The sequence below is a fragment of the Myotis nattereri genome, assembly GCF_964212035.1.
Source record: "Myotis nattereri genome assembly, chromosome: 9".
In the NCBI taxonomy this organism is placed as follows: Eukaryota; Metazoa; Chordata; class Mammalia; order Chiroptera; family Vespertilionidae; genus Myotis; species Myotis nattereri.
The window spans coordinates 29,992,984-30,454,746 of record NC_138084.1 but is presented as its reverse complement, the minus strand read 5'-3'; the positions used below and the strand labels follow the sequence as shown (position 1 = coordinate 30,454,746).

The 461,763-nt window shown below is 49.2% G+C and overlaps 6 protein-coding genes across 14 annotated transcripts; 3 read left to right on the top strand and 3 right to left on the bottom strand.

Moving 5' to 3' along the window:
- Positions 1–4,929: 4,929 nt before the first annotated feature.
- USH1C (USH1 protein network component harmonin) lies at positions 4,930–49,564 on the bottom strand (the record flags this gene model as incomplete). 4 transcript variants are annotated; one of them, XM_081099589.1, is made up of 26 exons in its annotated part: positions 49,487–49,564; positions 40,383–40,450; positions 38,772–38,915; positions 38,498–38,636; positions 34,428–34,536; positions 34,254–34,278; positions 34,010–34,067; positions 33,620–33,714; positions 32,243–32,327; positions 31,280–31,339; positions 31,083–31,139; positions 30,628–30,770; positions 29,535–29,600; positions 28,636–28,760; positions 25,476–25,549; positions 20,909–21,058; positions 19,493–19,609; positions 18,523–18,996; positions 15,071–15,190; positions 13,904–13,954; positions 11,258–11,299; positions 10,660–10,713; positions 10,227–10,326; positions 9,142–9,248; positions 7,718–7,773; positions 4,931–5,402 (listed from the first exon to the last, which is right to left on the bottom strand). In XM_081099589.1, the coding sequence occupies exons 1-26, from the start codon at positions 49,520–49,522 to the stop codon at positions 5,390–5,392; spliced, it is 2,568 nt and encodes an 855-aa protein (XP_080955715.1). In that variant the 5' UTR covers positions 49,523–49,564. The 4 variants fall into 4 exon arrangements, with proteins under 4 accessions (XP_080955716.1, XP_080955715.1, XP_080955714.1 ...); XM_081099588.1 differs by lacking the exon at positions 4,931–5,402 and adding an exon at positions 8,499–8,594 and having other exon boundaries at positions 7,714–7,773; XM_081099590.1 differs by lacking the exons at positions 13,904–13,954; positions 15,071–15,190; positions 18,523–18,996; positions 19,493–19,609; positions 20,909–21,058 and having other exon boundaries at positions 4,930–5,402.
- A 2,499-nt stretch (positions 49,565–52,063) lies between these two features.
- On the top strand, positions 52,064–126,675 carry OTOG (otogelin; the record flags this gene model as incomplete). Its single annotated transcript, XM_081099586.1, has 56 exons — positions 52,064–52,175; positions 52,562–52,622; positions 52,787–52,847; positions 57,020–57,095; positions 58,043–58,135; positions 58,304–58,458; positions 59,639–59,757; positions 61,276–61,481; positions 62,260–62,390; positions 62,623–62,729; positions 63,032–63,141; positions 63,495–63,623; positions 64,465–64,573; positions 64,855–64,901; positions 65,393–65,538; positions 67,265–67,397; positions 68,264–68,441; positions 70,372–70,496; positions 71,445–71,657; positions 73,007–73,187; positions 74,786–74,860; positions 75,167–75,210; positions 76,751–76,904; positions 85,325–85,432; positions 86,838–86,976; positions 88,817–88,951; positions 89,254–89,400; positions 89,701–89,820; positions 91,513–91,629; positions 92,199–92,355; positions 95,219–95,245; positions 98,099–98,266; positions 101,219–101,497; positions 103,587–103,704; positions 104,651–104,730; positions 105,154–106,940; positions 107,777–107,945; positions 108,268–108,413; positions 108,964–109,053; positions 109,793–109,976; positions 112,413–112,633; positions 112,850–112,988; positions 114,601–114,795; positions 114,995–115,207; positions 115,760–115,864; positions 116,068–116,175; positions 116,594–116,695; positions 118,173–118,271; positions 119,046–119,086; positions 120,010–120,085; positions 120,184–120,362; positions 121,146–121,250; positions 121,450–121,569; positions 122,638–122,683; positions 124,959–125,038; positions 125,152–126,675. The coding sequence occupies 56 exons, from the start codon at positions 52,064–52,066 to the stop codon at positions 125,350–125,352; spliced, it is 8,766 nt and encodes a 2,921-aa protein (XP_080955712.1). The 3' UTR covers positions 125,353–126,675.
- Positions 126,676–181,588: 54,913 nt separating this feature from the next.
- On the top strand, positions 181,589–183,274 carry MYOD1 (myogenic differentiation 1; the record flags this gene model as incomplete). Its single annotated transcript, XM_081099599.1, has 3 exons — positions 181,589–182,215; positions 182,626–182,704; positions 183,024–183,274. The coding sequence occupies 3 exons, from the start codon at positions 181,589–181,591 to the stop codon at positions 183,272–183,274; spliced, it is 957 nt and encodes a 318-aa protein (XP_080955725.1).
- A 10,840-nt stretch (positions 183,275–194,114) lies between these two features.
- Positions 194,115–235,933, top strand: KCNC1 (potassium voltage-gated channel subfamily C member 1). 2 transcript variants are annotated; one of them, XM_081099592.1, is made up of 4 exons: positions 194,115–195,849; positions 224,649–225,582; positions 232,361–232,549; positions 234,548–235,933. In XM_081099592.1, the coding sequence occupies exons 1-4, from the start codon at positions 195,280–195,282 to the stop codon at positions 234,610–234,612; spliced, it is 1,758 nt and encodes a 585-aa protein (XP_080955718.1). In that variant the 5' UTR covers positions 194,115–195,279; the 3' UTR covers positions 234,613–235,933. The 2 variants fall into 2 exon arrangements, with proteins under 2 accessions (XP_080955718.1, XP_080955719.1); XM_081099593.1 differs by lacking the exon at positions 232,361–232,549.
- Positions 235,934–240,660: 4,727 nt separating this feature from the next.
- On the bottom strand, positions 240,661–435,891 carry SERGEF (secretion regulating guanine nucleotide exchange factor). 5 transcript variants are annotated; one of them, XM_081099595.1, is made up of 11 exons: positions 435,794–435,891; positions 430,114–430,249; positions 428,589–428,744; positions 426,068–426,162; positions 423,220–423,280; positions 420,740–420,853; positions 418,256–418,318; positions 411,873–412,031; positions 386,842–387,008; positions 301,291–301,327; positions 240,662–240,980 (listed from the first exon to the last, which is right to left on the bottom strand). In XM_081099595.1, the coding sequence occupies exons 1-11, from the start codon at positions 435,851–435,853 to the stop codon at positions 240,688–240,690; spliced, it is 1,341 nt and encodes a 446-aa protein (XP_080955721.1). In that variant the 5' UTR covers positions 435,854–435,891; the 3' UTR covers positions 240,662–240,687. The 5 variants fall into 5 exon arrangements, with proteins under 5 accessions (XP_080955724.1, XP_080955721.1, XP_080955720.1 ...); XM_081099594.1 differs by lacking the exon at positions 418,256–418,318 and adding an exon at positions 418,115–418,192; XM_081099597.1 differs by lacking the exon at positions 411,873–412,031.
- A 5,717-nt stretch (positions 435,892–441,608) lies between these two features.
- Positions 441,609–455,634, bottom strand: TPH1 (tryptophan hydroxylase 1; the record flags this gene model as incomplete). The annotated part of the gene is made up of 10 exons (XM_081098388.1): positions 455,509–455,634; positions 451,652–451,835; positions 449,360–449,460; positions 447,783–447,850; positions 447,455–447,651; positions 445,826–445,961; positions 445,071–445,197; positions 444,247–444,342; positions 443,149–443,282; positions 441,609–441,783 (listed from the first exon to the last, which is right to left on the bottom strand). Exons 1-10 carry the CDS (start codon positions 455,623–455,625, stop codon positions 441,609–441,611), a joined length of 1,335 nt encoding a protein of 444 aa, XP_080954514.1. The 5' UTR covers positions 455,626–455,634.
- Between the last annotated feature and the right edge of the window lie 6,129 nt (positions 455,635–461,763).

Genomic DNA, 461,763 nt, shown 5'->3' with positions numbered 1-461,763 from the left:
GGGGAAGCAAGTGCTCCCTAGAAAGGGAAGGGGCATGGAGGACTTTCTGTATGTAACACGTGGAGGGGAAGCAGCTCCCCTAGTTGCTAGAGTTGTAAGTTTGGGGGGCACAGAGGCAGGGGAAGGAACAATTTGCCTTACACCTATCTTTGGGAAGCTCCATCCTGAGGGGTGAAATGGGCTCCAAGCTGCTCTTTCTACAGCACCTATCCCCGATTTTTTAAAAAGTTATCATTCACTTGAGGTCCAAGAACTGTTTCTAAGTTCTCTATCTATATTCCTTTAGAGTCTCATCAGTCTGTGAAGTAGGTACTATTTATGCTCCTTTTTGTACTTGGGGAAATGGAGATAGAGCTTCAGTGTGCCCCAGGTCAGATTTGAGTTCTCACTTCTCAGGGTGCTTGGGGAGCAAGTGTTGGGACTGCTGTGTCTCAGCCATGAGAGTTCTGTGGTCATAGCAGGCCCCTCACTTCCCCATTTCTTCTCCCCAAGGGGTGGCCAAGCAGCTATGAGTTGGTGAGGGTTCCACACACCAAGGGAGCTAACCCCTGGCCTCCTGAGCACCCTATTCCTCCCAGAGTAGGTCACAGGGACAGGAAAAGGGAAGAACAGAAGGAAGGGAGGGGGAGAAGGAACTTTGGGGGACTGAGGTCCTTAGCGGACCCTGCTTTGTGCCTGCCAAGATCTATTTCTCCTTCCTCTGTAACAGCACCCCAATTTTCCTTTTGGAACCCATCCTTTCCCTTCACTCAGTCCATGGGGTGCTGATGGGGCTGCATGTGTGAATGTGTAACGCAGGCTTGGCCAATTGGAGAAGGCCTTACCCCCAAGTCAAGCAAATCAGAGTAAGTCCTTGGGATTTAGCTGGAACTCTTAGGATGGAGACGTGCTTTTTCCACGGGGGTTGCACTACGCGGTAGACTACATTTTGGATGCTGGAGGGCCATCTTGGCATCACATGGGAAGAGCCTATATGAGAATGAAGCCAACCAGATGGGGGGAGAGTCCAGAGATGGTGCTTTGGGTAATTTTATGTATCAACTTGGCCAGGCCACGCTACCCAGATATTTGGTCAAACATGTTTGGGTGTTGCTGTGAAGGTATTTTTTTAGATGAAATTAACATTTAAATTAGTAGACTTTGAGTAAAAATTATCCTCTATAATGTGGGTGGGTTTCACCCAATCAGTTGAAGAGGTTAATGGAAAAAAGACTGATGCCCTTGAGGAAGAGGGAATTCTGCCCCCAAACTGCCTTCAGATTTGAGCTGCAACATTGGCTCTTCCCTGGGTCTCTAACCTGCTCGCCTGCCCTGCAGATTTTGGACTTGCCAAGCTTTGCAATCGTTTGAGCCAATTCCTTAAAATTTCTCCTCTCCCGCCCCTCTTTCTCCTTCTCTTTCACCCCCACCCCACCCTCTGACAGCTACAGATGCCCAGAACAAGTTCCCAATGTCTTGTTTTACTACTTGGATCTAGTCAGACCTGACATCAGCTACCCCTGGATTTTTTACTTCAATGGTCTTGAATTGGGTGACCTATCTCTGTCACAAAGGGTCCATCTCAGTGGGAGGTGTTGGAGAGTTTTAAGGAGAGCCAGGTATGGGCTGCTTCACTCTGCAGAGGGAAGGACACAATGAAGCAGAGAGAAGATAGATGCAGAGAGGAATTATTTTATGGCTGGAGTTTCCCCTGGTGCTTCTGAAATCATATTCCACCCATCCTTTCTTTCTCACTTCTCAAAGCAGTATAGCATGGTGGTCAATATGGACTTTTGGAGCCACCCTGCCTGGGTCTACATCTGGCTCTTCCATTTACTATTTAAGTCAGGTACGTTACTTAAGTCTTGGTGCCTCAGCTCCCTTGATGAACATAAACAGCATCATTGTCTCCTCTTAGTAATGTCTGGTAATGACTACCTGTCACTACAGGCTTAGGGCTCAGCGCAGTGCTTGACACAGAGTAAATACCTAGCAGTTAGTAGCAATCTTACTCCCACCAAGGTCAGTGCGTGGGCTGCTGGGGTGCCCCTCCCGGCCCCAGGAGGACAGCTGTGGCAGGACCTCTGCCCTCTCCCTGGGCCAGCCCCCATCTGCCTTTCCCAGGGGCTGTGCCTGCGCCCTCTGGTTCTCACAGAACATGGCCAGCCTGGGCCCAGGGACCTGGGAAGGGTCACTGCAAGGACAGGAAGAGAAAAGGGCTTTCAGCTCTGAGAACAGATTTTTATCCAAGTCTCAGGCTTGGGAATTAGGTTGGAGTCGGGTAAAAACCAACTTCCTAGCCCTGCTCAGGCCCAAAGGGGTGTCTCTAAGCACAGAGGCTGTACCCCAGCCCTTGCACTCCGACTTCCAGATGCAGAGGTGAGAGGTTCAAGGCCAGCTCAGTAAACCCGAGACTAGCTGTGGGAAGCAAGTTCAATGAGATAAATAAAATGCTAAAAGTTCACAGTCAAAGGGCACCTCGAGTTCCCAACTTTTTCCGGTTTTGTTTCCACGGTGCAACAGAAATGGTAGCTCTACCACCAAGTTAGGGGGACACTGGACAAGAAAGCCCCTCCTTGGCCTCAGTTTCCTGAATACCCAAGGATGGGAGGTCGATTCAAAGGTGGCAAGTAGGGCTCATCTTGTGGCCAGGTTTGATCAGCTGTTAGTGGCTCCCTGTTTAGCTGGTTAGAGAGAGCACTGGGATTACCGTAGTGATGTCTGCCATGTGTGCGGGAGCCGATGGGTGATGCATGGCTGTCCTTTGCCTGGATGGGTTTTTTTCCTGAATACTCAGCCTTGGCACTGAAGTGAATTCCCCTCATGGCTCCCCCGGAAAGTTAGGAACTGCTTTAGGCCCAACCTCTATACACATTCTCTGGCCTTTCCACTTCTTACCTGGTTACTGCCAATGTCTGCTGGGGAGAGCTGTGTACTTTGGGTTCAACATGGGAGAACTTTCCAATGCATGAAAATTGATTTCCTTGATGATAGTGAAGAGGAGACAGGCCTTATAAAAAAGCAAGCTGAAGCCCACACACCCTGCCAGCCCTAGGCAGCCTTGTGGCTCAGAACTTATGTCACTCATGTCCCAGCCTCCCCTATTCCCTCTTCCCACCCTGCCCAGTGGCACACCTTCCCTGCTCCTCTCCTCTAACCAGGGGCTCAGGCCCTCTTTGTTGTCCCACTCATCAAGCGCTGAAAAGCACTGATAAACTCATTTGTTCTGAGGTGCCAAGAACTAAGAATAGCTGGAGATAACTTCCAATGCTGAGATTCCAGGCATCAACAAGCAGGAGGCCTCAGCAGCAGTATTTGTGAGTCACACGAGGAGGTAACCATCGCTGAACAGCAAGCAGAATGTTAGTTGTTCTTCTTCAACTATGGGGAGAATTGTTCTGCCAAAGGTCTGGAAGCTGAGACATTCCACTAGGGCTGCCCTGCCCTGCACAGGATGTGGTGAGAGGGTATGGTCTCTGGGGTCAGAGTGCCTGGGCTTCAAGTGCCAGCTCCACTTTCTCACGTGACCTAGGGCAAGTCACGTAACCTCTTTGTAGTTCAGTCTTCTCTTAACAAAACGGGGTTGGTGATGATATTATTACCTACCTTGTAGAGTCATTGTGGGGAGCAGATGAGCTTAGTGGTTAGGATAGTCTCTGTCATGCAGTCAATGCTAAGTGTTGGCTCCTTGGGGGGCCATGCACCCACCCTAGTCATTGCAGTTTGAGGTGGCAGACACCAGGGTCCAAACCAGGCCTCACCCATAGTAGGTGGCAGCAAAGATGAGCCACCTCCTTTTACCTTCATTTTGGAATTGTCTCCAGAGTCAAGTCAGGAGCTAGATAAGAAAATACAGAGAACTCCTCAGCATGGCTGCTCTCTGGAGCTATTAGAAGGTCATTGTGGCTTTGTCTCCACTGAGATCAGAAAGTCCCACAGATTCTCTCTTTCTCTGTGCCTCCCATCGATTATGACTTGCTCCCCACAGTCTCTATTGCCTCAGCAGCTATGTTAGGTGGGACCTGATGCCACCCCTAGCCATAGCTGATTGGACCTAGGAATGATCCCTGGCCCTAGGGCTGCCCACTCAGGTGAGTTGGCCCAATCAGGTTCTGCCTTGGGAATTTGGAGTTGGGAAATGGAAACTGAGCCAGGTGATGGTGATGAAGTCACAGCTGAAAAGTCACCTAGAGCTTGGCCGTTGATCATGATGGCCATGTTCAAGCTGAGCCCTGGGGGTACAGAGGAAGCTGGTGGCAGAGACAAGAGGCCTGAACAGAGAGAGCTGCTCCTTTGAGACACTAAATCAGAACCACTTTCCACTTCCAATTCTCAGGAGGCCTGAGGACACTATGTCTCCTTGGCTCGGATTTCCGTAAGATGCCTATACTGACACGACCCCACTCTCTTCCCTGGAGCCAGCCTGAGAGCGTTCCTGGGCCCTGTGACCAGGAGGGCCTCCACTTATCCCCCGACAGCTCCTTGGCTCAAGCCCTGTCTCCTTCCATGAGGTTCTGCTGGATGTAATTTCATGGACGGGCTGGACCTCTGCACCTCCCTCACTCACACCCTGTCTTGGTGACCTCAGGGGAAGCAGCTGTGGCCATGCTGTCCCTGAGAGAAGCTGGGGAACCCCACACCTTGAGGCAACCATCTGGGGCTCCTGCTTAAAGTTATGCTTTCTGGAATTGAGTAAAGTCCCTATGACACTGGCTTCATTTCCTGCCATCTTTCTGCTGAGAAGACACTGAAGCCCAGCTCAGCCTGCCTCTGCTGCCTCAGCCTCGGCTCCAAGCCAGCCCCTGGCCTTGATTATTTCCTTCCTGTGAGACCCAAGTTCCAGCACTGGGTTCTGTTTCTCACTCTTGATTAGGAGCCAAAACGTTATATGTTGTTGTTGTTTTAATTTCACAGTCTTGAATTTGCTACCCAAATCCACACTCTCTCCTGTAAGCTGGAAAAGAAATCTGTTTATTTTATTGATGAGTTCAAAGTAAGGTTTGTGGCAGCAATCTTAGCAGCCATGACAGCAGGACCAAGGGGAGAAGGGTGTAGAGAGTGGGACCGAAGAGTCAGGTCCTATTGGATTTCAAGGGAGAAGTCTCCCAGGGCTGGGAGAGACCAAATTCACAGGGCCAGAGAGAAGACACGCGAGTCCAGTTTCCAGGGGCCCTTCCAGAACGATTGGCTGCTCTCCCTCCATACTGGCCTTCAGAGCAATGGCCGAGGTGCTCCCATGCAGCTCTTCTACAGGGCCAATGGGTGTCTGAAGCCGCTGGGTGCTGACTGTGGGTTTCCAGGGTGCCTGCAGGCTGGCGTCTCTCAAGGCTGGTTCCTGGCTTTGTGTTCAGAAGGGCGGGTCCAGAGCTCACTGGCTTCGAGGGGTGAATTTGGTTTCTCCTTCCGGACTTCAGAAGAAGGTCCTGTGGGGAAGATGAAACAGACCAGGAGGGTGCAGGCCTTGTGGGTGCACACTCAGCCCAGGGAAGGGCCTGACAACAGGCAGGACTCCCCAGGGGTGCACGGCCCTGCCAACCTCTGGCAGCCCCTCTTGGTGCAGGCCCCCAGCAGCTACACACCAGTCATAGCCACAGCACACAGGAGGCCAGGGAGGAAGCAGAAGGGACACCTGGGATGAGGTAGGAGGGGGCCGGAAGGCAGAGGGGCTGGGGTCCCTCACAAAGAGCAGAGGACACGCGACAGAAAACATAGGGCCACTGAGGCCATCCCAGAAACCACAGCAGAGCCGGCCAGTGGTCTTGGGAGCATGAGGCCCTTATGTTTTGAGGAACTTGTGACAGAAAAGACATAAGTCCAGGCTTGCGTCTGCCCTAAATGCTGCTAGCTGTGGGCTTTAGACCACACCAAACACCAGTTTCACAGCCACCTGCCAGCTCTGCCCATGGGCACAGCCCTGTCACAGGGTGGAAAACACATCCCACAGGTGGGCTCCGCAGTGTCCCTCAGAGAAGAATCCAGAGCCACAGGAGAGAGAAGGCACAGAGAACAGTTTGGTCTGAGCCGGGCTCAGGCCACTACAGTCACAACATGAACAACCCCAATAGGCCAACCCTGGTTCTTTGGACCAGCCTTCATTGCTTCTTAATCGCCCTGGCCCTGCCCAAGCATGGGGCAAAGTGGAGCAGGGCTCACAGAGGGTGGCACCCCAAGGAAGGGGAACTCCAGGCTGCACTTGCTTTGGGGTCTCCAAGCCCGTGGTGCCCGGTTTGAAGCACTGTCTGTGCCCAGCAGAGGATGGTGCTCACCGCTCCATCCTGCTCACTGGGGTGCTGTGTGGGACCTGTGGCAGGTCCCAAGGGCTGTGGTGAGTCAGGATGCCCAGGACCCAGCCTGCCACAAAGCAGGCTCTGCTCAGCTCCCCTGAATGAGAGAGCCTTTGAGTCCAACAGAAACCCAGTGTGGCCAAGAGCAGGCCTGAGTGGCACTTCAGGAATGGCGCCTCGTGTGCCCCTCCAGACACCAGTCCAAAGAACCTGCCGAATGCATGGGCAGCAGACGGCCACGACACGCAGCACGGACAGACGGGGCCCTGCAGCCCGCCTGCCTATTCACCGTGGGGGGCTGCCAGGCTCCAGCTGCAGGAAGAACCCGTGTCTAACCACGGGAGCACGGTCTTCAAGGAGCTTTCGGACCGGCTGGGGGCTTTCGGCTGCAGAGGAGGGAAGAGAAGAGCTACATACGCAGAGCAGAGCAGGAAACACAAAACAGGGCTCAGTTATTCCCAGGCAGAACTCCATCGGACCTCTCCCTTCACTTGGCTCCTGCCTAGGCCCTGGGTTCCAGAATTCCTTGCTATGAGACCTTGATTTCTCCAAGACATGCACAGGACTCAGCCTCTGCTGGGCAGGGGGAGCAGGCAGGTCCAGCCACAACAGGCAAGCAGAGGGGTAAGGAGGTGATGTGATAAGATGAGGATGGAGGTCAGACACCAGAGAGGTAGAGAGAGACAAAGAGAGAGACAGAAAAAGACAGATAAAAATGGATGCAGAGACTCAGAGATAGAGAAGCAAAGGAGAAAGTAAGAAAGAAGAGGGAAGGCGATGAAGAGAAGAGAAGGGGAAAGAGTGGGGCAGATGGGAGAGAGAGATTGACAGGGAGGATAGGGGAGAGGGAGACAGGGGAAGGAGACAGAGAGGACTGAACTAGAGATCCACACAGGTACAGAGACAGGAATGAAACAGAGAGAAACAGACATATAAGAAATCACAGAGAAAGACGGAAACTGGACCAAGGCTCTTCGCAGATCCTGCAGGTAGGGCCAAAGTCTGTGGTCCTGGCAGCTTAAAGACTCAGCAAGAAGCAAAGCAGTTACTTATCAGGGAGACCATCCAGAGAGTAAAAGACAGAAATCTGTAAACTAGCTGATGAGGGTGTGAGGGCTGAGCCTCCGAGCGGGGAAGCAGAAGTCCCGAGGCTTTGGACCAGCGTCACCGTTTACTAGTCTGAGACCGGAACCTCTCTGGGCCTTAGTCCAGACGTAAAGAAGAATTTGGACGAGATAGTCTCAGAGGCAGCTCTGAACATGCTTGAGGACCATGACTTAGTTCTAGGCTTTCTCTAGCTCAGTGTGTCCTAGGAGTGATTTCTACTAGAAGCTGTGTGCTTGGGCCATTCCTTCAGGCTGATGGAGGCCGGGAGTGGGCTGGCAGAGGGAGCCAAGATTCTGGAGGAGGAACAGACAGAGGAGGCAGTGGGCCAGGCTCCCGCACACACTTACAGCTCGTCGTCATACTCCTTCGGGGGACAGACAGCAACAACAAGGTCGATCCAGTCCTGTGGGGAGAAGGTGTGTGATGCTAGGGCATGCTCAGGGATTGATGGCATGTCTGCCCCTGACACTCCATTCCCATTCCTGGGCACCATGGCCCAGGATCAGCTGGCTCGGACCTTCTTCCCATGGGAAGGTGGGCCCAGTTGGGTCTGGAGGACCTCCTGGTGGGATGGGTCTCACTTTGTGGCCCCATGGTCTGGGGAAGCTTCCAGTCTCTGAGGCTTCAAACCACAGAGCCAGGGTTGCCAGGCCCTTGTATGACACCAAGTTCCCAAATGCTGACCTGTGGACCAGAGCCAGGCAGCAACCTTAGGGTCATGGGGGAATTTCTTAAAGCTCTAGATTCTTGGACTTGACCCCTGGAAATCTAGGGTAGGTCCTGGGAAACAGAATTTTTAACAAGGTCCCTGAGTTATTCTGAGGTACAGCCAATTAGGGAATTGTAGGCTAGATTTCTGATCCTAACGCATGCACCCCCTCAATGGATCACTGCCATCCTTGGCTTATCCATCATTGTCAACCCTTGATTTGGGCGTATTCAATAAAAGGTATGTGAACTGCCACTGGGTCCCTCTACCAAGCAATAGCTCCTGGTATGGAACTGAAATCTCTTCCCAGGACCTCCCTCCATCCAATCCAGTTCTGTTCTCAAGAACCACAGATAGCACTTCTGCTCCCTCTACCCTAAGGCAGCCCTTCAGATAATCAAAGACAGTCATCATGTTACCCGTAAGTCTTCTCTTCTCCACATCCCTTCATGTGGGTCCCAGTCCCATCTGGTCAGCTTCCTCGGCTCTGAACTTAATACCCCAGGCTCGGCTGCCTGCATACAGTTGCACAGGTTGTGCATTGCACATCATGAGCGGGCGCCATTCACACTGTAGTCGGTAGGAGGGCACCCCTCGAGTTGTGCAGTGCACAGCCTGGGAGATCTTATGTGGTGGCCCTGACCCAGGTGTCTAATGAGCACAGAGCAGGCTACCCTCAGCCCCTCCTCCATTCTGGGCCCTCTGCTTCTGTGAATACTTTCTAGTAGTCCCAGGCACTCTCTTGATTCCTGGTCAGTGCGCACTTACAGAAGACCTTAAGTTTTCTTCTTGGGTGGGTTGCCACACCTGGTCTTCCGGAGTCTGTATCTGTGCTACTTGCTTTTTGGATTTAAAATCAGGAACTGACATTTATTTTTCTGAACCCCATATTGTCAGACTGAGACTCTCGGCTGGATGGGCTATGTGGGCATCACCCAAGTGTTGCCTGGATCCTGGAGACCCCCCTGGGATGAGGAACCCCGGCTCTAAGGCCTGGTTGCAAAGGCCAGGGTTTGAGGCAAGCAGGCAAGGGAGGGAGGCAGGGAGGAGGTTTGCTCTTACCCCCTGATTCCAGGCCTTCTGCAGGGCAGCCTCAGCCTCAGCCAGGGTGTAGTCCGTCACGATTTTGCCATTGATTGCCATGACCTCGTCTCCTTTCACAAGACCACCTGCGGGAAGATGAGACTGATTGGTACTGGGCTGTATGTGACATGTGCCTGGCCCAGGGCTTGGCTAAGAGGGTCACCGTGGACCTGCAGAAGAAGCCTGACTCCTGGATTCTGAAAACTCACATGGGCTCCGGAAGCACGAGGGGAAACAATCCACCAGGTTGCTCAAAGGCACTTCCTTCCCACACCGTCCGCACTCCCTCACCCCCACTCCACTTAGTAGACAGAGACACCAGTGATAATCGTTGTCACTCAGCTTTACTACGGGCCTCTGCTATTTCAGAGGGAGGCAGGCCTGCATTCCCAGGGAGGTTACTAGAAATATGAGCTCGTTCTGCAAGCCATCCCTCTCTGTGCTCCAGCCCTGCTGGTCTGCTTCAGGGCCCTGAGCTGGCCAAGCTCTTTCCTGCCTCACCTGCTGTTCCACCTGAAATACTGTTCCCTTTCTTTTTTGTCTAGTCTACATCTAAGATGAAATGTCTTCTCCTCAAAGAGGTCTTCCCTGACCCCCACTCACTCTAAAGTAGATCGCTCTTTTTATTCTCTCACTGTATCCTGGTCCTTTCCTGCAGAGCATAGTTCACAATTTGTAATCGGTCTCTTCCCAGCAGCCCCCTTTCCCTTGGTGGCTTAGGGGCCTCTCAGAGTTCCCACAGCTTCCATCCACCCCCATAGTCCTTTGTCAGCCCTTGGCAGACTGCACTGTTATTGTCAGTACCTGGCGATTCTGAGCACGTTTTCACCACTAGATGGGGAGCCCCTGGAGGGCAGGGTATATCTGATTTGGCTGTGTACTCACAGACCCTGGCACCACTGTATGCACACAGGCAACATGTGGTACTGGGTGGACGGATGAACAGGAAGGGGCATTCTTGAGCAACTGCCAACCACTCCAAGTGGGCAGCTGTTGGCTTTCCTGCAGAGTCCTGTATAACCATCACACCATCCCCAAACCAGGACACGGCTGTCCCCACTCACCATGCCGCTCAGCAGCTCCCCCCTCGTAAACAGCCGAGACGACCACCTTGCCGATCGGGGAGTCCACACCGCCTTCCAAGGCCAGGTCTAAGGATCCTTCCTGGTTAGAGAAAAACAGGCCTTAGGGAGCCGAGCAGACAGCAGCCTGTGGGCACCTGGGCAATGAGCCTCTTGACAGGGCCACGTAGAGGACAGGAGGAGCCATGGAGCCAATGGCAGGGCCGTAGGGAGAAAATGAGGCATGGTCACCAGGCAGGGCCAGGGCGTGGGACACCACCACAGGAGGGGGCCCCCTCAAGAGAGAGAGGAGGGACAGTGGGGACCTGGGGAGTCAGCCAGGAGTCTCTTGAGAGTTGGAGAAGCAGGGGACCAAGATGGGAGGGGCAGGGGCAGAGAAGGGTGGCGGCTACCCAACCTCCATGTGCCCAGGTACCTTCTTAATGCGCAGGAGCCGGATATCCTTCCCTATGATCTGCTCTGGGGTGAACTAGAGGGAAAAGACAGTGGGGAGCTTTGAGTCTGTCTGAAGGATGAGGGTGGGGCCGGGGTGGGAAGGGACATGGCTGTCCTCAAGCACTTAAGGAGGACATGGACAAGGGGACCTTTCCCAGCCCCACCACCATTAGTCTGGAACTGGGGGTCCCAGCCCCACTGGGGAACATGTGGGCACATGCACAAATCCCAGATCCATTCTTCCTGGGAATGTTGTGAGATGGAGAGAGCATGTCTCATAAACACATAGCACAGTGCCTGGCATGTAGTTAGTGCTCAGTGAGCGTAACTTGTTATCAGACACACACACACACACACACACACACACACACACACACACACCCCATACACTTCCCACTTGAATGCCATTTGAAAGGTGCCTTCACAGGAAAGAGCAGAGCAGTTGGGGCCTTCTTGGGGCTCCTCATGTGCTCATCCCTGGCACCCCCAGGGCCCAGAATGTATCACCACCAAACACATTGTAACCCCCAGCCCTCATTCCTGGGGTTACTCGCGGGGGGAGCAGAGTTCTCTCTCACCATGGAGTAGGGGTCAAAGCCTTCTTCATATTTCCGGAAATCCTGGAAGCAAAGGACGGTGTTAGGGCAACAGATCTGAGACCCCCGAGGGTCACTGCAGGAAGCAAGCTTAGGGCAGAGGTAGGGGAGAGGGTGAGGGGGCCAGGTGTGGCCTGGATGGAGCATGCAGGAGGAGGCTGGCAGCCCCAACAGCCGGAGCACCCCTGCCCAGGAGAAGCAGAAAGCTGTGAGAAGCATCAGGAGAGTCCCAGCCCTGGACCCTGCACTGTTTCTGGGAGTGCCGGGGGAGGGGTGGGGTGGGGTGGGGTTAACATCTGTGGCTGACAGGGGCACCAAGCTGAGAGGTGTCCAGGTGGCCTAGGCAGTGCCAGCCTTATTGAAGGTCTTATCTTCCCACAGCCACAGGTCCTATGGCCCTACTTCAGTTCCTGCACCTGCCCTGCGAGGCCAGGTCCAGACTTTTGGAGAGGAGGGAGTGAAGCCCAGCTTTTCTCCACGCAGGGCTATGATCTCAAAGAAAGACCAACACTGTTCAAGAGACTGCTTGTCCTTGGGAATCAGTCACAGGATGATAGGGAGGGGGGCAGGAGCAAAGGGAGCGCAGGCACCATGAGGAAAGGCGGGAAGTCTGTGCCTGCCCATGTCCAGTGTTGAGCTTAATGTAGTGTTTATCTAGAAGGTGAGAGGCCTCCTCAGAGCCTTTGCCGGGGAAGAGGCGAGAGGACACACAGCTCAGGGGACCTGGATGGTGGGGACTCTGGGAACAATATTCCCAAGATGTAGAAACAAGGTGGTGAGAAGGGAGGAGGAGGTAGAGCCAGGAGTCACACAGAGAGCGGGAGCCCGGGGTCCACAGACTGAGGGGCCAGGCACACCAGGCCAGAGAGCAGCAAAGCCTCTGCTAGTCCCCATGGGAATATGGGAGCAAAGGAGCGGCCTTTCTGGACTGAGCGGAGCCACCCCCAGCACACAGTTCCCTAGGCCACGCCAAGTGTCCCTTGAGGCCCGTGGTCAGCATCATGGGGAGGCCACAGCCACCGCTATGCCCAGCATAAAGCATCCAAGCTCGGGGTATAAGACGAGGGCCACATATCAGCAGATGGCTCCCTGGGCATCTGCCTGTCCTCCCTCCTCTCTAATCTTCATCACCTCGGCTCAACCCCAAAAAGCCAAGGAGTCTCCAGCCTGGTCCAGCTCGAGGCCATGCTCAGGTCAGTCTATGGATGTCAGGGCAGCAAATCCATAGGCAAGAGAGATCAGGAGGCAGGATCTGAGTCAATGCTCTTTCAGAAGGGCCCTGCCTACCCCTGGCTGTCGCTTCTGCAGAGCTCGGCAGTGCTGGCTCAGGGCCCGAGAATCTTCCCCCTGAGAATCTGCTCTCAGGGATGGGCCAGATGGCAAGTGCTTGTGTCTTGTGTAAATTTAGATCAGAGACTTATAAGCCATTACAGCTGGTCAGCCCTTGAAAAAGGAGCCCAACCCTTCATCCAACAGAGGAAAAAAGGAGGCCCAGAGAGGTGACATTCATGCCCAAGGCCAGCCAGTCAGTGGGCAGTGGAGCGAGGGCTTGACTTCCATTCTGGGCCCTTGGACTTCTCACCTTCCTGCCTCTCTCTCTTTGAACCTGTGTGTGCCCTAAGCAGCACGGCCCTTACATGTCTCTTTTACAATCCTGGTGCTTGGAGAAACAGAATGGCACAGCGTCAAGGGGCCCAACCCCCCGAATTAAAACCTGGGGTCTGACACCGGCTGTGTGTGTCAGAACATCACAGGTGTGTTTCCTAATCTCTCTGCGTGAGTTTCTCATCTACAACATGGGGATGATGATAGCACGTAACTCCTAGGTTGTTGTAAAGATGGAATGAATTAACAGACACAAAGTATTGAGAGACAGTGCTTGGCGCAGCACACCTTCTGTTAGCCACAGCCTGTCATTGGGAGCAGCCTCCTTGGCAGACCCCCATGTCTCACTGTCAGCCGACACCTCCCCTCAGCTTCCTGCCTGTAGTCACATTCGCCTGTGGTTGGGTGGTAGGTTATCAGTGCGGAGTTGGGCTGCACGATCTCCCTATCAGGGGGTCTCTTTCATTGGTGAGGCAGCCAATCAGTGGTGGTTCTGTGGATGTGAGCCCCAGGAGGTGGGGAGCGTAAGTGTCTGCCTCCCGACCCCACTCATGGACCAGCTAGGACCTCTGTGGCCCTGTGCACAGGAGCACCCTGGGCAGATGGAGGATCTGGGCCATCACTTCCTCCCTGATGTGGGTTCAGTGTGGGGTGGGGGGTGGGGGTGCTGGGTTGACTCTGTGATCTGCCTTGAGGGGCCAAAATGGGGGGAGGGGCAGGTAGAAACCTCAGGCACCTAGGGCTGGAACAAGAGCCCATCTTGGCCTCTGAGGATTCCCTCTGTCCTATTCCTCTTTGAACAAACAGCAGTAAAAGAGCCGAGCCCCCAGGGATCCTGCATGGGGCCCAACAAACCTAATGTCCCCACCTGACACAAGACCGTCCCCAACCCCTGGCTGTGGCCATGGGGACAGAGCTTTGGCCTGAGGCTCCCAGCAGATGGCGCTAGGGGCCACCTTAGAGCCACCAGCACTCCCAGAGAGAGAAGTCAGAGTGGGAGACACACGACGGGTATCACTGTACTTGTCTGAACGCTGTCTGATAAACCACCATCCTCTTCAACATCTCCTGTGGCTGCCAGAAAAAAAAAAGTTGCATGCTGAATGTTACCAACAGGCCTTGTCTGCTCCCTGGTGCCCGATCACGGGTCTGCCACCCTGGGGTGGCCCTGACAAAATCCCTCCCCAAATAGACACAGCCTGATTTACATTCTGGCCCCGTACGGTGTCCCCAGACACACAGCTACCCAGTTCTAGTCAAGCAGACACCACCCCTTGTCATCAGCCAGAGCATGAGACACAGATGCACCAGCAGCTGTCATGAGAGCATGAACCTAGCTTGTCGGGAAGCTGACAGGACAGCTAGAGCTCAAAATAAGTATCTGAGCTGCCCTGCCCTGACATTTGGGTAGGGTTTTTTTTGAAAGGAGAATTAGAATTCTGGCATGACTCTTCCCACCATGGGTGGGAGGCCAGTCAGTGGCTGGTGCCCCTGGAGCAGGTACACATGAGTCCCAGCTCGCTCAGCTGTGGGTGACCAAGAGCGGGCAGACCTCCCCTCTCCCCCAGCACCACAGCTCACACTCTCAGTCCCAGAGAGGAGTGAGACGTGAACTGGAGGGCGGATCTGCTTTGGCAAGGTCCCCTCTGAGGGTGGTCCATGCCATGTGGAGCCACACCGGGTATTAGGGGCAGAGGCAGGACCACTGGAATCACCGTAAGTTTAGGCAAGTTGGCAATGTGGGTCAGAGCTTGGGCTTGGGATTCTGAATGACCCTGAAGTAAGAAGTAAGTCCTGGCTTTGCCTTGGGCACCTGACTTAACCTCTCTAAGCCTTGGGTTCCTCAAGTGTGAAACATGGATAACAGGTACCATCTACTGGGTTGGTGAGGATTAAGTGAGACCCTGCAGAGCCGACACATGGTAGGCTCACAGCAAGTCTGAGCGGTTATTTTTATTACTTCTAGATGGAGCTGCAGCCTGTTTGGTCAAGTGAGGAACAGGAATGTCACTGGCCATGTCAACAACCACTTACACCCATGTGGGTTCATCTCATGGCCAATGAGATGGTTAGGAGATGGCACCTGATGTGAGTTTGTGTCCCACCTCACTGTCCCTCCAGCAGAACCCAGAGGAGGCGGCCCTGGTCTGCTCTCTGGCGATGCGCTAGAGGGGGACCCAGGAGGCTTACCAGGACCTCAGATTTCACCGCTGGCCTGTAGATGAAGTTGGACTCCTGGTGGACCATGACAGGCTTGGAGATGGTGGACACGCCAGGGCCTCGTGGAGGCTGTGGACTTGGGCAGAATGTCTACCAAGGTTAGTTTAAGAGAGACCCGTGTGAGGTCATGGTGGGCATGGCCCAGGTCAACCGCGGCACTCTGACACACATGCAAATTCACACCATGCGCATGCTGAGCCAGCCTGGTCCGTTCGCCTGCCAGAGGTCCTGGGGTCTGATCTTCAGCAGAGAGATGAGCAATCTGCTGACCACAGTGTGCCCTGAACTCAGACACTACGTGCCTCTAGGGAATCAGGGACGTGAGCCAGAGTCTGGTTCTGGGGTCACCAGCAGCCACTGTCACTCAGAGGATAGGCTTTCAAGGCTTCCTCTCAGTGGCCTTGGATGCCGTCCAGCCTCCTCTCTCCCTAGGGCTTCTCTCTTCTGGCCACGGACCCAGTCCCCTGACTGCACAGGAAGTATCTGCTGTCCCTGATGGGTGGGCATAGAGTCTCTGGAGGCTGGGGGTGAGGAGCAGTAAGAGGGACATCCTGTCTGCTTTGCTCTAATGCACTTGATCCTCTTGGGTAACACAATTCAAATTGGGTCACAAACCCTACCCAGGGCCCTTGATGGGTCCCCACTGACTACTGAGCCCCTTGACTTGACCCCAAGATCCTTCATGAGCTTCTCTACCTCCCTTTATACTCATTGCTCACTCCTCTCCCTTCTCACACTGCCTACCTTTATCCTCCAAAATGCCAGGTTTTCTTGCCTCAAGGCTTTTGCACATGCTCTTTCCTGCTGCTTTACCTCCCAGGTGTTAGCTTGGGAAGGCATTCCTTGAGCTTTTCCTCTCCACTTCCGCTGCTCATCCCCAGTGTCCCCCCCCCCCCCATCTCCCTCTGGGAGTGTGGTGGTTTCCTGCTTACTTGTCTGTCTTCCCACAGGACTGTCTTGGGCAAGGACTGGGCTGCCTATTTTGTGGTGGTGCTCCAGTGCCCACCATAGTGTCTAGCATATAGTAGTTGCTCACTAAACATGTTTTATGACAGGATGACTTAATAGTATAGTGGGCACATGAGGCAGTGCCTGGGGGTAGATATGACCCTGAAAACCTTCCCTTGGCTGGTGCTGATGAGGCAGGTACAGAAGCCAACACAGGTGTCTTTTCCCACAACCGGAGACCTGCTGCTGGCTGGGCTGACAGTGCAGATGTGTGATCAACCACACCTCCTGCTGCTGCACTGATGACAACTCACTAGGAGCATGCAGAGAGGAGGGTGGCAGGGTTGCGGGTGCAAGGGCCAAAGTGCTAACTAATAAAACAGCAGCCCCTGGCCTTTGAGTCAGGAAAACCCTGGCTTTGATGTTGCTTAAGACACTTATGGTCCCGTTTTTCAGAGGCTCCTTGTGTTGGGGGAGTTTTTAATCCTCCCCGTGCTCTGACCGGGAAGTAGCAGTGGGAACTTCGTAATTCCTGGAGCCATCTCTGGGAAAGCTGGATCCTGTTTTGAAGCTTGACCCTGACTCAAAAGTTGGCAGAGGTTACCTCCAACCTCATGTTTGCAGCTTCACCCAAATTTTCTTGTACCTTGACTTGTCACTGGTCACAGTTAATGTCTACGGAGCACCTGCTATGTACCTGCCATACTCCTAAGCATTAACTTAGAATGAGGTCATGTGTTAACTCATTTGATCCTCATAACAGAGAGGTGCCATTACCTCACCCAGGCTCAGCTTGATGAGGTAACACATGCTCAGCCAGGATTCACACCCAGGCAGTTCCTCCTGGCAGTTCCCTGCACCTGCAGTGCCCTCCCCCGCGTCCTTCATGCATCGCCATCCCTCAAGGCTCAGCTCTGCAGAGGTGCCTGCAGCCTCCCATTAGAAGGAGTCTCTCCCACACAACACGTGACCTGTGCTGATTTGATAGCCGGTCCTGCCCTGTCAGCTGCTCATCTTTCCGATGGCAAAGTCCTGGGAGCACAGGCGGGCCCACCTCCCGGGTCCTTTGCAGCACTGCTCCCCTCCCCCTTCACACAGAGAGGCACAAGGCAGGTCCTCAATCCATGATTTTTGAATCGAATTTGTTGAGGAAAAGCTGCCCCCCATCTGGGTGGGGACCCCTCACAATAAGGATGTGGTCCTCTGTGCCAGGCTCATTCAACCGCCTGCAAACCTGGTCCTGGCTGGGCTCTGAGGGAAGACATCCCTGGAACAGTCAGGGCTCAGGACTCCACCAGAGGTTCAGAGGGAGTCTCCCCCTCCTCACCCTCCCAGAGTCCCCATGAAAGCCAGAGCCTTGTCTGCACCTGGCACTTCCTCACTCCCACCTTCCTTCCCCAGGCTCTCCTCAGTGCTCGGAGAGGCTCATTCTGCTCTGCAGGCAGGAACTCAGATCCAGGCAGGGAAGGTTAATAAAAGCCACTGATCGGTACTACTGCCTGCCCCCCCACCCCCCCCCCCTCCTGCCAGCCCTGCCACAGTCCCCCTCACCCCCACACCCCCAGCTGACATGGGCTACATGGGCTCTGACGCCAGCCTGGCCCCACAGCTACTTGAGCAGAGGAATATTTTGTTTTTTCCTTCCCAGGAATCAAAGTTCTGTGTCTTCCTTGAGGATTGCCTCTTCCAATGTAGTCTTTGCATTTTGAACAATTAATAAGAAATATGTCTTTTTGAGAAAGATCACTGTTCTGCCTCCTGAATCCAAGAAAACGATCCATAGTCTTTTAATAGTAAATTTGGAGATTTCTAGGAATTCTCCATCTTCATCTTTTCTGGAGTGGAAGATGGCCAGACATTTCTGGGGATTATACTTCAAGCCAACGGAGTTGATTGGTGCCATAGGAAATGCTGCATTGGGCAGTGTTATTGCTTCATTTACAGAGCTTACGATTGCTCCCCTGAACCCCCTTTTCCTCTGTTAAACTGTGGATTCATTTCCCACACTCAAGGCTTTCTAGGCGAATAGCAAGACATGACCAGCTGTGACATAGTGCGCTGGCTACCCAGCCCAGCCTTGCAAGTACTACATTGAATGTCACCAGCCCACACTAGCCAAGAGGAAGAGAGGGCAGCTTCACGCAAATTTCCTTGTACCTTGATTTGCCACTGATCACAGTTAGTAATGTCTACTGAGCACTTACTGTGCGCCTACTGCAAACATCGAACATCGATACACTTGCTCATCCCAAGTACCACCGGCCATTCCCCATACAATACACACTTGAAAACCAGCAGAAACCATCCACATGCAGGGTGTGCACAACATGCAGGCTGGGAGCTCATTCCTGGAAAGTGGGGTGGGGTGATGTTTCCTCCCGTCTCCGCTCCCAGTGGCAGTGGAGGACACGGAAAACAGCAGCCCCGCCCACTCCACCCGCTTCCCAGGGTAGCAGGCAGAACAGGGGCAGTACCTTTGGGGTGGGTGGGAAGCTCCGCTCAGGGATAGGGGAATTGGTGGGCTTCCCGCTGTGGTTCTTGGCCTCCCAGTCCTCTGTAGGATTGCCTGCGTCCCCAGCGCGGAACGTGTGGTTGCTCAGTGCCTCTTCCAGGGCAGAGGGCAGTGGGCGGGTAGGAGCGAGGTCTTGGGTGGGAATAGATGGTGGGGGAGGGATGGGGATCGGGGGTGGGGTGTGCTGCACCCAGGGTGAGGATGAGGCACTCACACGGCCTGATGACGGAAGGACAGGGGTTGCGGGGACCTTGGAGGGTGGGTTGGAGGGTGGAGGATGGGGCATCACAGGTAAGGCAGAGGGAATCTTGGGGGGGTAGTAGAACATGTCCAAAGAGATGTCATCCAGGTCAGTGGTGTGGAGGTGCAGCCCGCCAGCGAAGCGTCTCAGGGGTGGGGCCAGGGGAGACATGGAAGGCGGGGGCCCCGTGGTCATCTGGGGGTTGCAAGGAATTTCTGTAGTCTTGGGGCGAGTGCTTCACTTCACAGGACATTGAGTACAAGCCTCTTCTAATCGATTTCTCTTATTGCTGGAGACCCACCACCCTCACACCAGAGCCACACGGGTGCCACCTGAGCTCATGCCGGACAGCTGGTAGGGAATGCCCACATGCAAGAGGGTCCCACATTATGCCATTTGTGGGTGACAAATAAGGTGACCATATAATTCACCCTCTAAACTGGAACGCGCTTGACAGTGAACGTGGCACTCTTAGTTACACCAGGACAAGGGGCCTAGCTGGGGCCATCGCAGATAAGCTGGGACTTAGTGGTCACTCTGGAGACAAGCCCAGGAAAACAGCTATGCTCTCCCTCCTCAAGAGAGGAAGAGGGAGTGCGCTGGACAGTGGCCATCGTGCCTCCCGCTGCCCCCAGGATGGGTCGTTCGGAAGGCAGCAGGAGGAGGAGCTAGGAAAGAAGGGCTCTGTTACCTCCGAAATCTCATTATCAGCAGAGGAAATCTGCTCAAGGCGAGTCTGACAGAGCCTTTCCACCCAATACTGAATCTTCTCCGATTCCTCCAGGTCTTCCCGCTCCGTCTCGGACACCTGGGACCCAAGGCCGAGGCACAAAGGAGAGGGAGGACAAAGGGCGCACTTGAGTCACACGTGGCTGGCACACACGAAGCATTTCTTAGAAAACCCCAAAGTACTGTTGGTGTGTCAGCTGTCTAGAAAAAGACCCAAGCTTGTTTCACTGGGCCCAGAAGATGGGCGAACAGGTGGGGGGAGGGTGTCGCGGTGTTGGTTTGACTAACGCCACTTGTAGGCACAGTCAGAGAAGGGGCTCATGCATTGCCTGGGATTCGCTGGCCCCCGAACCCTGAGGTTCTTAGGATTCTCCACCAACGGTCCTATTGCAGGCTCCTCGCACATTCCAAGCGTTTAACTTTACATTTCTTTTCCCTTCCAGGCTGCCTTGTCCTCAGAAGCACAAGTTCAATTTTTTAAATTTTGTGGCTAATCTGTTCCTAGTGCCAGACCTAATGCACTTCACATTCTCCAGGACTTCCCATGTTTTGTAATGCAATCAGCTTGGCCATCTGTCACGGAAGCATGAAAGGAAGCCGAACCAATGCTATCTCAAACAGCTAGGGAGTGAAGGTCACCCAGCTCACCTAGGAAATAAGGATTACTCATGCTGGAAGACTGCTTTTGGCATGTCTGGAAGGGAACAGCCTTAGATACATCCCCAGGTTGAAGAGGTCCAGCCTCAGACACACACTCTGCTGAAGGGAGCAGCCTCAGACCCATAGCCTGATTAGTTGAGGGAGAGCCTGAGACATCCTGCCTGTGCATGGGGTTAGCCTCAGACCGATACCCTCAGAGCCCAGGCACTTTGGGAAACCCTGGTCTTGAACTTGTAACCTGGGGAGGGGGGCAAACTAATTCAGATGGAATGACAGGCAGGTGGAAGGCTAACTTCCGATCTATATCTAGGCAGAGGGGTGAGCCTCTGACTTACAGCCACACCTGGGGCAGAGAGGCCGAGTCTTGGACTCATACTCTGATACAGTGGGGGTGGAGGGCACAGACCCAACTGCTGGCCAGGTGTGGGGAGGGCTGACCTAAGTCCTACAATCTGAGCAGAGAGGTTAGCTTCAGACCCACACCCGAGCAAGGAGGCCAGTCTCACCCCCAAACTTACATCTAAGCCAGAAGCTAGTCTCAGATGACCCTGGGCAGGTGGGATGACCTCACTCTCCACACTAAGGAGGGGGGCAGGGCTCACTCCACCTTTGGACTCCATTAGGGAGAATAACTCCGGCTGGTTCCCTGGGGGCATGATGGGAAACAACCAAGCCGCCTCCCAGGGGTGCTCACCTGGCCTTTGAGCAGGTCACCTACCTCCTGGGCCAGCCGGTTGATCTTCAGTTGCTTTTCCTTTTCCAGCATTTCCTCTTTCTCTTTGTAAAGCTTTTGCTCAAACTCCAGTTCCTTCTTATTCTTTCTCAACTCCTGCAGGCTGTCATACTTGGCTTTCTTATCCTTTCCTTTCTGAGCAGATGTGGCATTTTTTACACGACAAGGGTTACAAGGTAGTGTTGACACTGGCACAGCACCACAAACAGGGCATTCAGGCCTCAGCAACATCAGGCAACCATCCCACGGTGAGCCCCTCCCCCAGCTCTGCCAATGGGCATTGGAGCTCAGGTTTATGACAAGCGGTCACTGCTACTCACTGCAGAGAAGGAGACACAATCCCTTTACCAGAAGAGTGGGTTTACTGATTCACTAACTGGCTGTGTGACCTTGGCTAGGTTTCTTAACCTCTCTGGGCCTGATTAGCTCATCTCCAAAATGGAAGAAATACCTGCCCCATAAGCTTGCCATCCAGAGCCAACGAAATAACATCTATAAATGTGCTTTATAAGCATGAAAGTACTGTATAAATAAAAGGCATTGCATTTATTTCCTAGTATCTGGGCACATGCCTTCTCCAATATCTGGAGAGAAAGGTGTCTCATATGTAGACACCACATGATATAGTCTCTTGCCCAACACCAAACATCTAATAAGTGGTGGTGCCAGGATTTGGTCCTGAGTCTTCCAGGTCCCACAAAGTTTCTACTGTGTCCAGATGAGCTGGGGGCAATGGGAGCATGGCAGGTGTCAACTCCATCACACAGGCCTGGAGGATATAGCTAGCTCTCTGGGGAGGGGACAGCAGGGAGTCAACATTCTGGGGAATGTCTGGGGAAGGAGGAAACCCACCTGTGAGCTCACCCCACCCCCAACAAACCTTCCTGGGGCCTGCTCTCAGAATTCCTGAGTCACTCCAGCATCGATGGCCAGGAATGAAGATTTGAGTTGACTAGCAACTGTAAACAGCTAGAAGGACTTGGGTGGGGAGGTGCCATTACGGACTTATGCTTGAGTCATCCTGCCCCCTAAAGACAACCCCCACCTCTGTGTGCGTGTACTGTGCTCTGGAGATGATTCCACCCGCCACCATCTGAGGGATGGGATCCACCCCAGAACAGTCTAGAAGCCACTTGAGAAAATGGTTCTCTTTGCTTCAGAGCCCTGCTTGGTTCCTTGCCTACCCTATTGACTAGACTCTTGGCTCACTTGATAGATGAATCCCTGCTATCATGTTATAGATTCAGACAGCAAATCCCCAGGAGGCGCCAGAAACATTGTGCCTGGAGGCAGCTTGCTAGAGGAAGGGCATGGCCTCCCACAGGCACCACTATGATAGGAATGGCCATTCTGTTGGTTAAAAGACCCCACTAGTGCTAAGGTTTTGGAGCCAGGGCACCTGGCTGGGGCAGGCACATGTGATCATTTCTGTCCCATCTCTAAGAAAGCAGCGCCTGCTTACGGAGGCAGAAGGGCAAGGTGCCCCATAGCATTGTCTACGGCTCTCAGAACAGTCTGCTCCAGGTGGGTACTCAGTTGCATGTGAGTCTGCCTCCCTGCCAGACGGTGGGCTCCGGAAAATAGGGCTGGTCTTCACGATTCACTCATGCAGTCCTGGTGAGAGGGCTAGTCAGAACCACACACCTCAGGCCCTGGCATAGACTCTGTGGGGCCACTGACTGGGGGCTTTGAACCCCAGAGGGATTACTTCCAGGTTAGGAATCAAAACATGGAGCCTTTAGCTTTTCAAATAAGGGAGATGTTGTGCATCAATGGTCATGGCCATAGACAGCCACGTGTACTACCTGGGCACTGGGTGTTCCAGCTCCCGGGAAACACGGCATGTGGCCCTGGAGAAAGTGGCTGTGGATTTTCAGAGCCAGCAGAAGGAACACGATTCTGGTGTCCTTTTAGCTGTCGGTTAAATTCATGGCAAATATTCCTTTCAGTCGGGACTAAGGAGAGGCAGATGGGGTGGATGTGTTCTTGCTGCTACCTAGAAGCAATTTCCCTCTCTTTTGGAAATGAAATGGAAATCGAAATACCAGCTATTTCTGGAATGACTGAACTAAGGAGTAGGGGGAAGCAGGTCCACTTCTTTACCAACAGCACTTCTCAAGGGACATGATCTCTGCGGGGAAGTGTGTGTGTGTGTGGAGGAGACTCACACACACTTCTCTTACATTCGCCGAGTTATCAATGCCTGGGAAGGATTTAACCTACCCATCTCCTGTCATTCGTTTTTCAAGTAGAATCCTGTGTGTGTGTGTGTGTGTGTGTGAGTGTGTGTGTGTCTAGTTATAATCTAGTAGAGACCGTATATAGGAAAGAATTCGACACGTAATGCAATGAGGCATCCTAAGCCAGGGTCAGCCTGTAAACGGAAAGGACAGTTTGATGAGACCAAGTCCTTTCTGAGGCCACCACAGTGTGGAGAGGAGTCCCCTAAGGGGCTCTGTCCTGACTTATTCAGTGTCAGACAAAGCATGATCTGTGCTCCTAGGGGAAGACGCTCTCGATCAGGAATAATAGTGCTGTCTTCGTATCTGAACGGTACTGTGTTGGAGGAAGGGGTAGATGTTTCTAGCACATTAGATATTCCCATGTACAGGCAGGGAGAAGCTACATATGATCAAGGTCACACCGCGGCCAGGGCTTTGGTTTCTGGAAGTCAGACATCCCGCCAGAAAGAGCCGGTCGAGTGATGACACCGACATTGCTTCACCCAGGTTTATGCTGATGCCTGGATCCCAAATGCCAAGTCATCCTGAATGTCCAATCTATAGATGTTAACAGCGGCATTTTCATAATGAAATGCCAAAGTGATTTAGAAAGAAAAGGGATGAGAAAGGTTTATGGGGCCTGGAGATACATAGTAATAAGGTTTAGAGAGAAAATCTAAGGCCTCAGAGACCAGAAAACTGCATTATCTGGGGCACGTGCAGAGATATTTCTAGGGAGAGTTATGATTGGTGTGGCTCTTTGTCTCAACCCGAGGCAGCAAACTCCCGCCTCGGCAGCTGGTCTGTGTCTGGCTCAGTCGGCCTCATAATCTGCATTGTGACATTTCCCTCTGCCTGTCCTCAGCTTCCGGTCTTGGCCGCTGGGTCTGCTTAACAGAGCGACAAAGCAGCAGCTTCCTGCCATGCCCTTGCCCTGGATGCCCTGTGCCCACCGGGGCTGACCCAGGTGGTGCCTGATGGTGCCTGGGCAGGTTTCACCCGAGAACCCCCCCACCCCCCACCCCATGATGCCTCTGTGACAGGGCCCTGCCCTCTGATGACAGCCTGACAGAGAAGCACAGCCCTCGAGCGAGCAGTCTGGGTCACACTGTTGAGCATTGACAGGAAAAAACAATGTTCGGAAAAGGCCAAAACCCACAGCAAACTCAATGGCAAACGGCACAGCACCCAGCCCTGTCCTACCTTCCGGATGGATGGGAACTTGCCATCGTAACGATAAAACCACCCAAAGGCTGTAACAACACAGAGAACGGAGCCGTGAGACAGTTCCGCGCAGCCAGCACCCAGCGAGGGCAGAGGCCGGGAGCGGGGGTTCCCATGAGACGAAGAGCAGCACAGCTGGTCCAGCAGCAGAACGGCGCCCTCTGCCTGGCTCTCCACTTCCCTGCCTCGCCTGGGCTGTAAACAGGCCCAGGACCACCTGAGAAAGGCCCCGATTGCCAGGCCCCGGGCCCCTGCCGCTGCCTCTGGCTTTAGAAATCAGTGCCAGACAAACCAAAGAGAAAGCCCCTGGTGGGAGGATGAGCTTTTCCAACTCAGAGCCACCGCCTGCAAGACACAAAGCCCCGCTGAAAGGGAACGACGCTTTTCCTGACCGACGTCTGGTCCCTCCATCCAAGAAATAGCTCGAGACAAAAGGGAGCCTGGGTCTCTGCCTAGAGCTGCTGTCAGCCAGAACAAAGCAGTCTTGTCCCACAGTCCAGGCCATATCTTCCACTTTCAGTGTTGGAAGAGAAAGCGATGATTGGGGGCAGCTCTGGGAAGGATGGCTCAGGCAGCCAGCAGGCAGATCGGCCTCCAAAAAAGCATATCCCCGTCCAGGCCAGACAACCCGGGCACCAGCCCCTTGCCTTCCTCAGGCAGCAGCATGGCTGGGCAATACCGCAGACCTGAAGCTCCCCGGCCAGTGGTGAAGGCTTAAATAATTACTCACTCTGGACCAGTCTGGACTCTAGAAGAGAATCTTGAAAGCCCCTTACTGGACCAAGCACTACCCTCTAGTTGCCGGATCTTGGGGAGATCTGGGTGTCCTGGGGAGAGGCCCGAGGAAGAACTTGGCCTTGGCCATACTTAAAATATTTGAACCAGCAGTTCAGTTGTACTGTGTGCACCAGCCGACATGTCAGCCTGGCTTTGTTCTCAAGGTTTTGTGTGCAGTGCTTGGACCAAGCCAGGGCTGGGAGGAGCGCCACAGACTCCAGTGGTCTCCACCATATGCTGGTCCCCCAAAGCCGGACGCAGGGATGGCAGGGCAGGTGGGCAGAGCAAGCAGAGCAGCAAGGCCAGGGAGCGAAGCGGGGGCTGCAAACCTGCTCTCCCTGCTCCTCCGTGCCTCTGTCCCGGTCGTTGGCAGGCTCAAGCTTGGGCTCCACTCTCTGAGCATCTACCCGGGAAAACAGGGGGAAGCTGGTGAATCAAGAGGGATTCAGGAGACCCAGAGGCCAGAGGCCCTTCCCAGGAGCCTGGGGGGCTGGGACCAGCTTCCTCTAGGGGAGTTGTGAGGTCAGGGGCAGGAACAGGGCTCAGGAGCCCAGTGCAAAGCTTTCTCGCTCTGCGATGGCATGTGTCAAGCTTTCAACCTTGGTAGCTTTAGTTTCTCTGTCTGTAAAATGGGCTCACAACACGGGCCTGTGATCTGACAGCAGAGTGAGAAGCATTTTGTGGGGCGTTCAACTGACACTGGGAGGTGTGGCACAGAGGATGGGAATACCTGAGTATTATACATGTTTGGTGCCAGAGCATACAATGGGAGGACAGATTCTCTTGGCTTCTTACCACCTTCAGACCTCTGGGTCCCCCAGGGACTGTTGGAGCTGTGTGGGTGGACTGGGGACCCTGAGGAGGTGGGAAGAGAGGGGCACATGTGGTCAGGAAGACACGAATTTTGACATAATGTGGAGAATAGCAAACCACCCATTCCAGTGGTTTCCAACCTGGACTCCAGCTGCCCTGGGATGGTAGAAGGTAGTGTATAAATTTGCTGTGAGTTTTTTTTATTAATATTTCAAATATTAATTAGAAGAACTTGCCCAATAACCTATGAAAGGGTAAAGGTTAAGAGCCATTGCTTTGGGCTTGATTTCTGGTTACTCGACAGTGGAACACTGTTTGTTTCTTGCTAACAAGAATGACACCTAATCCAACAATGGGGACACACGTGATTACTTAATAGTTTGGTAGGAAAACAACTCAATGTCCAAACCATGGGGCCTGTTGGATGTGGGGACTAATTGATTGATGGGGTCCGTAATGGCAAGAGAAGGGTGGAAATCCCTTGTTTAAACCTCTTCACCTCGCCAGGCTTTTTCTAGCTCTGGGATTCTTGATTAAAATCCCTCCTCCTTGTTGGTTTAGCTAAGGAAGTTTTTCTGGGGGGTTCTATGACAGTGTGTCATGGACTTGAGGGCCTGGCAGGATGTTGGGGTTCTGCCAGGTTGGCCATGGGTAGGCAGGGTGAGCCCCTGGGACAGGGGGCGGTGAGGGGATCAGTCAGTCCGACCCACATCAGTAGGATGAGTGGCCTCATTTTCTGGGCAAGAGATGCTCTCCACTTTTTATGGTTCAAAAATGCAGGGTCCACCCCTCATCAGGCACAGACACCTGAGTCAGGTGTAACCTGTGGGCTGACTGGGCCCCAGTTGAAGAGGGTCAGGGAGGACCTGAACGCAGCTTGGTCCTGCTGGCCCAAAACGGCTGAGACCATTCCAGCCTCGCAGGAATGCGGAGAAAGGCAGGCACTGGGCCGGCTCCCAGGCCTTCCTGCATCTCCTGACTTATCTCCAAATGAGAATTAATTGCCGGTGCATATGGAGATGGATGGAGGCGGCAGCGGCAGCAGCCCCAGCTCAGGCTGGCGGACTCCGGTCATCAATCTCATGCTTCGCGATGTTGCTTTAGAAAACATTTACATCTCGGACAAAGTTCTCCTTTTCTTCAAGAAGCTTGGTTTTGTTTGAAATCATGAAATAAATAGCTAGCTGCAGAAAGGGTTTTCATTTTCTGTAGTTCCTGAGAGAGTGTGTTTGTTCTGAAGCCAAGACCCAATTTCAAGGCAGGTACTAAATTGACTAGGGTTACTCTCAGGAGAAGCAATTAAAATCGATTTCTCTTCTCCTGAAGCTCCTGTTTCACGCATTAAGAGCAAATTAACTCCCTGTCTAGAGCACAGATTATTCACCAGGAATTTAGCTCTGGCCTCATCCTCAACTAATACCGAATGTCACAGGGAAGGCTGATGAGAGCGTGCTTTGTCCTTCTGAGAGGACCCTGAGATGACACAGTGCCCCCTGCCAGGAAGGAGTGGCTGGGTGGGAGCTGCTTGCCCTGCACCAAGGAGGGTGAGGTGGAACCATCCAGACGGCTCTGAACCTCTTCATCAACCCCAGTTCATGTCCCTCTAGGGCTTGGGCAAAATTCAAAGTTGGAGCCAGAGATATCTGCACACTATCACAGATCCCAAATGGCTGCCACACAGCAGAAATAGGGAACCTTGGTCCTTGATACAGATTCACCCCACATCTGGAGGTTCCCAGGTCGGCTGAGCGCAGTCAGCTAGAGTGGAACCTGCCCCATGTCAATGATGAAAACAGCTATAAAGAGTAAAGGCCCGACCAGGCATCCTGGACTTGTGGCTACTACGGCCCCCACGCTGCCTTGCTCCTGGCTCCCCACCACAAGCCCACTTAAGAAGCACTGAGAGTGAGCCCCCACTTTGCCCTGGTGCTGTGAGCTGCCCCTTGAAGAGGCTTCCTGGGAGTTGGGGTTGAGAGCTAGTGGAAAGGAGAGCAGTTGGTTGAGGCCTGGACCAAAACTGGGGATCATAACATAGGACAGATGAAGAAAGGAGATAAAGGCAGAGGGACCTGAGGCCCAGGATGGCCGCAGTTTGGTGCCTGGGCGTCCTGATTCCATCCTTGGAATGCAGGGACCTCGCAGGGTCCAATGCACAAGGATGCAGGTGGCAGGGTCACTTCAGGGAAGCTCCTCCCACAGTTGCCCATCAAGCTTGGACCACCAGAGTCTTCTCTCATGCGAGACCCTTGCCCCCTTTCCTGCTGCTCTTTCATCCCAGCACCAATTCAGACCCAAGCAGGAAGAAGATACAACACCCAGCAAACTAAGATAATCCCATAAGCAGTTCACTTTCCCTATAGCTCTCCAATCCCTCTTCAGCCGCCCACGGGCATGGGGAGGGTCCAGCTGCCTGTGTCTGTGTTGTGGGGGAGAGCCTGGCAGCAGGCCTCGAGGACAAGGTGGGCAGACAGATCCCTCCCACCCCAATGCCCTGGCAGATAGGCCCTGGCACATGGCTGCCCCTCTGTGAAGCACATGCAGCCCAGACAGCCAGGGTGATTCACCTGGGGAGGTGGTGGTGAGTGAAGAGGGACCAGCATCTCAGCCTGGACCATCCCCCAGCCTCCTGGCCCCGGAAGGAAGCTCTCTCCCCACCCACCAGCACATGATACGTACACTTTGGCTTGCGAAGGGGCACGGGGTGCATCTCGGCGCTGATGGTCTTAGACGAGAGCAGCTGTTCCCTGGAGCCCCAGTCTTCTTCCCACTGCTTCTGGAACTTCTCTTCCTCCTCCACGATCCTGAAATAAGACCCCATGCCTGTGATTAGAGTCAGAACCTTCACGGGCCCAGCTTCTGCCTATAGGTCAGGGGCGGGGAAATCGTTTGGTCTGGCCCTGCCAAGGCATTAGGGGTGAGTTAATTAAATGTTTGACCAAATAGGGAAGGCTAATTTTTAAGTTGATAATTCTGTATGTCCCTTGAATGATGTTATAAATATCCAAATGGCCCTTGGCAGAAAAAAGGTTCCCCACCCTAATTTGGCTCAGTGGATAGAGCATCAGCCCGCGGACTGAGGGGTCCTGGGCTTGATTCCAGTCAAGGGCACTCGCCGGGTTGTGGGCTCGATCCCCAGTAGGGGGTGTGCAGGAGGCAGCCGACCAATGATTCTCATCATTGATGTTTCTATCTCTCTCTCCCTTCCTCTCTGAAATCAATAAAAAGATATTAAATAAAAAAAGGTTCCCCACCCCTGCTGTAGGGAAACCTCAACCAGCCTGGGGAGAGGCCATGGATTCTAGCTGTGGTGAAGACTACAGAGTCCTTGGCTCCTGCATTCTAAATCGAGTGTGAATGCTACCCTGGCAATTACATAAGATCATGTTCTAGTTACTGGAATGGGATGGCTTCACGGTACTAGGATTATGGAATGGCTAAAAATAAAGGAGGATCCACCAGGGACAAGAGGGACAAGTAAACTGGTCCTGGAGGTGGCCTCTGGCTGGCTACCCTCCGAGAGCACACTCACATCCACACACAGACACGGTGCGGACGCATGGGGCGGAGGCACTCACTGTTCCATCTCCTTCCGGTATCTCTCGTTTTCCTCTGCTGCCTTCTGGGCAATTTCCTTTTTCCTTCTGAAACACGAATGCAGATTGGCATGCTGAAGTCTGTGCAAGGGGAGTTCACTCTTCTTTGTAGCTAACTCCTGATTTGGAAAAAGTTCTATTTCTTTCAGGTTCCCCTCCAAGGGTGCCTGGGCCAGCTTTGGATGCTGGTCGTGTACTCTGTGGGGTTTTGTTTGGCACCACTAAGCAGAGATTCTGTGCTGCCAGAGCCGGAGTGAAGGTCAGAGTGGGCCACACTATGCACCCACCTCCAAACTCTTAGATACAGTGACGGATGACAGGCAGGGCCTGGCCTGAGGGAGGTTCTCCTGGAAGAGGCCCCAGACCCCAGGGGCAAAGCTGGGTGACTACCCAAGACCAGGGCTGTGGGCAGAGGTACCAGCAGGGTTAGTTTTTCAGGCTAAATCTGTGATGGGAGAGATGGGAAAATCCCTTTCCAAATTCTTATAAAGCTCCTAGAATGTACTGGATTTAGATTTTGACATTGTTTTTGATGTATGAATTGCTTGCCCCGTTTATTCTCTCAACCCATCATCTCAACCATCCCATGTGGGGGCGGGACTTATCACCGCAGACAGGGCAGCTAGGCTGCCTGTTGTGAACCCCCGCTTGGCCACATGTGACTTTGTACACAAGTGGCTTACCCTCTCTGGGTCTCAGTCTCCTCACCTGTAAAATGGGTTAATACCACCCATCTCACAGGGCTATTGTGAAAATGACATTCAGTAACATACATGAGGCTATAATACAGCACCAGCTGTATTATATATAACACATGGATGGTATTCGACAGACGTTAGCTACTGCATCCCCATATTCCTGGGTCGTGGAAATCAGGGGCTCTCTTTGGCAAGCAGGGAGGAGCCTGGTGGCCTGGCGGCAGGGGATGCTTATGCTGACCACCACTAGACACATCTGGTCTGAGGACAGGCCTTCAGAGGAGAGGATGAGGTTGGCTCAGGACACAGTGGGCAGGAAGCAAGGTGGATGTGGTCTGAGAGGATAGGGAAGGGGCGTCCTAACTGGCCACACTCACTGCTGCTCCATCTCCCGCTGCTCTTGCAGGATCTTGTTGGACTCCATCGCCAGCCGCTTCTGCATGAGAAGCTCCTGCCGCTGCAGCTCACGCTGCCTCACCTCTTCCAGCCGCTCCCGATCCGTCATGAACAGCTCCCGGCCCTCATGGGGAGAAAAGAGGCCCCATGCTCAGTCCCCTGGGAAACCTGGGCTCCCACTGCCACAGCCTTGGGGGCCCAGATGAAGGCTGTCTTCTCAGCACCGTGACCCCAGTGTCAGGCACTGTGGTTCCTGCTGTCTCTGACCCACATGTGCCCTGGCTGGGCAGAGACCCTCTCCCTCTGCTCTGTCAGAGCTTCAGGGACGGAGACACCTTTGGCCCTTCTCGGGAGCGTGTGGCAGACCTCAGGGCTCTGAGTGGCTGAGCCTGGAGGTCAGGGGTCATGGAGGCCCAGCAGCTCACTCTGGACTTACAGCTCCAGCTACGATGGAGATGGTCAGGCTGCGGCTACTCTTCAGCACGTTCACGGCCTGTGGGGACAGGTGGGCAGTCAGCTGAGGCCTGACAGACCAGAGCAGCCCAGGCCTCTAGAGAGCACAGGTTTCAGACACCATGGCGGGGGGAGGGGTGAGACGTGGAGGGCAGAGGTGTAACAGCCAGTAGGTCTCACCTCCTTGTGGTCCAGGTTGGAGAAGTCGATGCCGTTGACTTCGACAATCTGGTCCCCTGCCTGGTGGAGAAATGGAGAGGCATCAGCGCGTCTGCACTATCTGTAAACTCACTTATCTGAAGGAAAGGTTCATCCTGGGGCTCAAGGGCAGATGCTGGGTTTTCAAGTGACTGCACCTCAGCTCTCCTTCATGAGCAGAGCGTTGGAAAGCTCTGATGGAGGCCTCTCAGGGTCCCTCTGCCTCATGTCTTTCAGCAGCTGCCAAGTATTATCTTGTTAGAGGGTCATTCCTTTGGCTGAATGTACGACATTTACTTTAAACACTCAGAATATAGACCTAGGGGCCCGTGGACTTCTCATATAGCAGAGGCTGTGCTGAGTCATAACTGGTAGCTAGCATTCAACGGTCCCTTACTACATGCCAGTTCTCAGCATGTGTATTGATTCATTTAACTCACACAATGACTCTAGAAGGAAGGCCATCACCCCATTTTATAGGAGAGAATTCTGATGCACAAAAAGAGGAAGGAATATGCCAAAGTAGAGGTGACAAGTTCTGGCTCTGTAATCAGACCACCTCGGGTTGAATCACAGCTCTACCATCCTAGGTAGCTGATCTTGGAAAAGTCACATACTTTCTCTGGGTCTCAGTTTCCCCATTTGTAAAATGGGGATAATGACAGTACCCAATTCTCAGAGTTCTCATGAATTTTAAAGGGCTTAGAACGCTGTCTGATCCAGCAAACACTCAATGATCATTGTTACTGCAGTCCCAAGCTCAGGAATAAAGGCGCTCAGAGCTGGAGAAGACTGTAGAAAGGGTCAAATGCCACCCCCTCTGTGACGCTTCCCTTAGGGGGTGGGAAGGAATCATCAGCCAGTGACTGCCGAGAGGGCTGTGTGGGAAGACATGTGCCTCCATCACTGTGTGGTCACAGTCTGACCCTGGCCGGGCTCACTCACCTCCAACCCCACCTCGGCAGACAGGGAGCCAGGCTTCACGTTACTGATGAAGATGCCTGGTTTCTGGGTGGGGCCGCTGGAAATGCTGTGGAAGGGATGGGAAATGCAGGTGAGCCTCTGCCTCCAGCGCTCGCTCATTCTCAAGGCCTTGCTCCCTCTGCCTGTGTCTCCAGGCTCTGGTACCTCAGGAAACAGGTCACCCATGAGCTCAGTACCCAAGGCTCTTCACTGTCTCCCTGTGGCAAGAGCCACAGACAACTACTTGTAACCCCTGCCGCCCACCCAACCCCTCACCCATATTTCTTCTTCTAGCACTTTCCTATTCATTCCTTAAGGCTCAAATGCTATCTTCTCTACAAGGTTTTAACGAAACCCCTCTTCTATCCTAAGATTAAGATAGTTGCTCTCTTCTCAGTGCTCCTAAAACAGCTACAGCAAGGGAAGCATTTGCACTACTGTTCTCCCCATCCAGACAGATCACTAATGAATCACAGCACTCTTTCCCGCCAAGCCTGGATGCAACCTTAGAGTTCTTTTCAAAACAGTACACCATGCAGCCACTACTAATTGATTAGAGATAGCACAGGATTGGAAACCTGTTTGCCATCCATGATGCAGAATGCAGCTCCATTAGCAACCTTTTCGTTCATTACTGTAACTGTTTATGTGGCTGGATTCGATATTAGGCTGCAATCTCTGAGAAAGGAGGGGCTTTTTATTACTTAAACCTGGCAGAAAAGTATTGAATAAGTGTGAATGAATGGAAACAATAAGAATGACTTAAATAATAATAGCTAATGTTTACCAACTGCTTATTACTTGCCAGGCACTAAGCTTGATACTTCTGTCATCTCATTCCTCCTCACAATGTGGATATTATTATCCCCAACTTATAGAGGGGAAAGCTGAGCTTCAGAGTGGTTAAGTAACTAGTCCAGGTTCTTGAGCTCATAGGTGGCAGAGAAGGGGCTGACCCCTAGCCCTGTGTGCTTATCAAGAGTATGTGGTGTGATCTAATTCCTACTTGCAATCCCCTGGCTGCCCCTTAAGGAAACCCACAAGTCAACAGGTAACAAGGGAACAGTGACAGAGATGATCAGCAGGACAGAGGCCTTTACAGTGGCTTGAGGTCCCACCAGAGGAACATGGTTCCTCTTTGGGCCTCAGTTTCCTCATCTGTAAAATGGGCCTGTTAAGAGCTGTCCCCTGACCTTAGAGGCCTGTTGTGAAACTCAGAGGGGAAACCAGACACCAAGAAGTATCATCAACAGTGGGTAAAAGTTTCCTCAGAAGCAGCAGTGAGAAAAGGGAGAGGCATTAGGATCCTCCTGGGGTCTGCTGGTCATGAGTGAGCCCCAGGGCATGCCTGCTACCCACCTGCAGCCAAGGCCCCGGGAGCCCACCAGGCTGATGAAGACCTTCTTCTCCCTGTTTTCTCGATTCCCTAGGGAGCCCAGAATGTTCCGCCCGCCCTGGAGGAAAGAGAATAAGGGTTACTAGGTGTCAGATGTGTGAAAATGGCCATTTGAGCTCATAAGCACTACCATTCGCATGTGAGTCTGATGGCCATTCTGTCCCTGGGGGGAGAGGTCTATACCTGCTGGGCTTGGCTGAGGGCCCACCACCCACACGGGCTTTCTGGATGCACAGGGGCATGTGTGAAGCCCCTGAGGGCACATCCCTAGAGCAAGGCCCCTTTCAGGACCAGCTGCCCCTCCTTGAAGACCATTCCATCCAGACCCCATCACTGGTGGTCCTGGCCCTTACCTCAGATCCTGACACAAACTGATCCACATACTGCCATTTGAGGGGCTCGTCAGGAGAGCTGATGGGAAATGAAATGAGAAGGGGGGTAATTAGAGATGTTGGAGAGACCAGGCCCCAAGTCCAGATCTGCCCCATCTGGAGCCCCCTCCAGATGGCCCAGGGGCAGTGCTGGCCTGTGGGAAGCCAAACCCCAGGACCCTGAGCCCACAGGGAAGAGTCTGCCTCAGAGGAGGGTCCTGCTCACCTCTTCACGGGGATCAGGCCGATGTCTGTGGGAGAAAGGCACTGGGGTTAGGGCAGCTCCTCTGCCCTCCCCTCCTGCCCCAGGAGCTGATTCCCTGCTGCCTACCAACCTACTCCACGATTAGCACCTCCCCACCCTCCTATCCCCCCTCCCCTGCCCTCTGGCCTCACTCACGTCTCACTTTGATGGACACAGTCTTCTTGGTGCGGATGAGGTTGATGACCTCCTCATGGGTGCACGAGGAGATGGAGTACCCATTGATCCGGACGATCTCGTCCCCTACCTTGACCACACACAGAGGGAAGGGGCACAGGTTGAGGGAGCATCGGGTGGCCGGGCAGGTTCACTACCAGATGCCCCGGACCTGCTCTCCAGGAAAGGGGACGATGACCTAACTATGTGCCCTAGTGCCTTGTCACAACCAACCCATCCTCCAACAGCCTGATGGACCCCAGGACAGTGGCACTTCCCAGGAGTCTTTCTGCTGCCCTGTTTCACAGATGGAGAGCCTAAAATGGTGGGGGAAGGGCACAGAGAATGGGTAGTGGTGCTGGGAATAGAATACAAGGCTTTGTAACCTAACTCTGGCATCCCTTTCACCCCACTGGGGTACCAACAGGTTCCAGAATCCATGCAGAGGGTGACCCTTCACACAGATTCAAGCAGCTCTTCCCACCCCACCCCAAGGAGCAGGCTTCCCTGCAACACCATAACGGAGTTGGGGTGGGGAACTTACAGGACTCCTGGCCCAAGCGCACATCTCTCTCTCTCTCTCTCTCTCTCTCTCTCTCTCTCTCTCACACACACACACACACACACACACACACACACACACACTCCCTTTTTTTCCACACTATGGAAATTCAATGGACATTTAATCTGACTCTGAATTCCCATTCTGGGTGTGAGCAAAGAACAGCAAATGAACAAAAGGCTTTGGCATCGGATGGCCTGGGTTCAAACCCCTGCTCTTACTCTTACTAGCTGTGTGACCTTGGGCATGTCTATTGAACTTCCTGAACCTGTTTCCCTCATCTGTAAAATGGGGAAATGTGGTTGCTATGAAAATTAAGTGAGTGTGTACATATAAAGTCAGCCAGTGTCTGACCTCAAATAATAAATACATGGTTGTTATTGCTATTTTTCATTGAACCTGAGCTCTAAATATTCTGATCAGATCCCTCTTCTCAGGACTTAGCCCTCCTTATACAGGGACAGATAGGGGGCACTTGGGCCTGGCGGGCCAGCCTGGATACAGATCGGTGGTGAGACTGCCCCCTAGTGGACACTGCCTTGGGCTCCTCCAAGTACCTTGGCCTGGGGATTGGGCTTGAAATTCCTCATTTAATAATTGCAGGGCTGGAAGGAACCTCAGACATCAGTAGAAACTGAAGTCCAGGGAGATGATGTTTTGTCAAAGGTCACACAGCCGTCTATACTAATAAAAGGGTAATATGCTAATTAGACCAGACGTCTTCCAGCATCCTTCCAGACAAAGCCATGGTGGCAGGGGCCGAGGCAGAGGTGGTTAGGGCAGATCAGGCTGGCAGGGGAGGGAAGTTAGGGGCGATCAGGTAGGCAGGCAGGCAGGTGAGCAGTTAGGAGCCAGCAGTCCCAGATTGTGAGAGGGATGTCTGAGGGGGTCCCAGATTGGAGAGGGTGCAGGCTGGGCTGAGGGACACCCCCTTCTCCATGCATGAATTTCACGCACTGGGCCTCTAGTTAGCTATAAAACAGGGATGGATCCTGGATGCCCCTCTCCAGCCTGAGGCCAGCGTAGGTCAGCAGGGGCTTAGCTCATACCACATGTGCCGACCCTTTGGAGACTAGTGGGTACATGTTGACTCTGAGTGGGGCCTAGGGGCTGGGCGGGCAGACAGTCCAGGAGGGAGTGTCAACTCCTACCTTCTACAGCACGGTGACAGAATCACCTTCTCATTGTTGCCACCTGAACACTTCCTTTCCACATCTGGACACACACCCTAATCTCAGGGGACTGACAGGAGTGGCACAGGGTTCAAAGGTGCCACGGGGAGGGACTCACTGCAGAACTATCTAGGTTTCTGGGGCCATCTCCTGTAAGGAGAACCGTTACTAGCCCCTGCACCGACTTTTTACAACTCTGCATCTCTGTTAACCGGATGAGGAAACAGGCGCAGAGAGGTGAAGCTGCTTGCTTAATGTCACCCAGCCAGCAGACAGCGTTGCTGGGATTTGAAGTCAGGTTTCCCCGACAGACCACAAGCGTTGGCTTGTGGGCATTTGGAAACGGAAAAGCAGGGCCCCTGGCCAAGCCTGGCTGCAGTTCCCTGTGTCTTGCCCTCTTTGGATCCTTGCCACCTGTCAGAGCCCTCAAGTCCCACAGGAAAGGCAGGGATTGCTCTGTCCACTTTATGGCTGGGCCCTCCATGGATGCAGAATCATTCTCCAGCCCTGGACCATACAGCAGGTTGGGCAGCACAGACCTCCCTGTGCAGGGCAAAGGATGTAGGTTCAGACAGCATACACTTTAAAAAACACACACTAAAACATCTCCAGTAGGGGGAGAAGAGCAGAGAGATGAGGTTCCAGGGCTAGGTCCTGTGGGTGGGTCCAAGCCCCCCAACCCGGGGGCCCAGCCTCACAGGTCAGATCAACAGGACCTTCAGTCCAGCCAGGCTGTGCCTGAACATGCCCCTCCCCTGCCTTCCAGAATCTTCCTCCAGCCATATCCAGGCAGGAGATCTCCCCAGAAACATGAGCCCAGACAGGTGAATGGATGCTCCCCTGAGTGAAGTTCCCTGTCTTGTTCCTAAAGGGAACCTGCCCAGGACCCCAAGCAGAACGATTCCCACGCAGCCCCCGGCTCAGGTTGCTGGATCAGCTTTCCTCCCCCTCTCGCTCCGAGCGTAGCCCTGCAAAAGGCCCTTTGTGCCAGGGCCACAGCGAAATGACGATCTGAGGGGCAGCGGCACAAAGGAGAGATGAGCCCGCCAGCCCGAGAAAGGGTCGATAATGCATAAGCCTGAGAAACAGGCGGGAAGATAAAACTGTTTCATTAAAATGGCCCAAAGCCCCCAGGCATGGAGGCATCGCTGAGAAGTGCTTGTCCTAGAAGGAGAGCTCGCCCTGGAAAAAAGGGGGCCTCCGCTGACGCCTGGAGAGGAGCTCATTGTGCCTTCTCTCTGGCCGCATTTCTGGGCTGGAAAATGTGCGCACGGGAGAGGAATAATGAAGCGGCTGAAATTTCAGACGCCACCGGCGAGCCGTGAGACAGGGATTTAGAACAAAGCGGTGTCTGTCAGCTCCCAGTTTCCACCTCCCACTCCACGGTGTCTGGTACCCTTCCCCTCAGGCCCCTAAAGCCCCTGGCTTGGCAGCCCGGATTGGGGTGTTGATAACAAACATGCTGGAAGCTCTGGGCGGGAGTGGGAGGGCCTCTTTTATCTGGACATACAAAAACACAGCTCTGGGCTCCGGCAGGAGCGAGACCTGGAGGTCTGCCCATCTCTGCTCAGACACTGAGGTGCGGGGACCCCGGGGGAGGGGCACCTGGGGTGCTGAAGAGAGATCCCTGGGCTTGGCAGTCAGGAGACCTGGGTTCAAATCCTGGCTCTGCCACTTGCTGGCTGTGACACTAGTCAAGACTGAGTCGCTATCAGCTCTGGAAATGGGATGATACAGCCAAGGCATACAACGAGAGCTGGTTGTGAGCGTGTTACCTGGCACATCCTTGGTGTTTATTCAATCTCCCTCTCTGCTTGCCTAACAAGCACAGGAGCACTTGTGCCAGGCACTGTTATAAGTACTTCATAATATGAATTCTCCTCTTAACAACCTGATGAGGTGGATAGTATCATCTCATCATCATCATTCCCATTTTACAGATGAGGAAACTGAGGCATGGGGTTAAGTGTTTTCAGCAGTCACACGGCTACAAAGCCAGGACAGTTAGGCTAGTACATCGGATTTCCTTTTACCTTCCAGTAAAAGGCTACATGCCCAAAGCTTCAGGTGTCAGGACATAACCAGGAAGTAGGGGAGGTGGGGGGAAGAGCAGCAGCAGCTGCAGCAGCATTAGGGGGAGCCATGTTCCCAATGGGACTCAATAAAACAGGTGATTGCCTGCAGCCTGAGGGAAATCTATCAGGATGGGGCAGTGTCTTCCTCTCCCAAAGTCTCAGAGAGGTGAGTGACCATGTTATGCCACGCAGCCCAGCAAGTGAGTGGGGGAGGCAGGAAGCCTGAGGACTCTGCCCGCTCACCTGCAGCCCGACGCTGTCTGCCTGGCCGCCTTTGATGAGGTGGGAGATGAAGAGCCCACAGCCGAACTCGAGGCCGCCACGCACGCTGAGGCCCAGGCCTTCGGGGTGCAGACGGTCCAGTCGCACCTCTTTCAGCTTCCTGCCGTCGGAGAGGTGGGTGATGGCCCCGCTCTGGCCTGACCACCAGTGCTGCCCCATCCACTAGTGAGGGACCCTGTCCATCCCAGGGTGACCTCGCCCAGCCGTGCCTCTAGTCAGGGGGCTCCCTCCGCACCTGGAGCGCCGGGGGGTCAGCTGGTCGTACTCCACCTGGTGCTTCAGCGGGATCAGGGGTCTGATGGCGTCAAACAGCGGCAGGCGGCTGGGCTCATTGATGACCAGCTTCAGGTCTCCCACAAGCACAGCCACGTCCATGGTCCTGCAGAGACAAGGGGGACCTAGAGTCTCACCCAGGACCATGACCTCTGAGAACCACGGATTCCCAGAGAAAGCAGTCCTGGACTGGGTCCCCACCCACTGGGCCCAGGCCTTGGAATGGAGAATCCAGAAAAGCCAGAGCCCTACCTCTGGGCAAGCTGTCTCAGAAGAACTTTGTTCTCTCATATCAGCATCGCCAGGAAACCCGGGAGGTAGGGGTTAGGAACCCATTTTGCAAATGAAATCAAGTCAGGATTCAAACTCCACTCTGCCCAGTTCCGAAGCCCAGGATCTCTCCAGACAGGAAACCTCCTGTGAGATGGCGCTGACCCCTCCTGCCCCTCCCCTCCCCAAGTCTCCCACTTCTAACCTGTAGCGAAACTCTGTAAATCCTGCCTCCACAATACCTCTCACTCGCCTCCTCTTCACACTGTTCAGGCCTCAGTGTCTCTGGCCTGCCTCTCTCCAGCTGCCTGCCAACTTGCTCACTCTCATCTAGTCTTTTCTAAATGTAAGTCACTCCTCAAAACCCTTCGATGGCTCCCCCCTGCCCAGAGGACACACGCCATTCTCCCCGGCAGCCTCAGGGCCTCCCTGGCCTTCTCCAGGGACTTGCTCCAGGTTTGGCTGTCTAAGGTCTCCACGAACCCTGGGCTCTATTCCCCCAGATTACTTGTCACTTCCCAGCCACACCTGTGCTTTCACATCTTCATCTCGGTCTGCTAACGCTGTTCCTTCACCCTGGAATGTCGTTCCCTGGTATTCCCACCTACCAAAATCCTTCTTACCCTTCAAACCCACGCTAAAGCCTTTTCGGTCCTTTCCCCGTGGTTAGAAAGGAAAACTCCCTTTCTTCACATCCTGCTTTTAATTTTTTTCTACTGCTTTTAATTATATTCAGAATTTCTTTTACTATAACCTATATTAAAGGGGTTTTTTTGCATTTGTAGTGTGTGTCCACCTCCCCTCTCCAGGCCATGAGCTAGCTGAGGAAAGAAAGTAGATCTTATTCATTACCGGATTCTGCATGGTGCCCAGCAAGTGGCAGGAGCTTATGAATGTATGCTGAGTGAGTCAAAAAGCAGGTGGGTCATAAGAGACATCTGACGCAGGTGCTGGGGCCAGCTGGCATGTCCTGTCCTATTCCAGCAGGCACACTCTATGGAGCCTATCCGGCTACTTGATGCCCCCTCCCCATCACATTGTGAGCAAGCTGAGGGCAGCGACCCGTCGGGCATGCTCACACCTATGCCCCAGCCCCTAGTACAGAGCCGTGCACAGAGTGTTTGTGCAAATATTTGCTGAGACACCTGAATGATGTGTCCATTTCGTTCCCAGCATCTGCTCCACCCCCGAGCTCCCCAGCATCGGAGGGGGTGGTCCTCCTGTCATAAAAGGACCCATCCCAGGGCTCCCTGCAGACAGAGGTCCCCAGGTGGCCCACAGGAGCTAGACTCAGCACACTTACTGGTGATACATCCGCAGCACGTCATAGAGATAGTCCTTCTCGGCGTCATTTTCAATCAGAAAATCCACCTGGAAAACCCAAGAGCAGAATTACAGCTGCAGGCCCAGCACCCCCAGTGCAGATCCCAGGGGGAGACCACCACTAGGGACCTCTCAGCATCAGCTCAGGTCTGGGGCTGTGAGGAAAGGAGGAAAGGCACAGGCCAGGCTGGCCCTCTAACCCCAACATCTCACACCTGTGCAGACCCCCCAGGCGTGGCCACAGGAGTACTCTGCACATCCAGATGTGCAGGCCAAGCCTCACCCCAGGTGGGTGCACACCCATCTGCACATATATGACAGCGATACGCCCCGTGACAGCGGGGCTGCAGCTCAGTGTCCAGGGTGACCACGGCAGTGTCGGCTCCTGGTCTTACCTGATAGTGGCTATAGTGCCGGATAACTGCTTTCAGAAAGGATTTGGGCCACTCGCTCAGATAGCACATCCCACCGGCTGGAAGCACCCCACCACCGGGTTCTCCTGTGTCACCGATGCCAGGGGCCACTCCACCATCTCTCCCTGGCCTAAGCTTGGTTGGCCCTGACTTCTGGCCACTCCTTCCCCTCCCCATGTCCCTGACTATCCCCCCTGCTCCCCACACACACACTAGGGGGAGAGTCAGGTTACTTATTTCATCTTTGCTGACGTCAATGGCTGGGACTCCAAGGTCAGGGTCAGGAGCTGTTTCATTAGCACCTCAGTCCCAGGGGAGCTGGGGGCCCAGGAGCCTCAAGCTCCACTCCCTGGGACAGCTCGGTGCGAATCTCTACACACTGTATCCTTGGCTCCTCTTCAGCCCAAGGCTGAGTGAGAGGGCAAAGTTAGCGACTGGAGGGATCACTGGGTCCCTCCCTCCTGCAGCCTCCAGGCCCATCAACATGGTCTAGGGCCTCAGCTGCAAGCTCCCCGCTGATTGGTCCTCAGAGGAGGGTCAGCACAGCTTTGCCTCTTTCTATGAGTATCTCAGGGGTTCTGGGGTAAGTCTGTCCCAGCACCCTGGGCCCAACCCTTTTGGCTTGATTCATCATGAGTGAGAAGACACTCTCTTGAATGACTGAACCACAGATGTTCTGCTCTCCAAGGGGAGCATAAAAATCCCATCTGCTCTGGTTGGAGTGAGAACCTTCTGACCAAATGGCTCCTAGCCCCACTCCAGCTGTGGGGGCGCATGAGATGAAGGTGAGGAGAGAGAATCTCTTGTTGACTGAGGCCTTAAGGCTGCCGCTCTCTCCCACCCCTCCTTGCAAAAATGCCTCCCGCTGTCCTCAGCAGGCAGGCAGCGTTGATGCACTGGGTGGAAAGTGGGAGTAGAAGACAAGCAATTTCCAATGTTACAGTCTAGGATGCTGTTTTTCTCCTTCCCAGCCAACCACAGATCACTTGGAGATGGTCTTTGTGGAAAAAAGCCTGTTCCTGGGGGTCCCAGGGTCCCCGTCCTTGTCGGCAACCCTCCAATGCTGACCACAGCATCCAGAAGTCACATCCTACCAGTCCTTGGAGGCAGCTGCCAAGTTCAGCTCTTTAGCCTGATGTCACCAGTTCGTTCAGTCACTCAAATCCTGGTCTTGGGTTCTGCCCGGCCCTCCTTCTCCAGGGTCATCTCCACCATTTCCGACGTGGGACTTGGACTCACTCAGAATGACCCATCTCCCTCTATCATTTCAATGTGTCCATTCAAAAAATTATCTATATACCACAATAGCTGGGAAAACACATCTGGTTTATATGGGATGCTCTTTAAATACAAATCTAAGTGGTCAAGTCACATGGAGGTCCTGTGGCAAACCATCTGCTTCATCGTCAGACCGCACCCCCGTGAAAACACACACTCACACCTCACTCTCTGGGCTTTCAGAGGCACCGAGACAGACAACGGAGAAAGATGGAACTTGCTCTAGAAGCCTCACACGCGGTAACATCACCAGCATAATTCAACTTTCACTTCCTAAATAATTTTTAAAAACTTATGTGGTCTCTCCCCTCCTGCTGGAGTCTGGGTCCCAACAAACTCGCCAGGAGGACAGCCCAGCCGCAGTCTGAAGATCGGCTGGGTGGGCTTCTCCCGATACCTCGCACTCAGGTACCAGTGAAGCGCCTGCGCTCAGTGGCATGCACACAGGCATGCAGTGCTCAGTGGTGTCTGCTGAATGACAAGTGAGCTCCAGTTGCTCTAATCTGGAACCTTCCTTCCAACCTCTTGGCCCAATCCTGGGTGACCACCTCCCCATGTCCTCAGCACACACACATGCCACGGCCTCCTGGATCTTTCTCCTGTTCGCTCAGTTTCAGCTTGTCACCAAAGAGTCAGTCCCAGGCCCACACAAGATGGACTGTCCTCTCTCCTCCCCTCGAACCCTGCCTTTGCTTAAGGGGAGTGCAAGCCCCTCCTTCCAGAGTCTTTCCTGACCACGCGCAGCCTGGAGCTTCCTCACCAGCCTCCCAGCTGAGACCCTTCTTGCCTGGCTCCCTCATTCAGGACAGACTCTATTTACCGACTGCTCACCGCGTCTGAGGAAGTTTACTCGTAATGCCTTTAACCTCCCAACAATGCTCTGAGGTGGATGGACAATACTATCCCCATTTCACAGATGAGTAAACAGAGGCTCAGAGAAGTGGCAGAGCTGAGCCTTCACCCTATATCTGCTGGCTCCAAAACCTCTGCTTTCTCTAGACCACCATATGGTATCCACTTCCCAGATACAACTTTTTTTTTGTATGCATTTGTCTAATACACATTTATTGAGCACCTGTTGTATATGAGACACCATGTCTTCTTTCTCCAACTATATCTAGAAAGCCTTCCCTTTTCTTAGAGCCCTTCTCAATGATGGACACAGAAATCCTAAGGAGCCACCGTCTACAAATAACTATTGGGAGGTTTATTTATCATATCAGTTCCCCCACCTCCGCTGACTTTGTGTCTGACCTTGTGTCTGGTCTCCTTCATTCTCTAGCTGGTCACCTATTTCTGTGCTACAGGCCTATATGGCAGGGATATGTAGGGGGGTCAGACCCCTTGTCTGGGGCACAAGAGGCAAATTCTAGGTGTGACGTTGGACCCACTGCAGCCTCAGCTCCCGGCATTCCTCTGTGTGGTCTGGCCATTCAGGAGAGAGGAAGCATATACCTTCAGCTCATGCAAATTCAACTCCATGTGTGCACCCAGCCAAAGAGGGAAAAAGAGAGCAAGAGCAAATTAAATAATGCATATTGTTCCACTCGACCTTGGGCCACGGTGGGGATTAAATGAGTGAATGCATGCAAAGTACTTAGGAGAGTGCCCAGGCCCCAAAACATGTGCTGAATCTCTTCCTTTGCACCTCCAGACCCACTCGCCAGCCTTCACCACACGCCTTGTGTCCCAGGAAGCTTTGCCTGAGCTCCTGCCCTCAGCTTCCGGCTGTGTTCAGCAGTGGATGGGGAGGGGTGGGGAGAAGGGAAATGGGTTCTGATTCCGGCTCCCACCACGCTGAATCACCTTAAGGCGGGCTCCCCGACCTGAGGCTGAAGATGCTGTCTGGGCCATGGCTGCCCCTGTTTGGGGGAACCCTCCCTCCCCTCGCCTTCAGGAGCCCTGGCTTCTGGCTGCTGCTCCTCTCAGGCTGTGTTAACAAGCCTTGTTGGTCCATGTGCTCCTGCCCTTCCCTCTATGTGGCCCCTTCATAAGACTCTCCAGTTTTCCAGTTGAATGAGCCAGCTGCTCCCACCTGACTGGCTGGCCTGAAACATTAGCTATTATTGATGGCGGTGCCAGCATCATTTCCTCTGTGACCTCTTCTTCCACCGCTAAGACTCCTTGGCTCATATGTCAGCTCGCCTTGGTCCAGCCTTTCTCCGGGCTCCGCCACAAAGCCCGTCCTGTCGTTCTCCGCACGCTCTGTTCCCACCCGCCCTGGGACCCACTGAGCTGTGCTGTACTTTCTCTCTTACCCGCCTGTGTCCCCACTAATGTGTGTGTGGCCCAGGCACAGGCCTGGGGGGAGTGTGGAGAGTGAGACCAACAAGCTCCTCCCCCATCTAGGTCTGCATCTCTCTGCTTCACCTGAAAAATGGGGGTTCAAGTATCTGTTTCATAGGATTTCATCCTTCTTTGAGGGATTCATTATTTTAAAGTGATTCATGAGTGATTAGTTGTCAAATGCTCAGAACAGTGCCGGGCAAATAGTAAGTACTCAGCATTTGTTAAATAAAACTAGGTAAGAATAGATAGTACAGCCGTAACCCGTTTGGCTCAGTGGATAGAGCATCGGCCTGCGGACTGAAAGGTCCCAGGTTCGATTTCCAGGTTTGATTCCGGTCAAGGGCATGTACCTTGGTTGCGAGCACATCCCCAGTGTGTGTGTGTGTGTGTGTGTGTGTGTGGGGGGGGGTGCAGCAGCTGATCTATGTTTCTTGCTCATCGATGTTTCTAACTCTCTATCTCTCTCCCTTCCTCTCTGTAAAAAATCAATAAAATATATTTTTTAAAAAAGAATAGATGGTACACAGTCTATAGTCTCAGCAGCGGGCAGAGAGTGGGCCCTTCGTAAATGCTGGCGGGACGAATGGGCCCAGGCACATTCTTCCCTGGCCCTCACGGCTTGCATCCCAGACAGTGCTGGGGCTGCTTGTCTCTTGTTTTATTATCCTTCATCTTTTCAAATCTTTTCAAAAGACTCATATCTTGCCATCTAGTTGGGAGCATTTAACCCAGCGCTTGGCACAGCTGACCATGCTGCCTTCTCCTGGTTCTTCTGCCTTATTTGCTGTTCCTTCTCCTCTAAAGGTTGGGGTGTCCCGAGCCTTTTCTCCCTAAATGACCTCGTCAGTCTCAGAGCTTGAACTACCATTCACACCCCAAGGCCTCACTGAGACTTGTGTCCAGCACAGACCTCTCCCCAGTCTTCACACTCCCACCGCTACTGGCCTTCTCACTCACCTCTCCATTGGAAGGTCACAGGTGTCTCACACTTAAAACATCCAAAATGGAACTCTTCGTTTCCACCCTCTCCCACTCTGTCTCCACCAACCTGCTCCTTTTCCCAAAATGTAGGTCACCCTTGGTGTCTCTCTCTCCACACCCACAGCCAACCCATCAACAAAGCCCACAGGAAGGGCTGCAACATGTATCCTGGGTCTGACCTCTCCTCACCCTAGTCCCAGCCCCCGCCTCCGGCCTGGGCTACTGTAGGAGCCTCCTAACTGGATTCCCCTCTTGGCCCTCTTAGGCTGCTCTCTACCAGCAGTCAGAGCAGTTTCTTTTTTTAAAAAATATTTATTTTAAATATTCGTTTTGATGAGTTTCAACAAATTTCTACACTGGTGTGACCAACATCCAAATCAGCTCATCATCTCAGAGTTTCCTTGTCTGTCAGCCCCGCTCCCATCCCCTTCACATATATGTAGTCATACAGATCATACTTTTGTGTTCTCTGTGTTTCACTCAGCAGAATGTTTCTGAGATTCATCTGTGTCATTGCGTGCCTTCCTATGACTGGGTGATAGTCCACGGTGTAGGTATATTGCAGTTTGTTCATCCATTTCTCATTAGGTATGAGTCTTGTGGACATGTATTTTCACTTCCTTGAGTAAATATCTAGGAGTGGAATTGGTGGCTCATATGGTAAATGTATGTTTAACTTTTACAAGAAACTGCCAAGCTACCTATTTTACAACATGGTTGTATCATTTCGTATTCACTGCAGCAGCAACATGTGAGAGGTCTAGCTGTTCCCATCCTCACCAATACTTGTTATTGTCAGTCTTTTCCAGTTTAGCCATTCGGGAGGGTGTGAAATGTTATCTCATTGTCTAATGTGCATTTCCTTAGTGACTAATGATGTAGAGCATTTACTTACATGCCTATAGGCCTTTCATGTACCTTCTTTTGTGAAGTTTATGTTCAGATCTTAGAGCAATTCCTTTTAAATGTAAATCAGTCATGTCACTCCCCTGCTGGCTTCTCATTACAGAACAAATCCCAAAGTCTTGACCATGGCCTACCAACCCACCCCCACCCGCCTCCCACCACCTCTGATCCTTCTCCCACCACTCTCTGAATTACTCTCAGAAACACCATCATACTTGCCCTTCTGAAAGAAGGCAAGCCTCTCCTTGCCCTGGGACCTTTGCACTTGCTGTTCCCACTCCTGGAATGCTCTTTCGTATATATCCCAAGACTCCTTGCCTTACTTCTTCCAGGTCTCTGCTCAAATATCACCTCTTCAGAGAGGCCTTCCTGACCACCCTATATAGAGAGTACCCCTACATTACTCTCTATCCCCTCACCCCGGTTTAGTTTTCATAGCATTTATTATTACTTGGTATTACATGATACGTTTATTGGTTTACTTGTTAACTGTCTGTCTTCCCTACTAGAATGTGCTATCTAAGAGGGCAGGGACTTTGTTTTATTATTCAATGGTTAAAATATTATCTGGCATATATTATGAGCTTAGTTGATATTTACTGCATGCATCAATGAATGAATGAGGAGGAGATCCCTAGAAGGCAGGGACTCTTTCTGACTTTTTTATGTATTTCCACCTCACCTCCAGGTGCTTGGCCTGGGGCAGGGTACACTACAGATACCCACAGGTAATAAATACTTTTTGAGCAAATGAGTAACCAAGCTCCTGCACCGTGCAGGTGAGCGAGCAGAGGGGCAGCCTTCTTTGCTGCCATCCTTCCCTCCCCTTGGTATCCGTGTGACCAGGAAGGCCATGCACGTGCTCCCGTTGGCCTTGGCAACCTGCACAAGCCCAGAGGGACAGACTCCTGTGGCTCCGAAGGCATCGGTGGGAAAAGGATGTCCATGTATCCAACAGTTACTATGTGCCCCGAGTAGCCAGCACTGGAGTTCCTATTTCATATCTCCCGTCCTTAAAGGGAAGCACGACAAACCTCGCCTCATAACTGAGAACACGAACACTTGGAGGATGACGTGGCTCATGAGTTGACAGGGTTGCAATTTGAACCTAATTCTGCGCAGCCCCAGGTAATGGACAACAGCGGTGAACGGCGGTTGAGGCCTCTGGGTCGAGTTAAGCCCCTTCCGCATGTGTAGATCGCCTCCAGCACTCACAGTAACCTCACTAGTTACACATGATTGCTATCCTCATTTAATTAGAGAACGGAGGCACAGAGAGGTTAATAGCTGGTTCAAGGTCACATAGCACTGTCCAGGACAACACACTACCTCTAGGCCTTAGAGTCTAAGGCACTATGGATTTAGAATACATACCAGTGAGTCAATTAGCTGTGAAACACTAAGGAGGGAACACCCAGAGAGCAGTCGACAGCAAGCAGTTGATTTCACCCTCTATACCCGTGAGCCCCTCTCTCCGTCCTCAGCTGCTTCTTCCTTTCCCCCTATTCCTTCCTGAGTGATCTCCAGCCTGGGAGGGGAGGGCCGCTGCTGCCTCCCAAGCTGCAGGGCACAAAGTCCAGCCCAGGCCTTGCCCAGCATGGCGCCTGCCCCGCCTTCACTCACGGGGCATTAATAGGTAATGACTTGTGATGAGGAAGAGCCCGGCGGGGTAAACACAGAGGCTTGAGGCCCTTTGGAGCCCGTGGGGCCTGGTGAGGAGGATCAGGGGCTGACCCAGGGGCTGACGCAGACATTGGGGCCCCAGAGGTAATTCTCTGAAAAGAGGCGAAGACTAGTACCTCCTCCTCCCCCGGGGAGAAGGCAAAAGAGGGCCCGGCCTTAGCCCAGGGGCAGGAAAGTGAAACTCAAGCCTGAGCCTTGGGGTGGGGGACGTGAGGTTGTGATCCTTTAAAGTGGGTTGTCTGAAATCTACACTCACCAGACGCCCTTGCTGCCGAAATGTCTCCCCCCCCCACCCCCCGCACCGTCCCTTTGTAAGAGGGTACACCAGTGAACACTGCCGCACACTCCCCCCAGCTATCGCTCACCCCAGGATGCCCAAGGCCTCGTTGTTAGGAAACTTCTGCCAGTATGAGTTGCCCGCTTTGTGCCCCAGCAAACCTTGATCCCCCCCCCCCCCCCCCCCCCCCCCCCCGCTCAGCAGCCCAGCTGCAGGTAATTACTCGTGTAGGGTCTGCCTCCCACTCACACAGCCAACAATTTGAGGGCAGAGATTGGGTCTGGCACAGAATGGGTGCTCAAAACATGTTTATGAAGTGAATGACTGACCCCTGGCTCCTGGCGCTCAGCCCCTGTGGCCCTGCACTGGCTGGCTCCTTGGCTCCCCTGGGCCTCTCTGTGGGGAGAGAGGGGTTAAGTACCCTCATCTTGTCTACCTGAGCTCTACCCTCAGGCCTGAGAAGAGGGTAGGCCTGGTGTGAAGACAGGACCCCTCTGGGCCCTGGGAGGGAGAAAGGGCACACAGTTGTGAGTCTCTCAGGCGGGGCCTGTGGGTAGCTACAGGAACCCTTGGCTTCACTCTAGGCCTGGTGGGGAGGTCCCCTGGCTCTGCCGGATGGTCCTCTCTGGTCTCAGGGCTCGGGCACAGCTCTGGAAACTGTTCTGGAAATTCCCTGGGTGAAATCCAGCATCTTTCAGTGATGGTCTGGACTCCCCACCGCAAATGAGGCCCCAGTGGGACCCGCAGGGGGAGATGTGGCTTTGGGGACGGTTCAGGCTGACTCCCTGGACCACCTCCCTTCTCCCCACTGCCCCCGGGGCAGCACCAGTTCCTCAACCGCTTCTCTTCTTGGGGACCTAAGAAATGCCCTTAAGCAGAAAAGGGGGGCTCCCTGAAGGGTTTTGAGGTAGAGAGAGAGAGAGAGAGAGAGAGAGAGAGAGATGCAGTTCCCTAACTCTCAGACACTGCCCCCACCCTCTCCACATGCCCCCACTGAGCTGGGGCACTAGGAGCTGGGGGATTTGCCCACTTTGTCCTGTCTCAGGCCAGGGCTGCAAGGAATTCCAACTCTAAAGACGTCCCAGCCCCTGGAGGGCAGAAGGAGAAGGGACAAAGATCAGATTTGCAGTTCCTACAGGGGAGCCCCAGTGCTGCTCCCTCATTTTACTGGCTTCATCAGGGATCCCAGGGTCCACTGGGTCCCACTGGGAAAGGGAGGGGCCCCGGGGCGCTTGGGGCGCCCCTAGCAGCTCTGACCTTGTGCCGGAATTCTCGGGCCACCTTCCGGTCCATGGCTGGGGCAGATCGCGCCTTGTCTCTGCACAATTCGCTCCTCCGGGTGCCAGGCTGCCGCAGACAGTGACCGGCAGGGCCTGGGAGCGGTGGGGCGGGGCCTGGCCGGTGGAGGCGGGGGCGGGGCCGGGCGGCCGGGGGAGGGAGACACCTGTCCGCACCTCGTCGCCGCTCTCTGACGCGCCCCGGGAGCAAGTGGCTGCAGTGTGTGTATGTGGCGGTGGGTGGGTGGGTGGCTGACGCTATCCCAGTCCCCTTGGAACGACCCCCCAGACGCTCACGCTTGAAGGAGAGGATCTCTGGAGACGGAGGAGGAGGTTTGGGTCATTTTTTTTCTTTTTTTTTGCGGGGGCAGTCATGCAGTGGTCCTGAGACTCAAACATAGGTGGGTAGGGAGTGGGGTAATCCAGTCAGAGTTCTCTGGGTACACAAACAGAGGCCCATGTGCCCTCATGAGCCTGTCTGCCACCCCTTGCCCCAGGTCTCTCCTTCAGCGTGCATTCCATAATGACCTCCTTCCTGGGCTTTTCCCACTAGGAAGAAGTCTTTGATCTGAATTCCTTGGGCCTGGGTCTTAGTGTGGCCCACAGAGACCAGAAACAGTGGATGGAAGTGCCCCTCCTCAACCAATTCCCTTCCCACCTCCCCTAGCCCACTCCCTCCAAACAGCGCCCCCGCCCCCCCCCCCCCCCACACACACATATTCACTGAAGCATGGAAGGGCCTAGCAATGACAGTCGGATTTACAGCTGACCTTAACCCATGTCTGAGACCCCACCTGGTTCATGTGATTCAATTCAAGCAAGGTTTGCTCAACTCCAGTTCTGGTGCTGGGTACCAAGACGGATGAACCCAGCCTGGGGCAGACTGAGAGGAAAGAGGGGCCAGGAAAGGGGCAATAATACAGGTGTGAGTGGGGAGAGTGGGGACTTTCCATTATGGAGCTTCTTGTGCCTGGGTGGGGGCCTGCGCTGTAGGCACCACACTGGGGGAAGGGAACAGGAGGTGGACAGCAGCCCAAATCAGGGAACCACTTATCATTGTAACTTCAGGAGCACCTAAAGACCACCTCCTTTGCAATAGCTGAAGTTTTGCCAGCAGACTATTTTTATTTGCCTAGTTTAAGATGTAAATCCCTCCCGGAGAAGAACCTTAAAATGTTATCCACGATCTTGCCTTAGTAGTAACTAGTTACGTCAGAGATAAAAGGGAAAAACTTGTGGGATTTCCAAAGGTCCAGGAAAGACACACGAAATACATTCCTCTCCAATTTTCTTTGTTGATTCTCTACATTTCATTACTGTATCATAGAGCCATATTTAGAATCCAGGCAAGGTGGCAAATGCCCTTATAAGAGGGAATGCGGTCCACTGGCACCCCAATCCTTTTACATGACTGCCTCCCCCACAAACTCCTTCTTATAATACTTCCCTCTTGGTTTGAGGATATCGCCCAGTCCTGGTTCTCCTCACCCATGCATGTTTCCTTTTAAGCTTTCTCTGAGACAACCCTTCCTTCGCCCATGCCCTAACGGGGCTCCATCCTTGGCTCTCTCCTGTTCCCCTTCCATCTACGCCCATGGCTGAAACCCCCTGTGCTCTACTTACCGCCCTCATCCCAGAACAATGTGTGATGAGGGATGGACACTCACCAACTTAGTTGAATGGCTGAATGAATGAATGAATGAATGAATAGATCCCAAATCTATAGCCCCGTTCAGAGGTCTCCTCGGACCAAAATCATCATCTCCAAGGCCTGGCATCTAGTTGGTGTTCCAACACACTTAGTTGGACACGTGACTGATGCCCAGGTTCCCAAGGTTCTCAGGTCCAAATTTCCATTTTCAATTCCCTCCTGGACGGGAAGTGTCCCTTGTTCACAAAATTTGGTCAAAGTCTGGCCTTGATGGGAGCGACAGGATGGGAGTGTGAGGCACTTCTGTTATTAAGTTAACATTTCCTGGGCGGCTCAGACTGGAGTGTATGTGTGTGCGGGTGGGGGGAGGCGGACTCAGGAGGCTGTAGTGGAGAGCGGTGGGAACACAGGCTAGGACTCTGCCGACCTGAGCCCGGAACACCGACCGCTGAGGGGCATGTCGCAGGACCTCTCCTCTGTGAAAGGAGTGGGAGGAGACACACTAGCATCTTGGGTCTCTGGCATAAGGGGCTTGTGGGACTTGGATCCTGAGCCAGGGATCTCTGAGGAATAAGGGATGTGGGAGGCTGCACAGGCTGCCTCCTCGTTTGAGGGAAAGACTTAGGGCTGAGACATCTGACTCCAACCTCCCCTGGGAGGGGCAGCCAGTACAAGAAGGGCGAAGGCTGGATCTTCCTCAGGCGCCTACATTATGGTAATGACCTGGGCAGTCCTGTCACTGTAGCTTGGGGAGGAGCCAAGCGCCTGGGAGGAGGGGCCAAGGGAACCCGAGCAAGACTGAAGACAGACCTCGGGAGGCAGAGTGGAGGTGTGACCGAGCCTTGGCCGGGAGAGGTGCTCAGACTCCGGGCCTGTGTTCAGGCTTCCGCGTCCCCGCGCGCTCCTATGGGGGCCCCGGCCCCGCGCGTCCCCGCGCCCGCGCTCTGCCTGCTTCTCGCTTGCGCCCGGCTGTCCTGGGGTGAGCCGGCGAGGGAGTCCCTGGAGGTGCCTGCTTTAGGTAAGAGGGGTGTGGACCAGGGGAGGCCGGGGCTGGGGAACGTTTAGGAGAATGGACTGGGGCAGGATGGAGAGAGGGAAGAAAAAGAGAAGGTTTAAGGGAGGCCAGCCAGGGAGAGGGTCTGAAGAGAGGGGCCCAGAAGGAAAGAGAGGCCTGCGAGAGCCGAGGGATCGGGTCCCCAGCTGGGCAGAGTGGAAGAGACCCAAGGTGGGAAACTACAGAGAACTGGGCGCAGAGAGTGCGATGAAAGAGAGGGACCCTTATTTAAGAGTGCCGGGGAGCGGGGAAGGATTTGAGGGGGCAGGGGAGATGTGGTGGGGGACAGGTGGTGGGAGGCCCAACAAAGAGAGGCCTAATTTGAGCGGAGAGGAATTCCCTGTCCCCAGCCAAAGCACCTGCACCCCCCAGCAATGCAGAGCTGCAGCCTGCTCTAGCCCAGGATCCCAGGTGAGTAGGTGTGAGCTTGTGGCTGCCCCACCCACTGTTCCCATCTGTATTCCTGGTGTGAGTGACCCCAGGAGTTAGCACGGAGGGTGGGATGGCCTGGGAGTGGTGGGGAGGCCTGGCCCATTCTTATCCCCTTGCCCATGTCGGGCTTGTTTCTCTCCTAGCCACAGCCCCCAGGAGAGGACCCTTGCCATAGGGGACGCGACAACATTGATGGGAGGCCAGGTAAGGGGAGGCCTGGAGAAGGGGGCCTTCAATGGGCAGGGGCTCATTTCTGTTGGGATCTGAGACTGGTAGGGAGTTCCTAGGTTTCAGGAAGGCTGTCTCTGCAATTATTCAGAAGAGAGCAAACATGGTTTCTGGTATGAAGTATGCAAATTCATCAGTCACTTCTATCCCCACTCTCCTAATCTCTTAGGGCCCTGCAGCCCACTCATTAATCTATCTATCCATCCATCTATCCATCCATCCATCCATCCATCCATCCATCCATCCACCTACTTTTTAATGGGAGGAGGGCACCAAGGTGCTATCAGGAGACAATTGAGCTCTCCCTCCCTGAGTGAAAAGTGGGAAGGTGAGGGGTTAGGCGTGTTCTCTTTTCCCTGCCTGGCCTGGGAAGGCCTTAAACCCTTTCAGAGGCCCCTCTCCATACCCTGAGCAGTGTCCCAGCAAAGCTGCCCCGAGAGGGGAGAAAAACTGGGCCACCTGGTGGGGTTTGCAAGGAGGGGTCGGTTGAAAAACAGAGGCCTCTGAGCTATTGTCCTCTGAATCTTGACCACTCCCTGTCGCCCACCCTCCTGGGTTCCTCATGCTTTCAGGAGAGGTGCTGGTTCGTTTTCTTCCTTTGCCAAACTTCTTTGGGCTCTGGACCAGGTGACTCAGGTTCTCTTTCTAATCCTGGCCTGCACTTGTCTCCTTCCTACAACCACAGACATGTTACAAATGCAGCCCATCCGGCCGCCAGATCCCCCAGGCATCTTGAGCCTCATCTCATGCACCTTAGGGATCAAGTCTGGGTGGCTCCTTGTGCCAGCAGGTGGGGAGCATCATTTATAGTGGGAAACAATGTGTCTCACATTCCTGCCCTTTAGAAACAGATATGAAGACCCCAAGGTAGGAGGGGTCATGCTTCTCTGGGTAGTTGTTTGTTTTTTATTTCTTGTTTGCCTACTTTTCTAGCTCCCAACTTATAGAATTATGGTGAGATATAGTTTGAGTTGAAAGATAGTATCTTTATTTATTTATAACTGGGGAAATCAAGGTAGGTGGGTGACTTGCCAGGCCCCCAGAGAGCAGGTGGAGCTGGTCTCCTGGTGTACTGGCCTGTCCCTGGCACCATGGATGCCCCACAGGACTCCAGGGAAATGTGTCTCAGCGAGGGAAATGATCCTTACCCAAGTACCCCCTGGTGGGCTCCATTCCTTGCTGGATTCCAAGATAGGCCTCCCCTTTTTCCTTGTGAAGCATCTGGACCAGGCAACCCCAGCAGGATTCTCACATTACTCATAGAGCAAATAAGGGTGACGAGAATGAGGCCATCAGCTAGAAAGTGAACTGGGGGGACGCTTCAGGGCCTTCTGCCTAGAATGCCCTCATTCGTAACAGAGGGGGAGTCCCTGACCAGCACCTGACCACCCTTCATTTCAGTGCTGCCTCGCTCCTACAAGAGCTCAGCCATTCTCGAAGAATTGATGGCGTAGACCAGGGGTCCATGAACATAGGTGGGGAAAATATATTATTATTTACAGGAACTTCAATTAACTGAAATTTCACATTCCTTTCAATTATTGCCATAGACTACACACGACAAGAGTATTAGTAGTGTCTGTGACTGTCACCAAAGAAATCGCAGATGTGTCCTGTCACCTTACAGTTGTTGACACCTCCCGATCTCACTTATGTTCACTGCTTCGAAATTTTGGCATTGACAACATGTGCCGCTAGGTCTGATTATTTAATATGTTAATAAAAAGTGCAAATATTACTAAGTCACACATTATAAAATACTTTTATAACTATATTTCAATATATTTGATTTCCTTTGTAATCTTATGTTTTATTTTTTAGAAACATTATTCTGAGAAGGGGCCACTAGTCTTCATTAGATTGTCAAAGGAGTTCATAAAAATGGCATGACAATAATTAAGAAACCATCTACACTGACGATGAATCATTTGGACAGGGTTTAAATTTTTTCTCCAGAAAACAGCCTCAACTCTGTAGCACAGGCTGTTTTATCCTCATAACACCAATCTCAGAGGCCATATCCTAGGTGGAGGAGAGGAGTAGAGAGACATCCAGGCCAATTTTAATTCAGCTCTTTGGGGCCCTGGAGGACCCTGGTGTTGATTGCTTTCCCTGGCTGCTCTCTCCTATTCCTGTGGTCTCTGAGGCCCCAGGAGATAGATTACATCCAGGGTGGGCAGCCTGACCCCTCGGGCTCAGCCTGGGTCTGCAGGGTCGGGAGAACTGGGGAGGACCCAGAACCAACCTGGTCACGGAGGGGCCAGGGACTTCCCAGGGGTCAGCAGGATAGTGAAGAGGGAGGAGGTGAGTGTCTGGAGATGAGGCAGAGAGACTCAGCCCAAGGAGGGGCAAGGAGCTGGGGTTGGTCTCAGGGCCCAAGAGTTCTGGATACTTTCTGTGTTCCAAGTCCTTTGCTGGAGGCTGGGGATTCATCCTGGGGATGCTGACAGTGAGAGAGGAAGCCATGTTTGACAAATCCCCACACTGTGTTTGTGTCTTGTTGGCCCTGTGAAAAAGAGCATGGGCTCCCTGAGGGCAGGATTTTGTTTTGTTTACTCCACCTGGCCAGAGGCTGGGCATATAGTTCTGGAAAATTGTACAAATGAGAAGGCCGAGGCTCTGAGAGGAAAGGAGCCTGCTGTGCATAGAATCCCAGTTCCAGGTGACTTTAGCCATTTTGGACCGGAGTTCTGCAAGGTCAGATGTCCAAGTCAGCTAGCCATGTGGTGACTGAACACATGGTGTTCGGAACAGCCCTAATTTCAGAGGGTTTGTATCTCGAGAGACCAAGTGTTTGGATTTGGGGTCTGGAAAATAGGATTTCTTAGTGTTATTGATGGGGAGAGGTCCATGTCCCCACCTGTTGCTTGTGGGAGCGGGCTTCTTGCAATATCCCAAGAAAAGGAATTTCCTGAGACTCACACAGGAGGATGAGGCAGAAAGCTTTATTTCTGAGGAATTAAACCTCTGAGTTTCCAAGGTCTCATTTCCCTTTGCCCCACCTTAGAAGAAGTGTAGCTGTGGCTTTAACAGGACTAGAATTAGAGCCAGTGTCCAGAAGTTTTGCCCCATATTGGAGCAGTGTCCAGTCCAGCATCAAGCTAGCTTAGTTTGTGTTCTCCCTTGCAGTCCATCAGTCCATTGCCTATGGGGTCCACATGGCCACATGGCTATGCAGCTATGGAGGGAACATAGGCAGGAGCAAAGCCAAAGGAACCAGAGAGTTGAGAGAGCCGTGCGCCAAGAGCCAAGAGAGAGCAAACTCTTTTGTTTGGGGTGTTATGTAACCCCCAAATTTTTGTGGGCTTGCATTGGCTCCACCTCTTCTACTCCATGATTTCTGTACCCAGGTTTGATTGATAAGTACCTTCCCTAGGTCATCCCAACTTCACTGTGCATGCGTCCATCCTCTCCTTTGTACCCCCCCCCCCGCCCCCCCCCCCCCCCCCGTAATCTGCAGGGGATGGGCCGGTGGTTCCCTGGGGAGTGCAGAGTTGCAGCCTCCTGGTAAAGCTGCCCAAATGACTTGCCTATAATGTCTGGCCTTCCCTTTTGCTCTTTTCCTATTATGAATGACTAGTTAATTACAATGGTATCAGTAGCTCCACTTTGCCTGTGTCCTCCTCAGATTTGTGGTATCAGGGAGAGTCCTGACTTGGAGTTGAGTTCCAAGGACTGTGGGTGGTGATGAGTGAGGCACTGTTTTTGCTGTTGGAAGATCCCAGAAGGAGGGTTGGGGTGAGGGATGGGGTGAGATGTCCTCCCATCCTGCAGTGAGGAGCTTTGCTCTGCCTCATGTGGTTTCTGTGGAGGAACATGTTTGTTCTTAAGACAAGGGGGTTTTGTGTTGAGCTGTGGAGACACAAAGGTTTACTAGAGGGGAGGAGTGGGGAGAGGCAGGGAACATTAGAGCATGGAGGGAAGGGGTGTGGGATGCCACTTTGGAGAGTAAAAAAAAGCCTTTACTTCTCTGGGCCTACGGCAGGCCTGAAAATTCTCCTTTCCCTGCCTTCCAGAGGTGGGCCTGGGCAGGTGCAGGGCTGGGGCATGGAAGCGTCGGGGGCCTCCCTTCCTCCAGGTGATGGACAGAAAGGGCTGTGACCTCCAGGGAGGCTGGCGGTGATCGCATTCTCTTCCATTTTTAAAAGGAGACTGAAGCCGTGGACTCCTTGGCCATGTCTTTCTGGGAAAGGCGGCTCCATCGGGCCAAATGTGCACCATCTTGTAAGTGGTCCCCTCCCTGTGGTCCGTGGGTGTGTGTGGGAGTGCCCAGCTGGCAGAGAGGCCAGTGAGGGCAGGACAGGCTTCCCTCGGGGCCTCCTGTGACCTCCTTTCCCTGCATGGGCTTCCTTTTCACCCTCTCCAGCCCCATCCTCCAACTTCATTCTGTGTTCTCCCCCCTGGCGGAGGAGCGCCTCGCCAGCATTCTGTTCTTAGGGCCATGGCCTTGTGGCTTTCCATTCTCACACTATCTGACTCTAATGAGTTTATGCTTCCCCCTTCCTCTGTTTCTGTGGCCTCTCTCTGTGTTCTGTGGCATTGCTCTTCATCCTGTCCTGTGTCCCTGGCCTCTCCCCTCACTGTCCATGGCCTCACCTGTCCTGTATCCATGCCCCTCCTCTTGCATCATGGCTCCTTTCCTCACCACACCTTGCTCTGCTTTATCTTCTTGTCCTCTGTGGCCTTTCTCTCTACTGCATTCCAGATGTGAGGCCTCGTCCCCTCCCCTGGTTTGTGCCATGGCCTCTGTGCTCATGGAGCAGTGAGGAAGAGCAGAACTTGAAGATTTCGGGGTACTGTCCCTGCTCATCCCACATGCTCCATAGCTCAGCTCTGCCTGCCTTGCCTGGAGGCCAGGCAGGAACTTTTAGCTGTGGGAGCTGATGACCAGGTGGGGCTGGTCTGGGGGCCATGTGGTGCATACTCAAGGCAGGTACCCCACCCTACCTGCCTGCCAGGGAAGGGGCTGGGCAGCAGTCTGAGGCACCCTACTTGTGCCCCCATTAAGGTTAGCTACTGAGGAATGTTGGAACTCCCTGGGATGGGCATCTGAGTTCCATGTAGCTCTGGGAGGGCTGGGGCTGGGTGCCCTGGCCTGAGGGAGGTGTTTCATCCCTGAGTTCTGCCAGTCTCAGCTCGATGGGGAGGTCCCTTCTGTGTCTCCCTTGCAGACTTGTTCTCCTGCTTCAACGGGGGCGAGTGCGTGCACCCAGCCTTCTGTGACTGCAGACGCTTCAATGCCACTGGACCGCGCTGCCAGATGGGTGGGTCTGGGCTCCGTCCCACCCTGGGAGGGGCCATGGGTACAGGGACATTCTGGGGGGCCGGGACTATGGGGTGAGTGGGGGTGACCCTAGCAGGGCTGGAGCCCAGCAGCCTTTGGCTTGGTGCCCACTGCAGCTACACAGAGAGGTTCTCTCTTCCTGGCGCAGTGTACAACGCTGGCCCTGAGCGGGACAGCATCTGCCGGGCGTGGGGACAGCACCACGTGGAGACATTTGATGGCCTCTACTACTACCTCTCCGGGAAGGGCAGCTACACACTGGTGGGGCGCCATGAACCTGAGGGACAGACCTTCTCCGTCCAGGTGAGGCCTCCCTTGACCTGCCTGTCTAGGAAGACTCCACTAGGTCCTGGAGGCTGGTGCCCCTTGTCGCAGGCAGGCACCTGCCGAGAGGCTGCCCAGGGGGCCATGCCCTGCAGGGCCATGACCTTGACCAATCCTGCCCTCTCTGCCTTGCGGGGTCCAACATCAGAGTTTTCTGTGGCTGTCATTTCATGATGGATATGTTACAAGTACGTAGAGTGATGAGGTACCACTCATTCATGGATTATAAAATCAACGGAATGAGTCACAAACAGCATAAAAATCCCCAAAGAGAATAGAAAATATAAGAATACATTACACTTGAATGGGGTAAATACTATTTTGTAAAGCTTTTGTTTTATTTATATATGTATACATTTTTATTTCTTACTGTGGGTCACGGTCAAAATATTGGAAAAAATTTTAGTAATTAGACTACGGGGTGGCTTTCACGGGTCCTACGTTTGGTTGAAGCAGTCCATCTGCTTATCCACATTTAACGTAGCAGTGGAAGGTTCAGGAAGAGAAACATTTTCAGGTTTTTTTCTAAGCTCTGGGAGATTTGGTGCCCCCTCACCCGCCACCCCCTGGTTCCTATGGCCTTGGAGGTGTGGGTTCTCTCGGAGCAGGGGGCAGAGGAGATGTGTATGTGACAGGCAGCACAGGAGTGACCTGGCTGCAGGGGAGGGCCAGGGTTGTGGTAGAAGTGTGTTTACAGTGTGTGGGTTGAGAGTGCCCTGTGAGTATACACATGAGGTGAATAGGTGTGTGTGTTCATTCTGTGTGCATGTGACACGGTGGGAGTATACAACCCTGCCTTTCAATCTGATGGGATAACCTGGGATGGAGAAACAAAGAGTCCAGAAATGGGGAGGGAGCACAGTATAGTGAGAGAGCGCTGGAGTTTGAACCAGCAGACCCGGGTTAGCATCCTGGCTGTGCGTGTGACCTTCGTCACTTCACCTTCTGAGCACCAGTTGCCTCCTCTCTGGAAGTCAGATAATCGCAGCTCTGACCTCCCTGTGGTGTTGGGGAACCGGGAGAGGTTGCAGATGAAAGGTGCCTGGCATGCAGTGGGCAGGCGATCAGCATTTAGCAGAAGTTCAACAGGGGGCCACTGGGTCCAGAACAGAAGTTCCCAGCAGGAACCCTGCGCTCTGGCCTTTGAACCCCCAATCAGGTGCACAACGACCCGCAGTGCGGCTCCTCCCCCTACACCTGCTCCAGGTCTGTCAGCCTCTTCTTGGCGGGTGAGCAGGAGCTCCGTCTGGCCAAGGAGGTCACCCATGGAGGAGTGAGGTAAGGACACCTTCTGCCCTGACCTCTCCTACTCCCGGGCAGTGCTGGGTGTGGGTGAGCACCTGCCATTCTCAGGCCTAAAGAACATTGTTCTCTGGGGCAGGAGCAGATTTTCCACTATTAGGGCAGGAGCACACTGGCAGGCCAGCTGGGTGTCCAGTCAGCGGGGTTTGCTGAAAGACGAGGCCCTCGTGGTTTCCTGTGACTCTCAGCCCTGTGGGTTTTCAGGCAAATAGCAATTTCCTGGAGAGATGCGGGTGTGCTACTAAAGCATGCTTAACCCCCCTCCACCCCCACGATTTGAAGAAAATCTGCCCGAATGGATAACACACAGTTCAAGTCTCCTCAGAACAGGAACGGCACGTGTTCGCCCTTTTCTGGTGACATGGGGTCGTTTTCTGGGACATCAGGGACCACACAAGGAAGGGGGACTCTGTTCCCACGCTAACTGGACTGTGGTTCTTCCTGAGCCTTCGTCGCTGTCCTTCCCTTCCCTGGCAGCTGTCAGTCACTTTGTGGCCGAAGGAGAGGTGGGGTTTTCCTGCAATGACCCTTTCCCCCTTTCTCACGTCTGGCTTCAGACCTGGAAATGGGAAACCAAGCTGCTGGTACCATTTTGGTTGGTTGGGCACTTCTTTTGTCTTCCTTTCCTGATTTTCCAGGTGGATGGCCAGTCCCAGGTTGGCTGGGAGGCCCTATACCAGTGAAACCAGGGAAAGTGGTCCCTGCGTCTTTTCCTCTGTCCACTTACCTTCACCCTCACTGTTTGCTTTTCGTACTCCTTTCTCGTCCCCCACCAAAAACTGAAACAATGTCACTGTCTGCTTATACCACCTCTCCTGTCCAGGAGAGCGGAGCTAGCAAATTCAGTCACTCTAAGATTTGTCTCTGCCAAGGGAATTGTGATTTTAAAAAGCAATTTTAAAACTCTGTAGACAAAAGAATCTCTCTCTATGGTGGTCTTCTTGGCACCGAGGAGTTGGAACGGGGAAGGGGGGCCTTGGATTTCCTGGTCCCAGTGGCCGTGTGGCTGAGGCAGGTGCCGTGTACCTGGTCCCAGTGGCCGTGTGGCTGAGGCAGGTGCTGTGTACCTGGTCCCAGTGGCCATGTGGCTGAGGCAGGTGCCGTGTACCTGGTCCCAGTGGCCGTGTGGCTGAGGCAGGTGCCGTGTACCTGGTCCCAGTGGCCATGTGGCTGAGGCAGGTGCCGTGTACCTGGTCCCAGTGGCCGTGTGGCTGAGGCAGGTGCCGTGTACCTGGTCCCAGTGGCCATGTGGCTGAGGCAGGTGCCGTGTACCTGGTCCCAGTGGCCATGTGGCTGAGGCAGGTGCCGTGTACCTGGTCCCAGTGTCCATGTGGCTGAGGCAGGTGCCATGTACCTGGTCCCAGTGGCCGTGTGGATGAGGCAGGTGCCGTGTACATGATGGTCCTGCAGGTAGGGATGGTGGGTCCTTTGGTGAGGGGACTGGGCTGGTGGAGGTGCTGTGAGTGCTCTGGAGCTCTGGGCTGTGCGTTGCAGGGTCCAGCTGCCGCATGTGATGGGGAGCGTGCACCTGCAGAGGCTCGCTGGCTACATCCTCGTGCGGTATCAGTCCGCCTTCACGCTGGCCTGGGACGGTGCCTCCGCTGTCTATATCAAGATGAGCCCCGAGTTCCTGGGCTGGACCCACGGGCTGTGTGGGAACAACAATGCCGATCCCCAGGACGACCTGGTGACCAGCTATGGTAAGGTGCAGGGTGGTGGCCTCCAGTGGGTTTTGGTGGAGGGATAGGTCTGGGAGGGGTGGGAGGGCCTGGGTCATGTTACTAAAGATCAGTGGGAGACCACTTCCTACCATGTGTGTGACCTCAGTTCTTAAACACTCGACCTCAGCTTCCTCATCTGTAAAACAGTCATAATGAGAATTCCTACTAGGGCTGTGTAAGCATCTACTGGGCACTTTGCTGGGTGGGGTTGACCTCGTAAGGCCTGGCGGCGGGGGTGGGGGGCGGGGGAGGATAGAGGGCCAGAGAGCCAGGAAGAGAGGGCCCAGCCAGAGCTGAAGATCCCTGCGGAGGAGAGGGAAGAGTAAAAGTGAAGGTCCAGGGCCCAAGCTTGGCGACTCAGGCCCGAACAAGGGCAGTGACTGCCTTGAGCACCCGCAGCATATTGAACACTTTATGTGCATCACCCCATATAGTCCGTGAGATGGTCTCATGGGCGATTATGGGCCCTATTTCACATATGGGGCAACTGAGGCTCCTTGTCCAGGCTTACACACTGTTCTCTCTCCACTGCATGCTGCTGCCTCCCCTGAGTGTGGAGCAGGAGGGACCCACTGCAGGTGTTGAGCGTTATCCCAGGAGAGAAGCTCTATTGGGCATGCAGATTGGGATGGGAGCTCAGGAGGCTGGATTCCTCAACTCCTTGCCCACCTCTGGGCATCTCCTCGGCTCCACCTGCCTTCCCCCAGATCCCTCTGTGCACCTGCCCCCACCTGTGGTCATGCTGGTTCTCCCACAGGGAAGCTGACGGACGATGTGGCTGAGTTTGTGCACAGCTGGCAGGAGCAGGCCCCTAACCAGCCTCCAGGGCCCACAACCTCCTCCCTGCCTCGCCCACCGTGCCTGCAGCAGAGCCTGGGAGCCATGCAGGTCGGGACCCCGGCTCCTTATCTCCCACCCTAGTGCCTGGCTTAAGTTGGTTCCCCATCTACCTCTTGAAAAGTCATTGGCTGCAGGTGCCCAGGTTGTTGGTGCCCAAGGACCCTGTCCTCTCCTCCCTGTCCCCTGGGCCTAAGCTGGGGTTCCACGTGGGGCTGGTGGAGTCAGAGGGCTGTGCGTGGCCCTGCTGGTCCCCGGCTCCAGCTCCCTGCCCTTGTCCCAGAGTGTGTATGACCGGTGTGAGGCGCTGCTGAGGCCCCCCTTTGATGCCTGCCACGCCTACGTCAGCCCTCTGCCCTTCGCAGCCAGCTGTACCAGCGATCTCTGCCAGTGAGTAGGAAGCCAGGACAGGGGAGTGGTGGGGAAAACCTCTGAGTATTGGGGTGGGGCTCAGCCCGTGGGCCACTGAGCCTGACAATCCCAGGCACTGACAGATATGCTTCCCAAAGCTCTGAAATTATCTGCAGAGCTTTTCCATTCACTGAGGCTCAGAAATGGGGCCTGACACCCCCTGTTCCTTTCCCAACTGTGTGGAGAGCAGGGGTTCTCTGAGCCCTGCAGTCTCTACAGAATGTGGAGGGCTGGTGGCAATTGGGCCTTGCTCCAGTATTACCCTCGGTTTTCCTGCACAGGTCAGCGGGTGATGAAGCCGCCTGGTGCCGGGCACTGGCTGAGTATGCCCGGGCGTGTGCCCAGGCGGGGCGGCCCCTGCAGGGCTGGAGGACCCAGCTCCGGCAATGCAGTAGGTGCAGCCTGGTGGTGGGCAGGGCGGGCCCAGACAAGCTCTGTCCTAGGCTTGTGCATGGCATTCTGAGGCCTCAGCTCAATGTCCTGTCCTGTTCAGAACCACAGTGAGAGCTTTAAGCCCTGAGGTCTCATCCCCATGTGACCGATGGGAAACTGAAGCTCAGAGCGGGATGGACTGGCCCAGGGCCATAGATGAGAGGAGGGTCCTTCTTGCTATTAGGGCAAAGGGATCAGGAAAACCAAAGCCCTTCCATTGCTGCCCCAGGGCCTAGGACAGGGACTGGGTGGGTCTTGGCAGAGCTGGGCCCATCAAGAGCTGACAGGCCATACTGCTCCCTTCCTCCCAAGCCGTGCACTGTAAGGAGAAGGCCTTTACCTACAACGAGTGCATCACCTGCTGCCCCACCTCCTGCCAGCCCCGGGCAGCCTGCGTGGACAGCGAGATTGCCTGTGTGGACGGCTGCTACTGCCCCGATGGTATGCTGGGGATGGAGGGGTGCCTGACCTGGCCGGGCACGGATTGAGCATGAAGCAGGAACTAGGAGGATGCCTGTGCGTGGAATGAGTGAAGGAAGGAGCAAACAACTAATAAGTGAATAAACGAATGAATGGGTTAAGGGGGGTGAGGATGGGGGTGGGACTGTGGCTCTTGAGAGGTTCGGCAGGGTATTTCATTTCTTTGGGTCTGAGCTTTTTAAGGTTTGTAGATGAGGACAAGTCATCCATCATTCATCTATTCATTTATCACACACACATTTGTTTCAACACTTATCCACGTACTGTTGTCACAGTGCATAACTTTGCAGCACATCTATAGTGTGCATGCAGGCCACTCGGCTAGGCAGGGGTGGGTTAAAAAATATAAAGATTGGCTATAGGGATCAGACTCTGGTGGCAGTGAGAAGACACTGACATATGACTCCACTCTAAGGCACATCAACTCAGGGGTTCACACAGAAAGGATATGGGAATTCACTAGTGGGAGAGATGGTCAGGGAAGGCTTCCCGGAGGAGGTGGTACTATGCTGGTTCTAGGATTTACAGTAACAGGCTTTTGAGAGGTGGAGAGGAGAAGCTAGACCATATGCAGGTTGTTTGGAATGGGTGTCTCTGAGCAGAGTTCTGGAGGTGAGATTATTTGCTCAGAGGAGGTTTCAGATCTGGCCTGAGCTGAGGATTTATACAGGAGGAAGTTTGAAGGTGGGCTCCGTGGTGCAAGAGCTTGGGTGTGGGAATCTTTATCACAGGATCTGGGGAGCCATGAAAGGTTTGTGAACAGGAACGGAGGTGAGTTAAGCGGGCCTTTCTGTCACCTTAGGGTTGATCTTCGAGGATGGGAGCTGTGTGGCACCAGCTGATTGTCCCTGTGAGTTCCACGGGACCCTGTACCCGATCGGCTCTGTGGTGAAAGAAGACTGCAATGCCTGGTCTGTGTCCGCTGCTGGGGGTGGGAGGAGGTGGTAAATCCCAGGGCTTTCCATCAGGTTGCCCATCTGGGGTCTGGGAGCCCTGATGACATGAGGGCACTCACTCAGCATCTCTGAGTCACAGATGTCATTAGATTTAATCTGTGGGTGGAATCTCCACCGCCCATTTCAGAGATGGGAGAACTGAGGGCTGCGGGCAGGAGCTCTGCGGACCCCGCCCCCCTCCAGCATCTCTCCCAGGCCTGGAAGGGTGAGCCCCTGCTTTTTGGTCTCTGTTTCAGCACATGCACTGCGGGCAAGTGGGTGTGCAGCACATCTGTCTGCCCAGGTACACCTGACCCCCACCTTGGGCTCTACCCCCTTCCTCTAGTCTCACAGTTTTGAGGGCAGGGAAACTGGGAGTCAGGCCTGCTGTTGGGTCTAGAGTGGAAGATTGGGGGGTCACTCAGTTTTGTTGTTGTTTTTGGCGTAACCACCCTCCCTCTGTTTCTCGGAGCTGCTTTGCCTGATTAGGAGATCGCTCCATCCCACGAGGGCCCATTTTTCATGGGGTTCTATGTATCTAAGGGCCTTCCTGACTTCAGGGGCTTGGAACAGAATTGGTCTTCAAGCCCAAAGCCTGGTCTCCTGTCAGAGGGAGTTCAGGGCAGGGCTGCGTCTGCCCAGAGACCAGGGCTCCCAAAGAGCAGGCCAGGGCTCCAGACGCTGCCCTGAGTCCCGAGGACAGGGTGCTGACTCCTCCTCCCGCCCAGAGCCTGCAGGCCCAGGCCGTCCCCATGCGGCAGCTCCCATGGGTCAGCCACCTTTCTCTGTCCTCAGCCGAGTGTTCGGTGACTGGCGACATCCACTTCACCACCTTTGACGGCCGCCGGTACACGTTCCCTGCCACGTGTCAGTACATCCTGGCCAAGAGCCGTTCCTCGGGCACCTTCACAGTGACATTGCAGAATGCTCCGTGTGGCCTGGTAAGGGCTGGGGACCCCAGGCACGATCCCGCCAGCCACCCCGCCCTCTGCCGCTAGAAAGGCTGAGGGATTTAGGGCAGGGCCCCAGGTCTTCCCACAGCCCACTTAGCCTTCTGTCTATTGTTCTTGGGCAGAGCCTGAGGCAGGAGGCTGGGTTCTGGCTCTAGAATGGCTGAGAGTCATTTCCCTTTCTTGGGCCTCAGTGTTTTTTAAAAAAATCTGTAAAATGGCTCCAATTCAACTTAATCTTCTCTGCTTCCTTGGATTGTATCTTCAACATCTCTGTATTCATTCATGCATGCATTCAAATACTTGTGCCCAAAGCTATGTTAGGTCTTGAAGACTGGGATGAATTGAGTCTGGCTCTGGCCTTTTGGGCCTCACACTGTGTTGGGTAAGGCAGACAAGTGACCCCATAACTCACTCTGTTATAGGAGCGGTGACAGTGTGGGGCGTACAGGGTAGCCCTCCATGGAGGAACTTTTCCTTGTTGCTATTTTACCTGGGCATCAGGGGTGGATCAAGAAAGGCTTCCTAGAGGAGGTGACCCCCGAGCTGTGTCAGCTCTGCCTAAGCTGGCCCCTGCCTACCTCTTGAACCTTATCTTAAAACACTTTGCCCAGTGGGTTCCGCCCCTCTGGTCTTCTTTTATGTCCTTGAATGCATTATATGCCATCCTGTGTCAGGGGACATTATTCAGCTGTTCTCTCTTCCTGGATGTCTCCCTTCTCCCCTTCTTCCTTTGCATCGTTCAGACCTCAGCTCCAATGTCACTTTCCCCCATGACTCAGTGTTCTGATCTGCAAAATGGGGTTGTTTATACTTACTGAATAGAATTGCTATGAGGGTTAAGTGAATAATGTATATAAAAAGACTAGAACAGTGCCTGAACACTGAAACCCTACCTTAAAGTTAGCTGTTACAATTATTATTATACATGGTAGCATTAAGAGTTTTAGCATTGCTATGATTACTTTTACCTTATTATGATTATCATTTCCTAGGATGGCCTTTCCTACCTCTACAGATTAAGTCTGGTTCTTTTGCTATATGTTTTCTTAGCAGCTACATGTGTTTGCAGCACTGGTCACAATGATAAATAACCAGCTTTGTATCCTTCATTTATTTAATGTCTGTGTCCCCCACGAATATGTACTCTCTGCGAGGGCAGGGGCTGTATCTGTCAAGTTCATCACTGTATGATTGTGTTGATCTCTTCCGGTGCAAAGAGGTACAAATGGGCTTGTGCATACCACCCATTTTAGAGATAAGAATTCCAGGCCCAGAGAATATTAGCTCATTTCCCGCCCCCCTGTGAGAGGAGCCTGGTACTTTGCAGGATGTGCACACGGAAAGAGCTAAACAACCATACAAGGATGAGATCGAAGACCCAGATGGCAGTCGAGCGGGGAGTGTTTCTGAGGCTAGACTTTGGGCCATCCAGGTCCCGTCTCTGCTCTGCATCCTAGACAGCATGAGGGTTGACCATCACACGTATTCGCATTATCCTAGCTCTGCCACCGACCTCCAGCCTGAGCCTCTGCCCTCCCATGCCCCAGATGAAGGCATTTAGTCAGAGGACCCTTAATGTCCTCTCGGGCTCTGTCACCATGAGGAGCCTGTCCCTGGCCGCAAACTGCACTCAGTTCTCTGCTTCTGGAGGGCTCTGTTGGGACCAGCAGGACGGACAGGCTAACTCTGACCATGGGCCTTCCTGTCTCCCCAGAACCAGGATGGAGTCTGTGTCCAGTCGGTGTCAGTGATTCTGCACCAGGACCCTCGGAGACAGGTGACCCTGACCCAAGCGGGGGATGTCCTTCTGTTTGACCAGTACAAGGTCACCCCACCCTACACGGACGGTACGGCTTTGGTGGACGAGAGCGGGCTGGGAGCGGTGCCCAGGCTTCTCCCAGGCTCCTCTGGCCAAAGGCACTGCCACCTGGGCAAGAGCTCCAATTCTAATACGGGGTGGGTCAGGCCAGGGCACCTTGGTCCCAGAAACATGGATTCTGGACTCTAAAATGATCTTTGTCCTCACCCCACGTGACAGGCTTCATAGCAGTATGGCCTCTTCTAAATTAGGGTATGAATGGAGCTGTTTTCCACCCCTCCTCTCACATTTGTTCATTGGTTACTGTTATCCTGTCTGATGCAAGGGATTTGTGGTAGCTCCTAGGAAGCACAACTAATAAACATGGCAAAACTACTAAGAAATGAAATAGCACCAGAGAAAATGCAAAAGGAAAGAAGAAAGAATAGGGACTCAGATGGAGAGGAGGGGGGTAAAGAGGCCACAGAAGTACAAACCACCAGGGGCATAAAATGCACCACAGTTGCATCTAAACTTTGAAATTGCTGCGATTGAATCGAGAGTCATGTGGCGAGCTTCCTAGTGGCCACTGTGCGAAGGATGGGCAGTTACGGAATTTCCTTTGCTAGAGAAGGAAGCGTACCGGTGACGCAGGGAGGCAAGGCTTTCATAGGCATTTAGAGCTGAAAGGCCTTTCTCGGGCGGTGCTGCCGCAGCAGGCAATCCCTGGTCCCGGTGTCATCGTGGAGCAGGACTTCCTCGGGGCTCCCCACTCACGCCCTCGGCAGGCCTTCACAGCGTGTGGGGGCCGGGCCGGGCATGGGGCTCGGGGGCACCACGCAGCACGCAGGCGGTGGCGGAGGGTGGGGTGCCCAGTGGCCCAGCCCCCGCACCCCCCTCCGGTTCTGTGCCCAGACGCCTTTGAGATCCGGAGGCTGTCCTCCATGTTCCTGCGGGTGAGGACCAACGTGGGCGTGCGGCTGCTCTACGATCGAGACGGCCTGCGGCTCTACCTGCGGGTGGACCAGCGATGGGTGGAGGACACAGTGGGCCTCTGCGGCACCTTCAACGGCAACACGCAGGACGACTTTTTGTACGTGCCCCTGCCCTGGAACAGGAAGGGGGGGGCGGTGCCTGTAGGGCCAAGTATCCTAATCTCCCGAACTCCCATGGGCTCTCACGTGCCTGGTATTCACCATTGACCATTTATTTCTCTGCATGCAAATTTAAGTATGTTTCTTTCTTTTTTTAAAATATATTTCTTTATTGATTTCAGAGAGGAAGGGAGAAGGAGAGAGAGAGCGAAACATCAATGATGAGAGAGAATCATTGATTGGCTGCCTCCTGCACACCCCCTACTGGGGAATGAGCCCGCAACCCAGGCATGTGCCCTTGGCCAGAATCGAACCTGGGACCCTTCAGTCCGCAGGCTGATGCTCTATCCACTGAGCCAAGCCGGCTAGGGCTAAGTATATTTCTTTAAGGCAATGTCTTAGTCTTCTCTGTGCAGAAGATGCAGAGGTTGTTAAGATGCTGATTTCTGGGTCCTACCCTTTAAGAATCTGCTATAGGTTGAGGCTCAAGAATCTTATTTCTAACTAGAGACCTGGTGCATGTAATTTGTGCAAGGGGCTCAGCCCTCGCAGCCCTGGCTTCATCCGGAGGGACATCCGGAAGCTCGTTCGGCTGTCTGGTCTAATTAGCATATTACGCTTTTATTATTATAGATAAGCACCACTGCAATTCTAGTCTATGAGGTCTATGGAGCATACCTTGAGAAATACAGCTTTATGGCAAACATCTTAAAATTAGTAAGGGTTTGAGTTGGCGCATGGTTGTTTGCTTTAATTGACTGTGAACACCTTTAGATGAGTGCAGACCCCAGTGAGCCAGTGATGCCAGAATCCCTGCTTTCTGTCTCACCAACCCTTCAACTTTCCTGCCTGGTGCTGCTTCCTGTGGACTGACGGGGAGTTGAGAAAGGACTCCCTGGGCTTGGACCCAGTTTAGGGACGTGGGAGGGGTCAGGAATCAGGCCTTCCAGAAATAAGGACGAAGGGTTGATCTTGAAGGAGGGGCGTTCCGGCCAGTCCTTCGAGTTACAATCATTGGGCGAGGCAGAAAGAAACACGAGAGGCTTTCTGCAGCCGGAAACAAGAATTCAGATTTGCTCGGAAAACCAGTACAAGGAAAAGCTGAGCGGTTTTCAGTGCACACACTTACAATGCAGCGTTCTGCTCTGTCTTGCCTGGTGGGGCTGAGGGTAGGGCAGCTGGCCAGATGGTGGGGGCAGAGCTTGGTTTGCTGTGTGGGCTGCTTGCCACCCTCCTACTTGTGGACTCTGCGGAAATATGCTCTGTGTCACCTGAGGACTCTGACTGCCCTGGAGCAGTAATGTGGGCAGAGCCTGCCCCCTGTGGACGCCGAGGGCTCTCTTCCTGGGCTTGCTGACTCTTGGAGATGGCGATGTTTAGAAAACATCATGCTTCTCCCCCTCGCTCTCCTTCTTGCTCCTCATGTGACTGTCTCCTACCCAGAGAGAAAGGGAGGGCGGGGGAGTTTTCAGGAACCCCGTGGGGCGGGGAGGAAGAAGTCTGGTTCATAGCGCTCCTGTTTCTCTCTCTCTGACACGAAGAGCTGGGGGTGGGTGCAGGAGGCAGGGCAGTGTGGGGCCCAAGCCCATTGTGAGTCCCTTTGGAACCTGTTAGATGTGATGTGTGTGTGTGTGCGCACAGCCATAATTGTGTTTGAATGTGGTTGTGGAGGCCCTGTTGGCTGCTGGCATGTCTGGCACATATCTGCGCTGTGTGTGTTTGTGTGGGAGGTGTGTGCAGGTGGTGTTCAGATGGGTACATTTGTGCCTCTTACCGTGTGTGCTTATGCTTGGTGTGTGTGTGTGTGTGTGTGTGTGTGCGTGTGTGTGTGTGTGTACGTGGTCAGGGGGTGCTTACTTGGGTGTACACTGGATGCTCACCTGGGTCCACATGGGCAAGTGTGTGAGTGTGGCTCTGTCTTGGCTGCAGGTCCCCGGTGGGGGTGCCCGAGAGCACCCCACAACTCTTTGGCAATTCTTGGAAAACACTGTCTGCCTGCTCCCCGCTGGCCTCTGGCTCCCCCCTGGACCCCTGTGACATGCACCTGCAAGCCGGTGAGGTGGGGGCAGGGGGGCTGGGTGCAGTGGGGCTGGTTCGAGAGAGAGGAGATGGGAACCTGGGCATGAGGGTGCTGGTCCGACTGGGCAGGGGTGCTAAGAAACTGGGGTTCCCTTCTGGTGAGGGCTTGGCAGGCAGGAAGCTTCACGTTCTACCCTGTTAGGTGCACACCCATTTGTACTGGCTCCCTTATCTCAGGGCAAAAGCCCAAGTCCTCACCGTGGCCCCATCAGGCCCTACACCCTCTGCCCACCCCCTCATCTCACCGCCTCCTCCCTGCCCTCCACTATGCTCTGGCCCCCCGACCCCCTTGCTGCTCTCCCCACACAGCCAGGCCTCCTCTCCTCTCCAGGCCTTTGCACTTGCTGTTCCCTCCACCTGGAATGCCCTTCCTTCAGAAAACATACTTCTCACCTTTTTCAAGTTTTTGCTCAAACATCGTCTTCCCACGGAGGCCTTTCCTGACTACCCGCCATTTAAAACCGTAATTTCTCCTCCCACCTCACTTTCGATCCCTGACCTCTTTCCCGGCCTCTCTCCTTAGAGATTTCTCTATGTAAATTGTTCAGTGATGGTCTCCACCGACCAGAATGTATGCTCCATGAGGGCAGAGATTTCGTCTGTTTGTTCACTCCTGTTTCTCCTTCCAGCACGTGGGTTCATGCCTGGTGGAATGCAATGTATGAGTGCATGTAACATGTGTAACACATAAACACATACTCCTTTACAGTTATTTATACTCATGCATATGGCCTGCCACATATTCACATCCAAACTCACTAAACCATACCCACACATTCCCAACCAGACATGCACAGAGGCGTGCACACACACACACACACACACACACACACACACTCCCTGAGCTGTGGGGAGGGCAGGGGCTGGGCCTGGGCCCAGCAAGCCTGACCCCCGGCCCCCGGCCCTGTGCCTCCTGTCCGCAGTCTCCTACGCGGTGCAGGCCTGCAGCGTGCTCATGGAGGAGCTGTTTGCGCCCTGCTCCCTGTACCTGAGCCCCGTGCCCTACTTTGAGCAGTGCCGCCGGGACGCCTGCCGCTGCGGGCAGCCCTGCCTGTGTGCCACGCTGGCCCACTATGCCCACCTGTGCCAGCGCCACGGGCTCCCCGTCGACTTCCGCACCCACCTGCCAGCCTGTGGTGAGTGCCCCACACTTGTGCGCCCGTGCGAGGGGGGCTGGAGGAACGGGAGCTCCAGACCTGAGTGTCCACCTGAACTCTCCCCTCGCATGTCCCCAGTCTTCTCCAGCCTCACATCCCGCCTCGCAAACAGCTTCTCCTGCTCTCCACCTCTGCCTAGGGCCCTTGGTCACCCAGGCCTGACGCCTGGGACATGTGACACCTAACTCCTGTCTTACCCTCACCTCCAGCCCATCTCCAGGTCCTGTCACCCCCCCCCCCCCCACCCACCACCACCTCTCAGCACTTGCATTGCCACCGCTCTGGTCAGAGCTGGAACAAACTTTCTAAAGACCACCAGCTCCATGGCCCTCGGGTGCACGTGTGGCTCCATGGGCATGAGCTGGCCCATACCCACCGCACCCCACCCCAGCCACACACTTCCCATCTCTTAGTTGTCTCTGTGCCCCTAGCCCCAGCGCCGGGCCCCACTCTCTGTAAGCCGTAGGGAAATGTCTGTTGAATAAATGTAAAAGTAACAGTACTGGGAGGCAGGAGGCCTGAGTTCTAAGCCAGCCCAGCAGGTCATTGCTGTGTGTCCCTGGCAAGGCCATGCCCTCTCTGAGCCAAAGTTTCTCTAGAGGTGACGGGATAGGACGAGTGGTTCTCAGCGTGAGAACATTAGACTCACCCTGGGAACTTTTTCCAATGCACTTCCTGGGCCACATGCAGTTCAATGAAAACAACGTACCTGCAGAGGCGCTGGCATCAGCACCTTTAAAAACTCCCAGGTGGTTTGGTGTGCAGCCCCAGCGAGAGCAACTGAGCAGGACGGTCTCAGGGGACCTACTTCCCCCGACGGGGGGTGGGGGACCGGAGGGGTGGGACAGTGGCCAGATTAACTAAAGAGAAGACCGTCTGGATGAGAGGCTGCCGAGGGGGCATAATTGATCTTAAAAGCGTGGAAATGAGAGGGGCAGGAATGCGCGCGCGCGCGCGCGTGTGTGTGTGTGTGTGTGTGTGTGTGTGTGTGTGTGTGATGGGGTGGGTATGTGGCTGTCAGGGGCCAGTGATTTCCACTCCTCCCCCAGTATCATTCCCTACGAGGAATGCCCTGCAAAGAACAAGAAACACCAATGGCAGGGCCCAGGCTGAAGTCGGGGGCTGGGGCCCAGCTTGCCGCCCTGCCACGCTGGTGTAGTGGGAGGCAGTGGGACGCTGCAGTCAGACTGGGTTTAAATCCCAACTCTGACCTAACCTGCTGTGTGACTTTGGGTGAGTGTCTTAACTTCTCTGGTTCTCAGTTCTCCTCATCAGGATAACGACCCCACCCTGCACAGTTGTAGGGACAGTTCCATTTTCTACTACAGCACTGTCCTGTGAGGCCACCAAGGAGTACAGCCCCTGCGTGGCCCTGTGTGGACAAACCTGCCAGGACCTGGCTGGCCCTGAGGCTTGTGGCGGTGACCTCAGCGAGGACGAGTGTGTGGAGGGCTGTGCCTGCCCACCGGACACCTATCTGGACACCCAGGCTGAGCTCTGTGTCCCCAGGTGAGCAGGTCAGCTTGACCTCTGCCAGTCGGGGAGGAGGCTGGGGTCTCCAGGACACCAGAGACTAGGGAGCCTGCCTGGGCCTCTGATGTCCCTCCTTCATCTCAGAGTCACAAGGCAGATCTGGGTGGGCAAGGTGGGTGAATGGGTGGGCTCCCTCCTCAGCTCTGGCTCTTCAGGCCACTCCACAGAGACAGAGCTACCCCACAGGCAGTGGGACCCTGGAGTCACACTGGGTTTAGATCCCAACTCGGACCTTGACCTGCTGTGTGACCTTGGGTGAGTGTCTTAACATCTCTGGTTCTCAGTTCTCCTCATTAAGAGGGCCACAAGACAGAACCACTCCACAGAGCCAAGAGGGTCTCTCTGTCCACAAATATTTATTGACCCCCCTAGTGTGGTCCTGGCATTTCTAGGTCCAGGGAATTCAGCAGTGAACAAACAGAATGCTGTCCTCATGGAGCTCCCATTCTAGGTGGTGGGGTGCATAACAGACAGACAGGCACTTATGGGTCTGGTGGTGATCAGAGCTACAGAGTAGAGTGAGAATAGGAGTGCTTGGGGTAGGGAGGGTCACCGTTATGTCACCCGAGAGGAGCATGGAAGGAAGGCCTTTCTGATGAGGCAACTTTGGAAGTAAGGGAAGAGCGCTCCAAGCAGAGGGGATGGGACAGCCCTGGGGCCGCTGTAGGCCTGGTCTCAGTGTGGCTGGAAGGCATGATGGGAAGTGGAACCTTCCCAGGATCCCGGGGTTGACAGGCAAGGCCCTTGATCGCCAGCCATTTCTCCATCTATAAAATGGTTTTGTATTCGACTGTGTGGTGGGGGCTGGAGAGAGGCCTCTTTTGGGGGTAATATCAGAATCACTCAGGCCTTTTTAAACTCCAGAACCCTCCCGGGAGATCCAGCCCCTCCACCCCCGATGTTGAGCATTGCCAAGAGGGGAACCTCTGTAGGGTATATGGGGGTGGGGGTCGGGGGCGACTGGAGAAGGAGAAAGTGACTGAGAAACCTGGGGGTGGGAGGAGTTCAGACTTCCCTTCCAGCCCCCAATGGCTCTGCTGCAAGGCCTGCCCTTGGCTATAGCCCACAGGTGCTGTAGGAGGCATATGAGGAGGAAACAGTCTTTGCCCTCAGAGGACCTACAGTGAGGAACTGGAAGACAGCGCAAGGATCCTTGCCTGACAGGGTCCATTGTGAGGGGCTGATGACATGAGGGCCTTGCCTGGTGCTCAAAATATGTGACAACCTATGTGGCACTCCACAGCAATTAGAACAGATGCTGGGTGTGAATGACCCGTACCAGACTATGGCCCTGTCCCTGACACGGCATGGGCTCAGGCAGCGTGGCCTTGATTTTTCATCCAAAAGAGATTGGCGTTGGGAGAGCATGGAGACCTTGAGTCTGGGGCCTATCACTGACCTCCATCCCTGGTGCCAGGCTGGCTTCCTCACTCCTGGGAAATGGGTCATAGCCACAGTAGATGCCATTAGATGTCCCGATGCCCCTGGCTGGCAGAGGAGTGAGTCCCTGTCCTTGGCAGTCCCTGCCTTGGCCCCTGAGTCCGCTCACTGTTCTCTGTTCCTGGGTTTTATAGGAACCAGTGCTCCTGCCACTTCCAAGGAGTGGACTATCCCCCAGGAGACAGCGACATCCCGTCTCTGGGCCACTGGTGAGCTCCCTGTGCGGCAGTGCTGCTGTCTTCCCTGTAAGTGGAAGCTGCTAACTGAAGAGAGCGCATCTGAGCAGGACGTCCCATGGATGGCACCCACCTCTGCACAGGAGCCAGGGACAGGCAGCGGGGATATCTGTCTGAGCCCAGAGATTGGGTGCCGTGACTCAGGGTCTCCGGGTCCTGCAGTGACGGGGCTTTGGTGTCTGGGCTGTGCAGTGACTGGGTCAGCTGACCAGCATTTCTCTCTCTCTCTCTCTCTCTCTCTCTCTCTCTCTCTCTCTCTCTCTCTCTCCCTCTCTGCAGCCACTGCAAAGATGGGGTCATGAGCTGTGACAGCAGAGCCCCAGGTACGGGGACTGGAAGGGAGGGGGCTCCTCCATGTAGTGGGGTTATAGAGAGGAGAGTGGGGAGCTCAAAAAACAGATCGGGACGGGGAGCGGCCACCTCCAATCTTGCCCTACACCGAGCCTTCTGTGTTCCCTGCCCTCTCGGGAAAGACTCCAGCTTAGAGGGTGATGTCCAGAAGTCCTGTCCCAGCCTCAGCCCCACTCTGCGCCCGTCCTTCCTGCTTCTCTAAGAGAGCCTGAGACCGTCTCTCTCAGGGGGGCCAGCTGGGGTCTGGATGGTCCCTGGACTTCCCCTGGGTCCTGGATTTCCTGGGCCTGAGCCATCACGTGTCTACTGAGGCAGACTCTCTGCCCAGTCAGGTGCTGGACGTGGGGGTCACAGAGATGGGGAGGACAGCCTGGGCCTTTGAGACATTCCCAGGCCATAGAGATGGGGGTGAGGTGGCCCAGCGGTGGGTCAGCCTGTGAGGGGCTTGGAGGTGGTAGAGCGGCGACTGGGGTCTTCAGGGCGGTCTCTTGGGGCAGAGGGGGCCACTGAGGGTGGAGATCAGCCCAGAGGGGACCAGAGACTAATCGTATGGCGGGTGGCCAAGAGCAGGGCCTCCAGAGTCAGGCAGCCTCGGTTCAGATCCTGCCCAGCGCTCACTAGCTGTGCAGTCCCGGGCAACTCACTTCACCTCTCTGGGCCTTTGTTAACTTTTGTAAGTAACCTAGACTTCTGCGTTCTCCCCATGTCCCATGTGTATTCCTGAAAGTGTTCTCCTTTGATCACTTCTGGCTTTGGGTTTCTGCCTCTTTGGGACTTTCATTTCATCTCCTGTGGCTATTCCTTTCTCTGCTCCATCCCAGGCTGGGCATGAAACTCAGCTCCCTTTTGCTGATTTTCCTGAAGATCATGCACACAAGTGTGAGTGTGCACAGCCAATGTGACTGAAAACCTGGCGAGAGAGAGAGAGAGAGAGAGAGGAGAGAGAGAGAGAGAGAGAGAGAGATTATGTCACAGAAATACGGGTAATGGGAACTGACTTCCTGTTTTTAAAAGCCCTCTGGACACCCCGCCTCACTGCACGGCTACCCTATTTTTGGCTCCTCTCCTCGTCCCTCTGGGCACTTCCTCTCTATCCTGCCTTTTGCAAGCAGAAGTGGTTTCTCTACATTATATGGGGACATGAAGGAAAGAATACCTCACAGAGCTGTTACAGGAGTAAATAAGAAAACGCATGTGAAGTCGGGGAGCAGTGCCTGGTGGGAGGACATGGTCGGTAGCTGGGGCTGGTAGCTGAGGAGGCTGTCCTGCTCTGGGACACCACACATCCCTCCGCTCCACGTGGATGTGCACATGGGAACCCAAGGAACGTCCAGAGCAACCAGGGCACCACAAAGCATCAGGGCCCCATCTCCCCCTGCATCTCCCAGATGCTGGGTCCCCTCATCTCCCTCGCCAACCCTGCCGCCCAGGAGCCCACCCCCAGGCCCGGGTGTTCCGAGCATCTTGCTGAGTGCCCGTGCTCCTCCCAGCACCCACCCTCTCCTCTTTCAGCCGCTGCCTGCCCAGCCGGCCAGGTCTTTGTGAACTGCAGCGACCTGCACACCGACCCCGAGCTGAGCAGAGAGAGGACGTGTGAGCAGCAGCTGCTGAACCTGAGCGTGCCAGCCCGGGGCCCCTGCCTCTCAGGCTGTGCCTGTCCCCAAGGGTAGGTACCTACGTTGCCATGGCCTCCCACTCTGCGACCCTGAGGTGGAATGAGGGTCCGGGAAAACGTCACACAGCCTTGCAGGCCGACACTAGCCCGGGGCTGGCCTGTGACAACATAATGGCCAGTGAGGAGCCTGAGAGAGAGCAGGAGCATGCGGGGTGGAGTGTACCTGTCCCTGCTTGTTACCAACAGGCAACCTTGGGTAAGGAGGGGGCCTGGCCTCTCTGAGGCTCAGTTTTTACATCTGTGAAATGGGAATAATAGTAATACCTAGCACCGCAGCAGGTTGTTGTGAGGATGAAACAAGGTACTGAAGTTGAAGCGCTGAGTGGGGTGTGAGAGTGTAAACCCTTGTTTCAGCTCCCAACCTCTTTCCCTGAACAGAGGTCTGAACAGAGCCCTCTGGTGACAGTCTGGTGCCCCTATAATCCTTGCAAAAGCAAGGCCCACCCAGTGTCCCTCAGGTGGCATGAAAGCTGTGAGATCCATAGGAGGTGGGTTTTGTGGGCTGCCTCGTGGGTGCTCTGTACACAGGTGGCTGCAGGGGCCCTGTACCCAGCTCTGCCAGTTCTCATTCCTGATGCTGGTCTTGCTTCAGGTCTGGGTTGAGAAGACAGATGGTGCCATGACTTGGCATTGCAGGGCTGTGTCCTTCAGCCTGTGCAGTGGTCAGTGGTCAGCTGGGAGTCGTGGGCCAGGCCTGGCAGCCAAGGGAAGTGAGGGGGTGGGGGGATCAGGACTTCTAGGGTGGGAAAGGAAAGAGGTAGTCATTTGGAGCTTTACTGGTTATGAAACACTTCGATATTACCATCCCATTCAATCTCAGAGCATCCCTCAAAGAAAGGAGGGAAGGATCATTATTCCTATTTTGCAGATGAAGAAACTGAGGCCGGGGCAGGATGGAGGGAAATGGTCTGCCCTGGCAGCCATGACTCAAAGCCCGCAGTGCTCACTCTAAAGCCTGCCCACTGGTTAGAGTGTGCTGGCTCCACGAGGCCCAAGGCCTGGTCCCCTACACAGAGGTCACAATGTGGGTGATGAGCCTGCCCCTTCCTAGGCAAGGGCATCCACAAGAAGCCCCGTGAGGTCTCAAGAACCCGCACAGGATCCTAGGCCAACTGCCACCTGCTGCCAGGCCCCAGAGGAGCGTGCGAAGGGTGTCTGTCACTGAAGGCCTCTGTGGCACTGTCCTGTGTGCACCGGACAGGGCGAGCCAGGGCCTCTGGGGTCAGGAGCGGAGGGCCAGTCACTGCCCAGCACGGTGGGAAGGCCGCAGAGGGAAGGTGGAACTGGGGGGCGGGAGGCGGGGCATGGACTGGAATGGGAGACTTGGCTCGGTTCTGCCAGTGACTCATCACGTGACCTCTCTCAACAGATCCTCGTCTGTAAATTGAGGGTTAAGGGCTCCCTCCTGAAGGGGACTGGGGAATGGAGGATTCAGCGAGACCCCTCTTGTGAAGGAGCTTTAGGGTTCTCTAGGGATGTATGAGCTCCTCAAATATTAATGTGCTCACAAATCTCCACCAGAGACTCTGCATTTCCAACCAGCTCCCCGGAGACCCTGTGCTGGTCTGGGGACCTCACTTTGAGCATCAAGGGTCTAACGCCCTGTCCAACACTCGGACTCATTTAACCCGGGAGAGCTCAGAAGCCAGAGTGGGGTTCCCTTTTCATCCCAGGCTCTGAAGGGGAGGAGAGGATGGGAAGGTTTCCAATGGGCTGGGTGACCTTGGACAGGTTACCCGGCCACTCGGGCATCCGTTTTCTTGTCTGTAAGGCCCGGCTGGCTGCTGGCAGGACCCGTCTGAGCGGGCAGGACCCAAATCCTCCTCCCCTGCCCCAGGCCTCTCACAGGTCAATCTAGGTCCCGGTGCTGTGCCAAGAACACCACAGTCTGAGGGGTTCATGTTTGTCATTCATTATGTGACATCACTTGGTTTTTCTGAGCCTGGGTTTGCTCCTCTGGGAATTGAGGGCAGTAGCACCCACCCTGCAGGGTTCTCGTGAGATTTAAATGAGACAGAGGCTGCAAGGAGCTGGCACTGCTCAGCGGTGCTCCATGAAGACTCGTTCTCTTCCCCTTTTCAGCGTTCAACCCCATCACCTCTGGGGTATTTGCCCTCTTGGCTCATGTACTGTATCAGATGCCCCATGAGGAGCTCCCACACCTCCCACGGGGGCTTCTCCAAGGGAAATTATTACAATCTCAACTTGTAAGGAAAGGGCAGGCATCTCCTAGCCTCGTGGAGCATCCTCCTGGGATTTGGGATAAGGTTCCCAATGATGTCCAAGCACCGTCCTAGCAACCCCTGTTGGGGACCCTCTGGGCCCCTTGGCCCCCATGCCTCTCCCTATAGTGTTTCTAAGAACCTCAGGATGCCATGAATTGCTGCACAGGACCCGGCCGCTGCAGGGGCCACGGAGGCTGGCGGTGTCACTGCAAGGGACCTGGGCCGCTAGGCAGTCCAGCACAGCGGTGATGTACTATCTCACCACCTCCTGGTGGTTAGCCCCTGAACCTCAGGTTCCTCATCTTACAGAGGCGGAGAGTAGGCACTCATGTGAGCAGACAGCGTGGTCTCCTATCATTTGGATCCCATGCATTTGCGATTGTCGCCCGAGGGGGCCTTGGAACTAGAAGGTCCTTAAACAGTTGAGGAAAGGGCGCCTCACAGATTGAGGGCAGCTGGAGGCCAGAGGCCAGAGTTCCAAGTCCGTTCTCACTCCTCTCTGTGGTGGGCGCGAAGCAGGTGCTCGGGGACGCAGTCAGCCTGCAGAGGGCCGGAGGGAGCACCGGATGGTGGGTGGAGGGAAGACCTCTGAGGAAGCGTCTAGAGCCGGGGCCTGGGGCTGGAGGTGGAAGGCAATGAGCCAGCCCACTGCTGGTGTCTGATGCAATTATAGGGAGAAGAGGGGCAGGAAAACAGTGTTGTGTCCATTCCCGGGGCTAGGCAGCGTGCCCAGCTCTGTAATTAGATTCTCATAATGACCTTGAGAGGAAGGTGTCATTATTTTCCTTTTACACATAAAAAGTAGAGGCTTAGAAAGGTGGCTTCAAGGAAAGCAAAATGGATGAAGCGCAAGCCTTTCCCCCTGCTTCCTCCCACAATCGCAGTGACGTGCTGGTGATGGAGTAAATAAGGTATACATCCCCAGCGACAAGGAGAACAGCAGTGGGGTGACAGTGGACAAGATGGGTCCATCGTTTCTGAAGGAGGAATGAGCTGGGTGTGTGGAAACTGACCTTGTGAGCAGAGGTTGGCAGCTGATGCCTGGGCAGCCAGGAGAGCAAGGTACTTCCTGCCGACAGCTCTAGGACAGGAGGCTCTGGGAATCCCAGAAGGTGGGTGGGGGCAGGGAGACAGGCAGACAAGTCGCAAGTCAAGTCGTGTAGGAGCAGTTAGACCACTGGCCCCCTTCCCCACCCCCGGGGTCCTGAGACTGCCCTAGTGCCACCCAGCAGGAGGGAGGTGGTAAGAGTTTCTAGAGAAACCAAATCCGAGGCTTTGATCTTAGGGGGCAAGGAGGGATGAGAGATGGAGTGAAAACTGGGAGATGGAAGGAAAACCTACTGGGTCCCCTGCCTCTTCCCCAGCCTGGTTCCCAGGTCGGTGGCATCAAAGCTTTAGCCTCCCAGGCCACAGATGAAAGAGAATTCTTCTCTATATAATTGGCTGGGGCTAAAGAAAACAAACAATAGAAGCTGGCGTTTGGGGGATTTCCAAGAAAATGCTGGGTCCCCCTTAAATATGGAGGTTCCAGTCAGCCTTTGGTGCCTCACTGTTTGTTTTTTTTCCTTTTAATTTTTAAAGACTTCGGCATAATTTATATGTAATAAAATGTACAGATTCTGAGTATACAGCTGTGCTAAGCTTTGACAAATCTATATCCTCTTGTAACACACACCCCTCTCAAAATATAGAAACTTCTGTCACTTTAAAATATCCCAAGAAACCAGAAATGCCAATTAGATATATGCACCCCTATGTTCATAGCAGCACAATTCACCATGGCTAAGATTTGGAAACAGCCTAAGTGCCCATCAGCAGATGAATGGATTAGAAAACTGTGGTACATATACACAATGGAATACTATGCTGCGGTAAAAAAAAAAGGAACTCTTGCCTTTTGCAACAGCATGGATGGAACTGGAGAGCATTATGCTAAGTGAAATAAGCCAGTCAGAGAAAGATAAATACCACATGATCTCACTCATTTGTGGATTATAGAGAACAACATAGACTGATGAAAAAGGACAGACCCAAAGACTGAGAAACAGCGATCAGGCTATCAATCCCCAGAAGGAAAGTAGGGGAGGGCGGGGGTAAGGGGAAGAGATCAACAGAAGGACTTGTATACATGTATATAAGCCAAACCAATGGACATGGACAATGGGGGGATGGGAGCATGAGTTTGTGTGTGGGGGGGAGGTTGGGGGTTAAAGGGGGGGATGAGGACACATTTGTAATACCTTAACTAATAATAAAAAAAAAAATGTAAAAAAAAAAAATTCCCTCCTGCCCTATGCCTTTCCCCAGGTGGTTCCTCCCCCGCCCCCCCCAGCCTTCACCAGGGCCTTCCTTTCAGCATAGGCGGCCTCTGGATGTTCTGGATGTTCACGGCCATGGACTCAGACAGTAAGACATCGATCGGTCTTCCTTTCCTTAGCATATGTTTTCGAGGTTGATCCACATGGTGACACTTTCCAGTTGTTCATTTCTGTTTACTGCTCAGCAGTATTCCGTTGTGTGAATAGACAGTAATTCACTTACTCAGACGCTGATGGCTGTTCGGGTTGCTTCCAGTTTGGGGTTACTTTGAATAAGGCTGCTCTGTCTTTCTCTTGGGTGAGCAGGTTGGCGTGGAATTGGGCCCCAGGGTGGATTTCTGTGTAACCAGATGAGAAACTTCCAAATAATTTTCCAAGGCGCTGGTGCAATCGTACACTCTCACCGCGGGAGGGGGCTGGCCGCAGCACCTTCACACTATCGCTTGGTGTTTTCTGACTTTTTTTGTCGTTTCAGTGAGAACATAGTCCTAGCTCACTACAGTTTTAATTTGTATTTCCCTAATGACTAACGGTGAGTCCTTTTTCACATGCTTTTTGTACAGCTTCCTTTGCAAAGTGTCCATTCAAGTCTTTTGCCTATTTTTCATTGGGTCGATATTTAAAATTGAGTTTTACAAGCTCTTCATATATCCCGGATGGAAGCCCTTTGTCCGACATATGAATTGCAAATGTTTTCTTCCAGTCTGTGGTTTGCCTGTTCATTTACATAATGTGTTTCATATGTCTAAAGACTTCTGATGAGCAGAAGTTTTAAATTGTGGTGATGTCTAGTAATTGGCCATTTCTTTCTTTAGGATTAGTGCTGTCTGTGTCCTAAGAAATCTCTGCCAACTCCACGGTTGCAAAGATATTCTCCTATGTTTCCTTCTAGGGGCTTTACAATTTTAGCTTTTACATTTGGGTCTGCAAGCTATCTAAAATTATCATATTTTGTATATGTTGCAAAATGAAGTCAAGTTTTTAATTTTTTCTCTGATGGCTATCTACTGGTTCTAGCCTCATTTAAAAAAAAAATAAGACTTTCCTCTCCTTATTGAATTGTTTTGGCACTTTTGTAAAAAAAAAAATCAATTGACTTTAGAAATGTGGGTCTATTTCAGGACTCTCTGTTTGGTTTCATTGATCTATTTTTCTATCTTTCGGCCTATATCACACTGTCTTGATTTCTAAAGCTTTATAGGAAGTCTTAAAATCAGAAAGTGATAGTGCTCCAACTTCGTTGCTTTTCAGTCTTTTTGGCCCTTCTAGGTCTTTGCATTTCCATGTAAATTTGGGATCAGCTTGTTAATTTCTTCCAGAGTCTCTGGGATTTTGTTCAATCGGTAGATCACTTTGGGGAGAACGGGCGCCGGCACACCCGTGAGTCTTCCGGTGCACAAACATGGTGTTATCAGTCCATCTATGGAGTCTTCTTTCATCTCTCTCAGCCATGCTTCCGTTTTCACATAAAGGTTTTTGCACATTTGTTATTGAATTTATTCATAAGCATTTGATGTTTTTATTGGGCATTGCATCTAAGTTGTCAACTTTATTGACTTGATACTGTATAAATATTGCTTTGTTTTCCTTTTAATATCTGTAGGGTATGCAGTGCTGTCTCCTCTTTGTTCCTGATATTGAAGATTTTATTTATTTACTAGAGGCCCGGTGAACGGATTCGTGCACCAATGGAGTCCCTCAGCCTGGCCTATGAGGATCAGGCTGACACTGGCTCTTTGACATCCCCCGAAGGGTCCCAGATTGAGAGAGGGCAGTTCCCGGGTGACACATCCTGGAATCTGGCTCCCTCCTCTCTGGTTCTGGGTGTGTCACCCAAGAACCACAGCTGCCAAGTCACAGCAGCTCAGCAGCTCCTGTGTTGAGCATCTGCCCCCTGATGGTCAGTGCACGTCATAGCTACCAGTCAGAGTGTCTGCCCCCTGGTGGTCATTGTGCATGATAGCTACCAGCTGGCCAGTTGAACTAGGCTTTTATATATATAGATTTGTTTTTTACTATCCAGTCTAACCAAAGCGTTGCCAATTTTATTGATCTTGTCCAAGAACCAACTTCTGGTTTTATTGATTTTATGTTTTCTATTTTAATTCTGCTCTTATCTCTATTATTCCCTTCTTATTACTTACTTTGAATTTAATTTGGGTTGATTTTCTAATTTAGACATTTTATTGCAATTCCTTCTTATTTTCTAATATAAGTATTTAAAGCTAAAAATTTCCCTGTAAGCACTGCTTTAGCTGCACTCTACTAATAGTGATACAATGTGTTTTTATTTTTTTGGTAATATTTTCTAATTTCCTCTTTGATTCATGGCTTATTTAGAAATGCTACTAAATTTTGGAATATTTGGAGGTTTCCTTATATCTATTCATTCCTGGTTTCTAATTTAATTTCATGGTGGTTAGAAAATATTCTTTGTATGATTTCAAGTCTTTGAAATTTTTTTATGGTATAGAATATAGTTATCTTGGTGAGCTTTCCATGTGTGCTTGAAAGCAATGTGCATTCTGCTATTATTGGATAGAGAGTTCTTTAATTGTCAATTAGGTAGAGAGCATTGTTAGACCTGTTCAAATCTTTTACATCTCTGATGATTCTTTTTGCCTATTTGTTCTATCATCAATGGAGTGGAGTGTTGGAATCACCAACTATAATTATAGATTTGTCTCTTTCACCTGTTAGTTCTGTGAGTTTTTTCTTCTGTTTTGTTTGTTTTTTAGGCTTTGTTACTAAGTGCATGCCATTGAGGATTGTTATGGTCTCTTGATAAATTGACTCTTTTATTGTCATGAAATAGCCCTCTTTATTACTGTTAATGCCACTTGTCTTGAAGTCTACTTTGTCTGATGTTAATATAGCCATTCCGTCTTTCTTATGACTGGTATTTCCCCCACCATTTACTTTTACCTTATCTGTGCTTTTATATTTTAATTGTGTCTTTTGTAAACAGAATATAATTGGATGTTGCTTTTTTAGCTGATGTTACAGTTTCTCCCTTTTTATTGGAGGATTTATGCATTTGCATTTAATGTAATTTGACTAGACACAATACTACCATCTAGTTATTATCTGTTTGTTCTATTCTTTTTTTTTATTCTTCTGCCTTCTTTTAGGTTAAGTATTTTCCAGTATTCTATTTTATCTCCTTTATTAATTTTAAACTATATATCTTGGCAATTTTTGCAGTGTTTCTAGAGATTATATGTATCTTTCATTTATCAGTTTACCACAAATTAATATTTTCCACTCTATGTAGAATATTTACAACAATGCACTTTCATTTATTTCCTTCTCATTCTTATTATTGTCATACATTTTACTTTTATATGTTATAAACCCCACAATTCATTGACATGAATCTTGCTCTCAATGCTGTTATCTCTTACAGAAATTAAGAAATAATTTTTTATGTTTACCAACAGATTTTCCATTTTTTTCAAGCTTTTCATTCCTTCACTTGGAGCTGCGTTTCCATCTTCCTGAAAAACTCCATTTAACATTTCTTTTACTGCAGGTCTACTGGGTGTTCCATGGGGAACGTGGTCTGTTTATTAGTCTACAGCTGGTGCTGAGGGGCAAATGGCATCTAGCCTGGTTGGGGGATGTGGCTGGTAGGGCGTAGCCTTGTGTCCTGATGAATGGCAGAGCTGGGCCAACTCTGTGTCTCGTTTTTCCAGTTCCCAAGGTACCTCTGAATCCCACTGGGCAGGATGGTAGTGGGTACATGGCCAGTCTCTTCTAGGGTAAATGCCGAGAGCCACCCTGGATGTCCATGTGGTTACGGGGTCCTCCCCAGATGGCAGAAGTGAGAAGGGCGCTCTCCTGACCACCTGCTTACTGTGTCCCGCAGCCTCCTCAGACACGGGGATGCATGTTTCCTGCCGGAGGAGTGCCCATGCACCTGGAAGGGGAAGGAGTATTTCCCTGGGGACCAGGTCATGTCTCCCTGCCATACCTGGTAAGTGAAGGCCCCACCCAGACTCTAGCTTTATCTGGGGGTGGGGTGGGGATAGATATGGGATGCAGGATCATGAACACAATCAAGCATGCCCCTTCCATATTCATGTTGTAGGGGTTTTGCCTCCATATACCAGTATATGCATAGAAAGAATTTTAGGGGTGTTTTTGTGAGTATTTGTGTGAATGTGATTTGATTAGACATGTATATAAATGTATACACGCGTATTTGTAAACTTGATGGTGTGTTTGCATATTTATATAAATGCATAAGGTGGGCAGAAATCCAAAACCCATAGAGTGTATACATGAATGTATATGCAAGTGCATATACTAGTATATGAACAGATGGGCATTCATAAACTTGAATATGTTAGTGAATATATACAATTATGGATTTGTGTATGTATACAGGTATGTTTATATATATGTGAGCATATACATTTTCACAATCAATGAGGCCTCTCAACAGGCTGGGCAGCTTCTACTGCGGCCACCTCTGCCAGGTGCCTCAGAGGTTCCAGCCGGGGCTTTCCAGGGCTCTGAGAGTCCTGATGCTCCTCCAGCCTTCGTGTATCTGTAGGATGGAGGCAGCCCTGCCACGCCCAGGGGCCAGGGGCCAGCTCAGGGGCCCCGAAGCCCTGGCTCCTGCCACTCTCTGGCCAATGACCAAAGCATATCAGCTAGAGCAGTGGGGCTAAGATGGGGAGGGGAAGGAGACAGGACCAGGATGCCTCAGCTCAGTCCAATGGGGCCTCCCACCCAGTGGAACCCATGTCCTGTCCTAGTCCCACATCATATTCCAGTGACTGTCCAAAGGGGTCAGGCTGGGTACAAGACCCTGGGTATAGTGGCTTTGGGTCAGGCTGGGTGCAAGACCCTGGGTACAGTGGCTTTAGGTCAGGCTGGGTACAAGACCTGAGTACAGTGGCTTTGAGTCAGGCTGGGTGCAAGACCTTGGGTACAGTGGCTTTGGGTCAGGCTGGGTGCAAGACCTGGGTACAGTGGCTTTGGGTCAGGCTGGGTAAAGTGGCTTTAGGTCAGGGGGCACTGACCCATGGTCTTGTGTTTCAGGGATGAGTGTGTTCTGTACGAGCCCTTCCCAGCCCCTCAGCTCTCCTGAACTGTCTCTTGTAGGCTGAGGAATGTCTCCTAGACTCAGGGTTTCCTCTCACCCTAATGAGTGTGTGCACATGGAGTGTGCAGAGGCTGTGTGCTCCAAGGGTGGTGTCTCCTACATAAAGGGACCCACAATCCCACCCTCCAGGCTTCTGTGGGAGGCTGATGATGTTTGTTGGTCCCCGGCCCAGGGGCACACAGTGAGAGCTCAGTAGGCAATGTCTCTGTCAAGGATATTCAGGGGGGTGAGGGTACCCTGCCAGCTGGTCCGGGTGCATGTGTTTCAGCGTGTGCCAGCAAGGCTCCTTCCAGTGTGCCCTCCATCCCTGTGCCGCCACCTGCACGGCCTATGGCGACCGGCATTACCGCACGTTTGACGGGCTCCCGTTTGACTTCGTGGGCGCATGCAAGGTGCACCTGGTCAAGGTGAGCCCCTGGATGCGTCTTCCCGGCTGGCTCCATGAGGGCCCAGGGTAGCTGAGGCTGCAGATCTGTCAGAGCCTGGTGATGCTCTGGACTCCAGTGTGACGCTAATTGGGTGGTTGGGGGATCTAAGCCCTGGAGTGCGGCTATCCAGAGGCGGAAGGAAGTGTCAAGGAGCAAGCCAGAGGCTGGACAGAGCTCACCAGTCCTAAAGTGCTCCACTGCCTGTTCACTCACCATTATAACCTTGGGTCCCTATGTTCTTCTGTCTATAGTAACAGCTAATGCCTTTTGAGCTTTTGTTATGTGCATGGTGGTCGACTGAGCACTGTTTGTGGATTATTTTACTTCATTCTGACAGCAGCCCTATGAGGTAGTTATTGACCCCATGTTATACTAGTAGATGTAGCAACTGGGGCTTTGAAAGGGTAGGTATGTTGCCCAAGGTCACACTGCCAGGCAGTGGCAGAGCTGGGTCAGGTTTGAACTAAGAAGTCTGACTGGAGAGTTGGTGCTTAAGGAGTCACGTGGAGGAAGAGGCATGGCGATGGGGCGGGGCACAGTAGAAGCAGGATCCCCTCCAACAGGAGGAAAGGGTACCAGCAGGGTAGGTGGGAGGGTGCCAGAGACACACCAGGGGACCTTGGTTTTGCTAAGGGGCCAGTCTATTTCATTATCTATATATATATGTAAAAGAGTAACATGCAAATTGACCAAACGGCGGAACAACCAGAACAACCGCTCAACCAGTCGCTATGAGGCGCACTGACCACCTCTTGGTCTCTCCCCCTGGCTGGCAGGCTCTGATCCCCCAATGGCAAACAGGGAACCGGGGGATGGGAGGCGGTGGGGGCTGGGCCAGCTGCTGGGCAGCCGGGGAAGATGGCCCTGATCACAGGCCAGGCCAAGGGACCGTACCCGCACACGAGTTTCGTGCCCCGGGCCTCTAGTGTAATAATAATAAACCTTTTATGGAATGAGTCCTATCTATGGGGCACATAATTTCAAAGCTCCACAGACCCCATTTTATTTTTTAAATTTCGAAGCTAATGTATGTCCTTCACTAAGATTTAAAATAGTAGAATAGCACATATTAAAAACAAATATTCCTCCTCATATATTTTTTGTTCTCATTCCCTGTTCCTAACAGGTGTGAATCCTGAAAGATCATTTTTCATCACACACACGCACCTATACACTCTTTGTTTCATTTATATGAATAAGTTTCTACAATTTGCTTTTTTCCCCACTTAACAGTATACCTTGAACATTATCTCATATAGTCAGTGCACACCCTTTTTCTTTCTTCTTCCTGTTCAATTCTGCAGAGAGGACATGCTCTCGTCTGTTTTATTATTCCCTCATTGATGGATTTTTAGGCTGTTGCCAATATTTAAATGCACAATGAGTACTTTTGTGAAAGTATCTCTAGACTTTTAGAAGTGAAATTGCTATAAAAAGTATGTACATGTAAAATATTGCTTAATGCCTGCAAATTGCCCTCCAGAAAGGCTTACACTGCCACCTACCATTATCACTGTATGTGAGACAGTGTCCCTTCCCCCACATGCCTGTCCTCCTATTATTCATTCATTCATCCATTCACTCATCAGATACTTTTTGGAGAGCCACTACATGCTAAACACTGCACTAGGTGCCTCCCCCCACCCCCCAAAGGACACTGAGCTTCAGAAAACTGAAGTAGGTTGCCCAAAGTCACACAGCTAATAAGAGGTAGAAGTGAGTTGAAAGCCACTTCAGAGTTCGTGTCCCTCTACCCCTGTGCCTCTCAGCAGACCTCTTCTCTCGCTGGTTTCACTAAAGGAATTTGTTTTCTCCTCAGAGCACATCAAATTTCAGCTTCTCTGTGATTGTAGAAAATGTAAACTGCTACAGCTCTGGCATCATCTGCAGGAAGTTTATTTCCATCAACGTTGGGAACTCACTCATCATCTTTGATGACGACTCGGGAAATCCCGTAAGGCCCGGTGCAGGTGAAGGTTGTAGGGTCACTTGGCAGGTTAACAGGGGCTGAGGGCGGAAGAGGGCTAAGGACTAGTTTCTTTCCCACAGCAATTTCTCTGGGAGCCCTGGAATCAGCAGCTCAGATGGTTCCTGACCTTGGCCAGGGTCAGGAACCCAGAGGTCAATGTCAAGGTGTGAGGGAGGCGTAGGAGTTGGTGAGGTCCCGGGGCTGGGCAGTGACCTGTAGCCAGGCCCAGCTGCCCCAGGTGTTGGGGGACGCTTTGGCCTCAGGAATGACCATCTCTGTCGCCTCAGAGTCCTGAGAGCTTCCTGGACGAGAAGCAAGAGGTCCACACGTGGCAAGCAGGGTTTTTCACGCTGGTGCATTTCCCGCGGGAGCACATCACCCTCCTATGGGACCAGAGGACCACAGTGCACATCCAGGCTGGGCCACAGTGGCAGGTAGTCACATGACGAGTGACCCTCCAGGAGCCATCTGCTCCTGCCTGGGGCTGAGCCGAGCCCCTGGGTGTCTGTGGGTAAGCTGTACCCTCCTGGGGGAGCCAGCAGCAGCATGCCTTCTGTCCTGTCCTCCCACCCCTTCTTATCTGACCCTTCACCTACTCCTCTTCATCCTCTTCATCCTGGGACCTCAGTAGTTGCTTCTGGGTTCATGACTGATTCCTGGGCTCACGGCAACCCCCTGCCCATGGTTCACCCCTGGCAAGCCTGCAACTGACATGGTGTCCTCTCTTCTTCCAGGGCCAGCTGGCGGGGCTCTGTGGGAACTTTGACTTAAAAACCATCAATGAGATGAGGACCCCGGAGAACTTGGAGTTAACTAACCCCCAGGAATTTGGCAGCAGCTGGGCTGCAGTTGAGGTAAAGCCCCCATGAGCTGGGCCCTGGCCAACGCGAGAGGACCTGGCCCAGGTCAAGCAAAAGGGACACTGGTGTGAGGCTGCTCCTTCTTCTCTCGGCCTCTGAGCTGCATCCCCAGCCCAGACTATCCTGTGGCCCAAGGACACCTACCATCCCATCTCACAAATCAGTGCACACCTGCCCTGGGCCAGGCTCCGGGGGTGTGGGGGCGGGGGAGGACTGGGAAGGAGACAGTCTCTTTCTAGGAGAGATGACCACCTAGCAGGAGGGCGAGGCTTGATTAAGCATCACCATCTTACCCACGTCTGTGCCCCCAGTGCCTGGCACTAGGTCTGGCACAGAGGAGAAGCCAAGAGAGACCCGTGTGTGTTGAGGCAATTTGAGAAGGCTTCATGAAGGTGGTGGAGCTAGTGTTGTACTTAAAGAATAGGACAAACTTGGAAGGACGAATATATCAGAGAGAAGACCTCTGAAAAGGGAGAACAATATTACAGAGGCAGAAATGAGGGGGATGTCTGACTGAGGCTGCCAAGCTATGAGCACTGACCCTGGGTTCTTGTCTTGGGTCATCAGGGACTTGGGTAACCTTAAGTCCCATCCTCTCTGGTCCTCTGTGAAGGGGTTGTGCCAGGAGAGGTATGGTGAATAGATTTCGCCTCATCTGACAACTCTGATCTGCGAGAAGAGGCTGCCAGGGGTGCTACGTTGAAAGATATCTAAGACTTGTGTCAGGCTCAGTTGGAAGGAAAACTGATTAGTTATGTCTGCCATGGGGCAGCAGTGGAGGGGAGGATGGGTGTTACATAGTCGCCTTTCCTGGATTGAGTAGTTTTAGGTCCTTAATTTTCTGTTGGGGAGCAGACAGAGATGCGCCCATGTGGACTGGGGTCAGGAGAGCTGTCAGTCATGGCCTGGAGCTCAATGCCATCCTAAGGCGGGACAAGGCTGTTCTCACAGCCTCAGAAAGGTGCGCTCTGCCCCATTCTCGTTCTGGAGAAGCTGAGTGGTTGACTAACCTTTACTGCTCCCCTCCTTCCACCAGCTATTTCTCTCTTGCTACTCGCCTTGGGCATTTCCCCGGGAGGCTGTAGTGAAAATGTAGGCCTGAGGGAGGAGGGGGGTCAGCTGACATCAGGAAATCGTGTTATCTATAGCTGTGCAGCAACAGTCCCTCGGGCTAAACAGCAGTCAGCCATCCACACGTATGATCAGTTTCCGTGGGTCAGGAGTCAGGGCACGGCTTGCCCGGTCCTCTGCCTCAGGTACCACAGGCTGCAGTCAAGCTGTCCACTTCGGCTGGGCTTTCCTTCGCTTCGGAGGGTGGGGTGGGTGGATCTGCTTCCTCGCCCACTCATGTGGCAGTCAATAGCATTCAGTTCTTTGCAACCGGGTAACTGAGAGCTTCAGTTTTTTGCTGTCTGTTGTCTGGAGAGACTCCAGCAAGATGGACTCTACAAATAATGCAACAGAATCATGCAATCACTGACATAGCCATGTCCATCCATCACCTTTGCTGTCTTCTGTTGGTTTAAAGCGCGTTCTAGGCCCCTCCCACTCTCACGGGGAGGGAGTTATACAAGGACACGAACCCCAGGAGGTGAGGTCAGGGGGTCACTCTAAGAGTCTGTCTGACCACATCTGGCAACAGGCGTTTGGGGGTAGGGAGGTCCACAGCCCTGCCTTTGCCCTCAGTGCCCAGACACCCTCGATGCCCGGGACACGTGTGTCCTGAATCCTCTCCGAGAACCGTTCGCCAAGAAGGAGTGCAGCATCCTGCTCAGCGAGGTGTTTGAGACCTGCCACCCTGTGGTGAGTGGGCCCCAGCCAAGGCCACTCCTGACCCCACCTTTCTCCTCGGGTCCCTCCTGCTCTCAGACCCCAACCCCCGTCATGCCTCGGGAGAGACACCTCAGGCCTAGAGGGGAGACCCATCGCTGCCGTTCCCCTGCCTCCAGCTAGGATGAAATAGTCTGTCCTGTTTCTCCAGACAACCCAGGACAGACAGCAGGACAAACAGAGCTGTGCCCTTTCGAGCCTATATCCACCTGGCTCTTCCCCAGGCAGGAAGTTATTCTGAACAGTGAAGAAGTGGAGACAGAGGAGAGCTGGGGCTCAGCTCTGCTCCGCAGCCTGCAGGCCCCCAAGGCAGCTGTCTCTGGCCCAGGCTGGCAGTTCATGCCCATGTCTGCTCCTCAGCCCCACCTCCGTCCCCGGGATCCAATGGCTTAGGCCCTGATCCTGCCTGCATGGCAGCTCACACCATCCTGTGGTCCCTTCGTGTTTCTGCTGCTCCCTGAGTCTGATTGGCATCAGCTGAGAAGCTTCCGGGCAAACATTCAGGGTCGGTCCTCTGACCTCTGACTTCTGACCTCCTCTAGGTTGATGTCACTTGGTTTTACTCAAACTGCCTGACGGACACATGTGGGTGTAGCCGGGGCGGTGACTGTGAGTGCTTCTGTGCCAGTGTGTCCGCCTATGCCCACCAGTGCTGCCAGCACGGGGTCGCCATTGACTGGCGGACCCCACGTCTCTGCCGTGAGTGTCCAATCACCTGAGGGGGAGAGTGGGGCCCTCTGTGGGCAGGCCTGAGGGGGACCATCACTCTGTCTAGCATTTGTTGAGTACTTATTCTGTGCCAGGCACCAACTGCTCTGTGTGTATCGTTCATTATCTAGAGGCCTGATGCACAAAAATCGTGCAAGGGGCTCGGCCCTCGCAGCCCTGGCTTCTTCCGGAAGGTCATCCAGAAGGTCGTTTGGCTGTTTGGTCCAATTCACATGTTATGCTTTTATTAGTACAGATTCTTTACCAACTCCCCTATGAAGAGGACTGTTTATTCCTGTTTTAGAGTTGAAGAAACAGGCTAGAGAGAGAGATTAAATAAGATGCTCAAGTTCACCCAGTGCAGCCTGGCTGTAACCTGTGCTCTTAACCACTGTGCTAGAGGAGTCAGGAGTCCTGGATTCCAGACTCAGAGCTGCCATTTGTGAGCTGTGTGACCTCAAACAAGCCCCAACCTCCCTGGGGCCCAGTGTTCTCATCTGAAAAAGAATGGACTTGTCCCACCAGGTTTATTGTGAGGGTCAAATGGGATCGTGAATGTAAAAGCCCTTTGTCAGCTGAGACCTGCTGTCAGAGGCAGCCCAAGACATCAGTATACCTAGGGCCTTGTGGTTTGCAAGCACTTTTGGTTGCACACTCTTATCAAGTAAAAATATTTTGAACACACACACATATGCATACACAGGTACACATACATGTGTATATTATCAGCATAAATGTATATCACGAAATAGATAAAAAAGTAAATATTTTTAAAATGAAAAAGTATATAGAAATTTAAATGATTGATTATTGATTATTTCTTTCTGAATAACAGTGATCTTCCTGGTGCAAGCACGCCTCACTTTGCAGTGCTATGGTTATTACACAGGCCTGGGGCTGAACCCTCTGGGACTCAAGCTCCATCAAGCAGGGTGACCAGGGCACATTGCTTGCACTGAGCTGTAATCGAGGGTTCGGAGAACTGTACCTACCTTGCCGGGTGCTGCGAGGTTTAAATGTGGTAGCACATGTAAAGCACTCAGCACAATGCTCTAGCTATTGCTGTCATATGTCATGACAACGTGGGTGCTGGCATGTCCTGAGCCCTGGGACTCCAGGCAGGATGACCTCAGGAAGACGGGGGAGCAGAAGCGGCCCTTGGCTTCCCCTTTCTCTGCCTGTTTTCCCCTGAGACCCTTCCACCACCAGTGCCCTGGGTCCTCCTGCCGTCTGCTGCTCCCTCTCCTCTGATACAAATCCTCCAGGAAGGAGAAGGGGACCCACATTGACCAGGATCTGCTGTGCGCCAGGCCCTGTGCCTTCTGTGCGTTAACTCGCTCATCCGCAGGTGCAGGGCTGGGGCGAGGCGAGCGAGGCACTCAGTGGGGCACAACATAGGTCATATGTTGACAGTATATTTTAAAAATCAAAACGAATGTAAAAATAACTTTGATGAACAAAATATCAACATTTTAAGGAATGACAGGATTAGTATTATTGATTTTTTCCTTTTGCCTAGGCCTCCAGTATCACTCAGCAAGGTGCTGTCACTCATCCTAACTTTATTTTTAAAAATTTTGATATTTTATTCATTCTAGGGATTTTGCATTAATTTTGAAATTTAAAAAATGTTGATGAACATCAATAGAAATTGGTTACTGAGATTTTTGATGCCTCCTTAAATTTTGCACCGAGGTGAGCCCTTGCCTTACCCGAGACCAGGCATCACAAGTCTATGGGCAGATTCTAGCTGTGGTCCCACCTCAGAGAGGAGGGCACCAAGTGACTGGAGGTTGCGTGACTTGTGCCAGTGTGCACAGCTGACCAGTGAGAGAGATGGGGTTAACCCAGGCCTGACTTTAGGGGCCCGGCTCTTGACAATCCTGGGTGACTTGCCATGAACCTAGTGCACACCTGAAACCAGAGGCTCAGAGATCTTCTAATTTTCTAGTTCAGTTTTCTGATCCACAGGTGAGGAGAGGCAGGTACTTGCCCAGAGCAGTACAGCAGATCAATCTTCTGACCCCTGCAAAGCAGTAGTGTTGATTAGGGGGTTTGGGCTGTGGGGTGGAGTTGGTGGCTCTCTTCAGATCACACCTATGAATGGAGAAGCCCCTCCTCACTTATCCCAGGTCTACCCAACTGGTTCCTCATAGCCTTGCTCCTGGATTTAGGCCCTTTTCAAGGTCCCCAGCTTACCCCAACCCTCTGAGGACTGTGGCTGAGGAGCCAGGGGAAAAGGCTGTGTTACAAGACTGGGCCACTAGAGGGCGCGCTGAGCACACGCTTAGAGGAGCTTGTGACAGCCTGGTGGAAACTGCACCCGGGGAACTTGGATCTTGGACTCACCTGGTCCCTTTCCATCCAAGGTTCTTGACAGACTGACTTCTATCTGTGCTTGCTTTCCTATGGGACCTTCCGCGACATTTCCGATTGGAACTCCCACCCCTTGATTCTAATCTTGCCCTTTGGGGACACACAAAGCAGACCCTTCTTCCCAACATCCGCCCTTCCTTCCTTCCTTCCTTCCTTCCTTCCTTCCTTCCTTCCTTCCTTTCTTTCTTTCTTTCTTTCTTTCTTTCTTTCTTTCTTTCTTTCTTTCTCTCTCTCTTTCTTTCGATAAATGCTCAGTGCCTCCTCTGGGCCGGCTTTGAGCGTTGTGCGGGGGGCACAGACAGGAGCCATTGTATTTCCTACAGCTCAAGGTATCTGAACATAATGCCATGCCTGAATCTTGGAGTTTGGGAGGCAGGCCAGGTCCGCCCCTTGGGGAAGGAGGAAGAGCTGGGATGCTGGGGCCGTGGCTCTGCCCATCTGTTCCAGCTTCCTAAGAAGGCTGATCTCTCTCTTTCAGCATACGACTGTGACTTCTTCAACAAAGGTAAGCCCGTCCTCCCCAAGTGGAACCTGGGGGCCGGGGCACTGCCAGCCCTGACCTGATGCCACAGCAGCGGCAGGGCCCTGCTGGCCCTGGAAGAGCTGTGACATGGAGCAGGGAGGGACCCTGTCATGCAGAGAGAACCCGGACAGTGCAGGGCCCAGGGATGCCCCAGAACTCTGTATCCAGAAGCTTATATGGAGCCCAGGCCAGGTCAGCTTCCTGGGGATTGTGCTCATTAGGGCAGCTCCACCAGGAAGTAAAAACCAGTGGGCCACCCCACGACCCTCCTAATCTAGCTCATCAGGCCCATGGGACACTCTCTGGGGTTTACCGAAGTTTTAAGTTGGCAACGGCAAATGCGAACTGCTCTTCCCAAGGATGGCCTGGCTCAGCCCCTCAGATTCGTCATCAAATTTAGCCAGGGTCGTAGGGTCCCAGAACACGCTCCCTCCCCTGCATTAATCAGAGTGAAAACACAGGTCATAACTAGAGTGCAGACTCCAGGGAGGCTAATGTCCAGCGTTAGAGCCAATTAGTCAATTTAGTCGCTGGGGCCAGTGGGCAGTGGGAGGAGGGCTGCCCAGGAGTAGTTTCTGGCACGGATCTCTGTCCAGCTGGGCCAAGGACAGACCTTGGCAGAGCTAGATGCTCAGCAGGTCCTTGGTGTCATTCACCTTTGACCTCCAATGCACCCCCACACCCCACCCGTCCTTCCAGGCTCTGTCCTCTTGTCCAGTTCCCTGCATTCTCAGATTTTGGGTTGAAAAACATCTCCCTGGAAAGAGTACAGCAAGGAGAAATGATAGGGGACCAATTAGAGACAAAGATACCAGTTAGGGGGTCTGAATGGTGAGGGCTGGGCCAGGGTACAGCGTCATTCACAGGGACTGCAGTCCCACTTATGCGTTAGCGCCTCGGGGCTCCTGATGGACAATTACCTTTAAGCCCTAAAGGGATAAATCTGTGATGGGAGAACTGTGGTCCCTGGGACAGGCGGTGTCTGCCTGACATCAGGCAAGACATTTCAGCAAGACGGCTCTGAGCAGAGTCTCTGCCTTCTGTGGCATTTTGGGTAGCAGTGACTGGCAAAGGACAGGCTGTTTCTAGCATCCTCCACCTCCCCACCCACCCACCCGTCCATTCCTCGCTCTGCTTTTCTCCCACACTTTCTCTGGCCCAGGTCCTTGCCGGGTGCTGGGGAGTTGATGGTCGATGAGAGCTGTCACGGGGGGCGGGGGGCGGGGGGGGCACTGGCTGAGCTGGCCCACACCGGCTCTCTAGAGCCAACTGTGTGTCCCCAACTCCGCATTCAGTTGGTAGTTTGAAACTGACCACCGGTGGGAGTGTTCACAGCGTGGACACTGCACTTTGGGGTTTTGTGTTTGAGGGCTGATTATGAACTGTGGGCAGGCACAGCGCTGCCTGACTCCCGTCTAGGAGAGGAGACGCACAGGGACCCCCTACTGAGATCCCTCATAGGATCTGTGATAGCTGTGGCCTGTGGAGCCCAGCGGGAGGGCTGATGCTGGTGTGTGGCAGGAGGGGTGCAGGGAGAGCTTCACCGCGGAGGTGACATTTGAGCTGGGCCCCAGAGATGAGGAGGTGTTTGCCAGGCACAGGATGGGAGGACTACGCTGAGGGGCGGGGAGGGGGCAGCATGAGTGGAGACACGAGGCGGGGCACAGCAGGCTCTTTCAAGGAACAACAAGGGAAGCTTAGTGTGGCAGGGGCATAGGTGTGGGGAGGGGAGGGGAGGCAGGGGCTGGGCATGAAAGGCCCCCGAATTCAAGCTGGGCTCTTGGACTCTCTCCTGAGGGCAATGGGAGCTCCTGATGAGTCCCAGCATGGAGTGTTAGGAAGGTGACTCGGGCACTTGGGGAGGAGGCCCTGGAGGTGGGGAGCACACCAGAGGCAGGGAGGTCACTTACAAAGCTGTTATAATTGTCTAGGACAGTGGTCGGCAAACCACGGCTCGGGAGCCACAGGCGGCTCTTTGGCCCCTTGAGTGTGGCTCTTCCACAAAATACCACGTGTGGGCGCACACGTACAGTGCGATTGAAACTTCGTGGCCCATGCGCAGAAGTCGGTTTTCAGAAAAGAGATAGATGAAACAAGTATACAAGACGAGTGTGGATGGGAGAATTGGAAGGGGTCGACCTCAGCGAGCGTACCTCAATCAGATTGAGGACGTTTTTAGCAAAGGCCAGCTTAGGAGTACCCTAATAAAGGTAATAACAATGTACCTACCTATATAGTTTAAGTTTAAAAAATTTGGCTCTCAAAAGAAATTTCAATCGTTGTACTGTTGATATTTGGCTCTGTTGACTAATGAGTTTGCCGACCACTGGTCTAGGAAACCAGCCTATACTGACAGTGCAGGACCCCATGAGACACAAAAGTGGCACATGCTGGGAATAAGGAAACACTAGTGTGAGCCCAAGCCCCTGGCCTTCATCCCTCAGGCCGGGCTGGGCAGAGACCAGGTCTGCTGTCTCCTCCCAATGGGGACTCTGAATAGAGCAGTGGCTGGAGGTGTAGAGTCTCAGGCAGGAGGACAGGCCCACGGAGAGACTTTTGGGGGTTCCTTATGACCCTTGGGGGTGACCTTGTTCCCAGGCTTCCTGTGAAATTACTCAGGCGCTATGCCGGTCCCATCAAGGGTGACAGCCTCAAGTTCCTGTCCTTCCTTCTCATGGAAATCGAGGTCCCTAGAGCTTGGGGTGAGGGAAGGGACCAACAGCACCTCCTTGGCACCCTCCCTCAGCCCCACCTCTGGCAGGGGTGGGCAGGTAGGGACGAGAGGTGGGCACAGGCCCCAGGAGGCAGGCCTCCTGACTGGCCCTTTCTCTCCAGCACTAGGTAAGGGCCCCTACCAGCTGGCCAGCCAGGGGGCTGGTGGTGCCCGTGTGGCCATGAAGGCGGCAGGCGGTGCCATAGTCCTGGTGAGCGCAGAGGATGTGGCCCCGGGGGACTTCGTGAACTTCCTGCTGACGGCTGCACTGGACAAGGCCAAGGCCCACGGTAAGGCCGCCTCTGGGGAGGCATTGCCAGAGGAGGGAAGGTGCTGAGGCTCTGACCCAAGCAAGTCAAACTCAAAGGCTAACATGGGCCAAATACACAAGGTTTACGTTTATGTGGGTCGCAAAAAACAAAAGCTTCAATTTCATAGACACGTAGGTTTATTTCTATAGAGACATGCTGAATACAAAGGGCTGAAATAAATGAGTCATCGTTAACATAATAGACCATTTTAATAAAAATTAATATTTTTTCTTGAACATTAACTTACCAGACACTGAATAACTGCACAAATTAATAGGCGTAATGCAAATAAACCTATTTTTCTTGTTCTCCAAAAGCGAAATATTTCCTGTTACACACACCAAGCAAGTCAGTACATGACTAATGATGTGGCAGTCGGCTGCTAAAATATTCGCTGCTAGTATTAGTGGAGAGAAATGGTGCGCCTGCGCGTAAGGTGCGTCAGGGAAATGAATGCAACACGATTATAGTAATCAGTCATTAGTGAATGTTGTAGTTCATTATTAATAACTATGTATAACAGGATATTGTAAAGATTAAGTTATGAAATATTTATTAAAACATTTCTTACACACCGTTATATTGGCTGGGCCGCAAAAATATTCACTGTGGGCCGCATGCAGGAGGTTGACATGCTTGCTCTAAACTATCGCGAGTAGCTGAAGACATGTGGGGCTCCAGCAGGTGCCCCTTTCCCAACTGAGACAGGGTTCGACCTCAATCTCTTAGCTTCTTTGAAGAGACACCTCCCATCTTCTTCCTGAAAAATAAAACAAAACAACCAAAAACAGAGGCTAAAGTCCAGGGACACCTTTGTATCTAGCCTTACACAATGGCTGTGTTCCAGCAAAGCAGGTGGCAACACCGCTACTTCTCTCCTCCCCACTTCCTCCTTGCTCTCCCTTCCCCTCCCCTTCCTTCTCCTCCCCTTCCTTCTCCTCCTCCTCCCCTTCCTTCTCCTCCTCCTCCTTCTGCTCCTCCTCCTCCTCCCCCTCCTCCTCCGCTCCCTTCTCCTCCTCCTTTTTACCCTTCTCTCCTCCTTCTCCTCTTCTTCCTTCCCTGCCCCTCTGCTCCTTCCTAGTCCCACTTTTGAGCTGGGATAGACTTTAAATGCCAAGGGGAACTGGCTGGAACCTTGACCCCAGCAGGGCCTCCTCCTGTGAATGGAGTGGCCAGCTCTTGACTTGCTCAGGTTATGCTCCTGAGTTCCAGGCGGGTGGGACACGCACTGGAGCACACCTGGGACCCGCCTCCTGGGTCTCAGACCACCAGCAACCCCGAGGGCTTAGCGTTACAGGCATCGACCTCTCTCCAGAGTTCAGTGGTGCTTGAGCAGCCGCAGACCCTGCCCAGAGGGGAGGGACACCCCGGCTCCAGCCCTGCTCCACGCACAGCCAGAGTTCCCAGCAATGGGTGATGTTCACGGTGGTGTGAGCTGGAGGTACAGGAGGAGGTGCCAGAGGAACCATGTCACTGCACGAGCAGGGCCTGGGAGTGAGGAGCCAGCACTGGGCCCCAGGAGGGCCAGAAGTACCACCCCAAGAAGGATACTTCCTCCCCAGACATTGCTGACCCCCAGGTCTGTGTGAAGAAGGGTGTCTCACAACCTTCCAGATGTGATAGGCCACCTGTTAGTGGGGGTTTTCTGTTCCCACTCAATAGTTTAGTCTAGTAAGGTCTGCACTCGAGGAAGTGTTGATTTTCCAGTGGTTTTACGGGCATATTAAGAGCTCCAGCCGAACCGGTTTGGCTCAGTGGATAGAGCGTCGGCCTGCGGACTCAAGGGTCCCAGGTTCGATTCCGGTCAAGGGCATGTACCTTGGTTGCGGGCACATCCTCACTGGGGGGCGTGCAGGAGGCAGCTGATCGATGTTTCTCTCTCTCATCGATGTTTCTAGCTCTCTATCCCTCTCCCTTCTTCTCTGTAAAAAATCAATAAAATATATTTAAAAAAAAAAAAAAAAAAAGAGCTCCAGAGCAGCCTGGCCTCGAGAGCATCACTGTGGGAGGAAGAAGTTGGGCCCAGAGTCCAGCCTCCCTCTCAGTCAGGCCTGGGTTTCATGGGCAGCTGGGGGCGGGGGGCAGACCCAGTGAGGACCCAGGCTCCCACCCCGATTCCATCCTGTGCTCCTCCCTCCCCACCCCCCATACTATATACAAGGTACTGGACAGCAAAAGAGAAAGTGCCTTCCAGGTGAGGTCTTGGGTGGCTGCGTGGAGGAGGTGCATCCTTAGGGGTGGGAAAGATTGTGATGAGGACAAATGGAGAGTAGAGACTGTCTTGGGTAGGGAGGGGGATATCCAGCCAGCAGTGAGCCCCACTCTAGAAATGGGTCCTTGTGGATGTTGGAGAAAGGGTAAGGAAACAGTCTCTGGGCAAGTGCCTTCCCTCGGGGACACTGTGTTCCCACCTGGGGTTGGACTCAGAGTCCCCTAGTTCCACCAGCTTTGACCCCCTGGGATTCTGAGAGGAGCAGGACCAAGCTGGGGTCACTGAAATTTGGCAAATCACCAAGCCCAGCTTGTCTGGTGTGACCAATAAAACGTAACTCCACCAGGGCGGCCACATCCGTCTGTTCTGGTCACTGTTGTGTCCTGGCATCTAGAATTGCACCTGGCACAGGGGGGCGTCCTCAAAGTGTTTGCGGAAGGAAGGAGGGAAGGGAGGGAGGTCGCTCACCTCCCGAGGTTTGGCAGTCGGTGGCTTCTCCAACCCTCCACCTGCCCTGGGGAAGAGGAGGTGCGCAGAGGGGCAGCCGGCAGGCAGACGAGGTGGGCCGAGGGGAGGCGGGCGGGCCTGGAGGAGCAGGGCCTGCTGCTCTCCACAGAGTGCGAGCCGTCCTGTGCCACTGAGAGTGCAGACGGGTGCCGGGTGTGTGCCCCCCATCAGGGCCTCTCTCTGCATTGACCTTACCATGTGGCTCTCTGCAGATCCGGATGTGGTATCCCTGGAGGCAGCAGACAGACCCAACTTCTTCCTCCACGTCACAGCCAACGGGTCTCTGGAACTGGCCAAGTGGCAGGGCAGCGACGCCTTCCACCACCACGCCTCCTTCTCACTGCACCAGGGGACCTGGCGGGCAGGCCTGGTGGCCCTGGAGTCCCTGGCAGAGCCTGGCTCTTTCCTTCACGTGTCAGGCCCCACGCTGGCCCTGCGACCATATGAACACTCCGAGGTCTTCCGCCGGGGCACACTCTTCCGCCTTCTGGGTAAGTGTCCGTCCTGCCATCACCCTCAATTCCTCAGCCCCTCTCCTTATTCCCCTTCCAATTGCCCCCAAGAGACGGAATCCTCACTCTCCTGGCACCAGGAGACCACGTGGGTGCCACCCTGAGGCGGGAAGTGTCCTGGCCTCCATGTTGGTGGCCTGAGGAGTGTGGGCAGCGTGGCTCGGGGCCCAGCCAGCTTCCCGGGTCCTGCCTACGCCCACAGGCCAGTCACACGTCTAAAAATAGGGCGGCCTTTGTGGAAACACAGGGAGAGTGATCGTGGTGCTGCTTGCGCAGCTCTCTGGCTCAGGTTTCGTGCTGATGGGGGCACATGCCTGCCCTGCGAACCGCAGCCTCTCCCTTCCCCCCACCCCCCGCCCTTTGAGGCCCGGGCCCCTGTGATGGGGCAGCACCATGTCCTTTCCAGCCAGTACTGGAAAGGGTCCCAGGGCTTTGCCATCCCCCTGCCGGTGTGCCTGCCCCTAATGACTTAGTCTCTGCTTGGACCCGGGAGGGAGTGATCACAATTTCTTTACCGCTCCAGCCTGGCCTCTCTGACCCGTATGAGCACATGTGTGTTCATGCCTATGAGGGCACCTCCCACTATATGGATGAACCCACACATGTGTAAATGTGTCTCCAGCCAGGCTGTACACTGATCACCCCCACCCATACTACACACACACACACACACACACACACACGCCAGGCTGGGCCAGCTCACGCTTACATTCAGCGGTCCTCCAGCCAGTCCACCAAGAACCGCACCCAGGACAGAGTCATCGCTGGCTGTGATGGCAGGGCTGTGTCCCTTTCTGGAGGACCCCGAGGCAGAGCGGGTGAGCCCACGCTCTGAAGCCAGACTGCCTTGGGTTCGAATGCTGACCGGGGTCCTTGGTGCTCGAGGAGAACCCCCTCCCTGACTGTTTCTTCACCCGAACAACGGCGATGTTTGCCTCAGGGTTACTGTGGGCGATCGAATGTATCTCGTGCGCTTTGCTCTGGGCCTGGCTCATAGTGAAGTTCTCGGTTCTGGTCCCAAGGATCTTGGAAAGCAGGTTTCTCCACAGGCAGCAGCAGCGCAGGGGTTAGGAAGTCAGGAAGGGGCTGCAGGGCGGGGCCAGGAGCAGAGACCCCCAGGTGTGCCAGGGAGGTCTGGGGTCCTGTCTGCCTTGAAGCCCCGCAGAGGCTACACACGCTTCCCCTGAGGGACCCTTCATTTGCCAAGGCCCTGGCCACGGGGCCTTTTAGGAGGAACTCTGCCCCGGGAGAGTTTAATTTCCCCAGCAGCTTGTGTGCCTCAGTTTCTTCATCTATAAAATGGGAATAATAATAATGCTACTTCGTAAGGTTATTGTGAGGATGAATGAGTGCATACTTGTGTGAAATGTTGAGTATCCTACTTGGTGCTATTTGAGTCAGCTGTTGTTATTATTAGTAGCCCAAGTTACTAGGGGCAACAAAGACAGTGCTCAAACTCCACGCACCGGGTCGGAGACTGGCTACTTCACGGAGGCCCTCTGGGAACGGGGGTGGGTAGGACTTGTAAAGAACAGCTGTCCTTGTCTGGGGCCAGATGCCCCACAGGGCCTTGGCTGACAGGGGAGGGGATTCCCCAACCCCTCCCTCACCCTCAGGGGAAAGCCTCCTGGCTCCCTGGAGGTCTGCAGTGGCCTGGCCAGAGGCAGAGCAGGAAGGATGGGGTTGTGTCCTTGGGTGCAAGGCAAGCCTGACCATCAGGGTCTCAGAGGGGTAGGGTGACAGGCAGCCTTATGGAGAGATCAGGGATCACAGCCTTCTCTTCAGTCACCCCTCAAAGCCCAACGCCAATGACTACTCCATAGCACCCCCTTCCTCAGCCCTTCCACCGAGTTCCCTGACCCCATTCCATGGATCCTCCAGGCCCTGACCCCAACTCTCAGCGACAGTGTCCCCTGAGGTTGGCTTTTATTTATTTGTCCCCACTTTTGCCCCATGAGTCCATTTGTCTCTTCCAAGGGTGGGCGGGTGGGCATGGGCTGAGCTGGATTGCTTCTGTGCTCTGGCACTGACGCCCCGTCCTCAGACTCTGGGGCGGGTGACTTTCCAGATGCCAAGCCAGGGGGGGCTGCCTACCCCATCTGCGAGTGGCGCTATGATGCCTGTGCTAGCCCCTGCTTCCAAACCTGCCGGGACCCCAGGGCAGCCAGCTGCCAGGACGTGCCCAGGTGAGATGGCATGGCATCAAGGTATGCGCATTAGCCTGTAGAGCAGCGGTTCTCAACCTGTGAGTCGTGACCCCTTTGGCGGTCGAACGACCCTTTCACAGGGGTCACCTAAGACCATCCTGCATATCAGATATTTACATGACGATTCATAACAGTAGCAACATTACAGTTATGAAGTAGCAACGAAAATAATTTTATGGTTGAGGTCACAACATGAGGAACTGTATTTAAAGGGCCAGAAGGTTGAGAACAACTGCTGTAGAGCATACATAAGTGGAAATGGGTTTGTACGTCATCTGTGGGCAGAGGCATAAGTATATATTGAGGTGTGTGTGTACTCACATATACTTATATACACATGTGTGCTGTGTGTATGAGGGGTGTGTACCAGATGAATGTGCCTCATCTGAGCATATGTGAATATCTGTGCACAATGTGCATATAGCTGAGCCCTGTGTGTGTTTGTGTGTACAAGGTGTGCCTGGGCTTGTACAGCTGTGTGCACGCATGTGTCTGAGCTGCGTGTGTTTGGGTGTTGGTGCAGCTGTGTGCATGAGCGTGTGTGCACTGATGTTTGTAGTGGTCTGTGTGGACGTGTATGTATATCTGTGTGAACATTTTTGAGTCCTGCAGGCATGGGGTGGGGGGTGTGAGAATGTGCCTGGATAGAGGCACAGGTGAGCACATGCAAGTGAGTGCACAGTGTGTGCTTAGCTGGACCTTGTTTGTGTGTTTCCCTCTCGGTCTGAGGGCAGGATGTGCAGCATGCATGTTGGGGTATGTGTGCTTCTGTGTGATATGTGACAGGATATGGAGGTTCATGGGAGTGTGTACATGATAAGAGCACACACACATCATAAGAAAGGACGAGGCCCGTGCTCAATGCAGGTGAAAAGAGCTGACCCGCTCACATTCCCGAGCACTAACCCTCCTGCTCTGCCCCCAGGGTGGAGGGCTGTGTGCCGGCGTGCCCCGCCCCCAAGGTCCTGGATGAGGTCACACAGAGATGCGTCTACGTGGAGGACTGTGAGTGGCCTGCACTTCTCATCCCTCCCTCGGATTCGCTGTAAACCCCAGGGTCTCACGGACCCATCATACCCAGACCTCCCAGGTTCCTGGACAGCCCGGGTCAGCAGAGGGGCCTCCGGAAGAACACTCACTGTGGAGCAGGCTGAGACCTCATCCAGCCCATCCTCCGATTTCACAGAGGGAAAATGAGGCCCAGAGTCAGGGAGGGACTGGCTTGAAGTCACGCGGCAGAGCCCAGATCCGCTGGCTCCTCTGAGTCACCCACGTGGCAGAGGCCGGGGTTGGTCAGGCAGCCTAACCAGCCGTGGGAAGCTGTCTTCCCCGCTCACCTCGGGTGCCCATCTGACCCCAGCCCTGCACAGTGTGACCCCTGGGCAGCAGTCACCCCACCCTCTGAGCCTCTTCTTTCATCTGCCCCAGGTGTGGAGCCTGCAGTTCTGGCTCCCACAGAGGCCCGTGGCAACGAGACCCTGCCTCCGAGTCAAGAGCTGCCCACCCCCAGGGACCAGGAGCTCCAGTTCCCACAGGACACTCCCGGGGCCCCCCAACACAGGCCTGCATTCACCCCAGCTGCCCCGCCCACCACGGCCCTGAACCCATCCCTGGCAGCCACTGAGGGGCCACCGCTGCCTCCAGCCCCCACCCAGGAACCCCTGGGGGTCACGGCATCGAACCTCCCTGCCCATGCCACAGGGGCCCCGGCCAGCAAGGGAGTGACCGCCAGCCCCCCCAGCACCCCGCACGCCCCAAGGTCCTCATCCCTCCCCCATTTGCGGCAGATGTCCACACCTGGCATGGGGTTGGGTGCCATGGAGACGACCAGGGTAACCATGACCTTTGCAGGGAGCCCCAACATTACAGTCTCCTCCCAGTCACCCCCTGCACCTCGCTTCCCACTCATGACCAAAGCGGTGACGGTCCCAGGCCCTGGCTCCTTGCCTGTTAGGACGACACCCCTACAGGCCTTGCCCAGCCTGGGCTTGCCTGCAGGTCCCTCCTCCAGGCCTGTGGCTTCCCCTGCAGTGACCTCCAGGCCTCCCACTTCCTCACAGTCCCACGAGACTTGGCTGACACCTGCAGTAACAAAGGTCACAAACAGGACAGGGATCCCCCAGTCCATACAGACCCAACCCATTCCCAGTCCCAGCAGCCCCCCAGCCAAGCCTGGGGCAGCAGCAGAACAGGCTCTTGTCAGCCCTGTGGCGACCCAGGGAGTGGAGATGATGCCACCCACAGAGAAGGTCCACCTGGGGCCAGGCCAACCCACGGGCCTGCTGCCATCCCCACTTCCCAGTCCACTCCCCACTGCCCCGCCCCACCCCTCCGGGCACACCACCACAGCCACCAGGCCTCCAGCGCCACCCCCAGGGACTCTGGCTGCCACTGGCCTGTCCACAGTTGCCCATGGGCTGGGGGCCACACCCTTCGTATCTCCAGAGTCAACTCGACCCCCCCAGCTCCTCTCTGGCCTACCTCCCGACACCAGCCTACCCCTGGCCAAGGTGGGCACATCTGCCCCAGTGGCCACTCCTGGCCCCGAGGGCCCTGTCGTCACCCCTCCACTCCAGCAGCAGGCCACATCTCCCGCCATGGCCACGACTCCATCTGCTCAGCCCCTCAGCCCTGCACGGCCTCTCACCCCAGCTATGGTGGCCCAGGTGCACCCACCCAGTCACACAACCCCTCCGGCAGCAGGCACAGTTCCAGGCCCGCTTCTGGGAGCCACATTGCCAGCCTCTGGAGTGGTGACTGTGGCCTACGGGGTGGCCTCCACAGTATCTGTTGCCCCACGAAAGAGCACCACGGAGAAGACGGCCATCCTGTCCAAGCAGGTGTCTCTGCCCACCTGGGTGCACGGCTCTGCCCAGGAGGGGCCCACAGCGCTCACGCCTGCTGTGGCCCACACTCTTGCTACCTTGGTGACCGAGGCCAAGGATCCCTGGGCCAGCACAGGGCCACTGGTGCCCACATCCCATCCCCTGAGCCATGTCTCGGCCAGGACCGCCTCCCGAGAGAGCTCACTGGTTCTGCTCCCTCAACTCCCTGAGGCCCATGGAACCTCGGCAGGACCTCAGCCCCCCGCAGGGCCAGTGGGAGAGGCCACCACGGAGCAGTCCGGGCGCTCGGCCCCAGTCCAGAGCATCTCCGAGGGCTCAGCCGTGGCCTTGGCCACCACCACTGAGGCCAACGCATCTGCCATGTGTGTCGTGAGTGTTTTGTCAGGTTTCTGGCCTCCTGTATATGGACCCTCCATGCCTTCCCTCCTCCCATGCCACTGGGCTTGAGCACCACCACACTCACGTACCTGGGCTAGGGGCACGTCCTATGGAAGCTTCTTAACCAGCGGCCAGGCTACAAGATGAGGTTTAGTCACTGCCTTCACCCCTTCCCCATGCTCCTGGAGCCTGAAAAGTTCTCCAGGCTCCTCTGGGCCCCTGATACCATATCAGGGTCACACTGTGCCCCAAAGGGGCCCCAGGGGCTAATTGGACGGCTTGGTGTGATGTCCAGGTATAACCACATGGGTATGTCAGTGTGCATGTTTGTGTCTGGGTGCCTGCATGGGACTGTGTACGCACACTTGTGTTCATGTATGTGAGACTCTGAACACTCAGAGATCTGTATGTGTGATACATGATGCTGAGAGACTGTCTCTGTGCATTTGTGAGATAGATAGATAGATAGATAGAGTGTGGGAGGGGTGCTTGTGGGAGGGGTGCTTAGACTTCTATGAGCCTGAGCTAGTGTGTCTGCACACTGTGTACCTGGGGATCTCAGCAGAGACCAGGCAGATATGCAAAGACTCAGGGAGTCAGTCCTCTGACCCTCAGTCTCATGCGCAGCCCAGCCCCAGGCCCCGATGGGTTGGGTAGATGGAGAATGAGGGCTCCATTCCCTGGTAGGCTTACCTCAGGGTCTCCTCCTGCTAGAACCTGCATCTGAAAGGATTCCGGGCCCTCATGGCTTCAGGCTGGGTGGGCTGGGGGTGAGTGGCTGTGGCTTCTAGCCTGGGCCCTCACACGTCCCTTCACCTTGTGCCCAGCCAATCGCGGAGGAGGACTGCATCCGCCACATCTGCGTGGAGGACCAGCTGATCCGGGTGAACCTGACTCAGCACTGTCCCCAGGGTGCTGCACCCCTTCACTGTGGGGTCCTGGGCCTCTCAGTGAGAGTGGGCGGGGACCGCTGCTGCCCCTTCTGGGAATGTGCCTGTGAGTCTGGGGTCCTCTGGAGCCTCCCCTGTCCTCGTACTGTGTCCTCCTGTACCTCTGCTCCAGCCTGATTTCTACCTCTGACCTGGTGCTTCCCAGCCTTAGAGTAACCCTGACCTGAAAATGACCTCCCGTGGGACCTCTTGTCTCAGTGCAACCCTTGACCTGGCAGATTTCCTACCCTTGCAACCTCTGTGTGACCCTCTAGCCCCCAGGGCCTCTGCATCGCCCAGGAAAAGACCCAGGCACCGGCTCCGTGTTCCTACACAGCCTTGGCCTTGAAGGCACCTGTTTATTCTTTTTGTCCCCTGCCCTCCCGCAGGCCGATGCTCCATCTTCCCTGATCTGAGCTTTGTGACCTTTGATGGGAGCCATGCAGCCCTGTTCAAGGAGGCCATCTACACCCTCAGCCAGAGCTCAGACGAAATGGTCACCGTCCATGTCCTCGACTGCAAAAGCGCCAACCTGGTGACTGCCTGCTTCTTTCTGCCCGCACTTGGGGCTATGACTAGGCCTGGAGGGGGATTAGCAATGAGTTGGGTTTTGAGGCGGTGAGGACAGATGTGGAAGCTCTGTCTCCCGGGGGTCTCCTGAAATGGGTGCGTGGGGAAAGAGTCAGTGGTGTCTGCCACCTGCTGGCCTTTCCTGGGGCCTGTGCCATCCCCAGCTTGTCCCAGCTTCCTAGGCATGTGCATAGGATCTGGGATGCCATTCCAGGGATGTGGCCTGGTCAAGGGTGCCAGCTGCAGGGAATCCCCACTAGGATGCCCCATGAGCCAGGTGGAGGAGGCCGGGTTCTTTGTTTGTTCGTTGTGGCTGAGCTTGCATGGAGGTCAGGTAGAGCCAAAAATGTTCTATGGGATTCTGCACCGTTGCACAGCCCCAGTGGTGCCGCTGGCATGTTGTTGGCAGAGGAGTCAGGGACGGGGGCGGAGGGTGCTCACACTTGTTCACCAGAATAGGAGGCAGGACGGGGCTCCAAGCTGATGGGTTGATGGGGGCTGGGATGTCTCTGCAGGGGCACCTGAACTGGCCCCCGTTTTGTCTGGTGATGCTGAATGTGACTCACCTGGCCCATCAGGTCACCATTGATCGCTTCAACCGGAAGGTGAGTCCGTCAAAGAGCCGGTCTCTGGGGCCAGGCAGCAGTCAGTGGAGGGCCAGGGTGTCCAGGGGTGGAGGGGCCTGAGGCTTATTCATGGTTGGGAACTGGGTGGGGAAGGACAATTTTAAGAAAAACAATGCAAAATTAAGTATATTTGGAAGGGGTTTTAATTAGAATACTTTGGCCACCGTACTGTCAAGCAAGGAGGAGTACCGGGAGGAATACTGTGACAGAAGACGTTAGAGGGGCAAGAAACAGTGACCTTCATGATTGTGGTTAAATATCTGACTTCCGCACTTTTGCTCTGAGGGATTCTGTCTTAGTGGTCAGCGCAGAGATGGGGAGACCCCAGAGAGGAGTGCCCGGCCCAGAGGCTGGGGGTTTGGGGAAGACCTCCCAGAAGAAATTATCTGAGCAGAAGCAGGAAAGAAGAGAGTGATTAGAGGGACCCAGAATTTGCTAATTTGCCCATAGAGATGTGGCCTGCTTCTAGATGTTGCACTTCTGGCTTCATTGTCGTGTGCTCATAAAACCTCCACGGAACTCTTTTGTGCACCTCGGGTTGTGTCTTGGCTGCCGGTGCCTGAAACAGAGCCTGTCACAGAGAGGGCACTTAATAACCTGTTGTTGGATAATTGGAGGGACGAATGGATGGATGGAGGGACGAATGGATGGATGGATGGATGGATGGATGGATGACCAAGCTGTGCTCACATTCAGCACAACCCCTCCCCCCTTTAAGGTGACAGTGGACTCACAGCCTGTACAGCCCCCCGTGAGCAGGTATGGGTTCAGAATTGAGGACACAGGCCACATGTACGTAATCCGGACACCGTCACACATCCTGATCCAGTGGCTCCACAGCTCGGGACTCATGATCCTGGAGGCCAGCAAAGCCAGCGAGGCCCAGGGCCGTGGCCTGTGCGGTGAGGTGGGACCCAGCTGGGGGCAGGGGGCTGCTTCCTGGGTCCACCTCTGCCCCCCAGACACAGATTCCCCTGTACCAGGGAAGGCTGGGACAGAGTGTCAGGCGAGAGTGGGGATCAGGAGAGCTGCCAGGCAGAGACCCAATGTCCCTAATGTCTTCTATTCTGGAACTGAAGCTGCCAGCAGGGAGATGGCTCGGGGCTCTGGCCTCGGCCAGTTGTCGCTTCAGGCAGGATTGTCTGTCAGCTTCGCTGGTGGCTCCCTAATACCAGATAATCCTTCCAGCCCGTGTATGCCTGAGCACTTCACAAAGCACTTCCACGCTCCGATCGCACTTACTCCAGGTCATCCACACAATAGCCTTGAGAGGTGGTCATTGAACTAGAGAAGAAAGGGGGCTCAGAGAGGTTAAGTGGCTTGCTTAAGATCACACAGCAGAGCTGCCACACACATAGAGCTAGTGTTCTTAGACCACAGCATGATTGCCCTTGGCCCGTGCCCTCAGGGACCAGTGTATTTTGATAAGCAAACTTGGATTCAGGAGGAATCCGAGTATGGACTGCTACTCCTTGAAGGGGCAGGGGACTCCATGACAGACTGCCCTGATTATGGTGATGGACGACATAGGGAATACTTACACACACACACACTTATGACCTCCATCCGTAAGTCTGCTCCCGTTTTGTTCATTCACACTCATGCTCCTGTAGTCAAAATGCCCTCTACACTTAGACTAACACATCTAAGTCTGCTTCCTGATTATTCTTTCATTTGTGCAACATATAGTTACCAGGTACCAGTCACTGGGGGCAGAACAGGAGGCAAAAAAGACAAACCTCCTGTTTGATGAAACTTCTGTTTTTACTGATACAAGCATCTCTCCTTGCACACATCAGTACCACCAGCACCAGCACCACCAGCACCCTTTTCTCACCTGTTCTACTGCTCACACCTGGCAGAGTGCTGTGGTCAGCGGTAACTGGGCGGGCCAACTCCTCCGTAGGGTCGCTTTGTGACACCCTTCAGTGACTCAATGCCAAGACCAAAAATGTGACCTTTGGGACCATCGATAAAATTTTATTAAATGAGGCTTTATATTCACAAAGCTGGTGGCTCGAAGTGTCAGGGCAGAAGACAGCTAAGTTATCCAAACCAACACTTGGTACCATGGCCACTCTGCTAGGCATGGGGGAATACCGAGTGAGAATCTAAAGGAAAATGAGTCTTTTGGGGAAGGTGACACAGAATTGGGAAGGTCATGGACGGTGCATTAAAGGGGTCCTTGGAGAGAGTATTTCAGGCAGAGGGAGCCGCCTGAGCAAAGTCAAGGGCAGGGAAGTGTGTGTCTGACGCCCAGAGTATGAGAGAGAAGCTGGAAGTTAAGGCCATACTAGAGGTTATGACAGGTAAACCTCAGCCCCCTCCCTCACTCAGTGCCTTCACACACAGTTTATTTCCTGCACACATAAATTCCCCAACAGAGGATCCGCCCATCTTGTGGCGCTACCATTTCAACGCGAGCTTCCAACTCCACAGAAGGAAAGCGTTGGGAAATGTTTATGGGCCAGGTCTGGACGTGGTGTCCATCACCTTCACTCGGGTTTCATCGCCTCAGTCAATGACTCAGTCACATGGTCTCAACAACTGCAAGGGAGCCTGGGAAAAATAAGCTAGCAGATTGCCCAGGCAGAAGAAACAGGTGTGACAACTAGCTAGCCATCTCTGTTAAAGCAGACATTTTTAAAAAATATTTTTATTGATTTTTTACAGAGAGGAAGGGAGAAGGATAGAGAGTTAAAAACATCGATCAGCTGCTTCCTGCATACCCCCTACTGGGGATGTGCCTGCAACCACGGTACATGCCCCTGACCAGAATCGAACCTGGGACCCTTCAGTCCGCAGGCCGACGCTTTATCCACTGAGCCAAATCGGTCAGGTCAAGCAGACATTTTTGAAGTAACTTTTAACTTCCATATAATGTCAAACTTCAAGGTTACAAAAATAGTATAAGGAACTCCCATGTACTATTTACTCAAATTTACCAAGTATTCACATTTTGCTGCATTTGCTTCTCTCTCTGTATACTAAGATATAGATATAGAGATAGCGATAGAGATAGAGGCATACTGTGTGTGTGTGTGTGTATTTGTATCAATGCACTTTTCTGTGCATATGCAATTTATATATATGCATTTTTTCCTGCACCATTTGAAAATACTTTTGTATCCCTAAATACTTGGGCATGTATTTAGAACAAAGACATTTTCTTACATAGCAGGTTTGTTAGCTTCTCTGGGCTTCATTTTCCTCACCTATAAAATGGGATAATACTAATACCAGCCTCAAGACTTGTTCTGAGGAATATGCAAAGTGACAGCTGAGGACCTGGGAGTGTGGTGACTCTTGTGGCTGTTGGCTAATTCTGCCCCCTTCAGGTATCTGTGATGGGGACGCAACCAATGACCTCACCCTGGAGGATGGTTCTGTGGTGGGCGAGGACGAGGACCCTGCTCCCTTTCTGGACAGCTGGCAGGTGCCCAGTTCCCTGACCTCCGTGGGCCAGACCCGCTTCCGCCCAGACAGCTGTGCCACGGCTGACTGCTCTCCCTGCATTCGCATGGTGTCCAACCGCACCTTCAGCGCCTGCCACAGCTTTGTATGTGCCAACTGGGTTCAGAATGGGGGGACCCCCTTGGCTGGGAATGGCCAGGAAGGGAGGGGCAGATCTGGGTGAGCTCCCCAGAGGTCTTATTTGGAACCAGATTGGGTGTCTGTTAGAGGCTCATTGTCACCTCCGGGCAGCGCTAGGGAGAGCTGGGCCCCGGGATGTGGGGAATCCAGGGAGGCAGCACTGCCTGATACGTGTGCCCAGGTCTCTCCAGAGTCGTTCTGTGAGCTGTGGATCCGGGACACCAAGTACGTGCAGCAGCCCTGCGTGGCACTGACGGTGTACGTGGCTATGTGCCACAAGTTCCACGTGTGCATCGAGTGGCGGCGCTCTGACTACTGCCGTGAGTTGGTGGCCGGGCGAGGGCAGGCGTCTCCTCCATGGCTCCTTTGCTCCCACAGTTAGAGCCGGAAATACTTTTACGGACCTGAGTCCAAGTCGAGGCTTTCCAGACTTAATTATTCATTCATTCAATTGCATTAATTAATAAATGTCTATATACTTCATAAATAAATCTATGCATATTTTAACAAATTAACAAATTTATTTTTGTTCTAATTTATATTACCAAGTCAAGTAAATCTTATTTATTTATTATTTTATTTCTCTGAGTCTCCTTGCCCCATCTGTAAAATGGGGACAGGAATGATAGCTCCCTCTAGGGTTGGCTTGAAGATGGCATAAGAGACTGTGTTCAGAGTGCTTCACACTAGCCCGTCACATGGTTATGTCCAGCACATATTCGTTCCTTTCTCTTCACTGTTGGTCATCGTCCTCTTCTTTCAGTCTCTCCCCTCCTTCCTTAAAGAGAATTGAGATCCACACTGTCCCACCCCCATTAGCTTTGCCCGGGGGCAGGGGGATAAGCAGGGGTGGACTGGCCTCAAGTAGTTTGAACACACCCAGACAGGCAGGAGATGGCTCACAGGAAGCCACACCTTTAATGTGACAGATAAATGAAAAGACAATGCCACCCAGAATATGGTTTTCAAACTGTGGATTTCAACTCAGTGGGTATGAAATCAACGTTTGGGGTCAGCGCCAGCATTTGAAAAATACAATAAAATAGAATATACTAGAAAAATTAAATATTATCTCATGAACAAGTTTTTGTTGTTGTTGTTGTTGTTGTTGCAATATATCAGTGATTCTCCGTTCCAGCTACCCTTTGAAATTGCCCAGCGAACTTCAAAAAGCAGTGATGCTTGGGCCCCACAATCAGAGATTCCGATTCCATTGGTCTGGGCTGGGGTCCCCATGATAGCAGTTCAAAAACTCCTGGTAATTCTTTGGCTATTTGGTTTGAGGACCACTGTTCTTTCATATATATGTGTGTGTGTATGTGTGTGTGTGTGTATATATATATATATATATATATATATATATATATACACATATATGTACATATATGTATATATATATTTCAGAGAGGAAGTGAGAGGGAGAGAGAGAGATAGAAACATCAATGATGAGAGACAATCATTGATCGGCTGCCTCCTGCACACCCCCTACTGGGGATCGAGGCCACAACCCAGGCATGCGCCCTGACTAGGAATTAAACCTGGGACTCTCCAGTCCGTAGGCCGATGCTCTATCCACTAGGCCAAACCAGATAGGGCAGACCACTGTTCTATTGGACCACAATGTCAAATCTAATTTTTACAGTCAAGAGAGTTTGAAAACACTGACTTAGAAGAGGGGGTTGGAATGTTGTCTGTGAAGGGCCAGATGAATCTTCGAGGCTTTGGGGTGGTACGGCCTCTGCACAACCACTCTGCTCTGCCCTGTAGGACACAGGCAGCCACATTCAGGAGTAAATGAACGACGTGGCTGTGAAACATTCAGTCAAACTTGGTTTGCTGGCTCCTGATCTAGAGGAAAGAGGTCGTGAAACCCCTTCGCACTGTCTGCTGAGTCGCAGATGGTGCTCACTGACGCCCTCTGTGTCCCTGCAGCCTTCCTGTGCTCCAGCGACTCCACATACCAGGCCTGTGTGGCGGCCTGTGAGCCTCCCGAGTCCTGCCAGGATGGGATGCTGGGCCCGCTGGACCCGGAGCAGTGCCAGGTGCTGGGCGAGGGCTGCGTCTGCTCTGAGGGCACCCTCTTGCACCGCCGCCACTCGGCGCTCTGCATCCCTGAGGAGAAGTGCGGTAGGTTCCTGCCCTCCCGGGGTGGGACCCTCCAAGCTGGCTTCGCCCTAGGCCCTCCTTCACCCTCCTGCACCCATGGCCTGTATCCTTCCAGGTCTGCTTTGGGCTGGTCATTGTCCCAGGGAAGGTCTGACCTGGGACAGTCTGGGTCTCCCCACCCTCCTGAGGCCCCTGTGCCTACCCCACACCCCCTCTGCAGCCTGCACGGACAGCACGGGGGTGCCGCGGGCCCTGGGGGAGACCTGGAACAGCTCCCTCAGCGGATGCTGCCAACACCAGTGCCAAGCTCAGGACACCATCGTCCCAGTGGACCTGGACTGCCCGGGCCCCCGCCCTGAAACCTGTCCCCGCTTTGGGGAGGTGGCCCTGCTCCGGCCCACGGAGGATCCGTGCTGCCTGGGGGCTGTTTGTGGTGAGTCCCACTGTTCACTTCCCTGGGCCTGGACTCCAAGACAGTTAAAAGGCTCCAGCTCTGACCCTGATGGATAGCACAAGGCTGGGAAAGTGAACGTGTCTGGTGTTTGGTGGGGGAACTGGGGGGGAGGGAGAGAAGCCCACCTGGGGGACAGGAGCCACACCTTAGGGTGGGCAGGGCTTAAAGGCACAGGCTCTGGAGTGGACTCCACCACCTGGCAGCCTGGGGACATTGGCAGATCATTTAACATCCTCTGTGCTTCAGTCGATCCTCCTGTAACAGGGGGCTGATAGTACCCACCTTCCGGGCTGTTGTGAGAATTACAGAAGTGAATACTGATCCAGAACAGCCGCTGGCACGCGGTCCATTGGGTTGGATGTTAACTATTATTGCTCTTTTGTCCCAGTCACCATCTGAGGCTCCTTCTAGGAACGAGGGACCTGGGGGCTGGGAGGTGTCATGGGGACCAGGTGTCCAGGGTCTGGGCACCGCTGGAGGCTGGGAGAAGTCCTGGCCTCCAGGTGACAGGCCCTGTGGCCCCCGGGCCAGTGTGTAACCAGACCCTATGTGAGGGCCTTGCCCCTACCTGCCAGCCAGGCCACCGACTCATCACCCACTTCCAGGAGGAATCCTGCTGCCCCAGCTACAGCTGTGGTGAGAGGTCGGGGGCTGGGAGAATGGGATGCCGACCACCTGGGGGAGGTGGGAGCCTGCCCCTGGGGTGAGGGAGCAAGGACAGCTTTGGGGATTGGGTTCTGGCTGGAGATTAGGACAGAATCAGGGCGGGTGGCCCGGTGTGGCCAGGCAGGGTCTGCTCCCAGCGCCTCGATTCTGTTTTGTTTTTGTTTTTTCCCCAGAGTGTGACCCAGATCAGTGTGAGGCCGAGGTGATCCCCAGCTGCCGCCAGGACCAGATCCTGATCGCCGGCCGCCTGGGGGATTCGTGCTGCACCTACTACTTCTGCAGTGAGTGGGCAAGCCATCAGATGTCAGCGTGCTCCCCTGGGCCGCAGCCACCCCTTCCCCACCCCGGTTTCGTTGGGTGGCGGGGAGGAAAGGATGGGGGTCACAGGGGGGAGGGGGCACAGGAGAAGGTGAGGTCCCTGTCCAGAGAGACGTAGGAGAAAGAGGAAACCGATCCTCTGTGGACGACTGAGCGCCAGGAAGCCGGTGCTCGCTCGGCGCACGACTTAGGTGGACACAGGGAGAACGTGCGCGTTCTGACTCCAGGACAGGCCACGGGGGACCATGAACCACTGCCTTAGTCTAGCCCCGTCCCACCTGGATTTTCAAGGTGTCCCCACCTCGCCACCTGTCCTCTCCCAAGCCCCGCCCCCACCGACGAGGGGGGCTGCCTGTGACCGCAGGGCCCCTCTCCCCTCAGCCTGTGGCGACTGCCCAGATCCGATCCCCGAGTGTCAGGAGGGGGAGGCGCTCACTGTGGACAGCAACACCACGGAGCTCTGCTGCCCTCTGTACCAGTGCGGTGAGTCCCGGCGGACGTGGGCCACGGCCGGAAGGGGCTCCTGGGTCCTGTATGTGCCACCGGGCCCTTCACAGAGCCCCCTGCCCCCTCCCCAGGACACTCATGTTATTACCCCGCCCCAGTCTTCATTATGCTTTCGTTACCAAAGCCCTATATCTGCCTGTAGAAAGTACAACATCCAAGTGAAAACACTGTCTTCCTGCCTCCCAGGTAGCCGCCTGTCAGCATTTCCATCCGTGTCCTCGGGATGCCTTTATGTGTGTGTGCTTTACCCAAAGGACATCACCTGGACATACTCTTCTTTAACCAGCTGTGAACACGTGACTTTCACCTTTCCACATTAAAAACATTTTTAGGTTATCTCGTACCCAGTCCACAATTCTCCTGGCTTGTCCAACCCAAGATCCAGTCCAGGACCACACATTAATCTTACGTCTCTTAAACATCTTTTAATCTAGCACGGGTCCCTTTTTCTGTGTGACACTAAATTGTAGGGCCTGGCTGTGGTCCTGCGGAAAGTCCCACCGTCTGGATTGTTCATCTTGCTTCTCTAGCCTGTGCACTTCCTGTTAACCGGAAGTTAAGACCTGAGACTTGGTGGATTCAACTAAAACGTTTTCTAACTGGAGAGTGCATGAGCTTCGTAGTACATCCCACCAGGAGACACATACCGTGTGGCTGAGCCACTGTAACTGATGTGAACCTCGGCCCTGGATTGGGGTGGGGACGGCCACAGTCCTCCATCTGACACTTACATGCTTCCTCTTACAACCAGAAAGTAGCCCATTACTTGGACGCTGTACGATGTCCTTCTTCCTCTCTGCTTCATACTTTTGGAAAACACCAGTTGACAATGCTGACCTGTGCCAGCAATTTTTTTAGTAAATCAAACAAGTCTTCTTTCCCCTTCAGCGTTAACCTTTGTACCTCTCCTCCCCACCAAAGAAGTTGAGCCGAGAGATTTCCTCACTCCTGGTCTTGCTCTCTCGATACATGAGCGTGGCCGAGGAACCCTCTGCAAAGAGGGACCTGCCTGAATAACAGGAGGAAGGGAGTGTGAGCCTGGAGTGTGGCCACGCCGAGCAGCTCGGGCGGCTGCATGTGGTGATGTCCACCGGTGGGAAGGGTGTGCTCTCCCCCAGAGGGAACCGCTCTGGTCAGTGGAACTTATCCTGGTCACTGGCTCCCCTCTGATCGCTACTCTCGGGGTAACACAGAGCCCGGAGGGGGAGGCCCAGTTGAGTGACCTTAAGGTTCTGCCATTGCCACATCGTAATGTCTCCCGGAGCAGAAGTAGGGCCTCCCAAGGTAGTTCTACAGGGACATTCCAGGAGCCCAGACTTCTCTCCTGGACTTCAGCCCAGGAGGGTGTCTGAGGAAATTGGGGGGACTCCCTCCTTAGCCGATGTTGCATTTCTGAGGATTCACGCTCCAAGTTGTCTGCGGCTAATGCGCCCCCTGCCTCCCCTCTGTGCAGTGTGTGAGAACTTCCGCTGCCCCCAAGTGCAGTGTGGCATGGGCACTGCCCTGGTGGAGGTGTGGAGCCCAGACCGCTGCTGCCCCTACAAGTCCTGTGGTAAGTCCCGGACAGGGTGGCCCCTCCCAAAGATGGAGATCCAGGGCCCCTTTCCATCAACAGTCTTTATTGCAACTAGTAATAAAATTTTGTTAAATCCACCTCAAATCCTTTGGGGAAGTAGGTGGGAGTGATCAATCATGAACACCAGTGAGCTTAATATAAAAATGTAATTTTAAAAAGAGTTGAGCCTGGCCTGTGTTGCTCAGTGGTCTAGTTGACCCATGAACCAAGAGGTCACGGTTCTATTCCCAGTCATGGCACATGCCTGGGCTGTGGGCTCGATTTCCAGTAGGGAGCGTGCAGGAGGCAGCCTATCCATGATTCTCTCTCATCATTGATGCTTCTATCTCTCTCTCCCTCTTCCCTTCCTCTCTTTGAAATCAATAAAAACCTGTTTTAAAAAGAGTCAGGAAACTCTAGTTTGCACCTGGATATTTTGCTTGTCTTTTTCTGCCCCTGGATGTGAACCTCGTGAAGGCAGGGGTTTTAGTCTGTCTCAGTCATTGCTCTGGCCCCAGAGGAAAGCTCCCGGCACGTAAAGCCATCTGCCGAGGAGTTCCCCAGAGGAGTGTTTCACAGCCACTCTGCCCTGGAGCGCCTCCCCCTGAAGCTGGAGCTGCTGCCTCCCTTCAGTTGGCCAGTGGTGCCTCCGCGAGGGGGAGGGAGGCAGGCTGGAGGAGGGCTGCGCCTGCAGTGAGGCGTCCGGAGGCCCGAAGGTCCTCCACCTGGACATCGCTGGTGAGGTGGGTCCTGGCCCCTCCTGTTTTTCAGAGTGTGACTGCGACACAATCCCAGTGCCCCGGTGCCATCTGGTACGTAGAGCCTGCCCTCCCCTGGCCTGCCCCGCTTCCTTTCCTCCCTTCCCGCCCCTTCCCCTGGAGACCCTGTGCCTTCCATCTAGGACACAGAGCCTCGGGTTGCAGGTCAGTGTTGGAGTCCTAAGCCCTGCTCCCTGGGCACAGTGCCCTTAGTTGTAAAGTGGGCGTGGTCATGCTTCAGAGTTGTGAGGAATAAGTACAATGATGATGAAGATGGGGATGATGAGGATGCTGGTGATGATGGTGGGAATGGGAGGATGGTGAAGATGGTGATGGTGATGGTGATACTTACGACGGTAGCTAATATTAGTTGAGAGTTAACTATATGCCAGGAACTCTCCTAGGGCCTTTATGTATATTATCACATTAATTCTCACGACAACCCAGTGATTCTGTGATTAACTCAGTTTTACATACAAGGACATTAAGGTTAAGGTCATATAGCTAGTAATCACAGTGCCAGGATCAGGAGCCAGGAAACCTGCAAAGTTATGTTTAAAGTTATGTTTTTCACATAATTTTATGAATTACATGTATTCCCTCCAAACCTCAACATGCATCTCCTCTCACTTTGCCTCCTGCCCCGTCCTCTCTCTCTCCCTTTAACTGGGGAAGGAGGAAGGGAAGTAGCATGAGCCCAGCGAGATGCTGTGCTGCAGCCACGCATCGGTCCCCTATGATGGGGCCAGTGGGTGCTCAGAGTGACAGGAGAGGCCTGAGGCCCAGAGAAGACCCTGGGGTGCTTCTCAGCGGGGAACCTCAGCGGGAGGGTGACTGGGCTCACAGGGTGCCAAGGGTCCCCAGGCCCCAGGCCCTTCTCCACCGGTGCAAGGAGAGAGGGGCTGAGGTGGCAGACTGCTCCCGAGGGCGGGGCTGGGCCTTCCCACCCCGGTGCTGACCGCCTCTGCCCCACCCAGTGGGAGAAGTCCCAGCTGGATGAGGAGTTCATGCACAGCGAGGAGAACGTGTGTGGCTGCGCCAAATACGAGTGCGGTGAGCGGGGAGGTATAGCCAGGGTGAGTGAGCCATGGGTGGCGAGGGGGTGGGTGCTGGGCTCTGGGTGACTGTGACTGCCCTGCACACCCATGCAGTGAAGGCTGCCGTATGTCTGAGCCGAGAGCTGGGGGTGATGCAGCCGGGCCAGACGGTGGTGGAGCTCTCGGCCGATGGCGTGTGCCACACCTCCCGCTGCACTGACCTGCTGGACCCTCTCACCGGCTTCTACCAGATCAACACCACCTCTGTGCTGTGTGACGTCCACTGCGAGGCGGTAGGGGGCAGCATGGGACGGGGTGGGGGAGGGGTGGTCAGAAGGGCTGGCCTGGCAGAGCCTAGATGCTCCAAGACCAGAGGGGCCCTCCAGCTCTCCCCAAGCTCTGTAGACAAGTCTAGAGCATGGGCATCAGGGGCTCCGGAGACCTCTGTGGAAAGTGCTGGAAACAGGGCTGGGTTGGGCGAGGCCAGGAGGGGAACAGTGGGAGTGAAGGCCTGGCAAGGGTGGGGATTTGACAGAGAACATGTATGAAGCACCTTCTGTGGCTGGCATATCCCCTAGTTTGTTTATATCTGTGTTTGCGTTGCTGCTGTCATTTGTTGAACACGTCTACATGCCCGATGCTTAGGATAGTTACTGGCTTCTAGTGAGGGCTAAAGAACTATTGATTGAATAAACAGGCTTAGAATTGTTCCTGTTTTTCAGATGAAAAAACTGAGGTTTAGGGAAGTCCAATCCTTTGTCAAAAGCCCCACAGGAACTGGGACTCAGCTTAAGGTCTATCTGGAACCGAAACTGGTAGCTGTAATTACCAGCGATGCCGTCTTCGAAAGGGGTGGGGGAGCTCTTTATCACTGGGGCTGAGCCCAGGACCTGCAGCAAAGGAATCACAGAGTAGCCATGGGATGACCTTCCTGCCGAGATAGAAGGAGCCTGGGAGTCCCCTTCCTGAGCGTCTTCAGAGGGCCCTGCTCTGGGCTCAGAAACAAAGACAGTGGGAGAGGCAGGAGGGCGGAGGTGGGCATGTGCCGAGCCCATCCGTCTCTCCCTGTCCTGCAGAACCAGGAGTATGAGCACCCGCGGGACCTGGCGGCCTGCTGCGGCTCCTGCAGGAACGTGTCCTGCCTCTTCACTTTCCCCAACGGCACCACCTCCCTGTTCTTGGTATGCAGCCCCCTAACTGCCCACCTAGGAAGGGGTTCCGGCAGGAGACACCGAGGACCAGGACCCAGGGCTGGGTACAGATAGGGTCCTGGGCAGTGCTAGGCTTGGGGCTGCACCTGTCTTCGGAGCTATACCCGATTGGTTCACCCGGGCCATCCATCTGGCCACGGTCCCCATCACCCACCTCTGTGCCCTCCAGCCCGGGGCGTCCTGGATTGCAGAGTGCGCCCGCCACCACTGCAGCAGCACCCCCCTGGGCGCCGTGCTTGTCCGCTCGCCCATCAGCTGCCCACCGCTCAATGAGACTGAGTGTGCCAAGGTCAGTGCCAGTCCCCCCGCCCCGCAGCGTGGCCTGAGGACAGGGGCGTCGGCGCTCTTACTAGTGGGGTGGGGAGAGGTCCTTTGTGCAGGGGTGTGGGAGGAGGGGTTCCCGGAGCCTGTGCCTGCCCCGCCGCCCCAAGTCCACATCTCTCCATGCCTGCCCACCTCGCACATCACAGGGCCACACGCAGACACACACAAATATACACTGTTACAGACACACTGCCACAGACAGTCGACTGCACACACACACCACACACTCCGCGGGGACATTAACACCTCAATATGCCAGCGCACACATGCTCACTGTCACACACCACAGCACTTTTGCACTAGTGTGGACAGCTGTCACTATGGGTACACCCCAAGGACAAGGATTTCCTGGAGGGTTAGGGGTTATTGTTAAATGATAAAAGCTCCTGAGATGGATATGGGCATTTAAAGATTTCTGACCTTACCTAGAAGATAAATACACACACACAGTCATACTCTCATACACACAATCACACCTGTACACACACATATATGCTCACAAAATCACGCGCATATAGAAACGCACACTCACACTTATTCACAAAGAACTGCCATGTCCATTGTCTCATCCATTTCACAGTAGAGGAGGAGGGCTCTAAGGGAGAATTGCTCCCGTTTTAGAAATGGGGAAATTAAGCCCAGAAGAAAGGGACAACTTATCCAGGGCTGAGACGGAGCCCAGGCCGCTCACCCAAGGGGGTCAGCTACTGCCCCCTCCCTCCCTGGCCCTCCATGCGGGGAGCTGCCCCTGGAAAGCATCACCTTAACCCGGGCTCCAGCCTCAGTGGGAGCCGCAGACAATCTCAGTGCCAGTGTCCCAACCAGTCAGCTCACACCTGTGGCTCTCCCATGGCCAGCCCAGGGCCCCCTTCTTCCTCTGGCCGAGGCCTGATGGCCAGCAGGGCCTGGAGGTCCTGCCTGGGGCATCATGGGAGGAAAGGAGTCAAGTCCCTGGGACTCCCTGCCTCTTGCTGGGATCGTGGCTCCTGGTCTGGACAGGATCTCCCACCCACCTGCCCTCTTCTCCCTCCAGGTCGGGGGCTCGGTGGTCCCTTCCCTGGAAGGATGCTGCAGGGCATGTGAGTGCTTATGGTGGCGACCCAGGGGTGAGGGGCTCTGGTGGGGGGACAGCATGTCATGATGGGGCTAGAAGGCCAGGCCCTGGCCTGGCACCTCCGGTGGTGTCTCTTCGGGAGTGAGTAGATGACGGGATAATCCCCGACCACGAGGTCCAGGCACTGGCACAGACAGGCAGCTGGGCAGAGGCCATGCTCACCTTCCTGTCCCAACACAAGGCCTCTGCTTCTTGTTGGAGACGGGGACATTGGGATATTGAGTCCAGGAGGTCAGTAGCTCACTGGCCTGCCCCTGCCAAGGCCCCCAGCCCAGATGCCCACCCCCCACTACATGAATTCTCCCTGTGGCCTGGAGCCGTATCTTGGAGGGTCCTCATGGGTGGGATTCAGGCCCACGGACTCCCTGCAGAGTCTGAGTGAGAGGCCTGCACAACGGTCCTCACACCTGGCCCTGGGACCTGCAGCCCCAACCACGTAGGCATGCCTGGCCAGTCAGCCTTAGCGCCTTTGCCCACATGCCTCCCCTCCCCCTCGGGTCCCAGGCGCTTCCTGGGAGAGCTATAGAATGTAAGACTTTTTATGCTCAACGCACATACCCCAAGGAAGTTGGGCTCAGTGCCTCATTGGCTGATCTCTGACCCACAGCTCATGTTCCCTGAATGTCCCGTGTGCTCGCATGTGACCTGCAACCCGTGTCCCTCTCCCCAGGTTCCCCGGGGACCCTGTTTCCCGTGGTCCCCGTTAGCCCCGCCTCTCCTCCACGGGTTAGTGTCCACTGCCGCCCAGGTACTCCTCTCGGGAGCCCACGGAACTGGAGGCGGGCAGCCGCGTTGCTATTTCCAACAATGTCCCTTCTGCTAGGTGGCCCCAGCTCTGGGGGTGGGGGTGGGGAGGGTGGCGCCCCTGCTCCCTGCCTCTGGCAGAGGCCTTTCGGCCAACAGTGCATGCTGGGTAGCAAGCTGTGCCCCCTGGGCTTGCATGGGAATGCTTCAGCGGTGCCCGCTCACCTGGCGCCCACCAATGCCCAATGCTGCCACCGCTTTGCTCCCACTGGTCACTCAGCCAGTCTCAGTCCGGACCCAGGGGCCATGGCCAGGACAGCACTCCGCTCTCCTGCCTCGTGGGAGCACAGACAGTGGACAAAGTCAGCTTAGCTCTGACTGGGAGTCCTCCTGCCGCTGTGGTGGGAAACCTGTGGTGAGGCCCCGAGGCCAGAAGAAAGGATCCCCCCCATTTCCAGAAGGCACCTGGGGTCACAGAGCAAGCCCGTGCTCCTGGCAAATATTTACTGAGCACCAATGTGCCAGGCCCTGTGCTAGGCACTGTAGACACAGCATACACCAGGCCTCATGGAGCTGCCATTTTAGCCGGGGGAGACAGAATAACTAGTAAAATACAGTGTATAATAGAGGGGATGCCTCTGGTTTTATGGGGACTGAAGCTTATGCAATGTGGAGGCCCTCATTCAGAAAAAGAACACAAACTTACAAAGCCAGATTGAGGTGTGAAAGGAAATATTTATTTAGAATGAGGACAGAACTCACAACAAACTGTGGATGAGGCCATGCAGAAGGCTCTGCAGCTTACACCTCAGCAGCATAACCAGCAGGGCGTCTCTGACTGGGTGGTGACACTGTCCTGGGCAGAAACCGGCTGGGGAGGGGTCAGCAGAGAGGACTGGTGCAGGGAGAGGTGCCATTCCAAGAAGGGATTCAGGGTAGGCCAGTGGTGAGGAGATGCTTGAGCAGTCGGGGGCATGAATGAGCCACGTGACTACTGTCTATGGGAGGCATGGTCCAGGCAGAGGAAACGGCACTCCGATCGGTCTCCATATGGATGAGCCTGCTGTGTGCACACATGATACTCAGGACTGGGGTTGCCTTCATCCAAGAAATTGCAGAATCTTAACGCTAGGAGCCCTCTTGAATAGAAAAGCTGAAAATCACACAGGGATGAGGTCACCGATAGAGGTTAGAGACAGATGTTGGGACTGGGGTGGGGAGGCACCCTGCCTGTCCCCAAATCCTCTTCCCTAGCCCAGAGCCCCCTGGGCCATCCCAGGCACCTTCCTCTGTCTCCCCTGCCTTCCGTGCCACTGTCTCCCTCCAGGGCTCTGAGTGAAAAGCTTGCCCTCTGACGGGGAGGGGCTCTAATGCATGGGCACTAACGCTGGCAGACGGACCCTCCAGCATGACACTAACTGCCCCAGTCCGGCCCATCCTGCTGCCACCGGAAGCACCTTTCAGCCACGGCCACCTCACCCACCCTGTCCCCCTAGGTAAAGAGGATGGGCGCTCCTGCAAGAAAGTGACCATCCGCATGACCATCCGCAAGAATGAATGCAGGAGCAACACCCCTGTGCGTGGCATCCACCAGGCGGTGGAGGAGGGGCAGCCAACGATGGGGAAGGGGGGCGGGGTTTGGGCAGGTGGGAACTACACAGGCCGCCTCACGGGCTTGCCCATCCCCAGGTGAACCTAGTGTCCTGTGATGGGAGGTGCCCATCCGCCAGCATCTACAACTACAACATCAACACCTACGCCCGTTTCTGCAAGTGCTGCCGAGAGGTGGGCCTGCAGCGGCGCTCCGTGCAGCTCTTCTGTGCCACCAACGCCACCTGGGTGCCCTACACAGTGCAGGAGCCCACCGACTGTGCCTGCCAGTGGTCCTGAGGCCTGCGGGAGGCCTGGGGCCGGGCCTTGGGCTGGTCGGGCCACCTCCATCACCCCTGCTTTCAGTTTCCAGCTGGCCTGTGTCGGGGGGAGGGGACGCTTCAGGTGTGGAGAGCTGGTTCATGCCGAGCCTGGAATGAGCAGAGGCACAGAGAGTGACCAGAACAGGCCACACCTGCCCATCCTGGCTCCCTCTCTAGGCTGCCCCTCCTCCACACTTGGGAAAGTGCCACAGCAGAGGGCTTGGGGACCTCTGTCTCTGGCTTGAGGCTGGAATGGGCCCTGGGTCAGGGCGGCAGCCCCTGCACACCCGTGACTCTGGCCACAGTGCTTTTGGTGGAGGGCGTGAGAGCTTTCCTAGGAACGCTGGGATCAGAGCTGGACCCAAAACCAAGTGCAGGGTCAGGATGTGGGAGCCCATTCTCTTTCTTGGCCACGAGAACCACAGACACCGTAAAAGGAAAGACGGCTTTAATTGCAACACATGGCCTGCACAGAGCTGCCCAGAAGGAATTCCCAAAAGCAAAAAGGGCGGGTTCCTGGGTCTAGTCTCACCAATATCTGTGCGCTCAGACCCAGAGACTGAGGAGCGGCTCAGTGACATTCAAGTCCCCTGAGCGCCCTGGTATCCTGTTATTGACATTGTGATTTGGGAAAGGTTTAGGAGAGCAGGCCCATGCCTACTCCATACCACCCCCCCCACCCCCATCCACCACAGCTGGCCTTCCTGGCAGGTGGGCTGGCTCTTGTGGGTGGTGATGGGAGGGAATGGCTTCCTCAGCCAGGGCCCAGCACAGCCCACCCTCCAAGGGCCATAGTGTTCAATGGGTACCTTCAGCCTGAAAGCAAGAGCAGCTTGGCTTTGCAGTGGCCATTTCTCTAAGGACACAGCGGCGTTGGTGTCTGGAGGGACTTCAGGTGGGTTTTGTGGTTCAGCTGGTTCTCAGCTCACTGCTTCCTGGGCCTGTTTAGCAGGAGAGCACCTGTCAGTGGGAAATGCAAGCCCTGTGTGTGCCGCCCGATTATCTGAGCATCTTCAGACCCTTGTCTCTGAACCAGAGTGTCTCCCCAAAACCAGGGCCAGGGCCCCTTCCACACACACACACACATCCACCACCAGGTCACTTGTGCTCCTGGATCCAAACAGCATGAACATGAGGCGGTTCTGGCCAGCACCGGCCTGTATATCTGGATGGGTGTGGTTGTCCTGTGCCCCCAGGGTTAGGTTAGGGTTCTGTGCCAGGATGGTCCCCAGCTGTTCCTGCAGACTCTCTGCTCCTGCACCTGAATTCTGTTTATATATCCAATAAACCATGGGAAGACATCGAGCCTCTGAGCATCTCTGAGGGTGTCAGGTGTGCTTTGACTCTGAAGGGCTTTCAGCTGTGAAGATAAGACCCTATTTTATGGCCCCGGAGGTCACCCTGACTTCTGCCCCGCCTATGCCCAGCACCGTGCTCCACTCAAGACAGGTCCTCAGTTGGTATCTGTTGGCTGGAATTGGACCGATTCCTAGGAGGAGGGGTGGGTAGAAAAAAGAGGACATTGGGAGCTGGGAAGCTGGCACCCAGGTGAGGGGCCTGGGGAATGCTCCCAGCTCTGAGGGGCCAGGGCACATGCTTCTCACATAGGATGTGAATGGCAGGTCCTGAGGGTAAGTTTCATGTCTCAATGTTTCTGTATCTATTTTCCCATTGTCTCATAAAACTCAGTAAGTTTTTGCAAGCACTGTTGACTGTGCTGGGGTTAGGGAGAATCCAGAGAATAATCTCAAGGCTCAAGGGGTATCTATAGCATCTCCCCAACCCTTGTGTCCTCTCCACTCTGTGTGTGACTTAAAGCTTAAGAAAACCCCAGAGGCCACACAGACTGGTAAGAAATAGAAGCCCATGGTGGGAGGGTAGAGGGTAAAGGGGTCAAATATACAGTGACAGGAGGCTAGACTTTGGGTGGTGGGCACACGGTGGCATACACAAATGATGTGTTATAGGGTTGTACACTTGAAACTTAGATAATGTTATTAACCAATGTCACCCAAATAAATTTATTTAAAAAAAGAAGGAAGAAACAGAAGCCAAGGTCCCAGCCACTCGGAGAGCTGGTATTGAGCTGGGCGCACTGGGCGGCTGCCTAGCCTGCAGCCCCCTGTGACGTATTTGCAAACACGAGGGGTTTTGAGCCCCAGAACCATCCCATTTTCCTTGCTTGGGGCTCAAGTTCCAGCCCCGATTTTCTGGGCTTAATCCTCTTCCTGTGGAAATCAATAAGGACATTGTGATGGAATGATTCACGTTCAAGGTCAGGCCGGAGCAAATTGGAGGCGACATGCTGATTTTACTGCCCTCACTGAGCAGAGAGCCAGTCCTGCTCACAGACCCCTTAACCCTTTCCTCGCCACTCCCATCAACCGCATCAGCACCTGCCCGGCTTTAGCCTCCTCCCAAGGGCTAGGTCCCCAAGGCCTGGTCACCCATGTGTGGCCCTGCCTTTCACATTTCCCCAAGGACACTCACACACTTGTCATAGTGGTTCGGGGAAGGCAGATGGCAGTCACAGATGGAATCAAACAGGAACAACTTCAAGTTAAGATCAAACTTGTACAAGTTCATTGGCCATATCTTGCCCCAGAAGCAGGAAGTTTTCCATTTCCAACCCTCTTTTCAAGGTTCTAGGCCCCCTCTTCCCTGCTTTCCTGGGTTGTCCCATTTGGGGAGATGGAGGAGAAGGGAAACCAAATTCCTCTTTTTTTTTTTTTTTTTTAATGGATAGCAAGTCAGATCTTTTCTGTGGTTCAAATATGATAGTTTATTTTTCCTTTCTAATGAGAGAGAGGGAGAGAGAGAGAGAGAGAGAGAGAGAGAGAGAAATGTTCATGAGTAGCTGGAACCTTGCATCCAAAACGATTCAGAGGACCTGGCTCCTCTGTCTTGGGAGTCTAGCATCACCAGCAAGAGCCTTCCAAAGCCGCCATGCTCATCTGCATCAGGCAGCCCTGGGAGGAGTGCGGGGAACGTGCTCTGGAGGTTTGGGGGTGCCTGACTGAAAGTGGCTTGCTTTTATTACACTGGCCAGAACTCATGTGCGAGGCCACACCTAACTGCAAGGGAGGCTGGGAAATGTAGTCCAGCTCTGTGCCCAGGAAGAAGAGGAGATGCGTCTGGGAGACAGTGTCTTCAGTGAGGAAGTGGAGAGAGTGCAGACAACTCCACGGAGTTTAGGTGAGAGGGCAGAAGAGGGATAAGGCATGAGGTCCAGCAAAGGTTTGCTTGCTGGTTTGAAGAAGGCAGTGACTTGACCATATGTCCTGGAAGGAGCCAGTGGAAAGAGAAGAAAGGTTTTGCTGGGAGAGAGATCAAGGGTCTCAGAGGGCCTGGGGCTGGGACAGTGATGGATAAAGGCACCTCTAGCTGGGCAGTCCCCAGTGTCCATGTCCCCGGTGTCTAACACAGAGCACTGAAAAATGAGTAGGAACATGCCTTTAAACATGAAAGTGAGGAGTCCGGGCAGCAAGAAGTTAAAGGGTATATAGGAGTGGACAGCGCCAGGGAGCCAGGTTCCTCCCCCTAACTCCCCCCCTTCCACCCCATACTGTGGTGGTGCCAACTAATCCCCTGCAGCAGGCAGGAGGCCTGCACAGCTGTCTCTCCCACCCGGCCCTTTGCCCAGAGGTCCTGGCAGCCCAGGGAATTGGAGGAGGGGGATAAGGAGGGTACAGGATGGGTTCAACCGCTGCGACCTTGGAGAGAGCTGAGCCGTTCTCTAGGCTTGCCACTCAGCCCCCACTTGCCATGAAGTCCCACCTCCCTGTGGGCCAGTGCCCCCCAGCCATCTGGACCCAAACCCCATCCCTGCTCCTCCCACACAGTCCATTCCTGCCTCTGCACCTTTACCTGGGGCCTTTGCCTCATCTGGAATGCCCTTCTCCTCCATATTCCTAGATAGTTCTTGCCTAACCTCACACCAGCCTTAAAACCCCATCCCACAGGATTCTGCTCTTCGGCCCCGAGCCCCACCACACCCCTAGGTTCTGCTCGTCTGGGGCCTCACTTGCTGGCCTGTGCCTGTGCTCTGCTCAGAGCAGGGGGACGTAGGTTCACTCATTCATTCATTCTTCACCTACATTTCCTTCACAACAGATGAGGAAGCTGGGGCCCAGAGAGGTTAGGCAGCTGGCAGCTGGAGAGTGGAGGAGTCAGGATTTGAGCCCGTGCTTGTGTAGCGCCACAGCCCACACTCAGACTTCCCTTTCCAAGCAGGAGGGAGCATGGAGGGGCTTGGGGGGACCCCATAGCTCATTCTCTAGGACCCTTCCTCCAGGAAGCCAGAGCGGGCAGTGAAAAGGGGTTTCTAGTCTCTCTTCAGCCAATTACCAGTTAGAGGATGTTCAAGCGTCAGTCCTCTGTTGTGAGAAGGAGTGACAGGTTCTACATCCCAGGGTTGGCATGAGGGTCAAGTGAGATCATGGATGGCAACGGGCTGGACAACTGCAGAGGCTGTGGCCATGTGTGAGGCTGCCCGGCTGAGCCAGGAGATCCCAGGCCAGTTGTGCCAGGGCAGGAGAAGAGCAGGAACAGAGCGCCCTACCCAGCCCTCGCCCGCCCTTCACCCAAGAGCTCTGGGGCTCACCGCTGAGCCTTTGCCTCTGCGCCACCCCAGCCAACTGTGTTTCCTGCCTCGTTCTACCTGAACTAAATCATCATCTTTAGGTTGTCAGAGCTGAGGGAGGAGCAGGGTGCAGGGAAGGGGCCTGGGTTACGGGGACAGGCTCTGTCTCTGAACAGCTGTGCGATTTCTTCTCCCCAAACCTCAGCTTCCTCATCATTAAAATGGGAATGAGAATCTGGCCAAGTGATGGTGAGAATGTTTATAGATAAAGCTCCTGGCCTATACTAGGCATTTAATGAATGGAGCTATTGTGGCCACTATGGACAGAACCTTGGACATCATCTTCGTGGAACTCCACGTTTTCAGGAGCAAGACACTGATTCTAGAAAGAGGGTGACTCACCCAAGGTCTTACTGCAAAATGAGCAATGGTGGAGGCAGCACCAGACTCCAAACCCAGTGTTCCTTTCCTTGCCTCCTCCAGGGAGTCTTCCCTGAGCTCCAGCTCAGCCTGGGCCTTCCCCCTCTGACCTCACAGCCTCCACTATCTGAATCACCCACCGGGCCTTTGGAGACCTCTGTCTCCTTCTAAGACAGGAAACTCGCCGAGAGAACCCATGCCTTTTGCTGCTGCCCTTGCTTCCCCAACAGTAACAATCTCCAGGCCAGGTCCTCTCCAAGGTGTTCGGACCCCTCTAGGGTCATTCCTGGGGCTTGGCTGAGCTGGGTGACATTACCTCCCAGGATGGAGGGGAGAGAGAAGCAAGAGAGGGAAGGGTTAAAGGCTCGGCAGCTGGGGAGGGCAGCCTGCAGACGGCCCAGCCCAGCACTGGGAGGCCTGGGCCATTCCATTCCTTTGCAGATCAGTTACACCCAGCTGTCTCCCTCCCCACCTCAGTGCCCCTCGGATTAGGCGGGAAAGGATCCCCGGCCTGCAGCCTGCACACGGCCCGTGGGGAACAACGCCTGCAGCCCACGCCTCCACGACAGCTGCTGAGTCTCAGGCAAGAACATAGATCAGCAGGATCCTGGCAGAGGTGCCCCAGCCCAGGCCCTGCCCCCACCATATGCAGGAGGGGCCCCCTGAGGGGAAAGGGGGTCTGTAAGGGATTTGGGAGGTACAGGGAAGGGACTGCTCCCAAAAATATCTCTTCTGCCCATATGTCACTATGCCTCCAATTCCACCATTAGACATCTCAGAAGCTTCAGGTCTTCCAAAGACACCAGTTAAAAACAACACTCCATGATGTAGCTGGCGACCTTATGCACTGCTTGCTGGGAATGGCTTGGTAAAATGTATGAACATTTTATTTTACAAAGAATACATGAAGTCCCTCAAAAATGTCCATTCCTTTGTCCCATTAGTTTCACTGAGGACTTTAACTCAAAGAAGTACTTAAGTTGCATAGTTTATAATGTGGGGGAAAAATGTTATGGAATATAGTTTCATGATTAAAAAAAAACACTATTGCCACGAAAATTCTTAAAATACTCACATGAAAAGCTACATGAAATATACAGGACAATTTTAAACTAGAAAATATCAGTACCTGTAATGAAAAGCATGGTATAGTTGCATCAATAGGCCAAATAGATGGAGTTTCTGGAAGCTATACAGCAAAAAATATATATATAGGTTGGACAGGCTGCCTGAGGTCTAATCCTGGCTGCTTCCCTCACTAGTTCTGTGGCCTTGGCAAGTTACTGAACATCTCTGAGCTTCAGTTTCCTCCGCTGTAAACTAGAATAATAGTTACAATAGTTGTGAGAATTATGTGGGAAATTTCCTTGTGATCCCACCAGCAAAGGAACCAGCATCCACCTAGTGAGTGAATGGTTATGGTCTGTCTCCCACTCCCCCAGCCAACCACTAACACATCTGATGAACCCCACACAGGACCAATTCTGATTAACCTAGACTTTTGTTATAAACTAGAAGCCCAGTGCACAAAATTCGTGCACGGGTGCAGTCCCTAGGCCTAGCTGGTGATCGAAGCATGAGTGTCTGGTGTGGAAGCGCAGGTCCCAGCTGACCCCTGGGCCCTGGGCAGCACCTGGTTCCCCAGGCCTCCACACACCCCCCTCCACCTGAGTCATCAACCTCCGTCTGGCTCCCTCAGCACCTGGGAGCTGGGTGGCAGCCCTGCCCCCCCAACCGCTGCCACTGGTCACCATCTGTGGAGTGATCCGCTGGGCGATTGGGCCCCGCTCACACCTGCCTTGGCCTGGCACCACCTACTCACCTACTCCACCATCCCACCACGATCCTGCTCTCATCAGGGCCCATTGGGGCCAGCAGTGCCTCCACTGCCACCCCCTGCCAGCGCTGCATTGCCAATGCCCGTCATGTTCCGTGCCGCCCCTGGTGGTCAGCGCATATCATAGTGAGCAGTCAAACTCCTGGTCGAGGAGACAATTTGCATATTAGGCTTTTATTATATAGGATAGTATCAGCCAATTAAAACTCACTAGCTATTTGAAAATAATAGACAAACCCAAAATGGTGTGTAAGTTGAGATAACAGTGGAAATTTTGCTCAGTGAAATACCATCAAATTTAAGAAACAGGAAGGACATGAACAGTATTCTAATCGGCATTCCCAGGATGATTCATGAAGATAATTCAGTGTCCATAAAACAGGAGAATTATATGTAAAAGCACAATCAGAAACCAAAAAAAAAAAAAAGAGTTTTTAGAAATTGAAAATGCACATGACCTCACAGCAGAGTAACCTGCGATTACAGACCTACTTACAACTATAAACAACTAGAAAGTTGAACAAAATACATGCAATATGTGTTTTTAGACATTGGACAACAGACAATGCAGGGCTGGGACCCCCAAGAGAAGGGAAACAAATGATATGCGTCTGACTAGAAAACCGCCGCTTTCTATCTGGAAGCATTTGCTGGAACAAGGCACAGAGAGGAAGTAGCCCAGCAGTGCATGGTGGTCTCACTGAGCTGAAACGACAGAGATCAAATTCAGGAAGTCTGACAGACTGGAATTTGTGTGGCGGAGACCAGAGTAGAGGGAGCTGTGTAGAGAAAGGGCTCCAGAAATCTGCGTAGATTAAGTCTGTTGCTGAATACTAAAGAGCACAGTGTAGGGTAGAAATCCATAAGGCTGAGCAAAGAACGACTGGGTCATTGGTAAGCCGAGCAAGACTTAGAGCTGCACAGGGCTGAGGGGCATTCAAGTTCTTACCAGCTAGAGTGGAGAGATCTCACTGAACATCCGGCGCACTTCGTTGATCCTCTAGAAAGGATCACACCTTAGAAAGAGGATTAAATTAGACCTAGAGTAAATCTTACCCTTAACTGACCCTAATTAAGTTTTGAAACAAACCTCAAATTGACCATGCTGATATGTAAGTAACTTACCTATAAGGTATAACAAAGTCTAAATATTCTTTAGGAGAAAAAGTCCACTCAACAACATAATAATAATGTACAAAGGTCAATAAAAAATTACTAGATATGCAAAGAAGCTGGAAAATGTGACTCACAGCAAGGAGGAAACTCAGTCAATAGAAAAAGACATGGAAATTACAAAGGTGATATTAGCAGATAAGAACTCTTATACATAACTATTACAAATATGCTCAAGAATGTAGAGAAAAAATACAATCATGAGGAAAGAAATGGAAGGTGTAAAAAACAGAAAATGGAACTTCTAGAGATGAAAACCACAAACTTTAAATGAAAATGGGTTTAACAACAGATTAGAGACTTCAGAAGAAAAGATCAGTGAATTTGAAGACATAATAGAAATGATCCAAAATGAATTACAGACTGAAAGAAAGGCTGAAAAAAATAAACAAAACCTCAATGGCCTGTAAAATAATATAAAGAGATCTCAAATCCATATAACGTAAGAACCAGAAGGAGAGAAGAAGGGAAAGAAAAATTATCTTAAGAAATAATGGCTGAATGTAGAATATATAGAGAACTCCTACAATTCAGTAACAAAGGAACAAACTACACAAATTTTGAAAGGGCAAAGGGCTTGAACAGACATTTCTCCAAAGAAGATAAACAAATAGCAATAAGCACAAGAAAAGCTGCTCACACTGACCTAATTGACACTTAAAGAATCATCGTGAGATTCTGGGTCAGGGCACATGCTGGGGTTGCCGGCTGGATTCCCAGTAGGGGGCATGAAGAAGATAGCCAATCAATGTTTCTCTCTCATCGATATTTCTATCTTTCTATCCTTCTCCCTTCCTCTCTCTCTAAAATCAATAAAAACATATTTAATAAAAGACAGAATGCCAATAAATTTAATAACACAAAAGAAATGGAAAAATTTCTTAAACACACAAACTATTAACTGTCACTCAAGAAGAAATAGATAATCTGAACAGCAATGTATCTGTTAAAGAAATTTAATTAGTAAATTAAGACTTTCCAACAAAGAAAACCCCAGGACCAGATAGTTTCACTGGCAAATTCTGTTAAATATGAAGGAAGAAATAATACCAATTATATGCAAACTCTTTTAGGAAATTAAGGAGGAGGGACTAGTTCCCAACTCATTTTATGTGGCCAGCATTATGTGGCCTGATAGTGAAACCAGAAAAGAATCATAAAAATAACAAATGACAGACACAATATCCCTCATGAATATAGATACAAATATCCTCAAGAGAATATTAGAATATAAAAACCCAGCAATATAGAAAAAGACCAGTATATCATGACCAAGTGGAGCTTATCCCAAGCATGCAATTTTAGTTCAACATTTGAAAATAAGTGGAACAGAGAAAATCACTGTCAACAGAAGACAAAACAAACAAACAAACATAATATCTCAACAAATGCAGAAAAATCATCAGACAAAATTCAACATTTATTCATGATAAAAACTGTCAGCAAACTGCGAATAGAAGGAAATTTCCTTAATCTTGGAATGAATAAAGGGTAAAACATGCTACAAGTGTTACTATACACTTTCAGAATGAAATGACGAAAGACTAAATGCTTGCCCCTTAAATCTGAGAACAAAGGTAAGATATCTATCTGTTCTCACGACTTCTATCGACATTATACTGGAAGGTCTCCCCAGTGAAGTAAGGCAAGAAAAGGAAGAAAAGGAATACAGATTGGAGAGGAGAAAATAAAACTGCCCTATTTGCAGATGACATGGTTGTCTCTGTAGAAAATAACAAAGAATCAACAAAGAAACGATAGAACTAATAAGTGAGTTTAGCCAGGTTGCAGGATACAAGGGCAACATATCACCAATAAAGGATTTGAAATTACAATTTAAAATAAGTTATAGTGTCAGCTAAGGCTATCGCAACAAAAATACAATAGACTGGGTGGTTTAAATAATAGAAATTTATTTTCTCATGGTTCTAGAGGTCAGGGAGTCCAAGATCAAGGTGCAGGGTGATGTGATTCTTAATTCTCCTGTGTTGTCACTAATATTTTGTCATGAGCAACCAGTGAAGGCTGATGGAGAAGACCCTGCAAGAAGAGCCCTTATTTTTGCAGCAATTTGTTTTAAAAACTTGCTTCATTAAGTAAGTCAGACAGAGAAGGACAAATACATATATAATCACAAGCTCATACACACAGAAAACGGATTGGTGGTTGGCAGGGGTGTGGGGTGGGAGAAATGGGTAAAGGGGGTCAAAAGGTACAAACTTTCAGTTTATAAGATAAATAAGGTCTACAGATTGGAGAGTAAAAAAACAAAACTGGCTCTACTTGCAGATGACATAGTTATCTCTGTGGAACATCCCAAAGAATCAACAAAGAAGCGATAATATTTCGCAGTTAGTTTGGGACCATGTAAGTAGGTTCCTGTCACTGGGGATGTAATGTGCAACATGGTAACTAGAGTTAATAATACTGGACTGCATATTTGAAAGTGGTTAAGAGCGTAGATCTTAAATCTTCTCACCACAAGAAAAAAAATTGTAACTACATGTGGTGAAGGATGTTAACTAGAATTATTATGGTGATTATTTTGCAATATGTAAAAATATTGAGTCATGTGTTGTACACCTGAAGCTAATATAATGTTATGTGTCAATTATACCTCAATCCTATATAATAAAAGCCTAATATGCTAAGTGTCCAGTCGTCCATTCAACCAAACAAAGCATAATATGCTAATGATATGCTAAGGCTGCTCAACCACTCACTATGACGTGCACTGACCAGCAGGGGGCAGATGCTCCAACTGGTAGGTTAGCTTGCTGCTGGGATCGGGCTGATTGGGACTGAGTGAGATGGTCCAGACATGCCCTGGAGCCTTCCTGCATCCCTCCCTGGCCCGATCGTGCACTGGTGGGGTCCCTGGGACTGGCCTGCACCCTCTCACAATCCGGGACCCCTCGGGGGATGTCAGAGGGCCGGTTTTGGCTCAATCCCACTTAATGCAGGAGCTGCCCCTTGGTGGTCAGTGTGTTCCCACAGGGGAAGCGACAGTAAGCCAGAAGCCGGGCTCATAGCAGGCCTAAGCCATCAGTCAGACATCCCTTGAGGGCTCCCAGACTGCGAGAGGGCACAGGCTGGAAGAGGGACCACCCCTCCCTCCCTCCGCAGTGCACTGGTAATGGGGCTTCCTTGCAATGAGCTCAAAGATTTCCTCAATCACAGAAGATCATGATAGATCTTAGATAGTGACTTTGATATTGATTTTGTTTTTTCTTAAAGAAACTTCAGCTCAGTCCTCTAGCTCAGTGGTCATAAAATACAAACTAGAAAGTGTGAACAATAAAGCTTTATCAGGATGTTCACAGAGCTTAGTTTGAGCCTGGTATTCAGATAAGATCTTCTCTGTTTATCTTGGTATAGAGAGGGAGCCAGGGCCAAGATTGGGACCAGGAAAGGCCTAACTAGAGATCTTTGCCTAGTAAAGACTTGTTTAACCAAACTAATCAAGGTTTCTCTCTTAGATACCTTGAATATAAAATAGAGAAGACTGTTCATTTGGTGGTAGGAGCAGAAAGTGGAAGGAAAAAAAGTCTGGTATGCAGTAGAGGCCATAGTCAACAGTGCCATGAGTCCGCAGGCCATGAGTAAGTACACCCATGAGTCAGCAGAAGCTAAGAGTCACCAAGCATGCTCATAAACAGAAGGTATGAATAATTGAGACATGATAAAGACATACAGAAAAGAGATTTCTGTATGTGGTAGTGGCTGGCATGGAAAAAGCAACAAATTTGTGGTGCTGTAAAGAGGTTACTAGATAGTGAATATTTTAGGCTTTGCGGGCTAAGAGGCAATATGAAAGCTATTTTACATGGGTGCTTATATAACCACTAAAATATAACCATTTAATAATATGTTTGGCCCATGAGCTATGGTTTGGTAACTACCATTGTTGGTCCAGGGATGGGTCTGTGACCCAAAATTGCCCAATTAGACTCAAGAGAAAGACTTAATTCCATGGTTGGGAAGAGATTGTTTTTCTCTTTCCCATTAAGCTGAATAAAGAGGGGAAAAATCCCCCTTTCTTGTGGCAGCTATCGTATAACTAGGAAGTACCCATCGTACGGCATGGAGCAAAGCAAGCTGAGAAACAGAAAGAACCTGAATCCTCCATGGTGTGGCTGAGCTGCTGAGTCAACCTGTCCTGAGGCCCACTTCACCTCTGAACGTCTCATTAGTCTCATTATGTGAGTTCATAAATGCTCTCATTGTTTGATTCAGTTTGAGCTGGGTTTTCTGGTACACGTAGCCAAACGCATCCTGCACCCATATCATCAGTCTCCATTAGTGAATGAATCTCTACTTCATGAAAACAGAAACAAGCAGCCTCACATAGGCAAGAACCTAATAAGAATGGGCGCCCATTAACCTTGACTTTTAGACTTAGCCACATAGCCTCTCCTCACCCTCCAATGACCTTACACACTGGTCCTTGACTTTGGCTCAAATGCAGAGGGAGGAAGATAGAAGACCAAGTTCCTCAAGTTCCTGGCTCATGACCCTGGGAGCTCCTGTTTTCAGGGACTTACGTCATCTCTAGAAGTAGAAGTGCCAGGAAATGGTTTCCATGGATGTGGGACAAGGAGAGGAAGGACTCGGGTGGTGGATGGACACTTGGTATGCGATGGGAAGGAAAGACTGTAGATTCTGAGGGGCCAGAACTGGTCACCGGAGAGATTTCTGTTGTCTCGCCCTTCCTTGGAAACTCTGTTGGCCATTTCCTCCTTCAGCCCCTCCCCACAGCTACATCAACTCCCCCCACATCCGTCATCCTGAGCCTTGCTCCAATTACCACTCTTTCTCCAGTCCCAGTTGGGCTGGAAATCAAGGAAGGGAGAAGGCATAATTTTAGGCCTGTTTTGGGAAAGGGTGTAAAGAAAGGGTTGGTGGAAGAGAGAAAGGAAGTGGAGGCTTTTGAAATGAAAGCCGGGCCAAGCTCATCAGAGATTAATGTAGGAGAAGCCCAGCTTGTCTGATAGGGCCCAGATGGTGGGCAGACTTGCAGAGGCTGCTGACGGATCCTGATGGTCCCCAGCCTGCCTCCCACTTCTCATCCTCATCTTGGAGAAAACGATGCAGGCCTGCACTTCCTGGGGAAGCTTGGGGCTGCCCCAGGGCTGTCACCAGACCAGGTGGGGCTCTCTTTACTCTTGTTGCCTGTATACATGCGTGTGCACATGCCCACAGACACACTCACACACAGAAAAGAGAAGAGAACAGACATTTGACCCGGCCCTTTCTTCCATGGGAAGCCTGGCCCAGAGGAGAGAGGCCCCAAAGCACATTCTGATCTTGTTCACTAGCTGGAAGCTGGTAGGAAGCGTGCTGTGACCACCATCACAGCTTCAGACCCTCCCTCAGCCTCTCCGCATACTCAGTCACAGCCCCATCTTTTTCCTTCTCTTTCTAGCCAAGCTCCTCAAAAAGGTGGTCTCCATTTGCTATCCTCTACTTCGTCACGCTTCATCTCCTTGCCGTGGAAACCATCCTGTTCTGATCACTTTGTTGCTAAATTTAATGGACACGTCTTGGCCCTTAACTGCCTGGACCTCCCAGCATTATAAGACATACTGGTAGCTCCCTCCTTCTCAAGCCTCTCTCTCCTTCCTCGAACACCTCACCCTCCTTGTTTCCTCGGACTGCTCCTCCTCTGTCCCCGTCATTGGCTTTCCTTCCTTCGTCTTTACATTGCCTTTCCTTCCTTAAAGGTAGGGCTCCTCTACACACTCTCCCTGACATGCCTTCTATTCTGAAGTCTTTACATACCAACCCTAGGCTGATGAGGCCCAAAGCAGTATCACCAGCCTCAGTCTCTCGCTGAGCCGCTGATTTATCCACCCATCTACCTCCTAACAGCCCCTTCCAGACACCTAAACTCAACACCATCCAGACATTGTCTTCTCCCAACTGCTCTGGGGTTGCCCAATTCAGAACAGGATGCCATCATCCATGCAGTTGCCAGAATGAGAAACCTGAGACTCATCACATCCCATATCCTCTCAGCACACAGGACCTGCTGATTCTACCTCCTAAATAGCACCTGGACTCTGCCTCTCTCCCTCTTCAGGGACCTCAGGCCTCCATGCCTCCTTCTCTCTCTCTCCTGATCATCCCACCTCCATTTTCTTCTCCAACCCATCTTTCAAATATACCACCTAACGGTCATTCCATTGTTATTCTATTCTCCACCTACCTTGCCCCCACTCATGGGATGCAGCCAACACTGCTTACCTGGCATTCAAGGCCCTTCATAATTGACCCATACAGGCCTTCTGTTTTGATTGATACCCTACCTCTCCTGCATATTATGCCACTCCCATGCACCCTACAATCTAGCTACAGAGATGTACTGTCCCCTCTACTCCTTTGCTTACACTGCCTGAAATTACTTCCCTGCTTCTCATCTGGAAAACCCAGATGCCACCTCCTCCAGGAAGTCTTCCCTTATCCCATTTTCTTTCTTCTCTGGGCTTTCATGGCACCTTTCAAATGCCCCTAATGCAGCATTTGCATTGGTGTTTACTTCGCCCCTTAGATTTCTGCTTCTTTGGCTCAACTGTGGGCTCCTTGAGGGCACAAATAGTGTCTGAGTCATCTTTCATACAGGCATTCCTTAGCCCAGGGCATAATGAGTGATTGAAATATTTGATGTTTGACTAAATGATTCTATATCAAGTGCTGTGGCTGCCTTCATGAAACCAAATCAATATTACATTTCTCTGTGCTGAATCTAGGATCCTGAGGACCAGTCTGGAGCATAAAGCAGAGCAATTATTTCCAAACTGGGTATTTCCACTGGTATAACCAATGTTGTGGTGAACATCTTTGTGCATTAAGCTATTTCCTTATTCTGGATTCTTTCCTTGGAGCAGATAAGAAAGCGGAGCAACCAGACTACCTGGCTTTTATCTGAGGAAGGATAGGCTCCCAGATTGGGGCAAGCCTCCTCTCAGCTCCTCTGGAAACCTACCCTTGAATTCACCATAAACCTGAGCTTATTGGTGTCACCTCTCATTAAGAAGTTATGGAATATGAGTGCCAAGGAGACTTGGGGACATGATGGGATAATTCCACCCCACCATGGGTGAGAATCTAAGGCTCAGGGAAGGGGGGCGGCTTGTCTGAGATTGTCAAAGTATAGGAACTACACTGCCAAGCCTAAGAACCAAGGTTTCCTGACTGCCACACTTTGCTCTTCCTTCTGCATCCTAAGCCTGCTTTATACTTAATAAATTCCCCAGGGAAGGGGGGCTAGAGATGGTCTCAGGAAAGAACAGAGCTCTGGGTAAAGCAGAACCTTGAGACAGGAAGCAATGGGCTCCTACCCAGAGGCAGACATTAGTTTAGGGGCTTCCCCAGGGAGATGGGAATAGCGGGGACTGGGGGTAAGAGGAGTTAGGGTCTGGATGGAAAATTAAGGCACTTAAAGCAGCGGTTCTCAACCTGTGGGTCGTGACTCCTTTGGAGGTTGAACGACCCTTTCACAGGGGTCGCCTAAGACCATCCTGCATATCAGATATTTACATTACAATTCATAACAGTAGCAACATTACAGTTATAAAGTAGCAACGAAAATAATTTTATGGTTGGGTCACAACATGAGGAACTCTATTTAAAGGGCCGGAAGGTTGAGAACCACTGACTTAAAGGATGTAGTAGAATCACCCTGTTCTCCTCACCATCATTCTTAAGATAATAGATAGTAAAAACAGCCACCATAATAACGTACATTTAATTGTCTTAGCCTCTCAAGGACTCTTTTACAATGGTATTCTTAGCTTCATTTTATACATATGGAAACAGGCTACCCCAACTTGTTCAAAGTCATACAACAAAGACTAAAATGCAGATCTGCTGCACTACACAGCCTACAGAATTCACTCCAAAGACAGAAATTTCCCAACTTCCAGCCAGTCTCAAGCCAGGTCTCTGCTGAGCAGCTCTAGAAGGCAGGAGTCCTGAGTGCAGACTCTTGGAGAGTTGCAAGAGTTCAACTCTTACAAAGAGTTGTGGTAAAGAATAAGATAGATATACATGAACACACACACACACACACACACACACACACACACACACACACGGACACCTTATTTATGACAAACATGCCCCTGCAGTGCAATGGGGAAATGATTATATTTTCAATAAATGGTGCTAGGCCAATAGGACATCTGTACAGAAAAAAAGAAATAATGTTGACCCCCCACCCCATCTCACACCATACACAGAAATAAAGTCCGTGTGGATTACAATCTAAATGTGAAAGGTAAAACACAAAGGCTTTTAGAGTAAAATGTAAAACATTTTTGTGACTTTGGAATAGGCAAACATTTCTTAAGTAGAGCATAAAAAGCACTAACCAAAAAGGGAATTTTAAAAATAAATTAGACCATATTAAGATTAAGAATGTCTGTTCATGAAAAGATGCTGTTGAGAACGTGAAAAAAGCAACACATCAAGAGAATGAGACGACAAGTCCCAGACTGGGAGAAAATACTCACATAAAACATATTTAGTGGAAAAAATATTCCCAAATTATACAAAGAACTCTTAAAACTCAGCAATAAGAAAATGAGCAATTCAACTTAAAAATAGGCAAAGGATCTGAATAGACACCTCACCAAAGAAGATATACAGATGGCAAATAAGCATATGAAGAGATGCTTAACATCATATGCCATAAGAGAATTGCAAATTAGAACAATAAGATACCACTACACACCCATGAGAATGCCCAGATACAACACCAAATGCTGGCAAGGATGTGGAGCAACCGGAATTCTCATTCATTGCTGGTAAGAGTGGAAAATGGTACAGCCACTTGGTAGTTTGGCAGTTTCTTACAAAACTAAACATATTTTTAGCATACAACCCAGCAATTGCACTTCTTGTATGTAGCCAAAGGAATTGGAAATGTATGTCCACACCAAAAAAACAACAAAAAACTGTACATGAATGTTTTACCAGCTTTATTCATTTGCCAAAACTTGGAAGCAACCAAGAAGTCCATCAGTAGATGAATAGATAAATAATTGTGGTACATATAGACAATGGGATATTATTTAGTGCTAAAAAGAAATGAGCTAATAAGCCATGAAAAGACGTGGAAGAAAATTAAATGCATATTACTAAGTGAAAGAAGCCAATCTGAAAAGGCCACATACTGTATGATATCTGGAAAAAGAGCAATTATGGAGACATACAAATATTAGTGGTGGCCCTAGCCAGTGTGGCTCAGTGGATAGAGTGTCGGTGGACTGAAGGGTCCTGGGTTTGATTCTGGTCAAGGGCACATGCCCAGGTTGCAGGCTTGATCTCCAATAGGGGACATGCAGGAGGCAGCCTAGCAATGATTCTCTCTCATCATTGATGTTTCTATCTCTTTGTCCCTCTCCCTTCCTTTCTGAAATATATATATATATATATATATATATATATATATATATATATATATATTTAAATATACATATATTTAAATATACTTATATATTTAAAAAGATATATTAGTGGTGGCCAGGGTTATGGGGAAGGGAAGAATGAGTAGGTAGAGCACAGAGGAATTTTATGACAATGAAACTATACTGTATGAAACTACAATGATGGATACATGTCATTATACATTTTTCCAACCCATAGAATGTATAACACCAAGAGTGACCATAATATAAACTATGGGCTTTGCCTATCCCTTTTTCAATGTAGGTTCATCAATTGTGAAAATGTATCATTTTGGTTCAGGCTGTTGACAGTGGAGAGGCTGTGAATGTGTAGGGTACGGGAATATAGGAACACTCTGTACTTTCTATTCAATTTAAAAAATATGTTTTTATTGATTTTTAGAGAGAGAGGAAGGGAGGGGGGAAGAGAGAGAAATATCAATATGAGAGCAAAATATCAATCGGCTGCCTTCTGCATGTCCCCTAGAGGGTTCGAGCCCTCAACCCAGGTATGTGCCCTGACTGGAAATTGAACCAGCAACCTTTCAGTGCATAGCATGACACTCAACCAACTGAGACATATTGGACAGGGCTCCACTCAATTTTGCTATGATAAAACCTCATAAAAATGCATGTGAAAACTAGTGAAAGTTGCATAAGATCTGTAGCTAAGTTACTACTATTGTACTGACATCAATTTCCTGGTTCTGATAATGCACTACAGTAATATATCGCTGGGGGAAGCTGGGTAAAGGGTATGCAGAAACTCTCTGCATATTATGAGTCTAAAATTATTTAAAAATAAATTTAAAAAAACAACAAAATTAATCTATGGTGCTAGAAGTCAGGGCAGTAATTAGCCCTAGGAGAGTCAGGTGTGACTGGGAGGAGACACTAGGAGCCTTGGGGCGGGGGAGGGGGGGGGCCTCGTGGTCTGTTTCTCAATTTAGGGGCTATCTACGCAGATGTGTTCATTTTACGAAAATTCATCTAGCTGTAAACTTCTGTGCATCTTTTTCTATGTATATTATACTTCAATAGAAAGTTGTGTGTGCTTTCTGAAAAAGCAATGACATGCTCATAGAACTTGGCCCAGTGCCCCCACACACTGTACGGGCCCAGGAGGAGCATGTCTCTATGTCTGTGGCCGTCTCCTACCTTACTCTCCTGGCAGGTTCTCTCTTGTATTGTCCCCATCCCCCGTCACCCAGGTGAGCACATTTCATAAGGCGATGCCTTGGCCCACAGGACTAAGGGTGGGCATTCCCGGCAGATATTTGGGAATGAAAAAGACCACCTGGCAGAAAAAATAAACCTCAGTGTGAAGCTTAACATGCCTCCTGCTGGCACTGAACACAATAAGAAAGGCTTATTATAATTACTGGCACATAACTTTACTAAAAGCCAATAATTTATTGGTTTATTGGTTAAGACAAAAATACTCTTCATTGAAAAAAATACCCTGAACTTATTAATAATCCTTGACAATATAATCATTAAACAATATCCTGTTGCTATGAAGAACTTCATACAAATGACAAAGGGTATGTTCTGATTTTGCAAAACCTGAGCTATTTGAGCCTTTTTGATAAAGCCAAGCTACCCTCACAAATGGTGCTGTCTGTCTCCCACAGTTCCTTAAAGGGGCTCGAATTATTTTTATTTTGGAGAAAGAATATTCTGTCCACGTCAAAAGTGATAGGGCTATTCAAACTGCAGCATACACTGCAGAAAAGCAGGCAGTTGAGTTGTAATATTTCATAGTAACCATTCCAACAAGTTCAGTCTTAAATTTTTGCCAGTTTGGCATTTTATGATTTTACATAAAGCAGCGTCGATAATGTTTCTAAAGGGTCACTTGAGAACTGCTTTGCACCTTTGGTGTCTCTGTCACAGTGAAGTTTTGACCTATTTTTAACTTTGGGGTGTAAGCCATGCAAACAGAGCCAGTAGCTGTTTTTCAACTCTGAAATCTTGAGTCTCTATAGGCAGTTAGTGTATCAATTACAGGATGAAAAATGGTGAATTATAATCCTTTCTCCTAAACAATCTGCAGATCAGAGAACCGTCATGTGCTCTGAAGCAGATGACATAAAAATGTTTTAAGTGTTATCCTTTCAACCAAGAAAGGTTTACAATATGGGAACTGTGATTTAAAACAGTTGGTTTAGCATAGCCTTTAGCACAATGCCACCGGCCACTGTACACTTTAGTAACTGGATTACAATTTACGCATTTCAATTCAAACATGCAAGAAAATATACTTTTTTGTTCTCTAGACATTTTTTTAAATCTTGTTTTAAAATCTAAAACAATGAGGGTGGGGGGAAAATTATACTCTAGCTCTTCTAGTTAAAATAGCCTCTGAGTAAAGCCAGTCTATGGTAGTTACTCAGTCCTTCAAGGAGATCTCTACTCACCCCTTCCTCTCTGTCCCCTGCGTGGGCAGGAGCACCAGGAGGTAGGGGACCTCTGGGCTGAGCCATAGCTTCTGCTTATCTAGGGGAAGGGGGAGCTCAACCCACCTGATCTCTGGACATGAGCCCCGGTCCTCCCTCCTGCGTGGTTGGGGAACCTGTGGCTGAGTACCTTGAGGCCTGTGTTGGCAGCACAATCACTTGGTTGCTTTCTGGGAGAGGCCCCTCCCCCTGCTATTGGGCTCCTGCTCCAGCTGCTGATGCTCTGAGACTCAGCTACAACACTCACCTGAACCCCCAGCTTTGGGCTACCTACCTGCAGCCCCTTGTAATGGAAGTCCCTGTACCTCCATGTGATTGGGGGTCCCTGTACCTCCATGCAATGGCAACCTTTGGGCAGGCCTATTGATTCTCAATTCTCAGCCACCTTGTCTGTTTGCTGTAGTCGTGTAAATGCTTCTGGATGTCTTCTAAACACACAAAGACTATATCCGGGTACCAGTCTAGACACATCTGGAAGCACAGGGGAAGGGCTGGGAGAAATTGTAACCTGGCATACATGCTTACAGAATTTCCCTGAACCTGCTGAGGGGCTGTGTTCCTACCGGGGCATCTGTTGTCTTCCCTCTGCCCTGTATCCCTGAGCTAAGGCAGCAGCAGCACCCTGACCTTATTTCATCTTTTCCCTGCAACTGAAGAGCTCTCTGTCTCCCTTCCTGTCTGTCAAGGCTTCTCTCCCACCATCACCTTCTCCTTTCCCACTCCACCCCAGTCTGAAGGTTGATGGCAGAGATGCTAGAGGACACAAACCCAAACCACTTAGAATAGCAAAAAACATCAGGAGGTATTAAAATATATATATTGCCCCTGACATATGATTCTGACCAAGATTTCTATACACTTTCAGCTAACAAGCAGCCAAGTCTCAGAGGGCCAGCAACTACTCACTGGGCATTTATTCACACAATGCTCACGCAAACACCCAGGTTCTTCTGGCGAAGGGCAGGCAGTAGCCAGTTTACCTGGGGCCTCCCAATATACTGACCAGACGTATGGATATTATTTTTGCATGTGAAAGTTATCCAGGCACTGCACAGCCTAATCCTAAAAATTTAGGATAATAAGTGCAAGTGAAACATCCATTGGCAAAATAAAGTCTAAGTTTCAAAGCTGAATTTGAATAATACAGCAACTCCCTGTGTCTTTTAAAAAACCCACTGATGCTTTTATTTTTACCAGCACAATGTGTTTTGCTCTTGTAACTGCTTAACCAATTAAAGATTAAGAGGATGGCTATTAAGTGTTATTGGGCAAATGGCAGGAAATTGTATTAATGGAGGATTTTAATATGCTTCAGCTCTTACCTCCTCTGTTGTCTTAAGTGTACATTGTGATACTGTAATTGAGTGTTTGAATCCAGATCCTTTATCATATACCTGAATCCTATGAAGGATGCTTTCTATTTCATTGCTAGGGTGTTTATGCTCATTTTAAAATGCTGTAGCATATTTAATAGCCACAACCAATACGCTTACCACCTCTGACTCGCACGGTCTCTCAGAGCCGCTGATCTAAAAGGAGCATTCTTCTAGATCAGTGGTTCTCAACCTTCTGGCCCTTTAAATACAGTTCCTCATGTTGTGACCCAACCACAAAATTATGTTCATTGCTACTTCATAACTGTAATGTTGCTACTGTTATGAATCGTCATGTAAATATCTGATATGCAGGATGGTCTTAGGTGACCCCTGTGAAAGGGTCATTTGACCGCCAAAGGGGTCGCGACCCACAGGTTGAGAACCGCTGTTCTAGATCATCCTGGACCTCTGGCTCACACATAAGCCTCTGCCTGCACCTCACAAGGGACAGGCCCAGGCAGAACCAGGCACTGAGGTTGTCCTCACCCAGGAAGTTAAACTGCATCCCTAAGATCACTGAGCATCACCCAGGTCTGCACACGGGCTGATCTTGGACTGAATCCTTAGCCACTCGAACACAAGGCTGGGGCTTTCTCATTCTGCAAGTTCCCTTCCCTCTGAACACATAATAGCAATAGCTAACATGTATTGAGAACGTATTGTGTACCAAATACTTTACATTTATTATCTCATTTAATTCTCATAATGTCCTTGAGGTATGTGCTGCTAATATCCCTTATAGCTGAGGAAAGTAGGGCTCAGAGAAGTTAAGTACCCATTGGAAATCACACAGCCAGCAAACAATGAAGCTGTAATTTGTACCTATCTAACTCTAGGGCTCTAAGCCATTAACACTGGGGCCTATAAAAGTTAAATAGCTGATCTTCAGTTTTATAAAGCAAATAAGTGGCTCGGGTGGGATTCAAATCTAGTTCTCATTCAACTCCAAACCTTTGTTCTTCACCCTATGGACAGAGAAGAGGCCTATGAGAGCAGCATGCATTCACATGGGCCATTGCAGCAATTCGCCTTTAAGTAGAAATTGCATGGATGTGTGTGAGAGCCAAATAAACAGAAATTCATTTCAGCTGACTGGGAATCGTGACCTCTTGGTTCATGGGTCAGCGCTCAACCACTGAGCCACACCAGCCGGGCAGAGAACAAAATCTTTGAAGAACATAGGGTGGACTTGACCAAGGAGAGCTACATATTGTGAGGGGCAACTGGCCAATCAGAAACTTCAAAAGGGGGATTAGTTAGTGAAACCGACCAATCAAGGCATCACAGTGAGGCCCCGGCTCTGAGTTGGGAACTTGCTCCTCGGAGCGGTAATCTGACTTCCTAATGGCGAAAGGCCACTCTGGGCTCTGACTGGCGCCAAGGTTCCAGGAAACAGGTCTGAGGCGGTTCCCGCGCCCGCAGTCACTGCCAGCGCGCCTTTGCTCATAGATTAGCCATGAGGTCAACCGTTTTGGTGACTCACTTCGTGAAAATGAGACGGCAGTGTTCAGGCCTTGCTGTTTCTCTGTAAGCATTTAAATTGATTTTTCCAGCTGGATAAATTCCCCTTTGTTTTTCTACAGAGGCTTAGGACGTGGCTGGATATCAGGTCCAAAGCTATTACCAGGTAAAAGAGCTCCACACCCCACGCATGCAAGATTCAGACTCTGTGACCGATGAAACTGGCATTGAAACTGCCCAGAATCACAGCCTGGGGAAGCCAGCACCAAGGACTAGGGGACATCCCTCCCTAGAGACAGAGGCAGCCCCCTCCTGAAACACCCCCGCTGAGTGGTGACCCATTGCCACACACGTCAAGGGATCACACTTCTCTGTTGGCTCCCATAAACCACGTGACATCTTCTATTTGGTCAGAAACTTCCGGAACTCCAGGAATTTTACATGTGGAGAATCTCTAGGGAAGGGAAGGCTGTTCTGGCTACTGAATCCCTGGAAAGTTCACTTTCTATGCTACCCTGTCACCCAGGGTCCCCGCCCACATACCCATCATGCTGCTCCCAGGTCACACAGCCCTGCAGGCACAACCACACCATCGAGGTTCATGGTTCGGGTCACTCTGAAAGTAGAGCCCGAGGCAAGGATTTGATGGAGTTGGTCTACTCAGAAAGTGACCCTGAGAAGCAGAGTGTGGAGGTGGAAGAGTGAGTCAGGGAAATAGAAAAAGCCAAGATGAGGGCGTGTGTCCTTGAGGCCGAGTCTGCAGACACAGGGGTGGATTCTGCTGGAACCTCTGAGGAGTGTATAGGAGGCCTCCAGAGTATCCAGATGTCGGATGATAGCTGGAGTCTTTCTCCTCTGTCTCCCTTCCTCACCGATTGAAAGTTGTTCCCGGGGCCATCCCGGTGCTTCCAGGGGGCATGTGCTGGCTGTGAGCAAGCTCCTGTGGTGCGGGAGAAACCCCAAATTGAACTTGGAAAGACTCTGGTTCCAGCTTAAAGCGGGGCATTGCGAAGGCGCCTGAGCCCGTGTAGAGCTGTCCTCCACAGCTGTGGCTGAAATTAGAGGTGGGCTAGGGGCTTACGGTGCAGACACCACGGGCTACACACACTGACTGGAAGCTTCCTGAACAATGTTATAAAGTCTGATAGAGAGCAACAGGGAAATGAACGCAAAAGGAGCAAGACATGTGAATGGGCTTACCTCACCCAGACTGAAGTATGTAGCCTTTCACACTTCTACCCGGAAGGCATTGGAGAAAATGTACTGACTTCTGAATCCTGCAAATTGGGGTTCAAATCCTGGCTGTGCCACACTGAGAGTTTATAACCTTAGGCATGCCACCTGCCGGCTCTAGGTCTCATTGTCCTCAAGTGTATAATAGGGATAAAATACTTACCTTACAAAAACGTTGTACAAAGCCCTTGGGACATGGTAAGCCCTTTGTCAACATATGGCAGCTCTCAACAAAGGCACATTTTATTTTATTTTTAATGTTTTACATTTTCTCTTCTTTTTTATCTTTATTGTTGAAAGTATTACATATGCCCCTCTTCTCACCCCCCCCCCCCCGCCCATCGACCCCTTCTAGCCCACCCCACCCCACCCCCTGTCCTTCACCACACTATTGCCTGTATCCATGGGTTATGCATATATGCATTCAAGTTCTTTGGGGTTTCTCTTCCCACCCATCCCTGCCTTCCCTCTGAGATTTAACAGTCTGTTCCACGCTTCTATGTCTCTGGATCCATTTTGTTCATCAGTTTATTTTGTTCACTAGATTTTCCATACCCTCAGTCACCTCTGAGCTCCAGGCTGTCTCTGAGGGAAAGTGGCTATTGCACCTTCTCTAGACTAGAGCTGCCTGGCAATCTGGCACTTCAGAGGCCAGTCCAGATAACCATGTGGCCTCTGCTGTCCTCATCCTCAGAACCTTAAAAGAGCCACTTCTTTCCTAGAGATTTGGTTCGCACCATTCAGGAGGTAGGTGGGAAGTAGATTTGAGTGTGATATGTAAAATTCAGGCATTAAAAGAAAATGGAAGGATGTGGGGATGATCAGTCTTTGGAGAACTATCCTGACCTTTCCCTCAACTACTGAAGACAAAGATGCAAGCTTCCCCCTGTGCATTTTACTGTTTTACAGTCTGTGCTCCCATTCCTTTGGGTGAACATTGAAATAAGCAAACTCAGATTCTAGCGGCGAGTGGCCCTATGTGTCAAACCCAATCATCTGTGTTCCTCAATTGGGCTAAAAATGGTGCTATGTCTGTAAAACACATTTTTAAAACTTATTTATCGTTCTTATTTCAATTATTCCCATAGTTACATCCCTGCTACTCCTCAACTTTTCAACTTTAAATGACCTAAATGTTGACTTTTAAAATCTGGACTAAAAGGATCATGTGCTCTCATTTAAAAACTTCCTTCTCCTGATCTGCTTTGTCCTGGGGGACTGGGGTTGGACATGAACCCCCATTTCAGCCCTAGTACCCAGACAATAGGTCTGCAGAAGAACTTCCCTGGGAAGAGCCAAGGAAAGAGTCTGGGCTGGGAGTGGAGAGATCAGAGTTCTAGTGCAGCTCTGCTGTGAACAGGCTGTGTGACCTTGGGCAGGTGCCTCGCCTCTCTGGGCACCAACTTCCTGTTCTTTAAGGTGAGGTTCTCTGAGAATCAGTGGATGTGATCCTTGGGGGCTTAGGCAGAAGTCCCTGGATAGCTGGGATTTTCTGAGCCCCGCCATGGCGTCCCTGGCCTGGCGAGGGGCTCCCGCAGGGCAGGATCACATTGCCCCAGATTCCAGGACTCGCTGCGGCACAGACCCAGGATCGGGTGACAGATCCATCCAGCCTGGACTGGCTCAACCTCTCAGCTACAGCCGCAACCATGGGGGCTGGAAAACCAGAGCTAATGCAAGCCAGCTGGAGGCTAGGACAAGATTGATGAAGGACAGGGAGAGGATTTGGCCAGGGGGTTGGTGTGGCTAGAGCATAATTAGTCCTGCCTGCTTCCCAGAGGCCCCCAAGCTGGGTAAACCTCATTAATTGGGAAACCCCAGTGGGGAATTCCTGTTCATGACCCAGAAAAGGAAGGGCTCCTTAGGAGTTAATTAGTAGTGAAAGTGTTTAAACTATTAAATCGCTGAGCACCTGTTTACCTACAAACAACTGATATGTCAATTATCTGATCATCGAAGCAGGCCCCCTAAGATAGTGATTACCAACCTGGTGATCCTAAAGGTCACTAGGAACCTTGTTAAGCATCAATCTCCAAAGCAGTGATCCTGATTGGTCAGCCAGGGGTGAGAACCATTGCCTTAAGCCATCCACTAGCCCAGGGTCTTTTGGTCCAATCTCAGTGGCTATGCATATCAGCAAGCAAAAAGTAATACTACTGCTATTGCTTTTTCTATAATTTATTTAGCATTTACTATATACCAAGAATAATGCTTGGCTTTTAGAATGCATTGTCTCTTTTAATCCACATAATAGCCATTTGCATTAAGGTAACTCAAAGGATTTAAAGGGGGGAGAGGGAGTAATTAGAAATAATAGTAAGTGACAAAGATTATATTTGGTTCCAGATTTTTTGATTCCTGAGCTCCAATCTTGACTTTTTCAATGATCCCAAAAGCCTTTCCTGCCTTTTGGCCGGATAAGGCAATACTCTGTTAGGCTTTTAAGGATAGACATAGTGCTATTAAAGATATCACCCATTACACAGACAGTAAAACCAAGTCCCACAAAGGAGACATTAATTGATTCAAAGAGTCCAGGTTTATGGCTTCCACACCTGGGCCATTTTCCTTTGACAAGGCTAACACCTGGAATCGTGACCTAGAAGGAAGGAGAGAGGCCTGTCTCCAGTGCTAAATGTCAACATGTGTACCCTGATATTTAAGATGCAGACTGATTCAGTTAGGAGCACTGGGCTGTAACCACAGCCACACCACTGACCCCAGTGTGACCTGGGACAAAGCACTAAACTTTTGCAGGTCTCAGTTTCCCCATCTGTCAAATGGAAATGCTGCTATCTGGTTTGCCTTCAGCCTTGTGAGGGACAAATGAATGATGATGAGTGAGGAAAAAAAAGGAAGTGTTGTAATGATGTAAGGACCGCTCCAAGTGACGTGGGGCAACCTTGACTTAGGGAGACTCTTGCATAATTATATGGAAACTTAGGGCTTCACAAGATAGCCTTTTAGGCCTTTGTTCCCAGAGCCAGTCTTCCCCTCACTGAGTTGTAGGAAGCTAAAGAAAACACTTCCTCATTTTCTCTAGGCAAGATGGTTGACCAGACGGCTCCCATGGATTACATGTATGGCTCCTGGATTTAACCTTATTGGCCAGGTAAACTTTGCAGTCCTACTGCTCAGACTGAGGGCAGATTCTTTCAAAGCCAACCTCACCTAGGAGCCCCATCCGGATGCCCGCCTAGTTCCCTTCCGGGCTTGGTGAAGGCATGAGCCTCCCCCGCCTCCTGCTCACTCCTCGGCCGCCAGCCCAGCAGCTGTTGCCTCAGATCATTGTGGACCATCTAATCCCCTCTCCCGAGCCCTGGCCCCCTCCTCAGGCAGTAAATTAAGGAGGATGTAAGAACAGAGGGCACCAGCGTCAGCAGAGCGGCATCCAAAACATCCTCCCCCACCCTGTGCCTGAGTCACAGGGCCCTGAATTGGCCCCCTCTCTGCCTCGGTTGAGGGAGGAGGAGGCAGGGAGAACCAGGCCTAAGGAAAGAGGGAAGTGAGAACCCAGAGGAGGGAAGGGGTTTATAGAGAGGAACCAGGCTTGGCTCCTAGGGGTGTTCTAACTCAATCACCTTCCCTGTCACTCTATGTGAGATCCCAAATTCATACACCAGAGTGATGAGGACATGGAACCCAGACATCAGCTTCTAATCTCATCCCTTTCACATATTACATCCACCCTGGCTATTGTATCTCCATCCCTGAAATGAACAGAGAATAGTCAACTGACAAGACTAGGGAACACCTCTCACTCCAGGACCCACCCCAAGTCCTTGTTGAGGAGCTGTGGTGGAGATGGCACCTCTGCCAGCTGTCTTCACCTCCTGTCTGATAGCATAATTGACAGGACTGATCTTAAAATTCTATTACTCTATAACTTAAAAACACTATTTAAGATTCCCTATGCACATAAGATATTGAAGGTCATGCCAAGAGCTTTCTGATCTGACACCAATCTCCCAGCAAACTAAAGATGGAGGAAGAGAGAAAGATGGCAGATAAAACTGCTAAGGCATCTACTGATATGATCCAGAAAGAAGAGCAATGTAGGGATGCTACCCAGCTTTTTGGAGATACCACCTGGGAGCAGTGGCTTCCAATGCAGAGATCAGAGTAGGGTGATAAACCCATGAACTTGCAATTTTAAGTTAGCAAAGTCAGAGACTTACTAAGATGCAACTCATCCTTCAGAAATAGTGTGGAAATGTTTCATGTGCACAAAGAAAATGGGTCTGTTCAGAGGGAAGGACAAGCAATCCTATATAAAAAAAATATCCATGTTGTGTTTCAGTCTTGCTGAAAATACCATTTTTATACCGATAACTATCAAATTTCTATCCTCAACCCAGATCTCTCAAATGAACTCCAGACCCTTATAAGTATCAGTTTGTGCGATGTCCAATAGACCTCTCAAACTAACCTATCCAAAAGTGAGCTCCTGATCTCCTCTCTCAAATTTCCTTTACATACAACCTTTCCCATCTCAGCTTATGGCAGTTCCATCATTCACGTAGCTCAGGCAAAAACCTTGATGCTACCTTTGAGTCTTCTCTTTGTCTCTCCTCTCCACTCCCACATCCAATCTATCATAAGATCCTATTGGCTCTACTTTCAAATACTATAGCACAAAGCTAACTACCTCTTACTTCCTCCACTGTTACCATTGTGAACCAAGCTACAACTGCTTCTAACCTGGATGATTGCAAAAGCTTTCATACAGTCCTCCTGCTTTTACCCTTGCCCTTGCCCCCCCCCTCCCCGCCCTTACCCTCCAATCCTTTTAAAATGCAAGTTGGGTCTCATACCCTTCTGCTCAAAACCCTTCAAGGCTCTCCATCTCCTCAAACTAAAAGCCAAAGGCCTGGCAATGCCTACAAGGCTCAACATGAAGTCGTTCCATTAATATTTGGCTCTCATCTCCTGCTACTCTTCCTCCTCCTCTGCTCCAGGTACACTGACCTTCTTGCTGTTTCTGAAATCTGATAGACATGCTCCAGCCTTAGAACTTTTGTTGTCATCTTTCCCTCTGCTTAGAATATTCTGCAAGATGTCTACCTACCCTCCTCATTCCTCACCACCTTCAAGTCTTTGCTGAAATATGTTTTTTTGTCTCTCCAGCATCCTGATCGCCCTTACCCAATCAACTGTTTCTTTTTGTTTATATAACACTTTTACCCTTAGAGTATATAACTCACCTGTTCAATAGCATTATGCTTGTTGATCATCTCTCCCACTAAAAGGAAAGCCCCACGAGATCTGCATTTTGTTCATTGTTGTATCCCCAAGTGCCTAGAACTGAACTTGGCTCATTGATGAATGAATGGATGAATCAAGGTGGTAAAGGGGAGAGGAGTGTCCCCTGAAGCTTTCTGGTTAGATTACAAAAAATGAGGGCTGGCCTATTGAAATATGTTCCAGGGCTGCTTTAGAGATCTATTTAAGCAATGATGGGGTCTCCATCCATTTAGATGTCCTTCTACAAGAGACTTGTGGCTAAAAGTCAAAAATGTTGCAGACTTTGAGGTATCTTTAAGACAGCCCTACTTATAGCTGACTCAATAGAAATGGGCAAAAACTAGAAGCAACTTCCTCCTGATATTCTTTGAGTTCACCCCATGCCTGCTGCCCTATTCATGCCTTCATAACTGGGTTACTGTCCTGGTTCTCAATTTAGTCCAGCCCTTTAATTTTAGATGTCTATTCTCCCACCCAGAACAGTCCAGACCCACCTTATGAGAGTACCATCTGTTTACTTCTTTGGCCTTTCAACTCAAATGGCTTATTTTGTTACCAACTTTTGCCCCATTCCCATTTTTGCCACTTGTGTGTGAGAAAACACCTGTATTCATTTTCTGTAGCTGTGTAACAAACTTAGTGTCTTAAAACAATACCTACTCTAAATCAATTGTCATTAGAGAAATGCAGATTAAAGCCACAATAAGATATCACTTTGTAACCCCTAGGATGGTTTAATCATAATAAAAAAGACAGATATAACAATTGGTGGCATGGATGTGGAGAAATTGGAACCCTCATATATTGCTGGTGGAATGCAAATTGGTACAATCACTTTGAGTCAGAGTCATCATCTGACCCAGCAATTCTGCTGCTAGATATATATCTAAGAGAACTGAAAATATAAGTCCACACAAAAACCTGTTCACATATTATCATAGCAGTTTTATTCACAATAGCCAAAAAGTAGAAACAACTCAAATGTCTATCAATTGATGAATGGATAAATATAATGTGATATAGCCATATAATGGAGTATTACTTAACCATAAAAAAGAAATGAAGTACTGTAAATGCTACAACCTGGATGAACCTTGAAAATATTATGCTAAGCAAAAGAAGCCCAGACACAAAAGGCCATATATTGTATGATCCCATTTATATGAAATGTCCAGAGTAGACAAATTCACACATAAAAAAAGTAGGCTCGTGATTGCCATAGACTGGAGAAGTGGGCAATAGGGAATAACTACTTAATGAATATAGGCGTTGCTGGGAGTAGAGGGGGAGAGGAAAATGTTCTGGAATTAGATAGTGTTGATGGCTGCACAACTTCGTAAATATACTTAAAAAATGCATTGTACACCTTAAAAATACCCATTAATTAGTTCACAATTCTGTAAATCAGAAGTCTGGGTGGGCTTGGCTGGGTTCTAATTTTAAGGTCTCAAAAAGCTAAAATCAAGGTGTCAGTAGGAGGGTGACATGAGACATATTCCAAGGATCTGCATTCAAACTCATTCTACTTGTTGGCAGAATATAGTCACTGTGATCATAGTGATGAGGTCCCGGTTCCTAGCTGGCTGTCTCTCAGCACCCTAAGGCCACCTGCATTCTGTCTTGTATGACCCCCTCAATCTTCAAACTAGCAAATCAAATAAATGCATTGAGTCCTTCTTAAACTTCATATCTCTCTACCTGAGAGAATTCTTTGCTGTTAATAACTCATGGGATTAGATTAGGACTCCCCTCCACCGCCCCCTCAGATAATCGCCCCGTTTCAAGATCAACTGTACCATATAACATACATAATACAATGAGGTATCTCATCACTTTCACAGGTTCCAGGGATTAAAGCATGGAATCTTAGGAGTCATTCTTAGAAATTTTGCCACTACAACACTTGATAACGACTTCAAGTGGACTTACTGACAATTTTATCTCCCAGAATGAGCAAGCATTCCTGAGTGCCTGTTGCATTCAGATGCTGGGAGTTCCACCAGTTGCCCGCCCCATCTCTCTGGTCCTTAGTCCAGTCCTAGCACACGATATGTGTTTAATGAATATCCATCATGTGTTTGCTGAACTATCCCTACCCTATGGTAGGTCCCTGATCATTTGAGAAGACAGAATCATCCACATACTGGAGAGGTTCAGAAGCCAATAGCTGTGAGAGGTAAGTACAAATGGAGGTCTTGATGTAAAGAATGGTCTCTCTGAAACTGGTCCTGGCCTGTTACATAAAGAGAAGTGACAGGAACCCTGAAAAAAATTAACAAGTCACTTTAGAGCTTATGGTAACCATAGAGGTTATCTACATGAGATAAATGCCAAGCATGTCCCCATTTTTTGAAGGCAGATTTCAAAAAGCAGGAGAGAAGAGAGCCAGGCACCCATGAGCAGATGTGCTAGTCAAAGGTAACCATTTTTAAAAATATATAATTGCAAATGATTCCCATGAGGAAGAAAATTTGGGGGAGAGGAGGGAAGAGCAGAGCAATAGAGAATAATAGGGGATCTGCAGGATGTCTTCTGGTGATTGCTTTCCTTCTTTCAACAAGTATCTACTGAGGGCACTGTGCCAGGTGGGACAACACAGAGAGAAACCCAATGGCAAATGCAGTATGCAGCCTCCAAGATGCTTCCCAATGACCACTGCCTCCTGGTATAATGTAATCTCTTTCCTCTGTGTGTGAATATCAGCAGAAGTAATGGGTTGTCACTTCCAAGATTAGGTTATAAAAAGATGCAGCTTTATTTTGGGTACATTCTCTCTCTCTCTCTCTCTCTCTCTCTCTCTCTCTCTCTCTCTCTCTCTCTTCACTTGCTTTGAGAGAAGCCAGCTGCCATGTTGTTGGCTGCCTCATGGGGGGACCCACATGGCAAGGAACTGATGTCTCCAGCCAAGAGCCACTGAGGACCTGAGGCTGCCAACAGCCACCTGAGTGAGCTGGACATGGATCCTCCCCTAGTCACACTTCGAGATCAATGCAGCCCCAGCCAACACCTTGATTCCAGCCTATGAGAGACCCTGAGCTAGAGCCCCAGCCAGGCTGCTCCTGGATTCCTGACCCACAGAAACAGTGGGATGATAAAAGTTGGTTGTTTTAAGCTGCTAAATTTGGGGGAGATTTGTTATGCAGCAATGGATAACTAATGCAGGAAGGCTTATAATAGAGGTGATAATACTTCATAATAGTTATAATAAGGAATATAAATGAAGAATATACCCCCAAATCAGAGGCAGGATATACACCTAGCAAAGGCTTGAGAGAAGGGACTCAGGAAGGAGAAGACATACATGGGATGAGACTTGGGGAAATGCTAAAGGCAGAAAACAAGGTTTCTTCAGTTTTGTCTGGGGCAAGAAGCAGAACAAAGGAGGCTTTCTATTGGGGCAGAAGGTGGCAGAGAAGCAGGGAACTCCCCAATTTCATCCCATATCTACTGTCTCCATAGGTAGGCAGTGTGCCTCCGGCTACTTCATGCATTTCTCAGAAATGGCCAAGGGTGGAACGAGGTCTGAGTGGACCTGAAGAAGGAGATGCTGAAGATTGTCCTAGAGCTCAGAGCTCCGCTAAGTGCACTCTCCTTAGGCCCCAAGAAACCCCACTCGCGGGCCCAGGAGCATGTGAAGTAAGATTGTTGAAGTGCTATTGGTGGCCCTTGGGAGGCCTGGGAGATGGGAGGAGTCATACTGTTACAGGAGACAGACACTGACTGTCTTTCCAGAACGAAGGAGGTGAATCCTGAGACACACAGACTAGTGATCCTGATCTGGGAGAGGGTCCAGAACAGATTCTGAAGAGATGATGTGTGAGCTCCAGGCCCAGCCTCGAGTTCACTAAACAACACAGGTCCAGGCTTGTGAACCTTCTGGAATATTAAACAGCAAAGAACGAGCAATAAAAGCCAGGATCCAGGTAAGGCTGTGGAAATGGCATATCCTGATTTCATCTGCCAATTGACAGCCTCTTATGGAAAAGTGGAATAAAAATACTTCTAGGGTGACTTATAACCATTTCAACAGTGATGGCCAGAAATGACTGATTAAAGGAATATTATCGACTAGGGTGTTCCCAGGAGCCTCTCGGCCCCTACTGGATAATAACGTTAACAGTTAACATGTATTGTGGGCTTACATTGTACTAGGAACTATTCTAAGCACTTTCTGTGGATTGTTTCATTTGATTCTCGAAACAATGAGATAGACACTTACTACAATCAGTTCTGCTGAACAGGTGAGGAGCCTGTGGTACAAGGAAGTTGACAAGATCACACAGTTAGGATATCACAGAGCCAGGACTGGTGTCTGGTGGCCCAGGCAATGCCTTTGCCTTTACTCCATGGCCCTACTGCCCACATTCTCCCACCTGGGAAGAAGCAACTTGGCTGTTTGCACGAGTATGAAGCAGGCTTTGATGTGCAGCATGCATGCATGCGGCCCTGTATTAGTGCCTGTGTCTGTGTGTGCCTTGTGAAACTGCACATGTGTGGTATTTGGGTGCCTGTGTGCTCTGGGCCAGCAAGTTGTTGGGAAAAGCTGAAGGAAAGGGGGCAGGGCACTGCAGCCCTGATCACGCTGTGCCCAGGGTGCTGGGAAGCAGCAGGAAGTTGGTCAGTGGGTCAGGCAGCTGGTCACTCGAGCAGAAGGGTGACAGGTGGGCAGGGGTGACCAGCCGGCTCCCACCTGCCGGGGCTGTCCATCAGCACCAACCCTGGCAGTGCCTGAGGCCAGGACCCCCAGCAGGCCAGTCCCAGAGGCACACCCTTCCAGGGGACATCCCAAGGTGGCAGAAACCCACATACACACACAGCCAGCTCCAAGCCCTGGTCCAAGACCTAAGCACCCAGATTTTTCCCTGTCCTCTCTTACCCAGCCCGCACACCAGAGGCTAAAGGCTGCCGTGGCTGCCTCAGACCCTGAAAGCTAGGTGAAGGGATGAGATGGGCTGGGGACACACCGTCAGTGGGAGCCCTCCCACTCTTATCTGTCTTCAACATTCAGATGATCCCAAGTACCCATGACCTTGCTAATGTTGTGGGATAAGAAAAGGCGAAAGCGTCCTCAGAAGTCATCTATATCACACCTCTATTTCTCCAGACAAGTAAAATTGAGGTTCAAAGAGGCCCTGGGATCCCCCAAAGATTCTGGAATCCATCTGGGGTCTAGTAAGATTCAGGGGATTAAAACCGGAAGTTTGACTGCCCTGGGGGAAGGTGAGTTCTGCTCAAAATAACATGAGCACGTGGAGGCTGTAAATATGTGTGGCAGGGGAAGAAGGAACCCCCCTCCAACCTTTACAAATCCAGGTAGGGGTAGGGGTAAGTGAGGTCTGGCCAGCTGAGAAGGGCGGAGCAGGTAAGAAAGAAGGGTGGAGAGCGAGAGTGAGCAGGGGGAAGCCCAAGTCAGGATCTGGTAGAGGGGGTGGGCTTGGAGCAGGCAGGTGGGAGGCTCTGGGGCAGGGCTGGGCACTGCAGGGCTGTGGTGGGGAGGCTGGCATGGGGGTGCAGCCCCAGCCTGCCTGGAGACCCCAGGGAGGCTGATGGGCAAATAGGGGGCGGATCTGGGGGCGGGGCGGTCGGGTGCTAAGGGATATGGAGCGGGGAGCACAGGGTCAGTGGGTGGAGGGCAGACTGCGCAAGGCAGGGGGAGGTGAGAATGGGTGGAGCGTGGGGAGGGGCCCCGCGGTGGGCGCGTGGCGGGGGAGGGCGGTGGGCCGGGGCTGCGGTGATGGGCGGCGCGTGGCCCGCCGACCCCAGCTGTGGCTTCGCTCAGGCCCGGCTTAGCGGGCCAGGGCCAGGGATTAGGGGCAGTGGCCGCACCTGGTGGGACGGCCGCAGGGCTAATGCTGTGTGACCGCGAGGCCCCGCCTGACAACTGGCTCCCTCCCGCCGCGGAGGAGGGCTGTGAGCTCGTTAGCCCTCGCTGGCGTGTGCGCGGGGGCGTGCGGCCTCAGGCGGCAGGCGCACGTGTGCCACCGGCTCTGCGGCTGTCGCTGATCGCTGATCTCGCTGATGGCAGGCCTGAGGATTCCTGGAGCAAGACGGCGGAGGGCTGCGGAGGGCAGCGGCCTGAAGGTGTCTCCCCCTGTGTCAGGCTTTGAGGGTCAAGTGCAGGCCGCTTGATTGTGTGCTACCGTGAGCAGTGGCCACCTGTGATGGGATCGCTCTGGGTCTGTCTGGAGGTCTGACTGGGGGTGCTTCTCTGGAATGACAGGCCCTGTTATGACTCTGTGTGGACTGTGTCCCCACCCAGGACCTTAACCCGTGTCTGAGACCATGTGTCCCTGGACCAGACTATATGGGACACCTCCATTCTTTAGCGGTATCAGGAAGAGCTCTCAGGAAGAACCTTCTTTGGGGACCGCTGCCCAGGTCCCTTCTGCAGTTGTAGCCTTTGGGGCACAACCCCTCCCCCAACAAGCTATCTACTTCCCCAGCAACAGTATCTCAGCCATGTACCCCGCAGGACCCCAACTCTCTGGTGCTGAGTGGAGACCACAAAAGGGGAGTCCTGATCCCTGCATTTCACCTGCTCTGAACTCAAGCCTATCCCCTCAAGCCCGTCCCCAACCTTGACCTAACTCAGGGCCTCAGACTTGCTATAACAGCCCATTTTCTACCTAAAATAATCAGATCCGGACAGAGTTTGTGTTGGAATTGGGAGGTCTTATCCCATGCCATAGATAAAGCTCTGGGCCTTTGCACCTGCTCTTCCCGCTGCCTGGAGGGAGGCCTCTCCTTTTCCTAGAGCTCAGGAGCCACCTCCACCAGGAAGCCCTCCTGTAGTACCTCCACCCCACCCGGCTCTCCCCTCTCCTTACAGAATCTTGGCTCACACCAGGCATGGGCTACTCCAATGTCATCTGCAGCTCCTGAAGATAGGAGCTCGCTGGGAACGGAGGCAGGTCTGGACACATGATAATGGCAGGGGCTGCTCACTGAGCTGAGGCACTGGGCAGGCGGCGCTATGCACCCTGCTCCTGCCCACCAACAACTAGGAGAGTCTCCCAGGGGCTTCGTTCCTGAGAGGCAGGAGGGTCAGGCAAGCCCTGTGTTCACTCACTCCTCCATGTGCACACATGTCCTCTCTCCTCCCTCAGAGGCACCAAGCTGCCAGGAGCAGCCCTGCCCCCTCACCACGCTCCCCAGCAGCGAGGAACTGGGCTGAGCTGTCCTCACCCGCCCTCCTGGCCTCACCCTGGCCCTGCCCTGGCCCTGCCTGGGGATGCCAGGACCCACAGCAGGTGCCTGGACAGACTTGGGGCTGGAGAGAAGGGCTGGGTGCAGCAGGCCAGCCTCTGGCCAAGAACAGAACTCAGAGAGAGAGAAGTCCAAAATCTTCCTCTTCCTCATTCTCTCCGTCCCCTCCTTAGTCCTGTTACTAACAACAGCTACCGTTCACTGCTCATTGTCTGCCTGACACAGTGAGGATGTCTGTGCATTATCTGCTTAATCCTGAATCAATCCTGAGCAATGGGTACTGTTATCCCCATCTTCTGATGAGGCAGTAGAGATTCAGAGAGGTTATATGCCTTGTCCATGGTCACTTCACTGGTCAGAGCCAGGGTTCACACACAGACCTTTCCTTGCCCGTGTCCCCCTGTGCCGACCCAGGTGCTGCTCTGCTCACCCTGGGCGGTGGTGACCTGTTACACATGTGCCTCCCATGTTAGGGTGGGACTGTGGGGTAGCAAGGACTGTCCTGTTCTCCTGCTTGCCCCAGTGACAGTACCAAGGCATGCTAGCAGAATGTGTTAATTTGGCTGTTAGCACAGCAAATGTGGTTCAAACCCAAGATGCATCTTACTTGCCTTATGACCTTGGATGCTAATCTTTCTGCCTCAGTTTCCTCATCTATAAAATGAGAAGGAAATCATATGGTGGTGTTAGGAGTTTGAGGTAACCTAGGAGAAGTCCCTGGATGTGGTAGGTCGTATATAAGGGTTAGCTGTTACTTTCATTATCTTGCTCTGGACTAGGATGGTCCCTGACCGACTCTCTGCTATGTTCCCAGCACTGTGCACAGGCCCAGCCTGGCGGGCTCCTTCCATTTCCTCATCCGTGAAATGTGGCTGAAAATACCCAGTTTCCAGGGTTAAGGAGCTGTTTATAAAATACCTGGCACAGGGCAGGGGCTGGCATTGGCAGTGGCACCGGTGGGGCTGTGTGGATAGGTTGATGGGGGCTAGGGCCAGCATGGGCTCCCCTGGACACCCCATCTTTGAATCCAGGACAGAAGCTGTGGCCAGCACCATCCTCCCGCCATCATCCCCTTCAGGCCCCAGTAGAGAGGGGGCACAGAGCTCCCTCAGACTGTGCCCTCCAACATGTGGAGAAACCCCCTCGTCAGGGCCAGCCTGGGCACAAGATGCCTCCTCTTCACCCCTTACTGGGTCTTCCTTGAGGAACGGGGCTCTGGGAATTAAGTCAGGTAAACAGAAGGCACCCAGTAGATCACCCCAAGCCACACCTCTTTAGGAGAGGAATCCTATCTCCAGTTAAGTTCTGACATGAGACACTGCACATAAAGTACATCGAGGTAACGTTTTGTTGTTGTAAATTAGTTTTGTTAGTGCAAATGTATCACATGTATTTCTTATAAAGAGCACCACTGCTCTCCACCAGGCACAGCAGGGCCTGCCACATAGCAGGCTCTCAATAAATCACTTCTGGCTGATGGATAGTTCATCGGTGGGGAAAGGAGGTTGTTCTGGTGAATACAAATATGTGAAATGGGAGGAAGGGTTCTGGACGATAGTTGTAGAAACCTACCAGCCTGAAATTCTAATCCAGCCCTTGTGGAACCCCTGTAGCACTTCTGAATCGCCCAGGACTCCACAGGGTACCGTCTGAAAACAACTGGTCTAAGAAAGTCCTCTTTTTTGTGAGTGAGGACACTATAAGGCCAGAGGGTCACTGGTAGAGTCAACTAGAACCCAAGCCTCCCAACTCCCCATTCCAGGGCTCTCTTTCAGCCCCACAATGCATTCTGGAGCCCTAGGGTGGGTCTTTCCTGTCCATTTCACCCCGCCTGGGACAGCCTTTGTGTCATTGGCCCACCATCCTGATCTGGGTATTTCCCACCAGCCTCTGCCCCAGGCCTGAGTCAAGCAGGAGTCAGGTCCTCTCCACTGACTCCGGCCTGCGTTCTGTTCCTAATGTGTATCATCCGGATGGGAAGGCCCATTGCCCGCCACCCCTCTTGGAACCACTGGGCATTCTCAATAGGTGCCAGATCAGCAGAACCTGCTGGGTAGGTGAGAAGTGGGGGGATAAGTACAGCCACTGAGGGTCTGGGCTGGGGGAGCACCTCGAGCACCCCAGATCATGGGCCCCACAGCCGTTGGGGGCATTTATGGGCCTTCCTATAAACTTCTGAGAGGGTAACTTTATCCTGCTTCTTTCGGCCAAGTATCCTCCTCCAGCAGCTGGTCACAAAGCTGGTTAATCTCCCAGAGTGCTCAGCTTAAAACCCGTGACTCACAGCACAGCCAGTGTGGGGGGAGGGGGCAGCCGCCTCCCAAACGTGGCGCCCACAGTCAGCTGTTCCGGGGGCCTTCTCAGGTTTCTCCAACTCAGGCCTGAGGTTTGGGGCCTTGTCTTCCCTCCTGTAGTCCTGCTTCTCACTGACCCCTAGATACAAGCTATGCGAGGTCAGGGCCCTGGGAGGAAAGCCAGTTTCAGAGCCTTGGTTTTGGCCAAGACCTCAGGCTATCCCCAGGAATGACCAGCAGGCATTGGCCTTCAAGGGAAGGGTGCAATTTCAAGTGTAACTCTGGGAGAGAGGACAGCCCTACCGATTGGGGGTCTCTCTCCTGTACAGACCTGGAGAAATTCCCTTTCAATCACGACCCCTCTCTACGGATCTGCCACTCCTTGTCGGAGTGTGGTGTGAGGGCATGGAGAGTGGCTAAGGCAGGCTTCCAGAAGGGAGCGCAAATGTCCAGTGGCCTCTGACTTGAAATGAGCCAAGTAAACACAGACCTTTAAGGGAAAAAGGTGAAGTAGTTAAGAGTACGGGCCTTGGAGTTGGAGAAACTTGGGTTCAAGGCCCAGATCCACCACTTGCTGGCTGAATGGCTTTTCTGAGCCTCAGTGCCCTCGTCTGCAACATGGGGATCATAACAGTACTGACCTTGGTGAGTTAGTGTGAGAATCAGATGAGGTTGTTTTGCCTACTTAGTAGGAGGGAGTTATTAATATTGTTATCATCATCACTGCCCAAAAGGCAGGAGAATCCATGTTTATTTATCAGGTACTGACTGTGTAGTAGGAGGGAAATCATGGTCTGGAAGGCTTTTGATGACTCCTTTCATTGGGTAGGGATCTATTCAGATGAACATAACTCTGTGAATGATGAGCGAATGTGTGCCAGCCAGTGGCATTGTGCTCGTTAAGGCTGAAAACCAAACCTGAGAAACAGCTAAAGCAGGTACATGGCAGAGGATCCCAGTGTAGCGCCTCTAAGCTTTGGTAACCTTTGCTGCTGTGGCTCCACAAAATAACGGAATCTTCTATTCTATCCAAAAAGTCCCAGGAGAAGCCTAAGATTTCTGTGGTGGCGAGGAACTAACTACTTTATACGTTTCTATTATGGGCCAGGTCTATATTAAATACATATATCTGACCCCATCTAATCTTTGCAGCAGTCCTGTGGGGTAAACATACTGTTATCCCCATGTGGTAGAGTAATTATATGAATGAGCCCTATTCTTCACTCCTCCTGGTACCCATTCCCTTTGCCACATGACTTTGTAGCTCTTCACAGAAAGAGGCACATTTCTCCCTCAATTCTGAGTTCAATCATGTAACTTGGTGTGGCCCACTTTTGCACCATTGCCACTCCAGTGAAAACATGTACAGACTAGCCTTCTTGACGATGAGACAGAAAAGAGCTGAGCTGCCCCCGTCACCCCAGTCAAGGCCAGCCTGGAACAGCCAACAGCCAGTTGGCCACCACATGTGAGCCCAGCTGTGCCCAGAACAGCTTCCTAGGTGAGTCCAGGAGAGCAGCCCCATCCAAATGGCCCACTTACAGACTCGTAACCTAAATAATGCTCATTGTTTGAAGACACTGTGTTTGGGGGTGGATCATTACATAGCATTGTCATGGTGATAGATAACAGACACACACCTTTGTAAAAATCAAATAGACTCTCTTTTCTAGGTCAGTTTTAGGTTCATAACAAAATTGAGCAGAATATACAGAGAGTTCCCATATACCCTCTGTCCCCATACACACAAAATCTCCCCACCCCCCACTATCAACACCCTGCACCAGAGTGGTACATTCGTCACAACCGATGGACCTACATTGAATCATAATCATCCAAAGCCTATAGTTTACCTTAGGTATCACTCTTAGTGTTGTACATTCCATCTGTTTGGACAAATGTATAATGACATGTATCCACCAATATAGCATCCTATAGAATAGTTTCACGGCCCTAGAAATCTTGTGCTCTGCCTATTCATCTCTCCCTACCTCATAACCCCTAGCTAACTCTGATCTTCTTACTGTCTCCAGAAGTTCATATAGTTGCAATCATACAGTATGCAGCTTTTTTTTTTTTTCAGATTGGCTTCTTTCACGTAGTAATAAGCATTTAAGATCCCTCCATGTCTTTTCATGGCCTGATAGCTCATTTCTTTTTAGCACTAAATGATAGTCCATTGTCTTGATGTACCACAGTTTGTCCTCTCACAGACTGAAGAACACCTTGATTGCTCTCAAGTTTTGGTACACCATTGTTTAGATGAGGAAACTGAAGCACAACGTGATTAAATAGTCTGTCTAAAAACACACGACCCAAAGTGGCAAGTCTGGCATTCAAACTTAGGTCTTATTTCAGAAGTCATGAACTTTATATTCTTTTGTTGGACTGTCCCTATAAAACTATGCCCTTTTATTTTTTTAACTTTTTTTTATTTTAGAGAGAGAGGAAGACAGGGGAGAGAGAGAGAGAGAGAGAGAGAGAGGGAGAGAGAGAGAGAGAGAGAGAGAGAGAGAGAAATAAGAATAAGAATAAGAATAAGAATAAGAATAAGAAGAAGGAGAAGGAGAAGGAGAAGGAGAAGAAGAAAACATCCATCAGTTGTCTCCTATACATACACCAACAGGGGATCAAACCCAAAACCTGGGTATGTGCCTGACCTGGAATTGAATGACACTCCAACCAACCAAGCCACACTGGCCAAAGCTAAAACTATGCCCTTTTAGAATATCCTGCTTTGCCTATTCTGGTTCCTCTAGTTAGCACTAATTAGCAAATATTTCCTCAATAATCCTCCTCCCTTGAACATTAGAGACTTAGAGGAAAAGATCAAAACATATTCAATTTTACACCTTTCAGAGCTGGGCACCAAGTGAAAACACGTGGTTTGTTGAAAGAATAGTCAAGTGAGCTAAGCCAATGGGAGCCATTTGCAACAAGTGATAAAATTGCCAGTTCTGCTCTGGTCCCTCCTCCTGAGAGCTATGAGAGGTGAGAGTTGCCAGAGAGCCGCCCTTGGAAACATTTTTAATACAGTTATACCTCCATTCTACACATTTACTGATAGTTGCTCCCATTAGGCCAAGCGCGGTCTCCATCCTCCGGTAGGATAAAAGAGAGGCTGATGGAAGGAGGGGCCAGGCAGGACAAACCCTTTCACTTCTTCCTCCCTTCTGTGGTCAGGAGCTCTTAAACATCAACTATTCTAGAAGTCTGTGTATGTAAATTAATATCTCCACTTTTTAGATGTGGAAACTGAGGCTCAGATATTTAAGGGACTTGCCAAAATCACAGTTAATGGCAGAGTTAAGAGTACAACCTACACAGTGTGACTCCCAGAGCCCGCAGGCTTAACCGCATGACTTACACTGCTTCCTTTTATGTGGCTCTTCCTTCTCAGAAGTGACTTCAGAATCTCTACTTCCATCTCAGAAACACACCATCTGTTGGCCTGGGGGAGATTCACCAACCTCTTAGCCCTATCTGCAAAATGAAGAGAACAATCTTTACTTACCTAGCTGTGATCAACTTAGTCCAACATCTATTTCTTGCCTCCTTTGTTTATGTTTACTTAATGTCCTGGGCTTATCTCAGCCATCCACATGCATTACACATTTTATTTCTCAGGGCCCAGTTGCGTGGTAGGTATTCATTAGGAGACAAGTTAGGCCGCTATAACAACAAAAACACCTAAAATTTTTGTTTACTCCTTTCTTACATAAAATTTCAGGGCTGTGGACAAAGACTTGTATAGCAGCCCAACAAAACCAGGAACCCAGGTTCTTTCAATCTTGTTGCTCTGCAATCTTCAATAAGCAACTTCCATCACAGAATCTAAGATGGTATACTAATTTCCTATTGCTGCTGAAACATTGCCACAACTTGGTGGTTTAAGACAACACAAACTTATTATCTTACAATTATAGTGGTCAGAAGTCTGAAATGGTTCTTACAAGGGTAAGATCAAGGTGTTGGCAGAGCAGTTTTCCTTCTGAAGGCTTTAGAGGAGAATTCTTCTCTTGCCTTTTTCAGCTCTATAAACTACCTGCATTCCTTGGCTCATGGATACATCACTTCAACCTCTGCTTCTGTAGTCACATTTTCTTCTCTGACTCTGACTTGCCTGCCTACCTCTTTTCTTATAAAGACACAGGAGATGACATTGGGCTCACCTAGATAACCCAGGATAATCTCCCCTCAAGGTGCTTAACTTAATCACATTTCCAAAGTCCTTTATGCCATGTAAGATAACATACCCAAAGGTTCTGGGGATTAGGATGTAGGCATCTTTGGTGGCTCATTATTCTGTCTACCATAGATGGATTCCCCAGCTCCTGCCATTCACCCATATTCCAGCCAATGGAGGGAAGAAAGAAAGGAGACAAAAAGTCATAACCAAGAAGTTGCATGCAAATCACTTTCACTCAGACCTAATTGGACAGAACTTACTGACATCGCCACAGATCACTGCAAGGGAATCTGGAAAATGTAATCTTCTGCTAGGTGGCCATGTTTCAGGCTAAAAATTATATCAGTATATAAAAATATTTAAAAAACACACACACAACAAAACACCATCAGTATGCAATCAGAAAATAGATCATATGAAACTCCACAGGACAAACATACCTTTTTTTCCCCCCAATAAATATATTGCAAAGGAAACAAAAAGTTGCGGAGGAGGAACTTTTAGGTTTGAAGAGACTTAAAAGACAGGTCAACCAATCGCAATGTATAGGCCCTATTTGGATCCTGATTCAAAGAAACAAAAACATTTATGAGATCATTGGAAATTTGATTATTAATTGGATATTTGACGGTTTAAGGAATTACTATTGATTTTTTAACACTTCCAGCCACTAATGGTATTGTGCTAATGTAAAAATTGGTTCTTATCTTTTATGAATATATATATATATATATATATATATATGAAATGATATGACATCTGAAATTTGTTTCAAAATAATACAGGAGGGGAGGAAGTGGGCAGGATGTTAACAGGTCAGGTTTGGACATGGGTTAATGGTTGTGGGAGCTGATAATGGGGCTAATTGAGCTATTGTGTCTATTTAAATGTTTGAAAATCTTCATAATGAAGAGTGAAATAGGAGGTTAGGCTGGAGAGGGAAGAAGAGGCAGGGGAAGGACTGAATGGAATGGGAGCAAATTTGATGGACCCAGCAAGTCCCAAAGACCAGATATCTTTTTCTCCCCATCTCCCTGCCTCTCCCTAGACCCGGGGACAAGCACACTCTGAGCCCTCATCCGAAAATCGCTACGGAGGGGCAATGAGACGCAAAACCCCAGAGCCAGATGGTCAGCGGCCAAATGTCAGGGCAGAGAGTGACCCTCTTGACCATAGAGAAATCAAATCAGTGCCAGTCCTGGTGACCCTGTGTTTGCCTTTGAGTAACACAGGTGAAAGTGTCCCTGCCTCAAGGGCATGAAGTGGAACAAGTTCATTTTTATTCATTTGGAGAATGCTGGCCATTAAGGGGCCTCAAGAAGCCATTGACTCCATTCCCCTGTCCCCAAGGTCTGAGATTTGTAGAGTTGGCTGGGTATGGAGAGCCAAGAAACCCATGTTCCTGTCCCAGAGCTGCCATATCTACACTTATCTGAGCCCTGGGCAAGTTGCTCAGAGACCCTGTACAACAGGAATGTACAATGGGAATAAATGCTGTCATTGGTGTTGGGGCAGGGCAGGGCCACTGGCCACTGAGATGTGGACTCTGCTGGGCCCAGCTTTCTCTGGGGATGCTTTGCACAGAGCTGCCTCCTTGGGCCTCTCCCAGCCCCCGCCTCCTGGCCCTGCCTGCACCAGCCTCTCTGCATCTGTCATCAGTCCGCTCTGCTCCCCCAGGACCAGGCTTTGTTTGGGGGCGACTGGCAGGCTGCCCGTGCGCACAGTGGAGGCAGTGACGCCCGCTGCTGCAGACAATACTTCACAGGCTGCATGGTTACCTACACTTCCAGCCGCCCCACACCCCACCATGGCCCCCAGTTCCAAGAAGTCCATAGCCCAGAATAGCCAGGCCACCCAGTGCCCCATCCCCACCCCACCCACTGCTTGCTCATAGCTTCCATCCAAAGGGAAAGCACGCAGGGCAATAATAATCCCCAAGCTCCTGCTGTGCGCCACATGAGGCACATGCCTTGGCGAATTGCACTCTTACAGTCCTAGGAGGTGGGTGCTAGGACTAGTCACATTTACAGCTTCAGAAAGTGAGACTCAGAAAGGAGAAGTGACTTACCCAAGGTAAGTAAGGGGCAGAGCCAGCATTGGCGTCTGGGTTGATCTGCCCTCTAAGTCCAGAGGAGACCCCTGAGCACACAGCTCCAGGCACTGGTATCTGTGTCAGGCAAGATCAGCACCATATTCTCTCTCTCTCTCTCTCTCTCTCTCTCTCTCTCTCTATATATATATATATATATATATATATATATATATATATATATTTCAGAGAGGAAGGGAGAGGAGAGAGAGAGAAAAAAAAAAAACATCAATGATGAGAGAGAATCATTATTCAACTGCCTCCTGCAGGTCCCCTACTGGGGATGGAGCCCGCAACCCAGGCATGTGCTCTGACCGGGAATTGAACCATGACCTCCTGGTTCATAGGTTGACACTCAATTGCTGAGCTACACCGGCTGAGCCAGTTCCATATTTTTGAAAGCCAAGTTCAGACAGGGCCTGAGAGGTTGTGCTATCTCTTCAGAAGAAGCCAAAGACTATGACTTTCATGGCCCCCGGTGTCCACTGGGGTGGGGACCTCAAAGTCAAGTGCCTTTCAGTCTGAGGGACAGGTTTCTGCATCTCATGCTGAGCCCCAGCCTCACTCAGGCTTCTGCTTCCCCCACCCCCAGCTCTGTGCTGGGCCAGGGGGACAGTCAAAGAACAGGCCTCTGCCCTCCATACAGGGAGGCTGGGAGGCCAGGCAGAAACAGGGACCATGGCAAGACCTCTTCCTGAGTGTGAGTGGAGCCAGGAGTCCAATAGCTCATTCTAGATGGAGAAAGTGAGACCGGGGAAGGGGCATGGGAGGGTTCAGAGAGTACCACACGCAGCACACAGCCAGCGCAGTGAAAACCCTGGTCTCTGGGCTCTAGTCCAGGCTCCCACCACTGCACGATTACTGTCCTCCCCTGCAATCCCTCCTCACTCCGCCATCTACCCTTGATTTAACCTGTTGTCTTGCTTGTCCTTAACTGGTGGGCTTTACCTCAGACTCCCATTTATCCCTCTGGGGAGTCTGAAGGATCACAAATTACCAAAGGTCCCAAATGACCAAAGGAACCCAGATGCAACGTCAGCCACAGGGGGAACATTGTATGTGGCATGTTGTCATGCCTTCTGGCCTTTGCTCCTGCGATTCTCTAAGCCTGGAAAGCCTTTTCCTTCTGTTCTCCCATTGGCCACTCCTTCTCATCCTTCAATACCCAAGAAGAGTCCCAATATGTCCCCCTTGGGGAAGTCTTCTTGGAGATTCACAGGAGAGTTCGTCACCCACTCCAGGTGCTCCCATAGGGTGTTTTAATGACTCACTTGTGGGTCTCCCGCTCCCCACTAGATGGAGCTCCCAGAGGCCAGAGACCCTGTCTGAAACACCTTAGATCCTGCCACAGTGCCTAGCTTGGAGCCTGGGAACAGAGTAGGTGCTTACAGAATGCTTGAGGAATGGAGGGACAGTAGGCCTGTTGGGGCACATAGACTGTAGATCACTTTTCAAAACCAGGGGGGGAAGCAGCAATCCAGGAGAGCTTCATGGAGGTGGCAAGACAAGATATGGAGTAGAGGCGGATGACAGGTGTCCTGGGCAGCCTGGATACCACTCATGAGGCCCTTTCCCTCTGTCTCTCTCTGCCAGGAAACCTGCCCTGGTGCCACTGGCCAGGGGTGGGCAGATTTAGAGGAAAGAATCAGGCCCCAAGGCATGCGATCTCCCCTTGGAAGCGTATGGCTGGGGCAGCTGCTGGGGGCAACAGCTGGTGTCTGTCCCTAGAGCCCAGCGGCTGTGTGTGCCTTAATCCCGGCTCCTTGGAGCCCCCCAGGCTGGCAGGTGGGCCGATTGGGCAGAATGGAGGCAATGGTAGAGGGGTAGGGAGCCAAGGCCCCTCCCCAGGCCCCCACAGCTGCCCACTGGAACTTGCCACATGTGCTGCCCCCATCACCAGGCCTCCCATCACCAGTCCTCTCCTCTGCCCAGAGCTGCTCCTCCCTCAGCCCTTACATTAAGGCCTGGTCCTCTCTAGGCAGGAAGACTCAAAGTAAGAAGTTTAAAATAGAGCCCTGGCCGGTGGCTCAGTTGGTTGAAGCATCGTCCCCTACACCTAAAGGTAACAGGTTTGATCCCCGGTTGGGCATATACTGGAGGCAACCAATTAATATGTCTCTCTCTCTCTCTCTCTCAATCAATAAAAACACATCCTCCGGTGAGGGTGTTTTTTAAGTTATATTAGAAACTGCAAAGAAGAGATGGATGCCCCAGCCCCTTAGCCTTCCTTCTGGGTGGAGCAGGGACAACAGGCACTGAGGTGGAGGCAAGTGTTCACACTGGGACCAAGGTGTGGGCGTACCTGATGCAGAATATGAGCAGTGAGTGTGAGACATGGGTGTGGTGTGGACATGGGCATGAGGTGTGTTCTGTAGGTGAGGGGTACACAGCATGTAAGGTATATACACGTGTGAGGAATACAAGGAATATGAGGCATACAGAGTATATGATATGGAACGTGTGTGAAGCAGAGATGGTGTGAGAGGCGTACACAGTATGGAAGATATGTCCTTTATGTGAGATATACGCATGAGTGAGGTGCACACGGTGTGGAAGGTGTAAACAGAATGCAAGGTGTGCATGGAGTGTGAAGTTCACATGGAGTGTGAGGTCCACTGGAGTGTGAGATCCACATGGAGTGTGAGGTGTACATGGAATGTGAGGTCCACGTGGAGTGTGAGGGTCACATGGAGTGTGAGATCCACATGGAGTGTGAGGGTCACATGGAGTGTGAGATTCACATGGAGTGAGATGTGTGTATGGAGTGTGAGGTCCACTGGAGTGTGAGGTCCACATGGAGTGTGAGGTCCATGTGGAGTGTGAGATCCACATGGAGTGTGAGGTACACATGGAGTGAGATGTGTGCATGGAGTGTGAGGTCCATGTGAAGTGTGAGGTCCACGTGGAGTGTGAGGTCCACTGGAGTGTGAGGTCCACATGGAGTGTGAGGTCCACTGGAGTGTGAGGTCCACATGGAGTGTGAGGTGTACATGGAGTGTGAGGTCCACTGGAGTGTGAGGTCCACGTGGAGTGTGAGGTGTACATGGAATGTGAGGTCCACATGGAGTGTGAGTTGTGCATGGAGTGTGAGGTCCACATGGAGTGTGAGGTGTGCATGGAGTGTGAGGTCCACTGGAGTGTGAGGTCCACGTGGAGTGTGAGGTGTACATGGAATGTGAGGTCCACGTGGAGTGTGAGGTATACATGGAATGTGAGGTCCACGTGGAGTGTGAGGTGTGCATGGAGTGTGAGGTGTGCATGGAGTGTGAGGTCCACGTGGAGTGTGAGGTGTACATGGAGTGTGAGGTGTGCATGTAGTGTGAGGTCCACTGGAGTGTGAGGTGTGCATGGAGTGTGAGGTGTGCATGGAGTGTGAGGTCCACTGGAGTGTGAGGTCCACTGGAGTGTGAGGTCCACGTGGAGTGTGAGGTGTACATGGAATGTGAGGTCCACGTGGAGTGTGAGGTGTGCATGGAGTGTGAGGTATGCATGGAGTGTGAGGTCCACGTGGAGTGTGAGGTGTGCATGGAGTGTGAGGTGTGCATGGAGTGTGAGGTCCACATGGAGTGTGAGGTGTGCATGGAGTGTGAGGTGTGCATGGAGTGTGAGGTCCACTGGAGTGTGAGGTCCACGTGGAGTGTGAGGTATACATGGAATGTGAGGTCCACGCGGAGTGTGAGGTGTGCATGGAGTGTGAGGTGTGCATGGAGTGTGAGGTCCACGTGGAGTGTGAGGTGTGCATGGAGTGTGAGGTGTGCATGGAGTGTGAGGTCCACTGGAGTGTGAGGTCCACGTGGAGTGTGAGGTTCACATGGAGTGAGATGTGTGCATGGAGTGTGAGGTCCACGTGGAGTGTGAGGTCCGCGTGGAGTGTGAGGTTCCCTTGGAGTGTGAAGTGCACACGATGTGAAAGAGGTGTTCGGTTTGGGAGGTGTAGACGGAGTGTGAGGTGTCCACAGTTTATGAGGAGCTCATAACTATGACACAGCACAAAGCGGGAGGGAGGTATGTGGGTGAGGACAAATGGTGCATCCAGGGAAATGTGCCTGTCACTCTGTCCTGGACCCAGATGCTGGACCCTTGGCATCATCGGCAGGAGAGACAGAGGGACATCCTCTGGCCATTCACAAATTCTTACATGTGTCCATTAAAAAGCTACTCAGAGAGGCCTTCTCGTGAGCTTTCTGTCTTAACAGAACCCTTAACATGCCCGCCTTCACACAAGTAGTCACCTTATTTGTGCTGTTTTAGCAAACCACAGTGAGTTTGTATTTCAGACCCCGGGAATCTGGGTCCACGAAGACCCCTGTGCTCACCTCAGAGGCAGAAAAAGGCTTTAATTACATGAAGAATAAGCTTGAAGGAGAGAGACCGAATGAATGAATGAACCCTGGTCTTTCCAGGAGGCAGATATTGGGTGGATCTTAAATTGAGCCTCAGCTGTCCCTGCCTCTGTCAGTCATCTGAGCTCCTACTAACTTCCTTCACTGGCTTCCCAGTCCTGGGGGAGAACCTGTGTGTAAGAGGGGAGTGAGGGATGCATGAGTGAGGTGCACATGGCATGTGGGGCTGTTGGGGTGAAAAGCAGTGCAGGCTACCAGGGTTTCTCCTCCAACAATGCCAAGCTGGCACCAGGCACCCTTCCCCATGTACACAATGTACTGTACACACGCTTTTGCCTGCAAGAACCTCCCATCCTCACCTCACCTCACCCTGTCAGCCATCCATCCTCAACCCCATCTTATGTCGGCCCCACACCCCTCACCCAGCCCAGGCAGCAACAGACATTCGGGCAACACGTTCCTGGAAGAGCAGGAGCCATGCCTTTGTTGTTCCCCATAGAATTCCCGCTCCTGGATGGCGACTGTCCCATAGAAGGTGCTCAGCATGTTCTGTCTGCCTGGAAAGGGGTTCCCCAGATGGGCACATGGCTCACCCCCAAATCCCTTTGACCTCTTTGCTCAAATGTCACTTTGTCAACCTGACCACTCTAATTCTGCAGCCAGTCCCTCCCTGACACCCCAATCCCGCTCACCCTGCTCTGCTTTTAATATTGTTCCCGCAGCATATCTCACCTGCTAGCATACCCGTCATTTCCTTATTAGTGTGCTCACTGCTTCCTGTTGTTCTTTCTGCTAGAATGTCAGCTCCACAAGGGCAGGGAACGTTGTTTTGCTTTATTCCCAGCACCTGGCACAGAACACGAGCTGCATAAGTATTTGCTGAGTGAGTGAGTGAATTAGAGTGGATGACTGACAGTGGGCGTGGGCCCCACAGCGCCCACAGTGCCCATACCACCCACACAGCCACCCCTGCTCACCAAGGCAGGAAGGAAGTTTGCCTGCCATTTGTGGTCTCCCTGTGCCCTTCCCCCTCCCTGTGGATTCCTTTTTTTCAACTCCCAGTTCATCTGCTAAACTCCCAAGCCCTGCTGATATGTGAGAGGCTGGAAAGTACCCCCAAGTGGGAAGTGTGGCCATCTGTGGAGAATCTCTGGGACCCTGGCCCTGAATCTAGGACCATGACTATACCCTCTGACCACCCAGATGGGCCCAGGGCGGGAGCCATGCCCATGTGGCAGGCAGTTTCAGACTTTCCCAGTGAGTAAGGTTGGCAGGGGACAGAGGAGTGTGCTCAGGGTGCATCCAGGAACAAGAAAGGAAAGCCTGGGGGCAGAGAGGGGACCTGCAGCTGGCCCTGCCCCACCTGGCCCACTCATATTTTCACCGTCTGGCCCTGTGGCACCCCCATCCAGGGCCAGGCATGTGCCAGGCCATAGGGAGAGGCCGCACGTCCAGTCTGGGCAGGGGCAGGGTGCTTGAGGACCGGGACAGGTGCAGGCTGGCTTGGGTTTCCAGAGGCTATATATATATATAAAAAGGCTGCCGGGAGCCCAGGGGCCGGCCGCTCCCTGAGGGCGCAACACTTCGGGGCCCAGCCAGGAACGCTCAGCATTCCTGTCCAGAGGCTGGCTCTCCATTTATAGCCTGAGGCAGGCAGGCCAGGGAGCTGAGGAGGGGGGACTAGAGAGGGTGGAGGAAGAAGAGGCAGGGAGCCCTCCCCACCCCCCACCTGCTACCAAAAGAGCTCTTCCGTGTGAAGAACGGAAAACCAACGCCCGGGGTGAGGTGTGCACTTGCCCCAAATCAGATAGCCCACCAGTCTGCTCAGCCTTGAATTGGAGGAAGAGGTACTGGGGGGTGGCCCTCCATAGGACCCTCAGCACATTGTCATTGAGCTCACCCAGGACAAATCCCCGAGGGACACCCTTGACTAGACTCTGCAATATTAGGATTTGGGCTCTTTCAGCTTCCAAACTTGATGTCCTTTTCCTCCCTGCCCCCACCCCAGCACCAGGGCTCAGGATATCCTTCTCTAGCAACAGGGATGAGATGGTGGTGCTGGCAAGCCTCCCCCAAAAGATGCAGTGGCACAACCAGGAGAGCGACCTTGGGCCGGCATGGGTCCCAGTCCTGGAGAGATCTGCGATGCTCACCGAGCCCAGGGATTCCCAAACTCATCAAGCAGCGGAAGCCTCGCAGCAAACAAAATTCCATGCGGAAGTCTAATATGAAAGTGGCGTGCACCTCTAGGGTGTGTGAGCATTTTTTAAAAAGTGCTCCCTAGCCGAGGCCGGTTTGGCTCAGTGGATGGGGCGTCGGCCTGTGGTTTGAGGGGTCCCGGGTTCGATTCCGGTCGAGGGCATGTGCCTGGGTTGCGGGTGCATCCCCGGTGGGGGATGTGCAGGGGGCGGCTGGTCGATGTTTCTCTCTCGTCGATGTTTCTGACTCTCTGTCTCTCTCCCTTCCTCTCTGTGAAAAGTCAATGAAATATATCTAAAAAAAAATTAAAATAAAATAAAATAAATAAAAAAAATAAAAAGTGCTCCCTAATTACTGAAGAAGAAGATAAAGCTCCAAATCAAGTTGAAAGCTACCAAAGCAGTTTAGATTCCTAAGCCACAAGGGATAAAATATTAAACGTGTTTGGTAAGTTTAAACATAACATGTATTTATTGTCACCTTGATGGCAGCCCTGAGGTTGTTTTTCTGAATGCAAAACACACAAAAAAGCCAAGTTGTAATCATTTAAGTCTCAGCATGCGATTTATTTCTGTGTTTTCTTTGCTTGCTCAGGTTTGAGAAAGGTCTAGATTTGTATGGATACGTGGTTGGAAGAGCTCACCTGGAAATCTCAAAGTACTCTTCAATGAAATGGTTTGACTCACTCATTCATTCACCCAACAAATGTTTACTGAGTGCCTACTGTGTGCCGGGCATTCTGCTGAGGCCTGAGCCAGTGGGAAGAATGTTTGTTTCAATCTAAATCACTAATGTCACAATTATTCACATTCTTCACTGTGAGTGGTAGTCAAATGAAAAGACTCAGGCTTACAATAAGCACCAAATCTCTCTCTGGTAAACTATTACAATTTTATAGCAAGCCATGTGTAATTGCTCAACTTAAAGTAACATGCCCCAGGTCAACGGGCCTTAGTCTTGCCTGGGAAGAGCAAGTGTGACTGAGCACGTATCTCTAATCATCTATGCAACTGTCCAGTTTAAAAGAAATATAACCATCTTCATTAATGACACATTTCAAGAAGTTCAAATATAGAGATTCTAAGGGCCACCCATTCATTCATTCGACATTTATCAAGTTTGTACTATGTGACAGCCACTGTGTTGGGTTCTGGAAATGCCATGATCAACAAAACGTCCCTGCCTTTATGGAGCTACATCAATCAATGAACAAAACTAATAAAGAAGATAATTAAGGAGTAGCTGTGCTAAGAAGGAAATGAGCAGGTTGATATGACCCAGTTACCTTAGGGTGGTGAGAGACATGTGAGCTAAGACCTGATGTATGAAAAGCAACCAATCTTGAAGAGCCCGGGAGAGGGTGCTGTAATCAGCAAGAACAAGGCCCTGAGGCAGGACCATGCTCAGAGGGTTGGAAACCAAGAAAGGTGGTCAGGCTAGAATGGATTTCAAAGGAGACAGTGATTCAGGTGAAATTCCAGAGCTGGGCTGAGGCAGCTCATGCAGGGTCTTCTAGGCCAGGGTGAGGAGATGAGACTTTATTCTAAATGCAATGAGAAGCTGTTAGGGAGTTTGAAGCAGAAGAGGATTATAATCCCATTTATGTCTTTAAGGGATTACTCAGGCTGACGTGTAGTGAATGAATACACTGGAACAAGAGTGGAAGTAAGAAGAGTAGCCAGGAGGCGGTTGGGGTTGTCCATGCCAGCAGTGTGGCAGCTCAGTCCAGGATGGTGACACTGGAGATGGAGAGACTTGAGAGATGTCTTAGAGGTTAAGTGGAGAGGTCCTCCACATGCACAGATCTCTCCTCTGGAACTCCGGCCTCGTAAATCCTCTTGCCTACTTGACATCACCTGGATATTGAATATGCATTTCAAATTTTGCCCAAACTCAGGCTCTTGATCTGTCACCCACAAACCTGCTCTTCCCCCACTTCACTCTTCCAGGAGTCATGCTTAAGTCCTCTCATCTCAGTGCCCACGTCCAATTATGAATAAGCCTTGCTAACTCCATCTTCAAAATATATCTAGAATTCAACCACTTTCACCATCTCTACAGCTGCCACCCACATCTAAGCCACCATTACTACTCACTTGGAATATTGCAATAGCCTCCATTTGCTCTCCCTGCTTCTGCCCTTGCTCTCTATAACCAATATGCTCCTGTTAAAATGTAAGTCAGATTATGACATTCTTCTCTTCTGCTAAAGCCCTCCAATGACTTTCCAGAATACAATTTCTTTGCTCCCCCTCTGACCCTATCTCCCACCACCCTCCCACTGGCTCACCCTTCTCCGGACATACCGGCCTCCTTGCTGTACTTTACATCTACCAAATACAATCCTGCCCCAGGACTTTTGCACATGCTTTTCCTTCTGTCTGGCTCCAGATGTCTACTTCTGCTCCACCCCCTTCATTCAGAACTCTGCTCAAACGTAATCAGCCTAAAGAGGTCTTCCCGGACCACTCCATATAATGAAATAATCTTCTTTACTTTGTTCCCTTGCCTTGTTTTATTTTTTTTATAGAACGTATAACCTCCTGACATCATACAGTATATTCCTTTGTTTATTCATTTATTGTCTAGCACCCTACCCTAAAATGTAAGCACCATGAAAGCACCTTAATTTTGTTCATTACTTTATCCTCAACACCTGGACCAGTACCGGGCACACCAAATTGATGCTCCATAATATGTGTTCAATAAATAAATGAAAGTGGTGGTATGGAGCCAAGGGAGGCAAACATTTCATGAAAGGGGTTTTCAACACTACTACAAGTGAAGAAGGCAGGGCTCCAAAAGAGCCCTCTCTAGGTTTGGTGGGAAAAGGGGGCTTCCCAGCATCCAGGGAACCAGTTAGGAAGGCTTCCAGAAGTTAGTGGGAAAGGCACAAAAATCATTCTTGCTTCTATCTCTGTGCTCCCGAAGAAGAGACCCAAGGGAGTGTCTAGTCCAAGTGAGACCTCTAGCCAGAGTGCTGAGAGGAATGTGTGGACTGCAGATTCAGGAAGAGGCTGACAAGCCCTATGGGGGTAGGTACACCCCAAGGCTTGTGAGGGAGCCAGAGATCCCATGGGGTGGCCGCCTCCTCCTATTCTGTCTCTGCAGCGGGCCTCTGGGAAGAAATGCAGCTGCAGCCTCAGTGGGAGCTGAGCCCTGAGACTACAGGGCCCCTGTCAGGGCTCTCAATGCCCCAGCCAACAGCGGGGGAGCCTACAGGGAGGGCACAGTCCACCGTTGCCAGTGACAGGAGCAAGCCCCTCTTTTTAATATAGCCTTGCACCTCAGACTGTGGGCTACCACATCATTTGTCTCCAGATTCTCACCACAATCACTCCTAGAGATCACTATTATTATCCCCAAATTTGCAAAGTGGGGAAATAGGCTCGGAAGGCCAGTGACTTCCACAAAATCAGACAGGAAACTGGGGTCTGTACTGAACTTAGGTCATTGTTCTGCAAACCCCACACTGAAGTGGTGTTCTCAGGATGGGTGTGGGCATTCGAGGCTTTTGGGCAATGAGCTTTTCTGGTGCAGCACTGCGGGCCAGACAGGAGGCAAGACCTGAGCAGATGGAGTTTTCTTTCCAGATGAAGAGATAGTGCCTCCTAGAGCAGCACTGGATACCCCAGGTTGAGATGGTCAAGGAGTCCATTTTCCTCCCTCAAAGCAGGGACCGGAGCTGAATTTGGAGAGCTTAGTGCAAAGCTTTCGCAGCAATCCTAGACTCCAGTATAGATGCAGCTGGACTTCCAAACGTCCAGAGAAGACAGCAGGAGCTGGCCTAATGAGCAGGCTGTCACGTCCAGTTTGACTCAGGTTTACCCACTTAGACTCTCGGAGTCCATCTCTGGAGTCTCTCTCTCTCTCTCTCTCTCTCTCTCTCTCTCTCTCTCTCTCGTTTGCGCGTTTCTCTGCCTCTGACTCTAGCCTTCTGCTTTCTGACTGTCTCTCAGCCTCTTGGGTATATCTCTCACGGACTCACTATCTCAGCTCTGAGTATGTCTCTCTCCAAATCTCTTCCCATCTGACTTCTACGCCTACCCTGCTTCTGGGTCCTCCTACCCCAAATCAGAGGACAGAGGAACCCAAAGTCAGTTGGGAGGTGAGCGCCCTCAGCCAGCGTTTCCTGTGGACACAGGGAGAGTCTTGTGCTGGAGAGGTTTGGAAAGAGTGTGCCCGGGAGCCAAGTGCAGCCGTGCCGCGTCGCGCTGCCAGCTTCTGCCTCCCTTGCTGCCTGGGGAGGAGTCAGAGCGCGCGCGCTCCGGGTGTGGAGAGGTAGGGGGATGGCCTCCGCGGCCACCCAGGGGATCCCAAGCTCCTCCCTTCCTTGCTCCTATTGGCCTCGGGCGCCCCCGCCCCCAGCAGCCGGCTCCAGCTCGGGGGACCCGTAGGCTACTACTGGATAAATAGCCCCCGGCGCCCGGCTCGAAGTTAGGGGTGGAGAAGCCCCAGGGCACTGCCGCCACTTTCCCGGGTGCCCGTCAGGCCGGACCGGACAGGGCAGGGTCGGGGGGTGAGCGGGTATACATCCAGACCCCCAGCACTTTGCTATCACACGGCGCCCGGCCGGGGCTCCAGGGTGGCAGAAAGTTTAGGGCAACCCTTGCCGCTGGGGTTGGGCAAAGCCTGGACTGAGCCGCCCCGGACCGAGATATGGAGCTGCTGTCGCCACCGCTACGCGACGTAGACTTGACGGGTCCCGACGGCTCTCTCTGCAACTTTGCTACAGCGGACGACTTCTACGATGACCCGTGTTTCGACTCCCCGGACCTGCGCTTCTTTGAGGACCTGGACCCGCGCCTCGTGCACGTGGGCGCATTTCTGAAACCTGAGGACTCCCACTTCCCTGCGGCTGTGCACCCGGCTCCCGGCGCCCGCGAGGACGAGCATGTGCGCGCGCCTAGTGGGCACCACCAGGCGGGCCGCTGTCTACTCTGGGCTTGCAAGGCGTGCAAGCGCAAGACCACCAACGCCGACCGCCGCAAGGCTGCCACCATGCGCGAGCGGCGCCGCCTGAGCAAAGTCAACGAGGCCTTCGAGACGCTCAAGCGCTGCACGTCTAGCAATCCTAACCAGCGGCTGCCCAAGGTGGAGATCCTGCGCAACGCCATCCGCTACATCGAGGGACTGCAGGCGCTGCTACGCGACCAGGACGCCGCGCCCCCTGGCACCGCGGCTGCCTTCTACGCGCCCGGCCCGCTGCCTTCTGGCCGCGGTGGCGAGCACTACAGCGGCGACTCCGACGCATCCAGCCCGCGCTCCAACTGCTCCGACGGCATGGTGAGGCTGGAACCCCGGGATAGAGGAGGAGTGGGGCAGCTCTCGGGGTACATCTATGAAGCATTTCCTCTGTGGGGAGGGTTGGACAGGTAACCTTCCGGGGAGTGGATCCCGTGTCCTGGGTAGTGTTTGGGGGACGCACGGCAAACATGCGAGCCACCTGATTGGGAGTGCTATTAGAACACTGCTGCGCCGTGGTCTGTTCCCCACCCCCGGCTGTATTCCTATTTCCAAAGTTAAGATATGTGCTCCTAGGTGACTGTCCACCTTCTACTTGGCCTGACAGCTCCTGTCCACCCTCAAGTAGGACAGGAAACTCGTGGCTGAGGCTTGGGGAGCTGGGGTGGGGACACAGAGAGTGATGTTCCAGTGGTCCCGCGGCCTGAGTCGATCGCCCTTGCCCTTTGCAGACGGATTACAGCGGCCCCACCAGCGGCGCCCGGCGACGGAACTGCTACGATGGCTCCTACTTCAGCCAGGCGCCCAGCGGTGCGTATTCGCGCCTCGTTCCCACGTTCCCCTTTGAACAATCCTGGCTTCCCTCTCCCTAGGACCGTCCCCCCGACACACACACCCACCTCCCCCACCTCCCCACCCACCCCCGCTCCACACACACAAATCCTGGAAGAAGGTGCAAGGAACGAAATACCAAGCGCTTAGCCCCCTCTCTTTTTGCCCGCACTCTCCGGGGATCGCGCCGGACAGTGGCAGGCCATCCGTTTCCGGTCGGTCCCAAAGCACCGGGACCCGCGTGGGAGCGTTGTCGGAGACTCACCCCCTGCATACTAACCTCTCCCTCCCCGCGCAGAACCGAGGCCCGGGAAGAGCGCTGCGGTGTCGAGCCTCGACTGCCTGTCCAGCATCGTGGAGCGCATCTCCACCGAGAGCCCCGCCGCGCCCGCGCTTCTGCTGGCCGACCCGCCGCCCGAGTCGTCCCCGGGCGCGCACGAGGCGGCCGCCCCGGACGAGGACGATCGCGGCGCCCCAACCCCTACCCCCGATATTGCGCCGCAGTGCCCCGGGGGCGCGAACCCCAACCCGATCTACCAGGTGCTCTGAGGGTGTCGACGGCCCGTGTGGAAGGACGACGCTATCCACCGCCCGAGGGATGGTGCCCCTAGGGTTCCCTCGCGCCCAAAAGATTGAACCACTGCCCCCAACCGCGCTTTAAAAGCGACCCCTCGCGAGGGAGGAGAGGCGGGAGAACTGATGTGTTTCCGCCTTCGAACCCCAGAGCAAGGACACAGTCTTTTTCCCCCCACCCTTCCCTGAGACCCACTGCGATGACCGGTCTGTGTTCCTCCGTGGGCCAGAGCTGATCCTAGAGGGGCCAGGCCCCTCCTCTTCCTCACCCCTTTGCCGCGTGGGTGGGACTCGCGCAGACCTAGGCCCCAACCCAGACCCCCAATCCCTTATGCGGTCCGTCATCGGTCGTGGCCTCTCCTTTCGTGAGCCCTGGAGACATCAGCTCTTTCCCACCCCCTGCGCGCCGAGCTCCGGTCCCAAGTGTAACAAGTGTAACGGTAACCTCTCCCACTCCCTATTCAGGACCACTTTTTGTAATACTTTTGTAATCTATTCCTGTAAATAAGAGTTGCTTTGCCCGAGCAGGAGCCCCTAGGGCTGTATTTATCTCTGAGGCATGGTGTGCAGTGGGAAAGGAACTTTGTATGTTTATACCAAAGGGGGGCGAGCCGCTGGCCTCGCTCAGGTGTTGGAAATAAAATTGCTAATTTATACCAAGGCGGTCCTGGCTTTCCCTAGGGGTCGGGGCAGACTACTGACCCAATACAGCAGCTAGCCCTGCAGGTGGCAGGCGGATTGCAAGGAGGAGCCCGGAGAAGGAAAGGAGGGGTACCTGTGTCTCCAACATGTGGGGATGTTCTTATGACCATGACCAACATGATCACACGTCAGTCAGCGGTTCTCATGTCAGATGCATATTGGAATGATCTGACTAGTTTATAAAGTGATCCATGCCTGCCCCCACCTCACCCCCGGGAATCTGTTTTATCTATCTGCCCCAGACACCTGGGGCCAGATACTGGTATTTCCTTTTTTAAAAATATATTTTTTATTGATTTCAGATAGGAAGGAAGTGGGAAAGAGAGATAGAAACAATGATGAGAGAGAATCGTTGATCAGCTACCTCCTGCACACCCCACACTGGGAATCAAGCCTGCAACCTGGGCATGTGCCCTGATTGAGAATTGAGCTATGACCCCCTGGTTTATAGGTTGATGCTCAACCACTGAGCCACACTGGCTGGGGTGGATATTGGTATTTCCAAAAGCTTCCCAGGTGATTCTGACAAGCATAGGAGATTGAGAATCACACTTCTCCATGCACAGAGGGGAGCCAGGAGGATCACTGAGAAGTCATGGCCCAGGTGCCACTCAGAATCCTCACGGGTACAGAGGGTGTGCTATGGTGCTCACCGCATGACAAGGAAACACTAAACGGGTGTAAAGGGGCATGGCAAGCTGCCTGGCACTCACAGGCTCTTAGCGATAGGTGTAAACACAAGGGGACGTCGTTGAAGATGAGGCAGGTCCAGACGGCTCAGCTCAGCCAGTAACCAGGCACCTCAGGTAGAGCATCTCAGCCAGCACTCTGATCCCCTAAGACCCAGACCCTGCAAGGAGAGGGGCACGTGCAAACCTGCATCCCTGCAGGTGGCACAGATGCTCTCATCAAGATATGGACACTCTGGGAGCAGAGATGGGGCCACTGATTTAGCCAAGGTGCTGGGGAAGAGGTGCCACTTGAGCTGTATCTTGAGAAACAAGAAAAACAACCCACACACAACCACAGGGGAGAGTTCATACACACACATACACACACAAATACACACAGAGGCACTTCTGCCCTCCCACCCTCCCGTTGAAGGATAGCCTGGCAAAAATTCTTCCGCATTCACATGCCACCCCAGCCCCACCCCCTAACACTCAAGACATCAGTGCTTCCTATTCCCACCCTTACAGACCCTTTTCCCCTCGAAAACCTTATAAGCCCACTTTCAAGGGCTCTTCTCACCAAGTGGAGGCCCTGGGGGAAGCAGGCACGATGTGATGCCAGCAGGAAGGGCCTCATTTCCTATCTGAGCATCTGCTCTCTGCTCCCAGGAGAGCCTTTGCTCTCCCCAACGCAGGGTCCCTGAGGAGCCAGCAGGGTTGCTCTGTTACTAATGATCCTCAGCTTGTCTCCTGGCTGCTTCCCCAGATGTGCCTCTGGGTGTCTTACACTCGTTGAGACCCCTTGGGGCTCATTCATGAATTCATTCATTTAACAGATGCCAAGCCCCATGCTGGGTGAATGCAGAGACCAGTGGACACAGTTCCTGCCCTCGGGAAGCACCCAGACATTTGGGAAAATCGTATCTGTCAGCAGCTGGTTACATGACAATGAATTAAGTGCTATAATGGGGGTATATGCAGCAGAGGGAACACAGTAGGGACAGAAGGGACAGACAAGCAGGTCGCCCCTAATAAGAATCTTGAAGGAGTTGGTCAGGAAAGAGGAGCCAATGGGGTTGCTCCAAGCTGAGGAGACAGTCAGTACAAAGACCCGGAGATGACAGAAAGCAAACTGTGCCTTCATGAAACCAAAGCTGCTCACGGCGAGGGGCCAGAGGTGAGATGGAGAAAAAGCAGAGGCAGGGCCACGGTGATCTCATTTGGGCTTTATCCTGAAGGCAATGGGGAGCCATAGAAAGTCTAAACAGGGGAAGGATTCAAATAAGTCTGTATTTCAGAAAGGCCAGTCTGGGCTGGCAGAAAAGGTAGGATGGGAGACATGTCAGAAGTGCCACCGGAGGACACACAGCGTGGCCTGAACTGGGACAGTGACTGGCGATGGGAGAGAAAGCATAAGAGTGGAAAGAGTTGTGCCAGACAAAGCTTCGGTATTGAGGGTGCCGTGGAGAACCTGGAAGGCACAGTCCTTAGCCTCGTACAGCTGAAAATCCACTGGGGAAATAGCCATTAGACAAAGAGCCAAATGGACAGATGCAATGTTATAAATGCTGAGAGGTGCTATAAGAAAAAGTAACAAGGGGGCATCTGTAATACTTTCAACAATAAAGATCAATTTTTAAAAAGCATAGAGTGTAATGACAGATGATCATGGGGTATGAGTAGTTAACCAGGTGTGGAGAGGAGGAGGCTGAGTTTCTACACGGAGGGAATTACAAAAATGAAGAGGGCTCTGGTGGCCTAGAGGGAGCTAGTGTGCAATTAGGGAAAGGTGTCCCTCCTTCCCGAGGACACTGCCGTGCACAAGGCAGCTACTACTGGACTGCAGCCCCACTCACTGCTCAGCCAGGTGCACTTGTGCAGTGAGCAGCCTGCATAATCGTCACGTGGAAGAGGCAATAAAGAATATGCAGCCCACCAGATGCAGTGGAAAGGAGTGGGCAAGCCTGGCGAGAAAAATGAGCAAGAGGGGGAAGGCAGAAGAAAGAGGAGATGAGGTGGGAGATCAATACAAACATGATGATGGTGCTGCTGCTGAACAACAGTTGGTCCTAGCTCAGGTTTTTTCTCATGTATAAGATACTACTTAAATCCTCTCCACACACCTCACCACTGTTAAAGGGAAATGTTAAAATGTGAGACGGTGTAATGTTTGTGTTTACACGGCCCATAGTTATTTTTTACAGACAACATTTAACAGCAGGTTTTAATTCATACGGAACTTCCCCAGTATCAGGGGCGCGTGAGTCCCAGATGATGTCAATGGCTGCATGATTCCTGGGATCTAAGCCGGCTGTGCTACTGACCAGTTTTGAGATCCTGGGGATGTGGCTTAACCCATCTGGACTTGGGCTTTCTCTCTGTGGAAGAGATTAGTGAGCTCAAAAGGTATGTTCTGAAATTCTTTAGTAATTCACTCAAAGCATTTCAGAAAAAGATAAATGAAGCACTTTTTTTTTTTTTTTTTTTTTTTTTTTTTTTTTTTTTTTTTACAGATAAGGGAACTGGGACCATGACAAATAGATTTTTCTCAGCGTAAGCAAGTAATTTATAACCTCCTGCTTTACTGATCCTCCTTTTACTTTTCTCTATGTTTTATTGAGATATAATCCATATACCATAAAATTCACCCTTTTAGAGTGTCCAATTCAGTGGCTTCTGCTATATTCCCAATCTTGTGCAACCATCCCCACTAATCTATTTTCATTTCTATGGGTTTGCTTCTTCCGGGCAATGGAATCACACACGATGTGGTCTTTTGTGTCTGTCTTCTTTCACTTAGCACAATGTGTTCAAGGTTAATCCATGTTGTAGCATTTATCAGTACTTCATTCCTTTATTTTGCTGAATAATATTCAATTGTATAGATATGTCACACTTGGTTTATCCAGTCATCAGTTGATAGATATTTGGGTTATTTCCATTTTTTAGCTGTTATACATACTGGTGCTAGGAACATTGACCTGCAAGTTTTGGGGTAAACATATGCTTTTAATTCTTTTGTGCATATACCTAAAAGTGAAATTTCTGGGTATATCATAACCCTATGTTTAAATTTTTGAGGAACTGCCAAAGATTCCCCCAAAGCAGCTGCACCATTTTACATTCCTATCAGCAATGTATGAGGGTTCCAATTTCTCCACATCCTAACAACACTGTTATTGTCTTTACTGTAGCCATCATCCTAGTGGGTGTGAAGTGGTATCTCCTTGTGGTTTTGATTTTGCATTTCCCTAATGATTAACGATGCTGAGCACTTTTCCTGTGCTTTTTGGCCATGTGTATACAGCGGGGCCTTGACTTACGAGTGTCCCAACTAACGAGTTTTTTGAGATATGAGCCGTCTCTCGGCCGATTTTTTGCTTTGAGTTGCGAGCTAAAATTCGGGTTATGAGCCAGCTTCAGATACCCCACCGCTAGTTGGCGCAGCGAATGTCACAGTGAATGCCACAACATCCGCCCAGCATCACGTGTCTCACCCGTTCACTTTATGATTTGACATACGAGTAATCTGAGTTACGAGCTCCATCACGGAACGAATTAAACTCGTAAGTCAAGGCCCCACTGTACCTTCTTTGGAGAAATTGAGCTTTTTAATCCTTTGTTCATTTTAAAATTAGGTTCTTTGTCTTTTTATTGCTGTGATGAGTTCTTCATACATTCTAAATACTGGACTTTTACCAGATATATGATTTGCAAATATTTTCCATCATCTTCTGCATTGTCTTTTCACTTTCTTGCTTGTTTGCTTTCTTGAAGCACAAATTTGTTTTTTATATTTTGATAAAGTCTAATATGCCCATATTTTCCTTTTGTTGCCTGTGTTTCTGGGGTCTTATCTAAGAAACCATTATCTGATCCAAGTTCTTCTAAGAGTTTTATAGTTTCAGCTCTTACTTTTAGGTATTGGATCCATTTTTAGTCCATTTTTGTAAGTGGTAGGACAAAGGAATCCAACTTCATCCTTTTGTACGTGGATATCAGGTGTCCCCACACTATTTATTTGTTGAAAAAAAAACTGTATTTTCCCATTGAATTGTTGTGGCACCCTTGTAAAAAATTAATTGCCCATAAATGTATGGGTTTATTTCTGGACTCTCAATTTTATTCCACTGATCTAAATGTCCATCCTTATGCCAAACATACAGTCTTAATTGTTGTAGTTTTGTAGTACGTTTTGAAATCAGGAAGTGTAAGTCCTTCAACTTTTTTCTTTTCCAAGATGTTTCAGCTATACTGGGTCCTGTGCATTTCATGAATGTACCTTTAAGTAGCTTGTCCTGGTGAAATTTTCAAGAACCAAAAACCTTGCCGGGTACAATATGGCATGAAAATGTAAAGCAGGTTCTTTTTGGTGCCCAGAAAAAATAGTTATAGGTGGGTATGCTGATTTTTTTCATTTCCTGTCATTTCTTATGCAGCTTTTACATAATAAATGTTGTTTTGTTCACTGAACATCATTCTGTAATTGCAAAAAAAAAATGTTGCAACTATTCGGGGGAGCATTATGAATGCGTCTCTGTAACCATAACTTATGTAAAAAGCATTATGTAGGTGTGTCCGGCAGTTAATAAAAATATTAAGCTAGTTTCCCTGGATTTTTCATGTTTATAATAATTGTGAGCTTTTTAAAATTTGCATCTGGTCCTGATTTCTTTTCTAAGTCTAAATAAATATTCACTTTTATGCCCAACTTTCTAGTCTTTTTTTTTTTTAAGAGTGACTCCCAGATGTCTAAACTTCAGGCCTCACAAAACCTGGGCCCACCCCTGCACACTGCTGACCATGCTTACCTGCAGACTGACTCACACACAGGCGCCCACCAGGAACACACACAGGAGAACCCACAGGACTCCTATCAAGGGAGTCAAAGAGGGAGGAAGGCTCTTGGGATAGCCACGCATCTCCAGCAGCTTCTGGGAGAACTCTGTGGCCCCTGCCCAGTCCTTCTGGGGATGCCCTTGCAAAAATGCCCACACCCACCTGCTTTCCCTATGCACCTGCAACCCTGGCACCCTCATGCATCCTTCACCACAGCCATCATTGTTTCTCACTGCCCTCCCTCACTCCCATGGCCAGCAGCAAGAGGCACTGAGACCCTATCTTCCCCAAAACTAAGCCTAGGCAGGGCTGATGCTCTGCCCCTGGGCCATGCTGACACTTTGAGGGGTGGGCGTTGCTGAGAAATGGCAGGAACTCATGGGGGTAAGGGCTGCTCACAAAGGGTGTGGAGGGGTGGCCGTCCAAGAGAAGGGACGTAGGGGAAGGAGAGGAAGTTCAATGAGAGACACTATCTCATTTAATCCTCACAAAAGTGTTATTTCTTTTATGCAGACTAGGAAACAAAACCTAGAGGTGAAAGTGGCCAGTTTACACAGCTAGTAAGCAACAAAATGATATTTCTAACCAAAGTTGAGGACATTTTACCCCCCAGAAGACATTTGGCAGTCTGTAGCCCCTGATGGTCATGACTGGGGAAGGGATTCTACTGACATCTAGTGGGTAAGTGGTCAGGATGCTGCTAAGCTTCCGGCAATGCACAGTACAGCCCCCACCACAAAGGATTATTGGGTCCGAAAAGCCAGCGGTGCAGAGACTGAGAAACCCAGGCCTACCACTTCCCCAGAGTATTCCTCATCTTGGCTCCTTTCTCAAGTTCCCCGGTTCTAAGAGATCTGGGACCCACTTGCCCAGGGGTTTCAGGAAGGAACAGCTCAGCACCTACACATTCCCAGGTTAGGGACCAGGGTCCGTGCCCAAGCTAAGGGTCCGGCAGCCACAGTCACCAATTTCCCACTATTCCACCTGCAGATTCACTCTCCCCTGCCCATTAAAGGGAGGGTTCCTGTCTGGGGAGAAAATGCCTGTCAGTCCCATTGTTTACTATCATCCCAAAGCCTACTCTGTGTCCAGCTTAGGTTAGCTTCCGGATGTAGCCACAAGATGGCACCCCAACCCACCAGGTATGCTAAGGCTCTGGGCCTGGGAGAGCAGCATATAAGATGTGCCAACCTGGGCAAAGGCCTGGGGGCTGGCCTTGGGCCAGTTCCAGAGCCTAGCAGGGATAGATCAAAGGCCTGCAAGTGCCAGGTGAGGACATAGGCCAAATTTGGCTTCAGGACTCCCTTCACTTTTTTTTCTAGTCCAGCCCCAGTTCAAGTCCCACCACCGATCTTCCTGGAACCCAGCAACCCCTCCCCTCTAGTCTGAACAAGGGAAATTCCAGAGCTGAGGTGTTAGTATAGGGCTTATTGTTATTCAGAGCCAATGATAAAGAAACTGAGGCATAGGGAATTCGAGTAACTTGCCCAAGGTCACAGCTAGTCAGGGGTGGAGCTGGGATGTGACCCAGGCAGTCTGGTTCTATACTCGTACCCACTGAACACCAACCATTTCATCAGTGCACTGCCCCCCGCCCACCCCACGCCACTGATCCTAAGGACCCTAGCACGGGACCACAAACTTCCCTCTCCGAAAGGGAGGGGGCAAATGGCTATGAGTGTGTGTGTGTGGGGGGGGGGGGGAGCACTCCTCAAGAATGAAGAGGAGTGAGGCTCTTGGCTGGGCTGAGGGTCTGTGGTTAGTGGTTGTGGGTGAGAAGCTAAGGCTCCATCAGCAATTCCTCCTCCCACCCCCTTTTCTCTGGGGCCTTTTTCCTGCTTGTCCTGTCGTGCCCTCTTGGTTTTTCTGGGCTTTCTGCAAATGCCAGCCTTCTTACAGTGTGAAGAGGGTGTGAGAAAAAAGACTTTTATGTCCCTGCTTAGGACAGAGAAGGGGGGGGGCATTCTTTGAGGCCTGCGCTGGGGGTGTCATCAAGGACAAAGGTGAGAATCCGAAAGTGGGACAGTGTGGGGTACCTCGGGGCAGCTCCCCTCTCCCACCTGGGCGGCTCTTCTCTCTGAGCCTTCTCCGCTGGCCTCAGAGGGGCTGGGTTTTAGGATGTGATGGACACCCTTTGACACTCCCCTGCCCTCCAACCCTGGCCTGCTTCTTTTTCTAGCACATTCTGCAGGACCAGGCCCGACCAGAGCTCCTAGTCACCCAACCTTCTCACCCGACCTCCCCCCTCTTAGGAGCCCTATGCCTCTCTGTCTTTCCCCCTTCTTCTCTCCACCATCTGGGCATATTTCAGCTTCCCACTGTGACTCACCATGGGTAGTGGCCTGAGTGGGCTCCACACTGACTCCCTGAGAGGCCCTGACTAAGTCCTTCCCCCTGCCTCGGTCTCAATTAAGGACTCCAGACTCCTGTGGCCTCTGACACTGGGACTCTAGGACCCTGGCCCCTCTCCTGGCCTTTCTCAGATCATCCAAGCTCTGAATGAGGAGCTCCTGGGCCCTGGGCACTGGGGAGGGAAGCAAACAAGAAACATGCCCGGAGGAGCTGATCTCACTTTTTGGAAACAAGATGAGCTACAGTGAAGGTTGCAGAGTTAACCTGGATCCCAGGGGGTCCTGCAGGAGAAGGAAGGGATGGAACCCTGGGCCCTGTGGCTGTCAGGACCACAGAAGGTTTCCTAGGAGGTAAAGAGGGGTGATTGTCTGGCTGGAAGGAAGGTTTGGAAAGGCTCTTTCTCGCTCTCCCCATCCTGATTTCTCCCAGCCAGGTGTATGCATGTCTCCGTCCCTGTGGGTCTCTCCTTTTCTTTCCTTCTTAGGTCTCCATTTTCCTATTGTATCACCTCATTGCTTTGGGGCAGGGCTTTCTGAGAGCCTGTGTGAGGAGATCTAACTTCCGGCCAAGCTGAGCCACAGCAGGTGGTGAGGGGATGGGGCTCACTGGCTGGGCTGAGAGGGAAACTCCAAGCCCTCTCATCCCTGCGGGATTCTGAGATTGCAGGGGGAATGGCTCCCATTTAGAGGAATAACACAGACCAATCTCTGAGGGAGGACTGGCCCCTCCGTCCTGGCCCCATACTCCAGCCTTCTCTCTAACTCTGCCCATCTCCACCCGTTTCTGCCCTAACTCTGCCTGTCTCTTGTCTCTCCTCTTGTCCTTCTCTCCTATCCCTCATCTCTTGCCCCGCCCCTGGCCTCTCTCCAACCGTCTCTACTCCTCCAAACCTTTCCCCCACCACTCACAGATTTCCCTGGGGCAGGGCTGGGATTCCCCTGGCCAGGAGAGGAGAGAGATGCCAGCAGCACAGCTTTGTCCCTAGGCCCACAACAGAGTCTGCGGGTCAGTGTCAAGGGACAGCTGTCCGCACAGTTAGCAAGTGCCGACAGGTAAATACGAGTCTCGTGTCTTCTTAATTAAATCGCCCTTTGCCCAGGCAGCCTTGTGTTCGATTGAGCTGGGCTGAGATCAATAAGCCTCTTTCCCAGCACAGCCACCCCTGGAGCTGGGCCTGACCTTCCCAGCCCTGTCCAGGCCGACCTGCCCACTCCCCCCCCCCACCCCCACCCCCAGCCTGGGCGCCCCTCGAGGGCAGGCTCTCCTGTGCTCCTGTTGCCCAGGACAGAGCCTGGAACAAGCAAGGAGTAAAGGAGTGATTGCTCGATTGAGTGAACGGAGGCACTGGCAGCAAACATGGGCCAGGAAGGCTCAGAGGCCCAAACTGCTACTCCCACCCCCACCCCCAGGGTCATCTTTGAAGCTGTAGGGATCACAGCAGGCAGCTGCTCCCATCCAGCCCCAGACCCAGGGCAGCTGAAGTCCTGCCGTGAGAGGAGGGATTGTCAACCTTCAGGACCACCTTCTGACCTCTAAGGGTATACAGTGCCCCTCTCATAAGGGATCCCCATAAGGATCCAGGGCTAGTGAGGGAGAATCAGTGAGCGGGATCAATACGGTAGAATGTGTGGCACTCACAGGAGACTAGGGTCAGCCTGCAGTTATGAAAGGCCGGGGTCAGTAGGGGTCAAAAGGGGTTAATAAGCATCCTGGGTTATTGGATTCTTAGTAGAGAGCTTAGGGGACAGCATGTGTGTTATATGTATGGAGGTGGGGGAGACATTTTGGGGTCCATGCGAGAGGGTACCTTTGAAAGGATCATGTGGGCTTCAGCTCCCGTGGCCAGGGCCAGTATTAAAGGGTTGCTTGGAGCGGTGTCTCTCATAGGGATGGGGCCTCTCTGTCCACTAGGGCTTAAGACAGTCCCCAGTTTGAAAAGAGAAGGGCAGGTGCGACACTCCTCTCACCTCAGTCTGACCTGGGGAGGCTGACCTAGACGTCTCCTGGAGCCCTCGTCCATCCAGTGGCTTTCCCTCCCCGAAAAGTGAAGCGTTGGCAGGTGCCCGGGAGCCGCAGGAGCCGTGCCGGGAGGGCGCCCCCAGCGCCGGGGTTGAGGGAGGCCCAGCTCCTTGCGGGGCTGGGAGGGGGCGCGGAATCAGGGCTCTTTAGGACCCAGCGCGGCGCCTCCCTCCGGGGGCGAGTGCGGCTGCGCGCGCCGTTTGCCCGTGTCCGGAGAGCGGCGGGCTGGACGCGGACCGCGCGAGCGAGCAAGCGAGCAAGAGAGCCAGGCAGCAGCCCGGGCGGCAGCAGCGTCGCGGCGGCGGCCGCTCCGCGCCTCACCACCCCGGCCTCGCCTCGCCGCGCCCCGACCTGCCACCCCCACCTCCCCGGCGCGACCACCGCAGCCCCCTCTCTTCGGCCGGCATCGCCAAGCGCCTGCCTGGAGCAGGGCGCGGAGCGCGGAGCGCGGAGCGCAGAGGCACCGGAGCCAGTGCCCGCGGGCCCCGCAGACCGAATCCAGCCGGGAGAACCCCCGCCGGGCCCCGCAAGGCTCCACAACTGGGAGCTGTCCCTTCAGCACCGCAGCCGGAGTCCGAGCGCAGCCCAGCGGAACCCCAGCTTGAGCCGGAGCGCAGCGCTCCACGGCAGCCGCACCGAGCAGCGTTCCCGTGCCCCTGTCCAGGGGCCCCGCCATCTCCTCCAAGAGGCGGGGAGAAGGAGCGAGCAGGGCGGGCAGGCGGGCAGGCGCGCCCGCCACCGGGGGGAGCAGGCAGCCAGGCAAGGAAAGAGGGAGGGGGCCGGAGCCCGCCCTGCGCCCCTAGCTGCAGCCCAGCCACGCAGGGAGGAAGGCAGCGGGCATCCATCTCCCCCGCGCCGAGAGCGCGCTGCGGCGACCACTGCACAACGGAGCGCCAATTTCCCCTCCACCCCTCCTCCTGGGGGCTGGTCTATCTGCCTGGCTCTGGGAGCAGCTGACCTTACCCTCAAAAGCTTTGTGTCGCTTTCTACATTTTCTCGCTGAGATGGGGACGGGAGCCCGGTCCCCCCACCCTCTTTTCCCTCCTCCCGGGGCTCGCCGCTGAGCGCCCACCCCTCCCTCTCTTCCTCGTTCCCTCTCTCCCGCCCTCCTTTCCTCCTCTGCCTCCTCCGCAGCCGGACCAGCTCCCTCCTACATCTGGCGCCTAGAGACCCTTGGGATCCCGCACACACTCACTGCCCTGGACCAGCACCCGACAGAAACCTCCCTGAGGGGCTTGGGTCGCCAGAGCCGCTGATCTCTGTCCCCTCCAACCCCCCACCCCCGACGGCTGGGGGGAGAGGGGAGGAGGCCGCGCGCCCCCTCCCCGGCGCCAACTCCCCCTGGCGGCCGCTCCCATGGGTGTCGCTGGGCCGCGCCATGCCTAAGGGGGCGCCGCGATGGGCCAGGGGGACGAGAGCGAGCGCATCGTGATCAACGTGGGCGGCACGCGCCACCAGACGTACCGCTCGACACTGCGCACGCTGCCCGGCACGCGGCTCGCCTGGCTGGCGGAGCCCGACGCCCACAGCCATTTCGACTATGACCCGCGCGCCGACGAGTTCTTTTTCGACCGCCACCCAGGCGTCTTCGCGCACATTCTGAACTACTACCGCACGGGCAAGCTGCACTGCCCGGCCGACGTGTGCGGGCCGCTCTACGAAGAGGAGCTGGCCTTTTGGGGCATCGACGAGACCGACGTGGAGCCCTGCTGCTGGATGACCTACCGCCAGCACCGGGACGCGGAGGAGGCGCTGGACAGCTTTGGCGGTGCGCCCCTGGACAACAGCGCGGACGACGCGGACGCCGACGGCCCTGGAGATTCGGGCGACGGAGAGGACGAGCTGGAGATGACCAAGCGCCTGGCGCTCAGCGACTCCCCGGACGGACGGCCCGGCGGCTTCTGGCGCCGCTGGCAGCCACGTATCTGGGCGCTCTTTGAGGACCCCTACTCATCTCGCTACGCCAGGGTAAGGGACACTTACCCATCGGAAGATGGGGCGGGGTGGGGGGGTGTTCGATAACTGGTACCTAGTGAGTCAAAACTGAAAGGGGGTGCGTGTGGTGTGTGTAAGAGAGGGGGTGATTTTTTTTCGAGGGTGACTGGTTTTGTATGTAGTAAGGTCTGTGTATTTCCGGATGTAATATGTATGAGCGAGTATGAATGGGTGTGTTTGTGTGTGCATATTTATGTAAGTGTGGTGGTGTAGATTTGGGTGGGTAAAGGAAGTAGTGAGAAGGCATGAGCATGTGCGTATGTTTGAGTGTGCAGGAGTGCCTGTGCGTGCATGTGTGTGTCTGCAGATGTACATGGTGAAGGTCTGACCTCCCCTTTGGGTTTAGGTGTGGGGAGGGAAGCTGGGCACCCTTCCCTCTTCCCAGGTAAGGGCATCTGGGGCCAGCCAGGGCCCATGGACAAGGGCTGGAGGCCTGGGTCTGCTGCTTGAGATGGACCCCCTCCCTCCCCAGGGAGCAGCCTCAGGCCATTCTGAGGAGGTGGTCAGCGGGGGATCTTTATGGTTAATCACAGGCTTGGAAGTTGGTGTGGGACTCAGCTGTGGGGAGGTGGATATGACTCCTCTGAAACCTGCTCCTGGGCACAGAGGCTGTCCTTCTTCCTGGTCAAAAGGGCAGGGCATTGGAGGGGGCCGCTGGCCTTATGCCTGGACCTGTCAGGGGCAGAGAGGGGGTGTACAGGGGGAGCCTACAAGGAGGAAGTCTGTGAGGGGGTGGGTCTGTCTTCACCAGCCACTCCTCTTTCCTGACCCCAGTTTGTTCAGGGGAGAAAGGGCACCTGACCTTGGCCCGCAGGTGGCCTCTCGGGATCCGTTTCCTCATCTGTAAAATAGGAGAGGGGTGGGCTGGTGACTTCTAAGGGGTTTTGCTACTGAACTAAGCCCAAAAGGGAGACACTGGTAGCAGCCACCTCCCTTGAAAGAGATGACCCCTGCCTGCACTGGACTCTGTCCTCAAGAGGCCTGATGGAGCCTGAGGCATGAAGGAGAGGGTCAGAGGTAGTCATTTAAAGCAGAGCCCCTCCCCCATCCATAGCCACCCCCAACCCCCTACCTGGCAAATCGCTGACTTTGCCCACTCTTTCTTTACTGCTCCACAGGCCTTCCCTTCCGCCCATTAGAACTGAGGGGGTGGGGAAGATGGGGCGGGGGGAGGGGGCAGGAGTGTCTGCGGAGCTGCTGGGGATCATCAGTGTGGGAAGGGGCTTGGGGACACTGAGGCGTCCACAGCAGAAAAAAGCTGTGTTTAGGCACAGGCCTGGTAGATTTGTTACTGAGATAAACACTCAGTGTCTTAGCATCCTTTTCGGAGGGGTTAGGAGGTCAGAATGTTATACATTAAATCCTACAATAGATGTGTGTGTGGTGGGGGCGGGGGCGGATAACAGGGAGAGGGCCAAACTCCTCATGCTGCCCCGAAGGACCCTGTCCAAGGTCACCCAGGGAGCTAGAAGCTAAGCAGGACTAGAAGGAGGTCTCCTGGGACCTCATCCTCCAAAGAGGTGCCATCCTGCTGGCCACCTTGGGCTCATCTTTAGGGCTCTGACCTATGTCCCTGGGTTTCAGAATTGGCAGGGGTCATGTGGGGCAGGTTCCAGCCCCCTCCCCTGTCCATCTTCTCCCACGAAACATTCGTAGGCTGTGGGGTGGACTTCATCCAATGCAGATAAATGGGCTGGCAAGTGGTTTGGAGACTTGTTGGTGTACAAAACCTTATTTAAAAGTCCTGATTCTATCAAGTGTCCGTTGAAGAGCAGACTTGGAGGGAAAGCTGGGTAGTAAAGGGGAATAGAGATAAATTGGAAGGTGCCCTCCCACCCTGCCGATCAATGCTACTGCCTTCTCTCCCCAGTAGCCTCATAGAGTCGTTCCAACTTCCTTAGGTGACAGAGAGGACACTGGGGCCCACAGGGGGAGGGACCTGCCCAAGGGCACACAGAACCGAGGGCAGAGCCTGGATTAGAACCCAGGCCTCCTGCCGCCCTCCCTCCAGCAGGCCTCGCTGCATTGCGCTGCCTCTCTGCGGCTCATCTGCGCAGAGACCAGCGGGCTGCCCTCCCTCCCTCCCTCTCCATCTTTTCTCTGCTGCTGCTGCCGCCGCCGCTGCCGTCACCTTTGTTTACCCCTCCCCCACAGGGGCCCCAAGCCTCCTCAAAGTGGTGGGATTTCCTTTTTTTTTTTTTTTTTTTGTAGATTTTAGGCCAAAATCCTGTATGTGTGTGACATTGTATATGTGTGTAAAAGAAACGCTGCAGGTGTGAGAGGATCTGTGCAAGAGAGATTCTTTGTGGCTGTGAGAGACTCTTTATGTGTGTGAGAGACTGTATGTGAATAAAAATATGTGTGAGGCTCAGGGTGTGATGGTGGTGTGTGTGATGAGACTGACTGTGAGATCCTGTGTCTCTACCAGAGAAATTCCGTGTGAGAGTGAGAGACAGATTGTGTGTGTTTTGAGAGATGGACTTAGCGTGTGAGAATGAGACTGCGTGGGGGGGGAGTGTGTATATGAGGAAAAGAGACTATATGTGTAAGAGAGATATTGTGTGTGTGTGAGAGAGAGAGAGAGAGAAAGAGAGAGAGAGAGAGAGAGAGAGAGAGAGAGAGAGAGAGAGAGAGAGATTCTTGGGAGAGCTGTGAGACTTGAGGTGAGTGTGAATGCACTGATGTGTAAGGCTGTGTGGGGTGGGGAATCTATGTGTGATACAGACTGTGTGTGAGAAACTGTGTCCGTGTTGGTGTGTGTGCTTGTATGTGATGTGAGAGAGACCTTGTGGTGCCTGGGTGTGAGTGTTCCTGGAGGAAGATGAAAGCGCAGGCCAGCTTCCTGCCTGCTGCCTCGATCTCCTGGGACCTCTGAGCCGCCTTAGTGAGCGGTTTTGCTCCTCATTTCCCGTCAGTAGAAAGACTCTGTAGCCCTGGCCAGTTGTTGCATGGGCCAGGTGGTGAGGCAACTCACCCAGGCCTTGGCATTGTCTCTGGAAGATAGGGGCTCCTTGGCTGGGGTGGGGGGTCCCATCTCTTTAGTGGTGACAGAGCAGCTGGTTCCCTGGCCTTCTCTCCTGTGGTTTTCTGGGTACCCAGGCTGAGGGGTGAGGGGTGGGGAGGTGAGCTGGGACACAGTGAGCCCAGCTGGTATTCTGGGGCAAGGGGTGAAGGAAAGGATGACGATGCCACTGTGGGGCGAGGGCTGTGCGGGAGCTTCCTGGGACTGGGAGAGTAAGAACTGTCCCAGAGGAGGTGATGCAGGGGGAAGCTTGGAGGGACAAGTAGGAATTGGCCAGGCAGATGGCCGGGAACAGCAGTCCCAGCATGCAAAGCCGTGGGAGGTGTGGGAGCAGGCAGGATTGTGTTGGGGCCGGCCTGCCCTCCTCTCTTCCTTGGGGGCAGGTGCAGGTCTGAGGCCTTTGGCTTTAATCTATGATTTGCATGTTTCCATCAGGAACATTGTTCTGTGTCAGGTCAGGGCCAGTGGTGGGCCCTGTGCTGGAGAGTATCCCGCGTGTGTGTCTCTGTGTGTGTGTTGACATCTGTCCCCTAGAGTCACTTGACCTTCCAAAATGATGAGCAAATGCCAATGGAAACCCCTCCTCCATCCGCCCCACTGCCCACCTCTCCTCCAACTCTAGGTCTTTGTCACTCTGTCTTGTCCCCACCTCCATGGGACCTGCTGTGGTCCAATGCCTCCTCAACTCCCTGGGAAGGAGATTCACCTAGTGGCTGGGATGAAGAGCCCAGCCAGAGATTTCTGTTTCTCCCTTGGGTCCCAGCTGACACCGGACTCTTGAAGCCTTGGCTTGTCAGGCAGAGGGCCTGGGGACAGAGCTGTGATCAGGGTCTTTCCAGGTAGCTTGCCCCTCAACCCAGAGCCCATCTCCCCAGATCAGGAAACCCGTGAGCAGTGGTGAGGGAGCCACCCCAAGTGCTCCCTGCCACAGTGTATCCCCCATTAGGCGTTCTCTTTCCCAGGATGCTTTCACAGGTGTCCTCGTGTCTTTGAATGGTACCTTCAACCCCTTAACCCCAGCTCCCATCCTAGTAAAGAAAGGCACGAACCCAGCATCTCCTAGTCAGAGTCTCAGCCTCTTCACCCCTAAAATAGGCATAGCGATAGAACCCACATCCAGAGGGCTGTAGAAAGATTAACTGAGGTAATATGTGGGGAGCCCCGAGTCACAGGGCCTGGCATGCAGTAAGGGCTCAGTAAATGTTGGCTGCTGGTATTACTCCTATTAGTTGTATTATCATTTTACTTCATGATTTTCTAGACTCCATCCTTTGCCCTCTGTCTCCATGTCCACCCTCCTGCTTCAGGACACCACTGTTTCCCTCAGGCAACCTTTCCAACAGCTTCCTGACTGCTCTCCCACCTCCAGTCCCGGCACCTACAGTGCATTCTCCACTTGGCAACCACAGAGGACTCTTCAACTCACAAATCTGACAGCTCACCTCCTTGCCTGCTTAACACCCTTTATTGCTCCCCCAGCCCATAGCTGCCTGCTCTTCAGTCTCCTCTGGCCTGGCTGTCCTCACCACTCCCCAAGCTCCAGCCACCCTGGCCTCATTTCAGTTTCTTGCATGTGCCAGGTCTGCCTGCCTCGGGGCCTTTGCATATGCTGTTCCTTCCGGCCCACTCTTTCCTCCTGGTTTGCCCCTCATCATCCTTCACACCCTGCTTCCAACATCAGGTCCTTGGCGATGCCTTCCCAGACTCCACAGGCTGGGTCAGGATTCAGAACCAGAATCCTTGCCTTCAGAGAAGCTAACTGGTTTGTAGTAAAGTGTTCATTAGCAGCCTTGCTTGATTCGGGTTTGTCTCCGCCTCCAGACGCTAAGCTTCTTACATAAGCAATAGGAGCCATTATTATGACAGATGAGGAAGCTGAGGCCCAAGGTCACAGGTGAGCAGGTTATTTGGGGGGCTGGTTCAGAAACCCAGGTCTCTAAATTCCTGCTCAGTAGCCTGGGAACCCCATCCACCTTAAGACACTTCAGGGAATGTTTGGAGTCTGGTGCTCTGGGGGCAGCGGTTTGTGCTCCCTAACTCTGGGCAGGAGATCTAGCATCTGCCAGAAGCTTTGGAGGAGATTAGCTCGAGCCTCCCCCCAACCCCACCCCACCCCACGTTGTCTCAGTGGTGGGGGAGGGGGTCTGGTGGGGACTCATTGCAGGGCCCGCTGCCTGGGCCAGGGATCTCAGGGAACTTCCAAGACAGCTGAATATAGTGCTACAGCTATTCTGAGCAGTCCCATGACCAGTGTATTCGCTCTGGACCAAAAGGTCAGGGCCTCAAGCCACTGTCTCCCATCAGCCCCCAGGCCAGTCTGGCCACCACCTGGGCCTGAGCTTCCCTTCCCTGGGTGCAGGCTCAGAGGATACTGTGTGTGTGTTTGGGGGGAGTGGGGAGTTAAGAAGTTACAGGGATTGCTGGCTGCCCAGACCTTATTCAATAGGGGAACCACTTGGGTGGGAGGGACCACCCTTCACATACATGGGACAATTGGAGCAGATGGGTGCCCCCAGCCCACCTCTAGCCACTATTCTTATCTAGGGGAGAAGAAACAGGCTCAGAGAAGGAAAGACTCTTGCCCAAGACCACACAGGAATCAGTGAGATTCAAACTCACACCCAAGACTCTTGGGCCAGGGTCTGGCCGTTTGCATTTCTTTTGGCGCTCAGCTTTCGAAGAACACCAAAGCTCACCTGTGGCATTCTTTTCCTCTTCCCTTTACTTCCTCCCCTGAGGGAGGGAGAATAAGCAGTTACCTGCCCTCCTACCTCTCTTCCCCATTCCTCCCTCAGGGCCCAGCACAGCTAGGTGAGACCACCACAGGTCAGTCCACCCAGATTCGCCAACATCCTGCTCTTATCATTCCCCAAGCAGGATTTTCCAGAACCCCCTTCTTTTCCTGAGTCACAACACTACTGTTTACTAAGGCATTTATTATGTGTCAGAAGCCTTAAGAGTTTAATTTACATATTCTCATTTAATTCTCACAAAAATCCCATGGAACTGTATTATTATTATTATTATTATTAGCCTGCCAATGGCACAGATGAGGCTGCTGAGTCGCAGAGAAGTTTAGTAACTTATCCAAGGTCACTTAGCTGACGAGTGGTAGAGCCAGCATTCAGACCTGGGTCTGCCTGCCACCAGAGTTCTTCCGTAACCACTGCTCAGTACTGCCTCCTGTCCCTTCCAAGGACGGTGGGGGTCTGTGGCTTGCTGCTGTGGCCCAGGTTTGGGTGTTTATCTGGTTCCTTCCCTCCCCCACCAAATACTCTTTCCCAACAACTCCGCCAATGGGAGTCCTGCCCAGCCATTGCTGGCCCCTGAACAATGGTAAGTGAGAGTTCAGCCTGGAGGGGCTAAGAGATGCCCTGGCAGCCCCAGGAAGAGGGTTTTCAGAAGGCGCCTCAAGCGACTCCCACTGCAGGCTCCATAATGCCCGCAGGGAGATGGCAGAGAGCTTGGGGAGGATCAGAAGTTATTCTGCACGAGGCGATGGATGGTAGCAGTGCTGGCTCCTCCTCAGCTTGGCATTCCAGGCCTTCTGCTCTGGAACCTACCATGTCTCCCGCTCCCTTCCGACAGGCTCCTCCCTGGCATCCTCATCTTCAGCCCTCACTCCAACCTCTGGCTTTTGCTCATCTCTTCCCCTCCATCAGTGTCCTTTCTAGTTTTTGTTGAACACGAAAGGTCCCCAATTCCTAGCCTGGCTACTCTGGCCCTTGATGCCCTCCTTTAAGAGTGAGGGATCTGGGTTGGGCACGGAGTTACCAGGCTTGCAGGATCTGAGGTCAGCTATGGAGGCTTGTGGCTGGGGACAGGCAGGTCCGCAGGACTAGGGACCTGCCCAGGTCTGTGGAGAGATGAGGCCACAGGCAAGGCCCCGGTTGCAGGCATCATGCAACTGAGCCGGATCAAGATCTGTAGCTAGGCCATCAAACCAACCAGCTTCCCTTGGGCAAGTTCCATGGTCCCTTCAGGCTGCAGTTTCTCCACCTGTAAAATACAGAAGTCATTCTAAATGACCATCAAGTCCCTTCCCAGGCCCAGCATTCCGGGAGTAGAGGAATTCTGGGCTTCAACTTCCCAGAGGCTCTGTGGGAGCCACGCTAGTTCTTCTCCAGCTCTCCTTCCTCCTCCTCGGCCCAGCTCTTCTCTAGGGCACCTGTGAACCCTCCTGGCAAGGGTGCTGATCCCAGGTGGTAGGAGCCCATGACAGCAGGGTCTGAAGAGCTTCCTCCTACACTCATTCAGGCTCCCTCAGCCTGCTCTCACCCATTCATTCAAGGCACAGTAATCACGCTCTGCTTGGGGTCTGTTCTGGCGCTGGGCCCCTAGGGGACATCCTGGGCAGTGTTTAGAAAAGGAGAGTATAGCGCCCCTCCCCCCAAGACCTACTCATTCAGAATCTGCATTTTTAACAAGAGTCTCAGATGAATCATCCGTTAGAGTCTGAGAAGTACTGATGTGGGCAACAGTTCCCAGTCGAGGGGAAGTGTCAGGATACAGAGAGGCCTGGACGGGTGCGTTCAGGGTAGCAAAGCTTCACAGGTGATTCTGACCTTTCCTGGTGCCCAAGACGTTGGCGTCAGTTAGGGTGATGGGCCTGGGCATGAGTCCCCAGGTCAGTAAATGGCAACTGTGTCCAGTTGCTCAAACCAGAAACCTTGCCATCATCCTGGCCTCTCTTTCTCTCACACCTCAGCAAATCCTGTGGTCTTCACGTTGAAAACTTACCCCGTCTCACCACCTTCACCGCTACCTTCCTGGCTGAAGCTGCATCTTCTGTCCCCTGGATGGCTGCAAACTGCTTCTGTCCTTGCCAGCACCTTCTCCACACCCTGGTTAGGGCCGTCCCGGTAAAACGCTAGTCAGACCGAGCCACCCCGCCCTGTCCCCCTCGGGGGAGGAACCCAAGTCCTCAAGAGGGTTATAAGGAGCCCCTGACGATCTCCACCGAGTCCCTGCATCCCACCCATCCCTCTGCTCCCCTGCCTCTCTCCTCCGGCTCATCCTGGCCTCCTTGGTTTCCACCAGCAGCTGCTCTGCTTCTGCCTCAGGACCTGTGCTCCTGAGATGCCTTCCTTGCGGGAGGCAGGGCCGGGGGGGGGGGGGCGGGGGGCACTTCCCCTCAGATTCCTCCCTCACCTGCAGGTCTGCACTCAGATGTCATTGTCTAGATCGCACCCTGCCATTCCCTTCCCCCCCTCATACTTTCCTGTTTTCTCCTTGGCATTCACTGCCATCTAAGTATGGTACTTATTTACCTTGTTTCTTGTCTGCTTCCCCCCACTGGAATGTGAGTCCCACGAGGGCATGGAATGCTGTCTCTTTTCTACATTGTTCTTTGCTTAGAACCTAGAACCGGGTCTGGCACATAGTGGGTGTGAAATAAATATTGATTGAAAGAATGATAAGGAGGCCACAGTTCAAGACGTAGGTCAGACATTGGCACATCACCTTTGAGCCTGTTACTGGTTGGCCCCCTCCTTCCTTGTCGCACCTAGAAACACAGACCCTCCATCCCGCAAGCCTGCAGCCCCCGACGGAGAGGCGGAGGCTGAGGCGGTACTGGGAGTGCTGGGTGCCCTCGTCAGGGCTCCACCTGCCGCTGTCACTGCCCAGGGCCAGGTGAGGCCCTTCACCCGCTGGCCCCTCCATCTCTCCAAACTTCTCCACGCGGCATCAGCCAAGCACCTCCAGCAGCCGTGGCTCAGAGGCTAACAAGCTGTTTTCTAAAACCAGGACGCACGAGCTCTTAGGATGGTGACATTGCAGGGACACTGAGTTCACGGGTCCACTCGGTCCAGCCCAACGCCCAAGTCCAACTCCCTTAGGACTCGTTTCCCCTGATGGCCAGCTAGGTTCTTTTTCTCCTTCTCCCTTCCCGACTCCTTCCCCGTCCACTTCCCTCCCTTCCCTCCCCCCTCCCATGGGCCCCTTTCCTCTACCAGTTGTGTTGGTGGGAAGTTGTAGGCATCTGTTGCTGGCGTTCAACACAGATTCTATCCCTCGAAGGCCTAGCCTGCGTTTCCCCCCCCGAATCCCCCTGCTTTGAGCCTTCGTTATGTCTTCAGTAGAAAGTGGGTGGGCTTCCCAGCCGCCCCCTCTTCCTGGCTATATGACCTGGTGCAACGACCTGGAGCCTTGTTCGGTCCCAAGAGCACAGCCTCTTGAGCCAGGAGACCTGCGTTCGAATCCCAGCTCGACCCCTTCCCAGCTGTGTGATCGTGGACCAATTCCCTAACCTGTCTGTGCCTCACGAGAAGGATATTAATAGCACCTGGCTCATAAGGAAGTCGTTAGGATTGAACGTGTTAAGCACTTCGCCTAGAACCCCGAACATCAGGGCCTAATTACCATGGGTTCCATTATTGTCTTCTTATCAGCGCTAGGTCTAAAAGGTCCAAGCAAACCCTCACCTGTCCCGTCGGCTTCCTTCTTTCTGCACTGACTCTCCCTTCAAATACCTCTCTGGGGGGTCCCCTCACCTACCTTGGCCCTGAGGGTTCCTCCTTCCAGTGTCGGCCTCCCAGGGGCCAGATTTCAGAGTGCCTGGCTTCTGCCTTGGTTCTGCCACAAATCTGCTGTGTGTCCTGGGCAGGTCACGGTCCCCTCAGAGCCTCAGTCTCCCCATCTGTGGTAATGGACTGCTCATCTGGGCTCTACCGTCCTGCCCTGTATTGGGGAATGAGAGAGATGAACGGTGGAACTTTCACCTACAGGTGGAGAGGGAGGGAGGGCCATTGACACCAGGCTGTGGTCATGGTCAGGCGCCAAGGCTGTGGTCATGGTCAGGCGCCATACTGACAAGTACGCCAGCATGGAGAGGCTGGCAGGCGGGGGTATGCACCACACCTCTTTGTAAGGGATGCTCAGGCACAGGGAGCAGTGGCAGCAGGAGCCTGGCAGACCCCAGGAGCTGCTGCAGGACAAGCGCTAGGGCTGGGGCTCCTACTGGTGCCAGTTGGTGGTACCCACCTTGGGGCTGAGCTGCCCTGCCACACCGACGCCAGGCGGGATGGGACGAGCTAATGTTAGCTGAGGTGACCCCAGACAGCTGAGCTCAGGAGGCTGCAGGGGCCAGCCTCGCTGGGCCAGGGATCAGATGCTGCTTCAGCCTGGGCCATGGCAGCCAGAGGAAACTTTCTCAAGCCTGTGCAGGGCCTCGGATGCCCCATCCACCTGACACAACCCAGACCCTGCTGGCCTGGCAGGCCTGATCCTGCTCACCCTGGCTGCGGCTCCAGTGCACAAACCCCTGGACTACTGCCCCTAATGTCTCCCTGACTTTACCTCTTTCCTTTCCTGTCCTCAGTGCAGGAAGGGACTTCTCTCCCCACGTCCCTACTCTGCACATAAAGAGTCTGTGTAGGTCCCCGGCCAGGAGCTGCTGTTAGTACTCATTCATTCAAAAAATATTTATTGAGCACTTACTAGGTAACAGATACTGCTCTAGAAGCTGGGAATAGAGCAAAGAATAAAACAGTCAAAAATACCTGCCCTTAACAAGCATATAATCTGGTGCAAGGAGAATAAAAAGAAGCAAATGGAAACATGGAATATAACGTGTGTCAGACGGTGAGGAGTGCATGGAGATATATAATGGAGGTAAGGGCCCAGGAAATCTGGGCGGTGGCAACTTCAACTAGGAGGGCAGGCAGGTGATGTTTCAGCGAAGACTAGAAGGAGGTGAGGGAGGGAGACATGACATCTGGGGGATAAAGGGAAATGCGACATGCCCCAAGCAGATGTATGCCTGGGGTTTAAGACACAGCAAGAGGCCAGTGTCCAGGGTCAGCCTTAGAGAGCCAGGGAACAGTGGCAGGTCAGAAAGAGCAGAGCGGGCCTACCCCTCATAGGGCCTATCCTGGGGCTCCCTGGGTTGCCAGTTCTTGGCTGTGTTCATATCTGCAGTCCCCTCCCCTGGCCACAGGGGCTGCGCAGTCTGGACCTCCAGGCAGCTGGGCCTCAGAGAGGGGGCCTCTATCATCTCCCTGGAGGAGATGGTGGGGCCACTCATGGCCACCACACACGAAGGGGTGAGCTGTTGTCCCCTGAGGGGGGCGTGCAGCTGGAGAGAAGTTGGTGAGGGAGCTGGAGGTGAGGGGCCGTTCCAAGACAAAGCCTGTGAGCAATTTCCATTCTCATAGCCCTCGGTGGCCGCTCACCTGGCTCTCACTCCAGCTGTGCTGAGAAGACGGTTAGTGTAGTGGTTAGCATAGCAGACTGGAGCCACACTGGCAGGTTCCACACCCAGCGGTGTGCCCTCTGCAAGCTTCAGCCACCTCAGCCGAGGGGGTGATCATAAGAGTCCCCACGTCAAGGGGCTGCTATGAGACCAAAAGAAATAAGCCACAGAAAGCCCTCAGCACAGTGCCTGGCACAGCCCAGTGTCCCATCAGGCACTGCTGTCATTCTCACCATTTGGCACGTGAGGCCTCTTTCTAGGATGCTCTGCAGACACTGGCCTCACACCCTGGAGGCTCTGAGAATAGGAACCTAATGTCTTCAGCGGCGGGGGGAGGGGGGGTCTGTGACCAGGGAGGCTTCAATGGTTCCCAGGGAGTGTCCTACCCCTGCAGGTGGTGGAATAGGGAAGTGAGACTCCCTTGGGCCTTGTCACCAGGACTGTGAAATGCTTCAGACCCCAGCCCCCCACGAAGGCCAGCGTCTCACACTTAGAGATTGATGTTTTATGCTCAACCTCAGGGGCTCTCTGAGCAGCTGTGAGAAACACAGTCACCTGCTGAGCTACCTCGAGCCAGCCAGAGCCCTGGGCTGAGGGCCAGCGACTGGGCTCCTGGAAGCGCATGTGGCTGTCATCTGCTCAGGGTTGCCCAGGGCAGTGTGCTTCTCCCCGTGTTGCCGTGGTGCTCCTAACTTGTCCCCTGACCAGTCCACACACCAGGAGCATGGCCCTTGTCCTTCTGCGCCTTCGTGTCTTCACCTATAAAGCATGCATAATGATGTCCCCTACCTCGCAGCAATGCTGGGAAGATCCACTAAGACCAGAGGCAGAAAGATCATTTGTGAGGGAGAAATATGGCTCGCTGCAGGGCCCTGTGCAGGAGGAGACCACCATCTCAAGGGCAGGGCGAGTGTTGAGAGGGGACATGGCAGAGGTGAGCGCACAGGCCTTGGACCTGGCTGGCCTGGGTTTTGGTCTTCCCGCTACCTCAGTGTGGGCTGGGGCAAGTGTCATCTGGCTGAGCCTGTTTCCTCCTGTGTGAATGGAGGGAGTCTCAGACCAGAGCCCCAGGATGGTGCCTGGCATACAGGGTGCCCTTACCAGGGGTCAGACCTGAGGCACCGTTGTCACCCTGGCCCTGAGTCCAGATTCCCCAGGGAGCTGGTATAATGAGGCCCTGGCTGAGCCACAGAGACAGGGAGCCCGCCGTGGAAGCCTTGTCCGATGGCCCCACAGTCTCGGGCGCACGAGCCACTGTCGCCAATGATATATTTAGCGACACAAAGGTCAGAAATGCCAGGAGCTGGCTTCCTTCTAGGCGGCAGGAGTCGTCTCTCCCGAGGCCTGGCTGTCACCATGCAGATAATTTTTTCCTGTCTGGCCGTCAGGGATCTGAGTAAAAGCCTCAGAGTGAGGAATCACTGTGGTTTGCCCTGGCTCACTGCGTCTTTCCATGGCCATTGGCCCTTCTCCAACACTGCTGTGCTGCCCTTGGGAATTCCAGCAGTCCTGCCTTTCCAGGTCACCCACCCTTGGCCTCCAGGCACATCAGCCGTGCCCCCAGCATGCTCTGGCTCCCCCTGCCTCCTGCCTTTGCCTATTCTGTTCCCTCCACTAATATGCCCTTTCCTCCACCTCTACATATCTGAATGGATCCTCCTCCAAGGCCAGCTTTGATGGCCCCTTCTGTCTGGAGCCTTTCCTGATTCTCCCCCTCCCGCTCCCCGAAGAGGCTGCTCTCCCAGAGAACTCTTCCTGCCCTTGACCCAGCTGACCTGTTGAGGTTACGTCTTCTGACAGCTGCAGCCTCTTAGAGGGCAAGGACCAGCTTAAGCAATGATAGTGCCTGTTACGTAACATAGAGCCAATCAATCTTGGCTGAAGCAGCATACTTCACAGCAGCCCTGTGAGGCAGAAGGATTCGATATTATCCCCATTGTATTGCCGAAGGAAAAAAATTCCCCAAGAGATTAAATATATTTCTATAAGACCACATGGTTAGTAACTGGTGAAAGGAGATTCGACCCCGGTCTTCTTTGGGGGATTAAGAAGGTAAATGAGCAGGGCCAGTGTTCCTTCCTGCCCTACTATGCTATGGTTCTCTGGTCAAGAATGAGGTGGACAGATGGATGAGGGACAAGTGGATGAAAGAATGGATAAAAAGATGGGTTTATGGATGGGTATGGATGAATGGATGGAGGGAAGGATGTATGGATAGATACCCAGATGGGTGGGTATCTTCATGGATGGGTCAACAAATGGATGAATGTGAGGGTGGATGAATAAATTCCTAGTCTCTAGGCTTCAAGGCAAGAGAGGAAGTCCCACCTCTCATTAAATGAAAACAGCCCAGAAAATGGCACTTGGATGCTCAAGACTTTAAGGTGGAAGGCAGGGTGGAGCAGCCCAGTGCATGTGTGGAGAAGGTGGGTTTGCCAGATGCAGGAGAGGGATGGTTTGTGGAGTGAGGGAGCTGGGAACTGGAGGCAGGGACTGGCCTAGGGAACTGGTCCACTCTCAAAGGTTAGAGCAGCGGTTCTCAACCTGTGGGTCGCAACCCCTTGGGCGGTCGAATGACCCTTTCACAGGGGTCGCCTAAGACCATCCTGCATATCAGATATTTACATTACGATTCATAACAGTAGCAACATTACAGTTATGAAGTAGCAACGAAAATAATTTTATGGTTGGGTCACAACATGAGGAACTGTATTTAAAGGGCCAGAAGGTTGAGAACCACTGGGTTAGAGTCTCTGATGGAGCAGCACCAGGATAGGCTGGAAAGAAGTTGCCATGTGACAATGGAGGCGTCAGGCCCAGGGTATTTCAGGTTCCCTGAAGCCACTGGAGGGTGGACAGTGAGTTGGGGATTGGCCTCTGAACCCCAGAACATGCTGAGCATACCTGAGGAATGTGCCTTCCTGAGGTATACCAAGGAATTCCGAGATCCGCCATCTTCCCACTGCTCTTTGCTGCCAATCCCCAGGCTTTAAGATATGAGCTCCAAGCCTTTCATTCTAATTGCCTATCAAGGGCCGATAAAGGGACCATGAAATTGGTGGCCAGTAGTTGAGCTTGGCAGGGCCTGGAGGCTCAGAATCAGCCTCGAGCAGATGCTTCCAGCTGGAGCTAAGGATCTCCATTCGCACCAGGCACAGCGCTGTGAGCGTCTGTACTCACAGACACAAAGCCTTGCTCTGGTGTCCGCCGGCACCAGGCTGCACCCCCCAACACAGACACTGACCCCAGCAATCTCCCTGGGAAACCAGGTCCCAAAGAGAGTGCCTGGTGCACTGCTAACTGCTCATTACAATCACGGCTGCAGCTAAGTATAGCTCCGGCTCACACAAGACCAAGACAACAAGGGAGAGTCTTTCCGTACAAAAGCTGCACGTGCAAGCACACAAACATCTGCACACACATGCTCCCCACAGTCATGCATGCCAATGGCCTTGGACGCTCGTGGACTCCTCCTTGCACCAACACAGTTTTTCATTCATTCACTCAGGCACCCATTCTATCGATGTTTGTTGAGGGTCGAGGGGAGTGGTTACGAGCATGTCTTCTGGAGTCAGACAGAGCCTAACTCCATCACCCCCCAGGTTCATGGCCATGGACAACCTAACCTCTCCACGCCTCAGTTTCCTCCTTTGTAAAATTGTGATGGTAACCGCAGTGTGGCCTTCAGAGATGATGTATGGGCAATGAGGTGAGTCATGTATGCTAAGAGTGCTTAGGAACAGGCCCAGCTCAGTATTAGTGTCAGCACACAGTAGGTATCTTTATCCTCGTGATTGATACCTACGATGTGCCCAACTCTGTGCTGGGAGCTTTAAAGCTGTTATTTCTGGAGGTGGTTGTGAAATGTACCTGTTGTATAATAGGCACTCCGTAAATACTTGGTGATCAAATCAACGAACAGTTGTGTTAAAGCTGCATCAATGGATGGCCACATGTCCTTGGAGCTTCCTTCTTTCGGGAGGAGCCACCCGCACTTGTCTCTCATCCAGGCTGTCTCTGGTAGATCTAGGTGTTCTTGTGGGTAGCACATGAGTCCTGGAGACAGAGCTGGAGCTTGAGTGGATCCAGGCCACCCTTCGCTTTGCAGATGGGGAAATGCAGCCAGTGGGCGCAGGGAGTGCTGGACTGGCGCTAGGTAGGGCTCCGTCTGCGGGGAAAGGGCTGGAATTCTATCCAGCCTGAGTAAGAAACAAGCTTCAGGATTTGAAGGTGCTGTCACTGTTCCCAGCCTTTGACTAGGCCAGCAGCTAAACTGGCTTGGCCATCTCCTCCCATCGCACCTCCTCAAAAAGAAAGTGACATTTCCTGGTGCTTTTTAAAGCCCAGGGTGGCTGGGCCGGCCTGGGTGTGGGGTAGGGAGGGGGCAGGCGGTGCTTGGAGTCACACAGCCCAAGTCTCTCCCTCACCTTGAGTGATCTCAAGATGCTGGGAATAGACATGGTCTCATGTCACCATGTGTCCCAGATTCCAGATCTGATGCCCAGATTCTAGCTTCCACACCCCAGTGCCCGCATGTTGGTTTTGAATTTCAGGTTCCCATGCCAGGTTCTGCCCCCTGGCAGTACTCGGGGTGTTGAACTTCATAACCTGTGCCTGCAGCTGGCAGGAGCCTCTGTGCCCTGTGCTCACGCTCCTCAGTCATTCATGTCAATGCTGGTGGGGACTCGGGTCTTTGTGTATTGAGTGTGCCCATTGCCCAGAGATGAACGTGATTGTGCCTGCTGCCCATGTGTATGTGTGTCTGCTGAGTCTGCTGTCAATGAGTGTGCCCATTGCCAGTGTAGACGTGGGTCTGCTCGCAATCTCTGTGCCCGTTGCCAGCGTAACAAACAACCTCTGTGGAGACTGAGCGGATGGGAACATAGCTGAGTGATTTGTGAGTGCATCCGGGGCCAGTTTAGTCACAGACTCGTGGATAGAGATTATCCTCCATCAGCGTAGATGAAGATCTGAGGTAAGCGTGGTCAGTGCCAGTGTAAAGGCCAGTCTGACATCAGTAACCGTACACATTGCCAGTGTAGACGCAGATACAGCAGCAGTAAGTCAGTGATTGTGTGCACTGCCCGTACAGAAGAGGGAAAGGGGGCCCCAGAGGAGAGGTTCCCTTCCTAAGGAGGCTGAAGGGAGGAAACTTGTTATGCCCATTGTGTAGATAGAAGGACTGAGACCAGCGGACACAGGACATGTATCCAGGACCTTCCCACAGAGGGGAGGCTGTGCTTTTGCTTAGCTGTGCTCCTGGCTCCTGAGCACAGTGTGCTGCCTGTAGCTAGGCCTGGCGGCAGGGCCAGCCTGGTCCCCAGATCCAGCCACTTCATGGTGATAAATATGAAAACTCAGTAAATTAGATAGTGTTAAGTATCAATACTCATCCAACTGGCCGCTTAGAATGGGAGACTGTTATTGTGTGTGTACTCTACCTCAGTGAAGCTGGGGGAAAGTGTGTGTTCAAAAATGGTACGTGCAATGTGCGGGGTGTGGAATAAGGAAAACCAGATTGGTTGCGGGGTGCTGGTTGAAATTTAAAATAAAGTGGTCAGAGTAGGCTGGCACTTTCATGAGACGGTGAGGGAATGAGCCATGAGGATACCTGGGCAGAGGGAACAGCCAGTGTGAGGGCCCTGAGGCAGGCATGTGCCTGGCATATTTAAGGACTATGTTTTAGGAGGCGGGTGTGGCTGGAACAAAGATGGCCAGTAGCAGGAGAGGGGCGTGGAGGGGTAATGGCGGACCTACAGGGCATTGTGAGGACCTTGGGTTTTCCTCTGAGAGAAAGGGTGAGCAGGGTTCAGGGCAGAGAAATGACACAGTCAGATTTACATGTTAAAAGGAATGTCTGGCTGCTGTGATGAAAGTAGTCCCAGCACACCAGGAATCTTGCAAGCTGAGAGACCAGGTAAGAGGCTCTCACCATAATCTAGAGCAGTGGTTCTCAACCTTCCTAATGCCGCGACACTTTAATACAGTTCCTCATGTTGTGGTGACCCCCAACCATAAAATTATTTTCGTTGCTACGTCATAACTGTAATTTTGCTACTGTTATGAATCATAATGTATCTGATATGCAGGACGTATTTTCATTGTTACAAATTGAACATAATTACAGCAAAGTGATTAATCACAAAAACAATATGTAATTATATATGTGTTTTCCGATGGTCTTAGGCGACCCCTGTGAAAGGGTCGTTCAACCCCCAAAGGGATCACGACCCACAGGTGGAAAACCGCTGATCTAGAGGGAAATGATGGTGGCTGGGACAGTGGTTGTGGGAAGTGGTCAGATTCTGGATTTATGTCAAGCTGAGCCAACAGGATTTCCTTATAGACTAAATGGGAGGTGTGATGGAAAGAGAGGTGTCAAGGATGACTCCGGTCTTTGTTAAGGACGGCGTTGCTATCTCATGAGGTGGAGAAGGCTGCAGGCCGTGGGGGTGGTACAGCAGTTGGTTGGCTTGTTAGGTTGGTGAGAGAGCTATTAGACCTCCACATAGAGATGCGAAGGACTGGGACGCTGAAGTCCTGAGCTCCGTGGGAGAGCTTGACAGCAGGTGAACATTTAGGAGTGTGCTGTTAGTGGGACTTGAATGGGTGATGGTGTTTAAGCCTGGAAACGAGGTGAATCACTAAAGTGAATGAGTGTAGACAGAGAAGAGGACCGAGAACTGCCCGATCGTTAGAGGCTGGGACAAGAGGTTGGCAAAGGACATCAAGAAGGAGCGGTCAGTGAGGTGGGAGAAAGTCAAGAGGCAGTGGGCCCTGGGAAGTGTGACAAAAAGGAGGGAGTGACCAGCTATCTCAGATGCTGCTGGTGGTCAAAAGACATGAGGACTGGGAATTGTTCCTATCTTTCTGCCTAGAATGCTCTTCCTCGTAGCCTGTGTTTCCCTAGTTGATTCTTACCCATCCTTCCAACCTCTGCATGTGTCACCTCCTCCTGGGGGCTGCTCTAACCCCAACACTCGTTGCTAAAGACCCATCAAATGGCCCGGCCAGCATAGCTTAGTGGTTGAGATTCGACCTATGAACCAGGAGGTCAGGGTTTGATTCCTAGTCAGGGCACATGCCATGGTTTTGGACTCAATCCCTAGTGTGGGACATGCAGGAGGCAGCTGATCAGTGATTCTCTCTCATTACTGATGTTTTTTTCTCTCTCCCCATCTCCTTCCTCTCTGAAATCAGGATATATATATATATATATATATATATATATATATATATTCTCCCATCAAATGCATTGTGCATTCTTGAAGCCCTCATCACCTCATATAGGTATGTATTTGCTTGTACGGTTATTTCATAAATAGTTTCCTCTGCCAGGTGGCTGTTTGGTTCACTCTGTACTCAGTGCCCTACACAGGCCTGGGACTAGGAGTAAATATTTGTTGGTGAGAGAGCAGGTGACAGTCAACTGTGGTCCTACCTGGGCTGTGCCCACTGCCCTCCCTGAGCTGTCCCTCTTGGGTCACTTTTTTATTCCTTTCCCCCCAACACACACACACACACACACACACACACACACACACGCATACCCTATTGGGAGTCAGGACCCCTGACTTGATGCAAAACCGCAAATGGGCACAGGGGAAACTTCCCAGTGGGTTTCTAGTGGACATACCATGAAGCTTGGAGCCTCGGTTTTCTCATCTGTCAAATGGGGACAATCAAGACAGATCTGCTGATGGCCCAGGTAGTGTGTGTGTGTGTGTGTGTGTGTGTGTGTGTGTGTATCAAAGAGATTTGCAAGTGGAAGCTGTAGCGCATAGTGGTTTGGGGTCAGAACAGCCTGGTTTCAGATTCTGCCTATCACTTCCGAACTGTGTGGGTTTTTGAGGTTTTGCACTTCGTAATCACTCTGAACCTCAATTTTCTTGTCTGCAAAATGGAGGAAATGATACCTCCCTTAGAGAGGTTTTTTTAAAGATGAATGAGATCATGTTGGTAATGGCGGTCATTGTTACCTGATAGCAGAGGACAGTGAGGCTCAACAAAGCTAAACACTCCTGCCACCAAGGGGATTGTAAGGACTGAAAAGGGTAAAGCATGTGATGCGTTTAGTCATGCACAGCGAGTGCTCAAGAAAAGCAGGCTCTGAACCAGGCCGGGGAGCTGGCCCAAGACAGGGAGTGTGATGGAAGCGGAGGCCTGGTCTGCAGCAGGGATGGCTCAGGGCTGAGGTCGGAGGCCCACCTGCAGCTGTGGGCAGGGCTGTCGCGGAGAAGAAGGGAAGCGGTGTGTTTGGTGACTGCATAGAGCAGAACTGGGATCACAGGGTGGGGAGGTTGACAAACAAGGAATAAAAGCATGTCTCTAGAGCTGTCTAAAGACAGAACAAGTGGCCTCAGGAGCCCCTCTCACTGGTGGTCACCAGCAGAGACATCTGCCTCAGGGCTACCACCGCGGCCATTACTGACCTGCCCCCGGGGGAGGCCTGTGTACCCATATGGGATGCCTTCCTACTCACTTCCTGACCTGGCCATCTCCGTCACCTATTCCTTATCCCAAATAGCGGCACAAAAATGTTTGAGGCCCGTGAGACACACCTACAACAGAACCCTTAGAAATGAAGAAGAAAAGAAAAGAAAAAATAAGAATAATAGAAAAGAAATAGTGATACCCCAAACCCTGGTAAAAGATTAGTCCAGAGGTGAGCATCAAATTTAGTTGAGCTCCCTGGCAAGGAAATACATAGGGTTCCTTAACTCATCAGACAAGCCCACCCAGAGACACACACCAATCTAAGGGGTGAACCAGAAGAGCAATCTCCTGTATGGAACACTAGTATTTCTCCGGGTTTAAAATGTTAATGGGCCCTGGCCCGTGTGTACAGTGGTTAGAGCAGTCGTCCCATGCACCAAAGGGTCGTGGGCTTGGTTTCTGGTCAGGGCACATTCCCAGGTTGCAGATTCCATCCCTGGTCTGAGCATATAGAGGAGGCGACTGATCGATGTTTCTCTCTCACATCAATGTTTCTCTCCTTTTCCCCTCCTCTCTCTCTAGAATCAATGAAAACAACAACACCACCATAATTCTAGTGAGGATTTTAATAATGTTCAAAATGCTGGGAGGCAAAAATGCTGTGTTTGGATTTTTGTAGAGGAAAACTTTGGCTCCACTCCTGGAATCCCAGTGTGAATCCCAGTGTGAATCCCAGTGTGCGAGGGAACTGGCAGCCCTGGGGTTTCTCTTGCCCCAGGATTCTGCCCTGGATCTGGAAAATTTCTAGACACCCACCTGCTCCTCCAGGCCCCTCAGTAATGTCTTCCTTCCTGGAGTCTGTTATTATCATTGTCCTCATTTGAAGAATAAAGGGACTGAGTCTCCAAGATGTCATTTGCCTGCAATCATAAGCCAGTGGCAAAGCTGGGATTCGAACTCAGGCCTCTGAGGCCAAGCCCAGGACTCTTCCCTTCCACTACACTGCCGGCTCCCCAGCCCCTAATGTTGTCTCAGGACGATGAGGTTCATTGGGCATCAGAGCTGCCTGCACTGGGTCTCATCTGGTCCCGATCCCAAACGCCAGGATGGGGCTGGGCAGACTGGTCACGTGCTGCTCAGCCAGGCCCAGGCAGGAGCCCAGTGGACTCAGGCTCACTCAAGCCGCCTGGGCCGAGCCGGGCGGGCGGAGGCTCTCTGAAGGACAGTCGTGCTGTTCTGTGATGTGGGGGCACATCTGCCCCCGTCCCAGGTGCTCCCAGCTCAGCGGTTCCCATCGTGACTAAGATTCTCGGCTCTCCTGCATGTGAGGCACTGATCCCAAGCTCTCCGTTTTGTTGGGAAAGGACCAGGTGGGAGGCCCACTGGAGGTCAGAGTGGGAGGTTTGCGTGGGGACTGAAACAATGTGTTTGAATAGCTCCTTCCTATTTTCTATGTATTATTTCATTTCATTGTCACAGCTACTGGGAGGCAGGGAATCCTAACCCACCTCCTCCCTATCCCTTGATAGGGGGAATGAAGGCTCAGAAAGGGCCAGTGACTTGCCCAAGGTCACCAGCCAAGCCAGGCCCCCAAACTCAGGTTGGTCTGAACTCAGGGTCCCACCATTTCTGCTCCAGCTGCGGCCTCCTTTGACAAGAGGGACTCGAGCTGCTTCAGACCTGGGGTCTAGAAGGCAGACAGGACCTGGGGAGCGAAGAGGCCTGGGAGGGCGTTTTAAGCAAAGGCTCAGTGGCCGCAATGAAGGGAGCCCCAAGCTAGAGCCCAGCACTGATACTTCCGGAGAACCTGGCTTTCCACTCTGCTCTGCCTGAGAGCTCTGTGACCTTGTGCGGGTCCCTTCCCTCGCTGTGCCTCCATTTCTCCACGTCTGCCCAAGGGGCGGCCTTTGCACCAGAAACCTCTGAGGGCCTCCTCTCTCTCTCTCTCTCTCTCTCTCTCTCTCTCTCTCTCTCTCTCTCTCTCCTTCTCTCTCTATATATCTCTGTCTCTATCTCTCTACCTCTCTACCTCTCCATCTCTCCTCTATCTCTCTATCTCGATGTTCTGGGTTTCTAATGACCATGTGTTCACAAGTCCAAGGTGCCGCCGATTTAAGACATGCCATGAGTCAAATAACAGCATGTTGGGGAAATGGGAAGAAATACTGTTTTACGGATGTGTACATTTCATGACATATTTGCATTTCCAAAATGTGCATCTTGGAATGAAGCAACATGGGAACCTCTGCAGCCCTTTCTGGGCATGACCTGGGTCTAGGGTGGTGAGAATGAATCATGGATTCAGTGAAGTGGGTTCTTACCTCTTGGGGAGTCTGGGCTCCTTGCACATGCCTCCAGTCAGGTCACAGAGGCGGGTGACATGCCTTCACCAGGTACACACCTACTCCACGTTTACACACTGCCGCCCTTCCCGCCAGCCCTCTCCCAGCACACAGACTTTCCCAAACCGACGCCCACACAGCCATGTTCCCCACACACACTCACACCCTCCACATAGCACCACGGGAGCTCCTGTCACCCACTGTTCCCTGCGCTGGGTGCCAAGAAGGGAGGACTTGTGAGAAGGAATGGGGGCCAGGACCTGGACACCCGGATGGCATCCTCAGGACCCAGCCAGGCTGCTTGGAGTTGATGGTGGGGGCATTTACTGATGGACCCTAAAAGGGACCCGACCCCAAAGTGCCCCCTTCCCTTTTCTCCCCTCCTCCCCACCCTCAACCAGCCCCACACACTGTGGGCACGCCCAGCGCAAGGAAGGGCAGACGAGTCTAATTCGGTTTCCAAACTCAACTCAACTGACAATTTATTTAGGCCAATTGGCCATCCCGCCTGCTCTGCATCACTGACTCCACGCAGATTGACTCAAACGCCGCACACCCCCGCTGGGCAGGTTTAATTAGACGGAAAATCTGACCTGGAGCCTCTGGGGGCCGGGGCCTGGAGCCCAGCCAGGGCTCCCCGACCAGCCCCACTGCCTGAAACCTCTCAGCAGGGACCAAGTCCAGTTCTCACTTTGCCAGTGATGACACCGGGGCCCAGAGAGGGGAATGAACGTGCCAGAGTCACAGGGTGAGTGTGTGGCCAGACCAGGACGTTGTCCCGCCATTGCCTTGTTTCTGGAATAAACTGCAAGAACACAGATCCCCACAGCGAACCCGCCCTGCACAGTTCTGTAAAGCAAGTACAATTTTTTTAAAGATGACTGCGGCATAAATAATTTATAAATGAAAGTCATTGCACATATTGGTCATTTTAATAGATAGTAAATTGCCTTTCTGATTTATAGTTTCAAGGGTGGGGCTACGATAAAAATAACTTGGTGATTTATAAAACATCTTCTTAAGTCAACAGATCGTTAGTAGGTTTGTTTGACTTTACAGCCAACAGCCTCACCACCCTGGTTACTATAGAAATGGGATGCCTTGCTTCGTTGCCATGGCTACACTTTCTAGAACACAATTGGTGGGTCTCTCATGGTTTGTGATTTGGTTCTAGGGGGGAAAAAAGCCAGAAACTACTGGCTTGGCTTTATGCTGCATTATCAGGAGATCTTGCCTATTACTGTCTTGAAATTTCACAGGGTGGTCGCTGAGGTGACCGGGCTGGGTGACAGCTCCCTTTGTGCCCCCTCACCAGCTAGCAGCCCAGGAGGGACTGGCCTCACAGCTGGCCTGGATCCTGGCTGTGGGGGCACAGATGCTGCAGGGCTGGGCTGGGGAAAGGAGACAGGTCTGGTGGGTGGCGGGAAACCAGGAAGCCTGTTGATGATGGGCAGGCCCTAGGGATGGGCAATCCAGGAACTGGCACCATCAGATCAGGAGGCAGGCTGAGGGCAGAGGCGAGGCGGGCTGGAGAGACAGGCACTGAGTCAGTCATACCCTTGGGGGTGCAGTGGGCAGAGGAGGGGCCGGCTGAGTGGCAATGCCGAGGTCTCTTGTATCTGTAGTGGGTGTGCTGTGTGGTGGCCACTTCTGCATCCTCCGTATGCTCTGAGTGTACACGCGGGAGTGCTGTGTGGAGCGTGCAGGGAGTGCACCCGGCAGTGCAGCACCTGGGTGTGTGTGTTTGGTGTATGGCGATATGTTTCAGTATGCTCCATGGGCCCTGTGTTCTCTGTGTGTGTGTGGGCGGGACACTGTGCTGTAGCTTGTGTGGCCACAGGCACAGTGTATGCGCTTAGGTAATGGGTGAGGTGTGTACTCTGGGTAGTTGTGTGCCTGTGGTCTGTGAGTGACTGTTCCCTGTCCTCTGGGTGACTGGGATTGGGAGGCAGACAGCTCACATGGGGTGCAGCCCTGCCCTTGCCTGCAGCCCCTACAGGGAGCGACAGCCCAGGCTTGCTGCCCTGGGTCTGCTAGGCAGAGGTTCCCTCCCTGCTAGGGGTCCACTGATCCCAGATCCTCCCCTCCCCTTAAACTCTCCCCGCCTCCCTCTGGCTGAACTTCTTGAACAAGTTGAAGTCATCTTCCACCTGCCTTCTGAGTCTTCAAGGAAGTGGGCCAGGTGGGGATGCAGGCTAGACCATCCAAGGCTGCTGTCAGCATTGATTCCCTGAGCAAGGTGTGGCTGCACGCCAGCCCCCGGGGCTGCTCTAGCCCCAGGCACTACCAAGTCCTGGGCAAAGCGGCCCAAGAGCCATTCAGGCGTGGCTGGGCTCCAGCCTGTGGGTCCAGGCATCCCGGCTCTCTCGTCACTGGCAATGGGCATAGCCTGCCCTCAAATAGTCTGGGCTATGGGTGCCAACCTCCAAGATGAACCATTCAGACATGATCAGGGTCAGCTCCCCAGTGCACAGGACTGTGTTTTTAGCCCCAAGAGCTGTGGTCACTCTAGTGGTGGAAAGAGCTTAGGTTCTGGAGCTAGATCGATTCGGGTCCAAGCCTCTGCTTCATCCCTAGCTTTCGACATTTGGTCCTTGAACCTCTCTGCACCTGGGTTCGCTTTTTGGCACAACGTAGCACAGCCACCTGTCTGACTGGGTGTGAGGATTAAGGCGCAGAATAGGCCCTTAGCTTGGGCAGCGTCCTCCTCTCTCCTTCCTGTGCTCAGCTCAGCTTCCCGAGGCTGGACAGAAGGGAGCCGGGGACTCAGCAGGATGTGAGCTCTTGCGCTGGTTGTGCACCGTGGCTGCCCTGCTAGTCTCTAGGCTTCGGAGAATGTGGTCTGAGCAACCAAGGCACCTTCCTCCACAGCCCTCCTAAGAGCACACTTGCACCCGGGTGTTGCTGGGGCTCTGCCTGTGACAAAGGACCAGGCTGCCGGCAGCTCAGGCCAGAAGGAAGGCACCAGGGAGCCTAGGCAGGGCGGGAGGCCGGCTTCCACCTCTGCCAGCTTCCCTGGGAAGAAGGCCTTGTGTCTGGCTCGAGGCCTGGCTGCTGCTGTCCACCCCAGCCCCACTCCTTTGGCTCTGGGGCCCAGAGAGGAAGGAATCTAGACAGGATCTCCGCTGATGGCCGAGAACCAAGGATTTTTTCCTCCCCGAGTTTTTATAAGACTTGACCTCTTTCTGGGCCTCATTTTCCCCATCAAGACCTGTCCTGTGAGAGGAGCAAATGGGTTGACAGCTCTAGGCGCCTGTGGGGCACCTGGGAGTGAGACGGCTCCTGGGACATCAGTGCCCTGTCTGGGCTGTTCCCATGAGCCTCCCTGGGCACTCATGAGCGGAGTTGGAGACAGGCTGGCTGTCTCCCGGGGGTGAATGTAGAGGCTCCTTGGGGAGTCCCTTTATTTGCTGCCTCATAAGGGTCTCAGCTTCAATGAAGAGCCCCACCTGGTGAAGGCGCCCCAGGAGAAGGGCTACTTCCTGGGGTGCTGAAGGATGAAGGGTTTTTCCAGAGAAAGATGGGCAGGAACACTCTGGTGGAAGGAACAACAGGTGTGATGATGCGGAGATGGGGAGACACGGAGGTGTGGGGTCAGAAATGGCAGAGTTGCATCTGGCAAGAACATTGGGTGCATGTAAGGAAGTCGGGGAGGCCAGGGCACAGCAGCTCATGCCCGGCTGTGGAGTCAGGCTTTTCTCTGTGGGCAGCGTGGGCAGGCGGCATGCAGAGCTGGGATCCCAGCCAGTCGCTCCCTCTGGCTTGGAGGCTGGACTGGTGGCCAAGACTGACGCCTAAAACCTGTTAGCTTTGGTGGCAGTAGCCCTGTTGAGAGAGAGTCACATATAAGCAGAGGGGACAGAGGAGGATGGATGTGGGTCAGATTAGGAGGGTGATGCCATGGCTGGTGGGGCAGCAAGGAGAGGTGCCTCTTGCCTTCTGCCATCGCCCAGGATCGGGAGCCCACGGGTACAATGGGCCCTACCTCTTGGCATATCTCTCTCACAAAGGCCAGGGAAGTGGGTATGGCTGGGGCATGACCTGCCCGTGGGGAGTGTGGGCTGTGAATGCCAAGCTCCAAGACGAGGCCCTCCAGAGGGAACCTGGGACCAAATACCCAGCAGACAGGGATGTTTTAGCTCCAAGAGTGTTGGCAACTCTGGTGTGGAAAGTGCTTGGTAAACCTGGGTTGGAAGTGTACCTCTGCCAGGTGCTTCCACTTTGCTTTCCTGGTCCTCCTCTGTGGTGACCCAGGGCGGCACTGTCCGGACCCTCGCAGAGCTGTTTCTGGAGGTGGAAGACCTGGTTTAAGTCCCTACCCTGTCCTGCCTTGTCCAAGCCTCACCACTTCATAGGGCTGAGGGGCTCACCTTTCCACCGCATTGTCTCTGTGAGTGTCCTTTACTCTCCGCTGGGCAAGGAGCTCCCTGAGGCCTGGGCTGAATCCTCCCTGAGGGTTCCTCCCTGAGGATTCCCCTCTGTGCTGGGCATAACCTGGTGCTTGATGAGGAAGGGAAAGAAGAAAGAATGGATGCATGCATGTTGGATGGAAGAGAGAAATGGAGAAAATGGAGGAAGGAATGGAAGGAGGGAGAGAGAGGGAAGGAGGGAAAAGGGTGAATGATGTGTGGATGGAAGGGAGGGGAAAAGGAAGGAAGGAAAGATGGATAATGGGAGATAAAATGAAGGAAGCAGAGGTGAATGGATGAAGAGTGCATTGGGATCAGTCTCTGGTAGTCTAGATAAAGTTTTTGCAAATTGTTCAGAGCTCTAAGCCTTCAGAACTATCGGCATCCCATAATGATTGCCTGGGGCAGATCTCTTCCTGTTTCTGGGCCACAGGCTTCCCCATCTGTAGCAGGTAGTGTCTTGGGTCAGACAATCTCTGATGGCTTCTCTATGCTGACATTCTGAAATGCTGCCTTTGTCCCTTCCCCTTAGTTCTCCCCTTCCCCACCCAGAATGTGGCTTGGAAGATCCACATAGTTCTGGGCTTCTAGATCCCTTCCAGTTGGGTACCAGGTCTCAGGGCCATGGTCAAACCAGACTGGGCTGTTCTGGGACTTCCAGTGTGCCCCCTTCCCCCCCCCCCAAAAAAAAAGCCCAAAAACAACAGGTGGAGGTGGGCGTCAATGCAAACTAATCACTAGAAGCAGCATGGCTGCCTCCTGCTAAAGATACAGGGTGAGACCATGGCACTCCTTGAAGTTATCTATGAGGGTGCCTCTGTGGACCAAAAGTGTCACCTATTCCAGCCTGTAGCCCAGGCCTGCCTCCGGCCATGGTCTGTCTTGGCCAAGCGGAGAGAAGGAGGGTCCAGAGGGAAGGGGAGCAGCAGGAACATGCGGGCAAGACTGACCTGCTGGGCCCCTGGAGGAGAGCTGACTGGCCAGGGTTCCACCTGCCCAGGCAATGCCTAAGAAGGCCATGGTCTGTTAGAGTTCCGGGGGACCCACCTGGGGGCTGTAAGAAGAGACCTTGCCTGGAATTCAGTCTTGGTTTGAAGCTCAGGCAGCTACTTGATTCTCTTTCCTTGGATTCCCATGTCTGCTGTGGGCTCAAGAAGCTCAAGGGGTCATCATATGGGGCCACCAGACCAAACCAAAGGGTCTCCTGAACCTTTTTCCAGGAGCTCAGGGACAGAGCAGGTGGTTCTGGACAGACTGGGATATTCTAGCCATTTCCTTCTCACTGATGGGGTCTGAGAGAAGCAGGTACTCACATATGTTTAAAAAGCCCCAGCATCCTGACAGCTTCTTCCTCTCTCCCACCCACACCCCTACCCTGGGTCTGGCAGGCAGCAGGGAAGAAGCAGACACTATGGTTTATGTGCCTTCGAGGATACCTTGTCCAGTTCACCTCCTGATGCCAGAACTGGCACCGTATCTCTGACAATGATCATTTAGCCTCTGTTTGAATACCCCCAAGGATGGGGAACTCACTTCCAGGTTGGGTGTGTGAGTTCCTAGGAGGATAGAGGGAACAGTTAAAAAAAAGTCATCTAAGGCCCTGAGGCAGATGAACATCTTCTTTAGATCTAGATAGGATAGAACCTGAAAGAGATTCCGCGAGTGAAGTACAGACGAAAGATGGGAGATGTGGCCAGATACCACCGTAGCTGCCCCCTCTCATTTCTTTGCCAACTTTAGCCCAGCAAGTTGGTCATTTTTATTAGTCAGAGTGGCTAAATGCTTTAACCAATCTCCCCACCCCAAACCACGGTGGCTTAATAAAATAGTATATTTCCCATTCAAGTAATAGTTCAATGAGAATATTTAGTGGTGTTTCTTCTCAGGAACCCAGGCTCCTTCCTCCTGGTGGCACTGCTGGAAGGGGGGGGGGGGCGGGGAGGGAGAGGAGAAGGGGGAAGAAAGAGCATAGAAGATTGAGTAGGAAGGGTTTATGAGCCAGACCTGGCAGACCTGGCATTAATGCATACTCCTTTCATTCACTGTCCACTGGCCTGAACTCAGTCACTTGACCCCATCTAACCCAAGGGAGGCTGGGAAATGTAGGCTAGCTGCACATCCAAGAGGAAAGGAAACATGTTTGTGAAAACAAAGGAATCTCTGCCACAACCCTTTAACTCCCTGAGCGCCCTTACCCCGTGCCCGGAGGAAGGAAAAGTGGCCTGTTCGCTTGGCCCTGTGTTGGCAGGGTCACTGTGCTGGCGTCTTCCCTGACCTGGCATCTGACTGGACCCAACACAGAGGCACCCCCAGTTTCTCTGCTCTGGGTGGGAGGGCCTGCCCTCTGACACTGTGTTTCTCCCCCACAGTATGTGGCCTTGGCCTCCCTCTTCTTCATCCTGGTCTCCATCACCACCTTCTGCCTGGAGACCCACGAGCGCTTCAACCCCATCGTGAACAAGACGGAGATCGAGAACGTTCGGAATGGCACCCAAGTGCGCTACTACCGGGAAGCGGAGACGGAGGCCTTCCTCACCTACATCGAGGGCGTCTGCGTGGTCTGGTTCACCTTCGAGTTCCTCATGCGTGTCGTCTTCTGCCCCAACAAGGTAGAGTTCATCAAGAACTCGCTCAACATCATTGACTTTGTGGCCATCCTCCCCTTCTACCTGGAGGTGGGCCTCAGCGGCCTGTCCTCTAAGGCTGCCAAGGACGTCCTGGGCTTCCTGCGCGTCGTCCGCTTCGTGCGGATCCTGCGCATCTTCAAGCTGACCCGGCATTTTGTGGGCCTGCGGGTCCTGGGCCACACGCTCCGCGCCAGCACCAACGAGTTCCTACTGCTGATCATCTTCCTGGCCCTGGGCGTCCTGATCTTCGCCACCATGATCTACTACGCTGAGAGGATAGGGGCCCAGCCCAATGACCCCAGTGCCAGTGAGCACACCCACTTTAAGAACATCCCCATTGGCTTCTGGTGGGCCGTGGTCACCATGACAACACTGGGCTACGGAGACATGTACCCGCAGACATGGTCCGGGATGTTGGTGGGAGCACTGTGTGCGCTGGCGGGCGTGCTGACCATCGCCATGCCCGTGCCCGTCATCGTGAACAATTTCGGGATGTACTACTCCTTAGCCATGGCTAAGCAGAAACTACCAAAGAAAAAAAAGAAGCATATTCCACGGCCGCCGCAGCTGGGATCTCCCAATTATTGTAAATCTGTCGTAAACTCTCCACACCACAGTACTCAGAGTGACACATGCCCGCTGGCCCAGGAAGAAATTTTAGAAATTAACAGAGCAGGTAGGAAACCTCTTAGAGGCATGTCGATCTGACCTTTCACCTCTGCCCCCTGTAGCGATGATTTCAGATTCAGTCAGACTGCTTCCTTAGTTCCATGGGCAACCCCGGACCCCCACACTCAGTCTTGAGGTGTGGAGCCTGGGGGCCCAGGGAGATGCTGGGCAGCCAAGTTCACGAGGCGAGGGCCAGCTAGAGGAACCTCACTGGTGGCCCCGGGTAAGGAGGTTGACGCGCTGGTCTCATGAGGTTCTGAAGAGACGACGTGGCCCTCGAGGTTGCCGAGGACTCTCTTAGCAGGAGCCCGGGAGCTGCTGCTCGGTGGGCAGGAGTCCAGCGTGAGTCTCTGACTCAGGCCACTGACCTGGTGTCCGGGCCGGGCGGGGGTGGGCGTGATTTGGAAATGGCAGACAGCTTCTGATTGGGTCTTTACACGGCTCCCTTCAGGCTGTGCAGACGGCACAAGCGGTGCATGGGGTCTGGCAGGAGGGTACCTGCAAAAGCAGTAGCAAGGATGCTCACCCCCGACAGAGCCTGTCTCCATAGCCGAGTAGAATTCGTGCTCTGATTCGGGCTGCCTGGCTCCAGGTGTGTCCTAGGAGATGCCTCCAGCCCTCCGTAACAAGCTTACTTCCCCATAGCATGCTGAACCAACTCATCTTCTACCATCACTCTAGAGTTTAGCGTTTATCTTTAGAAACTGTTGGAGTGACTCTAGCTTTCACGTTGTCTGTTTGGGTTGATGGTTGAGTGGGAGTTTCCGAAGGTCTTCTGATGGAAGTGGCTGGTGAGCAAAGGATTAGCGGGGCCACCACCCCGGGCAGCTTAGGCGAAAGCGCTACAGACCAGCCACCACCTCCCACCGATGGTTCTCCCCACTTCCGATGGAAGGGACTGCAGCAGCAATACATGACACCCCAGCCAGTGTCCAACCACTTTCCCATGAATTCGGTGGGGGTCGGGGAGGGGGGAGGGGGAGGGGGGCATGAAACAATACTAGTCACCGTGGGATATATTCTAATATTCCATGGCTAGTGGTTCGTTATGGGACTATCTCAGTTTTATGAGAACCTGCACATAGCACATAAAGTTGATCACGGGGCTCTGGTCCGAAGATATAAAGCCCATAGTCTACCTCTACCCATGGAATACCATCGACTTATTCTGTGGACACAGGGATTTCAAGGGAATGGATGACCCAGAGAAGAATACAGCACTGAGTGAAGCTCCGTGGGGTGAGGGGGCTGAATGAGTGATAGGTAGCATTTAGTTTGTGAGGGACATCCCGGGTCCAAAGTCTGGCAGGGGCTGCAGGCTAGCTCAGCCCTAGATGAGCAAGTTTCCCCCAGGTTTGGTGGTCTCCCCCAGCGTATGATTGATTCTTTCTCCCTGCTGATGCTCTCTCTACCCAACCGCCCCATCCTGCTCACGATCCGGCTTTATTCCACAGCTATGCTGCCCAGAGCAGTACCTCCAAGGCCCACTTCTCTGCCCATTGGGGCTCTCCAGCCCCTTTTCCTGTCCCCATACCTTTCCCCTTCCTGGGATTCCCATAGGCACCTGAAAGGAACTTGGTTAGTGTCCTGGGCTGGGCCAGAGGGTGGCAGGAACTGGAATAGGAGCCAGAGGGGAGCCGGGCTTCCCTGCTAAGGCATGGCTCCTGCCCCACCTCCCTGCTCTGGGTTAACCAGCTATTTGACCTCAGGAGCCACCACCATGACAAGGAAAGTTCCTGGGGATCTAGGAGAGGGTCCAGGTTGGCCTAGCCCCCAGCTCTACTCCAGGCCCCTCAGGAAGAGCTGAGCCTGAGTGGCATCACCATGGTGCTACTTGGCCCTTCCGTCAATCTCCCCTACACTGGATCTTTCCATATCGGTGCCCCAAGCATGGGAGCCCAGGCCACCCTGTCAAGGATCCCCAGTTCACTCCAGTCAGGCACCAATTGTCCTCATCCCTGACAATGCCAGTATTGTTCGTGTGCTAAGCGCACGCACACACACACATGCATGCACACATACACACGCATGCGCACACACAGAGAGCAGACTGTGCTCTGACATGTACACCAGCCAGTCCTGGGACACAAGCCCTCTTCCCATGCTGCACCAGACCTGGGAAGCCCATGCACTCCTGTGGGATCCCCCAGGCCCACGGCCATGGCAGTCCTGCCCTGCAGCCTCTGGCCCTGGCCCTGGGCCTCAGGAACCCAGAGCTCTGGCAGGAGCCGTCTCTGTGGCTGAGAAGGTGTTCTGGGCCCTCCCAAGCCTGTCCTCTGGAGCCCAGCTGCCGGGATCCTCCTCCTGCCTTTCCCCTCCCTCCCCACATTGGATCCCTACGCCCTTCCCAAGTACTCCCCTCCCCGGCCGGTGCTGTTTTAATGTCCAGACCCACCCGCCTTGATTCTGAGACCCCCTCTGAGCTTCACCAGAACACCCCTTCCTCCAACAGCTGGCATGTGAGACCCAGATTACTGTCACTGAGAGGGGTGTGGTCCTTCGGGGTGTGTCCCCATCTCTGCCTCCCTGAGTCCCTTCCCATTCACCTCCTTTTCTGCTTTCAGCTATGCACCTGGATGGGCGTGAGCTGGGGGTGCATTCATGAGTGAGTGGGGAGGCCAGAGGAAAGGAAGGCAAATATGGGTGGAGAACCGGCCCTGCAAGGATTGAGCGGTGTGAGATGCAGCACCCCAGGCCTTTCCAGCCTCACTCCACCCCCAGGGGCAGTGGAGCGGCCTCAGGGAAACCCGGGGTTCGCCATTTCCTCTTTTAGAAGCTGGGATGGGCTGAGTTCCGAATGCTGGTCTCTGAGGGCACCTCCCCTACCAGGGCAGGATCCCTGGGACTCCAGCAAGGCCTCCCAGTCCTGCCAGCAGCCCCTTTCCCTCCCCTCTACGTCTGCTTTCTCCCCAAGCCTCAGGTCCCTTGTCTGTGAAGGATGATCTGGTGTTTTCCTCTGTACCATGGCTGGCATGGCCTCAGTGTTGGGGGCAGTTGGCCTGGGGGGCTGTTGGACCTTACAGAGGGATGCCAGGAGGTCACCCCACATCATCAGAGGCTGCCTGGGGCTCATAGCCCAGGAGAAGTTGCTTCTCTCCCAGAAAGGGCCTTCCCCGCTCCCCTCTGCAACCAGGGGGCCCAGCTCACTTGCTCACGTCCATTCACGTATGTCTTGTCCCTCTCTGCTCCTGTGGTGTGGGTCAGTCCTCTATGATGTGGTGTCCAGACTACGGGGTCACGCCGTAGGTGAGCAGGGGGTCCTGCCCGGGGGAGGGGTGGTGGCCAGACCCCTTTCCTGCCCACAGGCACACAGAGCTGCAGTGAGGCCCCAGCGGAGACCCTGCCCGGCCCCCATGGGAGCTCACTGCAGTCTCTGGGTCCCCTGTGGGGTGGCAGTGGGAGGTTGTCCCCTGAGCAGCAAGTCCACATGCCCCTCTCCCGGCCCTCCCTTCCCGTGCTTGTCTGCAGAGAGGGCTGGGAGTGGTGCTAGCCCGGGGCAGGGAGAGTGACCCCTGGGGCAGAGGTGACCAGGCAGGGTGGGCAGGGCCCCTCTGCATGAGCTGATCAAGTTTCTGCTCAGATACAGGGTCAGGGTGGGCAGCTGGGGCCCGTGTGGGGTCTGTGTGGCCCCCAAGTGGGCTAAGAGGGAAGGATCAGAAAAATGACGCAACTCTGAGGGCCAAGCCTGGTGTTCTTTCTGTGTTTTTCATATTCTCTCTTTTTCTCTCTCTTCACTAATCATGTTTCTCTCTTTTTCTCTCCTCGTTTCGTTGCATGACTTGTGCCGGTTCTCGTGACTGTACTCTGCTCCTGTCTCTCACAGACTGTCCCCCGATAGCCTGGGACTTTTTCCCTGATCCCCCTCCTGGGCAGACCCCTTGGAGCTAAACCCAAGGAAATGCCCAGCAACCCCCCACCCCGCCCCAGCCCTGTGTGCGCCCCCGGCGCCCGCTGCTGGTCTGAACAGTAAGTACGTCGGTGGTGCCTGGAGACGAGGGCGAAAAAGCCAGCCCTGCTGGTTGAGGGCCCTGACACCGGGTTCTCCTTGCTCCAAAGTTTAAAAAAAAATGACCCTCTCGCGGACGCTCATCTATCTCAGCCCATTTCAAAGCCTGGAAACCATCTCTGCGAGCCGCTGCCCATGCTGCCATTTCATCATCGCAAGCCGCGGGGCTAGTGGGGCTGAGGGGCCCTGGGCCGGGGAGGCAGGTCTCCCCACCTTCTGGGGAGCAGGTGGGAACCAAGGCTCCTGGTGGCCATCTCATGCAAGGGGGCGGGGGTGAGGGCATCAGAGGGGGAATCTTGGAAGAGCTGACCCTCTGGCCTTTGGCGTGGGTTCCCCAGGTTTGGAGAGTTGGCCCTTCCTTTGTTTCTCTTCTAGCCGCCCCTCTGGAGCTGGGGAGGGAGAATGCTCCCCGTTTCTGACAGCACCCCAAACTGCAGATAAACCAACAGCCCAGGGAGGCTGGCTCCCTTACAGAACAAGACCTAAACACTCTCACCCAATTATAGCCCCTCCTCAAAGTCATGGTTGAGAGAAGCAGACCCAGGTGTGTCCTGGGGTCCCTTCAGGGAAGGAAGGGTGCGCAGCTCACCCACCCAGGGATCCCTGCCAGTTGCCCCCGCTCCCTTCCCTGCAGGGAAAACCAGCCTGTGGGAGCTGGATGCTCCAGGGGCCTGGTGCTGGGGGGCAGAGCCGTTGGGTGGGGACGAAGCACTCAGAGCCAGAGGAGTCTCGGGCTCCACCCTCCACCTTTGACCTGCCCCTGGGCAAGAACGGTAGGCTGTGGGCACCTCCACTGACAGAGGATGGCCCAGATGGAGACGCTGCTGGGAGGACTTGCTGTTTCCCCTGGAGGAAAATGTGTGCAGGGTTCTATGGGCCCCCGACGTTCACACCCTCCTCCACATCCTCCTCCCTTATATCCCGCCCCTCCCCATCACCCTCCTCCCTCAGCCCAGAGATCCTTGGGAGGGAAGCCAGGGGCCAGCCAGGGTGGGAGGCAGGACCGGGCGTGTCTGTACGCACAGGTGTGTGCCCGCAGACACGCCCCAAGTGCTAGGCAGCCCCCCACCCCCAGAGAGGCCCAGCCCCGGTCACGTGGTGTCAGAGTTACCTTGGTAACTGGCCCTTCTGGCTCAGCGTAAAGCGGGAAGTGGAGCCCCTGGGATCTGTGGAGAAACGCACTGTACGTGAACTGCTTTCCATCTTGTATGCAGACTTTTTAAGTTCCAAAATTATGATGGGATTTTTTTTTTTGGATTTGCTTTACGAATAAACCTGATTGGTCCATTTCACTTTTGACTGACTGCCTCTTTGTAGTGACATGATGTGCACACGGCCGTGATCCCGCCCGCAGGCATACTGAGCGTGTGCCCGCGGAAGAGGATCACCTCTGCGTGTAGTTACATGATGTGAACAGGGTCACAGAAGAGGGTCAAATCGGGAGGAGACTGTCTCCAGCTTTCCCCCCTGTAGTCTTTCCAAGTGCCTCCCCTCCTGTGGTCCACTCACGGTGGGGTCTGTCTCCCCTGGAGGCTCTCACCCTAGAGGAAGTCTTTGAGAAAGCCAGGGTGCCCACTGTGGGGACTGAGTGGGCCCCACCCTGGCCAGGAAGATTCTGCTTTGAGGGCAGAGTGCGTGGGGCAGGCTCAGTCCCCAGGAGTGGTGGGCGGGGCAGAGGCCAGACAGCGCTACCTCCGCCAGGTCCAGAGGTGTCCATGGTGATGCTCCTGGACTTGGGAGAGGGTGAGCTCCCTACTCTGGCCACACTTTGCCCTCCCCACCAAAGGGTGCCCCCCAGGTTCCTTCCCAGGCTACCACAGAGGCCAAGATTTGCCTTCCCACCTGAGTCCATCCGCTGCTGTTGTCTTTACACATCCATTTGCTCTGCTTCTCGGGGGATGCTGCTGAGAGGAGACAGAGGAATGGGAGCCCCTCCTGATTCATGGCCGCTGTCACTGCCTCATGCAAACATCCCTGTCGTGCCTGTGCGAGCTGACCAGGCCTGCTTGGTGTGGAGCGCAGTGGAAGCCACTGGCTTGGTCTGTGTGGGCCTCAGGGCGGACTGAATGACCAGCCTAAGCCTTTGTGGAGGGTGGAGCGGATTGACTGGTCAGATTGGGACAGAGGAGGCTGTGTGGCCATGCCTAGTCTGCATGGGGGCAGGGCATACAGAGTGACCAGATTAATACAACGGGGGGCGGGCAGGCTATGTGGTCAGATAGGATGTGCGTGGTGGGCAGCGTGGAGTGAGTGAGCAGATGGATCCAAATGGGGCTGAGGCAGAGGTGATGGGTGGGGTCTGGATGGGGCTAGAGAAGCTTGAGCTGGACAAGGATGGGAGGCCGCTCAGCTCTGGTCAGCAGCAGAGGGTTCAGGAAAGGCTGCCTCTCTGGACTGCAGTGTTTCCGCATGTCTGTCTGTCTTCTCCCTGAGCTCTGTGTCTGGCCCTTCCTCCATGTCCGCATCCACACCATCTGTCTCATCGGCCCAGCCTTGGGCCTTGGGCCCTGGGCCCAGCCCCCAGCACCGCGCTTGCTGGGCCCGCCAACTCATCTTTTTGCAAACTTTGAGCAAACCCAGGAGCCCCTCCTTCGCAGCACTGTGGGCAGCCCGTAGGCTGCCTGAATGAGCCGGAACCCCAGCCTCGTGCCTCCCTCCGTGGCCCCTCACTTTTTGGTTCTCAGGGATGGGCTGCCCTTTGCCAATGCCCCACCTCCGGCCTGTCTCCCCCACTAAACAGTTTTCAGTGTCTCAATAGCTTCTGCTTATATGTTTGAAGATTCCAAACTGAATGGGGAGGTGGCGAAGGCCGCGCTGGCGAACGAAGACTGCCCCCACATAGACCAGGCCCTCACTCCCGATGAGGGCCTGCCCTTTACGCGCTCGGGCACCCGCGAGAGATACGGACCCTGCTTCCTCTTATCAACTGGGGAGTACACGTGCCCACCTGGTGGAGGAATGAGAAAGGGTATGTAGAGGAGGCTGGGGCACTGCATCCACCGGGCCGCCTCACCTCCCGCTCCTGCAGATGGGTGGGCGGGGTGGCGGGCGAGGGGCGCTGAGGGGCAGGCAGGCACACTGATGGGGGGCAGGGAGCAGAAGGAGCCCCCAGGGTCGGCCCCTCGGGACCTGACTTCCTCTCTCCTAAGTGGGATGTAGGCTGGCAGCGAGAACGTGAGGTCCAGGCAGCTGTGGGTTGATATTAAAGATCGGTACGTAAGGGATAGGAAGGGCTTGGGGACAGGCTGGCTGACTACGGGCCATGACCCTAAAAGCAGAGGGGTACCCAGGGGTGCTGGGAGGAGCCTCGACTGCTCCAGGCTGGTCTGGCAGGCAGGTCAGACCCAAAAGGCAGAGTGATCTTCCCATCTAGTGGTTGAGGAGGACAACGGGATGGGCCTGGCCACGACCCTGTGGGCTTAGCCACCCAAGATCCATGTTCTGGAAAAGGCATCCTTTAGAGAGAATCCACAGACCATTGGGAGGGGAACCATGAAGAAAAAGGTGGCTTCAGGCCTTGGGGTTCCTTCTCAGGCTTGAGGTTGAAGCGTGTCCTTGCAGTCAGAATATTGCTAGTGACAGAGAATTTGCCAAGAGAAGGTTGTTAACGTGGGACTCTGTGCAGCCCCTTCCATCCCCAACCCAGATTAGCCTGGCCCCGGGTGTGGTCAGCGCCCCCTTGTGGTTGGTGAAGGCTGAGCCCTGCGGAGGCTTCTGCTCAAGGACTCCTTCTACCCGATCCTTATCTTAGGCTGACACCTGGGGAAGAGCTTGATTGAGCGTGGGCTGGAGAGAGGTTGGGGCGGGAGCCCAGAGCACCCTAGCTCCAGGCTCCAGGCAGCGGCCCAGGGCCCAGAGGCGGAGAAAGCCATCCTCAGCACAGCGGACTGGCCGGGCAGCTCGTGCCTGTCTGGGAGCACCTCACGCTCACGTGGGATGCATGCTGACCAGGGCGAGAAGGCTGGGCCGCAGCAATAGTTGGCTTTTCAGAGCAACAGTTGCTGTAGCCTGTGGCCATTCACAAGTGCTCCAGTATTTGGTGGTTCCACAATACACGGGGAGAAAATGCAGAAATCAAAATGCAGGGCAACCCCGGAGGGGGGGGGGGGAGGGGGCGGGGTGGAGCTTACACTGAGGTGGGAAGGCCTCTTGGTCACTGGTGCTTAGTGTGCCCACCTAACCCAGGCTGGTCCCTGCTTCCTGGCCCTGCCTGGGGGTCCCTTGGACCCCAGCGCGGCATAGCGCTCCCCGCATGGTGCTGCATGGCGGAGGGCTGCCGGCCTGGGAGGGGGTGGGCCCATCCTTGGCACCTTCCATGGATAGGCCCAATGCAGCTGGCTTCCCCCCCCCCCCCGGGGGGGCTCTAGAAGGCAGAAACAGGGGCAGGAGGCCGGGGAGTGAGGGGGAAGCAGGTACTGTCCCAGGGGCTGTGCTCTACCTGGTAAGGTCTCGTGGGCTGCCTGCCTCCTCCACCCTGAGTGCTGGACCAATCTGTGTGGCCTAGGAGAGCAGAAAGGAGAGTCCTTTACTGTGCTTCCAGGAGCTCAGGGAGTGTGGGGCAGAGGGAGCCCTCTCTCCCTGTACCCACCCCCCAATCCCAGAGGCCTGGGTGCCAGAGTCTTTGGGAGGCGCCAAGGGGGGATGCCCCCACCCACATCCACCCAGCCCTGCTCTCGTGGAGTCAGGACAGCCGCCAAGGACTTGATTTCTCAGGATGACTCCAGGCCATAAGCCATGTGCAGAGTAGGAGAGGAGTTAGGGACTCTCCCCGGTCCCCAGGAGGGAGAGGAAGAGGCGTGCTGGGCTGGCTCACTGCATGGGAAAACCAAGCCAGCTGGAGAAGAACCTGCCTGCCTCTGCATGCGGCTGTTCTGTCTTTCCTCCTCCTCCTTAAAAACTAAGTACCAAGCGGGATGGGAGAGCCAAGAAGAGACGCTCAAGTGTTAATTGTATTCTTTACATACAGATCTTTGCAAAGAAAGCCCTGTCATTGCTAAGTATATGCCGACAGAGGCTGTGAGAGTGACTTGACCAGGCGGCTTGGCCCAGGACACTGGTGGCTATTAAGCATCTGGGTGGACCTGCAGCCCCTCCTCACCCTCGGACAGAGTAAATTCACGCCATGCAGGTTTGCCGGACGAGTCCGAGTGGCCCAGGCATTGTACTAGGACGGACGTAGCTTTTTCTACGGCCAAATGGTAACTGACCGTAGAGGATTTCTTTTCCTTCTTTTCATTTTTTGAAAATTTTATTTTACTGGGGGAGGGGGGGTGGAGGGGTTCCTTAGCATGACTTGCATGAAGTAAAATAGAAAACCCAGCAAGCCAAACCCACCCACCCCCTGCAACTGTGTGATGACCCTATACAACAACAACGAAGAAAAGAAAAACACAGAAGTCCTCTATTTTCTTTCAAAGCTCTTTACTTTTACTCTCATTGGAGCCAGACTGTAAGGGCGTTCAATAGAAACCTGTACATTTCGGGGGGGTGGGGGGGGGAGGGAGGGAAAGGGGGGACGGGAACACATTGCTTCCCTTTTTGTACTCGAGATCGAGAGAAAGGGTTCCCGAAAGGGCAGTCGGTCAGTCATCCATCGGTCATATTGACCTCACCTTCATAATCATCTCTCACGTGGAAACTGAGAACTTTGCTCCAAATAGAAGTATGGAAACTCGCACTGCCGCCTTCTTCCCTGTCTGGCATGCTTGTGACCCCGCGGACGTCGCCCGAGACCCCTGACAGCGGCTAGTCTAGGTCGATTCTCTCATCTCTTCCGGTGTGTAGATCCAGCGTGACCAACTTTCATAACAAATCATTCATAGTAAATAGCCAACATCGTACAGATTTCCCACGTGTCTCTTTAGAGCACCGGAAGATCAGGACCGCGGGAGGGGCGGCCCTCCTCTGTTACTAAGGCACAACCTGGCATTGTATGCACTTTAGTACTTCAGAGTAAAAACTGCATGCCCAATGTTATGCAAAGCAATTCTAGCATGAAATAAATTTTGTATCATGGTTCCTGTAGAGTCTAAAGCAGATTTGTTTTCCTGGAGCAATGGGAGGTTTGCAGAGACACACGTCTGCATCTCGAATAAATATAGTATTTTCCCAAAAGACACAGAGGACAGTAACTTGGCATTGGTCTGATTCTAAAAGTAGTGGCGGGGGGTGGGGGTGGGGAAGGATGATATTTTTGAAAAACACATGCTTGAGTTGAAAAAAAAAAATGCAACGTCTCGAGCTCTGGCTGCAGCTCGCAGCATTTCCTGGAAAGAGAGCAATGCTGCTTTAGCTCAACACCCTCCCTCCCTGGGCCCCGGCCCTCCCTAATAAAACGCTGACTTTCGAGATGAAGCACGGATCTGGGTTTTTATTGCCTCGGTCAGTGTTGCAATTTGGCTCTGGGCCTCTGGTCAGGCCCTAAGGAAGACGTTGCTCTCTAGACGGCGCCCTGCAGATCCTGCTGGCTGGGGAGGGAGGCTGCCCTCAGGAAGGACGGGCATGCAGGACCTGACCTGAGACAAGCGCATCCCCCAGGGGTTCACCCGCGGCAACTTCTCCGTGAGTCATGCCACATTCATGACTCCTTCAATCTGGCCATGTCACTCACTCCCACGCCCTTCCCTCCCCCCGTGCAGACCACAGTCACCTCCTCCTAGGACATTCTTGAGTCTGATGGAGCCAGAGACAGGAGTCTGACAAGTCTGGGTGCCCTACCCTGCTGGCCCAGTCTGGTGGAGCATCCTATGCATACCCCTCCCTCAGCCTGGAGGTGTCTTGGAAGAGAGTAGGGCCCTCTCCTAGGGATCTCCATTTGCTTGGGTTGTTCACTTGGTTTTGGTTGGGGATAGAGTGGGGGATAGGGTTTCAATTCTTTTCCCAGGAATTAGGGAATCCAGGAACGCTCAGGTGGAAAAGTTCCTAGCTGTCATGGTAGTCAGCCTCTGAATGGAGGCCCACAGTGGGGAGTGATCTGCCCAGGGCCACAAACAAGTGGGTGTCAGTCTCCCCTTGATTTCAGTTCCCTTGACATCTCCCAGCTTGACCCTGAGCCAATGATCACATGAGGTGGGGGGGGGGGGAGGGGGAAAGGGGGGGGCTGAAGGTGGGGCCCAGTTTTTATCTAAAAGTTTCTCATCTCCTCTCAGCATTTGCTTCAACTTCCTGGTGCCCTGTGAGGCCTGGGAACCACAAGATGGGGGTCCGTGGGGTGGTGAGTACAGTAAGGCCTCTGCCCAGGGCTCCTGCAGCCAAAGGACTGGCAGATCTACCCTGTGTATGGAACAGCCATTCATAAGCATCAGGGCAGAGAAGCCAAGCAGCCTGGGCTGCTGCAGGGCAGGTCACATGCCCTCTCCCTGGGCTCCCCCTGGAGGAAGTGCCTCTGGTGGGCTCAGGTGGGACTCAACACAAAGCCACTTGGAATGTGGGTTTTCAGGGACAAGAGCTAATGGGGAAAGGAGATCAACATACACTGAGCACCTGCTATGTGTGAGGCATCTGAGAAAAGTTGTCCAATGAGAGCCCACAATAATTCAACATGCCCATTGTGGAGGCAAGAGAATAAGGCACAGTGTAACTGGCCAGAGCCACACAGCCAATGAATGATGAAGCCACGGTTTTACACCCAGGCGGTCTGACTCCAGAGCTTGGGTTAAGCTGTCCCTTCCTGAAGCGGGAGGTAGACTTAATAGGAACACTAGAGTTGTCAGTCCCAAATCCCAGGACCCTCGGGACCTGGCCTCCTGCCCTCCTTCATGAAGTGCCATGGGTGTGACCGAGAGGCCACTTCACATGCTCCAAGCTTTCCACTCACATCTGACCACCTCACTCCCCTGCTTAGACACCCTGTGGCCCTAAGAGGGCAGTTGGCTACCTTAAATTGGCTACCAAGGCCTCCTCTCCCAGCTCCCACTTGCCTCGTGCTCCAGTCACTCGGACACTCTGAACTTGCAGCAGCTACTCATATGCACTGTAGGACCTGGTTCTCCCTCCCTCCACCCCTCACCAGCACTTCCCAATCACCGGCTAACTCCCAATTTCCACTGATCACTATGTGACCTCACTCAGAAGCAGTAGGTGTGCGGGGCCTGGGGAGGGCTTTACTCTGAGCTCCAGGCCTGGATTCACCCTTCCCAAGCACAGGCTCAAGCAGTCTTGTCCTAAAGGCCCACTGGGACCAAAGGTGGTGGGTGTGTCAAGATGGGGTACCTGCCCTCAGGAGGGGGAGTGTGTGTGGCAGGTTAGGAGGTGAACACCCCACTAACCATCATTCTCAGGCAAGACCCAAGACCTGTGAGCGCACAATAGGGTCCCGCCTCTTCATTTTCCTTTCCTCCTCTCACATGGAGGACTGTGAGGACTAATTCACTCAGTCTATCAGGAAAAAAATGTAATTTCTAACAATGAGTGGGTATTTTCTCATGTTGACTCCTGTGGCTCATTAGCTAACCAGGTGGATGATACTGACATTGCCTGTGAAATGGTTATGTCATCCACAGCACAGTCATCAAACATGTGTAAGAAATAAGAGCAGAAGATGGGTGGGGATGAGGGGGTCGTAGCTCCTACTATCTTAACCTGCCCATTCCATGGTGACCCTAAAGGCGTAGGGACAAGTTCCTCACTGACATTTGATGGGCACTTGCTCTGCAGCAGGACCCGTCCTTGGAGAAAGGGTTCCAGAATCCATCTAGCCCTGGTCCTGGCCCTTGAAGAGCTCGGGCTCTCTTAGGAAGGATGGGCTTGAACATCTACAGGTCTGAGAAGAACAACAGGATCAGAGGGCTCAGAAAATAACCTGGGAGACACTGTCAAAGCCCCTCACACCCCTCCACCCCCAGAGTGCTCAGTCACACACCAGATCCACCCCATGAACTACCGTAAAGAAAGCCTGTTGGCCACTGTTAGGAGGGGCGAGACATCGGAACTGGTGGTGATGGGACGGCCTGTGGTGCCATTCATCCTTCCATGTGGACTAACTGTGCCCTGTGCTTCCAAGAGGGTCTGACTCAGGCTCTGAGTGAGGGGCTGAGGCTCAGGCTGCTGCATCACCTGACCCTTGTTTCAGGCTGGGAAGGTGCCCCGAGACACTTTCTTGTGCCCACAGGCCTCAGAAGAGGCTTTAGGGCTCAGCCTGAGAGGACATGGGACTGGGTTTCTTCCAGCAGGTGCTGAAAGAGGTAGGGGGAACTCACACTGCCATGCTATGAGAGGGTGTGGTGGTTCCTCATGCATGGAAACCCTGTCTCGGAGGTATGGGCCTACACACCATCCCATGTGGGATGGCCCCCTGGCCTGTGTGTCAGATGCAGACCACCCAGCCTGTGGGTGTTAGCCAGTAATGGTGTGCTGGCTCCAGTATGGGCCATCAATCATGTCACCTCTGAGGACTTGGTCACCTGGGAAAGACAAGCTCAGAGTGCACAGCGATGTCCTTCCTCCCATTTCCAGAAGCGCTTGGGGCCCCACTGGCCTTACTGGTTCCAGGAGAGGGGGACAAGGACTTTGCTGGCCCGGGCAGCCTTGTTTCCAGGTACAGTACCGGGAGCAGGGCTCCGTGCATTGGTACTCAAGGCCAGCCAATGGTGTGGTAGCCTGTAGGTTCAGGCCTGGGAGGCCACAGGGTTGTCCTCATCCCCACTCTCCTGAGCTGACCCACTCTTGTCCTAGGGCTACCTCTCTCTGCCTCCCCTTGTCTAGGCCCTGAATGGGTCGCCTCCCAATCAGAACCCAGGGCCAGGAGTAAGGTCTATGGTCTTGAGACAGTAACTTCCCCTTTTTAGGCCTTTGTTTTTCCACATGAACAATAAAAATATTGGATAACATCAGTCGTTTTAAACCTTTCTCAAGGACTCCTTGTCAAGTGAAATCTTATATGAAGTCTAATTAATATATAATATAGATTAAAATAAAGCTGCTGTGAACCAGGTGGAGGGTGGGGACCCGGATCTCTGTTCACTTGGCCTTCCTTTAGCTACAGCCCACCAGGCGGCCCCTGAGTTCTCAGGAGACTCCTAGAGCTCTAATGAAGCCGTGTGAGGCCATGAGGCTAGCTAGATCATTCAGATCTTCCTGCTTTGATATCCTGGGGTGTTGTAACTTCCTAAAGCCATCGGGGCCTAGCCCTCAGGCCCAACCCTCTCCTGAGTCACGAAGGGAAGGCGGTGTGGGATGCGCACAGGCCCGGCTGGCTAGCTGGGGCCGCTGCCACAGTCCCCCAGGGAAAGCTGCTTTCTGAAACCCTCTGGCCAAAGGCTGCCAGTCACAGCAAAGAGAGGAAGTCTGTCCCCAGAGCCATCGTTGCCACCAGCACGCCCGTGGCCCAGGTCTGGCCCATCCCCATTTCACTGAGGGCCCTCTTCCTGCAGAGGTTCGGGCCTGGGGGCAGGGTCTTGATGTTGCTATCCCTGCAGACCCCCTTCCATGCTGTGGCCTGGCCCCCACCTGAAACTACACAGCTTGGCAACTGTAGCACACAGACTAGCTCCAGAGCCCCGCCTGGCTCAGATGAAGTCACCAGTCTTCTGAGAGCTTCAGAACGGTGAGTTCTAGATTCTGCCTGCCCCAGGTCTTCCCAGAAGTCTTGTCTCCCCTCCACTTACTCATCTCCACTTCCTCCCCCCACTCCAGAGCCTTCCTCCCTTGGTCCTAGTCATCAAGACAAGAACCTCTTCCTGCCCAGGTATCCAGGGTGCCTGGATATTATTGAACCAAAAGCTACACGCTCTGGGCCCTGAGGATAAATCCCAGGAGAGGCATGCGCTGCTCTAAGCATGACTAGGAATCCTCGGTCTTGCTGAAGCAAAGGCTGCTGAACCGGAACCACCATAGGGGATGGGCCTGGTTTCTGTCCCTACCAGGTAGGGAGGGCCTGGAGCTTTCCTGAGGCTTCCCATGTCCAGTGGCAAGGACCTAACCCTCATTCTCCTCTGCTGGGTGGAGAGGATGTGTGTCCCTGAGCCCAGACACCAGGCAGGCAGCCTCCCATCATTCCTCCAGTGGTCAGCCCAGCCATAGTGCCTCCTGAGCCCTCCTGGCCAAACCCACAACCCGACAGCAATTCCCCAGGAGACTCTAAGTGGGGACAGACACTTTATTAAAGGGTCACAAGCTCCCCATCTCTGCACCTGTCAGGTTGGCTTTGGGTAGATGGTCCTGGTTGTCTTTCCTTCCAGTTGCTTTGTCCGTGGCTTCCTGAGATTTGGCGTCCTCACTGGCATCTGGGGAAGGGAGGGCTGGCAGCTGGCAGAGGGCCAGGGAGTGTCCAGCCCCACAGCCCACAAGGAGTCCTGGTGACGACTGCAGAGCCTGCACAGGCTTCGGGGCTTGGACATTGGCTTCGCTGCCGTCCCCGCACATGCCGTGCTCGTTCCAGCCCCAGGAGTAGCACGCCCCGCCTGTGAGGGAGAGGAGAGGAGATGCTAGAGAAGTCGTCTGGGTTTTGAACAAGGGGCTGGAACACTCCCCTGGGCCGCAGGCTTCATCATAACCCCAGTTTACACATGAAGAAACCAACGCTCAGTGACCCCAGTGGCGTGCTCACTGTCCCTGCTCCCATCCCGCCCGTGTTTCCCACTCGCACCAACCCACACGTGATCCTGCCCCAAACCTGGCCCTGCCTCAGTGTCACTCCCCAGCAAATGACCTAAGACCTGAAAATGCTGTCTCCAAACATATCTCAAATCCTCCACGCCTCTCCATCTCCACTGCCACCCGCAAACCCAACGCCATTCTCCCTCATGGGGCTGCTCAGCATCCACTCGGATCTTCAAAGACCATCCAGGGGACCTCTGAGCCTGCAACTCAAATCCTGTGACTACTGCTCAAACCCTCCAATGACTTTCCACCTTAAAGACCTTTCCTTGGCCTTGACTATCTTGCTGGCCTCTCCTTGTACAACTCCACCCTTACCCTCTAATTACCAGAACCCTGCCTTTTTACAGTTCCTTTAATATGCCTGTGGGGCCTTCCTTTCTCTCTAAGTCCTAGCTTTACTGGGCTCCTCACCTCCTCCTCATCCTTTGGATTCCAGTTGAAGTGTTGCTCAGAGGCCAGATTCCCCAGCTGCCCAATCCGACTGCGATTCCCGTTACTGCCCTTGTACTCTGCCAGCCCAGTACGTGGAGAGATGCCATGCATAGGGACGTGTTTACTATCCCCGCCTCACTAGATTGTCTGCTCACTGCTGAATCTCTAGCACAGTGCCTGGTACACAGCTGGTACCCAATAAGGGTTTGTTGACTAGATAAGAGATTGAATGAACTAGGAGCCACACTGCAAGAAAGCATCTGAGCCGGCGCGCAAGCACAGGCCTCTCCGACAGCCCGTCAGCTCCCACCCACCGCAGCACCACCTCCTAGGGTCTGGACACATTCCTAGGCCTAAACTCACATTTTTCTGCAGTTGTTTAACATTTTTTCTTGATATAAAAGTAATACATCTTCATGGAAAAATGGAAAATATGGATGAGTGTAAAGAAAAGCAGGCTTCTAGAATTTTGCCCACTACTACAAATATTTTAGACAGCTCTTTCAAACTTTCATATATGAAATTTGTAAATATTTGTGTATATTTTGTCCTGGTTTTACCCCTTAACATTTTTCCATGGAATTCAAATTATTCAAAAAGTAAATTAAAAATAATTTGTTTGAAATTTTAAAATAGCTCAATATGCAAAAAGGTACAAAAAATAATTAACAAAAAAACACAATATCCCCATCAGATTTAGAACATTAGTAAACATTTTGCCATATTTGCTTCAACCCTTCCTTTAAAAAAGAAGTATCAATCAAGCTGGTATGCAATATTTGCATGTTTCTTTAATATTTTTCTACATATATATTCTTAAATACTATGTAATATTTTTAGTTTGTTTATAGGATAATGCAAATACATATCATTTTTATGACTCACTCTTTACACAGCATTGTTTTTAACATTTATCTGAGCTGATAGTTATGGATCTGGTTCATTTATTTTAACTTATATAGTGTCCAGTTAGGTATAAATCACATTTTGCTTATTGATTTCCCTTTCCTTATAAATTTTTAATTATTTAATGATAATCATTGTTGCTATTTTATCAGACAATATCATATACTGGAGGCCCGGTACATGGGATTCATGCACTGGTGGGGGGTGTGACCTCCAGGGATCGACCGCTGTGGGAGCACAGCTCATCCAAGTCAGCTGAGCGGCTGTGGACCCATCCTCTGAGCTGCTGCTCCCTGGTCCAGCATCTTCCGTGGAGTCAGAGCACTCGCCTCTCCAGGCGACACAGTCGGGCTGAGCCCAGAGACAATAGCATTGAGAGGCGGCAGAGTAGGCCTTAGTCCAGCCTCCCAGCCTCCGGGGTCAGCTCTGAGAGCCCAGCAGCGGTGCTGCGTGACCTGCAGGCTTCTGGAGGAAGATGTCTGCAGGGAGCAAGGAGGAGGAGCCTGGGGCGACGAGGCAAGATCGCAGTCCAGGTTCCTGCCCATCAGCCCGGGGTTCCACAGTGGGAGCAGCCACTCATCCCGGTCAGCCAAGCGGTGCTCCCACTGTGGTAGCACACTGACCACCAGGGGGCAGCTCCTGCGTTTAGCATCTGCCCCCTGGTGGTCAGTGAGTGTCATAGCGACTGGTCGACTGGTCATTCTACCATTCAGTCACTGGGCTTTTATTATATAGGATAATATTATATAGGATATTATTATAGTACAACAATAATACTAATATTGTTACTATTATAAACAGCACTGCAATGAACATCCTTGAACATGTCTCCGTGCACAAATTGGTGTTTGTGCAGAGCTGATCCCTAGAAGTGAGTGTGGTAGGATCACATCTAATTTAACTAGCTCTCCACAGAGGCTGCAGTCATGTACAGTCCCATCAGCAATGGATATGAACTTGTTTCCCTCTATCTTTGCCTTTAGACTCTTGCTATTCTGGTAAGTATATTTAATTCATGTGCATTTCCCTGACGACCAGTGAGATGCATATCACTTTATGTTCATTAGCCCTATGTTGCCTTTTCTAGGATTGCTTATATCCATTCTTTGCCTGTTTTGACCTTTGACTGTTTGCCTTTTTCTTATTGATTTGTAAGTTTTCTTTTATTTTTATAATTATTTGTTGTTAAATGTATTTCAGAAGTTGTGTGGTGTAGCTCTTTGTTTATGGTGTCTTTTTTTGCACAGATTTATTTAAAATTACTGCCTAGCCCTAGCTGGTTTGGCTCAGTGGATAGAGCATCAGCCTGCGGGCTGAAGGGCCCCAGGTTTGATTCCAGTTGAGGGCACATGCCCAGGTTGTGGGCTTGATCCCCAGTAGGGGGCATGCAAGAGGCAGCCAATCAATGATTCTCTCTCATCATTGATGTTTCTATCTCTCTCTCTCCCTCTCCTTTCCTCTCTGAATTCAATAAAAAAATATTTTAAAAAAATAAAAATAAATAAGATGACTGCCTAATTGTTCATTTTGGAGATTAAACAATTTCCTTAACCTATATTCTATTGTCAGATAAGTAGGTTGTTCCTAATTTTCCATTATTCTGTATAACATTTTTATGCATGAATCTTTGTCTATCTCTCTAATTATTTTCTCAAATTAGACTCTTACAATGGGAATTCCTGGCCAGAGGGCATGGGCATTTTCAGGATTCCTGAGTCCTGTTCTGAGAACCACTAGATGACGTTTCAGAAAGGCCACCTGCTATACTTGTAGCAAGCTGGGGGAATCTGTTTCACTCCACACTGCCAGTATTTATGAGTTATTCCAGTGTTTAAGAATCTTTCCTAATTTGAAAAGAACAATGGTATCTCATTCTTTTAACTTGTATATTTTATTACCATTGAAATTGAAAATTAATTCTTATGTTTTCTCAGGTATTTGTATTTTCTCTTTTGTGTATTGTCTGCCTGGCATCTTTTTCCTGTTTAGTATAGGAAAGTTTAAGTGCTGAGACCTCAGAGTCAGATGGCCTGGGTTCAAATCCCAACTCTTCCATTTATTAGCTGAGCATCCCTGGGCAAGTTATTTAGCTTCTCTATGCCTCAGTTCCCTAATCTGTTAAATGGGGATAATGATAGTACCTTTATCATAAAGTTGTTCACAAGGACTAAATGAGTATGTGTACAACAGAATGGTCCCTGGCACATGGTACCATATAAATATTTGCTATTGTTGCTGTCATTGATTAAGAGTCTTGTTGTTTTAAGTATTTTTTAAGAATATTAATTTATTCTCTGTCATATCTGGCATAAATATTTTTTTCTCAGTTTGACTTAAAATTTTGTTTTGGGCTTTGATATAAAACATAAGTTTTATGGTTCTAAGTATTAAAATTTATTGATCTTTTGTAATTTCTTCCATTGTTTGTAGGAATTGAAAGCCTGTCTGTATCTAGATCAGAAAAATATCCTTTTTGATGTTTCAATGATTTCAATTTTGTACTCTTTTTAAAAAACTGATTTCAGAGAGAGGAAGGGAAAGGGAGAGAGAGAAACATCAATGATAAGAGAGAACCAGAGAATCATCGATTGGCTGCCTCCTACAAGTCCCACACTGGGGATCAAGCCTGTAACCCGGGCATGTGCTCTGACCAACAATCGAACCGTGACCTCCTGGTTAATAGGTTAATGCTCAACCACTGGACAACACTGGCCAGGCTCAATTTTGTACTCTTTACATCTCACTTATTATCCACTAAAACCCTGTTTTACAGACCACTCTTTCAACAGAGGGAGGCAGACAGGCCCAGGGTTCCCCTTCCCCCTACCGTTTCCTCAATGGGAAGGCAACACTTGGCCAAAAGCTTGGGTCTGGGGAACACAGATGCCTGCCTGCTGGGCCCCCAAGTGAGAGGTGCACACAGAGAGGATGCACCCCAGGCTGCAGCTCCTGCGGTGAAGCGGGATGTCAAGCCAGGCTGAGATGAGTCGCGAGGTGCGAGTACAAGAGGCTTGGTACCTTCAGACCAAGCCCGGCACCTGGTGTGGGCCTGGTGCCCAGCCCTGGTGAGTGGCACCAGCTGACGGTCAGCGGGAATGGGGGCAGGAGGAAGGCAGAGCTGACCTACCAGCAGGACTGGGCACAATGGGCAGCTGGCAGGTCCCTTTCCTCCTGCCAAAGGAAACACGCTCTGAGGAAGCCACGCTCCGGGCCGGGGTAGCCGAGGCCTTGGGCCAGGGCTTTCATGCCCACTGGGTCTCGAGGCCTGGCAGAACCCCAGGAATATCTGCCCCTAACACTTCCGAAGAAGCTCACTTGAGGTTAGGTACTTTATAGTCTCTATCTGCTTTAATTCCAACAGCTCTATGAGGCAGCCGTGTTTTATAGGTTGTTCTCATTACAGAGACGAGGAATCGGAGGCCTAGGACCACTGAGGCAGCATGGCCACGGAATCTGTACTGAACTTTGCGTGTTCCATATCAGGGCTTCCAAAATAGCCTATAAAGCCAGACAACCGATATTTCAGGTCTGAGGGGCTCATTTTTTTCCTGCCGCATCTTCTTCTTCATTATCATAACCCTTTAAAAAGGATTCTAAGCTCACAAGGCCATATGACACAGGCCATGGGACAGATCTGGCCCAGTGGCTCCTACTCCGCTGGCCCCTGGTATATGTGTGATATATTTACCTCGGGCTGTGCTTGCCATCCTAGGTCCCACATCCACACACAACTGTGTGATACTGGTACTGAGGTCCCCACTAGCCTCAGAAGGTTGCCGGGAGGACTGCATGAGAGCTGGTTATATATATAAATAAAATGCCCCAGCACAGCGCCTGACACATAAGTGACAGCTCACGCCCACATAAGAGGCAGGCCACATGGGGAGAGAAGAAAAAGGCAGAGAGGAGAGGGAGGGGCACCGCCAGAGGGGAAGGCCTGGGGTGGAATGACAAGCGTTATGAAGGTTGTGAACACCTTAAACAAACTTTGGAAAGTGAGAGACTGGCTGCCCCTTACCAGGACTCACAGCAGGACACCTTTCAAGACTGAGCTCCTCCAGCATTTTAGCAGAGGCTCCTGCCCCCACACCTCTTAGGGCCACCTTTAGGGGCGCAGTGAAGACAGGGAGGGCCTCTGGACTCAGCATGATGCTACCATGTGGGCTGTTCTTATGTAGAAGGGGTGGAAGGAGAATGTCTCGCGGTCAACTTCCCTGAAGCTAACTGGAATGCAGAGTGCCCAGTGTTTGAAACAACTGTGGCCAAAGCTGAGGAAGCAGATTCCCGCTTTTACAGAGGGCCCTCTGCACTGTGCCCGGCATGTGCCAGGTCCTCGAGGACACTGACATCCCACCTGACTGACCCAGATCTGCGTTACCGGCCCCTGAGCCTTGGGTGGAGGAGAGCCTGTAATCACAGAGGGATTTCCTAGCCTCTCAGAGTTCAGGCCTCCTGCTCATGGGGCTCAACAGATTTGGCCTGACCAGGATGTGACAAGTGACGGAGCTCATGGCCCACCACACTTGCGTCAGCCTCAGAGCACTGCAGGCAGCGGAACCTTGGCCCTGGCAGGGTCCCTGGCACAGGATAGATACAATACCCAAATCTGTTCAGGCCTTGTGGCACCTGCCCGAGCTTCTTGGCAACCTGGGTCCTCACAGGGCCTTATGGTGCTGGGACTACAGCCCAACGACAGGGAAGGGCCTTGCCAAGGAGGGCAAACACCTGCGCATATGTGGTAGAGCTTCCTGGTGGTCTCTGAACCACAGAATGAAAACTTCCCAACTGCCCTTGTAGCTGGTTGGTTCTGTCATGGCTAGTGCAAGCTGGAAGGTTCTGCAACAGCTTATGGTAACCTGCCTGCAAAGGCAGATGGCATGTCCCCATCCCTTCTTCTCTGTCCCTTCCTTCCTCTTGTCACTGGGACTATAGATGTGATAGCTGGAGCTCTAGCTGCCAGCTCACACGATGACGAGGGCTTCAACCTAGGAAGGGTGCTTCTCAGGTTCATACAAATGTAACCTTGATTCCCACAACAACTCTATGAGGTGTTATTAACTCCACTTTACAGAGGAGGTAGCTGGGCTCAGAGAGGTGAAATAACTGTGGTCCTATGACCAGTCTAGCCAGGACTAGAATCCAGGTTTCCCAAGTTTCAGGTTCCTCCGCTAGTTCAAACCATGTGAAAGTGGTAATATAATCAACAAACACTTAGTGTGTACCAGGCCCTGTGATAAGCATTTTTAAGTATTTATTCACTGAATCCCCAACAAAAGCCTATGAGGTACAATCTAACATTACCCCCATTTTCCAGAGAGGTGGCGAGAACTGTGCAAGGTAACATGGCCAACAAGAAGCAGAGCTGGTCTCAAACCCAGGCAGCCTGCCTCCAGGACTCTTCTAGCACACGGTCCCTCTAGCAGAAACTCTGCCTCCCAGGCAATGGAGAAAAGGTACAGAGTCACGGCGCACCTGTGTGGGGACCAGCTCAGCAATGGAGGGCAGAGCCCTAGCTGGCGAGAGAAGTGCTCTGGGGAGCAGCAGAAGCCCGCCGAGGCTGTGAGCGCTGCGGCCAAGGCTGAGGAAGCTGAGGAAGCCAAAGAAGGCCTCCTGCACCTGGTGGAGTGGGACAGGAGGGGGGAGGGAGGGGGAAGATTTGGGGGTGGAAAAGTCAGGCAGCTAATGGTTCACCTTGTCTCCTGTCAAAGACCTCACAAAGACCTAGAGCTTTTCTGTGGAGAGAGAGGAGGGGTGAAGCTGGAGCACGGAGAGGAAGGCTCTGGACTCAGGAAGCTGGTATATGTCACTGTGGACACAGCTGATCTCAGAGCCTGGCCACTTTGGGAAAAACTTCTGAGTGTGCAGCCACCTACGCTCAAGGGGATGCCACCCTTTTGGCAGTAATTGGTAGGTCAGTCCCTAGGGTTCTGCTGTGAGCAAGAAGCCCAGAATCCAGGCCTCCGAGGTGCTCGGTCTGGGTGGCAGCTTCAGGAGAGAAAGAGGTCCAGGCCCTTCCTCTCTCGCCTGGACAACAGACAGCCACTCTGCGTTGTGGGTGGAGGCAGCTGGCCCGGGCGAGGGCAGTTGGGCTGACACAGCATAGTCTAGGTCCGTGGTTGGCAAACTGTGGCTCGCGAGCCACATGCGGCTCTTTGGCCCCTTGAGTGTGGCTCTTCCTAAGCCTTAGGAGAACCCTAATTAAGTTAATAACAATGTACCTACCTATATAGTTTAAGTTTAAAAAATTTGGCTCTCAAAAGAAATTTCAATCGTTGTACTATTGATATTTGGCTCTGTTGACTAATGAGTTTGCCAACCACTGGTCTAGGTCATCCCCTGGACAATTAATTCCCTGTCTCCCTACCATCGATGAGACCCAAATCACAGTGGAATGTGGCTGCTTCTCACCAGTTGAGTCACCTCCTGCAGAGGGCTTCCTAACTGGTCTCTCTCTGCTGCTGCCATTGCCTCCATGGTCTATTCTCCACACAGAGCCTGAGCGATCCTGTAAAACCCAAGTCAGACGCGGCACTGCTCTGCTCAGAATCTTCTTCCTCAGATAAACAACAGCTGGTCCGTCTCCAGCTTCCTCCCTGACCTCATGTCCTATCATGTTCCACCTTGTTGACATCACCATAGCTACACTGACTTCCTGCTCAAACAGTACTCACCTCAGGACCTTCGCACTTGCTGTTCCTGCTATCTGGAATGCTCTTGCCCTTAATAGCCACAGGTTCACTCCCTCATGTTGTTCAGCTACTTGTTCAAATGTCATGCTATCTGAGAGGTCTTTTCTGATAACATCATATAAAACAGGAATCCACACCCCTCCCCATCTCTATCTCCTCACCTGCTTTATTTCTTTATATTTTTAAAAACTATTTGTTTATTATATCTCTCTCCCGACCAGAACACAGCACTTTGAGAGCAGGGACTCTGCTTCATTTGCTGCTGTATCCCAGCACCTGAAACAGTGCTTGGCATTTATTAGTGCTTAATAAATACCTGTTGTGCAAATGAACAAACGAGTGAATGAACAAATGAATAAGTGGCTAGCAAGAGAATGAAGCTGCCTTATTCTCTCAAGAGGGCTAAACGAGTGCCCATGGGTGTAGGGTGTGGCTGCCAAGGGAAGGCTGATTTCCCCTCACCGTCAGGAAGGACCTGCCCTGCCCCTGGAGGTTCTGTGTCCCCAGTTGGCAGGGGCATTGCTGCAGTGGGCAGAGTCTGGGGTGAGAAACAAAAGTCCTTCTGATCCTGGGAATCTGTGTGGTGTGTGGGTGGGTGTGAATGTGTGAGAAGGAAGGTAGAGGCCAAGGAGCCAAGTAGGAGAGCACACACCCCGGTCCACAGGTGGCTCCCGCAGACCCACTAGAGGAGTGCCCTTGGTTCAGATGGTAAATAGGAACACCTTAATTTCTCGGTTTGCCCTCACAGTTCTCATGCTGAGGCTGTAAGGCAGGGACTGCTCTAGAACCTATGTTAGAACCCCGTAGCTCAGAAAGTTGCTCAGTCCTCTTCATCAATCTCTATCCCTTTACATAAGAGGAGACTGCGGCCCGGGTGGCAGTGTGTACGGTCCGCCTCTACACACCGTCTCACCGCTCTCCACCCCCCTCTGCATTACTGCAGGCTCTGCCGTTTTGATGGTTAGAGCAGCCCAGGGAGGAGGGTATTAGGATCAACACTGTATGGAAGAGAAAACTGAGTCTGGGAGAGGTTCAGAAACAGCCCAGCTGGGAGAGGCAGAGGCCAGGGCTCCGCACCCTCAGGCCCCCCCGCCCCCCCACTCCCCCAGGAGTAGGAGTGCTGTGGCGGCTGCGGGTACATTTCCTCAGTCACCTGCAGGGAGAGCGTGCTGTGGCACGTAGGCTCCACTGGGTGACTATTCTTAGATCGAGGGAGCTAAGGATGATGGATTTAGAACTTACGAGGTGGAAACATGTTGGCCTGTTTTATAAACAACCGAAATCCTCCCCACAGACTCCCTTTCTGAATTCTGCGTTCTCCATTAGCACTGCTGGCTTGCTGGGCTGCTGGGCTGCACTGGGAGAGGGACAGAAAGGCCACTAGCCCTTTCGAGGGCCTGCTATGACCTCCTGTGGTGCTAAGGACTTTTGCATGGCCCACCCGTTTAAGAGCAGCCCTGGGTATTGATCACACTCTAGGAGGAAGAAACCGAGGCTGGGGAGGGCCAGAAATGAGCACTTCCTGGGCAGAGGGTCCAGGGCTGGCCTGTGAGGCACAAGCCTGACGTGGAGTCTGGGGCTGCCAGCAGAGGTCTGGCCCTAGGGATGGAGCAGCAAGGGCACTGCATGGCACCTTTGGAGTTCATTCCCGTTAAGTGTTTGCAGATAGCAATCCCATCCTCTAAGATTTCCTCACTCCAGGTGACATTATCCTCCCTCTGAATGGCCCGCTGGCCTATCCCCATGACCAGTCAGGGCCCCTCCTCTCAGTAGGTAGCAGGCCGTCATCATCCCCTCTGTTAGGGTGATCCTCAGAGCTGACCGAGCCCATCCCGACACACACCTTGTCCCAAAGGCTGCCTCTGCCATTTAGCCTGAGGTCACTTAGCTGATTTGAAGTCCAAGCCCACTGACTCTCGCTGAACCCACAGCCACGGACACTCCTACACTGCTTCCGTGTGAGCCGCTGCACTATGTCTCCCATGGCCTGGCCCGTATGTGGTGTCTGGAACCCGGAAGGAATGTTCAGTGGTCTCCATTAAATGTCATCTTATTAAGTGAACACAGAAACCTCCGAGGGGCACCAGCAGAGGGGTAGGGAGAGAAGTGGCTCCAGGGCCAAGAGTGACTGGCCTGCTGCCATTGCTGGAGCCTGGTCACTGTCCTCCCCAGGCCTGTTGGGAATCACCAGTGTGGAGAGGAGGCTGGGAATGAGAGCAATAGTGCGGGTAGGAATAAGCCGGTCTGTCCTGGAACCCAGCCGGGGGGGTCCAGATGAATCCACATGCAGATGAGAAGAGTAGGGTTCGAGAGCTCACTGAGAAGCCACTGATGACACAAACCTGAGAAGGAATTCTCCCTGGGGTCTCCAGTCACTTAACCAACACCTACGGAGTGTCTACTCTGTGGTGGTGCACCCAATTCAGTTCCATCTACTCGGTATCCTCCCCTCTAGCCACACCAATCTCTTTGCTCTCCCTCCAACTGGCCAGTCATGCTTCTGGCTTCGGCCTTTGTTCTGCATGCTTCTGGCTTCGGCCTTTGTTCTGGCTGTTACTTCTGCCTGGAACCCTCCTCCCCAGGTATCCACATGGCTCCCCCTCTCTTTCCATTTGGGTCTTAGTTCAATGTCATGTTCTCAGAGAGCCTTCTCTGATCACTCAACCCCACCCTCCTCTCCCACCACACTGCTTTATTTTCCTTCCTAGCATGTTACCACCACCCCCCCCCCATCATATGCTTATTTGTCTGTCTCCCCACTAGAACAAACAGCTACGTGAGAACAATTTCATTTTGTTCAACAACTGCTGTATCCTGGCACTTAGAACAGTTGGAGGTACATAAAAGGAGCTCAATACATGTTTGTTTTAGGGATGAACCTGTGTCATTAGCCCCCAGAGGAGCTTAGTCCCCTGAGAGGAAGCCAAGTTAAGGAGCAGGGCGGGCTGTCCACAGGGTCACCGATCGAAAAGAACTGTGTGTGGAGGGGTAGTTGGGGCAGCCCGTGTTGAAGGGACTTGAAGTTCATAGACAACCTGCAGCCCCAGCTGGGGGAAGGCAGACATTCGAGCTAAAGACTGGAGAGATTCCACTCCAGCTCTGGGACCAATGCTGTCATGGTAGGCCTGGCCAGGAGGAGTGTGGGAACACTAGCTCAGCACGTGGTCTTGGGTGAGTCACCACCTCTCCCAGGGCCTTCCTTTCTGCACCTAGAAGCTGAAGGCACCAGCTTTGCTGATCTCCAAGGGCCTTTCCAGCTCTGATGGTTCATGTTTCAGGACAACGGAGAGTACTTTCCAACACACTCGGGCTGCCATTCCATAGCCCACCTGAACCTGCTGGGCTGCAGCCTTGCTGAGCTCAAGATGGCTCACAGAGACAATGCCCTGTTCCCAGACACTGGAGTTTCAGACTTTCCAAAGCCCCTCAACAAACCCGAGGTGGGAAGATCAGGGAGCAAGATGTCTAGAAGAGAGGCACTCACCTAAGACCTGTACCCTGGTAAGTGATGGGGTTGTGACCCATATCAAGGCATTGTGACTCCAAGCCCTGTGCTCCTCACCTCACTGGGATCATATCCTAGGAGGAACCACAGACCCAAAGAGCCTTCCTTCAGTGGAGAGACCATCAGAGTTGGAGTCACAGGCTGGGCCCACACCCCAACTCTCACTCTTCCTGCGAGTGCCTTCAGGCTAGACCCCTGGTGTGAGTCTCAGTGTCTTCATCCACAACGTGGGCTATTGCTCCTGAAAACCCCAGTGCTATGTGCGAGTCAATGGAAACCTTTCACATATTAGAAACTACATATTAATTAGCAGGAATCCCATACATTGTGCCCACAGGCCAGGAGGAATCTACTCCATCTGTCTTTCAAGAAACCCACACCCCTGGGAAGTACAAGTCCTGGGCCACAGGCAGCTGGTTAGGGGACCCAAACGGGCAAGTCACTTCACTGTGCAAGCTGAGCTACACACGCCAGACTGGGCCTGGCCTGGCTCCAGTGCTATGGAGACCAAATGGCACCAAAGCTTTATTCCAAATACTCATTTCGTTAACAAATATCCTTCTAATATCAATTCCAGATAAAGTACTATTTAGGTTCCTCATGTGTACAAGGAAAGAGGAGGATGGAGGAGCAAGGATGAATAAGACAGTGCCCATTTTTAAGGAATTACCAATCTCTTCATAGCTAACATTTCTTAAGCACTTACTACCCACCAGGAACTGTCCTGCATTACTTCCATATCTCATCTCACACCCATAACACCCCAATAGCATAGGAATGTTCAAGATCTCTATTGCACCCCTGAAGAACTTGAGGCACAGGCCCACTTGAAAACAAAATGGTGGCACCAGGACTCGAACCAAGGTCTGTCTGTCTCCAGATCCCAAGTTCTTAACCACTATGTTCTATGGCCTCTGTGTCGCTAGTGGCCTTAGGCAAGCATTTTCTTCTTGGGTCTCCATTCCACTATGAAATGTAGGGGTTCAATGATTCCAGTGGGTACCAGAGATGTTACAAACAACTGTGAGCCAAAACAGAAAGCAAGAAATGCCCACCTCAAGTGGGTGCCGAGTAGGAGGAGTGGTGGTTAGTTCCCACACCTCAGGAGGGGAAGGCATGGACAGCATCTGGGTGGCAGAAGGCCAAGGGCTGGTTTTAGCCACACGTGGCTCAAACATGCAAATTTCAGAGAAACATGGCTGACACCTGCCCACCTCTACCAATGTCTTTTCTCCCACCAAACGCACTGCCCCCCATCTACACACTCACCTACCTCCCCAGATGGGCCTTTCCTCATCCTGCTCCCCCTACCCTTCTTCATCTCCTCTTCCTCTTCTCCTTCAGGAAGTTATTCTGACCCTGTGGTTCTCTCCAACAGACAGGACAGCTTTAAGAGCCACTTAAACACCATTTCATCAAGAAGCCGTCATATCAATAGGAAGCATTTTCCTTTAAGATCCTGGTCCTTGGTGCATAGCTCCCTGTCTTTACAATTTGCTCTGTCTCTAATGGAGAAGGAGCAGTGGCCCTTCTCCATCTGAATTTTTCACAGCAGCAGATGCCAGTAAGGTTGCCTGGAGAGCCTGGAATTGCCATGTTGCCATGGTAACGGCAGACCAAGGTTTGGATGCTTTATCCCTGATGAGCTGCCCTGGCAGTGCCATGCCAGGCTGCTGGTGGAATCTTCCCTGGTGAACCAAAAAAAATCCATTAATGGACAAGAAACTGCTCCATGGTGCCGAGGTTTAGCTCCTGCAAACACACTTGTGGGCCACTCACTCAGCCCCTTGGCTGATAAGGAGGCCAGGCCTGGCTCTCTGCACTGTGGCTCACTCGGGGGGTAACATGGTTTTAAATGGCTTGCCAACAAAGCAGGCCCTCCCCCACTCCAGCTCCCAAATTACCACTTTTCTTGTTTGATGCCGCCAACCAGGGATCTGCCGGCGTGGACCCTGGCAATTAGCACAGCACCCGCATTTGTTGGGGAATTAAGAGCCGCTGATTAGCTTAATTCCACGCCATTTACAGGCAGTGAGTGTCAGCCTGAGACTGGCTTTTCCAAACGGTGGCCCTGAGGGTGGCACAATCATGGCCTGAGTTTGAAATGGAGGCAAGGGCCTGGTGAGGCAGAATGAGCCGAGAGAGATGGCAGGACTCACCCCTGGACCTGCCTATGTATCAGCCTTTGCCTCCCCTCATCCTGCCCACCTAAGGCAACTAAAGACCAGAAGAAGGTGTGTCCACATTGAATCATGCCTATTTCCAAGCCTATCTCCCTGATGACACCCACTGGGAATGCCCAGCCATAGGACTAGTGAGCCCTAAACTGGGACTTTGGGGGGCTGGAGTCCTGAGTCAATCTCTAAATGGCTGGGCAGGACCCTGACACTCTGCTGGGACTCTCTCGCCATCCCACCACTTACTACAAAAGGACCTGAACCTTTTATTTGTCCCCCAAGTTGCTGTCTGGCTGGAACCCCTTGGAATTTGACTGCCCCATAATAATTTCCTTAGGATTCCTGCTGTCAGACCCCGCCTCCCCCATTGGAGGGCCCCAAATGGGCCCTCCAGAATATTGACATCCAGGATTATACAGGCCCTTGTACCTTGGATGGTTGATCCCCATCTGGACACAGCAGGCGTCGACTCTGTAGCTAGTATGGTTCCCTGGGTTTCTACCCTCTCCTGCCAGTTTGCTTGTATGCAGCACACAGGACCATGTGGAGCTGGCTCACTAATATGTGCCCACAGATATGAGGGAACTTCCCAATCCTCCCGTGGAAATTCAGACACTGAGGCCTGGCTGGAAGGCCCGGATGACTGAGCTTCCCTAGTGCAAACCCTCGCTTGCTTGAAAATGGGCTGAACCTGATCTTTGAGTTTTAAAAACATTCATTGAGTTTTACTTGGTAGCTGATACCGGGTACAGAGTGAGCCATTTGTGGCATCTGACATCAAGAAATATACAAGCTAGGTGATTAGGAGAGACTTCCCAGCGGAAAAAAAGTTATGAACGGGGGGGAGGAAGGGCATTCCAAATAGGAAGAACAGTGGGAACAAAGGCCTTGCTGGGGAGGAGACGGAGCTTGCAGAACTAATGGTGGCAGTTCAGTCTGGTAGAAGCAGAGGAAGTGCAAAAAGTAATAGAAGGAAGTACGTCTGGGACGATAGGTACAGGGCATATCATTGCAGATGGCTCAGGAAATACATCCTCGAAATGCCTGACTAAAGATTTTGGACTTTACTCAGTAGCCACTAGACTTTTAGGAAAGGGAGACGCAGTCAAAGCTGTGCTTCAGAAGCAAAATCTGGGCAATAACAGTCATCATCCTTGCCGTGCTGTTGTCACCATAGATAACATCAGGGGCTCCCAGACTCTGCCAGGCACTTTTCTGAACTTGAGGCTGACTCTGAAGGAGGGGCTCTGGGAAGATCTGTTTGGAGGCAGAGGCAGAGTCCAGGAGAAAGAGAATGAGCAGAGCCTGCGCTGTCTCAGATGGGATGCAGAAGAGAGATGTTTAGAGGGAAAGCAAGGAGGCGGGAACAAGGTGAGTTGGCATCTGCGAAGCTATGGGTACAGAGGGCTGAGAGGAGTGCAATGGCCTTGGCCAGGAGGTCAGGATGGAAATCACATGCAGGTCCTGGATGGGCAAGTCTTTGATCCACAGGCTGGATACATGAATCTACAATCCAATCCCAAGGACACAGTCAAAATATTCTCTTGTTACCTTGACTTCAGGAAAACATTTGGGGAGGAACAGACAATAGAAGAAGGGCAGCAATCCCAGGAAGACTGACTCTTTCACACTCCACACTGGTCTTATGAATCAAGCACCTGCCGGCTAGAGTGAGAGGGAAAGACCTGGAGAGGAGGTAACCTCTCCTAGCTTTGACACTTGCACCTTCTTGGAGGTTTTTCTGTCGTGATATGCATCACACAGGGGCCGCCAGATAGGAAGGGAGCTCTGGTTTTAACCTGTCTCATTGCTGTTCTATCCTGCAGGTACCACCAGTACCCACTCCTGGGAACGAGGGCCTTCCTTCAGGTGGAAGGCAAAAGCTGCCTCCTCCGAGACAGATCTCATTCCCCATGAGCCACATGAACCCTCTGCTCTAGTCAGGAGGGCTTCCTGACTCCACAGTCTCCTCCTCCCCCCGGCCAGGAAGCTGCTGGTCCACTTCTCCTGGGCCAGTCCAAATCCTAGGCTAGCCTTCAAAGCTCAGCTCCAGTCCTCATTCCTCTGAAAACTCTACGACAATCACTCCTTCACTGAGCTACAGCACTTAAAGTGGAAGTTTCAGGGCAGGAAGGGAACTTCGAGATCCCTGGGCCGACCCTTAGCTCGAAACTGGGCCTGGAGAAGGGAAGAACTGGCCCACGACAGAGGAAGGGCTATGGCTGGAACCCAAGTCCACAGATTCCCTGGACAGCCTCCTGTGAACTCATAGCTCGGCTTTGTTTCGCCTCTCCATGTCACAGACTGTGAGACTGTCCGGGGGACGGTGCCTTCTGCATCTCTGTACCCTGTGCCTAGCACAGTGCCCTGGACTACAGGTAGCTCAGAGAATAAAATCCTCAGTAGCCAAAGGCTCGGTAAGACAACAGGTCCTGAGGAAAAGCAAGACACAGGTGAAGGCGCCTAAGAAAAACCACAGCTTCCAGCAATTCTGCACTGTTCTGGGGTGCAAGCCAAGCCCGGCCACTGGACTGGGGGTGGGGATAGAGATGATGCATTCAAAGGGATTTTACATCCAAAAGAGATTTGCACATCCAATGCCAATGTTCTAGCCCAGAGCTTCCTGGGAGAGCAGCTTGGAGCGGCTGGCAGAGGGGTCATGCTGAGGTCAGCCGCCAGCCAAGGAACATTGGTGATGGTGGCAGCAGCAGCTGAGGGAAGATTTTTCTTTTCAAGTTAAATCTTCAGATTTTAAGAGCAAAGAGAACTCTTCATAATCACCCAATCCAATTCCCGATTTTTTCAAGTAGGGAATTCAAGGTCTTGGGTAAGGAAAGAAACTTGATCGGGTCATATAAGATGTCAGGGTCACAGCCAGGACACAGTTCTGGGTCTCTCTGCAGGACCACCTGTCTCAGCTGGGTCGCACCTGGGTGTGGTCCCACCTTCTGGGTCATCCATTTCTACAGTTTTTAAAATGACTACTCCAATTACTGACAGGCTGGCGATTCAAGTTCAAAGGAAAGTATTGGGTTTGACTCAGGCTCCCTGTAAAGGTGCCACTTGCTGAGATCATACAGCTAGAAAAGGGGGAGCCAAAACTCAAGCCCAGGTTCATCTGGTTCCAAAGTCCTCCCTTTCTGCACTGGCTCGGGTGGCCAGGCAGGCTGCCCCTTCGCTCAGAACAGAGGAAGAAGGACAAGACAGACAGACCTCCTGAGCAGTCAGAGAAAGGATTTCATTACAGAGGAGTCCTGGGTGAGCACCCGCCTTGGCCCTAGGTCTTGTGCTGGGTGCAGGAGAGAGAGGAAGTGAGGTCCAGGTGTGTAGATTCCAAATGAGCAGCGATCAAGGTTGGAGGGGAAACAAACCCAGTCCTTTCAATTCTGAAGTGAGGGCGAGGTGGAGGAGCAGGAAAGGGATGGGTGATGGAACTCGCTGGCAGGGCCCTGCCTGAAGACGCTGTGGCCCCAGCACAGTCCTCTTTGCACTCACAGAGCACAGCAGAGTGCCCAGCACATCAAGGCACTGAGTGTAGAGTCAATGCACGGAGAAAGAAGTCTCCCATCCCCAAGGGAAGAGAGATGCAGCTCCGGTGCCTGCAGAGAGAGGACCTGCCCCCCAGTGGGCCCTGTGCCCCCTCCATCTGGAGAAGGAGCAGGAGGCAGCTGGCAGGTCCAGAAATGCTGACACAGGGGGACAGAGCTTCCAGTCTGACTTCTCCATGGCAACAAGCTGACAGAAAACTGCACAGGGGACTGAGAATCCAGTTTTTAAATAACGACACAAAACACTTTCCGTCTAAAATTACACATGCAAAGCAATAGCTCCTGCCTCTTAGCCCCTAGGAGGGGAGACACAATCACTAGAAAGGTGCCTCCTTCCCTCCCGCCATTCCCCTGCGTGCCCCTCCTGCTGTCTATTCTTCTGAGAGCTGCCAGGCAGACTTGCTGTGCAGGATGCACTTCAGGGCATTGCATCAAATCTGACAAGTGAGGACAGAGGCTCCACCAGGCTTGGGGCTGGCCAGGTCCCACAGCAAACAGGCTTTGGCAGCTGGCTTCCTGTTGCACCACAGCAGCGACGGCCAAGAAGAGCAGGGGAGAGACCCTTTTCCTCCGCTGTCTCCTAATGGTCAAATCCTGCTTCATCCTTCAGGGCTCAGCTGTATTTGCCTTCCTGTCCCTGAGATGATGACTTAATGGCACACACCTTTCACTGTAAACCCAAAGCCCTCTGTTTACAATTCAAATATAAAACTTTTCATTATACTTCTGCTTACAGAAGTAGACTGACGGTCTACTTTGCATTTTACTTTTGCTTACTTATTCTGCCCCCAGTAGAGAACCTGCTCTGTGATAAAGCCTCAATAAATGTTTTCTGAATTGAATCAACAGCATCAGAAAACATTTTAATTTGAGTAGCTAGAGACCAACCCTCCTTCAGTTGACACGAGTCCACCCAGACTATGGTTCCCTCTGAAGTCTTGGTGCTTGAGGAGCGGGAGCAGGAAAGCAGGGTCACCCCCCTCCTGTGCTGCTGTCCTCCCGCTGGACCCCCCACCAGCCATCTGCCAACTCCACCGTGTGCTCTCTCACAGTTTCACAGACTTCGCCATATTCCAAAGGGTACCCCAAACAAGCTGGACTAAGGATCCTGGGTTCAATTGTAGCTGCATCACCTCCCATCTGTGTGAACTCGGGCAAGTCACCGAATCTCTCTGAACCTTGTCTGCAAAATGGAGACACTCCCTCCCACGTCTATATCCTGCCCACTGCACAAGGCTGGTGAGGAACGGAGGTGATGAATCGTGAAGACGTTCTGAAAGCTGGAAGGTAGTCTCTGTGCAAAGGGAAGGTGAGTGCTGTTTCCGGGACCTATGAGATATAGCTGGGCCTAAACTCATGAGAGACACATGGGGAGGTAGTGGCCGAGGGTCCGGGTCTTCTAATCCCTGGTCCAGAGTGCTCCTCCCAACCTTATGTTGCTTTAGAGATCCCATCTAGGCATCCTTCAACTTTGGCAAAAGCAACCCCATGTTCCATTAAAATGAGAAGCATTTTGGATCACCTGCGGAGTATAAATCTCTAAAATGGAACGCAGTCCAGCTCTCTGCTTCCAGGCAGAGTGCCACCTGGAATACTCGAGGCAGGGAGTTAACTCTTCCTCCCCCACCAAGCCTTTCCTTCCAGCCCTGTCACTGCAAACTAACCCAGCCAGAAAGGTCATCCTGGTGGCTGAAACCTCTGGCTGTGGCAGAGCTCAGGTCTGTTCATCAAACCTCAGAAACAAAAGTAATAAGTGCAACTGCGAATATTAGAGCAGCAGATCGGGAATGACTTGGACAGGACACAGAGGAAAAGGGCATGGCCTGTGCAGACTTCAACGGAAAACCACTACGGGTCTAGGACTTGCTTTAGGAGGTGGGGACACTGATTCCTTGGGGTGTGATGTCAGCAGAACAGACCTCAGAGAGACAACAGGAACGCACAGGCCTACTGCTCAGATTCTCACGGCAGAGAGGTCACGGAGTAGAGCCTCTTCTGACCTCAGCAACAACTTGGAAAAGGAGGGAGGACAGGAGAGAGGGAAGGAAACCTCCTTGTCGGGAACCCTGACCCTTTCATGGGGTGATGGCTAATTCTGTGTCACCTTGGCTGGTCACCAGTTGTTCGGTCAAACACTCATCTAGATGTTGGCATAAAGGTTTTTTCATACAATAATTTTTGATGGGCCTCATCCCATCAGTCGAAGGCCTTAAGGGCAAAGACTGAGGTTTCCTGAAGAAGGAATTCTGCCTCAAGGCTGCTACATAGAAACCTTGTAACATCAACTCAGCTCTTGCCTGAATCTCCAGCTCTAAGGATTCTGGACCTCCCAGCCTCTATAATCATGTGAGATAATTCTTTAAGATAAATAAATAGGCAGATCCTCTATGTTGTTTCCTTGGAGAACCCTAATCTGTGGGGAGCTGGGTGCTTTCATCTGAGAGATAGGTTTGCTGTTCTGATGTTGTTTACAGATGAGGAAGCCGAGGCTTGGAGAGTCAGGTCTCACGGTAAGGGAGACCTCAGAGCCCTCGCTTTATCAGTATCCCCACTGTGGATAAGTAAGCAGAACCTCTCTGAAGAACGCTGGGACTAGAATTCCTGACTGGAGCAGAATTGCTGACCCCTCTGAGCTCTCCTTCTCATGGAGATGCGGTTAATGCCAGCAAGAAGCCGGGGTCTGCATCGGTTTGTTCATTCAAGCATCACAACCTGCATCTGTCAAACGCTCTTTAGGCTCCCTACCTTCCCGGGGATCAGGATCTGGACAGAGGATCGGGTCTGCACAAGGACCTCAGGGTCTCATCGAGTCTAAACCCACGCCTGAGTGTCAGGAGAAGAACAGGGTGTTGCTAGTCCCTGAGTGGTCTTCCTCCTGAAGGCAAATCCGGGCTGAGACCCTTTTCATTTGACTCCTGCCGGGAAGTGGGAAGCTTATGCTCTGCTCATACCATGAGCACTGGAGGGGCTGCCTTCTCTGGGGCGGTGACTGAGCAGGCTGCCTTCACTCTGCCACCTCGCCTGCCCTTTTCCAGCCCCAGAGTCTCTCACTGCCACTGTCTCCTGGGGAAGGGAGCATTCCTCCCCTGAAGAGCTTTCATCCAGGGATGGATGAAGCCTCTCTCCTCAGTCCCCATTAGTGCAGCTGAGACAGGGTGCATTTGCAGGAGAAAGTCTACTAAATGCGAGGGGGCACTGGAAAGGAAATCATCGCAGCCATCCAAATACATCCCCAGGCGCAGGGCTGCCAACACGAAGGTTCTGACTCTTTAATAACCCCCTTCTCTTGCTCCAGAGGACTGGGACATACATCTGCAGCAGCCTTTGCTCAGCTCCCTGTCATCTGAACTTGCAGCAGCTTCAGCCTCAAAGGCCTGGCTCCCAGAGCAGTGCTGCCCAACATATTCAGGCACACATGAAAAATGATAATGGTTGACACACTGGGTAAACAGAGAGTGAACAGACCATCCCTACAATGGAGCCGGCTAGCCCAAACTGGAGCTTGGAAAGATGAAGTACCTTGTCTGAGGTCCCACGGCAAAAGGCAGAGTGGGACCTGGCTCTCGATCTTTTTCTGCTCTGCCTCTGGGACAAGGACCACAAGATGTGCTCCCCAAGTGTCCAGTGCCTTACTCATGGCCGTGCTCAGGAAATGCCAGAGGAAAAAAGACAGCAACCCAGAGAGCCTTTCCTACACACTCGCAGGCCCTCCAGCTTGTATCAGCATCTTTGGCCAGAGACCTCCCAAGCTGCAGGCCAGCACAGAGCCCTCACACCAGAGAAGGTGCTGGCAAAACTCTAAGATGGCAAAATACGGCCCACTTCTCCTTTAAGTGCTATTTCTCTTACTTAGTAGGTATCCCTGCCCGACCCTGGGCTCCAAGGCCCCCTCTTCATTCCCAGCCCTCCAGCCCCTCATCTCTCCATCCCCCAAACGTCCTGTCCACCTCTCAGGCAACAGTTGTCTCAGCCTAGTTCCCACTAGATCGTAATACCTGGTAAAGCTAAGCATGGTCTTCCCATGGCCATTTATGTGTTAAACCAAAGGAGAGACACCTCAAAATTTCTAGTTGGTCAGGAGACCACAGGAAGAAAAGAGTGGGCCTCAAAGTTAGACAACTCCGGGTTCCCAGCCCTAGTTCTGTTACTTTCTGTTTGAATGACCTTGGGTAAATCCCTTAGTGCCCTTCTGCGGAAAACAACAATAAAACCCACCTCATAGGTGAATATACAAAGTCTTACAGCCTTGCACTATGCGGCGGGTTGATCCAAAAGATACGTCCAGGTCTTCACCCCTAGAACCTACAGATGTGACCTTATTTGGAAAGGGAGTCTTTACAGATGTGATGAAGTTAAAGATTTTGAAACGAGAAGACTGTCCTGGGTTACCTGTGTAGGCCCTAAGTGTCATCATAAATGTCCTCGTAAAAGAAAGGCAGAGGGGTGTCGACACACAGGAGGAAGCAATGTGACCACAGAGGCAGAGCTTGGAGTGATGTGGCCACAAGTCAAGGAGTGCCAGCAGCCACCAGCAGCTGGAGAAAGTGATGCATTCTCCCCCAGAGCTGTTATAGATGTAATTAAGTCAGGGACCAGGATGCTCATCCTGGATTATCCACGAAGGCCCAAGTCCAATCACAAGTGTCCCTGTAAGAGAAAGACAAGGAGAAACAGACACACCAAGGAGGGAGCAATGCAAAGACAGAGGCAGCCACGGAACACCTGGAGCCACCAGAAGACAGAAGAGGCCAGGAAGGGTCCTCCCCGGGCGTCCCCAGAGGGCGTGTGGCCCTGCTGACACGCGATGTCTGTCTTCTGGCCTCTACAACTGAGAGTAAATTTCTGCTAAGCCACTCGACTGTGGTCCTTCATTACTGCATCCCTGGGATACTAATATCCACTATCTCCCTAATTGATTACATGTCGTCCCTTAGCACCAGCTTTATGCTAGAGCCATACAAACTGCGTGTATAAGAATGTAAACTTTGGGGGAGTAGGACTTTGTCTGTCTGGGTCACTATTATAACCCTAAAAACTAGCATGGTGTCAGATACATGGCAGATGCTCAATGCATTTTTTTTTAAAAATAAATGAATGAACTGTAGTTCACAGAGGGCAGCAGCCGTATGTGATTTACTTCTACAACCTCAGCACCCAAAGTACAGGGCACATGACTCTCTACCCATGTGGAACCTCCTCCTCCTCCCATCTATTCCAGCACTGAAGGGGCACCTCTCTGAAAATAGAAAAAGGGCGGGGGGTAAATCTTATCATCCTGGAGCCCAGGGATAAGCTTGAGGGTCCAAAGGGTCCATAAGCCTTGTCTCCAAACTCCCTCTAAACAGGAGCCCTGGAGAGTCCCGGGGATGATATTGTTTAATTAAACAGAGACTCAAGTCACCCGCGTCTGGCTCAGGCTGGGCCTCTGGGACCTGAGCAGCAACATTTCATCATTAGGAGGAAAGGAGATGACAAACTCTTTCCTGAAAGAACCCAGCAGGCAGTCAGAACTACTGAATGTGGGTAAATAAAACCATTATTTCCAAATACATATCCCAGGCAGTGCTGCCTGCGCTCCTGGTATCACAGGCGATACTAAATTTAGAACTGGCGGTTTGAGTCATATGCTGATTCCTGAAGAGAAAAACTAAATTCAAGGGGGAAAAATGAGGTGACGTGTAAAAATAAAAATGAGACCTTGGTCCCTCGGAGCAAGCTGTCAGGAAAGGTTAGGGACACGTTTCCTGCACAGAATGTTGCCTGTGGAGGGATTCCAGCGGGGTGGGGCCTGTTTGCGCAACCCCTGGACTGCCTCCCGGTGTGGAGCTGCAGAGGCCGGAGGGGAATCTGCATGCTGAGCAAGAACGCGGGGACACTGTTTCCAAAGCACTGTCACGGTCTCAGCCCTGCCGTGCGGTCCTGTCCCCCTCACACAGCTGAGGAACAGAGCGCCCAAGTCCTACAGGCAGCAAGCAGGACAGCAGGAATTTCTTTTCAGAAACTTTAAAAATAAATTTATTGGGATGACAATGGTTAATAAGATTATAAAGGTTTCAGGTGTACGATTCTATAATACAGCAACTATATAAACTTATAATTGGGGTGGGAGTGTGTGTGTGCATGTGCGTGTGCGCGTGTGTGTTTTCCCACCAATCCACAGACTCTCACTGCATTTCCTCCACTCTCCTTGAAGAATTTCTTATTTAGCCCGGCTGGTGTGGCTCATTGTTTGAGCATTGACCCATGCACTGAGAGGACGCTGGTTCAATTCCCGGTTTGGGTACGTGCCTGTGTTGTGGTCCAATCCCCTGTGGGGGGAGTTCAGGAGGCAAATGATGGATTCATCTATGTTTCTATCTCTCTCTTCCTCTCTAACATCAATAAAAACAAAATTAAAAAATGAAAGAATTTCTCATTTAGCTGATCCCATTGTATGCACTTGTAAGTTGGGGCCCATTTGTACAAGCTGCGCGAGCTGTCCTATATTTATCGGCAGCTGGAGCCACTTCCTGAGAAGGACCCTTGGAATACTGAGCAGAGCCGGCTGACCAGCCTGCCGTGTGGATCTAGTCAGAGTCTGCTGGGCTCCACTCTACACAGCGCTCGGCTGTCGCTTGCTCACTTTGAGTGGAGGATCCGGCACTTTTTTTAGGCCCTTATAAATAATACATTTTGTCATCTTGATTCTTAGTTTAAGCAATTTTTTTCTCTTTGGGAAAACCACTTTCACTCTACGAGACAGTTGTTCATAAATCAAGAGGAGCTGCCAGTGACCGAAGCCTGAATCCCTGACTTCGGAAGGAGTGGGCAGCCACCAAACCTGATGATTCAAGGAGGAAGCTGGTCTCGTCCAGGAAGAGAATCTCACTTCAACCACGAAAAAAATGTTTATGTGTTTGATTCCTTGACCTCTGACCCAGGAAGTGCTACTATCAGAACTCAATATACCACCTTCAGCCCCTGCCTCCCTGAGTCCCACAGGCTGGCTTTGCTCAGTAACATGCTGAAGATCCCTTCTATCTGTAAAGTGAGACAAGGCTTCCCGTCATGCAGACTTGTCCAAGCACCTGGCAAAAAGTCACAGCTCAGGGATGAGCTCCCCTTGAACTCTCCTTGATACCTTGCAGCTCCCAAGAAGACACATTTGTACCTTGAAGAAGTGTCATTTTTCCCTCCTCTCTTCACTGACCAGGAACACTGAAAAAGGATGCTTTAATTAATATGGCATAAAGAAGCCCAGCTATACAGTGGAAAGCTGAACTTGGAATTGGATGAACCAGGCCTTGAATCCTGGGTCTGCTACTTGTTACAGGATCTTGATCTTTTACCTCTCTGGACTTTAGTGTCCTGATAAAAAAAAATGGGGAGAAAATTAACTTAAAGTGTCTCTCAAACTTTAATGTGCATATGAATTGCCGAATACAGATTGTGATTCGGCAGGTCTCAGGTAGGGCCTGAGGTTCTTCATTTCTAATTAGTACTGGCCAAGGTGGAGGCCACTGGTTTGTGGAGCACTTTGTGAGTAGAAAGGACATACATGGTGAAGGGCTCTGTCAGCTTAAGGTCTGACTCATTAACCATTGTTGTCCTGACTCATTAACCAACCATTGTCCTTAAACACAAAGGTCATCCTACAATTCCACTCAGACCATGTATTAATCCTTGATTCTTTACAATTAAGTAAAATAATGATTAGTTATCTAGTAAAATAACAAGGACTAGGGAAAACCACTTGTTACCAATCCTCTCGCCCCCGACAAAGCACAACAGCTCTATCAGCAGGTGATGTCAGAAGCAAACATACAAACAAATCTCCAATAGACCTTAAAACCACTTCAGATATTCCTGGCCAGTGTGGCTCAATTGGTTGAGCATCATCTCATGCACCGAAAGGTCACCAGTTAGATTCCCAATCAGGGCATATATCCAGGTTGTAGGTTCGATCCCTGGTTGGGGTGGGGAGGTGAGGGTTACTGTTTTAAACCCAGATGTTTAGGACTAAACCTAAGTACTGACTTGAGTGAAAGCCAGTTTTGGTATAGTGAGGAAGGAAGGAAAAAGCCGAGAATGCTGACTCTCTGAGACTGACTTGAAGAAGAAGGAGGGAAGGAAACTGGAGAGGATTTGATGGAATGAAAGAAAGAAGCCAGTGATAAGGACTGTGAGGGGGCTTCCTTCCTGAAATAATGATGCTCGTGTTCAAGACGCAGCACCAGTGTCACCTCCTTGACGACACCTTCCCTGACAGCTGGCTCCTACTCTTGTCGCCAAAGCATTGATACTCACCTCTCTACCCACCCGGAGCCGGAGCTCATCACAGCGGACTGAACACTCACTTCCGTATTGATCTCCAACCCCTTGGGGTCAGAGACCATATCTTATTCATCTCTATATTCTCAGCCTGGCACAGTGCCCTGGCACGTATTAGGCACTCAGTGAATGATGCTGACTGAATGCACGCATGAGGTGGAGGGTATTGAAGAGAAAGCTTTAATGGCCTTGCTTCAGGGCTTCTCTTTCCTGAAGGTATTCATTCATATATCCACGCACTTGGCGAACATGCATGCTCCAAGTGTGAGCACTCAGACCTTTTACCAGTTTTCAGTGTATTTCAATCTGAGAAATGTTCCAAATTTTCTTGACCCCAAGATTGTAAACACAGTGATCTATATACTAGTAATAATTATAGCTATATATTAGTTTTATAAATATATGTAAAACTTGTAGCATTTTTTCAAAGTGATTTCCTATTTTCACTGTAAACTATATACATCATTTTCCCATTTTTCAAACAAGGAAACAAGACCAGACAAAAAATTAAGTGATTTAAGGCAGAATCTCAATTGTAGGTGTGTGTTAATATATATACTTATATACACATACTTGATTCTTGTCCAAAATATAGATTCCTGGCCCCGTCCTCAGAGATTCTGATTCAGTAGGTGTGAGATGGAGCTGAGGAATCTGCCTGCCAGTGCCCCTAGGTTCTGAGGCCAGTGGCCTACAGGCCTGAGGCAAGGCCCCATGATTAGAGGTCAGCCCGGTGCCCCCTCAGGCCAGGCACCTGGCCTGCTATGGAGCTCGTGTCTGTTGGAGGTCGTCTCAGGCCTTTGGTTCCAAAGCTACAGTCATGGGATGGGATACAAGTCACACAGACAGCACCTTCCCAGGGCCTGGCAGGAAACCTAAAACCAGAGACACTCAGGTGATGATGGCAGTGCCAACATCCCACGCGCAAAGCCATGAGGCCAGAGTGGTGGCTGGAAAATGGATCACATTTCTGAAGACTTAAGACCTGGAAGCCCAGATTTTAGAAAAGGACCAGGCCCCCTAGACAAGAAGGATGTGTGTGTGTGTGTGTGTGTGTGTGTGAGAGAGAGAGAGAGAGAGAGAGCCTCAATTTAGTAAAGAACAGCAACTAAAGAAAGTACCAGTAGCCTTCTCCCTCTCACCTGCCTTCCACATCCAAGTCCCGCTAACTGCATCTGTCCCCTTGCCCACTGTCAAGGCCCTGATGAAAGACCTCCAGGGTTACCTTTCACCCAGTTTATATAAAAGCCCCCCAAGGCTCTGCCTGCCTCTCGCCTCTCCTTTCCTTCCCACTAAAAACTCTCTCCATCTACTTCCAGGAAAAAAGCCTCATTAATCTTCCCAGAGCACAAATCGCATCACAAAGTGTGAGAGACCACTGTATTTGAAGCCAGAAGATCTGGTTCTGGTTCTGGCCCTGGCTCCATCTCCATCATGAACTAGTTGTCTGTCCTTGGATTAGTCAATTCTCCTTTTGGGATTCATTCTTTACCTGGGAGACAGAGAGTGGGACTGGGTCACCTCTAATGTCCTTTCCAACCCTAGGATTTCATGCATATTCCTACTTAGAAAGGATCAGTGACATCTTATTCCCTACAGAATTAGATACAATTGCCTTACCCTGGAACATCTAAGGAGGCACTCTGTGAACTGGGCCTGCTATGGACTGAATGCTTGTGTCCCCCCAAATTCATGTGCTGAAACTCTACTCCCAGGGTGATGGGCTTTGGAGATAGGTCCTTTGAGAGATGATTAGGTGATGAAGGGAGCCCTCACGATAGGATCAGTGCCCTGATAAGAGACAGGAGAGAGAGCCTGCTTCCTCTCTCTCTGCCCTCCACCATGTAAGGACACAGTAAGAAAATGGCCATCTGTAAACCAGAAGGAGGGTTCTCACAAGAACCCACCATGCTGGCACCCTGACCCCAAACCTCCAGGCTCCAGAACCATGAGCAATAAAAGTTTGTTGTTTAAGCCTATGTTGTTTAAGCCTATGGTGTCTGGTTATAGCAGTTGGAAATGACTCAGACAGGCCCAAACTATTCTTAGGCATTATTCCCCTTAAGTTCCCTTTGTTAGAGTCACACTGATATATCCTCAGGACCCTAAATGTGCCAGGAGTTTTTTTGCTTCCTCAATGCTTTTGTCATTGTTTTATTTCTGAAGACCCACTACTATACCTATGTCAACCTGTTAGATTCCTACATTTGTCGAGGTCCAAATCACATGGGTCTCTTTTAGGTTTTCCCTCTATGCCCCTGGCCTAGGAGCCAACTCCTCCTCCCTGACCTCCAGTCCCTGTCTGTCCCCTCACAGCCGGCAGTGCAGTACCTCCTGGGCCTGGCTCACACACTTCTGCCAGCTCCGTGAGGGCGGGGCTTGTGAGTCTCCTTCCCATGCAGCACACGGCCCTGCACAGGGAAGGGCTGGCCAAGTGGGTGTTGGATAGATGTCAGAAAGCGGACGTTCCCATTTTAGTTAGACCCTGAGTTTCAGTGGTAGCCAAGGCAGAAAGGGTCACATGGGCAAATAGTTTCCAGTCTCACACAGCAAAGAATACAAATTCCAGTTCCAGTGAACTTTTCCTTGAAGTCAACCCCAAGGCTGTGAATCATAAAAAGGGCCACCGAGTTTGGCAGTGCAGGGAACCCACTGCTCATAAAGGCCCGTGGCCAGATGCCTGAGACGATCTTCCTGCCAACAATGGCTGGGGCTGAGGTGCTCGACTTGGTGTCTGCAGGCTGACTGGGAGCTCTCGGCACTTGTGCAGAGCACATGCTCATGGCTGAGGCAGTTCAGTGAATTCTGGTAAAAGGCAGACTGTGTGATGTACTTGATGGGGTTTCCTCCTCTGAGCCCCCTGTCCCTGGATCTGGCCCATCCCAGCTTGTTCTCTGTCCACCTGGGGTCACAGTCAAGTGTGCACATCTTATCCTCCTGACTAGGCCGTCAGTTCCTGCCTGGAAGGATCGTGTTTGTCTCGTGTCTTGCTCATCTTCCCATCTCCCGCATGCCTAGCACAACGCCCTGCTCACAGCAGATGTCAATAAACGCTCTCTAGATGGATACTTAAATTTAGATCAAATTGACTCAAATCCCAATTAAAATCCCTAGTCAAAAAGACAAGATTTAATTCATTTTCTCTCTACAAAAAGGACAATCTTGCTGTTTTAAATAACCTAATACATTTCCTTCACAACTCAGAGGCAGACGCAGTTTCTGTTTTTAGAAGGCATATATGAGATGCTGTGAAATAGAGCTTGATTTTGATATTCTATTCTGATGAAATTTGAGGCCTATCAGTGATATGAGGGATGACTTGGCTTGCTCTGAACCATCCTATTCATCACCCTAGAATCCTAGGGCAGAAGCTTGTGAGGGGCCTCAGAGGCCAAGTGGATCGTTATATAGCAAAGAGAACTGGAATCCAATAGCTTGGATTAGCATCCAGGTTGGATGACTGATGGGCTGGCTAGTTGGTTAATTTCATTTCCTTGTTCATTTACTCAACGAACAACACTGAGCACACAACGTGTACCAGGCCCTGTGCTGGGTGCTGGGGATATGGAACTGGCAGAGACAATCACATCCACCACTGAGATCTCAGACTAATGGTCACCTCCTGGGTCCTTGGTCTAGGATATTTTACTGCTTCAAAGGAGCTACATGGCCTTCAACAGATCTTTCTGGGGAAAGGACCAATGCAAAGCAGCCTTGAATTAACTGGAGCACCGCCCTTCCCTACAGGTCCGGAGCATCCATCAAGGGCTAGGGGGCCGGCATTCCTGGAAAGCCTGGTACTTTATGCCTCAGCACTGCCCCCTTGGAAGCCATACAACCATGGCTGCACTCAGAAATATGTTCCTCAGGACTAGGTGGTTATTTCTCCCTTCAGCCTAATGGCCACTCTCTCTTCAGCATCGGGAACACTGGGTTCTCGCTCACTGTCCTCCACCCTGTCTTGCACAATGTAGGCAATTTCTACTTGTGGCTGATGAGACAACTGTAGTAAAAGGTAGTGTTTGGTCCTAGAATACTTCTCTCTTTAAACTCATCCACAGACTCATCTCCTTTCGGGAACGGCAAAGAGGCCTCATCCTCTGCCAATTCTGGTTGACTGGAAGTGACTGCCTGCAGTGCTATGCTGAGAACGTTTCTGAGGCTGCATCCAGACGCAGTAGGAAACGAGGAGTTGATTGATCGGCAGTCAATGGGACAGCTATTTGCTTTCCATCAACTAGACCCTGGCTTTAAGACCTCTCTTGGTTCCTGGATGCCTGAAGGATTAAGTCCGACACTCTCAACGTGCCCTACAAGACCATTCACAGTGCAGTCAACAACCCGACACACCAGCCTGTACCTTCCACCACACACTCCATAATCCACCGACACTGAGTTGTTTTTTAATAAACCCCTCTCTTGTAGGATTCCCAGCCTTTGCAAATGCTATTCCTATTTTCAGAAATGCTCTCTTTTTACCCCCTTTTGATGTCCAGGTTTTCTGTGAAGCCCTCCCCCACTTCCCCTATGAAAAGTCCTCTCCTCTGTGCTCCCGCATCCCCTTGCTTGTCCCTTTGCCGTTACACCGACTCACTGAGATTCATCTATTTACATTTCCACCTCTCTAAGAGATGGGAGGGCCTCGAGAGCAGAGCCCTATCTTACTCACCACCAGCAGAACACCAGCCGCAGGTAAGGTACTTGCCATAGGACTACTGAGTGAATGAACTCTTTCCCGGTCCCTTCTCCCAGCTTTCTTTGAGATGCAAAACCAACCTCTGTCTAGACCAGGGGTGGGCAAACTTTTTGACTCGAGGGCCACAATGGGTTCTTAAACTGGACCGGAGGGCTGGAACAAAAGCATGGATGGAGTGTTTGTGTGAACTAATATAAATTCAAAGTAAACATCATTACATAAAAGGGTACGGTCTTTTTTTTTTTTTTTTTTAGTTTTATTCATTTCAAACGGGCCGGCCCGTGGGCCGTAGTTTGCCCATGGCTGGTCTAGACTCTAGAGTCTCTCAAACTTGCAGAGGTGGACCTGGCAGTGAGGTCTGTTGCCTCTCGAGTCTGCCCACTGCCAGATGCCTCCACTCCCTTGCCCCAAGTTTAGGAATTCAAACTAGATGTCACTGCCCTGGCCGGTGTGGCTCAGTTGGTTAGGTATCGTCCCATGGACCGAGAGGTCATGAGTTCAATTCCCAGTCTGGTCACATGCCTGGGTTGCAGGCTTGATCTCTGGTGGGGATGCATACAGTGCATGGGAAGCAACTGATCGATGTTTCTCTCTAACCTCTGCCCCCCCCCCCCCCCAAAAACCAATGAAAGCATGTTCTTGGGTGAGGATTTAAAAAACAACTCAATATCACTTTGATCTACACTAATTGGGCACTGAGTAGACTGAGCAGAATAGATGATTTCATCTAATCCTTCATTAAGACCTGTTGTCCTAACTTCAACATAATCACAAATGTATTGGCTTCTGTCTCCACTGTCATAACCAACTCCAGGCCCCTGTCAACTCTCCTGGGCTATTGTAACAACCTCGTAACTGGTACGTCTGCTTCCCTGTTCACATTTTACAATCCATTCTCCACTTAGCTGCCTCAGTGTTCTTCAAGGTCCCACCACTCCCTTGTTTAAAGTCCTTCCCACTGATTCTTGAAGAAAATCCAAACTCCTCTGTAGCTGCCAGGGCCCAACATGACCTAGCTCTTGCTTCCCTCTGGCCCTGTCACCGGACCCTCTGGCACAATGTGTCCAAGCATGCAGATCTCCTCGTCACTCCTTGCATGGCCTCGCCCACTTCACCTCTGGGTCTTCTTCTCATTGCTCCCTCTGCCAGGAATGCTCCTGCCCAGCTTTTCATCTGAGGTCTCAGCTCAAAATGTCCCCTCCTCATGTTCTGTCCTGACCATCCTTCCAAAGCACGCAAGGCATCTCCCAGTTACTCTCTATCCCAGAGCCCCTCTTCTTTCTTCCATGGCACGCAAACCTAAAATTATCTTACTGACTTACTCGTTTACGCTTCTAGTGTCTGCTTCTCTCACTAGAATGTGAGTTGCCTGAAAGACAGCCCTGTCCCCTTCGCTGCCACATCCAGTGTCTACCGCGGGTCTGGCTGAGAGTAGGTGCTAAATATTTATTCAGAGCTGGAGGAATACGTTTCTGGAGCTCTTCAAAGATGACCTACTGCACACTCCCCTTACACATTAAATAATAATGAGCTGCAGAACATGACACTGGACGTCAGGAGACCTGGGTTCCGGGTCACTTCCAAATGTGGCCCCTCGTGAAACACAAGGTAACAACATCAAAGACCCAGGCAAGATGCCACAATAAGAAAAACAGCCTGTATTTGCCTTAGAGAAAGCCAGCAGAGGGGAGAGCCCTGTGGCTGGAGAGGCTTTAGCAGTCCAGAGCACAGGCTTGGGGCAAATGTCAGGGGTGTGATGCAACACGCCAGGGGAGGATGGTGTTTCCTGAACTGGCACAAGACTAAACACACAGCGCTCAGCCTTGAAGTGGCCTCTGAGGAAGGGGAGGGAATGTGATGGAGAGGACTTCAGCACGACCTCAGCTTCCAAATGTATTAAATGGGATACAGCGGAAAGGCCGCTGGAAGAGGAGTTAGAGAGGGGACGAGAAAGAGGAGAGATGCACTGCTGGGCACCCCTCCACTGCAGAGTCTGTGCTACAGCCTCTACCCACATCACCTCATTCAGTCCTCGTAATCACCCTCCCACGGAGGAGGTAATATTCTCACTGAGAAACTGAGGCTCAGACAACCTATTTTCAGGATGCTTACCTGTAAAACGGATAAATAAATTATATAATAAAATAAAAATAAAATAAATAAAACCCACCTCACAGGTCTAGTGTGAGGATGCAATAAGATATGGTGTAGAGTACCTACACTGTGCGGGTGCTTTGTAAATGTTACTGTTATTAGTATTAAGAACCACTTATAATATTAATAACTAGCTTGTGCAAGGTCACACAGCTCATCAGGAAGATGGGTGGTATCTTCACCATGTCAGGCTGCCCCTTAGAAGACCAGGATTTGAAACATAGTTCTGCCAGTAATTAGCTGCATGACCTCAGACAAACTATTGCACCTTCCAAGAGAGCCATGCCCTTACGCTGAATAAAGGCGCCAAGAACTCTGCCCTACAGAGCCCGCAGAAATGCCAGAGGAGAAAATAACCAGTGAACTCGAATCCACAGAGTGTGTGAGGATGGGAACGATGATGACCGTGATGGGCACCCTGAACAGGGACAAGTGTCTTCAGGTTGGCGTGATCCTAATGTGGTAGACAGTGACATATGAAGCCAAAGCCATGCCTGGGGTGCCAAGGATTTTACAGGCAGCACATGGCTGTGGGTTTACAGTGACTATGCTAGCTCCACAGTGTGTATCTGGTTTATGCTTCCCTGGAAAATTAAGCAAGTGTAAATCTCCTAAGACACCATCAGAAACATGCTTCAAGATTGTATCCAACACATTTGGAAAATATCTCCTCCTAAAACCAGCTTTGGGAAAGAGCTGGCCTGGGTAAGGGACAGAGCCAGCATTCTAACGGAGTCAGATTACAAGCTACAGCCACCCTCGGCACCTGAAAGGATTTCTCTGTGGTGAGGACTGGGTTCTCTGGGGAAACTTAAGCCGGGTGGGCTAACTGCTTGCTGAGCGGCGTCTCCTGAGGCAGAATCAGGACAGCGTGTCCCAGCCCACCGCGGGCTGCCAGCGAGCTGACACATGCCAGTGAATGTTCTCCCCGAGCAGAGCATGGGGCTCGGGCCATGCGCACACGCCACCGAGCTGACAGCTGATCAGAGGCAGCTGATCGGAGGCACCACAGGCTTCTCCCCTTCTTACCTCCTGGGCTGCTGGCTGCTAGGCTTAACTTGGTTGACCCACGCACGGTATTTATGAACCTGCTTTTGCAGGCTGACAGAAGGAGGTTCGGACGGCACCTCGCCCAAGTCACACTGTCAGAAAATGTGGAGCTGGGATTTAGCTGAGGTCCTTCTGACTTCAAGGACACCTCCGTCCTTGACAGACTTGCCTAAGCAGGCTGGCTTTTCAAGATAAAAGGCAAAACCAAGAATCAGGGGGTCCTAGAGATGCAACTCTCAGTCTACCATCTCCTGGAGGGGGTCTCTCAGTCCCCCCAACTCCCAACACATGGTCACTCACATGGGCACCCCTGCAGGATGACCTGCCCTCACAGGGGTGCACCATCTGTCCCAGTTGTAAGAAGTTCTTTGTTCCACGGACACAGGGAATATCAGCTTCCCTTGAGCGCCAAAACTCACATAGCTTTCCCCCTTTCCCTCTGCACTGCATGTTAAAGATACCAGAGGACTTTTAAAAGAATACCACGTCCCCTTTCATGATGGTAACCACTGGCCTGAATTCATGTGGCTCGTGTGTTTAGATTTTCACAAGGCAAACATGTTCTTAGAGAGCCTGTATCTACCCCGCATGGGCATTCTCAGGTCCTATCACATGGTGCCAGGGCCAGATGGGTCACTCCTCTGCCCACTACCCCCTGCCCTCAAAGCAACCTCCTTGGCCACTCCACAGGAGGACACAGAGCCTGCTCTGCCACTTCTCCTACACTCACCTGAACACAAAGATGCTCTCAGACAACAAACCAGAACACTTGGCACAGGGGGGCTAGGGGGCATGAGGTGGGGGCTCAGAATGCCCATCTGAACTCCATTCAAAGTCAAGGACGAGCATTGTGACTGGTTCTTTAAAGTTACTGTCTAGGGAGACTGTACAAAAGAGGAGGCCCAGGGAGAGGCCTGGGAGTCACAGCTGCCCAGGGAGCCCCTGAAAAACCAACTCTCTGAGTTAGCATTCAGAGGAAGAGCCAAATCCTGCTTGATTTCTCCATGATCATGAGAACAGCAATGCTGGTGGGTTCTGGTGATGTCACTTCTCAAAGAACCAGGAGTCCTTTCTGACTTTGCATTGCACCTGCCACATTATACAATAGCAAATAGTTTAACTGATACATGAATAATGAAATAAAACAACACATACCAAACACAAGTATCTCACCTACAGGTTTAGAAAAAACACTCACATGACATGCATCAGTATCGGAATTACCAGTCTCTCTCCCTGGACTGGTCATACCCTTCCTAGGCTGAATTTCCCATGGCACCCTTTTCAGAATGTTCTGGTAAAAGGAAACAGAACCACGAGGGATGGAGAGCAAACCATGAGTCCTCTAACCAACTGGACTAACCGACCTGACCCCATAGAGGCTGGGGCTGGGTCAGACAGCCCAAAGGGATTCCAAGGCCTCTGTCCTGTTGGTGGCGGGGCATGGAGCATCTGCACGGGATGTCTAAAAGGCCCCTCGAGTGCAGTATGCTCAAATTCAGATCAAGATCTTTCTACCCAAACCTGGTCTTCTTTCACCTTTTTTCCTTCCTCTTCTTTTTTTGTTTTGTTTGAGTTTAGAATGGCAGGGTCACGATCCACTCGTGCATTCAGAAACCTGGAGATCATCCTTCCCACTTTCTCCTTCCTCACAGCTATATTTAACCCATCATCAAATCTTGCCAATTTTATCTCCTAGATATCTCAGAACTCCTCTTCCCTCCCATCCCTGCTGTCATTAGCCCGATCCAGCATCATTTCTAACTGGGTCTAAGGCAAAAGCTTTCTCTTCACTCGTTTCCCTATAAGCCAGTGGTTCTCAACCTTCTGGCCCTTTAAATACAGTTCCTTATGTTGTGACCCAACCATAAAATTATTTTCGTTGCTACTTCATAACTGTAATGTTGCTACTGTTATGAATTGTAATGTAAATATCTGATATGCAGGATGGTCTTAGGCGACCTCTGTGAAAGGGTCGTTCAACTGCCAAAGGGGTCGCGACCCACGAGTTGAGAACCGCTGCTATAAACACTCATATCCTCCCACCTATTCTCAAGATGGCTGTCAAAAAGGTCCCTTGTAAATATCAGACTGGTCATATCTCTCTCCACATGTAAACACACACACATAATATCAGCCTTTGCTCCAAATCCTCCAGTGGTCCCCATGCTCTTAGAATAAAGAAAAACAAAAATCCTTACAAGGCCTACAAGGTCCTGGTCTCCCTCTCCAGCCTCTTGTCCCACCTCACACTCTCCCCCACTCTCTGCACTCACGTCATACTGATCCTCTCAGTTCTCAGGAAGCACTGAGCTGCCACTCACCTTAGGGACCACATGCGTCCAAGTACCTCGAAAGCTTTCCCCAACCTCATCTACTCCGTTACCTCATAAACTGCCAATGATCCTTCAGGTCTCGGCTCAGATGTCACTTCCTCATCCGAGCTATCCCTGATCACTTGAGGTATACCAGAACCCCTATTATATGATCTCCTGGCAACCTGTCCTTGTCTTTCATAGCATTTATCCTAATTTGTAATTTTATATTTATTGCACCTGCAATAAATTGCAAAATACTTATTGCAATTATTTTAATATTTAGTCAGACTCCTCCAAAGAAACTGTAAGCTACTTGAGGGCAAGGGTTATGGGGATCATGTAGGTTTTATCATCATTGTATCTCTAGCTTTTAGCAGCAGGTCTGACACATAGTAGGTGGTCAATAAAACCCCACTAAATTAATAAATAAAATGCAGCTCTTGTCTGGATTTATTGCAACCAATCCCATCAGGTCCTTTTTCTAACACCATTCCTGGGGTGCTCCTGAATTTGTCTTAGGCTACTTGGAAGTGTCGATATTTTGTCATCTCTCCTCATCCCGCTGGTGTCCACTATAGGGGCCTACCTTCTATCAAGGAAGAGATCATGGCATCATCACTGTCACCACAGTTACATTTATGGGGGGATTTACCTACCATGTATTAGACACTGTCGAGGACCACCCATGGGGTATTGACATAGTCCTCACAGTCCTATGAGGTATATGTTATGTAATCCTATTTTGCTGATGAAAAGAAAAAAAAAAAACCTGAGACTCAGAGGGGGTTTTCTTAAACTTGGTGGGGCCAGATTTTGGACCTCAGTCTAGCTCTAAAGTCTACAGTCTTAATTACAACCTGTCGCCTTGCGAAACGAGGCTAATCATACCCACTCATAGTGATATCATGAGGATTCAAGCACAGAGGGCATTGGGTAAAGGCATTTGCTGTGGTGCTGGAGGCATTGTGGGGAGGGACAACCATTTACCATTTTACCCAAAGAGAGCTAATCTGACTGCCCTTCTGGGACCAAAACAGCTGGACTTGGTTTGAAAAGAGGCTTTTATGAAAAGCAGCATGCTGTGGCAGTTCCAACACAGAGCGTGTGGAGAGGGGAGGTGATCTACTAACAAAGCCAACCCAAGGATCTCTGGCCCAGGGAACTAACCATTCTGTGGTTAGAGAGGGAGGGAGGGGAGACTTGGGAGAGCTCCATGTTAAGGAGGCTAAATGCAGAAAGGGTTCCATGGAGAGGATCAGTGGCAGTGCTGGGTGAGGAGGCAGCTGCTGGAGGCCTGGAGGTGAGACTGGGCCTTATAGACCAGCCTCCCCATCCCGGCTCTGTTCCTGTTACAATGGGCAAGTCATGCCCTGCTTTTAGCTTCATTTTTCCCGTCTGTAAGTGAAGTTGAACTAGCTTGTGTCCACGGTTCCCATCCAGATTCTGAAATTTGAAAATTTCATTTTTGTTCTCTTTGGCATTGGGTACAAATGACTAACACTGACACTGTGATTCAACGACAAATGTTTATAATCCAGAATCACAGATTCTGAAATCTTATTGCTAGGATAGATTAATGAATCCAGTTCTCTCTGTCCTACCCATTTGATGATAAGGAAACTAAGGCCCAGAGAGGGACTCTAAGTTCTGGGAGGACAGGAACTACCTGTCTTGTTCTCTACTGCATACCTGGTACATTTTCAAAATGTTTATTTTTTTAAATATATTTTTTATTAATTTCAGAGAGGAAGGAAGAGGGAGAGAGAGACAGAAACATCAATGATGAGAGAGAATCATTGATTGGCGCCTCCTGCACGCTCCCCACTGGGGATCAAGCCCACAACATGGACATGTGCCCTTGACTGGAATCGAACCTGGGACCCTTTAGTCTGCAGGTCAACGCTCTACCCACCGAGCCAAACCGACTAGGGCTCAAAATGTTTACTGAATGAATGAATGAATGAATGAATGAATGAATGAATGAACGAACAAATAACCCCCCTCCAGCGTCATGCAGCCTGGGGGCAGGGGAAATACCCTCATTCCTTGCCTAGAAGGAGGGAGCAGATAAGGCAGAAGCCTCAGCTGCTTCTGGCCCCTGCAGGTTGGTGCTCTCCAGCTAGAGAGCCAGAACAGAGCCAGGAACAAATTCTCAAGGCTGGTGGTGCTAGCAGCCGTTGGCCACCAAGTGGGCTTCTGCCGGAGTCCTCCGTGCTGTGCATAAGGAATCACGTGATGTCAATTACTGCATTCTGTGAACAAGCTCATGTCCGCCTGCGCATCGCCAATGAGTACCCTGCAATTTGCCACAGATCCGCAGTTAGTATGTGGCACAGCAAGTGGGGCAGAGGATTTCGAGACACTCCAGGCCCAGGGAAATCAGGTGGTATGTTCTGGGCAGCTACTGGCCTCAATGATCAGGCAGCAGTATGTAGGGATGTCCTTTCCGCTCGCTGCGGAAGAGGTCTGTGTCCTCGGTACCCTTTCCTGTCCTGGAAGGAGCAGGTTGTCAGACTCAGTAAGTCCAGCTGGAGAAAGCCATCACTGTACTGTTTCCTCTGAAGTGTCAAACAACATGGGCAGGGGCAGAGTGGCAATTCAAAAATCACCACCAAAATGGCTTGACGGACTGGTCTTCCGGCCAGTGATGTCTCACACAAGATTCAAAATCTGGCTGCGCTAAACAGGAGCTATGTAATCTATTTCTGTGACTTTGTTTCCACATCTGCAAAATAGGGATAACAATCCCTACTTTGCAGAAGTATTTGCAAGGATTAAGTGAGATCATGCGGATCAAACCCAGATTAGTAGCTGCCATGTATAGCAGCTGATACTTAGTGAGTGTACCATCCATGAGCCTCTTCCATGTTCTCGATCTTTTCTGAAGGGATTCGCACCTCTTGAGGAAGATTGGGGCCAGGACCCTGGCAAACCCAGACAAGAGCCTCCGTGTCTCAGATGTGTGTTCCCTCCTGGGTGACTCCACAGTGACAATTACAACTGCAGTCGTGTGAGGATGTCAGATCTGCCTTCTTCACCTCCACCCTGGCTGCCAAGAGAAGAAGTGAGCGAGCCTCCCCGTGAGAGGGGAGGTTGCTCATTTCTCCAGCAGCACCGCTACAGCCCCTGACCTACTTTCCTACTAAAAATAGCCCCTCTTAGGTCACTGCCGCAAATTGAATTCCGCTGCTTCCCTGTACCCAGTAAGCAGGTGGGTGGGCGTCAGAATACATTTGGTGAGCAGGAGCCTCCGCTTATGTGGTGCATGGCTGCCCAATAACCACACATGCACAGAGGGCAGAGGGCTCCGGGCCCACCCACCAGGCACGTCTGCACACAGCAGAGCTGCTCCTGACCCTGCTGGGACGTCTTGGGAGTGGGGGGAAGGGGCCATGAGGGAGATTCTAGTTCCTGGGCTCCGAAGTCTGCTAGAACTGAATCCAAATATGCATTCTTGTTATTTAAACTTGGGCAAGAGCCTTAACTTTTCTTTGCCTCAGTTTCCTCATCTGTAAAATGGGGATAATAAAACTGACCTTAAGGTACTGTACAGGTAAAATATGCTGTATGTAAAGCAGTCCTTGGCACAGCATAGGTGGTCAACAGTAAAACTATTACTGTTTTCTCCATTGTTGGGGCTGTTACTCCACAATGCCCTCATGCTGAAGCCCTCACAGTGGGTGTAGCAAGGGATAGGGGCCCCTCCCAGAACTAGATAGGTTGTAAGCTGAAAGTGCCTTGGCGTTACTAAGATTAAGGGTTCCCACACATGGCTAAGCAACACAATAATCAGTATTAGCAATACTGACTCCAGGTCCTCGCCCTAGAGACTGGGGATCAGGAAGCCTTTCTCGGGATGTGGGGATCTGCATGGTAATAAGCTCTCCCCCTGACTCGGATGCACTGCCAGGTCTGAGAACCTCTGAGTTAGTCCAGTCATCTCCTAGCAGAGGGGGGAGCCTCCTCCCAGGAAGTCAGGGAAATCTGACCCTGGATGGGAAGGACAGTAGGTTCACCTGCTGGACACGGAAGGGAAGGGCGTTTCAGGACTGAATAGGGCATACAAAAGCACAGAAGGGAGAAAGCTGTTAGGAAAATGTCCTAAAGTCATCAAAGTGAGGTCACCACCATGATAAACAGTGACGACACAGATCACAAAGTGTCTTGGATGACGTCGACGATGTTGCCTACATCCAAAAGTATGATTTTTTTCCTCGATATTTTTTAATATGTGCCTTTTTGTTTTCATTTTTAAATGGCCAATGCTGTTGTCTCAGTAAATACTGCAAATTAGTCAAGCAGTTGGGCCATAATTTATCTAACCCTAATCGGACATTCAGGCATCTAATTTTACGAAATTATAAAAACACTATGATGAACATCTCTAACCATAAAGCTTTTCTAAAGATCTTTCCTCAGGAGACAATTCCAGGATGTGAATTAATAAATGAAAGTGAATGGACTTTCCTTTCACAATCCTCAAGGCTCTTGATAAATAGTTACAAAGGATTTTCCAAAAGTGACCAGATTGTTTTTATGAATGAGGAGGTAACGCCCAATGAGGCTGCAGGTCTTGTCCAAGCCACACTGTTGAATGGGGTGGAACCACGAGCAATATCGGAGTCTCCTAACTTCAGGTCCAGTGCTCATTCTTCCACATCACATCACAGACCAACGCTGGGTGCAGTAGACCTATTCGGCCAATGCCTCTGATCACTTCTAACTAAGGGTTTTAGGTTAGCAATGTACATGGGTAGGAGATGAGAATAATGTATGTATGTTCACATGTACATGTGAAGCACTATGTGTGAGTCTATTTTTTCCAACCTTTTCATGCATGCTCCCCTAACAATTAAACCAAGCATCTCTTACACTGTCTTACCTCCACTCCTTTGATCCTACATAAAACGTCCCCTGTTCTATTCAAATTCTGAGTCTATTTCAAAAAGACAGACCTACATGATTCAAAAAGCATTTCCAGACTGTGGGCATTTACTATCAATAACATCCATATATGATACTTATTTTATTGTTTTGTAGCATCCCTTGTACAAATGTAAAATTATTTAAGTTTACCTACAGAATAAAAGTTTGTTTCAAGCCTCTGTTATTAGAAAGAAACAATACAACCCTCCCCCACCCTCCTAAAGCGAATGAGAATAGTTTTACTTCTAGAGTTTGGTGGGTTCACAACCCGTCACAGCAACCCCCTGTACCTTCCATATCACAGTAGCAAACATTTGGTAGATTGGAAAGAGCGCTGGACTAGGAGACAGAATACGTTTCCATGAGCTGAGGACCTACTCTGACCAGGCACAACGCTAGTTGCTATATATATATATGTATATGTGTGTGTGTGTGTATATATATATATATATATATATATATATATATATATCCTAGAATAATCTTAAAATAATCCCAGCAAGGGAAATATAATCTCCATTTTATAGATTGAGTAACTTATTCAAAATCAACATCATTAGTAAGTATCAAATCTGGGATTTAAACCCAGGTATGTCTGACTAAAAACCAGTATTTTCTGCTTTACTACACTGTCTCAAAACTGAAGGTGCCCTACATCAGGCACATTATGAGAAGGCAGGGTTCTTTGGAAGAGATAATAATGCTGGGAAAAATAGAAGGCAGCAGGAAAAGAGGAAGACCAAGTATGAGAGGGACTGACTCCATAAAAGAAGCCAGAGGCACAAGTCCACAGGAGCTGAGCAGGCTGCTGAGGACAGGATACTGTGGGCATCACTCATTCATAGCATCGCCAGAAGTCGGACTGACTCAATGATGCATCACACACACACACACACACACACACACACACACACACACACACACACACGGCTACTGATGTGATTAAATGATACAGTGAGTGTAAGAGACCTAGACAGATAGATTGTTATTAGAATCCTGAACATCACAACTTGTCATTCTGATGATGACTAGAGACCCTGCCTAGATCCCCTGTCACTTTAGAAGGACTTAATTCCACTCACTAGATAGCCCCTTCTAGCTTCAGAAAGTGAATGGCTGCAATGCATTTCATAATAACCCTCAACGAGACCTAAAACCAAGAGGTGAATATTCTGAGAAAAATGCATTAACCACATGCTGCACTGGGGAGCACTCTGGGGACCATGGTTTCCCAGGACATGTTCCGGCTCCATCATTTATGTGTGTGCATCAGCACACAATGTACCCCAGCAGCCTGTTTCTAGAAAGCAAGATTCAGCAGGAGGGAGCTGGGCTCAGATATAGATGGGTTTGGGGCATTTATTCCAGTTTTCTGAGGCTTCTGGTTTATAGTTCAGATTCTGTGGCTTACTGGCTATACAACCTTGGGCAAGCTCCTTGACCTCTCAACCTTTCACATAAAACAGGGACCACGCCTATCTTAGACAGATGAGCTGCTCTTTGCTATAAAACTGATGCCATGGTGACTGTGTATCACGTGCTGTGTGCCTGGCCCTGTGCTGGGGCTCCCCATGCATTCTTCCACTCATCCTCACCCTGTGAGAGGGGTACTATTCTGTCCAGTTGACAATGTGGAAACTTATGCTCCGAGGAGTTCAGTCATCTGCCCTGGGTCACACAGTGTTAAGTTGCAGAGTTAGGATTCAAACCCTGGTTGCTTTGATTTGAAACCCTGTGCTCTTAACCACTAAACCATATTCCTGCCTACCAGAGAGCCATCGCAAGGAAGACACGAAATAACACTTATTGTTATGTGCCCCTTGGGTGCCCAATAGTCTGCATCCCTCCTCTACACCATGTGAGTGCCAGGAGGTGCTCCAGGCTCTGGGACTATGGGGCCCTGTGGGGTACATATGCATCTTGAGAACAGAGGGGAGAGACAGGACCAAATGCAAAATACGGACTACTATGCTCCCCTAATTTGTGAAGTCAGCCTCATTGTGAACATGAGCAGGAATGATGTAAGAAATTCCTCCAAAGTTACAAAAGTTGGAGATTTGGCCCAACCGGTGTGACTCAGTGGCTGAGTTTTGACCCATGAACCAAGAAGCCGCAGGTTCGATTCCCAGTCAGGGCACATGCCCAGGTTGTGGGCTGGATCCCCAGTAGGGGGCATGCAGGAGGCAGCCAATCGATATCTCTCTCATGGATATTTCTATTTCTCTATCCCTGTCCTTCCCTCTTAAAAATCAATAAAAACTTCTTTTTTTTTTTAAGTTGGAGATTTGAAGGCTGGTTTGGCAGTGAGAGAACTTGCTGAATTCTAGAGTAAAACACTCACGTTTACGCATTGTCATGGATTTCCTTATGCTGATGGTGCCCAAGGCCACTGTGCTGGCTAATGATGAGGAAAAAGACGTGACTGTGAAGGCAGAAGTACATGCCTGCAGAGAAGCTGGACAGTCCCTCCCCCGCCGTCACCACGACCCTCCACTGCTGACAAAGAAAGGATAAAGGGACACTTGAGGAAGACACCACATTTTTAAACCTCAGGCTGGATGGAACTAAAAATAGAACTGTGATTCAAACGCCTATTACTGCTGAGTCTTCTGCTTTTGCATTCTAAGCCAGACTGCTTCACCCCTCATCAACTCTACCTCCCTAAGGTGCTCCTTCCCACAACTTAGAGACACAGAAAAGAAATAAGTACTGAGAGTCTAATGAGCACTTGGTACCATGCTGGGCCCTTCACACCTACAATCTCATCCGCGCTGTACAAGAACCCTGTGAGGCAGGTATGAGCACTCCCGTCTTACAGATGAGGAAACTGGGGCCCAGGGAGGTGAGATGACTTGCCCACGGTCACTCAGTTGGTACGTGGCAATGCTGGGAACAGAACCCACGCTCTTTTAAATACATATGTTACTACATGTCACAGTAAGAAGCCGAGCTTCATTTTAGGCTTAGTGAGAGATGAAAGCAGCACTGCTCTCCAATCTGCCCCTTGGCTTTGGGAAGGACTCAGCAGAGCAGCCACTGGACTCATTCCAATGGCTGCTCAGCTGAGTGACTGACAGAAGACTGCTCTTGGTTATAGCCCGGCAGCTGCTAAATCTGCCACACCACCCCCTCCAGCCGGCTCCGCGGGTGGAGTTATTCATATAAGAATTTCAGTGGCCTCAAGGCATGATAATCAGAGCCTTTTAGGCGATAATAATGTCATAAATCATCATAAAGGACAAGAGGAGCCTGGGTCAGGAAGATAGCAGGAGGGAGGCTATTCTGGAAAGCAGGGCAGTGGGCACAGATGCAGCAGAATAACTCCCAAAGTTCACAACAACACTTTCCTCACAACTTCTTCATGTGGTTCTCACAACATGCCAGGAGGCAGAAGATGATGAAAGTGTGGTTCTGGAAAGTTAAGGTCTCAGGTCCTAAAGCAAATTACTGAACTGCTCTGAGCATAAGTTCCCACATTGTCAATTGGAGATAACAGTACCCATTTCACAGGCAGAGGCTGGACTAAGAACCTGTCTCCTAATCCCCACCCAGTTGCTTCTCCCAAGCCAGCTACTCCTAAAAGTTGCAGAGACAAATCTGTGTGGGCTGTAGAGAAAGAACCTGTATCTCGCTGCCCTGCGTAATGGGACCCAGGAGGGGAAGTGGTTGTGTCAGTATCAGAGTCTGAGGAGTCTGGAACTTCAGGCTTGGCTATCAGAACACTTTTCCAAATCCCACCTTACATATCTACTCATTGTGTGAACCTGGGCAAGTCACTTAATCTCTGTGCCTTGATGTTCTCATTTGTAAAATGTGGCCAATAATAGTACTTGTTTTACATAGCTGTTATGACAGTTAAATAGAAAAAAGAACCCACACATGCCCAGTGCCTGGCACTGAGGCACATACTTGGCAAGTGTGAGTTGTCACTGTTTTCATCCTCGGCATTATGCAGATAGAGACCCAGCACTCTGCTAGGCATATAGGAGGTGCTCAATGATGTCCATTCCCTCTCCTTCCTCATGTTCCCAAACCTCCCAGGGCACAAACCCCCTCCGTTATCTGCAGCCCTGTGGGGAGAAGGTCTGGGGTTGGAAATTGGGAGAGCAGAGGGTGGTCCCGCCCAGGCAGCCTGACTGAGCTGGCCTTCCTGCTACACCAACTCATTCAGCATAGCTTGTGCTGTGTGCTTCCAGGTCACTCCCCAGAAACTAGTGACTCCATCCTGGATTGTCCTCAAGGAGACAGAGCCTGCACAGGCATGGGCTCCTCCTGAGGACTTAGCCCTCACAATGACTTCTTTTTTATTCTTTTTTTTTTTAATCCTCACCCGAGGATACATTGATTTTAGAGAGAGTGGAAGACAGAGGGAAAGATAGAGAGAAACATCGGTGTGAGAGAAGCACATCGATTGATTGTCTCCTGCACGTGCCCTGACCAAGGCCTGGGTTGGGGAGGAGCCTGCAACCAAGGTACATGCCCTTGACTGGAATCAAACCCGGGACCCTTGGGTCTGCAGGCCGACGCTCTACCCACTGAGCCAAACCAGCTAGGGTGACTTCTTGACATTTAGGGACAAAGTTTTGCAGAATGGGTAGGTCCCTGCAAAATAGGGATAGGAAAGCAGTCTTTGCCCTGAGCCAAATTACAGCTGCGGCAGAAATAATCACAGACCAGTCACATTGATATCACATTATCAAAGGCATCACAACACCACACCCTACACCAAGGACATCTCACAGAAACACTATCCACATATACATGACGAAAACATTGCTTAAATTGATCTACTTCACTAACCTCTACAATACCAACTCCCTGACCTTTCTAAACAGCTAAAAAATCTTCATTCCAATCTCTTAGCTCTATTTGGATGTTCCACAGATATCTCACACTTGGTTATGCTCAATATCCAGGCTGGTGTGGTTCAGTGGTTAGAGTGTCAGCCTGCAGAAGAAGGGTCGTGGGTTTGATTCCCAGTCAAGGGCACATATCTGGGTTGCAGGTTCACTCCCCAGCCCCAGTTGGGGTGCATGCAGGAGGCCACCGATCAATGTGTCTCACAACAATGTTTCTCTCTTTCTCTTTCTCTCACTTTCTCTCGCTCTCAATCTCGCTCTCTCTCCCCCTTCTTCTTACCTTCCTTCCCTCCATTGTACTCCCTCTAACAATTAATGGAAAAAATATCCTTGGGTGAGGGTTAACAAAAAATAAATTAATCACCTTGCCTTAGGCCTACCCTTTCCTCTCTCCAAGTATTTCCCTTCTTAGTCAGTGATGACACACCTACTTAGTCTACCAAGGAGAAAACTGGGTGCCATCCTTGATCCTGCCCATTGTTCTTCCCTCCTCAACTCTGTTCACTGTTAATCCGGACTCAGTTGCCACTACTTAATTCAGGTCCTCACTACACCCTTCCCTTTAGATAATTCTCTGGTTTCTCTACTCTGGGTCTCTCTGCTTTCCAGACTTCAACTCAGCCTGTCCCCAGAATGATTTTCTTAAAATACAAGTTGGACCATGTGATGGTCAGTTTTCATGCCAATCTGTACCCAGTTAGTCAATCAAACACTATTCAAGGGGTTGCTGTGAAGGTATCTTGTAGATGTGATTGACATCTATAATCAGTTGACTTTATGTCAAGATGATTATTCTGGATAACCTGGGTGGGCCTGACCCAATCAATTGAAAGGCCTTAAGAAAAAAACTGGGGTTTCTCTGAGGAAAGTTTGCCTGTTGACTGTAGCATCACCTGTTCTTCCTGAAGATCTGCCCTAAGGATTTCAGGCTTGCCCAGCCATCTTGTATAAGCTGACTCTGCATTACATCTCTTAATATATATCTCCTACTGAGTTTGTTTCTGGGATGATACACTGCCTCTGAAACAAAATGGTTATGTTGATAGAACCTATTAGACTGGTAAAAATTGATAGCCGGATCTTTCCAAGTTGGCAAGGATGTGGAGCTACAGAAATCTTCATGTACTACTGGTGTCATGTATCAGGCATTAAGCTAGTCCTTTACATATATTATCCCCTTTGACTGCCATAATAACTCTTTGAGTATTCTCATTCTCTTTACGTTAGGAAACTGAGGCTCTGGGAGGTTGTAATTCACTCAAAATAACATAGTTAAAAAATGGCAGAGCTGAGATTTTGAAACCTAGTCAGGTTTCTTTTGCGGACTTAGTGTCCCCCTCCCCAACATTAAATCAAATTTATTTGAGAATTATAATAAAACAATATTAAACCTATGATGTTCTAACTTGCTTTTTATGCAAAATTATAACCTTTCTTTTATAAACATGCTTACACTTTTTACAACACCAGGACGTCTCTATAAAGCAAGGTCAGGAGTTGGGGGATCAGATTATCTTTTTTTTTTTTTAATATATTTTTATTAATTTTTTACAGAGAGGAAGGGAGAGAGAGAGTCAGAAACATCGATGAGAGAGAAACATCGATCAGCCGCCTCCTGCACACCCCCCACCGGGGATGTGCCCGCAACCCAGGTACATGCCCTTGACCGGAATCGAACCTGGGACCCTTCAGTCCGCAGGCGGACGCTCTATCCACTGAGCCAAACCGGTTTCGGCATGATTATCTTAATTTTTATACTTGTGCATTAGAACCCTTGGGAAACAAGCAAACTACTTAAAGTCACAAAATACAGAAGATTAACAAAAGCATCTGAACAGTCTAAAGCAGCGGTCACCCACTGGGTGTCCATGAGGTCTGAAAGGTTGGCGATGCTGGTGTAAAGGGCCAGATTAAAAAAACATCTTCCCTTGGGGCAGCCAGTCCTGGACTTGGGAAGGTGTCACAGTTTCAAATACTCCCTTCGGAAAAACAACAGATAATAAGACATTATATTTTTTAAAGGATAAAAGAATAAGAAAGAGCCCTTGGAAATTAAAAATGATAGCCAAAGATATTTCAGATAAGGGTTTAATCTCCAAAATTTACAGAGAACTCATACAACTTAACAAAAGGAAGATAAAGGATCCAATCAAAAAATGGGCAAAGGACCCAAATATACACTTTTCGAAAGAGGACGTACAGAAGGCCAAGAGATGTATGAAAACATGCTCAAAGTCACTAATCATCTGAGAGATGCAAATCAAAACAACGAGATACCATCTCACACCTGCCAGAATGGCTATCATCAACAAATCAACAAAAGACAAGTGCTGGCGAGGATGTGGAGAAAAAGGAACCCTCGTGCACTGCTGGTGGGAATGCAGACTGGTGCAGCCACTATGGAAGACAGTATGGAGCTTCCTCAAAAAGTTAAAAATGGAACTCCCATTTGACCCAGTGATCCCACTTCTAGGACTATATCCCAAGAAACCAGAAACACCAATCAGAAAGGATATATGCACCCCTATGTTCATAGAAGCACAATTTACCAAAGCTAAGATTTGGAAACAGCCTAAGTGCCCATCAGCAGATGAGTGGATTAAAAAACTGTGGTACATCTACACAATGGAATACTATGCCGCTATAAAAGAGAAGGAACTTTTACCATTTGCAACGGCATGAATGGAACTGGAGAGCATTATGCTAAGCAAAATAAGCCAGCCGGAGAAAGATAAATACCACATGATGCCACTCATATGTGGGATATAATGATCAACATAATTTGATGAACAAGAATAAATCCAGAGACAAATGGCAGGGCTGGGGGGGGGGGGCGGGCAGTTTAGAGAGCAACCAAAGGACTTGTATGCATTCATATTAGCATAACCAATGGGCACAGACACTGGGGCGGTGGGGGCTTGCCCGGGGTGGGAATGACTTGCAGGGAGGGGATCAAGCGGGGAAAAAGGAGACATATGTAAAACTTTAGACAATAAATAAATTTTAAAAATAAATAAATAAAAAACAATGGAAAAACATCCTCCAATGAGGATTAAAAACAAAAACATTAAGGGAGGAGTGGGGGGAAATGTTGAATCATTCCAGGTTCCCTATTAGTCACAGAACAAGATACAGAGATCTCTTAAGTAGGGTTGCTTTCCAGTGGGTCATTTGTTGCCCAAGTTGATGATAGCAGGAACTTTAGAACCCCACTTGTTAACAAGTCTGTATTCATTAATCACTTACATTCACACTAATAACAAAACCAACATAAGGGGGAAAAAAACTGCTCAGTACAGAGATTAAATAACCATGTACAGTCTCTTGAAATAAATTTGATTCCTTAAGAAAACAAGAAGACGATAGCCAAAATAATAATTTCATTAGAAAGGTTGGAAGATTAAGTCAAGGAAGTTTCCCAAAAAATAATAAAAAAAGTAACCACATGTCCAAGAGAAACAGAAGCTAAGGAAATTAGATGATGAGTCCAGGAGATTCGATGTACATCTAAAATTAGTCCCAGATGAAAACAATAAGAAAAAAAAATTATCAAAGAAAGACTTCTAGAATTTAAGGGCATAAGCCTCCAGCTTGAGGGGGCTCAATAAAGTACCAGAACAATGAATAAAAAAGACCTGAACCAAGGCACATCATCATAAAATTTCAAAACACTGATGATAAAGAGAAGTTCCTAAAAGTTTCAAAGAGGGAAAATAACCTGGTCATAGACAAAAGAACAGGAATTGGGGGGGGGGGGGGGAAGCAATCTTCTCTATATTTACAGAGGACAATGGAAAAATGCCTCCAACAATCAGAAGGAAAAGTATTTCCAACCTAGAATCCTACACATAGCTAAACTATCAATCAAGTTTGAAAACAGGGTAAATGTATTTTCAGAAATTCAAGAAACTAAAATATGTATCCCCAACTAATAGGTGTTCAACCAAAATGAGAGATTGACCAAAAAAAGAAGGAAGCTAGGAACAGATGCAACAGGGTAAAAAGAAATCACTGGGTGATAGCCGTGCAGCTAGAGTAAGGCTAGAGACTCTCTGTTTCCAACACACCAACCAATGAGTGAGGGGCCATTTCCCATGTCCTCTCACCCCCTGCCCAAGGCCCAGTTTCGTGCTTAGTACAAAGGAAGAATGTTTTCATTAATACATGTCTGTGGCACTGATTTAAGAACAGAGAAGTCCAGCCGACATGGTTGAGTGTCGACCCATGAACCAGGAGGTCAGGGTTCAATTCCTGGTCAGGGCACATGCCCGGGTTGCAGGCTCAATCCCCAGTCAGGGGCATGCAGGAGGCAGCCAAGCAATGATTTTGCTCTCATCATTCATGTTTCTATCTCTCCCTCTCCCTCTCCCTTTCTCTCTGAAATCAATCCTATATAATAAAGAGCTAATATGCTAATTAGACCAAACATCAGAACGAAGCCCAGAGAAACTTCCGGAAGACCGTCTGGACAACCTTCTGGATGAAGTGGGGCTGCGAGGGCTGAGCCCCTTGCACGAATTTCGTGCATTGGGCCTCTAGTATATATATAAAGAATAGAGGAGCAAGAGAGATGACAAAGAGGGGCATATGGGAAGCAAGAAGAAACACCAGAAAGAGCACTGACATGAGTCATAAACAGAGCTGCCGAGCACCTACTCTATGCCAAGAGCTTTTCTATAAACCACATAATTCATTCCAATGAGGAGCACTTACAGAAGTTATTATTATCTCAGTCCTTAGAGATGAGAGACTCACAGGCTCAGAGAGGGTAGGAGCCTTGCCCACAGTCACACAGACATTATGCAGCAGAGCTGGAATCAGAACCAATGACTTCCTAACTCTAAGGCCTCGGTCCCTTGGGGCAAACCATGCAACCTTTCTGAGATTCCATTTCCTCTTCTGTACAACAGGGACTGTACTTTCCAGCAGTGTGCACACATACGAGGCTAGGGACATATGCAACATGCCACACTAGGGCTACACTGTGGAGTTTCATGACCAACTTTAACCTCTTGACTGCCATGGGAAGAGGGAGGGACTGGCCTGGGCTGGGTTTGTAGCTGTAATTAGGTCAGGGCAGAGTCTGGGCCAAGAAGTCTGATGGGGATTCTAGAGGAACAATGCCTAGTCAGAACAAGCAGACATCCAGTGTGCTGAGGGCCAAAAAATCAGTAGCCTCTTTCTTGTCTCAAACTGAAAAGCACAAACTTACTGAATTAATATCCCTCAGCACCCTTCCTCCACTTAGGAGCCACCTCTTTCATGTGAATTTCCAAAATTAATCATTCCTCCCTCTTCACTCTTTCTCCTAATTCTTATCACTCTCTGTGTTGTATTCATTCATTCATTCATTATTTATTTATTAAGTGCATATTATGAGCCAAGCTTAACTCGTAGCTCTTTCCCATTAAATGTTAGCCCCATGAGGTAACAACGCTTACTGTATGCCTCTACAGCATCCAGAATGCTACATTATCAGCTGCTAGCAAGCTAAAGGGAAGGGATGAGGGAAAAGTGTAAGATTCATGTAGTGTTTAATAAAGCACCTACTGCCTGCAAGGCAAGTGTAGACAGCGATGGTCTATTAGGATGCACAAGAATTTGTGGATGTGAGGACAGACTCACATCCTTAAGCCAACTTTAGAAACATTTCTCAGGCGTGATCCTAAGGCCCAGAGAGAGAGAGAGAAACTGCCCAGGATCACACACTCAGCAGAATGGCCTAAATTAGTGAGATTGAAAATACCCGGCAAGTTTGTGGCATAATTGGAACGCTCATATATTTCTGGTGGTAGTACAAATTGGTTTACTACTTTTGAAAACTATTGAGCAGTACTTACTAATGCTATACTTATGACCCAGAAATCTTAATTACACACCCAAGAGGAATCAATGTATGTGTTCACCAAAAGGCACGTATAAGAATGTTCACAGCCATTTTATTCACAATCGTAAACTGGAAACAAAACAAATGTCCACCAACAGCTGAATGGATAAGTTGTGGCAAATTTATACAGTAGAATATGACGGATCAGTAAAAAAGGGCCATTTCTACACATAAAATGGATGATTCTTACAGACACACTGTGTTGAATAAAAGAGTACACACTGTATGACACCATTTATGTGAGGTTTAAGTACAGGCAGACTTCTCTCTGAAGACAGAAGTCAGGATAGTGGTCACACCTGAAATGGGTATTGATGAGAAGGGGTATGAAGTGGCCTTCTGGCTGCTGGAAACATCCTGTGTCTTGTGCTTAAGGTGGCTTCTAAGGTACATACATATGCCAAAAACTCAGCAAACTGAACCTTAAAGATTTGTACACTTTGCTTCAATTTAAAAAGTAAAACAAACAAAACCACCCTAAGTAGTTTGTCATCTACCAAACTGGCAAAAATCCCAACATTTCTTAGTGTACCCTGTTAGGGAGACATCCGAAACAGGCACTCCTATACACTGCTGGTGGGAGTAAAAGTGCTATAATTCCTATGGAGGCCAATTTTGCAGTATCCTGCAAAATAAATACACTTAGTCTTTGATATGATAACTTCACTTCTAAGAATTTATGCTACCACTACACTCTGCCATACATGAAATAAAATATATACGAGGGTATTCACTACATCATTACTTGTAATAGCAAAAGACTGAAAATGACCTAAATGTCCAATCAACAGGGCACTGGTTAAATAAATCATGGGACACAGGTACACTGGAACATTATGTAGTTATCATAATGAATTAGGAAGGCTTTTATACTGATATAGAAAGATTTCCCAAATAAACTGTCAAAGAGAAAAAATCAGACACTAAAAAATTTGTACGGTATACTACCATTTATGTAAAAGGGGGGATAAAATATATCTTAATATTCACTTATATATGCAAAAAGAATCTAGAAGGATCCACAGAAAACTAATAATAGCATTAGTGGGCACGTGATAGAAGGGTTTGGGGACACTGAACAACAAGGTATACAGAAGGAGTGAGGTTGTACATTCCAAATCTTTCTATGCTTTTTAAGTTTTGAATCATGTACATGTATTAATAATTTTTAAACTATATAAGTAAACTAGTAGCCTGGTGCATGAAATTCATGCACATTAAAAGGGATTTAGTTGCCCTAACTGGTTTGGCTCAGTGGATAGAGCATCAGCATGTGGACTCAAGGGTCCCAGGTTCGATTCCAGTCAAGGGCATATACCTTGGTTGCAGGCACATCCCCAGTGGGGAGAGTGCAGGAGGCAGCTGATCGATGTTTCTCTCTCATCAATGTTTCTAACTCTCTATCCCTCTCCCTTCCTCTCTGTAAAAAAATCAATAAAATATATTTTTTTTAAAAAGGGAATTAATTAGTGGAGATATTTTAATATTGCTATTTGCCCTTTCTCTATAATAGAAGTGTGAGAGATGAAAGGAAATTAGTAAAATGTATGTGAAAATAATATGTAAATTTATTAATAAATAAACAGTAACAAAAGGATATAACAACAACAAGGGCATGATATAAGAACGACAAAAACATGATATGAAAACAACAAAAACATGATATAAAAACAACAGTGATGCAAACAATGACTGATAAAGTGATTAAACTTATTCTAATATCTCCCTGTACACCACATTAAGAGTGAAAACACTTTCAGAGTGCTTGACTAATTTCCCTTGTGATGAAGTACTTCAAACTTTAACTGTAACATCACATGCTCTTCAAACTCGAGAGAAAGCAACATATAACTGACCATGTGCACAAACGGGTTCAGGTAGGAATATGCCTACTTTGTCTAGAGTTTGTCCTTGTGATTTATCAATAGTCATCACAAATGCTGGCATCTCGGGAAACCATTGTCGAATCAATTTAAATGGGAGGCCAGTGTCAGATGGGGACAAATTAATTCTTGGAATCAGAACAGCCTCTCCCTCTGCAGATCCTGTTAATACTTCAGCTTCGATAATGTTAGGTCGTAATCTTTTGATAATAAATCTGGTACCATTACAAAGACCGCATTTACTATTGAGATTTCTCAATAGCATGATGATTGCACCCACTTTCAATTTTAATTTATGACACGGCATTCCTGAAGGAGTAATACTATTAAGAAATTCGATGGGAAACTTTGCCTTTTCAGCATCATCTGTGGAATCAATGGAATCATCACTCAAATATGTATGAAAATCTCCATTGAGTATATCCAAATTTTCTTCATTTAATTTTTGAACATGCTCATTTTTTGGACAAAGAATTGCATGTTTAGATATATTTTTAATATTATCTATAGCAGTGGTTCTCAACCTTGGCTGCACATTAGAATCACCTGGGAATCTTTTTAAAATCTTGATTCCTGGGCCTCATCCTCTGGAAATTGTTCCTTTGTTATGGGGTGGGGCCACAACATTAGTAACAAAGAAACACAATTTCCGGAGGATGAGGCCCAGAAATTAGGATTTTAAAAAGATTCCCAGGTGATTCTAATGTGCAGCCAAGGTTTATACCCACTGATCTATAGATATAGTATTTCCAAAGTTAGCTTCAATAATAGATCCATTACAAATCATTTCATTTGCATGCTCTGCTCCGAGGGCAGGTTCCTGCCTGAAACCTTGCCCTAAGGGAAGGTTCCTGCCTGAACCTCACCCTCCAGGAAACAGCTGGGGGAGGGCACAGCCGTTACCAAGACGACCGCTGCAGGACTGACTTCCTTCCAGTTGGACGGCTTCTGGCTGTGATGTTACACCCAGGGTTTTTATATAAGTAGATTAAAACTTTATTGTGTTTAGGGGTTATTAGTATAGCCGATACAGTGTTTTGGACAGGTTCAAGCCTTGGACTGATGAGAGGGCACAGTCCTCTCATTGCCACGTGCAAGTCCCAGCTTGGAGGGCAGGGCCCTCCCAGCACAATTATAGCCAACAGCTATAGTTGTAAGCTTGAACCTATGGTCTGAACACGTGGCCCCACGTGCCTGAGTGATGTAGGCTTGATAGAGTTCAGGTGCATGTAGTTGAGTAGGATTGAAACCCAAGAGAATGTTGTAAACATCTTGGTCACGCCCTTACTTTGCCTCGTGGCATCTGCAATAAAATAAAGACACTGCTGTGGGCATGGTCGCTGTCTCTCAGAGAAGCAGCATCCCACCGAGACCCGGCTTTCATTCTCTTGTCTGTCTTTTCTAAGCCTTTTAGCCACCCCCACTCAGGTTCACCCTTGGCCGTGCTGACGGGGCACACTTTATAAAGATATACCTCCACACTCCACGGGCGGGTTCCTGCCTCAATCCCCACTCTCACCGGAAACAGCTCCAGGAAACAGCTGGGGGGAGGGTGCAGCCGTTTCCAAGACAACCCCTGCAGGACTGACTTCCTTCCACTTGGTCCCCAGACAGGTCGTGATGTTACACCACCCACGGTTTTTATATAAGTAGATTATCTTTTAAAAAGAAGTAAAGGACAATGGAGGGAGGAAGAAGAATCCTAGAGGGGGTGGTTTTCCAAAACAATGCTATAGATTTCACAACTTTATCTGGTTGTTACCCAGAGCACTGCTTACTCTGAAGCAGAGGAGATTCGGGCTGGATGTACTGATGGGATGTACAGAAGGAGAATGGAACATTGAAATGAGCGGAGGAAATCAGGTTATCTGGTGGCCTTAATAGCAGGCGAGGCTGTCACTGGTATGCAGGAAGGCAGCATCAGGTAGTAGACCTCCGGCTTCGAAGTTAGAGGCTTGGGTTAAAGACCTGACCCACAGATTCCTCCTGACCACCTGTGACCTGTGTGGGGCAAGCTGCTCAGCAGAAGCTCCAGCTGCCCTCATCTAGAAAATGGGGTGGACAGTAGTGCCAACTCACCAAGTTGCTATAATTAAATAGATAATAACACACTTTGTCCATCACACGGTGCATAGGACCACACAAGTTTGTACGTACGTCTAAGCTCTCTACAAGGCCCTGGGGTTTGCAGGTATTACCTCTCAGAGGAGCAGCCAGTGTCAAAAAGAGTTCTATTAAATTCATACATGAAACAGTGATGGGTTTCAAGCCAAGATCAGACATCTGCCACGCATATTACAAGATACAAAGGTTCAACAATTGGAACTCATCAGTGAAACGGGGAAAAAAAAAATCCTTGCATAGATTATTGCTCCAATTTGATAAAAAGAACTGGCTTTGCTTGGAGGAGGGAAAGGAGGAGGCGGCGGCAGCACCAGTTTCCTGCCAAATATCTAACCCTTTAACAATGCCTGTCTGGTGAGCCTGAGCGCTCCAGGAAAAAGCCACCAATAAAATCCTTTCCAAGGGTCTGTGTGGAGCGGGGAGAGAGGAAATGCAGTCAGCTCTTTTTTCTCTGCAGGAAGGGAAGGCTGAACAACTGCACATCAGGCGAGAAGGCAAACAAATTGCCCATTCAAGCCAAAATAAGCTGCTCCTGGGGGAAGCAGAACAGCTGGAGTCCATTCAGCCAGACACAGAGGTGAGGGCCCCAAAGACAGACCTGGGCCTGGGGAGCCGGCCTCTGGCAGGCAGGGATCTTCTGAGCAAGTGGTGGCCACTTGCCCTCATCTCACCTCTGCTGCCCTCAGTCTATGCCCACAAAGGGGAGCCAGCCAGCAGCTTTGTCAGATGTGGGGGAAATCCTGGGTGGAAAGGAAGAAGAAAGGCAGCAAACTAGTGAACCTGCCAAGCGAGCAAGCACCTATTATGTGGCAGGCGCTGAGCAGGCACGAAGCAGTCACTGGTGGGACATGCCTGTGCCCTTTGTAGAGACAACTTTTAGGGGTGGGTACTGTGATAGTGATGTTAAAGGTGAGGAATCGGGCTCAGTGAGGAAGAGTGATTTTACAAGGACATAGCTAGAGAGTGGCTGGACCAGCCATGGCAGGGGCCTCGGAGCTTTCCTTCCTGTTTGTCGCTGGAGTTTGCCCCGCTCCAGCAGTTCATCTAAAGCAAGAACTGATCATCCTTTTTAGTGGGGGTGTCTGGCAGCAAATGGAACATATCAAGAGAGGCTTCATTGGAAAACTAAGGAAAGCACCAAAGCAAATTGCAAAAGAGGGGGTGAGGGGATAAACCTGGAAGCAAATGAAGTAGCAGAGTAGAATTACTTTGATCCCTAAGAAACCTGAAATGTGGCTGCTGTGGAGCTTGCCTCCAGCTGGACAGCAGGTCGGAGTCCCTGTCTGGGACAGTGGGTAGCAGCATCCTGACGGGCTAGCAGTGGTTTCAGATCCGCGATCAAAGTCCCAGGCTCCAGTTTGAAAACCCGTTCTGCAGCCATGCTGAGCTCCTGCCCGGGCCCCTGACATCTGAGAGTGGGGGAGGAGAGACACTTCCCTCTCTAGCTCCTGGGATTCCCACCCTGAGTCTCAGACCTTCTTACAGTCATCTTACAATTACTTCCTTCCTTGAGGTCTTAATAATAATAATAATAATATCAGCTAACATTTATTGAGCCTTTACTTTTGTGCCAGGCAGGTTCAGCCACATATATAAGACGACATACTCAAGTGGAGGAGCCAGAATTTGCACCCAGTGCCCATACTCTTCCTCAGCACTACCCATAGTGCCTCAGGCCTTAGGATCTGATAGAGTTGAAAGAGCAATCCTGAAGTCAGGCAGATAGCTCTACATTTTACTACTACTGATCCCTGGGCAGCCTGGTTAACCTATCTAATCTCTAGTCTCAGTCATCTCCTCTATAGAGTAGATGCAATTAATATACTTGTGGAGTTGTGTCCCCTCTCAGACAGAGTAGGTCCTCAATTATGTCCTTCACCGTCTCTATTTCACCTCCCCTTCCAATGTCATTCATTAAACACTAGGGCTGCTTCTACCCCTGAGCAAGGTTTGGCTTCTTCATATTCTGTGCTAGTCTACTGTGTGCCTATAACGTGTGGGACCCAGCATCAGGCCCTGTGGGGCTGGGTCTTGGGAATGAGACTGGAGGAGAGGAATCCGTCAAAAGTGGGCAATGCACAGGGCTGAGGGGAGGCGCTGGCTGTGAGAATCAGGCTTTAAGCTGGTAGGAGCTCTCCTCCAGCTTGTCTCCCTTCTGCTGGCCTCCTGCCAGGACTAAAAGGCACGTCTGGTCGCCTCCTGGTGCACAGCTTGCACCCTGCAGGGCACCCACGAAGGGCCCCGTTCCTCCCATGCTGGGGTGCCTTGGCTCCCAGCTCACAGGCAGGCGTGTAGCCATGTACCGAGCCCTGTGATCTGGCCCTCCTTTCCTGATCTGGAACCATTCATTCTGCACACTGTGAGCCAGAGCCCAGGAACTGGGGACAAAATGACAGGTCTGCCCTCAGGGAGTTCCCCAGCATGCCCTGCTCTCCACTGTTCTCCTCACTCGGGTAACACAGGACACACCTTTCCAAACACTATCATTTCTCTCTTCCAAATAAGAATTACTTCACTAGAACAGTCACACTAATACATGAATCTCCCCTCTCCCCACCTGAACAAGAGAAATGAGAAACAGACACAATTTTAAATGCATATGTACATATGTGTGTTTCTTATGCACCCCCTACTTACCAGCTATTTCACATACATTATCTCACCTCATCGTCACAACAGCAATCCTGCAAGGTGGAGCCATCCCAGGACATAGAGGAGAGAAAGCTGGAGGCTCACTCAGAGTTGGAGCTGGTTTGAACCAAAGCTGTCTGCCTACAGAGTTTATGCTCCTTCTACAGCCCCAGGCTGCTTCTCAGCTCAGCTGCCGCCCTGCTAGCTCTGGCCCCCTCCTTTGCCTCGATTTGTTCTTTCACATATTTAGATTCCCTGCATTCTTCCTGTTTGTGTGGTCCCAGAGGAGGCCAACCTCTCCCAGACCAGTGACAGCAGCAGCAGCAACATCCTAGGCCAGTGGTTCTCAACCTTAGCTGCACATTAGAATCACCTGGGAATCTTTTTAAAATCCTGATTTCTGGGCCTCATCCTGTCCTAGGCACTTCCTCCGTCTGTCTCTCTGATTAGCTTGTCTTAATTACACCCAGGCTGGAGCAGTTCCGGGGCTGCTGCAAAGCAAGCAGGCTCACTGTTCTGTCTTCTCACTCCTTCTCTGACTCCAGCCCCTTTTGCTCCCCACCCCCTCTGCTGGCTGGCAGCCTACCTCTTCTGCTGTCCTTGGTTCTGCCTCCTTGCACATCACGTTCAGGCCTGCCAAGGAGTGCTTCAAACTGCTGCCACTCCAGGCAGCTGAGCCAGTCTAGCTCAATTCAGAAAAGAGAGCTCAAGTCTCTGCTGAGTGCCAGGCACCGCTCTGGGTGCCACAGGCAGGAAGCAAAAGGAAAATGCAGAGGCCTTGCCCTCAGCAGCTCAGAGTCAGAGGCTGGGAGGGAGCAGGAGCTCAGCACAGGGAGCGGTGAGAAGGTTGTAATACAGTCCTAAAATACCAGAGCTGGTCCAGCCGGCAGCATGGCTCAGTGATTTGGCGTTGACCTATGAACCAGGAAGTCACGGTTCAATTCTGGTCAGGACACATGCCGGGTGGTGGGCTTGATCCCCAGTAGGGGGCATGCAGGAGGCAGCCAATCAATGATTCTCTCTCATCATTGATGTTTCTATCTCTCTCTCCCATCCCTTCCTCTCTGAAATCAATAAAAATATATCAAAAAGAATATCAGAGCTGGAGGGAATCTTGGTTTCCTGTTTTAACCCTTCCATTTTATAGATGGGGAACAGCAGCCCACAGGAGGGCAATTATATGAATAAATGATGTTTGTAATAACAACCAGCACTTCTAAAACCCTTACTAGGAGCTAAGTACTGTTCCACGTCCTTTACATGTATTAACAACCCCCTCAACAACCCTCTGAGGTAGGCACTACTGCCCTCCCCATTTTAAAGATGAAGAAAATGAGGCACTGAACGGTTAAGTACCCACTTGTCCAGTTCACACAGCTAATAAGTGGCAACCTGTGCTGAACTTAGGCAGGCAGGCCCCACATTGCTGTCTCTCTAATGCACCATGAGAAGAAGACAGTCTACCTGTGGAAGTAACAAGGCTCCTTGAAGGAATTACATAGGCCCTGGTTATCCAGAGTCAACTAAGAGGAAGCCTTACTGAATCAGAGGCTTCAACGGAGCTCCCAAGCACCACAAAATACAAGGCACTTGGTGAACAGAGCCCCATATTTCCAACGAAAGAGCCAACCAAGAGGAACAAACTTGGTGGAAGGGATTTCCTCAAGGAAGGAGTAGCAGCTCAACCCTCTTCCCCTTTTGTGTCTTTAATATCCTTCAAGATCTTTCATATCCTCAAATGCCACTTCCTCAGGTAGGAAGACCAGCAGGCAGCTTAAAAAGATGCTCGAATATGTGGATTGAAATTTGTAGAAAAGGAGGTTCTAGAAAAGCCTTGGTCAACCAAAGACTCCCATTTCTCAGAATCTCCCCAATACACACACCACCACCACCACCACCACCACCACCACCACACCACACCATACACACACCCTGGCCCCTGGTTAACCAAGAGTCTTCTCCAATTTTGCCACATGAGTTTCAGAATAAATAGCTACCAGTATTTTAGCTACTTACCAATCACTGCCAGATTATGTTCCGAGCCACAGGAGATCTGTAAAATGAAAGGAAATAAGTTATACTAAAGAAAGAAAATGTTTCAGTATTTTAGCCTGTATATTTTATGATCAGTTTTTAATAACACTAACATCTATTTTTGGCAAATTTTAGGAAGTAGAAAGTGGCACCATATACAAAAGTTGATTATAATTATAACATACTCACAATTACATAAAAAGAAAAAGTGATAAAAAATTGAATGAAATATACAAGATGTTAATAATATATTTGTTTTTAGGCAGTGAACCATGAGTAATTTTTAAAAAAATCCTTTCTTCTTTGTATGTCTGTATTTTTTCAAACTTTCTATACTGAGCACATATTACCAGAAAAACAGAAATATAAGGCAATACAAATGACAGTTCTTGAAAACTGAACTGAAAAAGACCATCACTCTCATCTGGATGGAGAGAATGAGCAGAGAATTTGGTGGAAACTGACTTGTCTAAGGACAAATGTTTGACTTTTCCCATCTGCTCACTCTCCTGTCACCTTCCAGTCACACAAACATCTGTAGTTCTCTGGATGCGTTCATCATACTTCTGGGCCTTTGCACATGCTGTTCCTCTGCTTGGAATGACCTCTCCTCAACTGCCTACCCAGAAAACGTCCACTCATCCTTTAAAATCGCAAACCGTCCACTGAGACTCCTTCGCACTTGCAGACTCAAGCACTCCTTTCATTGAACAACTTATATGTACCCCCATTGTGGCAATCATTTTGGGGCCTTTTATTGTTTTATCTGTCTCCTCACTAGACTGTCTTTGTCTTGAGAACAGGACTAAGTCTTATTCACCTCTGTATTGCACAGCTGAATTGTACAAGGCCACAGACTCAGCTAACATCTGCTAAGTAGGAGAATGAATGAAAGAACAAAATACATAAAAGAACAAATACCTAATATACAATGGATAATCATTTGGGGTTCTGAATCCAGTGTCCACCCAGCCAGAGGCCCTTCTTGCCTTTCAGTCTCTGCACCTCCCAATTGCTACCAGGAGGAAGTGATTGAGAATACAAAAGCAGAAACAGTTCTCCGGGTACTAATTAAAAGGAACTCAACACTCTGGAGAAGCATCCTGTGACCTTTATCAGGATGTTCACTCCAACTCCTGGCAAGAGGGAGTCTCCAGGTACTCACAGAATGTCAATGAGGGGAGAACCCTGGAGATCTTCCAGTCCAATCTTTCTACATTACGAATTAAAAACTGAGGCTTGGGAAGAGGACAGAACTTGTCTAGGGTGCCAGAGCAAGTGTGTGTCAAAACTAAGGCAAGAGCCTGGCCGACGTGATTCAGTGGTTGAGCGTCAACCTATGAACCAGGAGTTCATAGTTCGAGTCCTGATTGGGCACATGCCTGGGTTGCAGGGACAATCCCCAGTGGGGGGCGTGTAGGAGGCAGCTAATCAATGATTCTTTCTCATCACTGATGTTTCTATCTCTCTCTCTCTCTCCCTTCCTCTCTGAAATCAATTTTTAAAAAACTAAGACTAGAACCATTCTGATTCTCACATCAGTTCCTTCCCTGATGCTATAGCTGCTCACTCTTTCCCAGTGAAAACCATTCAAAGTAATCAGCATAGGCCCCTAACAGTAACAGATTCAAAAGGCATTTGAGCACTGACAGCCAAATAACACGTTGGTGGGTGAGAAAGGGCAGCAAGGCATCTGAAGTTTTTTCCTTATAAAAGCTGTGCTTCCCAGGTCTCAGCTTCTACAGGGAAGAGGGGTGCCCGCACCTGGGTGGACTCCCTGACAGTATCTGGCAAAGAAGCACCTGTATATTTTATCCCAGGAAAGATTCCCAGGTTGTCTAGGCCAGAGGTCCTCAAACTTTTTAAACAGGGGGCCAGTTCACTGTCCCTCAGACCGTTGGAGGGCCGGACTATAGTTTTAAAAAATAAACTATGAACAAATTCCTATGCACACTGCACAGATCTTATTTTGAAGTAAAAAAACAAAACGGAAACAAATACAATATTTGTATTTGCATGTGGCCCGCGGGCCGTAGTTTGAGGACCCCTGGTCTAGGCTCTGAGGTCCTTTGGGACAGGCTCTGGAGATAATTTCTCTAAGAGGCTCCACCATGTGTCATACACACAGCACCAGTTCATTGTATGCTTCCTGGTTACATGGAGGCTGATTCCCTAGGTTCCATCATAGAAAGATGTTTAGATTGAAAGACTGGAAAAACCTTAGATATCTAACGTTAGGAGAATGCTTATGTAAATTATGATAGAGCCATCTGATAGACTATTGTACAGACTTGGAAAATGATGCTTACAATAAAGGAAAATAGTTATGATATCCTGTGAACTGAAAAATCACCTAAAAACTGTAATATGCAATATGATCACAACTCTATAATAGAGCATGCATAAAAGACTGGAAGGAGATACATCAAATTTTGACAGTGATTGACTCTGGACTAGGGATGAGACAGGCATTACAAGTATGGTTTTTCCTTTTGCTTTTTTAATGCTTTCTAATTTTATACACTATTTTTCTAATCAGAAAATAATCTATTAAAAACAAGTACAATGCACTACAGAGGAAAAAAACCCTGCCTGGTATAAAATCTGATATGTTTTGTTGCGGGGGTGGTGGGGTGGGGGCGAGAGGGGGAAGATTTGAAAGAAACATAACTAAATTACAAGGGCAACTTCTAGTCCCTATTTTTGAAATGTTCTTTAACGGTGGTGGTAGCAGTAATGGTGATAATGGCAGCAATAAAAGCAGGAATTAAGATCAACCGAAGGACTTGTATACATGTATATAAGCCAAACCAATGGACATGGACAACAGGGGGATGGGAGCATGAGTTTGTGTGTGGGGGGGAGGTTGGGGGTTAATGGGGGGGGATGAGGACACATTTGTAATACCTTAACTAATAAAAAAAAAAAAAAAAGCAGGAATTAAAGCCACCATATACTGAGGACTCATGTGCCAGGCATTCTGCCCAGGTACTTTATAAACATCACACATCTTAATCAGCACAATAATCCTTTTCAGGTAAGTTTGACTTTGCTCATTTTAGAGATAAGAAACTGAGCTCATACATATTAAATGATTTCACAGCCAGCTAAGTGGCAGTGGCAGAACTGAAACCCAGGTCTGCCTGATCTCCAAGCTCCTGTTCTGTGGTGCTAGATAATACTACATTTGTTTTTCAAAAATAAAGTTATTTCGCTTGAACGTCGACCTATGAACCAGGAGGTTGCGGTTTGATTCTGGCCAGGGCACATCCCCAGGTTGTGGGCTGGATCCTCAGTGTTGCACGTGCAGGGGCAACTAATCAATGGTTCTCTCTCATCGTTGATGTTTCTATCTATCTCTCTCTCTCCCTTCCTCTCTGAAATAAAAATTTAAAAAGAAAAGAATACAAAAATAAAATTATTTAATTTCACAACTTGGACAGAGAAAGGGCCTGCCTCTCTGACTGCCAGGGCTCAAGCTGGGGCTGTGGACTGCACCTTGAGGACCAGATGCTTCACCCAATGCAAGTATTGGGCAGCAGGTGCTTCTCTGAATTAATGAGCGAGACAGTGATGAGTGGATTTTGTCAAGGCCACATAGAGCTTGGAGCCCAAGGCTCCCTGCTGCTTCCTGCTGGCTAGGCATTGGCGCAGAGGTCAGGACACTGAACACCACAGGCCACAGAGCCCCAATGCCCCACTCCTTCAACAAGATTGTATCAATGACCATTTGCTTCATATTGCTCTGTGAGCATCTTCCCACTGCCCAGCTGCAGGCAGCTTTCTAGAAGATGCAGTTAACAATGGCAGTGTGCCCTGAGGAAGAGATTCAGAGACAGGAAGCCAGGTGAATCCTCGGTCCTCTACTTCCTGGACAGTTAGCCAGGTATCCTCCGGCCTCAGCGTTCTCAGGTGTAAACAATGTCCTCAGGTGTGAACAAGTACATAACAATATCTGCCCCATCTGCCTCACAGAATTGCTAGAGGACAAGTGAGACACGCCCCTCTCCTCACAGCCAGATGTCTCAACTTTCTTACACACAAATCTGACCATGTCGTGGCCCTATACAGAACCCTGCACAGGCTCCCAGCTTTGGGAGGGTAGACTAAACTACCCAGGAGGAGGCTCCAGCTTACCTCTCTGGCCTCATTTCCTGCCTCTGCTACCCATGAACCCTCAACTCCAAATAACATACTAGTATTCCTTTGGTTCTATTCACACCACATTATATTTTCTCTAAGAACACTATAGGGTTTCAGGCTTTTATGCATGCTATTCTCTTTGAATGGAATTCCCTTTCTCCCACTGTCTACCTAGCTAAATCCTTCAAGATTGCTCAAATATCACCTCCTTGCCTAGCCAGTGTGGCTCAGTGGTTGAGTGTCAACCTATGAACCAGGAGGTCAAGGATTGATTCCCAGTCATGGCACAGGCCTAGGTTGCAGGCTCGATCCCCAGGGTGGGGCGTGCAGGAGGTGGCCAATCAATGATTGTCTCTCATCATTAATGTTTCTATCTCTCTCTCCCTCTCCCTTCCTCTCTGAAATCAATTATTAAAAAAAGAATTTTAATCACCTCCTTGTAAAGCGGACCCTGACTGCCCCAGGCAGAGCCAGCTGCTCCAGCCTGGCTACTCCCACAGCATTATTTGTCACAGCCCTTATCACACATGAGGTATCTATTCATGACCCGAGCATGAGTTAGGCACCACTGTTTCTCAGAGATCCAGCAAAGTGCCTGCCTAGCAGTGTCCCTGCCACACTGCCCAAGTGCAGGGCATGAAGGGGTGGGAGGGGAGGAGGAAATAAAAGGTAAGGGGCCCAGAGAAGTTAGATGATCCCAAAACAAGTGTTAGTAGTCATGTGGCCATTCTAGCCCAAGTGAAGACAGGCACTGAGATGCACAGAGGGCAGGAAGGGAAGGGCACTACAAGAATAGTATAGAGATGACAGGAGCATCAATAGCACAGTAGATTGTTCCAGGAACGCACAGTAAACCAGCCACAGAGGTCAGTCCTGGGAGACAGAGTCTCACTATAGAGGAAGTAGGTTCCAGCTTGCTGGATGGGGCCTTTAAGAGAAGTGGACACGCCTCCCCAAGGGTGAAGAGTGGGACAAAGGTGGCTGTGGAAAGTTGTCTGACTCAGTGCTGCTCATATGCTAGAGCAGTGGTTCTCAACCTTCCTAATGCCGCGACCCTTTAATACAATTCCTCATGTTGTGGTGACCCCCAATTTCATTGTTACAAATTGAACATAATTAAAGCATAGTGATTAATCACAAAAACAATATGTAATTATATATGTGTTTCCCAATGGTCTTAGGCAACCCCTGTGAAAGGGTCGTTTGACCCCCAAAGGGGTCGCAACCCACAGGTTGAGAACCGCTGTGCTAGAGGGATCTTCTCTGTTCAGGCATCTCAGCCTCAGGAGGCAGAGCTGCAGAAAACAATTTCCAAGCCCCACCCCCTGCTACCCCCCAACTACCACAGGGATAAGATCTCCCAACAACTCTCCTGCCAGGCTAGACTCCATCAGTTCTGATGAGAGGAGCTGCTCAGGGATCTCCCATGGGCTGGACCCCACTAACTGCAGCTAGATGGGGATTAGCTGGGGCAAGAATTGACTGGTAGTAGATGCCCAATGAGTTAAATGAATGGATAACTAAATGAATAAGCAAAAATTAGATTAACATGAAAATATTTGCAGGATGTTGAATGTGAGCACTTCAGTTCTCAGCAGTACACTTGAACCATTTCTAAAAACAGCTGACTGGTCCTTTTGAGTGCTTGGTGCCAGGCACCTGGCTAACTGCTTTGCCTGTTTTATCTCATTTAAACACATACCAAACATAAGAGAGGGACTCTTTTGCTACAGCTGCTTTACAAATGAGGCGACTGGGGTGTAGGGAGATAAGGTAGCTTGCCCAGTGTCTTACAGATAATGGAGATGCAGGATTCTGTGATCATTCGGATTCAACCTTTCTGTCCTCCCAATTGTTTTAAGCTTTCTTGCTTGTACACAGGATGGAAATACACTGCTCACCCAATTTCCTACATCCTGGAATCCTGTATCAATTATCAGGGATCTAAAGGGGAAGATTCCTATATTTACAAGGCCCAAACATCATCATCCTAGGGCTAGAGGTGTCCTCCCTGGACCGATCAAGAGACTGCTCCAGGGCTCTGGGGGAGGGGCGGGGTGTGTGTAAAATGGCAACAAGGCTTTGTCCCCTGCCCTCCCTGTGGAAGCTGTCACTTCGCGGGGACCTCCACTGGATTTTTCAACTGAGCCTGAGGAAATCAAGGCGGGGAAAACAGACTGGGGTGGGTTACAAACAGGACCCAGGGGAAGAAGAAGCACTGAGATAAAAAGGAGAAGCCCGGGACCGCCCTGATCTCCTGATGAGCAGCTAGTGACAGCCCAGGGACCATCCTGGGATGCAGGCGAGGCCTGCAGGGCCTGTTGATTGGTTCCTGCAGGTGCCAATGCGCCCAGCCCACGGATACTATGGCAACGAGGCGCCAGTGCGGAGGCACGTGACACCAGGGGCGGGGCGGCCATTCCCCCCGGAATCGGAGGAGGGATTCCAAGCCTGAGCTCTCCCCTTCACCGAGAGTGCTAGCACGGCCCCCAGGAAGGAGAAGCGCGCTGGGAACAGCTCTAGAAAGGCAGCCTCCCTTGGGGTTCAGAGGCAGGGAATGGGCGCCTCTGCGCAGCCTTTGCTAGAACTCCGCCCAAACCCAGTTGCCATGAGTGGAGAGCTCTGGGGAGACAATCAGAATTTCTAAACCTGTTAGAAAAGCAGGGCTGCGAGGTTGGGCATGTTTCACAGGCAAAATGCAACCCTGCTAGCCAACGGAATTTTTGCCCCTGGCTCAAATAGTGCCAAATGGAGCCCATGGTGACAGCAGAGAGGAGGCACAGCTGCTTGCTTCTGGAAGCACCTCGCCTTAGAAAGACACCTTTAACGCCCAGTGTGAGGCTTGACTTTTTTACTGAAGCCTAGATGCCAAAAGAGATTAAAAAAAAAAATGAAATCTCCAGGCCCAGTGGCTTCCTCTGTCCTCCACCTCAAAGTCCTGGCAGAAGAACCCATTCCCTCTTGTAAAGCAAATTCCTTTTTTTCAAGGCACTTTATATACCTTAGAAAATGAGGCTTAAACTAGGTACTACCTTCTCAGATAGAGAGGTGGGGATGGGGAGGAAGAGAGCTAAAATTTGGAAAGTGCCGGGATGCCAGGCATGTGACATGATAGAATTGCACTTTACACACACAGCCTCAGCCCCTGTGAGAAGTGGCACTCCGTCTCCCTACTCCAAGGAGGTAAAGCCTAGTCCCAGGTCACACGGGCTATACACCCAGGCTGGCTTTGATCCAAAGCCTGTGAGCTCAAGCGCTACACATACTGCTTCCTCTTCTGATACTGGTACCAGAGTGCCAGGCAATAAGGCCCAAACTCACGTGACTGGCAGATCTCTGACTCTCTCTTCTTCCTATTCTGTCTCTACCCAACTAATTCATTTTCTCAAAGACTCTCCAATCTATGTCTTGATTTACAGCTGCTACCATCTTAGTTCAATCCTTTTCATTGTAGCCCAATTCTCTTAAAAGATAGCTAAATGACATCAAGCCTTCTCTTTGTCATGTCATGATCTCATTTTTCTGTGTGCGTGTGTTTTGATGATCTCATTTTTAAAACAACATTTTTAAGTTGTCATAGTCTTAAAGCCTCCTAACTTCCTACCACACTTGATCTCTTACCCCTTTTCTGCATAAAGCCACTATCTCAGCAACATTAAGTCTCTTCTCTGTCCCTGGACAATTGGTTTCCCCACTTTTGTACCTTTATTGGCACCATTCTCCCTTTTCCATACCATTCTAAACCCGACCAACCCTATAAGACCCAGTTAAAACCCACTGCCTTGAGGAAGCCTCCCAGATTACCTCGGCCCCACGGAGATCTGCCTTATCTCAAATCCTACCACTGCCTTGGCTACAGTTTGCCCTGGTCAAGTCTCCTTTGTATTGTCAATCATTTGAGTATGGATGTAGGACATGTCTTTCTAGTCAGGGTGAGAAAGTGGAAAGAGCTCTTGTTATGGAACCAGGAGACCTGGATTTGATTCTTGGCCCTGCCATTTCCTGGTCAAATAACCCTTGGACAAATCTCTGCCTCTGTGGCCTTCAGTTCCCTCACCTTTAAAATGGGGTAACAACAACCCGGCATAACTCAAACATTCTAAAACCCTTTCACAGCCTCCCCCCTCCCCCCAGAATCTATAGAATAAAATTCACTTTGAACTTAACCCTGTTCTATACATACATTTCTAGAACCTGTAAAAAGAAACTATAAAGCCCTAATTAGTTTGGCTCAGTAGATAGAGCATTGACCTGCGGAATGAAGGGTCCCAGGTTTAATTCCAGCCAAGGGTACATGCCTGGGTTGTGGGCTCGATCCCCAGTAGGGGTGTGCAGGAGGCAGCCAATCAATGATTCTCTCTCATCACTGATGTTTCTATCTCTCTCTCCCATCCCTTCCTCTCTGAAATCAATACAAATATATTTTTAAAAAATTATTTTTAAAAAAAAGAAACTATAAGCATTAGGAACTGGCATAGGTTCACTATCAACAGTTCATTTCCTTTTTCAACAGTTACTCTATTGGCAGATAAGGAAAGAGCTTCAGAAATGTCTACTGAATTAGACTATGATATACACAACAAGTAGAATATAACACACAATTAAACTAGCCAGGCACCCAGAATGCTTGATTTGCCCTTAGTGTCCTTCTAAGGGAATTTCTTTTTCCTAAGTTGCTACACTGATACTGTGAAGGAAAACCCCTATTCTGTAAAACTACTGTTTGGAATTCTCTGCTATTCTTTGGACGGCCTCTTATTCTGGAAAAAATAACTTTGCTTTCTAGCCTGCTTGAATAATGGGGGAGATAAACTTAGCTGTCTGACCTTGTAGGCCAGAGACTAAATACACTCAATGCCATGCCAGGTGCATTTTTAATTGGATAGAATTGTATAGTTTTCAAGGCCGCCACCAGCAAGCGCACAAAGGGCTGGCTCTTCTATAAAAAGGGAAGTTCTGCTTGTAGCTTTGCTTAGAATTTGGATTCATTTCCCTAAGCCTGCCGCGGTGAACAAAGTGTAACTCCAAACTCTCAGAGCGCTGTTTGGTTCTTGTCCGGTTTTTCTGTAACAATACTACATGCTCCTGCTCTCTCAGGCCACATCTAATTGGACTATGGATGGATAACTGTCCCAAAGTAGGTTAATGCATAAATTGGCCACAGTCTGTGAAGTGATTTCATGTGAAAATTCTATCTGAAAATGGTTGTCGGCAGTGAGTCCTCTAGCCTAGTTGGTAGCTAGAGCAGTAGCTGGAAGAAACAGACACAAGAAAGATTAAAATGAAGACCTACAGGCAGAAGAATCAAAAGCAGCAAGAACAGTCAAAGTAGAGATGAGTAGCTACGTCACCAGAACATGAGAGTTGCAAGGCTTAAGAAAGTCTAGATGTCTAGCTGCCTTGTGTTCTAAATGACCTTCCAATTGTTCTTTTTTTTTAAAAAAAAAGAAAAATCCTCACCTGAGGATATTTTTCCATTGATTTTTAGAGAGAAGGAAAGACAGAGAGAAATATCAATGTGAGAGAAACACATCAATAGGTTGCTTCCTGCACGAACCCTGTCCAGGGCCCACGCTGGGGAGGAGCCTACAACCAAGGTATGTGCCCTTGACCGGAATTGAACCAGGGATCCTTCGGTCCACAGGCCAAGGCTCTAGCACAGTGGTTCTCAACCCTGGCTGCACATTAGAATCACCTGGGAATCTTTTTAAAATCCTGATTTCTGGGCCTCATCCTCCAGAAATTCTGTTTCTTTGTTATGGGGTGAGGTCAGGTGATTCTAATGTGCAGCAAAGGTTGAGAACCACTGCTCTAGCCACTAAGTCAAACTGGCCAGGGCCAGCTGTCCTTTTATGAGACATTTGTTTCACCTGTTTTCCTTACTTACGCCCATCCTTACAACACTAACGTAACCTGAGAGTATCTCTGATCCTTGCAGACTAAAAGAACCTGACACACAATGCATTTACTAGTAGATTTCAGAAAAGCAAACCATTACATTACTTATACCCTTGAGAACAAGTGGAAGCTTGTGAGCTGAACAACCAAACTCAAAGACAGGCAATTAATAGATTCAGACCAGTCAAACATACTATAGCATGTTTCTCAAAAAAATGTTAACAGTTACCCTAATAGTCAAGAAAGGCTGAAATTAAAAAAGACTGCCAATACAAAGTGCTGGTAAGGATGTGGAATAAATGGGACTCTCTTACATAGCTGGCAGGAATGTACATTCAACAACTGCTTTGAAAATCTACATCTACTAAAGCGCTCGCTCTCTCTCTCTCTCTCTCTCTCTCTCTCTCTTTCTCTCCCTAAGTACCCAAAATAAATTACTTACTTCCATTAAAAGACATGTACAAGAATGTTCATAGAAGCTTTATTTATAATAAATAAAAACATAAAATTACCCAAATATTCATCCTCAGTAGAATGGATAAAGGGTAGTATATTCAGAAAACTTCATATTAATGGGGGGGGGGGGGAGACTACAGCTAGTCACAGCACAGATAAATCTTCAAGAATAATGGTAAAATAAAGAAATCATGCACAGAAGAGTAAATATTATATGCTTCTACTTATTTTAAATAAATAATATAACTGTTCTAAAGGGGCAAAAAGAACTAATCCCGGGAACTGTTTTTAAAAATACGTTTTTATTGATTTCAGAGAGAGGAAGGGAAAGGGGGAGAGGGATAGAAAGATCAATGATGAGATAGACTCATTGATCAGCTGCCTCCTGCATGCCCCCTAAAGGAGATTGAGCCTGCAATCCAGTCGTGTGCCCTGACCAGGAATTGAATTGTGACCTCCTGGTTCATGGGTTGATGCTCAACCACTTAGCCACATTGGCCAGGCAATCCTGGTAACTTTTAAACATAGTACTGTAACTAAAAACTTCTGTTTAAAAATAAAAAACTGCAAAAAAAGTATTTAACTCTACTGAGTGGATTTTTAAAAATCGTAGTAGCATGCATGTATCAGCTTTAAACGTATTTAGTATACTGTAGGAATGAGCAAATGAGGAAATATATTAATATATGATTATCCTATCTAATAAAAGAAAAACATGGTAATTAGCGTACAACTGCTACCCTTCCCATTGGCTAATCAGGGCGATATGCAAATTAACTGCCAGCCAAGATGGCGGCCGGCAGCCAGGCAGCTTGAAACTAACATGAGGCTTGCTTGCTTCAGTGACGGAAGAAACCAACGTTCCCCACCTGCCTTGCCGGCCTCTGAGCCTGCAGTTTGAAACATTGTAACAAATACTGAAGCTAAACAAAACCCCAGAAACCTGCTTTCAGCCTGCGGGATCTCAGAGCTGGAGTTATACATTGTTTCGATTATAGAACCGAAACAAACCAGATACCTGCTTTCAGCAGCGGAGGCCTAAGAGCTGGAGCCTCAGAGCTAAAGCTGGCCCAGAATAAAAAAAAGAAAAAAAGGAACGGTTGGGAGCTTCAGTCACCCGCCAGCCTGAAAACAGCCATCATCCCCTCACCCAGGCTGGCCAGGCACCCCAGTGGGGACCCCCACCCTGATCCAGGACACCCTTCAGGGCAAACCAGTCGGCCCCCACCCGTGCACCAGGTCTCTATCCTATATAGTAAAAGGGTAATGTGCCTCCCGGCACTGGGATCAGCATGACAGGGGGCAGCGCCCAAACCCCCTGATCGCCCTGCGGCTCTGTGTGTGACAGGGGGTGGGGCCACAACCTCCCTACTGGCCCTGCTCTGTTCATGACAGGGGAAGGCGCCCCAACCCCCTGATCAGCCCTGCTCTGTGTCTGATAGGGGGGAGCTCCCCAACCCCCTGATCGCCCTGCGGCTGTGTGTGTGACAGGGTGTGGTGCCCCAACCCCCTGATCGGCCCTGCTCTGTGTGTGACAGGGTGCGACGCCCCAACCCCCCCCCCCCCCGCCCCACGGGCCCTGCTCTGTGTGTGATGGGGTAGAGCCATAACCTCCCCATCAGCCCTGCCCTGAGTGTGACAGGGTACGGCACCCCAACCCCCTGATCCGCCCTCCTCTGTGTGTGACAGGGGGCAGTGCCCCAACTCCCCTATCAGCCCTACTCTGTGAGTGACAGGGGGGAGCTCCCCAAACCCCTGATCAGCCCTGCTCTGTGTGTGACAGGGGGAGCTCCCCAACTCCCTGATGGGCCCTGCTCTGTGCGTGACAGGGGGGAGCTCCCCAACCCCCTGATCGACCCTGCTCTGTGCATGACAGGGTACGGAGCCCCAACCCCTCTGATGGGCCCTGCTCTGTGAGTGACAGGGGGCAGCGCCCCAACCCCCTGATTGGCCCTGCTCTGTGTGTGACAGGGGTTGGCGCCACAACCTCCCCATCGACCCTGCCTTGAGTGTGACAGGGGGCAGTGCCCCAACCCCCCAATCAGCCCTACCCTGAGCGTGACTGAGGATGGCATCGCAATCTCCCGATCCGCCCTGCTCTGTGCATGATAGGGGGTGGCGCCCCAAATCCCCAATCGGCCCTGCTCTGAGCCCGACCAGGGGCTGCACCTAGGGATTGGGCCTGCCCTCTGCCACCTGGGAGCAGGCCTAAGCCAGCAGGGCGTTATCTCCCGAGGGGTTCCAGACTGCAAGAGGGCACAGGGCGGGCTGAAGGACACCCCCTTCCCCCCGAGTGCACAAATTTTTGCGCACCTGGCCTCTAGTATATATATAAATATATAATTATATATATATATAATATATTAATATATTAATGTTGTCGGGAGCCAGAGTTTTCAATGTAGATTGAAGGAAACACAAATATGAGGGATGGCAAAAATGAACCCTGTGGACACTGAATCAGAAATAGAGGTATCAGTATGAACTCACAGTTTTACACACACACACACACACAGACACACACACACAATGAATTAAACCAATATGAAATTCCTAGAATAAGTAACACCACAGAAGCAATGAGTTCACTTGGTGCATGATCTTAGCTTTTGAGTGCTATTCAACTAAGATAAGTCAGAGCTCCTTAGAGAAGTGGCTGGTTCTAGGGTTGGAAAGGGGAAGAACAATTTGAGCCTGAAACATCTATTTGTGCCAGGAAAAAAGGAGTTGATCAAAGAATTACAGGGGCATGTCAAAAGGATATAAGAACCGGTTTGAAGGGTCTCCCAGTGGCTAAATCAGGGAGAACTTGAGCATCAAAATGAATGATGACAGCAGATTATAACTCAATGAATAAAATAAAAATTCATGAGTACACACTGAATAATAAATAGGGGAGCAGGAAAAGCTCTTCCTTATAGTACGATGTCAAGAATAATAAATGTAAAAGAAGAAAATAATTTTGCAATAGTAATAGCTAATTCAAGGAAGAATTATTAATGGATGGTAGAACTACTGGGCAAAAATCTGAAGAGGAACAAGATATTTATATAGTCTCAAAGTATCTCTTCACAGATTACTTCTTTTTTATGTTAATTATATACTTATTCACATATTTATTAAATATGTGAATGTTATAAATAGAAATATCTATAAAGCTTAAAAATATCTATATAGTTTTTTTAATTTTCAAAAAAATCATTTTTTATTGTTTAAAGTATCCCCCTCTTTTCCCCCATTGACCCCCTCCAACCTGCCCCAACCCCAGGCCTTCAGCACCCTATTGTCTGTGTCCACGGGTTATGAATATATGCATACAAGGTCTTTGGTTGATTACCTCCCACCCACCCACCCTCCCCCACCTTTCCTCTGAGATTCTGCATTCTGTTCCATGCTTCCATGTCTCTATATCCACTCCATTCATCAGTTTGTTACTTAGATTCCACATGAGTGTGAACATGTGATACTTGTCTTTCTCAGACTGACTTATTTCACTTAGCATGATACTCTCCAGGTCCCTCCATGCTGTTTTAAAGGGTAAGAGATTACTTCTTAATAACAAAGGAGAAATAGTGACCTTAGGAGGGAGGCAACACCATCTTACCCAAGTGATCTAAATTAGCATCACTATTAATGGGATAAACTGACATGAGATGCCTCTTCATGCAATACATTAAAGACACAACCTCACTTATTTCCTATTCCTGCCAAAAGTGCCTAAGTGAAATCTAATCATGAGGAAAAATCAGATAAAACCAAATGGAGGGTCATTATATAAAACAACTATTCTGTACTCTGAAAAAAAATGTCAATGTCATAAAAGATTTTTTAAAGCTATTCCAGATGGAAGGAAGCACAGAGCAATGACAACTAAATGCAATATATGATCCTAGACTGGCATCTGGATCAACGTGAAAAAGATATTGAGATGATTGGAGAAATATGAAGATGCTCTGTAGATTAAGTAACAGCATTCTATCAATGTTAAATTTTCAGAAAAGAGAGAGAGGACACAAATGTGGCAAAATGTTAATACATGCTGTGCCTGAGTGAAGGATTTGGAGAGTTCACATTATTGCTGCACCTCTTCCATAAATTTGAAGTTATTTAAAAATAAAAATAAAATAAGCTAAAAAGTTTAAATAAGCACAACTAATCTAAGGGGAGAGTGTAGAATAATGGTTATCTTTAGGTGGATATATTGGAGAAGAAGCATGAGGGAGGCTTGCTGGGGTACCTAATTTGGGTGATTACACAGCTGTATACAAATGTAAAAGTCATTGAATCTGGTCCAAAATCTGACATTTGTTAAGTCATCTGACCTTGGGCAGGAGCCTGCACTTTCTTTTCTGAGCCTTCATTGTAAAATGGGTTTAGTAACACTAGCCTTAGAGGATTGTGAAGAGGCAGTGAGAGCCAGTATGCCAAAGAACCCAACCCAGCTCCTAGTACTTAGGAGTTCAGTGTTACTTCTATCTGCCTTGATATCCCAAATCTTTTTATATAAGGCCTCTAAAAAATATGTCTTCATATGCCATCAATATCAAGGTAATTTTCATTGCTGTGATTTTAAATACTGGGCCTCTCTTCATAAAGGCTCCCCTGCAATGCAATAAGGCTATTTCAGATTCCAGCAGGCTCCACAGCTGCCCAGCTCTGTGCAAACCACTGGTGTGCATGTGCAGTAAGTCTCGAGTATATGCTCAGCTCACATGCAATACAATGAGTGCAGTTAAGCAGGCAGGGATGTATGAGTGGCTCAGCCTTGAGGTCAGAAGGCTGAACATAATCTCAGAATATTAACATTTATGGGCTATCTGGAATAATCTATCATTCAAATCAATGTTTCTTCAGCAAGAAACCCGCAGGCTCAGAGGAAGAAAACTAAATCTCTTGCTCAGCCTCCACCACGCTGAGAGCGTCAGAGACATGGTGGGTCTTTGTTCTGCCCTTAGCTCTTGCCTAGAATCCTGCAACAGCTTCCTGGTGTCCCTCTCCTCCCCAGTCTCTCCCTGCTTAGCCAAAATACTCTCTTTTTAAAAATATTTTTTTTATTGATTTCAGAGAGGAAGGGAGAGGGAGAAAGAGATAGTAACATCAATGATGAGAGAGAATCATTGATCGCCTGCCTCCTGCATGTCCCCACTGGGGATTGAGCCGGCAACCTGGGCATGTGCCCTGACCAGGAATCGAACCGGGACCTCCTGGTTCATAACTCGGCACTCAACCACTGAGCCATGCCAGCCGGGTTCAAAATACTCTCTAAAGTATATGTGGATTATTTTGCTCCCCGTTGCTCAAGCCCAAATTCCTTTGTCTGGTATTGAAGATCCTCCATAGTCTGGACCTAGTGTAGTTCTCTAGCCTCTTTCGCCAGTAGAATTATCCACCAATACTTGCATTCCAGCCTCATGAGACCCCATACATAGCAACCCACTACCCCATTCTCATCTTGCCCAGCTCATGCTATCCCCTTAGTTCAGGTTAACCTTCACCACTCATCTTGGGAAGGAGGGAGAAAGAAAAACGAGAAGAATTGCTAACATGTATTAACTACCGAATCCCATTCTAGCACTTCACGGGAATTAACTCATTATATCTTCATTTGATAGATTAACTGAGGAACAGAGTGGTTAAATACCTTGACTGAAAGCACATAGCTAGTAAGTGGTCAGGCCACTTCAGAAGTAACTGTTCCTCCCTGTGCGCCCTGCTACAGAAATAGCACTTATTCCACTTATTGAGTGATTCACACGTCTGTCTCTTCCCAGATTATATAGATTCTAACTTTCATAAGCATGCAGACTACATCTCATTAATCTCCTTCCTCAGTGCATTGCACAGAGCCCTGCACATAGTAGGTCCTGATCAGATGTTTGTTGAATTGAAGCCACTCATCTGTGTACCTCATACAGCTCTTGGTTCAGAATCTGACACAGAGTAGGTACTCAGGAAATGCTACATGAATGACACTGGATCTATCTATAAATTTCCTCAGCTCCTTTCCAGGGTCTCGTAAATGCTTTGAGATCTATAAGCAACGGTTGAGTTCAGAGACTAGATGATCCTTCAGATGTTTGGAATTTGAGTCAGCGGATAAACAGAATGTACTCCCAAGATATGAGAGGTAGAGTCCACAAGACCTGAGAAAGAACCACTGGTGATGCCCAGGATGGAAACAATTAGAAATTGGGACCTTTAGCAGGTGGAGGGCAACAGCACAGCCCCTGCCTATCTCAGTTCTACCCCCAACAACAGTAACAGCAAAAACAAGCCAAAAGACTGACTGAGCTATGTGTGCGCAGAGCTCAAGACTCATTGTCTTTGCTGCAGCAGAGCTTGGCTGGGCCACTGAAAGGCACGGGGCAGAAGCACCTGAACGTGGCCTCCAACCAAGAGGTGCCCGGGGACCTTGGAGCCCCACACACTGAGGATCACTTCTGCTTTTTTTACTAGAACAAAACAAAACAAAATTAGGAGTGTCGATCCCAAAGCTGTATTCTTTCTGGGATGAAAAAGTCAAGAATGCAGAAAGATGTGAGAGAGATCAAAGCTTATCATAACAAGCATGTGCAGCGTGACAATGAACACAGCACTAAAAATGACTGTTTCTGCCACCACTGACTGGTGTGCCGTGTGCCCAGCCTGACTGACTTCCCAGGCACGTCCACAAGTCCACAGTCTAATGAGTGCTGCTGTCCGGTTCCCAGAGGCCGCTTGCTAGGATCCCACTGCCTTCAGTCCAGTTCCCAGCTGAGTGGCCATCAGCAGATCATCTTCTTGGACTACAGATGGGACTCTGAAATTTCGCTGGTGCAAGATAAAGGTGTGGATTATCATGTTCTGTTCTACAAATGGACTACAAATAAATTTAAAGTACAGTTAACATACTTTTTGAGATTATAAAAGTTATATGCAGTTATTGCAAAACAATATAGTAAGAAAAATAAAAAACCTATAATTCCATTGTTCACATGGTATATTTCCTTCCAATATTTTCCCTATCAATATTTGTCTGTGTGTGAATAAAATATATATAATTTCAGAAATACAGTTCATGCTATATATGCTGTTTTATATCATGACTTTCACACTGAACATAATGTTATGTTTCCCATGTCATTATTTTCATTAAAAATGTGATTTTTAGCATGTGCTTTATAGCATCATAGAGATATGCCCTACTTTCATTATTTCCTTATGGGAACCTAGATTGCTTTTACTATTTTGCCATTACAAATTGCATTGTGATGAACATTTTTGAAAAAATATTTTCCCACATCTCTGATTATATCCTTAGAATACACTTTCCAAAGTAGAATTATTGAATAAAGGACTATGCACCTCTTTAAGGCACTTGTACAATTCAGGCAGTACATTTTATTCTGATCACTGACAAAACAGATCACATCCAGAAGAAAAAGAACAAAATGGGGACAGGGTAACAATACTGAAATAATAATACTGGCTAACACATTTTGTGTGTATATAATGTGACAGGAAGGTGCTTGAGAGCTTTGCATGCACTGGTTCATTTAATCTGTCAATTAATCCCATAAGGTATACATTGACAGATAAGGAGACCAAGAAGTTAACTTGTCCAATATCACAGTTAGTAGGTGGCATAGCTGAATTTAAATCTAGTTGTGATTTCAGTAGATATACTTAATGCTGTGCTATAACATGTCATGTGAAAAAATAGAGGGGGAAATGGGTATTTTCCATCTAAAGAGAAAACCTGGATGATATAAGGGCCACAGGAAGAAGGGGGATCAAGCTGTAGAATGAAATGGCATACGGTTCAATGGACAGAAATGCTTAAAATATCAAAGTTCAGCTTAATAATACAAAGGCCTTTTTTTTTAAATCCTTACCCGAGGAATGTTTTCACTGATTTTTTTCTTTCTTTCTTTCTTTTTTTACAGAGGGAGGGAGAGAGAGAGAGAGAAATATCAACGGTTGCCCTGACTGAAGATTGAACCTGTAACCTAGGTGTGTGCCCTGACCAGGAATCAAACCTGCAACCTTTCAGTGTATGGGACGATGTTCCAACCAACTGAGCCACACCGGCCAGGGCAGAAAGACCATTCTAAAACTGAAAGTTTGGCCCTAGCCAGTTTGGCTCAGTGGATAGAGCGTTGGCCTGTGGACTGAAAGGGCCCGGGTTTGATTCCAGTCAAGGGCACATGACTGGTTGCGGCTCAATCTCCAATGGGGGGCATGCAGGAGGCAGCCAATCAATGATTATCTCTCATTACTGATGTTTCTATCTCTCTCAATTCCTCTCTGAAATCAATAAAAACATTTTAAAATAAATAAAATAAAATCCTTCATTTAAAAATAAAGGAAGGAAGGAAGGAAGGAAGGGAGGGAGGAAGAGAGGGAGGCAGGGAGGGAAAGTTTGCCCAGCCAGCATGGCTCAGTAGTTGAGCATGGACCTATGAACCAGGAGGTCATTGTTCGATTCCTGGTCAGGGCCCATGCCTGGGTTGCAGGCTGGATCACGTCAGGAGCATGCAAGAGGCAGACACTCAATTATTCTGTCTCATCATTGATGTTTCCATCTCTCTCTCCCTTCCTCTCTGAAATCAATAAAAATATATTTTAAAAATAAAAAATGAAACTTTACAAAAAATGTAAGGGCTGCCTCCAGGTGGGCCTAATAGAAGTACCCTAGGAATTCTTTAGAAGCAGAGAATTTCCTCTGGCTGCTAGCAGAGGAGAATTCAGAAAGATTTGAAGCACAAGAAGACTCTGAGGCTCCACTGCTGGCTTCGAAATTGAAGAAGCCATGTTCAAGCACTGGAGAGCATTGACTAATTTCTGAGCACAACCTTGAGTTAACTACCAGCAAGAAAATGGACGTCAGTCCTACAACCACAAGGAACTGAAATATGCCAGTAAGTTGAATGAGCCTAGAAACAGACTCTTCCCTAGAGTCTCCAGATAGGAATCCCATCCAGCTTGATTTTGGCTTTGTAACCCTAAGCAAAAACCCAGCTGAGCCCACCCAGGCTTTTGGCTATAGAACTATGAGCTAATTAAGAATAATACTTTAAGCCACTAAGTTTGTGCTAATTTGTGAAGCAAGAGAAAACTAACACCTGTTGCTTAAAGCATCTCGGGGCGTCAATTTTCTGTGAAAGAAGACTGTGGATCATATTTCTAATGAAAATGAGGTTTAAAAATTTTGAAGAACCTGTTCATCTTGGATGTGCAATAAAAGCAACTGTGACCACACACAAAAAGGAAAACTAATAAATGGATGAACAAATGGATACATGGATGAACAAACTGATATAACATATAATGAAACACTACTCATCAATAAAAAAGAAATAATACTACTGATACACAAAACATGAATGAATCTCAAAAACAGTATGCTGAATGAAAGAAGCCAGGCACAAAGTACATACTGTATGATTTTGTTAATATGAAACTCTAAAAAAAACAAACCTGATTTTTAATGACAGAAAACAGAAAGACAAATCTAATTTTATCTGATAGAAAGGCTAAGGTTGGGGTGGGTGGGTTGACTGGTCCCATCCCCTTCCTGTCTGACTTTTCTGCCTCCACCTGCACCCTCAGCCCAGCACTGGAACTGGAGAGGCCCACTCACAAAAAACACCACTGCACATTCATTTCTTTCTCTGCCACCCTAACAAGACCGTGGGCCCTAAAAGCCCCTAATGTGGGCAAACCTTCCATCAAATCACGCTCTATCAAAATCCTTAAAACACACATTCCTAAAGGGAGTAACCAAGTTTTCAAAAAGTTATGCTGCATAGATTTCTCTTTTCAAGTTTCTTTTAACATTATGTCCTATTTATAGAAGGACTTACTGGGAGGGCTAAGTATTCACAATAATTTAACACTTATTTTTAAAATTAGTATTTTAAATCAGTAGCAACCCGCAATGGTGACTGAGGAAGTCAGGATTCTGGCCCTGCCTTCAAAACAGAGGACCAATATGGTTTAATAAATTACTTGTTCTAGCAGCTCTAATGTGAAGCTGTAAACATAAGCTGCCATCTTCTGCCACATGCAGAAGGCTGCTTGGCAGGGGGCAAAGGGCACAGGTTTTGCAACCACAGACTGTCAGGAGGCTACCGCCACAGTCCAGGGTACAGTATGTTTAACTTCTGGTTCTATCACCTAATAGTAAGTTACTAAGACTTTCTAAACCTCAATTTCCTCATCTGTCCAGCTGGAATTATAGCAATGCTTTCACAGGACTATCATGAGGATTGAATTTAATTACCTACATTTAGTACCTTGGACAAAGTAGACACTTGAGTTTACCTGCCCCTTTGTCCACTGGTGCTCTGATGGCCGAGAAACAAAAGGGGAAGTGGGAAATTACTGAGAAGTGGGAAGAAACCCTTTTTTTCCCAGACCTATTTTATCTTTCATTCAAAAAGATTAGAAGAGAAAAGCACACTTCCAAAATTCATTTCTAAATTTGATTCTCTCTAAATGTGTGAGCAATGATAGTTTTATGGGCAAACAAATCATTTTTATATTCATCAACTAACAGTGATTTTAGACCTCTAAAGGGCACTTTAAAAGCACTGTATATATTTCCATATTAATAAAAATGTTGGTGCTATCCTAAAAAATGGCATTTTTCCCTTTTACAATTTCAAATTTTCCATCAGTGATAATATAATCCAAAACTCATTAAGTGCTATGTGCCAAGTACAATGCTAAGAGTCTTTATCCTGAACACACACATAACATCAATCTCAGCATTGACATCACCTGGAATATATTTTTAAATTTAATCATTCTTTCTAAGAGTCTACCTACTTATAGCAGCTAAAAATCATCCCAACTTTCCCATTTGTTATGTTCTAATGTCTTCAACTGCATTTATTATTAAACTAAAATGTACCAATTATTCCCTAATAACTTTTACAGCTTACTGAGTCAATGGTCCAGTGACCCTACCTGGAGGGACTGGCAGGGAAATGCAACAACACACTTCTGACCATTCTAGGTGCTTTGTCAACAAAAACATTCATACAAACATGAACCACTGCTGTGATTATGTCAGTTATAACCACCAGCTGTTCATCCCATGTATTCCAGGTATACTTTTTAGTACAGGGCACGTGCCGGGGAGGCTGGGCTCAGGAAACATCAAGTAGCATGGACAACACAAAGACAAATAAGGTGCACCAGAGGGCTTCATTTGGCTGGACTGCAAAAGGCAGACAAAAGTGTCAAATAATGAAGACAGACGGAGGGGATCGGGAATGGTGGTGGCAGCAGGAGTGAAGAGCATTCAGCGTAGGTGTGAAATAGGCAATTCACCAGCATCTAAAATTCCACCTGCACAAAACAGAATGAACCATCAGAAGGGGTTGCCCTCTGACCCTCCTCTTCTTTCTGCTTGCGCTGCCATCGCCATCCTTAGCCACCGTGGAATCGTCTCTCAGTCCTCCTCTTACTCCCTAAACCCAGCCAATGACCAAGGCTGTCTGCCTTGTTCTGTTCTCATGTTGTCCCTCTTCTCCTTTCCCACTGTCACTGTGCTAGTTCAGGCTCTCAGAACATCTGTACTGGACAACTGTAATAGCTTCTAATTATTCCCCCTTTTCTCCAATTCACTGGGTGCCTGAGGTAGCCTTTCTAAATCTCAGCTCTGACTAGCAATTCTCCTGCTCAAAATGTAGTAATGGCTCCCCTATGCCTATTGAACAGACCATGCATCTTTTTAAAAAATATGTTTTTATTGATTTCAGAGAGAGGAAGGTAGAGGGAGAGAGAGATAGAAACATCAATGAGAGAGAATCACTGATCAGCTGCCTCCTGCATGCCCCCTACTAGGGATCAAGCCCGCAACCCGGGCATATGCCCTGAATGGAAATCGAATCATGACCTCCTGGTTCATGGGTCGATGCTTAAACACTGAGCCACACCAGCCAGGCTAGACCATGAATCTTTTAACCAGACATTTAAGTCCATCTATGAACAGGCTACAGCACACATTGGAAGCCTACCTTTCCACTTTATCTTCCTCCACAAGAATCCTGTGTTCAAACACGGTGGACCATTCGCTGATGGTCTCTCTGCGCCTCTGTCTATGCTAGTCTCCCTTTTCCTGTCCTGGCCTCCCAGCTCTTCTGTCAAAATATTACTCATCCTTCACACTCAGTGGAAATCTACCTTCTCCATGAAGTCTTCTCTAACCCCCAGCTAGAAGAAATTCCACCTTCCTCAGAATTTCTTAGCACCATATCTGTGGTCCTCAGGACACTGGGCATTTTCTTCCACAACGGCTGTTCGTGTGCATGCCCTACCCACCTGCCAGCCTGGAGACTTTGTAGTTCCTCCCACCACTCCACCTCTGGCACCAGGCCCACAGCACAGCGGAAGAAAACTTGCTTTTTCTTCAGGGCCTCAGTTTCCACATCTCTAATATGAATATAACTCAACCTTACAGGAATATAAAAAGGGTTAAATAAGATAATATATGCAAATTAGCAGCATCCAGTGGGTAGTCGCCAAATCCCAAACCCCATTCTTCCCTTTCACATAGCAGAGTACTTATTAAACAAATAAAACCTTGCATGCTTTATAGTTTGCAAAGAAATTTTGTATTTTTTTCACTGAAGGATGGAGGGAACAAATGAGCAAAGAATCACTAGTTAAATAGACGACAGAAGTATTGCAGTCTGACTGGTATGAACAACTCATACTGGGGGTGGAGGGTTAGATTTTGAAAGAGCTGGGATGTTTCACCAGGTAGCTGCAGGGAGTTTCACGTGAGAAAGTGGGTGGTTTAGAGTCCACCAGTCTACGATGGGTGAAGGCTGGACCGGACCGCTGAGAGGCTGCTGCAGTGGTCCAGGAAACAGGGCACAGACTCCTGGAGCAGACGGAATGGTTGGATTTGCGAGGTATTGTCCAACAAAAAAGTAACAGTGGTGAGTGCTGACAGACTGAATGACCAGAGAGCTCTTATCAAGCCGAGTCACAGAGGACCCACGCCTGGGTATTAGGAGGACAGAAGGCCCCCTGGGAGAACCGAGGGACAGCAGGGAGGTGGGGAGCACACCGGGGGAGCAGCACCTGTGGGAAGAGCACAAGTTTACTCTTTTAGTTTGAGATGGACACGGGCAGAAACGAGAAAGTAGTGCTCGGTGGTCCTGGGAAACAAGTAAAACTTCCTTTTGTACCTGAGGGCCTACAAGGACTCACTGAACAAGAGTCAGGTAGGACAAAGTGTCCTCATGCTGACCCCATGAACTCTAGGGACCTAGGGAACAGGGGGTGTCTGCCTATCCATCCCACATCACCTGCCTGGGAGGAGGACACTTCAAGGCTGTCTTTTCTTCTTTACACTGACAAGGCATAACACTGCAAAACAGGACCCCAAATTGTTGTATTTGCAAAGAGAAATTCAGAGCATTGGTACCATCCTCAAACAAAGAGCTGGTTTACTAGTACACAGAGAGGATGAAGTGTAACTACAGCCTAAAATCTAGTTTGACGTTAGGGTCCAAAATTTATGAGCCGGGTGACCGTGGGTTAGTCACTAAACTCTCTGGGTCTCGGGTATTTTGTTAAGTGCAATAATGTATCTCAAGTTCCAGAAAGGACCAGATGATGTCAAGAGGTCTCCCAGTTCTAAGCTAGATGATTCATAACTTAATATCCATCCTGCAGGTCAGACTCCTCTCGCTGAACCCCTGGATTGGGTCTCACTAGAGATGTTGAGAAACCGGGCAAAGCATAGGTTCCGGGGGGGGGGGGGGGGCGGGGGGTGGGGATGGGGGCAGGGGAGACAGAAATTCCAACTACCAGGTCCCAGTCACAGAAGATACAGCTAGAATATGAAAGCTGGCCTGGGGACAGAAGATAATTAATCTTCAAGGCAATAAAAATATTTAATTCATTTATCTGAGCAAAATGACAAGTGAGAAGATAGATATTTGCTTTTCCCCTCTCTCTTCTGACAAGGTTGCTCTGGATGGATTGCAGAATGTTTAATGAACATTTAATATAATCACCTGAGATGTGAACAAGTACATGAAGGCAGCAGGCAGCGGGAGCTGACACTGCGAAGGCTGCAAGCAGGGTGGCTGCTTCCAGCACTGAGCTTTGGGAAGAGAAGCTTATTTGCAATTGTCCCGGTGACAACAAAATGAGAAGATGGAGATGGATATAGGGGAAACTACAGGGGGAAAATTGTAGGGTTTGAATGGATAGATATGAAAGGAAGGAAGAGGCACATAGAAGTTCTTTGAGCTTCCTCTCCAGCATCAGAATCTGAGAGTCACCAAAGTAGGTGAGAGGGCAGCCACGGAGAGAGAAGGAAAGGGGAGTCTCCATGCCCTATGGATGGTCTTAAGGGACAAGACAGTAGCCCTCAGCAACAAACACTACAACCCCCCTTAACCCAGCCTCACAGGTCTTGAAGGCAGGACCACAAAGCACCGGAGCAGTCGGCCACATCTGCTTTCTGCCCAGAATAGAGGGGTGTCGAGGGCCAGGGGAGTCCATTTAGGGAAGTGTTCAGGGGCTGGGAGAATAGCAAAGGAGAGGGGAAAGGAGACAATGTAAGAAGCCTGCAGTATTAGACCCTATGCTGGTTTTATGTCTCATATACTTTCTTCCTTACAGGGGGCTAATGAAGGCTCCGAGAAACAAAAACACATGTCCAGGGCTGCAAATGAAAGCATGGGCCATAGCCTGAACCCCTGAACTGGAGCAGAGTGGGGAGGCCTCACGGAGAAGAGCCTGGGCTCTCTCAGCTGCCCTTGGCAACAGCTAGCATGAGTGATTGAGGACTAAGGACCACTCTTGAGTACCCATACCCAAGAGGCTGTGGCCAGGGGTGGACAATTCAGGAAAAACTGTTCACAGGGTCGCTGCCAGGCCAGGCTGAGCCCAGCGGGGCGCTCCACTGCAGTTGCAGCCCTGCCTCTTGCCTGCCTTTATGTAACCTGCAAGGAAGACAGATGATTCTTGAGAAACTTCAAATTACAACCTCTCTTCAACTTCTCTCCGTCTATTCCAGTCACTTCTATGAACTGTTCAGATGATGTTCATTCTAGTGACAAGCCCTAGTATGACCCCAATATGAGAATATATAGAAATTTCTATGAATGTATCAGCCTCTGCATGAAGCAGCATTTCTTCTTTCCTTCCCACCTTTCCCCCTTCCCTTTCTTTCTTCCAGCAAATACCAACTTACATGCAAGGTCTACTAATTTGCAAATAAACATATCCTTCCAATAATAATTAGGGAAATTATTTAGAGGCATTTAAGACCACCTGCTCTGACCTAAGATAAAATAAAGTAAAATAAAAGAAAGGAACCTCTAATTTGAGGAGGCAGGGGTCTGGTCTGGCCACCTGACCACCAGGGCCTCAAAGCCGGACTTTCCCCACTGGCATGTCTGACAACTATTCCAATGGGCTTGTTCTTCTGGCCACTCCACTTAGCTCAGGCCAGAGACCACCTGACATCTGATTTATAAACTGCCTTCCAAAACATGTTAGCCTTAAAGCTGGCTTTGAAAGAGCCTGTGCAAATGGTTCACTTGAATAGCAAACTTTTGTACATTTATCAGAAAATGGGTATGCATTTCTGCATTTCAATGATAATATCAGTACTTGGTCCAAAGACAGGATTCCTTGAGTTGAGACCATCCAAAAGATCCAAGGAAAATTACCAGGGAGACTGTTTTATTCCCACCCTCTGATTTCTCCTCAAAAGATAAAGAGATGCTGCACAGAATTAAAATGGTCTAACGAAAACTGTCTTTAAAGCAAAATTCAGTCAATTTAAGTATTTTGTATTAAAAACAACTTTCAGTCAAAAGAAGCCCAATGTTCTCACAGAATAACAGAGAAGTACAATGGCCCAGATTCATGCCACACTCAACTTTTATGACTTTGAGAATTTAAGCTCTGGCTCTGATGCAAGACCCATTCCCACCAAGTATTCTTGGGGAGGCACCAGCCCCCTGATAAATCAGGCTTGGCCTGATCTGGCTTGGCCTGAGGAAGGAAAGGGATATAGTTGGCTAGCAGGGATCCAAGTAACCTAGGAATCCAATGCCAGCAGGATCCAGGTTCCCTCCCTCATGGGTAATTTACAGGTGGAGACCAATGGGCATCTCTGAATTCATATGGCAGGAGTCAGAAAGATGATAGATTGAGCCCTGGCTCGTGTGGCTCAGTTGGTTGAGCATTGGCCCAGGCCCCAGGAGGTCACTGGTTCCTTTAAGGCAGTGGTTCTCAACCTAATGCCACGGCCCTTTAATACAGTTCCTCATGTTGTGGTGACCCCCAATTTCATTGTACAAATTGAACATAATTAAAGCATCGTGATTAATCACAAAAACAATATGTAATTATATATGTGTTTCCCAATGGTCTTAGGGGACCCCTATGAAAGGGTCGTTCGACCCCCAAAGGGGTCGCCACCCACAGGTTGGCGACCCACAGGTTGAGAACCGCTACTTTAAGGTATATGCCCAGGTTGCAGGCTCCATCCCCAGCAGGGGGCAGCCAATCAATGTGATGTTTCTCTCTCCCTCCCTTCCATTTTCTCTCTCTCTCTCTAAAATCAATTAAAAATTTTTTTAAATAAAAAAATAATAATAATAAAGAAAGAGGATAGAGGAGTGAAACCCAGGAGGAGGAAGTAGATATCCTCAGAGCCGCATTAGAAATGAGGACAAGTACATGACTGCTTACAACAGCACTGGGCTGGCCTATGTTCCAGTCCCTTCCTCTCTGTGCCTTTGTTCGCCCATCTATAAAATAAGGAACTTGACAAACAGATCCTTAAGGTCCCAGTTAGCGCCAGCATGCTACATTCTAGCCCTAGATGGCCAGGTAGGTCTCCAGCCTCCATAAAGCAGTCCTGAGACTAGCATGGGCAGGCCACCAGTGTCTCCTCATTTCTTTCCTGTCTTCACCCAGTTTACTGCTCAAAGCCTAACTCAAATGTCACTGCCTTCAAGTAGTTTCCCTGAGCCTTCGGGCATAGTCACTCACTCCTCGCTCAAAGCCCCTCGTTTGTGTTGGTGCTCAGCACTGAGACTTTCAGAGATGGATGCTACATAACCAGGGCTGTTGGTGGGGAGACCCAGGACAGAGGCAAATGGAAACATGACAACCCTTTCATCATCACTGTGTAGAACTCTCACGCCCAGTTCCAGCTCCTGGACAAGCCCAGCTCTGGAAAGCCAGAGGACTTGCTCCACGGTTTACAATACCAGTGGCTAATGAAGATTGCACCTGAACCAATCTTCAGCTTTTTTATTGAGAAAAAGCCATCCCTGAGCTGCTAGTTATAAAAGCTTTGTGATCTGTACAGAAACAGAAGGAAAAATGGCCACAGGAACAATTACCTGCAAAGGAAAGGGTGGGTGGGGGGCTGCAGCGCAGAGCCTCGGGGGCGGGGTACTTGGGGGCGGGTGCTTGTGGCTCAGGCTCTGGGAGACAGTGCCATGCTGTGGCCACCTGCTGCCTCTGCGCCGCCTTCCGCAGAGGCTGCAGGTACAGGAGGCCTGCTTTCTGACCCAGTTTTCTTCCCAATCTCTATTTAGCTGTTAGCTAGTGATGCTCCTGGCATGCCAATCAGATACTGCAGCCTGCAGTGCAGCTCACTACAACAAATTCACAGTTCCTAGTAAATTCAGTGGAAAAGTACTGTGTCAAGCAGCCTAATTAAACTGACGTAATTTCCACAGCCATACACTTTTATCAAATAAGAAGAAAAAAAACACTCAGGGAAAAAAGAAGGAAATTGTGTCTTTGGGATCTTATGAAATCAACTGTGGCTGCAATGCACTTGAAGAATGCTTCCGTTCAGTGTCCTTGGAGCCAAGCTGTTGAGTCTTAGGTCCTGGGTAAGACCTTGGATGTTGCTGGAAAGAGCACTATATTGCAGGTCTGGAGGCTCCTCTACAGGCCCTTCCTCATTCTGTGACCTTGGACAAGCTCTTTCCAGTCTTAGGGGAAGGGGAAACTATCAAACTAGATTGTCATTAAAATAGCCTCTTATTCTCCAGACTGTGAAATTATCAAGCTTATAAGAACCACAACAGCAAAAACCCTCAAAACAAACAATAAAATCATGTACTTTCATGGGGCTAGTGAGACAAGAACTGAACTAGAAGGCCTTGATTCTGGTCCCAGTCCCGCTATTAGCTAATTGTGACATTGGGCAAACCACACCAGCCCTCGAGACATCAAAGACCTCATCTGCAAAGTAAGGATGATGAGCTAGATGAACTCTAAGGTCCCTTTCCGATGCTAACGCTCTTCTATTCCACAAAAGATTAAATCAGTCGGCACTACCCTGGAGAGGACAGTTCTGAATGTCACCAACCCAGAGCATTCCAATCTGCCCACGCTAGGTTTCTTCTCTTCCTAGGAACTAGTTACATGTTCTTTCCCACTGTGTTGAAAGATCTTCTATTCTAAAAATAAAAGAGGGATACTTGCCTCTTCTTCCTTTAGAAGTAACTTAGCAAATAAGGTCACCTTTTATCTCAGCTCCCCCCAGGTACTATCCTTGGAAGAAGATGGCACTACCCATGCAAGGCCGGGGGAGGGAGGGTGTGAGCGTCACTTAGAGGGAAAGTTGAGTGGCATCTCTTGGTTGACCTGAGGTGCCACTCAGGTTTCCAAATGCAAACTGAAAGAATGCTCTAGACATGGATCAGACTGATGATCAAGGTAGAGTGAGCCAAAAAGAGAAGGCCCTTGCAGGGAGCGGGGGTGTGGGGAGAAGGGGTAAACAGAGCCCACCAGGAATCACACATCTTCTGACAGCCAACAGGGACTGCATGTAGAAGGCAAGGCAGACAAATGTAAGGGTGAGACGAACTAGCACGCTTCCTCTTAATTGCAAGGACAGATAATCAGTGACGAGCCCTAGAAATTCCACCTCCCTTATATTCTGAACCCATTTACTTCTTTCCTCAATCACTGCCATAACCTTAGTTCAAGTTCTCCTCAACTCAGATCTCAGTCACTGCCAGTTTTTGGACTTGTCTCTTATCTGTCTCTCTCCAATCCGTCCTTCACCCTGACACCACAGTGATCCTTCTAAAATGCTATTGTACACAAGCCACTCCTCTACATAAGATCTTTCTACAATCCCTTATCAGCTTCAGAACAAAATAAGAGCCCTGCACAGTCTGGCTCCAGATTACCTCTCCTGCCTCATCCCTCATCATCCCTACAATCTTTGTTCCCATCAGGCTGAAATGTTTGCAGTTCCCTGGATGTGCAGCTTTGAGTCTTCATATAGGAGCTCTTCCTGCCTGGCATTCTGCCCTCCCCACAACTCCCCCAACCACTACCACACTCACTCACTCTAAGCCAACTTCAATTTACCCTTAGGACTCAGTTCAGACATGACACCTTCCAAAAGACTCCTCTGACCGCTCCCTCCCCCAAATCTGGATCACATGTTTCTCCTCCTATACCCCACAAGCACCTTCTGTTTTTGCCTTCACAACCATCACCACATTGAATTGTAAAGGGCTCCTGATTCTTCAGTCTCCTCAACCATGTTTGAACACCTTGGAACCCCCAGTGCCTAAGTGCAGTGCTTGACAACGGCATTCAGCAAATGGTCAATGAATGAATGAGTAAATAGATAAATAAATTCGGGAAACCAAGCCTGCCACACAGGAGGGGAAGCCTGAGTCTATCCAAGAAGCAAGAACTAGGAGAAATATGAGACAGGTTAGGAGAAAAAAAAGTTAAGAGACAAAGTAGGGTCTAAGTTCAGACCAAGGATAAACCTGACAGTGGGAAAAAGAAAGGGAGAGAGCAGTGGGCGCTTTAGCTAAGGGAGAGGGATGTAATTCCACAGTCAGCATGGGAAACTACAGAGGAATCTTAGGGTCTGCGAGAAACAAATGTCTTCCTGCTGGAATCTATGGAACTCTCCCAAGACTAAAAAGATACAGAAGCAGCAGAGAAAGTAATAAATGGTTTAGCTTGGACTCACAGAAAAAAACCTGGGGCTAAAGCCAGAACAGGCTGAGGCAAACTAAAGGGAAGATACTGGTAGGAAGAGCCAGGAGATGCAGTGCAAAGAGAACAAGGTTTGGAGCCAGGCAACTCCACCACTTACCAGCTATGTGACCTTGGGCAAACCAAGCCTTTTTCTCTAGGAATCTTAGTTCTTCGCTGATAAAATGGGAATGTAATATCCTTCTCATAGAACTGTTTAAAGGAACTTGTGAGACATACTACACTTTGTAAATAAAAGGAACAATGATTGGCACTTGTTCTTATGAATGTTGACCAGAAGCCTCTTCAGTCCCAAAGCATCTAGTGCTTATACGTTGTTCCAGATTCCTTGTGAAGCAGAGGACGCATATTGATCAATGAATGTCCTCCAAGGTCTGAGGGACCTCACATGTGACCACTTCCTGGAGGAGATGCTGCTGCAAGGAATGGCACTAATAATAATGAACTTGGAATGATCAGGGCCCAGCGGGGAGGGCACAGAACCATGTGTTGTTTTGTGTCATGTCACAGTATGGATGTCTTATTGATAATATGGCTGAGGTATCATTACACTATTAGACTCAGAGAGAGGTCAAGCCAGAACCACGTCTATAAGAAATGAAGTGAATGGTGATCATACTGGGTGTCTCCCTCAAACTGGAAAAAGAAAATGTATATCAAGAAGAACAGAAGCCAGGTTATTGGACACAAAGGATGTCCAGAAAGGATCTCCTGGGAAATAAGTTTTCAGATTGGACGCTTCAGGTAGTCAGCTAGAAAACAGAGGACCAGGTCAGAATCAGGGGAGTTGTGCCCAACCTCTGGGGCAAGAGAGTATCTTAGCCCCAGTGAGCCAGTGTACTAGTACTTCAGCTTCCCTCCCCTTTGCTCAGTTCCCTACTGCTCCCTCACTGTCACTCAGACAAGTCCTCTTAATTGTGCCAACCTGCCTCAGCTGTATCCTAGCCTATGCCAACATGCTAAAAAGGAGGCCTACAGCTCCCTCAAGACCCAAAAGGGAAGGTAAGATCAGAGGGACAGAATTGGGACCACTGTGTCACCACACACACTTTGAAATTTTCCCTCCAGGGCTAAATTTTGTAAGTTTGTTTTAATAATGAGCTAACTGATAGGAAGTTATCTTACTTCATGAGGTCTTCATAACACATTATGAATCACACCATTCATTCATTCCACTCTTACTGAACACCTACTGTAGGCCCAACATAGACAAAGGGCACATAAAAATTTTTCAGAAATAATATGTGTCCTCAGATGTCCAATGAAGATGGAAAGGAAAGATATATACACATGAAGCCACTTTTAAAAAAAGACAAAACAAAAATCTAACTGTGAATCAGTACCAAATGTGCTAATATAAAATTGAGAGGAAGAGAGGGAGAGGAGGGGAGGGGGGGAGGAGGGGAGGAGAGAGGAGGGGAAGGAAGGGGAGCAGCCAGGAGGGCCTTGTGGGCTCAGGTGGGTGAAGACTTCTCAGAGCAGGAAGAACCTAAGCTGAACCTCAAAGAAAAAATAATATTTTGGATAAAGTTGGGGAAGGAAATAGTACTTCAAAATTATGACAGTATCTATTCATTCAATAAACATTTTAGAACACCTACTCTGTACCAGACATGGTGAACCTGAGATGAATAGATACATCAACAAAACTAGGGGAGCTTAACATGAGGCAGGTACTGTTTGAAGCACTTTACCTGAATTAACTCATTTAATTCTCCCAAAAACCCTATATAGTACATTATTGTTATCATCCTCATTTCATAGATGAGGAAAATGAGACACAGAGAAGTTGAGTAACTTGACTGAGTTCTAGAGCCAGAATTCATTCAGACCTAGGTTATCTGGCTCTGAGCAGTCTGTCCTCCTCCCTCCTTTCCTTCCTTTTTTCCTTTCAGTTTTATTGAAGTATAACTGGCATGTCCCTATTTAATGTATATAATTTGATAGGTTCTGACATATGTATAAACCCAGCAAAACCCTCAGTACGATCAAGATAGTGAACATATAGATCACCCAAGTTTCCTCATTCAGCCTGGGCAGTTTCAACAATGACTCAGTGGCAGACACAGGGAAGTCAGTTGGAGAGGTAGAGGGGCACTCGTTGGGGTTTAAATAAAGACAAGTTTCATTTTAGAGATAATGAGTTAGAGTTTATATTCAGCAAATTTCCAGAAACAGGAAACTGGAGAGGGGCTTGGCCACTGGAAGTGGAAACATTGATTTCAGAATCCTCAAGTAAAGATAAAACTAAGATTCCACCTGAGGAAAACACCCTGAGGGGAAGAGGAGGAGCAAAGAACTGAATCTGGAGGGATACACATATAGAGGACAGGAAGACAGTGAAAGAGACGGAGAAAATGTGAGAAGATAGAGATGTACCTGCTATGAAAACCAACCAAGAAGACAGTTTCCAGAAAGTCCAATGCCACAGAAAAGTCAGAACACTAAAAACACTGTGTATAGCATTTCAGAGCTAAAAAAAAACAAAAAAAAAAAACACAAAAACCTCAGAAATAATCTACTCTAATTTTTATCAGAAAAGATAAAGGGAACCTGAACAAGGTTACATCTAGTGAACAAGTTATTGTACCAATGTCAATATCCTAGTTTTGATACTGCCATACAGATGCTTCTTGACTTATGATGGAGTTACAACCCAATAAACGCATCATAAATTGAAAATATCATAAGTTGGAAATGCATTTAACACCCCTAACTTACTGAACATCATAGTTTAGCCTGGCCTGCCTTAAATGTGTTTCATTTTAGAGATAAACACTTACATTAGCCTAAAGTCAGGCAAAATCATTTTGCTGCTGCTGCCCAGCATCACAAGAGGATCATACCACATGTCAGTAGCTCAGGAAAAGATCAAAATTCAAAGTACGATTTCTATTAAATGCTAATTGCTTTCACACTATCGTCAAGTCAAAAAATCAATGTTAAGCCTTTGAAAGCTGGGGACTGTCCATAGAACTACATAAGATTGTACCATCGGGGGAACTTAGGAGAAGGGCACAAAGGATTCTCTGTACTGTTTTTGCAACTTCTTGTGAATCTATCATTTCAAGAAAAAAAAGCTTTTTTTTAAAAAAAAGGAACATCTTATATGCCAGGCATTGTACTGGCCATCCTATATAATAAAAGGCTAATATGCAAATTGTCCCCACGGGCGGGAGTTCAACCGACTGGGAGTTAGACGTGTGCTGACCACCAGGGGGCGGTGCGGAACATGGCGAATGTCAGCCATGCGGCACTGGCAGCGAGCAGCAGTGGAGGCACTGTTGGCCGATGGGCCCCAACAAGAGCGGGACCGAGGTGGGATGGTGGAGCAGGTGAGCGGGCGGCACCAGGCCAAGGCAGGTGCAAAGGGAGGCCCCAGCCAGCAGTGGCGGCAGGCAGCTGGGGGAAGGGAGGCCCCAGCCGCAGCCGACAGCCACTAGGGACCCTATCCGTGCATGAATTTCATGCACTGGGCCCCTAGTTGTTTAAATAAATGAGCATTTTGACCTTCAAAAAATCCTACTAAGTAAACATTACTATTCCCATTGTAGAGCTAACAAAATTGAGATGCACAATAAAGGACTTGCCTAAAGTCATCCATCCAGTTAATGAAACAGCTAAAAAGTTAACTTCTTCAAGGGTGTACATAAATTCCTTCTCAAGCAGCCCTGACAAGTGACCTCTTGGCTTCTCCATGAACAAGTCCCAGCCTCTATGCTTTATATCTACATGACTTTAGAATAAGCTACCTAACCACATCCTAGCCCCAGTTTTCTCATCAGAAAAATGGATCAGCAACTGCTGTCCTAATTAATTCTCAGGATTGTTGTGAGGTTCCAATGAGATCAAGAGTGTGAAAGCCCCTTGCAAACTGTGAAGTCTTTGCACGCTGAGGGACTGACATTCTGAAACTGACTGCAAATAAGGTCAGCCCTGGCAAAACAGAGGGAAGGAAAAAATATCTGCACTAGCAACTCCTGCTGGCCTGTCTTTTTGGGTATGACCCTGGGGATGAACCAGCTTCTGGCAGCACCTGGCCAAGGGCAGGCACTCCTCTCTGCACAAGCCTGTATCAGCAAACTAGACCCAATCACCATCCTCCTCCAGCAACTCCACTTTCCCCCAGCCCCACACCCATATGGTGTCCTTGCCTTTGCAGATGTTCTGTGCCCCCAGAAGCTCCAGCTCTTTGTAGATGAGCATTCTGCTATCAAACTGCTGGAAGCTGCCCCTTGGCCCATGGCCTCCAGCCACTGCTCAAGCTGTATTACTGAAGGCAGGCTGTCCTCAGTACACCCAGAGCTTAGAAAATGAGCAGCTCTGGATACTGATATCCCGTGGTGTCCATGGTGCTGGAGTTAGCCAGAGGTGAAGCAAAGACAAACCCTGCTGTATTAAAGCAACAGAAACTTCTGTTACAAAGGTAGCTTGGTGTGGTACCGAGTTCCACTTGCAGACATGCTTCTCTGGATACAATGGCCGATCATCTCGGGAAGGAGACCACGCTTGCACTGTCATTTGTCAGTCATGCAGAGGACACAACTGCACCAGAGATGCCAGTGCAGCTGATGCCCTGGCTTCACCAAAAGGCACACTGATCACTCCAATGCCAGTGATTCCATCAAGAGCCCTCAAAGGAGACCCACAGCTGGAGGGTGGGCAGGCCTCACATCTGGCTCTATCTCGGCCCTTCTCTCTACCACCACTGATGCAGCCGTAAGCTAAGCTCTCATTAATTATGTGGACCACACACCACCTCCTAACTGTTCTTCCTGTTTCCAAGCCAGTCTCCAAGGGCAGTCAGAGAGAGCTCTGGTCACATCCCTTCCGTTTAAAAATCATTCACAATTCTGAATGCAAAACCGAATGAAGTCCAAATCCCATGGCCTCACATTCAAAGACCATCTCAAACTGTCCCCAGTCAACCTTTGTAATGTTGCTTCAATGATGCCCTTTCGTGTTCTTTCGGCTCCAGCCAAAATGAACTACTTTGGATCCCGGCTCAGCCTGTGATTCTTGTCTCTGGACTTCATTTATGCTGTGTACTCCATCTGGAATGCTTCCTTCTTATCCAGATCCTGATTTTCAAGCCAGCTCAAATCCCACCTCCTCCAGGAAGCTTTCCCTGGTTATTCTAGTTCACAATATTTTAAACTACCATTATCATTACCTAGGGAGCTCTTAGAAAATACTGATGTCCAAGCATCACCCAGAGATTCTGATTCAATCAATTGGTAGAATCTAGGCACAATTGCTTTTTCTTTTTAAAGTTCCTAAGGTGTTTCTAATGTGCAGCCACATTTACGTAAAAAACATTCTAGTTAGAAGTGATCTCTCCCTTCACTGAGCTCCCACAGCACTTTATCTAAATATCTTTTATGACACATAATATCTAGCTTATTTTATAGATATTTTATTTTTAAAAGATTTAATTGAGTGTTTATTTTGTGTCAGGCACTATTTTAGATACTGGAATACGGCAGTGATCAAATCAAAACCATTGCTCTCATGGAGCTTGTAGTCTTTTTCCTTTCATGCTATTAATTTTTCTATAACAGTTTACTTTCAATATCATTTCGTATTGGTTTCAGGTGTATAGCATAGTGGTCAGACAATCATATGCTCTACAAAGTGTTCCCCTGGTACTTCCAGTACCCACCTGGCACCGTACATAGTTATCGCAATATTATTAACTATGATCGCTATGTTGTATTTTACATCCCCGTGACTATTCTGTAACTACCAATTTGCACTTCTTAATGCCTTGGCCTCTTTCACCCAGTCTCCCAACCCTCCACCCCTCTGGCAACCACCAGTCCGCTCTTTGTGTCTATGAATCATTTCAATTTTGTTTGTTCGTTTATTTTGTTCTTTAGATTCCACATATAAATGCAATCATATAGCATTTATCTTTCTCTGACTGAGTGAATATAATATCCTGTAGGTCCACCCATGCTGTCGCAAATGGTTAAGATTTCATTCTTTTTTATGACTAATATTCCACTGTACATATGCACCACCGCTTCTTTATCTACTCAACTACTGATGGGCACTTAGGTTGTTTCCATATCTTGGCTATTGTAAATAACTCTACAATGAACATAGGGGTGCATATATTCTTTCAAATCAGTGCTTAGGGTTTCTTCAGATATACTCCCAGAAGTGTAATCACTAGGTCATGAAGAAATTCCATTTTTAATTTTTTGAGGAACCTCCATACTGATTTCATTATGGCTGCACCAACCTGCACTCCCACCAACAGTGCACTAGGGTTTCCTTTTCTCCACATCCTCGCCAACACTTGTCATTTGTGGATTGATTGATGATAGATGTAAGATGATATCTCATTGTGGTTTTAATTTTAATTTCTCTAATCATTACTGACATTGAGCATCTTTTCATATGTCTATTGGCCATCTGTATGTCCTCTTTGGGGAAGTATCTATTCAGGTCCTCTGCCCATTTTTTAATTGGATTGTTTGGGGGTTTTTTGGGTTGAGTAATACGAAGTCTTTATAAATTTTGGATACTAACCCCTTGTTAGATGTATCATTGGCAAATATGTTCTCCCATTCAGTAGGCTGTCTTTTCGTTTTTTGATGGTTTTCTTTGCTGTGCAAAAACTTTTTAGTTTGATGTAGTCCCATTTGTGTTTTTTGTTGTTGTTGTTGTTGTTGTTTTCATTTGTTTCCCTTGCCTGAGGAGCTATATCAGAAAAAAACATTGCTAAGAGAACTGTCAGAGATTTCATATGTTTTCTTCTGGAGTTTTAAATTTTCAAGTCTTACATTTAAGTCTCTAAGCCATTTTGAGTTTATTCTTGTATATGGTATAAGAAAGTAGTCTAGTTTCTTTTTTTCTTTTCTTTTCTTTTTGCATGTATCTGTCCAATTTCCCCAGCACCATTTATTGAATAGACTCTCTTCACCCCATTTATGTTCTTATCTCATGGGGCTTACAACACTCTGATGGCAAAAGGAAGAAAGAGATCATACTGTAGAACTGCAAGTTACCCCTTGGTTGAAGCAAAAGGTCCCCTTAACTTGGATGTGAAAGATGAAACTAGAATGAAGGTCTGTGCCAACCAGGGAAGATTCTAAATGCCAGGTTGAAGAGATCAGAACTTTACTTTGTACATATAGAGAGAGCTACTTCACATTGCTCATCATATTACATAATGAGTCATTTTAACTCCAAATCCTTTTTGAAAGAAGCTCGGATAAAAACAAACATTCTGAGTTGGTATTGTAATTATTTTCAAGCCTGCTTCCTCCATTAGACTCAATTCAACTGACTATGAGCATTAATAGATGCTCAAAAGAGGTTGAATGTATGAACAAAAGGATGATTAAATAAGTACACTAATAAGCAGCTCAGTGGGGTTATGAGCAGGAGAGAGGCGGCTCGATGTTGCCTCAAGGTGTGGAAAGGAAGGGAGAAAGGGGGGAAATGGTGATGGACAGATTGGCAGTAGGTCTAAACAGTGATGGCGAACCTATGACACACGTGTCAGAGATGACACGCGAACTCATTTTTTTGGTTGATTTTTCTTTGTTAAATGGCATTTAAGTATATAAAATAAATATCAAAAATATAAGTCTTTGTTTTACTATGGTTTCAAAGATCAAAAAATTTCTATATGTGACACGGCACCAGAGTTAAGTTAGGGTTTTTCAAAATGCTGACACGCCGAGCTCAAAAGGTTCACCACCACTGATCTAATAGTTAGGAGGCTATTGTGATTAGACAGGTGAGAGGCCACCACCTAGATTAAAGACAGTAGGAATTAAGAGAAAATGGCAGAAGAGGACCTAGCAAGTGATTGGCAATGTGGGCGAAGAGAAGGAAGATATCCAAGTGTCACTGAAGGTTGGAGCCTGGGTGGCGGGGACAGTGAGAGTGCCACTGGAAAGATAGGAAGCCAAATGGAAGAGCAAGGTGCTGTATAGATGTCATTTCACTTAATCCTCACAGCCCTGGGGCATTATCACCATTCCCTCTGACTCCATCGTCTCCGATGTTATTCCGTGCTCACTCTGCTGGAGCCACACTAGCTGCTTTGCTGTTTCTCAAATGTGCCAGGCCTTTGCCCTCACCAACCCCACCTCTCTGCTCAATGAGGCCCACACGTATCAGCTCCCCTCCAGAATTCCTAAAGTCCCTTTCGTGCTCTCTCTCTTTTCTTCTTTTTATTGTACTTACTAGAGGCCCGGTGCACAAAAATTTGTGCACTCAGGGGGAAGAGGGGGTCCCTCAGCCTGGCCTGTGCCCTCTCGCAGTCTGGGACCCCTCGGGAGATAACGCCCTGCTGGCTTAGGCCTGCTCCCGGGTGGCAGAGGGCAGGCCCAATCCCTAGGTGCAGCCCCTGGTCGGGCTCAGAGCAGAGCCGATTGGGGTGTTGGGGCGCCGCCCCCTATCATGCACAGAGCAGGGCGGATCGGGAGGTTGCGATGCCACCCCCAGTCACGCTCAGGATAGGGCCAATTGGGGGGTTGCGGCACCGCCCCGTCACACTCAAGGCAGGGTCGATGGGGAGGTTGCGGCGCCACCCCCTGTCATGCACAGAGCAGGGCCCATCAGGGGGTTGAGGAGCTCCCCCCTGTCACTCAGAGAGTAGGGCTGATAGGGGAGTTGGGGCGCTGCCCCCTGTCACACACAGAGCAGGGCGGATCAGGGGGTTGGGACACCGCCACTGTCACACTCAGGGCAGGGCCGATGGGGAGGTTATGGCTCTACCCCATCACACACAGAGCAGGGCCCGTGGTGGGGGGGGGGGGGGTTGTGGCGCCGCCCTCTTCACCCACAGAGCAGGGCCGATCAGGGGGTTGGGGTGCCGCCACTCTCACACTCAGGGCAGGGCCGATGGGGAGGTTATGGCTCTACCCTATCACACACAGAGCAGGGCCCGTGGGGGGAGGGGGGGGCTGGGTTGGGGCGCCGCACCCTGTCACACACAGAGCCGCAGGGCGATCAGAGGTTGGGGAGCTCCCCCGTATCAGGCACAGAGCAGGGCTGATCAGGAGGTTGGGGCGCCTTCCCCTGTCAAAAACAGAGCAGGGCGGATAGGGAGGTTGTGGCCCCGCCCCCTGTCACACACAGAGCTGCAGGGCGATAAGGGGGTTTGGGCGCTGCCCCCTGTCACGCTGATCCCGGTGCTGGGAGGCCTCTCAGCTCCGCTGATCCCGGTGCTGGGAGGCATATTACCCTTTTACTATATAGAATAGAGGCCTGGTGCATGGGTGGGGCTGGCTGGTTTGCCCTGAAGGGTGTCCTGGATCAGGGTGGGGGTCCCCACTGGGGTGCCTGGCCAGCCTGGGTGAGGGGATGATGGCTGTTTGCAGCTGGACACACACCATTCAGGGTGGGGGTCACCACTGGGGTGCTTGGCCAGCCTGGGTGAGGGGATGATGGCTGTTTGCAGCTGGTCACACACCCTTCAGGGTTGGGGTCCCCACTGGGGTGTCTGCCCAGCCTGGATGAGGGGCTGAGGGCTGTTTGCAGCTGGTCACACACCCTTCAGGGTGGGGGTCCCCACTGGGGTGCCTGGCCAGTCTGGGTGAGGGGCTGAGGGCTGTTTTCAGGCTGGCAGGTGATGGAAGCTCCCAACCGCTCCTTTTTTTCTTTTTTCTTTTTTTAATTCTGGGCCAGCTTTAGCTCTGAGGCTCCAGCTCTTAGGCCTCCGCTGCTGAAAGTAGGTATCTGGTTTGTTTCGGTTCGAAACAATGTATAACTCCAGCTCTGACTCCAGCTCTGAGATCCCAGCTCGCTGAAAGCTGGTTTCTGGGGTTTTTTTTAGCTTCTATATTTGTTAAAATGTTTCAAACTGCAGGCTCAGAGGCCGTCAAGGCAGGCGGGGAACATTGGTTTCCTCCGTCACTGAAGCAAGCAAGCCTCATGTTAGTTTCAAGCTGACTGGCTGCCGGCCGCCATCTTGGCTGACAGTTAATTTGCATATCGCCCTGATAACCAATGGGAAGGGTAGCGGTCGTACGCCAATTACCATGTTTCTCTTTTATTAGATAGGATTACCTTCTAACATATGACATGATTTTCTTATTTATTATGCCTACGGTTTAATGTCTGTCTTCCCTCATTAAAATGTAAATTCCATGAGGACAAGAATTTCTCTTTCTCAAATGCCTTGAACAGTGGCTGGCACTTGACAGGTACTCAATGCATAATTATTCAATGACTTACCTCCATTTTATAGAGGAGAAAACTGACACTAAGAGAAGTAATGCAACTTTCCCTAAATAACACAGCTGCCAGTCAATCTGTCCAATTCCAACTTCACTCTGCCAGGCTGTCTTGCTGTAGGCAGGCCAACTTTGAGGGGACAGTGGCCCATCTGGGAGGCAATGATGAGCAGGCAGTGAGAAATGTGAGATGAGAGCCAACAGCTCACAAACGGTGCAGTGGGCCTGGCTGGGGGTGAGTCGAGGTGTGAAGGCACTGAACAGCCTCCAGCCTCAGAAACAAGCGCTCTGACCACAGCCTCACCAAGACAACCAATGGTGCCATTTTCCAAGTGCAACTTGAAGAATCAGGCCAGCTTCTTCAGCAAAGCAGCTCCTAATTTTTCCAGCTGTCTAAATTGTCAAGTTAAAAAGTTATCTTCAAGGGAATGTATTTAACAAAGGGACGTGTTCTATTTCCCTTTTTACCACCCACCCAGTGGATCTGCAATTGGGTTGCCACCCCAATCCCTTCACATAATCCATACAGCACAGGCTCATTTTACAGCGCAGCACATTAACGCACTGGAGCTGCTCAAAATAAACAGGGCTGGCAAAGTGTAATTATTTCCAGCAAAAGAGTTGGTTCTGCATTTTGACAGTCATCTTATATATTACTGTACTCAATGCTAAACTGTGAAACTGCAGAAATAAAAGGAGTTTTTTTTAATTTCAAAAAGTCCTCATTATTAAATTATAAAGCAGGTCATTTATGATGAGTCAGTCCAACACCAGAAGAATAACAATGAAAGACTGCAGGAAGCTTGACTTCTTTGTATAACCTCTACCATCCACGATCCAAGGCCATTGTGAAAGTTAAAGGAGATAGCACACCTAGCCCAGCGCCTGGGTCATAAGAGGTCCTCGATAAATGTCCATTTTTGTCCTTAAGTATTACTGTTATTGTCCCAGCAACAAAATTTACAAACTAGCTCAATTTGTCCATTTGGTCATGATTCCATCATCCCCAAAGAGCTCTCGGTCCTCCAGGGAAAGAGAAGCAAACAGTAATTCCCACACAGGGGATGAGTGCTAGGAAAGAGGGAGACAGGAAGGGCTGCAGGGGTGAGAGAGCCCTTCTCCTTCAGCAGAGCAAGACCTGAACTGAGTTGGAAAGGGGAATAGAGGTCAATGCAGTGTGGGGGGAGGGGAGGAGGGCGGGGAGGCCTGGCAGCCAGAATGAGCACAGGATGTGGGGAAACCGCAATTAGAACCGGCCTAGAATGACCAATACAGAGTGAATAGATGTATTCAGGCCTGCAATGGTCCCTCTTTTTGTGTTAAGGTGACAAATGCACTGGCTCCTCAGCACAGTGGGAAGTGGCTGCGTGTTTCCTGTGGCCCACCCTCCGAAGTCCAAACTCCTGGAGGAAGGTGATCCCTGGCCCCAGCCACCGAGCTCCTGTGCTTGCTCTCAAAGATGATAGGAGGGATCTCTCCTGAAAAGAGGACTTGACGAAATCTAAGCTGCCCAGTGGCCACGTCTGCACATGCTGAGTCAGTGGCACTTCAGGAAACAGCGTCCTTGGGAGACAGGGCAGATCACTTAGACACCGAAAACTGCTCCCGTCCACGAAGGACAAACTGTGAAACATTTAAAGCTGGCCTTCAATTATTAAATGAGCCTAAATGAGTTCTGGCAGAAAGACAGATCACACACACTCCAGCAAGGGCTCTGGCAGGCCAGCCTGAATTGTGTTGGGGTTATTGGTCAAGGCACCGCAGGCACGGCAAGATAGAGGGCTCTCTCGGAGAGAGAGAGAAGCTCGGTTACCCAGAGCTTCTGGAGAACCCTACGAAGAGAGGGCCATGCCCAGAGCAGTATGAACGGGGTCTGAACCTGACTCTTCAGGAAACACGGGTTTTTCCCTAGGTATGACAGCCCACGCTGGCCAAGAGCTGTCACAACTTCTCACACTGGCCAGTGTTTGGCTTCCTGTGTGGTACTTAGGCAGTTACACTACCATCTCCCCTGGGGGAGTTTTCACCCTTGGAACCAACAACATGCTCGGGTGAGGCTCTGGATCAGAGCTGCTTCGAAGCCCGCTCCCCGGTTTACCAGCGACATGACTTTCAGCCTCCGTTTCCCCAACTATAACTGTAGATTCATGGGGTTGTTGTGAAAATAAAAGAACACACATTATTAAATAATAACCTGGCTCTGTATTGGTCATTCTAGGCCGGTTCTAAAAATAATCCTTATATTTTTCTCCCTGCTACCTTCTACTCCATTGGTGTCCCAGAAAAATTAGACTGTTTTCCTGTCTTGACACTGGGCTCACCTTGTTATATTTTAAATCAAAAACAGTTATCCTCTGCTTGGTTTGACATTAACTTTCCCTGCGGCTTACCCTCATAGGAAGAAATCTGGGTAATGATCTAAGGCCCAGCCCTGTCACATTCTGACCTTGACTGTCCACCTCCTCTGATCATACCTCTGCTTATGCTCCTCCCTCACTAACTTACCCATGAGGTCAACCTGTTTCCCTGCCCGTGAACCTTCTTCTCCCTCATAGCAGATTCCTGTCTGCTGGTCCAGCCCTGCCACAGACCCAGGGACCACCTCCAGGCCTTGCTCTCACCAGGCTTGGGCTACTGGATCCTGAGCTTCTGGAGCAGGGCCCATGTCTCAGTGCTCTCTGTTCCGCAAATAGTGCAGAATCCAGCACGCAGCAGAAGCTGGCCAGAGCTGGTGGGGTGAGAGGGACACCGTGCCAGAGTGCCCAATCCTGGGACATGTTCTTAGAAGTTCTGTCTTGAGGCCAAGAAAAAATTTCCTAGGATGGAAGCACTCCAGGAAGCCTAGGCAATGACAAATGAGCTGAGCACACAATCTCCAAGACTCCTGGGACTCCAAAGGCCTTCACTCTCTCTCCCGCACAGTCCTCAGGCTTGGAGCAGTTTCTGTGAATGGGCCTGGACAGGGTGCAGACAGCACAGACTCCAGCCTCAACGGGAAGATGTGCTGCGGAAGGACTGAGGAGGATACAGAGAGTGAGAGAGTGGAACAAAAGACGAGTGAGCTGTGGAGTCCTGGTTACAGGGGAAAACAACTTAATTTAGCACAGTGATGGGTGCTGGGGATGCAGAAGTGGGTGTGTGCACAGCCCCAGCCTTTCCCTACCCTGAACCCCCATCACTGGACTCCGCATCCTGACTGACACTCTTACATGTCACCCACTAGACCACAGCCCCTTGAGAGAAGAGACTATGTCATATTGAATGTTATATCTACAACACTTAGCATAGTGACCAGCATAAAACCAGGTCTGCCAATTACTAGCTCTGTGATCTTGACAAGTCACTTAAACTCTGTAAGCCTCGATTTCATCGTCTGTTGAGATAATAATAATCTCTACACCCAAGGAGGAGAATATGAGCCATTACTTAGCCCAATGCCTGATTTAGAGTCAGTAATCAACAGTGGTTAGGTAATAGTAGTATTATAAAGCAGACATCAAGCAAATGCTTGATGAACTAGGGGTAAGAGAGAGGGCTAAACATTCAAACAAATGATGACAAAATTATATAATAAAAAAATATAGCAGGAATACGTCTGAATTACCATCTATAATAATAAAAGGGTAATATGCTAATTAGATCAAACGTCATTCCAGATGTCCTTCCAGGTGAAGCCAGGGCCAGAGCAAAGCAGCCCAGGTCCCGGGCACCTGCCAGCAAGAAGCAGCCCAGGTCCCAGACGCCTGCCGGCAGTGGCCAGAGCAAAGCAGCCCGGGTCCCAGGCACCTGCCAGAGGCGAACGGAGCAAAGCCCAGGTCCCGGATGCCAGAGGGAAGCCAGTGCCAGCAGCCAGGGGAAGGAAGGCCTATTCTTGCATGAATTTTCGTACATCGGGCCTCTAGTCCTATATAATAAAAGCCTAATATGCTAAGTGTCCAGTCAACTGGTCAGCCATTCAACCAATCAATGCATAATATGCTAATGATATGCTAAGGCCTCTCAACTGCTCACTATGATGTGCACTGGCCACCAGGAGACAGATAGTCAACCGGTCGCCCAATTGCTATAATATGCACTGACCACCAGGGGGCAGATGCTCCAACTGTTGGTTAGCTTGCTGCTGGGGTCAGGCAATCAGGACTGAGTGAGATGGGCCAGACGTGCCCTGGAGCCCTTCCACAGTCCCTCCCCAGCTGGACAACCTCCCACATCCCTCTCCAGCCCCGATTGTGCACTGGTGGGGTCCCTCGGCCTGGCCTATGCCCTCTCTCAATCCAGGACCCCTCAGGGGATGTCGGAGAGCCAGTTTCGGCCCGGTCCTGTGGGCCAGGCCGAGGGACCCCACTGGTGCATGAATTCGTGCACCAGGCCTCTAGTAATAGCAGAAAGGAGAGAAAACACCTCATTTTGCCTGAGCATATAGAGAAAATTTCATAGAGGAGGTAGGAAATAGGATTAAAATCTAAAGAACTAAAATCTGGTCCAAGGAATGGCATGTGCAAAGGCCCAGAGGCAGGACAAAGAAGCTGGTGTGCCCAGGAATTGCAAGTCTGGCTACAAGCAATGGAAGAAGTATGCAAAGGAGCAGTGGTGACACACAGATTGAAGAGATCAGTAAGAGCCAACAATCCCCTGCGTGCTCTGCCAAGGAGACACTGAAGAGCCACTGCAGGGTTCTGAGCAGAAAATGAATGACACAAGCACTCTGATGGCTGTGCAGAAAGTGGATAAAGGAGGCAAGACTGGAGGTAATACATAGCAGTGATTTGGGTTGTGGGTGGGAGGACAGACGTGGAGGATAGAGAGAGGGAGAAATGAAGCCAGCTCAAGGAGCCGGGTAGAAGCTGAGTCTCAGAAAAACAGCATTGGCCCTTGGCACTCCCCAAGACGCCGTAACATAAAGCATGGCTCTATGAGTTAGATAAATCACCTTCTCTCCACATTTGCTGCCTTACACTTTGTGCAACAACAGAGCATGATATGGAAAATTCCAGCTGAAAGCTTTGACCGTAGCCAACAGGCTCAGAGGTCAGTCACCACTGACGACTGGACAAAACCACCTACAATGGGCCTGGGACCAAGGCCAGCACTTTCCACTACCATGCAAACTGGGGCCCAAGTTTTAGCAACCAAATCTTTTAGGTGTCCTTTTTTTATGTCATTTATAGGAATTCAAGGTCCTCCAAGTACTTCAGAGAAATGACTGTATCTCATCTCATTGATTCTTAAAGAAAAAACAATAGGTGGGTGTGGGTTTTTTTGCCTTAGATGCCTGGACACCAACAAAAAAAATGACGCAGTGACTCACCAAATCTCTAGGGTCCCAGAAATCAGTCAGTCTGTTTGTCACAAACACACACTCTCACTATCCCCATCCCACACACACCTCTCTCTATCTCTATCTCTATCTCTATCTCTATCTCTATCTCTATCTCTATCTTTCTCTCCCCCTCCCTCCCTCCCTCCCTCCCTCCTTCCCTCTCTCCCTCTTGCAATAAGAATATACTGCTGTCCTGTGAATGGAGCTGCATTCTAATGGCCTAGGGGGAAGGGAGCAGGGTGCACAAGAAGGGACAAAGGGAGGGCTCAAGACCATACATGACCATTCCTGCTAACCATAAATGGTTGCCTCTGCTGCTTCCTACCTTGGTTTCAAACTAATGAGACAGAGCTAATGAGCAGGCAGCACTGGTGCTTGGTTCAGCTGTTCCAGATCCAAGTGTTTTCTACTTATTAAAAATAAAGACACTCAAGGGTTCAATTTGGTAAAAATGTACACAGAGAAGCACATTTCCTTTTGAAAAATATGTTTTGTATTTTAAAAAACATTATCTGTTTAATAAGTACCAAAAATCAAAAGTACAACAGCAAGATCGTGGCAGCATCTACGTGCATCTTCAGAAGTGTCTTCAAAGAACACGAGAGAGAAACTCAGAAGACCCGTGTTCTAGTGTCAGCTGTGCCATTTACCAGCCACATGACCTTGGATAAACTATGTAACACCTTGAGCTTCGGCTTCCTCAGGATCAAATGGGCATATGCTCTGCCTATCTCAGAGTCTGGGGGAAAGAATGTCATTGGAAGTGCTGTGCAAACTATAAAGCACTTTGTCAACACCTACTCAGTCAACAAATATTTACCGAGGGCCGATTATGTGCATTGTTCCCCTTCAACTGTTAGCATCATTACCAACACTGCACCTCTTCAGCTCCACCACTGGGTATCAGTGTCAAATGCAGCTGGTCTATGGTCTCAAGCCACCCACCCGTTCACCCAGCTTTGTCCCCAATGAAGCATCAGTCACTTGCCTCCATCAGGAGACACTTAAAGACATGTTAGTACAAATGATGATGAGGACAAGAGCCTCCTGCTACCTCTGCTACCTCAAAGGGCCTGAACCTGAGAAGCTTCCAGAACCTTACTCTCCATAACCACAGAATAAGGTGATTTTTACAACCAGGGTTGAGGCAGGCAAGCAGATGGTAAGCCTGCATGGCTGTGTCCTTCTGGTATCAGAGTGTCTACCTAGCTCCTTGTCCTCACCAGGTGACCTTTACCTGCAGGTCAGTACTGTCCTCAGTTGGGAAAGGTTTAAAGCACCTGAGGTTAGCAGCTCAGAAGCAAGCTTGGTGTGCTACCATTCCTGCCCTGACCTTGTTCCTTGGTTTTCATCACTAAGCATCTACCTTATTCCAGAAGCCACACCCTGCTTTATACCAGAGGTCCAGCAAGTATAACCTGAGTTGCTTCCTTTATCTGAATCCCCTAGTGAACTGCTCCACCAAGACCAGAGTCCTTACTCCTACTCTAAGAGGTTGCCTCAACGCAGAATCTACCCAAGAGGCTCCTGAGACCTGAGCTCCTAGGAATTCATCTACACACACACACACACACACACACACACACAACCGCAGTGTATATAGCTCAGCATCTGGCATGTGGTAGGCACACAATACATATTTATAGAATGCAAGGACTGCCCACTTGCCTAAATGACTGCAGTGCCTGCTCCTATGCCACCCTCCACAACCCTCACTCCCGGGACCTCCTTGATGCCATGTTCTCTGACTGCTGTGCTGTCCCCACAACCCCAGGCCTTGGGCATGGTCTCTGGGTCAAACCTACCTACCCCATTCCCAGTATCTCCCCTTTGTCATTTAGTGCATTCTAAAAGCCAACATGCTAAGCAAGTTATGAAGTCTGGTGGCAGGCACAGCGTCCCAAACCCTTTCACTCCTAGAACCTGAGAGTCTGAAGACTCAGTTCGAACCATCTGGCTCTGTGAGTTCTGATCAACAGCATTGCTGAACATTGAGCGTGGTGAGAGAGAGGCTCTGCTAAAGATGCCGAGGCTAACACAGAAAATGTCTCTCTACAGACTGAGAAAGAAGGGCTCTGGGAGGGTCTAGACTACAACATATCAGATTTTAGCTTTATGATGTTGCTCTAAATCTCATCATAGGAAACCTTATTTCTACTGCTTTATTTCTATTTCTCTCCAAATCAGCAGATGAAAAGTACATATAACACCAAGGGAAAGTGATGACCTAAAATTTAGTCCTGGTCTCTTCCACTAATTGGCTGCATGACCTCAGGCAAGCCACTCTCCTTACCTGGGTCTCAGTCTCCTTTGCACAGGCACAGGTTTAGACTTGGTGATCCGTTTCTAAGGACCTTTCTATACCTGACACTCAGCAATCCCCTTGCTACTCAAAGTGTGTTTCTCAGACCAGAGCAGAAATGCAGAGGGAGAGAACCTACTGAGTCCAACATACAGAATCCAGATCTGCATTTGACCAAGATCTCAAAGTGATTTGCATGCACACTGACATTTGAGAAACACTGTTCTACAGCTCCTCAGAAAGACCCAGGCTGACCTGGAGCACCTCTTCAGCAAGAAGCTGGGAGAAGGGTGAGTCTGTCACAGAACTTGACTGAATGTGACTAGAAGCAGCTGGCCAGTAATAAGAGCCAGGGAGAAATGCTGTAGGATCCTTTTAAACTCAGCTGTGATCCATAAAATATCTCTCAAGTGCTTAGAATCTTCTAAATTTGAAGTCTTTAGATAAAATGACTTAAAAATACTAATTATGCACGGAAGTCTAACCATGAACCAAGCATTAGTGAAGGCCGCACTCCTGCACTGGCATGCTGCCCGCAGCCCTGAACAGTGCTCTCACATCAGCAGCGAGGTCACCTCTAAAACCACAGCACTTCTCCCAGCCCCGCCAGTCTCCTGACTGGCCCTGGCCGACCGGAACTTCAGTCTCAGTTGGCATCCCACAGACAAGACCACACTTAAAGGAATGCCACGTGGACCTACACAGCAGGGCAGAGGTGGAAGATGGCCACAACCTCTGAGGTCACCGATCCACAGAGTCAGAAATGGAGGAATAGGAGAAGCACAGACAAAACAAATTTTGTTCTTGCTTCCAGATCCAGGGAGAATACCAGCTTCTGGCATGGTGAGTACCCAGCTGAGAAAGTCTCATTCAGCCAATGAGGCTGTGAGACAAGCAGAGAGACAACCTGAGCCCTGGATACTAGTCTTGCTCTACAAGATATGTGCCCTCCTGCCTTTTTCTCTCCCCTCCAGATGAAGAGTTACCACTTGCTTCTCTGATTTGGGAGGCTCTACACACTGTAGAATTATTCGCCTTTGTTTGCAAAGTCACATCACCAACTCTGCAAGGGCTATATCTCAACTGCCTGTTTCCCTAGCAATGGCGGGGGGTAGGAGGAGGAAGGAAGGACGGGAATGGGAGCTTGGACTTGATGACTTTGCAGGGCATCAGCAAGTTGGAAAGGAAGCCCTTTCTGGAAGCACTCCCAATGTCACAGTGCCCATTTTTCATCCTGAGCACACTGTGAAAAAATAACCCTCAGAGCCCAGCTCCAAATCTCCTCAATGGGCCTGCCAAAGGCTCCTCTTCCACCCTGTGGTTTCAGGATCACACAATAACTACACACCTCGTCAGGATTTCTGACCACCAGATTTCCCCAACCAACTCTGATATAACCAGTTAACTGCCATGCGTCCAAAACGGAAACCATCCCCACACGCCATAGACGCTTATGGCATAAAAAGGGATAAATTTCAAGTGCAGATCTGACTATAAAATTCTCTGTAAACCATTAGATATAGCTATACTCAGTCTCCTAAAATCAATCTTCAAGACTTCCAAACCCTACACAGAACCTAAAGAAGCAAGGTGACAGGACTTCTGATTTCCTCCTAATTATCCTTCTTAAATAATCCTACTATTACTGTGGTGGGGAACCATAGGCAACATTCGCCTGAGTACTTACTAAATGGACTATGGCCAGCCTCAGTCCTCTCATAGGGAGGGATGAGGGCTTGCCTTTGTGAGTCCTCACTGAGAGCTGACCTCTAAGATGTGCCTTCTCCTAGGATGCCTTCTCTGATCATCAATGTTGCCCAATGTGCCCATCCCAACACTCCCTCCCTCATTTATATGGCATCTGTCTCACTGAAGCATTGTAAGCTTTGTGAGGACAGGACTGGAAAACTTGTCTCTGTATGTATGGTGGCCTATACATAGGAGTCATTCAACAGTTTTATGAGTGAATAAATGAATGAACCAACGAATGAAAAATGAGCAAACAAGAGCCAAAGATAATTTACTGTGTTACCATTGTTGGTCAAGACCGCCCTTCAAAAACTCTTTGTGTGTTAGGCCTACTCCTTAGTCCAGAAGCTAGAACAGAGAGAGAAGATCCAGGAGATTAAATGTGGAAAAAAATGGAATTCAAACTGGCTTGGAATTTTCTCTGGACGAAGGTATACTAACAAGTAGGTTATTCTCACCTATTTTAGGTTCTGCAATGTTATGCTCCTCTTACCAGAATTGTTAGGTCAGAAATTTATTCTTTAGAAGCTGAATGCTGTTTATAGTTTAGTTATTAAATGCAATGTGAAAGTACCCAGCACACGTTCATTGTTTAAATGAGCATCTGTCGAACCTCAATCTATAGAATTCTATTTCTCTATGTCTTAACTAAGAATTTGCAAATAACGGAGTTACAGAACCACTCTGGGCCACCCACTTTTGTAAATATAAAAGAACTTAAATAAGGCAAACTGACTTTGGTAGAATAGCCTCTATTTTTTCAACCACTTATATAACTCTGCATTGTCAAAGTGCACCAATAACTGGTGCTGTCATCTCTCATGCCCCCAAGAAAAACCTCCTTTGGGGCTCTTTCTACATTTATTTTCAATTGCCAGATCCCCAGAGGAAAAAATCAAATCACTGACGCTATTTCAAACTTCATGCTCAAAGCAGCCACTAAGAGGATAATAGGGCAGCTCAGCTTTTGCTCTCTTTGAGACAGGAAGACACCCCATGGCTGTAAAGGAAAGTCAGGACACGTGTGAGGACATTCAAAATATAGTGAGGAAACCCAAAACAACAAAAAGAGGAGCTGGAAAAAAGAGCTGTTTGGAATTATGAATCATTCCAAGGTAATTTATTATGTTATTCTATAAGAAACAAAGGGAGTTTTCAGAATTGCCATCCATTTATTGTTGCATCCATTCATGCGTTCATTCAGCAAACATTCACTGGGTGCCCCTTATATGCCAGGTACTATGCTAGACAGGCAGGAAGAATGGGGATCTAGTAAGTAGCAGAGCATCAGTCCCCAACTGCTCACTATGTTCCTGCCACACTAGCCTTCCTTCAGGTCTTTGTACAAGTTCCTTTCATGCTTCATCACAAGTCTCAGCTTAAATGGTTCTTCTTCCAGGAGGTCTTGCCTGATTTGTACCCTCAGCCCGTCCTGGACTAGATTACGCTTGCCTGTTACATATTCCCATCTTCTTTTTAGGGTCTCCATAATCATTATTACTTTGTTTTCCCCAATAGATGGCAAGCTCCATGTGGGCAGAGACTACCTCTCGAGTGACTGGAGTATAACAGGACTCAAATATTCACTGAACAAATGAATGAACTGGGGTTTATGGGCAAACTACAGGTCCGGAAATGTATGTGGGGAAAATATGGGATTTAGAGCTCAACAGACTCCAACTTGAACCTAGTTTCACTACTCCTTTCCTGTATCACTTTAAGCAAGTCCCATGATCTCTTTGAGCCTCAGTTTCCTCATCTGTAAAATAGAGATGATATTTAGAGATGTGAAGATTAAGTAATACAATGTGAATAAAATGGTACACAATAGATTCTCAAGAAATATGACCTCTTATTCCTCATCCTCCATATCTTCTACAGTGAAGAAATAATTGATGACAGTAAGGCACAGTCCCAACACTATAGGAACATATCAAGATGGGAATCAGGCACAGGTTAGCAAGACAGAAATGGGGGCAGGTAAGGGCAGGGCTAGCAGCCCAGATGACATCTGATTGACTCCCAGGCTCTGGACTTGAGCTTCTTCAATCTACCTGACTAAGGTGCAACACTGGGCCCAGTTGCAGATCAAATGGCTGCAGCTGTGGGAGAAGATGGCAGAGACTAAGCCTATTCCTCATGCCAGAAAATGGCCTTGAAGCCTTCAGACAAAAGTACATATCTCTTTCCCAACTATACTGTCCAAAGGTAACTAAAGGGAATCCAAAGGTCTACAAGTTGGTTACAGTCGCTAAAGAAAAGGAGAGCAGAGAGGGGAAAGGTGGGGCACTGTAGGCCTGACTCAGAGGGCAAGGCTCAAGGTCAAACCTTGTCACCTATTAGATGTGTGCTTTGGGGGCAAATCTTTCCCTTACCTACGCCTCAGTTCACCATCTGCAAATGGAAGGAATTGGACTAGGATGATGTCTAAGGGCCCGTATAACACTAAAGATGCATGTCACCTGGCTGTAATCAGTGGGCAGAGGGAGACTTCAATCACACACACCAGCTGACATTCAGCTGTACTCTCCAATTACAAAGCGATGAAATGGTCAAAAGGAAGAGCTAATATGGTATTTCCTGATCCTATTTAGTCTCCCAATTCAACACTGCACCTGTTCCTTCTGCATTTGCAATTTACTAGATAATATCATCAAAGGCACTCCCTTATACAGCTACCATTTATCACTTGCTTCGGTATTTCAGGTCTTCTTTTTTTAAGACTAATGAGAGTATCATGAAGACTAATCAATAAAATGGCCAAACAAAATTTTCCCAGAATCTGACCTTCTCCTTTCTTTGTTTCCATTAATAATAAAAATACCTTCAATGAATTGCTGGCTTACACTGATAATCAGATAACTACTAGAAGGGACATGGGGACAAATACGTAATACCTAGTTCATAAACAAGTTGAGAGAGTACTGTAACCCATTGAAAAGCCAGAGCCTTTTTCTTAAGGCAACAATACTATAAATAATACTCAATTTATTTGATTTATTGCCTTGCAACAATATCCACCTCACCCCCAAACACATACCCAACTAAGTACCTTTAATGTATCCTTGCCATTCTGCAAATGGCTGGGGGAGCAGAGTGATAAGACACAATTTCTGTCCTTAAAGTTTGAGGCCACAAGTCAAGTGGTCCCAGCTGTGGAAGAAAAAGTGGCAGACTGGAACCAGTCCATATGCCAGAAAATGGTCTCTGCAAGCTCGCAGGCCACAGAATGAATTGCAAAACACTGCCCAATATCCACACCATAAGAGCCACATAATCCTGGGGTGGCAGTTTTCACAGTGTGGTCCCACGCCATCAGCATCAACACCCCCTGGGAACTTGTTAGAAATCAAATTCTCAGGCTCTGCCCCACACCTACTGAAGCAGAAACTCCTGGAGTGGGGCCCAGCCATCTGTGTTTTAACAAGCCCTTTGGGTGATTCTGATACATCCTTAGGTTTGAGAATCACTGCCTTAGAGCATCCCAACTGCTGCATCTTTGCAGTAAAAATGGTGGAAAACTAAGTTGCCCATTAAACCTAAGGGGGTGGGGGTTGTGGGGGAGACAAAAGAAAATGGGGTAAGAAATAGGTTTAACCCTAGCTGGTCTGGGTCAGTGGATAGAGCGTTGGCCTGCGGACTGAAGGATCCCCGGTTCGATTCCGGTCAAGGGCACATGCCCAGGTTGGGGGCTTGATTCCCCAGTGGGAGGCGTGCAGGAAGCAGCCAATCAATGATTCTCTCTCATCATTGAGGTTTCTTTCTCTCCCTCTCCCTCTCCCTTCCTCTCTGAAATCAATAAAAACATATTTTTTAAAAAATAGGTTTAAATTATCTTAAATTTTGGTATTTTGGGGAAAGCAGGTTTATTAGAGGAGGAAGGAAGAGAGAGAAATCCTGGTTCTGATGCAAAAGTAAATGTCTGCATAGAGAGGAGCCTTGAAGCTTAAGGCCCCAGGCCTTTCCCTGTGTGGTACTTCATTTCCAAATATAGGCCTTTTCTGTCTCCTCAGCTAAGAGCTCATCACTTCAGAGGGTGTTCCCACACATTCAGTAGCAGGGCTCTCAGACTCAGCAACCACAATTAAGGTCATTTAAAAAATTCTTTTTTTTTACTCATAAATAGAAAGAGGATGGAAAGTTAAAAAGGAGGGAACAATAAATGTTGTGAGGTCACTACATTTAAAAATAAAGGGAGAATTAAAAGTGAGAAGGAGAAAGAAATATGTGAGTACATATGAGAATGAGATCCTCTAAAGTAGCATTTGCAAGGCTGCATAACAAAAGAAAGAAGAGGCAGGAAGGAAAACCAGTCACCGCTGACCTCAGGGCCAGCAGCACTGAATAATGACCCCCTGCCCCAAGCCCGCCAATCAATCTGCGGAGACCACAACCCTGAAAGGACATACCTAGAAAGCTGCTGAATATTCTACTGAGATCTTCCCCTGGGACCACTCCTAAAATCTCCACTCTTAAAACCCTTCGGAGGGAGGACTCAGTGCACTCTCTCCTGGAAGCATGCCCATGCCTTTCCCTCTCCCTTCCTTTCCTCGCCACAGGCACTTTACCATTAGCTTCCTCGCTCCCAAGCTCCAAGGGCCCTTCCTTTTCCTCTATAACTTTTTCCTAAGCCCATTTTTTCTAAGAATTACTTCTACCTCTATGATTTACCAAATAAATGTTCTCTTACAAAAAAAGAAGAGGAGGGTAGGATAACCCAAAAAGGAGAAAAGGAGGAGGAATATGGAGCCAGTCCTTGGCCTCTGCCACCAGGGGGCGAAATCAACCCAGCACAGCTTAGTTACTGTCCAAAAGCTTTTGTATAGATTTGTCCTTCCTTGTTTTGTTATTGTTTTGGGGTGGGGATGGAGATGCAGAGCAATTTCAAGTAGGGTGGCTGGGGCCAAGGAGAGCATGCTGAGCAATGGATTGGTTTTATGCATGTTAATTCGGTCAGCAACCTTAATTAAGGAATACCGTTATAGTTTACAATGTGGGAACAACCATGTAATAAAAAGTGCCCTTCATGATACAGGCTCTACTAAGTTATACATTAATATTTTACAGCAACTAAGTTTTTAAGATAATACATTTGATTTCAAAATACCTATTTTCCTGGGATAAAACTCAGTATCAAGTTAGGTCTCATGTTTTGGTCCAAATGCAATTTTCCTCCAGCACACCACAAAACGTTAAATACTGAGGAAGACAGTAATAACGAAAAGTCAGCTGTCCTGTAACAGTACATTTCCTGAAGAGATGATCTGGGGTTCTATAGGTCATAGGAAAAGACACACATGGTTAATCATAAATCCATCTAAAGATAGTTCATTTCTATCATTTCTCATTTTTAATGGAACCTTAAACAATTCTCTGGGCTTGAAAGGTTGTAAATTTAATAATGTTCCAACTCACTACTAGTTCCCATTGATTTTCTCTCATTTTAATCTGTATTGATTGACTAATGTCATCTTGTGACATTCAAATGGCAAATTGAAGAAGAAAATTATATGCGATGAGTTGCCCCCTATTGGGAAAGCACTAAACTGGGAATTAAGAGACCTGGGTTCCAGTCCTTGCTCAGCCACTACTAGCTGTCACCCAAGGAAAGTCATTTCATCACTCTAGGCTTCAGGTTCCTCATATATAAAATGACACAATTATCTTTACCATAACTCACCAAATTGTTACAATAAGCAGATGAGAAAATAAAAAGTTATTATGAAATAGTACTTAAGTTTCCCTAAATTCAAGTTAAACAAGTAAACAACCCCTCAACTGAAGAACTACTTTTAAAAGCTTTTAAAATTAGATAAAGAAAAATACTATGCTGCTTTAAGGATCACAAATATCAAGATGGAAAGGGAGGAAAACTAGAAAATAGTTCTGTGCTGTAGGGTCCTCAAATTTTGTTTTAATCAAAGTAAGTATCTTTGGAAAATTCAAGTCTGAATACCCCCAAATGAAATGGCCTAAGAGTATAAAAATTATCAACTTCACTAGTAATCAAACAATTACAAATAAAAAAGACACCCCAATGAAATACTATCAGTTGATAAAAATTAAAACATCTAAAAATATCACATTTTGTAAACATCTTGTAATACCTAAAGACCCAGCAATTCCGCTCCTAGACACAGACCCTGAAGAAATGCTTGTTCTTGTGCACCAAGCCTTGTATAGGTATAAGACTTTCACAGTGGCAATACATGTAGACCAGGCATAACCCATATATCTATGAATTGGAGAACTGACAAATTTCGATGAAATTATACAATGGAATACTAGAGCACAGAGATGCTATGCCCCTGTGATGGGTATGTCCATCATTACTGTATCCTTGTAATATGGGGCTGTGTCCCATGTGACCCTGTATTCCTGGGTGTGTCTTCAAACCCCAACTCCCAGCCCCTAGAGCCTATATCTGATCCCAAATTCCCTTGATCCACCATGACAGTAGCTTCCCTTTACTGGTTTGCCTATTCTTTCTTGACATGCAGACTTACTTATGATTTATCTTTTAGGTAATGATGGCAGGAATTTAACCTACTTTTGCCCACCCCTGTATTCTCCAATATTACCTTGTAAACTTATATGATTTGAACTTTCATCTTAATTTTTGTCATATTTTAGGATGAATCCAATAATATATTTTTAATGTGAAAAAAAATAACAGCCCTGACCGGTTTGGCTCAGTGGATAGAACGTCGGCCTGCAGACTCAAGGGTCCCAGGTTCGATTCTAGTCAAGGGCGTGTACCTTGGTTGCAGGCACATACCCCGTGGGGAGTGTGCAGGAGCAGCTGATCGATGTTTCTCTCTCATCGATGTTTCTGACTTTCTATCCCTCTCCCTTTCTTTCTGTGAAAAATCAATAAAATATATTAAAAATAACAGCCATGAACAAGTGACTCTGCTTTTCCTATGATTACAGTCACAAGAAAGTTTCCACGAAAGTTGTACCTATATGCTGATACATTCAAAATGCTCATGGAATTAACAAGATTCAAGTGATTTTCAGAATAAATTGAATAATGAAAAATACTAGGATTTTTTTTACAGTGTTGAGATCCTTGAGTGAAAGGTATTGTCCAGGTATATATATCACTGCAATTATCCAGGAAGAAATATCAATCAAATTAGTCTATAGACAATTTACTCTGAATGTTTCTTTAGTTGCTATATTAATAAAAGGTAACATAATACATGGGAAATATGTATTCAATAAGACAATCTCTCTATTAGTGGATACTCAAATTCAAACAAGCCAAACCATCCCTCAAACAATTCAGATCACAGAGCTAGACAAATATTAGCTTAGCTTGCCTCCCAGCTGGTAGCCCAGATAGAGTTTAATCCAGTTACTCATACAGGAGAAAAGAAACTGCCTATGTCATTTAACTTTAAATACTGTCCTATTGAACCCACATATCTAACAGCTCTCCTCCAGGTAAGACCCATGGCTGAGACATTTGTTCCACTATTAACTAACAATGGTTCACTGCACTATGATGGGACTAGTGGTAGGGCCATGACTGGGCAATCTTTTTTTTTTTTAATCCGCACTCAAGGATATTTTTTATTGATGAGAGAGAGAGAGAGAGAGAGAGAGAGAGAGAGAGAGGAAGAGAGAGAGAGAGAGAGAGAGAGGAAGAGAGAGAGAGAGGAAGAGAGAGAGAGAGAGAGAGAGAGAGAGAGAGAGAGAGAGAGAGAGAGAGAGAGAGAGAGAAACATCCGTGTGGGAAACAAATAATCGGTTGCCTCCCGTATATGCCCTGACCAGGACGCAACCTTTTGGGGTATGGAACGATGAGCTACAACCAACTGAGCCACCCCGCCAGAGATGGGGCAATCTTAATGTAAGAACTTCATAAAGATCCTTAATCCTCTGGCAATTCCAAAACAAACAGAGTATTGGGCCTCATGCTACATGTCATTTGTAGCCATGGCAGAAAAAGGACATAGAGACCAAGATCACCGAGTAACCTCAACCAAAGAGTTTCTAATAAAATCACATAACCAAATAATTTTTTCTGATTTTATTTGTGTAGAACATTCGAGATCCAATGCTTTTATTTTACAGAGGCTAACAGGAGACCCAAAGAGAAGAAAGGCCTGCCCAAATTCACACAGGCAATGACAAACTAGAATTAGATCCCAGGTCTCAATCCCCAACTCGAGGATCCTATTCCTAATTCAGGAACTATTCATTCACTATTTCAATAAATATTTATCAAGTGCTACTATGTGTTAGGCACTGTTTAACCACTGAGAAGTTAAAAGGAACAAAAAACCCCCACAGAAACCTGTCCTCTTGGCATCTACAGTTTAGTAGAGGAAGACAGATAGTAAACACAACAAATGAGTCAAGTACATAGTATATTAGGAGGTAATAAAGCAAAGAAGGGAGTGGGGGCAGCAGGGTGTGGGGGTAGAGGTGTAACTGGTGAATTTCCTCAAAGATCATCACCATTAGGTCTCTATGTACCTAATAAAAATTCGTGCATTTGCGCTGTAACTCTCATTAATTCAGGCTCACTAATCCAGAAGAGGAAATAATCTAAAGGTAAGTCTGTCTATGTTTTTTAATGGGACACAATGTAAATAAGTATAATTCAAAAAGCAAGGTTTTAGAAGCACACAGGAGCAAGATATTAATTATTGCACTTGACTTTCAAAAGAAACTAAAAATGTGGCCAAAAAAAAAAAGTGACAAGTGAGGAGATCTGGCAGCCAGGTTTATTCTGCTGTGAGACATTGGATAAGATGATTAAGCTCTCTGAGCCTCAGTTTCCTTATCTGTAAAAGAAGGGGCCAGAAAAAAAACTCTCTCAAGTTCCATGCTATCATTCAAGTATTAATGCCTTCTAATGTGCCAAAAGCATTATATAATATCTTAGTAGTCATATCAGCATTATTATTTGAATCCAAAGTAACTCTAATAACACATTACATTTCTAGACTTCTTCATAGTTTTCAATGTGTTTTCCATGCATTATTCTCATCTGATAGGTAATAAAACAGCTTTTGTTTGTTTGTTTTTTATTTTTCATTTTCTAGTAAGGATGGCTGGCCTGGCCCCTCAGTCAATCCAGGGTAACATAAAGCCCCTGCTCTCCAGGGCCTACACTCCGGTCCAGGTGTGGCTCTGGCCAAGGACACCAGCAAGCCCCTCAGAGACTCGCAGAGTTAGGGGGTGTCATTTAATAGGATTGAGGATAGGCAAGAGAATGTGAGGCACCTGTAAATTCGTGTACCATTTGAGAGTTAAGGAAATTTTCAAATGAGACACTTCAGACACTCAGGCATCTGACATTATACCAGTGATCAGTACCATTATACCAGGGGTCAAGGACCAAAATACAAACTGTAATAATTCTTGGCATATTAGATAGGTGTCAAGAGATATTTAAAAAATCTACATCCTTTGATCTAGGAATCGTACTTCTAAAAAGCCTTCCTGAGAAAATAATCATAGATTTGACCAAAGGTTTAGGTACAAAGGTGTTGATCACAATATAATTTCTTAAATTTATTTTTTATTGTTGACATTATTACACATATCCCCTATTTCCCTCCCACTTCCCCCTTCCACCCCGTCCCCACCCCACCCCACTCCAGGGGCCACAGCATAATTATTAGTAGCAAAATCTTGGAACAGCCTAAATTTCCAAAAATTATTATGTATTGTGGCATATGCAAATGATGGAATATTATTTTTAATGTTAAATACTTATTTTAAAGACTATTCAATAATATGGAGGAAATGTTCCCAAGATAATTACAGGTGGATAATCTGATATAAAGAAAACATACTATATATAGTATCTCAGGTGTTGTTGTTTTTTAAATACACATAGAAATCACCACTGGTAACATTAGAATGTTACCAGTGGTTTTCTCCAGCCCCAGCGGGTTTCGATCAGTGGATAAAGCATTGGCCTGCAGACCAAAGGGTCCTGGGTTTGATTCTGTCAAGGGCACGTACCTTGGCTGCAGGCTCCTCCCTGGTCCAGGGTAGTGCAGGAGGCAACCAATCGATATGTTTCTCTCACACTGATGTTTCTCTCTGTCTTTTCCTCTCTCTTCCAAGCTCCCTAAAATCAATAAAAAAATATCCTCAGGTGAGGATTAACAACAACAAAAAACACATAGTTTCTCCAGGTTGTGAAATTGTGGATGGTTTTGGTGTTCTATAATTCTACAATGATCATGCACTATTTTTATAACAGAAATTAAAAATTTTTTTAAAATGCCTGTCCTACCTATTTTCCAGAGTAGCGATAAAAATTAATACAAAGGATGAGCTTTCGAACAATAAGAACCATCCTAACAAGAATCCCCAGGGAGAGGGTTCAAGCAGCATTGTGTGACCACATGGCCCCTCACTAGGTCAGACCTTAAACACCTGGGATTCTATAGGCCTCTGTGAAACCCCTCCACACACAGGATGTGTCCTGCATTGTTGGCAAGGCAGAGCTGGGTACCTGGGCCCCACCCTTCCTGCCCAGCGAGTGCCCTGATCATCAGTGGTATGTATGCTCTAGGAAGGGTAGTGCAAGCAGTCCATGGTCAAGAAAGGGAGAACCTCTGGGGACCAGCCCTAGCAGACAATGCCACTGAGCCCTTACCGGCTTCCAACACCCCGAGTGGTAAAGGCCCTTCTGCCCAGCAAACATGTTGCTAGGACCTCTGCTACCAGGAGCAGAACTCACAGTGCTTCCCTGAGGACCTACCCTGGTCCGAAGGCTCCGTTTTGTTTGTCCCATCATTAGTTTGGCCCACCAAGCATTTTACTTATTTTTTTTATTTTCTAAACACATTTTTATTGATTTGAGAGAGAGGGAGAGAGAGATAGAAACATCAATGATGAGAGAGAATCATTGATCGGCTGCCTCCTGCACGCCCCACACTGGGGACCAAGCCCACAGCCCAGGCATATGCCCTGACTAGAAATTGAACCATGACCTCCCGGTTCATAGGTCGACACTCAACCACTGAGCCTCATTGGCCTGGCCCTGCCAAGCATTTTAAAAGACAATATACTTGAGTAGGGGTTTGGCTTGGTCACAACATAGTATATGCAGCTTAACTTACATCCATGCCCCTACAGCAGTGATGGCGAACCTATGACACGCGTGTCAGAGGTGACACGCGAACTCATTTTTTTGGTTGATTTTTCTTTGTTAAATGGCATTTAAATATATAAAATAAATATCAAAAATATAAGTCTTTGTTTTACTATGGTTGCAAATATCAAAAAATTTCTATATGTGACACGGCATCAGAGTTAAGTTACAGTTTTTCAAAATGTTGACACGCCGAGCTCAAAAGGTTCGCCATCACTGCTCTAGGTCCATCCATGCTGTCCCAAAAGGTGAAAGTTCCTTCTCTTTTATGGCCAAGTATTATTCCACTGTGCCACAGCTTTTTTATCCACTCATCTACTGATCGGCACTTGGGCTGTTTCCAGATCTTGGCTATTGTAAGTAACACTACTATGAACTTGGGGTGCATATATTCTTTCTTATTGGTGCTTCGGGATTCTTACGAAATATTCCCAGAAGTGGGATCACTGGATCAAAAGGCAGTTCCATTTTTAATTTTTTCAAGAAGCTCCATATAGTTTTCCACTGGGGACAGAAGGCTGCACCAAGCTGCATTCCCACAAACAGTGCATGAGGGTTCCCTTTGCTCTACACCCTGACCAGCACTTGTTAATTCATTGATGGTAGCCATTCTTGCAGGTATGAGGTGATATCTCATTGTGGTTTTAATTTTCATCTCTCTAATGATTAGTGACTTTAAGCATTTTTCCATATGTCTAATGGCCATCTATATGTCCTCTTTGGAGAAATGTCTAATTGAACCGTTTGTCTTCATGGAGTTGTATGAGTTCCTTATATGTTTTGGAAATTTAACCCCTTATCAGATGTATAATTGGGAAATATGTTCTCCCATACAGTGGGTTCCCTTTTCATTTTGTTAATGATTTCTTTTTTTCTTTTTTTGGTTAATTCTCACCCGAGGATATTTTTTCCATTGATTTTTAGAGAGAGTATAAGGAAGGGAAAAGGGAGAGAGAGAAAGAGAGAGACAGACAGACAGACACATCGATTGGTTGACTCCTGCACATGCCCCGACCCAGGCCAGGATCAAGTCTGCAACTCAGGACCGGGAATCAAACCCAGATCCTATGGTCTGAGGGCCAATGCTCTAACCACCGAGCAAAGCCAGCCAGGGCTGTTGGTGGTTTCTTTTACTGTGCAGAAACTTTTTAGTTTGATGTAATCCCATTTGTTTATTTTCCCCTTTGTTTCCCTTGCCCTAGGAGATATATACTGATGAATAAAATAGAACCAGAGGCATAGATATATTGAACATACTGACAGTTGTCAGAGGGGAAGCAGGTAGACCACTGGATGAAAGAAGGTGAAGAGAGTTGTCACAGAAAATATATACATAGTCCATGGACACAGACAACAGTCTGGTGATGGCCAGAGGGAAGGGGGGGCAGGGGCTGAGAGGAGGTGGGCAAAACAGGGGGGAAGGGGGGGGAACATCTGTAATAGTGTCAACAATAAAAATAAAGTTTAAAAAAAGATAGTGATTTTATTACCTGGGAAAGAGGCAGAAAACTGGTGATGTACTATATTTTTTCCTACCACTCCATACTTTCATATTCTCAGAAAACAAATGATAACAGAATAGAAGGTGGGGCAGGGACAGGAGGAGAGAGAGTGGCAGAACAAGGAGAAAGAGAGTGAGAGATTAGGGGAGAGGAAAGAAGTTAAGAGTGGAAAAGGCAGGCTTTCACATTAAACAAGTTAGATGACAAGTCAGGAAAGAAGTTTTTTTTTTCTTTCTAATTTAAAAAGAAAGCTGGTCTTAACTATTCTGATTTCTACCTGCTCGCCTGTCTTCACTTCCCTCCCTAGCCCATTGGCTTTCAAGGCAATGAAATATCACGGTAGATCAGGCAAGAGCACTTGAGTGTGGACATGAAACTCCACCTGTCCTCAGCCTACCTCTTGCACTGGAACACGCTGAGCTGCCCTGAGTCTTCTCAGCTGGGAGGGCTGCTAACAATGGTGAGTTAATTTGGGCATTTCACTGCAGAGAGGCTAAGGTGCCACCTCGCTGCATGAATGCAGTGTGCTGCTGGCTTCCTCTGGATCTTCGGATATGCTCAGGCATCACAGGCAGTGTGACTCCCCAGAGACAGGGCAGCCTGGGGCAGAGGTGGGAGAGTCAATGAGCCAGCAGCGAGCAAAGATACAAGGGGTATTCTCACAGAAAAGGCCAATGTGTGGGTCAAATTCAAAGCTCAGTGGAATCCTGTCCATCTGGCAGCAGATGGTGGTTCTAATCAAGACTTGGTCATTCCCTTGAGAACCCTCTTTGGTGAGGGTGTTGTCACACTACCTTTCTCAATTTGCACTTAATGTTCAGACATCACCAGGACATGAAACCAAGAAAAATGCCACAAAGATTCTCAGCAATATTTGAAAAGAAGGAATAGTTACTTGCTTGTTTTATTATTTTTTTTAATATATTTTATTGATTTTTTACAGAGAGGAAGGGAGAGAGATAGAGATTTAGAAACATCGATCAGCCGCCTCCTGCACATCTCCCACTGGGGGTGTGCCCGCAACCCAGGTACATGCCCTTGACCGGAATCGAACCTGGGACCCTTCAGTCCGCAGGCCGACGCTCTATCCACTGAGCCAAACCGGTTTTGGCTGTTTTATTATTTTTTAATATATTTTTATTTATTTCAGAGAGGAAGGGAGATGGAGAGAGATAGAAATGTCAATGAGAGAGAGAATCATTGATTGGCTGCCTCCTGCACACCCCACACTGGGGATCGAGCCCCCAACCTGGGCATGTGCCCTGACCAGGAATCGAACCATGATCTTCTGATTCTTAGGTTCATGCTCAACCACTGAGCCACACCAGCTGGTGCTTGTTTTACTTTTAATTAAAGGTGTTTTCTGCAGAAGAAAGAGCCCCCGAAAAAAACCTCTAAATTAACACAGTGTGCTCTCCAGCCTGGCTGCTCCTTCCAGTCTAGCAAAGAAGAGGAAAGCTACAGGGGCCTAGCGAACCACCAGAATCCATTCTAACAGGCTCCACATGGAAGCTGGAAGGGCACTTTCAGACCAAAAGGAATCCCAAGCCACCTGCACCTTCAGCGCTGCTCTCCTCATGGACAATGTACTAAGATCCCCAAATGCTAAAAAGGCCACCTGGGATAGTGGAAAGGACACTGCACTGCAGTCAAGACATCTGGATGGCAGGCCCAGCTCTGCCACTGACCCGCTGTGCAGTCTTAGGCCTGTTGCTTAGCCTCTTTGAGTGCCCGTGTCCCCATCTGTAAAATAGAGATGATAATGTGTATCTAATTTAATACTACTGGTTTCAGCCCAGTAGGCATGGCTCAGTGGTTGAGCATCAACCTATGAATCAGGAGGTCATGGTTCAATTCCCGGTTGGGGTGCATGCCTGGGTTGCGGGCTCGATCCCCCGTGTGGAGCATGCAGGAAGCAGCCGATCAATGATTCTCTCTCATCATTAATGTTTCTGTGTCTTTCTACCTCTCTCTTCCTTTCTGAAATGAATAAAAAATAATACTACTGGTTTCAGTTTTACCTGTTAGAATTTCATATATATGGAATCATGCAGTGTGTACTGTTGTATAAAGCATCTTTCACTCAGAATAATGATTCTGAGATTTCATCCATGTTGTTGGATATATCCCTTCACTTCTTTGGAATCCCATGAATATACCCCAGTTTTTTATTCATTCTCCACAGATGAATACTTGGGATGTCCCTGTTTGGGGCTACTATGAATAAAGATTCTATTTGCTATCTTTATGAATTTGACTACTCTAGGTACTTTGTATAAGTGGAATCATACAATATTTGTCTTTTTGTGATTGGCTTATTGCATTCCGCATAATGTCCTCAATGTTCATCCATGTTACAGAATGTCAGAATTGCCTTTATTCTTAAGGCTGAATAATATTCCATGGTTCATATATACCACATTTTGCTTATCCATTCATCTGGTGGATACTGGGCTGCTTTCACCTTTTTGGCTACTGTGAATAATGCTGCTACGAACACCCTTCAAGATCCTGCTTTCAATTCTTTGAACACATACGCAAAAGTAGAATTGGTGGATCTTATAATTCTATTTTTAATATTTTGAGGAACCATCACACTGTTTTCCATAGTGGCTGCACCACTTTAAATTTCCACCAACAGTGCACAAGGGTTCTAATTCCTCCATATCCTGGCCAACAGTTTTTTGGTTGATATGTATATATAAATGCCATCCTAATGGGTGTACAGTGTAATCTCATGTGATTTTGATTTGCATTTCCCTAATTAGTGATGTTGAGCATATTTTTATGTGCTTATTGATCATTCTCTGGAGAAATGTCTATTCAAGTCCTTTGCCCATTTTAAAAATTAAGGTATTTGTGTTTTTGTTATTGACATACTGTAGTTTTATAAAAAATCTTAAAGTGAATCCTTCAACTTTCTTCTTCTTCTTCTTCAAGATTGCTTTAAATACTCGAGGTCCTTCATGTTTCCATATAAATGTTAGATTCAGTTTGTCAGTTTCTACCCATAAGCCTCCTGGGATTTTGATTGAGATTACTTCAAATCTACAAATCAATTTAGTGAGAGCTGACAACAACATTGAGTCTCCCAATCCATGAATTTGAGATATCTCTCCATTTATTTAGGTCTTTAACCTCTCGCAGCACTATCTTGTAGTTTTTATGACAGGTCTTTCACATTTTTTGTTAAGTTTATACCTAAATAGATTTGACTTTTTGATATAACTGAAAAAGAAATTGCTTTTTAAAGATCTTCCAATTCTTTGCTACTTCTACAGAAAAATATAACCAATTTCTGAATGTTGACTTTGTACTCTGCTAAATTCACTTCTGGGTTGTAATAGTTATTTTATAGATTCTTTAAGATTTTCTTTGTTGACAATCATGCTATCTGTGAATCAAAACAGGTTTACTTATTCCTTTCTGATTTTTAAGCCATTTAGTGCTTTTTCTTACTTTATGACACTGGCTAGAATCTCCATCCAATTAATGATGAGAGGGGACTCATTTGCTTTATTCTGATCTTAGGAAGAACACAACTTTTCACCTTAATTATGACATTTGCTTTTTATAAATGCCCTCTATCAGAATGCAGAAGTTCCCTTCTATATCTAATTTGCCAAGAGGTTTTTTTTTTCACAAATGGATGTTAAATTTTTTCCAGCTTTGAGGTATAACTGACAGATAAAAATTGTATATATTTAAGATATACAATATAATTAGAGATATATATATACATTGTGAAGTGACTGCCAAAATCAATCTAATTAACACACCCATCATATCACATAGTTACTGTGTATGTGTGCGTGTGTGTGTGTGCGTGTGTGTGTGTGTGTAGTAACAACAGTTAAAATCTACTCTATTAGCAAATTTCAAGTATACAAAATTATTAGCTACATTAACCATACTGTACATTAATCTCCAGGCTTATTCATCTTCCATAACTGCACCTTTGACCAACATCTCCCATTTACTCCACACCCCAGCCACTGGCAACTGCCATTCTACTCTCTGCTTTCATGAGTCCAGTTTTTTAGACTCCACATATAAGTGAGCTCATACAGCATCTGTCTTTTTGTGTCTGGTTTATATCACTTAGCATACTGCCCTCTAGGTTATATCCATGTTACAAATGGCAAGACTTCCTTCTTTTTTAAGGCTAAATAATGTTCTTTTCTGTGTATAAGAGTGTGCAACTGTAGACTCAATAGTGACACACCTACCTTTATTCCTGATACTGGTATTGTGTGATTTCTTTTCTTCTTCTTGACCAGTCCAGCTAGGATTTATCAATTTTATTGATACTTTCAGAGAATTTCTTTTGGCTTTATTATTTTTCTCTACTTTTGTCTATTTTCTATTTCATTAATTTCTGTTCTTACTTTTATTATTTCCTTCTTTCTACTTAACTTTTCTTTCTCCAGCATCTAAAGGTGGAGCCTTAGGTCACTGAAGCTAGTCTTTCCTTCTTTTTTAATATATGTACTTAAAGATATAAATTTCCGCCGTAGCCGGTTTGGCTCAGTGGATAGAGCGTCGGCCTGCGGACTGAAAGGTCCCGGGTTTGATTCCGGTCAAGGGCATGTACCTTGGTTGCGGGCACATCCCCAGTGGGGGGTGTGCAGGAGGCAGCTGATCGATGTTTCTCTCTCATCGATGTTTCTAACTCTCTATCTCTGTCCCTTCCTCTCTGTAAAAAATCAATAAAATATATATATATATAAAAAAAAGATATAAATTTCCCTCAAAGCACTGCGTTAGCTGCATGCCCCAAATGTTGATGTGTTCTATTTTCATTATTGTTGTTCAGGATTAAGTTTTTAAAATCTTTTACTTTGAAATGAATTCAAAGTTAGAAGAAAGTTTCAAGAACTATACAAAGAGCTCCTATTCACCCTTCATTCACATTCCTCAAATATTAACATTTATCCATATTTCCCCTAAATTCCATTCCCTCTCTTTCTCCATTTTCTTCTGAACTATTTCTAAGCAAGTTGCCAAACCAATGCCACTCTAATATGTTAGTCATCAAAACCAACAACGCTCTCTACATAACAACAACTTGACCATCAAAACTAAAAAATTAACACTGTAACTACCAACAAAACTTCAGACTCCTTTAGGTTTCATCAGTTGTTCTAGTAATGTTCTTTACTACAAAGGATCTAGCTCACAACTGTACATTTCATTGAGTTGTCATGTCTCTTTGGAATCCTTCAATTTGGAATAGTTCCTCAGTCTTTCCTTGACCATCGGGATCTTGACACTTAGGAAGATACGCCTGCCTTCAATCACTCTCCAGTTCCTTCTAGTAATTGTTTTTTTTACATTTTGTCTGAGTTTACAGTCGTTTTCTGTGGGATGGTTGGTCTAAGAACTACTCCACCATTACCAGAAATCAAGATGGGATTCAATTCTCTTCTGATGACAGATCCTACCTGAAAACCCTGCCTCTCTCTGTTTGACTAGCATGACAGTGCTCAACTTACATCTCCAAATAGAAACAACTCCATTAGGCGGTCTCATAGCATTTCACACAATTTCTCCAAATACCTACATTATTATAATAATTAAGATAATGCCTATATAAAGTTTAAAAAGTCAAATAGTACAGAAAGGTATCGAGTGAAAAGAAAAAATCCCCCACCTAACATTAAAAGAATTATCTGTAATGAGCAAAGTCTCTTTATTCTATGATTGGCACACCAATGATAAGAAAACTAAAGGAAAACTGGCCAGGAATCAAAAAAAAAAACACCTAAGTTTCCAGTCCTGGTCCTCTCTAAAATATTATTTATCCAAAAGTATTTACTCAGTTCCTAGTAGTATATTTAACTCTTCTGTGCCTCAGTTTCCTTATCTGAGGAATAATGCAATAATGTATGTTTGAGTGTGTTGAAAATTGCAAGCAAAATATAAATGTAATAACATGTCAATTATTAGACCTCTGGAAAAATAAACATGGAAATCAGAAGCCTTGGTTGGGATACAGAAGACAAAGATGAGATAGGAATGAAAAAAATCCATCCTCTATTTGGTTTTATATTTTTATATCATCTATACCCTCATTGTCCAATATAGTAGCTACTAGCTACATGTGGCTATTTATATTTCAATTAATTAAAATAAAATAAAATTTAAAATTCAGTTCCTCTGTCATACTAGCCACATTTCAAGTGCTCTGTAGTCACATGTGGTTATCAGCTACTATACTGGACTGATACAGACCATTTCAATCTTTATAGAAAGTTCTATTATACACTAATGATCCATACTTTTTTACACATATAGTCTTAACTGCCTGTATTAATGTGTTGCTACGGAATTTAGACATAGCAGCTAGCCAGCCACTATAAAACAAAAACAAAACAATCTCAAAGCTAAAAAGAAATCAGCCTCCAAATAGGTAAATGGAATGGTGTTGGCGTTAGCGATTTGGAAGAACCCTCGGAACCGCTTCTCATGACATGGATTAGAAAGCTGAGGCCCCAGGAAGCACAGCCTCTGGCCCCGGGTCGCACAGAGAATTAACATTAGGGCTTGACATGGAAATCTGATATTTCATAGCACAGGCTGTGTGGCAGGCTCTGGGTTTTAATCACAACTCTGTCAATTACTAGTCATGTGACCACCCCTGAGCCTCACTCACCTCATCTGAAAATAGGAATAATAACCTGACTCTGCTGGGTTGCCATGAGAATTAAAGAAATGATGTCTAGAAAGTCCTCAGCAGAGAACCAGGTGCCAGACCAGGACAGCTACCTGCTGTCATTATTAGCTAGTACACTGCTCTTTCCATTACACAGCAAACTCTGATCAGGGAGGCTGCAGCCACCAGATGCATCATCATCACGCAGGGAAGGAAGGAGCAGGGAAATGATGCAGCTTGGCAAAGTGTGCCAGGGGAGCAGAATGATAAATGCATTGTACAGCAGTAACAACGGAAGTGCTCCCACAAGTCCCCATGCAGCAGCAGCAATTTCACCTTGAGAGGTGCAAAGGGAAAGGTACCATTTGCATGACTCTGTGCCCTTACCCTTAAGCAGGCATCTGAGGAATGGAGCACTGCAGGCTGAGAAAGATGCTTGTGTTTCCATGACCCTCATGCTGAGACACTGGAGGAGTCAGCATTCTATTTTTGTTCCTCTCCCTCCAAACTCATATGTCACAGTTCTGTCCACAGCTATCCCACCACAGACCTCTTCAAGCCTGCTCCACAGTGGGTAGAGCTCAAGCCCCTAAGGCTTCCGCAAGTGCCTGCCATGTGACCTAGCCCCTCTCCCCCAACTCAACAGAGTATGAGATTTTTACTGATTTTAGAGAGGGAAGAAGGAGGAGAGACAGAGAGAGAGACACACACACAGAGAGAAACAACGATGTGAGAGAGATACATCAATTAGTTGCCTCCCATATGTGCCCCGGCCAGGGACCAAACCCACAACCTACTTATGTGCCCTGATTGGGAATCAAATCCACGCCCTTCTGGTGCATGGGACAATGTTCCAACCAACTGAGCCACACCAACCAGAGCCGGGGTATGAAATTTTTTAAAATCCTAAAACACAGTGCCCATTCTGCAACACCATATGCTCTCTTCTGGAAGACCACCACCCATAAGATGTTCAGATGTTCAAACATTTCAGATGAGTGAAATCAAACCATAACAGGTGACTCCGACTCTCAGTGAGGAGAGGTTTCTATTCAATTCCATAAGAAATCCCAACCGCTTGCTTTCTGAAAGGCACTGTGCCAGGTATTAAAGATATTTCCACAACCAAGACATGCTACCTATCCTCAGGTAGCTCATACCTGAAATGGCAACTGGAATTGTCCAAAAAATATTTCATTCTCATCTGAGACTTGTAAAGTGATATAAGCTGGATTTGCAAGTAAGGAAGTTGGGGTTGAGACATTCAGAAACTCATCCTTGCTGCCACTATGTTAGTCTATATCCTCCAGTCTACAACATTGCCACTGTGTGTTAGCTCTGCCATTTCCTAGTTGTGTCCTTAGATCAGTTACTACCTCAAGTTTTGGTTTCCTCCTCTACAAAATGGGGATAAAATAGTACACTGTTTCATAGGAACATGGTAAGAACTGAAAGTGATGTTCATAGAGCGCTTAGCACAATATGTGGTACAGAGTCAATGTTCAACAGATAGGAGCTATCATTATTCCTTTAAAATATCCTATTGTTCCAAATCAAGTCATTCTTAACTGCCAACCTCTGTGCTCAAACCAAAGCCTGAGAACACTGTCCCCAGGTTTACTGCCTCAGAAGGAACCAGCCTCCTCCCACACAGATCCTTCAGAAGCCTAAAGAGGCTTGATCTTCGCAACCACTAAATTCAATCTCCCCAGTCTTCAAATTTCATCTCCTCTAAGACTTCCCAAAGACTCAAGAGAGTTGGCCAACAATGCTCTTCTCGACACTGCTTCTAGATCTCTCTGCTCACAGTCCTCAGCTCTTACCTGCAGGAGATTTATACTATCACTCACATCCCATTTAGAAAGCTGGAGGACTCTGTGTCCTCCCTGTTGTCACATTCCAAGTCCACAGCTTGAATGCACCCTCGGTACTTGGTAAGTACTAATGGATAAAGAGGAACACAGAAATCATAAAAATGATTCATATCAAACTCCAGCTCCATGATAACTGAGAACAATTTCCAAAGAGCTACCAGACCTAAAAACCCATAGGTTAGATATGACAAAGAAACCTACTAACATAACTTATATCTGTATATTGTTTCATAGTTTATTAAATGCTTTCACATCCATAACATCATTTTGACAAACACTTGGAGAGGAAGGCCTAATAAGTATCTACACTAATAACAGACAAACATGGTAATTGACCGTACCTTCGCTATGCCCACCATTGGCTGATCAGACCGATATGCAAATTAACCACCAACAAAGATGGCGTCTAATTTGCATACTGCAGGCAGGACAGGACAGCACAAGCCACCATCCAGGCCCCTGTGTGTGACCTGGGGGCGGGGGTCACTCCTGTGTGCGACCCAGGGGCAGGCGGGGGCTCAGGTGAAGGCAAGCGATGCCAATCGTCTCGCCTGAGCCCCCATCCACCCGCCAGAGACACGGGGCCCACTCCCATGTGTGACCGGGGGCGGGCGGGGGCTCAGGCGAAGGCAAGCGATGCCGATTGCTTCGCCTGAGCCCCCTCCCGCCCACCGGGGCCCTCTGAGAGAGAGAGAGAGAGAGGCGAAATTTGGCACCCCACATCCCTCCCTGATCGACCACTGTGATTCCAAGCCAGCAACAGCTGCGTACAGGCTGCAGCTCCAGGTCCCTCACCCCAACCCTAGGCCTGAGAGCACAGTGCTGGGCAGGGGCACCCAGGGGTTCTGGAATGATGGGCCAGCACGACGTGGGGGGAGGGGGCTGTGTTTACACCGCCAAGTTCTCCTCTTCTGCCCTGGCACGCGCATCCCTCCTCCTTCCCCTCAGAGGCCCAGCTCCTGCCTACATGGTTGCTGGGCAGGCCCAACTGCACTGGGAAGTGAGCCATGGCGATCGGGATGGCCACTTCCTGGGATGGGACGACCGGACCACGGCGATTCATGATGGCGATGAGGCCCGTGGGGCATGCACAGCCCTCGGGCGGTGGGGGTGGCCGGCCAAGCCGAGTCTGGCTTCAGTGGGGCCAGTGGGAGCCCGAGGCCACCCCAACCCCCACAGGTCCCGGGTGGACGGTGGCTCATTGGAGAGCGGTGTCTCCATGCACGGTGCCCAGGGGCAGCTGTGAGCTGCTGCAACCCCGCCCCACGCTTCAGGGAGAGGGAGAAGGCTCGCCGCCACCAGCACCCTAGGCTGCACCGCCTGGCCTGTGCCTCAGCCGGCCAGGTTGGCAGGGTCCAGAGCAGGTGAGCTGTTCCCTTCCCTCAGTGGTAGAACAGGGAGGAGAGCGCTGGGTGCAGGGAGGGGACCTCAGCTGGGATCCTCCTGGTGTGGGGAAGGGGCCCAGCCTGGGCCCGGTGGGGAGCTTAGGAAGTCTGGCTAAGCAGGCGCTGGTTCATACCAACTCTTACTCTGCCATCTTCCTCCAGCTCTTCAAGCTAGCCCCCTGCCCCACCTGTCTGGGGGAACCGGCTCTGGGTGACCTCCCCGAGCTCAGACTGTGGACCCAGGGACCTCAAAGAAGAGTGCCCGGCCGGGCCCAGGCAGGGGCCGGTGCAGAACTACCAGGGCAGAGTTGCTTCGGTGTCTCAGTGAAGTTTGCAACTGACCCAAGGAGGAAACCCGAGAGGGGAAAGGCCGGGAGGCATGAATTGCCAGCACTTTGGCCATTTGAAAACAGCTCCACTTGGAATGTGAGGTGTTTGTATGTTCAGCTGAGAAGCGAGGGGGCTGAACTCCACCGTTGCTGAGCTCCTGTCAGTCCGAGGCCCAAGTGTCCACCACAACAAGGAGAGAACAGAGCGAGGGGCCCGGAGGAAGGGAGGACGATTGAAGAAAACTGTGTCTAGACCAGGGGTGGGCAAACTTTTTGACTCGAGGGCCACAATGGGTTCTTAAACTGGACCGGAGGCCGGAACAAAAGCATGGATGGAGTGTTTGTGTGAACTAATATAAATTCAAAGTAAACATCATTACATAAAAGGGTACGGTCTTTTTTTTCAACAGTTTTATTCATTTCAAACGGGCCGGATCCGGCCCGCGGGCCGTAGTTTGCCCACGGCTGGTCTAGACTTTCCCCAGCCCTCTCCTTCCTTCTGCTGCCTACAAGAGCCCCAGGCCCGGCCACAGTTCTGTCTCCACCTTTTAGTCCCCTATTCTCCAACCACAGAGGAAAGAAATAAGGAAGGAGTCTATGCCGCCTTCAAAAAGTATCTATATACCTGATCGGCCAGTTGCCTTCCACAGAGGGAGGCCAGACTGCGGCTTAGGCCCGCTCTCCACAGGGACATCAGTAGGACATCCTGTGAGGGCTCCCAGACTGTTAGAGGGGGCAGGCTGGGCTGAGGGATGCCCCCCGAGTGCACAAATTTTTGTGCACCAGGCCTCTAGTTATTATATATGACAGACACAAAATCTGAGGCCTCGGGAAGTAAAGCAGATTGTCCAAAAATCAAGCCACAATGTAAAGTCTTTTGATTCTTCCAAGTCCTTCTCCTATTTGTTGCTCCTTCATGCAGACTCTATCCTTGAATAATGTGCATGCTCCAGGATATTAATCAATCTTACCCAAAAGGGGCCACATGGAAATGAAACCACAGAGAAGATACTCCAGAATGACTAAATTACCTTTCTGGAGTGAGGAACTGTCCTCACTCAGTCCTGGGAGTGCTGGCTACAATCACACATGCACTTCATTCAGCAGCCATAAGCAACTGCTCCCAGCCAGCTGGGTCTCCTGCAGTGGCCCATGGGAAGGTCTTCCTGGGAGCTTCAAGCAGCCTCCCGGCACCCGTGCTGGGCTCCCACCATGCCTGCTGCTTTCCTCTCTACCTACACTCTGGCTCTCAGAAAAGCCAGAAGCTTCACGACCATCATGGCAGCTGCTCTTTTTGCAAAGACATCTCTGATTCCTTCCTTTTCTGCTCCACACAGCCAGTCACCCCCGACCTTGGATGATACCAGGCATCCAGTAAAAAGTGCCCTCTTCCAAGCAGCAACCTGCAGTGCTCCCACGGAGAGAACCACTGCATCACAAGGGGGAGTTATGTAACCACACAAACACTCACTTCTTCTAGTCCTAATTCGGTGGTCCCTCTACTAACTGGACTGGGTCTTGGGATTCTGGAAGCTGCATCCCAACAAAACGGTCTGGTTTTGCTTCTTTAGAAATGACAAGAGCAGTGTTTTCTCTGTCTCTGTCTCCAGGGATGCCTGCCAGGCAAGGCCTCAGTGCTCAGGGGCTCGGTACACTGCAGGCCAAAAAGGGCTAGAACTCGATGGGAATAGCCACTGGGGAAGAGGAGTGACTACAGGGCTGGCTCCTAAGGCAGCCCTTCAGGCACAACTCACTTAGCCTTCAAAGGGCCTGGTCGAATTCAGGCCTGCACCAAGATCAAAGAGGGCCTCTGGGCAGGAAGTCTAAGCAGCAACAACACTCAGAATCAAGCAGATGTGTTCCCCTAGGGAATCAGCCATTCAGAAAAGGATCCCAAACAGTAACCGGGTCCAGGACACACAGTCCAGTCCTCAGGCAAAGGGAGTGGCAAAATCCACGCCCTGCTCAGGGTAAGGTTCTTGAGCATGTGAAACTAGCAGAGAGGTCCAGCTGTCTGGATGAGGCCAAGCAGGAGGGAGATGTTTACGAAAGGCAAAAGGAAGGCCAGGGTTCATCACAGCCAAGGAGCCAGGCCTCCAGCAGCCCAACAAAGTCCAGATCTGGACTCTCAGGAGGCTCAGGGAAAGGAGAGGAGAAGGGATGTGGAAAAGAGCTTCAGGGACAGCAGCTCAACAGAACCAAGGAAGGTGGGTAAGCGCATCAAACCAAGAAAAACTCAACAGAGAGAGAAAGAGGCAGGTTTGTCAGACTGAATGGTAGGAACACTGACATGAATATAAGACATCGTCCTTGCTATCCATTGGGTAGTAGTGTCCAAGGAGCCACGGACAAAGGAAAGCAGAAGGACCAGCACATGCAAAGACCCAGAAGTATCAACAACACTATGATTTCATTGGTTCAGTACAGATAAACCGCACAGTACAAGAGAGAGACCAGCGCAAGATGAGGCTGATATCGTGACAGGAGCAGGATCAGGAAGAGCTTCTTATGACAAGCTAGATATTTTGGACTTCATCCTGGACGGGAGGCCATTAAAAAGTAAGGGCGCCTTGGCTGGTTTGGCTCAGTGAATAGAGCGTCGGCCTGCGGACTGAAGGGTCCCGGGTTCTATTCTGGTCAAGGGCACATGCCTGGGTTGTGGGCTCGATCCCCAGTGGGGGGCGTGCAGGAGACAGCCGATCGGTGATTCTCTCTCATCATCAATGTTTTTGTCTCTCCCTCTCCTTTCTTCTCTGAAATCAATGAAAATACATTTAAAAAAAAAAAAAGTAAGGGCATACATTCAACCCTACAACAATTATTTACTGAGCACCTACTATGTGCTGGGCTAATCAAGGTGATAGGGATACAGTGGTGAACAAGACCAACAATAATCCTGGAACTTACACTAATGCCATTCTTTGCACCCTGGTTGTGGGAATTACAGGTTGTGTGTTTCACCGACCCCTTGAGGGCAGAGGCTGAGCCTTATTCTCCACTATATCCTAAAGGCTTGGTTAAGTTTCTTCCATATAGTACGTTTCCAATAGTGTTTGCTGTGGGAATGAGTGTTTTCTGTATTTTCTAAGAATCGTAAAAAAAAAAAAAAAAAAGTAGGAGCCTAGCCCAGCCGTGGGCAAACTACGGCCCGCGGGCCGGATCCGGCCCGTTTGAAATGAATAAAACTATTGAAAAAAAAGACCGTACCCTTTTATGTAATGATGTTTACTTTGAATTTATATTAGTTCACACAAACACTCCATCCATGCTTTTGTTCCAGCCCTCCGGTCCAGTTTAAGAACCCATTGTGGCCCTCGAGTCAAAAAGTTTGCCCACCCCTGGCCTAGCCCAATCAGATTTATATTTTAGTACATCATTTGGCAGCTGATTGGGGCAACTGGGAAGAGGCCAGACTAGAGAAAGGAAGTCTTCAACGAAGGGGCTGTCACTGTAATTAGGCAGCAGCTATGGAGGTCCAAGCCAGGGGAATAGAGGTAGTGATGGAGGTAGTGTCAGTTCCCCAGCCACCAACTCAGGCACAACTCACTCAGCCTTCACAGACCTGCGTTTCTCTCATCAAACCACTGCAGCCTCCTTTAACCCTCATTGACTTCTGTTCCCTCTAAACCTCTGCACGATTTACTTTCACCCTGGAACGCCCAGTTTTCAAGGTCAAATGCAACAAAAGACAGCTGGAACGCTTCCGGGCGACCCTGGGCACAGCCTGGGGCAGTCGTAATGCTGCAGAGAGTGGTGGTGACACATGAGGTCACTGAGACTTTAAATCAGAGCTGATGAATCTCCTCTGCTGCTGAGGGAGAGCAAGCCAGAGACATCCTTGCTGCCAGTGCCTGAACTGCCACGACAGGAATCCACACTGTCCAGCACCGCGTAGGGACTGGCTATGGATTGTCAAGCATCTGGGCTCCACTATTTTCACTGGCGCTGATTCTAAGAAGTGTTTGACACAAGATCCAATACGGGTCTGTATAGCTCCTAAGACGTCCAGTGACTGAGATGGAAGAGCGGCTCTGGTGCAAGAAAAGCAGGTATTATTACTCGCACTTGGGAGGTGAAAAAGGAAGGCTGGGAAGGTTTTCACTGGCCCAGGCATGTGGACTGTAGATGACAGAGCAGAAAATCCAACCCAGGTCTCACTCCACATTATAGAGTCTCTTCATCAGACCTTCAACTCCAGCAAGCTCTACAGTACAACATCGTGAATTAACCTCACATCCCAGTCCTCACTGAGGCTCTTCCTTTCCTCCTGCTTTTCTTCATAAGATACTGACCCAGACTGAGCCTAGAGAGGGCTCCAGGTCTCCGTCAGACCCAGCTACCCCTAGTGATAGCCACAGCCCAGGCCCACATTCTGATCACAACTGTCCAGAGAGGAAGCTGTTGGTGAACCGCACCAGCAATGAGGAAAGTGAGGGCTCTGAGAACAAGGTTCAAGGCCCTGCTCTGCCATGTACTATGTAGCACTGAGCTCCTGACAGCTTTCTCTTTGAGCATCAGTTTCCTCAACCCTAGAGTGATGGAGGCAACATCTGTGCTACCCACCACTCAGGGATCAGAGCCAGTAACCATGTCTTCTTCTGTTCCGGGCAGTTACCAGACTGTGCTGGGTGCACCATGACAGAGCAAACTAGTCCCTCCTTGGAGGCCTCCCCAAACTAACCTCATCACGTCAGCAAACCATTTGGCTTTCAACCTAACCAGGAAGATTTAAGCCACCTAACAGGAGCTTTCACACTTTTTCAGCATACCTCTACTGATTATTTACTTTGTACCACGCCTGGCCCTAATTATTCAAAGTTATATGAGACAGGGTCTGCTCCCAAGGAACTCAACGTTTGATTTAGAGATGCACATATTAATAATTACCATATTACTAATAATACTGGATACTGTAGTGGGCAGCAACTTGGTCTTTTCTTTGTGAATCCTTGGCACCTTGAACTGTGCATGGCCCACAGTGGGATGCATTAAACATTTATTGAATAAATAAAGCTAAGATATACCTCAATGACAAAGAATACACACACTTCAGTGAAAGCATTTCTCTCCTCCACCGCAAACTTCTAACTTCACGTGTCCTCTTTCTATTTTACTCCTGTGGAGAGGAGAGAAAAAGTGCCCTTCCTTCTTGTCAGAACTAGCCCATGCCCGGTGACTTCAGCCCCACCTCTCATCTCCGTGGGGGCCCTGCTCCAGCTGCCACCGCCCTTTTGCACCTTTACTCATGCTTTTTCTCTCTTTCTCTCTCTAATCCTTGACACATTCCAGCCCAAGCTGACAAAACCCACTCGAACCGGCTCTCCTTTCCAGTTCCTGAGTTTGTCCTCATCCTCCTTTGACCATGAATCTCCTGAAAGAGTTGTTCACACCTGCAGCCTGTCCTTCCTAGGATCCTTTCACTCCCTAAGCCCCTGACTCAGCTTCTCTCAGAGGTGACACCAACCTCCCATCACCCACCCCATGGCAGGCCTCAGTCTCCAGCCTCCCTGACCTCCCTGCTGAAATGGCCTTGGCTCTGAGACGCTGCAGTTCCTGGCTGGCTTGCTCCCTCTCTTGTCAATACTCGGTCTTTCTCTAGCTGCTCTTCCTCTGCTTTCCTCTTAGCGCAGTCCTTGCCAAGGCTCCCCTGCTACTTTACATGAGCTCCCTTGAGACCTAATTTCATGTCAATGCTTCCAATTCAAAAGCCTTTCCAGTCACCACCCGCCACCCACTCCTGCAAAATCCAACAGAACCAGAAGGACTGAAAGTGTAAGAAAGAAAAAGTCCCCAAGGGCACAGGGAAGGGATGGGATCAACATAGCCTCATTGTCAGACTCTCCTTTCAGCCTCTGTCACATTCTGCTTGCCTGCCATGAACCTGCCTGAGCCCGACTACTAGCTCACAAGCCCCTAAGCCAGGAACTATTCCACTCTCCTCTGCTTCCACCATTCTGCTCATGGAGCGTCCAGACAGACAGGCATATGTAAGCATCTGTTGAATAAAAGAAGGAAAACCAAAGATGATGTGTGAAAGCGCTTGGTAAATCATGAAATGCTGCAAGGCGGACCATAAAAGCCTCATCATTATGATACTGTAAGAAATTTCTGGGTTGTCTCAGCATATTCTGGGGTCTGCTCTCTGGCTCTGAAGGACGTCTGATGCCCAAATGCCTGAAAACCCAGAAATGCCTGCTCCTGAGCTGGCCTGGGATTGAGGACTACAGACAGCAGGGAGAGAGAGAAGAGGAGCAGAAGAGGGCCACATGGCTCCAAAACCACTTTTTTCATTCACTTCTCACTTATTGTCAGGGAACACCCACTACGCACCTCTGAGGTGCTGGGAATTATTCTAGACACTGGGAACCCAGCCTTGAACAGGACAGATAGGCCCTTGCCCTCCTGCAGCTTGTGTTTCAGTGAGAAAAGGTGATAAATATAAGTAAATGAGAAAACAGCAGGTGGTAAACACGTGCTTCTGTATCATAGCCTTTTACCCTCTCTTTCGAACAACACAGCCCTGTCTCTCCTGCGTGTTCACACAGACAAATCCAGGCCACTGCTTTGAGGTTTGTTGTGGGTTATTTCTCCTGTTAGGTCAGCAGCGACAGCACAGATGTGTTAGCTTTTCTAATCCCCAATGAAACAGGCTTTGGGTGAACATTTGGGGAGGCCCCAAAACCTGCTGCACCTGGGAGGTTTGGGCTGCCTGGGCCTGTGGCCTCAGAGACCTCCTGCTCCTCTAAGAACAGCAGATTACGTACCAGACAGCAACTTGGAAATGCTTTTCCAGGCTGCGTTCAATGCTGCAGAGCCCTCCGGACTCAGCTGATTGCTGGTGGTAGGTTTCTGTGTTATTTAGGGCACTGAAGTCCCACAGTCTTGACACAAACTTAAAATTAGAAATGCATTAAATATAGGGAAAGAGGAAGGTCATTCAGGAAAGGCAACCTCCCGAAGGAGCTGCAGGACAAAGACGCCCTGGAAACTTCCAGGTTCATTAATGGGTTTTACACAGCATTCAAGTGGTATTTCTCCTTCAGAAATAACACTGTGGAAAGCGTAGGGGACTGGCTCAAACCTCAGCTAACACAGCTGAGTGAGTGACTCTGCAAACTAAAAATAGCTCCTTTCCCACTCGCTCTGACAGATTTCACTTCGAACCTGTGCACAGGTTGATCCTCCAACAAACAGTTTTAGTCCTGCAGCAAATGAGGGCGGATGGCATCTGGGCTTGACAATTACCCAATCCCTGGCTCCACTCTTGTTTGTTTCTGCATTTCCTGCTCCGATGGCTGCGTGTGTGCACACGTGCACGTGCACTTGGTGCTCCTCACCCAAACGTGGGCAGAATTTAAACCAGCAACATGACTCAGGGCCATGGCTGCAGGCTGAGCCCAGAGCAAAGCCCAGAGCAGCCCGAGTCAGGCTGCTTGCCTTGGGTCTTCTCCTAACGCCCAGCTGGCCTCTCTGGGCCTCAGTTTCCTCAGTCATGAAAAGAGGAAAACCTGTTCTGGCCTCCTTCACAGCACTGCACTGGATCAAACGAGATCACATACGGGGAAGTTCTTTCCTTCAGACAGTAGTCCTAGCGGAAGGATGGGTGGCAGTGAAGGGGCAGGCTGGACAGGCAGCCGGGCTGCAAAACTAGGCTGGACCATGGGCAGGATCCCGACTGTGCCAGGAGGTCAAACAGATTCAGAGTCACAGTTTCAGTTCATGTTGTCCCTCTGCTGAAAGAACCCAGTTCAAGTAATACTTCCTTTTGTTAGTGTCTTCAGAATAAGTCATCCCGTCGTCACTGCTCCCCTGAACGAACACACCTCTGAGAGCACTTTCACTCTGTGCAGTAAGGAGTTATTTATGTTCCTGGAAGTTCTTGCAGGGCAGAGACGTGGACTCTTTATCCTCGTATCTGCTTCCCCACCCACCCCCGCTGTGTGGCCAGCACGGTGAGCAGGAGGTCAGCGCACACAGAGCCGGAGGGGGTGGCGGGCAGGGAGGCCAGGAAGATAGTGTCACCAAGGCCTGCCTGCCCCTGGCAATAAGGGCAGAGCCACAGAGATGAGGGTCAAAACCACACTGCTAGTCCTGGGAGGACCAGGCGGGAGCATCCTACTAAGTCCCAATGACCTAAACTGGAACAGGCGGCCCTGGGGACAAGGAACAAGGGCAGAGAACAGAATCAGGGTAAAGAGGCAGAGCAAAGCTCAAGTGGCACTGAAGCCTATAACTTCTCGACTGGTTGACATGCCCAAATGTTAACACTGGTTAACATGCCAGGTTAGCACTGGTTAACACAGTGGAGCCAGCAGCTAGGGATTAAGTGATGTTGGCTGTGACACTGAGGGACTCGAGAGGCAAGAGCATTACAAATTTAAGGAGTGATCATTTATATGAAATAAGAGTCACAGATGGAAGGGACTCTTAGATCTCTAAGAAACATGAGGAATCACATGGTCTAACATCCCCACCTACATGGGGGAGCTAGGGGTGCAGGAGGAAAGAGCCCTTGCCCAAAGTCATTAAGTCAGGACAAAAACCAGACCTAGAACTCAGGTCTTCTGACTCTGATTTAGACCTTATCCCTCAGAGGCTGGCTGTCCACCTTCAATAAAGCAGGTCTCCTGATGGGTCCACTAGCACACCAGGTGCCCAGCTCTACCTGCTTCAGAACCTAGAGCCCTGCCGTGCCCACTAAGTGAGCACAAACACTTCTGTCCAACTTAAAATGCAGGCTTCCACCTACAGACGGGACTTAGAGCCAATATTCCACAGGGAATGTGCAGGTAGCAGCCCCACGTAGGGCTTGGAAAGCAAAAGGCTGTGTGGTGCATGCTTGCTGTCAAGAAGCAAACCTGTCCACACACACTCTGCCCTAACACATGCAGGGGGGATTAACCCCAATCGCTGTGCTACCCCTGGAATTTTCCAAGCGTGGCTAGAGAGGCCCAGGACCTGAGGCAAAGCTGACAGTGCATGAAACACACAGTCGTCACCACTGGAAGAGCATTAAAGGAAGGCCCACCAGAACTAAAATCTCAAAGTCTTTCTCAGGCCAGAAATGAGACACAACCCCGAAGGGAAAAAATGAGACTCTCAGGGAATCAGAAACCCTGAAGCCCAGACTTCCAGAACTTTCACCCAGGGGAGGACACGTGTAAAAGGGAATATGCAACTTCACTTCATCTGTACAGAAATATGTGAGCTCCGAGTACTTCAAGTCTAAATCCCCGCCCCACCGTTTAGCTACAGTGTGATCCCAGGCCAGTGACTCCCCAGTCTGAGCCTTTGTCTCCTTACTCGTAAAGCGGTGATTATAAGCTGTGTCAGGTTTACTGTGATATATAAAGCATTAGCACACGGCCTGGCCCGTAACAACCACTGGCACGGATAACATTGTGTTTATTTGTTTTCTTCCGCTCACAGGAAGGGATGTTTATAGCACAGTGCAGCTCTATCTACCTGTGCTTTCCCCTCCTGCCAGCTGTCCCACTGGACCTGTCTGGACAGACATTCTGCCTGAGGCCCCAGCCCAGACAGCTTTCGCCTCCCTCAGCTTATTCTTTGGACATAAAGAAGGCAACTGGTCAGCTATGGGCCACAATCAGGTCCTTGAAGATCTGGAATCATCAACTTAGTTCAAGGCTATTCCTGTCTCCCCAGGTGTCCCTGAACCTCCCCGGCCAAGCCTCTGCCAGGGTAACCCTTTGCCTTTTCCAAGGTGAGCAGGGCTTGGAACGGCATTTGGGCTTGACATTTCCTCCTAGCAGTTTATAGCTGCCCACACTGGCTTGGCTCTGGGCCTCAGGCAAAGACGGATCTTGTAGGTCAGACCTGGACATCAACAGTGGAGATAATTCCCAGCCCCAGTTTACCAACAGAAAACAGCCTGGAGTCCAAACCTGTAGTGAAGCCAGGGAGTATACACACCAGCCACCAAAGACTGGAGCAGAGATGGAGGGGAGCACTAAACGGAGCTGCCACAGGCTCAAGCCGACTCCTCAGAGTGCCCTGTAAGAAGCTAAATAAGTCACATCAATGTCAGGCTCTCACAGTGCTGCACATTGTGGCCACCACAAGGTGTTAAAGGCTTCAAAGGAGAAGAAGAGAAAAGGCCCAACAATAACTGAGTTCCTGCTATGTGCCAAGAACTTTGCAAGTAATCCTCATTAATGACCTTCTGTGGTAGGAGTTATCATCCTCATCTTGCCAATAAAACCAGAGACTCAAAAAGCTTCATGAAGCCCTAGCTGGTTTGGCTCAGTGGATGGAGCGTCAGCCTGTGGACTGAAGGGTCCCGGCTTCAATTCTAGTCAAGGCACATGCCCAGGTCACGGGCTAGATCCCCAGTAGGGGACATGCAGGAGGCAGCTGATCAATGATTCTCTCACCATTGATGTTTCTATCTCTCCCTCTCCCTTCTTCTCTGAAATCAATAAAAATATATATTTTTTAAAAAGCTTCATGAAGCCTCCATGCCTTTGCTCTGCGACCTGACCACAAAGTCTTGGCAAAAGAGCCCAAAGCCTATATACCAAGCCTCAGGCCCTGAACAAGCTAAGCAGACAAAACCAGCTTGAATGCCGCATTCCCTCACTCACTACCAGTGGAAGCAACTTCTTCCAAACAGAAAGCAGAGAAATACAGCGGAAGTCATAAGGATACTCATGGCCTTTGCCCCTGCAATTTCATCCCCAACTTTGTATCTTCAAGAAACAATTCGAGTATTCAGTGCAGAGTCCACCACAGTGCCACCTCCCCCTCCCCCCGAAAAAAAAAACAACAAGAATATGATCTTGCACAGCCGGCCTGGCTCAGTGGTTGAGCTTCAACCCATGAACCAGGAGGTCATGGTCCCATTCCAGATCAGGGCCCATGCCCAGGTTGTGGGCTCGATCCCCAATAGGGGGCGTGCAGGAGGCAGCCGATCAATGATTCTTTCTTATCACTGATGTTTCTATCTCTATCTTCTCCCTTCCTCTCTCTGAAATTAATAAAGACATATTTAAAAAAAAAAGGATATGATCTCCATGTCCAACATTCAAAGAATGATTTGGAAAATCCAAGAATCTTCCAAACACATAAAAGCCATATAAAATTATCTTATTGACCAAGAAAAGCAAAGCATGTGATAAAATAAATAAGACAGCCCTAGCTGGTTTGGTTCAGTGGATAGAGCATTGGCCTGCGAACTGAAGGGTCCTGGGTTCGATTCTGGTCAAGGGCACATGCCCAGGTTGCTGGCTTGATTTCCAGTAGGGGGTGTGCAGGAGGCAGCCGATCGGTGCTTCTCTCTCATCACTGATGTCTCTCTCTCGCTCTCTCTCTCTCCATTCCTCTCTGAAGTCAATAAAAATATTTAAAAATAAATAAATAAATAAGACAATACAAAACATTATAAGTAATTCTGTAAAGGTGTAGATGCAAAAAGAAATGTAGTTGTGTTAAGGTGGTAAGTTATGGTTGGTTTTATTAAGTATTATTACCATGTCCAAATTATCTCTATAGTGTTGTTTAGTGCCTTTTCAATTAAAGATAAAAAGAGACAGAGAAAGACAGACAGACTCCACCACGCAGCACTAAGGAAAGGCCCGGAGGACCAGGGCTGGGATGTGAAGCAGGAATGGAGATCGTCCTACATACCCGGAAGCAGGAGGCCAGGCAGGCCCTGGGGGAAGGGAAGCCCTCTAGGTATGGAGAGGGTTGTAATTAGTCTGATGCTAATTACAGAAGTCTCACTAGCTTATTAATTTTTTGACAGACTCTGAATGAAGACTGAATTCCTTTATCAAGCCAGCTTGAGTTCAGAGGCACATTTCCTGTGTGGCCATCCTCATTCTTCTCAAAAACTAAGCCTTTTTTTTTTTTTTTTAAGGGCAGCAGTAAAGTAAAATTTAGTAACAGAAACACACACCCTGGAGAAATTAAGACTCCTGCCTCAAATGTAGAAATTCAAGACATTTAAGGGAACTACAGGGGCTTGAATGAGCAAATGAGCTGCAATGCTTTCTACACTGGGAAATACAGACAGAAGTGCAGAAATGCTTAGCTCAGAATGAAAGGCCCCCTGGTCAGGTTCCACCCCATCTTCATGATATTATCTCACATTTGGCCCATAGACACCCCATTGCTCCAGGGGTCCCTCAAACACTTTCTTCACCTTCCTACCCCGTGACTGTTCAAGCTGGTGTGCCCACTTGAAAGTCCTCCTCTCCTAGCTGCTTGCTCACATCTGACCATCCTCACGGCAGGGCTCGGAGGCACATCCTCCTCGAAGCCTGACCCAACCCCTGCACCCTGATGCCATTTCTCACTCTGGAAGTGAACCCAGAGTCCCCGGAACCTCTCCAAAGGAGTTACACACAGTCTGCCTTGCAGTGGCATTAGCTGTACAACTGCCTTTTCTACCACATTAAACCACAAGCAACCTGAGGCAAGGACCCTTCCAGATTCCTGCATGGAACCTGACATAATGTCTGGAATATGCGCACACAGTAGGCCCTCAGTAAACTCTTCACTGAAAGACAAGGAAAAGAGATGCACCGCATCTTTGCAGAGTCATTCCTACCTCAGTTGCTCCAGTTAAGCAGTGCAGAGACGAAGGCGTGCTCTCCCATGGTCTCGAGTAGGGGAGGGGTGAACCCTGCTTTTCTGGTCTCCAGCCTTCCTCAGACTCCAACTTCCTCCCTAGTTGACCATAGTCTGCTCGGCCCCAGGTAAACACCTTGCCAGTTTCTAAAAACAAACATTATTTGCGTTAAAGCTGCATTCCACAGCTCTCATGGGTAGGCATTGAATTAGAAGAGAAAGCATGAACATTTGTTTGAGTACCAACTATTATGTACCAGGAGCTTTCCTATCTACCAGTAAAGAAAGCACGGGTATTCACTTTTCTTTTTAATATTTTTAATTAGTTTTTAGAAAGAGAGTAAGGAAGAGGGAGAGAGAGAAGAAAAAAAAACATCCATCAGCAACTTCTTGCACATCCCTCACCTGACTGGGAATCACACTGGCAACCCTTTGGTGCATGGGATGATGCCCAACCTATGAACCACATCAGCCAGGGGATGGGTGTTCACATTTTACAGGTGTGGGGAAACTGAGGTTCGACGAGGTGAAATACTAGTAACTTGCTCAAGATCCAATCAGTGGTGAGCACCAGAGCTGGATTCCAACAGGCTGATTCTAAAACCCACCCTCCTGCATGTTAACAGACATGGACATGACTACAGGGGACACCCCCCCTCGCTTCATGGCCTACCTACCCTCTCCTCTCCCCACAGCCTCCCTGCACGTTGCCCAGATGTCTTGTTCTCAGGCTCTCCTCTCTCTCTCACCCAATCCAGGGTCCCATCGGCCACCCTGAATTTCCCAGGCTCCTGACTTGTCCTGTGTTACAATCTCTTAGGTCTTACTCTGAGCTCAATTAATGGCCAGTTTCATGTGGTTTCCCCTCCATGTAACAGAAGAGGGCCTTTTGGAGTTTAAGCTCTTACTCAAAGGAGCAATCCTAAGTCCCCAGGCAAGTGTCTATGTGTGCCAGGGAAGGGAGTAGAGAAGGAAAAAACACACACACACAAAATCATTTAGAGCCCGAAAAGCGTTCAGTTCCCCAGATGCACCACCTGGGAAGCCGGCCAGTGCTGAAGATGATTGAAGAAAATGAAGTTTGGAGAAAGAGAAATGGCCTCTCTTCTCCCAGATAAGAGAAAATTCACCAAATTCATTCAGTTGTACCAAGTGGCGCATTTGTTATTTCAACAGAAATGCAAAATCCGATGAGGCATAGATTATTAACAGATTCTCTGTAATAAATATGCATAGCCATGTGCGCTGTATAAATACTTTATACATGTTTATTTTAACAAAGAAAAACTTTGCTTACGAGACAAAACACCAAGTAATGCATATTAAATTCTAGACTAATCTACTACATTCTCTGTGTTTAGTATCAAAGCTTCATCCGGCCCCACACTCAACATATGGCTTATAGTGTCAGCTAAAAAACAACCAGACTCGCAGGGGAAATGTCAGAATATCGCGGGGATGCAGGGCTCTGCGGGGATACGATTCTCAGGATCCGTCTGCTCTTAGACTCCGACAGATGCCAAGAAGTGCACCGGAACTTAACTTCTGAGCTTCTTCAAAAAGGAAGCAAAGTCTGGGCAGCCCATGAAGTAGCACCTAGAGACCTCACCTGTGCTGTTCCTTTTGCCATGGATGGCCTTTCCTTACATCACTCACCTGGTAAATAATGGCTGGAACTTTACAGTCCAGTTCATGTACCACCAGTTCGGTGAAACCTTTCCTACGCCTCAGTTCTCCACAGAAAGGGTGAAACCCAGCCTCCCATGAGCCATCTTTATGATTGTACTCATCAACTACTATGCTCCCATTAAACAGCCGAGAAAATTAAGGTTCAGAGAAGTGACCAGCCCAGGGTCACACAGCTGGGCCACCTCTCCTTCTACAAGTCCATGGTACCTCTCTACATTGGTTATTCATACTGGTATGCATCATGGGTAACCACTCAACACTCTTCCTTCATTTCTGTAGGATTAGAAAAAAAAAAAAAGAGCCTATGTGCCCCACACCCAGAAAGCATCCAAAACTGGCAAACTGTCCCTCTACCTGAGCTGGCTGATATTTACAACCAAACTGCCTTAGCGGGGAGATTCCTAAGCAGCCAGAGGAGGAGACCATGATGTAAGTGACCCTAGCACCCCTCTGCTGGGAAAAACTGGCAGGTTGCTATCTGCAATTCTACAGAAGAACTGTGTTATCACACACCCCATAATGAACCCTTTCTTATCAAGTAAAACATTGTAGAACCTTCTCTGCTATTGATTACTGATGTCCAAGACAGGCAAGGCTGCCAGGAAATGGTGCCGCCATTATGACGTCTCCAATAGCAATTCAACCATTCTACTTACAGAGCACTTTTCACCTTCAGCGTACTTTACAAAGATTAACTAATTAATCCTCCTGCCCCTGGGGAGGCCATAGACATTCTATTAGAGACAAGCCCAGAAGCCAGGCCGACTCGGTGCCCAGCCTTCAGTCTCCAGCCTGTTTGCGCAGACAGGCAGGCACACTCTCTGAAGCTGTTTCCCCCAAAATACATTCTGCATCAGAAAGCTCACAGAGGACATAGGAGACACTTTTATTTTTTCTTTTAAACAGACACTTATGGACCACCTCCTAGGTGCCGGCAGATTCATAGACACTCTCTCAATTAATCTTAGTAATTCTGTGACATAGGGATCATGAAGCTTCTTTTACAGATGAGGTGAAATGACCTGAGAGAGGAAATGACTTGGTCAAGTCGAAACAACCAGCAAGTGGCAGAGATGAGATCTAAACCTGTCCCTCGGACTCCGGGACCAACAGGATCGCTAATGATCGCACCGCTGCTGCCATGACTGGACAAGCCCTGGCTGAGAAACAGCGTTCTGACAGTGTTTGAGGAGGGGAATACCAGATTAAATGGATCTGTTCTGTGTACCATCCAGCTTTCCTCACTTCCCAGGAGGACATGCAGAACTCTGGACTATGAGTACTGAAATCCAGGCGTTAAACATAAGGATTATGATTTTAGGTCACCTCGAGTCAAAGAAAAGAATAAATCCACACACAGATGATGTTCATTACTGCACTGCAGATAAATGTCTGCCTCGGGCTGAAGCACACCATCAAATCTAAGGAGACTCAGATAAAAAATGTAGCAAATGGCATCTTTTCCTTAGAGTAAAGAATTACATATTACTACCATACAATAGAGAAACATTAATGTCACTCAAAAAATGTAGGCATGTGTCCCCCCATAAATGATGAATGACAAACAGCTCAGCATAAAGTTAGCAAAACCTAATTCAAAGGTATATCCATGTGAGAATTAACAGAACCATGGAGCCAAGAAATGTACCTGGCAAAGGACCCCAACTCCAAGTGGAAAACAGCAGGGGCCAAAGGAGTAGTACTGACAGTGAATGCCCGGGGAGCTTGAAGGAAGCATTTCAAGCTACAACGATCCTGGCAGGCCTGATGGAACAAGTGGCATTTAAGGTGAACTTCTGGATAGAAATAAAAGGGAATATGAGAGAGAATCTCTAGGAAGATTAGCAATGACAGAAATTGAAAGACACAAGGCGGGGCAGGTGGAGAGTGAGAGTCGGGAAATATATTTTCCCTATCAGTGAAATATTTTTAACATATCACAATGTGTGTGTATTCATTTATTTATTAAAGTATGCACTTGGCCCTAGCCAGTTTGGTTCAGTGATAGAGCATCAGCCCTTGGACTGAAGGGTCCCGGGTTTGATTTCAGTCAAGGGAATGTACCTCGATTGTAAGCTCAGTCTCCAGCCCCAGTCAGGGGTGCATGTGGGAGGCAACCAACTGATGTGTCTTTCTCATATTGATGTTTCTCTCTCTCTGTCTCCCCTCCTCCCTTCCACTCTCTCTAAAAATTAATGGAAAAATATCCTCAGGTGAGGATTAACCAAAAAAAAGTATGCACTTGTACTGCATACATTTATCAATTATAAATGTACTCTTACTCAAAAATATACAGTGTAAAGCATAGTCAAATAAAGAAAATTTAAGAGAATTAGATTTTTTAAAAAAACATAAAAGAAGTCCATTTTCTCTTCCCACACCCTGGCAATTGCTCTTGCATGCTCAATTTAGGGACTACGGCTAGACAGACAGACCATGGGGAGACTGCAGACTTTTGAGCAGGGATGGGGCCTGATGAAAGGAATGTTTGGGGATGGTACATCTGGCCAGAGGGCTCCAGTAATAATAATATTCCTTACTAACACTCCCATAGCATCTACTAAGTGCCAGGCACTATTCTAAGCATTCTCTATATAGTATCCAGTTTATCTCTCCCAACAACCCCGTGAGACAGACACACTTACCTGCCCCATTTACTGACAGGGAACAGGGCACTTACCTTGTTCCCAGTGGTAGGAAGAGGGGAGGGGCCAGGAGGAGAGGCAGGGAGGCAGGGAGGAAAGAAGCCTATACATGCTCACAACAACACAGTCTAAGATGCATCAGGGCTGAAAGGAGGGTTGGAATCAGATGGTGGTGAAGAGTGAAAATTTGTGAGGCTTGGTACCCAGTTAGAGGAGATAAACAGCACTCTGAGACCAGGATTTCCAGCTTAGTGGGAAGGCGATGATACCATTAAAAGAAACAGACCAAGGGGCAGAGATGCTAGACCAAGGTTCCCGGCAATGAAATTCATAAAATGTTATTTCATTTCCAAATGACTGAATTCTTCTGGGACCTTTGGCAAAAATCTTATCAAACAGTCAACATAAATAAAGAAGTAAAGGAGGAGGAAGACAACTAGGTTCACAGCCCTGGGGGAGGGGAGGGGTGATGCTCTGAGGTTAGAGCAGTGGTTCTCAACCTTCCTAATGCTACGACCCTTTAATACAGTTCCTCATGTTGTGGTGACCCCCAATTTCATTGTTACAAATTGAACATAATTAAAGCATAGTGATTAATCACAAAAACAATATGTAATTATATATGTGTTTCCCGATGGTCTTAGGTAACCCCTCTGAAAGGGTCATTCGACCCCCAAAGGGGTCGTGACCCACAGGTTGAGAACCGCTGGGTTAGAGAGTACTTAGAAGGGTGGGTGGATGGTGACTATTCAAAGGGGTAGCTTCCTTTACTCTCCATCACAGGGCTGCCTGGAATGGTGGGAAAGGCAAATGAAAAGCCACAGCTACAGGCACAGTGAGAAGCTGAGCTCTTCAGTGAAGAGGAATTTCTACCCTGCTCCAGGGAAAGGGGTCCTGAAGGTGACAAGAAGGTAGAGTCAGCATAGGGCATACAGTCAATCATACTGTAATAACTATGTATGGTGCCAGGTGGGTACTTGAATTATCTGGGAATTATTTTGTAAACTATATAATTGTCAAGCCACTATGCCATACATCTGACACTAATATAAAATAATATTGAATGTCAACTGTAATAGGAAAATAAACTTTAAAAAAAAAAAAAAAGAAACAAAAATCTCAGAGAACCACGTTCCTCACCTTGGTCGTACTGGTGTAAGTTTATAAATTAGAAGGACTGTTTGATTAATGTGTGTCTCCGGCACCACAGAGCCAGCTCTTCAACAGCAGAGGCTCTGCTTTTGCTCATCCCTATACCCAAGAATAATGCCCAGCACAAAGTAGGTGCTCACTAAATACCTGTGGCCTGAATGAACAAATGACTCTACCTGCCTCTTGCTCGCCACTGTGGAACTGCATCACTCGCTGGCTCCTTCTTGAGCACACTATCCCACGTCAGCAAAATGGGATGAGTAACAGCGACACGTAGGGTTGTCGCAGGGACACTTTTGCATGAAGTGCATGACCCATAATAGTAAACGTTAGCCACTATTCTATTATTCCCCCAGACTGAACACCCCAGCCTTGTTACCAAGGATTTCTACAGTTCCACCTAGAGTTTCTACCAATTGGTCAAATCTCAGCCAACTCCCACCTAACAGTGTCTCAGGGTCAATTCAATGTCTCTACCGACGACTGAAGAACGAAGTAGCACAGAAGGCTGTGCCATGAAATTCTGGGTTTCTGTTAAGATTCAAGCACAGTCTCTGGCCCAGCAGAGGCCTCTGAAGTACTGCATGACACACATGAACTACAGCCAGGAAAAAAGCAAAGAGGAGAGCAGTGGAAAAGAGAGGTGAAGCAAAGTGAGCCGGGAAAGGGAGGATGCGTCCATCGAAGACTCAGGCCTGGGTCCTAATCCTGGCCTCTCTGCTAGGCTACATGACCTTGAACAGGTCCCTTCTCCGCCAGGGGCCTCGGCTGCCCCATCCGTAAAATAAGAAGGCTGGAATAGAAGACCCCTGAGACATCTTCCTGATCTAAACTTTAATAAATGATGTCTAAAACTCTTCAGGGTCAAAATGAGCAGTGTATAACATAATGTTATTGGCGCCTTTGGAAATTTTAGTCTGCCCATGTCCTAAAATAAAACAGCTACTGTAATATCAAAGACCACTCAGTTCACAATTTAAAGAAAAATTGGGACTGGACTGCGTATCCTATTATTTTTTAGTAAAATTTCCCTAGTCCCCAAAGTCATATCATGAACAATATCACATAATAAAAAGTTTGGAATTTTTTAAAAAAACTGAAATTCCCAATCATGGACTGCCCAATTAAAAGGGGGAGAAGAGGCAGCAGCCTGCAAAGAGAGAGTGAACAAAAAGGGGTAAGGGAGAAATTTATTGAGAGCTGACTGACTCTAACACTCTGCTTCTGGCACTGCCATTAAGTTGTATAATTTAATCAACCCTCATGATTGGTGTGAACAGGAAAAGAAACAGATCACAGAAGTCAAATGACTTGCTTAAGATCACAAAGCTAGTAAGCGGCAAGGCTGCAATAATAATGATAATACTAATAGGGCTGTTCCATTTTCACCACTGACTTCAGTAGCTGTCAAATCAGAGCATCAGTGGCAGAAGTCAAGACGGACTGCACCCTGAGGAGCTCCCAGGCGGCTGTAGGACTATCTATACCACACAGGGTTGGGGCTTCCCAGAAAAAAATGGATGCTTTCTGCTCCCAAACCAGGAAGCCCCAGTCCTAGTGTGTTTAGCAACTCCCTTGCCTTCCACACAGTGCCTCCCTCCAAATACTGTACCTATGTTCTTCAATGCCGGGGGGCTCCCCCACTTTGTCAAGGGCACATGCACTTCCTCCCTCCCGGCCTTAGAGTCATGCTGTGCCCCAGCTTGAGATGTTGGTCAGCCTGCAATGCTGCGAGGCTTGCTTGTTCCACCTACAGCACCTGACTCAGATGCCATTGCCTCCCTAATGCATCCCATCATCTCTCTGTCAGAATAAGCCAACCCTGCCAGTAGAAGCCACTGGCATGGTGCTTGTATGTCTGTTCCAACAACTATTCTATGCCACCAAATATAAGATTATTTGACATGTCTTATGTTGCCCTCTGTATTCATCAAGGTTCTCCAGAGAAAAAGAACCTCTGGGACGGAGAGAGAGAGGTTTATGAGGAACTGACTCACGTGATTATGGGGGCTGGCAAGTCAAAAACTGCAGAGCCAATGTCCCCGGCCAAAGGCTCTCCATCAGGAAGAGCTGATGTTCCACTTGGAAAGCAAGTGAATTCTCCCTTACTCAGGGAAGGGTCCGCAGTCTGCCATCTCCAGGACTTCAATTGATTGGGTCAGGCCCACCACACTAGGGAGGGCAATCTGCTTTACTCACTCCACCATGTAAATGTCAATCTCATCCAAAAACACCCTCACAGAAATACTCAGAATAATGTTTACCAAATATCTGGGCAACCTGTGGCCCAGTCAAGTTGACACATAAAACCAACCATCACATCCACTAAGGAGTGAAGAACAGTGAGCCTTTCTCTCTGTGTCCTCACAGCACCTAGTACAGGGCCTGACGCAGAGCAGGTGCTCAGTGTTTGCTGAAAGGAAAAGGAGCTATGGGCATCGCTCTTACCATGCCACCAAGGACAGCAGACACCATCCCATCCAACTCCCCAAAGAGAAAATAAAACCGAGAACAATGAATAACTTTTCCAAGTCACACAGACTACTCAGAAGCAAAGCCGGGCATTCACAATTTGCAACAAATCATTCCTGAGCACTTCCTCACTGCCAGGTGCTGTCCCAGGTGCTAGGGGCCACAGCATTGAACAAAACAGACAAAACTCCCTTCCTTCACAGAACTTATATTCTAGTACGGGGAAGACAGACAATGGACCAAAAAAAAAACCACACACACATAGAACACATCCCCTGGCATATGACTTAGGTGTTAGAGAGGAATGTAAAGTAGGGAGAGGAGACAGGTAGAGCTGGGGAGAGAGGCGGAAGCCCGGGACCTGCATGCAGCTCCCCACTCCCTGTCTGCAGCTTTTCCTCTATAGCAGCGGTTCTCAACCTGTGGGTCGCGACCCCTTTGGGGGTCGAATGACCCTTTCACAGGGGTCACCTAGGACCATCGGAAAACACATATATAATTACATATTGTTTTTGTGATTAATCACTATGCTTTAATTATGTTCAATTTGTAACAATGAAATTGGGGGTCACCACAACATGAAGAACTGTATTAAAGGGTCGCAGCATTAGGAAGGTTGAGAACCACTGCTCTATAGCATCCGCTCTTTCTGAAAGGAAGAATCTTAAATTTAAGAGACCTCAGCCAATGCTAACTACCTCAGGGCTGTGATGAAAAGGGAGACAATACACATGCATGCACTTCGTAAACTCTAAATGGAGGTGCTGGTAACATAGGATGACTATCACTCTTTCTCTAGAGTCAGTTTACAAAGAGCCATCATGTGAGGCTGGAACACGATTCCCGGTCCTGAGGGGCCTGCCCTGGCTGAGTGCAGGGCTTCCTGCGCCTCCACGGGCCCAGCAGCACATCAGCCGCCACTCACACCCAGCAGCCACTTGACACCAGAGAAAACTTCCTGATTGAGGCCAGCACCTCTGCAGATGTTTCCCAAGTCATTTCACATCCAAACGCCAAAGCTTCTTCGCATCCTTTTAAACTCTTATTAATAACACTTTAAAATGCAGATTGCTGCCTAATCTTAGCTGCGTAATTAAAAAATATATAATCTTGCTTCTCTCCCTCCCAGCAAGAATGGAAACTGTACCCCAGGGCTTCTGCAGCGAAGAATCACACCCTGCAGTAAAGCTGGTAGGAGGCGCAAGGAGGGGAGGCAGTGGGGAGAGTTGAAGCCAAGAAGTGAGGCTAATTCCTTAATTTTAGAGAAAATGAAAATGAGGCTAAAGGAGGGAAATGATTTGCCTAAGGACACACATGTATTTTGGCAAAGCCAGAACCAGAATCCCAATTTCCTGCTTCCCAGTAGACTCTGACTTCTGCCTCGTGGTGTGGAGGAAACGCTGCTCACCAGGGCGCATTCGCAGCGCAGAGCCCATCAGTCCGCTGACGTCAGGCCAGGGAAGAGGAGACGAGGAAGACAGACTGTAAGTTCCTGGAGGGTAGGAATCTTACCTATGTGACTCTCCTTATACAGTGAGCACTGTTCACCTGGAGAAACAGCCATAGGTTTCAGATGTTCAAAGGGATTATGGGAACGGGGTTCAAAGTTCTTTACGTTCAACTTAGATTCACAAACTGTCACAGAAAAAAGGGACTCCGTGGCACCCTAACCCAACCATCTGCTTCTAGAAGGGAAAAGCGAGGCCCAGTGAGGAAAGTGACTGATTTATCCAAGGTCACTGAGTGAGTTAGAGGGAAAGCAAGACCAGATCCCAGGCCACCCTGACTTCTAGTACATCCTGTCCACAGCTTCTCAGAAAAACACCCCCAACTCCACAGGTTCTCCCCTCCCTACCTGGAACTGCCGTCCCTGACCCAGACTTCAGTTACTGCCCACTGCAAAAGATCATCAGCAGTTCCCATCTCTGTGAAGTTACAAAACAAGCCAAACACTGCACCCAGCTGTTGGTGAGGCCGAGTTTTCCACTGATGACGATGACTCACAGCGCCCGAGCTGGAGGCAGGAGCTGGGAATGAGACTTAGCAAGGGAAAGCCGCAGTTCGCAGTTCGCAAGCACGCCTGGGCCTGTAGAGGAATGCTTGAGTTCCTTCAGTAAAACCCCAGGACCTGGCTGTGGGAGCACAGCGCCCCCTGCAGACCACCATGAGGCCGGGCAGCAGCAGGGCCAGAGACAAACCATAAACTGGTGCCAGCCATCCTGCCAAGCCCACCAAGATATCAAAGCTGTTATATTAACAAGCCAAGAGATCCCACCCCCCGCCCCCAGAAATATTATTTGCATCCTCAGCTTCCAAAGAGAAACTGGGTTTGGTGCATGGGAGGCCCAGATTAAGAACTTCAAGCTGGGGAGACAAAGGTTGGCCCCAACCTTTTGGGGCCAATAATTCACCCAAGGGCAGGAGCAAGGAGGGGAGGGAGCCTATCCTGGGATGTCAGTTCACGGTCAACTAGTGACATTTCTGGACAAGACTTTGGATGGCTCCTCTCAAATTTCTTCTAGCCCCACCCTTGGGAACTCTCCCAGGGTCCTCCTGAGATGTGGGTATAAGAGACCTATTGGAGACCTAAGAGAGCTGCACTCATTGAATAGGAGAGCTGTTTCCCACCCCCAAACGTCAGGACACTTCAAGGGAGAGAACTGAGCAGCAGAACAAGGTTAGAAGAGTCCATGGAAGTGACGATGTCCACTCCGCTGTCAATGGTTTGGGATTTGCCACTTGTTTCAAGCAGAACCACTAAGCAGAACCAGAGTGACCAAGCACCCACCAGGTAAAGAAAGATAATCCGGAGGCGCGAGTCCCAGTAACTTCAATCAGGGAAGGGGGACGCCTGGGATCAGAGTCCATTGTCAAAGCTGGTGGGCTGTGTGACAAGCACTGACATTATATTCAAATTGTTCATCTGAAGGAGCGGGGCCTTGAGGTTTGAAGGGCCGCCAGTCCAGATCCATGGTGGGACAGACTGTTTCCTTCCACATCTGCTAATTTCCCTCCCACTAGGCTCTCTGCTCCCATCTGCCCCGCAGACCCCAGGAGAAGCCCCTTTTATCAGCACCCACCTCCTGTAAAAACCTAACATGGTTTGAGACTCCCTCTCAGGGCCTTCCCCTTGAGTCACAGTGAGGACCAAAGCCACAGAGCCTTCCTTGGAGAGGCTGACTTCCTCCCAGGCCGAGGACTGGAAAAGGCATCTGCTACACAGGATTTTTCATTTCATAGGATCAGCTCCAACCAAATCAGCAGAGCACTGTTACTATGGACCATCTGTCAGGACCCGGAAACAGCTCTGTTACATAAAGGGGCTGGTGTAATGAAATTTGTTAAGCTGGATTCTTCCTCTAGAGCAGTGGTTCTCAACCTTCCTAATGCCGCGACCCTTTAATACAGTCCTCATGTTGTGGTGACCCCCCCAACCATAAAATTATTTTCGTTGCTACTTCATAACTGTAATTTTGCTACTGTTAGGAATCGTAATGTAAGTATCTGATATGCAGGATGTATTTTCATTGTTACAAATTGAACATAATTAAAGCATAATGATTAATCACAAAAACAATATGTAATTATATATGTGTTTTCCGATGGTCTTAGGCGACCCCTGTGAAAGGGTCGTTCGACCCCCAAAGGGGTCTCGACCCTCAGGTTGAGAACTGCTGCTCTAGAAGAAGCCCTTGAAGTCTCTCTTGGGAGGGACCATGTGGGGCAATGGAGGGGCACAGGGAAAGGGCCCCATGGGGCCCTAATCCTGGCTCTGCATCCGTTAGCTGTGGGACCATCTCCCCAAGCTTCTGTTTTCTCAAATTTCAAATAAGGATGAAATGGTCCTTCCCAGCATTATAATTCCACGACGTAGGATTTTTTTCCCCACCAAAATGGCAAAAAAGTAGGATTATGCTGATATTAGTTTTGTAATAAAAAGAGCAGTGCCTTCATATGTGTGGGCTTAAAAGGGAGAAGTGGGGAATTCAGCCATGGACGCTGGGGCTGGCTGGAGGAAGTGAACAGAGAAGAAACCGAAGGTTGAGACGTCTGCCAGCGCAGGCAGGAAAGGCCCAAGCAAATCTCCAATGATTTCACTGGGAAGCAGAGCTGTTCGTGAGCCCCGGCCTGTGCACGCGGTAATTTCCAGTTTACAGAGTGCTTTCCTAAACAGGACCTTCCTGGAGCCTCACAACACCCTCGAAGCTGACAAGGTGACGCTGCTGGCCTCCATATCCCATTGGGCAAAGTACGGCTAAGACCTGGATAAGGTGGGTCCACGGCTCTTCACCGCTCTTCAGTCTCCTCACATGTGACATGGGAGTGAGCCTTCCTCGGCAAACTATAAGGATGAAGCAGGTGATTTTTTTAAAGGCCTGGTGCAATTCCTAGCACACAGCACATCCTTGATAAATGCAAGGAACCCTTCCCCCACACCTCTGTCTCCTCAGGGTGGGCGGGGACAGCCCCACAGTGGCTCATCTTCAGGCTCCTAGGAAATACTCAAGCTGGAAGGAACATGGTGGCTCCCTGCGTGACCTTCCCTATGGCCCAAGACACCTTCCCAGGAGGCAGACCAATGCGTCAGATGACTCCAGTCCCTAGTGATCGAATGGATTCTAATAATTACCCCAGCTCAAAGGGGATAGGGCTCCCCCAAGAATCCAGAGTACCTCAAAATCAGCCAGAGATAAGAAATGAAGCAAAAAACAAGCATGAGGTCAACAGGAAAGCCTCTCCTCCCCTGCTCCTGTGTATCACCCTCCCCTCCCACACCTCAACCTCACTGCCCCTTCCATTGCTCACAGAATAAAGCCTGAATGAGGACAAGTGGCTATGATACTCGAATGTTTCCAGTCCCTTCTCCTTCTGTCTGGTCCCATGTTGAGCAAAGTGCAGCAGGAATGCCCGGTCGGCTCGGCGTGGCTCAGTGGTTGAGCACTGAACTATGAACCAAAAGGTCACAGTTCAATTCCTGGGTTGTGGGCTCGATCCCCAGTGTGGGGCGTGCATTGGGCAGCTGATCAATGATTCTCTCTCATCACTGCTGTTTCTATCTCTCTCCCCTTCTTCTCTGAAATCAATAAAAATATTTTTTTTAAAAAAAGCGTGCCAGGGTGTACTTCCCACTTCTATACCTTTGTCCTCAGTATTTCCTTCTGCCTGGGAGGTCCTCCCCTCACCTCTGCCTATGCAATAAATGTTTGTTAAATGAAGAGGTGAAGGAATGAAGGAAGGAAGGTGTGACTGAGTGAGTGCCGTAACATATCCCTGTGCGGCAGACAAATTAAGGATTATGATTCTCATTTAACAGATGAGGATATTCAGGCCCAGAGAGGCTAAATGACTTGCCCAGGATCACACAGCCCAGGATCAAGCAGCCAAATCAGAATTCAACCTGGCTCTTGAGGACTACTTTGACCACGTCAGGCTTCCTCCTGAGGTAAAAAGTCGCTCTCATATTAAGAAAAAGCTGATCCAGGATTCCTCAAAATGGGCCACTTTCACCTTGGCACACACCCAAGAGCACTCTAAGGCACTGGCTGGCACTCCGATTACTGAGCGTTCCCGTGAGACAGGCAAGGTCCCTGAGAAAGGGCAAGCACAGTGCCATCTGTCAGGAGCCTAAAATGATGGTGAAATTACAGGCTGGTCACTTTGAGCTCACTTTCAGAGGGTTCCTGGAACAAATCAACCAGCCAGGAAAGAGGAAGAGGACTCCTTGAATGGAGGTGCCAGGGACCCCGAGCCCTTCCCAGACCATCTGTTGAGTTCGCAGCATCCTGCTGCCCCCACCTACTGTGGACAGATAGGGAGGCTGAGGACCCATGGCAAGGCCTTGCAGACAGGCAGAGACAAAGGTGGCCCCAAATCCTGGGGCACCGGGCCCGCTGTCAGCCTCAGTGAACTGAGGCTCTCGGCCTGGGCTTCTCTGAGACGGTGGGAAGAGGGCAGGGCCGCAGCTGGGTCTCCTAGGCACAGTCACTGAAAATGCACAGCTTCCCCATGAAAAGTTAAAGCCATCCCATGGAACTAGCCCCCACTGAGCCTCTCCTCGGCACCAGGGGAGGGCCAGGGATGAATACAACAGACCAAGTTCCTAATCCTGAGGGGCTCGCGGTTGGTGAGGAGAGAGTGACAAGTAAGTAAACAAGAATGGCACTGTGGTTTCAGGCAGTGAGAAACTGATCTCATGAAAAATAAAGCAGGTGGGAGTAGACTGTGGCTGGGACAGACTGGTGGTGGCTATCTGCAGTAGGGTGACATTTGGGCAGAAAGCCATGGGGGTGTGGCAATGGCTGGTGGGGATCAGAGATGAGCACTTGGGCAGAGGGGACCACCAGAGGAAAGGCCTCTTCTCAGACATAAACCTGACCTTACAGGGTTGAGGAGTATGTAATTGGCAGCACCTGGCAGAGCACCTAGTCCATGGCAAGTTCTTGGCAAAGACTGGTTCCCTGCCCTCCTCTGACCCTCTTGGATATTTTTTTTTAAAAATTCGTTCAACAAATTGTGCTAACTCGTGTCTTATTGCAGCATGCCTCTGACAAGGCCCTGGGCCTGCCCATCTGTTGGGTGTAAAAGCTGTGACATGACCCTTGGCAAAGGTTCCGGCACAGCACAGCCTGATGGGAGGGCCTTAGCCTAGATGAGAACAGGGCAGACAGGAGAGCAGAAAAGGCAATGGACACTGCCCTCACTGCAGGTGGGAGGTGGACATCATTAGAACCAGACACTCGAGACACTTGGATCAAGGCAGAGCGTTAACTCCTGTCTCCTTCCCTTCTTACTTCTGGCTCACTGGCCCAGGGCCCAGGCCCTTGTCTCCTGACTCACCCATAGGGCAGCCAGCTAGAGGCCAAACCGATGGCAGTTCTGGTCACAAGCAAGGAGATAACTGGGTATTATTACCTTATGGTGAGACCTTAGGTAGCCCCCTTCCCTCCCTGGGCCTGAGTTCTCCCACCATAAAAGGAGAAAAGGGCCTGGGTGACCTCTGGGGTCCTTGCAGCTCTGACCTTGCTAATTCTGACTCTGGAAGCTGGCCCAACCCCCCTCTCACCCCCAAGGCTTTCTGCCTGCCCACTGCTGCCATCTGGTGGCCCTCCAGGGTCAACTGCACTTGGCTTTAACAGGCCCCTGACAAGCCCCCTTATTCAAATCCAACTATTTCTAAGAGTGAATCCTGCTCCTGCTTCAGCTTGACACACTGCACTTCTCCAAACCGCAGATCAATTGGTATTCACTGCCAAACTCAAAAACCAAAAATAACACCAGAACTTTATCTCTCTAGGAGAGATGACACACTGCAGCTGAGAATCTGACCTCCCTACTCAAAGGGAGGAAATGACCTGCCCAAGGTCACACAGCTGCCTGGCTCCCAGACTAGCTCACAATTCCACTTTACCACAATGCTTAGGGCTGGTGGGCACCCTGGAAACCAAAATTAAGTCAGTCCACAGCCAAGGAAACAAAGCCTTTGAAAGGTGGGAAACAAACTATCAGGATCCCTTGCAAACCTCAAGAAATGGTAAGATAGAGTATGTCAACATGTGAGCAATGCTTGCAGAAATTCACTGGAAATAACAAACTGGCAGCGCCCAGGTTATCTCCTAACCTTGGAGAGCCTCGATCACAAGGACACCTGCAGGTCTTCCATAAGTCAGCCTCCAAGCCACTACCGCAGCCTGAATCCTAGGCTAGGCTCCCCCAAGGACAAGAAAGACACACTGGGGTGGCAGCATGAGTCTGCATGTGCTTCTGCACCACATGAGCTCCTCAGGATAGAGCTATAGCTTGTCTTCTCTACCTTCAGGCCTCTCAGCACCTGGCCAGAGGAGCTCAGTAAAGGTCTACACAGGCAGATCCCTTAGATTCTTATGCAATCATGGGAACTGTCCACCCTTTGTGGACTCAACTGACCAGACTCTTGGCTCTGCCTGCAGCCTTCTCCTGAATCCCATAGTGCAGATCCTGAAAAAAACATACTGTAGGTCACTTGCCTTTTCTGGCCTCTATTATCTCACATATGCAGCATAATTGGGCTCTACTGGATGATCTTAAACGTCCTTTTAATTCTAAAATTCTAGAATTTGAAACCAAATCAGGCCAATCAAGGCTACTCTTCATCTTCACCTGCAGGGCAGATATGAGAAAGGAGAATGTAATCAAACAATACTTCCCTCTAGTGGTTTAATGCTGTCACTACACCCTCACAGCTCTGAGCCCTACCACTAAACTCTATTTAATCCCACCCTGAACTCTGAACAGAAATCGGCTTGCCCAGGTGCAAAGGAGCAGGAGAGAAAGCAAGGACACCAGGCCCCAGGAACCAATGAGGCCTCTGAGCAGGTTCCACACCAGTGGAGAAATTCTCCATCTTTATAAGCAAGTATATCTTGGAGCCCAAAGGACCTTTTGTGACCTCTATCTCCTCTCTTCAGACGAGGAAACCAAGGCTCAGGGACATTTAGAAGGGACTTGACTGAGGTCACAAAGCTGACTCAGAACTGGGCCAAAAATAGATGCCCGCTTCCCTGCCTCCTTCTACAGTCTCTTGCCTCTTTTCCATGCAACCTCCCAACTGAGGCCAGTGGAAGTGACCCGTCAAGGACTCAGACACAGGAATGGGTGGCAAAGAGGCCATCCGTGTACTAAGGGGCAATTTTATTCATTAACTTTAACATTTATGGGGGATATAATAAAACTGAAAATTATATGGTCTGCATAGAAAATATAAAAGAAAAGAAAATCCATTCATAATCCTACCAATCAGAGATAATATTCTGGCATATTTTTTCTAGTCTTTTCTATGCAAACATCCTTTTTTGAAAAATGGAAGTTATGGTGTGGTAAGTTATTATAATGTACTCTTTTCATTTACTATAGCATGAGCATACTTCTGTCACTGACTGCAACTCTAAAACATTCTAGTTAATAGCTATATGTTCCAACATGTGATTGTACCACAGTTTACTTAACTAATCCCCCTACAGTCTCATTTGTTTCCATGCATTTGTCTTTGTCATTATAAGTTAGGTTACAATGGATGGCAATATTCTTTTCTTTTTTTTTTTTTTTTTTTTTTAGGGAGGGAGAGAGGGAGAGGTAGAGGGGGAGAGGGGGGAAGAAGAAGGGAGAGGGGGCAAGGGAGAAAAAAAGATGGCAATATTCTTAATATTTTAACATCCATAATTATTTCCTTAGGCCAGTTTTATGTATACTTATATATGAATGACAAAATTTCAGAGCTGGAATGGCCCTTAGAAATTATTATGTCTACACCTCCTATTGCCCAAATGGGGAAAAGGAGGCCGGAGACTTTTATGTCTTGCCAGAGGACAAAAAGACAACAACAGAACCAAGTCCCAAACTGCCCACCCCTTCAAAGGTGACCTTCCAGAAGGATTTCACACCCTTCCTGAGCACCCTCACCCACGCTGACCTCTCCTTCCTCTGAAACCCTGGTCCTTGTAGTGTCGGGGCCACTCCTCTCACTCTTTGTCACATTCTTTTTTATTCTTCCACTAAATATTTAATTTGTTCAACCAACTATAAGCTTCCTGTAGGTAGTTCTGGATTGTGTGTTCGCTTGTGTTCTGTGGCATAGTGCTATAGACATGTAAGTGAGCATTCCACAAACACCAGCTGAAGAAGCAAGGGGAACTAAGAATCACCTTCCTTATTGCTTGGGAAAGTCACTAGCAAAAGCTGGAGAAAGACGCTTCTTGGAAGAGTAAAGGATGTTCCGTTAATGAGTTAGAATTTGCTGAGACACACACAACTTGGAGTCAGAGCAGCAGCCTTGGGGACAAAAGACCAGGGGTCTGTGCAGCAAGGATAATAAACACCCATCTTGCCAACTTCACATGAGAAAATGGATGTGAAAGCACTTGATGGTGATAAAAGTGGTCCATGAGAGCTATGACTTGCTATCCTCTATAATAAAAGGCTAATATGCAAATCGACCAAACAGTAGAACAACCAGTCGCTATGACCTGCACTGACCACCAGGGGGCAGATGCTCAACGCAGGAGCTGCCCCTGGTGGTCAGTGCACTCCCACAGGGGGAGCACTGCTCAGCCAGAAGTCGTGCTCACGGCTGGCAAGCACAGTGGTGGTGGCAGGAGTCTCTCCCACCTCTGCAACAGCACTAAGGACCCCTCGGGGGATGTCTGCCTGCCAGCTTACATCCATGCGGGGAGTGGGCCTAAGCCAGCAGGCTGCGAGAGGGCACAGGTCATGCTGAGGGACTCCCCGCAGTGCACGAATGTCATGTACCGGGCCTCTAGTGTATTATAAATGGCAATGCAGCTGCTGCTGTGGATCCTGGATTGCCTCCTGACCCTCACTCCTGGGGCACCATCTCCTGGTTTCTATTCCACGCACAAATCCATTAAGGGAATCTATGGCTATGCATTTCAGTGTTTTCTTGAATGGGAACTTCATGTACAGAAGGAACTATTATTCCTGTTCAGGCCCCTGGGTGTGACTGATTAAGTCACCCTCACTTCCTCATCATCTCTAGAGAGAAAGTGACAAGGTGGACAGGGCACTGGACTGAGAGCCACAAGACCTGTGTTCTGTCCTGGCTCCTTCCCTCACTCCCTGTGCTTCCCCCTCTTTAGTCCTCAGTTTCCCCACCTCTAAACTGAGGGGTCAGGCCAGCTGAGCTCTAAGATCCCATCCATTCCTGACATTCTAGGTATTCTAGAATAAAAACAAATGACTTCAATAATAAGTAAAAATTATCCATTTCAAAATAGTCCTTTGGGCTTGGTTTGACTTTCAACCTTTGGATTTTCAAAGTTCTAAAGCACAAACATCATGAATTCCAAACCACCTGCTTTAAATAGAGCCCATGAGGTCAGAATCTCCCTGAGCTCGGCTGAGGTTTCATGACATATGGCCCCAAAGAAGATGGAGTGATATCCACTGTCACCCTATTCTAGAAAGGATCTTGGTGGGGGAAAAAACAAAGAAAAAGAAAAATCAGCATTAGGTGTATATTTATAAACTTGGATTAGTATGAATCAATGGCTAAACTTGAATTTCACTAGTGCTTAGACATCAAATGCAATAAAATATTTCTCAGTCTGTGACACCTGAAGAAAGGAGACTGGTCCCTTCCACATATGTCATGCAATTCCCCACGTTAGAGAAAAGAATAAAAAACATCTCAACTAAAGAATATAACCAAGAACTAGGAGGACAGTGATGGGAAGGAAACGTTTTACTGAAAAGCAGAATGGGATTCTAGCTTAAATGCTGCCATAAAGTCATTTTTTCTCCTCTTGGTTTCAGTCATTTCATTTGCAAAGTTAGAAAGTTTCTTCTTCCATCTGATTCTCTAAAATGTCTAAGGTTCTAGGACTTTTTTAGGTGACACTGAAGAAACCGCAGAATGTCAAGTACTCTGTGTTTGCACTCTTTCAATCCACAGCCCTTGTGAGACCACAAGACTACCTTGGGATTCTGCGTGGCTCAGGGAAAGCTTCAGCATCCCAAAAGCCAAGGGATTCTAGACATGCCCACCAGCACTGCATTAAGGTTCCGAGCTCGTGTAAGTCATTGCTCTCAAAGTTCTAATTAATCACCAGCAACCAGCATTTAGCAGTTTTAAGCGCTCATCTTCCTGCACCCTCCAGGAGAGTTCTGAATCAACCTGCTACCTATCCAGAGACACTCATACCCTCAGAGCCCTCTGCCGGAGAGAGAAGATATGAGCATCTGACCCCCAGAGGGCTCCAGAGTTTCAAAAGACAGAGGAAGGGCATTTGTACTGAACTGGCACAGGAGCCCAGTCCTGAGCTGGATGCTGGACGCATCTCAGTTAGTGCTCAGACAAGGTCAGCAATACCTCTCCATTTTCCCAATGAAAAAATATAAATGAGCTCAGAGAAGTTAGGTTTATTCATCTGTCTGACATTTACTGAGTACCTACCTCGTATGTGCCAAATATTTTCCTACGCACTGAGAATACAATGCCGGGCAAAACAGACGTGGTCCCTGCCCTCATGGAGCTAGCAGTCTAGTGGGAGGGGGAATTAGTCATAGAATGCTACAAAACACAGCACAAAGGAGAGGTTGTAGTGCTCTGAGAACAGAGAAAAGAGAAAAGTGATTTGTCAGAGATGTCAAGGAAAGTCCCCCTGAGGAAGTGATGACTAAGCTGAAGTCTAAAAAAAAAAAGACATAACTAAGTCAACATGTCAACATGAAGGGGTGTGTGGATAAGTGTGCCAAACAGAGGGAACACCAGGTACAAAGGCACAACAGTGGGACATGCATGATGCACTCAAGATACGAAGGGAAGGCCAGAGTGGAGATCAGCCAGAGATCAAGAGCTGGCACAGTAAGAAATGGAGCTGGAAAGGGAAGCAGAGGGCAGACTACAGAAGGCCTTGTAGGGCAACTACGGACTCTGTTTTTATCATAAGAGCAATGGGAAGCCATTGGAATGTGACACAATCGGTTTGGAAGGATCTTCCAACTGAGGTACAGAGAACAGACTGGAGGGGAGAGGAAGTGGGTGTGGGAAGATGAGGACACCAGTCAGAGGCCTCTGTGGATCCAGGCCAGGGGTGACAGCGGCGCTATGGTGGCAACAGAGATGCAAGCGGTGGCACTGCCCACAGCCGCTCAGAGCTGAGATCACACCCAGGCCTGACTACAAAGTCTGTGTTTCTCTCCACCTTGCCATTTATTCACTCATTCAGCAATTAGTTACTAACCATCTACTAAGTGCCAAGCCTCTGCCAGGTGCTGAGGACACAGCCATGAATAAAACAGACACTGCTCTCCTGGAATTTACAGTCAAGACATTAAACAAATAAGAATACAGATAAATGTAAACCATTACAAACTGGGATGCAGAAGGAACAATAGTGTGATCAGATTTTAACACAGAAAATTACCTATCAGGCCACAAAGCTCTTCCAAACTTGATAATATGAAAGGGCCACTTGCCGGCTGCATGTAACGAAAGGCTTTGGGAAACTGCCTGTCAGAGCTGGGATGGAGCATCGGCAGCCCTGGCCAGCTCAGGAGCCCTCAGGAGAAGCTGGTATCTCTAGTTCTGCAGAGACCTTGTTGAAACACAGGTCTAACTGCTACCTCCTCAATATGCTCACATATCCCAACCTCAGGCACCTCTCACTTAAGTGCACACACAGTATTTTACAACTAGTGATCTTTTACACAGATTTGTTCATTTGACCCTCATGGCAGCCCACTTGTAGGATGCAGGCAGGTTTGCATATCCTGCTTGCGAGATGAGGAAACTGAAGTCTAGACAGGTGAAGTGATTTAACCAAAGTCACCAAACTAGGAAGGCACCCAGATCTGCCATCCAGCTCTCACTAGCAGCACCTCAGGCCAGGAAATCATGAATCTGGATAAGATGGCTGCAGGTCTCTGAGCCTGGGTAAAATCCCCCAGGGGTCCCATGAAGTTCCTGAGAACAATGATCAGGGACGTCACGCAGCCTGGAAAAGGTTTCTAGAATGCAGCTCCACCAGCCTGAGACACAGGTACCCTAGCCAACTTTCCCAGATTAGAACAGGTTCGCTGGGACTCTTTCCAAGTGCCTCTGACTAACAGAGAAAAGTATTTTTCCATCGCAAACACTGCAGGCAGGCACCAGACTCCTGAGGGGGGAGGGCAGAGACTGCATCCCGATTCCTGCAGAGACAAACTGTAGTCATCCTGATACCATGTGAGCCGCCTCCCTAAGCACCTACCTCTGGGGATGCCAGTCTTGGGCAGTGTTTCTTGATCTTGGCACAACCAACATTTGGGGCTGAGTATTGCTTTGTTGAGGGGGGCTGCCCTTGCATCGTAGAATGTTTAGCAGCATCCCTGACCTCCACCCACTGGATGCGCGTGGCACCTCTACTTGTGACAACCAAATGTCTTCAGACATGGAAAATGTCCCCTGGGGGACAAAATCACCCGTGGTTGAGAATCACTGGTCTAGGGCCTATGGAGAAGGGGGAAGGCAGAGTCCATTCCCTTCTTCTCATCCTAACCCATCCCATCTTACTGGACAGAGAGCGCGCAAACTCTTCTTTAATCAGCATCACACAATCAGTGCCTTCCCGAAGGAGACTGGGAGCTAATGCGGCCTGCAGGTGGGTCCTGTGAACAAGTCGCCACTGGAGCTTGTGGAAACAACTACCGTCAAATAACTCCTTGTTCCACTAATGAGCTGCTTCTGACCAAGTGAGCCAATCTTGTTCCCGTTAACATGAACGGCCGAGTCTGATGAAACTGGAAGCCCTGGGTGTTTCTTCTCAATGACAGTGGGCCCGGGCAAAGCTTCCACTGCTGCCAGATGGAGCACAGCACTGGCAAATCAGACAGCAGTAGACTCTCATTTACCCAAAACTCAGCACAACCGCCAGGACACGCACACATCCCAGCTCCTAGCCATTCTGGACTTAGGAGAAAGGGGAAAGCGACAAAGTACATAAACAAGCGATCTGAGTTAACAAGTTAATTAAACAGCTGAAACATGACCAAAAAATCACACTCTCAAGTGGAGGTGGGGACCTGAAACTGTGTGACTCAACAGTGTCACAGCGTGGGTTCCAACCTCCCACCCCGAGGGTCGGGCTGTTGGCCCAGAGGTGAAACCAGCATCAGTTACAATGTGCCACCGCTGGAATCAAAGAAGTGGCATCTTTATGTCTTTCATTAGTCAGCTACATAACTAGTTAAAGGGTTTACTGACAGACTCAACCAAACTCACTGCCATTTGGTAGTAAGAGTATTTCACTACACTGCAATTCTTTGCAGACTAACCACAAAACACCCACCTATTACTCATAGGACTGCTAGTTTCTATGCTGCTTCTGCACGCTTTACTTGGCTCCACTGTTGCACGTCTCATACTGCAATGCACTCACATTTCACAACAGGTCTGTCTCCCCCAATGGGCAGTGGGCTCCTTGAGGGCAGGGTTCATATCTAGTATAAGGCATGGTATGTAAACAGACCCTCACCATTTGTATGATGGGTTCATGGATGCATGAATGGTAAGATCTGCCATCTCTATATTCTTAGACTTAAGCCTGTCTACACATTCTAGTGGAAGGGCATGGCCCAGGTCCTCTCTCCTGTTTCTCTAAGGTTTATAAAGAACATTGCTCAATAGGTTCCGATGAAACAATGACTGACTTGCTTGGCCTCTTGAATCCAAAGAGACAAACTGAGGCCTTCTGTTCATGAGCCAGTGAGTCCAAGGAAAAAGGTCAAAAATCTTGGCTGTCCGTCCACCCTGCTGCATTCGTATTCGAATGTGTTCTGCCTCTTTTAGTGAGACACAGTTAGATGCAGAAACCGAATATATTCTTTACTAGGCAGTAGAGATACAGACATGAGCAGGACTAATAGGGCGCTTTCCCTCACAGAGCTCACTGTCTGCAGGAAAAGACAGATATTAACAATTATACAAAGAAGCAGCTATTATGCTCAGTGAGTCTTTTTAAGAAAAATGTAGATGTTGCCAATTTTTAAGTAGTCTGAACCTTTTTAAAGAGAATGATTTTTCCTCCAAATAAATAACACGCTTTCCTTAGAGCGTCCTCTGAAGTTTATTACATGGAAAGTTTATTATACACCTCGGTCATATAGGCCTCTGTTCCACAGTGATTGTCATTTTTTTTAAAAGACCAATTAAAAGCATCACATCTATGAATACTCCTAAGTCTATGTCTGTGTGTTCCAATGTGTGGTATGTGTGACATCCCAAGGATAACCGAAGCTGACCGGAAAACCTATAAAAGCCAGGAAGTACTGGAATAACAGTCACCAGATATTTGGGAGTCTAGAGAGTCAAGTAGCTCATAAGCAGGCGAAGAGCAAGCCAGGGGACTCCTGAGAAGCCCTGAAGTTCAGAGGCCCTGACACGATAATGGATCTTAAGAATTACAAATTACCCACCTACAAGTTACCCACCTGCAGGAACTTTAGAAAGACAGGAAAGAGGAAAGGCCACAGCAAGCAGTGGGGGGGGGGGGGGGGGGGGGGGGGGGAAGAAGCACCTCAAGAACAAAGTCAGAAATATGAAGACCAGGAAAGGAGAGCTGCCCTAAGGGAAGAATGAGAAAAAAAGAAAGACTCAAAGAAAAGATAAAAATGCCAAAAGCTGCCCTAAGGGAAGAATGAGAAAAAAATAAAGACTCAAAGAAAAGATAAAAATGCCAAAAGCTGCCCCGGCCAGTGTGACTCAATGATTCGGCATCTACCTATGAACCAGGAGGTGACCATTGGATTTCCAATCAGGGCACATGCCTGAGTTGCAGGTTCCATCCCCACAGCGGGGGAGGGTGCAGGAGGCAGCCAATCAATGATTCTCTCTCATCATTGATGTTTCTATCTCTCCTTCTCCCTTCCTCTCTAAAATCAATAAAAATATATTTTTAAAAAAATTTTTTAATGTCAAAAGCTGGGTGGCATGACATGAGAAGATAACATCTGAGGGAGTATATGAGATGTCTGAATCAATGTACATAGTTTATTAGGGTTAATAAAATTTTAAATCAAAATACCGTGCCAGCTAGGACTCAATTCTCCTGCCTCAATCATGAAGTAACAGTGGTTGGCAAAAGTAGGTTTACAGTGGTAAGTCTGCGAAACACAGAGTTTATTCTTGTATTACTATTTATTCATTTTTGTATTTTCTATACAAACAACGGCAGAGAGTCATCTCTTTAGCTATGAAAAGGCAGACACCCCAACAGCCTGGAAAAAATTCTGGGTGATGCTTGCTGCAATGGGTTCCTTCTCAAAACTTCATACACTCTTGGGGCCAGAGAAGGTAATAACCTAATCCAGCCTTGCTTTTTGGGGTGCAAACCTGTGATCCAGGGAGGAAAAGTCACATACCTGGCTGACTGCAGAACCAAATTCTTGGTATCTCCCCTCCCCGATCCTAAAAGCTTTTCATCAGTAAAAACCAACCTACTTAATCCTGAACATTTACAGCTGTTTAGACAGCTGTCCAGCACAGCTACTCTTACTGACCACAAATTCTCCGCTGCTCTCTTACCTGTCTGGGCAACCAGGTGTGTCCACCCACTCCACACAGCAGTGAGCTTTTCATTCTGAAAACAATGTGCTTCTATTTTCTGGGGCACAGGAAGGAAAGCAGCCTGGGAAGCCAGTTGCCCGTGCTTGTTGCTTCCCCAAACAAACAGCTCTCCTGAATCTTAAACAAGCAGAAGAGGAACAAAAGAGGTGAAGGAACATTAGTCCAAAATGATGGGGGGAAAAACAAGACTGAAAAAAAAGTGGTTCAAAGAGGTTGTATTGCTTTTATGCTACAACGCTGAGTAGAGCAAAGCAAGATAAAAATTTCATATACAGCATAATAAACGATTTTTTTAATTCTCTAAATAGGAAACAAAGCCAAATACTCGCAGTAGTTTGTCAAGGAATGGGAATGTGTGAGCTTATTTTTCCATTAATTCATTCAACAAATACTTATTCAACATCTACCATGTGAAAGGTTATTTCTCTATATTCTATAGCTTTTAAAATACATGCTTGCAGCCCGGCCAGTGTGGCTCAGCAGTTCAGCATCAACCCAGGTTCAAATCCCAGTCAGGGCACATGCCTGGGTTGTGGGCTTGGGGGGCATGCAGGAGGCAGCCAAGCAATGATGCTTCTCTCTCACTGATACTTCTATCTTTGTATATCTCTCCCTTCCTCTCTCTCAAAACAGTCAATAAAAACATATTAAAGTAATAATAAATAAAATATATGCTTACATTACCTTTTGTTAGAAAAAATATATTAACTTTTTGAAGTAACACATTAAAAAATATTATTTAAGCTTAAACTTTTGTTTTGTTTTAAATTTTTTTTCCAATTACAGTTGACCCTCAATGATTAGTTCCAGGGGTACAGCTTAGTGGTTAGACATTTATGTAACTTACTAAGTGATCCCCCCCAATAAGTCTAGTACCCATCTGGCACCATACATAGTTATTACAATGCTACACTTTACATCCCAGTGACTGTTTTCATAACTACCAATTTGTGCTTCTTAATCCCTTCACCTTTTTCATCCAGCCTCCAACCCCCCGCCCCATCTGGCAACCATCAGTTTGTTCTCTGTATCTATGAGTCTGTTTCTGTTTTGCTGATTTTGTTTTTCAGATTCCACATATAAGTGAAATCATGTAGTATTTTTCTTTGTCTGACTTGTTTACTTTTTAAGCTTAAACTTTTTAAACCTAAGATTTCACAATATGCCCTGTCCAGCAGACACTATATGATGCTACCACATCATGGCTGTGTGGCACTTCGGCTCACTTGAACATCACAATAATCCTGTGATATGAGCAGGAATGTAACTGACTTTGTAATTTAATAGAGAAAGAGCACATTCAGAGTCAAGTGGCTTCTATTCTCGGATCTGCTAACTAGCTATTGACCTTGGACAATCACTTCCTCCCTAAGCCTTAGTTTCACCAGCTGAACACTGGAGGTTAGTCTACAAGGACAAACAATATGATTGATGACACCAGTAACAAGAGAGACTGGCAGGCAATTGTGGCAAACCAGAGGGCACATGCCTGTCTAAAAGGCATTCAGGTTCAAAAACATTTTTGAGATTCACCAATGAACTTATATGCATACTACAGGCCCGATACACAAAATTCATGCAAGAGTAGGCCTTCCTTCCCCTGGCTGCCAGCACCGGCTTCCCTCTGGCACCCAGCACCCGGGACCCGGGCTTCCCTGACAGCCCCAGCTTCATCCAGAAGGACGTCCAGTCTAATTAACATATTACGCTTTTGTTATTATAGATATGCATTATCCATGGACACATTACAATGAATCTACAATTTGTGACTCCTTTAGTGATCTCTAAGGGCTTTTCCAACCCTAATTTTCTAAGGTTCTATACGGTTCCTCACACAAGGCTACTGAGCACTTGAAATGTGGCTAATCCAAACTGAAATATGTTATAAGACAAAAAAGCGCAATGGATTGCAAAGACTTACTATTCTATCTAATAAAAGAGAAACATGGTAATTAGCCATACCTCCGCTACCCTTCCCATTGGCTAATCAGGGCGATATGCAAATTAACTGCCAGCCAAGATGGCGGCCAGCAGCCAGGCAGCTTGAAGCAAACATGAGGCTTGCTTGCTTCAGTGGCGGAGAAAGCCAACATTCCCTGCCTGCCGCTGCCGGCCTCTGAGCTTGCAGTTTGAAACATTGTTACAAATATAGAAGCTAAACAAAACCCCAGAAACCTGCTTTCAGCCAGCCAGGATCTCAGAGCTAGAGTTGAAACAGTGTTTCGATTATAGAACCCAAAAAACCAGATACCTGCTTTCAGCAGCCGAGGCCTCAGAGCTAGAGCCAAGCCTCAGAGCTAAAGCTGGCCCAGAATAAAAAAGAAAAAAAGGAGCGGTTGGGAGCTTCAGTCACCCGCCAGCCTGAAAACAGCCCTCAGCCCCTCACCCAGACTGGCCAGGCACCCCAGTGGGGACCCCCACCCTGATCCAGGACACCCTTCAGGGCAAACCAGCCGGCCCCCACCCGTGCACCAGGCCTCTATCCTATATAGTAAAAGGGTAATATGCCTCCCAGCACCGGGATCAGTGGAGCCGCGAGGCCTCCCAGCACCGGGATCAGCATGACAGGGGGCAGCGCCCAAACCCCCTGATCGCCCTGCGGCTCTGTGTGTGACAGGGGGCGGGGTCACAACCTCCCTATCCGCCCTGCTCTGTTCATGACAGGGGAAGGCGCCCCGACCCCCTGATCAGCCCTGCTCTGTGCCTGATAGGGGGGAGCTCCCCAACCCCCTGATCGCCCTGAGGCTGTGCGGTGCCCCAACCCCCACCCCCCCACAGGCCCTGCTCTGTGTGTGACGGGGTAGAGCCATAACCTCCCCATCGGCCCTGCCCTGAGTGTGACAGGGGGCGGTGCCCCAACCCCCTGATCCGCCCTGCTCTGTGTGTGACAGGGGGCGGTGCCCCAACTCCCCTATCGGCCCTACTCTGAGAGTGACAGGGGGGAGCGCCTCAACCCCCTGATCGACCCTGCTCTCTGCGTGACAGGGGGGAGCTCCCCAACCCCCTGATCGGCCCTACTCTGTGAGTGACAGGGGGGAGCTCCTCAACCCCCTGACCGGCCCTGCTCTGTGCGTGACAGGGGGGAGCTCCCCAAGCCCCGATCGACCCTGCTCTATGCGTGACAGGGTACGGAGCCCCAACCCCCCTGATGGGCCCTGCTCTGTGAGTGACAGGGGGCAACGCCCCAACCCCCTGATCTGCCCTGCTCTGTGCGTGACAGGGGGTGGCGCTACAACCTCCCCATCGACCCTGCCTTGAGTGTGACAGGGGGCGGTGCCCCAACCCCCCAATCGGCCCTACGCTGAGCGTGACTGAGGGTGGCATCGCAACCTCCCGATCCACCCTGCTCTGTGCATGACAGGGGGCGGCGCTCCAACTCCCCAATCAGCCCTGCTCTGAGCCCGACCAGGGGCTGCACCTAGGGATTGGGCCTGCCCTCTGCCCCCCGGGAGCAGGCCTAAGCCAGCAGGTTGTTATCTCCCGAGGGGTCCCAGACTGCGAGAGGGCACAGGCCGGGCTGAGGGACCCCCCCTTCCCCCCCGAGTGCACATTTGTGCACCGGGCCTCTAGTAATAAATAAATAAATAAATAAAGCGTAACTCATTAATAACTTCCATATTGATTACATATTGGAATAATATCTTGGATATGCAGGGTTAAGTACAATGTATTACTAAAATTATTTCACTTGTTTCTTTTTTACTTTTCAAAAGGTGGTTCATATTGTATTTCTACTAGACAGCACTCTTCTACAAGATAAATTAACCAAGGCTCCAAGATGTTAAACCACTTCCAAGATCATATGGATAATGAGGAGTCAGCAGAATAAAGAAGCCAGGTCTTCTGCTTCCACTGTATTCTGTGACCTTCCAATAAAGCGCTACAGTACTGCTTGCCCTAGAGTACTCTGGTATAGTCTCAAAAACTGATCAAAAGCCAAACAATATCAGTATAAAGGGCATTAGACCATGATTCAGGGTTCAAGGCCCAGATCTGCTGCTCTGTCACTCTGACATTGGGCACATCACTTCACATCCTGGGCCTCTATTTCATCAAGTCTAAAATGAGGGAGTATAAATACGTGGAGCTTCTTTGTCACCCAGGTGACCTTGCAGCACTGACATTCTGCATTTCTATGGTATATTTCATGCAGCTTCTCTGGGCTTCACCAGGGTTTGCAAAATATGATCCTTTGCAAGAAGGCAGAAGAGACCTTCAGATAAGTCTCAAGTCATTAAATGACCTGGTTAGCTACCAAGATGCCATTGGCCATGAGCCTGTGTCTGTAATAAGCTTCTATTTACCTTAGTAAGTCTAAACCATCTTTTTGCAAACACAGAGGGCCTTCCACATGCGGATCATTACACTGTTGCAAAATTAAAGTCTGCTGCAAGGTCAAATAGTTACATAACCTACAGCTCCAAAAAAAGGTTTCCAGAGCACTGAACAAGACCCAAAGTGTTAAAAGCTTGAACTGGACGAGGAAGGAGGGATATTAATCTTGACAACTTTTAACTGACATTAAAAATATCCAAAAACAACCCTGGCTGATTTTGCCGGTTGGTTGGCCATCTTCCCATGCACTGAAAGGGTACCAGTTCAATTTCCGGTCAGAGCACAATCACAGGTTGCTGGGCTCAATCCCAAGCAGGGGGTACAGGAGGCAGCTGATCGATGTTTCTCTCTCACATTTATGTTTCTTTCTATCCTCTTCCTTCCTCTATCTCTAAAAATCAATTTTAAAATCTTTTTTAATAATACCCAAAAACAATTCACTTTGTGAATATACTAAAATCATTAGATTGTACAACTTAAAGGGAAATTTTACACATGAATTACATCTCAATAAAATAAAAATTCAACATCTGTTTTAAAAACACCAAAATAAAAGTGTTCCATATATGGAATAAGTAACTTTACAAATTACATGATTTTTTAAGAAGTTGATATTATAAGCAATTAGAGAATCTCTAGATTTATATAATGCCAGCCATTTCAAATTAATTAGAAGAGAGCAGAAACATCTCTTAGCCTACTCTTATTCTCAGAAAAGAATGCCTTCCCCAACCTCATTGACTGTGGGACATGAACTAGTCACTTCCTGCCCTGGGGCCTCCAGTCCTTCTTTTATAAGTGGCCTTCATTTCAACTCAACTCTTTCAACATATATGTATAGATCTAGCTAGTATGAAACATAGGCTAAAAGTAGGTATTTCTTTTCTTGGCTGTTTTAAATTCATTATGTAAAAAACTATATGTAGTTCAGAGTTTGTAAAGTATTTAAGCTCTTACATTATGTCTGTACTTTAGAAACAATAACAGCTTCTCAGTGGGGCTGCATTGCAAATCGGATATTGAAGAAATTAATATGAATTAATTTACATATACTACATACATACCTTAAATTCCACATAAAACCCTATGCATGAAAGTCGTTTCCCTTTGCTTAAAAATGTAACGCATTTAACTGTGTGAGGTCTTAACCAAAATAAATTTCTGAGAGCTATAGTCTCCAGTCTACCAGCAGGGGGCAGAGGAATCTGGGCTTTGAAAAAGACAACCTTCTCTTTCCAGAAAATACTGTATTTACGGGGTGTGTCAAATGTATGGATGGATATATAGCTAGACAGATATAGTGTGAGAGAGAAAAAAGGTTAAAGGAATAGATCAAAGATATGGAATCAAGAAATAAATAAAAATACAAAGTAGATTAGAAAAACATACATAACTAGATTTAGATATATGGATACATAGATTAGATAGATACAAAGTTAAAATATCAATAAAAATAGAGATATATAGTAAAATAAAATAAATATAGAAAGAACAAACAGGGAGATAAATGAATTTGAAAGGTTAGTTTGAGATTAAACAGAGAGGATAGCTAGAGAGTTTACATAGTTATATTAGACATTTAAATAGATTAGATGAAAAAAAAAGAAATTAATAAATAAATAGATTAAATAGATAAGATAACAATATGTCACATATAAATTTACTGCTGGTTAATGATTTGATAATCACAATTACCCTGAAGGGAAGATATTCTTATCCCTATTGTACAATTGAGAAAACAAAATCAGAGAAAAGGAAGTAAGCCCATATGGGTGTGTTACATGTACTGTCATATTTAGTTCTCAAAACTATCCATGAACTATTTCATAGACAAGGAAACGGTCCCACGAGGGAAAGTGACTTGCCTAAGATCATTCGCGTAGTGACAACAGAATTCTGCCTCCAATGTCTGTGCTCTTCCCTCTGGTACCCCAATTTCACCCCTTAAAGGAGAAACATACAGAGCTGTGATGATGGCACGTTAAACTGAAAGAGCTGGTACCTACCTGCCAATGAAGCTGAGTGATCTGACCCAGCAACAACACAAATTGCTTTAGAATTCTCTAGGCCTACAAAAAAAAAAAAATTTTTTTTTGAAATTACATTTATAATAGAACAAACAGGGCAGAGAAGGGGCTGAGCAACACCAGCAGGGCCTGGGAGAGCCTCTTAAGCCAGCGCAGGCAGGTCTGAGTCGGAGCACTACCAAGAGGATGGCTAACGTGATGGGGAAGCTGGTTACCTACCAGTGGGTTGAACAAGTAAGTAAATCTATTGAGAACAAAGGAGCCAGATTTCTCACTATCAGAGAGGAGAGGAAAGACACAACTATGAAAAGGTGGAAGGCTAGCATTGCCCATGTGATAATGGATTGCCATTGGAGAAATCAGTGTAGACTCATGGTTTCTAGTAGAGACAGATAAAGTGATACGGGTGTGAGCGTGTATAAATATGTGTATTTCCTAGCTCTGTCCACTAAGGGGGCCTAGAAAAATGGCATCTCATACATTTAGCTACTATCGCATGCAGGCACTAAAATACACACCCAGGCTTCCTAAAAACACACAGGCAGAACTAGAATTCAACCTGCCTTCCATCTTTAAACTCAACACTTTCCTCCCTTAATCACACTGCCTTTACTGACAAGGTATAATTCCAATCAACTCTGCTAGAGAAACTCAGTCATTCTGTAACTCTTTTTTTCTGACACTTCTGCTTAATTAACTAGGGTCTTAATAAAATGCCCCTCGACCTTAAAGTATCCTGTGGAATGAGAAGGGGACATGGCAGACATTTCCACAGCATTAACTAGAGAAGCAGCGCTGGGCTCCTGGTGGCCAGGTGAGGAGAGACATCCAGGGTCCCCGCTCCAGAGCTGCTGGTGGTAAAGTAAGGTGGGGGAATAAAAAATGAAGGACTTTAAGGGCAGGAAGCTGATGACCTGTTCTAATGTCGCATCAGAAAGTTCCCCCAATTCAACTCTGAATCTAAGCTGTGCCCCAAGCAGATCTCAAACAGGCTGTTCAAATCAAATATAAGAACAGCATTTCTAATTCCTTCTAGTTACAGTTCTCTGCTAAAATAGAAAGCAGAATCTTTGGTGTGTGGGAAAGATTGTACGAACAACTCATAACAATACAATATACAGTGCTATCCACACATGAGAAAATATGACAGAGGCAAGAAGAGGGGAAGTCTTTACTTAGAAAGCTGTACCTGAGCTAGGCCTTAAAAATTATCAGGATTTTCCTGGGGGAACAGGAGGGAAAAGGCAGAGGTAAAAGTTTGCCCACAGGCACAGAAGAATGAGAAAGCAGGATGCGCCCAGGGAGCAGTAAATACCTTGGTGAGGCAGGAAAAAATGTTTGGGAAGTTTGAGTTCATGTTCTGAATGTTTTCAATGTCATGGGAAGTGGACTGCCTGTCCAGCATCCAGTGCCTCCTTCTCCCTCCCCAACTTAACCCTTCAGGTGGCTAACCTCACCCCCAGAGGAAGGGGAGAGCCTGTAGGACTTGGGAAAATCTGAATGAACCCAACATCTTGTACATCGTGCCCACCGTACCCTTCCCTTTTCTTTCCCCCCTTCCTACCACCTTCTAAAATCCCTCTTTGTTCTGAGCTAGAGGAGAGTAGTTAGAGGTGTCCTGTAAAGGTTTCATTACAGCCAACCATCAGTAGACTGGGTCACAAAGTACGAGAGTGGGACAGGAAGAGGAAGAAGAAGACATGGTGCTATATAAAGGCCAACCAAGTGAGTGCAAAGCAGAGGGAAGGGAGCGGGGGAAGGAAGAGGAAAGAATGAAAATGAGTCCCAGCATGAAAGAGAGAAAAGGAGAAAGTCCTACGGACAACTGGCCAACTAAACACGGACCAACAGACCTGTGGGCAGAGCATTTACTGACTACTCCTCATGTGCCCATGTAGAGAGATTTCCCGCAGGGAACACTCCTGCCTCCCTCTCTGCATCCTCACTGGCTCATGCTTTTCTTTGGGAGAAGGAACTGGGCAAGTCCTTCTGGGTGCTCCCCTTGGGATGTGCTGCCTGCAGAGAGGGTGCCTCTTCATGTGTTCTCAGCTGTGCTGTCAGCTTGGTGGGCCCGACTCTATGCAGCTGCTCTAGTGCCTGGTAGGTAAATTCAACCTGGGATTCAGAATTTTGAGGTTTACTATTGCTACACACTATTCCTTAACACCTAAGCCATGTCTTCCAACCTACCTTTGAATAGTTCTAGAGCTACCGTGTTGATCTCCACATACCTGACTTGCATCTACCTCTCAATGGGTTCCAAACTATGGCAGTGAAGAGAGATGCTTTTATTGGGTCCACAAAAATCCCAACAAGACTAACAGAACCACCAACAGAGAGAGTTAAGACACAGAGACCAAGAAATACCAAAAGCAAAACTCCATTCACCCATTTTCTGCATGCCTGTGGCTCTACTTCTCGACAAAGAATCAATACAGGACTCAGAAGAAATAAGGGCCTTACCTGGCACTCTGCTCGGTTCCTTTGCTGTCAAAAACAGTGGGAGGGTCTGCCCAGGGCACAACCGCCGTCCAGATGATGCCAAACCAGTTCCCCACTGGAACACGATGCCACTTGCTTCCCAATTGAACAGAAAGAAAAAAAAAATGCTTATTTGGATAAGACCAGATTGTTCTTTGAACTTCACTGCTATGGAAGGTTCCTAATTCATTCTCAGTTAACTCATGCATTATGGAGAAGCTTATTTCTTAAGAGCCTTATGACTGGTCACAGGGATTACCACCAAGCCAATCAAAATCTAATGTTCAGTCTTAGCTGTTCTGGCTCAGTGGCTAGAGCATTGGTCTTCGGAATGAAGGGTCCCGGGTTCAATTCCGGTCAAGGGCACATGCCCAGGTTGCAGGCTTGATCCCCAGTAGGGGGTGTTCAGGAGGCAGCTGATCAATAATTCCCTCATCCTTGATGTTTCTATCTTTCCCTCTCCCTTCCTCTCTGAAATCAATAAAAATACCTTAATAATGTTTTCAGAAAGAGTCCTTATCTTTTAGAAATATTTACAAAATGAGTGGGGGAGGGGAGGACTTACAATTAAGTTAATCAATACATAATAGAAGCTATGCTGCTTTGTAACTGGACAGAAATGTATACATAAGGCTAGCAATTATAGAAAGTTGGTAGGAAAGGGGGGAGTAAACCCATGATAGGCAATTCTCCACCCTGTTAATTTCTAAGAGAAGCTACTGCTTATAAAAGTGTAATTACTACCATACAACTCAGCAATCACACTCCTGGGCATTTATCCCAGAGAAATGAAAATTTATGGTCACATAAAAACTTGTCCACAAATGTTTACAGCTTTATTCTTAATAGCCAAACTCTGGAAGCAACCAGATGTTCTGCAATGGGTGACTGGTTAAGCAAACTGTGGTTGTTATAGACTGAATTATGTCCCCCGAAAACTCATGTGGAAGCCCTCGCCTGCAATGTGACTGTATTTGGAAATAGGGCCTATAAGGAGGCAATAAAGGTTAAATGAGTCATAAAAGTGAGACCTTAATCTGATCGATCTGGTGTCCTGATAAGTAAAGGAGAGATACCAGTGGTGTCTCTCTGTCCGTGTGTGTATAAAGGAAAGGCCATGTGAGGACACAGAGAGAAGGCAGCCATCTGCAAGTCAGGAACAGAGGCCTCACCAGAAACCAATTCTCACAGCACCTTGATCTTGGACTTCTCACCTCCATAGCTGTAAGAAAATACATTCCTGTTGTGTGAGCCACCCAGGCTGTGGGATTTTGTCGTGGCAGCCTGAGCTAATATGGTGGTACCTCTATACCATGGAATACTACTCCGCAATAGTATTTGGTGCTCAAAACTGGGATGAATCTCCAGGGAATTTTGTTGAGCAAAAGAAATCCAACCCGAGAAAGCTGTGTACCCTATGATACCATTTATATAATATTCCTGAAGTGACAATATTATAGACATGGAAAACAGAAGAGTGGCTGTCAAGGGCTAAGATGAGAGTGGGGCAAGTAGGAAGTGAGTGTCGCTAGAAAGGGTGACAAGCGGTCCTTGTGGTGATGCACCTGTTCTGCATCCTGACTGCACCCAGACATCCTGGTTGTGCCGCTGCACCAGTTACAAAAGATGTTACTACTGGGAGAAGCCGGGAAGAGTGCATGAGATCTATCTTATTTCTTACAACTGTGTGTGAATCTATAATTATCTCAAAAGAAAAACTTAAATGATTTTTATGTACAATCAACACTAAGCCCCAGACCACCATCAGCACAGTGCAACACCAGCCTCTTCCTCTCCTCTCCCCACTCTACAACTGGACTCACCAAACGCTTGAGCCTCAGCTGCCACAGCTGGTTAGGGCTGTCCTTCAGCCCAGGAGTGGGAGCAGAAACATGAGCAAGGGAGAGAGAAAAGAGTCACTGCTCTTCAACCTGCCACCATCCCTCTCGACTCATCACCCTCAACCTCACACACAATCAGCCCTACATCCATCGCCCTCTCACGGTTCAGGAGACAAGCTCATTTGAAGCTTTGAAATCAATAGACATTACAATCCTACTAGTGCCGTCAGAGACAAAAAAGTGGGCCTTGGAATCCTAGACTCTGACCCCAGCTCTACCTTTTACTACCTTAATCCCTGTTGAACCTTAGGCAAGCAGTTTAGCCTCAGTTTCTTCATACATAAAAATGTAACTCACATCACCACATGGCTTTGAGGATTAAATGAGTATTAAATCAAGAGAGCCTAGCCCCATGCCTAGAACACAATAAAGAGCTGGAAGTTTATTTCCTTCCTCCCTACCTGCTAAAGGCTTTCCCACATGACTTTGGCCTTACGTCCCTCCCTTTAAACACAAGTGCAGTGGAGGAGGACATTGAGTTACTTCTTATAGTTGACTTCTTCTAAAATTCTGTTTCTCCTTATTACACATCTATTTAGAAAATAAAAGCAAAATGATCACCTGTAGCAGCTAACGCATGCCTCAGTCCAGCAGCAATACTAACAACCTCCCCTCTCAGGAGCTGTCAAAACAGAGAAAAGGATTGAGTGATCAGAATCATCCATCTCCAAACTGTTATGAAATTGATGCCCAAATGCAATGCAGCATGGCCCACATTATGTGTCTATTGGTTTAGAGCCCCCATTCATAAACACCTCCACATGCATCCCTAAAAGACAAAAACCTTTTTTAAATACCCTATCACAATGCTTCTCACAGATGGAGAGATCTTCAAGTACACAATGGTTGGCAAACATTTTCTATAAAGGGCCAGAGAGTAAATATTTTATTTTTTTATAAATATATTTTTATTGATTTCAGAGAGGCAGGGAGAGGGAGATAGAAACATCAATGATGAGAGAGAATCATTGATTGGCTGCCTCCTGCACGCCCCCTCCTGGGGATTAAGCCTGCAACCCAAAGGAGCTCTCTGGGATCTTTTTTTATTTAATCCTCATCCAAGGATACTTCTCCATTGATTTTCAGAGAGAGTGGAAGGGAGTGGGAGAGACACATTGATTGGTTGCCTGACACACGTGCCACAACTGGGGCCGGGGGTTGAGCCTGCAACCAATGTACGCATGCCCTTGACCGGAATCAAACCTGGGACCCTCAGTCCGAGGGCCAGTGCTCCCACCCCTGAGCCAAACCAGCTAGGGCGTAAATATTTTAGACCTTGCAGGCCATAGGGTTTCTGTCACACTACTCTCCTCTGCCACTGTAACATAAAAGCCATAAATAAATGGGCATGGCTGTGTTCCAATAAAACTTTATTTACCAAGGGTTCTAGCTTGCAGACTTTGGATCTAATCCAATCCCCATCCAACACTAGGAGCTGATGCACAACACCCCACCAGTGGCCATCTAACCCCTACCAAACACCTACTTCCAGACACATAGGCTCACCACCTCCCCAGGCACCTGTTCCATCTGTGCACTGTTCCATTTATCTCCTTAGGTGAAGCCAAACCTACCTGCTACAGCTTCTGATGATGCTTTCCAAATATGTGGAGGGATGTCCTCTCTAAGATGTCTTGTGGTGGTTTTCAAAATAGGTCCTCAGCCCTAGCTGGTTTGGCTCAGGGGTTGGAGCACTGACCCTCAGACTGAGGGTCCCAGGTTTGATTCTGGTCAAGGGCACACGTACCTTGGTTGCAGGCTCAATCCCCGGCCCGTCGGGGCACATGCAGCAGGCAACCAATCAACGTGTCTCTCTCACATCAATGTTTCTCTCTCTCTGTCTCTGCCCCTCCCTTCCACTCTCTCTGAAAATCAATGGAAAAATATCCTCGGGTGAGGATTAAAAGAAAAAAAAGATCCCAGAGAGCTCCTTTGCCTCTCCTGCCATGAAAGGACACAGCAGGAAGACGGTTGTCTGTGAACCAGGAGGTGGGCCCTCACCAGACACCCAATCTGCTGGTGCCTTGATCTTCCCAGCCTTCAGAACCATGAGAAATAAATGCTTGTTGTTTAAGCCACCCAGTCTATGGTATGTTGTTCTAGCAGCCCAAACAGACTAAAGCACCATGGAAACCATGACCCAAGTAATACCCCGCAGATCAGCAACTGTAATTCAGCAGATGACAGAAGCAGACCAAGCTCTCTCCCTTGAAAATAGATCTCCCACTCTGAGTCAGAGTTTCAGGAAATTAGATAGGAGTGGAGCAGCTTAGGCGGCAAAACTCATTTTGGATCCCAGCATATTTCTCTTAAAATATTCCACAGTCCTATTATGATCACTTACACTATAAACTGCACCAAAATTTATACATCTTAAGTAAGATGCAGTGAAGAGTTCTGAACTAGGACCAGGAGTCCTCTTCTATACTCAAGCTGTTCAATATGGTGGCCTCTAGCTACATGTGATTACTGAAATAAAGAATACAAAATATCTCATGGATAAATGTATATATTAATGACATATAAAGTGAAATGATAATAGTTTGGATACACTGGATTAATTTAAAAGCTATTTAAATTAATTTTGCCTACATACCACAACATGAATAAAACTTGAAAACATCACGGGCAGTGAAAGAAGTCAGATATAAAAAGCCGCACATTAAAAAGAAAGAAAGGCCACCTATCGTATAATTTCATTTGTATGAAATGCCCAGAATAGGCAAATCCATAGAGACAGATTAGTAGTTGTCAAGGGGAGGGGAGGGGAGAATAAGAAGTGACTGCTATTGGGTGCACAGTTTCTTTCCTGGTAATGAATATGTTCTAAAATTAGATCATGGTGAAGGCTGCACATCTCTGTGAAAATACTAAAAAACACTAAACCATACATTTTTAAAGGGTAAATGCTATGGTATGTAAATTACATCTCAATAAAGTTGATATTTCAAAAATTAATCTCACCCATTTCACTTTATTTTTTTAAATGGTGCCATTAGAAATTTTTGAATTACATATATGGCTCACATTATATTTCTATTAGACAACACTGGCTTATACCATTTGCCTAATTTAGTGTCTATAGATAGGTAAGTCACTTCTATCTGGACCAATTTCTAACACAGTTCCCATGATTACTAATTTTAGAATTATAAAAAGTCATTAATGTCTTTATAAGACATATAACCTTTATTATTTTATTCCACAAAAATGTATAAAGTGTATGAGGATTAACTGAGGGTGTGTTTTTCTTTCCACTCACAACCTTCATGCCCCCAAGATAATTTTTCCCAGAAAAAACTGTTTTTCAGCTTTCAGGGACTCAGCCCGTCTGCGGAGGAATAACTGTAATACCCTGGAAATTCTTTAACAGGACACTGGGAAGGTGCATATCAGGTGATGTCCTTACCTCAATGGCCTGGGGAACCACACATTTTCCAGGCCCAAGAGGAACTCCTAATTGGCCAAAGGAGTTGGATCCACACGATAGAACCTGACCATTTTCTGCAAAATACAAACACTTAAGTCACAATCTAAGTAGTAAGAGATCTGTGACCAATGGGTAAACATTGAAGGAGCGAAGGGAATGAAAGGAGTGAGGGCCTGTGCTTCGGCACATTCAAACCATTAACACAATTTTCATTATTTTAACACTTCAGACCTTTCTCCTTGCCTTTCCCATACTCACCGCTTTCTCGCGGACGAGGGGTAACCTAACCAGTTGGTGAGTTTGGGAGAAGGAAAGAACAGAACACGTGTGGCTTGGCACCTTCCTCGCAGGCACTCTGGGCTGACACACAGTAAGGATTTCTACTTTAGGGAAGGCCTAGAGTTTTGGGGATAAATTTGGATCAAAGAACCGCTTGGCCTGACAATGAACCCTGTCCTCCAAATTAGCCTTTATCAGTAAAAAGCCAATAGTTTGATCTCCACCTGTCTCTATACCTTTTTCACAATTGGTTCCAAATATGAAAGGAAACAGAGTGTTATCTATGACTCCCTAAAACCAAAACACAGGCCCATAATGAGCACTTCACAAATGATAGCTATTATTTAGATTCTAGTAATTCCTACCATAGTCAACACACAGTCCAGAACCCCTCCATGGAAGAGAGATGGAGACACCCTAGCAGGGCTGCAATGACGGGACAAGAGTTCACCAGAGAGACAAGAGAGGGGCTGTTCCAGGCAGAGAACAACATGTACTATTCGGTATTATGAGAAAGAAAAGGAAAGGGAGTGAGGAGAATAAGAGCCAAGGCAACAACAGGAGTAGGTGGGGAACAATAATTAAAGGCCATGTGCTAAAAAGCTTGGGATGTGAGCTATGCATGTGAGAATCCACAGGGGTCTGAGGCAGGGCTGGGGTTGGTGGGGTTACATGATTAGAAGATGCTGTTGCCAGAGGACTGTGACAAAGAGGGACTTTAGTCAGAAATTATAGATGGTCCTTTGAATCCTAATGGCCAGCTAGATGGGGCAAAAATACTTTCAGGGAGAAGTCAGCTGATAAAGTATTTATTGTCAACTGATTCCCAAGAGCATTACAGTGGTCCCTCAGTATTTGCAGGGGATCGGTTCCAGGACCCCTTGCAGATACCAAAATCTGAGGATACTCAAGTCCCTTATATAAAATAGCATGGGACAATGCATACAGTTGGCCCTTTGCATTCTTGAATTCCTAATCATTGATTGAAAACACTGTACAGTGGGGCCTTGACTTACGAGCTTAACTTGTTCCGTGACGGAGCTTGTAACTCAAATTACTCGTATGTCAAATCTTAAAGTGAACAAGTGAGACACGTGATGCTGGGCGGATGTTGTGGCGTTCAGTGTGACATTCACTGCACCAACTAGCGGTAGGGTATCTGAAGCTGGCTCGTAACCCGAATTTTAGCTCGCAACTCAAAGCAAAAAATTGGCCGAGAGACAGCTCGTATCTCGAAAAACTCGTTAGTCGGGACACTTGTAAGTCAAGGCCCCACTGTATATACTACATAAATGATAACTATTATTTAGATTCTAATAATTACTACCATAGTCAACACACAGTCCAGAACCCCTCCATAGAAGAGAGATGGAGACACCCTAGCAGGGCTGCAATGACGGGACAAGAGTTCACCAGAGAGACAAGAGAGGGGCTGTTCCAGGCAGAGAACAACATGTACCATTTGGTATTTGGTTTTTGATCAGCAGTTGGTTGAATCCACAGATGTGAAACCTGTGGATACAGAGGACCAACTGTATTCTATTAACTCTTAGCCCCTATCCCTCTACATCCTATTCTGCTATCTGGCTGCACAGAAACAGAACAGTTCTGTCCAATCATATTCATATTTTGCAAGGGGAAAGCTACCATCACTGTTGTGGCAACTACAACCTTCCCCTGTGAGTAACCGCAGCTGGCACTCCTGTCCACCTAGCCAGCCGTGCAGCTATCATGAACTTCTGGGACAGGAAGTGGCCACCAAAGGTGATTTAGTTCATTCCCCGGTCTCTGGCAAAGGTTTACCAACTCAGCCCTAGCCGGTTTGGCTCAGTGGATAGAGCATCAGCATGCGGACTGAAGGATCCCAGGTTCGATTCTGGTCAAGGGCACATGCCTGGGTTGCAGACTCGATCCCCAAGAGGGGGGTGCAGGAGGCAGCCAATCAATGATTCTCTCTCATCATTAATGTTTCTCTCCCTCTCCTTTCCTCTCTGAAATCAATAAAAATATATATATTTTTTAAAAGTTTTCCTGCCCAAAGTTTTACTGTTTAAACTCTCCTTGCAGAAGACACCTCATAACTTTCTTTGACAACCATAGAGAACATTTGTGTGTGTGTTTTAAACCCGAAGAGGCTTTCATTTAATCAGCATCACCACCATTGCGCTCTTCTCACTCAAAGCCTTTGTGGTGACAAAGATTCCTCTAGCAGTGAACTCACCTGTAAGAATAATGGTGAAGTCCCAGCCACAGGCCACCTGTTGAATGGGACAGCCAATGAGGGATTTGCAGGGTGTAAAATACAGGACATCCTCTGTGTGACCAAGCCCCAACTGCCCGTCTTTGTTCAGGCCACAAACAAAAAGGCTTCCTCCATCTGTAAAATACAAAGGCTTTGGTGATAGTGTGCACAGGGGAAATTACAACTGCCAAAGATCTTTTCCCACCCACATTAATAAGCCATGTATGTTAATGTGCATTGAACCAAATGGCACTAGGCCAAGGGACTCAAATCTAGTATCTAAATGGAAACTCCAAATGCTAGAGTAGTGTCCAACTAATCACCAAATTGAGCACCTGCTGTAACAATAAAGCCAAATCTATTCTGCACTTGGACAGTGCCAGTATTGTTCTAAGAGGTTTCTGTGTGGGGCCCGTATCCTTTAAGCACAGGGCCTAGGGCCCACAATACCTTTAGAGGCCCACAAAAAATGTTTTAATTTTAAATTCTTTTAAAATCAGAAAAACTGCAGCTGGTGTGGCTCAATGGTTGAGGAATGGCCTATGAACCAGGAGATCAGAGTTTGATTCCCAGTCAGGGCACATACCTAGGTTGCAGGCTTGATCCCCAGTGGGGGCCATGCAAGAGGCAGCTAATCAACGATTCTCTCTCACCATTGATGTTTCTCTCTCTCTCTCCCTCTCCCTTCCTCTCTGAAATCACTAAAAATATACTTTAAAAAAATAAAATCAGAAAAATAAATGTAATAATAATGAATATATAATACTAAAACTAGCCTGGATTATATTAATCTTTACATCAATACAGCTGTAAAATATAATTTTTAATATTTCTTTATGGGTCCAAAAGTGCCAAGGACCCATAAAATGCAGCCGTTAATTCATTGGTTCTTTTTATCCACCATTAGTATCCCCATGGAATAAAAAAGAAACTGACAGAGAGGAATTAAGTAATTTGTCTAAGGCCATACAGATAATAAATAACAGAACCAGGACTTGAACCCAGAGTTTGCGTTCTTCACCAGGATGCACTATGCCCTCTTTCACAATGTTGTAGCACTTGTAGTACTTGTTAAGTTCCATCCTAGTTATTGCAAGGGAAACAAAGGAAAATACAAAGTTCTTGCTCTCAAGGAATATAAAAGCTAATTGCAGACTCCTAGCTCATATGCGAAAGTTAAGTAGCAATCTATGGTATAAAATGTGACATATTCTGCAACTCTGCCACTAATACGTCTTATAATCTTAAGCAATCAGTTTTCTTCTTTGAGCCTCATTTGTGTAATGAGATAGGAAGAGGGGGAGGGAGGTGGGAGTTCCAGGGGAGCCCAAATCTCTGAAGTTCTTTCAGCTCTGACAATCTAGGATTCTCAGATAACTTGGCTCTTTTACAAAAATGTTTTCCTCTACAAAATACAAAAGGCTGAAAGATGGTACTGTAACATCCTAGGGGGAAATGTCTAAATAAGAAAACAAGGGGCTATGTACTCTTGAAAGAAAGTTACCTGTGACAACAGCAGAGTGGCCCCCTCCTCCCGCGATCCTCCTGACACACACAGGTTTACAGAAGTCATTCAGTTGTTGGGGCAAAAACACGTCTTCCTTATGGCCAAGGCCAAGTTGCCCATAGCTATTTGCACCCTAGAAATAACAAACCAAGGATGAAAAAAGTATGGAAACCCCTTTATTTACCGCTCTACCTTTCTCACCCCGACAACATCTCAGAGTCTATATACAAATGATATTTCATAAGCTCATTCTTAAGAGGCTATTATATGCAACCCACACTTAGAAGGCAGCTCCATCCCCAGAACACTAGGCTTGCCAGGTGGGAGGAGCCCTTAGCATCCCCAGCTTAACCAATGATACTCCTCACCTTCCCCTTCCAATGCCCCAGCTCCCCTATGTTGCTTTTGAGGACAACATGGGAGTTCCTTCTGATACAATCGAATTACCTGGGATGGCTAAGAAAAGAAATAATGAAGGGAAATAGAAACGAAGTGCCAGGACTAGTTCTTGTCCTTTCTCCCCATGTCCCACAGGCAAAACCAGTAACGACTCTCTGTAATCAAAGTTAGCTAAGAGTTTTGTGCCCTCAAGCAGGGCATGTCATTGTTATTTCACCTGTACCGGTTAATAAAGGCGGATTTTGTAATCAAAGAAAACATGATAATTTCAAGAGAAACATCAAAAGTGCTTTATTCAAAGTAATGTCCATCGCTAGCTACACATTTCCCCCAATTTTCAGGTAATTTGTTGATACCGTCCCAATAGAACTTTTCTTGTTTTGAGGCAAACTATTCAGAGACCCAATTTTCCACTTCTTCCTATGTTTTGAGGTGCTGCTAGAAAGTGCGTGTGCCATCGAGCGGAACAAGAGGTAATCTGAAGGAGCAAGGTCTGGTAAATACGGTGGGTGGGTTAATACTTCCCAGGCAAGATCTTTTAACATGTTTTTAACTGGTTTTGAAGTATGTGATGGTGCGTCATTATGAAGCAAAATTACTTTGCCGTGTCTTCTGGAACATTCTGGTCATTTCATGATCAAAGCATGGTTCAACTTGATTCTTTGTTGTCAGTAGTGATCAGTATTAAGGGTTTTACCTGGTTTTAGGAGCTCATAATACACCACACCTTCCTGATCCCACCAAACACAGAGCATTGTCTTCTTTCTGAAGCGATTTGGCCTTGCAGTCGATGTTGATGGTTGACCTGGATCAACCCTTGATTTTGTGCATTTGGGACTCTCAAAATAAATCCACTTTTCATCGCCAGTCACAATTCGATGCAAAAAAGACTCTTTCGTGCCATTGAAGCACCATTTTACTGATGGCTTTTTGGTTTTCCATTTGTCTTTCGTTCAGTTGATATGGCACCCATTTTCCTTCCCTTAAAATCTTTCCCATTGCTTGTAAATGATCGGAAATTGTTTGCTGAGCAACGTTTACTCTTTTTGCAAGTTGTTTTTGAGTTTGACATGCATCTTCATCCAATAATGCTCGTAATTGTTGGTCTTCAAACTTTTTCGGTTGACCTGGATATTCTTTGTCTTTCACATCGAAATCATCACTTTTAAAGCGTTTAAACCAGCGTTCACAAGTATCTTGAGATGGAGCATGTTCACCATAAGCTTCCCGAAGTATTCAGCTGCACTTTTCTTCAAAATAAAGTAATGAATTAAAACTTCCTGCAAATGCTTTTTTTGGCACGGAATTCGACATTTTTAAGCGTAAAAATATGTATGATGTTAACACCTTCAGAAAATTTGACATATGAAATTTTGAAGCTTGCTGTCAATACAAAAAAATAGCATATATATCAAATCACATATATATCAACACATGTGTGACTCCATCTATTGAAAAAAATCCACATTATTAACTGGTACACCTAGTATGTGAAAGAGGGTGGCAATGATCTCTAAGGGCCTTTCCTAGTACTATGCTTTGTGACTCTGAGATTCACATGGTGAGATCCCTGGAAGGGGACAATATGTCTATCATTATTATACAGTAAAGGTCCAGATACGTTTCAGATCAGAATTTTATGGACTGTAGAAAAGTAATACATACATCATATACACTTCTGCAAGGTACAGGAGCAGCACCCCTTAAACAACAGTATTATTTCTGCAGTAAATGGTACACATACTCAGATTAAGTAGACAAAGACTATAAACAGCCTATGTCAGGTCAGTTTGGGGTGTTCAGAGCTTTTTGTTTTTGAAATTGAAGAGAATGGATTGTGGACCTGCTGAGAGACTCTAATTAAGATTTCAGGAATCCTTATAATTTCTCCAGGTATCTGCTTCTGGCTAGTATTTCCTAGAGATGAGTAATAAAATCTTTAAAATGTGTTTGTTTTCAAAATGCCTGAATGAGCAAAAGTGATTTAAAACAACAAGCTGGTTTGGCTCAGTGGATAGAATGTCGGCCTGCAGACTGGAGAGTACTGGGTTCGATTCTGGTCAAGGGCACATGCCGGGGTTGCGGGCAAGATCCCCAGTAGGAGGTATGCAGGAGGCAGCCCATTGATGGTTCTCTCATCATTGATGTTTCTATCTCTCTCTCCCTCTCCCTTCCTCTCTGAAATCAGTAAAAATCTATTTTAAAAAAATAAAACTACAAAAAATACATACACACCTAAAAACAAACTCCTGCCCCATGTCATCCTGGGGTGCAAGGACTCCATGCTGGAAAAGCAAGCCATGGCAGGGACACAGGTCCCAGAGGCCATCAGGGGCAATATTAGCTACCGATTACTGAGTGCTTTTCCCTGTGCTGGGCAATCACCTTTAACTCTCACAACAGAGGAGATGGGCATTGTCGTTCTCATTGTACAGATGAAAAAACTAAGGCTCAGAGAGGTTGGGAAATTTCCCATAGTCACATAACTGGGTAGGCAACTTTGTCTCTAAGAATAAAGAAAAAAAATTAAAAAAAATAAAAAATAAATATATAAATATATATATATATATACATATATATATATATCCTATATAATAAAAGCCTAATATGCAAATTGACCAAAGGGCGGAAAGACCGGTTGCCATGATGTGCACTGCCCCCTGATGGTCAGTCCCACAGGGGGAGCACCACTCAGCCAGAAGCTGGGCTCACAGCTGACAAGTGCAGCGGCAGTGGCAGGAGCCTCTGCCGCCTCCAAGGCAGCGGCAGCCCTAAGGAGCAGTGAGCCGAGTGGTAAGGAGCAGCGAGCAGGTGGGCAGTAAGGAGTAAGGGGTCCCGAACTGCGAGAGGGCACAGGCCGGGCTGAGGGGACCCACCCCGCCCCTCCCCCCCCCCCCAGTGCACAAAGTTCGTGCACCAGGCCTCTAATTAATATATATATACATATATAAAAATAAATAAGTATAATGAACCTGCTCAGAGCTTACCTGGCAAGAGGCTGACTGTATGACCCTATCTAACATAGTATCCCCATCACTTTTTCTTGCTTTCTTTTTCTTCACAGCACTGCCTGACATAACATTATATATGTTTATGTGTTTACTGTCTACCACCTAAAAAGTAAACTCCATGAAGGTAGGAACTTTATTTTGCTCACTGCTATTTCCCCTGCATCTGAATCTATGCCGGCCCAGAAAAGGTGTGCATATATTTTATAGTGAATGAATATAAGACCCTATGAGTCCCTACCTAGGAAAGATCAAATGCTTGCACAGGGTGACGTGGAGGGTGTATGCACAGGATTTCTCCATTAGCCCTGAGTTCTCGTGGCTGTCCCATGACCCAGGTTACAGGCTGCTGAACAGAAAGTCAGACACTGGCATTATGGAATTCAAATTACAATACCAAATTTTTGTAATGCAACAGGAGGCCCTAAATCCATGATAAAGCAAAGCAAAATGAAATTTTAATACAACCTATTACAGCTCTATTTGCCTCCAGGCAACACACCACACACACACACACACACACACACACACACACACACAACTCCAAGGAGGTAAACAGTCCCTGGGATGGCTAAGAAAAGAAATAATAAGACTGACTTGTGTTCCCCTAAAATTCATTTGTTGAAGCCCTAACCGCCAGGAGCTCAGAATGGAACTAGACTTGGAGACAGGGCTTTTCAAAGACAATGAAGGTTAAATGAGGTCATAACCATGTGGCCCGACACCAGTACGTATGACTGGTGTTCTTATAAGAAGAAACAGTGGGATGCTCTTGCACAGAGAAAAATCCCCCTGAGGACACAGCAAGAAGGCTGCCATCGCTAAGCAAGAGACAGGCCTCACAAGAACATAAACCTGTTCACACCTTGATCTTAGACTTCTGACCTCCAGAACGGTGAGAAAATAAATGTCCATGGTTTCAGCCCCCCAACCCGTGGCATTTTGTTATGGCAACCTTAGCAAACTAATACACAGATAACACAGCTGGAAGAACACCCCATCAGGTCTCCAAGCACAGCGGTGGGTTAGGTGCAACAGCCTTTTTGTTTCCGCACAGACAAGGCCACAGCGGAAAGGCTTTTTCTGTCAGATTTTCCTCTGTCCACACAGACCCCCGTCTCTGGCCTGGGAAAAGGCAGAGACACCACCCACCCCAGGCACACATTCAATCCCCAACTCCACCACCAGGTCAAGTATCACCTCAAAGATACTCAGACAACCGCCAGACTGCTCAGGCCACACCACACTCCCCCTTCTGCGAGTCTGCAGCTGACATTCAACAAGTGTTCCTTGTACTGATAATCACCGTTTTTTAAATTAGCGAACATATACTGGTTTTCACAGCAATATAGGTATCTCCCCACCCACACCCACACCCACCCCCCACCCCAAGCGTTAAGTCTTTCACTCGTGTTTTTCCCCAAAAGACCAGCCCAGGGGTCACATACAACAGGTATTAGTCAACAGATATTTACTGAGCCCCTTGCCACGTGCCAGGCACCGTGAACAAGACAGGCTCAGCACCCACCGTGCTGATGCTGACGTTCTAGCCAAGGAGACCGACATCCACAGATGACACACGGCATGAACACCGGGATACACGTTAGGAGGAACTAAGACACCGCGTCTGCTGGCTCCCGGGCATCCGGCGGAGGACCTGCCACGCACGCCTCTCCCCCAGCCAGGACATAAACGGGACCCTGCCTCTCCGGGCGCCAGTCAAACCAGGACCGCGCAGACCCCGCGCCCCCGACACGGGCAGGCGCCGGCCACAGCAGAACGGCAGCGATGGTGCAGGGTCTCTGCCTTTGTGCGCCGCCACACTCCGCAGGCCGCACTGGGAAGGAGGCTCCCGCCAGGCTGGGGCGGGGCTGGGGAACGGCCCTGTCCTCCGGGCCAGGCAGGGTGCGGGGCCCCGGTGACCCACAGGGTCCGAGACGGGCGATCCTCTCTCTTCGGGGCCATCCACGCCGTCTGTCCCGGAGCTCAGGCAGAACCAGACGCTCTGCCCCGGGGGCAGGTCCTTCCCACTGAGCCGCAGCCCCTCCGGCCCGACCCCACCGGCCAGCAGGCTCCCTCAGCCACGCCGCGAAGACCCTTCCCTCCGCCCTCTCCTCCTCCGCCCCCGGCCCAGGATCCTCCAACCGAGGCAGCGCCGGGCTCGAATCTCGGCCGCCCAGCCCCGGACCGCCCACGCGGAGGCCGGGAGCTCCCCGCCTCCGCGCGCCCCTCAGTCCCAGCCGCCCCGGCGCGGGGGCGGAGTCACGCACCCAGGCGAAGAGCGCGGCGGGCGCAGAGGTAGCATCCGAGGAAGGGGGCTCGAGCTCCATGCGGGGCCGCTCCACCGACGCTTCCGGGCAGGGCCGGCGCGGGGGGCGGGGAGGGGGCGGGGCCGGAGGGGGCGGGGCCGGCGCTGGGGGCGGGGGCGGGGGCGGGGCCGGCGGGCTGCACCTTGCCGCGGGGAATCAGGAGCGGGCGAGAGCCTACCAACAGCCTCCCAAGCTGCCTCCCAGTGGCCGGGCCGCGCGCTCTGAGAGTCTCCGCCCTCGGCCTCCAGTTTTACAGGGTCTCTCTTTGCCTTTACATATATATATAACATATATATATAATATATTTTCTTTTTTATTGATTTCAGAGAGGAGGGGAGAGAAACGCCAATGATGGGAATCATTGATCGGCTGCCTCCTGCACGCCCCCTACTGGGGATCGAGACCACAACCCGTGCATGTGCCCTTGATCGGAATGGAACCTGGGACCCTTCAGTCCACAGGCGGACCCCGACGCTCTACCCACTGAGCAAAACCAGCCAAGCCTTTGCCTTTATTTTTAATAATAATTCTGTAGATTGCACCACACTCCTTCACATTTTTATCCCCTTGGAGTCCCACGACAGCCCAGAGGGACTAACATGGTATCACCATTTGATGGGGAAGGAAGTGAGCCTGGGAAGCAGTGGGAAGAGTCCTGCCTCAGGGTCTTAGGCGGAACTCATTGGGCCTGCTCTGGGGCGCATTTGCAAAATTTAAGGGAGGGTAGATGAGGGTAGTGTCTTATATCGCTGGACTGGTGTCGACCTCAGTGCCTGGTAGGTATCGGGAATTTACAATGAGGAGCCTGGTGTGGGGACTCCTGCTGGGGCAGCCTTCTGACTCTCAGTGCTCTGAGCATGGTCCTGCCCTGATTCTGATCATCAATACTGGGTAATTTTCGTCCAACAAAGATTTTCACATAAAATGGCTTTTATCAGACATCCTCATACACTTTTGGTGGAAGCTATAAATAAGCACAAATTTCCTGAAGGAAATCTGGCAATGCATATTAGGAATATGAAGATAGATATTTACCCAGTAATTCCACATCTGATAATTTATCACAAGAAAATAATCAGAGCTGTGCACAAAGACTTAAACTGCAAGTTATGCCCTAGCCATTTTGGCTCAGTGGATAGAGAGAGCGTTGGACTGTGTACTAAAGGGTCCTGGTTCAATTCTGGTCAGGGGCACAGGCCTGGGTTGCGGGCTTGATCCCCAGTAGGGGGTGTTCAGGAGACAACCGACTAATATTTTAAACTGCAAGTTATTCTTGCAGTTTAAAATATTTTTTTCTTAAATTTACTGGGGTAACTTTGGATAATAACATATATTTTAGGTGGACAACTTTATAATATAACATCTGTATACTCTATTGTGTGCTCACCCTTTAAGTATTTTTTAAAAATATTTTATAGAGAGGCAAAGCAGCTCTTTGTTCTCGTGGGAACTTGATGTGCAAAAACTATACCATGTTTGCTGATTGTTTTATATGATTGGCCTTTTTTGTTCTGACAATTCCTTTCAAGCATGTGTAATAGGACGTAAAAATAGGACCCCCTTCTTGTCTCCATTTTGGATGAACCCTCAAGTCAATAATTGCTAATTACTCCCACATTATAAAGTGAGGTACAAGACCACCAATGCATAACTTGTGAAGGAGGTGTCTAGAAACCAGTGCATGACCTCCAGTCTATGAAAGAGTTGGAGAGGATGAGAAGGAATTCTGGTAGAATATGTGGCAATAGTTGTCAATGTGCTCTGAGCCCACACTCATCTCATGTCTAGAGAAAGGCAGGCCTCAGCAGGGCTACTTAGAGAGCTTGGTCTGTATCCCTCCGGACTGGCACCCAAAACAGGCTGCTGTGCAATTTGTGCTGAGAAATTCAAGGTGGATGTTCAGACAACTGATCTGATAGTTGAGCAAAGAGACATTGATGCTTTGGAGAGGTCTTTCATGTCCAATTTTTCATGACAAAGAATGTCTCAGTATCTGCCATGTGAGTGTTTTCCATGCATGAACAATAGTCTTAGACTGCCGGGAGCCGGTCCATGCTTGCTATTTCAAGGGACCTGGCATATATGGCATACTGTTCTTAAAATGTTTGCTCACCTTCTTGGCACTATGTGTTTTTAACCAAGGTCTCCTCTCTGAGAAAGATTGTTTCCCCAGGTAGGGATTTTCCCCTGAAGTTAGGGAGGGAATAAAACCTCTTAACTAAGTGCTAGGCGGGTAATTAATCACTTTAACTACGAATAATCATGCTTAAGCTACATAATCTTTACTCCCTGGAATGGAGATAAGAAACGCCCTAACCTTTGTAATAGAGATTGATAGGATTGGAATCAACTGGTATAAATACAGTTGAAACAAGACAACAGCAGACAGAACTTAGGAGACAGAGAGGAGAGACAGAAATTGGCACAGAACCTACACAGAACGTTCTCTAGAGACAGAAGAACTTCGCTGGAGAGAACATGGCAAAAGATCCTGGATTGAACCTGACTACAGAAATTGGCAAGAGAAACTGACTAGTACCTGGTGACTGAACCTGGCTGGAGAACCTGGACAGAACCTGGCTGGAGAACCTAGCGAGGGAACATGGCTACAGAACCTGGCTGGAGAACCTGGAGAACCTGGCTGGAGAACCTAGCAAGAGACCATGGACACAGAACCTGGCTGGAGATCCTAAGCAGAACCTCTCTGGAGATTGAGACCAGAACTTGGCTGGAGATCCTGGCTAGGCTGCTGATCAACTGAACGCTGCCTCCTTGTCATTCCTTCTTCGCCGACTCCGTCCACACCTTTGGGGACCCCTGGACCCGCTGGGGTTGGACCCCGGCATTAGACCCCATCCCAGGGGATTCTGGAGGGCTGGAGTGACACTCCAAGAAAGCTGACCACTAGATTCTTAGAGGCTCAGGGAAAAGAGTTCAACAGCCCAGACAGAGAGGTACATTTACCCACATCAAGAGATTCCAAGAAATGAGGTGGTAAGGGCTTTCAAAACTCCCACAGAGAATGGGTCAGCACTAAATACTTACCAAGTATACAAAGCACTGATGCCAACTCACAACAGTATCAGACAAAAAAAAAAATTCTACTCCTTACCTCTCCTTTTCACCACCATTCCCAAACCCTGCAGGAGCCAGAGGCATCCTAGAGTAGGGAAGGAGGAGCAAGAAAATAAAGAAGCAAGGCACAGCCCGTTCACCATCGGGTGATGGGAGCCTGACAGCCAGGGGTGGGACCGAGAGGTCAGCCGGTCCTGCCCCCTCGCTGACCCCACCCCCGCCACAGGTCGCCCTCTGTGTGTGGTGCAACCGGCAGGATGGGGGCCTTGGCCTGGCACCACCCGCAACCTCGGCCACCCACCCCCGGTCCCCACTCGCCATTGGGCGATGGGAGCCTGCTGGACAATGAAAAGGACCAAGAAGTGGTCAGTGAACCTCATAGTGACTGGTCAAGCGGTCATTCTGGTCGTTCTGCCATTATGGTCACTGGGCTTTATTATATAGGCTATTCATGGGCTTTTAAAAAATATATAAGGATGTGATAGATTTCTTAAACTAATACAATTGCTAATATATTTAAATGAGTTAACATGTTTGACCAAAAAATAAATGCTTGCTGAGAACATGAATTTTGTATCCATTTATTATCCAGTTGAATAACAAACTTGCAAATCATAAATGTATATTATGTAGTAAAACAAAGACTACACTGAAATAGACCTCAGTATCTTTATATATTCCCTAGAAATTAAATATATGCACTCTATTATATGTCTTTAAAAAGTTCCAGGATTTTTTCTTTTTTCCATTTGGAAGCCAAATTAAAAGTTAACTCTAATTCTGTATATTTTGGTGGAGCATTACTACTGTACAATTCCAAATGACAGAGTAGGCAGATTAAGAAATGTAGACACTCTAAGGACCAGCTTTTGGAGCTTTCTTCAAAAAGTCAGGAAAATGCATATCATAATGTCTGAGTAACAACCCACTGGTTAAGAATCATGACCCACCATTGCGCCTGCGCATGGCGCCGGGGTTCAAGCTGCAGCGCCAGAGCACTTGCTTGCGCATAACTGGGGCCAACTGCTCCCCACCGGCGGCCCTTCAAGCAAGAGCAACAGGGCAGAGGAAACAAAAGAATCATGAACCAAACTTTTGGTTCAATTCTCTTCCTAGATGCTTTCAAGATATATATTTAAGTGCATGAAAACTCTAAGACTCTCAGGATTCCTGATTTACCAAATATCACAAATCCAGAGGTTAGAAGAATTGAAATCTATCCTTAAATATTTCCATTATTATGAAGTTGTGAATTATAATGGTTGTGCCTTTAAATATTTATTTGTGTGCTTTAGTCGTAGAGTGATTTTAAATACTATCATTTTACAATTCAATAACTATGATTCTTCACCATAATCAAAGTGGTATGAAAATAACCAGATACAGCCCCCGCAGGTTGGTTGAGCATAGTTCCATGTACCAACAGGTCACCGGTTCTATTCCCAGTCTGGGAACATGCCCAGGTTGTGGGCTTGAACCCCAATAAGGAGTGTGCAGGAAGCAGCTGATTGAAGTTTCTCTCTCACATCAATGTTTCTCTCCCTCTCTCTTCCTCTTTCCCTAAATCAATAAAAACACTTTAAAAAATAGATACACTATGCATAGTTTGCTGTTATTTGCCATCTATCATGGTTTGCTTATAATAGATGTCCTTGCAACCAAACAACCAACTATAAACTAGCTAATGAATATTTTAAATGATTTTAGATTAGCCTAGATCAATTTAATATCAAAAATATATTTAATAGTTAATCACCTATTAAAATTTATAAGCAATGTAAAAATATGAATTACCTTTCCCAACTCTGTCTTCTGCTAACCCAAGGACAATCCGTCACAATACTGGGGCTACATGTCTGAGTACGGGCCTTGCAAGTAGCACCCCCACCAAGTTCCCTTGGACCCATGAGTAGGACAGATCATCTAAAATAAAACCAGTGTCATGCAATGCCATTGAAAAGAAAGTTTTAAAAAGAATTGTCATTTGGGAAGGGGATCCCTAGTGCCTACAAAATAAAAGCCCCAAATTCTTAGTCTGGTCTTAAGATTATACCCCAGTTGACCTTTCCAGACTTAGCTACTCCTATCCCTATAAGAATGTACCCTTGAAGCTAGACAGCTTGCTCTTTATTGGGTAAGCTTCATGTGCAAAGCCCTCTAAACTGTTGTGCATGCTAGCAGCTGGTCTCCTATTAAAATCAGGGGTTTGAATGTGATTGAGCTTGGCACAAATTCAGTGATACATAAGATAGCTTAGAAATAAGAGGATTTAGGTAACTACATGGACCAGCTCCATAATACCTATAAAGGTATTGTTTTTTATTGTTGACAATCCTATGAAGGTATTTTAAATGCTCATAAAAGTCATTTTACTCAAGAAGGATTGGGAAAAATAGAAGGCAGGGACTAGATATATCTATTGGGTCAAACAACTTCTCTATAAAAACAACAACAGGTAGTCATGGATTGTATGATATGTGAATAATATTTCACTAAAACTGTCACCCAAAACAAAAACAGGTGGTGGCTAGCATATCCAGGCACAAATTTTCAAAGACTAATGGGCCATTAAGGAATAGGAGTAGAAAATATGGTTTGGCTGCTATCCCTCCATGACCAAATCTTTAAGAAAAGCACGAGTTGGCCCCCAGGCTTGTGAACTGATGCTCAGATGCGCTCTCAGGATGAGGACTGGCAACTGTCAGATGCTCGGCGGCCGGCTGACCTTAGCAGGGGCGTCACTGACAACACCGCGATCATGCTGCAGCTCATTCATGACGCTGGTTAGGCTCTTGGTGTCTTTCGAGATCTGAATACTTTGTGTATATGGATTATACTTCACTCCAAATGGGCGCTTAATTGTTTCGGTAAATTCTCTATTTAAGAACACAAATAAAAGGCAATTAATTTCTAGGGGAGAAACAGTGAAAACTAAATAACAGCAAACCTATTTCACACACTAGGCAAAAGACAAATCTAGACATGCATGCAACCCATCTGACCTACTTCCGTATGCTGCCTGTGCACAGGCACCCTTAATCCCACCCAGGGAGAAAACCTGAAGTCATCAGGGACACAGCTACCCTGCGTTACTAGGGAAAGATCCTGTGGATGGCTTCACTAACAATGTATTACTTTACACATCTCTTAACCAGTGTAAGGAGACCATCGACAGTAGCTTTATCTGTAAACAATAGCACTGGCCACATAGTAAGTCCACTCAATTATACTAAATTCTACCCTTTCTTCCAACGTGAAAGCTCTGCCTTCTTTATCAAGAAGGTTTCAAAATTTGAACCTCTCGTTTGGCACTCCCAGGAACAATCATGCTCAGATCCCTAGGGATACTTGTACAGCTCAGTACAATTATACACGAGTGGAAGATGAAATCCAGTTTGCAATCCACCTGGTCTACCCAGAGGGCACCCCTCTTCTAGTTGTGCAAAGGTGCCACCTGTGTTAGAGGAAGCCCTCTGTGCATGGCTTCAATCCCCAACTATAAGGAAATCCCTAAAAGACAAGGAGCATGTCTTCAACCTCTGTCTCCATTGTCACAATATGATCTCATGACCCCTTCCACCAAATTGTTTTGCTGTTTCTGCCTCTACAGTCCTTTCCTTTCCTACAACCTCTATCTTAGTTCAGGCATTTATTTACACTTGAAGCATTGCAAAAATCTAAGCAGTTTCTCTGCTGGCAATATCATCTTTTCTTTCTTTTTTTTTTTTTTAAACAACACACTTAGCTGGTTAATAGTTAAAGCATAGCTTTGATGTTTTTCCACCTTTTTGCCTTTTTTATAATGCTGCCCCATAGCCTAAAACTTGACATATCTAAATCCTGTCTATTCTTCATGTATTTTCTAAAATGCCATTAGCTTTCTCTCTTCCCCGAGCTATAATGAATTGCTCCTGAATAAAAGGCAGAACAATGTTTCATACATATGACCTCTAAGGCTTTCTTTGTCCTTATATATAATTTGTGTATAGTTTTTCCCCTACTAAATTATAAACTCTCTGATTGGAAGAAATGGGAAGAAACCAATTTCTTGATGTATCTTACTCATAATTTACAATTATCATTGTAAAGGACATACTCTAAATATTTGTTGCAAAAGGGAAGTGTTTATAAGCAGAAGGCTCCTAGTAGGCTTCTAATTATCCAGTTGCTGACTTCTGATTGGTTACTAATGGACCTATGTGTTGCGGGGGAAATGAAGGCATGAGGAAGATATACTCTACCTCATCTTCTCCTTTGCATCTTCAAAGCTTTCAGATACGAAGTAGACATCCTGAAAAGTTGTGATGAGACATTCCTGTTGACAGGTAATCTTGGGGTCAAAGGGCTTCACTTTGGCATGTCCAGAAAGTGCATGCTGGAAGACAAAGAGTTAGTGAATCAAAGAATACTATCTGTTTTCATATATCACATTCTACACACAACTTCCAGAATCAGCACACCTCTGGATGTATTACTAATGCAATGGTCCCAACCTACAATTTCACACTAATTTCCTACAGCCCTATTTAACCCACAATATTATCCAGCAAAACAAATGGCTTGCCATTCTCTATAAATGCCTCTCAGTGGTTCTCAACCTTCTGGCCCTTTAAATACAGTTCCTCATGTTGTGATACAACCATAAAATTATTTTCCTTGCTACTTCATAACTGTAATGTTGCTACTGTTATGAATCATAATGTAAATATCTGATATGCAGGATGGTCTTAGGCGACCCCTGTGAAAGGGTCGTTCAACCACCAAAGGGGTCTCGACCCACAGGTTGAGAACCGCTGCTCTGATCATCTCCGTTGTTCTAACACTCTTCTCCATGAGGGAGACACCCAAGAATATTCATTTATTTCTGCATTACGTTACCTACTTTCTACCTGCACTAGTTATTCCTATGCATGACTTGTACCCACCACCAGGTGGCAGGCTCCTGGAGAGCAAGACACTGCCTTGGATTTGTGCCATACAAATTCATTTTTCAATAGCCTAAATTTATTCCTTTATTTGCTAAATAACAAATTTCAAAGAACTCCCTAAAAATTACAGAAGTTCTTGCTAGCACATAAAATGGTGAGGAAACATCAAGACTTCGTAAGCAAAAGCTTTAAAATACTTTTTTTTAATTTTAAAGTTACACACACACACACACACACACACACACACACACCAGAATATTTGGGAAATAGAAAAAAGTATCCCTTAAATAATGTTTACTGTCACCCTAAGTAATTTCCATACTAAGCTCTTGTTCAAATCCATGAACTATTTCAGGTCATATGAGTGATATTAAGTGAATATGGTGATGTGCAAAGATTTACAACTCTTACTTTAAGTTCACTGATAGAAGACAGTAAGCCAGCACCAAAAACTCTTAGCTGCCCATCTTGTTTACACAGACCAAACTCCACAGTGAAAAAGTAGCACTGCAAAAGGACAGAAATATTACTTTCACATCCTGAATGACTAAATTTAAAACAAATATGACTCTTTGTCACTGTCCCAAAGTATCCTGGGATAAAGTTCAAAACCCCCAGACTAGCTTACAAGTATTTCTACAATCTGGCCTCATTCTAAACCAACACTTCTCAAACGTTTGTTCCCAAGATCCTATAGACTCTTCAACATTACCGAGGATGCCGAAGAATTGTTGTTTATATGGGTTATAGCTACCTATACTTAGCATATTAAAATTTAAAACTGAGAAAATATGTAAATGTTTCCTAATTAATTTTAAAATATAATAAACCATTTTATGGTAACATAAATAACATGTTATGCAGTGATAAGTTCCAGGAAGGCAGGAACCAGACCTTCCTCATATTTGTATTTGCAGCATGATGTCTTGTACCTAGTACTCAAAAATGTTTTTAGCATCATTTTTTGGAACCTATCATTTTTACTGGAAAAAGAAGATATAGAAACTATTAACATTATTGTGCTCTAATGTTTCTCTGTCTTTTTTTAAGCTCATGTCTTTTGATAGACCTTAAAATTTTACATCCTCCTTTAATGTTATTTAAATTAAATTAAAGGTGGGCCAAGACACATTTTCTGATGGTCATGTTGAATATGCACTTTTAAACTATGCAAATACCCATATCCCACCCCAGTCAAGAATTACTGATCTCTACAGTCATTTCCAGTTTTATACCGTTGCCAGTTTTTGAACAGCCTCCTCTGAAGCTCCAAGGGATGCCAGGCCAATTTCTTGGGAGAATTGTGCAAAACTAGGTTCAGCCAAGAGGGGGACATGACCTAAAAGTTCATGGCAGGTATCTCTGAAAAAGAGGTACAAGTCTGTCAAACTGTGATGCTTACCATAAATGCATTCATCAATCATTCAATGAAATTAAAATCCGATCTTACTTTTATTCAAATTAATCAAAAGGTATTACTTTGGAAAAGGATCCCAAAGGACACTAACCAAATAAAAAAACAGTTTTGCTTCAAAACCTTGGCCACTTGCAAACCCACACGTAAGTACATACAGATAGCCACAGACTCCACATACTCTTCTACCTCAAATCAGTTCTCTGCTCAAATGTTACCTTCCCTAAAAGGCCTTCGCTGGCCACCCTTTTCAAAATAGCAATAACACACACACACACACACACACACACACACACACACACACACAAATAGAAGCTCTATGAGGCAGGAATTTTTGCTTGATTTTTTTCAGTATTTAGACATTCGTACATCCTCTATGCTAAAAACAGCACCTGTCACCTAATAGGTTGTCAAACAACAACAACAATGGATAACATATATAAAGCATAGATCATGTATTATGTGCCAGGAACTATTCTATTTCACTAATGTATTTCATCTTCACAACAGTCTCATGAGGTAGATATCAATATTACAAGCAGCTAGCTGATGACTGGATGATGGAGAAGTACTTACGGCTCTGGGGTATACAGAGGATCTGAACTGTGTCTCACATACTGTGTGCAGTGGAAAACTCGAAAGGCTAAACCTGATAAGAAATCCCTTGATGATAAATAACCAGCCACAGGACGGATGGAAAAACCTGTGCGCTCTGCAAAGCAAGGGGGAAAACACAGAGACAGTCTTCACCAGCATATGCCACATACTGCCACACTGCAACTCGGCCAGTGGCACCAAGTTACACTGAGAGAGGACAGAAAACTAAAATGTATCCTACGTGGACTAGGGAAATAATCATTACTAAGCACTTACCATGGCCAGACAATGAATTACACTTGCCACATATCACCTCCTTTCAGGTTTTCAGCATGAGTTAAAGTTCATTCTCCTCGTTGTAACAACTATAAAACTGGGGTTCCGCAACTCAGTAATGTGCCCAAGGCCACACAGTGGATGGTAAAGGTAGGAAGAGAACCCAGGTCTCCTTACTCTACACCTGTTGGCTCCCTAAAGAGTTTAGAATATCCCCTAGACAGAATCTATTCATTTAGATCAGAACCATTTCAGAATCTATGCCATTTTTTCACCAGTACTGCCTCTTATAGTCTCTTTATTTGATCAATACTGGATTGTGGTCTCCCATTCCCCAACAGCCAAGACTGCATATCCACTGCAAAAGTGCCTGCCAGGAGGCAGCCATGCCTCAGGGACCTCTTCACGCTCTGATTTGGCTGTCATCTCAAACCCTCACACTCTGGTATTCCAGCTACAACCAGTTGCTTTGTACTTGGATTCCCCCACTCTGACAGGCAGACTTCACGGTCCCATTGAACTTAACACAAGGATGGAAATGTTCTCCATCTAGGCTACCCAGTAGGGTAGCCACTGGCCATATGTGACTACTGAGCACTTGAAATGTGGCTAGTGTGCCTGGGGAACTACCATTTCCAATCCCCTTAAGATTCTGCGCACTCTCTTCTACATTGTCCCTCTTCTACATTGACACTCTCTTCTGATTGTGCCTCCTCAAATGTGGTGCCCCATGCAGGATCCAATACTCCAGAACAGAGTACAGGAAACTTCTCATCTCCCATATCACTGAACATTATTCCTCTATTAAAAATTTTCTCCCCTAGCTGGTTTGGCTCAGTGGATAGAGCATCAGCCTGTGGACTCAAGGGTTCCAGGTTCAATTCCGGTCAAGGGCATGTACCTTGGTTGCGGGCACATCCAGGTGGGGAGTGTGCAGGAGGCAGCTGATCGATGTTTCTCTCTCATCGATGTGTCTAACTCTCTATCCCTCTCCCTTACTCTCTGTGAGAAATTAATAAAATATATTTTAAAAAAAATTTTTTTTCTCATGCCCGGCCGGTGCAGCTCAGTGGTTGAGTGTTGGCCCATGAACCAGGAGGTCACGGTTTGATTTCTGGTCAGGGCACAAGCCCAAGATTGTGCGCTTGATCCCCAGTAGGGGGCGTGCAAGAGGCAGCTGATGGATGATTTCCTCTCATCACTGATGTTTCTAACTCTCTCTCCCTCTCCCTTCCACTCTTTAAAATCAATAAAAACATTTTTTAAAAATTCTCTCATTACCCACACAGAATTCAACATGCCCCTTAAGAAAAAATTTAATTAGCTTATTACCTTTTAAAAAGTTTGAAACATCTTCCAACTGTGGGATATTATCTTCCCGATATCCACAATACTTAGAAAGCAAAGGTAAATTTTGGAGATACTCTCTGCAGGCGTGGGTTGGGTAAAGCTTGTTGAGCTCTCGGAACACAGTTCCCCAGGTCTTAATCTCCTCCTCAGTGAATTCAACTCTAGGAATGGGGTTGCCACTAGCGAGATAAAGAATTAACATTCAATAAACAGTAGCACTTATTCTCTATTTACTAAATGAGCTTAATTTACTCTCTTCATTGATTTTATCATTTTAAAGTTGGATAAGTTATTTTTGTAATACACTTACTGTTTATAGTTCATAGCCAAGTCTGCAAAATACTTCCGCCTTTTACGGTAGACATGGTCTTTGAAGCCCTGGTAATTAAAGAAAAGGTTTTAAATATTCATACTAAAATAAACTTGACAAATGATATTTGGGAAACATTTTCATTATTATCTGAGCTATTATATTAAAGAGTTACATAATTGTTATTTTGAGCAAGCATTCTTTAGAAGTTTATGATTATTTTTATTTTAAAGTCAATGCTACATAACAGTTTTATACCATAGTGGCTACAAAGGTGAAAGATACTACAGATACAGCCCTGGCTGATGTGGCTCAGGGGTTAGAATGCCTACCCATGCACCTAAGGGTCTCGGGTTCCATTCCTGGTCAGGGTGAATACGCAGGTTGGGGGTCCAATCACAGTCTGAGTGCATACAGGAGGCAATGGGTGGATGCTTCTCTCTCTCATTCATGTTTCTCCCCCTCCCTTTTGCCCTCTGCCTTTTTTCCCCCTTTCCCTCTTCCTTCCTCTCTCTCTCTCTCTCTCTCTCTCTCTCTCTCTCTCTCTCTCATCAATGAAAAAAAAAACACACATCCTCCCATGAGGATTGAAAAAAAAACATACTATAGATACAAAGATACAAAAATACCATAGTGACTACAAAAATAAAATAGTTTGAAAAATAAAAGCACCATTTAATTAAATACAGGCTTTATCCCAAGGATAAGATTTTTTTCTTAATCACACAACTGATCTCTTTAGCTAGAGATGTTTGCTGTCTTGTGTATATCTTAAAGCTATTTAGCACACTTTTCACATTTGTTCATGCTACTTAGCACACTTTCCACATTTCAATCTCATATATGTTTATTTGTATGTGTGCTTTATCTTTTCAACTGGACTGTAAACCACCTGGCAGTTATGACATTTATAAATTCCAATAGTTATTCAATAAGATACTATAGAATAAATGGATGGACTGACTGGGGGCTAAGGCAGTACGCAGGCACATTCACAGAGCTAACAAGTGTAGAAGCTAGATTAAAGCCCTGGTCTACGAGACTTCACAACTGCAGTCTCTCCCTCCCCTCCCAGGATCTTAAAGCTCCATACGCAATCCTAACACTCTGGTTTATTAATTCTCCAACTCGTGCCTGTACTGTACCCCCTTGTAATTTCCCAAGGAAATAATGTCCTAGTTCATCAACTGCCTAATAAACCAATTATGCTGGGCAGCGTAGGTGATACGTTTTTCCATCCTGTCTTTGCTCCCCTTTCCAATAACCCATGCCCATTTTAATAAAAACTGACTGCAGCTCATGTCTTTATTTTGGAATAACTCTTTGAATAGCTCTTAATACTGGGGATGTCAGGCACTGAATAGAGGCTTTGGAGCCAACAAGTCGGATGCTCTTCAGGCAGTTGGTCTCAATTCCACCAACAGGAGGCTCTACTAAACTCCCTGAAATCCCAATTGAAACAAGATGCTGTTTAATCTAGAATAAGCGCTTTCTCCAAAAATGAAAATGTTGCTCTTGAGTTTTAGTTTGCTTTAAATTATTGTCATGAAATTTTTTTATTTATTAAAAATACTTACAGGGTGGTCTGCATCCAGTTCAGATCCATACATCAGAACTCTGTTGGCACAGTGGTCCAGGTCAGAAATCTTCTTTGGAAACCAAGGAACCATTTCTATACCTGCAAAATATAAACACCACCAACACCTAAAGAGACCATCTGAAGGCACTAAGGAAGAAGAAATTAAGAAAGTCATACATTTAGATAAGATTTTTAATTTTTGCTTGTACATTGAGGCAAAATTTGTACAAGTAAACTTCTCTATTTTTAATAAGTATTCAAATTATTTTAGCTTAAAATTTATAAGGCTTGATTTCCTAAATGTTGAAAAAATGCTATACTTTGCTGATAGACCAAAAGTTCAATAACAACAAACAACATTTTTTAAGCTACATATTTGACCATCATAAAAAGGCAGAATCTTGCCCTGACTGGTTTGGCTTGGTGGATAGAGCATTGGCCTGCGGACTAGAGGGTCCCCGGTTCAATTCCAGTCAAGTGCATGTACCTTGGTTGTGGGCACATCCCCAGTAGGAGGTGTGCAGGAGGCAGTTGATCGATGTTTCTCTCCCATCGATGTTTCTAACTCTCTATCCCTCTCCCTTCCTCCCTGTAAAAAATCAATAAAATACATTTAAAAAAAAAAAAAAAGGCAGAACAAGGGGTAAATTTAATAAGAAATGTGAATGTTTATTTTTGTTGATGAAAAGGATCTTAGAGGTCATTTATGCCTTTGCCACATTGAAATTCTCACCATCCCCCGGAATTTCTGAGTTTTGCTTATGCTGTTCTTCTGCCTGAAACACCTAACCCCCTCCCACTTCCTGCTCCACCCGATCCTCCTGTTCTCCTGAGACTATCCTCCTCTGTCCAAATCAAAGGAGCAGTCCTTGACCCTGGAGGTGGAGCTAATCCTCTGTCATCTGGGTTCCCGTGACACACTGTTTCTAATTCTCTAGAAGCTTCCTTTATGTTTTAGTATAATGTATCTGTAACATGTCTGTCTTACAGGAAAAAATGGGAACACTCTAGGGTAGGGACTATCTATTTTTGTATCCTCGTTTCTTAATAGAAATATTGGACACAAATTGGTATTCCCTTAATATCACCTGAACCAGTTAGCCTCTATAAAACTCATAATTTTATAGAAAAGGTCATCAAAGCCCAGAAAGGTAAAGTAAGTTACCAAGGGAACTCATTCCTCTCTGAGAGAGGAGAGAGGACTAGAACTGGATCCTTCTTCCTTCAGTCGAATGCTCTTTCTAACATACCCAGACGTGATATTCAAGAGCTTTAACAATAAATACAACAGGGGCACCAATCACATCACTCGAAAGAGACACAAGCAGAGGGCTAGGCTCCTGCTCCGCCAGGTGTCACCCTGTCTCCGTGGCAGGCAGGGGAGTCCTAGGGGAGCATCTGGAGCAACAGGTGGGAAGCACTCAAAGGACTCAGGGAAGCAGCTACCTGACAGCCAAAATGAAAGTATTTCCGCGTTTTAGTAATTTACACCACCATACGAATACAGAATTGGAGGTCTATGAACTCAAGATGATTTGGAAACTGAGACAACTTAACAGATTTCTAACTATCCCGAATTCTATCATATATTTAAGGTTTCCTTTTTCACTTCTCTCATACTTGATAAAATGTTGTCTTATCATTTTTATTTAGAATTTTGAGCAATTCTATTTTGTTCCCTTCGCTACCAGACTATAAGCAATTTAAAGAGACAGTGTTTTGTTTTTACATTCATTCTTTAAGATAAATATAGGATTGGACAGAGACGGACTGAAAAAAGTGAAGGGATTAAGAAGTACAAAGTGGTAGTTACAAAATAGTCATGAGGACATAAGGTACAGCATAGGGAATACAGTTAATAATCTATAATAATAAAAGGGTAATATGCAAATAGACTGAACAGCCATCCAGATGTCCTTCTGGACAACCTTCCAGACGACCTTTCTGACAAAGCCAGGGCTGCAGCTGTGGGATCGAGGCAGCCGTGGCTGCGAAGGCCTACTCTTGCGTGAATTTCGCGCAACAGGCCTCTAGTATTGTAATAACTATGTATGATGCCAGGAGGATACTGTAAATATCCGGGGGGGGGGCACTTTATCAAGTATATGATTGTCTAACCACTATGCTATATACCTGAAAGTAATGCAAAATAATATTGACTGTCAACTGTAATTGAAAAATAAAACATTTTAAGTGAAAAAATAAATAAAAATCACACATTTAAAAAAAAAGATAGGACACATATTATGTACTTAATCTTCAGAGCAGTATTTTCACTTTTCAAACGTACCATCCTCCTTCATGGCAAAATTATCAGGTGGATTCACACAGAGAACATTAGTATTAGACTTCAACAGATGAAAAATATCACTCAATTGTTCTCTGTTGATATCACAGTCAACAAAAATCTCAAATTCCGAGTTTCTTCTCTTGGATTTTCGGGACTCGATGTGCAACAGGTTCACACGCTTCTCCTGGGGAAAGCAGAGGGTGAAGCTTAGGTAGGACCTCAAATGGTGACGGTCTTGGAGCAGATTGCTTTCATTACCGCTAGAAACCAAGTCACACTTGCCACAATAGCCAAAGGGAGAAAAGGCTGTTTTTAGTGATGGCAATCGCAAAATAACTCCCCCTAAATATTAGGCACTATTCAAAAAAGTTTGAGAAATTCGTCACATCCTCCCGAAACTAATAATACTCATCAGAAGTGCTTGGATTGCCAGAATGGATTATCCTTCAAAGGGAAATACCAAGTCTCTTATATAAAAAGAAGCTTTTGAAAATTTTCACCAATATGGCCAGTTTCAAACAGTGATGCTAATGTTAGACCTTTAGAAAAGTTTCCTTTGCAAAATTGCATCCAATAAAATTAGATGAACAGCTTGAACACAGAGTATTTAATACCTCAAATCTCTTAAGCTACAAACTTAGTAACCAGCTAAACCAGATTGCTTCTTCTGGTCTCTTCATGACACTCTGAGCTGAGGGTGCCATATGTGCAAACCTGTGGGAGGAAGGGGTCTTCTCTTGCCAATCTGGGTAGCTGAGGGAAAGCACTGGTGACATAATGAAACGTAAGAACCAGGCACCCAACAGATTTTCATCTAAAATATGAGAAGGTTGGAGTAGTTGATCTGCAATACCAACCACTTCAATCTAAATTAACTTAGTGACAACCTATGTAGCCAGGTAAGGGCTGTGAAGCATGCAATGAAGGGTAAGACACACAAGGAATTTATACCTCGTTGTCTAACACACAAAAGACTAAGAAAAACTACAAGTGGTGAGTGTTCAGGTGCAGGAAATGTTCGGCAAAGGGACAAAGCATCACGGGTTATAGAGAGTAGAAGTTTCCATGAGCAGATAGAAATGAACATGAGTCTTAAAGAACAGATAGACTTGGAAGGCAGAGGGAAGAAGGAGGATTCCAAACTGGAGAACCATACGAGCAATGGTAGAGCTGAAATGAGAGTTACCAGGGAATATGAACCAAAAGGAAAGAGTGAGTGTAAGGGATGCTGGGAAACTAAAATAGGCAGGCTTCATCCTGGAACATGGAATTGATCATGGAATCAACAGAAGAAAGCCAGTTACAAAATATACTGGCATGATTAGGAGTAAAGAGTTTTATTGAATATATTTCTTATGGATTTTTTACAATAAGAATATATTCTTAAATACTTTCTGAATGATAACTTGAATAAATATAAAGCTAAACTATGTTTTGTTTTGTTTTAAATCCTCACCCGGGGATATTTCTCCATTGATTTTTAGAGAGAGTGGAAGAGAGAGGAAAAGAACAATTAATGCCCTAGCCAGTTTTGCTCAGTGGCTAGAGCGTCAATCTACAGACTAAAGGGTCCCAGATTCTATTCCAGATATGCCTGGGTTGTGGGCTTGATCCCCAGGGTGTGTGTGTGTTGGGGGAGGGGCGCGCAGGAGGCAGCCAATAAATGATTCTCTCTCATCATTGGTGCATCTGTCTCTCTCTTCCTTACTCTCTGAAATCAATAAAAGTATATTTTTTAAAAAAGAACAATTAAGAAGTTGCCTCTGGGGAGTGGGACTGAGGATATAATATGTCGGGTTTTAAACAATGCTTTTCAAACTCTTCTAGACTATTTGTCTATCTCTTAAATTTTTTTTATATATATATTTTATTGATTTTTCACAGAGAGGAAGGGAGAGGGATAGAGAGTTAGAAACATCAATGAGAGAGAAACATAGATCAGCTGCCTCCTGCACGCCCCCCACTGGGGATGTGCCCGCAACCAAGGTACATGCCCTTGACCAGAATTGAACCCGGGACCCTTGAGTCCGCAGGCCGACGCTCTATCCACTGAGCCAAACCGGTTCTGACAATCTCTTAAATTTTTAATTTTTTAAAATATTATTTCAAATGGCTACATAACAGTACATCATGTGAATATAAATTTCATTTTTAAAATAGCGAACATTTGCCTGGCCAGTATGGCTCAGTGGCTGAGCGTCAAACTATGAACCAAGAGGTTATGATTCAATTCCTGGTCAGGGCACATGCCCAGGTTCCAGGCTTGATCCCCAGTAGAGGGCATTCAGGAGGCACCCGATCAAAGATTCTCTCTCATCGTTGATGTTTCTATCTCTCTCCCTCTCCCTTCCTCTCTGAAATCAATAAAAATATGTTTAAAATAGCTAACGTTTACTAATAAAGTACTTTGAACCATCCTAAGCATTTACATATATTAACTCTATTGATTCTCACGATGATCCTATGAGGTAGGTAGGGTTCTCGTTTTATAGATGTAAAGACTGAAGCACAGAGAGGCTAATGAATTTTCCCATGATCACTCAGCTAATAAGTGACAAAGCAAGAATTTGAACTCAGGTGGTCCACCTCCAGAGTCTACAAGCTTAACCCCAACGAGAATACCTATTGTGAGGGCAGGCACTGGGTCTACTTTATTCAGGCTCACATCCTTCAGGCACCTGGCACATAGTAAGTACTTAATAAATATTCATGGTTTGCCTCACTGACCCTTATTTTCTTAACATAGATTTATGGAAGTGGAATTTCTGGGTCAAAAATGTGAACATTATGGGTGGGGGGAGGAGTTAGGGCTGGGTGAAGGTGGGGACAGGGGAGGAATGAAGACATATGTAATAATGTCAACAATAAAAATAAACAAATAAATAAATAGAAAAGAAAACGTGAATATTCAAGGCTCACAACATTACCAGATTGTTTCCCTACACATTACACTGATTTGGCCTCACACCAAAGATGTATTTAAGGGCCAAATGCATTGAAGCTTTGACAATAGGAAACAGTATAACTGTAAAAATCTTTGCTGCCCTAACTGGTTTGGCTCAGTGGATAGAGCATCAGCCTTCGGACTGAAGGGACCAAGGTTCGATTCCGGTCAAGGGCATGTACCTTGGTTGCAGGCACATCCCCAGGCGGGGGTGTGGTGTGCAAGAGGCAGCTGATCGATGTTTCTCTCTCACTGATGTTTCTAACTCTCTATCCCTCTCCCTTCCTCTCTGTAAAAAATCAATAAAATATATTTTTAAAAAAATAAAAAATTAAAAAAAATCTTTGCTATTTTGCTATATAAAAATGCCATTAACTGTATTATCAATACACCATTAAATAATATCATTAAAATTTTAATATTTTAAAATTAAAATGTGGTTCTCCAAAATCTAGAAGTAAATCTTTCTTTCCCCCATTTAAAAAAACATATATTCTTATTGATTTCAGAGAGGAAGGGAGAGGGAAAGATAGAAACATCAAAGATGAGAGAGAATCATTGATTGGCTGCCTCCTGCACGCCCCACACTGGGGATTAAGCCCACGACCCGGGCATGTGCACTTGACCAGAATTGAGCCCAGGACCCTTCAGTTCACAGTTTGATGCTCTATCCACTAAGCCAAACCTGCTAGGGCTCTCCCCCCCACTTTTTTTATTAGCTATTTGTACCTCCTCTTCTGTAAACTGTTTTTATTCCTTGCCCATTTGTTAGAATTGAGCAATAGTTTAGAAATTTAAGTGCTTAAGAAATTTCTGTAGTCCAACTCTGAAGAATTTACAATATTCTACATTTTAAGTATAATTTTAGAGACTCGTTTTAGAGAGTTTTATGTAAGATATGGAGAGTGCTTACCTGGAAGATTTTCAGTGCTTTTATAAGCCCTCCAATTTCATTCTTTAAGGAAAAAATGAGAGTTGCTCTTCCTTTTTCTAAAGAATGGTCTTTGTTTTCCTTATTGTCTTCAATCATGATGAATTTGGTATAGTTCTCTAAAAATAAAGTATGAAAATACAGGAAAAGGTCTAAAAAAAAGTGCAATGTCAACTATATTTGATAATTTTTGAAACAGTGGCAATATTTGATAATGTTAACCAAGCTTTAGTTTCCTCACCTGTAAAACATGGATATGCTTATATATTTTGTAACACTACAATGAGGCCAAAATAAGATAAAACATTATCAGACATAATCCCTAGAATGTTATAGATATATAATACACGTTAGTGGTTTTCTTCTTCTTTCTTTCTTTCTTTCTTTTTTTTTCTTCCCTTAACCCAGCCGTGGGCAAACTACGGCCCACAGGCCGGATCCGGCCCATTTGAAATGAATAAAACTATTGAAAAAAAAGACCGTACCCTTTTATGTAATGATGTTTACTTTGAATTTATATTAGTTCACACAAACACTCCATCCATGCTTTTGTTCCGGCCCTCCAGTCCAGTTTAAGAACCCATTGTGGCCCTCGAGTCAAAAAGTTTGCCCACCCGTGCTTAACCCAATCCTTCTTTTGGGGCATGACTCAGCGCATAGGCTTCTTGCCATCTTCCTGACTTGTAGCCTGAACTGGGAGCTCTACCCCTATGAAAGTCTACCTCCTCTCCCCCGGCTCCAACCCCACAGTTTCAGCACTTTATTATACTGGGTCTTGTATGACTTCCCCAAATGTTTTATTCATACATGCCTTGTCTTCTAATAAGGCAGCAAGCTCCTTCAGAACAAGAACAAGGCCTTCTTTTCTTTGTAAATTTATGCGCCTCTGAAGCTGTAGACACACGTAGACTGGAGGCCTGGTGCACAAAAATTTGTGCACTCGGGGGTGGGGGGGTCCCTCAGCCCAGCCTGTGCCCTCTCGCAGTCTAGAACCCCTCGGGGGATGACCACCTGCTGGCTTAGGCCTGCTCTCCGGGGGATTGGGCCTAAGATGGGAATCAGACATCCCTCTGGCAGCCTGGCAGCCCTCGGAGGATGTCCACATGCCAGCGGGGAGCAGGCCTAAGCTGCAGTTGGACATCCTTAGTGCTGCTAAGGAGGCAGGAGAGGCTCCCACCACCACCGCTGTACTGGCAGCCATCAGCCTGGCTTGTGGCTGAGCAGAGCTCCCCCATGTGGGAGCGCACTGACCACTAGAGGGCAGCTCCTGCATTGAGCATCTGCCCCCTGGTGGTCAGTGTTTGTCATAGTGACCAGTCATTCCCAGTCTTTCTGCTGTTAGGGTCAGTTTTCATATTACCCTTTTACTATATAGGATAGAGGCCTGGTGCACGGGTGGGGGCCATCTGGTTTGCCCTGAAGGGTGTCCTGGATCAGGTGGGGGTCCTGCTGGGGTGCCTGGCCAGCCTGGATGAGGGGCTGATGGCTGTTTGCAACTGGTCACACCCCCTTCAGGGTGGGGGTCCCCACTGGGGTGCCTGGCCAGCCCAGATGAGAGGCTGATGGCTGTTTTCAGGCTGGCCACACCCTCTTCAGGGTGGGGGTCCCCACTTGGGTACCTGGCCAGTCTGGATGAGGGGCTGAGGGCCATTTTCAGGCTGGCGGGCGACTGAAGCTCCCAGCCTCTCCTTTTTTTCTTTTTTTTTTAATTCTGGGATTTATTTACCTTCTATAATTGAAACTCTGTTGCCATCACTGGCGCTCTAAGCTCTGAGGCCCCGGCTGGCTGAAAGCAGGTATCTGGGGTTTGTTTAGCTTCTATAATTGAAACATTGTTGCTTTCGGGCTCAGAGTCAGGCCGTGGCAGGCGGGGAACCTTGGCTTCCTCCATCACTGGAGCAAGCAAGCCTCATGCTCGCTTCAGCTGTGTGGCAGCCGGTCGCCATCTTTGTTGGCAGTTAATTTGCATATCACCCTGATTAGACCATGGGAAGCGTAGCGGAGGTATGGTTAATTACCCTTTTTGTCTTTTATTAGATAGGATAGTTTTAATTTGATGATTAATTCTTCTTAATTATCCAATTTCATATTGTAGTTTTAGTGGAATTAACCGTTAACAACTTAAATTGATATTGCTGATTCCACTGTCTTTCACATCACTCATTGACACAAGCCTGTGGCATGACCACTCAGTACAGGTGTAGTGGTGATGGTGTGGGCTTGAAGCCAGATACACTGTGTTCTAATTGCCCAGCTCAAACTTCACTTACTCATGGAAGCCTTTCTTGACTTCCCCAAGTCAATTCCAGTTAGTGTTGGTTGTCAATGCACCATATACCTCCCATTCATAACAAGTCACTGGTGCAGTGGTAGCTCTGTTTCAATGAGTATTTGTTTCTGTGTGCCTTTCCAACTAGACTGTGAGCTCCATGGGGGCAGAGATCACAAATGCTGATACTCACCATGGTATCTCTAACATCTAGCACAGTCCCTGCACATAATAGGCACTGCATACATGTCATTAAGTGAATAAAAGGAAAAAGATTTCTTAAAGACATGGTCTCTACCTCAGGGATCTGAAAGTCTGGTAGAGATAGCCCTAACCAGTTTGGCTCAGTGGATAGAGCGTCGGCCTGCAGACTGAAAGGTCCCAGGTTCGATTCCGGCCAAGAGCATGTACCTTGGTTGCGGGCACATCCCCAGTAGGAGGTGTGCAGGAGGCAGCTGATCGATGTTTCTCTCTCATCGATATTTCTAACTCTCTATCCTTCTCCTTTCCTCTCTGTGAAAAATCAATAAAATATATTAAAAAAAAAAAAAGTCTGGTAGAGAGAGGGTGACAGTTCAGAAGGATAAGCATTGCAACCGGAAACACAGATGGCATAGTGGTGGCAGTGAATAGATTATTTTGGTACATGTTCAGAGATGTGTCATTGAAGAAGATGTGTTTGAATTAGATCTTAAATAAAAGGGGGGAAGGAGTAGATAAAGATGAGACATGACCGACCAATAGAGAGCAGTGAGGAATCAGGTAGGCAAGGTAAGTGGGACAGACCCTTTAAAAGGCCCTGTGTAGGTAGTGCAGGGGAGTTTCATCTTGATCTTCTATGCCCATGCAAATACCCACCAAAGGACCGTGGCCCGTGTAAATAAAGGCTAAATGAGAAAAGTAAGGACAAGGAAGTTTTCTTAAGCTAAAGTCCTGGCTTTGAAACATCTTCCTATAGGATGATGCAAATGAAGGACTTTATGCATTTCTGTCTTTCTGACTAGACAGATCTTGTGAGTTTTGTCTTTCTTTCATAAAGTTCTTCTCTTAACCCATACTGTATAAGATTTTGGGGCTACTTATAAAAGGCAGCCCCAAGAGACCCTTCTGGCTTGACAGAGGGTACAAAGTATCAAATTCGGCTTTCAACCATATGGTCATAAACAATAGTCTGCTACTAAACGTACCATGGAATACAGTTTTCTGTTCCAGAATTCAGTCTTTATGATACCTTTGGAACTTAGTTTAACAAATATTTATCAGGCACATACTAAGTTGAAGGACTTCTACATATAAGTTCAAAGAGGATGGAGATAAGAAAGAAAGAAATTCCTGTGATAGCAGCTTCCATCCGTTCTTAGCAATCCCAGAGGTGGGTGAGGGGACTGACATTTGTCAAATGTCTATACATATCATGTATTAATATTATCCCAACTAATTCTCAAAAAATCGTAATGGGAGGGATAGGAATCATACCAGTTTTATAAATGAGAAAACTGAAGCTTAGAGAAATTAACCTGTTGACACACAGCTAGCTAATATGAGAACACATATTTAAAACTGTGTCCTTGAACATGTGAATGTCAACATATGGATCTGATTTCACAGGGACTTCCCTAAATATGTTTGGAAACACAGAAAGTAGGACAAAATTCATGGCATCTAGTTAAAACCTGTTTTCTCAGAAGATGGACTAGATATCTACTTTGGCATCTTCTCAACCACCTATTCACACCACAAAACAGTGTAAGGAAATATCTGGAACGTGAAATCAGACTTATCTAATCACTGGTCTGACGTTTATCAGTATGGTCTTATCCTAAACTTTCTACTATATCAGTCAATTTATCTCTACAACTACAACAATCTCTGTGTCAATGTTTAAAAACAAAATGACCAGTTAAACTTAATAATAATAATAATGTGGGTTTTTCTATGACTCAAATGATTACTAATCGTAAAATAAATGAAATGTCAATTCATTCACATGTATAAAGTACCACAGTCAGTGTATGGTGGTAAAGATGAAAAACAAAGAAGACAATTTGCCTCCAAGGAATTCACGGACTTATGTATGAGGAGGTGGAAGCGGAGACACAGACTTTCTAGTAAGTACAAACAGTAAGAAGAAAATAGGACACACTAGATATCTGCAGAGCACACCTTATCCCCCTTTACCCCACCCTTGACCGATGTCCCATGAGATTCTAAAGATGATTGGAGATAGCGCTGGCCCATCACAAGTCTCTGATCAGAAAGGATTTATGGATGAGACGTAAGAGATCCAAATAGAAATTTTCAGCTTCAACGGACTCAACCATTTCTTAACATAAACTTAATTATACATAGGAAATTCTGATTTGGTGCTCTGAGGCTAACAATTGAGGGGTGGTCTCAGATATGCAGTCTCAGACTGTTTTTAGAAATGTGAGAAGCTTTGGAAACATTTCTTGTTTAACAATCACTCAGAGACCATGGACTTTTTTTTCCCCCCACACGGAGTATGGGTGACTGTCCTATAGCATGCAAACAATAAAAGGGATGTAAAATAATAGAGCAGATTGCTAGTAATAAATCTATCTGCAACTCCATCTAGGCAAGCTATAATTTCAACGTGCATGAATTTCCTTATTTGCAAAATTGAAAGGATAATTAGCACCAATCTCAAGGCAATAAAAGGTTCATATATAAAACCCTTAGAACAGTTGCTGACCTACACTAAGTACTCAATTAATATTAACTCTAGTAAATCCCAAACTTCCCAGGCTTCAAAAAAAATGTAATTAAAATGGCGCTTTAAACAACTCTGGCTAAGACTTTTTCTTACCCTTGGTTTATTTCTCATAGCAGCAAGCACATGGGAAGGTTGTTTTATAAAATGTAAGTATTCTTGGGCAATCTTACCTCCGACTCACGCTGGCCCAGCGCTCCCAAATCCACGAAGGTATCCCTGGTCCCGTTAGGTGGAGCCACCCTGCTCCACTGTAGCGCTGCTAGAGGTAAACTGTGTTGGCCCTCGGACTGCACTGCCCGCTTTTTATAGAAGCTGGCGTCTGAGCGGGCCTGTGGGCGCTCGAGACAGCTGGGCAGTGGCCAATGAGAAGAAGGGAGCTCGCCTGCTGGTGGGGAAGAGGAGCTGGGAGGCGGAGAGAGCGTGGGCAGAGTCCTGACCATCTGCGCCAGCCTGTGTCTGAGACTTGCAAGCCTTACTTAGCCTTTAGGTGTTTCTGACTGGCGTTTTTATTAAGCTGTTAGATAGGCCATCCTGAAATACAGAAGTCTGACTAATATCTAGAGTTGGAAATTCCCTCCAAACCAAGATCACACCTGATCACAGCATGACTCCTATAGGCTTGTACTGCTTCTCCAGTTGGCGACTGAAGCAGCAACACCCCACCCTCTTTTTCTTCTGTGCGTCTAGGTTATTTGAGAGTCCAGACCTGCCTCATCATCATTCTTTTGGTGGCTTCCCTTGTTCCTTGAAGCAGAGCAATCCTTGAACTTTTTAGAAGGGAAGTGCTCCGTATCCTTCCCATTAGAGACATTTTAAAGCTGCAAGCAGATGAGCATGCTATATTAGCAGAAAATCATGTTACATGCTATATGAACAAAACGGCCCAGAAACCAAACATTTGGACTGGTTATTTACTGATTGAGTGCTCAGTCCATTAGATTCTGCCACAAAGATCAATATATGCAACACATTATACTGTAGGACATTTTTTTTCAATTTCTTAAACGTCAATTTGTTGATGTATAACTTACAGTAAAATTCGCCCTTCTGAGATGTACATACAGTTCTGTGAGTTTTGACCAACATATTACAGTTGTGTAACCACCAATCAGAACACAGAACATTTCCATCACCTCAAAACAGTTCCCCATCCCAATCTTCTCCCCAAATACAGCCCCTAGAAACCACCGATGCCATTTATGTCCCTCTAGTGTGGTCTTTTCCAGGCTGTCAC

Coding starts and splice junctions, on each gene's coding strand:
- KCNC1 (XM_081099592.1), top strand. CDS start 195,280: ATGGGCCAGGGGGACGAGAGCGAGCGCATCGTGATCAACGTGGGCGGC. Junction 225,583..232,360: donor TTTAGAAATTAACAGAGCAG/GTAGGAAACCTC, acceptor ATATGTTTGAAG/ATTCCAAACTGAATGGGGAG. Junction 232,550..234,547: donor TGGTGGAGGAATGAGAAAGG/GTATGTAGAGGA, acceptor CTTTACATACAG/ATCTTTGCAAAGAAAGCCCT.
- SERGEF (XM_081099594.1), bottom strand. CDS start 435,853: ATGGAGCTCGAGCCCCCTTCCTCGGATGCTACCTCTGCGCCCGCCGCG. Junction 420,854..423,219: donor GCATGCGTTAGCTGCTACAG/GTGATCATTTTG, acceptor TCAATTGGGAAG/CAAGTGGCATCGTGTTCCAG. Junction 301,328..386,841: donor GCTTAACTGGAGCAACTGAG/GTAGGAATGACT, acceptor TTCATTTTACAG/ATCTCCTGTGGCTCGGAACA.